We start from the raw sequence: 515,027 nt of genomic DNA, 5'->3' as shown, positions 1-515,027 counted from the left end.
GAACCGCCGACCTTCTGATCAGCAAACCCTAGGCTCAGTGGTTTAACCACAGCGCCACCTGGGTCTATAAAGAAACAACTCACACGCATTTTAAGAAAATGATTTAATATTCCCTTGTGACATGAAGATTACAGCTTAAGATTTCCATGAAAGTCAACATGGGAGTTTGATTTTTCAGTGATTTGAATATTAGATGAAAATGTTAATAATTGATTTATAAGTTGTATAAGATACAAAGGTGTATTTTTATAAAGTAAGAAACTGTTGCAGATGATAAAAAAGGGATGAAAACCGGGGAAGGGGGGGGAGGGGAAGCCCACAAAATATGGTTTTACAATTATGAATGTAAGGAAAATTTTTCTGTTTTGTATTGTTTTTTTTCTCCTTTTTTTTTTGCCTTTTCTTTTTTCTCTTTTTTCCTATTTCTATTTTTCTCTTTTTTTGGTATGACAATAGATGGTTGGATGGATGGCCTCCTGCGTACTGCCCTGGTTTGCTGGAGCTCCCTGGTGGCAGGGGGGGGGGCTTTGGGGTCAGGGGAGGGGGAGGAGGACAGAAATCCAAGCATAAAATGGACCATCTCTGACTGTTCACATACATGGGATACTTCTGTGGCAGGGGAGGACCCATGTGGGTGGGTAGGAAGGAGGTGGAAAAGGTGTTTATGTATGTACCGGTTTTTTTTGTATTTTGTAAAATTAATAAAAAGTATGTTTAAAAAAAAAAAGAAAGTCAACAAGACTGTGCCAACACAAGAAAAAATCATTGCACTCAGATATGTGGTGAAACATTCAGAATATTTTGCACCTGGGCATATAGAATAGGTAAATCGAAATAGCAGACTGGGTGTAAACAACATTGCTCTTTCTCTAGAGATAAGATGCATCTAACTCCCAATTTATGCCCAATTTAAAAGTGACACTCTCCCTCATTATAACTGGAAGAGCATATGGATTCTTCTTCTTTAAGACTGGAAATCAAGTCACACTCTCTGGTTGATTAATTGATCTAGATATCAGCCACACTTTACATTACATTCTTGTCCCAAGGAGCTCAGAGCTATCTCCCACCCCTCATCCTCACAAAAACTCTGTGAGGTAGACCAAGAATTGGTGGCTGGCTCAATGTCACCCACCTAATAAGCTTTGTGGCTGAGTGTGGGTTCGAACCCAGATCTCCTGGTTCTACTACTATTAATCCTTCCCTGATTTTGACTCCAGTTTATGTTCCTGCTAAAACCAGACCTGCTGGTTTTCAGCATCGTCTCTCAACTCCTATATGATTCTGAGCAGAAGAATTGAACTGAGGGCCATTTTCTTGCCAAGTAATAAAAATTGTGGCCCCCTTCTCTCTCTCTAATTGAGCTTATATATGTTGTTGCAAGGATGTTGTGGGAGATTTCAACAATGGGCAAGATTCAAGGAGCCTACCTTCCTTAACTAAAGGCAAATTTAAATTTAAATGTCTTGAAAGCCATTCTTCTTTTTCTTCTTTGGTCATCACTCATAGCCAAGGAATATTATCCTTCCGTGAACATGGTCTTAACAGTGAGTCTGTAAGTGACTGTGGAGGCTAAATATGGATCCAAAACCCTAAAATGAATTTTATATAATTGACTCTTTTTTTGTATTTCTATTCTTTGTAATATCGTATTGTTGTTTTATTGCTATGGCCAATGGCAAATAAAGATTCATTCATTCATTCTGGATCAGGGGTCAGCAACCTTTTTCAGCCGTGGGCCGGTCCACCATCCCTCAGACCATGTGGTGGGCCAGACTATATTTTTTTGGGGGGGGGGAATTAACAAATTCCTGTGCCCCACAAATAACCCAGAGATGCATTTTAAATAAAAGCACACATTCTACTCATGTAAAAACACCAGGCAGGCCCCACAAATAATCCAGAGATGCATTTTAAATAAAAGGACACATCCTACTCATGTAAAAACACACTGATTCCTGGACCGTCCGTGAATTGAGAAGGCAATAGGGCTGCATCCGGCCCACAGGCCTTAGGTTGCCTACCCCCTGTTCTGGATCCACATGTCCTTCCACAGTGGGGACATCAGTTTCTGGGCAGGAGTTGATCAAGCTGAGGGTTTGCCAAGCGTGCCTTCCTCTTAGCACGTTTCTCCCTTTCGTCCTGAGTTCGAGCATCTTCAAAGCCCATGACACCTTTGGTAAAGGCTGTTCTCCAATTGGAGCGCTCGCAGGCCAGTGTTTCCGAGTTGTCAGTGTTTATGCTCCATTTTTTTTAGATTTGCCTTGAGAGAGTCTTTAAACCTCTTTTGTTGACCTCCAGCATTATGCTTTCCATTTTTAAGTTTGGAATAGAGCAGTTGCTTTGGAAGATGATAATCAGGCAACCGCACAACATGACCAGTCCAACGAAGCTGATGTTGAAGAATCATCTCTTTGACAATGGGGATCCTTGGTTCTTCCAATACACTGGCATTAATTCGCCTGTCTTCCCAACCGATGTGTAAAAATTTTCAGAGACACCCTTGATGGAATCTTTTGAGGAGTTAGAGATGGCGTTCATAAGTCCATGTTTCACAAGCATATACGGTAGTAAGGTTGGTAGTACAATAGCTTTGTAAACAAGCATCCTGGTTTCCCTGTGAATGTCCCGGTCCTCAAACACTCCGTACTTCAATCGGGAGAAAGCTGCACTTGCAGAGCTCAGGCAATGCTGGGCTACTCCGATGAAAATAGAAAAATCCTATTCCACACCATCCAACATTTCTCCAATGAAAATATGGACATCCTACTGTCAGGGGACCACCAGGGGTCAGCGGAGAGTCCAGGAAGTGGGGACAGGGGCTCTCCAATGCAGATGGAGCCCTGGATGTCAGCACTTCGGAGCAGTCCATGGAAGGTGGTGCTGACCCTCAGGAAGCGGTGCAGAGCCTTGAGGATGCTGAGAGGGCAAGGTTCCCAGAGGGAAGGTTTGGAGGGTCGGACCAGAGCGCTCAGGAGGGGGAGGTGCCAGAAGGGACAGCACCGGCTCCCCAGCTGGGCAGTTCTGGTGGGGAGGGTTCTCCACCAGCCTCATCACCCCAACAGTGGGGGGGGAGGTGCAAAGAGAGGAGGAGATTCAGGATGCCAAGGGTGTTCTGTTGGCGAAAGTCGCGACGGGCAGCGCTTCCGGATTCTGATTCGGAATAGAGCAGTCATGCATTTTGATCCTCTGTATCAAACCAGCTACAGAGTTTGGAGCGCTTTACTCGTGGGGAAGCAATCAGCACCAGTACACCTACCATACCCTCCAACATCTCTCCAATGAAGATAGGGACGTCCTAAGAAAAAGCGAGACATTCTGGGATAAAATCATAAACCAGGATGGCTTCTGTAAATTTGGAACTGTCCCTGGAAAATAGGGACACTTCAGGGGTCTGGAAGCCCCACCTAAAAGAAAACAGGGAGACAAATCTGCCTCCCTCCAACTCTATGATTCTATGGTTGGCAGATCCACATCTATGGCGCCACCACTGAAAAGGCCCTGTCTCTCGTGCCTGCCGATCTAATTGTGCCTGCTGGTGGCTTGCAAGTAGGCCCTCTGTAGCGAATCACAAGCCCCAGGCAGGTTCACATGGAGGCAAGCAGCACTTCAAACAAGCTCCTTGCAAACTATATGGGGCTTTAAAAGGCCAACGTTGGCCTTTTAAATTGAGCTCACAAGCAGTCAGGCAACCAATGCAACTGATACAGAACAACTGTATCATTAATTATTTCATATGTTCCAAGGATCAGCCATGAGACTGCAGATCATTTTCTGGGCTGAGCCCAGGCACAGATTCATCACCATTTTGTCTGTGGTTTATACTGGTGCTGATCTGAGCTTTCCCAGAAATTAAAAGCTCCCATATTTTAAAAAGAAGTGCAGTTTCAAGGAGGGAAAAAGTGAAGCCACAAGAGCAATAGTATATGCAAGAGGTCCTCCCCATTCCACTCCTACTTATACCAGTGACCCTATATTTCATAGAATTGTAGAGTTGGAAGGGACCCTGTGGATCATCTAGTCCAACCCCCGCAATGCAGGAATCTGCAGTTGTCCCGTACAGGGATTGAACCTGCGACCTTGGTGTTATCAGCACCACGCTCTAACAAACTGAGCTATCCAGCCTTCCACTATTTAACAAGCGTTTCTCCACTGGCACCTGGAAATAATGTGGAATAGGTCAAATACAGGATTTACTTTTACAGGCTGGAAGCTAGCACAATGAAACAGGATCACAGTTAGCCAGGGGAACTTCAGAGCTCAACTGACCTCAGTGACATGAAAGTGAATGCCAGTAACAGATAATAATATGTGCACCCTGGTTTATGGTAGTGCAAATTGCAGGTTGCCATCGGCAGACCTGATAATGAAATTGATTTGCACTCTGCTTTCTGTTCTTATGAGCAATTGACCAACATTAGCTAACAAGGGTGGCTTTTAATTAGAGGCTGTCGACAACTAGAGTTTCATGGTCACATTGCCAGATGCAACTAAATTTAAGGGGGCAGGTGGTCTTGTATGAAGAAGCGCTCAACAAACTGGGGGGGAGAGAGAGTTGGATTTCTTGGGAGACTATTTCTGGGCTCACTCGTTATGTGCAGTAGAACTTGCTCAGGGAAGAAAGAAAATACAGTGGAGCCTCCCGATACGAATTTAATTTGTTCCGGGGGTCCATACGTACCCTGAAAAGTCCGCATCTATAGGTGCCGCTTCTGCACACACTTCAGGTACCTTTTGACCACCATGGAATCACTCCCCTGTGAGAGACCCCTGGGCATCTTTTGCAATTCAGATAAGATCATGCATATCCACCGCCATGGTGCAAAGATCCCTCCGGTGCCCCTTTCCCAGAGTTGACCTTTTTTTAGGACTGGAGGAGGTAGGCAGCGGCTGGAGGGCTGCTCCTCCAGCGGGGAAGAGGCAGAGACTGGACGCGGCGCCTCCTGGCTCAGCTCGCCGCTTCATGCCGCGGTGGCCACAGCAGGCAGCACACCAAGTGAGCGGGCCTGCACCGAGCGAGCGAGGGTGCGGCGCTCCCCCAAAGCGTCGGCTCGGTTTTTTCCCTTTTAGCCTTCTGGCGCCCTGCAGAATTCGGCACCTGCAGGCTAAAGAGGGGAAAAAACCAAGCCGATTCTCAGCAGGAGCGGCGCATGCACCCTCGCTCACTCAGCACGCTTGTTCGGTGTTCGCCTGGCACCCTCCAGAACTTAGCTCCCTGCGCCACTAGCTTCAATGGGTAAGACGGGCCTGTTCACATTACAGGTAGCTGAATCTTTGCATAAACAGTGCAAGAGAAGCCCGAGGCTCAAAGGTCATTTTGCTTTGTCAACTATAAACCAGACTTGTTAACCTGCCGGCCTTTCTTCCAGGGAACTTGGCAATAATTTCCTCCGATAGCTTGGGTTAACGGATACAAGCTGGCTTTGCACCCAGCGAGTTTCATCGCCAAGAATCCAACACTCCAGCTGCCACACAAGAGTGGCATCCCCTTTTCACATATTTTCATATTCCTGGCACATAAGCATGTGTGTGTGTGTGTGTGTGGGGGGGAGAGAGAGAGAGAGAGAGAGAGAGAGAGAGAGAGAGAGAGAGAGAGAGAGAGAGAGAGGGAGAATGCATGCCACAGTTCCCCATCTTTTAACATTAGAAGCATCCCAGAAACTCTGGATTCAGCATCTAACTATTGTGTCAGCTTGATCCCTTTTAGCCAGAGCAGTCTGCATCCAAATTATATCGTCCTTACAATAGCTGGGTCAGGGCCAAAGGAAGTGGGCTCTTAAATGAGCAAGAAGCTGCTCTCGAAAGTAAATAATGTGCACACATATTCAGAGGTATTTGGCAACATCTAGCAGTCCCCTTGGCAGAAAAGGGTTGCTAGTCAGAAAATTAGCAAAGGAGATTGGAAACCACCAGCTCAGTCCCAATATCCAGAATGATGTACTAGGGATAGTAGACAGCTCAGCTATAGACATCTGGTTGGCCCATGTGAGAACAGGATGCTGGACTATTGACCTGATCCAGCAGGTTCTTCTTCTGCTTTTAAGTAACCACAGACAACCTCTGTCAAATGGATTTGTGGGAGGGGGCTTTCAAATCCCAAAGTATTATTTGCAAGCAAGTTTAAGAGATAGCGTCTCTCATTTAAAAAACCAAGCACTGTTTAAAAATTAGAGCCAGTAGAGTGGTCAGGTTATTGGAACAGGGTTGGAGAGTGCCAGATCCAAACCCTCTTCAGTCACAGAATCAGAGAACTGTAGAGTTGGAAGGGAACCCTGAGGATCATCTAGTCCAACCCCCTGCAATGCAGGAGTATGCAGCTGTCCGTATGGAAATTGAACCTGCAACCTTGGCTTCATGCTCTGACCAACTGAGCAATCCAATTGGCAAAGAAGAGATCCTTTTGAAACCCACAAGGCAAACACCACAAAACAGTTGCCTTACCATTGAGCCACAGCAGCAATCAATGGGGGTTCCTTCAGATGACCAACTTGCTGAGCATTAATCCTGATTTGTTTGCACCAAGCTTATGCAGTGGTTAGACTACATCTGGTCTTTACTGAGCATTCATTTTGTTTGTGGAGTAATTATATAACAATCTGCATTCATCCTGTTTAAATTGCAGGGTGTTTACACATCTTTCCACAAATAATGTTCATTCCACACTTTTCAGGGCATTTCCCTGTTACTTTCCTAACTGCAAAAAGTCCACGTTGTGTGTGTGGTTCTGGTTTTAACTTGCACTAGGGCAACAAAGCACTTTATTCCATAACTGTTAGCTGCACAAATCTAAACTTCTGGAATGGGCTTCAATCCCTTCCACAAAATACTTGGTGGTTTTGAGGAAACCTGGGGCCCTTGATCTAGTCCAGGCATCCCCAAACTGCGGTCCTCCAGATGTTTTGGCCTACAACTCCCATGATCCCTAGCTAACAGGACCAGTGGTCAGGGAAGATGGGAATTGTAGTCCAAAACATCTGGAGGGCCGAAGTTTGGGGATGCCTGATCTAGTCACTCACTCATTCTCATCTTGACCTAACTCAAAGGATTATTGTAACACTTAAAAATTAAAATTAAAAAGTGGGGTGGAGGGAGAGAGCCAGCATGGTTGAGCTAGCATGGTTTCCCAAACTCGGGTCGCCAGCTCCTTTTTTTGGACTATAACTCTCATAATCTCTAGCTAGCATGACCAGTGGTCAGGGACGATGTCCAAAAACAGCTGGAGACCCAAGTTTGGGAAACCCTAAGCTAGAAGAAGGGTTAGATACAGAAATAAATACTCTAAACTCCTCAAAGTTTCTAAAAGCAATTGAGAAAGATATGACGCACAGCAGAGTTAAACACCCTTAGAGAAATAAAAAAATTCCTTCAGTAGCACCTTAAAGACCAACTAAGTTTTTATTTTGGTATGAGCTTTCGTGTGCATGCACACTTCGTCAGATACACTGAAACAGAAGTGTGCATGCACACGAAAGCTCATACCAAAATAAAAACTTAGTTGGTCTTTAAGGTGCTACTGAAGGAATTTTTTTATTTTGCTTCGACTCAGACCAACAGGACTACCTACCTGTAACCCTTAGAGAAAGAGAGTGACCAAATTTCAAGGTGCACTTGCCCTCAAAACAGGTAAGTGCCTCTCTTCACACGTTTCTGGGCAGATTGTGTGCAATAAGGCACATGGGGCTCTTTCCCAGCTGACATTGCCCGAACTTAGGCAGTCAACATTCTTCAACCTTCTTCTCAAATGCCCATTTCTTTCTTTGCATGTTGTTTTCCAAGCTCCCTCCCGCCCCCCACCTCCTTCGTTGTGAATACATTTCACAGCAAGGGAAAGTTTGTTCTCGCGCAGGAAACAGCACCAACTCCGAAGAGTTATGCGGAGAAGGAGTTTCTGCGGGTGCAGCTTCTCGCGCCCTGGCATGTCAAGCAGCTGCAAAAATTAAAAAACAAAAAACAAAAAACCTCTTTCCCAGTTTTAATAACAAGAAGAAATCCCTACCCTACACGTCCACAGCTACAGATTGCCACCCGGGAGCAGGAAGCTGTACCCCCCAGATATCCCCTCTTTTTTCATGCTTTGTTAAAGACCCCGGAACAAACTCCGCTAGGAGATCCGGGTGCAGAAGCAGCTTCCCCGCCTCTGCGTCTCCAGGGTCCCCCGTGGAAGGATCTCCTTCGCGCAGCAAAAGCATCCCGGAGAGCAAGGAAGGGCCAGCGCGAAGATTCTCACCTGCATCTCTTTGATGTTCTCCATCGGCGCGATGGGCTGAGTCGGTCTGGGATGCTGCGCTTGGGAGCCCAACTTGCTCGCGAGAGCGGCAGCCGAGGCTTGGTGACCCCCTTCCCCTTTCTCCATCGCCGGCCTCGGAGCAAAGCGCCTCCTGCTGCTGCTGCCCACTTGGCTGAAGCGCCAGCTACCCGGGCCTGTTTGCTGCCGCTGCTGTTTCCATGGTGAGCCTGAATCCTCAGACACTTTGCGAGGCTGCTGCTCCTGCTGCTGTTGCTTTTTCTTGCTTCTCCCCCCCCAACCCGCTTTTCTTGGCCTGCCTCTGAGCTGTCCCTTCCCGAAACATTCCTAGTGAATCCTCAAAAAGGCCTGTCTGTCAAGTGCAACCTTCTTTTTGAAATGCTGCTTGCACACACACACACACACACACCCAACAAAAACATGCAACCTTTCTCTATTTCTTATTGTTCCTTTGCCTGCCTCTGAGCGTTTTCTCTCCCCACCAGGTTGCTGGAGAATCTACACAGCCAGGAAAATGGCCTGTTCTATCAAGTGCATCCATGTGTTTGTGTTTTTTATATATATATAATTTTTATTAAACTTTCTGTTTTTTCACTATTTCAAATCCTCATTTTACATCCTTAAGCTCTCAAGAACTTCCCCTTTCCTCTTTCCATGGTTCATTTCACATAAATCCCTGCATATTTTACAAAAAACTATGCCATTCAGTATTCCATTATTGCATCTATCAAAACTTATTTACACTGTTGAATTTATCTTAATGCTGCCAGCGTTTTCAGCTGTGCACAATTATTTCCCATATATTCAAGAAACGTCGTCCAATCTCCTTCAAATGTATGTTCTTCTTGTTCTCTTATTCTATATTGTGAAGTCTGCAAGTTCTGTCAACTTATACCAAGCGCATCCATTGCTTCGTCCACAGACTTGAAAGAATTCCAGCTATGCGCATGCAACATTTTCATGCTGCTGCTGGCCACCACTACAGCGCTCCCCCCCTTTATTACAAATCTGCTTAGCAACGGCAATGAGATTTCAAAGTCCTGACCGACCCTTAGGAAGCTGCAGGTGGAGGCTTCGAAAATGACACCCCCTCCCCCCAGCTCTCCATTTACTCGAACTGGAAATACAATCCAGCCAAGTCAAACTTTTCATTGATTAGTTGGGATCAAAAGCGTGTATTTCACTCTTTCATTTTTTAAATCAATGCACACTTCGCTGGGTTCTTCACTCTTCCCAGAAGTAGCCACAGAGTAGGAAGAAAGAGACAGGGGACTTGCGTAATCATAACATGCAAGATTCTTCAAAGCGCTGTCACCAGACAAAACAGAAAGCAGCATTGAAAAAGAAGATTAGAAGCCTCTGCAATTTAATCCTTCTCTCCTAATTTTTTTTCATTTTAGCAGGAGGAGGGTCCGCGTTGATTTGCTGAAGAATGAACACACAAACGCACACCACTGACACCAGGATTCCTGTGCAGACACATTTTCAGGTCCTATGACTGATATCTAACTGCCCCAGGGTAGATCTCTCCACTCTCTATCAACCTGTCAAGTGGCAAAGCTATGCATCAGGTGGCGGTGTGTGATAGTCCAGCTAAGGAGGACCTTACATCTGATGATATATTATGCCATAATAAATATATAGCAGCCATCTATCGTATTATTTATTATTATTAAAATATTATGCCATAATAAATGTGTTTAATATAAAAGGGATAAAATAAAATCGTTAATTTTAAAAAAAGTTTAAAACAACAATTTAAAGCCTTTTTTATAAGAAGATCAACAATTGTCAGTAAAGCATGAGACTCTTAATCTCATAATTGTGGGTTCGAGCCCCACGTTGGACAAAAAGATTCCGGCATTTGCAGGGGTTTGGACTAGATAACAACCCTTGTGGTCCTTCAATCTGTACAATTCTATTATTCTAATAAGCCCAAAACCAGACACACGTAAACATTCTACATGTCTTCAGTGCCAGGCTATTTTGTGCCCAGGACAAAGCTAACTACTTGCACACACCACGCACATAAAAACACACCAACATTTGCTAATTTCAGTTTTCAAAAATAGATGTCTTGTGGGGGAAAATGAAAAGCACAAAACTTGAGACCGCTGCATTTAAATTGCAAGAATAAGTAATGCAACAATGTTTGACTGAAAATGTTTCCGTGCACCAATTGTTTTGAATAGCCTTGTGAACAGTGGTGTTAAAATTTAGGTTTCTTAAAAGTTTTAATTTCAGGCACATCAGAATCTCCCTTTGTGTGCCTTTTCCTTTGCAATTCCTTCAGTTCAAGCACTGTTGCTTGGGCATGTTCAATTAATAAAGTTTCCAAGCCAACTAGCCTCCATGACAAACATTGTGGACCGTATGTAAGTTTTTGAGCTTTGAGAAACTGTGTTCACGGCTTGCCACTGATGATGGAAGTGGGAGAAGGATCTTTAGAGCAACAGAAACACGAGGCACATTGTCCATGAGTTTTTGTTGTAGTATGAGGAGAAGTACTCCTTGTGGTGGCATAGACCTTGGAAATCTTAAAACTATTGCTATAAGTTCACAGCAAAGATCTTCAGCATCACTAGATTTGTTTCACTTGTGCATCAAGGATTTTTCCAAATTATACCTTTAGTCGATTTTTGTTGTTGTTGATACTGTATACATCATACAGGAAGCCAAATAGGGAAATATGTTGTTGTAGCTGTTGGAATCTCTCTTCAACAGATTGTCTCTCTTTTTTGCAATCACTCGTAGCCGAGTAAGAATGTCTTCCATAAACACAGTTTTAACAATGAGTCCATAAGTGACTGTGGAGGCCAATTCTGAATCCACACATCCTTCCACAGTGGGGACATAGTTTCCGGGCATTGATCATGGTGTGGATTTGCCAAGTGTGCCTTCCTCTTAGCACATTTCCCCTTGCGTCCTGATATCGAGTATCTTCAAAGCCCATGACACCTTTGGTAAAGGCTGTTCTCCAACTAGAGCACTCGCAGGCCAGTGTTTCCCAGTTGTCAGTGTTTATAGTACATGTTTTTTTTTAAGATTTGCCTTGAGACAGTCTTTAAACCTCTTTTGTTGACCACCAGCTTTACGCTTTCCATTTTTAAGTTCGGAATAGAGTAGTTGCTTTGGAAGACAATCATCAGGCATCCGCACAACATGACCAGTCCAATGAAGTTGATGTTGAAGAATCATTGCTTCAACACTGGTGATCTTTGCTCCTTCCAGTACACTGATATTAGTTCGCCTGTCTTCCCAAGTGATGTGTAAAAATTTTCGGAGACTGTATGGCCATGTCTAAGACAGCATAGTAGAAACCTATTTCTGCTTTGGATCTGGTGCTCTTGCTTCTTGGGCTTAATGCGCAAACTGCTGTTTCTTTTTCCTTTTTCTAAAAGTTTGGTAGTCTTTCTAGCTCCTTCGCAATCTCAGTAGCATGTATCCAAACTTGTTGAAAACCTTCACCGTACCTACAACCCACAAGGTAATTCTTGGTCACTTGCAATTAATTGTCTTTAGCTGAATTTGCATCAGCTTCCTTATTTTGTAGTAGCTTGCTTGTAATAGTGACTTAAAAAAGAATGCTGTACCATGCAACAAAGGACACCACAAACTTGAACTTACAAATTGCATCAGAGAGGGCCTTAGCTTCAATTCGGGAAATATTTTCAGATCAATCTTTTAGGCTTCTATCGTCAAATATCTCTCTAAAAGCATCATATATAACACCAAGATGATATCTCGGTGGTTTCAAAGCATCAGTCTGACTCTCCCATCTTGTTTCACTCTGTAGCTTAGCAGTTATGCCTAAATCTGATACATGGCTAAGTTAGAATCTGCCAATGCAATGCAGTGAAATATTTGAAGATCTGTTGAACAAATCTGGAAAAAAAACTAGTTGCTTTCAGACAATACTTAGCAGCATCATTAACTACAAAGTTTAAAGAGTGTGCATTGCAGGGCCCCCAGAAGGCAAGTGGGTTTATGTCCAGGGCTCTCTTTTGTACACTACTCGAATTCAACTATGGGGTGCAGAGCTCATCTCCGCTTTCAGGCCGAAGGAGACAGTGTTTGTCCGCAGACAAATTTCTGAGTCATGTGGTCAGCATGACTAAACCGCTTCTGGCACAACGGAACACTGCGACGGAAACCAGAGTGCATGGAAACACCATTTACCTTCCCGAAACAGCGGTACCTATTTATCTACTTGCACTGGTGTGCTTTCGAACTGCTAGGTTGGCAGGAGCTGGGATAAAGCAACAGGAGCTCACTCCATCACACAGATTCGAACAGTCGACCTTACGATCTGCAAGCTCAAGAGGCTTGGTGGTTTAGTCCACAGCACCACCAACGTCTCTCTCTTACAATAACCTCAGGCTCAGACATCTAATTATCTATTGGTTCGATCACATCAACATAATGTACAGTCATTGTCATTTGATCAAGGATTCTAACATATGGAATAGCTACTGTATTGAAGACAGGCAATGGAGTTGGTATTCCAACATGCTGATGGTAAAAGGCAAAGGACCCTTGGATGGTTAAGTCCAGTCAAAGGCAACCATGGGGTTGTGGCACTCATCTCGCTTTCAGGCCAAGGGAGCCGATGTTTGTCCACAGACAGCTTTCCGGGTCATGTGGCTGGCAGGACTAAACCACTTCTGGCACAACGGGACACCGTGACGGAAACCAGAGTGCATGGAAATGCCGTTTACCTTCCCGGCATAGCGATACCTATTTATCTACTTGTACTGGCATGCTTTCAAACTGCTAGGTTGGCAGAAGCTGGGACAGAGCAATGGGAGCTCACCCTGTCGTGGGGATTCGATTCACAGACCTTCTGATTGGAAAGCCCAAGAGGCTCAGTGGTTTAGAACTCAGCGCCACCCATGTCCCTCTCCTCTAGCCTGATAGAATGGTTGCAGGAGATGGCAATGACAACGTCGACAATTTCAGGTCCAGGGAAGGTCTATTATTTTCAGTCTGCAGTGATGCATCGGGCATTTGTCAGCACCTGTCAATCCCAGTGCAAGCCCCCTGGGGAAAACTAAGCCCTCTCCCTCCAAAAATCATCTCTCTGCCCTCCTGTTCCAACAGGTATAGATACATCCAACACAGCGGTGTTTCAAGGCAAGCTTCAGAGCCTCTGAAGGCAAGTTCACGCAACCTAGCAAACATTTGGGGATCCCTAAATTGTGCCTCTTAAAAGCCTGGTTCTCGGGTCCACATAGAAAGGCAACAGTGCCTTTGTGTTTTTAAAAAGCCGTGTTACAGGGGAAACTCTTAATTTCAGAGACTTTGCAGACTAACCACTAGAGGGGGAGGAAGATCCCAGCAGGAGAGCAATCTGTAGCTATGTCACAATTCAATACCACAGTTCCTGATTTAGTGGCAATAGCAGCCCTTTTCTGCTGTTCTTTCAATTGGGGGGGGGCAGGATTCCACTCACTGCCGCCTTTCCTGTGTTCATTGCAGGAAAGGAATAGAACCTTCTTGTATACAACTATGCTTACCTTCTTATAAAGTGACATTGTACCAGGGGTTTTTAGTTGTGCAAGGAGAACTGCGCACAGGTTCTGTCCTGACCTTCAGTGAATGCAGGGGCAGCTGGCCTGATCCTGCTTTGTCTGTCCACCCCACCCCACCCCACACTGAAAGGATTCAGAAAAGGCCTACCACAATAATGGAAGAAGGAAAAGCCTGGCATATATATATATATATATATATTCTTGAAATATAAGGGTCTGGTGACTTCTGCTTCAGAGTATCTGAAGAAGTGTGCATGCACACGAAACCTTATACCCAGAACAAACTTAGTTGGTCTCTGAGGTGCTACTGGACAATTTTTTAATGTTTTTATTTATTTCGACTGTGTCAGACTGACACGGCTACCTACCGTACCTGAAGGTATGAGGCAGAATCAGGTGGAAGACATCTGTTTGGAGATTATTGCACTTGGCCCAATTGAGGAGTAAAAGGTCTTGAGCACTGTTTTAAAGGAGATGCCACAAACTCCTACCCATCATCGATGAGCCGAGGGGATGGCCCTGCCTTTGTTGCTTCCCTGATGTCTCTTGACAAGGCAGGCAGTCGTGTTAAACAGGAACGGGCCTGGAGAAGCGAAAGCTTCGCTGAAATGGAGCTCATAAACTGACACCACTAATTTACTTCATGGTTTCCCCCCCCCCCTATTCTGCATGACATTAACGCCACGTGGAAGCTGCCAAGAGGAAACAATGCTCAATAGCTACTCAAGCCTTTTTGAATTATAAATATATCAGTTCGTTTTTTCAACTTGTACTGAGCTCATCTTGAAGGAATGAGACTCTTCTGCCTGGTCCAACACTGCCCTCAAGAGGCATTTCCTCACCCTTCTACCATTTGGAATTTAAAGCCGTTCTGCTCAGATGTTTCTGGGGAAGGCCGCTCAGGCATGGATGTTCGATGGATGCAGTCGCTTTGAGAGCAATTGTTGTTGATGATGATGATTAAAATTGTATACCGCCCTTCGTCCGAAGATCACAGGGCGATTCACATCCTAGAAGCACAAAACGAGAACACAAAAATACATATTAAAACAAAAACAAACCAATAGCTCCCCTTGTATTCCTCTGCCCCCGTATGATTCATCCTAAAAATGAAATGATAGTACCTATTTTTTTAAATTTGGTTTTTCAAATTACAGTTTTACAATTACATATCCAACATATAACATAGAAACAAGATTCCAAAGAATCTCCTGGACTTCCCCTTCTTCCCTTTTGTGGGTCCTATTGTTAGTCATTTCCTCTTGTCTCTTTTACAATAATCCAAATCTTTTACATTATATATCCAAAATTCACCATTAAACTACAAGTGTTACTCCGATCCTACTAAAAATTGTAAACTGTTTACAATGGTTTTTAAGATAAATTATAAATTTTCCTGTCCTTTATTAAAATTTTGGTCTTCCTGATTTCTGATTCTTCCATTTCGGCATAATCCAACAACTTGATCTGCCATTCTTCTCTGGTAGGGAATTTATCTTCTTTCCAGCTCTGGGCAAATAACATCTACACAGCTGTGGTCACATACATGAATAGTCTTTTCTTCTCTATCGGGATTTCGGCACCCACCTAAAATTCCTAAAAGAAAGGCTTCAGATTTTTAAGAAAAGGTTAAAACACATAAGGATGAGATTGAAACTTTTTGTTTCCACCTTAGAACTAAGCCCTTTTCCCTATGAGTTGTGAGCTCTCGAAACAGTGGCTTGTCATAGTTAACAAACCAGGATATCAAACTATGACGTGATCCTGATCTGTTTTGGCTACAGAACAAACCACAGTTCCTTGAGTCTGGATATCACAGGGAACAATGGTTAGATTTAAAGTTGGATATTTTGGGTCTCCTCTTTACACAAATAAAGGGGATGGGGGATTCATAATGCCAAGACTCATAGTGCGCAGAGGTCAGCAAACATTTTCAGCAGGGGGCTGGTCCACTGTCCCTCAGACCTTGTGGGGGACCGGACTATATTTGGGGGGGGGTTATGCAAGAGCACAATGAGCCCCGGTGGCTGCTTACCTGTGTCTTGCGAGCGACAGGGGCTAGCGGTGGCGGTGGCAGAGGGACAATGAGCAGCACGCAAAAAGGCTCCGGAGAGGGGCTGCTTAAAATGACAGCCGCTCGAGCTCTGCTGCTGCTGGCACCAACAAAGCCCACTCCATTCCTCCTCTAGGCAGGGCGGGGAGAAGCCAGGAGGGAGGAGGCACTGGCGCTGCCGTGTCAGGGAGAAGGAGGTAGAGGGAAAGAACATGTGGGCTGACGATCCACGCAGCGATTCCCAGACCATCTGCGGGCCGGATCCAGAAGGCAATTGGGGCTGATCTGGCCTGTGGGCCATAGTTTGCCTACACATGTGCTAAACCATGTTACGCGTCGACCACAGCCTAAGGAGTTCTATGCAGTTGATTAAACTACAAATAAGCTTGCTCACACCCACATAGTTTAGCATAATATTGGCTCTTGAAGAGTTGCACTCCTGCCAACAAAAGTGGGTAGCAAAACCACACCAAGATGCATCCTCAGCCTTTGTGTAAGGCACTGCTTCCCAGTTCTAAAAATATAACTGAGCAAATTCCTATATGGCCAATGACTGGAACTGTTTGAGCTCCCTCCTTCCATCTAGAATGACACTGGCTGTTAGTAGCTGGTATGGTCTTGGGTATACAGACAGAGGCTTATTAAATGATTCACTTTACTTCTTTGCCATGTATTTTATGCTGTCGGGAGATAAGCCAGTTTGAGAGATCCTCATGTGATACTGAAGTATTGGCTTATTTGAGAGATAGACCAGGTACTTTCCCCTTTCTTTTCGTATGTTTGGTACATGGTGCTAACATAAAATAATTTGATGGAACGATTGCAACAGTATGCTTAGAAAAACAGGGGAAAAAGCAGCAACTGGTTGTTGTACCTGCAATGGAGGTTTAAAGCATCCCGGAAAAGATTCCTATGGGACATTAACACTTCAGACAGAGTGTGGGAAACTGCTTAACTCTATTAAATTGTGAAAATAGACAATGCACTATTTTGACAAGTAATTTCCTCCAGCCATCCCAGAACATCCATACAGCTTAGATAAGAATGCTACATTTCAGGCAGAAAGGACAAAATGATTGCTCCCGTATTCTTCATAACAAGGCAATCTGCAGCAGAATATCCACTCAACGACTGGAGCAATGCACCATGTTGGAGAGTCCGCCACATGCCGCACATTGGCCACATTGAGGGCAAGGCACTTTTCACAGTGAAAAATGAGATGTCAGAGGACGATCTTACTGTGACTACATTTCAAGTACGGTTACCACATTTCTATTATTAAATTCTTTTTTAAAAAAAAATAATTTTTATTGGTTTTATATATACATCAAACATCACACATAGAACAAATATTAAAGAGAAAAATAAACAAGAACAAATAACAAGAAAAAATGCAACATAGAAAAAGAGACATAGAAATAAAAATACATTCAAACAGGTATCATCTTAATTCAACTTTTACAACCATTGTTTCTTGTACTTCCCCAGATCCCTTCTAACTGATTCTCCTTTTCAACTCGTCTTTAGCAGTTTCTCATTCATTGCTTCAAATATTAATCATCATATTGTTATTCCTTCCATTTTTACCTCAGTCTTTTAAACTTAATTCATTTATCTATTTTCCTCCCATCTTTTTCTTTCCTAATGCCTTAACAACAAAATATTCCCATAGATACTCAGTCGTTTATGTCCTAAAATATTTCCCTAAATATACTTTGAATTTCTTCCAATCTTCTTCCATCATCTCATCTGCTTGGTCCCGGAGTCTTCCTGGCAATTCCGCAAGCTCCATAAAGTCCATCATTTTCATTTGCCATTCTTCTATAGTAGGCAGTTCATTTTTCGCTATTATTGAATTCTAGCAAGGGGTCCATTGGGGACCAACTCTGCATATTGTCGATACTGTGTTTTCTCGGGGTGGGGATTGTTAAAAAGTATCCAGAAAGGGAAAGACAAGGATATGTGGCTGCCAACCAGTCTTTCCACTCCAACTGTGCCTTGGACAGTGGCTCTATACATGGCCCAGCTCCAATGTCCCTCCTTTTGCTTGTCTGTCACAGAGCTTATTACCAGGCCACAGGAGTCTGCCTGGAAGAAGGGAATCATCAGCCCCACAGAGACAAGGCCAGAGGAGAATTCTATTTGGTTCACATTTTTAAGCAAACTGACCTAATTCACACCTCCCAGATGAAGACACAGATAAGAACATCATTATCCTCCAAATTTCACACGTCTCCAAATTTTGTGATGCAGTTCTCAGCTCAAAAACATATCCGAATTGCCTGTTACATGCCGTACTGTTTTTGTTAAAACGAATAAAATGTTGCCTTTTTTAATTAAAGAAAAAAACATACAAAAATGTGGTGGTGTTTTAAAAAAGAAAAGCATGTTTTAGGATAAAATAAGGGTAGGAATGAAAACACGGAAATAGAATGTGCAAATATTAATTGCTGTGTGCGTTTTTGTAATTAATCTGCAGGCGGGATAGAACAGAATTTGAGAAAAGCACAAAACCTAATGGTCAGGGGCCCCTTTACCTTTACCTAAGAGAGTGGGGCCCTAAGCTATAGCTTGTTTAGCTTATACGTAAATTCGGCACTGCCTAGAGATGTGTACTACATGAATAGGGCTATAACCATGTCTACCGCTTGGGTCTCTATTGTTCCATTCCTATCTGATTCTGCCAAATACAAAGCACCACTCTGGTGAGGAGGTCTTCAATGACTCCCTTCAGCATTCAGTGTTCCCAAAGGAAGCAGTGTGTGTCTGTTACTTTACAATATTCACTGTAGGATTGGATGTTCAGGTCAAGCGGCTCCCGTGGTTTCAAAGCAATGTTTTGAGAACATCAGCAGCCTGACTCTTGTATAACCCATGGGCGGGCGTATAGGAAAGAAATCTGAACGTCCAATGGCACCAGACTGTTAAAGCGTTCCACACTAGATCAGCATTCATTAAATAGAGGTTTATTCATTTTCCCACTTGAATTCACCTGGGATAGCTACACAGGAGGGGAACTGAAAGCTCCAATTCATTTTTAATTTGTCTATTTGGTTATACACTCAACACTGGAATGCAACAGCAAAGCAGCCGGAATTTTAAAATTCAATGAATATAATCTCTGATCAGGTAAAATTGGAAGCACACGGCGATTTCACCTCTGCTTCCTACCCTAGCAGAACAGTCATCATCATCCGCATGATGAATATGTACATTTCTTTTTTCATAAGCTTCCAGGCTCCACAAAAATTAAACCACGCGGTTATGTCGTTCTTCTCGTCAAAATGCTGTGGCTGACTGGAGGGGCTCAGTCATCTGACTATCAAGCTTGGGTTTGTTCTCTTGGCCCAGCCTCCTCCAGCCTCCCAAGGTTTCACCCTTATAGAAAGAGACATACAGACTTGGGGTGGTGAGAGAAAAACATAGCTACACATTATTCAGAAAGACCAGCTGTGAAAGGAAGATAGGCAACCATGGTGACTTCATACAGAATCCTTATATCCTTGGAATCGTAAGATAGATACAGCATTCAAGTTGCACAACTCCTATAATATGGAGTTGAATATAATATTCAAGTTGCACAACTCCTAATTATAAGGGGACATATAAAGGGCCCCATTACCTTCAGTAGCTGAGGGCCTCATCAAACCTAAATCCGGCCCTGTCTCTTAGGACATAAGTAGCCCTTCAAGTTACAGGCTGGGAATTGGTTCCTCCACATTAGAGACTCCCTGCAAGTAGAAAAGGAGCACAGCAGGGAGACTGCTGTCCTAACATGCTCACTCCCTGTAATTAGGCTCCTTTTATTTCATCTTGGTTTCTTAATTTGGTTAAAAATCAGCTGGGGCAAAGTTGAATCACCCACATCATTTGGGGGCATGTACAGAGTTCCGGCTGAACTGAGCTACTTGGTAACACAATTCGCTTTGGGAAAGCAGCCTCTCTGTTAATGAGTAGATCATGTCTCTCCATTCCCCAGAACATGACAATAAAGCAGTGGTCATTTGGACAAGGTTGTCAGACGCTAGGCTCTCTGCCATAGCGTAGAGGCACAGATGACACATCAGTGTTAATGACAAGAATTCACAATAGACAACAAGAGGTTCTGCAAGAGGTTATATGGCGGGGAGCTGTGGTCTTTGCAAATCTGGGTTTGAAATTACGAACTCGACACTGGGTAACACTGAACTGGTAAGAAAGACTGCAAATTCAGAACTGTAGCTGAAACAAATTAAACAGTTTGTCGAAGCACAATGCCTGGTACAGAAACAGTGGAGGAATCACAGTGTGACTAAATAATCTATCATTTCTATTATCTCTATTTTATTAAATAGGCATTCGAGTTACAATGTTTAGTCACACACTATGATTTCTCTACTGTATCTGCATTGAGCTTTCGGCTTCAATAAACTGTTTAATTTGTTTCAGTTGCAATTTTTAATTTGTGATCTCTCTTGCTGGTTCAGCTTTGCCCGTATTGCAATGTAATTTCAGACCCAAATACATGCAAACCCAAATGTCAAAATACAGACTTGGGGGTGGGTGGGCAAATACCCTGGAAATATACAGTTGGGGGGGTGTGCAGATACCATGATGTTGGGACAGAGACAAACACCACCATTTCAACCACATCCCTACTAAACATGTGGACCAGAAAAAAACAACCCTCAGATCCTAAAGAGGTGTTTATCTTATAATTAATTCCTGAATTTATATGCCTCTTGATTATTGTTGTTGTTGTTTTAAAAAAAACAAACTAACCTCAAAGTGTGTTAGAAAAAGGTAAAAGTTATAATAGAATTTTAAAACTGTTAAAGATGCATTGGTTTGAAATGCCTGCAAAAGTCCCTACCTATTTTTTTATAGTTTTTTTATTTATACTTTTTAAATTTATACATTTCATTAGTTTTACAATCAATTTAACATTTCAAAGTTTGACTTCCTTCCCCCTCTTTCTGTGGTTCCTTAAAATTATTTTTTAATATCTTTTACATATCCAAATTAATTTAATTTGCTCATTGTGGAACGTGTCCAGAAGAGGGCAACCAAAATGGTCAAAGGCCTGGAAACAATGCCTTATGAGGACCGGCTTAGGGAGCTGGGTATGTTTGGCCCGGAGAAGAGAAGGTTGAGGGGTGATATGATAGCCATGTTCAAATATATCAAAGGATGTCATACAGAGGAGGGAGAAAGGTTGTTTTCTGCTGCTCCAGAGAAGCGGACACAGAGCAATGGATTCAAACTACAAGAAAGAAGATTCCACCTAAACATTAGAAAGAACTTTGTGACAGTAAGAGCTGTTCGGCAGTGGAATTTGCTACCAAGGAGTGTGGTGGAGTCTCCTTCTTTAGAGGTCTTTAAGCAGAGGCTTGACAGGCATATGTCAAGAATGCTTTGATGGTGTTTCCTGCTTGGCAGGGGGTTGGACTGGATGGCCCCTGTGGTCTCTTCCAACTCTATGATTCTATGATTCTATTCATCTTCTTTAAATATATACTCTTATAAAATTGCAGGTTATTACATTAATCTTGCTAATGTTTTTATCAGTTTACAATTTATCTGAAAATATTCAATAAACCATTTCCATTCTTTTATAAAAAAAAGTATGTTATCTTGATTTCTTATTCTCCCAGTAAGTTTCGCCATTTCTCCATATCCCATAAGTTTTTGTATCCATTCTTCTTTTGCTCGGACTTTTGCTTCTTTCCAAAGGTAGTCCCTACCTACCCTCATACAATGCACACATGAGCCAAATTGGTAGTGCAGAGGCATCTGATTAAAAACGTACCTTGCTGAAAAATGTGGCCCCCAATTTGGGAGAGGGTGGGCTGTGAAACAGGGCAAACATCTGCGTCCAATCAGATTGAGGACAAGAAACACTGCCCTCGGTCTGATTGGCTTTTGTCACCATGATATCTTGATGAGTCCATCTCAGTGGTGGCAAAATCCCATCGGGAGAGGTTGGGTGGAAGGCACTGGCAGGAAGACCAACAGAAGCTGTCACCAGAACCAACTCATTCTAGTTTTGTCCCCATCTGCCTCTCTGCTGAATTACATGAGGGGAACAATGAGGCTAAAGAGAAGGAAGTTGATATGTAATTCCACTTCCTGGGCTGGTCGTAAGAAGGCAGGTTGAGGGCAGAGTTGAGATTGGAGGGGCAATGCCCCGTTCTCACTGCTACAACTAGCTCAAAATTCCAACAATAATTTTGAAAACTACTAGCTGTGTTTACAGAGCCAGAGCCTCCATTTTGAGCCACCCTGCCATATCATGATTAAAGGTAAAGGTAAAGGGACCCCTGACCATTAGGTCCAGTCGTGACCGACTCTGGGCTGCGCGCTCATCTCGCATTATTGGCCGAGGGAGCCGGCGTATAGCTTCCAGGTCATGTGGCCAGCATGACAAAGCCGCTTCTGGCAAACCAGAGCAGCACATGGAAACGCCGTTTACCTTCCCGCTGTAGCGGTTCCTATTTATCTACTTGCATTTTGACGTGCTTTTGAACTGCTAGGTTGGCAGGAGCTGGGACCAAGCAACGGGAGCTCACCCCGTCACAGGAATTCGAACCGCCGACCTTCTGATCAGCAAGCCCTAGGCTCAGTGGTTTAGCCCACAGCGCCACCTGGGTCCCTATATCATGATTACACATGGTCTAATCCAATAGTGTCGGTGTTTAAACAGCACACAAAAATAACCTTGCACCCAAGATGTAGTTTTTTTCTTTATTGCAGCTAACACCAGCTTGGCCACAATGGTGGGTTGGGGAGCTGTATTCATCAACTGCACATGTGAATCAAGGCATTTTAGCAGATGGGCCTGTCTGAAGATATCCAGGAGGTTGAATGTGCACCAAATGTGGATGAATTCTCGCAGGATTCCAGCCAGAATTGGCCAAACAGCTGCCCATTCTTAATTTACATGCTGGTGCTTTCATCAAACCTGGGGAGCGTTGCAAACACGACGGAAAATTATTCCTATAAAGCAGAGGAGAAACTGTCAACTTGCGAGATCAGGGTTAGCAGTAGTGTAGCACTTTTTCGTAAAGTCATAAACCGGCAGCCAATCACTACATATTTGGACAGTGAATTCTGGGCATCAATTGCATCTTTGTGTGTGTGGGGGGGGGTGTACTACTGAATCTACTTACCAATATATCTCATTTGGATGACCCTAAGTTGTAAGGTTATAAGGGGAGAAAAATATTTCTACTAACTTTCTCACATTCACATTATGCGTGCCTACTATGTACCAGTTTAGTCATCCCTTTTTCTAAACTAAAATGGGTGGAGACAAGAGAGCGATCAAAATTGTTTCGCGTCCTGGGCTACCTCCACCTCTGTTTTATCCCAAATGTTTCGCAAATTACTAATCAAAATATGCATTAATTAAAAATATCAGAACAATTTTTTGTTACATTTATATACCACCTTTATCTTCCAAGGATCTTAAGGTGGTTCTCCTCCTCCCCATTTCATCCTCACAGCAACCCTGTGAGGTAGGTTAGGCTAAGAGATGGTGACTGCCCCAAGTCACCCAGTGATCTTCATATCTGAGTGGGGGATTCGAACCCTTCTCTCCCAGGCCCTAGTCCAGCACTCTATCCATTATGCCATGCATAAACCCATACAATTAAAAACATAGAGACATTTTATATTGCAAACTTCTAGTTACAGGTAGGTAGCCGTGTTGGTCTGAGTCGAAGCAAAATAAAAAAATTCCTTCAGTAGCACCTTAAAGACCAACTAAGTTTATATTTTGGTATGAGCTTTCGTGTGCATCTGAAGAAGTGTGCATGCACACGAAAGCTCATACCAAAATATAAACTTAGTTGGTCTTTAAGGTGCTACTGAAGGAATTTTTTTATATTGCAAACGTTGTTGTTTAGTCGTGTCCGACTCTTCGTGACCCCATGGACCATAACATGCCAGGCACTCCTGTCTTCCACTGCCTCCTGCAGTTTGGTCAAACTCGTGTTCGTAGCTTCGAGAACACTGTCCAACCATCTCGTCCTCTGTCGTCCCCCTTCTCCTAGTGCCCTCAATCTTTCCCAACATCAGGGTCTTTTCCAGGGTGTCTTCTCTTCTCATGAGGTGGCCAAAGTATTGGAGCCTCAGCTTCACGATCTGCCCTTCCAGTGAGCACTCAGGGCTGATTTCCTTAAGAATGGATCGGTTTGATCTTCTTGCAGTCCATGGGACTCTCAAGAGTCTCCTCCAGCACCATAATTCAAAAGCATCAATTCTTCGGCGATAGCCTTCTTTATGGTCCAGCTCTCTTTATGGTCCACTACTGGGAAAACCATAGCTTTAACTATACGGACCTTTGTAGGATCAATGCCTTGTCGTGGCGAAGGGGCTTGAATAACTCAGAGAAGCTATGAGCTATGTCATGCAGGGCCACCCAAGATGGACAGGTCATAGTGGAGAGTTTTGACTAAACGTGATCCACCTGGAGAAGGAACTGGCAAGCCACTCCAGTATCCCTGCCAAGAAAACTCCATGGACAAAGACAACAGGCATATTGCAAACATACATTCCACTTAGTCTAAGTAAGGTTTGTAAATTAACAAAAGTCATTATTCAATTTCTACATCGGTCTTTTGACTTATCATGTGCTCATTCCAGTAACCCATTGTAAGGCAGTCTCATAGTACAGTTCAATATCTGGCATAGCCAAACCTTCTTTTCTAGCATTTAGCGTAGCATCACTTACCCTTCCGATTCTCCTAGGAAGAGCCTAACAAAAACCTGCCTGGACAGGCTTTTGTGCTTGAACAAGTTAGCAGAGGTAAAGAAACTTGTTCCGCAGGCTTCTTGCCAGCATAAAGTAAGTGATATAGCTTGTTAAGAGCAGCTATGTGGAATCTTTGCATTTCCGCATGGTAGAGTTCGGTCCTTGTGGGATTCATTATTCATTGCTTCCTGTTGGTAAAATTGTCACCATCCCACTGAAATTAAGCATTCTATTTTGTAGATCCGGGGTGGGGGGCAAGGTTAAGTATAGTAATTTAATTTACTGAAATTGTAAACACTTGTATGCATTACTATGTGTTTAAATTTGATTGGTCGGTAACGGAATTCTATTTTTTTTTTCAATTATGCTTTATTATACTTACTTACAGCTGTACAACATAAACTTAAATTCACTGTTACCAATAAACTAATACATTTAAAAAAACACACACAAAAAACATTTTGACAATAAATTTTCTTCCAAAGAACGGAATTCTAGAGTTCTCGTGCAATTGGCTAACATTGGTCACAGGGGAGGTATCTAGTGAAGGAGAGACTCCATTTTTATTTGAAGCAGTATGACGGTGTTTTAGAATCCACTGTGAACACTGCTAAGTTGAATGGAGTGTTGGAATGCTTCTTCTCTGCTTGAAAAAAAGAGAGTGAAGCTGCAGGGGAAGGTAAAATTGGAAATCTCTCATAGCGGCTGTAAGGCATAGCCTATTTGAGAAACAGAAGGCTGAGCGCTGAGCTCTGGAAAGAGAGGAAAATAGCCCCCAAAGAGAAAACGAGTGAGGTCCCAACCAAAGAAGAATGGTAACTTAAGTTGACAGAATATGAACAACTTGCAGACTTAACATATAGAATAAGAGAACAAGAAGAACATATGTTTAAAGAAGACTGGAAAACATTTATTAAATATATGGAAAATAATTGTGTACAGCTGAGAATGCTGGCAGCATTAAGATAAATTCAACAGTGTAAATAAGTTTTGATGGGTGTAATAATGGAGTACTGAATAGTTTTTGTAAAATATGCAGGGGTTTATGATATGTAAAATAAACCATGGAAAGAGAAGAAGGGAAGTCATTGATATCTAGAAGAAGAAGAAGAAGAAGAAGAAGAAGAAGAAGAAGAAGAAGAAGAAGAAGAAGAAGAAGAAGAAGAGGAGGAGTAGTAGTAGTAGTAGTAGTTTGGATTTGATATCCCGCTTTATCACAACCCAAAGGGGTCTCAAAGCGGCTAACAATCTCCTTTCCCTTCCTCCCCCACAACAAACACTCTGCGGGGTGAGTGGGGCTGAGAGACTTCAAAGAAGTGTGACTAGCCCAAGGTCACCCAGCAGCTGCATGTGGACGAGCGGAGACATTTAAGGATGTAAAATGAGTATTTTAAATTGTTGCTATCTTGTCGTCTTTCCATCTTTGGACTAGTAACATCCTAGCCGCTGTTGTGGCATACATAAATAATTTTTTCCACTCATTTGGCAAGTCTTGACCTGTAATACGTAGCAAGAAAGCTTCTGGTCTTTTAATAAAAGTTATCTTAAACATTCTTTTCATTTCATTATAAATCATTTCCCAATAGTTCTTGATGATTTTGCAAGTAAAACGTGCCCTCCTTCACTTTACACATGATCTCTCATTCATTGGAGGTTTATAAGCAGAGGTTGAAGGCCCATCGGCCATGGATGCTTTAGCTGAGATTCCTGATTTGCAGGGGGTTGGACTAGATGACCCTTAGAACCCCTTCCACTCTACAATTCTTTTACTCTGGCATACTCTTACCCCTGTTGTTCTTTTATAGCAGGAAGCGTACATACGGCAAATAATCTACCTTCAGTATGGTGGGCATGGCTACTCCCACTTTAACAACCAACAGGAACAACAGTAAATGATCATGCACAGCTCCCAGCTTTTTAAGTGGTCTCCCTCTGGTGAATCACTCTGTTTTGCATGGGGGGGGGGGTGTAGTCTTGTAAACATGTGAAAGTTCCTGCTTGTACAGATTTAGCCTGCTGCCGCAGGTCTCCAGATGTTAAACATGTGAGCTTGGAGTAGACGGAAGCATTTGCAAGATGCAACACTGTCCATGATCACAGATGCAATTGGGGGTGTGGGGTGTGAACAGCCCAGCATTTCACAAAATGCAGCAGACAACGTTTATTTATTTATTTATTTATTAAAAGTTTTATTTATACTTTTCAAGTTTATTCATTAGTTTTACAATCAATTCAACATTTGACTTCCATCCCCCTCTTTCTGCGGTTCCTTAAATTTATTTTATTTATTTATTATATATTATTTTTTAATATATTCTGCATATCCAAAGTCATTTTATTTGCTCATTTAATCTACTTTAAATATATATTCTTAGGAAAATGCAGGTTATTACAATAATCCTGCCAATGTTTTTATCTGTTTGCAATTTATCTGTAAATATTCAATAAACCATTTCCATTCTTTTATTAAAAGTTTGTTATCTTGATTTCTTAGTCTTCCAGTGAGTTTCGCCATTTCTGCATGTTCCATAAGTTTTTGTATCCATTCGTCCTTTGTTGGGACTTCTGCTTCTTTCCACTTTTGGGCAAGTAACATTCTTGCTGCTGTAGTAGCATACATAAATAAGTTTCTATACAATTTAGGGACCGGTAGTTCTGTCCCTATAATTCCCCAAAGAAAAGCTTCTGTTGTTGTTGTTGTTGTTGTTGTTGTTGTTGTTGTTGTTGTTGTGTTTACAAAATTTATTTTGAACATCCCTTTCAATTCATTGTATGTGATTTTGGCAAGGTTTATTTTTGAACTGTTATTGTTCTGGTAAATGAAGGGTGGAGAATTGGATCTGGCCAGAGGCTGCATTTGTAACACCCCAATGGGACAACTTTGACAGGTGAAGGCAGTCATTACAGTCCGCTCCCCTGAGGTCCATCTGCAGGCGTGGTTTGGATTCAAACTGCACCTGCAAATGGACAAAGCAGAACTTGTTAACAGCACAGATTGGCTGATTGGTGCTGATAGTGAGCTCCCTCAGCTGCAATGGAGAATTCCAAATGGGCATCTCCTTTGGAGCTTGCTATCAAGGAGCCCCATTTTGTTTGTTTGCATTGGGGGGGGGCGTGTAACATGGACCACTTACAAACGGCATCTCCAACTCCTCGAAAGATTCCATCAATGATGTCTCCGAAAATTTTTGCACATCACTTGGGAAGACAGGCGAACTAATATCAGTGTACAGTACTGGAAGAAGCAAAGATCACCAGTGTTGAAGTGATGATTCTTCAACATCAACTTTGTTGGACTGGTCATGTGGTGCGGATGCCTGATGATCGTCTTCCAAAGCAACTACTCTATTCTGAACTTAAAAATTGAAAATGCAATACTGGTGGTCAACAAAAGACGATTAAAGATTCTCTTAAGACAAATCTTTAAAAATGTAGTATAAACACTGACAACTGGGAAACACTGGCCTGCGAGGGCTCCAGTTGGAGAACAGCCTTTACCAAAGCTTTGAAGACACTCGAACTCAGGACGCAAGGGAGAAACGTGCTAAGAGGAAGGCACACTTGGCAAATCCACACCGTGATCAACTCCCGCCGGAAACCAATGTCCCCACTGTGGAAGGACGTGTGGGTCCAGAATTGGCCTCCACAGTCACTTACGGACTCATTGTTAAAACCGTGTTTATGGAAGACAACCTTACTCAGCTACGAGTGATCACCAAAGAAGAAGAAGAATGAATCCAAACCACCACTGCAAAGGGATTTGCTGTAATTAAGTGGAGTTACTTAATGCAGCTCATCCTAATACTATCACTGACTAGTGCCGATAGCGAGCTTCCTCCGGTGTGGTTGGGAACTTCCAGTTGGGGAATTCCTTGATTGGTGCTATTGTGAAGTGCTGCTTACAAAGCAACCAGACAGGCCAAATTGGTACTCTTGTTGGGGCTAATTAGGCTCACCAGTTAGAGGTCCCTTACCCCTGCAGTATATATTTAAAGGGGAGGTAAAAGTGATTTCTCCTTTGAAATTGGTGCAGGACGCAGTATTCCAGCGAGTATAAAATAAAGCAGGCATCCTCCAAACTCAGCCCTCCAGATGTTTTGGGGCTACAACTCCCATCATCCCTAGCTAACAGGATCAATGGCCAGGGATGATGGGAATTGTAGCCCCAAAACATCTGGAGGGCTGAGTTTGGGGATGCCGGAAATAAAGCAAGGGGGAATTAGCAGTAGAATCAATATAAATTTGCATTATGTGGACCACATCTTGAAAGTATGGCATGAGAAACAACATTGTACATATGAGCAGGAAAGCTCCCAAACCACAAGGTGGTGTCCTCAATGTTCTGTGGCAAGCTGGTCCATCAATCTGAAAAGTTCTTAAATCAGAAGCAGAATTGGAGCAAGTACCAGCAGTGGATTCAGTTCTCTCTGTTTCCCCCCTGAAAAGTCACAGCAGGTAACCACAGGAAATCTGTTGTGCATCTCTCTCCATAGCTACACCCAGACAATGTTCCTCTTAATGTTGCATGAGATCATCTACAAATAAAAATGTAGTAAGGCTGCCATATGGTCTGGCTCTCTATATGCAACATCATAAATTAACATTTGCTTTCGTTCTTTTTTAAGTACAATTTTACAGCTTGAACAATGAAGGAAGATTGAAGAGACCTGTGTTCTGGAAAGCTGAATTTGTGTGTGAGAGAGAGATGAACAGTGCCGGATTTACGTATAAGCTAAACAAGCTATAGCTTAGGGCTCCACTCACTTGGGGAACCCCAAAAAATTAAAGTGAAAAAAACTGGATGTACATTTCCAAAATATAAGAGTAAAAACAAATAAAATTAAACCTACGTACAGCAACAGTGTTTTGTGTTGTGTAGGCTCCTATGATGTAAGTAATGGGCCCCGCCTGCTAGCCTGCTCCCTAAACTATCACTGGTTTGTTCATTTCTAGATATAGGGTGCCTACATTCTGCATGGACTAGTTGCATGGCAACATGTGCAAATGGCTTTAAATACCTATTAGGTCCGTAAATGACCATCTAGCATATATTCAACACAAAAAAAACAGCGACAATTTGTTGTTGACAAAGGACAGCTGGACATATAAAGGCCCCCATTACCTTCAGTAGCTTAGGGCCTCATCAAACCTAAATCCGGCCCTGGATATGAAACCAACTGTTTAGCTCTGTGTTTCAGTGATAGCAAGGAGAACTGTGCTATAGGGACTTGGAAGGAGGAGGTCAAGTGGAATACGTGAATCCCACCAATATTTTCTTGAGACTATCACCATGAGGGCAGGTCTGAGCCGGGTATGGAGGAGGCTTCTTGATAAATATCTGCCTAAATAAGTTTATCCATATAAATAAGTTTATGCATATATGTTTATTTGGCCCAGATTGGCTCTGAATTTATTCCCCTGGCACCTCCGTGTCACTGGGAGTTGGTAGGCTCTTAAGTGTCTACATGTAGAAGAGTTAACGGGGTGTGTGTGTGTGCCTTGCTTCCTTTCCCTTTTGTTTGTGGTCGGTGGATTTGAAGCAAGCTGAATGTATAGCTAAAGAGAAAATTAAAACAAGGGATTTGTAGAAGCTAAATGCATTAACCTATGGGTCATATATGGCAGTCACAGGGCGTGGCTTGGGTCTACTCTTGAATATGTGTCTTAATTTTTTTAAATCCATACCTGTACAGAGAAGCCATTTTATTGGCCCATTTTAATGGTTTAACTTCAAAGCTTTTAGGTTGTAGATTTGCTGCCGGAGTTCCTTTAGATGTTGCTCTCCGTGCTTTTTTTCTTTAAAAATGTTTAGGGGTACTCTAATTTTGACTCAGGAAAAGCACCATTTTATAGCTCAAATCTGGAAAAATAAATACAGTAAATGGACAAAAGTACAAAGATTCACAAAAATGTTTGGGGGTATGCGTACCCCTGCACCCCCCCCCCAGAAAAAAGCACTATAATTGTCCCTATAATTGGACTGTGGTGGAAATGGTCACCTATATGTTCTTTTGCTAGAATTATTATCACAGGGTTTGAGAATGTATCATCAGTCCTCGCATGTGTGTGTTTACAAGCCGATCTTTAGAGATCCTCTTGAGTATTTTTCTTGAGGGTACAATGTCTTTATTATTTGGTTCAAAGTAAGCACGTCTCATTGGTGTTTCAGCAGGCTGTACAGGGGGCAGCTCCCAATTTTATACACTGTACAGTGGTACCTCAGGTTAAGTACTTAATTGGTTCCCGAAGTCCGTACTTAACCTGAAGCAAACTTAACCTGAAGTGAACTTTCCCATTGAAAGTAATGGAAAGTGGATTAATCCATTCCAGATGATGAAAAACACCCCCTAAAACAGCAATTGAACACACATTTTACTGTCTAATGAGACCATTGATCCATTAAATGAAGGCAATAATCAATTTACAGTGGTACCTCAGGTTAAGTACTTAATTGGTTCTGGAAGTCTGTACTTAACCTGAAGCGAACTTTCCCATTGAAAGTACGTAATGGAAAGTGGATTAATCCGTTCCAGATGGGTCCGCGGAGTATTTAACTTGAAAGTACTCAACCTGAAGCGTACTTAACCCGAGGTATGACTGTGCATAAGGCACTTGTATTGGGGAATGATGCATTAAATCAATTATATAAAGATCTGATAAATTGTGTTACCTCCATGGGAGTTACCAGAGAAAGGGTTTTGCAACTGTTGACAGCCTGAAGGCAAGAGGTACTGCAGCTATCTACATGCTCATATAAACCCTATACTAAAAAAGCTCATATAAACCCTATACTAAAAAAAGCTCATATAAACCCTATACTAAAATACTTTGGGCACCTCCTGAGAAGAGAAGACTCCCTGGAAAAGACCCTGATGTTGGGAAAGATTGAGGGCACTAGGAGAAGGGGACGACAGAGGACGAGATGGTTGGACAGTGTTCTCGAAGCTATGAACATGAGTTTGACCAAACTGCGGGAGGCAGTGGGAGACGGGAGTGCCTGGCGTGCTCTAGTCCATGGGGTCACGAAGAGTCGGACACGACTAAACGACTAAACGACAAAAAAGCTGCACTGTTGCCAGTTCAATCCCAGGCCCAATTGAAAGTGTTCAAATTAGTGTTTAAAGCTCATAACTACCTTGGCAGTGAATATCTGAAAGACCGCCAGCATCTCAACAGACCTGCTTAGGTATTAAGATTAGCAGAGGCCACTGCCCTCAGAATTTTGGGGTGATGGTGATTCAGGAGGGGGCATTTTCTGTGGCAGTCCATAGGGGGTGGGACTTCTTTTCTACAGAGCTGTGTCTGGCACCCTTTATTGCACAGTTTTGGTCATATGCTGACAGTGCCCTTCTTTACTCTGGCTTCCAAAGTACTGTACTGCTTGTATAAAGGTAAAGGTAAAGGGACCCCTGACCATTAGGTCCAGTCATGACTGACTCTGGGGTTGCGGCACTCATCTCGCGGTATTAGCCAAGGGAGCCAGCGTACAGCTTCCAGGTCATGTGGCCAGCATGACAAAGCCGCTTCTGGCGAACCAGAGCAGTGCACGGAAACACCGTTTACCTTCCCGCAGTACCTATTTACCGGTATCTACTTGCACTTTGACATGCTCTTGAACTGCTAAGTTGGCAGGAGCTGGGACCGAGCAACGGGAGCTCACCCCGTCGCGGGGATTCGAACCGCCGACCTTCTGATCAGCAAGCCCTAGGCTCTGTGGTTTAACCCACAGCGCCACCTGCGTCCCTGCTTGTATACCTGCTTGTATACACAGATGATATTATCACCTGGGAGATCACCTAGAACAGGGATGTGGGTGGGTCATCTTTTTTGACTTATCAGGATCTGCTCACAGGATAAATTTGACAGGGTAGGAGATGTCACAAAGTGCTGTATGGGTTTGCATTGAAACGGCGGGTAGAATGAAGAAAGAAAACTTCCTTCTCACAGAGCCTTGTTGCCTGAACAGGTTCAGGAATATGAGAGTGCTGGGTGCACTTAGTCAAGAAGGTGTACCAGGCAAACACACCGACTGCCCTGTATCCAGGACCCCAGTGAAATATTTGAGCTTCAGGGCTGTGAGTGGTTTGCATGTACCTATGAAAACCAAAACTGAGCCTTCAAAATTGGTGTAGGACACAAACAAAATGGCAAATCCAATCTCTCAGCGGTTAGCATAATTCCCTGTTTTGCTGTCTTTGCATCTCATGTCAGATCTCATGAAAAATACCACCCAAAGTGACCCGGACAGAACAAGCCGGCATTGCCTTTTATGCGTGGGCTAAAGTCTTGTCATTCTTTTCTTTTTTAAAAATTATATTTTTTCTTAAATTTCTGTTTTACATTCTAGAATATTCACTTAAACACCCTTAAAATATCATTGACTTCCCTTCTTCTCTTTCCATGGTTCATTTTGCACAACAGAAATCACTGCATATTTTGAATAAGCCATTCAGGATCCCATTATAACAGCCATCAAAACTTATTTACACTGTTGAATTTATCTTAACGCTGCCCACGTTTTCAAATATACATTTTCCTCCACATATTCAATAAACATCTGCCAATCTTCTTTAAACGTATGTTCTTTTTGTTCTCTTATTCTATATGTTAGATCCGTAAACTGCGCATATCCCGTCAGTTTAAGTTGCCATTCTTCTTTAGTTGGGACTTTGCTCGTTTTCCATAAGTCTTGTCATTCTTAAGATCCCATTTTTAAAATGCCAGGCTTTTCTCAACCCTTTATCCTTCAGACGGAGGTCTCTGCTAGAAGCCTTTCGGTGCCATCCTCACAGAAGATTGCGAGGGACCAGAACACCCCCTTCTATATTTAGGTCACCAATAACTTTCCTGTGAACAAAAACTTCCCACCATAAAATGAGAGGCCCTAGCCATAAATTGGGCCATTCATTCCCTGCATTATTCTCCATTTAGTTGCTGACCAATGGATGAAAGATGCAAACCCCCACATTACAATTGTCATTGCAGCTCTACATTGTCATTGCAGCTCTATACTTTTACTATTGCTCATCAGAAAGGCTCACAGCCCCCCCCCCCCAGCTCCACTTGTCAAGGATCTTGGGATGATACTTTCCTGGAAGAGAAGCAACACGGCCCTCTTGTCACCAGAGGAGCAGGCTGCCCCAATGTTGTCTCTGCTGAAGTTCCCCTGAGCTGGGTTCGAGTTTGGTTGCTGCTCAACAGCAGGGGAGCCGGTTGTTTGATTGGCTGCTACGCCATCCCAGGAACTAGGAAGGAACCCAGCTGCTGCTCAGTATTGAAGAAGGGGCAGGGTTGCCAAAAAAAGCGCAGCTGAATGCAAACAGTGGTCAGTGCTGCAGAAAGGAGGCAGAGTTAAAAGAAGCAGTAGAGGACAGGTCTAAGGGATGCGGGTGGTGCTGTGGTCTAAACCACTGAGCCTCTTGGGCTGGCCGAATGGAAGGTCAGCGGTTCAAATCCCTGTCATGGAGTGAAATGTAGGAGGCTCCTACAATAGTCCAACTTCCCATATGGACAACATCCTCTGCAACACTTTTGGGAAGCTGGATTAACTGCATGTGTTGTGGTAGATGGCCCCTTTTCTGCACAGGCCTTTGTCCATGATGGTCACTGAATGCTTCGACGCGCCTCTGCTTGCTGACCACTTTGCAACAGCCAACATCTCCAGGTGAAACTCGGAAAATTAGAATATCGTCGAAAAGTGCATTTATTTCCGTAATGCAACTTACTATTTTTTCTTTTTCTTTTAATTTTTACAAATGCTTTCTTCTGGAAATTCCACAGTAATAAAACAAACATAGCTGCCAAGTTATCCCTTTTTTAAAGGGATTTTCCCTTATGCTGAATAGGTTTCCTCGCGAGAAAAGGGAAAACTTGGCAGCTATGAAAACAAATTGTTACAATAATATAAAAATAAACGTTGCTATTACATTTCATTAATTACATTCCATTCATAAATGACCCGCCTAACGACAAATAATTACAATTACAACAAATAAAGGCTTGGCATATCTTGCTTTGCATGCCATGCATCTATCTCATATGTTGATTTCACCTTTAAAGTTGCATTACTGAAATAAATGCACTTTTCAATTATATTCTAATTTTCCGAGTTTCACCTGTAACGCAGGCATAGGCAAACTTGGCTCTCCAGGTGTTTTGAGACTACAATTCCCATCATCGCTGACCACTGGTCCTGCTAGTTAGGGATGATGGGAGTTGTAGTCCCAAAACATCCGGAGGGCCAAGTTTGCCTACGCCTGATCTAACGAATTGTCCAATGATGGATTTAAAGAGGTAATTCTACAAGTCATGCAACTGATTCTATTGCAGGCAATACATTTGAGCAGCTTTCTTGCCAACTTAAACTGCAACTTTCACTGCCCCAATCTTGGTTTGAAGAAGAGCAGGGAAGGGTCTTCTGTTGCCCTCCTGATAGATTGCAGAGATCATCACTGACCCATTGGTCATGTTAAAATTGTAGAGTTGGGAGGGACTGGGGGGGGAACCACGAAGGTCATATAGTCCAAACTGTGCAATACAGGAATCTTTTGCCCAAGGTGGGGCTTGAACTCACAGTCCTGAGATTAAGAATCTCATGCTCTACTGACAGAGCTATCCACAGGGCTAATGGAAGCTGGAGTCCCATAACATCTGGGTGGCCCCAATTTCCTCATCCCAATGTACAGATGTAAATACTCCCTTTAAAAAAGCCGTCTGGATCTTTAAGGTGAAATAAATCAGATTAGCGAAGTGGGTTTTTTTCGGCCAGCAAAGTGTGTAGACGACCTTTTAAGAGTGATAAATAGAGAATTGGGTTAATAAATTTTGGGAAGATTTCCGGCAAGCTGTCATCACTCCGCAGGTGGCAAAATTTGTTAAGGCCGCTGTCGCTCATCTCAGACTTTGCCAGCACGTAGCTTGTCACTCTCTTTAATCTGCTTTACTTGAGGCTGTGATTTTTGCATTTTGTCTTAATGGCCCGTTGGCAGTAATAAACGAACTGCTACTTACTCCCATAATTGTAATTACGCACGTTGACAATTGATTCTCGCATCTTCCTCAAACGAGGCTCGTGCTAATAATAATGAAAGGTTAGAAAGCGGGGGCGGGGCCCCCTGCTTCTTGCGAGCACTTTCACCTTTCTACGCTCCTCACTGCTCTCGGCTTTAAGAGTTTCACTTCTTCCATAAAGGAAAGTGGAGGGCACTTGACCTGCGGCCTCGCTTTATGGGTTCCCCATTTGGGGGGGGAAGGAACCACACCTTCCAATGGTCTCCCCAAGAGACAGGGCGCGCTCTGCTCCCCACCCCCTGCCATCAAGGCGCATTAAATGCATACTCCGGCGCCGATGCATTAAAGGGGATTTCCCCGCTTGCACATAATGCACCCCCAGCCAATAGGAAAATGATCATTCCTTTCGCTCCGCGCCCCAACTGCCTCTTTCCTGTGCAGCCTCGCCGAGCGCGCACGGAGCTGCCCGGAACTTCCCGAGAGGCTGCCGCTCCCCTCCCTCCCTCCCTCCTCCCCGCTCCGAGGCTGCTTTCTCTCTTCCCCCAGCCAACCCCCGGCTTCCCTGGGCGGGGAATCGCCTCTCTTCCTTCCTTCGCTGTCCCCACCCACCTTTGCAATGGCAAGCAAGATGGAGGAGCGGGGCGGCTTCGGCGCCCTCCCAGGGCGCTGTTGTTAAAAAAGCGCAGCTGCTCCCCAAAGGCTGCGGCGCCCTTGCTCCCCCCAGCGCGCCCCGCTGCCCCACGCTTCCCGGATTGCATCCCTTCCTCCCCCCTCTCCCCCCATGCGCCCTCCCTTCCCCCCTTCCTGCAATTGTCTTTGCTTCTCCTCCCCCCTATCCTGCATGCACCCATTGCTTATGCACGCGCTCTCTGGAGAGGCTCTGCCAGAGCTGTGATCTCTCCACGCGCGCGCGCCTCCATCTATTATTGCGATCCTTTGGCTGCCGCCGGTGCAACCAGATCGATCCATCCACCCATCCAGCTGCCCCTTTCTCCCCCCACCCGCCCCGTTTCCCCCCTCCTCTCCCCCTCCCTCCCTGCGCCATCGTCATTGCCAGTGCCGCTGCCGCCGCCGCCGTGTTTCTTGGATGGATTTCTTCCTGGGTGTTTTTGCTGGAAGGTGAAGCCGGAGACCCGGGGGCCCCCGAGGTTTTAGATAGTCTCTTCTTCTTCCTCCTCGACCCCCGGCTCCTGGTTGCTGTCAGCGATCCAGGCCGAGAAGGGAGCGAGGCGCCCGGTCAGCGTGGCGGTGGCAGCGCGCTCGGGTCCGGAGGAGCCACCGACCGCGTCTCGCAGCCATGAGCGGCTCCACCGCTGCTTCCTCCACCAGCGGCAACGCGGCCGGCGAAGGGGCGGAGGACGCCGCCAAGGATTCCGCGGACATCGCGGCTTTCTTCCGATCGGGTGAGCGCTCCGCTTGGCCGGAGGGGAAAGGCGATCTGGCGTTGGGGAGAAGAGGGTTGGGTTGGCCTTTCCAAGGAGTTTAGAGAAGGAAGCGAGGGGGAAATATCGGTCGTTCCTATTTTATTTTCCCCGCCCGGTGGTTTTGTGCGCTCTGGAGTGTCGCTGCTTTCCGTGCCCGAGAGCTAAAAAAAAAAAGGGGGGGGGAATCAATCCTTGCCTCGACAAGCCTCATATTTTTGCAGGATTTCTGCGTTGAAAAAGGCCAAGTGTTCCTAAGACCAGCCATATGTATCGCCGTATGCATTTTACAGAGTCTCTTTAATATCTGATCGATGGATCTGGCTGTCAACTCCAAAGCCCCGATATAGATTCTCTTTTAGCCTGTCGGGGTACCTTATCGTTTAGCTGTAATGGTCCATTCTTCTGAGCAGCATCACCTCCTTTAAAGACTAGATTTCCCCTCCTTGATAAAGTCAATAGGCTATAGAAGGCCAAGATTATCTGTGGACTGTAGCATGTGTCTGGGTGTCATAATCCACAGCCTTTGTCACTGTTTCTAGACAGCTGCTGTAACCAAGGAATGGCAACTCAGCCGCATCCCCATCTTTCCCTTCCTCCATGGGGGAAAAAAAAAACCCCGAGCATTTGTTTTCATGTCTAGCTTTCGGCTCCAGCTCTGGGTGTGTGTTTATTTCTATTAAAATGAAAAGCTTCTCTCTCTCTCTCTCCATCTCTGCCTGCCTGCCTGCCTTTGCGGTTCGAATGCAAGTCTTGGAAGAGCGGGGTGTAAATAATCTACAGAGAGGCTAAAATAGAGTTGGCTTGGTTTGTCTGGTTTTTTCTTTTTGGGGGGGGGGAGCGAGCATTTTTATTTTTAATACAAATCTGGCCTAAGGAGTGGACAGTTGATTGTCTTTCTGCATTGATTTTGGTAGGTGGTTGGATTTCTGGGGGGGGGGGGGTGTTGGCAGAGGAGGACATGCATCTTGCATAGTTAAGCTGTAAGGGAAATACTTTGACACAAGGCAGGTGCCCGGGAGCCTCTCCTTACATGGTCACTCCAGCTGTTGTCCAAACCTCCTTGTATCCTGTTACCCTAGGGTGGTAAAACTTTTATTGTTATTATTCGTTCTCATTATTGAATGCTTGAGATGGGGTAACGGCCGCAGCTGGGAAACAGAAATGGATAAGGTGCAGAAGGCAGGCGGTTCCTCCGAAACAGACCTTTTCCAGAAACCCCACAAGTGGAGAAAGGTAACATTACGGATGCCTGCCCTGTGTGTGCGCGCCTGAAACTGCCATGTTGCAATGCTCCCCGTGAATCCATTGCTTATGGCCACAGGGACTGTGGATTTGTGTAAGACAGGGAGGGGTGGGAAAGGAGTAGTTAGCTTGGGCCTGTATGTTTCTGGGCTTGCAGCTGAAATGAAAAAAACAAAACACTTTCTCCCCTTGGAAAATGGGGTGGGGTGGGGGAAGGGGTGGTTGCTGGGTCATATAGGCAAGTCACAGACACCCCTTTGCTTCTGGAGCAAACGTGCCCCATTCTGACAAATCCAAGCAAAGGTCTCTGTGAATTCAGGTGGGGAGGGATATCTCTGGAAGGAGGGAGGGAAAAGGCACAGGGTTGTCCCAACCAATGCCTGCCTGCTGTTTGGGGGGGGGCAGGGGGAGGAGGCTGAAGGGGAAGCCCAGCAGAAAGGCCCCCTTAACGTCTTGCCTGTCAGACTTCTCCAGCACCGAAGACAGAAGCTCTCGCTTTGGGTTTTCCTCCCTCCTGCCAGAATTTGTTTGGTTCCTCCTCCTCCTCCTCTGCCACTGATATGTTGCTCATCATCATCCTTCCAAGGAGGGGTGGAGAGGGGGAGAGAGGGCAGCAGGCTTCCTCGCTTGCTTCATCTGGATGCCTTTAAAAGGACCGAGCCTAGGAAGTGGGGATAGTTGGGGGGGGGGGGAGAGAAGAAATGCAGACTCATCTCTGGAGAACCGAAGGGGCGTCTGAGTTAGGTAGGTATTTTTGCCTCCATTAGTGAAGGAGTAGACCATGACTGCTTGGAGTAAGTGTTTGTTTGCTACGTAGCATTTGCCCTATTTGACGGAGAACTGGGGCAGCGGGGGCGGGGAGAGGCAGATGGAGAAGGGGAGGATGAAAACTGTCAGTCTTTGGGTCTCCTCTTTATTCTCCTCCTCCCCACTCCCCGAGTTGGTCATAGTCAGGGAACTTGTATACAAGCTTCTCTGCTCACAGTCCCTTAATCTGGGCCAAATATGATCCGTGAGGGTGGTGGCTGTGTGGACAGGTGGCTGCTTTTCTCGTGAGCTCTGCTGGTGTTGTTATACGAAATGGGCTCCCAGGATAGACTGCATGGATCATGTTCCTCAGGAACCCATAATCCCTGTTCGACATCACTTGCCGTGGCTAGAGTGTCTTGCAGCGCTGAGTTGCAGGGAGACCCATTCATTCTGCATGGCTTCAAGGGTGAGCATCAGCCGAGCAAAGGGTGCGCACATTGCGTTTTGCTTTCCTGGGCATTTCTGTCGTCGCGGGAATTGGGTGAGTTGCTGCCTAGTACACTAAGCAGCCCGATTGAGGTTGCTCTGCTCTAGGTTGGATCTGTGCTGCGTGACAAAGATGTTCAGGTGTGTGCCCGTTGCAAGACATAAGCGATATTTTTTTTACTGTTGAAAAGACTTTCTTTGGTGGGGTTATGTCAGAGCGATCTGGCTTCTCTTCAAGACAGGCTTCCAAATTGGTCGGCAAAATTTACTGGCCTTCATACCTGTCTATAGATACTTGTTTGGGGCTGCAATCCTGTTGAATTCAGCGGGATTTGAAACCTGACAAAGGCAACATAAGATTTTCTTTCCCTGGACCCACCTCGAGCTGGTTCTTCTTGCCTCAGAGAAGTGACTACTGTATTTGCATACCTTGTTCAGAATGTAAAATAAAAAAAAATCCTTCAGTAGCACCTTAAAGACCAACTAAGTTTTTATTTTGGTATGAGCTTTCGTGTGCATGCACACTTCTTCAGATGTGTTATGCCATGGTGGTTCTGCTTCAGGTTTTATCTAATTTCTGATTCACCTGTATGGGCTTCCCACTTTGAGCCATTCTGCAGCAAAAGCATCCCTTACCGGTAGAATATTGGTAGTGAGAAGACTGGGAGAATTGGAAAGGCTGTTAAACAATAAACACAGGAGCTAATCATTGACAAATCCTTCTCTTTAGAATCCACTTAGATCAGGCATGCAGAGACACACACTGACTTGGGCTGTGTGTTAGATTTAATCCCACCTAAATCATGTTTTTAATTTTTTTTTTAAATATCTGATTTGGCTTTCTTTGTGTCGATTAGCCATTGACTTTGGGAAATTGGGAAAGGCATTCAAATAAATACACTTCTCTGTAGGAAAGTCCTGGTGGTATGGGTAATAATAGACAATGAATGGGGTGGAAAGTGCAGCAATAGGAAACAAACAAAAAAGGGGGGGGGACTGGGAAGAACAGGGATGGGTGGATGGAATACCATATTGGCGTTTCAAGCATGCAAGTAGGAGTTTGGGCGGGCACCATGACTGGTCTTCCAGGACCGGCAAAGAGGGAGGGGGCTTTGATTTTGGAATGGTGCAGCTGCTATGGAAGAGTATCTGAGTCATTGGGAAGGGTGAACTTTTTATGGCGTGGAATGTACTAAGTGTGGACTGCTGGTTGCTTCCACTGGACAAGCAAATCAAAATAAGTCCTCGGAGCCTCAATGCTGAGGCCTGTAGATGCTGTTGAATAGCTTGAGGACCTATTAAGATAAAGCCTGAAATGGAATATATTGGGACAGGCATGCTGTACAATGGCTGGTTTGGTGCAGGTAACAATGGTATATCACTCCCATGACGTTTGTTTGTTGCGGGAAGTGGGAAGAGTCCAAAAAAGCAACTGAAACCATGCTCTCTTTTTTTTAATTAAAAAAAAAATCAGATGGCTCCGTTGCATTTTGGAGATAGGAATGCCTCGTTTCGCCTATAATATAAGAACGACCTTTTTATTTAGCCTTAAAGTGTTGGTTTCTTGCGCTATAGGAACTACAGACTTTGTGACCAAACTATATGAGATGCTCTCTGATTAGATTTCCATAAATTTTCTGGGGAGGGTGGAAAATAGTTGTGGGGGCCTCAAAATTGGATGCTTGGGGAGAAGGGGTTTCTGACTTCCTTTTGCCCCTACCCAGTCTGTCTCCAAGGTTAGAAACTCTGCTATATAAGCTGGGTGCCAAATGGCTCTCCTCAAACTAGGGTTGCAGTCGCTAAAACAGAATGCCTAGTTGCCATTTGGGGGGCCAGGTGGCTCGAAAGTTGTATTTTTTAGTGCGACTTCTGGGTTCCTGAAATTCATTCTGATCGTGCAAATAAAATATAACTGATAGAATCCCACAGGATGTGTCACTAGTGTGTGAAACAGCAGATTTGGCATTGTGGAGGTGGGCAATTTATTGATCAGGAAAGTGGCATGAGTGGAAAAGGGATAGCTCCCCTTCTTCCCAGTGCCACAGCCCCGATCCAATGTGGCTGCTTTGTATAGATGAGAGCTCTGATCGCAGCTCATCTCCGTTAGTTAGCTTGTCGGTAGTAGATCTTGGTACCTCAAAAGGAAAGAAGCACTTCAGAGCAATGCAATGCTTCCTGTTTTCTTGGAAAGAGTAGACGTATTTCTCGGCATGCTGTAACTTGGGTGGAAATGTTTCCTTAACGCTTGACATAGCAGGCACAGTAACACTTTTGGCCCAATCCAATACACACACTTTGAACGGATGTTGTTGAGCTTGTGGGCTTAATACTTTGGCATGCGCGCCGTTCCTGCCACTTTCAATTTCCTTATTTTTATTGGCAGAGATCAATATTGGTAGCACGATACTGCCCTCCATATTAAAAAGGCGGCGCGAGGGCCTTTCATGCGTTGACTTTTCGAGCCTCATATGCACTGCTGTGGTGTAAGCGGGACCAGGAGGAGCGAAGACTTCTTGTGCTCTCTTCTCCCCTCGTTCTTTCTCGTTCCCTGCAATTATATAACTGGGCCCACTCGGTTTGATGTGCAGTATAGCACTTCGTGGTCTACATTTTTTAAATGCCTCCTAAAAATAGAGGGAGGGATGACTTTGAAACAAACTAGATCGAGGAAGTTGTGTAACACTATGAGTTCTTTTGCTATTTCAGTGGGTAACTTGAACTACTTTGAAAGCAGGGGTTTTTCCCTCTTGGGGGCCACGTTCTCTTGCAGGGTAATCTATTTGGGGCCGCATTCTGGCTGCGGTCAGAGCTGCTCCCATTTCTCTCCCCCATTTCCCAACCCTTTTGGTTTCCTGCAGAAGGTCAGAGGTTTGAACTGAGAGCTTGCAGAGAGCTTTGTCCTTCAGTCCATTTCAGCTTTGCTTTCCACCCTCCTTGTTTCCCTCTGGGTTTTCCTCACCTGCATGGAAACAGGCCATTTTAATGGAATTAGTTTATTTTTATTAAACCTTTTTTAAAAAAACACCAAAATGCCCAAACTGGTGAAATACACGGTGCATTTCAACTCTTGTTCGGATTCTTGATTCCTGGATATAAAGTAAATATTTGCCTGGACACTTTCTAAGCCACTAGCAATCAAACTTCCTACATTCAGATAACATCAACTTGTCGCAAATAAATGCTGTATATTGCTGAGAATTCTAGCATGCCCAGTTGGGTTGAGTTGCAGCTGGTTCAGAAATAACACCAGACCATGGTGCTGTGTGAACAAGCAATCAAAAAACCATGGGCTCCTCTTCTCAGATGTGGTGATGGCTTCAGGTTAAGTACGCTTCAGATTAAGTACAGACTTCCGGGACAAATTGTGTTTGTAAACCGAGGTACCACTGTGTACACACACACACACACAGTGGTACCTCGGTTTACAAACACAATTTGTTTGTATATATAACTAATGTAGCTGAGTCCCTGGTTTTAAGGCAAAACACAGTTTGCTGTTTCATCCAACCCAGCAACCTACAGTTTGTACTTCTGCAAACCATAGACTGCTAATTTGGTAAAGTATGGTTTGCCTTAATCCTGGTGTGTGAAACCAAGGCTTCTTGACTCCTCCTTCACAGAACACAGAACTATGGTTTGACATTGCACCAGAGTTGTTTGGTCTCACTGTCTTTCTCTCCTAGTCTCTTTTTCAGATAAGAGAGAGAGAGAGAGAGAGAGAGAGAGAGAGAGAGAGAGAGAGAGAGAGAGAGACTACCAGCAGACAGAAAAGTAAGAGGAGAGAGAGGAAAAGGGCAAAAATGTATGGCAAAAATGGTCCAATCTTTCAGGCTGGGGTTAAACGTGGATCTAGGAAAGTTTAGATATATTACATTTGTATACCACCCTTCCCCAGTCTCAGGGCAGTTCACAACAAAATAAAACACAAAATGCATAATAAAAATAAGAGCAAAACACCCCATAACCCACACATTTAAAAGGACCTAGAATGTTGATCAGCCAAATACCTGGTTGAAGAGGAACGTTTTCGCCTGGCGCCTAAAAATATATATAATGAAGGTTCCAGGTGAGCCTCAACATTCCACAAACTGGGAGCCACCACAGAAAGGGCCTGTTCTCGTGTTGCCACCTTCTGGACCTCACGGAGGAGGTGCATGAAGACGGGCCTCAGAATAATCTTTTGTCCGCAATTCTGCACTTTATCCTGCTCACCATGAGATGCTGCTATCACTGTTAATATTATTATTAGTTAATAATTGTTTATTAGCTGTCCTCCACCCTAACTTCCAAGGGTGGGTTGCAGCAATTTAAAGAATACAACACAAAAATGGTTTAAATTACAATCACAAGAATAGGGTGGGTTCTAAACATTTATATTTCAGGTGTCTTTGGGTAAAGAAGTCTGTGTGTGTCACACTCATGTCACTTCCATATTTTATTCTAATCACTGACATCCAGTTTTGTTTTGTTCAGTTTACATGGTTGCATCCTGTCTTTTAGAAATTCCCCACAAAGCAGCATTATAGCATTCTTTGATTCAGCTCCTCTTTGATTTCTCATTAGGTTTCAGTTTTGACTCTGGCTCTTTTCTTGTTCAGGCAAAGATCTCTTGTTCCACATCCTTTTTTCTCTGGCCTCTTCCTGTGCCTGGAATGGTTGTTCTGAACATATTTTATCGTGCTTAAAATTGACGTTTCCAGTTTATCCAAATTGAATCTTTTTGAACATGTCACCCTTGATACTGCTAAGAAATTAAAATTACCAGGATGTCATAGATCCATTCTGCCATCAAATTCCACTGTTGAATATTAATATATCATTTTGCAAACTGCTGATTTATTCCCTTCTAAACTACAAATGGAATTTTCTACTTGGGCCAACGAAGCAGAAATTGACCCGCCCAAATATGAAATGCAACAAACGTGTTTATCTGCAGTTCACTATGGTATCCCTGTCCTTGCAACTCTTCTGAGCTTTTGAGCCTTTTTGGAGATAAAGGGTGGGCTTTTAGTCACAGGACAACTTGGCACTTGGTTACTTGAATTCTAGAACAGATTTCAGAATCAGGAAATCCAGAGAAGGTTAGAGTAGGGTGCCACATTCAGCAAAATGTCATGCTAGAGGTCTTCCTAGCACATTATAACTGAAGGCTGCAGGTGTGTGAATAATGTTGGAATCTTTATTGAATGTGCAGGGATTTTTTTTTATATATCGAGGGACATTCTGCAGGGATGTGCTAAGTGCAACCAAAAATGATAACGCTCAAGAAAAAAGTGTCCGTGAACAGATAGTCCTACTTGGGATTTCTAGTAAATTGTAAGAAACCAGAACTGCTGTTGAACAAGTCTGGGGAGATTTGAGGTGGGGATTTGGGGAGATCTTTCTCAGCTTCATGAGTCATGGTTTATATAGTGGAGGACGAGCATCAGGACCAAGTGCTTCTCCCATGATCCTCCACCTCACATTCTGGAACTTTATTCCTGACTTTTATTAATCCAGGGTTGCTGTTACTATCTGAACTGTGAGCTATTGCTTACAGTTCAACGCAGACAAAAAACATACCGGGGTCACTAATTGGTTTATGAAGCTGGGAAAGATCACCCAGACGATACCAACATGTGATTTTGTAAGAAAACTCTGGAAAGAATTGGGATGCGGCTGTGTTAGACCTGTGAAGGCAGCCCCAGGTGTACCACCCTAAACTATGGAGGAAGGGTGGGTGGAACAAAAAAGCAGTGTCATTAATCTAGAGTGTAAATAGGGTCACTGGGCACCTTGTAATTTTACTTTTCCAATTCTTGAAGTGAGGAGAAGCCGCCATCTTGCGGGATTCCTGTCCTCCAAGGCTATGCTGCTCATGAGTAGAGCCAGATTATTGCCTGAACGGCAAAAGGGATGGGTTGGAAGAGGAGCTATGGGAAAACATAGCTGACTTTTTATGAGCCCAGTCATGTGACCGTTACATCACCATGTGGAGTTTTGAGCCTAGCCATGTGGCTGTTGCATCACAAGAAGAGTGGGTGGGGCTACAGCAGGTTGAATTTCTCAGCCATCTTTCTCTAGCCTAGTGAGCAATTGGTCACTTGCTTACCGCAGGGTGAAGTACCTCCATGTGATTCACCACTCCAGCAAAGGACCAGGGCTACTGCTGACCTGATACTCGGGGAAGACGCCAAGCAACCATGTACTTCAATGAGGGGCACATGCTTTTCAGGCTCATCTTTCAGAGGCGGACATCTCTGTTTAAAGGCATTCTGGAAGTGGGAATGGGCAGAATCTGTTCCTGAAGCCTTGGAGAGCTGCCGCCGTTCAGAGTAGGGTAGTACTAGATTAGGTGGGTCATTGGTTCAAACTCTACGTAGAGCAGCTGCTTGCATGCTTGGTTTGCAGTCATCTTACGCAACCACAGAATGTGAGTATTGCATAGTTTATTTCTAACCTCTCTTTTTTCTTCTTCAAGGAAAGGCTTGGATATCTTTTTGAAATAATTCTAAATGGTTCTTCTTCATCCCAACAGATTCCCACAGTGGTGAACAATAATAACTATTCAATAGAAGCAAAATGTAATTCATCATAAAACAATAAAAGCTAAAAGACAGCAGCAAAAAACAAAACAAAACAAAAAAACCAAGCACACAAGCACTGTGTGCAAGACAAATGGAGCTCCTTTAAAATGTCTGAGTAAGCAAGAAAATCTTTAACCTGGCATCTAAAATATTGTAATATTTTTGCCAGCTGAGCCTCCCTTGGGAGAGTGTTCCAGAGTTGAAGTTCCATCTCGGGAAAGGTCCTCTCCTTGTTGGGAACATAATGCAGTTCAGCAAGCGATTGAACCTGGGAAAAGGCTTTAGCTGAACATCTTAATGCGTGAGCAGGACAAACATGGGATGAGCTATATGGATCCCAAGCTGTTTAGGCATTAAAGCGAAGGATCAACACTTTGAATTGCACCCGGAAGCAGATTGGCACCCAGTGTAATTCTTTGAGAATTGGGGTTATACAGCTCCATCTATGCACAACAACATTTGGTTGGACTGAAACTTTTAATCCATCTTCAAGGGCAGCCCCAAGCATAATGCTTTACAGTAGTCCAACTGTGGGGTACCAGAGTATGCCTCACCATAGCTTAGCAGTCCCTACCCAGGAATTATAAGCATACACAACTGATTAGTTCTGTCGGTGGCTGTTGGTTACAATAGGCCCAAACAAATACCGCACTTTTCTGTCTGTAAGGCGAGGTTTTTTTCTTCAAAAATCATGTACTGTAGTCTTATACATGGGAAGTGCATTGTGGGGACGTGGGATTGGTTGTTGCAGTGAGTCGGATAATGTTATTGGTGGCTGCGTCAAGGGCTGGTGTTGATTGGCTGTCGTTGTGACAATTGGACAGTCGATTTGCTCCTTTTTTGGGCGAGAGGACAGAGGATAGGTGGCTTTTGCAATGCCGGCAGCAGCGGATTAAGGAACATAAGCATTTCCCACCAAATAAATAGGTTAGCTTGATAGCCTTGGTTGCATTCATATGGATGGCGTTGCACAGTTAAAAATAAATCTGATTGAAGCTTTTGCATGGCCATCTGAGTGCGCCAAGTATACGCGAGGCACTGAGGCAAATGGCCTCCTGCGCTGAAAGCTACTCCCTTCTGACGGGCAGGGAGCGTTTGCAAAGTCCTGCACGCAAGGTTGTGGCAGACCCGGCGACGCTCCGCCCGATCCCCCTGGGAAGTGTGTACGTGGGGTTTTCTTTTCCCTGTTTTTAACGATGACCCCTAATTAGCGCCTTTCCCCCAGCCCCGGGGCGGAGGAGGGGAGCGGGAGGCACGTTTGGACGCGCAGGTAGAAGTCTCCCGCGCTCGCACAGGGTTTTTGAGAGGGTTGCCTTGCGATGGCTTTTACAGTCCCAGTGAGTCCGAGGCTGGACCGAGACAGGAGGGGGGAAAAGGGGGGCGAAGCAACGGCGGCACAGCGAGAGGCTGCAAAGACCTCTCGGCGACCATGGCGGGTAAAGCTCAACAACTTTGGGGAATCTCCCCATTTTCAATTTTTTTAGTCCCCCCCAAATAGGGAGAGTCTTATACAAGGGGGTGTCTTATAGACTGAAAAGTATGGTAACTTCAGTGTTCAGAGGCAGGTGCTAAGGATGTCTAGGGGTGGAGAATCTATGTTACCTTTCGAGCTTCTCAAGGAAATCTTAGCAAGGGGCTCTATCTAGAGTCAGACTGTGGGAATTAGTGTTTGATTCAGCAAGGAAATTCTTTAAGTTCTAAACAGAAATCTAACGCCAGTTCTTTTTGTGTAACTCTTATTATTTAGAAAGCTTCCCCCCCACCCCTAATTAAAAGAGGAATTGGTGTGCGAGTCAGAATTGCGAGGGGGAAAATAAAATAAAATAAAATGGTGCTTCTGTTAGTGCTTCTGAAACGACGTTGTGTTTTACCAGAAATCTCCCGCAGAGAATTATTAGCACTTCATTTTTATATTTCTGGGAAGCGTATATCTGTGTGGATCCCTTCCAAAAACATTAACTCTTTAGGAAGAAAAACCTGTGGTGGTTTTCATTGCCAATATGGGAAAACATTTTGGATCTTCAGAGCAGAGCTTGCTCCTGTTTCTTACTCCACGGTGAGAAGGAGGATGGTAGGCTAGGTAGGTCGGTAATTTATTTCAGCCATTGGCCCATATTGTTGGTAGGCTAGGTGTGCTGCTGTTGTGATCCATCAGGCTCTTCATGTTCATCTGTATCCTGGTTCTGGTCTTGAATGTCTTCTTCAGCCTGAAAGTTCTCCCATCCCAGAATGTTCCTCCAGGATCCTCCACATGGAAAATCGCTTCTTGCTTTTTCTTCAGGTGTCTGCAACACACTGCAAGAGGGTGCCTCCTGGGTGGGAGAGCTGTCCAGAGAACAGGGGCCGTAGAAAAGACCCACTTCCATGTTGCTTCTAGCTGGCACAGATAGCAGAGTCTCATTTGATGATCTGGGTGACCACAAAGGTGTCTCTTGGGGAAGGTGCTCCCACTGAATCACCTGCTCCCAAGTTGTTCATGTGTGTTAATAGCAAGAGATGGAAAGAAGATAAATTCCCGTCCAGAGAAGAATGGCAGGTTAAGTTGACGGATTATGCCAAAATGGCTAAAATGACCGGAAGAATCAGAAATCAGGAAGACCAAAATTTTAATAAATGATAAATCATTTCCCCATTCTTTATCTTAAAAACCATTGTAAACATTGTCAGTAGAATTGGAATAACACTTGTAGTTTAATGGAGAATTTTGGATGTAATGGAGATATAAGAGGTTTGGATTAGTATAAAAGATGCAGGAGGAAATGACCAACAATAGGACCCACAAAGGGGAGGAGGGAAGTCCAGGAGATCCTTTGGGATCTTGTTTTTATGCTGTAGGTTGGACATTTGATTGTAAAACTGTAATTTGAAAAGTCACTGTGTTCTGGACTAGCTGTAGCTTCCAAGCCATGCTCAGGGGTAGCCCCATGTAGAGTTCATTACACTATTCCAGTTGCAGAGTTACCAGTGTGCGTCCGCAGTTGCTAAGAGCTCTCTGTCCAAGAAAGGGCGGTTTATGTGTCAACCAAAGGTGACCATCTAGGCTCCTTTCCTAGGGACAATAGTGACAATAGTGGAACCTGGAGAACCCCCCCCCCAACCCCCCCCAAAGTACGGCCATAGGGAAGCTCTCTAGCTCATTTCTTTGTGTGCAGAAGTTCCAGGTCCAATCTTCAGCCTTTCCAGGCATCAATTCAGGTCATGCATAGCGGTTTTGGATTCTGATGTTACAGACAAGTAGAACTGGTTGTCATCAGTGCAACGTTCGAAATTCGCCAGGCGCATTTTGCACTTGGCCACTTGTGACCAAGTGAAAGATGCTCGGTGCCTAACTCCATCTCCACCATCTGAAGGTGCATGTCTGGGAATCATTGCATGTTGACTGCTTTCACACACTAGCAACACATCCTGTAGAATTCTACCCGTTATGTTTTATCTGCACAATCAGAATGATTTTCAGGAACCGAAAGGTATTGAAAAATACGATTTTCGAGTCGTCTGGCCCCAAAATGGCAACTAGGCATTCCATTTTGGCGATTGCAACCCTGATTTAAGGAGCCATTTGGCTCCTAGATTATATATCTGAGTTTCTAATCCTACATCATTGTACAGTGATACCTTGGTTCTCAAACTTAATCCGTTCTGGAAGTCTGTTGCAAAACTGAAGTGTTCCAAAACCAAGGCATGCTTTCCCATAGAAAGTAATGCAAAACGGATTAATCTGTTCCAGACAACCCCTAAAACAGCAATTTAACATGAATTTCACCATCTAATGAAACCTTTGATCCATAAAATGAAAGCAATAATCAAAGTACTGTACTATAAAATAAATAAGACAGTATTGTAGATGATTTGTAGAAGTTTCCATTTCTGCAGTCACACAATCAATCATTCAATAAATAAATAAATAAATAGCTGAACTGGGTTCCACACAGTCACAAAAACAGCCTCAAAAACAAAAGCGCAAAATAAATAGCAAAAACAAACGCGCCAAACTTAATCCGTTCCGGAAGTCCATTTGACTTCTGAAATGTTTGAAAACCAAGGCGCAGCTTCTGATTGGTGCAGGTGCCCCGGAAACAGTAGCTGACAGTCGCATTGGACGTTAGGCTTCCGAAAAATGGAATACTTACTTCCGGGTTTTTGGCGTTTGGGAACCAAGGTGTTTGAGAACCGAGGTACCACTGTACTCCAAAATCTCCCAATGACAGCTCCCTGCATCTTAATATTAGATAGCATATGAGTTACAACAGTGCAATACCTTTAACAGCCATACTGTACCATCAAGGTCTATATTAGCTCCAGTTTTCACTCTTTGCTGGTCTCCCATCCCACCTTTCTTGAGAAGGATGGGGAAATTGGCAGTCAACACATTGCAAGTCAGAGCTAAAATCTAGGAGGGGTTTAGGCTCATTTTATAATGGGACCTCCCACTTCCGAAATTTGCTATCATCAATATTGGCAACTATTTTCTCATTTCCTCCACATAATAACGTCTAGTTCGAGTCTTTCCAATGCATACTTTGCTTACTGGCAAGCGACCCAATCAAAAACATTGTGAAAATGAAGGACCCTGTTGCATATTGTACCGCTTTTCTCAACGGGATGCAAAAAGAAGAAAGTATGAAGGGCCCTCAATTTCCGCCCCCCCCCCAGCCCGTTTTCTGTGAAACATAGGTAGGGAGTTCTTTGATGCCGCTAAACTTGAAGTTCTAAATGGAAGTAGGTAGGAAGCAGGACTGTGATTCAGTTTGCTACCAGCCCCTGGAAAGCTGAATCACTTTGTTCAGGAAAAATGTTGCATGACTAGGAAGTGATTGCATGACTAGGAAGTGATTCATAGTGCCGGTGACTTCTTTGCCGCTCTCTGTTACAGAAGGCTTTTCTGCCTTCCAAGAACTCTTTTAAGTCAGGAAAGTCGATGCCAAGAAGATGCATGCCGCAAAAACACGATACTATTGTGGGCACCCCGGATCAAATCTTAAAAGTTACAGTGCTTTTTAGAACCAGGGTGGATTTGATTTAAATCAATCTGATTTAATTCACGATTTAAATCACTAGTCAGTAAGGCTTGATTTAAATCATAGTTGTCTACATAAAGACTAATTCTTGCTGGTACAACTTTAATATGCAAGTAGATGAAGATTTTTAGAATAACAACTTTTCATATTAGTTTTTTTTTAATCCCCAGTTTAATAGGTTAATCATTCATACTGTATTTGGACAACTTTTCTGTTGTACTTAGGAAGGAGAAAAATAATCATTACATTAATAATAACAAATTAAATAGATTTATTCAACTGAAACAATAACATTACAGCATATGTTATTTGTTTAAACAAACATCCATGTTTGTTAACTAATTTGGCTAAACAAAAACAATATATATATATTTTAAGAAACTTAGACTGTCAGCCCAGCCTACACATGAAAAACTTAAATACTGTCCACTCCAAACAATCAGAAAAATGTTGTTTCTATTCTATTCACTGAACTTCTGGAAACTTAATCACTGAAGGGGTTGATTCTGTATTCATAGGTTTGTAGAACAATAGGATTAAGGTCTATTTCTCAACTCTGTTCATGTTATAACATTTTTGCTGTGAAGAAGAGGCATGTGATCTCTGCTGAGTCAAATTCAGTTTTGAGAACTGCAAAAGTAAACCAAGCATCTGTGATAATATCTTGTAGGCAGAGAAACTGCCCAATAATCTTACAAAAACCTCTGGAACAGCATGACATTTTGAATGGATTAATGGAATTTATTTACCAAAAAAATTAAACATATACAACCTTATTCTACATAATTAAAAAAACCCTAATCTTTATTTCATGATGGAATAACCTTTGGATGGTAATATATTTTCCTCAAAAAGCATTTTATTTAATAAAATCTGATTTAAATAAAAAAAATCCGATTTAAATCAAAAAAATCCGATTTTTCTTTAAAAAATCATTGATTTTTATCCACCCTGTTTGGAACCCCAGTGCTTGTCCCCTAAAAGCAACACTTGCGTTCTGTGGAAGTAAGGGAAGCACATTCTTCTCCTGTAGGGGATGCTCAGATCTCCCTCCTCTTTCCTCTAGGGGAGCCAGCTCAGAAGGTGCCTCAAGCTCTAACCCAATCCCTGGACTTCCAGGTCTGCATCCACCCACCTGTGCAGGGGGGGGAAGGGGTGAGTTTTTCCCCCAGGTGAGGGGGAAGGGCAAGAGGAAAAGGGAGATGTTCCTCCAAATACCCTTTGAATCCAGCATTCGAATCCGGGCATTGTTGGCCAACGATCGTAGATGAATGGGAGTTGCAGGGCAGCATCATCTTGTTGACTTCTGAGCTGTAGGATACTGCCTCTTCTTTAAAATAAAGGTAAAATGCTACAAACCCAGTTGGAGTCTACTGCTTTTAGGCTACAGGTGATTGTGAATATGTTTGGAAAAGCAAGCTAGTTTAAAATAATAATAATAATAATAATAATAATAATAATAGACTTGTTTGTGGGGGCAATCCAGAGTATCTTAGGAGAACCCCTCCTACTTTTGCTAATATTCATCTAATATTCATCTAATTCATCTAATATTCATGCTAATGTTCATCCTTAAATACTGCCTTTCAGTTCTGTTATGGAAGTCTGTAGCCCCTCTTGATCAGCGAAACAGGGTCAGGGAGAGGACTTCTGGTAGCACCGTAGGCCAAATATTTCCAGAGCTGAAAATAGTTGTGACAAAGCTTCTAAAATTGGTATTGTTTTGATACATCGATGGGCTCTGTGCAAGGCCGAAAAGAGGCGTAGAAACGAATTATTGTGAAGCCTTCGGCAGCAGAGAAGTGCCATTGCTGCTTTTGTCCATGATCGTTGGAAAAATGTCTGCCAGGCAGACTCGTTTTCTGCTGGTTTTTTTGTTGCTGGAGAAAGTGGGCAACGCTTCTTTCACACGGGGGTGGAAATGAGTCAGTGCAGCCAGGTAGGGAACATGCAAGCTGACTTTTGGCTAGTGGGAGTGTATCTGCGACACCAGCCCGCCTTTCAATAATATAAGTGTCTTAAGAACTGTGATTTTTCCAAATCAGATGGCTTTTTGGGTTGGGCTTTTATTATTACATGTGTTTCATGCTTTCTTTTTTTAGTGCTTTGTGCTAGGTTAGGGTGGGTCCTAAATTTCACTAGCTGTAGTGCTTTTGTTCTAGAAAAAAAGGTGCTGGTGCTACCGGGTACATAGCCTTGAGTTGAGTTGAGTTGAGTTGGTGGTGGCGCTGTGGTCTAAACCACTGAGCCTCTTGGGCTTGCCGATCAGAAGGTTGGCGGTTCAAATCCACACAACGGGGTGAGCTATTCTTCTGTCCCAGCTCCTGCCAACCTAGCAGTTCGAAAGCACGCCAGTGCAAGTAGATAAATAGGTACCTGCTGTGGCAGGAAGGTAAACAGCATTTCTGTACGCTATGGTTTCCGTTGCGCCAGAAGTGGTTTAGTCATGCTGGCCACATGACCTGGAAAGCTGTCTGTGGACAAACGCCGGCTCCCTTGGCCTGAAAGTGAGATGAGCACCGCAAACCTTTAGTCACCTTTGACCGTACTTAACTGTCCAAGGATCCTTTACCTTTCACCCCTGAGTACCCCCATGTGCTGCTCTGGTTCGCCAGAAGCGGCTTTGTCATGCTGGCCACATGACCTGGAAGCTGTACACCGGCTCCCTCGGCCAACAATGCGAGATGAGCGCCGCAACCCCAGAGTCGGTCACGACTGGACCTAATGGTGAGGGGTCCCTTTACCTTTACCTTTACCCCCAGAAATAAAACACTGGTAGTAACTGCTGAGGGACATGTCTTGCTCCTTCTGGGCTAGTTTGTCCACCTTTGGTTCCCACCCTGCATTCTGCTGTCACCTGGGAGTGCCTGCTTTGCACTTGTAGGTTCCCCACATGGTGTATACTGAAGATGCCCGGCGAACTTCACTGGGGAGAGCATTCCACAGATGGGGAGCCACTGCAGAAAAGGCCCGTTCTTGTGTTGCCACCCTCCGGACCTCTTGTGCAGGAGGCACACAAAGAAGGGCCTCAGAAGATGATCTCAGGGTCCAAGTAGGTTCATATGGAAGGAGGCGGTCCTTGAGGTATTGCAGTCCTGAGCCATTTAAAGCTTTATAGACCAAAACCAGCACTTTGAAACTAATTGGTAGCCAGTGCAGTCGGACCAGGATCGGTGTAATATGCTCTAACCATCTTGTTCTGGTGGTGAGCAACCTGGCTGCTGAATTCTGCAGTAACTGAAGTTTCCAAACTGGGGCAGCCCTACGTATAACGTGTCGCAGTAATCTTAACTTTGAGGTTACCAGAGGATAGACTACAATAGTTAGGCTATCTCTGTTCAGATAGGGGTGTAGCTGGGCTACTAGCCAAAGCTGATGGAAGGCACTCCAGGCCACTGAGGCCACCTGAGCCTCAAGTGACAGCAAAGGATCCAGGATTATCCCCAAGCTATGAACCTGCTCCATTAGAGGAAGGACAACCCCATCAAGAACACACAATCTCCCACCCATCCGGTCCGGTCCTATTATGTAGAATAGCCTCCCCGCTTCAGATCTTCTGCACCTCATGTGGAGAAGAAGAGGAGGAGGAGGAGTTTGGACTTGATATTCCGCCTTTCACACCCCTTAAGGAGTCTCAAAGCGGCTAACAATCTCCTTTCCCTTCCTCCCCCACAACAAACACTCTGTGTGGTGAGTGAGGCTGAGAGACTTCAGAGAAGTGTGACTAGGTTACCCAGCAGCTGCATGTGGAGGAGCGGGGAAGCGAACCCGGTTCACCAGATTACGAGTCCACCGCTCTTAACCACTACGCCGTGCTTGGCCTGGATGTTGGGTCCTGCTCGCTCCGTTATGTGATTGTGATAACTTGAGGAGATAATGACTAAAGGGGGCTTATGAAGCTCACCAAGTGGCTTTGGGCCGGCCACCGTCTCATGGATTGACCTACCTTGATGGTTGTGAGCCTAAAATGGGACAATATTTTTGGACACTTTCCTGAGCTCCTTGTAGAAAGGGCAGGTTAGGAACAGGATACATTTGTACATGGGTGTTTATCTGCTGCCCTTTTTGCATGCGACGAAAACGTCAGCGTTTGGTCTGACTAAGAGGAACATAATGTATGTCTGGCTTTAATCTGGTCGCTCATGTCAGAAAGCAATTGCTTCACCAGGTTGGCTGCAGATAGGAGCAAACTACTGTTCTGGGGCCATGACTTAAAGCAAGAGTCTGGCTTCAACTATAAAAGGGTGGTGTGGGGAAAACAAAATGATTTCATAGCTCTTACAACTAAATGCCTACTCAGTCGCTTTGACCATGGAGGTGGAAAAGCCTGGCGAGATGTGGTCCAGGAACAAGCCCCTTTGTCCAGCTAAGGACAGGTCTTGTTCTCTTCACCCCTTTAGGGGAAGAGTTGAGGTAGAACTCCCTACAGTGATGAGCTTTCTAGGATCTCTTCCTGATAGATTGATCTGCTTTGGGTAGGAAGGCTGTTACTTGACATTAGCTCTTGCCTGATGTCTGGAGAGGAGAGGAGAGTGCTGTTGCACTTGAGTCCTGCTAATGGACTTCCCATAGTCATCTAATTGTCCTCTGTGAACTCGGGATGGGCCACTTTCCTGATCTGCCAAGCAGTTCTTATGTTCCACTTTGCAGCAAGAGACATGGAGGGCTCCAGATTCGAGGTGCTGATCTTCCTAGGACAGAACCCTTCCACCCTTGATTTCATGTCTCTTCTGGACCACACAGGGGCCCGTAAATTTCCTCAACCAGCTTGCTACTGATGAATATGTCTTTTAATCTGGTGAGATGAGCCCAGTGCAACATTGGGTAGGGCTCGGCGATATCTGGTTTTCAACATTGCGATCTTTCGCCAGCTAAACATCGCGATACCACAGTGTCTGAAGTAAGGATGGAGCTATGTAGACGCATTGGCTGGCTTCCTGCTTCGGACTATATTGCCAGGTCAGAAATTTCAAAACCGATATCAGGATATGGACTTCAAACCAGTTTGGGACGGTATTTTGGTATATTGCCCAGCCCTAACATTGGGTAGAGTTCTTGTCCTCAAGACTTTGGAGAAAGGCGGGGGATCTTCCTTCCAAAATGGCAATTAAGTAGTGAGGGAGTTTCTAGATCTCAGCATGGCATCTAGGGGGAAGACTTTGTCCCCTTCTCAAGTGGCGGCGGGGAGGTGGCAGGGTTCACGGTGAGTGTAAGTTTTAGTGGACTACTAGGGCCAGCCACTCATTCTCCATACAATAAGACAAATCAGCGATTACATGTGGGAAGCTCAGACCCAAGAGAAGGTACCGTAGGTCCCTGGAGATTTAACTCCCCTACAGGGATCAGTCAGTCTCAGTGTGAGAAATCCTATTTCCCTGCCACAGTGTGTGGAAAGGTTTTCGCTGGGTAAAACATACCATTTAGGCTTGATGAATGAAAATAGCTACTAAGGTTTAAAAGGAGATGAGGATTCCTTGAACTTCAGCTGTTAGCTCCGATTGCTGTGCTTTGCTTGTTACGTGGTTCAGAGCACACAAATGGACTATGGAATGTAGAACGAAAGCATTAAAGGCATTGGGGGAGGAGCTGCTGGAAAGATTAATATAATAATATTAATAATAACCCCACAACCCACCCACTGCCTGTTAGATGTCCGGGAGAATACCTACAGCAAGCAAAAGGATTATGAAAGATGGGCAGTGTTTTACCGTGAGATGAAAGGTTTAAAAGAGATAAGATTCTGAAGCGACTGGCCTTGTTTATCCAGGCTAGTCCCTATTAAGTTGCAAGCCCATCCATTAGTGCGATATGTCCAGTAAAGACAACTGTATGGGAAGAATGTCTCGAATGCTTACTGTGCAGTTTAGGAGACAATATAGCTTTTGTGTGTTAATGGCTTTCGGAACTGGCTTGCCAAATAGCTACACGACTAGAGATGAGAGAGTCTGGGGGAAATAAAACAAAAAGCATACCAGGATGCTTGTGTGTGCGTAAGAGAGAGAGAGAGGGCATGTCTCTCTCTGCTTTCGCTGCTTACCCCTATCTTGTTGAAACCAGTGTTTGTAGAAATTATTTCACTTCCCAGACATAAGAATATATTTTTTTTTCCTGGAACATGGCTGATCTCCAGGCTTACAATGAGTTTTTAACGCACTCACCATTTATGTATGGAATAAGTTTTAGGTACTAAAACATTGCTTTCCTCTCCAGGCCCTTTCTCTTCTCCTTTGTTATTGAAATGTTGAGTGTCTGGTGCTTGCTGTGCGTTTCTGCTCCAGAGTCTGTAAAGTCCCATATGCACTGACGTAGTAGCAGTCATACAGAACGGGCGCTAAATGCTACAGGTTTGTGACTAGGGCTGCAATCCTAGCCCAACCTACCTGGGAATAAACCCCATAGAATTCTGTGGGACTTGCTTCTGAGAGTAAGACTTGTGCTATAAGCTTAGTCCTGCTGTAAAAAGTCATTTTTTTCTTAATTTGACGTGAGCACCTCCCTGGCATGTGGGGCAGGGGGTGTATGTCAGACCCATTTACCCCAATGGCATGTATGACTAGAGGGTAGATTCCATTTTTTTCATTCTCTACCTTGAAACAGGCAAAGCTCTTGGGTTTCCCCTTTTGAAATGGTTTCTGTACTTTCCTGAGAAATTTCCCTATTTCAAGAAAATGTATTTCTTGTTTCACTATTCACTAGCTAAGCGGTTCTTTAAAAATGCCTACTCATCCTGCAACCGGCTTCCTCCTAAGGAACTAGAAACTTGAAGGGAACACAGCCTGTGTGTGTGTGTATGTGTGTGTGTGTGTGTGTGTTCAAATGTGTAAAAATTGCTTATGTACAGTTGGCAGATCATTTGAAATGAAATACACCATCTTCTTAAGCTCCTTAGCGTAGCTTAATTTTGACAAAAGCTATTTATGTATGACCTTACTGGCCCCTTTTTATTCCGGAGGGAGGGAACTAGAAAATAATGGCTTTTCCATGTCTTCTGGGACAGATTTGCCCTGTTATCTATTGATTCGTACTGTTTGGCCATGTAAAAACCAGACTAATAATGTGATTTTCACCTTCCTGAAGTTACTTCATCTTTGCGAACGAACAGAAAATCCTGGGAATTTTCTGCCCCTTTCCCAGTTCTGAACCACAGTAAGGAGAGAATGTGATCCAGATTCATGCTATGTTCCCAGTTGAAGTCATGAAGACACGAAGGAGAGGCACTTGAGGATTCTCTTTGGACCTCATTCAGTTATTTTTGGCTTGTAGTTTTGCTGCTTCTCATCAGAGCAGAATCCAAACTTCTGTTGTATTTTTAAAAATGGAGGGGGGTGAAGCATGCATACTCTCATCTATATTTTACGTGCTTTGTGGGTGAGGTACATAAACACTATATGGAAACTGAATTACTTTCTTTACATTATTTTGACATGCCAGTCTGGATTTCGCTGGTATTAAAATTGCATGGGGAGGTGGGGGAACATTATGGCTGTGTGGCAGCACAACATCAACTGTGGTTTAGTGAAAATAAAAATAAAAAATCCTTCCAGTAGCACCTTAGAGGCCAACCAAGTTTGTCATAGGTTTAGTGTTTAGTGTTAACATGAACAAGCCTAAGGCTTAGGTGCTCCCCCATTCCTCTAGTTTGCCCACAACAAGGATATTGAAAGCTTTTGTGTCTATTTTTAACTAACTTCAGTTCTGTGTTATGCCCAAACGTAGACAAAACTGTGGTTATTATTTGCTTATGGCTTGCTGAAACAAGCCAACTTCAAACTAGGATCTACAGAGTTTGGCTTGCTTTAACAAACCCTCGTTAATATTAACCACAGTTTAGGGGTTCGGGTGTAACAGTAAACTGTGGTTAATTGGAAACACCACTTGTGGTTCCACCAGAAGAACAGAGAGGATGGAGAGGATACAAGCCAGAGACATAACATGAAACAGCAGCTTAGCATCACATTCAAATCGGGTGATTGACCAGTCTTGCGCTGGAACAAAAGTTCCCCTAACCGTAGTCTGTACCTTGGATTATGACTTTGGCCTGCCTACATAAATGGAGCGTCATATGAAAAAACTGTTCCTGTACCACTTCAGAAGGCAGATGTTGGATGTATATTTAAAAACTGCTTTGGGGAATGAGTTTCAGGAGCGAAGCCTTGCAGGACAGAGATTATGACCTGGGATCTGAAGGTAAAGAGTATTAGTTCTGGGAGAAGTTTCCAACCAGAAACTTATCACCAATCCTTTGATTGCCTTGTTAACAAACACCATTCGTGATTGCTGTTTTGCGACAATTTTTTCACAAAGCGGTTACGTGCCGATTGCGATTATTGTCACTTATGTTTATATGTGTACTGGCCTTTGTACGAGAGGAAATACTGAGGTGTTCTTCTCAAGACATTCCATGTTCTGACTTAGTACTGTACATTTATTTAATTACTGTTTCGTCTAACTCAATAGCCTGAAACCTGAGGTTTTGAGGGTGGTTCTTCCTGTTCACTGATGCTATTGCTTACTGGTTTGTATGAAAAAGACCATTATCTGCCTTCCTCTGAAGATTCTGGCTGATTTCATCATGGCTGAGGACTGTTGTATTCTTTCATTTCCTTTTGGGCGTTGGGAGCGTTAGTTTGTTATCCAGCTTTGCCCAAACAAACCTTGTGAGATGCTAAAAATAGGACACTTCGGGTGCCAACTTTCTCTTTGAGTCATGTCCTACACGGGCCATTCAAAAGAGGGAAACTTGTGTGAGAGAAAGGGAGCAGCTGCAACTGTAGGCTAATGACTTTGACATCGTTCTTGAACGTCTAAGTGTAAATGATGTGCACCTGTTGGGCGTGGCCCTATTTTTGTAATCATTCATTCATTCATTCATTCATTTAGCTATAAAAGCTAAAGGTAAGTTCCAGTCAAAGGCAACAATGGGGTTGCGGCGCTCATCTCGCTTTCAGGCTGAGGGAGCCGGCGTTTGTCCACAGACAGCTTACTGGGTCATGTGGCCAGCATGACTAAACCACTTCTGGTGCATTGGGACACTGTGATGGAAACCAGAGTGCACGGAAACGCCGTTTACCTTCCCGTCGCACTGGTACCTATTTACATGCACTGGAGTGCTTTCGAACTGCTAGGTTGGCAGGAGCTGGGACAGAGCAACGGGAGCTCAGCCCATTGCGGGGATTCGAACCGCTGACCTTCTGATCCTGTGTCCTGTGATAAATAGGTACCTATATAAATAGGTACTGCTGCAGCAGGAAGGTAAACGCACTCTGTGCACTCTGGCTTCCATCATGGTGTTCTGTTGCACCAGAAGCGGTTTAGTCATGCTGACCACATGACCCAGAAAGCTGTCTGTGGACAAACACTGGCTCCCTCGGCCTGAAAGCGAGATGAGCACTGCAACTTCATAGTTGCCTTTGACCGGACTTAACCGTCCAGGGTGTCCTTTATTTAGTTATATACTGTGAATAGTATAGTGAAAACTGTGGATACGTACCTGATCCGTTCCGGGGTGCCATTCACACCCCGAAAAGTACGTATCCAGAGTGGCGCTTCTGCACATGCGCATAGCGCATGGAACGCTTCTGCGCATGCGCACACGGCGGAACGCTTCTGCGCATGTGCACGCGGTGGAACCTGGAAGTAAGCACTTCCCGGGTCCACCGCATTCTTATCCTGAAAGCGTACTTAACCCGAGGTATGACTGTACCTGGACATCAAGGAGATAGGATGTTGTGGTCACAAATGCCCATTGCTGAATCTGGATGCTGGCCTTTTAGATCAAGAGACAATTGTTCTTTCAATGGACTCTTAGAAGTGGGTACATTAGCTGTAGATTATTTGTTGTTGAAGTGGCATCCTGGGGTCACTCGCACAGAATCCCCACACTAACAGCACGATGACCCACATTTCTCTTTATTGCACACCTGGGACAGCAATAGTACACCTTTATGTGGAGCAACCAGCGTTCATTGTGTGCAGCCCAAGCTTCCTCTGCCTCAAAATACATTTTAAACCTTATAAACCTTTGCGGGGCAGAAGCATCTGTTCCCCACTGAGGTTCTTCTTCTGCACCTTTCACTTCATCACTGTTCTCATCGATCTTTTCCCCACAGTTTTGCTTTCAGCCCACCTGCTGGCTGGCTGGATAGGTGGACCTGGGGTCTTGTATACCTTACAAAGTGTGTGCCATCCAGCTCTTTCCTAAAAGAAGTGCTGTGGGGTAGCTTCAGATATGATGGTCAGCACCATAACCCCCTGGCTAACAGTTTAATTAGATTAACTCGCCTTGATCACTCAACCGGGGGGTGAATTTTAATTACCGTTCAATCCTCTGTGTGTGCAGTTGTTTTGCTGTTCCCACACAATTTGTCTGTCTTGCCCTGTTTCTTGCCCACTTAATTCTCTGATGCAGATTGTCAAATCAGTTCTGCACTCAATCCATTTTTTCTCTCTTAGCACCATGTGCCTACTGTTCTGTTTTTACTGGAACGGTTTTACTTGTTCCTATAGCTGTATTTTTTTATTATTCATTACTGTATTATATTATTGCAACCTGCCCCGAGACATGATGAGGAAGGGCAGAAAAAGGCATCTTATCTATCAATAAATAAATAGGTAGCTTTAAAACGACATTCTCCTTTCCAGGATACAGTACTACCTCGGGTTACGAACACGATCCGTTTCGGGTCGCAGTTCGTAATCCGAAAAGGTCACAAACTGAGCGCTACTTCTGCGCATGCGCAAAGTGCGCGCGGCGCTTCTGCGCATGCGTGGGGCGCGCGCCAAAAACACTCCCGGTTTTGCGGAGTTCGTAACCCGAACTGTTCGCAACCCGAGTGTTTCGTAAACCGAGGTACGACTGTATCTGTTTTGTACTTGAAACTTTTGAGGCTGACTTACCTATGTGACTGAATGGGCTTTAAAAAAATGAACCCAGGGAAAGTAGGGAAAGGAATTGGGAGAGAGAGAGTGTTTTTGTAATATATTGAACTTGTCGTGACAGCAAAAAGAACACTTCTGATAGTGGGTATGGGAGAAGCAGAAGATGGGACAATTCCATCCTGGTTGAGAAGAGAACATTTAAACTGGGCATCTGCTTCGTTCTCTTCATACCTTCTCTCATTCAGTGCATACATAGTTATTTGCCATCACAAAATATGGTGATGGCCAGGAATTAGTTAAAGGTAAAGGGACCCCTGACCATTAGGTCCAGTCACGGACGACTCTGAGGTTGCGGCGCTCATCTCGCTTTACTGGCGAGATGGTCATGTGGCCAGCATGACCAAGCCGCTTCTGGCGAACCAGAGCAGTGCACGGAAATGCCGTTTACCTTCCCGCTGGAAGCACTTTTATCTTCCCGCTGGAAGCACTTTTACGTGCTTTCGAACTGCTAGGTTGGCAGGAGCAGGGACCGAAGAACGGGAGCTCACCGTGTCGCAGGGATTTGAACCCAAATTAGATGGGTTTAAAACAGGATTAAACAGATTCATGGAGGGTGAGATTGTCAATAACTGCAAGTTCCTATTGAGGTTGGGAAGCAGCATTGCCTTCGAATTCCAGTTGCTAGAGCGGGAAAGTGCTATTGTGACCATATCCTGAGGCATCTTATTGGTCACTATGGGATACTGGGCTAAGTAACATCTCATCTGATCCAGCAGACCTACTATGTTTCAGCGTGGTGACTGAGGTTTTAGTTCTGTTGATTCATGATTAGAAGCAGTGGGTTCAGTTGTCTGCCAAGACTTAGCTTGGAGCGAACTGGTTTGAATTTATTATTATTATTTTTAAAAGTTGGCGTGATAAAAATATTAGCTTTGGTGTTTAGCTCCTAGAATCATAGAATTGTTGAGCTGCAAGGGACTGTGAGGCTCATCTAGTCCAGCCCCCTACAGTGCAAGAATATGCAGCTAGCCCATACGGGGATCGAACACACGAATGCGGCACTAACAGCGCCACACTCTAACCAAGTGAGCTCAAAGCACTTGGTATTCACTTCAGCCATCCTTAAAACAGCCCCGCAAAGTAGGTTGCTGTTATTCTCAGGTCACTGAATAGAGGGATGAGATTGAATGATGGCTTGGTTGACATTACCTGGTGGCCTAGAAGACGCTTCCTCCTCTCTCTTTTTTGTAAATATTTTACAAAAAAACTAAACCATTCAGTATTCCATTATTACATCCATCAAAACTTGTTTACACTGTTGAATTTCTCTTAATGCTGCCAGCGTTTTCAGCTGTACACAATTATTTCCCATACATTCAATAAGCATTTTCCAATCTTCTTTAAACATATGTTCTTCTTGTTCTCTTATTCTATATGTTAAGTCTGCGAATTGTGCATATTCTGTCAACTTAAGTTGCCATTCTTCTTTGGTTGGGACCTCGCTCGTTTTCCATTTGGGGGCTAACAAAACATGGGCCGCAGTAGTAGCATACATAAATAACCTTTTTTTGGCATATGGGGATTTCAGTCTGAATTACGGTGAAATGTAATAGTAAAGAAATGCATTGCAGCAACTAAGCTAACAGTAATACTGCAAACCCAGTATGTGTGTTTATGTACACACACACACACACACATACACACACACACACACACACACTGTATTGTCAGCAGGATCCTAGTCTACATTTACCCCTAGCACCCCCAAAATCTATTCTGGGGGTTCCTGCAACCCTCTGGAGTAGATTTAGGGAGGTTGCAGGAGGGGAGATACGTTATAGAAGCTGAAATATTGCGTTGATGGAACACCTTGGTTGTTCCATCAACCCATGAGAGACCGTTCTTCTTACTGGGGGAAGAAATGGCTGATCTGGAACCCCAGACACCTTTCAGAAAGCCCTGACTTTCTCTTTTAATTCATAGCCGGGTTCTTAAACCATAAGATGAAGGCCCTAACCCACCAGCGGTCCATTTACAGTATGTGGGGAAGAGGAATTGCATCCTTTCTATCAGCTCCATCTGGTACGCAGGCTGAGACCCTACCTGCCTGCAGACTGCCTAGCCAGAGTGGTGCATGCTCTAGTTATCTCTTGCTTGGACTACTGTAATGCGCTCTACGTGGGGCTACCTTTGAAGGTGACCCGGAAACTACAACTAATCCAGAATGCGGCAGCTAGACTGGTGACTGGGAGCGGCCGCCGAGACCACATAACACCGGTCTTGAAAGATCTACATTGGCTCCCAGTACGTTTCCGAGCACAGTTCAAAGTCTTGGTGTTGACCTTTAAAGCCCTAAATGGCCTCGGTCCAGTATACCTGAAGGAGCGTCTCCACCTCCATTGTTCTGCCCGGACACTGAGGTCCAGCATCGAGCGCCTTCTGGCGGTTCCCTCGTTGCGAGAAGCCAAGTTGCAGGGAACCAGGCAGAGGGCCTTCTCGGTGGTGGCGCCTACCCTGTGGAACGCCCTCCCAACAGATGTCAAAAAGGAAAACAACTACCAGACTTTTAGAAGACATCTGAAGGCAGCCCTGTTCAGGGAGGCTTTTAATGTTTAATAGATTATTGTGTTTTATTCTTTTGTTGGAAGCCGCCCAGAGTGGCTGGGGAGACCCGGCCAGATTGGCTGGGTATAAATAATATATTATTATTATTATTATTATTATTATTATTATTATTATTATTATTATTATTATATCCCTGCACTGAAAAGTTGTCCTTAACTTTTATTTTTCAACCAAACATGAGGCAGAATCTTCCCTTACGACCTCTGGAACTTGAAGCAGAAGTGAATTCCGAAGAGGCTCCCTTGCTGCCTCCAAAACGGCCGCCTTCGTACACTTTGACATGTCGCCTCACTTCTGAGTCTTGTGTTTTGGGGAGTGGGTGGAGGCAAATGACGTTGGGCTTGCTGTTCGATAAATAGAAGTATTGAGAGCCGGCCAAAACACGGGTCATAAGGGAAGTACTGAATCAGAAGCTCACTCCTAAATAAGGCGTCTGTTTTTAAAAACACAAACCTTTTGCCTCCCGTTTCTGCTGCTCCCTGGATGGCTGAATCGCTCGTTTTTTATACATGAGTAAAGTGTGACTGGTGCTGTGAATCATCATTTGTTAACTCTCCATATCTGGTCTGTGTTGAAACTTTGCTTGTAAAGACCTAGAGAAAGTCTTTGTGCCCAAGATTAAAAAACAAAAAAATCAAACCCATGCTCAAAACTCTCCCTGTTTTGAGTTGGTGAAAGAATCTTTCTTTTTTGCAAAATTCTCTGAATCAATAATTGCTTATTTTGCCTCGCTTCTGCTCTTCCTCATAAAGAAGCATTGTCTGTTTGGCATTTAGCGAAATAATCAATGCTGGGTATGTTTGAGTATCTCCAACAAGGTGACACAATTTGACGAACACCCGTAAGGAAAACGGAAATATCAAACTTTCAGCGTAGCATTGCTCAGAAAAGGGTAGATTTTGATAATGACAATGGAAGGAAGTGTGCTTGTGTATGCATGTTTAGACTCCATTGTCAGTGAAGTCGGTGGGTTCTGAAACTTTTCGGAGGACAGCACGCCTTGTGCTCAAGGGGATATCTCGAGTCTCAGACTTTTCTTTCATGAAACGCCTCCCGCGAGGTGCGAGCAATGAGACAAATCAGGCTCTACGAGGGATGGGAACCTTTTTGACTTGAGGGCCGTGTTCCTTCATGTGCCAATTTCTGTGGTGCATTGTGGCCAGAGGCAAACAGTGGCTTGAGCGACAGATGCAATCCCTCCTTTAGGTGACTTTCCAGCTATGCAGGAGTCGATGATATTTCTACAGAGAGACACATCTCTCCTTGCTCTTATCCAGGCAAGCAAGAAACATGTTCGCGGTTCAGGGATGCATTCCTGGCAGGCAAAAAACACTTGAGGGTGGGGCTGGTGAGTATTACTATTTTGACTGTTACATTATCTCGTTATTTCCTCCAAGAAGTTCAAAGTGGTGAATAGGGTGTCTCCCCATGTTTTCTTCACAGCAGCCCTGTGAGGTCGGTTGGGCTGAGGGACAGTGTCTGGCCCAAGGTCACCCCAGGGAGCTTCATGACCATGTGGGGATTTGAACCCATGTCTCTCGTGCTTCTAGTCTAGTACCACCCAGTTCATGTTACCTCTGAGGAGATAGACCCCTGATGGGTTTGCTCCCCTCTTCATAGTAAATGTTCTCTGTGTGTTTGTGTATGAATGCAACAAAAACTAGGTTAAGATGGGTAAATGTTAAATTGTAGGTATGAAAGTGATGCGATGAGATATGGGCTGCTTTTATAAATTGCACAACTAATATCTTCAGTATGTTAGATATTACAGGCACTTAATCTGTTGGTGTCTGATTTGTAATCAGTGTTGCCATGTACTTGGGTTTAATTTCTTTGGAATAACTTGTATTTATTCATCTTGTATTTTTATTCTGTGAACCATCCTGAGATCTGTGGATGAAAATATCATTTAATAAATAATAATATCTCATTCAATATAATGATGATAATATAGATGGTAGTAAAATGCTTGGTCCCCAATCCAGGTGAAGTCAAACTCCTGTCAGCAGCAATGAGATTTGAATTATTTTTGGTTTTTTAAACAAATTTTATATATAGCACTTGATTGTAAGACAACCTCTAAGAAGTTTAAAATATATTAAATGCATACTGCTGATGGTTAAAGCTGCATGCTAGGCAGCAGAGGGACGCGGGTGGCACTGTGGTCTAAACCATTGAGCCTCTTGGGCTTGCCGAGTGGAAGGTTGGTGGTTCGAATCTCGGCAACAGGGTGAGCTCCTGTTGCTCTGTCTCAGCTCCTGCCAACTTAGCAGTTCAAAAACGCGCCAGTGCAAGGAGATAAATAGGTACCGCTGCAGCGGGAAGGTAAACGGCATTTCAGTGCAGTCTTGCTTCCGTCACGGTATCTCGTTGCGCCAGAAGTGGTTGAGTCATGCTGGCCACATGACCTGGAAAGCTGTCTGTGGACAAACGCTAGCTCCTTCGGCCTGAAAGCGAGATGAGCACCGCAACCCCATAGTCGCCTTTGACTGGACTTAACCATCCAGGGGTCCTTTACCTTTCTTTCTTTCTTTTTTTTAAAAGCCTGCTAGGCAATGTGCTTCTTCAACCCTGAAGCATTTTCTAAACGCCTCGTTTCCCATGCTTTATTGTTTGCCTTCGAGTTATCTTGATTCACCTTTTCTGTGCTCCTAGGTTTGTGATACACAAGCAGTTGGCACCCTAATGCATTCCTTGAAATATTTTGATGTAACCGAGGAAGCTAGATGGGTTGTCAGCCGCTTAATTGTGTGTTGAGTATCTTTTGCCCATTGCTAAAGGTCTTTGGCTGCAATCCTAGATCCACTTACTTGGGGATAAGTCCCAAGTAATGCTTCCTTCTGGGTAAACATACCTAAATACATTGGGTAATAAATACATTGGGTAAACATACCTAAATACAGCAGTCGGGAACTAAAAAAAAAAAGGGGGGGGGAGAACAGTATACTTGCATCATTTTGACCGATGGTACTCCTTCTGAGAAGCTATTCCAAAATCAAAAGCAATCTGAAAAACAATTTGGTATAGCTAAAGCTGAGAGGAGTAAGTCAATGTGTTCCAAATCAGGAGGTCTCTATAATATTCTGAGCCAATCAAGGCTGCTGATCAATGAAAGGTGGCAATTTTTCCTTCAACAGGAAACGTTGCATTTTCACTTGATGCTGCTGTGCTGGCTTTTGCACACATGACTCCTAGAAGCAACAAAATTGCATAGCTTGGCATTTTCTAAGGCTTCGCATTAGTAATTGCCCCCGATTCGTAATTGCACTGCAATTCACTGGCTCAATTGATTGTAAACACACTAAAAACAATACCCACATCCCAGTTGCCAGCATAGCACCTTGCCTAGGGAAGGGAATGCCTGAGGGGTGTGCCCTGAATAATTACTTCCATTTAAAATTTCCGAGTTGAGCATATGTAAGAATTTTGTTCGAGGAAAGTAAATCCATCTTATATGTAACATAGATTGGCTTCAAGCCTGCTTCCTCCAACTCTCCCCTCCATTTAACTGTTGTACAGTGTTACGTTGCCTTTGACATCATGGAATCAAGGTTTGAAGCTGGTTCCAAATCCTGATTGATTGATTGTACCGCCCTTCATCACAAGATCTCAGGCTGAATTCAACAGCTGTGTTGGCAGAGTGACCTCCCTCCCTGGGGCACAAGCCTAGGCACACTGTCTGGAGGCTCTGGTCTGCCCAGTTGACAAGACCCCGTTCCAAGCCTCGTTTATTTGGTCCAAAGGAAAGCAGAGCAATACGTTTGGCTCCAGTAGTTGGCGGCAGGAGACATCCAAGGCGCCTTCCCAACCGCCTTAGATATTCCACTCTGGATTTCTGTAGGGTTTGCTTCTTCGCCTTTCCTTCTCCCAAAGATATCCTTCGCAAAGCAGCGGAGGTTAAGGTCAGAGTTTTCCTTCTCTTGGATGGGCTGCCTTCCCAGGTTGCTGGCCCTTACTTCCCTGTACAGCACGTGCAGAAACTTCCTTGGTGACCCACAATTGGTCTTGTCCACTCAATCTGCTAGAGCCTGTCTTTGTAGGCAGAGCAAGTCCCTAACTTGGCTACCCTGTCCTGGTTTAGCTGCCCAGTTGAAACTGTTCCTGCGCTGTGGCCGCTGTCACATGCTGATAGCTTCTAGGAGCCACAGATGAAAGTTGAATGCAGGCTGTGGACCCAAGGTGGACAAAATACCCCAGATGGAGCACGACATGTCCCCCATCAGATTTAGTACCCCCTTTCTTCTTTCTTTGGCGATCACTTGTAGCCGAGTAAGATTGTCTTCCATGAACACGGTCTTAACAGTGAGTCCGTAAGTGACTGTGGAAGCCAATTCTGAATCCACATGTCCGTCCACAGTGAGGACATTGGTTTCTTGGCGGGAGTTGATCACGGTGAGGGTTTGCCAAGCGTGCCTTCCTCTTAGCACATTTTGGTAAAGGCTGTTCTCCAATTGGAGCGCTTGCAGGCCAGTGTTTCCCAGTTGTTGGTGTTTATACTACATTTTTTTTTTAGATTTACGTGCGAAAAGGCTGGCTCCAGAGAGGGGCTGCCTAAAATGGCGCTCAGCCAACCGCTGCTCAACAAAGCCCAGCCCCCTTCCTCCTCTAGGCAGGGCGGGGAGAAGCTGAGAGGAGGTGCCGCTGCGGTGTGTGTGTGTGAGGGAGAGGCGGAAATTGTGCAGCCTGAACGATCAGAATCCCCACGCCTTTCCACATGGCTATTCCCGGACTGTCTGCAGGCTGGATCCAGAAGGCAATTGGGCTGGATATGGCCCCCGGGCTGTAGTTTTCTGACCCATGGCCTAGAGGTCCTTCTTTGTCTCTGTACCAAATTCTTCACGCTTTCAGAAATTCTCCATGATCTCTCAGAATTTGCTATCAACAACAGCACAAAAAAAGAGAAAGGACTCCCCCCCCCCAAGAAATGGCTGGTTATCCTATTCCATTACAAGAGTTTCTTACTTTGCATGGATACATAAAAGATAGGATGGGGTCTAATGATCTAAAAGTGGCTGCTCAGCTCTTAACAGGTGGCACTATAATATCTGTATTGAGAGAGATTCTGTATGATGCGCTGGTTACTTAGGAACTGGGATTTTGCTTCTGTGATTGAGTAAACTAGCTTAGAGAACATGCTAGAGAAGAAAAACAATTTCATTGTTTTTGGTTGCCTACTCCTGCTGGACTGCCCTTAGCTCTGGGAAAGGCTAAGCGCAGGAGCAAGAAGGAAGAGATAGTTAGGTATTCTGGACCTGAAGGCTGTCACACCACCACATTTCAAATATTCTTCGACACAGAACACATGGCAGTTACTTAATTTAAAGGTAACCAAAGGCATGTCTCACTGTGGCCAAGTCTGATCTTCTTAGGAGTGGGTTTATTTAGATGCTGGACCTAAGCATCCTTGGCCATAACTTCTACTGGAGTATCCAAGAGGACTCCCAGACCACAAACGTATAATTTCGAGTGGAACACAATGGCATACAAGACAGGCTGCACCTCTGCTCCCAGATCAGTTGACGTCTTTTGTTCTTCCTGATTAGTCTTCAACCAGTCTGTTTGGGATTATTTGGGAGCCGCCCAGAGTGGCTGCGGAAACTCAGCCAGATGGGCGGGGTATAGTTGTTGTTGTTGTTTAGTCGTGTCCGACTCTTCGTGACCCCATGGACCATAGCACGCCAGGCACTCCTGTCTTGCACTGCCTCCCACAGTTTGGTCAAACTCATGTTCGTAGCTTTGAGAACACTGTCCAACCATCTCATCCTCTGTTGTCCCCTTCTCCTTGTGCCCTCAATCTTTCCCAACTTCAGGGTCTTTTCCAGGGAGTCTTCTCTTCTCATGAGGTGGCCAAAGTATTGGAGCCTCAGCTTCACGATCTGCCCTTCCAGTGAGCACTCAGGGCTGATTTCCTTAAGAATGGATAGGTTTGATCTTCTTGCAGTCCATGGGACTCTCAAGAGTCTCCTCCAGCACCATAATTCAAAAGCATCAATTCTTCAGCGATCAGCCTTCTTTATGGTATAATTGTTGTTGTTGTTGTTGTTGTTGTTGTTATTATTACTATTATTAATACTATTATTAATACTATTAATAATAATAATTATTATTACTATTATTAATATTATTAATAATGCTTCCCAGAACTGATTTAGAATATCAGAATATCTGAGAGAGAAAGCCTTGTTGGGTGCACTCTTGGGAGAAGGTCACGTCCATCTTATAACAGCTGCACTGGCTTCCAGTAGGCTTCTGGAAACAATTCATTAAAGACCTAAAATGCTTTGAGCCCAAGGTAGCTAAAGGACCAGCTCCTCCCATATAGCCCTGCCTGCTTTTTAAGATCTGCAGAGCAGGATTTCATCCACATCCCATGATTTGGGGAGACTCAGCTGGCTGGGGCACCTTCCTTGTGGCAAATTAAATTGGCCCCCTTTCTTGGCATTATATTTGCTTCCCTGGCCACCACACCAGCCTGTCAGTGCACGTTCTCCAGACAGATGACAAATGCTGGGGTTTGGTGCTTTGTTTTTGAAAATTGAATATTACATGCATTGATTCCTCCCCCCACTCACCACAAACACATACTGTACATAGGCTTTCTTATGAGAAACTGGTCACTTAGTCAGTGCTTCCTGGTCAAATAAAACAATGTTGTGACACGCAAGCTAGCTTAATGATGACTCCAGTTCCACAACCGTAGCAGAAGCACTGCTTTGAACCTGCTTGTGATCTCTTCACGATGCTGCAATGAATGCACCTATTTTTCAAACTTTCTATAGTGACTCATATGCTAAGGACCCCCTCAAGCATTGCAGGGGATTCTGGGCAATTCAGACGCATATCACGTGGCAAATTGGCCAAGCTTAGGCCTCTCGGTGGCCTTGTGTGAGGATGAGCACACCCAGTGCTTCCTGCCATATGTGCATTGCATTTTTTCAGTGGTGGGCAATCTTTCTTTTTTTATAATTTTATGACTGCTCCGTAGGGCCCAGACCTGGAAATAGCTGCCCGGACACTAGGTTGGTGCATGATGTAGCCATCCAGAGCTATGGAAGCGACTGTGGTATCTTTGACCATAAAGAGTTAACTATCTGCTGTGTGCATTCTTTCCATGCTTCGGGTGAAATACCTGAATTTCTGTGCTTGGAAGTTCAAGTTACCGTGTTTCCCCTTTTTTAAGGCGTAGCCATAAAGTAAGCCATGGCAGCATTTTGTAGCAGTTGCTAAATTTAAGACACACCCCGAAAATAAGACATACCTCCATACCCAGCGGGACCCAGCCAGCCAGCGGGGCCTGGAACCGGCTGTACAGCGGGACCCAGCCAGCCAGCGGGGCCTGGAACCGGCTGCTGCAGCGGCGAGCCACCTGCCGGAACAGGCGGCTGCAAAGTGGAGCGCTCCGCAGCGCCGAGCACTCGGAGCGCCCAGCAGCGCCAGGCGGAGTGCCCGGCCGAGGAGGCCTGCTGCCCCGCCGCTGGAACAGGCGGCTGCAAAGTGGAGCGCTCCGCAGCTCAGAGCGCCCAGCAGCGCCAGGCGAAGCACCCAGCCAGCGGCCTGACCTCTTCCTCGCCCGGCCGAGGAGGCCTGCTGCCCCGCCGCCGGAACAGGCGGCTGCAGAGCGGAGCGCTCTGCAGCGCCGGGCGGAGTACCCAGCCGGAGTGGCGAGGCAGAGCGGCGGCCGGAGGCTCGCTGGCCCTTCCGCACCGCCGGAACGTTGTGGGCTGCATGGCCCGAGGCAGAGCGGCCGCGGGAGGCCCGCTGGCCCTTCCGCGCTGCCGGAACGTTGTGGGCTGCATGGCCCGAGGCAGAGCGGCCGCGGGAGGCCCGCTGGCCCTGCCAGGGCGCCGGACGGCGCCGGGAGCGCTGCTGGCCCCTTTCGCGGCGCCGGAGCATCGTGGGCTACATGGCCGCTGCCGCCGGAATTTTGTGGGCAGGGGAGCGGGAGGCAGGCGGGCTGGGCGATAGGCCCGTGGCTGCGCTCGGCGGGGCCAGTAGTGGGCTCCACGCTGGCCTGCGCCGGCCTGCGCCAGGGGCTCCGGCTCAGTCCACTGCTGGCGCACGGCACCTCGTTGTGGCCGAGATCTGGATCGTGGTTGGGTGGGTGCCCTCCCCTTCCATAGCGGCGGCGGAACGAGGCTGCCTCTGAGCATGCACAGAGAGACACCCCCTTCCCATCCCCCAGTCCAGTGCCGGGGAAAAGGCGTCTTGGAAAGCCGGAGTGGGTTTATAGCTCGGGATGGGGTGGTCTCTGAGCATGCACCAAGTGCCTCCCTCACCACTGCCTTTGCACTGGTTGCCTTTGGACATGCACGGTGAATGCTCCTTACATAAACATCATCTCTCAGGGAGGATGTATTTTGCAAGGCTGGCATTCTGGTGGCTAGGAGTGAGGGTGATGGTGGTGGTCTCTGGGCAGGTACAGAGTGCCCTCCCTCCTGCAGCCTAGGCAGCGTGTTGCAAAACAGAGGGCACTTTTTCCCTTGTCTCTTTTTAAAAGAAGTTGCTCCCCAGGGTGGGTCCATAATAAAAATCTGATAAAAAATTAAGACATCCCCTGAAAATAAGACACCTTGTGTTTTTTTGAGGAAAAAAAGTTATAAGACGGTGTCTTAAAAAAGGGGAAACACGGTAATAAGGAAGCTGAGCCACTGCTGCACAGGAGGTGAAAATGTCTATTCTAGTACAAATGTTTTACTAGGAAGAAAGGGGGGGGGGAAATGCTTTCAGATACCAAATGCTCTAGTAAAAAGCGCCACTTGATGACTTTATTTCCTTAACTTGGTGTTGGCTGAGTTTTCAGAAATTGCCTTTGAAATCTGGCGAGAATATGCTTCTGTGGAATAACAAAAACGTCCTCCAATTGCTTCCTCTGGCATGCTCTGTAACCTATCATTACCAGAAAAAAATATGAGTGTCTTTTTTTTTTTTTTTACTGGTCAAGCTCATCTGTCTGTAGTTAGGCGGAGAAATCTGTACGCCATAGATTAGTCATTTTCAGCACTGACTCAGATCCTTTTCTCGACTCTTTTGGAAGTAGATGCTCACTTCAAAACCTTCTGGAACTGAAGGCTTGGCTGCCGCGTTTTCCTCTTAATAAAATGCACCATGTGAGCCGAACCCACTTCTCTTCCTGAACAGGCCTCTAGGGATAGGGAGTGGGGCTCCCTCTCCCCTGAAGCCAAAAATGGGCAGAGATTGCTTTGGGTCCGTTGTACTGCTTTGCATTGCATTTTCCTTAGGTAAGAGCAGGCGTCAGCAAGGTTTACTTCACCTGGGCCAGTTCACTCCAGCGCAGACCCCTCCGTGGGCCGGATTTCTGGCATCCGCGCATGCGCAGACATTATTTCCGGTGCCTGCAGAAATGAGTCCCCGTGCAGTGCCGCGCCGGTTTAGCACAGCACGTGGGGACTCGCCAAGTGGGCGGCTCAGTTTGGGGGGGCGCGTGGGCCGGATAAATGGCCCCCGTGGGCCGCTTGTGGCCCATGGGCCTTAGGTTGCTGACCCCTGGGTAAGAGCACAAGGAAACCCCACCCCCCTACTGATTCAGTAGTGGTGAGGCTATAAGCACCTGCAAAGGTGTTCCATGAAGCTACCATCCTATTTAAATGTTGCTTGTTGTGGGTGCTGGGCCATTTGCTTCTGCACCGGTGGAATGTCCTCCTGTGACCCAGGCAGTCTACTTGCTGCTGCTGCTGCAGTCAGGTTCACCGTTTGTGTCGGACAGAGCCTATTATTATTATTATTATTATTATTATTATTATTATTATTATTATTATTATTATTATTTGTTATTTATACCCGCCCATCTGGGTTTCTCCGGCCACTCTGGGCAGCTTCCAGCAAATACCAAAATACATTAAAATATCACAGATTAAAAACTTCCCTAAACAGGGCTGCCTTTAGGTGTTTTCTAAATGTCAGGTAGTTGTTTATCTACTTGACCTCCGATGGGAGGGCGTTCCACAGGGCGGGCGCCACTACCGAGAAGGCCCTCCTCTGCCTGGTTCCCTGTAGCTTTGCTTCTCGCAGTGAGGGAACCGCCAGAAGGCCCTCGGCGCTGGATCTCAGTGTCCGGGCTGAGCAACGCGGGTGGAGACGCTCCTTCAGGTATACTGGACCGAGGTCATTTAGGGCTTTAAAGGTCAGCACCAACACTTTGAATTGTGCTCGGAAACGTACTGGGAGCCAATGTAGATCTCTTAGGACCGGTGTTATGTGGTCTTGGCGGCCGCTCCCAGTCACCAGTCTAGCTGCCGCATTCTGGATTAATTGCAGCTTCCGGGCCACCCCCCCCCGTCCCACCGAGTATCCTGGGAACTGTAATTTGTTAAGGGCGCTTAGGGTTGTTAGGAGACCCCCATTTCCCTCACAGAGCTAAAATTCCCAGATTTCCCAGAGGGATTTATTGTTACACCACTCTGGGAACTGTAGTTGAGGAAGCTTCTTTTGCAAAGGGGATCAGCTCAAAGTTGTGCAGCTTTTTTTGCAAATGGGAAAAGCCCCATTTTTGGGGGGGGGGGGAGTCAGCTCACAGTTGTGCATCTTTTTTGCAAAGGGGAAAAAACTCTATTTTTGAGGATCAGCTCAAAGTTGTTGAGTTTCCTTGCAAAGGGAAAAAATCCTGTTTTTATGGGGTTCAACTCACAGTTCTGCAACTTCTCTAGGAAAGGAAAGGGACCCATTTCTACAGTTTCCAGACAGATAATATAATCAGGCAGTCACATGTTGCTGTGGAAACAAGCAGCCTCTCTCTGCAGACAACAATTGAGGCCTTGGCAAGGGACCTGGGTGGGGCAGAAGGGAGCTAGCTCCCTTATCTCCCTCCCCGATCTCTTGCAATCAGCTGCTGAGCAGGTCCTTTCAACACTCTCTTTCCCTCTTGTTAGCTTTTATCTGCCTTTCGCCCCTGGGCAAGTCGGCTCCAGGGACCACGCATTCACTCCATAAGATGCACAGACATTTCCTCTTACTTTTTAGGAGAAAAAAAGTGTGTCTTATGGAGCGAAAAATACGGTAATCTTGGCGGTTTTCCTACTTGCCTTCTCTCATTCCTTCAGTAAAAATGATTTAGTACAAAATGTTTAACTGTCTCCCCTGTCCAGGCTTTGTTTTAAAACGAGCTGCTTAAAGCAATGTGTGTGGGGTTGTTGTTTTTTATAGTACAGATCCAACCAGTCTGAACCTTCCCGCTTTCTGTAGCGTTGGAAGGATTGTGTAGTTTAAGATGCAAATTGTCCTGAAATTGGCAATTGCCTGGCGCCCGGCCTTACTGGGAGGGCGTCTGCCAATTTCCTGAAAGTACCGTACCGTATAGCAAAGTCTCCTATGTTTACTGTAAATCTCTCTAATGTCAGCTTTAAGAAGCTGTTTTGCATAACATGAAGCTGCATGTGGGGAATATATATGTGTATATATATGTGTGTGTGTATATATATATATATATATATATATATATATATATATATATATATGCGCTTTGCAACTAATGCAGGTCCAATTGAGACCATGTGGAGATCTCTGAATGCCAGTTTGGTGACTGGCAGAATGTCACTTAGAGAAGGATCTGAAATATTTCCCTTCAATTAGTTTTATTCTGGATTGTTTTGTTTCATTTTTTTCTTTATGTGTTGCATACTGCTTTGAGATTTGTTCTTTAAAATATAAAGTATAAAAATGGAATTAATAATAATAATATCAGGGAAAGGGGAACAGTGTCTAGGCAAACTAAGGCCCGGGGGCTGGATCCGGCCCAATTGTCTTCTAAATGCGGCCTACAGATGGTCTGGGAATCAGCGTGTTTTTACATGAGTAGAATGTGTGCTTTTATTTAAAATACATCTCTGGGTTATTTGTGGGGCATAGGAATTTGTTCATTATTCCCCCCCCAAAAAAAAATATAGTCTGGCCCCCCACAAGGTCTGAGGGACAGTGGACCGGCCCCCCTGCTGAAAAAGTTTGCTGACCCCTGCTCTAGATTTTCCATTGTGGCGACTGCAGCCCAGTTTTAAGGTGCGATTTGGCGATTAGATTTTATGTCTTGAATTCCTAACTGCATGTGTTTGTGTAGCACTGAATAAAGCACATACTGTTGGCATGCCACGGGCAGATGAACTACTGACCAGAACTCCTTTCTAAAGCAGTAATATTAATGATAACCTAACGTTTTAGCTTAAGTCAAAGTATTAACAGCAGACCAACCAGTGGGTAAAATGCTTGCATGCATAGCACTTTTGTAAGTTCGGCGCACACAAATTAAACCTAAGCGAGTTTCTTTCAAGCATGTTGGTTAGCATTCTTAATTTCTGCAATTCAGCGCTCCTCTTCTTTCTGCAAAGATTTGTTTGAAGCCCTTTCACTACCCTGGTCTGGGACCTTCCCCTGTGGCAGGCAGTACTGGCCGTGTCCTGTTGTTTGCTGTGAACAGTTGCAGCTTGGTATTACAGCGGATTAAAAGCAATCATTGCCAAAGCCTATTTGGTAGCAAATCCAGTCAAAGCAACTGTTTGAGCAAGCTGACGTCCTCACAGGGTCCGGGAGGAAGATGTCGAAGCAGACGCCATGCACTGGGCTATGGGTGTCGTGAAGACCCCCATCTCTAACGCACAGCCATGGAGGAAGAAATACTCTATCTTCAAGATTTGCTGCTTCAGGAAGAGAGCAAGGCAGAAAGAAGGGGAGGTAATTTAAGTTCAGCAAGAATTGGCTTTGGCTAGCCAGACGTTTGGCGCTGACCTAGTTGTGCTTGCATTGAAGCGGTGAATTCCTAGAACCTGAAGCTGCCCTTGTATTCGCTTTTTAAGAGGGGGCTGTCTTGTTTTAGCGGTGAGCTTCAGAGTCTTATATTGATTTTTAAAAAAATAAAAAAAACCCGTTTTTAAAGTTGTTGCTTTGATTATGCTTGAGATTTAGCCCTGTATTCAGCTGTAGCATTTAGCTTCGTGTGTGTGAATGCTAATTAGCATTAAAGGGCTTGGTATAATTTCCTCTCTCTTAGAAATATGTGGCTTTTTTTTTTAACCAAATGGAAGCCGAAGAAAAATGGAGGCTGGTTTGTTGGTTAATAGTCATGTAGCTTGCTGAACCTATAAAAGCATCTAGTGTTTCATCATTTCTTAAGCTGCAGCCTAGGATCCATTGTCTTGGTGATTTTCTGCAGGTGATTTTGTTGTTGTTGTTGTTGTTGTTGTTTAGTCGTTTAGTTGTGTCCGACTCTTCGTGACCCCATGGACCATAGCACGCCAGGCACTCAGGTGATTTTATAATATACCAAATAGGAATGGTTCATTCCTATAAGCTGTATAGAGCATGTTCTATACAGCATATAACAACCTTATTATTAATTGGACAGTGATTCATTTTGATGAGCCTTTTTTTTAATATAGTGCTGTCAATGTACAGGTCGTTTTGTTGAGTACCACAAGCCAAAACCCCAACGAGTCTCCAATTTAAGCGTTGACGAATGGCGGGGAGCAAATGAACATATGCCCACGTCATTTCCAATTTGATGCAGTGTATTTGTGTGTGTGTAACTGTAGAGACCATACAATGCTTTGTTGTTAAAAACATAGAAAAAAAGAGAATCCTGGCCTAGTGGCGGCATTTGGTTTGGCCTAAGAGGTGTCAATGCGTGTCTAATTTTAGAAGATGGTGGCAGCATTCTTACTTGGCATTGTTTCCTGGTAACCTTTTTTGTTGATCCTTTCGAAAGGCATCTGAGAAGGAAAGTTACACAAGAAAATGCCTGGTATGTGACCTCATTTTCCATTTCTGTTTCCAGATGTAACACTGTAGAGTCTCTTGCAGAAATAATAATAATGGGACTCTGGTCGTGCAATAGAAATGGCTACAGGTTTAATAATCTGATATTGCAGGTAGAAAAGAGCTAGGAAGTAATCAAGCCTATAAATGGCTTTTTCGGGGGTTGGCACGATACGTGCTTCATCTTTGCCATCTGATAACCTCCTATGGATATTAAAAGCATAGGTCTGAAAAAGAGTAATACAGATGTGATCTCCGTTGGAGGGGCCACTTATGCTGGAAAATTCCCAGCCAAGGAGACCACTCTTGGAAGATGAAAACGCCGAATAAAAATATTGACTTTGCCACTAGGCTGCATTAATGCGATTTACTTTTTAATCTTTTCATTTTGAGTCCCGACCTTAATACATATTATAACATGAAAAACTGCAGCCGGGATTCCTGTGCTAAATATTACTGGTATCTGATGCTGTGCGAAATTTCTGTGGCTTTCATAGTCAGGTCCTCGTCTTTTTCATGTGTGTGTGTTTCAGCCTATCGACTGATCTTTAGCAGCTTCCCACTCTCCTTTACTGTCTTATTATGCAAATCTTTTCAAGTGAACATAGATCTTCAGACAGATTCCCCCCCCCCCCACGCCGCTTCATTTCCCAACTTCCTTTATGCATCTGTATCTAGGCCAAGCATTTTTTGGACTCCCAACTCCCATTAGCTGTAACCAGCGTGGCGAATATTCAGAGAAAACAAAACATGCCACTGCTGGTTAGGAGGAATTAAAACCGTTTCCTTGTCTAGAAGAAGGAATCAACTTGAAGATATACCACACACTTGTAGGTGGCAACTTCTAACATTAAAAAACAACAACACAAAACAGAGCTGTGCTTGTGGTCAAATGTTGCCATGGTTGGAGTAACCTCAGGGCTTTCCTGATAGTCTCCAAAGTGATTGCTTGAAGAGCAAGCTCAGGTGGAGGATTCAAACATGTTTTAATGATAATTTAGCTACTCCTGTTGGATGCTTAGCAAGCCGCAGCTGCTTACAGGCCCTGCCCATTGTTTGATAAAGTGCAAGGCTTTCTCTTTATGTTGACTATCGGAGCAGCCCAGCAGCACTGCTTGCAAGCATTTGTTTACCTGGTGGAAGGTAAGGACACGCTCATCATAGCATTCGGGGGGGGGGGAGCTTGAGCTTGCTAAGGGGTGCCAAGTGATGTGTGTGCAACTGTTATATCCTGCTTTGGAAAGTGTACTTCGAACTTTATACTTTCTGTTTGCCCCACCCCTTGCTGCAAAGCCGCAGGATCATATTGGTGATCTCAACCTGTTGGTTTTAAATGATGCTTACCCTTGTGTTGTGATTACAGGCCTATTACGAAGCAGTATGCATCTGTACAGATACAGCAAATGATTTGGGGGGCATTGGCTAGTACTTTGCATCGGGATTTGAAGTTCAGTGGGACCACCAGGCCTTTTTAGTGAGCGCTCGTCTCTTCTCTCATGTGGAAGGTGTATTTTGGGGTTCTTTGAGTGATGATTTAACCTACTTCCTTTCTGTTCTGAAGTTGGGGGGGGCAAGAGGTGTGAATTTTGCTTCTCTTTGTGCTATTACAGTGGTACCTCGGGTTACGAACTTAATTCGTTCTGGAGGTCCGTTCTTAACCTGAGGCGCGCTTTCACTAACGGGGCCTCCCACTGCCGCTGTGCCACCGGCACACGATTTCCGTTCTCATCCTGGAGCAAAGTTCTTAACCCGAGGTACTACTTCTGGGTTAGCGGAGTTTGTAACCCAAAGTGTTTGTAACCCAAGGTGGCACTGTATTACGCTTGACGGTAGCGTGCATATTTTGCTACAGTGAATTGGCTCTGCAATTTTGTGTTGGCGTGGATTAATGGCATCTGATTCTGGTGACTTAGCACAGCTTCCTTAACTTTTCTATTGTGAGTCTTTTTCCATTGACAAAAAGGAAGGCCAAAGGGCGGGTTAAAGCAGCCATTGTACACAGTGCCCCAAACATTAGCAGTAGTATTGACACATAGCTTACGTTTGGTTCTTCTGGACCATGGCCCCAATGTCTTGATTGTTGCTTTCCTTCTCCTCCTGTACAATTGTTGGACATTTAGATAGCTAGGTAGTTTTCATTTCCATATGGCCTGGCAGTTCAGCCAGGCTATAGTCCTTCTGATGGCACATTGTGAGCAGGCATAGCTGTCAAAACATCTTGCCTTGCCACAGTCCTATAGCATCACCGTGTAGTTTACCTGTTGCTTGGTGATGTTAGCTGTTGCCTCTTTTGAGTTAGGTCCACAATCCACTCTTTTTCTTGTGGATAGAAGTACAGTGGTTCAACAGTTTCCAGGTATTTGTATACTTTTGGAATTAGACACCTGCTTCCATTGTTTATGATCAAAGTTGTACTCTAGTCTTTTTTTTTTTAATTAACAATAGCCCCTTATAATAGGTCTGGTCTCCATTTTCACTGTAGTACAATTGCCAACAGCTTCCAGTATGGATGAGAAATGCTTTCGGTTGCATCCATTAATGACAACTTAATCCAAATGCAGTATGGTATTATTATGATTAAGCCTCTCCACAATTTGGAAAATAAAAGCGTTATCCTATCCTGAAACTTATTATCCTAGTACGCAATAAACAATATCCCATTTGGCTTGAAATCTTTTTGGTTCCTTTAGCGGTAGGTTAACTTGGACATGAGTGCAGATTTACGATACCATTTCTATATGCAGAAATCAAACTCAAGGTGGCTCACAATTAAAAATATAAATAACGCACAGTCACAAACCGTCCACAAACAAACCATTAAAACAACAATATAGAAGCCACCAGAAACAACAGACTCTAACTAAAACTACCTTAAAAAAAACAACCAGAGGCAAATCTTCTGGAATGAAACTTATTTTTAGGCGCTGGTGTAAAAGCACATGTGCCAGAAATGTCAATGCTTTTGAATATCTTTTGTTGCATCGTTGGGTTTTCACATGAACAGCAAGTTGCTTATAGAGAGCTCTGGCTGGTAGCAAATGTTTGGTAGCTGGTTGGAAGCAAATGGTGTTTGTATTCAAGTACGTAAAGTGGCCCACATATGAAATCATCAGTCCTGTGGTTGGAAATTCAGCAGGTGGTCACCCAACCCGAGTTCTGAATCCCCATTCATATAGAGCAGGTTCCTATGGGTCCCCGCCATGCTTTCTGGCCTTAAGGGCCGTTTTCATCTTTTTTGAATGTGTGAAACTGCCTCATACAGGGTCAAAACAGTGTGCTTCCTAGCCAATGCTGTCCACTGTGACTGGCGACAGCTCTGCAGGATCTCTCCTGGCCTTCTTACCCGAGTTCCTTTTAGCTGGAGATGCGGATTGAACTTGGGACCATAGAATCATGGAATTTTAGACCCCGGGGGTCATCTAGTCCAACCCCCCCAGTGTTGCAGGAATCCACATGTAACTCACGGGCTCCGCCACTGAGCAAAGTCCCCCATCGAAACACAAACGAGAGTGAACAAGTCTCGCTACTCACTGCTGCATCAGTCCTAAATGGATTGCATTTGGGAGACGTACCAACATAGGCAAACTTTGGAGTTTGTTGGGTTAGGGGCTCCCCAACAAGGCAGCCTTTTCCTTCAGGATGCGACAAACATTTTGGCTTGATGGATTTCCCCCCTTAAAGCGAGGTGAAAAGATGCTCTTCTCAGATAGGAGTAATAAGCAAGTTCAGGAGAAGTTTTCTGCCCTTTCCAAGAGAAGTCTTCAGCAGTCTTTTTTTCCTATTAATTGTTAATCCAGTGACCCCAACAGACTGTGAACTTTCTGTGGGAACAAACCTAACCTCATTCCTGGCTTCTGCGTGTTCCCCATTTCTTCTCCGATGCTGCTGTGAGGAGGAGCTCAGCTGTTTCTCTCTCCCATTTTTGATTAACCACAGTTTGCCTGAACCCAGAGAACCACATTGTCTGAACCCAGAGAAACCATGGTTAACCTTAACCGCTGTTAGGTTAAAGGTAAAAGGTAAAGGGACCCCTGACCATTAGGTCCAGTCACAGATGACTCTGGGGTTGTGGTGCTCATCTCGCTTTGCTGGCCGAGGGAGCCAGCGTACACTTCCGGGTCATGTGGCCAGCATGACTAAGCCACTTCTGGCGAACCAGAGCAGCGCACAGAAACGCCGTTTACCTTCTCGCGGGAGCGGTACCTATTTATCTACTTGCACTTTGACATGCTTTCGAACTGGTAGGTTGGCAGGAGCTGGGACTGAGCAACGGGAGCTCACCCCGTTGCGGGGATTCGAACCACCAACCTTCCGATCGACAAGCCCTAGGCTCAGTGCTTTAGACCACAGCGCCAAACTGTGCTTAATCTAAAGGAGATGCTTCTGGTCTCCCTGGAGCCCATTTAGGAGATGAAGAGGGGAATGGTTGAGCCTGGGATGGAGGTTCCATCCTTGTAATGCTGAACTATGGTTTAGCATTTGCATCTGAACGAAGCTGCCAGTGGGTGGCTTAGGGGTGGGGAGGGGAAGATGGTTACAAGACATTAGAATAGTAGGAAGCAGTGTTAGAAACTGAGGTGTATAGCTAGGGACCAAATGGCTCCTTAAAACAAGGTCACAGTCACCAATACGGAATGTCTACGGTAGTTGCTGTTTTGGGTGGGGCAAGAATGTTTGCAAGTCTTATTTTTAAAAGGATGGACTGACTGTGATCGTTTCTGAGTTAAACATCTGGCTAGCTCCAATGACAACCTTGAGCTAGGTTAAGAACTTTGAGAACTTAAGGAAGAAAAGTCACTTGATCCAGGGACAGTCCACACATATATTAGCCTATTCCTACTTCTTAATGGTTGCACAGACCATTAACTATAACATTGTTCTGGCTGAACAGAAGAAGCATTTTGGTTCGTGAAATGCATTCTGATTGTGCAGATAAAATACAGTGGTACCTCGGTTTGCGAACGCAATCCGTTCCGCGGAGGCGTTCACTCGCGGAGGCATTCGCTCGCCGAAGGCACGCTTCTACGTGTGCGCGAAGCACCGATAGAGCGCTTCTGCGTATCTGAGCGCCGCAGAACCCGGATGTAAACACTTCCGGGTCCGCGGCGTTCATAAACGGAGGCGTTTGTAAACGGAGGTAGGCGTAAACCGAGGTTCCACTGTATAGCTGATAGACTTCTACAGGATGTGTCGCTTGTGTGTGAAAACAGTCAAGATCCAGTGATTCCCAGACACGCACCTCCAGATGGTGGAGAGACAGAGAGCGCTGGACAGAGAGCGCTGACTTAATAGGCAAAGCACAATGTGAGTGAAGCAGCTGGCTGAGCTGAGCAACAAAGGGAGTTGCCACCAGTTTTTTTTTAATGCACATCTGGGGAAAAGAGTATTTAGTGCAGTGGAGTTGCCTCGCCCTTAGGAAGGAAATTAGTTTTTTTGTTTTTAATGACAAATGGAAAAGGGAGTGACCTTCCTGGCCTCCGTTTACAAAAACCCCACCCTTTGAATTCGTTCAAAAAATCAGGTTGCCGTCCCAGTTTTGCTGAGTTCAATGCCATCTGTGGCTCTTGCTTGAGGTTTTAAAAGCACGTTTCATCAGATTGCTTTTGTTTGGGGTGGGAGAGGGGGGGGAAATAGGTGTGTTTTTTGTGCGCTGAGTTCCTTTCTGACACCTGGAAGCCCACGCAAGAAGAGGAGGATCAGGGCAAGGTGGATCTCTCTCTCTCTCTTTTATTTTGTGACATTTTCCAGCTCTGAAGGTAGGAGGAGGAGGCAGGTGATAACTGCAGGAGCAGAAGAGGCAACGCAGCTCCATCTGGCTGGGTGCTTTTGGTTTAAGCGTATTCACTGGCTCAGCTCTGCAAAGCGATGATGTAATCTGTTCTGCTGCAAGGGCTGCTGACTGTGGGTAGATGTTCCGTTGCTGCATTTTGCACGGATACCCGTGGCATTGTGCTGCTTCATTATCCAGAGTGGTTTGAGAGCTATCGTAAAAAAGGCAGGTAGATTTTTGCCCCTTTCCCTTTGGAGTTTTGAATTGTCCTCCAGCATTGCGTCGCCTCTGAATTCTAGCAGGGCTGTGTGCTTGCTTATTAGGGAGGCGAGGGCTATTTCTTGTCTTCACAACTTGCCACTGTCAACATGGAATCTTTGGGACATCTGCTTGGGGATTGGATGCTGCCCTTATCTTTAGGGTGAGGCGGGGGAAGAAATATGGGTTGCTCATAGCAACCACTTGCCTACATAAAAAGTGCAATTTTTTTCCTCTTTTGTGTGTACGTAGCTCGTTTTCTTGGGATCTGAAAACGTGTCACATATGGGCTTACTGCAGAAAAATCATGGGTTTTAATTTTTTGCAATAAAAATGTGTTTTTCTTTTAAACCAGTGCATTTTTTTGGGGGGGGGGATTCAGATGGTGCTTTGAGATAGGGATATTGGGGTGGTAATTTTCCAGGAGTGGTTTGAAAGGAATTCTGCAGTTTACCACCAAACCTTTGTGCACGAATGCACAGCAACCAAAACTCAGTTCTTTAAATCATAGCGGAGGGAAGCAAAAATCTGATAGGAAGGAAGATGAGCTAGCGCAAAATGAGCAAATGGGGGAAGAGTTCAAGCATCAAATTGGGTTTCTTTACAATTGAAATCGGGGCAGGGGGGGCTCCTTAACACAGTTACATGATTGTGCTTCTCTTACTCAGTTTTGCAATTGCTCTTAACTGTTCTCAATACAGTGGTACCTCTGGATCCGTTCCGGGGCCCCGTTCGCAACCAGAGCAGTACACAACCTGAAGCGCCGAATCGGCGCATGCTCGCCGCGCAATTCAGTGCTTCTACACATGCGCATGACGTCATTTGTCGCGTCTGCACATGCGCGAATCGCCAAACCCGAAAGTAACCCGTTCCGGCACTTCCGGGTTTGGCATGTTCGGAACTCGTGATGTACGCAACCCGCAGCGAACGTAACCAGAGGTATGACTGTACCACTTTCAGTAGGGTGGGTTTTTCCTAAAGCAGCATATGGGGAGTTGGCATTTCTCCAGCAGAGCTAGCACACTGACTTAGAATCATAGAGTTGGAAGGGATCACTGAGGGTCATCTAGTCCAACCCTCTGCAATGCAGGAATTTCAGTGCATGGTTCCCCAAAAATCCCCATCCAATTCGAAACCATACCGGACCCTGCTTAGCTTTGCAAACGTGCCAGTAGTTTTTATTGCTGCACCGCTTTGGGTGGTGTTTATAAAAATCTAACAATACTGTACTTCAACCCTCCCCTAGTTAAAAAAAAAGACAGGATGTTTTCCATTTGCCCTTATGACAAAAATTAAGTTTTTAATTTTTGGACAGTGTCTGGTGAAACTTCTTAAGCAGGGAGCGGCATGGCCAGCAAGCTTTCCAATGATTGGAGAATGAGATGTTATTGCCCACCTTAGGACTTGGAGACGTACTGTATATAAGAAAATCACAAAAACAAGAAGGGTAGTAATTTACACAATTCATTCTTGCAGAACTAAACTCTTCGTGGTGTGAAATTTCAAGAGCACAAAGCCCTGATGATTGGGAAAGGATTGCCAGTTATGTAGCTGGGGATCACATAAGAAACATTTTTAGTCCCCAAAAGGGGTTAGAATTTGAACTCATGAATTTATGAAGTCCAGTCAGAGGCGACTAGTCTTTCTGGGGAGTAAGGTAAAAGGTAAAGGGTGGGTGGTCTAGTCCTGTCAGAGGCGACTATGGGGTTGTGGCACTCATCTCGCTTTTCAAGGCGCGGGAGCTGGTGTTTGTCCACAGGCAGCTTTCTGGGTCATGTGGCCAGCATGACTTAACCACTGCTGGCGCAATGGGACACCGTGATGGAAACCGGAGCACATGGAAATGCCGTTTACCTTCCCGCCACAGCGGTACCTATTTATCTACTTGCGCTGGCGTGCTTTCGAACTGCTAGGTTGGCAGGAGCTGGGACAGAGCAACGGGAGCTCACCCCGTCGTGGAGACTCGAACCGCCAAACTTCTGACTGGCAAGCTCAAGAAACTCAGTGATTTAGACTGTAGCGCCACCCGCGTCCCATTACACCTTGTCGCATCCTGACTATGCTACTGCTCTGTAAATTCAAAACTAGTGCTGAAAGAATATGGCCTTCTAAAATTCTCAGAAAACTGAGAATCTCTGATTCTCTTTATGTTCAAAGGAACACTGTCTTGGTTCATACTGTTGGATGAAGGTAGCTGGCATTGACCAGGAGAGGAGGACCTGAAGGAGTAGGGGCCATGCTCATTGTTTCCCTTGCCCATATTTAAATGAAATTAAAACTATGATAACTGGATCTCGTTTGCTGGGTGCAGATTTCTCCACCTTCTTACCTGGTAAAATAGGAACTGCAGTTTCGCTGATTATTATCCAGGGCATGACTGACAATCCTCAAAAGTTTGGTAGGGGCTTGAAAGAGAACAGTTTTGAAAAATTGTCAAGATTTTCTGGTAAATGTCAAATGCATTGGTAGTTTCTGTGAGTTTGATGGTGAGGGTCCAGTGCAAAGGACTGACTGCAAAACTGAGGAGTGGGCTAGCTTCTATTTTTGTGTGGGCGGCTCCCCCCCCCAACCCTCCCTCTAATCCTTCTGTGGCCCACCAACCTGTTTTCCAGCTAAGGTAATATTTAAAAGGCTCTGTGTATGTACTTCATAGTGGGTGGAATTTTGTGTGCCTTTTATACAATCTGGAACCAAATGATCTCATCCTAGTCAGATGCTGCAGGACGAGAAGGCATGCTTTTATCCTTACTTTCGGATGAGCTAGGATTATTTTAAATATTATGCTTGGTGGGGTTTTTTGTTGTTGCTTTTGGCAGTAGTGGTCTCCTTGGCTTTTTTGCTCAAGAAGAGTTGGAAGGCTTCCCAAGTTTGGATTGACTTGCATGTTACGTTACGTTAATTTGTTTGAGGTCGGGATGGCATTATTCACTCAGATGGCACAGTTTAGTCTTGGTTTTCTCTTGTATAAATCACGAATTTGGAATGACCGACTCTCAGCAGCGATGCTCCTTAGGAAGGAAAGTGGGCAATAAATCTGCATTTGGGGCCGTTCTGTGGACTTATCTTTACATTGCGGAGATTACAGTAATTGACTGATAACAGGAAAGTGTGATGCTGCGGTAAGCTGGGCATTTCCTCTCACTAAAGCAAGCAGGTTTGCAACGGCAAAACTCCTAATGTTGATCTGGCCATTGCTGATTGGTTTGCACAGCCAGCAAGCTAGAAATAACATAGAGGGCAATATGGCGGCACACTCAACTGCTAGAAACTACAGCCTTTGATATCAAAGTGGGGAGGAGATTCACAGGAACTGCATGTACCAGCTTCCCCAAACTCTGCCCTCCAGATGCTTTTGTCCTACAACTCCCATGATCCCTAGCTAGCTAGCAGGACCAGTGGTCAGGGATAATGGGAATTGTAGTCTCAAAACATCTGGAGGGCCAAGTTTGAGGAAGCCTGGCATGTACAGTGCAATATCCTCATTGCATATAAAAAAAGAACACCATGCATTTAGACAATGCATATTCAGCTCCAAGAAAAACAGAATGTAATTTTTTTATGCACAGTGGAGTAAATTTACATCTTCACTTTGCATAATCCTGGTATTGGTAGCTCTGGGGAGAGAGGCAAGGAACTGCGCCAAGATGCTTGCCTCTTCCCTCCACCCTTCCATGTGTGTTTCATCCTAAAGTTTTTGTATTTTGCTCCATCTTGCTTAAATGTGGTGGGTCAGTCAAGACCAGAGTCAGATGGAAAGTGAAGATTTTGTCCTTAACAGAATCTTCATCCGAACCAGCAGCCTGTTGGAGCTAGTGATTCTTTGCAGATTCAACCTTTCTGCTGAATATAAACCTGGTTCTGATTAAGAGGCATCTTGTTAACAGCTGCCTAAAGGTGATCTCCTCCACCCTATCCTTTTGGCTCTCCAACTTTGACTCCAATTGTTGCATGGAGCCAGGGCAACCATCCCAAGATGCCATCTCTCTCTTTTTGCTTAGGAAAGCTTGCCTTGCCTGTAGATTCCTGTCCCCCTTCTTGATTCTTCCTCTCCTGCTATCGCCACTACTTTCTCTTCCCAGCTGGCCACATCTAGTCCTTTTCTAGTCAAGCTTGTGGCTATGAAGGTTGTGTAATATTCACACTGTGTGCTAGTAAATGGAACTATACATGGCAGCAGGAATGCAGTCTTCTGCAAGTTTTTGTCATCAGAAAAAACTGCTTCAACCCAACCTAATAAATATTATGGGCGAACTAACTTTGAACCTGATCCTCAAAGTGTGGTACTGATGGCTCCTTGTATGCAAACTAAGTTGCTGCGGTTCTGTGGCTTTTGTGACTCTTGAATGAGTTTGGGCTGTAGTATCAAAGTTCAAACACCAGTTACACCACCACCACTCCACTTTATGTCCTCTAAGAGCTCTCAGTCGAGGTAGCTGAAATTGTTTAAAGAGTTTGGGGAATAAAGGCAGACATGCCAATTAAAACTTCTTCTTTTTCTACAGAGGAATTAACTGATTAAGAAATCCAATTAATAATATTTTTCAATCCCTTGGCTCTGATGTTCCTTCTCCCCAGCATCACCATCAGAAATAATGATGAAAAAAGAAGACTTTAAAAAAATAAGAACTTTCCAAAGAGCTATCATTGAACTGGCATGAGTATTCCAGAGCTGTTAGGGATGGTTAACAGGCAGAAGACGACTTTGGGCGCCTCAAGAAAATTTGCAATGGTTATTCGTCCTTCCCCTTTTCAAGTTTTAAATTACCGTACTTTTCCGTGTATAAGACGAGTTTTGTTTGTTTTTTTAATAAAAAAGTTTGTTAAAAATTTGGGGTCGTCTTGTACATGGATTGTCAGTGGCTATTTGGTGTGTTATTGGTAACTTTGTCAAGGGCTGTTTGTTGATTGGCTGTTGCCGCTACAATAGCGCGGGCGATTGGCTGATTCTGCCGGCACAGGGACAGACGATAGGTGGGTTTTGCGACACATATGAGTGGCAGCGTAGGTCATGCTGGTGAGCGATTTTTGGCAATCCCCCCTAAAATAAAGCTCAATAACTCTGGGCAATCTCCCCCCATTTTCTTAATTTGGAGTCCCCAAAATAGGGGGCGTCTTCTAAACGGCGGTGTGTTATACACGGAAAAATGTGGTAAATCGTTCAAATTCAACCGAGCATATCGGGTCCAGTGCATGCCATCTACTCTCAAGAGTATGTTATTGAAAATGTACCCACAGAGCACCCAGGATGGTGATCTCTATGACCTTCTCTATGTAGCTTCTTTGGGGTGGTCATTTACCAGAGAAGGTGGGAGGTTGTAGGGTGGGGGTGTGAGTTTAGTCCCGGGTCCATAGCAGTGAGTAAAATCAGGAAGCGCTTAACTGGAGTCAGTAAGAAGCCCCTGGAAAGATCTCATAGAATCCATGCATATTGAATTGGGGGGAAAATGTTTAAAAGTACTTGCCCCCCCCAAAAAAACCCAACCCAGAGTCCTTTTCAATGGGGATAATTCAGACTGAAATTCGCATGTGCCAAAAAAAGGTTGTTTATGTATGCTACTACTGTGGCCCATGTTTTGTTAGCCCAAAAATGGAAAACAAGCGAGTTCCCAACTAAAGAAGAATGGCAACTTTAGCTGACAGACTACATGCAGCTTGCAGACTTAACATATAGAATAAGAAACAAAAAATTAAAAAAATTCCTTCCAGTAGAACCTTAGAGACCAACTAAGTTTGTTATTGGTATGAGCTTTCGTGTCCATGCACACTTCTTCAGATACACACTTCTTCAGAGTATCTGAAGAAGTGTGCATGCACACGAAAGCTCATACCAATAACAAACTCAGTTGGTCTCTAAGGTGCTACTGGAAGGAATGTTTTTATTTTGTTTCGACTACGCCAGACCAACACAGCTACCTACCTGTATATAGAATAAGAGAACAAGAAGAACATACATTTAGAGAAGATTGGAAAACGTTTATTGACAGTATAAGGGAAATAATTGTGCACAGCTGAAAACGCTGGCAGCATTAAGATAAATTCAACAGTGTAAATAAGTTTTGATGGCTGTAATAATGGAATACCGAATGCTACAGTTTTTGTAGAATATGCAGGGATATGCAAAATGAACCCTGGAAAGAGGAGAAGGGAAGTCATTGATATTTTAAAGATGTATTTGAAATTGTAAAACAGAAAATTTAATAAAAATTACACGCAAGAGAAAATAAAATAAAGCTCTCAGAATCATAGATTTGTAAAGTTTGTTCATGATGTGCCTCCACACCAGACAGCTGGGCTTTGGAGCTTGCTGAATGTTGGAAAGTTCAGGGTGGATAAAAGAAAGTGCTTCTTCATGAAGCACAAACTACGGAACTCACTCCTGCTGGAGGGGCGCAGTGGTGGCCACCAGCTTGAATGGCTTGAAAAGTTCATAGAGGAGGATGCTATCAATGGCTGCGAGCCACAATGGTTATGCTCTGCCTCCACAGTCGGAAGCAGTCGTGCTTCTGAATGCCAGTGACTGGAAAACACAGGAGGAGAGTGTGTTGCTCTTGTGCTTTTCCCATGGGGAGCTGGTTGGCCTCTGTGAGAACAGGGTGCTGGACTAGATAGGCCACCACTAGACTCTTTTTGGTGTTCTTGTTTTCTTGTGAAGTGGGGACACCGTCCTCCATTAGGGCATCGCTGTCAACATGCTCAGTGAACTGATACAAAACTAGGGCATGACTTTTCTAGATGGTTCAGTAAATTCAGGATTTGGTGAAACTCCCAAGTATTGTTCTTAAAAGCTTTCTCCTAGTCTTCTTCTTAGGTTAGACTTGTTTAATACCATTATTGCAGCTTGTAAAGGTAAAGGACCCCCGGACGGTTAAGTCCAGTTAAAGTCGTCTATGAGGTTGTGGCGCTCATCTTGCTTTCAGCCCAAGGGAGCTGGCGTTTGTCCACAGACAGCTTTCTGGGTCGTGTAGTAGCATGACTAAACCGCTTCTGGCGCAAATGGAACTCCGTGACGGAAGCCAGAACGCACGGAAACGGCTTTACCTTCCCGCCGCAGCGGTACCTCTTTGTCTACTTGCACTGGTGTGCTTTCGAACTGCTAGGTTGGCAGGAGCTGGGATAGAGCAACGGGAGCTCACTCTGTCGTGGGGATTCGAACCGATCGGCAAGCCCAAGAGGTTCAGTGGTTTGAAGTAAAATTGAGCTTTTGGAGGGAAATGAAATTCAAAGTTGTTGAACTATTTAAGGAAAAAATTATGGGAAATTCTGGACGTATTGCCACCCATGGGATATTAAGAATTACAATGTTAGTGGCTCACTTTTGAAATGTACATAGGATTAGCATTGATTTCATATATCTAAAGGGGATTATAGCTTTATAGATCTTAACCTTTTCCTTTTAGTTGTCTGAAAAGCTTTGAAGACCACCACAGATGAGTTAAATATTTTTGCTGATATTTTGAGTTGCTCTGGCTTGGCTGCACATGCATGGTTGCCACATTCCTTAGCATAAAACAACAACAGGAGATTAATCTACGTAGGTAAAGGAATGTATGCTTGAGTTTGGCTGCTGAAATGCTTCAGTAATGGAACGGAAATATTAGTTCATTGACTATATTTCTATCCTGGTTTTTGCAAGTGGGAAGAGAGTTTGCCTCTTAGAACGGCTTGTGACAATCAAAGCGCGAAAATGCATCTAAAAAAATTATAAAATACCTAACAGTAGTAGCAAATCAACAGTAGTAAAAGAGGAAAGGTTGGGATCTGACTGGTTTAAAACAGCTGCTGCCCAAATGTGAAGATAAATGTTCATCTGCTGAGAGTTCTTGGACATCACAGAATGGTTTCTCTGCTTTTTCAGGCTTGGCTTCTTAGGGGATCTCATTTTGAGTGTCCGCTCACCTGTCTTTCAACGGAAGTGACTAGTATTTGAGAGAGTTGAGTGTAGCACCCTTGGAGTGTAGCTTCTCAAGTGCAATTGCACCTTTCTTCTCTGAAATAGAAATTTGACATGAGATGATGAGTAAGTTTTAGAAATGAGTCCTTGGAAAGTGCATAGTTCAAAAAGCAGCCAGACCACTGAAATGGAGGGTAGAGAAAAAACCCATGCAGAGTTTTTTTTAAAAAAACAAAACAAAGCAAAGCAGGCATAGGCAACCTCGGCCCTCCAGGTGTTTTAGGACTACAACTCCCATAATCCCTGACCACTGGTCCTGTTAGCTAGGGATGATGGGAGTTGTAGTCCCAAAACAGCTGGAGGGCTGAGTTTGCCTATGCCTGATCTAGTGATCTAGAGTGGATTGCCGCTTCCCTGCTCTTTTTGTTCTTCCAAACTTTGGGCTTGGGAGGACAGCTTTGCAGGTGATAGAACTTGAAAGAGGAGAAGCCAGCCAAAGGGGTGGAAAACAAACAAGATATATGCTAGAAAGCCATTCATTTGTTGACCCACCCACCCTAAATTTCCACATCCAGTAAGGACACCATATAAACAATAACACTTCAGTTAGACATATTTTAATGGCTCTGATGCAGTAAAACAGGGATGTCCAACAGGTCGATTGGGAGCGACTGGTCAATCCCTAAAAGATTCTAGTCAATTTCTGTTGATCAGGGGCTCCTTTTCCTTTTGCCCATGAGCACCTGGCCCTGCCCCCTCTCCCCTCCCTCCCCCTCCCCTTGAACGGAAGACGGAGTTTTAGCTGTGAGGCAGCCTGCTTCCACAGCGATATTTTGGTGAGCAGCTAATCCCCCTCCCCCTAAAATTTTGCCAGCCCCACAAAACGGAACTTTATTCTGTGAACCCCACTAAAAGGGAGCATTTCCCCTCTGTAAAAAAAGCTCAAAAACTTTGACTTGAACTCCAATAAAATGGGGGTAGATCACTTCCAGTTTTTAACTCGGTGAGTAGATCGCAGTCTCCTGGAAGTTGGCCACCCCTGTGCTGGATTGTATGGGAGCAGAACAAAAACATCTGTAAAGTGATGGGCAAGGAGATTATCCATGCATCCTCCAGGTGCTTCCCTGTGCTCAGATCCTCCTGAGATAGCAAGGCAAATTGACAAAAATTATTATTTTCTTGGACTTTTATGTCCGACAACATTACTGTTGTGAAATATGGTCACAGTGCGTAGAACGAAGCTTAGACGGCATTCACAGGGCAGTTTATTCCATTCACGATTTCCCCCTAGCTGTTAAGTTCCGCATTGTATTTGAAGTTTCACGTGATGTAAAAGCCACTTCTGGAACTGTAGTGCTCATTTCATTGTTACTTGCTTCCAGGAACAACCCATTTGCAAATAGTGCAGAAATGCGTGCTAAACGTATTCCACTGTAGTTGCAGATAAAATGTCAAAATTGGAATAAACTGCCATGTGAATGCAGCCTTAGAAAATACTGGCTGGAGTGGCTGCACTGCATTGTAGGGTTCTCTTAGCCAAATCTTTTGCGGGATGCTTAAGGAATTATTATACCTGCATTTAGTGGTAGATAAGAATGCCATGCTAGAATGTTAAAATTCCTTATAGAGAACAGATATGGGTAGCCTACATGAAAGCATACGTTTTGTGATTTTTTAAACATGTAAATGATGCTCAAGGTTATATGCATTAAACAGCTCAGGACCGCAATACCTCAAGGAACGCCTCTTTCCATATGAACCTACCTGGACCCTGGGATTATCTTCTGAGGCCTTCCTTTGTGTGCCTCCTCCTTGAGAGGTCCGGAGGGTGGCAAGACGAGAGTGGGCCTTCTTAGCAGTGGCTCCCCATCTGTGGAATGCTCTCCCCAGGGCCTTCTTAGCAGTGGCTCCCCATCTGTGGAATGCTCTCCCCAGGGAGGTTTGCCGGGCACCTTCATTATACACCTTTAGACGCCACACAAAAACATTCCTTTTTAACCAGGCCTTTGGTTGACCCGATTTACATCCTATGCCTTTCTAAAATGTGGGGGTCTTTTTTTGGGGGGGGCTATTGGGTTGCTGTTTTTATTTTTATTAGGTATTTTGTGGTTTTATAACTTGATTTTGTTCTGTGAACCGCCCTGAGACCCCCTCCCTGGGTATAGGACTGTATATAAGTTCAATAAATAATAATAAAATGATAATAGCCGGGGTGGGGACAAGGTATAAAATAAGATCAAACAAAGTTTAGATCACTTACTGCGGGGGGGGGGGGGGGAGTGTGTTGCCTAAAAGTGTTATTCCTTGCCTACAGTGGGGTTTATTATCTTGGTTTTTTATAGCGGAGAGTTTGTTATCTATGACATTTGTGGTTTGCGAGGATAAACAGAAAAGAAACATTCTAAAAAAATGGGCAATTCTTGCCACACACATGAAGCAAACTAGTTGTTTCATTGTTCCTACGGAAATCTTGTGGCTCTGTTAAATTCAGGCTTGTCAAAGCAATGAAACGACTGTGCTTTGTTAGGTCAGGTAGGAAGCAACGTGAAGCCCAGTTCATGAATTGATAACGGTTCAAGGGTCGGCACGGAATAAGGAGAGAATAATTCCCCCCCCCCAATTTTTCCTCCCGTGTACTGTGTGCAAGCGGGATTCAAAGAAGGGAGCTCTTTCTAAGCTCTCCAGCTCGGGTCTCTGCTGCGCTGCCTTGCACTCTTGCAAATCCGGCGAATACCGCAGGCACTGCAGTGGCAGCAGGAGCTGCAGACTGCCCTGATTTTGAAAAAGATGACATCATCTCTATTAATGTGCGGTGGTGCTGAGGATGCTCGCTCGGAGGGAGGCCGAGCTAGTGTGTGAGTAGAGATGGATGCAGATATTTATGGATCTGTACACGCATGCAGCAATTTTCAGAAACCCTCCTTGTTCAGACCTCAGCTATAGATGTTCTAGGGTGATGTACTTTTTTTAGGGGGGGGGGGGAAACCTTGTAAATGGCTGGTGCTTGGCGTGAATTTCATGGCACACTTAGAGGGGGGAAAGAGGCACAATTTGTTTCTGGGTAAATAATCGACAGTGAAATGCGGACTGCTTTATTTGGTAATTGCTGTTGCTCACCTGGGCTGGAATCCATGCTGGAGAGATCATTGTAAGGCAACCTTTTAAAAGGCATGGAGTGTTTACAGCTTTGTTGATAGATATTTTTTGTTGCAGTTTAATGAAAGGACACCCAGTTGTTCACGAAATCACCCCCCCCCGCTTTTTCCTTCAGCATGTGTGTTAATTTGGCCATAAACGGGTATTCTTGTATTTTTATTAAGGCATTCCTCGAGAGTTGGGAGATACTGATTTCTTTGGATATCTGGAATAAATGAACTATATATTTAAAAGGGAGGGGCAGGGCTTACATGCTTTTAACAAATGTAAAAAGCTGGTCAGAAGAATTGCCCACAAAAATGCAAGTCTGGAAAAGCTGGCCGCCTCCCAGAACAAAGGAAGCTGAGAGGGGGAATGGAATAAACAGGTAACACTGTGAGTAATGCAGTAAGGAGGAGAGAGGTGTGTAGATTTAAAGCTCGTTGGTTTGCGACTGACCATCCTCTTTGGATCCAACTCCAGATAGTTGGGTGGAAAGTCTGAAGGATGTGTGTGTGTGTGTGCAGATGATGCACTTGTGTGTCCGTCCGTCCCCCGCCCCTAATGATTTTCAAAGTATTTCCAGCAGAAAAGTCTGAAATCGTTTTGTGTGTTGCATAAACGTAGCTCATTCCGGGGTACTTGCCCAAGTTAAAAGAGTTGCATTAAAGGTTCTTAAGCTTGGACAGTGTTCTCGAAGCTACTAACATGAGTTTGACCAAACTGCGGGAAGGCAGTGGAAGGCAGGAGTGCCTTGTGTGCTTTGGTCCGTGGGGTCACGAAGAGTCGGACACGACTAAATGACAACAAAATCTAACATAGCCGCTTTCTTGGTAAGCCCATACGAAAGCTCTGTGCAGGGATCAAACTCGGGCATAGCCAAACTCTGCCCTCCAGATGTTTTGGGACTACAACTCCCATCATCCCTAGCTAACAGGACCAGTGGTCAGGGATGATGGGAGTTGTAGTCCCAAAACATCTGGAGGGCCGAGTTTGCCTATGCCTGATCAAACTGAAGCTCAAAGTTTAAAAGTACAGGGTCGTTCCTAACTTGGGTTAGTATCCTCATGGTCACAAGGCACCAGAAACCTTTTTGAAGTGGGCCAAAGCATACAGTATAGCTCCTTTGATGTAAGAGTGTGCCAACGTGTCTCTCCTAGGTTTGAATGCAGGAGCAGGTGTATTTTCCAGCGGTGCCTGTGAAGGAATTTGATGTCTGCACCCACAAACTGTGACTCGGAGGGTTCCTGTGAAATTGTAACGGAGGCAAATGGCTGCAAAGCAACTGGAGAGTCTGATTCCCCTTTCATTTGCTTGCCATATAAACTTGGCATTAGGTGCTTGTACATGTGGGAACCTCCCAGGCTCCTTCGCTCAGCACTTCAGGGCATCTGGAATGTGAGAGGCAGCACCCCATAAAAGATATTACATGGTGCAGGATTATTCACGAACAGCAGCTTCGCACAGAGTCAGGCTGGATGGGATCAATTTTAAATCGTCGGCAATTTCCATCCGCTTCTCGCCTTTCCAAACTCGTACATTATCCCAACAAGCATGCATACTAATTGGCTGCTAGAAGAGTTAAAATCTATTTTCTTGCAGCTAAATAAAGCATGGGTAGCTACCAAGGAGCATAATTCGGAACATCTGGCCGTGTTGCCCGTTTTCCTTTTGTGCCTTGGAATGAATGTGTGTTAGAATTGGTGAATTGATATAAAACGATGCTGTTGCTATGCAAGCACTTGCCTCATCATTGGGACGCGGGTAGCGCTGTGGGTTAAACCACAGAGCCTAGGGCTTGCCGATCAGAAGGTCCTAATGGTCAGGGGTCCCTTTACCTTTACCTTTTACAATTCAAAGTGTTGGTGCTGGCCTTCAAAGCCCTAAACAGCCTCGGCCCAGTATACTTGAAGGAGCATCTCCACCCCCATCGTTCAGCCCGGACACAGGCTCAGCGCTGAGGGCCTTCTGGATGTGTCCTCCCTGCGAGAAGTGAGGTTACAGGGAACCAGGCCGAGGGCCTTCTTGGTAGTGGTGCCCCCCGCCCTTTGGAACACCCTCCCATCGGATGTCAAGGAAATAAACAACCACAGTGGTACCTCTAGTTGCGTTCCGCTCTTGTTACGGACTTTCAGCTTACGAACGCGGCAAACTTGGAAGTGTTTACTTCCGGGTTTGCCACGCAGACATTTGCAGAGGAGATCTGCACACTTCGTGCATGTGCAGAAGCGATCTGCGTGCTTCGTGCATGTGCAGAAGCGATCTGCGTGCTTCGTGCATGTGCAGAAGCGCTCAATCGCGCCATGCTCATGCGCAGAAGAGGCACTCTAGTTGCGGACTTTTTGGGGTGTGAACGGCACCCTGAAATGGATTAAGTCCGCAACTAGAGGTACCACTGTACCTGACTTTCAGAAAACATCTGAAGGCAGCCCTGTTTGGGAAGTTTTTAATGTTTGATGTTTTATTGTGTTTTTTATATTATGTTGGGAGCCACCCAGAGTGGTTGGGGAACCCCGGCCAGATGGGAGGGGTATAAATAATTTAACATCATCATCATCATCATCATCATCAGGGGATTGCCCCGCATGCAGTTCCCCTTCTGACATTAGTCCATAGTTTCATTCCCTGAAGAAAGGGAATCTGCTTCCAGGATCGTGACATGCACAAGGCAGCTTCCAAAAGAGATGAACTGCACAACCTTAACACCAAACAAATTAACAAGCAAGAAGAGGTTTTAAAAAGCAAATCACACAACGGAACATCGAGGGTGGTGGGATTGCACTCTCCTCGCCTTCCCTGGCTTTAGTTTATCCTGCCAGCCGTAACCAGCACTGTTTGTTTAGGGAAGTAAAGATTAAGAGGTAGTGTTTTGCCATTCTATAGGTATCCAAGGACACTAAGCAAGATCGCTTACTCGCAGACTAAAGGACCAAAAGTTTGCACGACGAAAGGCTGTTGGTTGACTGGGCAGTATAATGTGCCTGTTGTGAAAAATAAAATGTCTGTGATGTTTTGAATAATGATTTTTTATCAACTATCTGCACTTACTGGAAGCAGCTGAAGACATTTTGTTCTGACAAGCTTTCCCAGCTGGATAAAAGAGTTTTTTACCACTAACGTCTGCTTGCTAGTCTTGCTTTAAATATACTTGTGTTTTAACTGTTATTAATTATCTTACCTGTGAATTGCATTGAGAAGGTGGTTTAGAAGGCAATTAATAAATGTAATTACAATAATAAATAATAATTGTGCGCTTACCCCGAAGAATGTCGCACTGTCTTCATTGGTGCTTACTTCCTATTAAGTGTGTTTTTGGATTGCAGCCTAAATATTTGCAGCACAATGATAAACACACGGCATTACTTATTGTGTCATACTTATAGCGCTTGACTTCTAGGTTTATATTTTGGACCTGCATATGTTCCTTTTATGGGCTTTTAACGCAAATATATGTGGGAGGATAATGGACTCAGATTTAAGATTTTATAACTGCAGTTGTTAGAGTATGCTTGTATTGCATGTGGATGACATTTAAATTAAGCTGTTTTTGAGCGACACTTGTTGTTTTTTTAAAAATCTTATTTTAGGGCTGCTGTTCTAGTAAAGCTGCATTGGATAGCGTATACATTTTCATGGGGAACTGTCCAATAAGCAGTCTTCTTTGCTCTCTGCAGTGTAATACGAAATGGTACAATCCATAAAAAAGCTATGCCATGAAATGATACAGTCCCAGAAACTTTTGTCTCCGTTGCATATGTATAGCTCAGTTCTCTTCTGGGAAACACATATTGATCTTAAAGCCAAGTAAACTCCATTTTATTTGTCTCTTCAGGATTTCGTAAAAATGATGAAATGAAAGCTATGGAAGTCCTGCCAATCTTGAAGGAGAAAGTTGCATACCTGTCAGGTAAGGAGATGCATTTTGTGTACGATCCTGATCTGTATTTCATGGATATTTATTCAGTGCTCACCAGCAACACAATGTTGTCCATTTTTACTCAGCGGTCAGGCTCAGTTGGGTCAGTTGAATTTACCTGCATGGGAACATGCATTGGGCTTGCAGTCAAAGACATGAATGAGGTGTTGGCAGCAAAATAAAATATAAGATGCTTTGAAGAAAAACGTAACCAGGTGTTTCTCAAGTCTTTCTCCTTTCCATGTAAATAACAAAAGTGTTTAATTTGTATACATTGGAACCTCAGTTTTCAAACATAATCTGTCCGAAAACCCAAAGATCAATGGGCGGTCGGCAGAATCCATTTTAAAAATGGAGAAACGCGCCTCAGAAGTTGTTCGACTTCCGAGGCGCGTTCGAAAATGGAAGCAATTACTTCCGGGTTTTCGGCACTCATGTTCTGAATTGTTCTACTTCCGAAACGTTCAAAAACCGAAGTTCCACTGTATAAGCAGTTCAAACAACTTCATATGTTTAGAAGTGTTGTCCTGTTTTTAAATTTACCTAACAAATATTATCTGTATTTCTTTGTTTTGAGGTAGGGGGTGCATTCCAAACACTCATTTAAGAGTGGATCACTCCTGCATAAAATTGCTCAGGAATTTTTAACTTAAAAAGGGATATATATATATTTGTTTCTCCCGATATTTATACTCCATAGTGCTACCTCTGAGGATGTCCATTTGGGGTAGGCATTTAGAGTTTTAGACTAGAACCTGGGGGACCAGGGTTCAAATCCCCACTCAACCACTGGGTGACCCAGGGCTAGCCTGGGTATCTCAGCCTAACCCTATGGGGAAACACCATCTTGAGCTCCTTAGAGGAAAAGCGGGGTGTAGATGTAACGAACTGTTCTTTATTGCTCTGAATCTTCTCTTTTTAAGAGAGGTTCTGTATTCATTTGTTGTCTTGGGCTTATTCATCCAAGAACCAGGTGAGCCATCCTAAACAGTTTCTGATGGGCTTGCCTTACTGTTTTTTTTTTATTAAAAAAGTTTAAGGACCCTTGGACGGTTAAGTTCAGTCAAAGGCAACTATGAGGTTGCGGTGCCTATCTCGGATTCAGGCCGAGGGAGCCAGTGTTTGTCCACAGACAGCTGTCCGGGTCATGTGGCCAGCATGACTCAACCGCTTCTGGCACAACGGGAAACCGTGATGGAAACCAGAGCGCAAGAAAACACCGTTTACCTTCCCACCACAGCAGAACCTATTTATCTACTTGCACTGGTGTGCTTTCGAACTGCTAGGTTGGCAGGAGCTGGGCCAGAGCAATGGGAGCTCACCCCGTTGCTGAGATTCGAACCGCTGACCTTCTGATCGGCAAGGTTCAGTGGTTTAGACCACAGCACAACCCGCGTGTGCCTAAAGGTGTTACGGCATTTCAAAACCGGCTAGTTTCTAAATCTGTGGAAGAGCGGGAAGTGAAAGCCAGTTGGTGAAAGAATTGGACCCTAAACATTGAAATGAGCTTTCTGCGGCCCCATACGTCGCTAGGTAGCTTTCCAGAGAGCAGCACGCAATGTGCTTTAATGGTTTGCGGCTGTTAAATAGACTACGTCTGTGACATTCTTTCAAGTTTAAACACTTTAAAAGCTGTTGGGATTATCATGGAGCAGTCTTTTCGCCCACAATCCCTAAGCAACTGACTACTTAAAAGGATGTGTTCTGCCTCCCAGCTCTGTTTGGTTTAGCGGTGTGAAATTGTAGAATGCAAAAAAAAGGGGTTTTAACTCTGTCCTATCACCGCAGCCCAGATTTGCTTGCTGGGCTCAAAACAGCACCCTCCCTTTTGACGCATCCAAGCAAAAAATAAACGCGAATGCTGCTTACATAGTTGTATTATTGTGCTCATAGGAAAACATTTAGCACTGTATAGTACTTTTCAAACTCGGAAATCTCTGGTTTGAATCACAACTAAGCCATAAGTAGCCTGAGAAAAATTCCAAATCTGAGTTATGAGGATAATTATTCTGATTAGAAATGTGAAGCTCCTTTTTTGAAAGGGGGGGTGCAAATATATTTCTTTATTTCTGCTTGACCCTTAGCTCATGGTGCCTAAGGTTAGTAAGGGTCATGCGTTGCATGTTCTGCCATCGCGAGCAACGGCCCCGAGATAAGTTACCTCCTTTTTAGTGGAGGCGAAACAATAGAGAAGATTTCTCAGATCCCAAATTCAAGCACGATTTATCTGACTGTTGTGCAGGAGCCCAGAAAAGCACTGACGCCGTAAGTCAAGACACACACTCACTCCCAACCCCATAACTGTACTTGGGGGGAACTCAGAACCTTCAGAGTGCTACGTGGTCAAAGTTGGCTCCGTACCCCTCACCCAAGTTTGGGGCTGGCAGTGGGGTATCCGGTTTGCAGACATTTTGAGTGTTAGGAATATGGTTCCGTCTTTCTCGATTTCTAAAAGTCAAGGTGGCATATAACAGCCATTTTTGTTGACCTTTGTTTTACTCCCAGTACGTTTCTGAGCACAATTCAAAGTGTTGGTGCTGACCTTTAAAGCCCTAAATGGCCTTGGTCCAGTATACCTGAAGAAGCGTCTCCACCCCCATCGTTCTGCCCGGACACTGAGGTCCAGCGTCGAGGGCCTTCTGACAGTTCCCTCGCTGCGAGAAGCTAAGTTACAGGGAGCCAGGCAGAGGGCCTTCTCGGTAGTGGCACCCGCCCTGTGGAATGCCCCCACACCAGATGTCAAAGAGAAAAGCAACTACCAGACTTTTAGAAGACATCTGAAGGCAGCCCTGTTTAGGGAAGCTTTTAATTTTTAACAGTCTTTTGTATTTTAATATTTTGTTGGAAGCCGCCCAGAGTGGCTGGGGAAACCCAGCCAGATGGGCGGGGTATAAGTAATAAGTAATAATAATAATAATTAATTACTAGTACTACTACTACTTCAGGCATTGCTTGTGTGTTGGTCAGGACAAGCCTAGACTTGTATGGGCCCTTGAAGTGTGAGGTAGAAATTTCTCTATAAATAATTCAGTCAGTCAATCAGTCAGTCTTATACCAGGGAACTATTCCCAAATCAAGCTGAGCTCTCAAATCAACCTGACAGCCATTTTTTCCTACACACACACACACGCCTTGGAAGTCGAATAGAATCCATCCCGAAAGTCCGTTCGACTTCCAAAACATCTGGAAACCAAGGTGTGACTTCTGATCGGCTGCAGGACCACGCCGGATGTTCGGGTTCAAAGCTACTGTTTGTTTAATTTAAAACACTTATTATGAGCTTTTCATTGCAAATACAACTCCAGAGCAGGTTACAAATGAAAGCAGTCCCAGATACAGGTACTAAAAAGCAAGGCAGATGGTTAAGAAGCCAGCTCAAATAAACCTCAGCGCTGGCACCCAAGTCCACAAACTGCTGTGTTGAATAACCAGACCTTCATCTGGTGTCGAAAGGCTAAAGTAGTGGGTGAGTCTCCATGGCAGATCTCTACAAATAGCATGGCTGTGCCATAATTGATTGGCTAATTCAACTAGAGTGAGCTGGAAAATGGTGCTGGGGGAGATAATAAAAACAGGTAAAGTTGCGCAGTTATGGGAGGAGTTGAAACTGATGAGAAACTTTCTGTGCCTTTGCTCCACTGCAGTAACTCAAACAAAAATTGTCTTCTGGCATTGCTTTTAAGTTAGGGGTTGGCAACCTAAGGACCATGGACCAAAAGTGGCCCATGGAGGTAATTTAACCAGCCCATGAGTCGCCACCGAGCCGCCCACTCGGGGAGTCCCTGCCCGCTGCACTAAACAGGCGCAGGGACTCACTTCCGCGGTGCTGAAAATTGCGCATACATAGACGCCGAAAATTGCACGCGCTCTGGCCCACGAAAGGATCTCTATTGGAGTGAACCAGCCCAGGCGAGGTAAACCTTGCCGACCCCTGTTTTAAGTGGTATAGTAATACTGATGTTAGTGGTGGATGCCCCTACTTCCCCATAATTGGATCTTAAGTTAAGCACATTAGCATCACCAGGAATGCAAATAGTCCCCTAGACGTAAAGGAAGTAGTTACAGCAGTGGCCACAGAGTTTCCATGTCAGGTTTGGCACATGTCCTTTGTCCTTTCTCAAAAGGGGGCCAAGGTAGGAGATGAAGGAACCATGCAAACGTCTGGTGAGGTCATAGCCAGTCCTGGATCCGTCTTGTTTCTCACACTGTGCATGCAGCTGGATCCGCCATGTTTTCATTGCTGCTCAGTGTTTTGCTGTCTTTTGCAAATGCCTCAGCTTCTGTCTCTTGGAGCCTTCAAGAGGCCTAGTAGTGGATGCAAAAGGCACATGAAATAGTTGCTGCTGTGAAGCTAAGGTTTCCAGGATCTGGCCGGTGTCTGCATGGGAACTAACTGGGAACTCTGTGCAGCCTTCTCTATAAAGTCCTTGGAAGTAGGGATAGGGTTGTTGACTTTCTGGCTTCAAAGAACAACCCTGGTCTGCATGTTTTTGTAGTGGTCATGTTGCTCCAATGAGCAGCTTTCTGTTCTCGGCCTTTCCAAGTGGTATGAGAGGCATTGTAGAGTGTTATTAGGAGTACCAGTAATTTATCTACCACTGTAAGTGTGCAAAGTGGTTTATGGACTCCCAGTTAGCTTGCCGTCGAGACTGGGCAGTGGGGATGGGAGAGATGGAGGGAGCAACAGAGGGGTGTGGTCAGGGACTGGCTGGACAATGAGGAATTCTGGGAAGAGCCACCCTAGGGAAGCTTCAGAAGAGGAAGGCTTCGAGCCAGGGAAGTGGTGGTGGGACACGGGAAGACAGATCAGAGGATGAAGCGGGGGCAGAATGGTTGGATGCTGAACAAGCAACGGGCTCGAGTGAGAGAGAGGAGGAAGAGGCAGAAAACACTGCAGACATAGGACAGGTAGCTGAGGAGGAGGTGGGGGCTGAGGCGGCAACAAATTCACAGGAGCCTGCTAGTCCTACCATATTCCGTTCCCCTCCCCTCTTGTTTCCGAGAACTCGGAGACTTTTGCATGTAGCAGAACGACAAGCACAGAGGTCTCGGGGCCCCCTCCCCAAAGGAGTGTAAGACTGCAGGGAAAACAGTCGGACAGGGAGGAGATTTAGAGGGAAGTGGGAGGCTGGATTGTCAGTTCTGGCATCTGCTTGCCATAGGTTTCTCTGTATTCTGTTTCCTTGAATAAAGAATCAACTTTACTGCTCTTTTAGTCTCCATGCTGACCTTCAGCTCACAGGTGTGAGCAAAAGATAGTGTCAGCATTGGGAGTGGAAGATCTGGGTTCAAATTTCCATTCAACCTTCCAAGCTTATTGGTGCAAGGTCCCAGGGTACGGTTTGAAGGCACATGAGGCCACCACTTTGCCAAAAAAAAACTAAGCAAATTGTAGTCTGATCCGTGGCTGGATGGGTCACTGCCTGAGAATTACATCTACGCTGCCTTTGGTTCCATGATGGAAGGGAGGCCGAATACAAATGCAATAAAATAAAGCATAAAATAAATGTTCAGGGCTGCTTGGGGGATTAACAAAGGGTTGCTCTGTGAATGCTGCTCTTGAGTCCTGGGACAAAGTCTGGAATGCCAATGTAATCAGATAAATATTAAATATTTACTTCCAGCATGTTCAGCGTGGTTCTTGTAAACCTGAAAACAAGACCTTTTGTAAACTGCTTGTCCCCTGGTAGTGGTGTGTGTGTTTGTTTTAAGCAAGATCTTAAAACACATTGGCAACGTCTTTTTATTGAGCCGAAGCCACGCTTGTAGAAACGAACATGTATAAAATCCCGTGCTGCCTTCTCAAATGCGTCCTGTCAGATTTCAGCCCTCCCCTGGGCAGAATCTCTTATCGCCAATGCACACCGTAGCCGGCAGTTGGCACTCAATATGTTTCTTTTTCAGGTGGAAGAGATAAGCGCGGAGGCCCCATTCTAACATTTCCAGCTCGCAGCAACCATGATAGAATACGACAAGAGGACCTTAGAAGGCTCATTTCATACCTAGCTTGTATTCCTAGGTAAGGGCATCTTCCCTGTATTATGATTTGAAGCTGTGCTACTTTGCCTCGCTGTGTCAAAACAGTTTAAAAGGGAGTCCTGTGTGGGTTCATACCAAGTTCATGTTCCTCTCACCTTCCGCTTGTATACGGGGATGCAACTCGGCAACCAGGCCTGCTGCTCTGGAGAATTCAGAATGCTCTCAAAGAAGAAGCAGGTCGTCATAAAGTTGGAATAAGGTTATTTTTTTCTGCACTCATCTCGCCCCGAATGACCGGGGCTGCGGTTAACAGCGACAACAGCAAATGCATTATTCCAAGAGGATTGCCCTTAACCAGGAGCGCAGAGGGAATTGCGGCATGCAGCCAAAGTCTGAATCGCTATTGCTGCATTTGCTTGCATTTTTCAGGTTGCAGGACCAGTTTATACAACTGGTGATGAACTCAGGTGATTAAAAAAAACAGCCACCTATCCCTGGACTGTACCTCTTCATGCAGCTGGTTTGTGGTGGTGGGGGGGGGGCACATGTCTCTGTGCATACATATGTATCACTATTCCACATTTACACACAAATTGAAAACAGCATGTCAGGGAAAGGGTTCAGTCTAGTCACCTCTTTGACGTAATTTTTCCTGGGTTGTGTGTGTGTGTGTGTGTGTGTGTGTGTGTGTGTGTGTGTGTGTTAGCATTGAACTGTGCAACCTCACACTCGCTGCCTGAAGTGGCAGAGTCCGGGAAAAGCTTTGCCACTCGATTCTGCGGGTTTATAAGCTCTTCCGAATTTATGAGCTTTCTGGCGAAGGAAGAAACCAGCGTTCCAAGGGACAAGGGAGAAAGTGGCTTTTTGCGAACCGTAGCTTCTCGCTGCACTGTTGAGGACCAGCCTTGTGGGGAGTTATTTGTGACTTTGGCCAATTTAGGTGCTTTGGCAAAGTGGCGACACTTAAAAGATGGTTTTCTCCTGGTTCACACTAGGCTGAAGCTGCTTCTTCTTCTTTTTTTAAAAGTGCCAGTTTCACAGGGAGGGGAGGACATTTCGTTGAACCCACTATTAACTCCAGAGTAAAGTTTGCACCTTATAAATGGTACTGAACATGACTCTGCAAGACCGCTCTTCAACCCAGAAATAGCTCACATCTGAGCTGGCTGCCTCTCCTTCAGTCGGTCAGAATAATATTGAGTGAAGTGTAAATTTCCTCCTTAGGGCCAGCTGGCCTTACTGTATCTAGTTAGGAATTGTGGGGCTTCAGAGCTTTCCAAAAGACTCGGCGTGGACCGAATGCCAGGCTGAATTTAGGCACTGGTAGCATTTTACTAGAGTACTCAAGTACACAGCTCTTTGTTTTTTTTCTTTTGCCACTTCAGTAGGTTGCTTGGACAACGGGCAGGTAAGCAAGGCATCTTCGTGAAGGAGGGAGATGGGGGGAGCATTGTGGGATCGCTGACGAACATTAGAAAGTAGTTTTCGTCAGCATTGGAAACTTGGGCAGATGGTTTAGCTAGCCACTCATTTGGAGGTAGCTGCTAGCTCAGGGGTCGGCAAACTTTTCCGCTGGCGGGCCGGATCATCCGCGTGAGCGCGTGCACCTGTGCGCATGCGCCCACGCCCACCTCTCTTTCCCCGCTGGCTTTCGGAGCCATGGCAGGGGGAGGAGGAGGCGTCTGTGGCTTCCTATTGGCTGCAGGAGCTTCCTGCAGCCAATAGAAAGCTGTGGCTGCGTCCCGGAAGTCAGTCCCCGAGTGGGCGTCTTCCAAGCCCCTGGCTCCTTTGGTAAAGGCTGTTCTCCAACTGGTTCGCTCGCAGGCCAGTGTTTCCCAGTTGTCCGTGTTTATACTACATTTTCTTAGGTTTGCCTCGAGAGAGTCCTTAAACCTCTTTTGTTGACCACCAGCATTACACTTTCCATTTTTAAGTTCGGAATAGAGTAGTTGCTTTGCAGCTCTGCCCTGACTGATCTTTAAAGGAGAAGCATCCGCCATGGAGCCAAGGCCCCGTAGTAGATGGCTGAGAGAGTTGAAGCAGTAGCAAAAGTCTGTGGAAAGCCTTGTGAAACAAACAGCTTGTAAGACGCTTAGCAAAGATGCCTCCTCCTCCCTAATTCTTCACCCGACCAATGTAACATGGAGGGGTGGTGCAGAGGGAGGAAGGTGCGAGAAAGCCCCACCGCACAAGCAAGACCTCATTGGCTGCACACATACTTAGTGGTACCCCAGCGTATTTTTATTGGGGAGAGTGGGGAATATGAGTGCTGTCAACCTGGGATAGGGGACGTTTCTAGGAGCAGCCAAGAACTAAGCAGAATACAAACTGAGTTTACTGTTGGAATAGACAAAGCGGGAACCTGCAACGAAACGTTGCGGTGTATTCTCACCCCTGGCAATCCCAGAGGAGAGATAAATAGGTTTTCAAGGAACTAGGACGGTCTGTCAACAGACAATTGGTTTCTTGTTTATTTAATCTCTCTAGGCTAAGTGTCATCAACATTCTGAAGTCAATAGGTCCTTGTTAGACTATGTAGGAAGTGTTTAAATTAGAGGACATCTTAACAAAACAGAACTATTGTCTCGCTGATATCTGGCTCTGTGATGCTACAGTTGCTTCTGTGCTGAGTTTTAAATGAACTTTTAAAATTTTACTGAAACCTATGTTGTGCTTTATCCACTAGTGCAGGGGCACTCCAATAATAGAGGTAAACTAGGCAGGTGCCTGGGGAATCGTAGAGTCATAGAATCGTAGAGTTGGAAGGGACCCCAAGGGTCATCTAGTCCAACCCTCTGCAATGCTGGAATCTAAACTAAAGCATCCAAGACAGATGGCCACCCAGCTGTGAATACCTTTTGCATATGTTCAGATGTTTTGGGGAAAGTGGGAAGAGAGTGTGCCTGAATGTTTGAGGAGATGCACGGAGAAATCTCGGCATCTGTTTGCCTGAGTGATGTACATTATTTATGTGTAAAATGTTCATTCATCTAGGGTTGGCCATGCACTAGTGGTTAATCCTACCAGGTTGTGAAAAATTCCGGTGAGATGTCCTCCTTCTGCAGGTCAAGCTCCCACCGAGTTGACGGATGGGAAGGAGAATAGAATTGGCAGGCAGAGTAGCCAAGTTGGCGCTTGGGGACCATTCTTGCCTCTATTAACTGTTGTCTTGTTTGCTTTCTAGTGAAGAAGTGTGTAAACGAGGTTTCACCGTTATTGTAGATATGCGTGGATCTAAATGGGACTCTATTAAGCCACTTTTGAAGATCTTGCAGGAATCCTTTCCCTGTTGCATTCATGTTGCACTGATAATCAAGCCAGACAACTTTTGGCAGAAACAGCGGACTAACTTCGGCAGCTCCAAGTTTGAATTTGAGGTAAACTCCTCGATAACAAATGCTGGGTGCCCAAAGTGCTGCAGGGAACAGTGTCTTGGGAAATGTTGTAAAACTAGCATTTGGCACATGTAAGCCTTCCATTTCAACGTCGCTGAGGAAACTTACGGAGGATAAACTCCTGTAGTCCTCCATTGATGCTCAAGAGGGCGGGCGGGAAAAATAACCCCAAATGGCCAAAAAGAACCCCAAACCCCTGGAAATAATTCCTCTGGGAATGCTTCCAGTGTGCGCAGACCAAGGACTGTGTCAGCGATGATGCCCGTATGTTGCTCACACATGGAAGGAACCAATGAGCTCAGGTTGCTATGGACACATAGCAAATCTCCCTCTGCATCAACACATACTTATGACACCATAATGCCCACCAGACCATCCGTTTCAGTGGCCCAGCCATGCCAAAGCTCAGGTGATCCCTACAGGCAGAGAGGTTCAGATCTCTCTACATGGTTAACCACCGTGATTTGGGAGCACAACACAGCACCCCCATAACTCCCCGGAGTTTGGTTTAATGGAACTGTGCAGTTTTCAGTGCTTTAAATGTGTCTTGCCCTGTGGTTAACCGTTTAACCGTTGCTGCTTTTCAGACCAACATGGTGTCTCTGGAAGGCCTTACCAAAGTTGTCGACCCTTCTCAGTTAACTCCCGAATTTGACGGCTGCTTGGAATATAACCACGAGGAGTGGATAGAAATCAGAGTTGCCTTTGAGGATTACATTAGCAATGCCACACACATGCTCTCCAGGCTGGAGGAGCTGCAGGACATATTGGCCAAAAAGGACTTGCCTCAGGACTTGGAGGCGGCTCGGAGTATGATCGAAGAGCACTCGCAGCTGAAGAAGAAGGTCATCAAGGCGCCCATCGAGGACCTGGACTTGGAAGGGCAGAAGCTGCTGCAGAGGATACAGAGCAGCGAGACCTTCCCCAAAAAGAACTCTGGGTCTGGGAACGCGGATCTGCAGAACCTCTTGCCCAAAGTGTCCACCATGTTGGACAGGCTGCACTCGACGCGGCAGCATCTGCACCAGATGTGGCATGTGCGGAAGGTGAAACTGGACCAGTGCTTTCAGCTCAGGCTTTTTGAACAAGATGCAGAAAAGGTAAAATGGCGGCAGGGGGTGGGGGTGTTTCTCGGCCAACTTCTTCAGTTGATGGGCCCTGTGTGTCAGCACCCAGTGGCACTGTGGGTATCCGCAGGATTCTTTTCCAAGGAAGGGGCCAAGTAAAGGATACTTTCTCAGAATAGAAATGTGAAGGCTGTACATTTTGCCTCGTATCTCAGGTTCTACAAATGCTAGAAACTTTCTTAAAAATTTCCTTCAGTAGCACCTTAAAGACCAACTAAGTTTTTATTTTGGTATGAGCTTTCGTGTGCATGCACACTTCATCAGATGAAGTGTGCATGCACACAAAAGCTCATACCAAAATAAAAACTTAGTTGGTCTTTAAGGTGCTACTGAAGGAATCTTTTTATTTTGTTTCGACTCAGACCAACACGGCTACCTACCTGTAACTAGAAACTTTCTGTTTTTTTAAAAATGAAACCTGGGATTGGCGCATTTTGGTTCATCGGGAAACAAGGGAGAGCTGTCCCCTGTGTACTGCTCGCCCTGCAGATACCCATTTATTGCTCTGTGCAATGGAGAGCTGCTGGAACACCCAGTACAGCTGGATGTCTTGCCCTTTAGGAGCCTTGGACTTTGCTCTGGCTTGAGGAAGAGCTGCTGGCTCCCCCTGTATGGAGCCGGCGTGGTGTTGTCCAGAGCCTGCAGCCCATAACCTCCAGGAACCAGGTGTGGTCCATCAATTGGCCCTTTAAGTCATGATAAAATGGAATTCCAAATGCTTATTTATTTATTTTTAAAGGTGGGGCAATTGGCAAGTGTAAACTAGCTTCCAGTTTTCATAGGCATGTGAAGCCTTAAGCCTCACTATAGTCATTAGTCATTGAGACCTATCCATGCTAAACTTGGGATTGGCCCTCTTAGACTGCCGTCACACACTTTGGGGAGTAAGTCCTGTTGAACTCCGCATGCTTCAACTTCCAGACAAGACACACACACATAGGATCTGGCCCTAGCTAAGCGTGGCATTGTGCAGTTTCATGTCGGTGGCCCTTTTCCCCAGTTGCCATAATGACTTCTTTAATGCAGACACCTCTATGATTTAGGCAAATTAATCGTAACGACTGGGATTTGAGAGAGGTGCTTTACAGGGTGGATAAAAATCAATGATTTTTTTAAAAAAATCAAAAAAATCGGATTTTTTTGATTTAAATCGATTTTTTTGATTTAAATTGGATTTTTTTTAAATAAAATGCTTTGTGAGGAAAACATATTACCATCCAAAGGTTATTCCATCATGAAATAAAGATTAGTTTTTTTAATTATGTAGTATAAGGTTGTACTGTATATGTTTAATTTTTGGGGTAAATAAATTCCATTAATCCATTCACCTCTTTCAGAGGTTTTTGTAAGATTATTGGGCAGTTTCTCTGCCTACAAGATATTATCACAGGTGCTTGGTTTACTTTTGCAGTTCTCAAAACTGAATTTGACTCAACAGAGATCACATGCCTCTTCTTCACAGCAAAAATGTTATAACATGAACAGAGTTGAGAAAAAGACCTTAATCCTATTGTTCTACAAACCTATGAGTACAGAAGCAACCCCTTCAGTGCTAAGTTTCAAGAAGTTCAGTGAATAGAATAGAAACAATATTTTTCTGATTGTTTGGACAGTATTTAAGTTTTTCATGTGTAGACTGGGCTGACAGTCTAAGTTTCTTAAAATATATATATTTTGTTTTTGTTTAGCCAAATTAGTTAACAAACATGGATGTTTGTTTAAGCAAATAACATTTGCTGAAATGTTATTGTTTCAGTTGAATAAATCTATTTAAATTGTTATTATTAAGGTAATGATTATTTTTCTCCTTCCTAAGTACAACAGTAAAGTTGTCCAAATATGAATGATTAACCTATTAAACTGGGGATAAAAAAACTAATATGAAAAGTTGTTATTCTAAAAATCTTCATCTACTTGCATAATAATGTTATACCAGCAAGAATTAGTCTTTATGATTTAAATCAACTATGATTTAAATCAAGTCTTACTGACTAGTGATTTAAATCGTGATTTAAATCGTGATTTAAATCAGTTTGATTTAAATCAAATCCACCCTAGTGCTTTACGTTCTCACGCTGCTTTTTCAGCGCAGATCGGCTTTCGAAATAGATAACAATTAAAATCCGGCACGCAACAAACAAAACCCTAATAATACAGCAAGCCTCTCAATGCAGTAACTATGGTTTGCATCCCAGCACCCCAGACTCCTTGTTCTAGTTTTTACCAATTTCTCTTAACCAGAAGGGTTGGGGGTATAAAGGCAACTGAAAGCAACACCTTTGACCTGAGTCTCCAGAGAATAGACCAACCAGAGGTCACGCCCTTTCCCTAGCTTGCTCTTGAAGTGACCACTGCAAAGGTTGTTGCTCCTTTGGGGTGGGGCGACCCGCCACCCTTGGTGGGCCCAGTGTAAATAACCTCTCTGGAAGTAATTGCAGAAGCAGATGTTACTCACAGCAGGGGTGGGGTAGGGGCAGGCCTTCTCTTCTGCCGTGATATTTGCTCAGGCTGCCTTTTGTGCCTTCACATTGGTTCCAAGCAGAAGGAGTGAGGGGAAAAAAACTGGCAGTAGATATCAGCATACCATCAAAGCTGTACTGTTTTGGATTTTCACGCCACTTAAGTTGTAAGTGTCCAGCGTTGCTTGTCGCCGGAATGATGTACGGATTATTTAGTAAGAACGTACGGAACACCCTGCTTCTCACAGGAACATGCCAGTCAGTTCAAAGGTGGAGTTAACTCTTTATTAGCAAAAGCGCGGTCTCTGCAGACTTGGCTGAGTATCAGGCCTAATGAGCAGAGCAGCTCATTCCCATTGATCTTCCTCCATGAAATTCACTTGCCAAGGCAGAAAGGCCTTGTCTCCTCAGGGCTTTCCCCAAGCAAGCGGAGACTGCGCCTGCAGGCAGCCAACCTCTCCTCCACCCTTTTCATGCCTCTCCTGGATCTAGGGGACAGAGGAAGGAGAGCTTGTCGCTGCAGGATGGGGGGGGGGACTTGTAACTTTTCGCCTTCCTGACTCATCTCTGCCTCTTGACCTCGCTCCTCCTAGTCTCCTGCTTCAACTTCTGCCTCTGATTCTGGACATCTCTCTGCCATAGACTCTCCCTGCTCACTAAGCCCTGTTACCTCTTCAGCTTCTGATACCTCTTCTTCCCAGGCCTCTCCCTCTGACCACTTATTGTTGTCCCACCACCAATCCCCGGGCTCTGAGCCTTCTTTCGTTGGTGGTTCCTCCTTCCTCTGCATCCAACCACTCCATGACATTGTCAGATCTGGCCAGGGCCCATGAGAAAACAGAACCTAAGCACTACATGCTCCCCATGTGCAGCAACTCTCTGTAACTGGTATTCCAAGGCATATTGCCTCTGACAGTGGAGGTGGAACAAAGGTTTCATTGCTAGTAGCCATTGATTTATGTCTCCCTGTGCCAGGCTGCGTAGGTACAACTTCTGTGCTGTTACTGAACATATGCAGTCAAGGATGAGTCTAGACCCCTTAATCTGTCTTTGATTCCCACCATGGCTTTGCAAGAGGCATTTCACTAATCAAATAGATCCCAAGTAAGTTGTAGATTAAATAAAGGCCCACGTATATTTGACAGCGACTCCAGTTTAATATTGAAACATGGAATTCTGCTAAGCATTATTGCTTTACGTTGCAGGGTTACAACTATATTGGGATGGTATCAAGGGTTCGTAATAGCCCCCAAGGGTAATTCCAGTGGGGCCTTACTCATACCTTACTCATACATTTTATCCTCCAACTAAAAGGTACCTAGAGACAGAAATTAAAAACATGAATAATGCACATATTTCGATTTTTATTCCTGTGTCACAAAAATAGTAGGTATTGTGGAATGAATGTTTGGGGTCATTAGGACCGCAAGCAATTTAGACATGCGGTTTTTAATTCCGCATTTTCTTTCTGTTGCAATGGGGGTGTGAATGCTCGCAGTGCGCTCTCCTTAGCGAAATCCTCAAATTTAAGATAGAAAGCCCTAGAGGAAGCAAAAGGATTGGCTTCTTTCACTGTAAAGTGTACATACACCTCAGCTGCTTGGAAGGGTTTTAAAAGGTTAAAGCTCGATATTGTTTAATGCTCAGGCCTGCTTGTCTAAGGACCAGTTCCAAAATCAGAAAGCCGCTTATCTGTATGCAGTTGGCAAGCCTGAGGTTAAGAATCCTGGACATTTTCACTTTGCTTCTGCTGCTGCAGTTAGAGCCATGACTCTGGCAGGGGATCTCCTTTTGCAGAACACTACAAAGCTATAACACTTCCTTTGGGCTCTTTCTGCAAAGAGATCTTCCCAGTCTGCTGTAGAGTTGAGAAGCTCCAGGTGTACTCATACCTGTTTTGCAGCCGAACCCGTGGGGAGAGATTTTCCTGTTTTAGAATATGCACATCCATCTAGCCCTTCTGTACAGCCAGGGAACTCCCCCCACCCCCCAAGATTTAGGGCTCAACAGGGGCTGGGAAGCAGCATATGGAAATAAGAGATTCATCCTCTCTGCCAATGACAACAGGAGATGATAACAGGAATCAGAGCCAATTCTGACATCATATTTCCCCCCCTCTAGCTGAATATACCCGTGGAGGATTAACTGAGAAAAGAAAGTTGCTAGAATGGAAAATGCATGTGGATTTCACTGTTTTTATCCTAAACGAAAGCATGTGTATATACAATTGTATTCATATTGAAGTTTTGCTTATTAGTTTGGACACTTCATTAAGTTGGAAGTGCGAGGGCCTGATTCAGTGCGCTGCCCACCCCCCACCCCAGCAAATTCTTCCTGCCCGTGAAGTGCCATCCATTTTGGCAGTGGTTAAGTGGGGGGAAATTAAATAGACACCGTACAGAGGTGGGTGGAGTACAGCACAAATTATATGCAAATCACAGGGAATCGGAGAACGCCCTCTTCCGCCCAAATCTCACAGATCACCTTAGGAGGAGAGGGGGACAGTGTGCCTGGCCCGTGTGTGTGACAGATCCTTTTTCGGCATAGGTTGCAAGTTTTGTCCGTAAGCGTCTTTCACAGGTGTTTAAGCCACCTGCAGGACCAGGGTGGTGATGAATAATAAAGCATGACTAAAAGACCAACATTGGCAAAGGAATAAGACAGATTCTTTCACACAGGGGGTGGGGAATCTTCTGAAAACTGGTCCTTCAACGGTTTCCCACCCTCCATGTAATTATAGGCTCAGGTGACCAAGACACAGAAGCATAGCAGTGTGTGTGTGTGTGTTTGGTTTTTCATATTAAAGTTTTACAATCACATATCCAACATACTTCATAAAAAGAAGATTCCAAAGGATCTCCTGGACTTCCCTCCTCCCCTTTGTGGGTTCTATTGTTAGTCATTTCCTCCTGCATCATTTATAATAATTCAGATCTTTTACATCTCCATTATATCCAAAATTCACCATTAAACTACAAGTGATATTCCAATCCTACTAACAATTCTGTTTACAATGATTTTTAAGATAAATTATAAATTTTCCCCATTCCTTATTAAAATTTTGGTCTTCCTGATTTCTGATTCTTCTGGTCATTTCGGCATAATCCACCAACTTGATCTGCCATTCTTCTCTGGTCGGGACTTTATCTTCTTTCCGTCTCTGGGCCAATAACATCCACGCAGCACCTAAAATTCCTAAAAGAAAGGCTTCAGGTTTTTGTTCTTAGAAAAAGTTATTTTAAACTTTTTTTTCAATTCATTATACATCATTTCCCAAAATTCTTTTCCAACCTTACACGTCCCCCACATATGATAAAAGGTGCCTTCTTTTTCCTTACATTCCCAGCATGTATTTGACCCTGTTTTATACATTTTTGCTAGTTTCCTGGGCGTTAGATACCAACAGCACATCATTTTCATATAGTAGTTTTCTTTCAATGTATAACACAATGTAAATTTTAAATCTCAATTCCATAACTTCTTCCATGCTGTAAGTCCAACCCCCTTCAATGCTTGGACTGCAGATCTGCTTGGAATCCAAGATCAGATCGCAAGCCTTCTCTCCGAAGTGCTATGTTTTTGTGACGTGAGGGCACTTTCAGGCAAAGTCTTTGCGATGCAAGCCTTCTTTCTGGTAGAGTCCTAGCGTGAAGACTCTACCATCTTACATCTGGCTGAGATGTAATAGCATCTAGGAACACGGAGAGAACAATGGCACCATGATTACTCCGCACATGTGCAAGCAAAGTGCCGTAGCGATCATGCCAGTGGGGTTGGGGAGGAAAATTCACCTGTTCAGCATCACCTGTTTAGGGATGGAGACTTGCTGTGCTATGCAGAAAAGGCCCTTTCTAGACCGGCCTTCGAAAGAGCGCTAATTAGTTATGGATTAAGCATCAACATTGCTCACTTCAGGTGAGACGGAGTGGTAAATTTCAAACCCAGATAAGGGATCTGTGTTGGAGAGAGTTTTTGTGTTAGTCTGCTTGTTGCTAAACCATACCAAAAAAGAAATCAGATATATAACACTGGAGTTTTGTGGTGAAGCTCAAAAACATAGTGAAGGGGAAGAGCCGGCCGAGACAATATAATTGGATGTTTTATAGAACTCTATAAAATTGCAGCTGTGCTATCTAAAGCGCATTACTGACAAAGAAGCAAATGCAGTTCATTGACTAATAAATAATTGCATCTTTTTACACAGACCGTGTTTATTTGGCTTCATTCTCTCCCCACCCCCACCCCCACCCCTGTTTCTAACTAGCTGGTGCCACTGTTTCACATGAGATTATTTTCCTCACTTACAGCTGGGCCTCCCAGCCAGCCTATATAATAAAAGGCTAAAAGCCAAATTAAAACAAAGATTAATGCCTAAGATGGATGCGCACACACAGGGAATCGTAAGGTTGGCTTGTTAAGCAGAAGCGTCAGTGTCAAATTTTCACAGGAAGCGGGGTGCATAGAGCTTAGACGTATCTAAAATCATGATTTGATGCCCTGAAGATTTCACTTCAAATCTGCAAACTTCTTTCTTTCTTTATTTTTTAAAAATCTGGTGAACTCTGAAATGCCGTGAAGTAGATTATTAAAAAATCTAAATTGAAAATTTCTCAAGGGCTCTCTTGAAGCCAGTCTCCCATGTATGCTTGTTTGTTAAATCACTTTACTTAAACGCAGGCAGGAAGAAATGATGTTTTGTGACTGAAGGAAATAGTTAACCCGTTCCTTGCCAAACTGTACCAATTGATTAAGAAGGGGTTTTTTTGGGGGGGGGAATCTAAATCTAAATAGGGCTTCAAGGCCATTTTGCCCGCCGCAGAAGGCCCAATGAAATACTCGAAGGAAGTAACTGATGCCCAAAGAGTGCAAACTGTTAACCATGGCGATGTGAGGGGCACCATTTGTGCTCGGGTTTCAAGCAGCGAAATGTCTCGGGCCTGCATCTGTGCTGGTAGCGAACATATTGCTCCCCATTAATTAGAGCTGAAATGTTTAATCAACTTAGCTGGGCCAGCTCTGTTGCTGGGGGTGGTTGCCAAACGCCACCGGAAGCCAAGTTGGCCCAGAAATTTCTGTGGGATTTTTTTGTGTGTGTGTCCGCCATTGCTGCTCCCCACATTTCCATGGCGGATGGAACTGGGAGTGAGCCCAGAGTCCAGCCAGGCAGGCTTTTGTTTTGCTGCCAGTCCTAAGGACTCCTGGGTGCCAGGCAAGGACGCGGCTGCCTTAGGTTTTGTGTAGGTGGTGCCACAAGCGCTCACCTTCCAGCTCCCTAGTCTGCCAAGTTTGCACCGTTCACAGGTGTACAAAATAAAACGAGGGTAGGGTTCGTCCTCTGTGAAGCCTCCATTCCCTGGTATCTGGACCAGACATTGAGAAACAAGCTGGTTGGCTAACCCTTGTAATGTCGCCAAGAAACCCCTCTTCTGCCCCTCTCCAACCCTCTACATAATCTGGTTTTCTAGCAAGACGACAACTTGCATGGACACTCTCTTAAAAAGCCCCAAGCAGACAACCTGTCCAAAGCATGTCGGAAGAGGCAAGACTGACAGCTGTAGCCGTGCTCGGTTTTATGTATGCTGGTCTGCCGTCTCAGCTGCAAAACTAGTAAATGGACGTGCTGTGACCGGTCCTTTTTCTATTGCAGCTTGTCTTCCCTCTGTATCTCAAAATGCAGAGATCTGGATGTAGCATTCCAGCTGTACTTTAACTACTGCAGTTCCGGGTGGTCCGTGTGAACTTTCATACTGTATTCATTAGCAATTACTTGTTGTGGCCCTTTCAATGTACACAGTTGCCTCGCAGTCCTTACGACATTTATTTCTGTGCTGGCCCCTGAGATGTCTTAGAAATGTGATATCCAGTGCGATTGATGCCTCCTTGCTTTTTGAATAGTTCTGATGACTCCTGCTGTTGCTATTATCCTGAGTTAACCTAGCGCTTGTTGGTAGTATTCCTGCATAATTGGCCGTCTTCCTTTCGGCCACCGTGCATTTGTTTAATGCCCTTCTCCCTGCCTCTCTTTTAGCTGTAGGTTTTTTGTTTTCGTTTTACATTAGTCTCTTCTTTCACTCAGTTTTCAGCCTAATTTTCCAGTTTTATTAAGAATCCTTTGGACCCTGTCCTAATCCTCACAGGTGGCATTTCTTCCCAGCTTTGTCAAACACACTTGGGGGAGCGCCTGTTTGCTCCTTTTCAAACCAGAGAAATTGAAGTGTTGAACAGGATAGACACCCATAAGGCCCACCTTGATGCTTGCCCCCGCTGTTTTGGTCCATTGTTGAGCAAGTTGAGGAGTGTGGTGCTCTCACAAGTTAGGTATCCACCAAATAATACGGCCTTCATCATAGTGTTTCTCTGTTTTTACTTTTGCTTTGTGTAAGGGGGAGGGCTTATAGAGAACCCCCCCCCATCTGAAGCAGCCCGTCTCCCAGCAGTCATAAGAGCGAAGGTTTCTCTGTTTTTACTTTTGCTTTGTGTAAGGGGGAGGGCTTATAGAGAACCCCCCCCCATCCGAAGCAGCCCGTCTCCCAGCAGTTATAAGAGTGAAGGGTCTGATGGAGGGAGTCAGGAAACGGAGAGGGAGTGCCAGGGCTCTGGCAACATCCAAGAGCCCCTGCTCCACAGCCAGGGAGAGAGGGAGGCGGAAAGAGAGGACAGGAATCGGTCAGACCGAAGACCCGTCCCCCCCCCCCCCCGACACCGGAATTGAGGAGGAGGAGGAAAGGGAGGCGCTTCTCAGTTCCGAGGCTGAACGCGGAAGGGGGCAGTGCAGGAATCTGACTCGAGCGGGTAGCCATGGAATCAGCAGTTCGTTACACTGCAAATAATGTGCACCAATAAAAACGTCTGAAAGACAAGCATGTGGAAGGTCGTTACTCAAGAGTAGTCACTACAACCCTGACACTTTGCAAATGGGTACACAATGGACATTGCTAGTAGTCCACAACAGTTTCTACTTACCTCACTAGTCACTCCTATCATTTACCATTTGGGGCATGTCGATAGCCAAAAAGAGCTGACTCCTTTCTTTGTAAAAGCTTCTCCCAGCTGGTTCCCTGGGGGCAGTTCTTCCTCGCCACAGGGGACCTAGGCAATTGGTTATTTACAAGCCCGGCTGGCAGAACTCTGTGCTTAAAGCTTTGCTAATTTGGAAAGTCTTTGCTTGTAAACATGCAAAATATGTTGTTGTTGTTGTTTAACCGGGTGCCCTGTCCTGTGATGAGCATTAATTCCTGCTTTCTTTTAGATGTTTGACTGGATCACACACAACAAAGGCCTGTTTCTGAACAGCTACACAGAGATTGGAGCCAGCCACCCTCATGCCATGGAGCTCCAGACACAGCACAATCATTTTGCTATGAACTGTATGGTAAGAATATTGGAACTTGCGACGGCACTTTGTATTTGGCAAACGTCTTGTATCTCACAGTGCAGAGACTCATGAAAGTCTGACCCCAGGTGCTGGCCCCGTCAGTATGCAGTGTGCTGGAGAGGAAAGAACAGAATCCAATCTAAATAAACAAGGGAGGAGAAGAGAAGGGAGGAAGAGAGACTGAGGACAGCGTAGTTGCTTCGGGTTTAGCAGAACTATTACAGCTGCCATGGTAGCAACTTGCAGGCAACATGCGGACAGGTCCCCCTACCCAGAGGGCCTGTAATCTTCTTATTCATTGGAGGCAGGGAGTAAATCGAGAGAAAAATAACTTTGTACATTGTGGCATGAGGACTAGGGAGGTTGTGCCCAAGGCTAGTGAGTCATGCTGCATAGAAGTAGCCGGATTATAACGTATCTGGACTCCTTCCAAATTCAGCGAAAGTTGGAGGCCTCGTTCCTGTGTATGCGTGCTTTTGCCACGGGGATCGTGAATGGCTGTGCAGCGATAGATTAGCTAATACTGTAGTAATAATTCTGTAAGTTGTGAAACTCTGCTGAAACGGCTTAGCTTTTAGGAACTGTGGTCCAGGCTGTCATTTTAAAACGAGGGTAGGTAAATTAGAGCCTGATGGGAGTTTTGTTTGCACTCCAAGAGAATGGAGACAACTACATCACACACACACACACCCTGATTGTGTTCATGGAGGTGCATGACAGTGCTACATGGATAAAATGAAACCAATCCTGCTTTGATCCATGTTTGAACAGGGGTCAACACTGATAGAAGAAACATAACATTCAGCCTGCTATTGGCAGCTCTAAAAACAGTTTGAAATGAATTAATATACCAGTAAGCTAGGATTTGCTAAAGCTTTTGTGGTTTGGGTTTGTCCTTGCCTGCATCGCTTTTAGTTTCAGATTAGGGATTCGAATGTGGCCTGTTTTGATAGCATTTTCTAATGTCTTCATGATAGAGGTTCGTTGCAGAGGCCTGCACGGGCTTGCCTTTTATCAAAAGGCACTAATTACTGAAGTTAATTAGCGTTTTGGACAGTCTGAGCCGAGGATAGGGATTGAGATCGAGATGGAAACAAATGCTGACATGTCTGAAGAGTTCATTCTAGGTGAGGGTTATGCGAAAGCCGAGCATCCTGCTTGCGTTTCTGGCTTGACATTCAGCCCTTAGGAGTCCAGCGGATAGAAAGGCCACAGTCAGTTGCCCAGAAATGTTGTCACTAACAAATTGCAGAGCAGGAGTATTCATCAGTCCAGCAGGCCATAGTGAACTATCTTAACCCTGAGGTGTCTAACCATTTGGCCTGATATTTGGACGCTCAAGACCTACAGCCAAGGAAGTAACCAGCTAATACAAATCGAAAGGTGGTGATGTTTTCAGGTAGAAAGCTGTAGGATAATCCACATTCTCAGGAAGAAGACTATAGTGATGTGAATTCTCAGATTCCTTCAGGAGAGGGGCCTAACACAAGCATAATGTTTAAGATTAACTGGATTCATGTGCAATCAGTGTCCGTTTTGTATTTTCTTTTTCTCCCTCACATAAAAATGAAAAAAGGAGCAAAATTTCCATATTTTCTCCCTGTTGTTTCAAGGGGAATAGTTGTGTTCTATTCAACAAAATGAGAGGGCTGTGATGCTAGCTATGATGCCAGAGGAACGTTAAATAATAACCGTATTTTGTCTTGAGCCAGCTACGCATGCAATGTTCTCTTTTCATGGAGGATGGGAGTTTGCTGGGCTCTCCTTCCCTAAATGTTTCACCTCCAGATTCTGTAACCTTGCTCCTCTCGTTTGATACAGAGTAGTGTAGAATGGCCTTAATCCTGATGATGGGGTGGGAAGAAACCTTGCTGGTCCACGGTCCTTTGCCTGTTCTCCTTCCTTGATGGCTCTCTTGGGCCTTTCAAATACGAGCAGAAGCTCTTGATAATCTCTCTACGAATCTGTCGTGCAGGTAGCATGAGATTTTATTTTATTTTACTCTTCTTAAAGCATGGATAACTGCAGCTTTAAGCAGAGTTTGGTCGCCTCCTTAAAGACTATACCATATGACGCTTCAGTAGTGTAAGGGGAAGAGAGTATAGAGAACCTCCCCCTCTCATCAGAAGCAGCTCCTCCCCAAGCAGCGATGGCAGCGAGGCTGCTGAGGAGACCAGTCAGGAAGTGGGGAGAGAGGGCCAGGGCTCTGGCAGCACGGGAGAGCCCCTGCTACACAGGAGGGAGGAAGAGAGAGAGGGGGAAAGGGGGGAGAAGGAACACATGGAGCGTAGACCCTTTCCTCCGGTTCCGGAATTACGCAGGAGAAGGAGGGGAAGGAGGTTTGCTGTCCCGAGACTTTTATGTTGGAGGAAGTCAAGGGGCGGTTCAGTGCCGGATTCTGCATCGGACTGAGCAGACATGTTTTACACACCCGTCTCACTGTAAATAGACTGCACTAATAAAAACTGTTTAAAGACAAGCATGCGGAGCGTCGTTACTCTAGAGTAGTTGCAAGAACCTCTGACAAGTAGTATTTGACTTGAAAAGATCGGTCACTTTAACAGTACATCACCCTTTGGTGGTGCTGGTTCCAAAGCAGCATTTCCAGAGAATGCTAAACCTTTCCCAGATCTGACTGCCACATATTCCAGTGCTTCTTCCCCTCTTTTTCTGAAAGTTTGCATACCACGTGTCCCTGACAAGCACTACTGTACCGCGGTGGTTAGGGGTTAGGCCAGTTTCTGTGAGCAGAATAATAATAATAATAATAATAATAATAATAATAATTATTATTATTATTCCCTGCCCATCTGGCTGGGTTTTCCCAGCCACTCTGGGCGGATCCCAACAGAATATTAACATTAAAAACTTCCTTAAACAGGGCTGCCTTCAGATGTCTTCTAAAAGTGAGATAGTTGTTTATTTCCTTGACATCTGATGGGAGGCCGTTCCACAGGGCGGGCGCCACTATCGAGAAGGCCCTCTGCCTGGTTCCCTGTAACCTCACTTCTCTGGATTGGTTGTCGTTTCCTAGCAATCTTTTTTTACATACAGCATGAAGCAATGAGGTCAGATAAGGTTAAAAAAAAAATAGTCCAAGAATGGGCAGTAAGAAGTTCTCCCTGACCCCTGTTAAAGGCCCTCCCAGCCCTTCTGAAGGCTTAAGGTTTCTTTTTTTTTCTTTTTTAACTTTTAATATTCCCTTTTAATTCACAAACCTGTCAGGCTGATTTAATAAGCTGCTTTTAAGCCCTCCCAAAGTTCCCTTTGAGGCCGCAGCAAACAAAAGTCACAGTGTTAATGGAAATCTGTGTAAATGAGATCAGTCCAAGGTACAGGGCGATTTTGCTGTTTCTGCAATGTGCTTTACTCGATCAAATAAAAGTAGGCTTTTGCTCAGGAGAGGTGCTCATTTTTTCTGCCCTGCTTTGAAAACATGTCACGGCAAAGGGCTTGGAGAAAGCAGCGCTGGCACGATGGCTTGGCATTTCGCTGTCGCTTTCCAGAAAACAACAGGGGGTGCTGAAATTGTGAGCAGCCAGTTAGTTGCATTTTGTCCCCGATGGAATAGCGGGTGCTGTTTACCTGCTAAGTGCACACACCCCTTTCTTCCTGTTGTTAAAAGGGAATACAGTGGTGCCTCGCTAGAAGAATTTAATTTGTTCCACAGGTCTTTTCTTATAACGAAAAATTCGTCTAGCAAATCCCATAGGAATGCATTGATTTTTTTGGATTTTGTTTTGCCCATAGGAATGCATTAATTGAATTTCAATGCATTCCTATGGGAAACCGCGATTCGCTAGACGAATTTTTCATAAAACGCATTCGTCTAGCGAGGCAACCTCCACTAGAAAAAACCTTTCGTTAAGCAGGGCATTCGTTAAGCGAGGCACCACTGTATAGGAAGCTGTGTATTCTGCCAGAAGCCTTGGAGTTAAGAGGGGCTGTCTTGTGTTATGCCTAATGGCTAGGGAAAAAAAACCTTTCCCAACCTAGTGCCCTTGCTGGCTGGAGCTGATAGGAGTTCACAGAGAAAGCACCAGTTTGTGGAAGGCTGGCCTGCAATCTTAGTCCATGGTGTTCTCTGAAGAATAGTTCTCAAGAGGGGCTGTTGCCCGTTTGACGTCCCCATTCCCCGCAGCCCTTGCGCCTTGCCTGGCTTTGGGAAGGAGATGGGAGGGCTCTAGGACCCTGCCAAAGTCTTGCGCCACCTTCCCAAAGCATGGTACCTCAATTGTCTGGCTTTGGGAAGGCAGCATGAGGGCTGGGGTGGGGGGGGGTGGGTGGGTAAATTTTGTGCCAAGGTGGCAACCCTTGTGGTTGAGTGGGTAGCTAGGGAGCAGCAGTAAGTCGTGTTTTCCTCTGTTCTAATTACTTTGCGTTTAATGAAAGTTTAGATTTAATATTGCCCATGCAAGCTCTGAATATTGCACCAGGTGCTGAATTTAGCATCCTACTTGCTTGTATTATTTTTTTTAAAAAATACTGGATCTTCAGACTTTCCCGGGATGTCAAATTCAGGATACATTGGTGCCTCGACTTACGAATTTAATCCGTTCCGAAGGCACCTTCGTAGGTCGAAAAATTAGTAAGTCGAAAAGTGCCATTGGAAACGCAATTTCCCATAGGAATGCATTGGAAACGGAAAAATTTGAGAGTCGAAGCAACCCCATCTAAAAATTCGTAAAGTAAAAAAATTGAGATACAAATAAAAGGATGGGATTAAGAAGAATTAAAGGAAATACAGGATGATGAAAATTAAAAGTAATGAAATAGAAACTGTTACAGATGTTTCTAAAATGAAAATCAGATAGAGGGGAGCCGGGGAAGTAAAAGGGACAATGAGTTAAAAGGATGATATAAGAAGATGTATGTGTTTTTTTTGTTTGTATTGGTGTGTTTTTGTTTTCTTTTTGGTTTTGGTATATTGATGTTTTTGATGTTTTGTTGATGTTCTTATGTTATAAAAATCTTCAATAAAAAATATTTATAAAAAAATAAAAATAAAAATTCGTAAGTCGAAAAAACCCTTTCTAAAACCGCTGCGGTTTCCGTTCGGATGTCGAGAAATTCGTAAGTGTGTGGCCATTTGCCCCACTCGTAAGTCGAAAAATTTGGTTGCCGAGTCGTTCGTAAGTCGAGGTACCACTGTACTGAATTCTGAAATTACACAAAATGTGCATGACCTTGGTTATCACAATATAAGGTTACGAGCGAAAAGCTGGTTTGCAATGCAATAAACTCTTACTTTCTCAGAGGGGTCTGCGGCACGCTTGGCATTCTCGTCTGATGTGTTTTGTTTCCTCTTTCCAGAATGTGTATGTAAACATAAACCGCATCATGTCTGTAGCCAACCGTTTGGTAGAATCCGGTCACTACGCTTCGCAGCAAATCAAGCAGATTGCTAGCCAGTTGGAGCAGGAATGGAAAGCGTTTGCTGCAGCGCTGGATGAGCGAAGTACCTTACTGGACATGTCGGCCATTTTCCACCAGAAATCGGAGCAGGTCAGTAATTTCACACGGCTGCGACAGCAGGCTGAGCATGCGCGGTCCCATTTAATCTTGAAATGGGCTTTGCGTCTCATGAGCCCCAGTTTGTATGTTTGCCTCTTAAAGGGGCTTTGGGACAGGGCAAGTTCCTGGGTAATTATTTCTTTTATAATAATATTTATTAGTTTTCAATTACATTCCAATAATAGCCTCATTATAACAATGCCAATTGATATACAATTATTAATACCTATAGTTTCAAATACAGCATTGTATAATTTAGATAAGTTCCCCCCCCCACATGATAGAATTGATGGCTTGATTATTTGCTTTATTTCTGCGTTCCAAAATCATACTAATTTCCATTGCATTTCGGTCATCATCATCATCCCTTACACAACAACTGCAGTATTCATAACTTCTATTCGTGTTGACACATTAAATGATTTTTAAAACTACAACTGAGGAACTCAGACTATATCCTTGTTCTTCCTCTGTGTGGCAATTATCTTGTCTGTGGTGTTTCTTCCCGTCCTTGTAAGATGCTACATCTTTCTTTCCCCTGGTTGTTGCTGTTATCCATCATGCCTTGGGCGGAGCTGATATCCCATTGTTGTTCCAGAAATTTCTCCATTGCTCCAGCAAGTTCCTGGTTTTTGTTGATCCTCAAACCTGCTCCAAGTCCCTTTGACTTGAGATCCTTGAGATCCTTGACTTGAGACAAGGGATGAGGGCCATCGCTCCTCAACTCATCCTCACTGTAGCCCTAACACCTCCTTTATTTTGCTAGAAGGAAATCCTTGTCTTGGTTTTGGTTTTTCTTGTTCCCTCCAGCAAAAACACAAGCATTGGGCTTTGGTAAGGGAAATGAGAGGCCGCGTAGGTCTGCCTGTCGTCCTCAAAACATGGGCAAGCAGAGGGATCTCCTGGCAAGCCTGCTTGTAACTGCTTTGGGAATTGGTGGTCATTACAAGCTACAAATAAGCTTTTATCTTTAATGTGATGCCTTGTTAAGAGGCAAACGCATGACGTGGTCTTGGAACTCACCTTCTGGTGAGTAAAAAGCATAAGCAAAAGCAGTTGTTTGTGCCAATAAAGTTCCAGCGTCTTGAATGGCATCGTGATAGTTCCACCATCTACATTATCCGTCAAACGTTTTGCAAGGATTGTAGAGAATAACTAGAAAGCTGAGGACGCTGGGATGCAAGATTAAAATTAAAAGTTTAACCTGAGGCAAGCGTTTGACTAGGGTCTCTAGCTGCAGGCGTTCTCTGTTATTTAAAGTAACAGTTCTAAGTTATGCGTAGCCACAAGTGAATTAAAAACCTGATTTAGTGAGAAGCAGGCATAAATGTTCCTCTTATCCCCTGGAGGGCTGTCTCTATAAGTAGAGCGTGTCTTTCTTAAGGGAATGAGCTGCTCACTTGCAAACTCGGCTTTGAGTTGCCCGTCAGTTTTGTTTCTGTTATAGTTAGTGGTGTCTCTTAATTGTCCTTTTATTGATGTGATTTTTTGTTATTATTCCATTTTACAATTAAGATTAACATTCAAATGAAAATCATAATCATACACTTATACGATTCCCTGAATCCTTGGACTTCCCTCTGCCCCTCCCTGGGTTCCATTGTAAGTCTTTTTTTCAACTGTGTTGTATAATGTTCCCCATTTTATCAGTAGACTCTCATTTTTACCATAGTTCTTGTTACATTACAAGTGTTGTTAAAATCCTGCCAATGTTTTTAACTGTTTACAGTGTTCTTTAAAGTAACTTATAAATTTCCCCCATTCTTTATTAAATTTGTCTTCTTGATTTTTGATCTTCCCGGTCATTTTTGCCATTTTAGCATAGTCCATCATTCTTTATCAGCCATTCTTCTCTGGTAGGGACTTTGTCTTCCTTCCATCTCTAGGCCAAAAGTAACCTCGCAGCTGTTGTTGCATACATAAATAGTCTTTTCTGCTCCTTTGGTATTTCTGCACCTAAAATGATTAATAAAAAAGCTTCTGGTATTTTCACAAAGGTTATTTTAAACATTTTTTTTAATTCATTGTAAATCATTTCCCAGAATGCTTTAGTTATCTTGCACGTCTACCACATCTTTACACTTTATCTTTACACTTCCAACATATGTTTGTAGCAGTTCTATACATTTTTGCTGGTTTAGTAGGAGTGATTTAGCCCATCAAACAGCGAAGAGGACCAGATTAAAGGAGAGCAGGCGTCTCTATACCTTCAGTAGTTGTGGAGAATCAACTATTCTGGCTGGGGCAGCTTTTAAAAATAGCTGCACATAAAATAGCTGCGACCTGCCAAAATTGTATACAGTCATACCTCATGTTACGTCCACTGCAGGTTACATCCTTTTGGGTTGCGCTCTGTGCCGAACCCGGAAGTACCAAAACGGGTAACTTCCGGGTTCGGGGCGTGTGCATGCGCAGAAGCACTAAATTGTGCTTCGTGCATGCGCAGAAGCGTCAAATCACAACCCACGGGTGCACAGATGCGGGTTGCGAACACTGCAGGTTGCGAACATGCATCCCGCACGGATCACGTTCGCAACCCAAGCGTCCACTGTATTGCTGTTAGTGGCGCAAAAGAGGTATGAATGTGGCACAGATGGGAGAGACATTGTACGAAAACCGAATATGGAACTAGGTTGATTTTGCTTGTGGTGGAGCAGTGGCTAATAAGACATGGAAGACCTAGATTCTAATCTTTCCTCACCTAAAGGAAAGCCCTGAGCAGGTACACTATCTCTTGCAGAGAGAACTGAGGTCCTGAGTTCAGATATCACAAGCTGCCCATGGCTGCTGTATGGGTATAATGATAAATGCTAAGTATTTGGGGAGGGGTCATAAGGAATTTGGGTGACAGGAAGGCATGCCACTTAGGCTTACTAGGGATACATATGGTGGTCTGCATATAGCAGGGATCAGCAACCTTTTTCAGCCGGGGGCCAGTCCACTGTCCTTCAGACCTCATGGGGGGCCAGACTATTTTTGGGGGGGGGGCATGAACGAATTCCTATGCCCCACAAATAACCCAGAGATGCATTTTAAATAAAAGCACACATTCCACTCATGTAAAAACACCAGGCAGGCCCCACAAATAACCCAGAGATGCATTTTAAATAAAAGGACACATTCAACTCATGTAAAAACACGACGATTCCCGGACTGTCCGTGGGCTGGATTGAGAAGGTGATTGGGGCGGATCCGGCCCCTGGGCCTTAGTTTGCCTACCTGTGGCATACAGCCTTCTTTTTCATTCACGGTTTGCGTTATAGTGATTGCCTTAAGTTCTCCTGTTACTAATGCCAGTTTGAGCATTCTATTTCACAAGCAAAAGTTTGCGCTGCGTAATTTCAGAACAAAGGGTGCATCGCTTGCAGCCAACTTGCTATTGGTCCCCCAAGTGGTCTATGGTCCCCCAAGTGCGCCTGGTCATTGTGGCATGAGTGCCGAAATGATTCATAGGGAGAGGCTCCTATTTTCTTTCAGTGTTCTCCTCTGTGTAAACTTGAGGAGACATAAAAATAGAACATGTAGGCGGAGTCTGGGACTAATTGAATTAGCCTTATTAATGTGTCGTTCTGCTGTGTGCTTGGGTGCTTAATTGTAGAGCATTCGCCACAGGAAAACAGGCTACGAGTTATAAGCTAACACCACGACTCTGTATGTTAGGGAGCGTGTTAACAGTGAGGATGATAGGGCTGCCTGATCCGACAGGATTTTCTGCTGCCAGAAATTGCAGCTGAACCCTTTAAAGATTTTGGATGCATTTAGAACTGTCCTGTTTCGCATGTCAATTGAGGTTTGGCTCCGGATTGTTTTAGTGCTTCCATATGTGTTTGTTTCCTCTCCCAAGCCCCTCCACAGCTTAACAAAAGAGTTCTCATTTTACTCAAGCGGTGTTCCCCCCCCTCCCTTTCTTTTACAACTGTCTCTCCGTTGCAGAGGATGGCAAAATAAATGTGTAATTCTTCTTCTTTGTTGTCTGAAGCCATCCTATTCTTTGATCTGGATTAAGCAAGGGCAGAAACAAGTCTGAATTCATGCTCGTAGCTAGACGAAGAGGTTCCTAAGACATTCCTGCTATTCCTCGTAGACTTGAGCGTTTTCTGGATGGAAGAGTGCAGGGTTTTAAAGGCAGGCGGATAAAAAGCTTGCCTTCGGGAGGGCTAGTTTGCTCCTTGATTCACCCTTGTTTGTCTAATGTTGTGCACAAAGCCTAACGCAATCTCTTAATTTACATTCTGGTGCAAATAACTGGGAACTTCTTTCCTTTCAGTACATGAGTAACGTGGATTCCTGGTGCAAGGCCTGTGGAGAGGTAGACCTCCCCTCGGAACTTCAAGACTTGGAGGACTCCATCCATCACCACCAAGGAATATATGAGCATGTTACCCTGGCATATTCTGAGGTAGGTAACATCACTGCCCCTATTTTTAAGTGGATTGTTTGTCAGACAGGGCCGTCTTAAGCGCCCCTGGCGCCGTGGTGCGCCGGATCCCTCTGGCGCCCTCCCCGCCCCGTTTCCCAGCGCGGTGGGCGGGTGCAGCGCGGCTGCCACAGGCGCTGCTGCGCGGCGGGCCAGCGGGCGGGCGCAGCTCGCGGTGCCCACCTGGCGGGTGGGCGCCATGGTGCCCTGCCCCACCCAGCCTGGCCGTAGGGCTGGCCCTGTTGTCGGACTTAATCTAATGCTTCGCACATTTCACTTTTTAGCAGTGAAAAGCAGCACCCTAACAAATAACAGTTATAAAGGCATAAAAGCTTGTGGGGACTGGCAACTCCTTCATTAGATACATGTAGTGTTATCTTCAGTCGACAGCACGCACACGTGAAAACAGAGGTACTCAGGGCAGAGGAGAAGTAATATGTCTGCTGTTTACTTCTCTTACATATGCAGGCGGTGATAATTTTGCGTGGGGGTTCCGTTCCTGGCTCCCGCATGCTTTGGCGGGGCGAGCATAAGCCTGCTCCATTATGCCCCTGTTCCGGCCTCTCGCTGCCCTTCTCCAGGTCCAAAAGGACCCACACGTCAATTGGACACATGCAAAATGGTTGCCACCTATCTTTCCAATTGAGGGTAACAGTTGGTTCAACTGTTGAAATGGGGTCTAGTTTGCAAAAGCTTGTGCCCCAACTCCCTTTCCTGGAGGGGCCATTGTTTTTGTTGCTGCTTGGGAGTTCTGTATTTTATTGTTAGGTATTGTTTCAGTCTTCATTAGCATGAAATATTGGTTTGCCCTTGGTTGATATTAAGAGTGGGTTTTTGTTAACATCGTTTTCTGTTTCACAACTGTTGATTCATTTTCCTGAAATGTTGTTAACTTTTATTTCGCATGTCACTGTGCTGCATTGAGCATGGTTCTATTATTATTATTATTATTATTATTATTATTATTATCATCATCATCATCATCATCATCATCATTATTATCATTATTTTATTTATTTATTTATTTATTTATTTCTATACCGCTTTATATTTTTAAGAAAAATCTCAAAGTGGTTCACAGCACATTAAAACATCAATAAAACGATCCAGAATTAAACTTTACTGAAGAAACTAAAATATAAAGCATACAGGTTCAAAGCAACATAGTGAACAAGAAACTATAAAATATTATCGTAAAGATTTTGAAATGAAATGTTACAAAGGAGGTCAACTACAGAATACGTATTTAACGCAAACACAAACATGGTTCTATCCGCACACAAATAGACTCATGATATTAATAATAAATGCAAACGTGTTGGAGAAAGGTTGTTGTTTAGTCGCGTCCGATTCTTCGTGACCCATGGACCTGAGCACGCCAAGCACTCCTGTCTTCCACTGCCTCCCACAGTTTGGTTAAACTCATCTTGGTAGCTTCGAGAACACTGTCCAACCATCTCGCCCTCTGTCGTCCCCTTCTCCTAGTGCCCTCCATCTTTCCCAACATCAGGGTCTTTTCCAGGGAGTCTTCTCTTCTCATGAGGTGGCCAAAGTATTGGAGCCTCAGCTTCAGGATCTGTCCTTCCAGTGAGCAGGCGCGTAGCAAGGGAGGGACATAGGGGGCGGGCCGCCCCTAGCTCCACTCTGGCAGGGGCAGCGCCCCCGGCCCCTCGCCTGCCTCTCGCCTCCTACGCCCGAGCAGGAAGAAGCAGAGTGTGTAAGTGGCTGCCGCTTTCTTTCCGTGCAGGGAGGAGGGAGCCCCGAAAGCCCCGTGCGTCGCTTCTCCCTGCACGGAAAGAGAGCGGGAGCACTCAGGGCTGATTTCTTTCAGAATGGATAGGTTTGATCTTCTTGCAGTCCAAGGGAGTCTCAAGAGTCTCCTCCAGATTTTTTTCAATGAATCCGGGGCCACTTTTCAACTTCAATGGCTTTTGTATGGGGACTGATTTGTAAATCCGGGGACTGTCGCCTGGTAACCTTATGTTGGAGAGTATTCTGCTGCTTTTGCTACGACAGATTAACCCTGCTTTTCTTCTGGAAATGTTTACGCTTTATAAGTGTACACAAAGATGCTTTAAGTGTACAGTTTAAACTGTGTAGTGCAAATTTCAGGCATACAGTTTGCAAACGTGTGCGATACGAATTTGCTGATTTGGGAAGGAGTTGGGGGTTGGCTGCAGCTCCCCGTTGAGAGTGCATCTGTAACAAAGCCAAATTTGCTTCTGTGTGAAAGGGCCTAAGGGCTGAATAGTACTAGGGACGTTTCATGCCGTTTTTCTGTGGGCTGTGTGCAAGCGCAATGCCATTAATTAATTTGACTTGTTGCCTCATGAATGCAGCATTGATTTGATAATTCGGTTTGGGTCTCACAACAAATGCTGGCTTTGTTTCACATTATCTTGGCGGGGAGGAGGTGCTATATTTGTAAGATACGGTATATTGTTAGATGAATAAAACAGCTGACCTGTGAATTTCACTGCATTGATGGGTGCACTCAGTCTTTACCCAGGTTCCCTACCTTGCTAGGGGATGTTGCTGTTGTTATTACTGATGATGATGATGGTGATAATAATTAATTACCCACTCTTCATCATTAGGTCCCAGGGCAGATAAAAGCAACAAAAACAGTACTATTTGAAATAAAAGCAAAGCTACAGGGAACCAGGCAGAGGGCCTTCTTGGTAGTGGTGCCCGCCCTGTGGAACACCCTCCCATCGGAGGTCAAGGAGATAAACCTGAGATTTAGAAAACACCTAAAGGCAGCCCTGTTTAGGGAAGTTTTTAATCTGTGATATTTTAATGTATTTTGGTATTTGTTGGAAGCCGCCCAGAGTGGCGGGGAAAACCCAGCCAGATGGGCGGGGTATTCATAATAATAATAATAATAATAATAATAATAATAATAATAATAATACCAAGCAACCGTGCACAATGGGTATCAGGTTAATTTCCGGTTTCCAGGTGGGCCACAAATACTTTTTAGCTATCAAAGGCAAGGGTAAAGAGATGTGACTTCAGGATACGAATAAAGCAGAATAATGATGCTAGGTGACCTCTGTAGACAGAAAATTTCACAATTTTGGGATACCTGAAAGAAGCCGCCTTCTGGGCTGCCCCTCCTTGAACTTCTGAGGTTGGTGGAGATAATGAGGACAGCTGCTTCTGCTGAGCTAGTCTGTAGGGGAATCAATCCGTCTTTTCGGAAAATGTAAGGCTTTTCACTCTTCCTGGCAGCCTTCAATCCCTCTCTCTTACAATGTGCTCTACCTTTACACTTGGAAAGCTTTCCATTCTGTGCTTTTTTCTTTTCTAGCTCTTAACTATAGGACATTCTTTGCATTTTTCTCCTCCCTCCACACCCAACTGTGCTTTTTCCTAAATCTTCACAGTAATTGCTGTGGAAGCCTGAGAAGAGGCAAGTAGAGCGATAGTTTTGTTCACGAATTGGGTAGCTGTGAAGTGTCCCTGATCTTCAGACAATATAGTTTAACAACTTCAGACAATATAGTTTAACAACTTCAGACAATATAGTTTAACAATGATAACCTTGAAGACTTGTTTTAGTAAAGTGTTGGCCTTGTTTCTGTATACTGGCCAGAGGAGGCATAGATCTAACCTCACTTGCCTATCCTTTGAGATTGAAATGTTCCAGTCAATTTCTTTCAGCATCTATCTTGCCTGTCTTTCGATTAACTTCCGCGTGTGGGCAGGAACACTAAAACAAGTGTTTTCTTTGCTTCTATTCTTTGACCTTTATATTAAACAAACCAACCTGTGAAAAACCAGAAATACTGTGTGTCCAACAATCACCATTATACCCAAGAGATCCAGAGCAGGAGAAAAGCAGTTTCTGTTTATCAAGAGTCAATCAAATGTGACATCTCACATTCTTGTGGGATAACGGCCCATCATGACTCCACCTGTTCTCCAAAGGCAAAAAATACACCTAAACTTGAATGAAGGTGGGCCTTGGCCTTCCTCAACCCCAGCCCTTTTCCTGCCTTCTTAATTTTGTCTTAGCTCCTTGCTCCTTGTGAGTTATAAATGTGACCTCTCACATTACTATCTACATGGAGTGAAGGGAGTTAGGTGGGAGTTTGCAAGAGTAGGGAGAGAATTGGAACCTGAAGATGCACCATAAATAATCCCTAGTTTTGCTCAGTCAGTCGTTGCCATCTGTAGCTGAAATATGAACGCTGCACCTTTGACTCGGAGCTATCTTGGCAGAGTGGGAAAAGGACACTTCTTCTAACAGTGCATGGTGATACAATTGCAAGTCATTTTCCCCCTCACTAGAAGAGGCAGCCAAGCCCTGTCTTGCTCACCTTAAATGAGCTCCGTGGCCACTTTACTGGAGTCAAATTATGGAGACGCAGGAAGGAATTCAGTGTTGCACTAAATCAGGCTTCCTCAAACTCGGCCCTCCAGATGTTTTCGGCCGACAACTCCCATGATCCCTCGCTAGCAGGACCAGTGGTCAGGGATGGTGGGAATTGTAGTCTCAAAACATCTGGAGGGCCGAGTTTGAGGAAGCCTGCACTAAATAAACATACGTTCCTTCAGTACAAGCATTTCTTATTGACCTCCCCACCCCATGTTATGTTCTGGGGGTCCTCCCGACCCCCTAGAACCACGTTGGGGTAGCAGAAGAGGGGATAAAACCCCACTGCTTTAGCGGGAACCATTGTAGAGGCTCCTTCTAGCAGAACTACTTACTTGAACCTGGCCCTCAAAATTCCAGCCTTTTGGGTGAACCAGTTGCTGTTCCCTCACCCCCAGTGCCAGAGATGAAATCACCGCTTTGCTATAATTTCAGTACATAAATGTGCTGTGTGCCGTCAGCTATATGTGGGGGTTTCCAGCAGTTGCCGTCCAAGAAGCAGCTTTCTGTAGCAAGCTTTCACAGCAGGAAGATGCTCTAGGGCAAGAGTGTGGAAACCTTTTGTCCCCTGTGGGCCAACTCTGACAAGTGGGTTGTTGCCCCGAGTAAGTACAGTAATGAGGTTTCTTAAGAACCTACCCATACAGTTGCAAAAGAATAAAATTCCTTCCAGTAGCACCTTAGAGACCAACTAAGCTTGTCATAGGTACCGGTATGAGCTTTCGTGTGCATGCACACTTCTTCAGATACGTATCTGAAGAAATGTGCATGCACACGAAAGCTCATACCTATGACAAACTTAGTTGGTCTCTAAGGTGCTACTGGAAGAAAATTTTTTGTTTTGACTGCGTCAGACCAACACTGCTACCTACCTGTAAAAAGAATAAAAGTTTCCTCAATGAGAGTATTTAGCCTTGTGCCCCTTTAAGGTTCCTGACTACAGTGGTACCTCGACATCCGAATGCCTCAATTTATGAAGTCGGTAAACCCGGAAGTCTTTTCACCACCCGCGCATTCTGTGCATGCTCAGAAGCGCAAAATCGCGCTTTGTGCATGCGCAAAACGGACGCTTTGACAGCCGAAGGTTTCTACTTATGAAGAGCGGCACGGAATGGATCATCTTCGTAAGTCGAGGTACCACTGTAATGTGGAAAGAACAACGAAGAGAGATGAGGAAAGGGAGCAAGATTGGAGAGGCAATGGAAGGGTGATAATAAGAACAGTAATTTTATTATTTATACCCCACCCATCTGACTGGGTTGCCCCAGCCACTCTGGGCAGCTTCTAACAGATATAAAAACGTAATAAAACGTCAAACATTAAACTTCCCTGTACAGGGCTGGCTTTAGATGCCTTTTTAAAGTTGTATAGTTATTTATCTGATGAGAGGGTGTTCCACAGGGCGAGCGCCACTACCAAGAAGGCCCTCTGCCTGATTTCCTGTGATCTTGCTTCTTGCAGTGAGGGAGCCAGAAGACCCTCAGAGCTGGATCTCAGTGTCCGGACTGAACGATTGGGGTGGAGATGCTTCTTCAGGTTTTCAAGGATGATTGGGGTTGGAACAATCTTCCCTCACGAGGACTGAACAATGTGGTCTCTTGGGGACAAATTCAAGACTTAGATTCCTGAGGGGTAACGGTTATCTAGGGCAATAGGTGAATTTGAATCTGGCCGCTCGTAGGGAAAGGGGATTTTCCAGATGTACTAAGTCACACAAGGTATGGCAATCCAGTTTTCCCCAATCGCAAGATAGAGAGGGTGGTCTTAGAGAGCAGAGGCAAGAGCCAAGAACCAATTATAGTAGAGGACCCAACATTTGTACCATCCTTGGAACTTCAGTGCCGAATGCAAAATGGCAGCATCTGTGTACAAGACAGTTTACCATTAAGGCCATGTCACTTAGAAGGGAAGGTTTTCACCTCTGAAGCGGCCATTATTTTATTGCGTTTCCTTTTTAACGCAGAGACGAAGGAGCGAAATAAAATCTTTACTAATTGTGCACCGCATCTCCTGGCTGCTAGATTTATATTTAAAAAGCAAAACAGATATGCTGTGCTTTTTAGCTGGATAAATATCACGTACAGCATCTTTAAAATAATAAAGTGAGAGTCTTGTGAAAGGTGGGAGGCGTCAGGTCTCTAAAAAGGTTTTTAAAAGAAAACCCAGGATATTTCTGAAATAGGGTGGTGTGTCGACTTGTTGCCATATGTGCTGGTTAGCAGCTAACCGGTATCAGGGACACTGTTTTTCAACTCAGCATTGGCAGCAAGGCCGGAAATGTAAGCTCTGCCCACTCATTCACACCTACGCAAGCACAGACCCAGGCAAAGGGCTTTTTAATCCCATCTCTCTGTGTGTCTACTGCAGGGGTGGCCAACTCCCAAGAGATTGTGATCTACTCACAGAGTTAAAAACTGGCAGGGATCTACCCCCTTTTGGGGGGTTCAGGTCAAAGTTGTTGAGCTTTTTTTTAGGAAGGAGGAAGGCCTTGGGTGTGTGTGAAAGTTGTTGAGGAGTGATATGATAGCCATGTTCAAATATATCAAAGGATGTCATATAGAGGAGGGAGAAAGATTGTTTTCTGCTGCTCCAGAGAAGCGGACACTGAGCAATGGATTCAAACTACAAGAAAGAAGATTCCACCTAAACATTAGGAAGAACTTCCTGACAGTAAGAGCTGTTAAGCAGTGGAATTTGCTACCAAGGAGTGTGTTGGAGTCTCCATCCTTGGAGGTCTTTAAGCGGAGGCTTGACAGGCATATGTCAGGAATGCTTTGATAGTGTTTCCTGCTTGGCAGGGGGTTGGACTGGATGGCCCTTGTGGTCTCTTCCAACTCTATGAGTCTATGAGCTTTTTCAGGGAGGAGGTAAAATGCTGAGCTTTTTTTAGGGGAGCCACAGTTGTTCAGCTTCTTTGGGGGGAGCCAATTATCTACCAGTGATCTACTGCAGACGTCCAGTGATCTACCTGTAGATCACGATCTACCTGTTGGACATGCCTGGTCTACTGCAAAAGCAGTTTGGGCAGAGCCCTCCCCTTAATACATACCTCAGCTGCAGTGGGCTTGAACCTAGGAATGGGTAGCTCATTGTGTGTTAATTGGGGGCAAAAAAGGTGCTGCCAAGGTGCTTAATTGAGCTGGCACTCTGAGCATGCCCTCGATCATTTAGCTTCCTTCAAGAGTAGATGAACCAAGAGAGAGAAGGCTTTGACAAACGCACAGATGCCAGTGAACCCTGGCATACCTTAACTATCCTCATTAATATCAGGCACACTTTCCCTCTGCATCCGAGAGGGGCAAGAGCTCCAGATATACGCTAATACCCAACTCTGCACTCTTTATCAGTTTGCCTACTGCTAACAGGACAGGTGGGGACCCAGGTGGCGCTGTGGGCTAAACCACTGAGCCTAGGGCTTGCTGATCAGAAGGTCGGTGGTTCGAATCCCTACAACAGGGTGAGCTCCCGTTGCTTGGTCCCAGCTCCTGCCAACCTATCAGTTCGAAAGCACATCAAAGTGCAAGTAGATAAATAGGAACCGCTATAGCGGGAAGGTAAACAGCGTTTCCATGTGCTGCTCTGGTTTGCCAGAAGCGGCTTTGTCATGCTGGCCACATGACCTGGAAGCTATACGCCGGCTCCCTCGGCCAATAATGCGAGATGAGCGCGCAACCCCAGAGTCTGTCACGACTGGACCTAATGGTTAGGGGTCCCTTTACCTTTACCTAACAGGACATCGATTAACCCTGGTGTGAAACTTGGAATCGGCAGTCCCACACGAATCGGGCTGTATCATTTCAGGAGCCAGGAGGTCCTTACGATGGCTGAGGATGTAAAAAATAAAATTAAACATGGGAGAATGCCATGGTCCATATCTTCCCTATGCCATTCCTTGCACCTTCAACAACATGGTGCCCTCCAGATATTCTGGACCATGGGCCATTCCACCGTCCCTCAGACCTTGTGGTGAGCCGGACTATATTTTGAAGGGGAAAAAAGGAATAAATTCCTATGCCCCACAAATAACCCACAGATGCATTTTAAATAAAAACACACATTCTACTCATGTAAAAACACGCTGATTCCCGGAATGTCCATGGGCCGGATTGAGAAGGCTATTGGGCTGAATCCGGCCCCCGGCCTTAAGTTGCCTACCCCTGTTCTGGACTACAATTCGCTGTATCTCAACTTTTTTTATATATTGTGCACGAACATTCAGACATTTGTATCACCTAGCTACAGTTTTTAGTGCTATTATCCAGTAATAGACCGTAATTTCTCTCAGTATTAAGCAGCTATTTGACATTGCTCTTTCAGTCATGTTAATTCGGGACAATCCCCCCCCCCAATTTAAAACAAAAACTCCCAAGAGATGCCAACGTTGTGTTGAAAAACCGATTGTGTAATCTGTTAGAATGTGTTTCAAGAGGGAGGGAAGTAAGCAATCTTGTACAGTCAGGGTACAGAGCCGGTTATTGTCGTTGGTGTGAAGCGAGAAAGAAATTAGACCCCATTTCTACATAATATAAAAAGGAGCTAAGAAGATTAAGGCAACCATGTTTTTTTTCCTCGTGTTCAATAAACTTTAATAAATTGTAACTAAAAGATGTGTTCACTCAAGCATCAGATTGATCACTGAGTGAAAAATTACTGCTGTCATACTTCATATTTGGCTGTTCTTTGAAGATAGATGGGCAAAGGAACCAGGTTTACAGAAGTCTTTCCGTCCTCCTGCAGAGAAAGCCACTGCAAGCACTCAGCCCAATGAGGCTGGAATTCTCAGCTAAGCAAAACGCATTCGGTTAGTCAGGCTAGATGCCGATAAAACTTTTCAATGAAATCAGTTTGGAGCAGACTCAGTTCCTGTATGGCTTCAAAATTCAGAGAGAGGCAATCTTGATCCTTGACATTCATTGTCAAATATGTCTAATGCCCAAGCCTTAAAAACCCACCACGGAATCAAAAGCCTCCAGCTGCCTGTAGCAACTTCTGTTTTGGGGAGGTGTTTGTCGGCTAGAAGGCCTCATTCTAGTGCCCCCTCTCTAGCTTTTGTGTGCTGTTTCTCACCTGCTTGCTTGGTCACCTGTCGTATACAGGTTAATTTTGCAAAAAGGAAGGTGGGTTCGGCTGGTGGTGGCACTTGTCAGAACCAATTGTCTTCTAACCATATGAAGACATTTTGGAGGGTTTACCATTTAATGCTAAAGTTCAGCGATAATACATCAGCTGGAACACACTGAAATGCTTGTTGCACTTGGCCTAATGTGTAGCTGTCTGATGACAGCTAACAACTGGCTGAATAAATTTATTCAACAATGATGGCACTTTCCCACAATTGTGTGATGCTGCATCTTAACCACGGCCTGCCTGTTGCTCCTCAGACTTAAATATTATATACTGAATGTAAAGTATTGAGTTATTGAAACTAAGGCCCCTAAAACACTATTATTGCACGACTTTGAACAATTTTGGCTTCCCCCAAAGAATCATGGGAACTGTAGTTTTTTAGGGTCCTGGGAGTCATTAGGAGAGGCCTGTTCCGCTCACAGAGCTACAATTCCCAGAGTGTTTCAACAATCGGTCCCTCTTCCCAGGGAACTCTGGGAATTGTGAGTGGAATAGGGGTCTCAGAAAAGGGCCTGACTCTTCCACTGTATCCACACACACCCCTCTACTTATGGGTCCACTTCAGTGGTAGATGAGATAATTAAATATGACCATTACCTTTTAACAAGTTTTTTTAAAATATCTATGGAATCATTTTTAAGATGAACGCTAGGGTGATAACCATATTTCGTGTTCCGTAAAGGAGGGGGGAAAGTCCTGCAATGTTTTTTTTTAAAAAAAAATTCAGCAAAAGTAAGGTGACAAAGCTATTTGTATTTGAAAAACTCTGGGTTTTTAATGGTGCCTGCTTTTATGCAACTGGATTCAAGAGACCTTATGTTGTTGCTGCTACTTAAATTTGTATACCTCCCTATACTCACAGGCCTCAGGGTGGTTACAACATAAAATCACAATATAAAAACACAAAATACATAAATAAAAACAACCCAGTGCCCCCCATACTCCACAGACCTCCTTTGTTTCTGTGTGATGTCTCTCTGTCTCCCTCCCTGCTCCCAACCCCCTGCAGCTTGGGGGGGGGATCTTTGAGAGCAGGAATAGGGAACCGGTGGTGGTAACAACAACAACAACAACAACAACAACAACAACAACAACAACAACAACAACAACAACAACAACATATTTATACCCCGCCCGTCTGGCTGGGTTTCCCCAGCCACTCTGTGTGACTCCCAACAGAATATTAAAAACACGATAAAACATCAAACATTAACAACTTCCCTAAGCAAGGCTGCCCTGTTATTACTATTACTGGTTATTACTATTATTATTTAATATATTACCTGCCCTTCATCCTAAGGTCCCAAGCAGGATTCCAATGCTTTAAAATCCAACATTTAGAGCAACTTAAAATCACAAAATAGAGTGGGTCCTAAGATGATGATGATGATGATATTATTATTATTATTATTATTATTATTATTATTATTATTATTATTATCATCCAGACATTGTTGGACTACAACTCTCATCGTCGGGAGTTGTAGTTCGGAATCACCTGGAGGGTTGGGTCACAGGTTGTAGCGAATGGGACTGTGGCTGAAAGAGAAAAGCTGCGCTCCCCTCCTTTGAATATAGTCGCCTTTTAATTCCAGCCCTAATAAGTAATGGCATACTTCCCATGCTTGAGGTGGAGATATTCTCCTTCATCGTTAGATGGGTAAGCGACTGTGAAATTCTAGTGCCACATCCTGGAAGTTTGTGTAGCCTGCAGGTGAGCTCTTAAATTCTTGTCTCGCTGAACAGGTGAGCCAAGATGGGAAGTCGCTGCTCGACAAGCTGCAACGGCCTTTGACTCCTGGAAGTTCAGACTCCTTAACCGCTTCCGCTAACTACTCCAAGGCGGTGCACCATGCCCTAGATGTTATTCACGAAGTGTTGCATCACCAGAGGCAGCTGGAGAACATCTGGCAGCATCGAAAGGTCCGCCTGCATCAGCGGCTTCAGCTGTGTGTCTTCCAACAGGATGTTCAACAGGTCAGTACATGGCTTCTAGGGTTGGGAGATGTTCTGTTGCAGATGCTTGCAAGGGCTTTTATTTTTATTTTTTTGCAAAACCACCTGTTTCCTATATGTTGCCTTTGACTAAGAAAAGAAGAGAACAGGGGGGAAATTAGAGTTCTCAGCCAATGTCCTTCGAATCCCCTTTCAGTTAGCAAAGGGCACTAGATGTGATTAAAATGATTATTGGGGACGCGGGTGGCACTGTGGTCTAAACCAGTGGTCCTTAACCTTGGGCTCCAGATGTTTTGAGACTACAATTCCCATCATCCCTGACCACTGGTCCTACTAGCTAGGGATCATGGGAGTTGTAGGCCAAAAGCATCTGGAGGCCCAAGGTTGAGGACCACTGGTCTAAACCACAGAGCCTCTTGGCCTTGCCAATCAGAAGGTCGGCTGTTCGAATCCCCGTGACAGGGTGAGCGCCTGTTGCTCTGCCCCAGCTCCTGCCAACCTAGCAGTTCGAAAGCCCACCAGTGCAAGTAGATAAATAGGTACCACTGCGGCGGGAAGGTAAACGGCATTTCCGTGCGCTCTAGTTTCCAACACAGTGTCTCGTTACACCAGAAGCGGTTTAGTCATGCTGGCCACATGACCCGCAAAGCTGTCTGTGGACCAATGCTGGTTGCCTCGGCCTGAAAGCGAGATGAGCACCACTACCCCATAGTTGCCTTTGACTGGACTTAACCGTCCAGGGGTCCTTTGCCTTTTACCTAAAATGATTATTGACAGTTTATTGACAACCAAGCTAAAATTGAAAACCAAGGCCGAGAACAAATATTAAATTTCCAGCTGAGCAGAAAGTGATGGATGGGAATATTTGGCACATTCTATACAGTAAGCGATTAGTGCAGAAAAGAAAATGGCGGCCGATTCTGGCTGAGTGTTTAGAGGCCTACAACCTGAGAATCTTGTACATCCTCATCGTACTTCCATATTGCAGACCATGTACGTGAATACCATACTTTCTGAGTTGTGTGCAGATGCAGCGGCGAGGCATGTATGATGAAGGGAGATTGGGTTTAAATTTAAAGGAAATTGTAAAAACAAAAAAAACAAGTGTACACCTTCACTCCCACAGAAGGCCTCGTGTTCCTCCTCTCCCCAACCTTTCTCAGAGCAAGTAACTGATTTTTGTGTGGAAAAGCACGCTCAGTTGGCGACAAAAGAAAAGCCTAGTCAGATATCTTGCATTTCGGAGGAGATCACACGCAGAAACACACCTCTGTTCGCTTTTGGTGACCCGGTGGCAGTAGAAACTCTCTACCTCTCAACACAAGTTAGTGGAATAAATAGGAAGATGGCATGGACAGGGCATGTTTGACTGTTAAGTAAAAGACTTGAGCGTCAGCCACCAGAGCTGGACTGACAGAGGAAGAGGCAGTACTTTGAAAACCTGTCACTGCATTGTCCTTACCAGCCAATCTCCCAGGACCTTCCAGCCTCTTCAAAGTAAGTGAGGCATGTCTAGGGCTCTCGGTGGAGTATGGAGGGGCAGCTTCAAAAGATCCCTGTAGGGACCTAGTCCCCAAGATCATTTGTTGGTGCCATGCATCCTCTGACAATTATAAAAACGACTAAGGCGGCCCACTCACCTGAAATGCCTCCTTTCCTTGTTTCCTCCCCGGCTTTCGTTTACACCAGGAGCCCGTGCTGTATCTCTTCCCCTGACAAATAGCTTCTTCCACATTCACACTGGCATTTCCTACTGGTGGATTAAAAGAAGAGAACCGGGGAGAGAGAGAGAGAGAGAGAGAGGAAAGGAAAGGGTTTTATTTTGTCAAAAAATTGACAGGTGTAATTTTGAAAGTGGCACTGCTGTCATATCATTTGATCTGCACATACCAGTTTGTTGAAAGCAGCAGTTGCCTGTCATCTGCATCAGTGACTATCAGATGAATTAGGGTGGCTTTGAATCCATCAAAATTTGACCTCCTGAGGAATGCAGAGACCCAGAGTGATTTCACTGTTTGGGCAAAAGTGTCATCTGTTGTAATGTTTTGCCACTTTCGGCTCCCATGTCTACCCTACATGAATTCCCTAGGTGTGAGAGTTTCATATCCTCCTTACACACACACACACACACAAACACCACTTGAGCAATTTTTTATCTGGCACGATAGCTCACCAAATTTTAATCAAGTTTGCCCTATATTCTCACTGATTGCAAATAGGTTGCATCTTCTCAGCATTTAGGATTTAGCAGAGATGATAAGTTCTTCCAGGTCTAGCTTTCAAGCACCGTATCTTTTCATCCCACAGCCAGGGACCTGTAGAGTAAAAAAAACATGAAACAGTATACAAAATAGTTGAAGCTTAAATTGTACGTGATGAACAAGCTTCATTTCGCGATGGGTTTTTTCTGCTGCCTGCTCCCTAAGCAAATGATGTCATCTGGCTTTATGTTGTTGGAGAGCTAATGTGGCTTAGAAAACGAAACATAAGTTCCAATAGCTGTTCAGGAAGCTGCTGAAAATGCTTGTAGCAAGGATATATACACACTCATAAAAACTACATCTGTTTCTTTTGAAGCAATGGGGGATTCTTAGGTGGAAGAATTTGGGGGCAGACCAGGGAGACCTGCTCCTAATATCTTAACGACGTTGATTGGTTAGGAAATTCTGGTTAAGAAAGAACCAGGGTTAGTCAGAACGCCAACAGCAACCTTAACAATGATTTAAAATGCCAGTGGGAATTTCTGCATGGCTCTTCCAGAAACTCTTGACCTCTTAACCATGGTAAAGAGACCAAGTGCTTTATTTACATTTGCACTAGTCTTTTTGAACCGTCATATAAAACCGCATGCTCAATTCAAAATTATAGTGCAGTGTTTGAAGAACTCCTTCCTTTGTTCTTCATTCTTCCTTCTTCACAGACCTGCAGTGCTCTCCGCCCCCCCCCCCTATAATTTGAACAATGGTTGAACTTCTGGCTGATGCTCGAGGCTTTTGCTATAGTCAACCAGGGAAGAATCTGTAGAATGAATGTTTGCCCGAAGGCTGTATAATATCTCTGACTAATATAAGCAGAAGCGGAATGTCTGATGAATGAGGCTTCGCTGTGTTTGCAGACTCCAGGGTGGGAGTTGGCTCGTAATGTTACATGCAATTCCTGAAAATATTACTTGGACGGGCTTGAATTAAACTTTGCTTTTAAGGAAGAGCTCTTCAGTTGCACTGGAGCCTGCCAGTATGATGCATCTGTAGAGAATTTGTGGAGTAGGGGGAACATCTTGCTTTTGTTACCGTCTTAATTGCAATAGCATTGTGGTGTGTCTGTTGGCTTCAGATCCCAGAATGTTTAGCTGCTGAGTAGATTCTGATTAGTAAAAACTTTGGGCCCGATGTGTATTGAAAGCAGAGTTCTTGCCCGATGAGGCAATTAAAGCCCTGCATTTGACGGTTAGACATGCAAAGCAACATCTCAGGATAAAATACAGTTCTACTTAATTTCACTGGTTTTCAAATGTGACGCCTACAGGGAATGCTTTGTATGAACTTGTCTGCCAAGCAGGCCTTGCATGTAGACCTTGGAGTTTGCAAAGGATTCTGGGGAATGTTGTTGCGTGCACATTTAGTTCACATGAGATATTTTTTGGCAAGGCCTGTTACACCTTGCTATCACTGTATGCAAACTGTGTGTACATTTCGAACAGCAATTAGTGCATCATATCAGTAGAATGGACCAAGTGGGAACATTTGCCCACATTTGCCCAGTGTAGGTGGCCACAACAACAAAACTATGAGATCTCTTAGGAATAATATGGACATTTTATATGAATTAGCAGTTATGCAGTTAGTACTCGATGGTGCCATTGTCTTTTTGGTGCTTCACAAAGATCCAGCTCTCTGTGTAGCACCTATGTGCCTTGGTCAGGCCACACCTGGAATGCTCTGTCCAATTATGGGCACCACAGTTTAAGAAGGATGTTGACAAGCCGGAACATGTACAGAGGAGGGCAACCAAGATGATAAAGGGCCTGAAAACCAAGCCTTATGAGGAACGGTTGAAGGAGCTGGGTATGTTTAGCCTGGAAAAGAGGAGGCTGAGAGAAGATAACCATCTTCAAATATCTCAAGGGCCATCACATGAAAGAGGGCACAGATTGTTATCTCCTGCTCTGGAGGGTAGGACTTGAACCCATAGCCTCACGCTAGAAGAAAGGAGATTCCCACTAAACGTCAGGAAGAACTTTCTGACAGTATGAGCTGTTCGGCAGCGGAACAGTCTCCCTCAGGAGTTTGTGGTCTCTCCTTCCTTGGAGGTTTTCAAGCAGAGGTTGGGTGGCCCATCTGTCATGGATTCTTTAGCTGAGATTCCTGCATTGCAGGGGGTTGGACTAGATGACCCTTGGGGGTCCCTTCCAACTCTACAGCTCTATGATTCTATGTAATTGAGAATCCTGGCATGTTTGGGGAGTTTTCAGTTATGGAAAGTACATTTGATTGATTGATTGAAGGATCATAGATCCTCCCAATCAGCTCACGAAAAATCAGCCATTGCCAGCCTCATGCCCCCCCCAAGATGTTTTAGACAATGGCTGTGCTGGCTGGGGGATGAAAGGAATGGCAGCCTAAAACATTGGATTCAGCAGCTCAAGCGACATCTAACCCCATGGGAAATATTTTGCTTGCTTGGTTCTCAAACCCTCCAAGGAACATCTCTCCCTTTGGAGACTTGACAGTCTGAGGTCCAGTCCTCATGATATACAGCTGTCGCATTATACTGAGTCCATGCCTGCCTCAGCTTCTTGCATGGCCAGTTGACTCACTGTAGTTTTTAGAATTTTTTTTGGACGTCACTGCAGACTTTAGCCCCAAATCCGTGTGGTGAACTTGTGTAGACAACCACTTCGGAGATTATTTTTAATGCAGCCTCTATGCAGCAGCTTTTTTTTATGTGCAGAGGCCCTGGGCCAGGATTAATCTGAGTTGGGAGTTTTAATAATCACTAGGCTTTAATTTGATTTTTACTTGGCTTTTATTTGGATTTGGCTACAGATCTATATATACACAAAATGTTGCCTGTCCTGGTCTTTTGGGATATTGCGGGGAAGGAGTTTAGATAAACCGGGAAGTTGATTGTGGTTAAATGGATCTGCCCTGTTCGTTCCAGCAGCAGTAGATGTCATTTGAGCAGCGTTGTAAGCATATAATTGGGATTCCTTCATGCTGATGTTTTCTTGCAGGTGCTGGATTGGATTGAAAACCACGGAGAAGCTTTCCTTAGCAAACACACAGGCGTTGGTAAATCGTTGCATCGAGCCAGAGCGCTGCAGAAACGCCACGAAGACTTTGAAGAAGTGGCACAGGTAGGATTCACCCATGAGATGTTCATTTTAGTATGTCAAAACTTAGTTTGTAAAATAATATACTGCAAGCCTTGGAATTTTGGCTGGTACAGGTGAAACTCGGAAAATTAGAATACAGTGGTACCTCTACTTACGAATTTAATGTGTTCTGAACACACATTTGTAAGTCGAAAAAAATTGTAAGTCGAATCCCATAGGAATGCATTTGGGAGAAAAAATTCGTAAGTCGAAGCAACCCTATCTAAAAATTTGCAAGTAGAAAAAATCCTATCTAAACCACATCCAAGATGGCGGACGGAGCTCCATTTGTAAGTAGAAAAATTCGTAAGTAGAGTTATTTGTAAGTAGAGGTACCACTGTATCATCAAAAAGTGCATTTATTTCAGTAATGCAACTTAAAAGGTGAAACCAATATATGAGATAGATGCATGACATGCAAAGCAAGATATGTCATGCCTTTATTTTTTGTAATTGTAATTATTTGTCATTAGGCGGGTCAATTTTACAGTGGTACCTTGACTTACGAAGACGATCCGTTCTGCAGCGCTCTTCGTAAGTCGAGGTCTTCGGATGTCGAAGCGCCCGTTCTGCGCATGCTTCGGACCGCGCACACCGCTTCTGCGCCAGCGCAGAACACGCACACGGCAAAAAGACTTCCGGGGTTGTCAACTTCGTAAGTCGGAACCTTCAGAAGTCAAGGCATTTGTATGTTGAGGTACCACTGTAAATTGAATGTAATTAATGAAATGTAATAGCGATGTTTATTTTTGTATTACTGTAACTATTTGTCTTTTTACTGTGGAATTTCCAAAAGAAAGCATTTGTAAAAATTAAAAGAAAAAAAATAAGTTGCGTTACTGATATAAATGCACTTTTTGACGATGTTCAAATTTTCCGAGTTTCACCTGTATATCATACGAAGAGCAGCAGTCCCCAGAGCTGGGCGATACTCCGATTCATTGTCTGAACCAGCATGGCGTCCACATCGTGAACTTTTTGAGCTGCCAGTACATCGCGGCTCCCCACCCGCTGCACCTCAAACCAAGAAGTTGCAGTTGACTATGGTTTTAAAGTTGGCTTCTGAATCCCGGCTTGTTTGGGAACCATTAAAAGTAGTTCCCTGAACAGGAAGCTACAGCTAATGACATCACAAGCAACCTAGCGAAAAACAGATCTGTAAACCACTGATCATCTTTATTAAGACAGAGCTTTACTTTTGTGGTCCATTGAGTTTAATCAGAACTGTTCATGTTTCAAGTATGCAGCACTGCCAGGAATTCGGGCAGTTCTGGAGTTCCTTTCTTCATGCTTGATGTTCATGGTGGAGTGTGGAAGAACTATTCATCTAGGATTATGTGCCATTGGCATCCCGTCAGTTTGGAAATAGCTCTTGTCAGTGGGTTCTAAGTTCTGTGCTCCTGGTCTGTGTCTTGTGTTCTCGGCAGAGATTTGTTGGTGTACTGTACAGTGGTGCCTCGCTAGACGAATTTAATTCGTTCCACGGGTCTTTTCTTATAACGAAAAATTCGTCTAGTGAATCCCATAGGAATGCATTGAATTTTTTTTTGCCCATAGGAACGCATTAATTGAATTTCAATGCATTCCTATGGGAAACCGCGATTCGCTAGACGAATTTTTCGTAAAACGAATTCGTCTAGCGAGGCAACCTCCGCTCAAAAAATCCTTTCGTTAAGCGGAAATTTCATTAAGCAGGGCATTCGTTAAGCGAGGCACCACTGTATTTGTGCCATGCGTTGGATACAAAATTTTTGAGGAACTGAACAAAGTTAGCTATGAAAATGGGAAACTTCAGTGGAATCGGGTACTTGTGGGTTGTTGGGGTTTTTTGGTGAACTTGGGGGAATCTCTTCGTACGGATGTGTTGTAAGATTATGGTACAGATTACCGTATTTTTCCGTGTATAAGACTAGGTTTTTTCCCTTAAAAATAATGTCAAAAATTTGGGGGCGTCTTATACACGGGTACATCTCCCACCATTTTCTTGAATCAGAGCCCCCCAAAATAGAGTCTTATACATGGGAGTGTCTTATAGATGGAAAAACACGGTAAATCCCTGCAGAAATTTCCCTTTAGCAATAACCCTAGCCCTGGTTTTTCTGTAGAATACATACACCAATGCAGACAAGTTGCTAGAAGCAGCCGAGCAGCTGGCGCAGACAGGAGAGTGTGACCCCGAAGAGATTTACCAGGCAGCACACCAGTTGGAAGACCGGATTCAAGATTTCGTTCGGCGTGTAGAGCAACGCAAGATTCTCTTGGACATGTCCGTGTCTTTTCACACTCACGTTAAAGAGGTCAGTAAGCAGCAAAGTGTATACATCAATGATAGTTCTGGGACCGTAGTTTAATGTAAGCCAGTTTCAAACTGGCTTGGGCAAGGATGACTTCAGATTTGGTGGAGTCCTTGCCAACTGTCCTCTGGCAGACTTCCTCTTCTGACTGTGCGCTTTGGCAAGCTAATGCTTTCCCTGGGCCTAGGTCCTATTTCCCGGAGCTAGGGGACTCGTTATTTTTATTTATTATGAAATTATATCCCACATTTCTGCAAAGGTACCCAGGGCGGCTTGGGCAAAGTTGAGACGGTGCAAAATACGACAAATATGCAACCTAAAAATAAGTCTAAATGCAACCTACAAGCAAAACCATCAGCAGTTAAAAACGAACAAACTGATCATGCAGTGGAAGACTGGGAGTTGTGGAACTGCAGTCGTTTCCCTCCGCTGGCTCCCAATATCTTTTGCCACTCTTAACCAGGGTTACCTTTTAACTAAGATTTGAAGCCAGGTTCTGAATCTGCTTCCCCAGTTCCGATCTCTGATTATAAGTGTGTTAGGAAGAAGAGAAGGCTCTCAGCAGAGGAAGGGCCTGGCGCTTTTCACAATTCCTGCCTAGCCAGGATTTTCAGCTCGTTGTCAGACGCACTCAGGCTCTTAGCGCTTGTGTTTTGTTTTACCCATTATGTATTTGTCAGCTTCTTCGTGTGGGCATTCACCCCGAAAAGTGGCCTGAAGATATTTTAATGAAGAAAACCGTTCTCGGCAAGCTCATGAAACCTGCCATTGCTTGAGGCAGTTTGAAGCCATGCCATTAAGTTTGTAGCATATATATCTGCTCATCTTCTGCATAGAGTATGAATTTTCAGTGCAGGGCTGACCCAATGCATTTTCTTTTTGCCTGAGGTGAAGGCCAAGAACTCCCTCATTCCATGTGCAGAAGTCAGCTGGACTGACAGTTGAATGTTACTTAATTGTTAGTGACAGAAGAACCCCCCCCCCCCCGTACCTAGGAAAGCAGGCTAGTTTTGGAGGCGCAAGGCAAGGCAGCTGCCTCACTCTGCCTAATACTCTACCTAATTCACCAAATGAGAGCCAGTTTGGTATAGTGGTTAAGAACGGTAGTCTCATAATCTGAGGAACCGGGTTCGTGTCTCCGCTCCTCCACATGCAGCTGCTGGGTGACCTTGGGCTAGTCACACTTCTTTGAAGTCTCTCAGCCCCACTCACCTCACAGAGTGTTTGTTGTGGGGGAGGAGGAGAAAGGAGATTGTTAGCCGCTTTGAGACTCCTTCGGGTAGTGATAAAGCGGGATATCAAGTCCTTCTTTGCCGGCGCGACGAACCGGAAGCCTCTCAAATCCAAACTCTTCTCTTCTTCTCTTCTAATAGCAGAGCTGGCCCCCACATAAGTGAAAATCTCGCTCTGTGTTCTTAAACTCCAAAGTCAGTTGTTTTCAGCAGCCTTAATCATAAGGTTTACTGTGTTGAGAAAAATGTAGTTTCCCTTTTTCCAGAAACAAAACCATTGCTCCCATTGCTCTCTTGTGCCTCTGAGTTGCAAATTAGGCCATTTTCGAAGTTCAAATGCTTCCCTTTGGCACTTGAAGCTACTTTCTCTTACCTCATTACATAGCAACTTCCTGTCTGTCGTGTTCTCACCCCTACTATGGATGTAACACGCAAACAGCAAGCTTGGCTCTGAATCAGAATGGCTTTTATTTTTCTCCCGGTGTAGCATTGCTGTATTTGCTTGCCCCAGCAAGTGTCGCCTATCTTTCCATTATTCGCAAATGGCAATCTCCACTTTGAGGTGGGAAGGTTTCTCCGTCGTTTGTAGGGGAGGAAATGTTCAGTTGAATTTGGTTTTGCGGTGTCCATTTATACTGTATTTGGGCATGTGTACATTCACATGCATGCAGCATGTGTGTACAGTGGAACCTCGTGTTACGTACTGTCCTCCTTGCGAACGCTCCGGGTTACGAGCTCCTCTAACCCGGAAGTAGATGCTCCCGGTTGCGAACTTTGCCCTGAGATGCGGGCGGAAGTCGCGCGGCGGCAGCGGGAGGCGCCATTAGCAAAAGCGCGCCTCATGTTATGAGCGGTTTCTGCTTAAGAACGGACCTCCGGAACAAATTAAGTTCGTAACCACTGTACATAGATGTGTCCATGCCTTCCTGCAGACTTGGGAGAGAAAAGCTGGGTTTCAGTGGCAACTCAAAGTACATGTCTGCCTGATATCTGTTAGTGTTTGTTCTAAGACGCAAGTCGTTCTTTGGTTCTGAAAGGGCTTGCAACTAATTCTGGCAAGAAGGCATTGATTGAAAGGAGCTCGTGCCATGATGAAGGTCACCTGCCAGAAGGATCTTAAATAAAACCTTAAGATGTACTACTTGAGTAAAAATCGGAAGAGGCTTTGATGGCGGATACAATTAGATGTGATTCATAAACGTTGGGAAGCCAGCGCAGATGTATTGGAATGGTGCCTAGCTTTCCCCCAGTGCAGAGAAATAGTACCCTGGCTTCAAACCTACCCCCTCCAATTTTTCCGCATCTCCGCATTAAGGAAATATTCTATCTAACCTACCAACAGTGCAGCTGTAGTTTAATGTGAATTCCTGGTGCTGTTTTTAGCAACCCCTATGATAACCGGAATGAGTATACAGTATTGGAGGTGGATCAGGGGAGCTTAGGTTCAAATCTCAGTTCAGCCATCAAGTCCACAAGGGGATCTGGGACCAATTTGTCTGTCTCAACCTTCAAGGTGATCATTGGCAGTAGGGAGCAACCCAATGCTGCTTTGAGCTTTATGGAAGAGAAATGGGATACAGGTGTGGTTGATAAATAAATAACCAACCGGTCAGCAGGCAGGAGACTGAAAGGAGGATATGATAGCCATCTTCAAATATCTTAAAAGGCTGTCACATAGAAGATGGAGCAAGCTTGTTTTCTTCTGCTCCAGAGGGCAGGACCTGAACAGATGGATTCAAGTTGTAGGAGAGGAGATTCTGAAGAAGCATCAGGAAGAGCTTTCTGATTGGGGGAGCTGTTTGACATGGAACAGACTCCCTTAGAAGGTGGTGGACTCTTCCTTCCATGGAGGTTTTCAAGCAGAGGCTGGGTAGCCAACAGTCATGGGTGCTTCGGTTGAGATTCCTGCCTTGCAGGGGGTTGGCATAGATGACCCTCAGGGTCCCTTCCAACTCTACAATTCTAGGATTCTATGCATTCTAAGTTCTGCTGAGATGAGGTAAGGCGTGTGAACTCGGTTTGAGTAACTATCGCGGCATTGTTCTTCCTGCTTGATTGCAATAAGATGGTTTTGTGCCATGACAAAGTGTTGCAAGAAAAGTGGAGGAGATGGTGATTTCTCTGCACCAACCTCGGATATTGTCAGTGGAATCCATTTGCACGTGCAAGTGGGAATTGCACACGGACCTTCCCCTGTTGGCCTGAGGCAAAACGAGAAGGTGCCACCCTGTTTGTTTGCCTGCCACCCACCCACCCTTCCCTTGCCACTATGCCAAAGCCTCACTTACCAGAGTTGCGCAACCAGGTTCTGTTGAGATCTTACTAGCGCCTCAGTAAGGCTGTGTGAGGGCTTCATGAAATGTCATAGCATTCTTGCCCAGATCTTGCCAGAATCTGGAAGCCGCTGTGGCTGCGTCTCCTCCTATAGAGGCGGCCCTTGGATTCTGCCACCTGAGGCGGTTGCCTCAGTCTGCCTCATGGGTGGGCCAGCCCTGCGCATTGGCAACAACCAGATTAATAGTGGGTGCTATTCCCAAATATTCACAGATTTGTGTTTCTTGGGGTGTTCATATCAACCAAGCCCCTAACTCCTCGCCTCAGATCGTGGAAGGTGAATTTAACTACACAAGTAACCTCCTACTTACAGGTAGGTAGCCGTGTTGGTCTGAGTCAAAACAAAATAAAAAAAATTCCTTCAGTAGCACCTTGAAGACCAACTAAGTTTTTATTTTGGTATGAGCTTTCGTGTGCATGCACACGATGATGAAGTATCTGATGAAGTGTGCATGCACACGAAAGCTCATACCAAAATAAAAACTTAGTTGGTCTTTAAGGTGCTACTGAAGAATTTTTTAAAATTTTGTTTTAACCTCCTACTTAACGCTGATATTCGCTGAATGCTCAGTGGCCCAAAATCATAACCAGGAGGCAAAAGTTCAAAGCATTTTTGCTAGCAGGCTCACAAACTGATTCAAACCCCAAACCCTGACCTTTTGTGGGTTGTTATTCTTTCAGCTTCAGTGCTCAAATGGATCATGAACTGAGCATCTTGCAACGGGTCTGGCTCTGCCTTATGCCTTTAGTTAGGAGCTGTGTGAGAGACTCGGTCTAGAGCAAGATGAGTAGAAAAAGGGAGTCTTGTTTACAGCAACAGTTGCTTAGATGGAAACCCCAGGGCAGGGATTAATGGCAGAAAACCTTCGGCCGTTTCCCAGAGTGGCGCTTATCAACATTCCCTGAGTAATGCAAAGTCGGGGCAGGAGGTTGTTCAAAAGGTGCTTTGAGTAATGTCTGCATGTGTCTGCGCTCGTAACTTTTTGACTGTCAGCCGTACAAATGTGCATTTAAATAACTCCCTTTCCTCCAATGGGAAAAGCTGGAACGAGCGCTGGCCAGGTGTTTGCGCAGCGGTGCCAAAGCGCAGGGAACAAATCAACTCTTGTCAACTCGATGTGGAGGATTTCAGCGATGGACCCGTAAGGTCCTTAATATTTTTTTCCGTGGCGCTTGGTACACCACACTCCTCGGTGTCTTGTGAAATAAGCGTCCAAATACTTTTTGTGTCAAACTGCCTGTAGAGTTTAGAAAGCCATGTCAACTGCTATCTCGGTCGTTGGTGCAAGTGTCTTCCTCCTGTTTTTCTGCAGAAGTCCAGACTAGATTGGAAGAATAGAGGTCTTTATTGGCATTAGATGAGGATTAGCAGGCATGTTCCAAAAAAAAGTCAGAAGCTTCTGCAGTCTTGAGAAATGAGACTTCACTGCAGAAAGCTAATACAAATTTATCGTTTGCTTTTCTTGCCACATTTTCTGTGTTTGTGTAACTTGCATGCAATGAATCTCGTGCGATTTAACAGCCGTACGATCAGAAGCGTTTTTTGCACTTAGAGAAAAAAGTGCTGTGCCTAACACACAACAGTCTTGTTTCTCATTCCGCTTTTTGGGGGACATTGCTCACCTTTTGCTTTTCCTTAAAGATGCGAATGGGAAACCAGAAAACGCACAGCACTTTTGCAACGTCAGAATAGTCAGGGTGCAAGTGGAACAAGTGTCCGCTCTCAGATTCTTTATACCAAACTCTTGGAACACCGAGGTAGGGGAGGTAACTCTGAAATGAATCTTAAATTGCTTTTAATTTCAAATTGCTCCTGGTGCTTTGATTCCTAAAAAGAGATGGCGGTATTTTGCAAAGTATTCGGTTGCACGATTTTACGAACAGGTAGCATGCTCTCTCAACAAGGGCAGCATGCAAGTTTAATTAATTAATAATAGCTCAGAATCTTTACAGCCTCAGAAACACAGCAATATAAGTCACGCTTAATATCTCAATATTGCAGATGGAGGGTGGGGAACTGGAAGTGAAAAGCACTGGCTTGCCTAAGGCTCCCTAATGTGTTCAGACTGAGGCGAGACTTGAACTGGGGACTTTGTCTGGCTTGCAATCGGAGCCACTATGCTCTACCAGCTGTGAGCAGGGAGTCTCCAGTTTTAAATCTCCACTTTTCCTGAAAACTCACTGGGTGACTGGAGGAGAGCCGCTGTCTCTCTCTCTCTCCCCCCCCCCCTCCAAACGCTCCTTTCCCATCTGCGGCACAGACTGGATAATACTCGGGGGCTGTATAAATGCTAAGTAGCATTATATTCACATCGCAACCAATTTTCCGTAAACTGCCAGCAGGAAAGTGGCAAGGGGAGGGGGGCTGGGAAACCCAATTTGTTTCCCGGTTTGTTTTCTTCAAGCAGCCTGTGGGGCTTCTTTCTTGGCTGATTTTTCTTCTTCCTCCCGCAGCTCTGGACGTGGCTGGAAGAGCTGCAGAAGGAACTGCTGGACGATGTCTACGCAGAGTCGGTGGAGGCCGTGCAGGAGCTGATCAAAAGGTTTGGCCAGCAGCAGCAGACCACGCTTCAGGTGACGGTGAACGTCATCAAGGAAGGCGAAGATCTGATACAGCAGCTGAGGTAAGAGGTTGACTTCCCTGGAAACAGCAGCCCTGCGTTGTGTTCTGCCACATTCCTTCTGTAACACGCATTGGAGTGCCTTCCATCAGCTTCGGCTGGTGGCCCAGCTGCGCCCCTATCTGGACAGGGATAGCCTAACTCAGGCACCCGCAAACTTCGGTCCTCCAGATGTTTTGGACTACAGTTCCCATCATCCCTAGCCACTGGTCCTGTTAGCTAGGGATCATGGGAGTTGTAGGCCAAAACATCTGGAGGGCCGCAGTTTGGGGATGCCTGGCCTAACTACTGCTGTCTGTGCTCTGGTAACCTCAACATTGATCCAGAGCAGATTCCAATGTATAGTTAGCAGAGTAGCAACTTAAACACGTTGCAGGATTCCCCAAAAATAGACCAGAGGCAATTGAAATTTCACGAGCAGAGCTTTACTGCTTCTAAAGGCAAATGAGCATAATGGTCACAAATCCAATACATTCAGGATTGGCACTGTCCATAAGAAATCCAGTTGCAGCAGACTTAAACTTAGAAAAGCTTATAATAAGACTCAACCTTAACACTATAGACAGAACACCACACCAGACGGAAAAGAGACGGAAAGAGAAAGTGTAACTCGGGCTCCTTCTGGCCTTACTTTTATAGTCAGCATGACCTTGACTGGAAGAGATAACAGAACAAGTTTAAGCCAGCTGCCCTCAGCTTCTCTGAAGGAATAACCCAAACATCATGCACCTTCTGCTTGTTTCTTTCACACAAAGAAGCTTCAAGAACCCTCTTGAATTAATTAGAACATTCAATATTAATTGCAGGTGGCGCTGTGGGTTAAACCACTGAGCCTAGGGCTTGCTGATCAGAAGGTCAGCGGTTCGAATCCCCGCAACGGGGTGAGCTCCCGTTGCTCGGTCCCTGCTCCTGCCAACCTAGCAGTTCGAAAGCACGTCAAAGTGCAAGTAGATAAATAGGTACCGCTACAGCGGGAAGGTAAACGGTGTTTCCGTGTGCTGCTCTGGTTCACCAGAAGCGGCTTTGTTATGCTGGCCACATGACCTGGAAGCTGTACGCCGGCTCCCTCAGCCAATAACGCGAGATGAGCGCCGCAACCCCAGAGTCGGTCACGACTGGACCTAATGGTCAGGGGTCCCTTTACCTTAATATTAATTAAAAAGATCTCTACACATCAGATCAATAATTTCTGCACTAAGAAATGGAAACTGACAGACCCTGTGCCCCCCCTGCCTTTAGGGACAGACGTTGATCTTTCAAATTCCAGAAGCACCCTGTGAGAGCCCAAAATTTGGTGCCCCCTCCCCGCCTCCCTCCTTCCGTTCTGCTCAATTCAATACGCCATAGTTGTGGCGCTGAAGAATCCTGTGCTAGACACCCAAGCTCTGATTCCTCAGCCCTTGAGGAGATGTGGAGAGGGTTTCCTGAGGGAAGAGAGTTTGAAAACCAGTGGCAAGGGCTGGCTCTTCCCCTTTGACTCCCGCAGGACAAGAAGGGCAGTAGAGACCACTGTTCACGTACACATGTTTCCTTTCAGGTTCTGTTTTCCTACTTATAAGTTTTTCTCCCCCCCCCTTTTTTTAAAATAGGGACTCTGCCATCTCAAGTAACAAGACCCCCCACAACAGCTCCATCAATCACATAGAGACGGTCCTTCAGCAGCTGGATGAGGCCCAGTCACAGATGGAGGAGCTGTTTCAGGAGCGCAAAATAAAACTGGAGCTCTTCTTACAACTGCGGATATTTGAGAGAGACGCCATTGATGTGAGCCTTCAATTTCTGCAGAAGTGTTGTGGTTCCCCCCCCCTCCTTTCTCGCCTAAAGGGTGGGCTGGGTTTAAAATGGGGAGTTTCACAAAAATATGAAGCTGTTGGGTGTTTCCTCTGATTGATTTGGTTTCTTTTAACCCCCCACAGAAAGAGACAGGACTGGGTATTGTAATCTCAGTGCTAATGCAGACAGTTATAGCCCTGGGAAAGTTCAATCTATTTTGCTGTCAAGGAGTCTGAATTTACAGCCATCCCCCTACCTGTTTTTCAGGAATGTTGTGTGAATGAATGAATATATCTGTTGAGACCAGAGAAAGAGAGACAATATAAGTACTCCTTCCAGTTTGCTTTGTTAGTTATCTGCTCCTTTCTCCTGTGAACGTCAGTCTCTTAAGCATCAATATATTTATGTCTGCATAAGTGCTTCTGATGCTCCATATGTTTTAGTTTTGGAAAGCTCCACAAACATTGGCAGTTCTTCATTCTATTGTTTTAAATTGCAAACACAAAACCTTTAATGCCATACATTGAGCATTTTTAAACTGGTTTTAGTTGAGTTCCTCTTTCACAATCCATGTTCAGAAACTGTGACTTACATAGATTAGACGAATCTTTATTTGCATCAGCCACTAGCCATAGCAATAAAACAAAATAAAATGTACTGAAGATAGAGGTAAAAACTTAACTATAGAAAATGCATTTTGGGGGTTTTCATCAATAATCAAATAATATTCTAATTGCCCCCGCTAAAAAACCTCTGAGCAGATGATTCCCAACCACATACTCAATGCTTCCCATTAAATCCATTTTAAAACTTCAGCTGAGGCGAGTGTGAAGTCTGTCTTCCTCCATCCAATATTAGTGTTGCCCATTCTGCCTCTCTTCTTCAGTTCATGTCCTTTGATTTGTGTTCCAGCCAGCTGTTGAACATACAAATAGATGCCTCTGTCCTCCTTCAAACATTGACGGCAAACTAAAGTCGTCTCACTATGAGTTTATGAACAGCCGCTTTGAGATAGATGGCTTATATAGATTTCAGGTCTGGTTTTCATTTGTCAGCTTGTAATCGGCCTCTGTCCTTTAAACTGTCCAATCTGGGGGCTCCGTGGAACTTGTCTTTCCCTCAGAAGTGAAGTTCAAAATGTCTCTTACAATCTTTTAGTGCCACCAGTCTTGATTCCAGTTCAAGGAGATCCCACCTTTTCAAATACAGTTTCTCCTGTTCCAAAATGCTACCCAAGGTCTAAAAGGTTCTCATTGACCCATCAGCCCCTTTCACAACATTGAGACCTTACTCTTGTTAACTAGAACCTCCCATCTAATAATCTTTGTCTGATATCTAGGCTTCTTTGACTACAATTTCCCATTGTCTTTGGTATTCACACATACCACGGCTACCAACTCCTGCCAAATGTGGTGGGAAAAGGACCACGGCTTGTTATTGTTAGTGACTTCCTACATCTCATGATGACGGTCTCCTGTTCTCAAGGCATTCATTGGCCACAATGTTTGCATGTCTCCAGTGTACCTGAGATTCTCATGTTGGTTCCTTAGTGGTCTTGATCCCCACCGCCAAGGTGTTACAAAAAGCAAACGTGTTCTTGGAGAGTAGACTGCTTTGCTATTATTATTATTATTATTATTATTATTATTATTATTATTATTTTTACCAAGTTATTGGTCCTTTAATGCGTTTTGAGTTCCACCAGATAGCCACACCCTTTATTGCTTTTACTCGCTTGCTGAGTGTTTTCTTCTTCTTCTTCAACTTTGCCCGCTTTAGATCATTTCAGACCTTGAGTCCTGGAACGATGAGCTCTCGCAGCAGATGAACGATTTTGACACCGAGGATCTCACCATCGCCGAGCAGAGGCTCCAGCACCATGCGGACAAAGCTTTGACCATGAATAATCTGACCTTTGATGTCATCCACCAAGGACAAGATCTCTTGCAGTACGTCAATGAAGTGCAGGCCTCTGGTAAGATGCATGTGTCCCACCTTAACCAGGTTAATGGATTTATAGAGATTATCTGAGCTGATTTTAAGGCACCTAGGGCTCTGCAGACTCTTGGACTGAAAGAATCTCTGAGAGAATTAGGTGCTGCACATTGGGGGTGAAAACATACCTGTTATTTACCTTTATTAAAATACATTTCATTATGGATTAACACACATTCTGTTTTTAAATATAGACAGACACGGTCAGGGCTTTTCAGCTGAGCGGTTTCGGCTACTAAGCTCTGCCCTGAATAAGTACCTGGCGAAAACGTCAACTAATGTAATCTTGAAACTGTAAGCACAGAGGATATAAGCCATTGTATCCTTTAGTGAATCCAGTAGCTTGAGCACACGCTGCTGCTGTTTTTTTAAAGGGCCTAGTATGTTTTAACAAATGCCTTTTGAAAGTATCTCCTTTCCCTTAACCCCCTCCCCCAATTCAAAAGCAGTCTGCCATTTTTGTGTGTGGTTTGCTATTGGCAAAAGAGTAGTATATTTTTGCAAAGTCCTGAAAGGCAAGATTGACCTTAATGAAAGAATTTCTTCTTTCCTCTACATGTCAGACAGTAATAAAATATTTTGGGCACTTAGAGACCCTTTTCTCTCTGGGTTATTATTGTATTCATTGCCTTTACACTGTTTTTGGTTTTGTGGTATCAGCTAGTCAGTCATAGGCCCAAAGAACAACCAAGCCAAAAACCAAGGGGAGTATTGCTTACAAGCACCAAGACCAGAAGTCAGGTCGTGTCCCTGTTCAAAATAATGGTGGTTAACAGCAAAACGGATAAAAAAAATCCTTCCAGTAGCACCTTAGAGACCAACTAAGTTTGTCATAATCCTTCCAGTAGCACCTTAGAGACCAACTAAGTTTGTCATAGGTATGAGCTTTCGTGTGCTCGTACCTGTAACTGGCAAAACTGATGTATTTGAGTGTCTCCAACAGAAAAAGATGGAAATGATGCCCAATCTTTTGCTCTGTGGTTTTTAATTGCACTTTTAGCATTCGGGGGGAATTTGGGGAAATTGGCAAAATGTCTGAATTTTTGAAATTTCCCCCCCAAAAGCACAACTTTTTTGTGTCAGGAGTTTTACTTCTTGAAGTATGGCAACCCTACATATATTGCATTGCAATTCAAATTCCGTCAATTTCAAATTGAATATAAGAAACAAAAGAACAGTAAAAATGCAGCTAAAAACAAAAAAGAAGATTTGACGCAATGGATGTGCTATCTGCCGTCTTTGGCTACAAATTCATGGACACACCGCGGACAATCTGAATGAAGCTTGTGGGCTGATGGTGATCTGAAGCCAAAGTTTGGGAACCTCTAGTTTCTAGAGTGATGAAATGGATTCTAGTCCCCAAAAGCTTATGCGGTAATAATGCTGGTCTTGAGCAGAGCAGTCCTATTCCACGATCCCCCATGCTAGAGCTGGCTTTGTTGAGGGCCCTCTGGGTGTCAGGCTCTGCTGGCTGCAAGGGATGGAGTGGTGCAGGACTCCTGCCAAGAAGCTCCCAAATTTACCTGCACAAATTGCAGGCAGGAGCTACCAAAATGGGGCAGGCTGCCAACCACAGGCAGTCCAGCTACCAGCAACAGGCCCAATAGGAATCTGGAGCTGTGTAGCAAAACTCCATGGTTCTGCCACTCAGCTAAACTTCATTACTGCCCACAAGCAGTGTTTGAAACTCCCATAGTTCTGTGCGCATTTTGTGACAGGGAATCTCATGAGCGCGAGCAGTATCTGAGCTCTGGGCGCAGTACCATGCCTAAGATTTCAGATCAAAACTGCAGAGTGGAAGGAAAGGGGGACCTTTTTATGCCTCCCCACTTCCAGCTACTCTCTGAAGACTGGAGAAGGTAAAGGACCCCTGGGTTGTTACGTCCAGTCAAACTTGACTATGGGGTTGCAGTGCTCATCTTGCTTTCGGGCCGAGGGAGTCGGCGTTTGTCCACAGACAGCTTTCCAGGTCATGTGGCCAGCAGGACTAAACCGCTTCTGGCGCAACGGAACACTGTGATGGAAATATTATTCAGGGGTCAGCAAACTTTTTCAGCAGGGGGCTGGTCCACTGTCCCTCAGACCTTGTGGGGGACCGGACTATATTGGGGGGGGGGAATGAAAGAATTCCTATGCCCCACAAATAACCCAGAGATGTATTTTAAATAAAAGGACACATTCTACTCATGTAAAAACACGCTGATTCCTGGACTGTCCATGGGCTGGATTTTGAAGGCGATTGGGCTCCGGATCCAGCCCCCAGGCCTTATTTTGCCTACCCATGCTTAAGAATATTGGGGAGTGGGCAGGGGAAGGACTAGACCATGTGGAAAATGAACGTAATATTTTAGCTGCAGTTCATTCATTTTCAGCTTTGTTTTCTTTTTATTAAAAAAAGTGCGTAGATATTCTGTTGCTACGCCCATAACTTAGGTTTAAGGTGCCATTTAGCTCCTAGCTTTCGTATCTCAGTTTCTAACACTGCCCACAAGGGCTTGTATTGTTCTGTAAAGTGCCACAGGACTCTTGGCTCCCTTTTTTACTACAACAGACAAACACAGCTATACTTCCTGTAATTTTGCAGGGCAATTGTTACATTTATTAATTTTTTTAAAAAAATATAGTTTTATGGATGAAATGTTCAGAAAATGACATTTTAAACACAGACCTAGACTCCCATAAATCTACAGTCCTACCTTGGTTTTTGAACAGCTTAGTTCCCAAATGTTTTGACTCCCAAACGTCACAAGCCCGGAAGTGGCTATTCCGGTTTGCGAACTATTTTTGGAAGCCGAACGTCCGACGGGGCTTCCACGGCTCCTGATTGGCTGGAGGAGCGTCCTGTAGCCATTGAGAAACCATGATTTGGTTTTCGAACGTTTTGGAAGTCGAACGGACTTCCGTAATGGATTCCCAAGGTACGACTGTATATAACATCACACCCACACAAAAGGCCCCAAACTTTCACTGCCGCCTAGCCTGATGAAGAGCCAGATTTTACAACCTGTATAAATTAGCATCTTGTTTTCTGCTATTGATAGGGGCAGGGTTTTAGGTGGAGCTCTGAAGCACCATGGCAGCACTTCTCCCCTTCCTTGTGCCACTCCCTTCTGATATGCCAGCAAATAGTACCTGCACAGGTGGTGCTGTGGTCTAAACCCCTGAGTCTCTTGGGCTTGCGGTTCGACTCCATGTGACAGAATGAGCTCCCACTGCTCTGTCCCAGCTCCTGCCAATCTCACAGTTTGAAAGCACACTAGTGCAGGTAGATAAATAGGTACCGCTGTGGCAGGAAGGTAAACAGCATTTCCATGCACTCTGATTTCCGTCACTGTGTCCCGTTGTGCCAGAAGCAATTTAGTCCTGCTGGCCACATGACCTGGAAAGCTGTCTGTTGACAAACATCGGCTCCCTCGGCCTGACAGCGAGATGAGCGCCGCAACCCTATAGTCACCTTTGACGGGGTCCTTTACCTTTTTATTTTTTTAACCTGCGCTTGTCCAGTGGCTAAGCACCCACCTCTAAAAAGGCATAAACTTGACATATTATGCACGCAAATAAATGTGCATGGTACATTCGAGACACTAAGAGAATGAAGTATTGGGAAGTCCCAAAATAACTGCTGTAAAAGAATGGGAAATGTTGTTATTGTAAAACTGAAAACGAGAGAGAGAGAGAGAGAGAGAGAGAGAGAGAGAGAGAGAGAGAGAGAGAGAGAGAGGTATTGCTGTGTGATGCTGTGAAGGAACTTCAAATGGTACCTGTGTCTGCCAAGGTGTCATTTGCGAATGGTGCTTACAGGTGTCGAGCTGCTCTGTGACAGAGACGTCGACATGGCAACGCGGGTTCAAGACTTGCTGGAGTTCCTTCACGAAAAGCAGCAGGAGTTGGACCTGGCGGCTGAGCAGCATCGGAAGCACTTGGAGCAGTGTGTGCAGCTGCGCCACCTGCAGGCCGAAGTCAAGCAGGTACGAGGCAGTACTGTGCTACGTGCCCATCTGTTCGGTACACAACCTTCTTCATAAAATGGTCACGGGGATAGCGGTTGTACAAGCCTGTTTGAGGAAGCAGCAACCATGACACAACAGCAGTTTGTGTTAATCATTCCACTCTCAAAATCGAATGCCTTTCTGGGTCTGCGTCCATCTCCCACAAGTACCAAAATACCGTATTGTTCCCTGCGTGGCGATGTTTCTTTGCTTAATTTTTTATTTCAGTCCAAAATTGGGCGTGCTATATACATGGATGTACAATGTGCAGGGGTTAAAAATGAAGCTGCTTGAACCGCCAATCTCCCCCTCAAAAGCTTAGCAACTGTTTGCGGACCCTCCCCCCCCAAAAAAAAGCTCTTAATTTTTGGTTCAGAAAATAGGGGTCATTTTATACGTCTTAGGGGCATCTTATACACAGAAAAATACAGTACTTTTTAATGTACAAAAACATGACACTGGACTCCATAAAAGATACAGGAGTGGTCTATAGAAAGCTGCCCCCCAGGCAAGTTCCATCGAAATGAATGGGGATTATAGCATAGATGATGATGTGTGGGTTTTTTTAACCGCCCTTAATCCAAGAATCACAGGGTGGTTTACTGCCTGAAACCACAAAAATGGAATAACATAATAACAAACAAAGCAATAACCCCAAAACAACAATACACAAATAGTTTAAAAGGCCATAGATTGTTTAAATAGCCAGAGGTTTAGGAGAAGCAGAGTGTTTTCACCTGTAGCCTAAAGAAACATAGAGACCTCTCATTTCTGTAACTGATCTATGCTGTCAGCCAGGGTGGCAAAATGAAACCAGAGGCAACTAACTAGCCACTGTTAAAAGCAGAAGGTGGTATTCAGCTGAAGTTGTGGCTTTCAACCAGTGTGCCGTGGCACCCTGGGGTGCCTTGAATGATAGTAGGGGGTGCCGCAAGCAACACTGGCCTCTGTCCCCCTTTCCGTGCGTCCCTTCCTCTGATGCCCTCTCGCGTTTCTGCCTCCCAAAGGCTTGCACGGCTGTTTGTTGCAGCAGCCCTGGCTACAAGCTCCCCAGGTGAATGGTGCCTCTGGGGCTGGCCGGAGGGTTCTGGTTGCCAGGAGCTGAAGCAGCCGCGGAATAGGCAAGCAAGTGGGTGAGGGAGCCCAGCCAGTCAGTCTGCCAGCCCTCACTGTTGGGAATGGACAGATAAGTGGGCAAGCAGGCTGGCCTTTCTGGTGCTTGCTGTGTGCAAGGCCTGCCTGGGAGCTGAGTGCCCGGTGCTGAAGGGGAGCCTTTCCGCCATGCAGGCGTGGCAGCGCCCACTGCTGCCTCCCAAGGCAAGGTGCTGGCCTCACGCTCATCTTTCGCCAATCTCCGTCGGGCCGCTAAGACTAGAGGCATCCTCTTCCCAGGCCCTTGTGGGGCAGTGTGCGGAGGCACCTGTCTTTGGGGCAGACAAGGGTAGTGGCGGCTGCCGCCCAAAAAACTCCCAAGGAGAGGGGAGAGTAGACCAAGGGAGGGTGTTTGGAAAAGGGTGAGAGGCTGCCGGCTCTGCAGGCAAGGGGTGACATAACTGGGCCCCTGAGCCCCACAGGGGTACCGCAGAAAGAATGTGGTTGGTCAAGGGAGGTGTGGACTTGAAAAGGTTGAAAACCTCTGCGCTGAAGAATTACAACGGTGCAAAGCCTTTTAGCTGAAGTGATCCCACAGAGTTCTGCCTACGTTCTTAAACTTTACATTGGAGCTGTTCTCAGCAGATTGCTTTGTATGCATCATGGCACCGAAATTGCCTTACTCTGCTGCTTAAATTGCTGCTCTTAATAACTGCTGGGATATCACTGTATCTCATCTTACCCTTCCTGCTAAGTCTTTTGAGTGGTGGTGGTGGTGTTTTTAGAAGAAAAGTTTGTTACTTATCAGCCAGCCAGCTTGAGCACTCAGGACATCTGAACATGTATGCATCTGGTAAATTTTGCCCCCATTGTCAGAATTATTATTATTATTATTATTATTATTATTATTATTATTATTATTATTATTATTATTTTGCCTTCCAGCAGATGCGTTTGAGGCAGCTGAGAAATAAAAGTATAAAAAAAACCTAAATGCCAAAAAGCAACAGCAATCGTTACTACCCTCTATGAGTGTAATCTGTAAGGAAATTCACTATAAACTTCAACATGGCCAGCATGGTTTCCATGTTTGCTCCTTCTCGAGAAACTTCCTTCACAGGGGCTCTGTTGGAAACTTTATTTCACATTAGGAAATTAGATGGAGAAAATTTAAAATAAAATAGTCAAGTGTTTCACATTAGCATTGTCTCATGGATATGTTTCATATGCATGTTGATTTATCTCAGTCGACGTGCTAAAAGTTCTTAAGTTATTGTTTGTATTGTGAATTTAAGCATGTTAAGGAGCTGAGGCCAAAACAGTTCTATTTGCCCTCTTTTATCAATTTGCCTGAAGATGGATTGGTGGAATTTACTCACAAAAGACCAGTGAATTAGAAAACGCCCAAACATTGATCCTAATTCCATAGTCTTCCCAATGAAAAGGATTCCCAACTTGAGTTTCATCTCCGCAAGTCTTACGTTATAAGCCCTTTGGGGGTGGGGAGGTGGAAAGCTCTTTTTTATCTTTTGACATAAGTGATCTTGATGCAGAAATACACGTTACATTCTTAAGCCAGGAAAGAAGATGTCTTGCTGTTTTTCCTCTGAGATAGAAAAAGCTTTGCAGCTCGGCAGGTGTTCAACCATACAGAGAGAATTGCGTGTTTGCTGTTTGTTGCGTTGTCTTCCTGCGGCACTTGATCCACAGTTCCTTTAGCTAATGACCGTGACTTCCTGCCAGATTTGCTGCTGCTGGACTAGGGGACAGAAGGATACTTTCTTTTCTCCCCCCCCCCAAATATATTTATTAACTACACCTCGTTATCATTATTTATCTAAACATTTTTTATTTCTACAACCTCCCTGTACCTCCTAAACTTCTATTAATTCTTTTCAATGATATGTTTATTTCTTAAATACACTTTAAAAAAATTTCCAGTCTTCTTCCACCGCTTCTTTCCTCTGGTCTCGGAGTCTCCCGGTTAGCTCTGCCAGTTCCATAAATTCTATCATCTTCTTCTGCCATTCATCTATCCTTGGTACTTCTTCATTCTTCCAATTCTTAGCTATTAATATTCTTGCTGCTGTTGTGGCTTACAGAAAAAAATGTAACATCTTTCTTAGGTATTTCCTCTCTAACTATCCCAAGTAGGAAGGCTTCTGCTTTCTTAACAAAGGTGTTTTTCAACACTTTTTTCAATTCATTATAAATCTTTCCCCAGAAGTCTCTTACTTGGGGGCAAGTCCACCACATATGGTAAAAGGTTCCTTCTTGTTTTTTACACTTCCAACATTTATTACCATGTTTATGATAAATCTTAGATAATTTTACTGGTGTAAGATACCATCTATACATCAGAAGGATACCTTCTTAGTGGTTACGCCAAGCTTTGGCTTCGCTAAAATGGCGGGTGGTACGAATAATCTGATGAGACATGCATTACTATTTTTTAAAAGTTTGCTCTACAAAGATGCAGGAGATTGATAGTTGGAACACTTTGTATTTCTGGTGTTCTTTGTGCCCTTTAGAGCGTGTCCCTGACTTTACTCTTTAAGGCTCATGATTTTTGCAGGCATACAGTAATTTCTTTTTAATTAGGTTTCTTCTGTGTAGTCAAGGTAAAAGAAGCCATGCTGTGTAAAAAATAATAATAAGAAGAAGTACGGTTTCTGTCTTCCTAGGACGTTTTGCCAGTCTATTTTTTACTGTTCATCTTACTTTAATAAAGTACATATCTGCAGTTGGTATTTTATCTCTTGCCAGAAAAAAACGCAGCTACATGTTGAGCTGCCACTCTTAAGAATGTTGTGGCTTTGTTTTCCACATAGTGCTGAGTTTAACCAAAGCATCCATTAACAGGACACAATGGGATCGATCTCCTTTGTTCTATTTAATCTTCCTTTGCAGAGAAAAGGGCTCTGTACTTTTGTGATCCTTATCGTAAAAGGGTGATCTCTGTAGCACTTGGTCCATCATTGCGTAGGTGCATTGTGCTTTTGCCACACTTCCTAGGATGAAGCGATCAGGTGTGAACCCACCCACCCTGTTCCACCTATTCCCTTGCACATATTCTCCCACCTCTGCTAAGGCGCCCTCTTCCACGATGGCCCTTTTAGAATCCTGATTAAATTTCCATTCATAGCAATCAAATGTATGGTAAGCCAGGATTTGAGGAGGTGGGAGGAGGGATGGGAATCCACAGCCCCAAGACTCAATCCCAACTAGGAAGTATGCTGTTTCCCATGGGCGTACCCAGCGAGGGGCGGGGGGGCAGCTGCCCCCCAGAAGCTAAAAGGGGGGTGGTGGTGAGCTGTAGCCTCACGCTACAGGCTCCCTGCTGCAGCGGCTCCTCTTCGCCCTTGTGCTTCGTTTTGTGGCTTGTTCTGTGACCACCTATGCCGTCAAACCTGCCCGCGGGAGTTCGCGGCAGGAGCGGGGTGAGAGGAGCAGCGGCAAGGTCGGGAGAGAAAGCGCTTGAGTTGTGCGCGAGGGAGAGCGCGCACGTGTTTCCTCTTCCCTGCCACCCTCGCCTTCGCCAGGCTTCTCTCCTGAGCGCCGCCTCCACCAGCGGATTTGCCTCTGAACGCGCCTCCTCCAGCTTCTCCAGAGCCGGCAGCTCAAGGCAGGCGATCGCGGCTTTGGGAGATGGAGCCTGGCTTACCGGGTGATGGTTGGCTGTGAGAGAGAGCCACGGAAAGCCGCCGCTTTTGCGAAAGCCGGAGAGAGCTATGATTGGCGTGCGCAGCTGGGGGAGCGCATCGGGGAAGAGGGGCGGGGAAGGGGAATCGGCCAGGGCAGTCAGAGGGGCAGTGAAGGAGGCGCAGCAGCGATGGCTCCCTCCGACACCGTCCCCGCCGCCGCCTCTCTCTCGGCAAGGAGGAAGGGGGGGAGGTATAAAAAGAGCTTGCACTGTGTGACCGCCCCCTCCCCTCCGGGGGGCGTGGACATTGACCATGCCTCCTGGGGGGGGATCCCGGCCACGTCATCGCCAGCCAGCAACCCCCCCCCTAGTTTTGATCCTGGGTACGCCCATGCTGTTTCCTCTACGGAAAAGGATGGAAAGCCAAAGTATGTTTGATAATAAGCTGGTGAAAGCTGAACTTTGGAATAATCTGATGTTGGCACCATCATTAACATTACAGCGTGACATTACAAATTCCCCCATCTTTGAGTATTGCTCTCTAACAATAGGAACATTTTCAGATGTATTGCTCTAGACCAGGGTTTCCTAAACTTGGGCCTCCAGCTGTTTTTGGACTATAACTCCCATCATTCCTAGGCACCGGGTAGCAGAACCAGTGGGGTCAGGGATGATGGGAATTGTAGTCAAAAACCAGCTGGAGACCCAAGTTTGGGAAGCTGCTCTAGACGTAAGGAGAACGTTCTAAACCAGCAGTTCTCAAGCTTTTTTTTCCTCTGGGCCACGCTTTCAGAATAAGAATTTGCTTGCACCGCACTGAATTTTATATTGTTAAGAAGTACGTTGGAAAACCCAAAGAAACAACTCCTAGCAGTGCTTGGATTCTAACATAGAGCACAACTACTTTATCATATGATCACGGGACATCCAGAGAGTATAAAACAGGGGTGGCCAACTCCCAAGAGACTGTGATCTACTCACAGAGTTAAAAACTGGCAGTGATCTACCCCCTTTTTTGGGGTTCAGGTCAAAGTTGTTGAGCTTTTTTTCAGGGAGGAGGAGGAGGGGCTGTTTTTTAGGGGTTAGGTCAAAGTTTTTGAGTGGTTTTTTTTAGGGAGGAGGAAAGTGCCGTTTTGATGGGCTGCAGGGTGAAAATGTTGAGCTTTTTTAAGGGGAGCCATAGTTGTTGAGCTTCTTTGGGGGGAGCCAGTGATCTACCAGTGATCTACTACAGATGTCCAGTGATCTACTGGTAGATCACGATCTACCTGTTGGACGTGCCTGGTATAAAACAATGCAGCTACATAAGAACATGGATCATTCCCAAAATATAAAGATAAATGAGTCTTATTCCGCACACTGTTAGAATGGTGGTTCTGGATCACGGCGGGGATTGTCTTCAGTATCACTTGATAGTTGTGCTTTCATTTTGAAAAGATACCCACCCATATTCTGCAAATAAATAAATACTCTGATACTATACTGTATTATACTATACTATATTTAAATGTTTAAATATTTGCTTTTCCTGGAATCTTCCTGCCACTCCCTTTGAGAACCGCTGTCCTAAGCTGTGCTCTCTCTCTCCTGCTGCATTTCAGGTATTGGGCTGGATCCGAAATGGAGAGTCCATGTTAAATGCCGGACTGATCACTGCTAGCTCGCTACAAGAGGCTGAGCAACTGCAGCGCGAACACGAACAATTCCAGCATGCAATAGAGGTAAAAGTGTTTTTGGCTATTACTCTCGACTTTGCGGTCCAGCAGAGCGCGCAGAGATACCTTTCGTCCTCTTTTTGCCCATACACTAGAGGAACAACTCGTTTTATGGTTTTGAGTTTGCTGGTTACTTTATGGATCATGTGTCAGATGAATTATGTTTAAATCTCCTGATGCCAGTAGATGGCTTAAGAAACAAGGCAGTCCTTGTCTGATTTTTCACGAGTCTGTCGCTAACTATATTTTACACACGAGTAGAGATGTTAGTCAAACGGCCGTTTGCCTGTTGATGTGTATCAGCCAGCAAAAAAACCGACTAAGGTATTTGTCAACATGGCACAACGACCTGTGAAAGGTTCCTAAAGATGGGGAAATAGTATTTTGGCTCCTGCTTAGTGAAAGTCTTCATGCAGAATGTCCCAGATTCAGTCCAGGTCTCCAAAAGACACTTTTGTAAAATGCTGGCGAACCACTGGCAGTCAATGTAGACGCAATATTGAGCCTGAACCCTTGCTAGTCTGACTCTGCTTAAAGCAGCTTCCTCGCCTTCTTGCGATAGCATCAGCCCTCAGTGGGACAAAACGGAGACTTAAAAACTTTGTTCATAAATTTGATTTCCGGTTACCTTTTGAGCGGCATTTGTGGCTTTCACTGTGCATTTCGCCGGCTGGAATTCATTGCTGAAGATTTATTAACCAAAAGATAGTTCATTTGCTATGGGGGGTATCATCATTTTCCATTGCTAAATGCCACACACTACCATGAAGCAATAATGTGGAAAGCCCTCGGGCCACTGCTAACGTGCATCTTATTTAATGTGCTTCTTTAGTTTAATGCGGCTGCCAGGACCATATAACACCGGTCCTGAAAGATCCCAGTACATTTCCAAGCCCAGTTCAAAGTGTTGGTGTTGACCTTTAACACCCTAAACAGTTTCGGCCCCGTATACCTGAAGGAGTGTCTCCACCACTGTCATTCATCCCTGAGATCCAGCTCTGAGGGCCTTTTGGGGGTTCCCTCACTGTGAGGTTACAGGGAACCAGGCAGAGGGCCTTCTCGGTAGTGGCACCCGCCCTGTGGAACAACCTCCCATCAGATGTCAAGGAATAAACAACTATCTGACTTTTAGAAGACACCTGAATGCAGCCCTGTTTTGGATGTTTTACAATTTGTTGTAAGCTGCCCAGAATGCCTGGGGCAACCCAGTCAGATGGGTGGCTTATTATTACTATTATTATTATTATTATTATTATTATTATTATTATTATTATCATTATCATTATTACTACTACTACTACTACTACTACATGACCAGCAACAACCAGGGTCCTCAAGTAACTTTTAAATCCTGTTCTAATCTTGACCTTACTTGGGATAAGCGACGACTAAAATAGAGGCCCAAAGCATTGAAAACAACTGCTGTATGGTTTTAACTTTTTTTCTGGTAATACATAGTGAGACGTGAGTGCTTAAGATTGCTAAAAGTAAAATCCTTTGCTTTTATCCATTGGGAAGCTTTTTATTTTCAGAAATCCTTGGTGCTACAGTAACTGCCTTCAGTTCTACTGTCGTTCTGTGGAGTTTTCCGTTTTCCCTTTCTGTTGTTCACAGTTTGCAGTGTCTGTGTCCTCAATCTTGGCAGCTTTGGTAAATTTTCAGTATAACATTCCTCCCCTTTAGAATCTGCAGTGTAGATATTTGTCCTTTTAGGGGATAAATGTGTAGGAATTATAACCGGGGGCTACTTTGGTAGAGTGCGATAGAGCGGGCTATATACTGGTTATACTTAAGAATTCCAGAGCAAAGTTAGATTTCAAACCTGGAAATTCTGCTTTCCCTCCAGCACACCCTCTCTGCGTCTCCTTTTTATTTATGCATTTGTTTTCTAACATTCACACCCCTCTTTTCTTCCATCAGATCCCAGGGTTTTTTTACGTGAGTTTTTGCTAAAAGCAGCAAATGTCTAAGTAAAAAAGGGGCCCAGGAATCTGCGTGGCCACAGAGCATTTAATAGTAACCTGTAGCAAGCAAAACAGTTCAGTACATTTATGCTCTGCTGCAGTTCTTAAACAAATATCTACTCTTCATTGCTGTAAGGAAGTACCTGGTTACTAATACCAGCCTACCTCACAGGGCTGTGGTAAGGATACTGTGAAAGTATCTGATAACCACTTTGAAAACTCAACAGTAATAGGATTGAAGCTTGCTTTCAAAAGTGATATTTAAAATTACAGAAAATCGGTAATAAAGCATTTTGGCAGTGTAGGTGGAAAACAGTTGTATGGGCTTCCCTCTACACACATTCAATGAACCCATCACATCAGCATCGTAGCTGCAGGACACCCCCTCCCTTCACTGCATGCACATTATTGGGGTGTTTTCAGTTTGCCCACATCCCTCTCTAAGGGATCAGGAACACACCGCCTTTGAAGAATTCCTGGTCATGTTGAAAGAGGAACGCATCTGCAAGAATAGGCATGCAGTCACATAGCAGACAGCTGAAAAATGGCCACATGGCAGGGGGAAGCCTGCTCTCTCCACCACCAACACCTCACCCCCAACCCAGGAGCATTGCAGAAGACCTGATAAGTGGGACAAACCTACTCCCAAAGTGTCCCACTTAGAGGTTATAGAGACACCCCCTTTTTGCAGATATGCCCACTTCATATAATTCGGACAGTTGCTCCAGGTGTGGTGCTCTGGTTATGGCACGTGAAGCTTTGCGAGCACATAAAAAGGCAACCAGTTACTCCCAGTTTCCCGAGGCTGCTTGAACTGGGATCCAGTATGCGGAGCAACGGGCCTGCTGCCTAGTGCGCTCTGCTTTCCCTACCTACCCACTTTAAGGGTGTGCGACCTTTGCAGGCAGATTTATTACTCTTTAATTCACGTGCCGTGTAGTCCCCATTACAACCTAGACCTGGAATCCTTAAATATAATCAGGTGAAAGTGGTCTAATTTTTGTCTTGTGGGGGCTTGCTTTCTCTCGCTGCTGTATTGTTGCAGCTGTGTGTAGACTAGACGTAGATTACACAAAAGGTGTGTGCTCAGAGCCTAGCTTTTAGGGGAGGTGGTAGGGTGGTGGGGCCGAAATATGAAGGCTGTTATCAGCTTCTCAACTATTCCAGCTAGATGGGCAGCTGACTTTCCTTCCCTGTTAGAAGAAGCTATGCAGAACCAATGGAAAGAGAAATACTTGTCTCCGTGTAGTTTCATCAGTCATAGATGACCACTCCTTGATTTTTCCACCAGCATTTCAGAGGTTGCCCTGCCATTCCTGGTGGGAAAACACCCCCTCTCCCCAGTGTGGTACCCCCTCTCGGTGTGAAAAAAGCCTACCATCTTGCACAATATTATCAGAGAGCTTCTGGAGTATCTCTTCTGCTTCCCGTGGGGTTTGCAAAGAGGAGAGTCTGTTCTCCTGCCATGCCTCTGTCTCGTTACTTTTGCTGGCGGTGCTTTGGCTTGGCTAAGGAAGGCTGTCAGAAAGCCTCGAAACAAAGAAACACCCACCAAGAAGAGAGCCCTGCAACTAACCTCAATTCAGGAATTATGGGATCTGTGGCGTTTTTTGCGTCACAACCTCCTAATTTCTCCTGCAAAGTAACCCTTCAGAAAGTGGCCGCTCTCCCACTGATCCTGAACTATTTCATTCTATCTGAACGCAAGAGACCGTTCCGGTGAAATGTTCTAGATTCCTGTGGGACAATGCTTGGAACTATTCGCAGGTATCATTCAATGGGGGTGGGGAGAGAAAGTTTCACGATGCTATACACATAGCTCAAGGGAGTCACATGAATTATTATTGGTAAGAAATAACTCAGCCACTATGTGCACAGTGCTGTTTAGAGTAACATGTGGTGAGCTCTCGTTGCCCGGTCCCAGCTCCTGCCAACCTAGCAGTTCAAAAGCACACCAGTACGAGTAGATAATCAGGTACTGCCGTGGCAGGAAGGTAAACGGTGTTTCCATGCACTCTGGTTTCCGTCACGGTGTTAAATCAGTGTGTAGTCAGCAGTTTAGTCATGCTGGCCACATGACCCAGAAAGCTGTCTGTGGACAAATGCCGGCTCCCTTGGCCTGAAAGCGAGATGAGCATCGCAACCCCATAGTCGCCTTTGACTGGACTTAACTGTCCAGGGGTCCTTTACCTTTACAGTTTTGAGAAGGATTTCTAAGGGAGAGGTGGCACCTAGAAGTCAGTCCTAGGTGTCTTAACTGTTCTGGCTCATGGATAATTCTTTAGTAACACTTGTGGACAACACATACAACTGATGCCACATTTTCAGATACACCCACAAGGATAGTCCCAAAAGCCAGCACTTGGATACAGAACGCTACATTGAAGGGTTTGCTTCCTTGACCTAAAATTGGCCAGAGTTAGGGAAGGGAGAAAGAGGAAGAACATTTCGCTTGCAGTTGTCAGATTAATGAGTATTTAGCTCATGTGCAATCACCCATTTAACCGACAAGAGGCAGACGCGAACCCGTTTTGAAAACGCATGGAATGCTTTTCACGAATTAAGTGGCGTGTTCCGTTTGTATTTGATCAGAAAACGCACCAGAGCGCATTGCAAGTGCAGCAGAAAGCCGAGGCGATGTTGCAGGCTAATCACTACGACATGGACATGATCCGGGACTGCGCGGAGAAAGTGGCCTCTCATTGGCAGCAGCTGATGCTCAAGATGGAAGATCGGCTCAAGCTTGTGAACGCCTCTGTGGCCTTTTACAAAACATCGGAGCAGGTAGAGAATGGGGTGGCTGCTGGTAAATGGGTTTCAAGGGCCGGTTTCACGACAGATTGGTTTTAAAGCCCAAATTCACACAACTGAGGTTAATACGGGAAACCAATTCCATTTTACACTTGGTTCATTTGTGTGTTGCCATCCAGCTTTACAATAACAACACCTGAAAATGGAAACGCGCTCCTAGGCGTAACTCGAAAATGAGCACGATCTCTGTGTGTATATTTTTTGTATAAAACAAAACACCGTTTCCTGAATGGGCTGGGTTTCAGGTAGTAGGTGTATAAGTCCTGAAGCCTACTTTCTAGAAGTTTCTGTACCACTCTCCCCTTAACCTTGGTAGCTTATTGATTCCAGTTTAATTTAATTTGAGGCCAAAACTAGATATTAGTGAAGGCGAGAGGGTCCTGCTGCTGCCCTTGGAAGCAGAATCTCCATGCATTCTTCTTCGGTTTCTTAATTTTTCAAAGAGCGAGCCTTAAAAGTAATTGCAGCTCAGGAGCAATTAAGCCGTGCCAGTGCTAAAGATGGTCCTGCTCACATTACCAAGGGCTTGCTAACAACTGCTTCGTTCACTTGGCTTTAGCAGAATGGACCTGTGGTATTGAAGTAACCTCTGTTTGAAAACCACAAGTGAGGGAAGCTGGGAGTAGTCAAGAGATGTAATGTTGACCCACTGTTTGCATTGTGTGACTTCTGAGGAAGCTGTCAAATCAGGTTGTGGATGTGAAGTGAATGCCAGTCCTTTCAGTCTTCTTCTTCTTCTTCGGCAATCACTCATAGCCGAGTAAGATTGTCTTCCATGAACACGGTTTTAACAGTGAGTCCGTAAGTGACTGTGGGGGCCAATTCTGGATCCACACATCCTTCCACAGTGGGGACATACAGTAGGTTTCCGGGCAGCATTTGATCACTGTGAGGGTTTGCCAAGCGCGCTTTCCTCTTAGTGCATTTCTCCCTTTCGTCCTGAGTTTGAGCATCTTCAAAGCCCATTAAAAAATTGTCCAGTAGCACCTTAGAGACAACTAAGTTTGATCTGGGTACAGTATAAGCTTTCGTGTGCATGCACACTTCTTCAGATAACAGACGACTGTTAACAACTGGAATTAGTCCTATAGGAAAAAGCAAGGGATAGTATGCAGATGACCAAAAACGTCAACAGGTTTACCATACCCATTGAGTCAATCATAATATCCCACTATATATAAGGGTCTGGTGACTTCTGTTTCGGTGTATCTGAAGAAGTGTGCATGCACACAAAAGCTTATACCCAGAACAAACTTAGTTGGTCTCTAAGGTGCTACTGCACATTTTTTTAAAAAAATAATTTATTTTGACTGCGTCAGACCAACACAGCTACCTACCTGAATCTAGATTCAAAGCCCATGACACCTTTGGTAAAGGTTTGGTAAATTGGAGCACTCGTAGGCCAGTGTTTCCCAGTTAGACTACATTTTTTAAGATTTTCCTTGAGAGAGAGTCTTTAAACCTCTTTTGTTGACCACCAGCATTACGCTTTCCATTTTTAAGTTCAGAATAGAGTAGTTGCTTTGGAAGACGATCATCAGGCATCCGCACAACATGACATTTCAGTATTGATATGTTAGCCCTCATCCTGCAACAGAAACCCTTACTCTGTCTTTTCTTGCCTGTTGGCCAATAGGTATGCAGTGTCCTGGAAAGCTTGGAGCAAGAGTACAAGCGAGAAGAAGACTGGTGCGGAGGAGCTGACAAACTGGGCCCCAACTCGGAAACAGACCATGTGACGCCTATGATAAGTAAACACCTTGAACAGAAGGAGGCGTTCCTGAAGGTAACCATGAGAAGTTCATGTGCCCATGAACACTATATTTCTAGGGTGGGTTTTGCAACCGTGCATACGGTATAAAACGGGCAGACAAGATTGCCTAATCCATGGGTAGGCAAACTAAGGCCCGGGGCCGAATCCTGCCCAATCGCCTTCTAAATCCGGCGGGGACGGTCTGGGAATCAGTGTGGTTTTACATGAGTAGAATGTGTCCTTTTATTTAAAATGCATCTCTGGGTTATTTGTGGGGCATAGGAATTCATTCACCCCCACCCCCACCCCCCAAAATAGTCTGACCCACCAAATGGTCCTGAGGGACAGTGGACCAGCCCATGGCTGAAAAAGGTTGCTGACCCCTGGAATCCATTATGCAAGGATTGCCTAATTTGTGGAATTCTCTCCCCCTTGAGACAAGCCCTGCCCTTTTGTTTTCTTTCCTTTCACTGCCCCAAAGCCATACCTTTCCACCTAGGCTTTTTGGAAGAGTTGTGCGAATGCTCCACTGCCTACTAGTGATGATCTGCTGAGATCTGAGTACAGTATTATTTCTTTATCTTAACGTGTTTTAGCTGACGTTTTGAATTTGTTTTATTGTATGGTCTTATCGTACACTTAAGTTGTACCTACCCTATGTTGGTATTAGTGGGCCGCGGCGGTTCGAATCCCTGCGACGGGGTGAGCTCCCGTTGCTCGGTCCCAGCTCCTGCCAACCTAGCAGTTCGAAAGCACGTCAAAGTGCAAGTAGATAAATAGGTACCGCTCCAAGCGGGAAGGTAAACGGTGTTTCCGTGTGCTGCTCTGGTTCACCAGAAGCGGCTTAGTCATGCTGGCCACATGACTTGGAAGCTGTACGCCGGCTCCCTCGGCCTATAGAGCGAGATGAGCGCCGCAACCCCAGAGTTGTCCACAACTGGACCTAATGGTCAGGGGTCCCTTTACCTTTCTCCAACCTTAGTCATCCTTAGAGTAGTCCCATGGGAATCAATGGACTTTACTAACTTGGGTCCATCATCCTAAAGTGAAGGTGTTGCAGAGCGTGGAATCCTGTTCATGCTCGTGGAAGGGGTTTTGATCCTGCAGCTGCTTCCTCATAAAGGAGAAAAGGAGAGATGGTTTTTGTGTCTTTCTCCCTCCCTGTGCAGCCCTCAAAACTTGCCCCAAAACTTGGGGGGACGCTCCGGAAAAGGTGGTGGTAGTGGGCTGCAGGGGGAAGGGGAAAAACAGCAATAAATCACCTCCCCTTCCTCAGCCATTAGCAGCAGGTGTCCATTGAATCAAAAGCCCGTCTTATCAACTTAAGAACACCAATTGAATCCTCCTACCTAATATAAAATTCAAAAGCGGGTCCCTGGTGTGGCAGAGTTGAAGCCAGCGGCTGTCAATCCGTTTTTACTGTTTCTGCAGAGAAAAGGGACAAGGAAAGATGGGCTGGAAAGCTAACGGGCGGGTGCAGGATATAGAAGAAGGTTGCGGCTTCTCAAAATAGCAAATAAAAGCTGTCAAACATAGTGCAGTTAGTTAATTGGAGCAGAAGGCAGAAGAAGCGAGGAAGCACAAGGACATCAATCTGCTTGATTGCCCATTTAATATTGAGACAAGTTCGCTTTTTGCCGTTTCTGGCGGCGCTAAAAATAAAGGAAGGCTTACGAGATACCTTGCGAAAACAGCAGAGTCTTGCGGCAGTTTACAAAATTAATAGATTTAATTGTGGCATAAGCATAAGAGTCCACTTTGCCCATGAATGTTGTTGAATGAATAAGAACTCTCTGGCCAATGTAAAGGGCTTAACATAGTGACTTGGCCGGATCGAGGGCTTCCAGCAGTCACCTCTGCTACCACTTTTCCATTTTCTACTAATTGTGTTCAGATATCAGCAGCTCATTTTTAAAGTAGAGAGAAAGGAAAGGCTGCAGCGGTTAAGGCGAGTGTGTGTTCTGTAGTGTAAACTTATTGCTACTTTGTCCATTTAGGTGACCAGACAGTGGACCTCAATTCATACCATGCATGAAATTTCTTTATTTCTATTAGCTTTTCAGCTGCTACTAAACATGATCACTCAGAAGTGAACCTCATTTGAGTTCCTAAATCTACATTTAGGGCTGCAGCCTTTATTATATTAATGGGCACCTCTGTCTTCTGCCTCCAATATTCAGTTAGTCTCCTTGATTAGTAGCTTCAAGAGAATGATTTCAACGGAACTGAGTGCTGCTTGGTTTTTTTTTTAATGTTAAAGCTTGTTTTATTCTTTGGCCTGCTACCCGAAGAACTCCAAAACGAGCACTCTTGCTCTTTAGAAGATGGTATAATTAAGATATTTTTGCACTTAAGTCCTTCTCTGCTGGTGCCTACACAGCAATCGTGCTCCTCGTTTATAATCTGCAGATTATGAGTCCTAGCAAATAATGTAATAATTGAGGGCAGCTGGTCACATCAAGCAACTATTTCCCCATTAGTGTTTAAGAGCAAAACACAGCATGGAAATCTGTATAGAAAGCTTGCTGTGAAAAGATTTACTTTCTGTTCCTGAATCCTGAGTGTTGGAGGCCTGGTTTAGGAGGAGAGAGCTTAACCACAGCCTCATGTTTGGATGCTGCCCTAAACCAGACCTTGTTTTGGCTGCCACAAAATGCTAAAAGACTCCAATCACTGGGGTCCTCTGATGGGACATTTCTAGTGGTTCTCCACACCCCTGAGGTTCCTTTGGTCATCACTAGGGACCAAGCCTTTAGTGTGGCAGACCCTGCCCTGTGGAACTCCCTGCCATGGTAGAGATTCAACAGAAAGCATCTCTCCCTTCGGACAAATGTTGAAGCACCTTACAATATGCTTTTTCTTTTCTTTTCTTTTAACCAATCAGCATTTATTGATGTATTTAATGATGCCTTAGAGGCCATTTGGCTCGTTTTTATTTTTACATGTTGCATCCGGTCTTACTATATATATATTTTATGAGAGCATAGATTATAACTTTACAAATAAATAAATAAAAGGACTGGGGGGGGAGCAAAACTGGTGTAATCTCCTCCCCAGGGATAAGTGTGCTCACACTAAGCTATGTTTTTTGGCTCAGCATTATGTCTGAACATGCCCATGTAAAAATATGACCAGCGACTGTCCTATAAACTTAACTAAACTGCTTTTCTCTCTCTCTAAACCACTGTGATGATGTTTTCCTTGATAAAAAAATATAACTTGACAGTTGATGCCCTGCAGCCACACTCTGGAAAAAGTCCTAGCACGTGGTACTAGGAGAATTGAGGTTGGGGCACAAGGATCCATCCCACTTGCCAGGCATGGAACATCCATGGAAGAACATGGCACAGAGGAATTGAGCCTTCCTACTTGCTCATATCGGACACAGGTGGCGCTGTGGGTTAAACCACAGAGACTAGGGCTTGCTGATCAGAAGGTCGGCGGTTCGAATCCCTGCGACGGGGTGAGCTCCCATTGCTCGGTCCCAGCTCCTGCCAACCTAGCAGTTCGAAAGCACGTCAAAGTGCAAGTAGATAAATAGGTACCGCTCCAAGCGGGAAGGTAAACGGCGTTTCCGTGCGCTGCTCTGGTTCGTCAGAAGCGGCTTTGTCATGCTGGCCACATGACCTGGAAGCTATACGCCGGCTCCCTCGGCCAATAACGCGAGATGAGCGCCGCAACCCCAGAGTCGGTCACGACTGGACCTAATGGTCAGGGTTCCTTACTTGCTCATATAGAAGCATCTGTGTTGTGCAGCCCAAGAGGAATGGACCAAAATTTGCTTTGTTTGTTCAAGCCATTGCACGCACAAATTCTATAGTGGAATTTAAATTTCCACTTGTAGTGCCTAACATGACAAGCTCAGTTAGCATCACCTTGTGCATGCCTGCACTGATGTGTCTGTCTGTGGTCTCTTCCAGGCTTGCACGCTGGCACGGCGAAATGCTGATGTGTTCCTGAAATACCTGCACAGGAATAGCGTCAACATGCCAGGCATGGTGACTCACATCAAGGCCCCTGAACAGCAGGTGAAAAGTAAGCATGCACGATTGGCTGGGTTCCTGTTGATCTTAATAGAGTTCAACCATTCCGTTGGTAAGGCGGCGATACAGTTCTGGTTTATTCGGGTGGTACTCACGAAGCACAAACAAAACAATGGTGCAAATCAGCTGTGCATCAGCTGCCCCTGTTTGCTTGGACATCTCAAGCCATGCTAAGTGCAATAAGGAACTCCAGGCTGTGGTTGTCACCGTGTAAAAAATAAGGTAGTTTTTTTTAGGGGGGGAAGCACAAAAGTGGAAGTTGTGGAATTTATTGCAACTTGAGATAATATATTGATAACAAATTATAACAGTGCCAAACATTTAAGCATGTTTACTCTGTTTGTGTAAATTGCACACTTACCTGTGTCTGCGTGTGAAACAGAGTTTATTTTTGTTCCTTTTTGAATAAATTGTATCAGGTTTTATAAAGAGAGATACAAAGATTATAATCAAATATCTTTTTTTGTCCAGGCTAAAACTTTAATCTAGATCAGTGGTTCCCAACTTTTTTTTGGCCGTGCATCTCTAAAATCCTGACGCCCCACCTCCCCATGACATATAATTCTTATTATTGAAAAAGTGAACGCCTATTCATGTGGAGGAAGCCTAAAAGGCCATTCACTGTTAATAACTCATTCTCAAATTGCCCCCCCCCCCCACGTTGGGAACCACGGATCTAGATAAAATGAAAACATCGATCCAGAGGAAAAGAAAGAAAAAAGAAGAGGGGAAAAAGAGAGAACAAGAAAAGAATAGATAAAGAGAGAGATATATAGCATTAAGAAAGAGAGAGGTTAAAAAACTAAGAAACTTCCAATTAATTGTCTGTCAGCTATATATATATATAAATATACAGAGTTTCTATAACTTTCATATAAATAAAATATTCCACATATTCCACAAACCCGGCAGCACATTTATTTATTGCAAACTGCTAAATAAAACAAAATAATAGCTGTAGCAGAATTAACACAGAGAAAATGTTCAAGACCTATCCTTAAAATAAGCAGGAATCAGAATGCACAAAAATAATGAAATCAGTGTCCTATGTAGTGCTTATAGTTTTTTAAAGTCTTCCATGAAGTTAGTTGGTGTTTGCATATTAAAGCCCTGCACAGCTTGGCCGACTTGGGTCCCCAATACAACACCTGCTCTTACAGCAGCCTAACATACACCCCAGTTGTTTTCAAAGTCCCTCCTCTTGAGTGGCCACGCCATTGGAGGTGAGGCAGGTGATGACTGGGGAGAGAGCTTTTTCAGTTGTGGTGTCCCATTACTAGAACTCTCTACCCAGGTAAGCTTGCCTGGCACCTGTGTTAGTAACTTTTAAGTGCATGGTGAATATTTTTTTTATTTCTTGCTCCCCGGGCAGACTTTTAACACCTGGTGGTGTTGTGTTTTTTGTGATTGCTGGCTCTGTTTTTAATGCTTTTTCTGCACTCTGTTTTGTTGACTGTTCCTTTAAATAAAAAGATGGTTGTAAATCGAAGGGTGTTACAGAAATACGTTAAATGAATAAATAGACAAATCAATGTGTTTGAAAACAGCAAGCTGAGGACCAGTTAGGAGTATGGTGAACCCTTTGGAATGCGAAAATAAATTGCAGATCTCAGTGAGGAGCTGAAATAGCAACACTTTGTTTCATTTATTTTATTTTATATGTATATACATAGCTTTGTATTTATTTATTTTCATGCTGTACTGCTGATCTGCCATGAATTCTGGGACACTCAGTGGCCATCTTTGGATGATCGTATCTCCATTTAATAAGCCAAGATACGAATGGATCTAGTATCTCTGCACTTCTCCCTTTGTGCAAGCAAATGAACATACCAGGAAGTCTTCAGTTAACACTAGTTTCTCATTAGGTCTGAACTGGGATGCTATGACCAGTGGTTTCAGAACAAACCAGGATATGAATCCGACTCTCAACTATGATTTCATATCCTGGCTTGTTCTGAAACTGTCAGCCTTACGTTCCCAGTTTGGATGCAGTGGGACACATCGGTTAATGATAGGAAGATTTGCTGGCTTGTTCACTCACATAAGGGGAGGTGGGTGTGTACAAGGGTACTAAGCCAATATATGATAATCCAAACACAGTTAGTGAATGAGTAAGGACATACCCTGGTATCCCCAAAATTCAAGCAGGCAGCACTGGGTGTAGAAGTTATTGCTTGCGAGAGTTGCTTCATGCATTGAGCACTTGCAATAACAACATAAAGGCCCTATTTAAATGTAAGACACAGATACACCAGACACATTAAGGACCCGGGTGGTGCTGTGGTCTAAACCACCGAGCCTCTTGGGCTTGCCGATCGTAAGGTCAGCAGTTCGAAGCCCCACAGCGGGGTAAGCTCCCGTTGCTTTTCCCAGCTCCTGCCAACCTAACAGTTTGAAAGCACACCAGCGCAAGTAGATAAATAGGTACCACTGCAGCGGGAAGGTAAATGGCGTTTCCATGCGCTCTGGTTTCTGTCATGGTGTTCTGTTGTGCCAAAAGCGGTTTAGTCGTGCTGGCCACATGAGCCGGAAATCTGTCTGTGGACAAATGCCGGCTCCCTTGGCCTGAAAGCAGAGATGAGCGCCGCACCCGAAAGTTGAATTTGACTGGACTTAACCGTCCAGGGGTCCTTTACTCTTTACACAAGACACAAGAAGATTCAACCTTTCTACATACAAAATACTGAATTTGTATTCCAAGAGCAATATGTGAGATTTAATGAAATTTGTTTTTCAGTCTGCTCTCTTGCCACTGCTGCTTGTTTTCAACTATTGCTGATGTATGCCTGACTTCCTTATGTTCATTTCAGTTACCTCAACGGCTTGCCAGATATATCAGTTCCATAGGCATTTGCTTTTTGCTCAGCACACCGATTTATTTGTCCTATTTATGATCCGGCAGATATCCTGAACGAACTCTTCCAGAGGGAAAACCGTGTCCTACACTACTGGACAATGAGGAAAAGACGCCTTGACCAATGTCAGCAGTACGTGGTCTTCGAAAGGAGCGCCAAGCAGGTCAGGGCCTGTATTTTAAGCAGCCTTTTCTTCCTGACGCTGTTGGATTGGAATGCCCATGTTTGCTTGCAGCCCTTCTCCCAACAGGCAGCCGAGAAGCGAGCGGCATCATGTCTCACTGATTTGTATAGCCTGTGCTTAAAAAATGCCCTTTTGTCCCTTTTCTCCGTTGCGGCAATGCTGAATTTTCGTGCCAGTGTGTCGGCACTCTAACCTCTAGTCCTTTTGCACCACAAGGAGTTTCAATCAGCACGATGCTGCTTGCGAGGAGGCCATAGTGTGCGAAGTGCTGCACGTGCTAATAAATCCCTAACAGAGCCTAGGGCAGGCATAGGCAACCTTGGCTCTCCAGATGTTCTGGAACTACAACTCCCATGATCCCTGACTACTGGCCCTGTTAGCTAGGGATCATGGGAGTTGTAGTTCCAAAACATCTGGAGAGCCAAGGTTGCCTATGCCTGGCCTAGGGCTTGCTGATCAGAAGGTCGGCGGTTTGAATCCCTGCTACGGGGTGAGCTCCCTCTGCTCGGTCCCAGCTCCTGCCAACCTAGCAGTTCGAAAGCACATCAAAGTGCAAGTAGATAAATAGGAACCGCTACAGTGGGAAGGTAAACGGTGTTTCTGTGCGCTGCTCTGGTTCGCCAGAAGCGGCTTTGTCATGCTGGCCCCATGACCTGGAAGCTGTACGCCGGCTCCCTTAGCCAATAACGCGAGATGAGCGCCACAACCCCAGAGTCGGTCACAACTGGACCTAATGGTCAGGGGTCCTTTTACCTTTACCTATAAATGACTTGCTTTTAAACTACAGTAGGTTGTATGCTGGTGGCTCACTAGCAGAAAGTTGGAAGCACATAACTGGGATCTAAAGGGCCAGGTGCAATCTTCTGCTTTGCAGCCTCTTAGGTTTTCAGGTCCTGCATTCCCTACACATCTCCTGAAAAGCCGCTCGCGAGGGACCTGCTAGCATCTTTTTGCAGCAGCAGGGGATGTAGACTGCCGGCGGCTCTCAAGCTGGAGTCGGCTGTTGTTCGCCCTAATTGGCTGAGTTTACTGCAGCCACCGAGGCATCTGGAGATAGCACAGGTAGGAAAGGAGATGCAGGGACCCAGCAGCCTCTCACACCAACCTTCCTTGACCCATCTGCAAGATTTTATGAGGCATATACAACAGAGAAAGGAAAAAGCGAAGGGGAAAGGAAGAACACGTGTGTACCAGTGTCATAGAAAAAATGGCCCACTCATTGGGTAGTTCTATGGGGATGGAATTTTGTATGTTTGAATTCACCAGCCAGTGTGCGTCTCAGAGTGCAGGTTTCTAGTAACTTTATTTATCACAATCTAGCTTTACTAAGTTTTCTAGGTAGCCCGTTAGTTGGGAGTATCCATTTGTGGGGGGTGGGGGTAGGGGGGGTAGAGACACAAAGATGGAATGCAAAAGAATACAGTAACCCATATTGTCTTTTATATATTTTAATATTATACAGTGCAGTCACGGCAAAGGTAAAGAATGTTTGCATTAAGATTATGGCGTCATTTTACATGCAGTGATACCTCGACTTACGAAGACGATCTGTTCCGCGGCCATCTTCGTGAGGCGAGGTTTTCAGATGTCGAAGCACCGCTACGGCGCATGTGCGAAGCGCGATTTTGTGCTTCTGCACATGTGTAGAGCGCGCGCGCACCGGGCGCACACAATGAAAGGACTTCCGGGGGAAGTCGAAACCTCCGGAAGTCGAAGCATGGCTGTAGTCTTAAAACATTGGCAGTCCATGTAGGTTCCCCATGGACAAGTTTGGGAGGCTGGTGGGAGAGCTTTCCTTTCTTTTCCCCTTAAAGGTAAAGGTAAAGGGACCCCTGACCATTAGGTCCAGTCGTGACCGACTCTGGGGTTGCGCGCTCATCTCGCATTATTGGCCGAGGGAGCCGGCGTATAGCTTCCAGGTCATGTGGCCAGCATGACAAAGCCGCTTCTGGCAAACCAGAGCAGCACACGGAAACGCCGTTTACCTTCCCGCTGTAGCGGTTCCTATTTATCTACTTGCATTTTGACATGCTTTCGAACTGCTAGGTTGGCAGGAGCTGGGACCAAGCAACGGGAGCTCACCCCATCGCGGGGATTCGAACCGCCGACCTTCTGATCGGCAAGCCCTAGGCTCTGTGGTTTAACCCACAGCGCCACCCACGTCCCTGCTCTTTTCCCCTTACATATATATAAAAAAGGTTCTGTCAAATGTATTTTCCTTTATAACCCCATTTGCAACTCTTCTAAGCCCATTTAGTCGTTTTTCTTTATTTTTCCTTTTAGACATCTTTATTGAAAGTTCAAATAAGTGCATAATTATATGTGTGCTAAACATGGTGAGATGTAAATAAAAGAGGAAAAAAGAAACAGCACCCATGTGTAAGGGGAAATAAAAGGGGGGTGGGAGGAACAACCCAAAACTGTATAATAACCCAGATTGTGCAGTTTGCACTTTGCAGCTAGTGGCACATTTTAAGAGTGGCTTAATAGGCACTGCAAAATTCCATCCATGCAACAGAAAGCCCCCCCCCTTCTCTCCCCTGCAGCTTCCCACACACCCTCCAAATCTGCTCCAGAGTTTTTTTTGGGAACCCTCTAGAGCAGATTTGGGGAGCGTGCGAGGAGGGAAAGAGGAAGTCCCGTTGCATACAACCCAATGAGTCGTCCTTCCCCCTCCAAAAGAACTCTAAAATTGTGTTTTTGTTGGGGTGCTAGGAGTTCTCTTTAAAGATGGCCATTGCCAGCGCAACGATAAAGAGGGTTGAAAAGCATTGCTCTCAAATTTGGTTGAAATGGATTCAGACATGTGATCTAAATGTAATGTAACATATTTCAAAAATGAAGTAGCTGTAGGAACTCATTCCAATACTATAGAAAGCAAGCTTTCAGTTAAATATAATAAGACCAAAATAACTAAGTACACAGAAAAATGGTGGGAGGTCAAGCTTTTTCTGGGCAGTATCAGTGGTGGTTGGTGGGGCAGATTTCACTAAGTTTTGTTTCAAAAGAGGTACGGATCTCTGCAGATTTTCTCATCTCTCTGATCTCTTGGAAAATAAGCTATTATTTATTGAACGGCTGGTCCAAAAGCTGCTGTTCTATTCTCAGCAAAGCCCTGCTGTTTCATTTTTGTAAAATTATGTGTTTGAACATGGATGCTCTCAACAACCAAACTTCTTTGATGGTTGTATTCGGCTCAGTTTAGCTGGTAGATATTCTAGTGTATAATTTTTGGTAGCTGGTATGGAGCTTCAATTGCAGTGTAAAAAGCCCCCTGACTCCTAGCATCTCTTTATATAGTTCTCCAGAACATTATATTCTTCTGCCTGTCGCATCTCAAGTATTTCTGTCCAGGAACTAGCTGTGCTTTGTGCATTTTTTAAGTGTTGATGTAGTTTCATCCTTGAAAAATGTTGAAACAGAGCAATAGCAACCCTTTTTTACTCAGAAGTAAGTCCCACTCAGTTTGATGGGAACTACTTCTCAGGCGAGGGACCCAGGTGGCGCTGTGGGTTAAACCAGTGTTTCCCAACCTTGTGCCTCCAGATGTTTTGGGACTACAACTCCCATCATCCCTAGCTAGCAAGACCAGTGGTCAGGAATGATGGGAATTGTAGTCCGAAAACAGCTGGAGGCAGAAGGTTGGGAAACACTGGTCTAAACCACTGAGCCTCTTGGACTTGCCGATCGGAAGGTCTATACGTGGACCACTCCTTGATTTTCCACCAGCATTTCAGAGGTTGCCTTGCTATTCCTGGTGGGAAAACGCCCCCTCTCCCCAGTGTGGTACCCCCTCTCGATGTGAAAAAAGCCTACCATCTTGCACAATATTATCAGAGAGCTTCTGGGGCATCTCTTCTGCTTCCCTTGGGGTTCACTATTCGCAAAGAGGAGAATCTGTTCTCCTGCCATGCCTCTGTCTCGTTGCTTTTGCTGGCGGTGCTTTGGCTTGGCTAAGGAAGGCTGTCAGAAAGCCTCGAAACAAAGAAACACCCACCAAGAAGAGAGCCCTGCAAAACTAACCTCATTTCGGGGATTATGGGATCTGTGGCGTTTTTTGTGTCGCGACCTCCTAATTTCTCCTGCAAATATACCCTTCAGAAAGGGGCCGCTCTCCCACTGATCCTGAACTATTTCATTCTATCTGAACGCAAGAGACCGTTCCGGTGAAATGTTCTAGATTCCTGTGGGACAATGCTTGGAACTATTCGCAGGTATCATTCCATGGGGCGGGGGGGGGGGAACGCTTCACAATGCTATACACATAGGTCAAGGGACTCACATGAATTATTATTGGTAAGAAATAACTCAGCCACTATGTGCACAGTGCTGTTTAGAGTAACATAAGCAATGGGGGTTGGGGGGAACATGGGTTGGTGCCCCAACAAGCTCACAGTTTAAACTACTACAGCAAGGGGAAAGGTGGGGATGTAGCAAGTTTAACAAGGCGTGCTTGGTTCACATTCTTTTGTTGGGGATGAGGTCAAGTGCTGTGGTCTAAACCACTGAGCCACTTGGGCTTGCCAATTGGAAGGTCAGTAGTTTGTATCCCCGTGATGGGATGAGCTCCCGTTGCTCGGTCCCAGCTCCTGCCAAGCTTGCAGTTTGAAAGCACACCAGTGCAAGTAGATAAATAGGTTACGCTGTGGCAAGTTTAACAAGGTGTGCTTGGTTCACATTCTTTTAGGTCGGTGGTTCGAATCCCTGCAACGGGATGACCTCCCATTGCTCTGTCCCAGCTCCTGCCAACCTTGCAGTTCGAAAGCACACCAGTGCAAGTAGATAAATAGGTACCACTGTGGCAGGCAGGTAAACGGTGTTTCCATGCACTCTGGTTTCCGTCACGGTGTTCCATTGCGCCAGAAGCGGTTTAGTCATGCTGGCCACATGACCCAGAAAGCTGTCTGTGGACAAACGCCGGGTCCCTCTGCCTCAAAGAAAGATGAGCACCACACCCCGTAGTCGCCTTTGACTAGACTGAACCATCTTCCCTTCACCTTTTACCTTGCTTCCCAGAAAGACTGGTGTCCAGTTGGTGCCCTTGCACTTACAAAGGGCCTTTCATAGAATTGCAGAGTTGTAAGGGGCCGTGATGGTCCTCCCTGCAATGTAGGAAACTTCTGCCCAATGTGGGCCTCAAACCCCCAAGCCTGAGATTAAGGGTCTCACTGACTACTGTCCCAGGTACATTCTTCACAATATTTGAGCAGTATGCATGAAGAAGAAGGAATCTCTGAATTGTAGAAACCAATGGCTACATCTCCCCACCACTTAACTCCAGGCCTTGATGTTACCAGGATCATTCCCAGGTTCTAATCTTTGCAATCTGTGGTATTCAAAGCGCATTCACTTTGATTTTGATCCAATGGATGCCTCTGCTGTTGGAAGGAGAAGGGCAATTTTTGGCCATCTCCCCTCTCCCTCCAACCTCCAGTTCTCCCCAGCAATCTATTCCGGAGAATTGAAGACCCACTGCAATAGGATGACATGTGGCAGGATGGTGTTACAGGAGGAAGGACAATTTGGCAAAAAAAGGACAATCATTCCACTGGATTAAAAGCTCTTCCATGAACAGAAGGACATCGGTTGGGTGCATTTTTTTATTTCTATTTGGTGCAATTGTACCCCGCTGTTCAGCCAAAAAAGACTCCCAGAGTGGCTAAAACAAAAATAGACCCTAGAATCTAAAAGACACAGCACGCAAGGAGAAAGGGACGGGGAGGGAAAAGGTGTAAAACAGGCATCCCCAAACTTCGGCCCTCCAGATGTTTTGGACTACAATCCCCATCATCCCTGATCATTGGTCCTGTTAGCTAGGGATCATGGGAGTTGTAGGCCAAAACATCTGGAGGGCCGCAGTTTGGGGATGCCTAGTGTAAAAAGTGATTTCTGGCTCCACTTCTTGAAAGTTATATAATAGTTCTTAAAGTGACCAGCTGAAAACAATTCAGGGATAGGAAGTGCCTAGTGGAGCTGATCTTTCAGGAGAGGTCATGTGACGAGCTCTGCTTATCATCTCTCCCACTGAGGCAGCCTGCTCGGATAATGTTGGGAGATGCCCGGGCGATGTTAGGAGAAGCCCAGGAACAGGTGACCTGAGTTTCGAATGGGATTCTACACCCAAGAAATAAGTTGCCTTTGCTGAAAGGTAGTCTAACTCTTCTTCTTCATGATCTTTCTCTCCCTTAGGCTCTTGAGTGGATCCATGACAATGGAGAATTTTATTTATCTACGCACACTTCCACCGGCTCCAGTATCCAGCATACTCAAGAGCTGCTGAAGGAGCATGAAGAATTTCAGATTACGGCCAAGGTAAATTGCGACGGTGGTGAAGGTCCCCTGCCATTTTCTGCCTGTGTCTTGCACCTTTTAAAAATCTCTTTGGGGAGAAGTGGAGCCGCATTGTTGATTGAAAGGGGTGCAGGGACAGGCAGGTATTTTCCCTCTCCCCAACCATATGTGGTCTCATATATTGCAATATGCAACATATCGTTGCTTTGCAACAGGGTCCTCTGTGTTCTGAAAGCATAAGGGGTTGGCTAGCTAAGCAAGTAATGAACAACTCAGCACTTGACCAGTAAACCGCATCCTGCTTATATAGGAGCAAGCGGTCTAGTTGCAGGTATTTTGTACCTACGGAGTCCATTCCACTATATTGTAAAAGGAACGCGGCAATACATTTCACTGTGGTATCGGAACAATTTGAGTATGGTGTTTATCAGTAATGTGTTTCAGGAAATACAGGGTCCAGAGGAAGAACTGTGCTTGAGAAGTAAATGGATTATATTTTATTTTATTTTATTTATGACCTGTTTGTGGTGCCTCAGAGCATGTCCTCAGGGCAGCTTGTTGTAAAGAATTTCAACTAGAATCTTTGCTGGTTCTGACATTGGATCCCACCTTTTATGCTCTTAGCTGTGCCACTGAAGTTTGGTTTAAGTTGAGGCTGTGTCAGAGAGCATAGCTGCCAAGTCTCCCGTTTTCCCCGGGAAACCCCCGTTTTTACTTACCTTTTCCCGGTGGTCCCCCGTATCACTTCGTCTCCTGTTTTCCTCCGTTATTTTCTCCTGCCGGCGGCCATTTTTTTCCTTTCTGATTTGCCCTTCTATGGGCACAAAAAATGGCCGCCGGCGGCTTCAAAAGTCGCATCTACGAATGACCGGAAGTGCGTAGCTGCGACTTCCGGTATCGGCGTCGGCCATTTTGGTGCCCATAGATGGGCGGGGCGACACCGGAAGTTGCGTAAACACACTTCCAGTCATGCGTAGAAGCTACTTTTGAAGCCGGCGGTGGCCATTTTTGGTGCCCATAGAAGGGCAAAGCGACACCGGAAGTTACGTTGACGCAACTTCCGGTGTCATACGGCTGCCGGTCCCGGATTCTGCAGTCCGGGACTTGGAAGGTAAGGTCAGAGAGCCAGTCACTTATTTTGCCCATTTCACCTCTCCAGCGTACGGGGCTTTCATCATGGGCAGCTGCTGTTTCTTAGACATGCTGCTTAGCTGTTTCTTAGTTAGATGTGTATAGAATCACGCTATCTCTGATTTTGTTTGCATTGGTTTTTTAAAAAAATAAAAAAGACAACACCAACATCACGTTTTATATTCGTCTTATTCCAATTCTTGAGATTTAGGCCATCTAGGATGGTTTAGGTAGGGGGGGGGCATAAAGCAATTGGCATGTGATGAGCAGGAAGACAGGGATTGGTTGTTTAGGAGAAAATGGAAACTGTAGGGGGATATAAATATGCTGGCTGCGAGGAATCCTCCTCCCTTACTTCTTCAAGCCTATTGAGATATTCCTTGGCTTTCCTCTGCCACCACGAGGACTAGAAGCTTTAGCTCTCCGTTCCTTGCTTTGACCCTTGCTTTTCAGCAATCTGGGATAGCATAAACTTGAGTTGTGAGGCTGGAGAAGCAGATTTCTTAGAAAAATTCTGCTTATCAAATCCTTACTTTGTAGGACCCCGAAAGCTCAAAATAGATGGTTCCTCCTTTAAATGGATGGTTTGAAATCAAATAACAATCCTGTGTGTGTGTGTGTGTGTGTGTGTGTGTGTGTGTGTGTGTGTGTGTGTGTTATGGCAAGAGCAACGGAGAGCTGTTCAGAGACGCCTCATCTGTTTGCAAACTATCTGGTAAATCCCTTGTGAGGATCCTTCTTTTACTGTACGTATAGGTGCCGTTCTGCCCCACTTGCTACCTTTCTGCCTTTTGTGTTCCCCACAGCAAACCAAAGAGAGAGTGAAGCTGTTGATACAGCTGGCGGACGGCTTTTGTGAAAAGGGGCATGCCCATGCAGCGGAGATTAAAAAATGTGTCACAGCGGTGGACAAAAGATACAGGGACTTCTCTCTGCGTATGGAAAAATATAGGACCTCTTTAGAGAAAGCCCTGGGGATCTCTTCGGATTCCAATAAATCGGTAAGTGCTGCAGGGTTTTGGGTTTTTTTTTTTTTGTCATTCTGCTAGCAGAAACGTGGGCTGGCTTAGCGTGGCTGCTTAAGCTCCTTACTAGACAGCTGCCTTTTCTCTTCTTTCCCCCCTGGCTCTGCTAATTCTGTTGTCTTCTTCCCCCTCTTAATTCAGAGTAAAAGCCTGCAGCTGGATATAATCCCAGCCAGCGTCCCTGGGTCAGAGGTGAAGCTGAGAGATGCTGCACACGAGCTTAATGAAGAAAAGAGGAAGTCTGCCCGCAGGAAAGAGTAATGCAGTGTTTTCCGCACTCCATAGAAATCTTTGTGCATGGTTTAGCTTCGTGTGTGGTTTGATATTCCACCACCACCACCCTCCATTTGTGTTTTTCCACTTCCCGATACAAGCCTTACACATTGAAAGGAGCTGGCTTTTTGAGTAGATGAAATGTTGTGGTTGTTGTTGTTGTTGTTGTTGTTGTTGTTTTAAAAAGCCCTCTTCCTTTATAGATGGTAAATGTTAAGTTCTGCTTTTGGAAATTCTCCATATACACGATAAAGAAGGACAGTAAACCAAGCACGATGTACAAAAGAAAAAGGGAGAAATCAAAGCGTTCCAAAAATACATGGTTTATTATTTTTTAAGGAATCTGACCTCTATCTGGAAATCCCAGTGCTTTCACTTCTCGCTTTTTGTGTGTATTCTGTGGATATGCTTGAAGTGACTTATTTTCCTGGTTTGTTCACTGACTTTGCGGCAGAGTTCCCCAGTTCAGGCATAAGGGGGAACCCTGGCTTAATCCAAGCTTCCGTCTCTGTGCCAAATCTGCACCAAAGCTGGTGCTCAAGGGGTGAGGGAGAAGTCTTCATAAACCATGGTGTATTCAGTCTTGGACTGTTGACCCAACGTTGTCTCTGCTTAAGAATCGGCAAAAACAAATAAACTCTCCCCCCCCCCTTTATAATTACTTTGTGCGCTGGAACTCTCTGTCCTGCTTTTCCTATTCACAATATAAATCCATGGTAAACCAAGCGGAGTGATGTGTGACAATTCTAGCACACTGATGTTTCCTTTCTGTTTCAAAGGTTCATCATGGCTGAGCTTATCCAGACAGAGAAGGCTTATGTAAGAGATCTCCGGGAGTGCTTGGACGTAAGTGTGTGACCCTAGTGATGTGGGGTGGGTCTCGCGTGGAACTTTTGCAAACTGTAGAACTGAAGGGCCAGTTTGTGCCCTCTTGCATCTTAAGCAGACGTGTTTGTCAACAGAATTGTATGTACTAGGCAGCCATTGCTGACTTGGCCAGCATCTTGTTTTGCTGCTGCAAAACTCCTATGTTAGCTGGACATGGGCACAGTTTGTTTACACTTTTTATTTTTTGGGGGGGGGGGTCACCATGAGCGGACTGCTGCTTTTGTTTAGGCTTTGGGTGTTTTCTATAAAAGGGATGATCCTCTGCTAATGCTTCCATTATGTGTATCGCACATTCGAGAGCCGGCTCATTCTCTTTGGACAGAAATGCCTGTTCATTGTTAAAACCAGAGAGGAATCGTGTTCCTGTTGTAGCTATTGCAATGCTTGGGTTTTAAACTCTCTGACTTCATGTATACCATGAAGTATTTGGCCTATGGTTAGAATTTCATTTGTATGAAACCAGACCAGAGTTGAAAATAAAAGCTAATGTGGCCATACATTACAGATATTAGTATGATCTTGTATATCTCAGTTTTGGAAAGGTTGCTTTTTGAGTTGTTACCCTCAAGCAAATTCACAGTTCACCCCTTTCGTCTTGTGCTTTTGACCAGACATATCTATGGGAAATAACAAGTGGCGTTGAAGAGATCCCACCTGGTATTGTCAATAAGGAGCATATTATCTTCGGAAACATGCAGGAAATCTACGAATTCCATAATAAGTGAGTAAGAAGGCCTGATGTCAGTAAAGGCTGACTGTAAAGCATTTCTCACACTTGTAAAGAACTATATGGTTGTCATTTGCCTGTAAATGTATCGAGAGAGTATGTAGCTGCAACGGGTGAATCTTCAGTTTCTGTGGCATCCACTTTTTGTCAAACAGCTGGTTAAAATAGAACTTTAAATCTCTAGGCCAGAACGAAAGTGCAAAATGCCAGGTTGTTCAGTCTGGTAGAGAATGGGATATTCTGGACTTCTTTTTCTTTGCAGATCTGCATAGTCCAGGCATCCCCAAACTGTGGCCCTCCAGGTGTTTTGGCCTACAACTCCCATGATCCCTAGCTAACAGGGCCAGCGGTTGGGGAAGATGGGAATTGTAGTCCAAAACATCTGGAGGGCCAATGCTTGGGGGTGCCTGGCATAGTCCATAAATGAATGAGTATGACATTTCATTTTCCACTTATGGGGTGATAGCTGCAGAAAGCAGTAACAGTGAACTTGCCATGATTCGAGCGCACAGTCTGAATTCAGGATTTGTATGAAGCTTCATACTCTATAGAGGTGCAAAAGAGTGCCGTATATTCCGGCGTATAAGACGACCCCCCAACTTTTCCAGTTAAAATATAGCGTTTGGGATGTACTCGCCGTATAAGAAATACGACCCAGCGTATAAGACGACCTCTGACTTTTGAGAAGATTTTCCTGGGTTAAAAGGTAGTCTTATACGCAGGAATATACAGTGTTTGCCAGTGAGGTAGGGGCGATACCTGCACCACAGTGCACAAAAATCACACCTAGGCCTCCTGTTAACAAGATACCCGCATCACCTCCAGAGAGGAGTTCAGGAATGCTGGCGCATTGAGCTGACCAAACAATGTTGCTTTTCTGTTTTTTAAAAACGTTCCCACAATCTCTGAAATGCTGCCCTAAACATAAGAACAAATGCAGCTACTGTTACCAGCCAGGCCTTGCAAGCAAAGCAGTCATCTGGCGCACACTTGTGTGGCGGGGGAGCCCTATTTTATACAAGATTTATCTCTGCCAATTCTGCGCAAGCTGGAAGGTCAGGAACATGCTTGTGCCGGGGTCCTCTGTGTGTTTGGAATGGAAGGCACCAGAAACAAGCTCTGTGTCACCCAGTTCTCTCGCCCCTCCTGCGCCTTTTAAGGAGTGACATTCAGATCTTAACGTGACCTGCATGGAGGCCTCTGCTCCATGTGGACATACACAGATTCGGGGCTATCCTGGCTCCTCAGTGTGCTACCCAGGATTATAGCCAAATCAGTTCTGGGTATGTAACTAGGAGTCTGTCATTTGCTCATCTTCACTGTTGTGCTGAAACTAGATCAGGATGGGAGATACAGTGGTACCTCGGGTTATGAACTTAATTCGTTCCGGAGGTCCGTTCTTAACCTGAGGTAACACTAATGGGGCCTCCTGCCGCCGCACAATTTCTGTTCTCATCCTGAGGTAAAGTTCTTAACCCGAGGTACTACTTCCAGGTTAGCAGAGTCAGGTTACAAAGTGTTTGTAACCCGGGGTCTTTGTAACCCGAGGTACCACTGTATATTAATTGGTTTTCCACAGTGTACCATAATTTCTAACTCTGTTATAACCGACTGTGTGTTCAAGGTCCAACTGGGGGCATCTTGAGTTAGTCCTTAGTCATAGAGTAGAAGTGGGTTTTTATGAAGCTTGGCTTTTCCTGTAACGTGTTGCTTGTGTGGTCCAACCAAAGTAAAGCAATTTCAAAGCAGCAATTAATTCTGCAAGGGAATACATAGCATCCTTTTAATTCTTCTGTTACTACATTAGTCGAACTTAAATACTTCAGCTGAAACTGGATTGTACAGATAATTTTTCACGGGTATATGTACGTATACAGTGGTGCCTCGCAAGACGAATTTAATTCGTTCCGCGAGTCAATTCATTTTGCGAAAAATTCGTCTTGCGAATCGCGGTTTCCCATAGGAATGCATTGAAATTTTATAATTTTTTTGCCCATAGGAACGTGTTAATTAAATTTCAATGCATTCCTATGGGAAACCGTGATTCGCAAGACGAATTTTTCGCAAAACGAATTCGTCTTGCGAGGCACCATCAGATTGCAAGACGCATTCATCTCGTGAAAAATTCGTCTTGCTGGGCATTCGTCTTGCGAGGTACCACTGTATGTTTATGGTCACTACTCATGATTTTGGGGTATCCTAATGAAAATCTGGCAAGGACTTTGAAAATAATTTTGTCATTTTGTTGTTGTTTTACAGTATATTCCTGAAAGAGCTAGAAAAATATGAGCAGCTTCCTGAAGATGTTGGTCACTGTTTCGTTACTTGGGTAAGAGAGCTGATTTTTTTTTTCTATAGCAAATAACCAGATATGAGTGAGTGTGTGTGAGAGAGAGAGAGAGAGCGCTGTTGTTAAAAAAAAAAAAAGCCCTCTGTACATGTGACACCACTGTCCTGAAAAAAATAAGTCAGATTCAGAGACATGATACCTGTGTTATGTATGAGAAGCTGAAGACTAACGGGGTCCATCAGCTCTACAAAGAGCTAACTTAATTTTTTTCTGCCATTTATTTCTATTGATTTTTCAAATTACTACAAATAATTGCCAAATTGATACAATCTAAAGAGCCAATTCTAAATAGCGTTGGGGCATAGAAAATGGTTTGCAGAATGTGAATAAGAATTCTGTGTTTCAGTTTTAAAGATTACAGAGAGGCACAGAACAGGATCAAAATGCAGTAATGTTAGAATGAAATTAAGGCAACTCATGGTGGATCCTTGGAATTTATTGATGCAGAATAGGTTCACAGTTAGAATCTTTAACTGCTAGACGAACACACGTTTGTGTGAATGGATGAGTGTCAGAGGGCCTGATTCAGTTTTAACTTTATATTCTGACTTTTCTTTCCTCTTTAATTGCTCTTGCAAGTTTCCTTATCCAGCTGACCAGGATAAGAAAACGATCCTTTGCAAGGTAAAGTGTGAATCAGATGTAACGTTTGGAAGAAAACGCTCAACATTTGTTTGTGTTTTTGCAGGCAGATAAGTTCCAGATGTATGTGACTTACTGCAAGAACAAACCAGACTCTACCCAGTTGATATTGGAACATGCAGGTGCTTATTTTGATGTAAGTACCAGGACCCTTGTGTTTGAATTAAATCTCTCACCCTTTTGAAAGTACAGTGGTACCTTGGTTTACGAACTTAATCCGTTCTGGAAGTCCATTCTTAAGCCAAAGCGTTCTTAAACCAAGCCATGCTTTCCTATAGCAGCGGGGGACTCAGTTTACAAATAGAACACATTCAACAGGAAGCGAAAAACATGTTCTGCTTCCAAGGCAAAGTTCACAAATCAAAACACCTACTTACGGGTTTGCAGTGTTCTTATTCCAAGTTGTTCATAAACTAAGCTGTTCTTAACCCAAGGTACCACTGGATGTTTATGAGCGAGACGTTTCCCTGTGTGTGTGTGGTTTTTAGACAGTAGAAGTTCATAATGAGTTGAGCAATATCATATTAGTTGTTGTTCATTTTTTTAAAGTCACCAGCCTACAGACTTTGTGATGCCTCATCGAAAGGGGTGCTGTTATTATATTGTAAAGTTATTTAACACTCATCAGCCACAGAACTTCTCTGTGAGCGGAATTATAAACTGCCCTGTGGTCATTCTATCCTAGAGATGGGGAAAAAAATCAAAATAACTCAGCAAGAATATAATCAGTGTCCCTAGTTGTACACACACACACACACACACACACACACACACACACACACACAAGCAATATGCTGTTATTTCAGCAGCTGGAGCTGAAATTGCTTTTAAAATATGGTGCTTTGTTCCTCTTTGAAACCATCAACTGTATTGCGCTTGTAGGATTTGCAGAAATAGGACAGGGTGCAGTATATCTCTGCCAGGCATAAGTGAAAGAAGAAATCTGCTTCTGGAAGCACGAACTGCTCAGGAATGCATTTAGGGGCTTAAAACATTATATTCTGAGTATTAGCGTGTTTCCCCCTTTTTAATACGTAGTCATAAAGTAAGCCAGGGCAGCAATTTTAAGCATTTGCGAAATATAAGACATACCCCAAAAATAAGACATGCCTGCCAGCCCTGCCGAGGTGGCCTGCCGCCCGGAAACAGCTGCTGCAGCACAGAGCACTCAGCAGTGGCGATTGCTCGGAGCGCCCAGCAGCGCCGGGCGGAGCGCCGAGCCAGCAGAGGCTGAGGAGGCCTGCTACCCTGCAGCCCAGAACCGTGAGTGAGTTTCCTGGAGCGTCTGGAATTCCTCCTCTAGGGCTTGCCACTCTGCCCCGCACTTTTGCAGGGGCTGTGCCACGGTGCCAGGGCCGAGCGTGCACTTCTCCCGCTGCTGCTGCTGTCCAGGAGAGCGACGGAGCCGAGCGAGATCCGCCCCCCCCCCCAGGTCCCGGTCCCATGCGTGCGCCTGACGTCACCGGGGCCGGAATCTGCCCCCCGCTGCCTCCGGCTTCAGCCCCCACACGCTTTCTCCCAGGGAGCCTCGGCGTGGCACTTCGCAGGCTCCCCCGCAGGAAGCCTGCAGCTACAGCGGTGAAGGCGCCTCGGGCGGACACCCAACTTGGCGGCAGCAGCAGCAGGCCTCCCGGGCCATTTGCACGCGCCGCAGATGGGAGCGCATCGATTCCCACAGGTTGCGCGTGCTCGCCCTGCCTACTCTCCCCGCAGCCCGGAACCGGTGGCTGCTGCAGCGCAGAACGCTCGGAGAGCCCAGCAGCGCCGCAGGAGCAGAGAGCCTGCGAGGAGGGAGGAGGAGCAGTAAGAGGAGGAGGAGGAGGGCTCCTCTGTGCTCCTTGGCGGTGGCACATTAGCAGCACGGTCATGGACACCCCGGGGTAGGGGCCCTTCCTGGCAGGGTGGCTGCAGCCCCTCAGTGCAAGCCGAGACCCAGTGCCGACGAGGTGCCCCCTCCCCAGCCCAGCCTGCTCCATCTGAACGCGGGGAGGGAGGGAAGGCATGGGCGTATGTGTATGTTTGTGTGTGCGCGCACGGTCCAGCCCGCCACAAGTTGTAATACTGTATTATACAAGTACTGTAATAAAAACAGTAATAAAAAATAAGACATCCCCTGAAAATAAGACACTGGTTTTTTTGAGGAAAAAAAAGTTATAAAACGGTGTCTTTAAAAAGGGAAAACATGGTATAACTTAGTCTAGCTGGTATAGAGTGAACAAATCACTATACAGTGGTACCTCGGTTTAAGTACACAATTGGTTCCAGAAGTCTGTACTTAACCTGAAGCGTACTTAACCTGAAGCGAACTTTCCCATTGAAAGTAATTGAAAGTGGATCAATCTGTTCCAGACGGGTCCGCGGAGTACTTAAACTGAAAGTACTCAAACCGAGGCGTACTTAAACCGAGTTATGACTGTATTAAAACCCCCTGCCAATATGTAGTGAAGAATAAACACACATTTTAAAAAGGCATAGGATGTCAAATCAACCAAAGGCCTGGTTAAAAAGGAACATTTTTGCCTGGTGCCTAATGGTGTATAATGAAGGCGCCAGGTGAACCTTCCCGGGGAGAGCATTCCACAGATGGGGAGCCACTGCAGAGAAGGCCCATTCTCATGTTGCCACCCTCTGGACCTCTTGTGGAGGAGGCACATGAAAAGGGGCCTCAGAAGATGATATCAGGGTCCAGGTAGGTTCATATGGAAAGCAAACTTGGGTGGTGAACTTTGGACGAAAAATAGCTCCACCACCCACATATAAGATAACAGTAGCTCTTTAAGTATGCAGAAATGTGTTCATTTTTAAATTAAAAGCAAAGGAGCAGGTGGGATGGACCCTAGAAGCCCAGTGAAGGTCTCCAGGAGGTATGCAATGGCACCAAGAGGGGAAGTTCTAGAATTGTTTTGTTTCAGCAGCCCCTAACAGTTTAATACCATCTTACAGGCGCCCCACATGCACCTGGCTGGCCACTGTGAGAACAGGATGCTTGACTAAATGGACTTTAGACTTCGCATGGGCGCTTCTCTAAATGCAGCCCACCACATTCATGCATTATTCTATTTATTTTTAAAACTCGTAGCTCCCTCTGCTGGCTTTCAGGGTCTTCTAAAAGAAAAGAAAAATGTCCTCTCTGGTACAAAAAGCAGTCCTTAGAACGGCAGATAGCGCTCATAGGCCGTTGCCCTTCCATCCCATCCTCTCAATGTTCCCATTTCTGCACCCAGAATAAATACTGTAATGGTTGATTATAGTTTCCTTGGAGTGGATGAGAATACGATGCAGCATGTAAATAAAAATAGTAAGTGTGCGGGTGGATGTTGGATTTGGTCTGTCATATTTTGTGTGCGTTTTCTTTAGGCATGTGCGTGCTTTAAAAATTACTTCGTTAAAAAGAAATTAAAAGGAAGGTAGTCAAGGAGCTTACAACACCAAAGACAAGAGACTGCAGGGTGTGAAGAGAGGGAGGGGCTTTGGGGGAAAGAATCTGAAAAGTCATGTTTGGTTCTCATCATAACTGCAACATGTCTGAACAGTTCTGTGTTATGCTGATGAAAAGCAAGTAGCACTTGCCTTCTGTTAACACTACCCAACTTTCATGACATTGCACTATGAATATTTTAATAATAATTTATTTTAATAAATTATTGTTATTGTTATTATTTGTACTCCTCCCAGCTGATTAGGTTGGCCCAGACACTCTGATAAGAAATCTGCCAAGAGTTCTGTGTATTATTTTTTAAGTTGCCGCTGTCTTTTCTCATCCTGCCCATGCTGGGAATTCTAGTAAATAACGCTCTTCATAATGAGTGGCTTACTCGCCAGCCATAGTTCTGTTTTGTGTGAAACAGGTTTCAGCCCTATGCACACTTGGATAACCCCCATGGAACTTAGTGGTACTTCCTTTTAACTAAACAAATGTAGACTCAACCTAAAAATTGTAAACGGATTTTCGGATCTCATAATACAGGCGCATAACTACTGTGAGATCTGCTCCCGTTCTTGAAACAGAGAATGTTGCTGCAAACTTTCCAGGTTGACTACTACTCTCACATATTTTTCTTTCCAACACAGGAGATACAGCAGCGGCATGGGCTAGCCAATTCAATCTCCTCATACCTTATTAAACCTGTCCAGCGGATAACAAAGTATCAGCTTCTTCTAAAGGTAAGCACCATTTTCTTATTGGCATGGCCCCCAGGTGTGTGGGTGGGTACCTTTTACACTCAAAAAGATGCTGCTTCAAACATCTTACTGTATGTATTTGAGTGTGGATATCCAGGTACAAAATAAGCTTATTGTGTCAGTTATGAAGGACATAAATCATTTACTCTCTTTTTTATTTTATTTTATTTTTTAAAAAAATAGGTTTTTGTTGGCAGCAGAGATTGCTGGAATATCTGGGGTTGATCTTGAAATTCTGTTGCAATAGAATCTTTTACTTGGAATCTGAAAAGGGGAAATAGTCAATTGATCGCCCGGTTAAAAATGCTTCATAATTCAATGTGATGCACATGATTGGTGATAAGTTGTCATAGGGTTCTTTCAGAAATTACATTTCTAAAGTGCACCTCTGCAGTTTACACTTTATGCAGGCAAACATGATTGCTACAACATGCACAGGTCAGTGCAGTTCTACATCTTGTCCCTGAATCCAGGACACCTGTGTATGCATGTATGTCTTCTACAGGTTATGTACTGCAAGAGCGCACACTTAATTTGGCAACTATATTTACCGCTTCACGTTTTGTAAATGTTTGATAGGATGTACCAGGAAAAATAGAGCGGTGACGTTTGCCCCGTGAAGTATGTGTTCTGTGCTGCATGGATTTTCGGGACCACGTCTTGTATTAGGTTTTTAATGGCATTCAGTTAAATGTTTTTAAATAATATATAACTCTTTTTAAAGCATAAGTGTTTGGGGGGGATGAGGAAGATTAAAAGTCTCAAATGAATAAATGAGGACCTTCAATCCCATGCAGTAGTACTATGGTTGCATTCTGACCCAAAGGGGCCCTCTTGAAGCACTTTACAGCATTGAAAGTGGATTAATCTGTTCCAGACGGGTCCGCGGAGTACTTAAACTGAAAATACTCAAACCGTGGCATACTTAAACCGAGGTATGACTGTATGCCGATCAGCATAGTTACACTGACCCCCGAGGCTGTTCCCACACTGGCCAGGGTCGGTGTGAACACTCTCTTAGCCATGCAGCTCCTCTTATTATAGTGTTTTGGGCATACAGGGCAAGGGCATGAGGCTAAACAAGCTGCTAAATGAACTTCACATGTTGTTGTTGTTTTGTTGTTGTTGTTTAAACCAATTGTATACTGCCCTATATCCGTGGTCTCAGGGCAGTTCACAACAGAATATACGAAGCACAAAATACATAATAAAAAGAATACTGATGTATACACACTAATAAACAACACACTCCCCAATAAAAGCCCCTAAACAATACTCCAGCCCACAGATAGAAAAATCTAAATTAACATAGAACATTGAACAAGAATTTAAAACAACCCAACCCTCCAAATAAAGCATAACCCACACAAGTTAAACCCTCATCCCTGTTAAAACGATAATTTTTAACACAAGGGGGCTGGCCCCACACCCTTGTTCCACCCTCGAAATGCTGCCACCACAGGAACGACACTCTTGGGTGTCTCCCCTTTTTTGGCGGCGGCCCCACCAGGAAGTCTTTACTTGGAAAGCAAGCACAGAAGAGTCCGTTACTGTGTCAGTCAATTCATGAAAGGAGCGCCTTGCTTGGCAAGGCTTCCTCTGGTTTGTGAAGTCGTTGGGAGGAAAAGTGAAGGAAGAACGGGGCTCATCCCAACTGGCCTGAGCATACGAAATTGAAAGGGAAAGTGCCCTTGTTTGGCTCCTCCTGCCGCCTGTACAAATCAGTGTGCCTATTAAAATCTGGAATATGTAATGGGAGACAACTAAAGGGGAACGTGCTTGGCGTATAGCGTTACTGCTCTTGCTTATTCACAGGCACTTCACTTTATTCATAAATTAAGTCTTGTTGTTTGCTCACAGCCTTGCCCCCACCTCTCTTTATTGGTTTTAATTAAACATGCTGCTTACCTTCCCTTGCATTGCTCCTTCCTCTGTGTAATCAGCAGCAGAGAGGGATCCCGTCTTTACAATATGCTTCAGAGAGCAAGGTTACTGCGCACCTGCTCAGCAGAGTGTCCAGGGACCCCAAAATCCATTAAAAGCAATTAAAGGAGGCTTGGCAGATGGTTGAAGTTGTGTATGAATAAACTAGCCATGAGACTTGAGAGCCTGCCCATGAATGAAATTGTCTACCAAATGAAATTTGTGACATCCAAGCAACTTTTCTGTATTGTATTAGATGCACTTAATTCATCTCCTTTGAATCCTTTTTAACTACCCGGGGGGGGGGGTAACCCCCAAAGTAATCTAGTTTTTTTTCCTGGAATACATTAATAGCCCTTTGAGAAACCTTGGGCGTTCTTTATACCGAAAGGCTAAGGTGCTGTTTGCTGAAGTTTTTACACTAGCCTCTTAGATAAAACCAATGGGGCTTGTTTATAATTAAATGATGGGGCAGAATTCTAAATGTGTGGGGAAAAATTCAGACCTGTGGTATAGTTGAGTAATGTTAAGACTTCAGGCTTAATGTCCATTTTTTGGGGGGGGGGTGCTTTTAAATGGCAATGGGTATCACTTTGCTTGCTTAAAAACATGGTAAGATAACCCTGCTGTGCTTTCTGTCCCCTGCTTCTTCCATTGTGTGAGTGCAGTCCTGAACTTCGGCCCCAGAGTCCTGCTCTAACAGCACCACTGCTTCACACATTGATTTCCTGGCATCCAATGCCCCTCTCCATCTGGTCCAATTAGGGTCAAGCTCAAATCCCTTTGGGACTGACCCCCCCAATTTCTGACCACAGAGCCATCGCTTTTTTCCTAACTTTTTGAGACACTTGGGGGTGTTGGCAAAGCATGCTGATACCCAAGCCCTGAGTTCTGGGAATGTGGTTATATGCTCATACATGGCATTCGTGCAAACCCCTGTCAGTAGCGTAACATTGCCCTTCCTGCTGTTCTCCATTTCCTCTGCAATTTGAGGAACAGCGGAGATCACATTGGGCTCTGCAGTAGGGACCTGACAACATGCTCCAGGTCAGGCATCCCCAAACTGCTGCCCTCCAGATGTTTTGGCCTACAACTCCCATGATCCCTGGCTAACAGGACCAGTGGTTGGGGAAGATGGGAATTGTAGTCCAAAACATATGGAGGGCCGAAGTTTGGGGATGCCTGCTCCAGGTCTTCTTTGGAGAGTGAGTGGGTTTTCAGTTGTCTAACATTCAGAAAAGCAGTCTGTGCTTCCTGAATTATTTCCAAAGGGTACTGGGGGCAGGATTTGTACATAATGCCGCTGACTTTTGTGCCACAGTTTTGTTTCTGAAGTTTCCCCTTTTGTGACAGTTCTCAGGTGCTAACAAGCTTTTACTGTTGGTTTTTGTGAAAGGAATAGCGTGAGAACAGGGTTTCCAATACTTAAGACTCCTCTGAAACCATGGACATTGTGACCTATGGAGATGAGCCATAGCTGAACAAAAGTGCATGCTTTGCACTCATAAGTTCCCGCATTTGAACACTCGTATCTCCAGTTAAACGCTCTTGGGTTACTTCCACTGGGAAGGCTCTCTGCCTTGAGGTCCTGTCCAGTCACTACCAATCAGAGTAGACTGACTGACAGCATCACAATTGGGGATTGTGATTCCATCTGACATCAGACAAATCTCCATCCCCTGAAGGTTTCAAATGGGCCTTAAAGATTCTAGTGCAGCCTTTAGCAGCTTACTATATCTTGAGTTTCAGAGCCAGTATTTTCACCTGATTTTGCTAATTTTATATTATGCTAAATCGGTGCTCGTCCTCTTGTCATATAGTAATGTTCTGAAATCTGTTTTGAGATCCACATGGTGGTGTTATTTTGTATTATTTATTGAGACTTGAATTGTATTCTATTGTGTGTTTGATCTGCGGCTTGTAAACCACTTTGGGAAGAATTTTTCTTGAAAAGCAGCATGCAGATTTGTAAGAACAGAGAGACCCAAGCACTGTAATAAATGATGCTGTTGTCTTTGCAGGAGCTGCTCACCTGCTGTGAGGAGGGCAAAGGAGAAATTAAAGATGGCTTAGAAGTGATGCTAAGTGTGCCAAAGCGAGCGAACGATGCCATGCATCTCAGCATGCTGGAAGGTAGGCTCCAGGACATTCGCTTTGCTCTCTGTGCAAACTTATTTCTAAGAACTCAGCAGCAACTCTGGGTAAACGCCTATTTACATGACAGCCTCTTGCAAGCAAAAAATCCACCTCCAGGTGACCAGGGAAGGTTTTGTCACCTGGAAAACAGCTTTAGAAATTGTAGTTGCGGTTGCTCCAGCCACACTGAAATAGTCTGTTGGACCATGAGGTTCCACTCCCACAGTGTGTGTTCAGGTTGTTCATACATTGGTAATAAGGAAGGCCTTTTTATTGTACAACTCATTTCTTACCAGTAGAGGGATATGCAACCAGATAATAAGAGATCAGGCCCATGGTGAAAATCACTTAAGCAGCCAGTTTGTGGCAACACAGTCCATTTATGTTCAAACAGCATCTTGGTTGTGGTAGAATCATTGCCAAATTACTTCTGAAGTGTGCTGTGAGGTGAATTTTGAGGCTTCTGCGGAGGAGGAGTTTATATAAGTATCAAAAAATGTGCGTAATTGCTGTTTTTTTCATCTTTTACAGCGACAACCAGTAGAAGGGTTTTGTCTTTCATAATGTACCTGGCCAATGCTTTATAGAATATTCCATCTTAAATCTTTATTTTGACCTTCCCGTAACTTGAGTTCCTGCTTAAAAGACGTCACATGTTTAGTGTTTCGTTTTTTAAAAAACAACCTGATGGTTTCTGATTGAAAAACCAACTTTCGCAGTTACATTTTTGAAAGTTTTTTTTTTTTTAGTTCAAAAATGAACTTCTTTGGAAACTTTTTCCTCAATAAACAATCACTTACCTAGTAAACCTTTTATACTTGCTTTCATGGTCTGACACTTTGCACAGTTTCTAAATCCTGAGTAATTCATATCAGTAGTAGTTTGTGCGGCCTTTACTACCACATATTTAAGCAGAAATTGTTGCAGTGGCCGTGAAATGTGGGCAGGCTTTATGGAATATTCCAATATTTCTTTTACACAGGTCAGCCTTTTAAACAAGCTCTGTTGAACATTTGCATAGTTGACATGTTGACACCTCAAGTGAAAGCATTTCCTTTTAGGAGCTGATTTCTACGGCTCCTAATCCATTTGTTGATACTTGTGTCCTTTGATGGATTATATATTAGACTTTATTCCTTACTACCATATACAGTACATACATTTTCAGTTTGGGGAGGCAGGGATGGAAGTGGTAGAAATTGTGTTTCACTGTTTCAAGCCAGTTCTGTGTTTGGCAGATGCTCTTTGGAAAGTGTCAAAAGGTTCATCCATGTTAAACTTTTGGCTTTTGTCTTTGCTGCGGACTGAATACCTTTTATATGGAGCTAATAAATGAAAGCATCTTCCACTTAATAACAGGGAAGGAACTTTTAAGTAATCATGATTTCTTCCCCTTATTTGCCACAGCTCCTTTATGGGTTTGTAAATTCAAGGTAGCAGCTACGTTCCAAATGGCTATTTGGGAGACACTAGTTTTAAGAACTGCTACATTAGCTTTTCAAAAGAGGCATTGTATTTATGCATGCAATCCATCCCTAGCAGGTTGAAATGAAGCACAATTTTGGGTGTTCTGGAACCATTTTGTGGTTGAGAATCAGCTCAGTCGAAACTGTTATTAGAAATTTCCATTGCAAAGTAGCTTGTAGGGGGAGGCAGCTTCATTGAAGTTTTGCAGAATGGAAATATTTTTTAGTGTGAAATTAAATGTTAAATGTGGGACCCAGGTGGCGCTGTGGTTAAACCACTGAGCCTAGGGCTTGCTGATCAGAAGGTCGGCGGTTCAAATCCCTGCGACGGGGTAAGCTCCCGTTGCTTGGTCCCAGCTCCTGCCCACCTAGCAGTTCAAAAGCATGTCAAAGTGCAAGTAGATAAATAGGTACTGCTACAGCGGGAAGGTAAACGGCGTTTCCATGTGCTGCTCTGGTTTGCCAGAAGCGGCTTTGTCATGCTGGCCACATGACCTGGAAGCTATACGCCGGCTCCCTCGGCCAATAATGTGAGATGAGCATGCAACCCCAGAGTCGGTCACGACTGGACCTAATGGTCAGGGGTCCCTTTACCTTTTTAAATGCTAAATAATACATTAAAATATATTGGTAGCTTTATTGAGTACTTATGAGACTGTAACAAAGTATTAAGGCAGGGGACTTCCAATTTCGTTTTTTCAGGAAAACCCTTGCAAGGACATGTTGATTATATAGATTAGTTATATTTTGAGGTACATAGCTTGTCGCTCATTACTAACCTTGTCATTGAGGGGGGGGGAAGCTTAAAGGCTTCTGAGGAAGTCCAATGGTTTCTCAGAACTATTTCAAAAACTGCTAAGGTAAGAGAGCGTAGGAAGCTTTGTCACTAAGATAGAGCTTTTTTGCTCTCCACCAGCCTCCGTTTCTCTTTGCTTCTTTCAATTGTTCCAACTTTCTTTCTAGGTTTTGATGAGAACATTGAATCTCAGGGGGAGCTCATCCTTCAGGAATCCTTCCAAGTCTGGGACCCAAAAACTCTCATTCGTAAAGGTCGCGAGAGGCACCTTTTCCTCTTTGAGATGTCGCTGGTCTTCAGTAAAGAAGTGAAGGACTCCAGTGGGAGAAGCAAATACCTCTACAAGAGCAAATTGTTTGTAAGTCTGAAGTGAAAATCCAGCCAAATGTAGTTATTAACAACAAGCAGATGGGCTCGGATGTTGCAACCATGCAGAGCTTTTCGGTATACTGTGTCACTACTCTTCCAGGCTTTCCTTCCAGGCTGGAGAAAGGAGAAGAGCCATTTGAAGGTTAACTGTTTGCTGTAATAGGGCCAGCTGTGGAGAAAATGACAAACCTTGCAAAGCCAAGGGAAAAGGAGCTCAGATCCGTTTCAGAGGCCTCATTCTCTGCACGTCACTGACACGGATTGGCTGGCCCAGTTGCTAGCCAAACACTTGGATGTGGCCGCTCAAAGCCTGGCCAATTAACTTCAATCTTCATTACTCCAGTTTTGAAGCTCAGACACATGGTGCTCTCCAGGCGCCATTTTGCCTCAAACCAAAAATGAGTAGCTTTTTAAGGAAACACAGACCTGATACAGGAGTGTGCTCGCTTGAAAACTACAGCAGGACAGTTCAGTTTGCCAGTCTTATAATAGCCAACGAGCAATCACAGACCCAGCTCCTGGGATTGGGTGGAGGGATGGATGTGAGAAGAACTCGGGCAAAAGGTGTAGGGAATGGAAGTTAGTCATTTGCAGTCTCCTCTAATGGACTGATGTGGAAAGAGAGTGGCTTCTGGTTTGCTCCTTTTTTTTCTTTTTTCTTTTTGCAAATCAAGTGAGAAAATTGGGTATTTTAGGGTCTTTCTTTCTCTTACTAGTTTTATACGCTGATGAGGATTCCTACTTTTTTCTAAGGGGTTCCATACAGTTTTGCAACTTTGTGACAAGGTATAACAGAGCAGGTGGAACTTTGTCATATCATTTTAAATGTACAGGGGTGGAGAGGTGGGGGCTGTAGTCCTTGTCTAATAAAGTGAAACGCTTTCCAAGTTCCCAAATCCAAATAGCAATTCTTTTTCCTTTGTGGAAATCATCAATTTTGCAGATCCAAGGTGGGCGTCTATTAATAGAGCTGCATTAGTCCTTCCTTGTTCATTTCTGACAATTCCAGCGTCAACGAAGGCCGGCTTTGAGGGAAAGTCTCCCTCAATGGCCATGCACAGATTTCCCCCATGTGGATAAGCCCTTTAAATGTGCCTGCTTAGAAATGTGATTCTTAATTGAGAAGATTGTGGGTGCCATTCGACATAATTAAAACACCTCAAATTTATTAATAGTTGGATGATTTGAGTAGTACACAGGTGTTTTCAGAGAGTGTCCCATGGAAAACATATGGTGGTTTATGCCTTTTTATCGCAAAAGGAACTAATATTAGTGTCGGAAGCCAGAATGAGGGAGCTGAAATACACTGAAACAGTCACATATGCACCTCCTAGCATGGTTCTACAACTGTGACCTAGAAACAGGCCCAATATTAGACAGAAGAATAACTTCAGGGTGCAGACTGCCAGTCACACCAATTTGCGTGAAAGCTTTTGACTGATGCAACCAAACATGATAGCTTTTGTCCTAAACCAGGATTTGACCTAGAGCTTTCAAAGGAAGAGCCTCATGATTTTATTCCACTGAACCATGTAAAGTGAGAATGATCTACAACCGATTGTCAACTGCAGCATGTCAAGGAACAAAATCCAGACATGTCATCTTTTGGCTTTTGAAATTATTCCAGTGTTCTGCTTTATGTCCAGAATTATTGATAGAGCCTCTCTTTGTCCTATGTAGAGAAGATCCTGAACTACTTTATTCTGCAGTATCCTGTTTGACAATTGAAGCAGAATGCAGAAAAGAAGTAGAGAAATAAACATTCCTAGTAGGGGGCTACAGAAATCTTCTGAAAATGCCAGCGTAATAATGAGTCCTTCAGAGTACTGGTTGGCACCCACTCTTGCTAGAGAGAAAAAATACACCCTAACAATTTTGTAGCTAACTATAACTGGGATCCTAATGCATAACTACTCATAAATAAGTCCTATTCAGTTCACTGAGGCTAAGTGTGTATATGATTGCAGTCTAAACCGAAGCATTTTTGGATAGTCTTTGTCCCAGTAATGACAAAGTAGATGAGAAAGGTAATTATAGCAGCTTACTATAATACTCAACCTATCATAAAACACCCTATAAATCAGTAACTGCCATCACCTGCTCATTCTTTTATCTCAAAGTAGCAGGATTCTGAGATTAGCAATTTGGAAATTAATTACTGTCGATCAATATCTGTGACATGTTTAACGAGCTGTAACTTTCCCAAAAATCAGCAACCTCGTGTCCATTCAGAACATTCAAAAATATAGTAGAATTTTAGCAATAGCTTGGTCAGATCGCAAAATATTTTTTATTTAAGAGTATGGCAGAGCACATATTACAGATCACTTAAGAAGTATTTAGTGTTCTTGACTAAAGGGGGGGGGACAGACTGAAGGTTGGCCATGGAATATGGATAAAATACAGGGCTATTGTCAACAGGAAACTAGTCAGGGAACAATGGAAGCAATTGTTGTTTGTCTGAAAGGGCATTGACCAGAGGTATGCCTATGACTATTCTAAAAATCTGAATTATATTCCTCTAATCTCTTCTGATTTTCAGACCTCAGAGCTGGGTGTCACAGAGCACGTGGAAGGTGATGCTTGCAAATTTGCACTCTGGGTTGGTAGGACTCCTACTTCAGACAACAAAATTGTACTTAAGGTAACTGTGGGTGTGCGGATACTCTTTAAGTGTGTGAAATTATTTCTGAATAACGGTCCCTCCTTCATCCGGCTTGCAGAGCACATTACCAACGGTTCTGAGCCTAAACATGGAATTCGGGCTTCAGAAAGACGGCTTCGAGAGGAAAAGAGCAAGCAGTTGAAATGTCCTGCTGCATTGTGGTCATTGAAATTCTACTCCATATTGATCCAGAGCAGATTCCAACGTATAGTTAGCAGAGTAAAAACTTAAACGTGTTGCGGGATTCCAAAAAGATAGACCAGAGGCAATTAATATTTCACCCAGCAGAGCTTTACTGCCACTGAAGGCAGCTGAGCATAATGGTCACAGATCCGATACATTCAGGATTGACGCTGTCCATAAGAAATCCAGTTGCAGCAGACTTAACTTAAACTTACAATAACTTATAATAAGACTCAACCTTAACACTAAGCATACTATGTACAGAACAGCACACCAGAAGGAAGAGAGATAGAAAGAGTGAAAACCAGGCTCCTTCTGGCCCTACTTTTATAGTCAGCATGACCTTGACAGAGGCTAGACTGGTGACTGGGAGCGGCCGCTGAGACCACATAACACCGGTCTTGAAAGATCTACATTGGCTCCCAGTACGTTTCCGAGCACAATTCAAAGTGTTGGTGCTGACCTTTAAAGCCCAAACAGCCTCGGTCCAGTATACCTGAAGGAGCGTCTCCACCTCCATCATTCTGCCCGGACACTGAGGTCCAGCACCAAGGGCCTTCTGGCGGTTCCCTCGTTGCGAGAAGCCAAGTTGCAGGGAACTAGGCAGAGGGCCTTCTCGGTGGTGGCACCTGCCCTGTGGAACGCCGTCCCAACAGATGTCAAAGAGGAAAACAACTACCAGACTTTTAGAAAACATCTGAAGGCAGCCCTATTCAGGGAGGCTTTTAATATTTAATAGATTGTGTTTTGTTTTGCTGTTGGAAGCTACCCAGAGTGGCTGGGGAAGCCCGGCCAGATGGGCGGGGTATAAATAATAAATTATTATTATTATAGAGGAGATAAGAGAACCAGTTTAAGCCAGCTGTACTCAGCTTCTCTGAAGGAATAACCCAAACATCATGAACCTTCTGCTTGTTTCTTTCATACAGAGAAGCTTCCAGAAGCTTCCAGGACGCTCTTGAATTAAGTAGAATAAGAAAGATCTCTACACATCAGGTCAATACTTTCTGCACTAAGAAATGCAAACTGACATTAACGCCATGTGCAAACGAGGCAACTGTATCAAGTATAATTTGAACGTCTCTTTTACACAACTACTGTAATATAATTAAGAAATACCATTTTGCAAATCTAAACCATGAATATACTACTGTAAATGGCACAACCAGGTTTGCTTCATCCCTCCTTCATACATGGAGTTGACTAGTGAAGGTAACGTTAAAAATAAATAAATCTGCCCTATTTTTGTATACCAAAACAAGTTGCTTATTTTGTCTTAAAGGCCTCCAGTATTGAAAACAAGCAAGACTGGATCAAGCACATCAGAGAAGTAATACAGGAAAGAACGATTCATCTCAAGGGAGCTTTAAAAGAGCCAATTCATATCCCCAAAACTGCACCAACAACAAAACAGAAAGGAAGAAGGTTAGTAACTGCAGAGAATGTCATTTCCAGCCTGTCATTCATGAGATTTGTCTCAAATGTATGTAAGGCTGAGCTCTTTGGGAAAGATGATGTTGTTGTTTTTATGTTGCTAGTTAGATCTCAGTACTGAACTGTAAGTTCTTCAGATAATTTCACAGCACAGAAACTTGAGCACATGCATTATTTTGTTGCATGCTATTCAGACCCTTATTTTAAAAGTTGCTGTGCTTGGCTTTTGAAGAAGTTAACACATGTCAGATGTACTAAACAAGCAAGCAAGCCGCTGTCAGACTGTACTGAAATGTATTGTATAGCAAATTGCAGTCACCAAATGTCTGGCTCCATAATTTCAGAATGCATAGGTTTAACACATTAGCTCCCTTTATTTTGGGGAGTATTGGGGGGGGGCGAGTTGGATGTGGCTTGGAGAATGTGCATAAATTGTCATCCTAAACAGGGAATTTTGTGCATTTCCCAGTTCATAATCTCCTGATATATAGTAGTCTGTCTGTGCTAAAAGTGATGGACAAAGGAATTTATTCATTTCATACATGCCAAGATCAGTATACTCTCCAGTGAGCATTGCACACACAAAAAAAACACCTCCTCCCTTAGGCTCACTATGTGTATGGATTTTCTGTACCTTCTTAATAATAATAATGCTAAGAAATTATTTATACCCCGCCCATCTGGCTGAGTTTTCCCCAGCCATTCTGTGCGGCTCCCAATCAAATGTTAAAAACAATGCAGCATTAAATATTTAAAACTTCCCTAAACAGGGCTGCCTTCAAATGTCTTTTAAAAATAGGATAGCTGCTTATTTCCTTGACATCTGCTGGGAGGGCGCCACTACCGAGAAGGCCCTCTGTCTGGTTCGCTGTAACCTCACTTCTCGCAATGAGGGAACCGCCAGAAGGCCCTCGGCGCTGGATCTCAGTGTCCGCTGTGAACTTGCAGTTGATAGTGTTTGTGTACATTCTTTATCCAGTTTGCATTATCCATAAATTATATTAACAACAATCGATTTTAAAGTTAAACAGTGTAACTAAAAGTACGACGACATGTCTGATTTCCTTCTCTTAGGTTTTGCGCTGCATTTTATTCGCCTCCTATTTGAATGTCTGCTTTTGTACATGGAGATGAATATTAACATCATCCTATGCAGAGAATGTTTTTCCAGCTAATGACAATCTTAACTTTTGTTTTCAGAGATGGAGAAGACTTGGATAGTCAAGGCGATGGAAGCAGTCAGCCAGATACTATTTCAATTGCATCACGAACCTCCCAGAATACACTAGACAGTGATAAGGTAAGACATAAGTATAATTAGGTTTTTGGTAAGTGTTTGCTTATGCCTTTTTTCCTATAATCATTGGCAAGTGATAGCCATGACTGCCTTTACATTACCTCTTCATATTTGGGAATCATGCATGTTTATTTCCTACAGTGGGTCAAAATGCCACATGAATGGGCGCACAGAATTCATAGGCTCGAAATCCGATCTTCATGTACCTAAGAATGGAATTGTATGTTTGCTTTACTTGCTTTTATATCCTGTTCTTCCTCAAAGTAATGTGCAGCTGCTTACTTATGGTTCCCAGGTGATGTGCTGCCCAGACATTGCTCATGGCCCCATCCCCTTAGTTTCAGCTGTCAAAAACCGTACAATGGTCTTCACACAATTCCCTGGGCCAAAATAATGATCTGTGCAAAAGGACTCTAGCTACTCATCTTTTAATAGGTCTCGTGGACGCTTTCGGTTCAGCTGTATATAAAATATAAGTGGATATTTTTACATTCCCCAGTAAATAAATTCCTAAGTTTCTCTAGTTCATTGTTTCCTTTTGTTCAGCTTGGGCCTTAACCAAGTACAGTTTGTACCTTATTTTGCGACCGGGATCCATTCCGGAGCCCTGGACGCTAGACGAAAAGGACGCACGACACAGCGGCGCTCTGTGCACGGACATGGAGCGTTTTGCACTTCTGCGCATGTGCGAGCGGCAAACCTGGAAGTAACCTGTTCTGGTACTTCCGGGTTTGCTGCAGACATTCGACAAAATGGACGCTCGGCAAGGCGGACTCAAAACGAGGTACCACTGTATGTGAAGTTTTTGGAGTCTTCACAAAGGCGTTGCTGAGCGCTTCCATCACCAAGAAAGCAACTGTTCCTCTTAAGAGTTTGCATCAGGGGGTGGTTGTCAGAAGCAAAACTTATTTTTCACTATGTAATTGAAAGGTTTGGAGGTGTGGGTCAGCTGACCTGATCCACAGCTTCAAAAATATTTACAGGCATTCTCCTCTTCTCTCTGCCCTCTGCAGCTTCACTGCGTACAGAGAGCTAGCTTGAAAAGGGAGAGCTTTGAAGGTGCAGGTTTATTTTTTCCAGACTGACAGCCAACCCAGTTCAGGTTCAGGTTCTTTGCAGCCTACCCATTGCTGGTCAGTCTTCCACCTGAGAAGTAACCCTTCTGCCTTCCAGTATTTTGGCTAACAACGCAGAAAAAATAAGATTACTCCTGTGAGCATTTTTATTAAAATGGTGCTCTTTGAATGATGTACTGTTTAATGTTAAATTCAATGTATTGGGCTGCTTCTACACAGACTTCTGCTGTTTGGTTAATTAATGGCACCCTGCAATTGTGTCTTTGAGGCTCAACATTCACCGCAAAATTTATGACTCCAGGCCTAGCCTTTCCATGTTTGTGTCAATATTTGGACACTGCCAGGATACCTGTGACTCCTGAGAACTATCTTGCCGCAGGCAATTCCAGGGTAGCAAATCTGTCCCCTGTATGTCACAATGTAAATTTATTATAAATATCTTTTCTGGCATCACTGTGCCAGTAGCGAAGGTGAGATTTATTTGTTTGCTTATTTGTTTTAGAACAATGCTGTCAGAGAAACTATGTCAGTTTTGTGTAGGAAAAACCTCTTTAGTTTTCAGACGATGATAGCACCAGTAGATCAGTGTTTCCCAACCTTGTGCCTCCAGATGTTTTCGGACTACAATTCCCATCATTCCTGACCACTGGTCTTGCTAGCTAGGGATGATGGGAGTTGTAGTCCCAAAACATCTGGAGGCACAAGGTTGGGAAACACTGCAGTAGATAGTGCCATGACGGGGTAAATTTAGACTCTTGGGGAAAGCTTCACTTTTTTCATGAAAAATAAAGTTTTCCTCCCTATCCTCAGGAATGTTGGATAAAACATTGACCTCAAAGCACTTCATAAGGACGTTTTTTCAAGAAAGGGCCTTTATGGGTGCACAAGTATTTATTATTTGTGCTGAATTCACATATTATTTATGCTGAAATCCTACAGCTTTGACTCACTATTATTGTACAAGCAAGAGACAAATAAAAGATTCAAGTGACAAGCCCTCCTGGTAAAATGGGCTCAACTTTTATCTGAAGCTTGAGCCAGTAAATAGTACATTGTTATTTCTGGTCCACCTGGGTGAACAAAGTACAGAAGGCTAGAGACTCGGCTACACAGCTGCAAATAAAACGCTTTAAATGTGTTGTAAAGTGCAATATACAAATGTGGCACTAGGTGGCGACAGTGAGCTATGCAAAATTCAGTGTATTTTTCAAAAAAAAAATTAAAAGCCTTTTCAGAACGTTTTCTTCCTATGTGTGCACAACTAGGATAGTAAGTAAGTACTAGCTGGCTGGAGCTGGTTATATTATGAGGGTAAATTATTTGGATAATTTGCTGTACAAGATGTTGTACACTACATTATTCTGATATTAAGGCTTTATTGGGAACTTAATAGTTCCACACTAGATTAGCGATTTAGTTGACAGATACACAACGCAAAATAATGTTTTAACAGGGGCTGACAAGCTTGTGACCTCTAAGTGTTGTTGGACTAAAACCCCAAAGAAGGAAACTAAGAAGAACTCTTTATTTTGGGAAATCTTTTTACATATATAAATCATAAGATGCCTATGTGTTTTCTAGAAAAGCAGGCCCAGATTAGTGTGGATGGAAACCTGTACAAAGTTTCTGAAGTTCTGATTTGCAAATTCGCTAAAAGTTGGGAGGTTAAACTGGTATTTCATTTTTATTCATTAGAAATATTTATAATCTACCCTTCAGCTGAAAGTCTCGGGGCAGAAAGATGCACAGTCAAAACCAACAATTAAACACTAAAATGCAAAATCCCATTACAAACAAAACCAGCAACCAAAACCCAAATGACCACAGCACCTCACTTTTAAATTTTGTATATTTGTTTCCGCATTACTGTATTTCGGATGTTCAAATGTTTGTTATGCAGCTTTTCAGCAGAATGTTTATGAAGTGATGAGCGAAATCTATTTTTTTTGATTTTGCAGAATGAGAAAGTAATGAAATGGATTTGGATTTTCGATCGTTTCAGTTTTGATATAATGTGAGCCGCTTTGGGCCTATTTGTAGGGGAAAGCAGCGTACAAATAGTAAAAAGTACATAAACCTAAAAAGCTGAATAAATGGGATACTTGCTAACTTGTGGTTAAGACATACTGTTCAAAGCATCATACAATAAAGACTAAAAACAAGAGTCTTTGAATAAGTATAATCTCCTTAACATCTATTAACAGATACTAAAACTCCCTTAGAAATGCATCTAATTATTTTCAGGCCTGCCCTGATGAAGACTCAGGCCTTCTTATCATGCTTAATGGCACAGACCTAGTTTCCTCAGGAAGGTGGCTAATTCCTTTTAAGACCCAGATTGGTTCAGTTTACGAGTTTCGCTTTTGATGGGGCTAGAGGCATTTAAACTGCTGATTTTATTTGCTCCGCAGCAGTGTCCCGCTTCTGTTTTGCTTCCCTCCTCCTTTCCACTTTCTTTATCGCGATTGCTTTGATGTTTTATGAAACTTCCAGGGCCATCTGTGGCAGAAATGCAACACACACACACACACACACACACTTTGTAGATTAAGTGAAGTGGTGGGAGAGCCTGGATGAGGCATGGGCCTGCGGATGGCGGTTAAAAAATAAACTGTTCGCCACATGCTAATTTGAGGGATGACTCTAATAGTAAAATGTCAGCATCTTCCAAAGGGCGATGATGCTTGCTGCCTTGTAAATTGTCGACTCAATCTGTCGCTTTTTTTGGTAATAGTTTTGGGGACTTCTCTGTAGTGTTGCCTTATGCCTCTCTCTCTCTCTCTCTCTCTCTCTCTCTCACTCACTCTCTCTCTCTCTCTCTCTCTCTCTCTCTCTCTCTCTCTCTCTCTCTCTAACACACTGCTGACACACACACACACACACCGGATCTTCTCCCATTGGTAAATCATACCGAATCCTGAGCAGCACATATTGGCAGCCCTGTTTAGGGAACCTTTTAATGTTTAATAGATCATTGCATTTTATTGTTCTGTTGGAAGCCGCCCAGAGTGGCTGGGGAAACCCAGCCAGATGGACGGGGTATAAATTATTATTATAAATTATTATTATCTGTACATTCAAAAGACAAAGTGGGGCTCAAGAAGCCCTGCTTCCCTTGAACTTCGGAACCGACCCCCTTGAAATAGCTGTTGATTGGGCTTGTCTGAGGGCTGCAGCAGCCGTATATTTTAGGACAGGGGTCAGCAAACGTTTTCAGCAGGGGGCCGGTCCATTGTCCCTCAGACCTTGTAGGGGGCAGGACTATATTTTGGGGAAAAAATATATGAATGAATTCCTATGCCCCGCAAATAACCCAGAGATGCATTTTAAATAAAAGGACACATTCTAGTCATGTAAAAACACCAGGCAGGCCCCACAAATAACCCAGAGATGCATTTTAAATAAAAGGACACATTCTAGTCATGTAAAAAAATACTGATTCCTGGACCGTCCGTGGGCCGGATTTAGAAGGTGATTGGGCCGCATCCGGCCCCCGGGCCTTAGTTTGGTGACCCCTGTTTTAGGATCTTATATATAGTGTTTGCTCTCGCCCAAGTCAAATTTTGAAGGTTGGGATTTGCATATCTTTTTTATGAAAGCAACCATCAGCTTTGCATGGGTTCAGAAGCACTTGAGGTACCCTGATTGTTGTTGTGTGTTTTTTACACAAGTTGGCAACCCTAGTGTTGCACTCTTGAGTGCTAGCAACAGGAGCCACTTGTCCATAAGTGTATGGGAAAATGCTCCCTCCTGCATGAGGCCTAATATAAAAATCAGAGGAAGGGGCTATAAATTTAAGGGGATGCGACTAGATCAATATCTATAAAATCACGTATGGTGTGGAGGAAGTGAACAGAGGGAAGGTTTATCCTCTCTCACAGTACTGAAACTCTGGGCCAGCCATTGAAGTTGAATGTTCGAAGACTCGAGACAAACAAAATGAGGCATTTCTTCACACGTCACATAGCTAAAATATGGAATTTACCACCACAGGAAGTAGTAATGGCCACTGTTGGAGTTTAAAAGGGGGATTGGACAAATTCATGGATGATAAACTATCAGTGGCTAGTGGCCATGGTGACTGTAGGCTGCCTCCCATGCAGTAGGCCGCTAGAAACCAATGGCTGGGGAACAGAAATGGGCCACCCCACTCGCTAGGCAAAGTGAGGCGGCTGCCTCAGGTAGCAGGTTCCACAAGGGCAGCAGATCCTGCCTCCAAGGAATGTGTCGCCCATTGCTGCCGCCGTCACAGAATTAGTAATGGCTGTGGTGTGTTCCTTGGAGGCGAGATCTGCCTCCTCCTTGGAAGCCTCTTGGATTTGTCAAGTAAGATGGATAAGATACCCCTCTTTTTCCTGATCTTCACTCATCCCTTCTTCCCTGGTGGAAGGGGGAGGGGCGCCATTTTGTGGTTCTCCTCGGGTGCCAAGATGGCCAGGCTTCTAATAGTCTATTTTGAGAACTGGTTGTGGAGCTAGGTGTATCTTTGAGCTGATCCGATAGCACTGTTCTTCTTTTGCTAAATCTTCAGTGGTTAATAGTGGAGAGAGACGCAGAAGCTGTTAGGCACCTTAAAATTGCATTTCCTGAGCTGAATTCCCTGCCCTGATGCATTATCGATGCAATTTTATGCAATTTACTCGAAAGTCAGTCCTATTGTGCTCAATGAGGCATACTCCCCAGCAAATAGGACTGGGATTGCAGATTTCCAGTCTTCAACCCTTGCTTCTCAAACCCCAAGATAAGTGAGCAAGGCTGGGCTTCCATCTGCCCTCCCAAATAGCTCTTAGCTAAGTCATAGTGCCTTGCAAGCTTTTATCTTTATGGTGTTTCCCACTTTGATACAGCTTCCTCGGGAATGAGCATGGTATCTCTGAGGCAACAAGAAGCACTTTGAAATGCTCTTCCGTAAAAGGCTTTCATAAGTATGTGCTTAATTTCCTTCTGTGTTTAAATTCCATCTTGGCTGACTTGACTACCTTGGGAAGGCTGTAAACAGGCAAATGTTTAGGTCAAGAAAATAGGATAAAGTTAATAATTCTGTCATGATTTTTGAGGCGTGCCTTTCACTTAGATAATTATAGAGCATAGGTTCCCCCCCCCCACCTCCAGTTCCTGCTAAATTGTCAAAGAATACCAGTAGCACAGTAATGTTCCATAATCTGGAATAAAAGCTCTCACACAGAATCCAGAAAATAGATTTACTTCTTAAAGCAAGCTTCTAGTCCTTATGATTTTTTTAAAAAAGAAATTTGAAAAGGCTTTAGCAAAGCAAGATGTGGAATACGATACTGCTCATGCAAATACGCCTTCCCGCTTGCTCTACTGTAAGCTCTGCCATTGCTTAAAACTGCCATTTTCTTCTCAGTATTCCTCCTTTCTTGTTGTACTCAAAGCTTCAGCTCAGCTGCCTTGTGTGTACAATCATTCAAATACTGAATTATATAATTTAGTTAAAGTGGCCCCCGCGTGCAAGATTTGATGGGTTTTTTTATTTCTGGGTTCCAAAATCTTCTTAGTTTCAATTACATTCCGGTCATAATAATAATACAACAACTGCAATATTAATAACTTCTATTCGTGTTGACACATTAAATGATTTGTAAAATTTCAAGTGAGGAACTCAAACTGTATCCTTGTTCTTCCTGTGTGTGGCAGTTATCCTGTCCATGGTGTTTCTTCCTGTCCTTGTAAGATGTTATGTCTTTCCCCTGATTGTTGCTGTTAATCCATCATGCCTTGGATGGAGCTGATTTCCCATTTTTGTTCCAGAAATTTCTCCATCGCTCCATCACGTGCTTCATTGTTTTGCACCAAGGACTGTCCCAGTAAAGAAGCTGTTTTCACCACTTTTCCTCTCAGCTGGGAAGAAGAGTGGTCTGTTGAACTGCAGATGACTTAATAAAGAACCTTATCAGTTCCCTGGCAGCTCATAGACGCCTTCCATCCTTCCTTCCAGCTGAAGATATATGACCATTTATCCTTCCAATTGTATTAAATTCCAAATCCTCTTAGCGTTATTCATTTCACTTCATAGATAATAAAGGATGGGGAAGAGTCAGCTCTAAGTTTCCATAGTAAACCTTTTGCAAAATAGAGCTTCCCTCCCTTTTTGCATTCCGTTTGATGTTCTATTAAGGGGGGGGGATTTGCAAGGATGGTTTACCCTCAACCATCCTTGTTTTTCCTTCGCCAACGATCTCCCGCTCTTGTGGGGGCTGCCTCCAGTAAGGCATGGAGGAACCGGAAGCCCAGGCCTTACACGTTGCAATGTGCAGTAGGAGGAGGAAGAGGCAGGCGATTCCCATGGGAGTGGTCTGTGTGCAACAGGGGTGTAAAGCAGGGCTGCAGAATACAAGACGTGGCTTCAGAAATAGAGTTAGGAAGCTGAAAAGTGAGGGCAGCCATTGAATAGGGTTGGAGGCTCTAGGGAGTTAATGTTGGGGTGGCTGTTGAGTGGAGGAAGCAGGGGTGCACCCCCCTATACATACAAAGGACCTGCCCTAAAGTCCTCCTTCTCCCTTCCATCCTTGTTTTTCGTTTGCACCACTTTACTTCCTGCATGTTTGGTTTAAGACACCAGCGCCCAAACCTGCAGAACGCTAGCTTCCCACGTGGAGACGGACGTGTTCCAGACACCTGCAGGCTATTTGAGCCTTGATCCTCCATGACAAAGCTGGTAGAGCCCAGTTTTGAATGATCCATTATTCAGGCTGATAACTCAGACTGTTCTGTTCGCAAAGTTGTCGGTGTGCGTACATTTGAGGGAGGCCTACGTTTTGACGTTTTGTGGTCAAACTCTAAATCAAAAAGGCCCTTTTCTCAGAGCCTTCGGGCATACAGCTGTTTTCAATTGTTCTTGACTCCTATCTAGGGAGAGCCATAAAAATAAATCAGTGCCAAAAAAAAAAATATTGAGAGCTTTCCTTTGCCTCCCCCCTCCAGCCCCTCTCCCAGCCTCCCTTTGGCATAATTTTGAATGGACTGAGAGCAAATATATAAGAGAAGTTAGGGTTGGGGTGGGAAAGGGCACCCCAGAGCACATTTAACAAGCGAGAAGGCAGCTTGTTTCTGAAAGTGTGCACCTCATAACTTGAGTAGAGACTGTCCAGAGAGACTTAAGTAGGAGCAGTATGATTAATTCCTGCCTGTGTCTTGACGGGTTCATGCTGATTTATTTTACTTCATTATGAGAAACATAAGGCTTCTCTTTACCTCCCTTCTCCCCCTCTCCTTCTTCCAGAACTAGGATTTAGGAAGCAAGGCTGGCAGGCAATGGTCATGGGAAAGTTCTGCGAGAACTGCAGACATCCTGAATAAAGTTGTGTCACACAGAGTGTGGAAAGGAAGGGAGGAATTGACCCAACATTAAAAAATAAAAAATGACTCCCTAGCAGATAGCTTCTTACACTTTTCCCTAGCATGGCATATCAGTGTCCTTGATGACCAAAGACATATCCTCACAGAATCGCCTGTGCCTTTCAGAGCTCAGAAATGACACCAACTGCTTTAACGAAATTGGCACAGTAGAATCACTTTCCTTGCAGTGTGTTAGAATGTAGCCGAGAATTGCATTTTTGCCCCTGCTTGTTTTGGGACCATTGTAAGAAACACTGGAAATATATTGATGTGGGTGGCATACCCCACCAGAATTTGTAAGCCTACGGTACTAAAAATTTTCTCTGTTTTGTTGGCTTCTTTTGCAGCTGTCTGGTGGGTGTGAGTTGACCGTGGTCATCCACGATTTCACGGCATGCAACAGCAACGAGCTGACAATCCGCCGTGGTCAGACGGTGGAGGTTTTAGAGCGGCCACACGATAAACCTGATTGGTGCCTAGTACGAACCACCGACCGTTCCCCAGCTGCGGAAGGACTTGTACCCTGTGGGTCTCTCTGCATTGCTCACTCTCGAAGCAGCATGGAGATGGAGGGCATCTTCAACCACAAAGGTAGGAGAACGAGGACTTGGAAGTCATTTGCCCTTACATCTCTCCATGTTTTGTTTATCAATGCTCTGAGGGAGTCTTTGGAAATTGGCACACCACTTAGGAGATACGGGGGTCCATGCCTGTTCAATGGCCATCACCACAGCCATACAGTTTATGTATGATGAGACTCTGTGCGCCGTGTTTTGAAGCTTTTGGGTTGTGACATTCAAGTGGAGCTTCACACAATTGTGGTTCACACTGAGTATTCCAACAGCTCCATGGGTGTGGCAAATTAAATATGGGTGGTAATCTGGCTGTGCTCGTTGAACAGCCCTATTGGAGTGGTTGAAGAACTGCGGGACGTACCACGTGACTTCTCAAAAAATTGCAATACAGTAGTTCCACACAACTCCCAAATGTAAAAGCATGTATTGCCATATAGCTAGATGACTAGGATCTACAAACCAAGAGCCCTCTGGCAGTTGGTAAGATCCCCTGTCCCAGTTTTCCCCTGTGAATTGCGGAGGAAAGGGAAAGGGTCTATTCACGGGTTTGCTCGCACAACACACTGGCCAGACCTTGGCTTAACAAGGCTGCATGAGCATGTGAGCTCCCCTCTTCTTTTTGCTGCCGAGCCATATTGAACCAAGCCAAGGTTTAGCATAGCATGTCATCCAAACTGTGGTGGTTAAGCTCTCTCCTCGCTAGCCATGAGCTATAAGCAAGGTCTGGGTTTAGTTAAACTTTGTGGCTAGTGAGGAGGGTAGGTAACAAGCCCTGATTTGGTTGACATGCTAAGCCAAATTTTGGCTTAGTAGCCAAATGGACCAGAAAGGAAAAAAGCAGCTGTGAGTTCCATGCAGTCTCCCTAAGGTGCAAGGTTTGACTTGACCTGGTGAAAACCAGGCCAGTGTGCCAGGAACGAGAGAGAGCAGCTTCACCTCCTCAACATCCACATTGCCCAGAGAAAACTTTGGAAGTTGACCAAGAGGGCCAAGGTTCGTACTGGCCTTTGGAGATAGAAGTGGTGAAAGAGATTTATACTGCTTTTCTCCTGAGGTCAGCACAAAGTGTGTGAGAGAGAACTCCACCTTGAATGCAGCGAAGAACTTGAAGGGGCTGGGTAAATAACGCCCACAAATAATGTCTGTTAACATCAGAGTGATATTTGTGGACCCTTGTGACAATCTCATGCTTGACAGTCTGAGGGAGTTAGAGAAGTTTCAGGGGAGCGCCGTGTGTTTAGAACAAACCAAAAGATATATTGTATGTACTTGTAAAACAGACTTACCCAGCACAAGCTGCTTGTTAAAAGTCTGAGCCATTTGTCCCATACTTAATTGGTATAAGACATCTGTGTACTCAGAACTGTCTCGGTGTTCTGTTTAATGTATTTGTCAAACTCTTCATAACAGTTTGCCCTGGAGAGAGAATGCAGCCTTCAAGAGTCTCACCGTCACAACTTTCTTACATGCACACTAGGAAGAGCTTGCAGAGTAGACATAGTAAAGTAAACTGCTTTTAGATACTTAGCTTTGTGTGTTTTCTCCGGGTTTAGAGAGAACCAAATCATGGAACAACTTATCATTTAAGTTGCAATTGTTAAGAATTTTCCCAGGAGGGGAATAAACCTCAGCATATATTTAAGTCAGTGTTTGCAGCCTATCTACTAAGCGACTGAGCTGTGAACCAAGAACTCCCAGGTTTTAATCTCGTCTCTGGCCTGAGTAGCCTTCAGTATGCCAATAACTCTGAACCTCACCTGCAATCTGTGGATAATACTTTAAGGACTGTTGGAAAGTTTGCTGAGAGCTTATGAAGTGCTTTGAACGCTCACATCTTTGAATGTTTATTATTGATAATTACAGGTAGGTAGCCGTGTTGGTCTGACTTCTGAAGAATATCTGAAGAAGTGTGCATGCACACGGAAGCTCATACCAATGTCAAACTTAGTTGGTCTCTAAGGTGCTACTGGAAGGAATTTTTATTTTTATTATTGATAATATTATTACAAAGAAAACCTTGGAGTAATTTTACAGCTAAACCTTAGGATGGTTAAAACACCAGTATGATAGGCTTTGTTTATTCTGCTGACTTGTTCTTCATCAACCAAAATATGCAAGCTGGGGGCATAGTTCTGTACAGTATTGGTTTTTAATAGCTCTCAAACACAAAACAGGCTTTGTTTGAAACTGCACACACATTAAATATACAATCGGTTGGAGTTCATGAACGACACTTGACCATGCAGCCAGGTGTGTTGATGGAGTGAAATCAGATTGTGTATGTGACAAGATGGCTACATTTGCTTCTGTCTCTTGCTAAATTCAAAAAAGTCATTTCGACATTACCAGAGAATGTTCTGAAATCAGCAGGCGTCAGGGCCGCCGGATTCTGGTGATGTAGCAACAGCAACTGAATTGCCTGGTGTTCCTGAAAATCATGGTTGATACGCCAACCCATGATAAGCAAGTGCCTTGAAGGACTTGATTAGCTTACGATATCCTGTTTTAAGTCAACTATGTATTATTCATTTCTTATCAAGTTTATACCTTGTCCTTCTGCACTAGGCTTTCAAGGCAACTGGCAAAAGGACATAGCAATACAATATTGAGGTGTAGGAACCGCAGTCACTATAGAAGAACAATAAATTGTTCAGCTGCAGACAGAAGGTGCTTGTCTGCATTAGATTGTTCTTGCTTCTGAAAGTAATTTAGGTGATATACACAGCATTTCTCAAGATAGCTTAGTGAATTTATTTTGCAGCTGTTTGGGACTTCTTATTTCCGTGTTTGTCCACAGAGCTGCTTTGAACACTGTGGCCAATCTTCAAATGGGAGTGCAATTAATTCCACATGCCCCTAGGCCGCATGACAAACTGTTTCTAATGTTATCAGGACTTTGAAAAGCAGTTTGTGATATAGCATTTGAGGGCTTTTCTGGATTAAGAGGACTTCCAGGATGGCACTTGAATGTCTCCTAAACATAAATTTTAAAAATCCGTAACTAGCTTGCAGAAAAATGGCAAGCAGTTCAGTTTTAGTGATTCTGAGCCTTGGGCAAACGGTGTCGCAAATCTGTTGCAACTTTTGGGGTTTCAGTAACGTAAGTAAGCTTATTCCTGGCCAGCATTTACCATAAAACATAAATGAATCATTTGGTAAGGCAAAAGGATTTAGGTATTATCTAGGTTGATTTATTCTGTATTTCCTTGACAGTGCCTTGAAAAATTTAAGCAGAGTTGGGGATCTGTATGCTTGAGTCATACATTCAACCTACGGTAGCAGTTCGAAAGCACGTCAAAGTGCAAGTAGATAAATAGGTACCGCTCTGGCGGGAAGGTAAATGGTGTTTCCGTGTGCTGCTCTGGTTTGCCTAGTAATGTTGGCCATATGAACCAGAAGCTCCCTTGGCCAGTAAAGCGAGATGAGCGCCACAATCCCAGAGTCGTCCGCAACTGGACCTAATCGTCAGGGGTCCCTTTACCTTTATGCTTGAGCCCTAATTTTGCCAGTAAGTGTTTTAAGGCATGCATACTCAGAAGCTCAGGATTTTGCTTCCAATTAGTCGGCTGATTAATTGCTTAGTTCTGAATTGCCACACTTTCATGGCTCAATTTTGGAGCTCCTCAGAGAACGTGAATGGGTTAAATGAAATCCTAGTTAGTCATAAATGTGGACATTCTGATGTCTTGCTAAAGATTTTTTTATCTCCCATTGTGCTAATGTCTCATTCGCTTGCATCAGTTTTGGCAAGATTTGTAGAATCAGGCAAACTAAAAGCTGAGACGCATTTGCCACACCTGAATGTTCCTTGTTCCAGCTGTGGCTTCATTTAACAGTCCACATTTAAGGAGTCACGTCTTTTTCACGAACAACAAAAGTTAGAAGACAGAATCCTTTATGCAGTCTTTGACCACCTTGAAGCAATTCCTGAGCCTTTCAAGCCATCTCCCATCAATTTCGAAAAGGCCTTTAATAGGATACTGTAAAAGCGGAGCTGTTGGCTGTGTCTTGCAGGCGGGGGTGGGGGTGGGGTGGAGATGCAGTGAATCAAATGTTATTGAGCACTTGGAAGAAAAGGCCTTTGGGCCATTTTCACTCAAATGGGTCAGCATCTGGCTGACCCAGTAAAAAAAATTGCTTTTGTTTGCAAGGATGCGAAGCTACATGAAATAATACCCTAGATATTTTCCAAAAGAAACAGTTTTCTACTCATTCAGTTCCTTTGCAAACTGGCTTTTTAAAAAATCTGTGGGGTAGAAGGAACCACGAGAATTCAATGAACAGGGCAATCTTTGTGTTTATAACCTAAGAAACCAAAACCCTACTGGGTGCAGCTGTGCTGGTAGTGCTGAAACTGTAGGCACATTGTACAGTAAAGGCAAAAAAAAAAGAACTTTGTCCAGAATTTGTTATAAAGTCACATTGTGTTTACCCAGAAAGTATTGACCCCGAAATGATTTACCGAAGCTTTCTTGTTGGGGAAGATTGTGCAGCTTTTTTGGCCGAGGCCAAAGTAGTTAAGGGCGGAGAAAAAAAGATGAAGCTGGCAGGATGGAATGATTCTTTGCTGTTGAGTTCATGAGCAAGCACTCCCTGTCTCTCTCCTTACAGGAAATGTGTACTGTAAATAAAATTCCTGGTAATTTGTGTAACTTGCTTTTTAATCCAAGCATTGAACAGTTGCAGCCTGATGTCGGACCTTTTGACTTTGGGGATTGGGTGGCCTTGCGTCCTGTGAGTTTGAGCAATTCAGCATGATTTCCAAGTTGCATTTTGCCAAAATGACAAATTGTGATTTATAAGACTAGGGAATTGTAAAGTGCGTAACAGAGAGAAATTTGTTCAGTAGTTCAGTAGAGTGGCATGGACCCTCCCTCCCCCTCCCGCACCAAATGCTCCATCTATTAATCCCGTATTCTCTTCAATATAAAATTCTCAAAAATGAGGAGCAGTATTCACAGTGACATACATCATAAAATCAATGAAAGCAGGAACTTAAAAGCAGGCGGAGGGAGAACAACTACCAAGCCAGTACTTTAGCACTGAAGGGCCTGCATAAATAAGGAGTCCTTGGAGCCTTTATAAAATGTAATCACCCATCTAAGCTTTACACAACCATCTTTCCTGCAAAGGGTGCAGGGGGGGGCCATACTTAAAAATTAGATTCTGCCATTTCATGGACATAATAATCAAGAGAAAGTCCTACGACTATGTCTTGCAATAAAAGAAGAAAAGGTGGGTTTTGCATGTTTTCTTTGCAAGGTGGAAGGGCCAAGGAACAGAGAAAGGCCTTTGTGCAACCTCCTCTAAATTCCCAGCTCCTCCTTGCCATAGCGTGAGTCAGGTTTTCTGCATGTTGGCAAAGTGTTTGTTGTATAGATTGGACCAAAGGGACTGTTGTCTCTGACCCCCCATTGTCCAATGCAGTTACTTTAGAAGGGAAGACTCTTCCTACCTTCGCCCCCCGCAAAGCAGCTGGTGTGGGGAAGGATTTCTTTGCTGTAATTTGGAAAAGAAGGCCTAAACAATTAAATTGCAAAAAGAACATCAACCACATTGGCTATAGGAGTTGCACAGTGATAATACTTTCTAGCCATCATGACTCTAAAACTAAGATGAAAATGTGTGTTCAACAAAAGTTTTGTGGTACTTCTGTAAATATATAGTTGCTAATGGCTGCATCCTGTTTAAGAAGGTAAAAGGTAAAAATAGCACCTCCTATTGGCCACTGTCTTCCCACAGATATTCCATATATACACAGAGAAATGCATATGTATGTGATGCTATATTTGACAATGTGCATACAAGCTTTCTCGTAATATTTGAAGAGACCTTCACTAGTATAGGAAAAGTTCTCAAGGAATTGCAGAATCATTTTTCTATCATAAAGTGGTGTGGAACCATTTTTTTCTCAGTTCTAAACATTCACTAGAATCGAAATAGCCAAACATTTACAGTAACCAAACACACACACACACACACACACACACACACACACACACAAAACAGCGATATGCCTTGGCATTTTCTCCCTCCCTTTTGGCAAGTAGCTTCTGGTGTTTATGATTGGGATAGCCATAAGTTGAAAAGTAAGGTAGCATTGCAAAAGAATCCCTAACTCACGGTTTTCAAGCTTAATTTCATGATACAGCAATGTGCTTTTTATTAGCTTGACTGGCAGAAGGCCTTGCTGCCACGGTAGATGGGCTGGTCCCTTGTTTTTGCACCGTGAAATTAACCATCCATGGTCCTTTCCGCTCACTGAATTGCATTTCAGCCTCCCAGAGGGAACAAATGAGCTAGTTGTCGGAGGAGTCAATAATTTTTCTTGAACGTCAGTTAGGCTAGTTACGGTAGAGGGTAAGCCATCGCATCTGGCTATTCCCATGTGTGAGCCTAAAATCTGGAGCTGTGCTGTGCAAGTGAGTCAGAGGAGAGCATCCCCCGAAGGGAGTCGCTGCACTGAAGCTACGACAAGGGGCTTTAAAAGAGCTGTTATTTTGCTCTCAGTTCTTAGCTAAGGAGTTCTCAGAGGGAAGGAGGAGGAGGAGGAGAGCACAGTGTGTGGAAATCCTCTGCAGGAGTTTTGCAGCAAGCTAACAGTTTGCCATGTCAAACGGAGTTGAGCAAATTGACACCCTGGAATCTCTTCATTCACCGTACTGTGGAAATGGGCAGCCGGGCAGCTGCAAATACTGGATCCTGGACTTAGGTACAAATGGCAGGCAAATATTGGTTTATGCGGGAGGAGGGGAGAGGGTTTCTTCCCCTCCTTTTCAGAAGCAGATGTGTTTAGGTGAACAATACAGCATGTTGTGGGCTTTATGCAAGTGTACTTCAGATAACTTCTATCAGAATCTTATTCCTAGAAGATACAAGCATAGCGATGCTATTCTTTCCATTCCTAAGTTGCTGTAAGGGGAGACCGGGAAGGGGGGGGTGGATGCAAATTTGCTAGCCAGAATGGGGAAGAGTAGCAGAGCTGTTTCTGTCCAACAATTTACCTTAGAATATTAATCTGTAGCAGAATGAAGCCACTTTCTGTTTGCATGAAACGAAGGTTGGTGTGGGGGCGGGGGGAGATGCATGATCTAAAATGTCATTTATCTTACGCAATTTTTTTAAAACCTTCTCCAGTAAGGGGAAAAAAGATTCAAACATCTGCAAATAAAACATTTCCAATTAAATATGTTCAGGCAAGTCAGGAATCAAAAAGGAGGCAGTCTATTAATACATCAATGCTAACTTTGTGTCTTCTACACACTATCACACAAAGATACACAAACCTATCGGGGACCGATTTTTCTGTTGTACCAGACCAGTCATCCAACAAATGGGTTGATTGGCTCTCGATATTCTCAAATGTCATCATCTGTTCCAAAACAAGTTTTATCTTCTTCTGTTGCATTGTTTAGTCTGCCGGCATGAGCAGCCATTAACTTAAATCTAACCATGGTAATAAATTTTAAAGGTCTGTGTTTCTTTGGGTGAAAGGCATGGGATACTTGAAACTTGCTTGATGAATAGAAATTACAAGGATTTGCACTTGAGCCTGTTGAAACCCATTGTCATAGAGGTTGATTAAAATGTCTCTGGATCCTTATATTTCCCTACTTACCTTATATTGAATTTAATCTAAAAGCAGCCACTGGCATTCTAAGGATCTAAGGCATTCTAATGTTCATGTGCAGCCTGATCCTCATTTATAACTTACTCAGGATCAAATCCCACTGGGTTCACTGCTGCTTCCCAGTGAGGATTGCAAGCTCAACGTGAATTAGGAACAGTTTGGGTAGACTGAACCTGGGGCATGCATCTGGGCTGGAGGAGTTTCAACTGCGGGAAAATTACCGTAAGGTACGGCTGATGTGTGACAAATGTCTGAAATGAAGTGGAGACAGCATGGAACTGTGTGCCTTTCCTGTTCTTTGTCGTGGAAGAGTTCTTGTGCCTTTTGAAAAGTCTGTAGATCTCACTGTGCTGTTCATGATAAATTCCAGCTCCAAAGATAGCATAAACTTCTCTGAGGAACATCTGACAACCTCCCAGATGCGTTACTTAGCGGGAATGTTTCTCAGATGCCACAGCCTGCAGTGTCGTTTGGACAGATGCTGTCCCAAACCAGGTAGATAAAGCACATTCAGTTGTGCATTGCATTTGCCAGCTTAGGCTCATAGAGCATGCTCACGCTGGGCACAAGCAGCAGGAAGTAAGTGCACCTGGCTAGATGGCACATTTTTTAAAGCATACTGGATCTGTGAGCAACCTAAGAGGGGAAACATGAGGCAGAAATGGATTGTAAAAGAATTTTGCTTTCATGCAAGAATCTGATTATCTCAAGCTCACGTTTGTGGCCAATGCACTATGCATGCTGATGACTGTCTAAAAATTAATGGAAACTATTACTTCCATGCATTGGCATTTAGCTTATTCTTTTTTCCTCTCTTCGAGGTCGGTCAAAGCCTCCCGACTTTATTAATCATTGCAAATTTTAGTGCAGAAATCAATATTTCCAAGGCCACCCTAACGTTTTCCCACTTATGCCTCAAGTTAAAAATGGCTAGCAAATAGCTTGCATTCCAATGAGCTGAATCACCTGGCAGGAAGTCTCTACAGTTCCTGGGTGTTGGGCAGTCCATTCTGGTTTTTTTATCCTGTATCCTTTTGGTCTGTGTAGAACTCCTCACATTGTTAACATGTATAGAGGATGCTCTGGGGGCAAGTCAGCAGAAAGGACTGTCATATTGTATAAACTGAAACCTCATTAATTACCGTTGTACATATTGCATGTCTGCAAAATAAGAACTGAAATTTGTAAGATTCGGCCTCCTCTTTGATACATGGTCACTTCTATTTAAAATAGACAAAGCCCTTTCAATACGATTCTCCTCCAGACATCTATAGTTGCTATTTCACACTTTGCAGTACTGGGATGTTGGCTGCAGCTGGGTAGCAAGCATGCTTTCCCACCAAACTTTTTCTTCAAGTATTGAAATTCATACATGTTTTAAAATATAGATTAAAATCCTTTGTGTTACTACATCACAATGCCTTAAAAACAAAACAGTCAACAAGTTGTTATAGAGAAAGTCCTCTCCCAGGAAGAATGAGGAGAGAAACTGTTACCCCATTTTCTGCCCCGATGTAAGATTCTTTAGGGAAATGTAACAATTCAGGGAGAGATTAGAGTCAAACAAAAACATATATTTATAACGCTACTAGCTATCTCAAAAGCAACAGCTTCTTAGCTAGGTTTTTTATATTGTAATTTTATGTTGTGAACCACTCTTGATATCTACGGATGAAGGGCTGTATACAAATTTAATTAATAAATAATAATAGAAGATTCTTTTTCCACTGTAGTGGAGTAGTGGAAATGTATATTGGATTGTGTAATGGACACATTGGATTTCTATTTTCAAATAACCAGAGCCATACCTTCGTACTTCCTTAACAGATCATACGAAGCCATGTTCCACTGATAAATTTCAAAGACAACATGAAACAGTATGGATGGAAACATGAGACATGTTAATGCAGGCATCCCCAAACTGCAGCCCTCCAGATGTTTTTGGCCTACAACTCCCATGATCCCTAGCTAAGAGGACCAGTGGTCAGGGATGATGGGAATTGTAGTCCAGAACATCTGGAGGGCCGAAGTTTGGGGGTGCCAGTGTTAATGCATTCTGTAGTGTAATAGGAAATAGTGGGAAGGGGGTTCCATTAGTTTCGCCTTTTAGTTATTGAAAAATCCTATTAACTCTAATCAAATGTACACAAATGGAGCCCCATGAAAGTAAGCCTGGGCTGCCCCGTGATTTCCAGAGTAGGAAATGTTCCATTCTTGCCATGAGACTACACACACTGAGTATCGCCAATCACTGCAAGACATGTCCACATAGGCCTAACGTTTTCTGATCCCCACGATCCAAATGCATTCTGATTTTCCATTTCATTTATTTATCTGCTTATAAAACAGATAAACTTGTTACCATTATAAAACAAGCAAAATCATCCTCCAAATGGAAGAGAACAGTATAAATTCAGCAAAAGAAACAGGTCTCACAAGTCTTTAAGATCCACAAGCATGAGACTCGTAATCTCAGGGTCGTGGGTTCGAGTCCCACGTTGGGTGAAAGATTCCTGCATTGCAGGTGATCGGGACTAGACGAACCTCCCTGGTCCCTTCCAGTTCTACAAATCTGTGATTCCGTAATCTGGACTGGGGCACGTGTATCCCGTTCTGTGGGGCACCGCTTCCTGTTGTGTGTGTTTTATCGCCCTGCAGAGACAGCTTGTAGCTGCTACATAGAGAGGCTGAAAAAGAGTGGGGTTAGGTGTTGCTCACGTAGGGCTCTCATATTTGTGCTCAGGATTTGTTGCCGTAATTGATTCCGGCTGTACTTCAGGTAAGATTTATGGCTTAAATGGAACACACGAGCTTTCCTCGCTTAACATTCACATCCAGTATCACGATGGTGCGTGCATGTAATATATCTCTCCGTTTCTACTTGAGGGATAGTGTTACCCTGAAGCAGTTGCTGGGAAAGGGCGCTCAGGAAAAGAGGGTGAAGGCTGGAATGCAGTAAAGTATCCAGTGTAGCTTTGCAGGGTGGTGTAACTCTTGGATGCGAGCCAGTTCTGAAAGAAGTGCATAGCCCTAGCCTTTGTGGCACAGATGGAAGTTGTTAAATGTGTTGCTATAGACCCCTTGCCAGAGTCGGCCAGAACAATGGGCTGCAAAATCTCCCCTGGAACAGAGCACATCTGGGTGCTGCGGAGAGGCATGTCTGTCGGCTAATGCTCTGCAGGCCTGTGTTTCCTACCTTCTCTCAGTGGGGACCGTCTCTCAAGAGTTCTTTTGTGCACAATTCATAAACAGGAAGTTCCAGTTGAAATCTCCCCTTTAATGAACTTGAAGGCCTTTTTCTAAAAAGAAAAGGGAAAAAAAAAACTATTTTCATGTGTGCCCATGAGGAGGGTGTCTAAGGAAATAACGATTTGCTCCTGAATGGGATTTTGTTAGCTTGAGTTTAGGGACAAAATTTCTGCCTGTGATGGAAGTGGTCTGAGGTTCAAATTCTTCCAAAGAGCTTTAGAAGAGAAGGGGCCCAACCTCGTACCCACATGGCATGTGAACTACAATACGGTGAGAGACCCCCATCGTTTTCTTCCCACCCACTTGCTCCTTTTAAATATCAGTTCTCCCTAATGTATTGTAGGGCTAATTCATGCATGTTAGGTTCATAACTTGGTGGTAATAAAAAAATGGTAGCTCGCATAGGATTTGAGCCATCACAAATAAAACACCATTTGCGTTTCAAGTCAAACCCTTTTCTATGCAGTCAGTTTATGTGTTCTGCGCCAGATGGTCACATTATGTTCATGTATGTGTGAGCTAGCTGGAAGTTCTTTTCTGAAGGCCATTAAAGGGGGGGGGACTGGAGGGGGTTGTCAGAGCTAATAGCAACTTGGCATGGGAATGTTGAGGGCGCATGAAAAGGTATGGGAGAAACATATTACAGCACCATCCCTCAGAGTTTCACTTCCTTGATCCAGCTAAGCTGAACTGCTAAATAGGGGTGTTTTTTAAGGGTCTAGTTTTGACCCATAAGCAGTGGGACAATGCTCTGCCCTCCATAGTGTGGGGCTTTTTGCATTACAGATTGGGAAGCAGCTCTCTGGCAACTCTCAGTGCTGCAAAGCTGATTTGAGAAGGCTGAATCTCTCAAATTTTGATGGAAACCAAAAAGGCCAAATTTCTTGGGGCTGAAAAGGTCTCTGATGAACTCCAAAGAGCCATCCCATCAAACATCTAAACCCAGCTGTTCACCTGCCTAGCTCTTTCATGAATCTTTCTGTGAATCTTAGTCATAGCCTTCAAACCACTTCCTCCGGATTCGCCCCAGTGACTTCACTATGACTACTCCAGAATAAGTGTGTTTGTGGGTATGTTGGTCCTTAACATTCCCCATTGGTTTTGAAGTGGAAAGTTTTGTTCTATCATTTCTTGTAATGTCTCAGGAAGGGGGGAAACCTATACTTCCATAATTCCTAAAGAGCCTTCAAATCTTAGTTACTAATTCATCAGGCGAACACATTTTTTCTATTGTATGTTATGCATTTCTAAATGCACGTATTAATAAGCCAACAATATATTATTAGGGGTCATGAACTTGCCTGCTAAGCATTTTTAGTTATGCCCTGCTCTCTCTCTTATTTTAATACGCAGAAAATTGTAAATCTTTGTTAAGCAAAATCCATATGAAGTACTGGCTTTGAACCCCATTAAATATATTGGGGGTTTATTTACTTAACCTACAGCTTCTCAATACATTTGCTATTACAACAATGTTCCATAAGATAATAGGAGGGGGGAATGCTTTCCTAACAGTCTTGATAGCTTTGTACCCCATCAAAGTTTATGCATTGCTTACAAGTTACATGAAGCTCTGAAGGAAAGAGGAATATGTTGGTATCCATCTGTTTCTAGAGACAAAGGAGCACATGTTCCCCGCTGGAAGTAATAGCCATTCCCTAACACCCCATACACCCCAAGAGGAATATAATATAATCTTCTTTGTATGTATAGTAGAATGATATTTATAATTTATCACTCCCTAGCTTGGTGGTTCCCAAACTTAGATACCTAAGTTTTGACTTTTCTTTTTCTAGATCAGGCATCCCCAAACTCGGCCCTCCAGATGTTTTGGGACTACAACTCCTATCATCCCTAGCTAACAGGACTAGTGGTCAGGGATGATGGGAACTGTAGTCCCAAAACATCTGGAGGACCGAGTTTGGGGATGCCTGTTCTACATGAAAATTGGTGATGCCCTTGACACTTGGAAATACTGTAGAGAATTTCATACTCTTGATAAATCCCAGAAAAATGGGTAGACATCATCACTGCAAATGCATAATAGCCATTAATATTGCCTCCTGTCATCTTGCTTTTCCCCTTTGTCTTGTGACTTCTAGACTGCAGTGATGGTTCTGGGATTGCCCTGCACTCATCAGCTGTTAATACCAGGAAATCCTGGTATATCCTTTGCCTCTTTCAAGACAATATAAGTGTCGTATTGGGACAGAGATGTTGGCTCAGTGCTTTGGGGGATATAAAGTGTTGGGTGCGTCTAGTGTAGTACCTTATTTTTTTCAAGGTGCATTTCAGCACCGTTTGAGAATCAATGCCCTAACTATGATACATGTTTGCTGCAGAATTCCTATGAAAAATGGTGAGGTTTTGGTGCTGGAGTTGTTTGCTGTGCAACTGTGATTTTACTTCATACTCTCTAAGGAACATTTCACACATTGCATAGCAGGGAATCAAAGTTTTCTGCAGTGTGTTCATTCATTTATGTGCAAACCAGGCCAGTGAAGGGTTGCAACTAAAGCTGTCATTTCATTGACTGATTCATCATTTTCATTGAGAATTGGAGCAAAAGTAGCTAAGAAACGATTCAGTGGCAAAAGCTGCAGGGCTCTCCCCCCCCCCCCCTTTCAGAACACTGTGTTTTAATCGGAACTTGTCATGACCTTGGAAGTGCAGAAAACCAGCCGTACCACAAAAATATATTGGTTGAAACATGGAACTCTTGGCACTCATGCTAAAACAAGCCCCACAGCACAGTGAGGGTCTTTTTTTGCCAGAAGAAAGCCCTTAAGTAATATCCGTATAAATCCGAAACCTCCGGTTTTAATCTAGAGAGAGGGGTAAAGTTGGCTCTATTAACTGCATCACATAAAGTAATGCCTGATTCAGTGATGATGGAATCCTTTGTTCTTGGCAACTAACAACATGAATGATACTTTTCCTTAAGCATCCTCTTTGGAAGGGAAAGGAGATTTGAGTCCCGTTTCCTCTTTGGTTGCGGTCTAAGGTTAAGAACTCATAAAAGTACATGTTTGGGACATGGCAGTCACTTTACAGCATATTAACATGTACGGTTTTCCCATTCTCCTTGCCCAGTTGTACTGTGCCATTGCTTGGCTTCACTGTTGGGCAAGGCAAAGGCAGGACATGTAGGTTGAATGCCTGTTAATGCCTGTTTCCGGGATTAGGGCAGCCAGCAGGCAAATGCAATGCAATTGCTCAGATACAGAGCAGCATGCCAGAGATCCAGCAGGGGGCAGTAGTCTGTTTTCCTTTGCACTTGCCCTTGTTCCCAAGCAATGGAGACCAGACTCTGAGTGGGCTCCTCTTAAGATGTGCAGTACAGATGTTCTCCACCAGCTGATGGGACCTGTAGTCTAAAACATCTGGAGGGCACCAGATTGGGTTTTTAGCTGTCAGATCACCATATACATATATTTTTAAGCGTCGATAAGAACCATCCACTGAATATGTGTAACAAAAATGTTACACGATGGGAAATGAGCATCAAACGGCTACGCTCGTTGAGGAAACAATATTGGTTATGACTCTTGGTTGTGTTTAGTCACAGTAGCAAACCAGGATTTGCTTTGTGTAATGTGTGAAATGGCCCTTCCTTGTTGTTGCACCTTCCCCGTCCATTTGCCAGCTTCAGTGATCCTTCCTTGGCCATTGACATGTGGAGTGCTCAATGCTTCTTATGTCGATAGCGTGCTCTGTTGGCCATAAATTATGCCTCGAGGGGATACACAGCCCACTGTCTCAGTAGTAGCATATGTGTCACATCTGGCTTTTAGAAAGCATACCGTGGAGGAATTGGACACTTCTGCTTTTATGTCTGCTTTGAGTGGAATGCTAGGCTGAAATTAAGGCCCCTTTTTTAAAAAAAAGCTTTTACCCTTGGGCTTTTGTTGAACCTTATAACATAATATTTCCCTTGCTTGGAGGACCATACCAAAGATCCACTTAGCACAAGAGTTTTATCCTTTCTAACACGCCTGAGAAACACTTAAGTGGGACTTGACTATCTCTTGTTTGACCTCAGCATCTGGTACTCAGAGGTACAGTATATCTGAAAATCAATTTAGCCACCTTTGATAATAGCCGTGGATATGTTATATTTCATTTTAGCTTTCAATCAGTCTTTAGTGTCCTTCTTTTCACATAAAAGTTATTTTGTAGATTGAAATACTGTGCTATTCAAATTATACACAATATTCACCTCTGCTTCATTTTAGAAGTAGGCGGGAAATTATGATAGGCCCTGGAAGGCCTAATTAAAACTGTCCATCTGTCTGCATGCTGCATGCGTAAGGGGCACTGCCTTGAGCCTTTGGAATATGTAGGGTACAGATATGAGTAAGTTTTGCAACAACTGAGCTCATTAAGTCAGAAGAAAAACATAGAATAAGCTTGTACTAATGAGATTCCCCAAATCATGGTGTGCCCCAATAAGAATTTTGTGCTTCTTAAATGATGGCTTACTGCTTTATTTTATTAGATTCTTTAATTCTACTTCAAGGAGGTCATGTCAGCATCCATATTCGTTCTCTCTCTCTCTCTCTCTCTCTCTCTCTCTCTCTCTCTCTCTCTCACACACACACACACACACACACACACAAAATTTTGTCTGTAAGGTAGGTTAGGCTGAGAGACAGTGATGAGGCCAAGACCACATAGTGAACATGAATAAGGATTCTAACCTAGGTCTCTATGCCCATCACAACACACTATTTACTACAGCACATTTTGTCATAGAATCATGGAGTTGGAAGGGACCCTGATAATCATCTAGTTCAGCCACCCGCAATGCAGGAATATGCAGCTTTTCCACCTGGGGATCGAACCTGCAACCTTGGCGCTATCAGCACCTCACTCTAACCAACTGAGCTATTCAAAAGGTGTCCGTAACCATGGGAAGGAGAGAAAATGCTGCAGTGAGGTAGAGAAGCAAACACCTCTGGTGTTCAAGTCAAACCTTCAATTTAGTATTATTATGACTTGACCGGAAAAAGAGCAATTTCATATGAGTTGAGAAATGGCCTGTTTCCCATATCAACAAGAAAGGAAATGACTTCAAGTTGGATTCTTTCCAACACTCTTTCCAACACAGTTTGACTATGAAGGACTCGGTTGTAACTACAACTTTCATTGGTTTCCCTTCCATGCAGGTAATCTATATGCAGAACTTCTTGTGTGCTTAATCACACATACACACACACTAGAACAGGTGTCGGCAACCTTTTCTGCCCTTGGGCCAGGGGATTCCCACGGACTATCGCCCATGGGCCGGACATGGGCCACACAGGCGCAGAAGCGATTTCCGGTGGTGCTGCAGACATTTTGGAAATGGGCAGCGCAGCACCAGAAATCACGGCTGCGTATGTCTGCGGCTGCATAGACACGATTTCCGGCGCTGCTCAGTGAGTCGCCATGCTGCGCCGGTTTACCGCAGCGCACGGGGGACTTGCCGAGCAGGCGGCTCGGTTCACGGGCGGCCTGTGGGCCGGATAAGCGGCCTCCATGGGCCAGAGGTTGCCGATGCCTGCACTAGAATTTTCAAAGCACTTTACATATGTTCTCTGTAATTTCTGCTATGGTTTGCCAGTAACATTCTGCATGTCACAGATAAGGGACCTGAGAATATGCTAGATGCTTTTTTGTGAACTATAATAGCTATATTACTATGCAAGAACAGAAACTACAGGTACCCAACTTTACAGGTGGGCATGAGTGACAGCAGGGCACTTCTGTGCCAGGCAAGTGGAACATGGCCTTGGGAAACTAATTTGATCTTGAGTTGTAACATTTCCAAACAGGTTAACCTGTGGCCAGTAGAGTCTTTTACACTGGTGTGCATAGTCTGGTTACAATGCGTTGTTTTAAGTTGTGGGCTCAATCCCATTGAAACCCAGCAAGGAACATGCACGGTTCTCTTAATTATGGAACTCATTGTCTCTAAGCCAACTGGTTAGTTTCCTACATTTGCACTCCCACCCTTTCTCCAAGGAGGTCAGTGCAAGATTATAACCACATAGCATAACAGTGTGTGTAAGTTCAGATATCTTGATTTGCAAGGGCCCCTGAGGAGGATTCCTAGCAGAAAAGCCTTCTTGGTGTCGGTCCAGCTTTTCTCCAGTACTCCACATGAGCATGTTGTATTAGAGGCAGCAAAGTGACACAAGCGCTCTGCTTCTTTTTAATGTGTGCTCTCAACTCGCAAGACTATTGCTGTTAAAAAGGAACAAATGATCCTCATTATGTCAACAGCGAAAATGAAAGGGCTTCCACATAGTGATTCATAGTAAAATATTCCTTTTCATAAAATAGCACAGTGGCCGTTTCCACTGATTACCTAGAACAAAACGGCCTTTTGTACCTGTATCTGTACTCTTAGATACAGATATTTGATTTTTTTTTTCTTGCTGGCTGGTGGTCTAAATAGCAAGAATTGGGAACAGGGGCTAGCTCTGTTCATCTGAGAAAGCCTGTTGAAACTGTATTATTTTTTTGTCATGAAAAAAAATGCATACCCACCAGTCAGTCACTCAGGAATGTAGATTCACTAGCTTAGGCACCAGAAATAGACGGGCAGCTTTCTATGAATAATGTAAGGGTTTCATTATTTTGATTGCTGGTATTGTAACGTTTAGGGTTATCTGACTTTAGACAAGTACAGACTTACATAGAGCTATTTAAAAAATCTCCATAATTTGTCATCCATGTGCTTAGCTAAAGGTGATGACTGCCGCTGTTGCATAATAGGAAACCTTTCTGAGAGAAGTACATTTACGGCCCTGTTCTCTGACAGGTATATAATAATATGTGTCCGTAAACAAACATATGTCACATGAATACATGGCATTACTACATAGAAAGCATTTGGGGGGAGTAAAAAAAAAACCTAGAAGCTGCATATATGTAATAGTACACATACAAGTGGGGATGTGGGTGGCGCTGTGGGTTAAACCACAGAGCCTAGGGCTTGCCGATCAGAAGGTCGGCAGTTTGAATCCCCGCAACGGGGTGAGCTCCCGTTGCTTGGTCCCTGCTCCTGCCAACCTAGCAGTTTGAAAGCACGTAGTGCAAGTAGATAAATAGGTACCGCTCCAGCGGGAAGGTAAACGGCGTTTCCGTGCACTGCTCTGGTTCGCCAGAAGTGGCTTAGTCATGCTGGCCACATGACCTGGAAGTTGTACGCTGGCTCCCTCGGCCAGTAAAGCGAGATGAGCGCCGCAACCCCAGAGTCATCCACGACTGGACCTAATGGTCGGGTACCTTTACCTTTACCTTTACACATACAAGTGAGGCCTTCCAACAAATTGTTACAGTGTGGAGCATTCATTAATTCTAGAGTTTCTGGTCTTCTTCTTCTTCTTCTTCTTCTTCTTCTTCTTCTTCTTCTTCTTCTTCTTCTTCTTCTTCTTCTACGATCACTCATAGCCGAGTAAGATTGTCTTCCATAAATACGGTTTTAACAATGAGTCCGTAAGTGACTGTGGAGGCCAATTCTGGATCCACACGTCCTTCCACAGTGGGGACATAGGTTTCCTGACGGGAGTTGATCACAGTGTGGATTTGCCAAGCGTGCCTTCCTCATACCACGTTTCTCCCTTGCGTCCTGAGTTCGAGTGTCTTCAAAGCCTATGACACCTTTGGTAAAGGCTGTTCTCCAACTGGAGCGCTCACAGGCCAGTCTTTCCCAGTTGTCAGTGTTTATACTACATTTTTTTTAGTATTTTAGATTTTAGACTGCCTTGAGACATTCTTTAAACCTCTTTTGTTGACCACCAGCATTACACTTTCCATTTTTAAGTTCGGAATAGAGTACTTGCTTTGGAAGACGATCATCAGGCATCCGCACAACATGGCCAGTCCAACGAACCCAAGTTGAAGACCACCTGAGGAGTTTTGTACATTATGCTGGAAATAGCAAACAGAGGAAAGGGAAAGAAAATGTGGTTTTGCACAGGTAGATTTGGAAAGCAGGTATTTCATCTCTGAACACCAAATTGTCTCTCCCAGTATTGATGCTAAGTGGACATACAGTCGCGCATAATTATGTAGTAGTAAGTGTCAGCTCTACCCTATATGAAGCACACATTTCAGTTAAAGAAAGGGGTACTTGGATGTGAGTTTTGTTTGGCAGAGGAAAATTAAATATATCTGTTTCATGGGAGGAAATGGGTTTTTTTGTTGCCTCTGGCCTTGTCTTAAATATTATTAAGTTGTCTGGAGCTCAACAGGAAAATCTGAGGCAGATGCCTTTCATTTATCAAGCAACAGGGCATGATTAAGGAGATTTTACACACACACAGTGAGCCTGCAACTTTTGTTCATTTAACTTCTACGCATTCACATTTACACGCATGGCAAAAACCTAGAAAGGGGGTGCAATTCCAGGAGAAATGACTTTGGCAATCCCACCTGCCATTGAACTGCTATATGTGATTTTGGCTTTAGGCACAATTCCTTGAACGTTACCCACATAAATTGTCATACAGATGAACAAGGTCTGATTCCTTGGCTTTGGGTTTAGAATGAGTACTTGGTTGTAAAATTTTGATTTCCATCTTTTGTTCTAGCTTAACTATTCTGCTTTCTCTTCAGTTCCTTTGTTTTGTTGTATTAAATGGACTTTGCCTGAACTCCGACCTCCATTAGCAGAGGTACATATGGAGCTGTACTTTGAGCTGGTGGAGAATGTACTAAATTATCCCTTGGAGGGTTTGTGGCTAGTCTAAACAAAAGTGCACCCTTGAGAAATTTGATAAAAGGGAGTCCCAAAGGCTCATCTGGTGTCTGTATTTATGATTAGTTTTATGAACTTGGACAATACCCTTGACTAGCCTTGGAGAAATGTGAGTTACATTCATAGACTTAAGAAATATTTATCATCTTGTTAATGAAAGATCTGGGAGACTAGTGGGTGGACATCTTCTTAAAAATTCACAGGACATTAAAATGGATGCAGACGCAGTAACAATTCGGTTTCTTAGCAAGCTTTATATAATAACTACTAGCTGGCCCTCACGCGTTGCTGTGCGTTAGTCTGTGAAATGGAGGGTATTAGCCCCCCTTCAGATCCCCCTGAGCCTCAGAGTCCCCCTGAGCCAAGGCGAGATACTGTGGAGAGGGCAGGTTTCATCCCTGTGTCTCCCCCCACCCTGTTCTCACCCATTACGTATCCCTGCTCCCTATTCGGCCCCCTATCCCCCCCCCAGGCAGGCCCCTACCTCCACTTGGCAATGTGTGACCTGCGATCCGGGCGCTCGCCCTCTCCCCCCCCCAAGGCCTAGTGGAGACCTAGGAGCCTGGCAGGGGCCTAGGGGTCTGATAATGGCCGCCTTGGTGGTTTCAGTTGCTTGGTTGATGATGTCATTTGGTTTGTGGGTGTGGCTTAGATTTCACAGGAAGGGAGGGGGTGGAGGAGGGTATAACGCCACTTGAGGGCGCTGTTTGACTTGGTGGAAAACCAGGTGTGTGATTTGAGGGATTTTTGTCCCCAACATTGCTCGGGGAGTGGCCTGGATCGTTGTGTCAAAAGTTCAGGACGATCGGTCAAGCGGTTACGGAGAAAAGTGGAACACGCAGTTTCACGATTTGTACATTTATATATATATAGATGGCGTGTGGGTTATTATAATAATATAATATAATATAATATAATATAATATAATATAACATCACTATCCACACACCCACACATGCAACAAAAGGGAGATAATTCCCTCAAATGGTGCCAGAGCTCTGTGTGCTAAATTGCTCCAGGATCCCTGCTGACATCCCTTTGACATGTGAAGATGTCTTAGTCCAGGCCTTTGGGATACAGTATTACTGCTTTTTATCCACCCACTGCTTTTTAGACTGTTGTTGAGGTTTTATGTCTGGATAATGTTCTATATGTTTTACTTCAGAGTTATTGTTTGTTTTTTGCTACGTGCACCACGGCCTAGAATCATTTGGCATGGGCAAAATTAAAATGGCAATAAATAAAAACTCATAGGACGCAATATTGGCACACAATTCAGTCCCGAAGGAAAGGCAGCTTCCCCCTGCTCCTTGCAGCTTCTACCCCTTATGAATGGGCTCCATAGTTTATAATTTCGGAATAATTGTGCAAAATGAATTGTGTAAGATAAGTTATGCAATTGTGCTCCGTTTGCCTAAGAAGTTGTGTGAGTCCCGAGTACAGAATTTTAATTGTTGAGTGCAGAATACACAAAGCAGCAGCAATTTTGTGCCCCATGTGGAAGTGACAGGTATAGAAAGCTAGGCTGGAGCTTGTCTTCCTCATCTCGTAATCGGATCCAGGGAAGTTTTTGTGGTTTTGCGGGGCAGGGTTTAATAGAGAGGCATTCAGTCGCAAGAGCCCCAACCAGCAGTCTAACGTAATGCAACCCAGGCCTGGGTTAACAACCTCAGTAACGAGGAGGCCTAAAATAAGGTAGTGTTTTATCCCTGCAACTTGTAATTCAGATGCTAGCCATTGTTCGGGTTGGTTGCTGCGCATCTGTCCCAATCCAGTGCACAGCATTATTTTCACCTCGTGTAGAATACACTGAAGTTTACATACCAATATTTGTTTAAAATCAGGCAGGATTGTCCAATACTAAGGCAAAGCATACATAAACTAACTTATGTGTCTGGGTAAAGGTAAAGGGACCCCTGACCATTAGGTCCAGTCGTGACCGACTCTGGGGTTGCGGCGCTCATATCGCATTATTGGCCGAGGGAGCCGGCGTACAGCTTCCAGGTCATGTGGCCAGCATGACAAAGCCGCTTCTGGCGAACCAGAGCAGCACATGGAAACGCCGTTTACCTTCCCGCTGTAGCCGTTCCTATTTATCTACTTGCATTTTGACGTGCTTTCGAACTGCTAGGTTGGCAGGAGCTGGGACCAAGCAACGGGAGCTTACCCCGTCGCAGGGATTCGAACCGCCGACCTTCTGATCAGCAAGCCCTAGGCTCAGTGGATTAACCCACAGTGCCACCTGGGTCCCCCATGTGTCTGGATAGCCTTGTTGAAACAAAGAAAGAAGGGTTTTAGCAGGAATCTAAAAAGCATAGTGTGAGAGCCTGCCTAATGCTAGAATTAGAAACGAACTTTGGAAAAGGAAAAATATAGCCTGCATTTTTTTTCCGGGGGGGGGGGAGATTTGGCTAATCAATATCAGCTACGTACTAGTAATGCCAGTTTGTATGCATGCACTGTTGCTGGTTGTGCTTTGGTGGATTTCATGCCACAATATTACCACCCCCAGCCATTCAGGCTGGGTCGTTGTTGTACAAAGTCCCCACACTGTGACATTATATCTACCTGGGAGCCAGCAGTTCTGGCGTGGAAACCCCTCCTGAGTTCACGCCGGTTTCCTTGCATTTGGATAAATTACAGAAAGTGGCTTCGATGTTGCAGTTGTCACCCATGGCTCTTGCCATTCCTCGCATGAAGTCAAGTTTACCCAATGGCCGTGGTTGCTGATAGATCTTTCATTGATCATTCCCTTCTCTTTTTCAGATTCTCTTTCCGTTTCCAGCAACGATGCCAGCCCTCCAGCATCGGTGACGTCACTCCAGCCCCATATGATTGGGGCACAGAGTTCCCCAGGTCCAAAGCGCCCGGGTAACACCCTGAGGAAATGGCTCACCAGCCCAGTGAGGCGACTTAGCAGCGGAAAGGCAGATGGGCATGTCAAGAAACTAGCCCACAAGCATAAGAAGAGAGGCGAAGTTCGCAAAAGCGCTGATACTGGCTCTCAGAAGGACTCAGATGACAGTGCTGCTACACCGCAGGATGAAACTATTGAAGAGGTATGTCTGTAGAATACTCCTGAGTGTTTTCTAGGTTTTTCTTTGAATATTATATAGGCACACACAGTAGAAAAAGGAGTGTCAATTCAGGTTTTTTGTGGGGGGGGGGTTGCCCTACCTACAGCATCCTGTAATTTTTGTTTTGTTCTTGGACACACTGTCCACACTAGAAGAAGTGTGGGCTGGGTCTGGTCGTTTGTTTGTTTTTTATGACCAGAGAGATACTTCCTTGTCATCCGTTGCTGCCAGAATCCTTAACAAACAGTTTGTTTTCTAAGTCTTCCATGGCACTCTTCCATAAACAGCCGCATCTGGCTGTTTTCATTCCTCAAAATGTGCTGCCTCATTTCTCTTCGCTCTGTTTCACTGCAAAGAGAGGGAATCTTAACAGGACATCCTGACTATTCAGAAACATCTACGGTATGCTTTGTGATTGCCGCCCTGATCTATACTATTTGATACATTGCACTCTGATCCTGCAGAGTTAAATCAAGACAGTTGTAAAAAAAAACTGTTAACTAACATTAGCTAATAGTTTAAGTACCAGCAAGATATGATCTCTGATTGAGGTTTACTATATATGGGTGGCGCTGTGGTCTAAACCACTGAGCCTAGGGCAGGGGTCCCCAAACTACGGCCCCCGGGCCGGATGCGGCCCAATCGGCCTTCCAATCCGGCCCGCGACGACCCCCGCCGCCCGCTGCCGCCGCCCGCTCTCACGGCGCACGGCGCAGCGACGATCTAAAAAATCGGCAAAAAAATCGCCGAAAATCCTTTGTGCGCATGTGTATGGGCCTCTCCCGACCCGGAAGAGGTCATTTCTGGTGCACTTCCGGGTCGGGGGAGGCCCATACGCATGCGCACAAGCGATTTTCGGCGATTTTTTCCCCGCCCGTGTGCGTGTGCGCATGCGCACGGGCGCGCACTCCCCCGCCCTCCGGCCCGCTGCGCGCGCACTCCCCTGCCCTCCGGCCCGCCACACGGTAAGTCTGGGGACCCCTGGCCTAGGGCTTGCCGATCAGAAGGTTGGTGGTTCAAATCCCCGCAATGGGGTGTGCTCCCATTGCTCGGTCCCTGCTCTCCTGCCAACCTAGCAGTTCGAAAGCATGTCAAAGTGCAAGTACAGATAAATAGGTTCCGCTCTGGCGGAAAGGTAAAACGGCATTTCCGTGCGCTGCTCTGGTTTGCCAGAAGCAGCTTAGTCATGCTGGCCACATGACCTGGAAGCTGTACGCCGGCTCCCTCGGCCAATAATGCGAGATGAGCGCCGCAACCCCAGATTCGTCCGCAACTGGACCTAACGGTCAGGGGTCCCTTTCCCTTTATATGTATTTTAGCCCCTTCCCCATGAGTAGTTTTAACATGGAAGCACGAGCCCAATTTTGCTATATTGAAAAGACATACTTGCATGTGTCTGTAGTGTACTTTCAGTACACAGACGTGACCATTCTGGCCCAATTCAAACATACTGATCCCAGTTAGATGACCCAAGACCTGTGAACCTGGGGTCAAGGTTTGTGCTCAAACGCACTCCTTGCCCCCCTTCCCTCATGCTCTCAGCTTGAGCAAAATTATCTGTTTCTTAAAACACAATTTCCCATTATTCCGAACCAGGCACCTGTTTTAATGGCTTCCTGTAATCCAGGCTATGAGGTCAAGAATTCTAGGGAACAGGTGTTTGCCTCTAGTATGAAATAACCAAGATTTGAAAATACAGTGGTTTGTTTTAAAATGGAAGCTTAAACTCTCCAGGGAAAGGAAAGAGGGTTTGAGCCCAAGACTAAGCATGGCTTCTTCCATAGCACATAAACCATGGGTTATTTGCTTGTCTGAGCTAGGACATAGTCAAGCCCATTTGATTTTGAACCAACTTCGGTGTTGTTTTTTTAAGGACACCAAACCCCTCTTTACAATCCAAATTCAGTAACAGAGTGAACTTCCATTCTATTTTGTATTATGGGTTTCGGGTTAAAATTCTCATTTGTTATCAGTGTTGTTGCCTTAGCAGGTTTTACTGCCAATTGACATGTATCTTAAAAGTACCTTTTGGAGAGGTTTGTCTTCTTTCACCAGAAGGTTAAAAATGAGCTGAACTCTCCCAAAGGATATATGAATAGCGATGGGGTCTATAGCGTGCTCTCGGGTTTGATAATTTTCATGGCATATTAGAGAGGGAGATGAGACCAGTTTTTCACAGTGTGTAAGAGACTGGGCTATGTACCAGAAATGCTGGCTTTCCAACATTATAAGACTGCCGTAAGAAGTGCTAAGATGCGGCTCTATGAAGTATTTTCCATATTCTGAAACATTATATATAAATGCTAAGTCCTGTTAACGTTGCATTTGTAGAGAGGGCGTAATGAGGGTTTGAGCAGTGGCACCCTCTCCAAATCATCCTCGTCCGGCATGCAGAGCTGTGGAGAGGAGGAAGGTGAAGAAGGGGCTGATGCTGTTCCGCTTCCCCCTCCAATGGCAATTCAGCAACACAGTCTACTCCAGCCAGATTCGCAGGATGACAAGGTAAATAAATGGGAGGGAGGGAGATCCCGTGGCAGAAGGGTTTGACTGAAATGATTTGTGTTTGGTAATCAGAGCTGATCAGTGTGCAGGGTGTCATGTCAAACCCGAACATTTTACAGAGCAGTATGGGCTCCCTGTGAATAGACCAGGAAGAGAGTAGTAGGTGGTTCTTTGTATCCCGAACCCTGTGTGGTGGTGGTGGTGGTGGTGGTAATAAAATCCCTGCGCCACAAAAGTTTGAAGTCTGCACGGTTAAAAACAATAAAACAGCAAGCCAGACCCACAGCACAGACTAGGTCAACCTCAGTCCTGTTTCTCAAAGGCCTCCCTGAAGAGGAACATTGTCATTGATCTTCTGAAGGTCTGGGGAAAGAGTTGGTTGGGTGTCCCTCCCTAGACCATAAGAACATCATCATGCCTAGCTGTTCTCATTCCTGCATCTTGCCCCTCCATCGCTGTGGTATGCCGAAGTTCCTTCCATCTTTTTGGATTGCTTGTCTGCCTTTGTCCTTCCTTCATCTCAAATTGGAAGGCTTTGTCTGCGCAAAGTTTCGCAAAGCGCCCTGATTCTTCACATGTTGCATTTCACTCGGCGTTCTGCTGCTTTCAGGCTCATCGTTTCAATTTTTTTGAAAAACACATCCGCTCGGCATAATTTCTGCCTTCTGACATAAACAAAAATGTGTCTTGTAACAATTCACACCTAACTTTTTGAAAATACAGATTTTGTTGTTGTGTATATAGTTTTCTCACGGTCTTAGCTCTGCACCAAATACTTATTTTCCAAATGCACTTTTAAAAAACCAGTGACTTTGCTTTTTAATATTTTCCCCTTCTTTTTTTGAGGGGCGGGGTAATCTTTTATGTGAGATCATGGCTACGCTTTCTTGGCAACAAGCCACCATTCTGGGCAAAGCAGATGTTTTCAGCATTTGGGGGTTTCCCCCCCCCTCCACACCCTTGTGGTTCTCTTGAGGATCTTAATCATTGTTAAGGTAACCGCATCCTGACTAGCAGTGGGAATTTCCTGCATACTCAGTAAAATTGACTCACACAGTGTATAAACCATGGTAGAACCTGAAGTGAAATGTTCCTGGAGATGGACAGAAAGACCCCAAATTCTTCCTGTCCTTAGAATAAGTTTGATTCTTTTGCACATTAAACATTTGAGCTCCTACCCAGAGCTTTCCCCATTCAGTGAATTGAGGAACGCTGTGTCACAGAAGCTGCTAAGAATTTTTATAGCCTTGGAGGCCATGCTGAGATCCAGCGCCGAGGGCCTTCTGGCAGTTCCCTCACTGCGAGAAGCAAAGCTACAGGGAACCAGGCAGAGGGCCTTTTCGGTAGTGGCGCCCGCCCTGTGGAACACCCTCCCATCGGAGGTCAAGGAGATAAACAACTACCTGACATTTAGAAAACACCTAAAGGCAGCCCTGTTTAGGGAAGTTTTTAATCTGTGATATTTTAATGTATTTCGGCATTTGCTGGAAGCCGCCCAGAGTGGTGGAGGAAACCCAGCCAGATGGGCGGAGTATAAATAATAATAATAATGCTGCTTTTGGCTGAGATGCTAGCTCTCGTGCTAAATTTAAAGCACCTAAAATTATTTTGTCACCCTTGGGAACGATTTTGCTTCTGTTTCTCATCTCTGTGCATGGGAAAGTCTAGAACAGACCTTTAAGGTTCATGTGCTTCCATCTAGACCGGGCATCCCCAAACTGCGGCCCTCCAGATGTTTTGGCCTACAACCCCCATGATCCCTAGCTAACAGGACCAGTGGTCAGGGAAGATGGGAATTGTAGTCCAAAACATCTGGAGGGCCGAAGTTTGGGGATGCCTCGTATAGACCCTTGCTCTCTTCACCATTTGTATTGTCTGGTGGTTTAAAATAGGCAGTGTTAGAGGAGATCTGGAATATTAGAAACATAGGAGCTTCTGGGTTTTTTTGGAGTCGTGTTCTGCATGCTGAGAGAGGACTGGGGAAGAATATGCATGAGCCAAAGACATTCTCTCATTCTGACCATACATAGGAGCGTGAAAAGGGAAGCAGCACCTCAACAGCCCTAAAGGTCTGGAAAGTAATTTGACAAAGCATTAAAAGTTAATTTCCACCCATTCCTCCATATTTCTCCATTCTGGAGTTCCGTGCGCCGGAGAAACTTGACAGTGCTAGAGGGTGCAAGTGTCAACTAGTTTTTAAAGGGGTTTTTCTCATAGGACCTCTCTGTGCACCAGTAGAAATGCCAGAATATAAAACCCACCATCAGTGCATGCTTGTGTTTTGCCACGGGGCAAATAGGGCTTCCACCTTGGCCCAGTCATTGCTCACACATTCTCTTAGAATATGGTAAGGAAAATACATGCATATATCCTTTTATGCTTGATGGACAACTTGCAAGCTTTGCGATTGACTAACCATGTCACACTATCGCAGAAAAAAGCAGCACAGGGTTCGGAAATGCATTTCAAAACTTCCTTTACTTTTTTTTTAAAAAAAAAAACTCATCTGCTTTCCTAGTTGGGTAGACTCTACTTAGATGATTGATACAAGGCAACATTAAGAGTTCTAATTGCTGTTTATTGTGCCAAATGGCTTTTCCATTCTGTTAAAACACTTACCCAGGCCTTTTTATGGTGCAGGAGTGACCCAAACCTGCGTGCACACTCACATTTACACACACAGTTATATAACAGGGTGCTCCAAACTGACACCCTATTATGCTGACTCATAATCGTACGTGTTCGCACTCAACAGAAGTCTCGCATACCGGGTGTTGGTGTGATTGGGTGTGTGATGTGAAGCACCCAGTTCATAGCTGACATCATTGCACGGAGGAGGGCTGAAGGAATCACTCCTCCGTCCAAAGTTCTGGGCAACCATCTGAACTGAGACTAGAATCTAATGTGGGTTTTATCATTAACCCTTTGATCGCCAACACTGATACTGTTTTGTGACGCTTGATACCCCACTCCTAAACGCACCCGTGCCAGTCTGTTAACCTGAAATGGCATCTTTCGTAGGCCTGCTAAACAGTTGTCTGGGATTGTTCTCTGTCTCACTGGAACCATATGAAAAAAATTGTCCAGTAGCACCTTAGAGACCAACTAAGTTTGTTCTTGGTATAAGCTGTTGTGTGCATGCACACTTCTTCAGATGTTCTTCTTTTGAAGAAGTGTGCATGCACATGAAAGCTTATACCAAGAACAAACTTAGTTGGTCTCTATGGTGCTGCTGGACAATTTTTTATATATATTTTGACTGCGTCAGACCAACACAGCTACCTACCTGAATCTAGAATCACTGGAACCAGAAACACAGAAAGTTCATTGAAAAGTAGCTTCGGGTAAGAGGCCGGCCTCTTCCTGCCTCTGCGCAATTTATTCACTGCCTCACAACCAAGAACTCTCGTTGTGCTATAAAACCACCTTGAATTGCTATGTCCCCAGCTAAATCGTCAGAGGCACAAATGAATCACATCCCATTCCTGCCCCCATTCCCCCCCCAATAGTGATTTAAAGGGAACTTGTGTAATTTCATTCTGATTGGATCTTTAAACCCCACCCCCCAAAAATGTGGCACGTTCTAGTTGACATATTCAAGCAACTAGGTTTGACTGAGTTTTCCTCTCCCCTTGTGGGGCAGAAACCATCTATTACCTATGTAACTTCTTGCACTTAACAAACTGAGATTTGGGCTCAGTAATTATACCTGAAATCTATTTTATTATGTACAAAAAAAGCTTTTGCATTATAAATATTTTGCTCTGTTCCATTTGGAAAAAATAATACTGAATATGGGAAAAACTAGTAAAAGGTGATTACGGAGAACCTTTCTCTTTCTCTCCATGTTCTATAGGTTGATCTCAAAGCATTTCTCCTATTTCCTTCATGTGTTTCATTCTGGCAGGCAAACAAATACAAGCAGGACCGACAGTCACGTATTTCCTTATTGCAGCTTTGCTGCAAGGTCTGAGATAATATAACTGTGGCAACTTGTCCAGTTCTCAAGTTCTTATCTTCTAGTTTCTTATAGTGCTCAGGAATTCAACATAACCTTGCCGTTCAGACTAAAGCAACCAAGAATGTCTCTACCACAAGGATTATTTATAATTCCCACAATCTCTGGATCAGTTCTCACAACTGGGCCTAGAGTCAAGGTTTTCCTCTTCAGATTCCAGTCAAGCAAAAGGCAAAATTAACAATTATCTCAGCTCCACCTTCAATATGTGACAGTGTTCAAGTTGCTTGAGCTTCTTCTCCTATTTTTGTAATGTTTGTACCATCCCTTAGTTTGAACTCATTAGGGCCATGGTTTCAAGCTGTGTTCCAAGGAATTCCTTGGAAATGTCATGTAGGAATTTCTCAAGTAGAAGATCAGTAATGGTGAACAAGCTCTCTGGGGAAAAAAGGCTTCTTTGCAAGTACAGTACTGATCTTTCCCTGTAATGCATGCATAGCTACATAGCAGTTTTGGTTATGTTCTGAGGAAGTCAAATCTCTGTTCTCATGCGGCAGTGGTGAGGCCCACAGGCTTCACCATCACCAGTGTATCTTATGCACTGCCTTGTATACTCAAGAACATTTCCCTGAATTCTCTACAACTTGCGAAGGGTCCCTTGGCAGCCAAGCTGATGTGGAGGGAAATCCCTGAAGGAAATTTTTAAAAAAACATAGTGATATATAGCAAATTTGATCTGGGCAGGAAGGGGCGTACTCCAGTCTCAAGTCGTAGGCATATGTGCCAAAGAAGTGCATGTTTTGATGTAATATGTAGCCATTAAAAGGACAATTCACAAGTAAGTATGCACCTCCCATTTTATGACGGTATTCCTGTGGGAATTCATTCTTTTCCAGTGTTTTGGTGCTACACAACCAAGCTGTTAATTGCTTTTAAAAAAGAAAAGAAGGTATCTCCTGATTTGTATTTCAAGTCAGTCATTGTGAAAGAATCCCCATTTTACTACACATCCAAGGCTTACCCACCCAGTTACAGTGAGTGGAAAGGAAGGGGACTACAGCAACAATGGCTGCCTCTATTTCCCTTTCCCTTTAAACTTGCTCAGGTGACATCCATGTCCAGCCACTAGCACTATAAGGCCACCTTAATTCGTGTGTCACAAAATAACCACTTCCATCACTGGATCGCAAAGATTCTTCAGTTTTCCGTTTGGCAGTGTCCTTGCCATACATCATCATGAGTTGCGCTTAAATTATAGCTTCTGAGTTTTCTTCTTGTTTTGGATAGAATTGCTAAGATAGCTGCTATATTACTGTATAACTAATCTTTTTGTTTTGTTTTCCCCCCTTTGTTTCTTTTCTTCCTTTTCTGTTTTTACTCTTCCTTTAGCATTATGTTGATTTATGTTCTGTCTCTGCTTTGGCTCAGTTTCCCTACCTCTCCATTTAGAGTTTCTTGTGTGTTCTGGCACTTGCCCCGCTCCCAATGTCCCCTGTCTCATCGAATCTAACTACAGCACATGAAATTTGCATATTATTACTACTATTATTTAAATCATGGGAGCTCATCTTCTGCTCCCATAGATGAGGTTGAACAGAGTTCCGTGTTCTGAAGCATTGCACCTGTTGGTTTAACATGTCCCGTCCAGTGGTGAAGAACAACGTAACCTGTGTTTGCATGCTGTACATCCCTGCTGGTCCTTTATAATATGAAGTGAGGTTCATATTATTATGCCTTGTTTAGCTTCCAGTTACTTAATGGTACATGCAATCTGCAAACAGGCTTGCATGTTTGCTAATTACTGAAAGCCAAATTCAGTGGCCGCCACCCCTCCCAATATCCTTTGCTGTCAAAACACCTTTTATCCTCCGTTGCAGCCATAAATTGGCCTCTTGTAGCTTTTGAGGACAGAGATCTTCTAGGCTCTGCACTTAACCTTTGAGGGAGATGGATGGCACAAGGAATGGTGAGCAAAATGAGCGTGCTCCCTTTTAGAATCATCAATTGGCTCCTTGTTTAGTAGTCTTAGCCAACTCTACAGTTGGTTGGTTGGTTGATTTATTGTTTTGTTTCATTCATTGCAGTTCTTTTCCCTGTGGCTTTATAATGTGAGTTGAATTGGGAGGGGTGGGAAAGGATCCTTAGATAATTCAGTACATCCAGCATTGGCTTTCCGTAGTAGCAAAATAAAAAAATTCCTTCAGTAGCCCCTTAAAGACCAACTAAGTTTATATTTTGGTATGAGCTTTCGTGTGCATGCACACTTCTTCAGATACACACGATTCTTCTTCATGCACACGAAAGCTCATACCAAAATATAAACTTAGTTGGTCTTTAAGGTGCTACTGAAGGAATTTTTTTATTTTGCTTCGACTCAGACCAACACGGCTACCTACCTGTAACTTTCCGTAGTAGCTTTGATAGGTTCTACAGAAAGAAAAAGATTAAGGCTATCAAAAAAAAAATATTCCCAGTCATTCAGCTGCAAACGAAGCATTATGAGATCCTATCCAGGTGTTATAAAAGCATTAAATGGACACAGGCAGATTAATGTTTGTCAATACTAGAGTTTATTTAAAACTTCCTTTGGTGCTTGTGTCAAATAGAGGTTGTTGTTTTTTAAATAGAAGTGGAAAGAGAGGCATTTTGTTCATTAGCAAGATGCCTCAGGGGGAAACATTGATAATGTGTATAGCCTCAAATTGATATTGGGGATGCCTCTCCTCCTGCTTTTCACCCCTTTGTGCAGACATCTTCCCGGTTATTGGTACGTCCTACCAGCTCAGAGACTCCCAGCGCAGCCGAACTCGTCAGTGCAATAGAGGAGCTTGTGAAAAGTAAAATGGTGAGTCCGGTTTGTTTGATGGCATGTTTTCCTTCCTTTTGGGGGGACCCGAGAGGCCCTCAATATGTTGTTGGACCACAACTCTCATCATCCCCAACCATATTAGCAGGGACTGATGAGAGCAGGATTCCCACAATATGCGGAAGGCTATGGATTGCCCAGCTGAGGTCCAGCTCCGAGGGCCTTCCGGCAGTGCCCTCACTGCAAGAAGTGAGGTTACAGGGGACCAGGCAGAGGGCCTTCTCAATAGTGGCGCCAGTCCTGTGGCATGCCCTCCCATCAGATGTCAAGGAAATAAACAACTCTGCCTTTTAGAAGACACCTGAAGGCAGCCCTGTTTAGGGGAGTTTTTAATGTCTGATGTTTTATTGTCTTTTTAATATTTTGTTGGAAGCCGCCCAGAGTGGCTGGGGAAACCCAGCCAGATGGGCAAAGTAAAAATAATAAATTATTATTACAGTATTATTATTATTATTATTATTATTATTGGGTCACAAAGAGTCGGACACGACTAAACGACTAAACAACAACAACAAATTATTACTACTACTACTACTACTACCAGTACTACTACCCCTGTTTAGAGCAGCGTGGAATCCTATCAAAACATTTGGCTCTAAGAGCCATACTGAGGAATCAGACCAGAAGTCTCCCCTGTTGTTTGTGTCCACGTATCTGGTATTCAGTGGTATGAAGATTCATTTAGCTCTGAGAGCCAATCCAGATTACAGTCACCTAAACTAGCGGCCATCGCCACTTATCGTGGTACTAAACTTCACAAGATAAGGAACTTGTTTCATTTATCCAGGCTTCAAGCTTTGATTGCTGGTATCAGGCCCCTTCCTGGAACCCTGCACTTAGGCACAGTTGGCCTGTGTTAGTGTGGACCCGAAAGGAAACTGCTTGCTGGGTGCAGCAAGGAGGGCTGCAGGAGGTGCCTGCAAATGGCCACACACATTGCAACACATCTTGCCACTGTTTGATTGCACCAGGGAAGGAGAGAGTTGTGAAAACCCGTACACAGTTGACAAAGGTGTTAAAATAATAAATGATCAACATATTCTTAAAATAGATAAAAGTACAGCATGCGTAGAGGGACGCGGATGGCGCTGTGGTCTAAACCACTGAGCCTCTTGGGCTTGCCGATCAGAAGGTCGGTGGTTCGAATCCCTCCAACGGAGTGAGCTCCTGTTGCTCGGTCCCAGCTCCTGCCAACCTAGCAGTTTGAAAGTATGTCAAAGTGCAAGTAGATAAATACCTTCCTCTGGCGGGAAGGTAAATGACGTTTCCGTGCACTGCTCTGGATTCACCAGAAGCAGCTTAGTCATGCTGGCCACATGACCTGGAAGCTGTCTGCGGACAAACGCCGGCTCCCTCGGCCTATAGAGCGAGATGAGCGCCTCAATGGTCAGGGGTCCCTTTACCTTTAGCTTACAGCATGTGTATGTGAAGTAGATTGTGCTGATGGTATTGCCCCAATCTCACTTGTTTATCCTTTTCCTCTTAGGCTCTGGAGGATCGTCCAAGCTCACTGATGGTGGACCAGGGAGACAGCAGCAGCCCATCATTCAATCCTTCAGACAACTCACTTCTCTCCTCCTCTTCGCCCATAGATGAGATGGAAGAACGAAAGTCCAGCTCTTTAAAAAGGCGACAGTAAGACTAGCCCACCAATCCCTTTCTCTTTTATGCTTAAGAAGAGCATCTGTCCTTTGCCTTCTGTGCTGTAAAATCTGTGTTATTGTAGACATTAGTTTTTACCTCTTTCATTCAGCGAGTTAAGACTGTTGGAGGATTTTGCAGGAAAGCAGCTAAATTGCAACAATTTCCCCTGTCTAGCACATTAGCCCCCAGTCTTGTGCTTGTAATGCTTTTAAAAACTTAGCAGGAAAGTTGAGAGTCTCAGGAACATCAAATGTTTACTTCTGGGGGCTCTTCAGTTCACACAAATGGTAGCTGCAACAACCAGTAAGACCTTTAAGAATGCCCCTTTGTGGAATGTTGATTATATGAAATCTACTTGGCATGCACACTTCAGATTTCAGTATGAGAAACAGTACTTTTATAACTATTCTTGAAATAGATAGATTTTTTTTAAAATCTCATGTTGCTTAGTCACACCATATTTTACCATAGTATTCCCTACTGTTGTCACATTCTTTGAATGCATAGAAATAATTCATATTGCAGAACACCACCCTTAATTATTCTCACTTTTTGTAATTTTGCAGCTATGTTCTACAGGAATTAGTGGAGACGGAGAGAGATTATGTGAGAGATCTTGGTTACGTAGTAGAGGTATGTCCTTTTAAAATTAGTGTGCTTCCAACTTGCTTACAGTCAGATCAAAAACAAACGTCTCTTCACCCAACCCCTTTCGGGGATTCTACCAGCAATACAGCCGTATCTTGGTTGTTGGATGGAATCCGTTCCAGAAATCTGTTTGACTTCCGAAAAGGTTCGACAACCAAGCTGCAGCTTCTGGTTGGCTGCAGGAGCTTGGAAGCCGCGTCTGACATTCGGGTTCCAAAGAGCGTTCGCAAACCGGAACACTCACTTCTGGGTTTGCAGCGTTCGGGAGTCGAAACATTCGAGTCGCAAGGCATTCGGGATCCAATGTACGGATGTACTTAAATCTACTTTGTCACATTATATTATTCCCTTTTTGGCTAGTTGTGAACTAGGTTAAGATTTGTAATGACTAGACAACAGTTTCCAGTGTTATTGATGAGCTAGCAATCATTCCATATGTAAAGTATCTTTGAGAAGGCGCTTTTTACAAGCTGCCAACTTAACTGCATATGGACAGCTGAAAATGTAAATTGTGGATCCTGGCAGTAATTAGTTTCCATTCCTACACGAGATTGGGACTGCCTGCTGTTTCTTGGCTCTTTTGTAAATAAGCTGTTGAATGTTTGAGGCCGGCTTGGTAATATATTTGCAGCGAAGGGGGCCTGTTCAGTCCCTGTGCAGGAATGTAGGCAGTGGAATGGCTGGCAGTATTTCAGTTTTAGAACAGACAGCTGGAACTCCTTTTAATAAACAGGCCTCTTAATAGATTTAGGAACAACTTCTGAACGTGGCAGCAAATTAAACAAGTACAATAGAGGTACTTTAAAATTGGGTTCAGTTGGATTGCTTTGAGTTGCCGCTTCTGTTGTCCTGAATTTATGATCTGGAAAGAATCAGAAGTGTGGAATCACAGGGCTCACAAGGTTGAGTTACAAATTGTATTGAGTACCCCAGCTTCTGTGTTCCAACTTGCGTCCATTCGTGCAACCTAATTGAGCAGCTTGTTGCCCACACCAGGGCTGCTCTACATATAGGGCTTCTCCGGGCTCTTTATGACACAGTAGACAATTTGTATGCTTGCATTCCTTGCAAATGCAGATCTGCTTGCTTGCTCCCTCAAAGGCTTGTTTCAGGCTACTAAATCCCCCCACGCAATAATATACACAGGTCCATGACCAAACAGAAAACAGTTTGTATAAACTGGATGGTATGTGTACTGAATGGTTAGCTGCTGGTTCTGCGCATGTATTATTCTGGTTCACAACTACTGTATTTTTCTGTGTATAACACGCCCCCCGTGTATGAGTTCCCCCCTATTTTGGGGGACTCCAATTTAAGAAAATGGGAGGTGGCCTGAAGTTGTTGAGCTTGGGGGTGGGGAAGTGCCCAGGAGTTTTCCTGCTTTTGGGGGGCGGGGAAGGAGTGCCCAGGGTTGTTCAACTTCTTTTTGCTGAATATCACTCACCCCAAAACCACTTGCCGCTGCCACCAATCTCACACACAATCGCCGCTGACAAGCTCCTGCAAGCGGCTGTGAATAATCCCCCATCCCACCTATCCATGTATAAGACGACCCCCGATTTTGAACATTATTTTACAGTGGAAAAAACCTTGTCTTATACATGGAAAATTATGCTAATTTGTGAAAGACTTTGACATTGTTGGCTGGTCCAAAGTAACACTGAAAGCTGTATACCGGGGAGATACAATGGGAATGTAGCATAGCACATGCAAAAGGCCCCAGGTTCAGTCCCCAGCATCTTTAGGCAGGACTGGGAAACCCCAGAAAGTCACTGTTAGATGGACCAATGGTCTGACTCAGGAGAAGGCAGCTTCCTATGTTCCTATATGTATTTAGAGGCAGGATGTAAATTGGGGACGTGATATCTAAATAGAGATGGCACTATTTCAGGATTCCCTAAACCCCTTCATAATGAAATTGATGGTGAAAATTGACAGTTAACTTCCATTTACTGAAAATAATACTTGCACAGATTTTGGAACGCAGAAATAATAAAAAATAAAAAAATCTAGCACAGGTGGGGGGGCACTTTAACTAAATTAAATAATTCGGTATTAATAATTGCATTATCAATTGGTATTGTTATAATGAGGCCAATAATAATTGCTGTAATTAAAAACTAATAAAAAATTATTAGTTTTTATAACGCCCAATGAGTCCCAATGAGATCCATAAGTCTGGATCCAGCATGAATTTGCTGTCAATATTCAGGTAGGTAAGTCTCCTTTAGCCTCTCTGAGCTGCTTTTCCCATGTCACAGACTTGGTCCCGTGAGTTGATGTGTCAAGCCAGGCAAGGACCAATATAACATTATACGTAAAGCACGCAAACTGATAATATGAAAAAGAGTAAATCATTATTTGTTACGAGTTTCAGTACTTACTTGACCACAATGTGGAAGCGTGTTGGAAAAGGATTTTCAACTACGCTGTCACAAAAATGTTTGGCTTCCCATTGGGTCTCTTGTGTTTTTTATGTTCTAAATAAGGGCATGGCTTGTGGCAGGTTGTGGGCAGAAGATAGTCTGTGTACCACTGGCTGATGGTTGTTGATCCTATCCTGTGAGGCATTTCTTAAACAAGAGTTCATACTCAGAATCAATAATAATAATTTATTATTTATACCCCACCCATCTGGCTGGGTTTCTCCAGCCACTCTGGGCGGCTTCCAACAGAATACAGTGGTACCTCTACTTACGAATTTAAAGTGTTCCAAATGCACATTCGTAAGTCAAAAAAAATTGTAAGTTGAATCCCATAGGAATGCATTGGGAGAAAAAATTCATAAGTAGAAGCAACCCTATCTAAAAATTCGTAAGTAGAAAAAATCCTATCTAAACCGCATCCAAGATGGCAGACGAAGCTCCATTCATAAATAGAAACATTCGTAAGTAGAGTTATTCGTAAGTAGAGGTACCACTGTATTAAAATACAATAATCTATTAAACATTAAAAGCTTCCCTAAACAGGGCTGCCTTCAGATGTCTTCTAAAAGTCCGGTAGTTGTTTTTCTCTTTGACCTCTGGTGGGAGGGCGTTCCACAGGGCAGGTGCCACTACCGAGAAGGCCCTCTGCCTGGTTCCCTGTAACTTGGCTTCTCGCAGCGAGGAAATCACCAGAAGGCCCTCGGCACTGGACCTCAGTGTCCGAGGTCAATGAATGCATATTAGTTATGCCATTAGGACTTCACCCTGAATACAGTAGTACCTCGTGTTATGTACTTAATCCGTTCTAGAGGTCCATCCGTAACAGGGAACCGCTCGTAACATGAGGCACACGTTCTCTAATGGTGGCTCCCACTGCTGCTGCACCGCAGGAGCACATCTTCCGCTCGCATCCCAGGGCAAAGTTCGCATCCCGGGGCATCTACTTCCGGGTTAGCGGAGTGCGTGACCCACAGCATTCGTAACAGGGACGGTATGTCACACGAGGTACCACTGTATGTACTTTCAGCCACCAGCCCATATATATAATTAAAAACACATCAGCCGGCAGGGGGATTGGGGGGGGGGCAAGAAGATACTCAGCAATTTGAAGTGTTAAAAGTAATAAAAAGGTGAACAGCGGCGCTCATGTCCATTTTTCTTACTAACTTACTCCAGGGTTACATGGCACTCATGAAAGAAGATGGTGTTCCGGATGACATGAAAGGGAAAGACAAAATTGTGTTTGGCAACATTCATCAGATATATGACTGGCACAGAGAGTATGTATGTTTTTGTTCATAACTGGTTTTCTAATCTCGCATAACCAGCTGAAGAAGCGGACAAAAGGCACCCCAATCAGCATAAAATAATACGCTGGAACCATAGAATTGTAGAGTTGGAAGGGACCCCCGAGGGTCACCTAGTCCAACCCCTTGCAATGCAGGAATCTCAACTAGATCATATATGACAGGTGGCCATCCAACCTCTGCTGAAATATCTCCAACGAAGGAGAGCCCACCGCCTCTCATGGGAATTGGTTCCATTGTCAAACAGCTCTTACTGTTGAGAATCGTCTTCCTGATGTTTAGTTGGAATCTCCTTTCTTGTAACTTGCATCCATTGGTTCGGGTCTTATCCTCTGGACCAGGAGAATACAAGCTTGCTCCATCTTTCATGCGACAGCCCTTCAGACACCCTTTGCCAAGTGTCAGGCAGGGAGCTACTGGATAAGGGGGTCCTTTCTGTGGAGGCACACAAATTATGTATTCTTTCAACCTGGCATCCACCTCGGTTAGGTGCCAGGCAAAGGTTGCCCTGCTCTCTTGTGCTTTTTGTAATGAACAGATACTGTTGGAAGGGCATTCCTGGATATGCATCTGGTGCCCAGTTTATTTCAGTAGAAAGAAATTACTTTGGTTTTTACCGCTTGGGGGCAGTTTCCAATTTACAGCATGCCACAGGTGGAATTATCAGCCAATTATTTTCAGCACTAAGGTGGTTTAGCTGTGCCTTGTTTCAGACGGAAGTCTGACCTCTATATTGCAGTTTGTTTCTTAACATTTGGACATGTCTGGTACCTAAGGATGGTGCCGTCGGGGTCTTATTAGTCCCTTGATTTAATGTAACTTTGTGGCTCGAGAACGTGGTCTCAGCTGAAAGTTTCAGATCCCTTCATCTCACAGTTGTGCACAGTCTGCCATAAGATGAGATCTTAGATTTTGGTTCTGGTCTATCAGAGCAGCAATTGCTCCTAGTGTCTGGGAGCCTTATATTTGGAAAGTCTACAGACAAGAATAACTGTCTGGTGGACTATTGGGACTATTGCAAGACATTTCAGAATGGATTTATTCATCTCTGCAGAATCTGTGGGTGGAAGGCCAACATTGCAAACATTGTTAGGGCCCCGCAAATGGCCTTCCTGTGTCTTCTATCCCTTTAGTATCTCTACGAATGAGTGGTGGCAACTACATAATAGACAGACCTTGGATTAAAGCCAGTTTCTCAACTGCTAGTGCAGGTTCACGTAACCTGATCCATCTACACTGGAATTTTCCTTATCCCTAGATGAAGATAATTTTGCAATTTGCGTTTGCTCAAGTTTGGAAGTAACATGAGTGCATTGACATGCAACTCTACACACCGTGTTCACTACTCAGCTATTTGCCTCTGTGATGAAGAGGATGTGGCGTATGTGTTAGTTGAGCTCTGATTCAGAGGAATCCCAAGTTACGACAGACCTTCCTTGCTGTTGCTTGTTAACTTTCATTTCGAGGAAAACCTACGCTTTTCCCAGATGTTCTTCGCCTGGGCTCAGAATGGTCCCAGCCACACAGTAAACCAAACGGCTGGTTGAGGCAATTATAATTTTAAGGCAGGTCCCCAAACTAAGGCCCAGGGGCTGGATGTGGCCCAATCACCTTCTAAATCCGGCCCACAGACGGTCCGGGAATCAGCATGTTTTTACATGAGTAGAATGTGTTCTTTTATTTAAAATGCATCTCTGGGTTATTTGTGGGGCCTGCCTGGTGTTTTTACATAAGTAGAATGTGTCCTTTTATTTAAAATGCATCTCTGGGTTATTTGTAGGGCATAGGAATTCATTCATATATTTTTTTCAAAATATAGTCCGGCCCCCCACAAGGTCTGAGGGACAGTGGGACCCCTGCTGAAAAAGTTTGCTGACCCCTGTTTTAAGGGAATTTACTCAGCAGTGTCCAAGCTGAGAGGGGCACCCTGGGATTTCTTGCAGCATTTAAGAGTTTGCTGGGCTGGACATAACACTGGGGCGATGTGATATGGCTGCTGGCAAATGACAAAAGTGTCTTCAGCCAATCCACTGGTGCATCTTCCACAAACCTTTCTATTTCCGAAAGTGGATACCTCCCGCAGAGGAAATGCAACCAAACTGTTGTCTGCTGTTGAATCAGTTGTCTGTTGCCACAATGAGGCTAATAATAAATATATTTTTGTACTGCTCAGTTTCTTTTTAGGAGAATTAGAGAAGTGCCTTGAGGATCCAGAAAAATTGGGATCACTTTTTGTTAAACATGTAAGTATGTTTCTCCTCTTCATTGCGTATATAGATGCTGTGTCGATCATAGATCTGGATATTTGACAACATACAAGCGGCCCTTATACCTTCACCCATGTATTCTCCATTCTGTGCCTTTTTTAAAAAAAAAATGCATGAACTTACTTTGCTTTGCTTCTTTGCCTTCCAAAATGCTTAGTTAGAGTGGCAGGAATAGTAAACATGAGGGAGATATAAAGAAATTATGCACATAGCAAATTCCAGCACTGATCCCTTCTGTGCTCTCTTAAATGTGTAGGCAGTGACAGAGCACGCAATATGTTACACTCTCACTTAGTTTCCTGATTTTTCTACTTAGCCGGACTTTTGTGGCTTTCCATGTGTACAACGAATCTGAAATATGCTCTGAAAGAACAGAGGTTATTTCTTCACTTCTTTATTTGGTGGGGGTGGAAGTCTCCTCAACAAGATCAGCCATGGTGAACACGCTTCCTGAAAGATACGAGTTGTTCATTACTGTCATTTTAGCCCTGCAGAGCACACAGCCAGAGTGGAGTGTTGGACCTTGCTCTAACTCAAAAGTGTGCCCTTAGAATGCCCACAACCTTAGAGTACACTCCAGAATTCTTTGCAATATAAGGGAGGTTCGTTACCGGCTCTGACAGTTCCTTGGCAATGGGAAGCAGTCCCCGAGGTCACAAAGTTTTGAAACAGCTGCTCTCATACACCAGGCTGCATATCAAATGGATTTATTAATTTGGGGGGCAGCAGGGAGGATATGCCTTGACAGTAACATGTATCATAATCCTCTGTCTTCAGGCTGGTAGTACGAGTTGTCACCTTCCCCACATGTTTAATCCCAAACGTCTCTGGGCACAAAGTGTAGACTTGCGGTGAACATAGATATGACCACCAGCAGGCTAATTGTGTAAAAGGTGCTCTCCTTCAGTTGCAATTATCATTGTTGGCTGTATTCATGTATCAGCCTCCTGTTGCTGAACTGCAATGCCCAACACCTCTGAGCATTGCCCATGCTTTCTCGGACTGAAGGGAAATATCATCCAGCAACATCTGAAGAGCCAGAAGTTCCCCCACATCTACTCTTATAGCCTGTTGCACACTTGATTTATCCAAGGACATGTGAACATATGCAAGGTAGAGAGTGGGTGAGACAGTATGGAAAATGCAATATCTTATATGGACCATTATATTCCTGTAGAATATGGTAGCTTTTGTTCTAATGATCTGTGCTGTTCTGATGCGTGCAAGAATGCTTTACGTTTTCATGAAATACAACATCCTTTTTCTTTTCCCTCTGCTCCAGGAGAGAAGATTGCACATGTACATAGTTTACTGCCAAAACAAACCAAAGTCTGAGCATATTGTCTCAGAATACATTGATACTTTTTTTGAGGTAAGTGCCAAAGGCAGGGAAGAAGGGGGTTGGCTATCTCTTTCTGGGCAGAAGAAAAACGCTCATAATCTTTCCCAAAATTTCTTGTTCTTTGCAGTCTCTGAGACATTATCTCTCTGAGGATCTGTGGCTGAGATTGAAATTAGTTTATTGTTACCAAATGAATAAACTCCCCCCCCCCCACTAACTCCCAGTTAGCTCTAGGGTTTAATAACTCTGTACATCAAATTCCGCTTCAAGGTGAATTGCAGCATGGAATCGTTTTCTTTGTGATTTTACCATACAATACTTGTGAGACATCAGGAAGCCGAGTGACATCGACTCGTTTAAGTGGATCTTAAGATGTTGTCATACCAACCTGAATTCAAATCACTAGCTGCTTTCACACACCAGGCCAAAGACATTCAACCCCAGAACTGGCCTTGCTAAACATGTTCCAAGACAATAATGCCCACATGCATCACAAAGAACTCAGAACTCAGAACCAGAAACACCATAGCCAGACACTGGAGAGACCTGTCAGAAATAAGCATGGACCAATGGTACCAAACCATATGGGAAACAGCCTTACTAGAAAAATTAACCAATAAGCCGAAACTGACACGGGGACAAATAGAAGACGACGACTTCACCTCGGTATGGCTCCCCTTTATCACATACACAGCCCAACACGACAATGACAAAAATCCACCAACAGCATACAAATCAATATGGCTAACCTGATCCAAAACACCCACACACCCCACTCACACACGAAACAAAGACCACCACAGACAACCACAAACGAACAACCACACCCTAGGCCAACCCCAACATCTCTCACCACCAAAGGAACTCAAGCAAACAGCAGAGAACCTACACAAGCGACGCTGGTTTAAACAAAGAGAAATAGAGACTACTGTACTACTTATTCAGATGTGGCTAAATCTCTGTTTACGGTGTTGATTCTGTCAGCTTGAAGGTACAAACAAGGATAGGTGTTGGTCCTGTGATATGTATGAACACATGATGCCTCTGTATTGACTGAGCATCAAGTGTTAATAGAAAACTAGTTTTAGCCCAACAGACAATCCAAGGGAATAGCTTACTTTTGTATCCTTCTTTTGCCAGCCAATCAATGTCTGGAAAATTCAGTAGGGCTGAAGTGAGTCTTTCTTGTCCCGAGCTGGACTGAGATTGCTGCCACCATCATCTCCCTTTCCTATTAACGTTTAAGCCCCCAGGTTATTAAAATGTAAGCCCCCGGGTTTGGCCTCCATAGATGGTCTGGCTGTGTGTAACTAAGAATTGGCACCACTATCCTAAGGATAACTGCTGTCCTTTAACATGAGGGATGATAGGCCCAGACAGGATAAAGGGGATGAGACTCAAAAGATTTCTTCGGGATGTGGATAGAATGAAGTCAGGGAAGACGTGAGCCCTATATTTATTCATGAATTTGTAAATCTGAAAAGCAAACTTTTTTTTTTTACAGTTCATTTTGCTAAGTAAATTAGAGAGTTAATACAAGGGAAGCTGTTAGGAATCCCGAAGGGAAATCTGTATTAGAGTGGATGTCAAAAGTAGCCTCCTCGATGATACTTAATTAATAGAGAGTTACAGGATCTGCTCTGAACTTCTATTTTACTACTACTAGGACCTGAAGCAACGTTTGGGTCACCGACTTCAGCTCACCGACTTGCTGATAAAACCAGTGCAGAGAATTATGAAATACCAATTGTTACTAAAGGTAAGGCACTTTGAACGCTCTCGGTTGGGGTTTTTATTGCTGTATAGCATTTGGAGCACATTAAAAAAAAATAGATTGCTTTGCATCTTATAGATATAGGCAAACATTTCTCAGAAATCTGAAGAAGTGTGCATGCACACGAAAGCTCATACCAAAATAAAAACTTAGTTGGTCTTTAAGGTGCTACTGAAGGAATTTTTTTATTTTATTTCTCAGAAAGTACCCACAATATTCTTTTTGTTGGAGCACTGTGTGTCTGCTAAGGTAGTTTACATAAGTATGCATCAGGAAATAGTAAAGGTGCTACTGAAGGAATTTTTTTTTTTTTAGTGTTAATTAAGATATGAGAATGTTTCATTTCCTCTGTTTGCCAATTTCAGAGAAAGCAGAGCCCTTTGTGGGGGATTTAACTACTTGTGAATAAAATAATATTTGTTTTGTTACGCACCTTATAGCATATGGTTACAACCATAAAATATACAACCTAAAGCACTTGCCGATATAAAACAAAAACACAGTAAATATGCAAAACAATTGAAGTACAGTCAGGAAACACACTTTGTTTTTACTGTTTGATTTCTTCACCCTAAGCATTTTATTTCTGATATGCTGTACATCAGGGCTTCCCAGAAGTCCCGAATTGGAATGGTAGATAAATGCCCATTTTATTATCATCAGCAGTTTCTGATCATCAGGGTTGTCCAATATATATGCACACATATATAATTTTAATGGAAGATGTCAACTCATAGTTCTTTCTTTTTCTTTGCAGGACTTCCTTAAGTACTCCAAAAAAGCAAATCTTGATACTTCAGAATTAGAGGTACTTAGAAATACTGTTTTAAATATTTATGCCAGCATCAAGACAGCTGTTGTAGCAGAATTATAGCATTTTTTTCTATATCTGCAGTCTGTGGACCTCCTTCACAAAGTTTGTTCTGTTTTTGTTTTTCCACGTTGCATTTATTCTGGAGTTAATGGTTAAAACAGCAGGTCCATCACTTTGGGAGAATTCATCATGGAGATTACAGGAAGGGGCAGGGTGTTCCCAGAATCAGTCTCCCAACAAATTTTATTACATAGCCTGCCTCTTCGATGTATGCAACCAATCTTGGTAGTGGCAACTTAGAGAATCTTGAAAAGAATAACTGAAAGGCATTGCACAGTTGACTGTTCTAATCTCTCAATCTCTCTCTCTCTCTCTCTTGATTCAATAGAGGGCTGTAGACGTAATGTGCATAGTCCCAAAACGGTGCAACGACATGATGAATGTTGGTCGTTTACAAGGATTTGATGTAAGTCCTTCCTTGGGTTTGGGCACCTTTTTCTTCACAAACAACATACTCCCATTACAATCTGGTTTCAAGTCACCTGGAAGCATTCTAACAATAAGTACAGTGGTACCTCTAGTTATGAACTTAATTCGTTCTGGAGGTCCGTTCTTAACCTGAAACTGTTCCTAACTAGAGATGTGCTTTTGCTAATGGGGCCTCTTGTTACCACTGCGCCGCCGGCACACAATTTCCGTTCTCAACTCGAAGTAACTCTTCCAGGTTAGCAGAGTTTGTAACCTGAAGCGTTTGTAACTTGAGGTGCCATTGTACATGTACTCTTAACATTTAGACTTGTTTCAACTTCAGAATTCCTCCTAAAATCCAAATAAAGTGCCTTTTTCCTGTTACAGGTTGAAAACAGACCATAGGGAAGTAGCCTTCTCTCTGGCTTGCCCCTACTAGGTCCCTGAACTGTAATGCTGGCAGGAGGCAGAGCATAAGGATAGGAATAGTACAGGAAACCATGCCCCTGTAGGCTTGCATCCAAACTTATATCTCATGGTCTCTTTTCCCTGCTCTTTCATCCTCTTAGAGCACCTGGGCTGGATCTACTATTTAAAAATGCTATTAAAAAATAGCTCCCAATGCAATTGCCCATTGGCGACAGATTGCTGCTCTACAGCGCCCTCTGGTTTTGGATTTTTATAACGCATTTTAACGTTATAACTCACCAGTGTAGATTGGTCCCTGTTCTCATCGGACATACGATGTTGGATGTCACAGTTGTTTGAACAAGAGCCAGTATATAATGCACAGAGACTGTGCAGTGAGGCTGAATTCACGTGGCTGTTGTATAACTATGGCTCAGATGATACACATCCAGAGCATAGACATCAGGTGGAAGTGCAGAGCTGCATTCCTGGACCACACTATTTGTACATTTGCTAATGTCTGATGGGGCTGCTTGGTTGTGACATTTCGAGATGTGTCCCAAAGGAAGTGTGCACACAACCCATAATCACATGGAATGGGAAAAGGCTTCCTGATGACCATGAGAGATTGTGCGATTTTCTTTCTATAATCTTAACTGTATTGATTCCACTATTTCTGCCATTTTGTTGTTGTTTTTAATCAATCACATGTCCCTTCGGATTCCCATCTTCAGTCTTCTACAAGCTACAGTCCTTCAGGGATAAATTTAGCAGAGCGCCATAAGAATATAGAAATAGTTTGAATCAGAGAGCAGCACAAATTCTCAGTAACATAACCATGTGGAATGTTTTAAAAAAAACATTGTTAGCCGTGCTTTCTTTGGTAATATAACTACTTGTTTCAGCTGATTGTCTAAAAAGGGTTCACTCAACTTGTTCTGGACTCTCTTTTTTAGGGTAAAATTGTTGCCCAGGGTAAGCTGTTGCTGCAAGATACGTTCATGGTTACAGATCAGGAAACAGGACTCTTGCCACGTTGCAAAGAAAGGCGGGTGTTCCTGTTTGAACAGATCGTTATATTCAGTGAACCACTAGATAAAAAGAAAGGCTTCTCAACGCCAGGATTCTTATTTAAAAACAGTATCAAGGTAAGTCTTCTGCATATGTCTTTTCTTTTAGTTATGCAGTAGGCTTGACGGTTCAATTCCATTTTGACAACGGTTTCTAATCCAACTGTGCTCATAGTCTCTTTAAAGGGTGGGTGGGTGTCCTTCCTATGGGATTAATCTCCTGATTCTGCAAAAACCACTGGGAAAGGGTTTATTTCAAAGGTTAATGAAAATATACCAATGATCAGGAGGTGAAAGGCTAGCTAAGCTCTTAACCGCCAGCATGAAGATTTTTCATTCAACCCACCCTTCCTTATCTTTTCTCTCATTTCCCACAACTTTGCCCTAGTGGTTGGTAGTATTGGTTTTAAAAATTATTAAACCTCACTTCATCCAACAGATGCCAGGGTGGTGTAGACCCAACAACAGGGAGAAAACCAATAAAAGTTAAATACAATTCCTATCATAAAACAAAAGACAAAAACTAAAAACCAACAATAAATGGAATCTCTTTAAATGCCAGGCCAAACAAGAAAGCCTTAACTTAGCCATGAAAGGTTTTAGTGTTGACACCATTCAAGCTTCTCTGGGGAGGGTGTTTCAAAATCAGGGCACCACCACAAAAGAGGCCCTTTCCTTTGTGCAAGCATAGCTACATACTATCCTTGGAGGGGGGGTAGCACACACCAATAAATATTAATTCATAGCCCTTTTCTGAAAACCACAATTTCAGTTTACAAAACTAGGATGAAAAAGCCAGTTCCACCACAGTCCCGACTTAAGCCTTTCCCTTACCACCCATCCTTTTATAACAAAATTGGACCACCTAGTTTTCTGCTGTGGTCTATGAAAGACTTTGAGACTTTTGCGACAAAGAGAGGCTGAAAATTGGGAGATCTGGAAGGTGCTGGGCTGGAATAATTGGCTACAGCTGTTTTATATCTCAAGCTGTCATTCAACAACAGGCCCCTGTGACGTTAACCTCCCTCTGGGCATATGATGGTCTCACGTGGTCCTAAAGCCAGGAACCAGGTGTCACACATGTACAAAATTTAATAGCACTAGATCAGGCATCCCCAAACTTCGGCCCTCCAGATGTTTTGGACTACAATTCCCATCATCCCTGACCACTGGTCCTGTTAGCTAGGGATCATGGGAGTTGTAGGCCAAAACATCTGGAGGGCCGCAGTTTGGGGGTGCCTGTACTAGATAGATGCAAGGGATTTAACTAGATTGAAAATGTATTAGGACCGGGGTACTTAGCTTGACTTGGAAAGCTGGAGCAACATTTTATCAGGAGTCTCCTTGTCTCTAATTTCAGCACATATTCAGGCAGCCACCTTAAAAACACTATTTAGTCAGCACTTTACCCCGGTCAAACGATCTTTTATAAACCTGAATGTCTCCCCACAATGTTGGCATTATAAAAATCCACCTTTTGGTGGAGTTGTCCCTCGAGTGGCTGAGTTTTAGGAAGTGTTTTTTGAAGAAATTAAGTGAATTACAAAGTAGGAATTAACTTCTGTTGGCTGCAGCACAAATGCTTATTATAGCCAGAAATTGGAAATACTTGGAGGAAACTAGCCAAAAGGCCTGGAACACAGTCAGGTGTGGTTTCTCTTAATTATGGGGGAAATTGCAAAACGCAGTTGATTAGGAGTCAAATTTTAAAAGACTATTTCTCATGTGTCTGGCAAAGCTTTATAAGCTAATAATATCCAAACTGTTCCAGTCAGGTATGCCCGCATTTAGAATGCTTGACCACCCTTTAGTAAGTTTGGAAACTGTAGGTGGCATCTTGTGAACGATGAACCTCTTCTAAGAATGTCTAATGACATAAAGAATTTTATTGATTTATGGCAACATAACATTGCTCAACCCCATATGTCAACTGCAATGATTGTACTTCCTTTACCTTTTTTCTGTTTTCTGTGCATATGCCTACTGTTCATGTTTTTATCTCAGATATAAGTCAATATCTATGTTTATATTGAAACTCCATGAAGGTTGGTGTTGTTGTTGTTTTAAGGATGTGTCATAGTAGTACATCCTCCTCCCCTTTGTGTATCCATAGCACGCATCCTTGGCCTTTTTCCGTATGATTCACTTTTATCTCATCATACTTGGAAGCATTGTGCGTTTTTCCACCAGGTGGCCTCAACAACTCACTTTGCAAACTGGGTTTGAAGATGTTGCAGTCCCTTTCTGTATTCTTTATTAGCTCATCTGTTGAACGACTTCCCGAGTTTGATTTCTGGGTTGTTTGTTCACACTTGAGTCAAGATCCCAAGTTGTACTGGGTCACGCCAAAAATTGCTGCAGAGAGCTCTTTAGTTTGTCAGCAAACTAACCTGGAACGGAATTTTATGAATCCCACCCTTCCTTCAGGGAGCACAGAGCAGCAATTTATTCTCACCAGTGCCCTGTGACGGATGTTGGGTTGAAAGAAAAACGATTCAAACAAGGTCACCGCAGAGAGCTTCATGACTGAGTGGGGGACTTGATTCTAGGTTTGCCAAACCCAGCACTCTAGCCATTGCAGCACACTTAATGCAAAACTACTGTGTGTTTCAGCTGAGCTAAGAGGAGCAGGTGCAAGTTGGCAAGTGGCTTGTTGTTAAATGTTAACCTGAGATGAAAGTTGGACTGAAAGAGGTTGTTCATCGTTACTGGCAGCATCTTGTATTATATTGTAGCTCAGCCTTGCAAAAGTGCCTGGCCTGTGCAAAAAATTACCGTATTAGTCTGCTAAGAGACTAGTAGCCTGTTATCTCCATGCTAGCCAAAGAGAAAGGTAAGCATGGGAATACAGGCTAGTTTAATAATAATTAATAAAAGGTCCCTTTACCTATTATTATTATTATTATCATCATCATCATTATTATTATGAAATATTATTATTTCCCCAGCCACTCTGGGCGACTCCCAACAGAATATTAAAAACATGATAAAGCATCAAACATTAAAAGCTTCCCTAAACAGGGCTGCCTTCAGATGTCTTCTAAAAAACAGATAGTTGTTTATTTCCTTGACATCTGATGGGAGGGCGTTCCACAGGGCGGGCACCACAACCGAGAAGGCCCTGTGCCTGGTTCCCTGTAACTTCGCTTCTTGCAGTGAGGGAACCACGAGAAGGTCCTCAGAGTTGGACCTCAGTGTCCGGCCTGAACGATGGAGGTAGAGACGCTCCTTCAGGTATACTGGGCTGAGGCCACTTGGGGCTTTAAAGGTCAGCACCAACACTTTGAATTGTGCTCAGAAACGTACTGGGACCCAATGTAGGTCTTTCAGGACCAGTGTTATATTGTCTCGGAGGCCACTCTCAGTCACCAATGTAGCTGCCACATTCTGGATTAATTGTTGTTTGACGCTTTGTGTGGTTTGGGCTGTGGACAAAGTGGACTAGAAATGAGTATTACATCCCCAGCTCCAGTGCCAATAGGCTCTGGTGCAACAAGTTCTCCAACTGCTAGTGCCTTTTCTGGGGTCCCTTCTGGTTTTGGCTGTGTGTAGTTGTGACCTGCTCGCGTAGTGGTCTTTATTGGGAATTCCTCGACATGGGTGTTCCTGTTGGGTTACCGCATGCTATCTGATCAAAAGTAGTAACAAAAGGATGAAGGCAGCATTTTCCTGAAAGCTTCTCCCTTTTTCTTTTTAATGAAGGTGAGTGGCCTGTGCTTGGAGGAAAACGTAGACAACGATCCCTGTAAATTTGCACTAACGTCAAGGGCAGGTGATGTTATGGAGACTTTTGTTTTGCATTCCACCAGTCCAGGAACCCGCCAAATGTGGATCCACGAAATCAACCAAATCTTGGAAAACCAGCGTAATTTTCTAAATGGTAAAGTGAACTACATTTCTGCTTCCTACTAAAGTTTCAGAATTAAACTCTCCAGACAGTTTCCTTGGTCCTGCTATTTTAAAAGTTTCGTATTTTGAGTTCGTTGATGGGGCTAATGATTTTGCATTCCTTGTGGAAGCTTTTTGTCAGAGGCTTTAGTTCCTGCCCAGTAACCTTCCATGTAGAATCACACTGAAGCTAAATTGTTAAAAAGCCAGCTGTAATGGTTTGTCATGTCATTTTGCTTACCTTGCTTGTTAATTAATTATATTCGAGAGTGGATGTCCAGCTTCCTTTTTTTTAAGAACTTCTGCTAAATATCTTGTCCAGCCCTGACTTCCTCTTTTTAGCACAGATAACCTAAATAATGTCCCACAATTTATTCAGTTTAAAATACCTAGATACCATAGCCTGATTTACAGATACATATTTCAGATAATCCCATTTTTTCCATCCACCCAAAATTATTCACATGGTTGTTATAATCCCACTATTTCATATAAATAGATCATCAAAGCAAAAATAACTGATATGGTTTCACTTCGACATTCTTGGACAAATAAGAAGTTGTCCATAGTATGTCCATACTATAATTCAAGTAACTCACACAAAGCAATGCTAATTTAATCACAAAATACCCATCTACCATTGTTTGGATTACAGTTGCTTCATAAATAGTATTGTGTTCCTTTTCAAATACGTCAAAAAATTTGCTAACATGAATATATTTGCTTTTAAGTTGCTTGGCTTTATCTGGGAATGATGGTGTGAGTAATACCTGCCAAAAACATGGTGATTGTGCAAAAGAAGATACAGTCAAACCTCGGTTGTTGAACGTAATCCATTCCGGAAGCCCGTTTGGCTTCCGAAATGTTCGACAACCGAGGTGCAGCTTCCGATTGGTTGCAGGAGCTTCCTGCACTCAAGCAGAACCTGTGCCGGACTTTCGGCTTCCAAAAAACGTTCGAAAACCAGACCATTTACTTCTGGGCTTTCAGCGTTCAGGAGCCGAAACATTCTAAAACAGAGGCGTTTGGGAACCGAGATTCGACTGTACTGTTATTGGGGCAGTTGAATTTGAGACCCTGTTTGACAACTGGCTGTGCATTGCCTTCCATTTTTGTGTGAACTCCTCTCACTTTTCTCAGCCTTGACATCACCGATCGAGTACCAGAGGAACCACAGTGGTCCTGGTGGCAGCAGCAGCAGCAACAGCAGTGGCCCTGGCACCTGCCCTGGAATCCCCAGCTCCAGCCGTAGCAGGCCTTCCCGGATCCCGCAGCCGGTCCGACACCATTCCCCAGTCCTGGTCTCCTCTGCAGCCTCAGTCCAAGCAGAGGCAGACAAGATGTCAGGTATGTCCATTCACAATTCCTCCCTGCCTCCCCACACCACCACCACCCTAGAGGCTGGCTTTAGCCAGGCAGGCAGGCACCCGGTACCAAACGCTCAGCAGAACGGTCCAGAGAGGGAACCAGAGAAGATCCCCAAGATGAAAGCGATAATGGAGAGCCCCCGGAAGGCACCGGGAAGCGCTTGCGGCACGGCAGACGTGGACCAGAGGGAATGCCGCGGGAACTCGGAGGAGATCCGTTCGAGGAGCAGCGTGGGATCGCTGGCGCTGGGGAAATCGAGGCCCGGAGCCGTCTCGCCAATAAACTCTCCTCCCGCAATGACTTTCCCTTCTCCGTTTGGCAAGGAAGCCTTTCCTCCCAGCAGCCCCCTGCAGAAGGGCTCCTTTTGGAGCTCCATCCCGGCATCCCCTGTCAGCCGCCCTGGCTCCTTCACTTTTCCCGGGGACAATGACTCCCTCCAGCGCCAGGTCCACCGCCACTCTTCACACAGCAAGGACACAGACCGCATGAGCACATGTTCCTCGACCAGCGAGCAGTCAGTACACTCCACCCAGAGTAATGGGGTAAGAGCTGGAGCGCTTCTATCCTGCAAGCTCCTCTAAAAACAAAATCTTCCCATGCTCCTCCTCCCTCCTGTGCGTCACCATCATTCTCCGTACTAACTTCTGGCTCTCCTCTGGTGCTGCACCGCTGCTCTGAAATAATGAGTCGCTCCCAGTCTTTCTATGCAAATCTCAGTAGAAACGTATGTCGCGTCTGTGTGTGTGTATACATAAGACATAAACTTGCAGTATGTATACAGACACGAAGAAAACCTTTCTAACTCTAAATGTGACTTCCACCTCTGCTGGTATGGGGGGAAATCTGCTAGTCTGGTTTCTACTAACTTGCTGTTGGCTTCCTCCCCCTCCATCTAACACAAAGGCACAAATTAACATTCTGTGTGCAGCTGCCCTGGTGGAGCTGAGTTGGCGCCTCACTTGTATTTCCATCATAGGCAGATTTGCTCAGGGATTCCTCCCCCGTTCACATACAGGCACACAATTCACACACACACACACCCAAATCCCACCCCAGCGAGACTTTGAAGAAAGTAAGAATGGCCCCGCTGGATCAAAGCAAATATCCACTCTGTTCCCAACAGTGGCCAGCCAAATGCACCCAAGAAGCCCACATGGCAGTACATGAATTCAACACTCCACTCCTCTCCCCCATCCAGTATTCAGAGAACACGGAGGTTCTGTTAGGCTGCGCTTCCTGTGTTTCGGTTGAGCTGAAGCATTCTGTTGACTTTGCTGCCTTTTAAAAATCTGTACCTGGTCAAGAAATCTTCCAGCATCACAAAAAATAAATCCTGAAAAATACACTTAGTGCACACAAATAGAAGGCTACCGTAACCAAACCTCCAAGCTAAATTACCTTCTGTTCTCTTAAGAAGCGCTGCACTGGGGGCCACCTGGAGATTTCATTTCTCAGCCCGCTCTGCGAGGAAAGATCAGGTTGTCGGCCAGCAGACTCCGGCTCCCTTTCTTTAAAGCTGCCAATCTGGAAATGCAACATGGCATTCAAAGGACACCTATTTGTTATTTTCAGAATAATCATTCTTCATGGGGGATGCGATAGTTGCATCCTCAAACTCGATGCTGGTCTTAAAACCACACTCTCTTCCCCACCCCCACCCCAATTTAAGTGTGTGGTACACTTCTTCAGCTCCTTTCACAGCCTCCGCACAACCTCGATAAGCACATCACTTGGCCTTCAGAACCTTTCTTGAAAGCATGCACTACTTGGTTGAATTATTTTTTAACAACGTAGACCTCTTCTGATTTCCTCTTTCACTCACTGTATCATAGCTGTAGGGTAAGAAATTCCGCTTTGCATGTTTGTTCTGTTTCTGAGCTCCTGTTATATTTATTTGATTTGGCTTTAGCATACCTCCTTAAATTGTTTTCTTAGCTTAGGAAAATGTCAGCTTGGCAGCCAGCGTAAAAAAAAAAAAGGTCGTTCACTGTAAGGGATGGGGCTGTTCAAGGTAGTATTGCATTTCTATGTGTTCTTAATATGCTGCACGGGGGGGGGGTGAAAATGTCATTTCTCCATATGGAGAAAATGTGCTGCAGAGGTAGGTAGCGTTATACTAAGAACTAGCTGTCTTGGGTTCGAGAGTGTACCTAGGCATCAGGCAAATGCCAGAAGTGGCTTAAATTTAAAGCAAAACAAATCTTTTAACAGGACTCTGCAGTTATTTGGAGGGAGATTGCCTCTATTTTTTAAAAAAAGAAATGCTTCTTAGACTCTTACACATAGGGAAAATAATTATTGTCCCTCCACCACCCATGCACTAAAGGTGGATACTGTTCATCTCACCAGCAAACAGGAACACCACCTTCCCCTTTAGGCTTAGCAGTATATTTCTTCCCCGATTAACTTTCCTTTTCCAGATATTGTATTGGGCTAAAGGAACGACATACTTCCCTGTATCAGTGGCTGAAAACATCTTGTCCCCAAGTCATTTTTGCAGAATCTGTGGATTTGTTAAATTACTGCCAATCTCTGATTTCAGCCAAAAATTTTTAAAAAATGTAGGTTTTGGTTTTAGTTTTAGTTCAGGCATCTGGTGTTCTTGAGCCCAGAATAAGTACTATCCAATGCTTTCTGGACAGAATGACTCTAGCAGCACTGAGATGGGCAAGGCATGCAGCTTACAAACTCCAGAAAATGTGGGGTGTTTAGAAAAGACAGTGTGAGATGACTGAGTGAGCCATTTCTGATAAAAATGATCCCACTAAACCATAGCTTAGTACACCAGAAGGTGTAGTGTCAGTCCCACACCACTTGTCACTCACCAGCTTTAACTTGGCTATTTTAAATTGCAATTCCCTGTTGCATCTGAAATGGGGAACTGAGATTTAATGTTGGTTTACTAACCAATAAGTTAAGCTGCTGGTGGGTGCTGCTTTTAAGCTCCTGATGAGTAAACAGGCTGGTGTTTAATGGAAGGTTTACAGAGATTCTCTTAAGCCCAAACGTGCACCCTTTCCTGTCCTTAAGAAAGGAGGCTAAATGATTAGTGCATGAACATAAAAACCACAGGTTCACACTTAATGGTGGGAAATTAAGAACATAACCCCTCCTCCAACTACTGGTCAGTTTAATTTACTTGCTCTGTTTATTAGGTAACAGCTCTTTGGGGTCTATCTAGGTTCTGAAAAATCTCAGTACTCACAGTTCGTGTAAAGGTTTTATTTTAATACAAGCTTATTGAAATGACTATTCTTAGGCGCTAATGTCATGGAAGAGAGGCGTTCTCTCCCCTTCCTCCCTGGTATTTTTGTAAACTGTCTCCTTTTCCCTCCTTGTTTTCCTCTTTCTACCTGATGGGTTCACCGACAGAGTGAAAGTAGCAGCAGTAGCAATATCTCCACCATGCTGGTGACACACGATTATACGGCAGTGAAGGAGGATGAGATTAATGTCTACCAAGGAGAAGTCGTGCAAATTCTAGCCAGCAACCAACAGAACATGTTTTTGGTGTTCCGAGCCGCCACTGACCAGTGCCCCGCAGCCGAGGGCTGGATCCCCGGCTATGTCCTGGGGCATACCAGTGCAGTCACCATTGAGAACCCCGATGGAACAATGAAGTAAGTGTCTTGGGTGCTCCTTTTAAGGTGGACATTTTTGGTAAGATTGTTAGTTTGCAAGCACCCCAGAGGAGTGGCTGTGTTGGTCTGTTGCAGCAGGAAAACAGACATGTGATAGATCTGGCTGGCTGTCATGGACTGGTTGGACACAAAGGAATTCTGGAAGGAACCAGCTGAGGAACCTCCAAGGGAAGGAGGCTCAGAGCCTGGAGATTGGTGGTAGGACAACAGTGGGGAGACTGGGAAGATGAGATGTTAAAAGCTGAAGAGGTAACAGGGCCTAGTGAGCAGGGAGAGTTTGTGGCAGAAAGAAGTACAGAATCAATTGCAGAAGCAGGGAGGAGGGAAGCCAGGAGGCAGAGATGGGTCAGGCCTGTGAAGAGTCAGGTGGTTTTTTCTCTTTTTTTCTTCCATGGAAAGGTATTTCTGAGGCCTAGTTTTCACTGAGGTGAAGAATCTGGAGTGGTTTAAGCTAGACGCAGATGGAAGCCTACATAACAGAGTGCTTTCTCATGCAAAAATAAATAGATCTTTCCACAAAGAAAACTTACAGATAAAAGAGAAAGCCGAGTTTGAATTCTTCCCCCGATATATAGTTTTCTATGGGAGAAAACTTTTTTGTATGGATGAAAAAAAAATAACTGAGCCCTGCAGTCCAAAAGGGTGCAGCCTAGACACAGGTTTACAAATGCAGCAAGAACTAGGCTCAAACTAGTTGTTCTTGTAAAAATGATGACGGAATTCATACTCGTTGTGTCAAGGCCACCAGAAGAACCATGTCATTTCATTTCATCAGTCATTTGTTCGTATACTAACTGTTTGGTGGATTATCTGTCAGATGTTCCTCCTCCTGCATGTTTTCCAAGGCAAGGGTCCAGCTAATCACAATGCTGTGTTCTGGCTTCAGGAAGTCGTCATCTTGGCACACAGCACTCCGTCTAAGGAAGAAATCTGAGAAAAAAGATAAAGACAGCAAAAGGGAAGGCAAGCTGGAAAATGGTTACCGTAAATCTCGAGATGGACTTGCCAATAAGGTTTCCGTGAAGGTAACCTTTCTTCCTCGTGTTGTGTTCTTAGTCGCAATTCCATGGATGGGGGAAATGGGACAACTTTTAGCCTATACAGTACAACAAGTATCTCACTTTAACATCAATACTTTTTTACTTGAAATACATTTGCACCAGTGTTCTTTTCTACCTTTCGTTACTAGAGATACGAAGTGCTGAAGACCTGTTTTCATGTCGTGTTTTAAGACATCTGTATATAATTCAGATTTGAGTATCCCTGGTCAGGCTAACCATATGTACTGGAGAGTAAATCCCATTGAACTCAGTCTTCTTAGGATTGCACTGTAAATGTGATACCATTTAAAGGGAGGAAAATAGCAGCTAGCAGGATTTTTGCAGAAATATGGTGGGTTGCGCCTTCTGTATTTCAAAATCTGTTGTTAACATGCAACTAGAGCCGTGGTTGGAAACTTCATGTGGGGATAGGTAGTAGGAGTGAAGGCTTAAGATTGGAACTGGGGTCAGGAGAAGGAACTCTCTGGTGTAGATATTCTCAGGGTAAAGCCTGGGTTGACTATAGCAGTGTATTTTTTTGTGTTGAGAGGGAAAAAAGATGGCTGGACTCAGGAAAGGATTAGGGGCAACAGCTTTTAAGAAAACTGTTAACAACCAATACAAGTTTTGCAGCCTGAACAAGAATAGTAGACCCCTTGTAGTAGCTACGTTTGTGCATTGCTAAGGACCTCATGTTGGAAAATGATAGGGTTACATTGTCTTATGGTTGGATTCAGCAGCTTGCCAGGCAAAACATTCCCCCCCCCACACACACACATCCTGCTCATGTGCTGTTCTGGGGTTTCTCCTGCCCCCATCTGTCCCTGAGCCAATTTCAAGGAGCACAGTGGCAAGGGAGGGAGAAGCCCCGTTGTGTAAGCCAGAGTCATCTTTGCACAAGGTTTCAACCGATGGGGCTCGTTTAGTGCATTCTGCACACTGAATGGCTGCCCGCTTTTAACAACAACCCCCTTCCTTCCTTATTGAACAGCAAAATGCACAAAGAGGCTGCAGATGGTACAGATAAAGCTCAGTCAGCTTTGTTCAGGGAGTTATATTACAGAGATTACTCACTTTCATTTTTTCTGGAGGGCACGAGTCAACTTTCAGAACACACAGGTTCAGCTCACAGGAAGCAACCATTTGGTCAGAGAACAAGCAAATACTCTTGACCAGTTAGCAGTTTTAAGACAGAACTGCGGCCCTCCAGATGTCTTGGCCTACAACTCCCATGATCCCTAGCTAGCAGGACCAGTGGTCAGGGAAGATGGGAATTGTAGTCCAAAACATCTGGAGGGCCGAAGTTTGGGGATGCCTGGGCCAAACCATCTTTAACATTATTCCACAGTTCAGAAGTTAAAAGAAACATCTTTTCTGAGCCCTAATTCATCCTTTCAGAAGCAGTAGTAGCAACCGCTTCCTCGGTGTATCGACAGTAATTTTACTACCATGAGTTAGGATATTAAATTATGTAAGAAGAGATAAATCGTCTCTTTCCAGCAGAATTTTGTTTATCTGATGCAACATCCATAATAGACCACAGGTGCATGACAGAAGCCTCCAAAAGTTTACAAAGCTTTAATTATCAAATATATCCCTTTGCCATGACTTCCTACAATAAATCCAGATCCATACTTCTACACCCCATTTGGAACATTTTCAGTACCCGCAAAAAGGGCAGTTCTCAAGTCAAATATATTACAGTATCAATATCATATATATATTATCAAGACAAACTGTTATATAAATATCACTTCCATACAGCTCTAACAGAACAAAAGATGGAATCGTTACTCACTTTAAGTTGGGGGGCATTTCTGAACCATCTTAGGTGAGAATACTTTGGACTAGACTTGTAGTGAATAAAATTCTCTCTGTATAATATCATCATGTAACATCATAGAGCCATCATACTGGCACCATGGTTGGGTGATGTCACAGATGATATTTTGTCACAATGGATCCACCAGGATTCTGAGCACTCCACAATTCCTGTGCTACATGAAAAGGGAGTGTTAAAAGATTTTCATCCTGCCTGAATTGTACCTGGAGATTGGATCTGCAGAGGAGCAAGGCATTGTAATCTGGCATGTCTTCAGAGACCCAGGAAAGGGGCTCTTTCTTGGTGGCGTTGTCAGTAAGGGGAGGGAAAGGTACCAGCCAGCAATGTACTGCTTTATCTTTTCAGGAAACATTTTGGCATAAAAATCTCGCTGCTGGTCTCTAAATGTCCCATTTTAGGGAATGTAGTGGGAAAAGCTTTGTTGGTACAAGTGCACAGAAAATGTCACATTGTTGATCATGATATGTTAAGTACACCTGGCTATGCTGATGATTGTTGACCTTACAACGTCATTGAGCACAACTGCACACAGTCCTGTATGTCAACAGCTGACAGATGTTAAGACTTCAGTTTTTAACCTTATTGTCCTTAAGAAATGTCTGGAGACTTTCAAAATTCTAACATTTCTCAACTTCCCTTTTCAGCTTCTCAACCCCAACTACATTTATGATGGTAAGTTGTGTTTAAGTTCACTGTTGCCAATAGTGTGAAAACACATTTTTCATTACAAAGGCAGAGGAAGTCTAAAATGCATTTAAAATGCGGCTGGTGAGCCTGCTAAGCCAGCAGAGGGTGAGGCTTTGTGAGGCTGCAAACCTTTGGGGAGCCGTGGATGCAATCCCTCTTCAGCCATTTTCTACATACCACAATGGCCAAACCAGTGGGGATCAGAAATGGGCCTTTGTGTTGATCAGTAGTCAGTGATGGGTGAGCCACCTGATCTGACTAAAGTCTCTTCAGTTTAAATGTAGTGGTGTATTTTATCAGAGAGGCAATAGCAGAGATACAGTTTCTCCAATCTCTTGGTAAGTCATGAGAAACATTGCATTGTCACAGGAAAATAGGAGTGGCTGGCTGCATTTGAGAAATAACATGTTTTCCTAGCAGAATGTGAGATACAGTGCACTAATTGTGTCCGTCCCCCTTGACTAGGCAAGAACCCACGTGACAAGCTTTTTCATCGCTTCCTCCTCTCCTCCCTTTAAATTTCCATGTCAGAGCCAGACAGAGAAAACTGTTAAGAGGCAGCCTATAGAACCAGATAAAGAGAAATAGAAACAAATAACATAAGATCTAAGGGTTCATTCCTAGTCTCTATATAGGTCACACACAGCCTAATGGGCCTTAAGGCATATGCTGCCCTATATTTTTACCAGACTTAAACTTTACTAGCACTTACCATATCACAGAGGTAACATGCAAACTGCATGTATTTAGGTGACAGAGAAGATGTATGAATTAACGCACAGGTTGCGACCACAGCCAAGGTGGCATTTTTCCATCTCCGCCGCATTAAGCAGTTGGTCCCCTACCTTTCTCAACCTGATCTGGCCACAGTGATCCATGCGATGGTCACCTCTAGGCTTGATTATTGTAACTCGCTCTGCGCGGGGCTGCCCTTGAAACTGACCCAGAAACTCCAGCGGGTGCAGAATGCTGCGGCGAGACTTCTTACGGGGTCCCAGCCGCGGGATCACATTCATCCAGTGCTTTACAAGCTGCACTGGCTCCCGGTGGAGTACAGGATCAGGTTTAAGGTGCTGGTTTTGACCTTTAAAGCCTTATGCGGCTTAGGACCGCCTCTCCCGGTATGACCCGCAGAGGCCATTAAGGTCCACAAATAATAACATACTGGAGATCCCGAGTCACAAGGTGGTTAGGCTGGCCTCGACCAGGACCAGGGCCGTCTCAGTACTGGCCCCGACCTGGTGGAACGCTCTGTCTCAGGAGACTAGGGCCCTGCGGGATTTGTCATCTTTTCGTAGGGCCTGCAAGACAGAGCTGTTCCGCTTGGCCTTTGGACTGACTCAGTCTGACCCCGGGGTTACCCTCCCCTAAGGTTTTATATTACTTGTAGATTTTAATTTTAAAATTGAATTTTAACATTGTATTCATCTGCATTTTAATTGAATTGTTTCTTTTGTACTTGCGTTGATATTTTTGCTGTTAGACGCCCTGAGCCCGGGTCTTGACTGGGAAGGGCGGGGTATAAATAAAATTATTATTATTTAATGCCAATTGTTCCCTTCTCTTCCCAGTTCCCCCAGAATTCATAATACCATTAAGTGAAACAACATGTGAGATAGGAGAGACTGTCATTCTGAAATGCAAAGTCTGTGGTCGTCCCAAAGCTTCAGTAACTTGGAAAGGTCCTGATCATAACACACTGAGCAGTGACTGTCATTACAGCATCTCATACAGGTACCCGTGGCTTCTGCATGCTTTACATACTGTGTCAAAAAGGGGGATAGTTGGCAAGAAAGCATAAAGAGTATTTTGAAGGGGACTAGATGATTGTGACTATAAATACCAGTTGGGTGTTTATAAATCTCACATGTTTACAAATTTACAATATTTTGCAGTGATTTGGGAGAAGCATCTCTGAAAATCATTGGCGTGACCACAGAAGATGATGGTATTTATACCTGTGTAGCTGCAAACGATATGGGTTCAGTTTCATCTTCAGCCAGTCTACGAGTTTTAGGTGGGTCTCTGTGGCAAGGAGGCACAGAATAAATATAGTGATGTATTTCGCATGTTAAATGCTCAATGTAGATTATTTTTCCACTTTTCAGGTCCTGGAAGTGATGGGATCATAGTAACCTGGAAAGATAACTTTGATTCCCTGTACAGTGAAGTGGCTGAGCTTGGCAGGTATGATTAGCTTACATATATAATCATAAATCTTTTTAGAGAGAAATGACTTCTGTGTTAAGGTGTGCATTCAGCCGTCCGAGGATACATTCAAGGACCCTGATAATGCAGAAATCAAGTGCTTTCTTAGTAAAGAGTTTGCATGGCAAGAGTAAACTCAGTAATGCAAACATTAAGACCTAAACTCTGAGTTTTAATTTTGTTCTTGTATTTCCCTGCTATAGCTGGCTCACATGAAAATACTGATACATTTATCATAAGAGCATCGTATTTTTAACCTGCACACCTGACTGTCCAGAACATGACAAACAGGCCCAGGCTGATTTAGTATACTTCATATAAATTATTATTGTTATCAAAAATTATTTAGTATTGTAAGTGCCTCAGAAATCGGACAATCTGGTTGCATTTCAAAGGGAGGAAGTTTTTCTAATAGTTCAAGACCAGCTTTGAATATGTATGTTTGCAAGTGTGGGGTGCGGAAATAAATACATCTCTCTTTCTTGTATTCCTTGCCTTGTGGAGCTGGCTTTCATTTAACCATTTGTTTTGCAGGGGCAGGTTTTCTGTCATTAAGAGATGTGATCAGAAGGGAACCAAGCGAGAAGTAGCCGCTAAGTTCATAAATAAGAAACTGATGAAACGAGATCAAGTCACCCATGAACTCGGAGTTATGCAGAATCTCCAACACCCTCAGCTTGTCGGCCTCCTGGACACCTTTGAGAGTTCCACCAGTTACATCTTGGTGTTAGAGATGTGTGTGCCCTTTTATGTTACCTAATGTTATGTTGTGGTTTATTTTATATGCCACTTTTTGGCCCAGACTCTTCCCAGAGTGGTCAAAATAATATTAATGCTGAAGAAAAATGCACTAAAACGACAATAAATCAACCAAAACAATATAAAATCTAAAGAAAATTCCTATACAGTGGCACCTCGGTTTAAGTACACAATCGGTTCCGGAAGTCTGTACTTAACCTGAAGCTACTTAACCTGAAGCGAACTTTCCCATTGAAAGTAATGGAAAGTGGATTAATCCGTTCCAGGCAGGTCCGTGGAGTACTTAAACTGAAAGTACTCAAACCGAAGCGTACTTAAACCAAGGTATGACTGTAATGCTAAACAGGTTCACATAGAAGGAAAAAATAGGAAAACTGTTCCCAGCGCCAGCCCCGCTAACCTCACTAGCTCATCACCCACTATTCCAACACACAGCACAAAACCTCCAGATAAAAACATGGCAAGGCCAAAGGCCTACACCGACTTAAAGACTTACAAAAACAACAAACCCATACTGACACAAGAAATACAAGACATAACTTGGGAGACACCCAAATACCCTGGGCTAACATACCACCAATTACACACCTTCTTAAACAACCCAGCAGTAAAAGCAGCTGCCGCTAGGCCCTTAATCACCATCGTAAATCTTCTCCTGACAGTTCTTTGACACAATCAAAGAACAATGGGAGCATGACCTAGGCTATGAAATTAACCCCACCCAATGGACTAGAAAGTGGTCTAAACCTCTATCTCAGCCAAAAGAAGGGAACTCACACTGAAACTCACATACAGATGGTACTTAACACTACAGAAACTGGCATTGATACGCCCAGGAACATCACCAAAATGATGGAGAGGCAGCACCTTTACAGGCACATACCTGCACATGTGGTAGGAATGCCCCAAAATCCAACCATTCTGGACAGCAGTCCTACAAGAGATATGCAAAATAACTAAACAGGTATTAGAACTCGCCCCACTGAACATTTTTCAAGAGCATCATGACCACTCACATGATAAACACCTTATAATCCATCTACTCTCAGCAGCCAGGCACTGGAGAGACCAGTCAGGAGTGAACATGGACCAATGGTGCCAAATCGTATGGGAAACAGCCTTACTAGAAAAGCTAACCAATAGACTGCAACTGTCAACAGGGACAAATAGAAGAGGATGCCTTCACCCCAGTGTGGCTCCCCTTTTATCACATACACAGCCCAGCAAGAAAACAACAAACAACCCACCAACAGCATACAAAACAATCTGGTTAACCTGACACACACACCCCAACACACGCAAACAGATCTCACTGCAGCCAACTAAACACAACCAACCATGCCTTGGACCCCACCCAACCTCTTTCACTACCAAGGAAATATAATAAACAAACAAAAAGATAACCTACCCAAATGATGCTGACATAAAAACACCACAAACAAAGTACAATAATATAGGTTTACCATTTCCCCGCCTCCCACCAAGCAATAGTCCTGTTACTAATACCTGCAGATATTTTGCTCCTGCATGAAGTTGGTGATACATACGACTCTCAACTTACACAGGGGTTGCATTCAAGGGATAGTGCCTAATGCCAAAATCGCTTATAGTCAAAACACATTGGGTGGAATGGTGGGTGGAACAGCCAAAGTCTTTTTCCCCAGAAGCCCGTCCCCTTTTAAATGTTTTTGTGTGGGGGTGTGGTGGTGGTGTTAAGCGCATAAAACTGAATGCGTGCATGTTGTGAGTTATTCCTCGCTATTAACTTTTAGGAGGGGGGGGGGGACACATTCCTGTTTAGGTAAATGTAAACATTCCTGTTTACTAGGGTATTTGTTAGCTAAAAGTTCTGTCCCTGGCAACCCTGAAATTAATAGTTTCAGAGCCGATTATCGCTTTTCAGGAGTTTTTTGGGAAGGTGGTTTTAAACCATTTTTAAAGATGTTTTAATAGCATTAGTATGGATACCTTTGCGGCCCTGGGCTCCTTTGGAGGAAGATGCAGGGTATACATCAAAGAAACATCCCTCTAGCCTCTCTTGCCCCACACATCTGGTTGCTTGGCAAGCCACTCAGTCAGGATGCCAAACAAACTAGGATTACGCCTGGATCCTTGGTTCAGACATAATGACAAACCCACATTTAAAGCAAGTTGAAACTGATAAGCTAACAGCAAACCACGGTTTCAAGTTATGGTTTGTTGCCGTAGAACAAAAGATGGTTATTTGTGCAGAATGTGTTAGGATGTTCAGACAATCCATGAATTAAACAAACTATGGCTTAGCTCTGCATTCAAACGTGGCCAATATGTTAGGCTCTTGCTTTGTAGATGTTAAATGTTGAAGATAGGAAAATGTTACATAATTGGAATCTTACACTTATTTTGTGAGTACGTCTTCATAAATACACACCTGAGTTTAAATCATGCTACATTTCTACTTCAAGTTAATCCTAAGAACAAGTAATCACAAAGCAATAATGGAGATTTCTCACTTCATGGTGAGATGTGTGTGGGTTAAAAAAAAAGTTAATTTATTTCTACACATACACACCTCAATAATAGTTAGGACTAGCTCTACCATGCAGCAGAGTTAAATCATTCGCTTTCCCCCCACCCAAATGTGGACAGATTATTATTATTAACGTGACACTTATGCTTTCATAGTGCTAACCAGGGCCGCCTTCTGGACTACATCGTGCAATGGGGAAACCTCACGGAAGGAAAGATCAAGCTGTATCTGGGGGAGATTCTGGATGCTGTACAGTATCTTCACAATTGCAGAATAGTGCACTTGGACCTAAAGGTGAACTGGGTAACAGGTTTTTCTCCCCCTCCCCCCCAAAGTACAGTCAATGCCAGGATATACTTCAGAGCACCCACACATTTCTGACTGACTAGCTGGTGGTCCAGTCTCGTGTGTGGAAACAAGGTGCATCCAGGGAACGTATTATTAGCCCAGTCCTTACTGCACAAAGGCTCTGATTGCTGTGAGAGCCTTGTGTGAATAGGAAGCCAACTCAAGGAGCAATGTACAGTTGTGGTCAAAGCCCACACTGAGCCTGATGTCGGGGACTGACAGGACGCTAATGAATGGGCGTCAGGAGCAGGGGAGCTGGAGTCCGACTCGGGAGAGGGGAGCGGTGAGTTGTGGGGACCCGTACCAGCCAGGAGGCAAGAATCGGAGGATGGAAGAATCAGAGGAGAAAGAGGAAGGCGCAGGTCAGACAAGGGAAGGGCTGGGTGCTCCCCCACCCTCTCCTGCACCACTCTCTCCCAGAACCAGGAGAGAAATGAAGCCAGAAGAGCAGAGGCAAAACCTTCCATGCAGGTGTAGTCTCTGGCTGTGTGTGCAAAGCCTGTCGGGGAGGTACTTAAAAGTGGTGGAGGCAGAGTGGTCCCCTATTGCTGCAACTGCTCCATAGGTTGCAGACCTGGGAATAGTTGCCCGGATACTAGGTTGCTGCAGGTAGCTATCCAGAGCTGTAGAAGTGACTAAGTTATCTTTGACCATAAAGTTTTAACTATCTGTTGTGTGCCTTCCATTGGCTGGAAAGTGCCCTTGACACCTGTGCACACATCCCTGTAAGCCACGGTATATGCTTGCCGTGAACAAGCAGCACGCTACTCAGTCATGTCTGCTCTACTCGTGCTTTGTTTGGAAAGAAGCAAACTGCTAAGTGTTGGTGGGTGTTTTTCTATTATTTTTTTAAAAAGTGGATTTGGCTTTCTTTCTACATGCCGTACCTTGATGCTTAAAGTAGGAGAAATTATTGTGACTTTCACATCTATACTTCACAATATTTGGTTCGCAGAATTCTTAACATCAGGGGCAACCTACCCTTGCAAAAGAGAGCAGCAACTGCTGTTAGCCACAGAGGAGGAAACATAAAGGCTCCCATATTATTCCTTTGTGTTTTCTCCTAGGTGGCTAACAGCAGCTTCAATAGGAGCAGTTTTGATTATTCTGTAGCATTGAGGGGCTACAGAACCACCTGGTTTGCAGTTCTGGTCATCCTCCACAGCTGCTCTTCCCAGCAGCTGCTTTTAGCAAAATAAAAAGATGCTGTGAGTTGCATTCAAATATTTCCCGCATCACATTTTCAGTTTGCCTCTCATATGTTAAATGGGTAGTGTAAGTCAGCATGCTGAGATACGTTCCTCTCGTTTTGCTGGGCGTTTCATTTCGGAATCTGTCGAACGTTTAGAAATTGTGCCGACTCCTCTAAGGCTTGGAAGTACAAGTTAGGTTGTTTAAATATGTGGCACTTGCTTGGCGTAACAGTGACAAACTTCCCCTTCTTCATCTCTTCCAGCCTGAAAACATTCTGGTGGACAAGAGCTTGGCCAAAGCAACGATCCGACTGGCTGACTTTGGCGATGCAGTCCAGCTCAACACCACGTACCACATCCACCAGTTACTTGGGAACCCAGAGTTTGCAGCTCCCGAAATTATCCTTGGAAATCCCGTCTCCCTGACCTCAGATGTGTGGAGCCTCGGAGTGCTCACATACGTTCTCCTTAGCGGCGTGTCTCCTTTCCTGGACGAAAGCGTAGAGGAAACCTGCCTGAACATTTGCCGCCTAGACTTTAGCTTCCCAGACGACTACTTTGAAGGAGTAAGCCAGAAGGCCAAAGATTTTGTCTGTTTCCTATTGCAGGATGACCCAGCCAAGCGTCCTTCGGCTGCACTGGCTCTCCAGGAGCAATGGCTGCAGCCGGGCAGTGCCAAAAGTGCTGACAGCATTGACATAGCCAGACTGACTTCATTCATTGAGCGGCGAAAACACCAGAATGATGTTCGACCCATTCGTAGCATTAAAAACTTCTTACAGAGCAGGCTCTTGCCAAAAGTTTGACCTATCTTTGATGTGTTCTCTCATTCTCTTTCACCTGCCGGCTAAACTGCGGGTGAAGCTCTCCTGCCAATCAGCTGTTGACTTGAATTTGGGGTGAAGGAAAATATAAAACAGAAGCCAATCAGCTGCTAGCGTATTCATCGTGTGGAAATGCATTCCAAGTAAATCTAAGCACGGTTGTACTTGGGACTAGCACTGCAAAACTTATGTTGGGGTGGAGGACTGCGACATTGTACTCTGCAAAAGGCAATGAAGAACTTTACACTCACTACAGTATTTTAATTCAGGGTTCTGCAAAAAAAAAAATATTTAAAAAATCCTTTTTTAAAAAACGTCTGACGAGAACTGAAATTTTGCAACCGATCTTAACTAGCATTTTCAAGATTTTAGACAGAGGGGAAAATATGCCTGTTCAAAGCACTGGTATTGAGAGACAAGGTACAGACACAGACGACTGAACAAAATGGCTGCCCGTCTAGATGGTGTCCATTTTGACCCATCTGATTTTATTTTATTTTTTTGGACTTGGACATAGAGCTTTCCAGTTGCCTCGCCTGTGTGTATCTTGGCATAGCAGTGCACTGAGATCAGACTCTGCTTTTAAGTGCATCCAACCTCAAGATTTTTGCATACAGATAGAATGAACCATTTTGCTCTGATAAAATGTAGGCCTTACTTGTAAATAGACTGTTACCTGCCTTCAGAAACCTGTGTCTCTTTTAATTTCCCCCCTCTTCTCCTCTCCCTATAACTTCCCCCTAAATGGTGGTAAACCACTGTGTGGATCTTCAGTTCAGGTCAGCCTTGGCTTGACCTATCAGAAAAGAACTCGTGGGTTTGGCGTCCTTAGGCCAACCTCTTATCGTCAAGCAGTATACAGCAGGAATAAAATACTGTAAATGCACTCACTTTGGGATTTTTGTTTTGTTTTGGGTTTTTGTTTTTTTTTAATTTCATATCATGTGCAATGTTGTGGCTTTAACATTTTATGCAACTATTTATGAGGACCCCTGTTGTAACTGTAATAAATATATAGAAAAAGCACATTCATAGTATGGCGAACTTTATGGCTTTTGTGTTTGGGATTTCCAGGGCTGGGTTGTGGGGGCTGGGTTGGGGTTTTATCACTGTGTCATTAAGTTGAGCCTTAGCTTAGGACCTAGTTCAGAAGTCTTGCTGGTTTTAAAAGGATTGTAAAATTATTTTCATTTCCTGAAATGCAAACTGGATAAGGAAAACAAGGCGACATTTTTAAAAAAGACGGTTTGTTTTGTTTGTTCGAGATGCCAAAGTGTTATTTCACCCCCATAATCGATCTCTACTTTTTAGAATTTTCAGGTTTGTCTATTGCTTTCTGTACAATAACTGAGTGAATGGTGTGTGGGTTTTTTTTCCTCTTTGAAGAAAATACTGTCATAAATAGGACCGGAACCTGACGTAAAATAACTGTCTGCTTTTTTTTAATGAATTCCAAGACATAGGCAATATGTGAAATATTAAGTCATTGATGGTTTTCTGTGCATCAGTGAGCTGGCATGGATGTTCTGCCATCCATGTTTCTCTTTGTGATTTATGCCTATTGAAACAAACCTAGCCTGCATCCCTTACAAAATAGACATAGCAGTCAGTCTTAAGCCATAATCTGGCTTTGGTTTTAATTTTAATAATTGCAACTTCCATTGTAATCTATTTATTTCTCTTTTTTGTAAAGTTGTACAGAAACTTTTTAAAACGAAAAATTAAAATCAAAACTGGATGGATATGTATTCATACCAACCATAACTTTTTTTTTTGCTTGTGAATTATTATTATTTCATTCCTTGTTTTAGTTGGATTTTTGCTTTATTTTGCATGTATATTTCTTTGTACAGCAACATTGCGTGTTTACACAGTATGATGTTATGTAAATATTTTATTTTGCCATCAGTTATTTTAAAAAATTAAACATATTTAACAGATGCGCCTGATTATTATTATTATTATTATTATTTTAACTAGGAGCCTCTAGTAGATTGAGTGCTGTAGCAGTTTTCATTACAAGTATTCGAAACATGTTCAGTGTTAAAAAAAAGGAAGGTAGCTTCTTTCTGACTTTCATAGGTGTGTGCCTGATAAAGGCAGGATCCCCATTACAAATGATGTTTGCACAGAACGATAAGCCTTTGGCTTAATAAACACTGTGCACAAACAGCTTTTTGGTACACATAGCCTGATGTGTACCATTGCTTTGCAAGACCAGGAAACTGGATATCTTAACATTTATGTCTAAACCCAGGGTCATGTTTTGTGTCTTCCTCCAAGATAGGATTGTTAGCAAGCCTTAAATGCAAATTTCATAATTGACTTATCAGGGTGGATTTGATTTAAATCAAATTGATTTAAATCCCAAGTCAGTAAGAATTGATTTTTTTATTTACAAAAAAAATTTTTTTTTTTACAGAAAGACTCATTATTGCTGGTATAATCTTAATATTTACAACCAGATGAAGGTTTCATTTTTGGAATAATAAATTTTCAGAGTAGTTTTACTGTTATATCCAAAATTACTGATTTGGTTATACTATTAGAAATACATAGACAGGTAATTATGAAATTATTGTGAGGTTTAATAAGTTAACTGTTTATATTTGAACAACTTTTCTGCTGTACTTTATTGGAAGGAAAAAAGTAATCATTTCCTAAATAACAATTTAAACAATTTATTTAACTAAATAAAACAATAACATCATAGCATATGTATGCATGTTTGTTAACTGATGTGGTTAAACTATTTTTTTAATTAAAAAAACAGACTGAGCTTTAGCACACATGAAAAACTTAAAACAAATCCTTATTTCCTTTCTGCTATAATGTAACTTAAGTAGAAAACTATCTTTAGAAAGATTTTTCCTCCAAAAGCATTTAATTTTAAAAAGCCAATTTAAATTTTTTTAAAAATCCATTTTTTAAAAAAATCATTGATTTTTATCCACCCTGTGACTTACAAATCCTGGCTTGTTAGGGAGAAGCAAACCATTATTCTGAGTTCAGACATAATGCTAAGCTATCCCTTTCCTGGTTCATTTGCCTGCTTTTGCAAAGGGAGATCATTGGGGCCCCAGCACACAGCCTGTGTGCACAGTGTTAGTGTGGTTGCTGCAAAGTATTCTCAGTTTATTAAGAGAACAGAGGAAATACAGTTAGATGCAGTTGTAACTGTGTGCGCACAGTCTATTTGCTGCTGTTGGTTTTTTGTTTTTTTTAAAAAGTGTCTTGATCTGTTTTGTAGCTTAATTGTATTCTGCAGTTCAAACTGCAGTAACATGAATTCCCAACTGAGGCTCACCTCACAACTTTGCAATTTGGTGCCAACTTGGAACAAAATATTGTGGGGGCCCAGGTAAGCCCCACCCCGCATAATCAATCACATGATGTAGTGTGCACACACACACACAATCTGAATCAACTTTGTGGGGGCCCTGCCCCTCAAATTGGGGAGAGGGCAAAGGCCCCACAGCCCCTAGGAGTTGGCTCCTATGCAGCTTTATCATTGGACAAAGAGATTTTATTCCCCCCACCCCCAGGCTTTTAATGTTCAATTCCAGGCTGTTTGACCCCTGTAGTTCTCTGGGCTCGTGGCTAAAAAAACTGAACCAGGGCTTATTTTCATTGCTCCACAAGTCCCTTAAGTTTATATAAACGGCTTACTGGATGAAACTCTGGTGCGTGTATGAGGCAAGGTCACCAAAGAACTGCTTCACAGAGCCAGCATGAGCTGAGTAACATGCAAGCAACGTGAGCCAAGAAAGGCACAATTTGAGGAGGGTCTGGATAACAGGACCGAGGAAACTGCAGTTCAGAAATAAATTGAGAAGCATAGAATCTTAATAAAGGGTAAATAATGCATTGTGTGTGATACTTTCTCCTTTAACTGGGTGATCAATTTTGGATGGTATTCTCGAGAAGCTTTTTATAAGTAGGCATGATTTTGACAAGCTGTGGTATTTCCAAATATGCAATACATATCAACAGTGCTTTCTTTCTGAGGGGACGCAGGGGTACGCATACCCCTAAACATTTTGTGATTCTAGAGGGAGAAGAAACAATTTTTTAAAAGATGTTTAGTTTCTTCTTTAGCACGGTGAATTGTCAATTCTGTTGCTACCCCCAATGGCGGCCTTTTCTCCATTTACTGTATTTCCCCCAATTTGAACTATAAAATGGTGACTTTCTTGAGTCAAAATGAGAGTACCCCTAAACATTTTTTTTAGAAAGCACTGCATATAAAGTAGCAGTATGTTTGGAAGATCCACTGTATTTGTGGCAGAGACGCCTATAATGACGAGTGTGATGATGTGTGGAACCTCTCAACTACTCTGGGAGAAAAGCTGTTGGGCATGCAAGATTCATAGTCCTAATTCTGCTGCCCTAGCTGCTTCTCACTTCTCCAGGGGTGGAGGCCGCCTGTGGCACCTCCACCCTGCTCAAGATGACAGCCTCAGTCCGCCTCATGGTCCTACGAATTACACAGAAAATGAAGCCTTTTTCAGAGGAAGAAAACTTTCAACAAACTGGAGGACAGGGCTACAGCAACCATTCAGGGTTTTCCTTGGAGATTTAAGGAGTTCTTGTAATAGCCACTTCTCCCACATCCGATCTCCAGCGAGAGAGGACCCCCTGCACCTGCAGATACAGTGGTACCTTGGTTCACGAACTTAATCCGTTCCAGAAGTCCATTCTTAAACCAAAACCATTCTTAAACCAATGAGGCCTTGCGCTGCCGGAAGGATTCCGTTCTTAGACCAAGATAAAATTTTCAAACCAAGACACTATTTCCGGTTTTGCGGAGTTTGTAAACCAAATCATTCTTAAACCGGACTGTTCTTAAACTGAGGTACCACTGTACTGTACTTTTACATCTTCCTTTCAGACTCTTATCTCATTCCAAACAACACTTTCTCCATCTCACCGTCCCCATCCCCCCCAGCCCTGCTTCTACTGTTTACACACACACACTTAATGCCTCTACCTTGGTTAAAGGTAAAGGGACCCCTAACCATTAGGTCCAGTTGTGACCGACTCTGGGGTTGCGGCACTCATCCCGCATTATTGGCCGAGGGAGCCGGCGTACAGCTTCCAGGTCATGTGGCCAGCATGACAAAGCTGCTTCTGGTGAACCAGAGCAGCACGCGGAAATGCTGTTTACCTTCCCGCTGTACCGGTAACTATCTACTTGCACTTTGACGTGCTTTCGAACTGCTAGGTTGGAAGGAGCTGGGACCGAACAACAGGAGCTCACCCCGTTGCGGGGACTCGAACTGCCAACTTTCTGATCGGCAGGCCCTAGGCTCTGTGGTTTAACCCACAGCGCCACCCGCTGGATATCTACCTTGGTTGGGAGGCAGTAAATATACGACTCCTTCCCCTGAAGACTTTCACGCTTTTCTAGAGTGGTCTCTGTACCAAGGAATCATTTCCTGAACATCTCAGATCACAGAGAAACAATTTGCCTGGTAAGATATATGGCCAAGCCAGTACATACTCTGGTACCATTCACATGAACAAGCAGTTTAGCGGTAAGAGGAGTACTCCCGCTATCGTGCAAAAAAATATTCAACAAGATACTCAAACTCTGACAGGAAAAGTGGAGTCCTCTGATTTCTGAATGAATGCTAAACATGCTTGCATCCTATCTATGCATCATTTATTCTGCCACGGTCTTGGGTTCAAGCTCCAAATCAGAGGAGGAGGAGCCAGCTGAGTCCAGGTTTGTTGTCCTACCAAGTGGAAGTGGGCTTCTGATGCTGATGGTTCAATATTTGAGGAACAGGAGGTTGATAGTTCAGAGCCCACAGAGCCTGAGCCCGGATCTGCCATCCGCAGAACCAGATGTTACCAGGATGTGCTTCTGGCACTAACACACCTGCCCAGTTGACACAGGCATGACGCCACAGAGAAGTAAAGAAGCACTCATCCAGGCTAAAGTCTTCAGGCCAAGGAGGTGGAACTTGGGAAAGGTCACGAGGAAGAGACGTATGATACCTCAAGTTAACCTTCAGTGTTTGTCAGAGCACGTTGCTTGCTCAGAGCTATCGGCAGTGTCGTCACCCCTAATCTGCCTTGATCCTGTGGGTATCTAATAGGAACGGGTCAGAACACACTGCTGCTGCTGCTGCTGCTGCTGCTGCTGCTGCTGCTGCTGCTGCTGCTGCTCCTCAACAAGGAAGTGTAAGGAAACACATGGGACACTAAAGGCTCACCCTCTGACTTGGAAAGTGTACTTAGTGCCTTCCTGATATTAACTTTTTCTGTGAGATTTAGGACAGGAATTTTGAAGGGTTTGGGGGTTCTTGGAAAAAATTAGAGTGTTTAGTTACTTTAAAGGGTGTTTACCTAGTTGTTAATATCAAGGGGGACGCAGGTGGTGCTGTGGTCTAAACCACTGAGCCTCTTGGGCTTGCCGATCAGAAGGTCAGTGGTTCGAATCCCTGCAACGGAGTGAGCTCCTGTTGCTCTGTCCCAGTTCCTGCCAACCTAGCAGTTCGAAGGCATGCCAGTGTGAGTAGATAAACAGGTAACGCTGCGGCAAGGTAAACAGCATTTCCAAGCGGTCTGGTTTCCGTCACAGTGTTCCGTTATGCCAGGTCCTTCAGCTTTAAAGTGAGATAAGCACCGTGACCCCGTAGTCACCTTTGACTGGACCGGGGGCCCTTTACCTTTTTTACCTTTACCTTTTAATGCAGAGCAATGGCCTGTGAGAAGCCACAATTTGATGGGATGTATTGGGTGCCTCATACAAGCTGTGGAGGCCTCCCTACCTTCCTGAATTAGAATTCCACCCTTGGACATAATCGCCCCTATGGACATGGGCAAGCGCACAGAAGGCTCTTTCAATAACCCTGGTAGAAAAACCAGATGCTATTAATGCAACCTTTTGTACACTGCTCCAACTTAGGACAGATAAAATTGAGCTCTCCTGCAGCCATCACAGAAAAGAGAAGCCTCCCTCCTCTACGTTACGTTCAACTTCTTTTTGTGGTTTGCATCTGGAGAAGTATGTGCACAAACCATGAAATGTTTCTCGAGGAGTTTATCGGAAACGTAACAGGAAGTCTGGGCTCCTCGCTGTTCAGTCTGTAAAGATTAGCTCTTTTCTGAAAAGGCGGCTTTCTGTGGCAATGAGCAATTGAATTGAAGGGGGGAAAGAATTCTAGCTTGAAAGACCTTTCGCTCAGCTTCTAATTTAGATGATTTGAACAGTTGGACAACCAGGATAATGATACGGCAAGTAGATGAAGAGTGAGGATTGTTAATTCAGCAGAAAAAAGGGGTGGGTTCCTGGAGCTGAAATTGTGTGTGTGTGTGTGTGTGTGTGTGTGTGTGTGTGTGTGTGTGTGTGTGTTAAGAACTCTTAAGAATTTTAATCTGTAACATTACACAGTTGCTTAGGGACACATTTGCAGGTGAATATTATCATATTTGATGCTAAGGATGGGTATGTAGTCCAGTATTTTGTACACAAGTGTAAAATTTTGGGTGGTCTTTCCCCCCCCCCCCAAGGCAGAGGCACCATTGGTTATCATACAACACTATTTTTTACTAACCAAATGAAAGTCTTGTAAGGTGGTTGCTGAGCGCCATCAGTGTTTCCTGGCCAGCCTTGTACTGGCTAAGAAACTCAGTTTAAAAGCTAATCACCCTAGTGGTACTGAGAGATATAAATGTATGTATGTATGTATGTATGTCCATGCATGTTGGGAAGGCAGGGATATATTTTGCCTTCTCCTGGCAGTGCAACGCGAGGTGTTTGGTATGCAGGAAATAAATTAAAAACTGATGATGGAAAAGCATTCTTCTCATGTCACTGAGAGTTTAAAGAGAATCAAGTGGTTAAACCCTTTCCTGGCTTTTCCTCATGCCCTGATTGTGGGAAACAGGGTGCAGGACTTAGGCTGGGCTCATGACCTGATCCAGCAGCAATTATGCATACCACCTGCATGTAGAAACTGAGAACACCCAATAAGTATTTGCTAAGTCTTCTCCTGGGTTGGCTGGTTTAGAACATATATATGCTGCCCAAAACCCAAAGCTGTTTCATCTGCTTCCAGTCAATTTTTTTAAAATGCTCATAATTTTTTTAATGATCATAAAATCATAGAAACTAATACTGCATACAATCCAACATAGTCTAAAAACAGCAGGAGAAAATAAAAACACGACAGCTAAACTCACAGAAGTCCCAAGCAGTTATTTAAATGCTATTTTAATAGGTGCACTTAGGACTTTCATATCTATGTGGGGGGTGGGGTTAGTGAAGTATTACTCTTACCCTGGAGTAAGAGCAAGTTTTACCCCTTGGTCTTTACCACATTTGCTGCTTCCACCTCAGTGGCAGAAAAGACAGGGTTGTTTGGCACTACAAATAAGGCTTTTGGGGAAACCTCCTCCCAAGATAGGCTCACCAAAAACATTCCTTTTTCTAGTTGCAGGTACACTTCTGTTTCTAGTGTATCTAGTGTATCTGAAGAAGTGTGCATGCACACGAAAGCTCATACCAAAATATAAACTTAGTTGGTCTTTAAGGTGCTACTGAAGGAATTTTTTTATATTCCTTTTTCTGTCAAGGCTTTTGAGCCCCTTAGAGTTTATTTTCTTACAGACAGGAAATTGAAGGCAAGTCCTGAATTGCTTTTTTTAAAAAAATCATTTTTGTTTTTAAACTTCTCAAGATGTTGGTTTTGCTTTGCCTCACTGTAAGCCACAGTGGCAGGGTAAAGTTAATTATAAATCTAGATACATCAATCAGTTGCTCAACGTGTTTGCACCAGCCCTGAGAGCCTCGCCGGCCACCTTTTAATTGCTATTTGATTCCACAGGCAACATCTCATAAAAGCAAAATGTGAGCATGTTGTTCTGTGCAGGAGCTACTCTGAAAAAAGATCTTGACCTGGAAGACAGTGTTTAATTGGTACATTTTAGCTACATAGATTTTCATAGTGGCTGCCACACTCTAGCTTAAGGGAACAGTGGGTTGTTCAGTCGAAATATCTGCCTCTATCAAGGAGCAACACTTCCATTTTCTGTCTATTTCTCCAGTGTCCCAAAAGTTTAACTAGTATCTGGGCCACAATGACTTGACAGCAACTGATGATACTCAGTTTCACCAGGCCTGAATCACTTCCGTTAAAGATTTGTCTTGAAAGCTCCTGACAACTGAAGAGATGGCTATCGACAAGAATTGTAATTTCTAGATCTGGCCGTGAAAAACCTAGGCTTTTAATGCTGATCAGTACTTGCCCTACTGTGAACTAAGGTGGGATTTTGGGCCACTATTAGAGGCAGCAAGGTAGAAGCCAATGATCTGTGTTGCATCTTACTGGGAAGTTCTTCTGCGCCCATCCCAGTGAACTGGAAGAACAACTTAGGAAAAGCACAGCCAAACTTCCTGATAGTGACAGAAGTGGCAACTGGCTGATCTTCCAGTTTCTCACAGGTAAATATTGGGACGCTCTGACAATTGGAAGTTTCCAGACTCCCTAAGAGACAGAACTCTTTAACCAAAGCTGTGGTAGAGTATTTTTTAATAATACAGACTTGTGCCACTCACCTCTGAGGATTGGTATGTGTGCGTGTTGATTTTTTAAAAAGCCGTATCTTGCGATTTGTTCATGGAACAGATGCAAAATATGGCCTTTCCCACAGCAGCACATGTAAAATACTGCATTTCCTGGAAACTCATTTCCATAATCAAAAATATAGCACAGGGATGAAGAACCTGGTTTCCTCCAGTTCTGCTGAGGCTGTCAACTCCCATCAGTCCCAGCCGGTCTGGAATGATGGCATTTGTAGTCCACCAACATTTGCAGGGCCACAGATTCTCTGCACCTGACACAGCGGCTTTCATTTGAACTATCAAGCATTCTATTGTTATGAATTGGGAGGTGGGGGGCTAAACCCTATAAATTAATAAATAGTAGGATTTTGATTACTTTGGATGTTGAAATATACTCGGAGTCGAGAGTGAATTTCATGCTCTTTATTCAGCTCATATTCATCAAGGAGGAGAAGAGAAGACGAATGGCTCTTTTCCCCAAACCATCTGCTTATATACATTATTTACACAATGGGCCTTGCGTGATTGGCTACTTCAGGGCTACACCTGTGGGCCAATTGTATTATGGATTGACTTCTGCCTGCAGCCTGATTGGCTGCTCCTACAGGCCAATCAGGTAGCAGATTCACTTCTGTCAGCCGCCTGATTGGCTGCTCCAGCAGGCCAATCAGGTTGCGGATTCACTTCCACCTGGAGTTGGATTGGGTAGCTCCCGCTGATTCTGAATCCTATTGTTCTAGGATTCAGCTCAGTACATAACACCCCTCCCCTCTAAGTTCCAGTCCTGCCCGGGAAGTTGCATTCGTAGTCCCCAAGGTCTGCTGGCCGCCTCCGTGTGCGTTGTGGCCTGGGGTGTTCCTTGGTCAGGGGTTCTGGTTCTGGCTCGTGTTCCGAGGCTGCTGGCTGTGCCAGGGCTGTCTGGTCTGGCGCCACTGAACCACTAGGTTGTAGCTCTGGTTCCGGTGTCCTTCCAGCCTCGGGGCGCCCCTCTGTGCCTACTGCTTCTGCTTCCCCTGCCCACCCCTCTCGCTCTACAGGCCTCACTGCCCTGCTGTCCCCTTGGGACCCCTCTGTCCCGCTCTCCTCCCGGGTTCCTCCTGGGAATCGTCGCCGTAGCTGGTCGCAGTGGCGGCGCCAACATTGCCCCCCTTCCGTTAGTACCTCGTACGACACGGGACCGGTCACCTTGGTGACTGTGGCGGGTACCCATGCTGGGCCTGCCCCAAAATTCTTTGCATACACTGGGTCCTGGGCCACAAATGTCCGGGGGTTCCTGCCTTTCCCCACCACTACCTCATCCTGAGCTCTGTCGGGGTGAAGTCGGTCCAGTCTAGTTGCAAGGCGCCGGCCCATTAGTAATTCAGCTGGGCTCCGGCCCGTCGTTGTGCTTGGGGTGCTGTGCTGTGCTAGAAGAAATGCGGCAAGGCGATATTCCCAGTCCCCTTGTGTCATGCGGCGGAGGCTGTCCTTGGTGGTCCGCACCATGCGCTCCGCTTGGCCATTGGTGGCAGGGTGGAATGGTGCTGAGCGGATGTGGCGGATGGCGTTCTGCGCGGTGAAGGTCTGGAACTCCTCTGACGTGAATGCGGTTCCATTGTCCGAGACGAGGGTGTCAGGGAGCCCGTGGGTCGCAAACAGCTTACGTAGTACCCGGATGGCTGCCGCCGTAGAAGTGGATGGTACCAGTGCGACCTCCAGCCATTTGGTGTAGGAATCCACCACTATGAAGAATGTTTTTCCCTGGAAGGGGCCAGCGAAGTCCACGTGCAAGCGTGACCATGGATGTCGGGCGGACTCCCAGGGCTGGACTGGGGCCCTTGGGGGATCCGGGCGGGATTCTTGGCAGGTCTGGCAGTGTTGGACCCAGGCCTCTATCTCTCTGTCAATCCCCGGCCACCACACATAACTCCTGGCAAGGGCCTTCATCCTCACTACCCCTGGGTGTGTCTTGTGTAGGGCTGTGAGGACCCTTTTGCGGAGGGGCTGGGGAACAACGACCCTGCTTCCCCATAACAGGCACCCCTTGTGGGCCGACAGTTCATGTTTGCGGTTTGTGTAGCCAGCGAATTCTGGCCCGGGGCTGCTGCTGGGCCATCCTCGCCACACCCAGTCCAGGACCCGGGAGATGACCCTATCTTTTGTGGAATGGTGCGCAACTTCTTGTGCCTGAATGGGTCGGTCGGGAAGCAGCTCCAGGGTCATAACCTCTTGCGCAGGCGCTGGGTCGGGGCCTGTTTCTGGTAGTGGTAGCCTGCTGAGGGCGTCTGCGTGGCCCATCGCCTTCCCAGGGCGGTGGATTAGTGCATACTGGTAGCCGGCAAGGAAAATTGACCACCTGAGGACACGTGGAGACAACACTTGGGGGGTCTGCTTCTCAGGGGCAAACAGGCCAAGCAACGGCTTGTGGTCAGTCACTATGGTAAAGGGCCGCCCGTACAAGAAATCATGGAATTTTTTTACGCCCTTCACGATTGCCAGACCCTCCTTGTCAATCTGTGAGTAGTTTCGTTCGGCTGCAGCAAGCGTCTGGGAGAAGTATGCCACCGGCACCTCTCTTCCATCCGGGAGTTGGTGTCCCAGGACAGCGCCGATGCCATAGGGAGAGGCGTCGCATGCCAGCACCACTGGCAGCCTCTCGTCGAAGTGTGCTAAGATCGAGTTCGAGACGAGCAAGTCCTTGACTGCCTGGAATGCGGCCCTTTGTCGCTGGCCCCACACCCAAGGGGCCCTTTTATCTAGGAGTCTGTGTAGGGGCTCCGCTACTGCTGCCTTATGGGGAAGGAAGGCATGGTAAAAGTTCAATAGTCCCAAGAATGACTGAAGTTCGGGCTTGCTCTTGGGCGCTGGGGCCTCACAAATGGCCCGTACCTTGTCACCGGTTGGATGGACCCCTTCTGCGTCCACCTTAAATCCCAGAAAGTCCACCTGCGGCACTCCCAGTAAACACTTTTCCCGCTTCACCTTGAGGCCCGCCGTCTGGAAACGGTGCAGGACGGAGCGGAGGCGGTCCTCAAATTCCTCTGGTGTGGGCCCGGCGATCAGTACATCATCGAAGAAGGGGGTGACGCCAGGAATCCCTTTAAGGAGAGAGTCCATTAGATTCTGGAATATGCCTGGTGCCACGCTAACGCCAAATTGCAGCCGCTTAACTCTGAATGCCCCTCTGTGCGTCACAATCGTCTGAGCCTCTGCTGTGGCTTCGTCCACAGGCAACTGTTGATACGCTTGGGCCAAGTCCAGTTTGCCAAAGATTTTTGACCCAGCCAGGGTGGCGAGGACATGGCTGACCACTGGCACTGGGTATGCATGGGCCGTGAGAGCCTTGTTTATGGTGCATTTGTAGTCTGCACAGATGCGGACCGAACCATTAGGCTTGACGGGTGTGACAATTGGAGTTTCCCAGGGGGCGTTGGGCACCGGCTCCAGCACTCCTTGCTCCACGAGCCGGTCCAATTCCTCGTCTATGCGGGGTTTCAGGGCGAACGGGACCCGGCGGGCCTTGTGCCTGATGGGTCGTACAGCGGGGTCCAGCTGTAGGGCAATGGGGGGTCCTGTATATCGTCCCAATGCCCCATCGAAAACCCCTGGAAACTCTTTGCATATGGCGTCCACGTCCACTTGTAAGCTAGTGCGGTTCACCCCGGTAACGGCTAGCCCCAGAGGTCCAAACCATGCCAGTCCCAGTAAGCTAACGTAGGGGCCCTTAACTACCAGCAAGTCCAATTGTTGCTTTCGCCCTCGATATTGCACCCTGAAGGTCCCCACCCCCATTGTAGGGACCTTACGTTTCTGGAAGTCCCGGAGGGTGAATGGGGCCGGCCTTAGTTTGGGACCCCCATTAGGGCACAGTTCCCTTAATGTTCGGGCCGAGATTATGGATAGAGTTGAACCCGTGTCCAGCTCCATGCGGCATGGGGCTCCCTCTATCTGTACCTCTATATAAATTTTCTCTGTGCTGGGATGGGGCAACTGGAATACCTGGTAGTCCGTGATCTCCGTCGAGTTGCCTTGGTGCATGGTGCCGTGTGACCTGGGGCTCCTGGGTCGGTCATCTGATGCTTGTCGACGGGTGAGTCGAGCCCGACACACCCGGGCGATGTGTCCCAATTTTCTGCACTGCCTGCACTCTGCGTTGCGGAAACGACAGGTCCTCCTCTCGTGGTTCTCCCCGCAGCTTGCACAGTTCCCTCCTTCTCGTCGAGGCTGCTGTGGTGTGTGTGCTGCTTGAGTGCGCCGCTGTACTCGGTGTACTTCCTCCCTGTCAGATTTGGATTCGTTGGTGAGGTCTTCGTGGTAGACCCTCGGTTGGGATGGCGGGGCCGGTCGTGCCTCTTGCGTTGACCTCTCGGCGGCTTCGGTTGCCAGGGCTTCCTCCAGAGCAATCTGGAACGTGAGGTCTTTTTTGGCGTAGAGGCGTCGTTGCAACATCTCGTCCCTCAGGCCACCGACGAGGCGGTCACGAAGCATGTTCTCCAATTCTGAGAAGTTGCATAACCGGGCGGCTTGGCGGAGGGAGGTCACAAACCCAGTTATGGTTTCCCCCGGGGCTTGCCGCTTTGCGTAGAAGGCATTTCGGCAAGCTACCACCGAGGGCTGTGGTGAGAAGTGCTCCTTCAGCCGTTCCATTATTGTTTTGTAAGAGACGGTAGCGACATCTCTAGGTGCAAGGAGAGCCCGGGCGATTTCAAACGTCTCCTCTCCACAGACGCTGAAGAATGTCGCCCTCTTCATGGCATCGTTGGTGACTTCTTTCGCTTGCAGGAGGAAGTTGAAACGGGCGGCGTACCCTTCCCAGTCTCCTGATGCTGGTTTGAATGGCAAGAAGCTGCTGTCGGTTGCCATTCTGGGTTCCTTGGGTCCTGGAGCTGAAGCCTGGATGCACGGTGCGATGCAGCGGTGCAGCAGGTGGCGGTGCTGCGGTGCAGTGCGTGGTGGCGGTCAGCTCAGCAGGATCCCACCTTCGTCGCCAGTGAAATATACTCGGAGTCGAGAGTGAATTTCATGCTCTTTATTCAGCTCATATTCATCAAGGAGGAGAAGAGAAGACGAATGGCTCTTTTCCCCAAACCATCTGCTTATATACATTATTTACACAATGGGCCTTGCGTGATTGGCTACTTCAGGGCTACACCTGTGGGCCAATTGTATTATGGATTGACTTCTGCCTGCAGCCTGATTGGCTGCTCCTACAGGCCAATCAGGTAGCAGATTCACTTCTGCCAGCCGCCTGATTGGCTGCTCCAGCAGGCCAATCAGGTTGCGGATTCACTTCCACCTGGAGTTGGATTGGGTAGCTCCCGCTGATTCTGAATCCTATTGTTCTAGGATTCAGCTCAGTACATAACAGATGTGAAGGGATAATAGAAGCTGCAGAGGAATTCCTGGGCTAGCTTTTGCAAAAATGACCTGGCCAGGCTAGGGCCATTTAAAGCAAAATAGAGGGCCATTGAGGGCCACTGGCAATGCTAGAGAACTGCCCTTCCCCACTGGCTTGAGGTGTTAACAGAGGCGGCAGGTTTGGACGGTTGCCAGGATAACTAGGCGTGGTCGTGTCACAGGAAGAGTTTGGGGCTCTTGGCAGGAGGCTTGGAATAGCTGGAAAGGGGGCAGAACCATTTTGGCTGGCTGGCTGAAGGCAGGTTGGGGGGAGATCCCTTGGACTCCAGTGTTGCACTGCTGTGGGGAACAAGCCTCACTTGAGCGGACCATGCTGTAAGATCTGGATACCCTCTATGTAGACTAAAGGTGTAAATATGTGTAATAATTAAAGCACATTTCTAAAAGCGCTACAGTTCCCACCATGTCTTGATTCTCACAGTAACACAGACCCTTGGTGAGCGCCTGGAATCTTCTCGCCACACATTGAGGGTGGAGTCCAACTTTCGCAACACTATTTTCAATGGCTACCAGCCAGATACAAATGCTTCTGAGAAGATAGGATATTACATTGGATAAAATATGAGGTTTCAATGCAACACAAGTTATATAGATGTATATTACAGCCATATAAACTAGAGGCCAATTTCAAATAACATTTCCCACCTCTAGGACTGTTGTTCTTAAATCTCCACCATTCAAAAACCAAGAAATTTAGGTAATTGTGCATTGCTTCTGTGCTGCTTTTTTATTGACCACTTAAGCAAAAGGTTTGACAGTTATTTACTGATGAAAATTATTTGGGCTGTTTTTTGTTTGTTTGCTAAATTATCAGCATTACAATGTGCACTGGGGTGGGGGGGGACAGTTGTTCCTCCTGGATCAGCTATCATCTCTGGATTCCCAGATTTCTTAATGAAATGTTTTTTTAGAAAGCAACTCTTGCCATTGTAGAACCTAAAATAATTGGCAAAATATGCTAGAACTAGTATGCCCATTCATTTTGTAACAAACTAACCTATTTCCCCAAGTCAGTGTGTTTACCCAATGAATGAAATCATGGTAACGACTGATGTCAGGAAAGCAATTGGCCAACTAATCACTTGAACAAAGAGAAAGTTGAGAAGGACACACCCATTGTCCAGAGAAGAAACTTATTGACTCATTTTATAGCCATTTTTGGTCGTCCCCTGGGCTGCAATCCAACTCAAGTGTTATTACGCCACTATCCCCAGCTAAACAGGTGCACAACGCAGTCCTGAACTGTAGTCCAGTGTTGCTCTGTGTTCAAATTGGTTTTAGATGGGGCAATCAGGCCTGGCTACTGCTTAACCTCCAGACTAGGCATCCCCAAACTGCAGCCCTCCAGATGTTTTGGCCTACAACTCCCATGATCCCTAGCTAAGAGGACCAGTGGTCAGGGATGATGGGAATTGTAGTCCAAAGCATCTGGAGGGCCGAAGTTTGGGGATGCCTGCCAGACCTACGGTACCAGAAATGATAGACCTGTTATCTGATGCTAGTCATGTTTGTTGATGTATTTGGAGTATTTACTTCTTCCTCCACCCTGCAAAAAAAGCAATTCCTGGGGATCCCCCATAAGCATACTGCTCAGAGTGGCTCTTTCTGCTATAACTGCAGGCTCTAATATAAACTTTTCTTCAGACCAGGGCTATGAATTGTTCTAGTGACCAGCTGGCCGGAATTCATCTAGGCCTTTTTCTGCGGAGCAGGATGAGTTTTTATAAGTCATTGAGCTGTTGTGTGCATTTATTCTGAAACTGCTGCATTAGGAGCAAAGTAACTTTTGTCTGCTAACACCTTAAGGCCATTCATCGCCTCCTCTTTCTCATCTTGCACGTTGTTTTCAGAATGTGGATGTCAAAACAGTACCGTGCAGTGTATTTCACAAAACCTAGGCTCATTACAAGAAAGAAAGAAAGAAAGAAAGAAAGAAAGAAAGAAAGAAAGAAAGAAAGAAAGAAAGAAATGTTTTCAGCATGCTGTGTCCAGCAGCCTGTCAAACCCAACACAAACTTTTTTAAAAACGGAAGGCGGAGCTGGTGAGGTTGCAGTATGGTTTGGATGCAGTGCGCGATTCTGCCTTCACAAAAATTGGGTAATACCTCCCTTCTCATGCCTTATTTCCAAAACACTGCCAGGACCAATTCAAGAATCAACGGCAGTCTTTCCTCTCTTAACCTCGCCTTTAAGATGCCCAAGTGAAGTGCGCTTCGACATGATTCCAGCAGCACCAAGAGAAAGAGAGGGGGGAAAGAAAGTGGGCTGTTACTCCGCGAGGGCTTTTCTGGCGATCGGGGCGTCTCTCCTGCCCGGGCCGCCAGCCTCCAGAGGCGTGGCCGGTGTTGCCTTTGTGTCCGCCAGCAGCGGGCGGAGTGAGGCTGGTGTCGCGCCTTCTCCCTTCCTTTCTGCCGCCTCCACTCACCCGCGCCCGCCCTCTAAGTGCGCCGCTGGCAAGAAGAGGCCCGAGCAGCTGCGGAGGCGGTAAGGAAGGCTGCGGAGGCTGTCAGCGGCTCTTCTCCGAGAGCTTCCCCGAGGGCGAAACCCGGGGTGAGGAAGGGGCGCTGGCTGCGCGCAATTACGCCAACAGCGGAAGGCAGCGCTTACTTCTCTTTTTCTGCACTTCCCTTCTCTGTCTGGCGCGCCCAGCTCTTGGGCTTCCCCGGGTGGGTTTCTCTTTTCCCACAAGCAGATGTAGGCGAGGGCCCCGATTCCATACTTCCTTGGCAACTCCCAGCCAAGTACCCCCTTTTTTTGCTGCCTGACCTGTGCGCTGGGAAAACTCGGGAAGCGCCTGTTTTTTGCCCAGGCAGGGACTTTTTACGCGTCGCCTTTGTGTATAGCTGCGTGGTTGAGTTTTGGGCGAGGAAGGGGAGAGGGTGGGTGCGTTGCTAAGTTTTTATTTTATTAGCTTGCATGGGGGGTGCGAACATTTGCTTGCAGACTCGAGAGCGTTTGGGACTAGGCGTTATGTGCCAAAAATGGTAAATAGGAAGACGTACAAGGCCAGAGACATCCTTACTTCTCATACAAGTTGGATAGCTGGTTAGAGCCTGGTGCTGATAATGCCAAGGCTGCAGGTTCGATGCCCATATTGGACAGCTGCATATTCCTGCATTGCAGGGGGTTGGACTAGATCCTCAGGGTCTTTCCTAACTCTTATGATTCTAAGTTGGCAATGAACTACACCTCCTCCTCTTTACTGTAGAAGTTAAGGCTTGAGGCAGGGGTGAGAGAGAAAAGCAGTCTAAAAAGGTATTGTGGCTATGGAATAATCCTCACTCAGTGTGCTTCATTATTTGGGTTGCGTGATCAAGGATGCAAATGCCTGTGGTATCCTAATGTGGGTCACAATTGCTTACTACGGTACATTCTTTTGAGCACTCACACTCCCAGGTTAGTATAGAGCACTGGCTGGCAGCAGAATGGCTACCTGTTATATTTCCGCCCACAAGTAAACAGCAGCTTCAGGCGGTGATTTTAATTGAGAGGGGAGAATTAACACTTCCCCCATGCAGTTGTTTTCAGTCCTTAAAAAAATGTGGGAGATCTCATTCACTGATATTCTATCTGATTTGGCCTGAGAGAAAGAGCTGTGTACAGTATTAGGAAGCTGTTTGCTCAAATTCAGCACTATTGTTAGATTATAATTTTGGAAGCCATCCCAGTAAGCCTCAAACCTCAAGTTTTGCTCAGAGCCCTTGTATGGCAGTGGGGTAGAGTACCAGCCAACCAGAAAAACAGACTAGCCGCTCATTGGTTTTATATTATCACTCTGTTAACAGTCAGCCAGCATTCCGAGGCACACTCAAGCTCAGCCCTCATTGCCTCTTAGGGTACTTTTTCCATCAAAGTTTTTTTATATGCCTAGAAACCTTGAAGGTTCCCCCAAACCTGCCTGAAACTTTCCCTCTTGTGTGTGGCTCGTAAGATTTTGCCTACATAAGGATCCACACTTGGATAAGTGAGTTCTCTGTTAGTATACAATAAGCCTGCAACTTATGTGGGAGTTATGTTCCGGGCATTGCGCCTGAAGCCAAAATTGTGTATAGTCAAAACCTATTGGGTTCAATGGCAGGTGGGATTGCCAACATCATTTTTCACTGAACCTCACCACTTTAATTTTTTTTAATAAATAAAAATTATCAAGTGTGTAAAGCTGAATGCACACAAGTTAAATGTGCATATGTTGCAGGCTTATTGTAAATGAGGATGTAGCTACTTTATACCAGGGGTCCCCAGACTACGGCCCCCAAGGCTCTTTTATGTGGCCCCCGGGGACCCCCGCCGCTCGCTGCTACTGCCTCCCGCTCTTACCGGCGCGGTGCGACTGCCGACTTCCGACCCGGAAAAGTGACGGAAATAGCTTGTGCGCACGTGCATGCGTCATTTCCAGTGTACTTCCAGGTCGAAGGAGGCTTCTGCACATGCGCACAGGCTATTTCCGCCGCTTTCCAGGTCGGGAGTGTGCCAGATACAGCGTTTGCACATGCGCATGGGCGCGCACAGCCGCATGCTCCCGCGCCCCTGCGCGTGCTCCCCCACCCTCCGGACCACCATGCAACCGGCGTTGCGGCCACCCGGCCCAAAGCCGGGTAAGTTTTGGGACCCTTGCTTTATACTATTGCCAATGCCTGGGCTGTCTACTCTGGCAGTGGCTCTCCGAGGTCCCATTCAGGTCTGCACCCTCCACCTGATCCTTTAGCCAAAGATGCTGAGTATTGATCTGGGACCTTCTATATAGTAAAAAGCATGAACTCTGTCACTCTAAGCTACAACCATTTCCCCAAAGAGATTCTGCAGAACTTTGCCTTGATACTATCAGTTCCGTGTTATGCTGCTGTCGCACAGTAGAAGAACTCACAGTTTCCATAATAAGGTTAAGGTGGGGTTTTTTTTTTTTTTTACAGAACACCTTAAAATAAAACGGTAGTTTTCAATGCAGTAGAAGTTGTCGCTTTGAACTTGCCTTGCCATATGCCAGACCCAGGGTAGCCATTGTGTTGGGCTATTAACTCCCACCATCCCTAACAATTGACCTTGTTGCAGTTGACAACACCTGGAGGAAACCATGCTGGCTCTCCGTGTCCTACGCAATAAACATTTATACAGTGGTACCTCTGGTTAAGAACTTAATTCATTCTGGAGGTCCATTCTTAACCTAAAATTGTTCTTAACCTGAGGTACCACTTTAGCTAATGGGGCCTCCCGCTGCCGCCACACGATTTCTGTTCTAATCCTGAAGCAAAGTTCTTAACCCGAGGTACTGCTTCTGGGTTAGCAGGGTCTGTAACATGAAGCGTCTGTAACCCAAGGTACCACTGTAGACGCTTCTGGCACAGGGACACTCCACATAGGATCAGCCCATGCAATTGAAGAAGAGCTACAGAATATTGGAAGTTTGAGTGCTGGGGCAGAAAATCAGCCTCAAGGGCAAGAAGTGTGGGGATACCGAGCCCCTAATATGAAACAGCTGCAGGATTTTTAACAGACTTTTAGTGGACACCTTATAGAAGCCTTTAAAGAAAAGAAGTGAGCTTGGGTGTGGCATGCAAATGCTCAGTCAAAATAGGCAGGCTTTTGTAGTTTCTGTTCCTCGCTTCTGAAATATCAGAATCCAAAGTCCAGGCTTTCTAGACCGCTCCCTTTCTGACAGGTGTACCTAAAGCAGCTCAGTCCCGTGCCTTTGCCTCAAAGACAGAGATAGGGGACCTGCGGCACTTCCATTGGGATTGGACAACAGCTCTCATAATACTTGGCTATTGACTGTTAGTTGGGGCTGATAGGAGTTGGAGTCCAACAGCATATGGAGGGCCACAGGTCCCCCCCCCAAGAACCAACTCCTAGAGGCCGTGGTGTCTTCACCCACCCCCAATAAAATATTTGAGGGGGCTGTGACCCCCCCCCAAGGTTCATGGGCACTGACATTCAAATGGTGTGTGTGCACACCATGTCTTGTGATCAATTATGTACCAATATTTTTTTCAAGTTGGTGCCCCTGCTCCCCACCACAGCTCAAAGATAAGGCCTCTTCTGAAAGCCTGAAAGGCAATGCATCTACAGTGGTACCTCTACTTACGAATAACCCTACTTACGAATGTTTCTACTTACGAATGGAGCTCCGTCCGCCATCTTGGATGCTGTTTAGATAGGATTTTTTCTACTTACGAATTTTTTCTCCCAATGCATTCCTATGGGATTCGACTTACAATTTTTTTCTACTTACAAATGTGCGTTTGGAACGAATTAAATTCGTAAGTAGAGGTACCACTGTATTTCTAATCTGATTTATCAACCTCTACCCGTTACACAGGGACCCAGGTGGCGCTGTGGTTAAACCACTGAGCCTAGGGCTTGCTGATCAGGTCGGCGGTTTGAATCCCTGTGACGGGGTGAGCTCCCGTTGCTTGGTTCCAGCTCCTGCCAACCTAGCAGATCGAAAGCATGTCAAAATGCAAGTAGATAAATAGGAACCGCTACAGCGGGAAGGTAAACGGCGTTTCCATGTGCTGCTCTGGTTTGCCAGAAGCGGCTTTGTCATGCTGGCCACATGACCTGGAAGCTGTACGCCGGCTCCCTCGGCCAATAATGCAAGATGAGCGCGCAACCGCAGAGTCGGTCACGACTGGACCTAATGGTCAGGGGTCCCTTTACCTTTTACCTTTACCCGTTACACAGTTTGAAATTTAGGGACTCCCTAGACATCCTTCCTATTCTACACTCATGGTGATTTGTGTCCGTGATGGTATTGGAGTCATTATACATGATCCTGCTATTTGAGCCTTCAAAAATTTCGGGATGGGCATACTACTTCATTTCCAATCAGTGCATGCCCTACTGAAACCCTGGTGACTTTTCATGCAACAAACGTTCTGGTGTTTTGCTTGGTTTTTGTCCTGCTTTCATTGCACTATAGTGAAAGAGCACCCCCATCCAGACAGAAATCAAGTGGTAACATTGGGGAAGCGTCGCAGAACAACTAATAAAGCAGAAGGGGTGTGTGGACAGTCCAATATGAGTCCACTATTAATACAATACACCAGAACTGCATCAATAAAGAGACCCTGATTTGACTGATGTACTTCTGCCTTTGCCAACTTAATGAGGCAAGGGAAATGCCATTTCTCTCTTTGGAAGAGCACACGCCTGGCATGCAAATGTCTGAAACCCTAGAGAGCTGTGGTCTACCTGTGTAATGAGCTAGAGGAACCAATGGCATAACTTTGCATAAAGAAGCTGTAAGGCTTCTTTTGGCAAGGCGTGCTTTTGTCACCCTATATTTACACAACAGTTTCATAAGCAGACAGCTATCCATGATGTTGGTTTTTCTGGAACACTAGCAATCAAGACAGGCATTTGCATCCACCAGTACAGAGGTAAATGTAGATTTTTCTTCTTCTATCAGGTACAAACTGACCTTCTGCACTGATGCCAGCAGAAAGTAAACTTACTGAGGGGAAACATGGTAATTTAAAGTAACCCCTCGGGTTTTTTAGGGTGCCTGCCTTAAAGCCGGAGGTCATTTCTGAGGAAATGGAAGGGCAAGGGGCTAGAATAAAATGTTTGGAGATGATGATGAGCTTCCTTTCTGATTTTGAGTTACCTGGAAGTGATGGGAGGCAGGGGAAGCAACCAAATGAGCTTCTTTCAGCCTTTAAACCAGGCATCCCCAAACTGTGGCCCTCCAGATGTTTTGGCCTACAACTCCCATGGTCCCTAGCTAACAGGACCAGTGGTCGGGGAAGATGGGAATTGTAGTCCAAAACATCTGGAGGGCCGAAGTTTGGGGATGCCTGCTTTAAACATTCCACACTAGCAACTGTCTCCAATTTGGCCTTTCAGCTGAAATGCCTGATGGTGGTCATGGGGAGACCTAAAATGTGGGATCTGAGAAAAGCAGCGCAAAGGAAGTCCTTTTCCAAAAAGAGGCCGACACTAGGCTTCCTACCTTCATCACAGAATGGTTCATAGAATCAGAACTGTAGCATTGGAGGGGAACCCAAACGTCTTCTAAGTGCAACCCCCTGCAATACAGGAATCTCCGCTAAAGCATCCATAACAGATGGCCATCCAACCATTGCTTTAAAACCTCCAAGGAAGGAGAGTCCACCACCTTCCGAGAGAGACCGTTCCCCTGTTGCATGCCATTTCTCAACCTTGTGGTCAGTCTTTTGGCTGGTTGACTTTCCAGTTTTGTGACTTCTCATTTGCAAGTACATGCTTCTTTTTTCACTTTTTGTTTACAAAATGGCATGAACTGCCAACAGTAAATCAAAAGATCTCCTTTGCACCATTTTTCTTTTCTTTTTTTCTTTTTAAAAAGGGGGGGGGGCTGGGAAAATCTGAACAGGGTCCCTGATCTGTAAATACTGCTTCTGTTTTCCTGACTGCCTGATGTTTCGTTAGTTATTAATGTGTCATTAATATGGTGGGGCGGGGCAGGGGGGTTCCGTTGCTGTGTGCTTTCTAGGAAGAAGTGAGGGTAAGCTGTTGTATGGTAGGGGGCTCTGAAATGGTTGTATTGTCGCACTGATAATACAGTAATACCTCTGCGAATGTCCGCCCTGTCGACCGTCCATTTTGGCGAACGTCCGCAGCAAACCTGGAAGTACCGGAACGGGTTACTCCCAGGTTTGCCGCTTGCGCATGCCAGAGCAGCGCTTTGTTGAGCGTCCCTTTCGTCGAGAGTCTGGGGCTCTGGAACGGATCCCGGACTCAAACCAAGGTACCACTGTAGTGCTGAGAAATTAATAAACCTAACATTTAAGGAGAATTACTTTGGCAATATATAAAAACAATGAAATAATTCTTTTTCTTCTTCTGTTTTTAGGACAGAATGATGTACCCTCTTAGATCAGAGCTGTCAATCACCCCTACATGTTGCAAGCTGTAAAGGGACAGTTTGCATTAACCATGACTCTTCTTGCTACTGCTCTGTGGTGTTGCAGGCAACTCTATACATATATTGCTCATTTGCTAAAATGGTAGGTTTTATGGAGTAATTCTTCCTCTGAAGTGCCACTGGCCTATGGTTAGAGTCAGTGGGTGGGAGGGAAAGCACAATCAACGGTCAGTGCAGCCAGATATTATGGTGGGCAGAGTTTGCAGGATTGCATATTTTTTCTCTGTGTCATCCCACCCCATCCCTTTTCTATCTCTCATGTGTACACATACACAGAACCATGGAATTGGAGAGTTGGAAGGGACCTCGAGTATCATTTAGACCAGGGGTGTCCAACAGGTCGATCGCAATCTATCAGTCGATCGCGAGGCGTCCCTGGTCAATTGTGGTCGATCGCGTGATCCTGATTGATTGCCCCCCCCAAAAAAACTCCTTCCCCAAAAGAAAAGCTCAACAACTTTGGTCAATACAATGGGTAGATCACTGCCTGTGTGTTTTTTAGTCTCTTGGAAGCTGAACATCCCTGATCTAGACAACCCCATACAATGCAGATGTCCCCTACATGCACACACAAACACACACAGAAAGAGGAGACAATTACCAATTGGAGCAGTCTGGGAAGCTAGAAGTTGGGTGTGCCCAACTTCAAATGATTCAAATGACACGGAGGGCTGCATAAAGTAGGTTTTTCCGGCCCAGGATCAGAACCAAGTAACAGCCTTGCTAAAACAGATCATGAGTCCTTCTAGTCTAAGAGCAGTGAACCAGGTATCTCTGGAAGCTTCCAAGGTTTGGTATTCAGAGGTACAAGACGGACCAACATTGTAGTGTGGATTGATGCTGTTCAGCAGTCCAGCTACTCTGCTCCATTTGATTTCACTCTCAGCTTTCCCTCCATTTTTAAAATGCCGTTTTCCATGTATTAGACACCCCCATGTGTAAGAAGCCCCCTATTTTTGGGGACTAAAATTTAAGAAAGTGGGGGGAGATGGCACAGTTATTGAGCTTTTTGGGGGGGAATACCCAGGGTTGTTAAGCTTTTTTAAGGGAGGAATTGCTGAAAATCGCTCACCCGCATGCGTCGCAGAATCTGCCTCTCGTCTGTCCCCTCGCTGGGAGAAGCTGTCAGTCGCCCGCCCAACTGCCGCAGCGTCAGCAAATCAACACCAGCCATTAATGCACCAACCAATAACACGCCCAATAGCCTCTGACAGCCACAGCAGCAACCAATCAAACGTCCACCCTATGCACTACCCATGTATAAGACGACCCCCACCTTTTAGCGTTATTTTTTAAGAAAGAAACCTTGTCTTATACAGTACATGGAAAAGTACAGTACTTCTGCAAATATCGAAATTTCCCCTGCCCTAACCTCTAGCGAGCCAGTGCTGCCATTTTGGGTATATAAATAATGGTCCTCACAGCCTGGACATTTGAAATAGAAAGCATTGGACAGCCTGAATAGCAGTAGCAGGAAATTCCACATGGAGACTCCATTTTGCCATCAGGGCAAATACTGTACTTCTTTATAGCACTTTTAATTTTTCCTAATCCTTTCTGAAGGGCAATCCAAGCTAGTGGCCATTTACCATATCTTGTGGTAGCGTATATTTGTTTTTGTGTTACACAATGAAGTGCTTCCTTCAGTCATTCACAAACCTCCTGCGAACCAGATTCCAACAGTATAAATTATTATTATTATTATTAAACAGTGCTTACTTGATGCCGACTCTCTGACTACTGTTCTTGCTGTTTGGCTTCCAGGTGGAGCAGATACCTGCAGAGAAAATTCACAAGTAATATATGCAGTACTGTGTTGATGTTGTTTTTTTTAAAAAAATTCATATAATCTTAAACAGATTGATTTTATTAACTGATACCTGTGCTTATACTTAGATAACCAAAGTGTTTCAGCCGAAGCTGATTTGCTTGGCTACTGTGCAAAAGAATGGAAAGAAGAAACAGAGCAGGCCAAACATATGAGAAAGGTAAGACTAAGAATGAGAGGGGTGAGCTGCTAATATGGAAATGGACACACTGCGTGGATGGCCGAGCAAATTTCAGCTTGTTTGTTTGGCCTTCGGTTTTGTATATTTGTAACACAGAATCTCTGCTAAATGCCCGAGATATCAAGATGAGTTTGGGCACCAGCATATAGAACACAATTCCCTGTTGCAAATTAAAATTTCAGCATGACGGACCCCTGTGCCATTTTCAAAGCAGGGAGGAAATTATTATCTATTAAGTTTTCCAGTGGTCCGCTGGATCGGCTGCTCTTGGTGATACCCAACATTTAGCCCCTGACCTTACCTCATGGTAGAGCCGCTTGTGGTGTTCTCCTTTAGAATGGTCCTCGATCAACTGCTCCGGCCAATCATTTGTCCCCATCCAAAATTCAGGAAATACCATTCCTTGTTAATTTGGTATTCTCTCTCTTTTTCCTTTAAGGCTTATGAAGAGTTGTTTTGGAGATACCATGTGAAATCTGTACGGCAGGTCAGCGGAGATAACTACTGTGTGCTGAGAGCTGTGTTGTTCCAGATTTTCAGCCAAGGTATTCCTCTTCCATCGTGGACAAAGGCAACAGATGTCCTAAAGGTACGTCCTGAAACAAATAATTACTGTATATTAGTACATTTCCAAGCACAATTCAAAGTGTTGGTGCTGACCTTTAAAGCCCTAAATGGCCTTGGCTCAAGTATACCTGAAGGTACACCCCCGTCATTCAGCCTGGACACTAAGGTCTAGCTCAGGCATCCCCAAACTTCGGCCCTCCAGATGTTTTGGACTACAATTCCCATCATCTCTCACCACTGGTCCTCTTAGCTAGGGATGATGGGAGTTGTAGGCCAAAACATCTGGAGGGCCGCAGTTTGGGGATGCCTGGTCTAGCTCTTCTGGCAGTTCCCTCACTACGAGAAGTGAGGTTACAGGGAACCAGGCAAAGGGCCTTCTCGGTAGTGGCGCCTGCCCTCTGGAACGCCATCCCATCAGATGTCAAGGAAATAAATAACTACCTGACTTTTAAAAGACATCTGAAGGCAGTCCTGTTTAGGGAAGTTTTTAATGTTTGGTGTTTTATTGTGTTTATAATATTCTGATCAACTAGTGAGCATTATTGCCAAGTTGGGATTTCAACCCCGGGTCTCCCGGGTCCCAATCTGGCATTGTACCCAATGAACCATGCTTTCATTCAAACTGTAATTCTAAAATTCCCACTGAACTCCTCCACTGGTTATGCTCTCTTCTCTTTCAGCTCCCGGAGAAACTTCTTTATTCGCAAGGCTGCAACTGGATCCAGCAATATAGTTTTGGATCAGAACAGTACACAGGCTCCAATACACTGGGAAAATTGCGTAGATGTATTGAAACGTTGAGAAGCCAGGTGAGTGGAAAGGTAATAGCAGGATAGATGGATTGCCCATTGTCACTATAAACTATCTCTGTGCTATGGATGAAATATTTGGGTCACAACCTTACATAGCAAGCTGCCATATATCATATCACCCCATTGGTCTATGTAACCCACCCAGTATTGTCTACACGGACTAGCAGCAGCTCTCCAGGATATCAAAGAGGGTTTTCTCCAAGCGCGAAATGGAGGCGATTGGGATAGAACCTGGGATCATCATACAAAGCAGATCTCCTACCACTGAGCAAATGGGAAGGAGACAATTGAGGCGCAAGGAGGCAGAACATTCAATTACCGTAGTTCAATCTGTAGATCAGTTAACAGAAGCTCTAGTCAACTAATTAGTGGGGGTAATCTAATTGGAGAGGGTACATTTAATATTACAGGCCTGCAAAATAGAATTAAAATACACGTTTTGATGGGATGGGGAGTGGAGTCATTCTTTTTTACTTCACATTTACTGAAGAAAACGTTCACACCTTTTTACAGAAACATAGTATCTCATTGAGTTTTCAGTGATGTGCAAATTTATTGAACTGATGTGGTTTTAAAAAGCAGGAGACTAAGTGCATCAAATAAAGGCTTGTCTCAAAGGGTACCGTTTGTTTTTAAAGCTTGATAACCCACCTTTAAGGACAACTACTCAGAGCAGTGAATGGCTGAGAACTGAGTGGCTGAACCACAGGGGTTTAAAGCTACCTTTTACACCACTGAATCACCATTATCTGTGTGCAAGTGGGACTTGTAACAAAATCTTGCAAGGTACAAAATATTTACAGTGTCCCTGCCAATCAGCACATCCCTTCCATGGTATTTCATTTCATTCCTTCTCCCCACAATTTTCTTCTCCTTACTTCCACAGCCAGTTGGCATTCCATGACCACTGAGCATGCTCAGTCCTCGCTGGGCCATTTTGGGATTTATTTACTTTTTTGCCACCTTAATAGTATGTTCTTGTTTTGGTATTTTGCTGTACTTGGGCTTCACTCAGCTTGCTGGTGCCTTACTCCTACTCTTAGTGCCATTTTGGACCAGAATTCAGAAAATTTGAGTTTGCTGTTAGTATATAAAATATTAAATACTTCAGCTAAAAATAAAACTGCTACCTGCTATTTAACTGTTTTATTCCTCAAGCTAACTTTTTGTTGCTCCATGCATTATAGTGGATGGAAGTGAGTAGCATTAAAGACCAATATGAAAGAGGGAACTTGTGCAATGCCCTTTTCGCTGACGAAAGTTTGGAGCACAAACTGTACGAGGCCATAAAATTCATCATGCTCTACCAAGTAATAGAAGCCTACGAATGCTTGAACAGAAAGCAAGAGTGCATCCCAAGGTTTTTTAACCAGCTTTTTGTACGCGATACCTCCTTGGACCCTTTGAGCTACATGATGAATCACTTGAATGCCATAGGGGAGAGAAGAGGCCTCGATCAGGTAAATATGAGCTGGAAAAATTAATTCAATGATTCTGGAAAAATTAATTCAACGATTCTGGAAAAATTAATTCAATGATTCTGTAGCATTCAAGAAAAGCTTTAAATACTGCAGTATTTGGTGTTCATGAGGTTTATGCATCTTTGTCTACATCAAGAAAACAAATAATAGGCCAAGCTCTGTGCAGTAAAAAAAAAAACAGATTTTTTTTTCTTCAAGAGGCAACCTGAATTGTGCTTCTGCTTCTTCTATCTCTACTAGTCACAAGGAAGGGACAATAAATATATGGGCCCAGAAGCTTCATCTCCTGAGCAGTGGAAACCTTATTTGACCATATTTATTTTGTCTGAGATTTCACAAGACATCGCCCATTCACTTTCAAGCCTATCTTTTTTGGCACATGGGTTAGTCACTGTTTTCTAAAATGAAGGAGCTCATTTTCTAAGAAATTGAATTCTACTCTTGTTAGTTATTTGAAACATATATCTCCGACTTTTCCTCAGTAAAGCTTACAGAAGCTAACAACAGAGTTAAAAGGTAAAGGGACCTCTGACCATTAGGTCCAATCGTGACCGACTCTGGGGTTGTGGCGCTCATCTCGCGTTATTGTCCGAGGGAGCCAGCGTACAGCTTCCAGGTCGTGTGGCCAGCATGACAAAGCCGCTTCTGGTGAACCAGAGCAGCACACGGAAACGCTGTTTCTTGAAGCGGTACCTATTTATCTACTTGCACTTTGACGTGCTTTTGAACTGCTAGGTTGGCAGGAGCCGGGACCGAGCAACAGGAGCTCACCCCGTCGCAGGGATTCGAACCGCCGACCTTCTGATCAGCAAACCCTATGCTCTGTGGTTTAACCCACAGCGCCACCTGCGTCCCTCTAACAACAGAGTTAGAAAACCATAAATTAACAGTTAAATCATGCCCTGCAAGGAAATAAAAGAATATAGCAGCATTTTTAAATGACGTCCAGAGACAGTTAAAGCTACTTCAATAAAACAGCAACTTACAACCCTAATGGAATCTCACCAGACCTTCTTACAATGCTTATCATTCACATACATGTCTTTTCTCACATCAGACTTAAATTTCCAGAGGTATATCAGTCAGTTTCATGAGTTTTAGTAGGTATTCCAGATAGAGAATGCCACCCTACATGTCACAAATAGAACACACACACACACACACACACACACACACACACACACACACACACACACACACACAGGCTTGGGATCACTCATCATGAAACTTCTTCATGGGTTCCCACTTGTTTTTATATGGTACTTTATTTCACTGCCTTTAAATGTCTGATCTTTTAATTGCTGACAAGACTCCAAATCAATGTTGTGTTCACAGTCAACAAACTCAATTATGGTTTCCTAGTGTGTAATTCTCATTCTATTCTGCTTAACAGGTCGAACTGTTTCTCCTTGGGCATTCTCTTGAAGTCAAGATAACCATTTACAGGTTGTGCAAGTTTAATTCAGCCGTTTCCCAAGAAAGCTACGCAGAAATGTATCAGAGGGACTGGCCGGAAGTCTTTCTTCTGACTGAAGATGACCGTCACTATCACATCCCTATTATCAGCATATAAATCTAATTTCTGGGGATGCTGTCAGAACTGCCTGCCATCGGATCTCCCTTCTGAAGAACCATAAAATATCCAAACCTTTTTTTTTAATGAGTGACTCTAATGCCACGCTTAAAACTATGATCCAGGCCATTTCTCAGCTTAAGCTACCTCACAAGTTGTGAGGGTAACATGTTATAAGCCCATATATTATACTCTCAAAGTCCCACCAGCAGCATATGCCTATTGATAAACATCTTGGGTAATGGTACAAATTGGATGTGAGGGTCAGTTCATACAATATTGGTTTTATGTGCTTTTTAAGATCGGATCACAATGGGTATATCACACAGACTTATAAACCAATAGCCAAACTAGCTCTGTGAGGGAAGTGGGAATTTGACACATAATTCTCAACAATATCACCCACTTAAACTTTGCAAGGAAATCATATAGTGGCATTGGTATAAAGCCGGTATTAATTTGCTAATGTAAATGGGCACTTTGAGGCTGTGATCTACGGACAGCTCAGTTTTACTTATATCAATCAGTATCGATTGATAACTATACAGTCTCCAGTGTGGCCAGTCCTGCTTATTTAACAGAAATAAGGCCCTGCATTGGGACTGCAGAAAGCCATGGTGTGTCAAGAAACATCACCGTATTCTTTAAAGCTACTTATTTGCTTTGCAGTTAAAGGACCTTGTTATACATCCCACTGTAAAAAAAAAAGGGGGGGGTTACCATTGACTATACGTACTTTCAATCTTGTCTCCTTAGCAACCCAAGTTGTTTGCACGTGTATTTTCCACATTTACACAGTTCCCTCTGTGCGAAATGGTCCAGAGGCAACAATTAACATTGGCTCACAAAAATATGGCAGACAGGTATTGGGTTGCTGGGAAGAGCCATTTGTGTTAACTCTGCTCAAGCACATCACTTCCACTGCCTATAGCTGACCCAGAATGCCATGGGATTTGATAGGTCATTACTGCTAGGATGGTTATGTTGTACGTAGTAGTTTTGAATAGGATGCCTTAGAACAGGCATCCCCAAACTTCGGCCCTCCAGATGTTTTGGACTACAATTCCCATCTTCCCCGACCACTGGTCCTGTTAGCTAGGGATCATGGGAGTTGTAGGCCAAAACATCTGGAGGGCCGCAGTTTGGGGATGCCTGCCTTAGAATATCCTATGTGGTAGAATTCAGAGCATTGCATTCGGCCATCATCAGAGCTGTGCATATGCACCAGATTCTGTGGCAAGAATAGGAAAAGCCACCTAAGTAAATTTGCATAGTTCTGTGATTTGCACTGTACTGCATACTATTTTCTGGTTTTGCCTGCCATTTAGAAAGCCAAAGAGTTGCGCAAGGCACTGCTGCCATATTGCTAGCCAATGGAAATGCCATATTGCTAGCCAATGGAAATCTTATTAAACTGCCCCAGTAACTGCTGAAATCTCACAGGACATCACCTGCATAATTTCAAACATACATTCACAGCCAAAAGGATTAGTAACCTACTCTTTATTTTTATTATTATTACTTTGAAAAAGCTGAGATTCTCACACTGCTGAATTATCCAATCAATGCCCCTTTTCGCACTACTTGCACTCACATGGAGTCGCAAGATATGCAGAGCCTCCTAGGCCATATTCTTTTTTTAGGAAGAGTAATTGCGACTATCTCAAAGTAATCACTGCAGTACCCTATTCCTCTCAAGATGTACTTAAACATTTGCAACTTGCATTTTTGGGTGAAAATGTTAAGCCTCTGGCTTTGTAATACTGAACAGATTTCATATTGATTCATTTCTTTGAAGAATGGTTTGTAAATCACTTATGATCGGTGTTGTTTAACCTTCCTAAGAGTAGATCATATTAAGCACCGTGTGCTTTTGGTAGCAGAGGCTGAATCCGTTCCGTGTTGTAGAACAAATTTCTCTTTCCAGTTTGTGCATATGCGTTGCGCAAAACCGTAAGATCAAAATGAGTTGTCGAGTATTGTAAGTAAGTTGCGGGAGTTGTGTTGATTTGATGTCTTCTGTGACTTTGCAAACTTCAAAACCAATCTAGAACCCTCCACTTGCTTAAATAAATATATTTATTACTACAGGCTTCCACTCCTCACGGTGCTCGCTAACTCTGCCACTACCACAAAACTCTGCTACATTTTGCCCAGAAATCTGACCCACCCAGTTACTTGCCTTGCCTTACTTTGTTGTGTGTGCATGCAAATAGGCAACCAGGTGGTGGTGATGACTGTGGGGAGACTGTCTGGGCCACCTGCCTCCTTCCTTGCTCTTCTAGCCTGCTTCATTATGGCTCCACCCACTCTTGTCCTGGTACAGTGCACATTGCCACCTACTGGCAGCCACGCAAACTTCAGCATGACCATTTTTTCCCCTTACAAAAACACACCATATAGTAAGATAAACTTATCCCTTTCACTTGCATACTTTTGCCAATACTACACTTCTGTTTTGTACTTGATCACTGTAAACTCTGTCTAGCTAAAACCCAACTTAAAAACAAGGGAGAAAGGGAAAAACAGAAAGAACTATACTTATTTCCCCTCTGGAAGGCTTGAGGCATATAGCAAAACTTCACAGATGCATTTTGGGGCTTTTAAAACAACAACAACGATCCAAGTGGTGTATAAATTTTAATAACTAAAGACACCCCAGAACATAATCAAATTTCTCTACCCATTGAAGTTAACGAACATAACTAAGGTTCTTTCATTTCAATGGATCTAACTTAGTGATGCACAACCCAAGATAGGCATGTAGATATAGACAGGTAACACACATCTTTTGTGGGGGTTATTCCATGTTTAAGCAAAATTGTGTAAAGCCAGGAAGTCCCAGGACTGCTCCCCAACCCCTGCAAGTTGGAGGGCTGTTTGCCCGGCTTTGGGAAGAAGGCATGAGGGCTCTTGAGAGGGTCCCAAGGCCATGGTGCCACCTTTCCAAAACTAGGTAAGCTTCCAATTGCAGCTCTGCAAGATGGTGGGGGGGGGAGATAAATAAATGGAGAGTAAGTTTCTCCACTCTTCATTTATTTATTTCCCACCGTCACACATGCTGCGGTCACATAACTAAACACAAGTTGAAAGTTGTCTGTATTCGTTTCACAGTCATTCGTTACATGTATTGACATAGCACTCTTGTTACAATAAGCTATAAAGTCTGAAACAATGACGAAGCAACAGCATCAACATTTTGTATCTCAATTGATGGCCTAGTTTGTAAATCTGTGTCAGACCGAAATAATCTGGGTATCAGCCAACCAATGAAGAGCGAACATGAGGGAATTGGTTGCCTCTTGCTGCCACGAGGGAAGAAATAGCTCTTCCGTTTCTGACAAACCTATATAGCTTTCCTTCCTTAAGCTAAAAGTGTTTAAAAAACCCAAAGTTTTGAATTTTGTCTGTCTGGAATTCCAAACATTCAAATTCACAGCCCTCTTTACCTCCCAAAACTTACCTCCTAGACCCTTGCCACACCTTTTTGGTCTAGTTGGTTTTAAATGGCCATGGTCCCTTTTCCTTTGCATACTTCTCTCAGTACTTTTTTCTGTGGTCACAGGTTTGTTCTGTCAACATCCACCACAGTTAATTCAGAAGTGGGTTATTTGCCGCCCACAGCAGGAGACAAATCAGCAGCATCTGCCTCCTACCGGCTCTGCATCCACAATGAGCCAGGTGGGCTCTGAGACACCTTTCCCATCCCTCTGTCTCCATGGAAACCAAACTCCCCACATTATTACATACACCCTGACAGTTCAAGGCCCAGCTTTAAGTGGGCAAGGCAGTAGCAGCTGTGAGGCATTTAGTAAACAGGGCAGGTGATGACTAGGAAAAGAGATGAGTAAGGGGGAAATATACTCAATTCTCCCTACTCTCTGTTCATTATTTAATTTATTTATATCCAGGCTTTTCAGCTGAAGTGCTCGAAGTGGCTAACAACACTTACAAAACACAACAGAAACACAGGCATGCTGAACTGAAGCAGGCCCTAGTGCCCTTGCCTGCCAGCTTTCCCCCTATTCCCTTTTGTTTCTCACATTTTTATAGCTTGCTTTTGGCCCTCCCGACAGACACAACGCTTCAGCAATCCTTGTGCATTCTGGTTGCCATCTAAGTGCAAATGAAATTAAGTGCTTTCCCCACTTTTAACCATTTCTTTCGACATTCCTCGGTAGGAGTGCATTTCTTGTCCCATAGTCAAGAATGGCACCATTTCAACGTTAGAGGGCAGCAGACAACCACCACATGAGGAAAAACTGGCTTTTAAAAAGATAGGGACAGTTTTTGTACCTTGTATTTGTTGTTGTTGTTCCTTCTAGCAGCCAAAATTAAAATATGTAGCCCAAAGGTAAATTAATGGCCACTGTTCCTATAATGTAGCCAAAAGGTAAAATGGGAATATATGGGCACAAGTATCTAGCTATGAATATATTTTCATAACAAGAGTAATAATTTGCCTGCTGCACTTTTAATGGCTAATCCAGGGCTTTTTTTTTCAGCCAGAACTTTCCGGAACTCAGTTCTGGCCCCTTTCAAGTACAGTGGTGCCTCGCTAGACGAATTTAATTCATTCCACGGGTCTTTTCTTATAACGAAAAATTCGTCTAGCGAATCCCATAGGAATGCATTGAAAATTTTTTGAATTCTTTTTTGCCCATAGGAATGCATTAATTGAATTTCAATGCATTCCTATGGGAAACCGCGATTTGCTAGACGAATTTTTCGTAAAACGAATTCGTCTAGCGAGGCAACCTCCGCTAGAAAAGACCTTTCGTTAAGCGGAAATTTTGTTAAGCAGGGCTTTCGTTAAGCGAGGCACCTCTGTAGGTGCCATTGCCATTATAAGAGAACAAGGGAGGTGTTCATGGTGAGCTCTGGCACCTCTTTTTCTAGAAACATAGCACCAGGCTAGAGGAAACGGCAACAACAGATATTTTGTAATGGGTATAAATTGGTGTCACCCTGTTGACCCAAGAAATGGGGGAACTGTATAGAAAGAAATCAATGTCTTCTTTAAGTTGACCTCTTAGCAGTGTGGTTGGAATTGCTGGGAGAGAACACTAAGTCTGGAAGTAGAGAGGTCACATCATTTAATTGCTCCTCCATCAAAAATAAATAAATTATCCCGCGGTGTATGTATGTGTAAGCATTGAGAATCATGGTGGCAACTAATTTTCCAGGCTGCCCTCTCTGAGGTGGTGATGGCAGACAAAACTTCTAATACTCCAAGTGACTTGGGGGGGGGGGTCTAGAAAGACAGCTGATGTAACATGCGTTTAGAGCAGTGCAGTTGAGCTGCCTTTGATGGAGGTTGAGATATTGAGAGATGCAGTGTTGGCAAGAGGAGCAGAGTAGTCAGCTAACCCATTGGTTAAGTTCCCTGATATGTGCCCCATGCTATTTCTCTTCGGGAATCCGGTTTATTATTTAACTCTGCATTCACTATACCTTTAAAGCACATTTGAAGCACTTTCTTTCACTCTTAAAGAGTTATGGGCACTGCATTTTGACCCCTCACGAAATGATAATTCCCAGAAACCCTTAGCAAACTGTGATGCTCAGAATTCTTGCAGGGAGTGGGAATGCGCTTTGAATGTGCTTGAAAGCCATAAGGAACTGTGACTGTAAGTACCAGGAGTGCCAACTTTGCCACACGACCATGGGTGTCTGGGGCCATGAGTGCCATGCAGTGAGCATGGCCCTGGCACTGAGATTTGGGGGTGCCTGGCCCCTTCATGGGGAATTTTGTGGGTGCTCAGGCAACCAGAGTCCCGGACAGTTGGCACCTATGGTAAGTACTGCATTTTCAAGGGCAAATGGAGCCACCAAATAGTATTCCTCTAGCCCAGGCGTCCCCAAACTGCGGCCCTCCAGATGTTTTGGCCTACAACTCCCATGATCCCTAGCTAAGAGGACCAGTGGTCAGGGATGATGGGAATTGTAGTCCAAAACATCTGGAGGGCCGAAGTTTGGGGATGCCCGCTCTAGCCTGACCCTTTGCTTGCTATATGACTGGGCACCAAACACTAACATCAAGGCAAACTTTCCACCCTTTTAGGTGGGAAATTGCAACATAATTCAATATTTACCCAGGTGAGCTGTGATTCAATTTCAATCTACAGTCATTATGCCCAGCTGTTAGTCCTCTGGTTGTTCTGAGAAGTTTATTCTCATCAGAAGCCAAGTTTAAGGCTGCAGTCCTAAGACAAGTACTGGAGTAAGCCCTATCAATACAGCGGAATGTGCCTCTGAATAAACACATGTAGAATTGCATTGTAAATTGCTAAAACACAGCTGCTTTTCTCCTGCTACTGCCCCCCCCTTTTTATCATCACTCCTTGTTTTTCTACTTCTCTCCTCTGGGAAAGCCTAGTCCCAGAAGCCAGTCTTCAGAAACACTAAAAAGACAAAACTTCTTTGTACCAAGAAATAAACTGTAGGGTCTGGAAGACTAAGCTTGGAAGTAAAGATTATGGGGTTCTTCACTTTAACTCCCTGTGCCTGTTTTAAAGATCTTCTAAAACACAGTGATCTTTCTCTCTTGTGTACTCATCTTTTTTTTTTCAACAGCCAATCCAAGATGTATTTCCTTCCACCCATGTTACCAGCAGGAACCAAAGCATGTTATTAACCAATTTGCAAATAAAACACGCCTGTCTGCAAACACGCCCACTGCGTGGCCAGGCTTGAAAATGCAGCACTCTATTTTTAATTCAGTGTCTCTTCTCCTGTTAGGAACCTTGGGATTGTTTTTTCCCCTCCTCCCCCACAGACCTAAAGCTCCGGCATCAAAGCCGAGAAATGGACAGTCTTTTGCCATAGGTTTGCTTCCTCGAATGGATTTAGCATTTCTACTGATGCTCTGCAATGAATGGAAAGCTGGTAAGGGCAATATGGAAGAAGTCTTAGCAAAAGTAATAACAAGACGAGGTGTCCACAGTAGAATTATAGTTAGGAATATCATGAGCCATAGACATGGAGCAGGAGGAATTTGTGGAGGACTAGCCCCCTCAAGGATATTAGAGGCCCTTTTCTTTAATTTCCAACTTCATTAAATTAAAAAATTGTACACAAGGACAGAGGCTGGAAACATACAAGAAGAAATACTGTTCACTAAAAACTGGTGCTTCCTCCATTTGAAAGGCCAACCACTACTAATCCAGTTCAAAGATCATAGAATTGTTGGAAGGGATCCCAAGGGTCCTCAAGTCCAACCCCCTGCAATGCAGGAATCTCTTTTTTAAAAAAGCAATTTATTAGATTTTCCAATTAAAACACATTTAAAAACATTAAACAAACAAACATTACAAAAACAATCACACCCATACATCCATCTTTTTAACAATTCTCTCCCAAACTCTCGTAAACAATGCTTCGCCGAGCTTGACTTCCCTCCCTCCCCTCATTTGGTTTTCTATTCAATTCTTATCTCGCAGTTCCTTTATACTTCCCATTTAATGTCAGTTCGTAGGATTTATTTCAGTCCTGCAAGTGTCTTTAAACTTCTACAGTTCTTTTCCATATAGTCCACAAATTTACTCCAGTCTCTTTGGAACCTTGCTTCCCCCTGGTTCCGAATCCTGCTTGTTAGTCTCGCTAATTCTGCATAGTCTATCATTTTTGTCTGCCACTCTTCAATTGTCCTGCAATGCAGGAATCTCGACTAAATAGAATCATAAGTAGGAAGAGTAGAAGCTGTCTCTAAGTCACCCATCAACAGTTAGCACCTGAGCAGCGGTTTACACAGTCGATCACTTGGTCTGAGTCTTCCTCACTACAGTACAATGAATTGTACCATTTTAAATTATAGTAATATCTAAATTCGCATCTGTCTGTATACATAAATGAGCATATGCAAATCTCTGTCATCTTCTTTAGCAACATGGAAAGTGCTCCCCCACACCTGTATTTTGGTTTTGGCTATTGTATGTTGATCTGTGATGCCTCATGACCCCTTCCAACTCAACAGTTCTATGATTCCATTATTCCAGCCTTGCTACCACACTTTCCATGTTAGGGTAGGGCTTCCCCTCACATTTCTGGGAGCAACGCGATAACGACAGCTAGTGGTTTCCAATTCTGAAACATCTCACTCCACAGACCTGATCTCTGCTACACAGCTTACCCAACCTGACAACTCATCTTACTTGATATCTAATGTAGGAGAGTATGGGTTCAGCACAATGCCAAGAAACAAAACCACCTGATTGCCTGAAGACCCTATGTATCTGCTACAAGCATCTAGGTGGGTGACTATCAACAAGCCTGCTTTGCGGATTTAAGAGAAAAGTATGCAAGGTTTTTGTGTTTTGTTTTGTTTTAATGATATCCGAAATGCCAATAATGGCTGCTGCAGGCTATGAAAATGCAAACACGGCTGTAATTGACGAAGTTACCCACTGCTGTCAGTACTTATGCTGTTAAGTACTGAAGCATGTTGCACTGATAAAGTCAGACATGGGCTTTCCTGGACTCAAAAGAACATAATTGTTTGTTGATGTCAAACTGTCAAACTGCCTAGAACTCTCGCAATGAGCTGCATACACATCATTTTCAAACTTATAAAAGTGCAATGAATTACCCTAAGGGTAGTGCCGGTTTCTCACTGCACAGCAAGTCAAGCAGCTATGGTTACCAGAAAGGACAAGTAAGTAAACTGTTGTATGCATTTGGCTTGGAGGAAGGAAATGGGCGTTGGGTAGGTTCTAAGAAGCCTTTTTTTTTTTTACTTTTACAGTATAAAAATGTACTTACTGTACTATAAAACAAAGCTTACATATCTTATCTAGTGCTTTTTCATTCCATGAATAAATATTGAAATTACAGTTTTCTAAAAAAATACCATCAGCAGGATCTTCATAATATAAGTTTTTCTTAAAGAGCAGCAGAACACAAAGTGTCAAGCAGTGGCAGACCTACGTTTGGGGGGCCCTTGGCAACCACCAACGAGGTCTGGGTAACCATACAAAAAATGCTAAGAACACTTAATGTTCAGGCTCTCCCACTGGTCCCAGGGGCAATTTGCCACTACTACTGTCAGCAATACTACCAAGAAAGAGGGTGTGGAGCTAGCAGACCACTTGGGGCCAGTTCTGATGTATGAGCTTCTGTTCACCACTCTGTTTTAATTGTTCATTGCTCACCAAAACAACAACAATCCCCTCCCCCATCCCCTCACAGCTCATCCCCATTCCCACGCTCTCCTTGCCATTGCTGCTTCCTTCTCCCAGCGTCCTGAACCCCTGGCCTACCTGGTGGCAAAAGTCAGCATGTCAAGTCCCCAGTCCAGGGTCAAGCCACATGTCCAACATCCAAACCGTAGCACAGTCCCACAGAGATCTAGGGTCCATTAGCGTGGGCAGAGAGAGCACCTCAGCTCTACTGCCCTGTTGGACTTTGCATGCAGCAACTGGGCTTGATAAGGCATGTGACCCTCACCTGTTCCAAGCCTATTCCAGCTGAGGAATCACACACCTCCTCCCAGAGCTAGCGAGCCCCACCTGGCCAGCTAGGGAGCTGGAATACAGGCCCTTGCCTGCCTCAGCCCTGCCTGCTGCTCCCTATGCCCCAGAGCCCTCCATGTTAATGGAGACAGGGGCCCCTCTGGCTCTGGTGATGGGTCCTGCTGCTGTGGTTCCTGTGCACTGACCCACCCACCATCATCCTGTGAGTACTTCCTATACCAACCTCTCCTTCCCCATCCTCAGCTTGCCCCAGGGTGTCCCGGTCCCGCTGGGATCCTCTTTCTCCTCCCCATTGTTCTGCCAGGTGGGGCTAGCAGGGAGAAAATACCTGAGCCACTTCCCTCGCTGCTTTCTTCCTCTATCCACCTGCCTCCTTGCTTGCTCACTCCACCAACCTGCTTGCCCAGGGCTTCCCATGCTTCTCTCGCTACTTTAACTAGGCTGCACATGCACCCTTGGTTGCTGGTACGATGACAGAGAAGTGAAAACATAGTACAGAGCAGTGTTTCCCAACATTTGGTCTCCAGCTGTTTTCAGACTACAATTCCCATCATCCATGACCACTGGTCTTGCTAGCTAGGGATGATGGGAGTTGCAGTCCAAAAACAGCTGGAGACCCAAGGTTGGGAAACACTGGTATAGAGAGAGCGTCTATGCTACAATCCAGATAAATTAAGTAGCACTTAAAGCACATTTAATCAACGTGTGAAGGTAGTCACGATTAACTTGTCTGTGAGACTTAAGTGTACAGTGGAACCCCGGTTTATGAACACCTCGGTTTATGAATTTTCGGTTTACGAACGCCACAGACCCATCTGGAACGGATTAATTCATTTTCCGTTACTTTCAATGGGAAAGTTCGCTTCAGTTTATGAACGCTTCAGTTTATGAACAGACTTCCGGAACCAATTACACCCATGCTTCAGTTTATGAACGCTTCAGTTTAAGTACTCTGCGGACCCGTCTGGAACGGATTAATCCACTTTCCATTACTTTCAATGGGAAAGTTCGCTTCAGTTTATGAACGCTTCAGTTTATGAACAGACTTCCGGAACCAATTACACCCATGCTTCAGTTTATGAACGCTTCAGTTTAAGTACTCTGCGGACCCGTCTGGAACGGATTAATCCACTTTCCATTACTTTCAATGGGAAAGTTCGCTTCAGTTTATGAACGCTTCAGTTTATGAACAGACTTCCGGAACCAATTGTGTTCATAAACCGAGGTACCACTGTACTTGACTTTGCCCGAAAGTGGTTAAATGAGTAATATTGGAGCATGGCCGGATTTAGGTTTGACGATGCTCTAAGCTACTGAAGGTAATGGGGCCCTTTATATGTCCAGCTGTCCTTTGTCAACAACAAATTGTAGCTGTTTTTTTGTGTTAAATATATGCTAGATGGTAATTTATGGACCTAATAGGTATCTAAAGCCATTTGCACATAACAAATAGGAGCCTACACAACAAAAACACTGTTGCTGTATGTAAGTTTTATTTTATTTGTTTTTTATCTTAAATTTTGGAAATGTACATCCAGTTTTTTCCCCTTTAAATTTTCTAAGCTATAGTTTGTTTAGCTTATATGTAAATCCGGCAGTTTTGGATTATTCCCATCCTATACCTGGTTGCTTGGAAGTAAATTTCACTGAGTTTACGGAGGCGCACTTCCAAGTAAGTGCGCACAGGATGGCTATCTAAGGTGGGTAAATTTGCTTTATGGCTGAAGGATGGCAAAAATGCAGTACTCTCGCTGTGGCCGGCATCTGTTCTGGTACACATCTGTTTGCAATCCAGACAGAAACACTTTTATTTTTGGGCAATGAAGGAAGTTGTCCAGAAGTTTGAGAGGAAGTGAGGAAACAATAATTCTTTCAATGTGATGTTTCCAGTATTTTTACTGTGGCTCTAAGCTCTGCAAATAGCATGTTAGGGGAAGGCAAAATTATAAATGCTTATGAATTGTAGTATAAAAGGCGCATAACGAGGTGAAAATAGAGTTGTGGCCCCGTATTCTTGAAAAGTAATAACAAAATAAATGGAATACTAAGGTTCGCTGCGGTCCAGAGCCTAGTTCACCCAATATCACACGTTTAGTCCATGAGAGTTAGGCCACAATGAATCTGTCAGTCTCAAAGTGGTAACTGCTATTCTGAAAATGCAGATGTTATTCACTGCTGCTGTCAGAGTATAGTTTTCAATACATGAAAACGATTTGGAGACGAAAGATATTATAAGCTGTACTATTTCAGGCTCTCTTTCATAATGTGGTAAAACATAATAATGTGTGAAAACATCATGTAGGAATCTGGGAGAGATAAGACAAGACGCATCCAATATATGCTGGGAAAGGTAGCCATATTTGTTGTTGTTGTTTAGTCGTTTAGTTGTGTCTGACTCTTCGTGACCCCATGGACCATAGCACGCTAGGCACTCCTGTCTTCCACTGCCTCCCGCAGTTTGGTCAAACTCATGTTCGTAGCTTCGAGAACACTGTCTAACCATCTTGTCCTCTGTCGTCCCTTTTCCTAGTGCCCTCCATCTTTCCCAACATCAGGGTCTTTTCCAGGGAGTCTTCTCTTCTCATGAGGTGGCCAAAGTACTGGAGCCTCAGCTTCATGATCTGTCCTTCCAGTGAGCACTCAGGGCTGATTTCCTTCAGAATGGATAGGTTTGATCTTCTTGCAGTCCATGGGACTCTCAAGAGTCTCCTCCAGCACCAGAATTCAAAAGCATCAATTCTTCGGCGATCAGCCTTCTTGATGGTCCAGCTCTCGCTTCCATACATCACTACTGGGAAAACCATAGCTTTAACTATACGGACCTTTGTAGGCAAGGTGATGTCTCTGCTTTTTAAGATGCTGTCTAGGTTTGTCATTGCTTTTCTCCCAAGAAGCAGGCGTCTTTTAATTTCGTGACTGCTGTCACCATACTTTAATTTAAACCAGATTTGCACCGGGGGGGTGGGGCTTAGATAGACAACACCTTCAAAGTGAGGACTGCCTTCTGACTGCCCTTCAAAACAGGTTGGTGCTAAGGCTGAGCCTCATTGAATTATAGGGATGAAATGGCAGCAACTCATCTACCAAATTCCACTTCACGGTGTTGTGCCCTAGCAAACCAAGGCGGGCTGTGAATCAACATGCCAAAGGAAATGCCAAGAGGGATTTGTGTTCCTGAGAATGCTGAATGATGATCAAAAGACATCTCATTTTAATTCCATAGAAGAGTAACATTGAGTGATGTTATGAACCTTGTTTTTGGTTTTATTAGGCAAGGTTTGTAATACTAGATAAGGCTCAGGATCATCAGGAGTCGAACAGGGCATCTTATATAAAATAAAGAAAAATGCTTTTCCAAATGCAGAATTATCTAACGACAAGGAGCTAAACTACACTATTAAAATGCTTTATAATGCCTGGCTTCCCTCCACTGGAATTCTGGGGGGGTTTTGTTCTGTGAAATTGCAAAGTATTTGGCGTGATTGACTACTACAGAAGAACACACGGTGTGGCGGCCACTTCAAATAATCTACGACACACATACCATCCACCACCTTGGGGGCCTGCAGTGTAAGTAAGGCTGTCAACATGAGCATGAAAGTTTGGTGCATGTGAGTCTTCTGCTATTTTGTGAGGGAGGAGAGCATATTGCAAATGAATACTCCATGGGATTGGGCATTATTTTGCACAGAGGACCCGCTTACTCTGCATGTTATATCTCCTGGAAGAAAGAGACTCCTATTCAGGGCATTTGAGGCGCAGGCTCTTGACACAAATTTGCTAAAGATAAGAAATGCAAATTTATATCCATAGAAGCCTGCCTCTTGGAAATTAGGGTAGTGGGTGACTTGGATTTCACCAGCATTGAATTTTGCAGTTTGCCCAGCTGCCCTATCAGCAAAGGGATTTTGTAATAATACCTTTAATGTCATTGTACAACCTGTGTACAATGAAATTAAATGAGCCTCCCCCCCCCAAAAAAAAACACTCAATCTCTTATCGAACAACACACCACTTCGCAAGTCAATTTTGCTATGTTGTTTTCCGTTCAACAGCCTAATAGCCCACGGATAGAAGCTATTTTTTAGCCTGTTGGTATGGCTGATTATACTTCTATATCTCCTGCCGAGGGTAGAAGATTAAAGAGGTGGTGGTCATGAGTCATCCCTGAGAATTTTTCTCGCTCTCCTAAGGCAACGATCCCTTGCAATGTCATCTAGAGGATTCAAGGGACAGCCCATGACATCATATGCTGTATTCACCACCCTCTGTAGAGACTTTCTGTCTGTGGCTGTCAGGCCAGCATAGCACACTGTGATACAATATGAAAGGACACTTTCTATTGTGGACCGGTAAAAGGAGTTCATCAGTTGTTGTTTAACATTATTCTTTCGCAAGACCCTGAGGAAATGGAGTCTCTGTTGGGCCTTTCTGACCACCTGAGTTATGTTGATTTTCCAAGTGAGGTCCTCCCTAAGGTAAACTCCCAGGAATTTAAAGGAGGAGACTCTCTCAACACAGCCCCCCCCCCCAATATACAACGAGGCAGGTTCCCCTCTCTTCCTCCGGAAGTCCAACACCATCTCCTTTGTCTTACTAATATTTAGGTGCAAGTTATCTAAGCACCATGTAGATACTTTTTGAACCTCCCCCCTGTACGCTGTTTTGGTTTGGTGGTTTTTTTTTTTAAAAAATAATAATAACAAGGAGGAAGGAGCAAGAAATCTAGTGCATGCTGCAAAAGACCCGAGGCTTGGGGCACCCCATACCCAGCAGTGTACAGAGCCGCTCGGTCACCCGGGGTGGCAACCCGGTCCGTAGTGCGCATGTGCAGTGTCGCTACGGAGCGTGCACGCGCAACATCGCTACATAATGACGCATGCATCGCTCCGTAGTGACGCTGCACAGGCGCAATACGGAGCGGGTTGCTGGTGGTGGTGCGATCCTCGAGGATCCTGACACTAGAGTGGTGCTGCCAACAAACCGTGAGCAAGCTGTGGAGCGAGGTTTTTTACAAAGCCTCGCTCTGCAGCTTGCTCGCTCACCTGCTAGGTGCGCTCAAGGGGCAGCAGGGGTGGCCGCTGACGCCCCTCCCTGGCGCGCCCCTCACCTCCGCCTGAGCAGGAAGAAGCAAAGCATGCTACGGAGCGGGTTGCTGGCAGCGGCACTCCAGCGCCGGGATCCTCGAGGATCTCGACACTAGAGCAGCACCGCGGGCAAACAGTAAGCAAGTCGCGGAACGAGGTTTTTTTAAAAAAGCCTCACTCTGCAGCTTAATTGCTCAGCTGCTCGGCGCGAGCTTTGCTTCTTCCTGCTGGGGTGGAGGCGAGGGGCGGGCCAGGGAGGGACATCAGGGGTGGCTGCTGATGCCCCTCCGTTGCCCACTCCTCGCCTCTGCCCCAGCAGGAAGAAGCAAAGCACGTCAGCGGAGCAAGTGAGCGAGCAGCCAGCCGCCGAGCGAGGCTTTTTACCGGGCGGCGGCTGGCTGCTCGCTCACGGGGGGGCATCAAGTGTCACCCCCCTCCAGGGTGGCACCCAGGGTGGCCCGCCCGCTACACACACCCCGCTACACCCCCCTTTGCTACGCCCCTGCCCATACCAATCCTTCACCCCACAACTTATCTGCTCACACTGCTCTTTCCCACTGCTGTTGTAGCCCTCGGTTCTAGTGGAGTGGAGCAGCGCATGTTTTTCCTGACCACCGTATTCACCTTCTTGGCTCAGCTATCTCACACGTTGTTGTTTTTTTCAGAACTATCCCTGCAAAAGAAAGTAAAGTAACAGATTTCTCACTCTGTTTGGAAATGGAGAGGAGCCCAGCCCATGGTAACATAAAGCAGGACAAAATGAATTGAGGCAAGACACACGCACACACAGTATCCTAGAAAGCCCTCTGCGAGCGCAAACCACAAGGAGGAAGCAGTCTGGCTTTCTGATATTTTTATCCTGAATTGTGGCTGCTCAACTCAACTAATCTGACCAGGACCAAATGTCAAATTCTAACGAATTGTCATGATTAAACTGTGGCGGAAGAACAGCAGGACAGCAAGGCCACTAAATTGCAACCATCTGCTTTCCCTTCATCCCTGTTTTTGCTTGACCTTGGGAGATCCTTCCTACGTGACATGGGACATTCAGCCCATGAAGCCGGAAAAAAAAATTTTTTTAATATGTACCATACATAAGTTTCACTGCTGATTCTGATAAACTTACTTTATAGCTGTTGTTGTTGTTGGTAGTCCTTGTTAAACCTGCAATGTCTGTTTAACCACAGCAGGGCAGAAGAATGAGAGAGGATATTATGATCAATGATGCCTAGCTACCGGTATAAGAAGAGGTTCTGGAACATTCCTGCACATGGTTGTCATTCCCTGCAAATTACCTGTGGCTGTTATTTACCAGTTGAGGTTTACGCCCAGAGCACAGCTGGGTGTATGTGGGTGAGTGTGTAGCACAGCAGGATTATAAACTGGTGTGCAAGTGTTAAGCACCCTCCCCAACTTGCTGATTTCCCCCATCAAATTATATTTCATCCACATCATGAGGGAACCTCAGTAATAGGAAGCCCACTCTAAAATTCTAATCCAGTATTATTATTTCTTCTTCTTCTTTGACAAGGAATAAGAAATAATTGAGAATAAGAAATAGTTTGTCGTGGCAATTTACTCTTTGTATCTAATGTCAGCTGCTGAAATGAAAGTATGAAACCGTATTAGGTAAATCCAGGGCCAGATTTAGGTTTGGTGAGGCCCTAAGATACTCAAGGTAATGGGGGCCCTTTAAATGTCCAGCTGTCCTTTGTCAACAAAAAATTGTTGCTGTTTTTTGTGTTGAATATATGCTAGGTGGTAATTTATGGACCTAATAGGTATCTAAAGCCATTTGCCACTGTTGCTGTATGTAGGTTTTATTTTATTTGTTTTTCAAACTTATATTTTAGAAATGTACATCCAGGTTTTTGGTTTTCTTTTAAAAAAATAATGGGGCCCCCAAGAGAGTGGGGCCCAAAGCTATAGCTTGTTTAGCTTATACGTAAATCGGGCACTGGGTAAATCCAAAGGACAGATTCTCGTGGAAGAATGCCATCTGCTGAGCTGCTCTGTTTTTTGGTTTTTTGCTCAGTATTTCAGTCTCCAGTGACCTGTTCCTTATTGATTTCTTTGGCAGAGTACATTCCTGCAGAACAGCCATTTTTTTATTTCTTTGTTTTCAGAGTTCGTCACCCTTCACAACTACTTTGGGGAATTAAGAAAGATAGTTTAGCAAACAAGATTTATCTGAAGCAAACGGAGCGCTTGGGTGGCGGTGTTGTGGAATTCATTGAGAGGCAGCTTACATTGTTACATACAACCAAGACAACCCTGTCTCACTAAAGCTTCTGCAGAAGGTCTGCGTTCGCCTCCGTTGCATCCTTATCTTGGACAAACTGTTTGCTTTAAGTTGATCCCAAGTCATCCGACTCAGAGCAATGCCAAATAGGGATCTTGTTTTTGACAACTGACAATTTTGGCAACGTGAATAGGCAGTTCATTTGGTCAGCTGGTGAACTGTGAGGGTGACTTGAGCAGATATGTGCAGAATTTATTGTGTGGCGCTATGTTGAGGTGCCACAATCCTGCTTTCAGTGGTAGTGCCTCCTTTTCGCAACTGTCTCTACGGTGCCTTTTGAGAGACCATCTTGCCCTGAGGGGAGAAGAGAGGAAAGAAACCGCTTGGACTTGGTGACCTGCTGCCACACAGCTCCCAGCAGTGGATAAATATTTCTATCCAAGCTTGAAATTGACCTGCATTTACTCTACCCCTGCAAAACGACAAAGACTTCATCAGTTGTTACCTTCTGGGTTCGATCATGAACCAAATTGTTCCATTGCTGTCCAACTCACAGAGAGCATCTGTGTGAACAGGAGAGCCTTCCATTTCTGTGTGTGCCTCCTGCATGTTTTAGAACTTTGTTTTCCAGGCTTTCAAATATAGATTGAGAGCCCCCACAGATGCAGCAGGCTGGTTGCTCCACACAGCTGGCCTTCAAATGGAGGGCAGCAGAAACAATTATGGAGTCTGGCAGAGCTGGTATAGAAATATAACATGCAGGGTTGCTACTCTGAAAATCAGAGTTGCTGTGTAGTGCAGTGTTTCCCAACCAGTATGCCTCCAGATGTTTTGGGACTACAACTCCCATCATTCCTGACCACTGGTCTTGCTAGCTAGGGATGATGGGAGTTGTAGTCCCAAAACATCTGGAGGCACACTGGTTGAGAAACACTGGTGTAGTGTAATAACAAAAATACATTAGCAATCTGTTTTTCCAAAAACAGGAATACATATCTGTAAGGGGGAGGGCTTACAGAGAAAAGCCCCCCCTCATCCGAAGCAGCCCGTCTCCCAGCAGTCACGAGAGCGAAGGGTCTGATGGAGGGAGTCAGGAAACGGAAAGGGGGTGTCAGGCCTCTGGCAACATCCAAGAGCCCCTGCTCCATAGGCAGGGAGAGAGGGAGGGGGAAAGAGAGGAGAGGAATCAGTCAGAACGGGGACCCTCCCCCCCCCCCGACGCCGGAATTGAGGAGGAGGAGAAAAGGGAGGCGCCTCACAGTTCCGAGGCTTTTATGTTGGTCTAAAACACGGAGGGGGCAGTGCAGGAATCTGACTCAAGCGAGTAGACATGGACTCACCAGTTCGTTACACTGTAAATAATGTGCACTAATAAAAGCTTCTGAAAGACAAGCATATGGAAGGTCGTTACTCAAGAGTAGTCACAACAACCCTGACAATATCTAAGATTAGTTCCCATAAGACCCTTGGTGTCCTAATTACTTTGCCTCACCCATGTGCTGAATGGCTGATCTGTCCATAATCTGCCAGGTCAAAAGGTTGGTAGGCGGTGTGTATGTGTGTTGCATATTTGAAATATACTTTAGAGAACCGTTTTGTTTTTGCTTAATTCCTTATGTTAGACTGAGGGCTGTGGAAAAACAGCTCGCTTGTGGTCATGAGAGGGAACTAGCTACGAGCAATTTCCTTAGCTGTGCTCCTCTAAAAGGTCAATAATAGATGACACATTTTCCAAGAAGGAAGTTGCAGACTCACTTGTTGGCAGTCTGGGCAAAGTGCAGGGGCTATTTGGAAGTGAGTCAGCATCCCAGGTATACACAGGGAGCCCACAATCAGGATACATTCCAGTCTTTTAAAAATTACCATATTTTAATGTGCCCAGAATTAGCAGTAGCTGGTTGTGCTATGATACCTCTTGAAATAATCAGATCATTGCGATATTACAAATTGACCTGAAGCCCTTGTTCACGGTCGGAGTCGGACACTACGATTGTGACTGAAAAGGTGGCTTTGGGATTGTATGTTTAAAATGTTTATATCCCGCCTTTTGCCTTCAGTTGTCACTGATGGCTCCTAACAATAAAATCCACAATAGCAATTACATAGAATCTAAACCAGGCATCCCCAAACTGCGGCCTCCAGATGTTATATAGAATTGGAAGGGATCCCAATGGTCATCTAGTCCAACCCCCTGCGATACAAGGATCTCAACTAAATTAGCATGACTTGCTATCCAACAGCATACAGAGGGCACCATGTTAGGTAGGCCCAGAATATTATTACAGAAAAAGCACCTCATTAGAGTTTGCAGGAAAGGGGGTTACTCTAGAACCTTTGGTTAGAGCAGGCACCCCCAACCTGCAGCCCTCCAGATGTTTTGGCCTACAACTCCCATGATCCCTAGCTAACAGGACCAGTGGTCGGGGAAGATGGGAATTGTAGTCCAAAACATCTGGAGGGCTGAGGTTTGGGGATGCCTGCTCTAAACAGCAGCACAAGAGGATATAACCCGATTCTAGCCATTGACTTTTATTTTTTTGTCTTGTTCAAGCCATGAATTTAGTCTTAATTTCATGCTGGAGGCAGTAGCTCAGATATTTTACAGTTGGTGCCACAGGAAAGTTGACTTAGTACTTAATTGGAAATGTTTTCAGGTAAAGCTTTATATACATGAAACGATAAACACTGCATGTGGCAGGAAGAAAACAGTTGTATTTCACACCATTTTCACAGTCCAAGATGATTCAGCGAGGAGCTTGACGTTATGGATAGATGACCTTTCTGCAAAATAAATTGCGCACCTTTATTTCCCCCAGCATTCTTACTCAGCAGTGCAGAAGTAAACCCCCTTGAAATGCAGGAGAGCAAACAAGCCAAAGAAATGCACTCAGGTGATTTAAGGCAGGGTTCTTCCTCTCCATATTAAAAAACTAATTGAAATTTCCCCCTAAAAGTTATTTTGCTACAAAACTGATTGATTATAAGAGAAAAGGTAAATTTGGAGCACTGTTAATATTTAAGGTAGGGTCTCATTTCCTATACAGGGGACCCAGGTGGCGCTGTGGTTAAACCACAGAGCCAAGGGCTTGCTGATCAGAAGGTCGGCGGTTCGAATCCCTGTGACGGGGTGAGCTCCCGTTGCTTGGTCCCAGCTCCTGCCAACCTAGCAGTTCGAAAGCACGTCAAAATGCGAGTAGATAAATAGGAACCGCTACAGCGGGAAGGTAAACGGCGTTTCCGTGCGCTGCTCTGGTTCTCCAGAAGCGGCTTTGTCATGCCGGCCACATGACCTGGAAGCTGTACGCCGGCTCCCTCGGCCAATAATGCGAGATGAGCGCGCAACCCCAGAGTCGGTCACGACTGGACCTATTGGTCAGGGGTCCCTTTACCTTTACCTCATTTCCTATAGTAGAAACTCGGTTTCCAAGCAGTATTTATTTTTAGCAGAGGAATGTTGCAGGCATTTGACAGACACAATTATTGGACTATATGTACAAGACTAGAGTTGTCTTTTAAAATGTCTGCACCGTGATCCCAGTCTTTCTCAGCCCTTGCTTTGCTCCCATTTCAACTGCATTTACACTATCACCCCAACCCTACTACAGACCTATGTAAGAACAAATGTTATTATGCGTTGACATCCCCAAGCCATCCTCAAATAAAACACAATGCACACAGATTTTTTTTTTGTTTAAGGTTTTTGGCATAATTTTTTGGCCACAACTTTATTGATTACAGAATGTGCGTGGTTGCTTAGCATTGCTTCCCGACTACCTGTTCCCACCTAGAGGTAGGAACAGGAACTGACACCCGCAAGCCTGCGAAAGTCAATAAGGGAAAACATTTTGGGGAGAGAATAGAGCTGGGTGCCAGGCCCTCACCTCTCCCCAAATGCTCCCAGGGGCTCTTGCGTGGCCCTAGCCCCTTGACAGGGGTTCGGACGGAATACCCTTGCAGCAGCAGCATTGGAGGGGCAGGCCCAGCTAACCATACCCCCCTCCACCAACCAAATTTAAGCAATGCCTAACCGCAACCTTACAAGTTATGATGATTTTGCTGCGCAGTAGGCAAAAAACCAAATGGCACCGGCCAATCAGCCGAATGGAAAAATTCCAACCAGGCCCCTGCCCCAAAGCAGACGACCCCATGATAGGCATAGCAAAGTCAACACGAACAGCCCTAAATATAGGGGGGCGGGTTGGGCAGGCGATCTGATGCGTGCAGCGAAAAGAGGCAGCTCAACACTGCGCTCAGGGAATAAGTAGCCCCTTGGCCGTCAATCATAAATTGCAACATCAAATTCTCCCCAATGACCAAGAGGTGCCCAGTAAGATTCGTGGCCATCCAAACCCACCCGCCCAGCAACAGAGGGATGTCTTGTTTGCCCCCACCGCAACACGTGCTCTCCATGAAGGAGAACACGCTTTGCTTAAAGCATAGCTTTCTGGAAAGTTTGGCAGTTAGGAAAGCAGCGAGGTAATGTACTGAAAAGTATGGGTTAGGCAAATGACTAACAGGAAGATGCAGTACTATTTTCCTAGAAAAAGAGGTGCCAGAACTCTCCATGGACACTTCCCTTGTTCTCTTATAATGGCGATGGTGCCCACCTGAGAGGTGCCAGAACTGAGTTCCGGAGAGTTCTGGCTGAAAAAAAGGCCTGGGAAGATGCATAAACACCTTGCAAGCAAATCAGGATAAATTCAAGGTGATTGCACATCGTTTTATAACCTTCCCATAAACCAAGCATGTCTAATGCTCAATACAGAACAGACATGGTCTAACCTCCATGTTTTAGGTCTGTGCAAGCAAATCAGGATAAATGATTACAAAGCAGGTCACATGGAGAAGCCCATAAGTGAATCTGGCTTGACCAGCCCATATTCTTTTTCCCTCCCACTTTGAAACCACCCTGCTTCCTTCAAAACCACCCACTTCTCTCCCCCCCGCCCCACCTCCCATTACAATAACACTGAGTAACAGCTTTATTTTGACATCATTACCAAAACATCCAACGTTTTGATGGGCTTCTTAGCCCATCAGGATTCCAGGGGATGCAGTGCACGACCCCTAAGGAGGCTGGACCACACATCACAACAGAGCTGAAGTACCTCACCAGAATACGGCCTTTCACCCTCCACGCACCATTTTGCCTTTCCCTATAAGAGAGAGCACTAAGCTAGATGTGACATACACAAATGCATTTCATGTATCTACCCTACGTTGCCCCCACCCAATAACAGCTGCTGGGGGGTGAGCTAATCGGGACTGGGGCTCTGGTGTGTGGAGTGGGGGTAAACCCCTTCCCCACCACTGTACAGTAATACTAATCAAAATTGCAGTTTCCCTGAAGCTGTCTTTTAGACCTGGGAGGGAAGAACAGTGTACTTCCATGGGATAATAGCTACTTCTCCAAACTCTCCAAGTGTCCCTATTTTCCAAGGACAGTCCCAGATTTACAGAAGCCATCCCGGTTTCTGATTTGATCCTGGAATGTCCCACTTTTCCTTAGGACGTCCATATTTGCTTCCCCATTAGCTATTCGGCTCCTTTGGCTCACGGCTCAGCTGTGTGAAGCTGGTTGCGCTAAGAGTCAGGAGCCTGGTTTGTCAGGATCAGCAAAGAATGTATCACCATTGTGCATTATGACATCGTAATTTCCACCTTATGGAAATGCAGGTGATTGGTCACTTGACCTCTGAGTACAATGAAGCAGTCATAAGAGTCATCCCTAGTCAATTCCACCACCCCTCCAATCTTTAACACTATTATATATGTGCCCTTGAAGAGTAGCAGACTTCAGCAAGCGCTCCCTTGATTATTATCTGTTTGTGCCTAACTTTGTCAATATCTATTATACTCCATCTTCTTTAGCATGAGATTTTAGCTGCCATTGCCGGCAGAAATGGTTAAGAATTCCAGCTGCCAATAAGAAATTTGTTTTCTTAAAAAGCTGCTGCTGTCCCTCCCTCCTGCTGTATTGGTGATGTGACTTCCTTGGCTAACCAAGGTGAAAGGAGCAGCCGACTCGTGTTTTCATAATGAATCTCGTTGTTTTCACAAAACCTACTCAAGGAAGTCGCCCACTTCAGCTAGTTGACTTAAAACGTCAAGTTTCTAAACCTCTGAGCTGTAGGAGGCAAAATTCTTACAGAAAATGCACTGTAATGGTTCTGAAGGGTGGGGGATGAATGGAAGAAATTTATATATTTTAAAATACAGCTTATAGACAGCTCTGTGCTACTGGAAATCATAGTAAGTTAAACATTGTGGTTTGTCAAAGGTAAGTCAGGATCAGAAGAGCATCTTGGTTTGTTTGTTTGTTTGTTTGTTTGTTTGTTTGTTTGTTTGTTTGTTACAGGTGACAAACAGTGTGAGTGTGTGTGTGGAGAGAGAGAGACAGAGAGACAGACAGAGAGACAGACAGACAGACAGACACAGAGAGAGAGTATTCACATGAGGCAATTTGTGGCAAGGTGAACAAAGGCTATATTTTGCCTTCCATAATCTGTAGCGTTAATAATCTCTTCTGAGTGCTTACATCTGAATTGACTTCTGTGGTATCTTTCTAGTTTATTTCTGTTTTGTCCGCATGCTATATTTTCTTCCAGTGCTATTTCTCCCAGATTGCACTGGTTTTCCTTTCTGAAATTAAACCATCAGATCTACACTGGAATCTGCTGCCCCTGTGGATCCTGCCGCTGGAGGCAGTTGCCTCAGCTTGTCTCATAGGTGGGCCGGCCCTGATTGCCAATTTCCCTCATACTATTTTCTGATCAATTTTAGCAGGGAAATTGAGGCTCTCATCCAACAAGTGACTGTCTACGTGTGTGTGTATCTTAAGAACTGAGGTTCTAATGAGACCAAAGCTGAGAAAGTAGTTTCCTTTTGCAAACTACTGGAACTTCTTGGTGCAAGTTTTAGTCCTGAGTGTTTGCCCCGAACCATCTTTCTCTTGTGTTAGACTAGAGGAAGTTCGGTGTAATCCAGTGAGTATGTTTCAGCATATCATAAAGAAATCACTGTAAACTCCATAAATAAAGGCACTCGTTATTTCATTCTCCATATACCAAATAGGACAAGCTGAATGTTTTCTTTTCCATACAGGAGATTCCAGTCCTACATCTTTTACCACTGCTACTTAAAAGGAAGTTCTGGTTGCACACAACATGAACTGCTATTCTCCTTGCCTGTTTCCTCTGACTTCCTTGCAGACTTTTGATCCGGTGAGGTTACTTTTACGTCAGCATCTGGATCCTTTTTATACCCCTTAAATAAAATCAGAACACTGTTTCTGATTCATTCGATAGTTGTTTTTCTCTACCAAAGATTTACTGAGCAGCCGTTTCCTTGGGGAAAGTTTCTCTGCCTACCTACATTTAATTTGTTGAATCCACTTTAAGGCATGGGGGTGGGGAAGGAGATGTCCTCAAAGAGGCAGCAGACCTTCTCAAGTTAAAACAAATGTGTACATAGCTAACAGAAGTGGAGAAGTGAAAAGCACATTCTGAATAGCTGGCTTCCTGAGATGTTGAAGAGTAAAGAAATGCCTGCCCTTCCGCCGGGTGCCACATGATTCCATCCCTGGGGGTTCTTTATAGCACCTAATTGGGAAGCTATGAAGTTTCTGCAGATGCTCTTCAAGTGAGATTCCATGTTTAAAAGTATGGCTTTCCCAACCTGTGTTTTCCTTCCTCACATAACAAATGTGGGTGGAGGTGGGCACTTGAAGAGAAGGCTCCCTGATTACTTCTTTCCCCACAAGCAGATTTTTCCTGCAAATGCTCGCCTAGCTAATTTTAATCATTTTTGTGGGGTTTGCAGCCCAATCACAGATGCATGCTTTGCTAGACAAGCACAGGGTTAGAAACTTCCTAGAAAGGACCCTCTGTGTGGTCACTACCCCTCCCCCCTCTGGGCAGGAATCCTGTAACAAAGGAGATGATCCCTTATACCAGTGGTTCCCAACAGGTGGTCCGGGGACCCCCAGGGGTCCGCGAGCTATGCCAGAGGGGTCCGCAAGATGCCATTAGAATAAAAAATATATTAAATATATTTCGTATGATAACAGATTTTTGTTTTGGCCGCTTCCTGCATGAGCAGAGTCTAGCGCAAAACTAGAATTAGATAGAGGCAGTAGTTCTGCTGTATGCCGTTAGGTGGTGCTTTACAAACACTACTGTTTTGCAAAGAGGCAGCGCATGCATTCTACTAACGCTCACCTCCCCAAGATGCTTTGCACGCGTCGGCTTCATTTGTGCGCTACTGCGCAGGTACCCCGTCTTCTCCATTCCCCTCCCTCCTCCCTGGCGCGCGCTGCCTCTTTGCAAAACAGTAGTGTTTGTAAACAAAGCAAGCATTTTCTTCCATGTGTTTCATGAAAAACAAATATAGGAATCGGCTCGACATGCGGTCGGATTTCAGAGTGAAAGTTTCAAGTTTGGAACCTAATATTTCAGAAATAATGGACTCAAAGGACAGATTTAACTCATCTCATTAAGAACTGAAAATTAAAACTAACTGTATACTGATGGAGTACTCTGTTGTAACTGTAAAAAACGTATAAATATAAAATATAAAAAGACTCTTACGGTAATTTGGTTCTCACTTTTTAATTTTAGGATTAGGAATTAATGGGGGTCCTTGTCACAATAGCGGCTCGATGAGGGGTCCTCAAGAAAATTTTGTTGGGAACCCCTGCCTTATACTTCCTTCGGCGTCTGAGGAGACTCTCTCTCAACCATGCTTTCAAACTGATCAGATGTGTGTCGTAGGGCTAAATGCTCAGTCTCCATTGATTCTAGAATAACACGTTTGTTTGCACACAGACTCTATGCATTGAGGTAAGGTTCGCCAGAGTTTTGCAGATTGGAAGGCATTGGACAGCCGTGTATCTATTGCCTGACAACTTTTATTATTAGATTTATATTCCACTTAATGCCCAGATGGCTTCTAAAGGTGATTTACAATGGGTTATTTAAATAAACGGCCCATTGTACAAATTTGCTCAAATGCACGATAATTTTAAAAATATGCAATAAAAATTCCCAGGCCAAAGATCAAGCTGAAGCGGCGCTGTGGGCTAAACCACTGAGCCTAGGGCTTGCCAATCGGAAGGTCGGTAGTTTGAATCCCCACAACAGGGTGAGCTCCTGTTCCTCAGCCCCAGCTCCTGCCAACCTAGCAGTTCGAAAGCACATTAAAGTGCAAGTAGATAAATAGGTACTGCTCTGGCGGGAAGGTAAATGGCGTTTCCGTGCACTGCTCTGACTTCGCCAGAAGTGGCTTAGTCATGCTGGCCACATGACCCAGAAAAACTGTCTGCGGACAAACGTCGGCTCCCTCGGCCAGTAAAGCGAGATGAGCTCTGCAACCCCAGAGTCGTTTGCGGCTGGATTTAATTGTCAGGGGTACTTTACCTGGGTCAGTGCTACCTGCAATGGTGCAGGGAGCTAGTCAAACCAGAGCCTATGCAACCACTCACCTGATGTAATCAATAAAGTTGTGGCCTAAACCTTATGTCTTCAAAAGCCAGTGGAATACCATTACAGTCAGGGCCTCTCATATTTCACTGCATTCCACAACACTGGTGCCACCAGTGAAAATGAAAATTGCTCCAATAGATTGTACCCTCCCTTAAAGAGGGCACATGCTGCGGTGTGACCTGGCAACCAAACCCTGTGTTGTGGGTGAGTACGATTGGATAGCCACAATATTATATTCGTAGGTCCCTTGATGCTTGTTTTAATCAGGCCAATGGGACGCTAGCCAAACCGATCAATGGACCTATCTATGCCCATCCATGTGACCCAGAGCTTCCTCTTTTGGTCAGTGCATCGGAACACCCGCCCACTTCTCCCTATTTTTAGGGCTTGCACACATGACCTAACAACCGCCTAGCAACCGCCCATCGCCTAGCAACCGACCTGTTGCCTAGCAACCGCCCCTTTGCCTAGCAACCGCCCTGTTGGCTAGCAACTGCCAGTCGCCAACAACCAACCTGTTGCCTAGCAACCGCCTGTTGCCCAGCAGCCGCCCGTTGCCTAGCGACCATCTGTTGCCTAGCAACCGCCTGTTTCCTAGCAACCATCCATCGCCTAGCAACCAACCGTCGCCTAGCAACCGTCCTGTTGCATTCTGCTCAGTCCTACTAGAGACATGTTTTTGAGAGATTGAGAGGGAACTTCTTTAGATTTTGGAAGAATAACATTTCTCTGTATAAATAGTTACAGCTCTGATGAGTTGGCATAAAATATGTCATAGAATTGTAGAGTTGGAAAGGATCCCCTAAGGGTTATTCAGTCCAACCCCCTGCAATGCAGGGATCTCAACTACAGCATCAATGATAGATGGCCATCCAACCTCTATTTAAAAACCTCCTTTCTTGTAACTTGAAGCCATTGGATCAAGTCCTACCCTGCAGAGCAGGAGAAAACAAGCTTGTTCCCTCTTCCATGGGACGGTTATGGTTATCATATCTCCTCTCCAGGCCAACATACCCAACTCCCTCAAGTGTTCCACATAAGGCTTGGTTTCCAGACCATTGATCATATTGGTTGCCCTCCTCTGCACACTTTCCAGCTTGTCAACATGCTTCTTAAATTGTGGCATCCAGCACTGGAATGTAAATGGTCAAATAGTCTCATAAACCAAGATAGTCATGTTGAAGAGAACAACAAGGTTTGGTTTTTGACCTCCAGCTCGTTCTGTACCATCTAATTGACAGTGTCCAGGTTTTCAAGTTCATAACTAAGGTTTTCAAGTTCATAACTAAGGTTTTCAAGGGGTGTGTGTGAAATAACATACTGGGTTTCTGAAACATGACCAAGCCAAAGTGACTGAAAATAAGTATTTCCTGGGGACTGTAAAACACAAATTGAACACTGGTTCACTACTTGTCCTCAGGATGTGGTTGCACTTCTGGCAATACCGTCTCATTTTGGCAATGAGCCTGTGACAGAAGGGGAATAAAATCAGTAATTAAACAAAAGTCCTTTAAACCTTATTTTCCCTCCTCCCTTCTAGGGCTCAGATACCCTCGTTCACCTTGGGTTTCTTCCTCCCGTACTCTGTTATATACAAACACTTGTTTTTATCATGGAATTGAACCTGTGGCTAATTTATTTCACTTAAAGTGAGTTGGATCCAGACTTATTTTCAGCAGGGATGTTTGCATACTGGAGGAAGGGAGCAGCAGGGGCAGACTTTGGTAATATGGCGCCCTGAGCGAGGACAAAATTTGGTGCGCCCCCTCTTAAATATTTCTTATTTTGACAATAATCCCTTTTGGTACAGTTGCTTTTTAATGGCTCTTCTCAGCAGATAGCCATATAAATGTATGATGATGAAGATGCAACCCCCTCAGCTCAGCACCCTGTGTTGGGGAACCACCTGCACGGCCCTAAATCTGATGCTGGGAGCAGGGCAGTGATTTTTACCAATTACACGGTCCCCCTTCATTGCTGGTATGGAAGCCTCTGTGGATCCTGATTCCCTCAAGGGAACAGAAGGGGCATGCCTCTAGGTCCAACACATTAGATACACTTCTGAACTGCAGTATCCCAGCCCAACAACTAAAGCAAACTAATCTTGGAATATAACATATGAGATCAAACAAATTATTATTATTTTTAAAAATTACTAGGTTAGATTATAATTTAAAACTGGCAGTATTCCCCCCCCCAAACAACACAACTTTAGCAAGATTTAGCACATATACAAATGGAGGTGTTGCCCTTGTGACTATCCCACCGCTGCCACCAAAAATGTGAGGGATCCCCCCCTCACTGCTTTAACATCAGAGGCTCTCCCTGTGCTTCTCTACAAACAGGAGAAGAAAACCTCGAGTGTCCAAATTGGACTTGTCTCCAGAGTACCTCAGGCGCTGCGTTCGAAACCTATGGCCACCAGTGGGAAGTTCCTCCCATGGACCCCTACTGCTACAGTGTGCCTGTCCCTTAGGAACTATGTGGCTCCTTCAGCTTCGCTAACCAGCCCTTTGTATGACAGGAGAAAAAGCAAACAGTTTCCTCTTCCCCAGGAAAGCTTTGTTCTCCCCTCTTTGTCACACCTCTGAAGGTACTGAGACACTGCCGAGTCAGTGAACGTTTAAGCACATTTAACTTTATTATTTAACTTATAAACATGAATTTCTTTGGTTCTTAAAAGCACATATCTTCCTTTTATTTAACACAGACTTGTTACTACAGCTCCTGCATCCCTCTCTGACACTCTACTCTCCACAACTCCCAACTCCCAACTGCCAACTGCCCTTTAAACTGGGAACAGTCCCGCCCCCATCAGAATGTTATGTCAGTCAGGCTGGAGGTGGATTAACTCTTTTTCAGCCAGGTAGGAATAAATATTTCAAAACTGTGTCAATCCGTTACAGCCCTCATATGGAGAAAGGTTTAATTCTGTTCCTTAAAAATTGCCTGTCTCCCAGCCTCCATCATCATGCTGACGTTTTCCATAGTCTGGTTATTTTCAAAATCCTGGCACATCAGTGAAGAGTATCAGTAAATACAAACATACCTGAAAGTTCATTTGTCCATCCTTACACCATTAACTACATCCCTATCACAAGGCGCACCTGTAGATAAGTGTTGTCTACATTATAGACAATGGCCTCAGGAGATAAAAGAGTGGGCTGATATATCATAACATTATAGACTTGTAGAGTTGGAAGGAACCGTGAGGGTCCTCTAGTCCAGCCCCCTGCAATGCAGGAATCTTTTGCCCAGCGTGGGGCTCAAACCCACGTAGGTGGGTTCCCATGAGGCAGGACACAGTGATAACAGCAAGAACCTTTATTGAACCACAGAACTGGACAACAGGAGCAAAGCAACTGTTTATATACATATCTGAAGGCCTGGGCCACTCCCACTCCAAACGTGATTGGCTATCTAAACTTCCAAGCTGCGAATCATGACTCAGAGTTTAAGAGCCAATGGCAGACACCCAAATCCTGAAATGTTTTGTGATTGGATATCATGTATTGAATCAGAACACTGGGGCTCAGAATCCTTAGTCCAGACTCAAGCTCAGACCATGGAATACATAACACCCACAACTGAGATTAAGAGTCTGATGCTCTACCGACTGAGCTATCCCAGCAACATCTTGTTGGTGGCACAAATCTGCTTCGTTTTTATTTTGTTTTTTGTGTACCATCCAACTAACCACATCCTCTAGGCAGTTCACAAATTAAAATTCATAAAATACAAATGCCATAAACTTAAAACGGTTAAGTTCTGGGACTGGCGTTCCTACTGCAGGAACATGAAACCAGTGTGAATCAACATAAAGTCAATCTAAGCAGCATCAAAACCCGGCGAGGAGAGAAATCAAGTAGTTGTGTCCTTGTGCATGTGCCACAAAAACCCTGTGCTACAAAATCCAGAGGCTACGTAGCAGACATACAGGGATTCCTTTGCAAGTAAGTACAATGGTGCCTCACAAGACGAATTTAATTCGTTCTGCAAGTCAATTTGTTTTGCGAAAAATTTGTCTTGCGAATCGTGGTGAGTCGCCATTCATCTTGCAGGGCATTCGTCTTGCAAGGTACCACTGTATGGAAAAGGTTTTCTTTGTGCAGGAAGTTGGAAAACCACTGCCAGAGGTGACTTAGAGATGGTTCATATATTACCAGCAGGATACAGGGGGAGGTTTATAACAGGGCTGCTCCCACACTGCTCCCTGCTTGAAGGAAATAGATCACAGGGTGGGTAATGTGGTTTCTTCCCTTGCCAGTATTGCTATGTACAGTATTAGCTGTCCTTTAATGGAGTAACCTGAGAATAGGAGGCAAATTACTTTTCCCCGTCTTGAAAATAAAAGCTTAAAATGCATAGGTTTGGACTGTCTAGAGCATTTAATGCCATAGCCCTACATTCGCAAAAAGTTTAAGTTTCCACTGCCCCCAGTACAAAAATTAATTCTCTAATCATGGAATGATAGGTAGCAGCTAGAGTAAAATATATATGTGTGTGTGCGTGTGTTTCCAAATTCGAGGTTGGCAGAAAGAGAAGGTCAACACAGGTCTCTCTTTCTCTCTTGGTTTCTTTTTCATTCTAAAATCCTATTACGTCAGAACCAAACGGAAGAAAACAGTTAGCCAGAAACCACATGGAAATGGAAATGAAAACGTTTTCGAGTTTTGTCGCAGAGTGAGGTATACTTTGTCATTTGACGGTGATAGGGGAAAATGTAATGGGATTGTGGGTCTTCAGTACTATGTGCTTTTACTCTACCCACAAGCCCACACGCTTCCTCTCAGTTGTTGTTGTTGTTGCCGTTGTCGTACTTTTGGACTTTATTCTTCCTGACCTGGTCGGTGAGACAAAAGGATTCCAGGAAGTATAGGATTGTGGGACAGAAAGAGGCAAACGTATGTATCCACATTGGGTTTGACTCAGTTCACTGCGGCACTAATAATATATCTGGAATGGCGTACAGCCCACCCTACCATTTGCAAAGGTTTCTGAGTATTCACTGTCTAGAAGTACAATCACATTCTGATATGTGTGTGTGCCAGGTTCTCTGGTTCACTGTGAAAGAACCTCTGCTTTGCAGGGATCAAAAAACTGTGAACTAAATTTTGTGCACACATCTTCCTGCCTATAATTTAAATTAGGGAGCCAACATACATCCAGATAAAAAGGAAGCTGTTTTTCTACTCTTGCCCTGATTTCAAAGTACAAAACAACAGGAAGCAATGTGAGAAAGAACTCGGTGTAAAAACGCAAAGTAATAAAATGGTACGATAATTGCTATTGATCATGCCAGCGTTGTCCGCTCTAGAGAGCCACCAGCAATGGATCAAACATAATGTTAATAATTGATGTCCTGAATCTGAAAAATAACTGGAAAACAGGGGTGATTTATTAATCCTTAGATGTGCCAGTAACTTTGTGATAATGACATGTCTGATTTGAAGGACGGTCATCTGCCATTACGAAGATTTTGCAGGGTAAAAAATAAATAAAAATGTCCCCATGTCATTACACATGGCAGGAAAATAGGAATATGTAAGTATTTTTATTCGCAATATATAGTTAAGTTGAGGCAATAGGTTTATTAGAGTGGAAAACAAATTGGGAAAGGATGGGAAGTCAAGTATATGTATCAAATGTATAGTAGGAAAACCTATATTCTTTTGTTGGAGTGTGTTTTGGGGGGGGAATTGTTTATGTAAAATAAGGAAGACATGTCTTTGATGTATGGATGCAAGTATGGAAAATAAAGCATATTTTTTAAAAAATCACACACGGCTGGAAGTACATCACACAGAAAACTGCTAATCACTTTAGGGGTGTTATAATGGATTTTGTTTTAATGGTTGCATAGTTTAATTTATTTGGCTAAATCGAGGTGCATGAAGAGGTATGCCAAATGTTTTTTGTGTGCTTGCCCTTAGATCCAATATCGTGTTAGGTCAAGCAATACTACGGTATGTCCCCTAGAATTCAATATGTGGCAAAGAGAACCAAGCCAGCCCCTATCCACATAGCTCAGACTCTCCAAGTGCCCCTATTTTCCAGGGATGTCCCTGATTTAGAGAAGGTTTCTGATTTGATCCGGGAATGTCCCTCATAGGATGTCCCTATTTTCATTGAAAAAATGTTGGAGAGTATGGAGTTGTCTGACCCCCAAGCCATCTGAAGGCAATCTTGTATAGGGAACGTTGGGGGTTTATATAATAAAATGTTTTATTAAATGTTTATTTCATTATGTTTTTTATATATGTTGGACAGATCGTGAAGCTGAGGCTCCAATACTTTGGCCACCTCATGAGAAGAGAAGAATCCCTGGAAAAGACCCTGATGTTAGGAAAGATTGAGGGCACTGGGAGAAGGGGACGACAGAGGATGAGATGGTTGGACAGTGTTCTCGAAGCTACGAACATGAGTTTGACCAAACTGCGGGAGGCAGTGCAAGACAGGAGTGCCTGGCGTGCTATGGTCCATGGGGTCACGAAGAGTCGGACACGACTAAATGACTAAACAACAACATATATGTTGGAAGCTGCCCAGAGTGGCTGGGGCAACCCTGTAAGATGGGTGGGGTATAAATAGTAAAATTATCATTGTGGAATTGGACATCCCTATTTTCATTGGAGAAATGTTGGAGGGTATGATCGCTCCTCCTTCAGTTCTAAATCTTGGCCGTTCACAAGCACTTTAAAGGGTTCTGCCTCCTCTGTTGCAGGTAGTGTGCTTCTGAATATCAGTTATTCAGTTGCCGACAAACCAGAGGAGTATAGACAGTACTCTTGTGTTCAGTTTGCCATTGGCATACGCTCCAACATTTCTCTGATGAAAATAGGGAGGTGCCATTCAATAATAATAATAATAATAATAATAATAATACCCCACCCATCTGACTGGGTTGCCCCAGCCACTCTGGACACTCCCAACATATATAAAATATATAATAAAACATTAAACTTTTAAAAATAACTTCCCTATCAGGACTGCCTTCAGACGTTCTCTAAAGGTTGTATAGTTACTTATCTCCTTGGCTCATGGGTTGCATAACACCCTTCACTATTTGTCTGATGAAAATAGGGACGTCCTAAGGAAAAGCAGGACATTCTGGAATCAAGTCAGAAACCATGATGGCTTCTGTAAATCCTGGGAAACAAGGGCGTTTGGAGGCTCTGCCTCTGTTTGGTCATTGTGAGAACAGGGTGCTGGACTAGATGGGTCACTGGCCTGATCCAGCAGGCTCTTCTTATGCCCTTATGAGTGACAGTTGGGAATACAATCTTTCTCTTCCTCACTCTTCAGGCATGCATTTTTCTTTACATTCTGATACATGGTTTTAAATGCGGACCGGATAAGACCATGGAGGAAAAGTCTACCAATGGTTGTTTCTCATGGTGGTTATCTATTGCCTGCAGGATCAGAGGGGGCAGTTTGTTCTCTATAATCAGGTCCATGCAGTGCTGGCCATTACTGGAGAACAACAGCAGGGATAGACCTTTGGCCTCCTTGTGGGATTCCTGGAGGAATTGTGTTGGCCACTGTAGGAAACAGGATTCTGGGCCTTTGGTGATGTCAGAGGTTCTTGCGACTACTCTAGAGTAACGACACTCCGCATGCTGGTCTTTAAACAGTTTTTATTAGTGCAGGCTATTTACAGTGAGCTGGATATGTACAACATGTCTGCTCAGTCCGATGCAGAATCCGGCACTGCCCCCCCCCCACGTGATCTTCTCCAACATAGTAGCCTCGGGACAGTGAATCTCCTCCCTCTCTTTCTCCTGCGTAATTCCGGAACCGGAGGAAGGGGTCTACGCTCCATCCTTTCCTTTCCTTTCCCCCCCTCCCTTTCCTCACTCCTGTGTGGCCGAGGCTCTCTCAAGTTGCTGGAGCCCTGGCCCTCTCTCTCCATTCCCTCACTAGCCTCTTCAGAGCCCACGCTTCCATCGCTGCTTGGGGAGGAGCTACTTCTGGTGCAAGGGGGCGGTTCTCTGTACTTCCCCCCCCCCCTTACAGGTGAGATCCAGCAGGGTTCCTATTATGTTCATGTGTGTGCAAATCTGAGGAGGGAAGGGGTGGTCAGGAGTACACTCATACTGTAAGAAATTCAAGATGCGTCTGTGTGAAGGAGACTGATTTGAATGTCCGCTAGAGCGGCAACATGTGCTTAATTATAATGGTTGTAATGTGTTAAACAACAGATTGGTTCTGGGGGAACATGTTCCTCCTCCTCCTCAGCTCCTATCAGTATGTAGGTGCCTGTATGATGATTCACCCTCAGCACAGCAGCCCTGGGAATATAGGGGTACTGTTCTGGTCAGGCAAGAAGACTGGAGACTATTCTCTTTCCTTGTGGAACAAAATGAAACTGATTCTGCTAAGTTTGGCAGTAGAGCTCCTAGGCTGCAAATCCTATTGCCCAAAATTGCACATAACCAGCGCTTATCCTTCCCGGCTGAAATTGTTGCTAGAGTGGGAGGTCTGTGAGTTACACTCGCATCTGGGATCTTGCTTTGCACTTCCTATCAAAAGGAACTACAGTAGGCTTTTTACTGCCACCTGCTGCTTGGAGTACAAATTTGTGGTTCTCACCACCTGCCAAAACAGTTAATATTGCAACACCATCAAATGTTTGCAGCTTTGTGGAAAGATGCAAAGGACCCCAACTCACTGACCGTGCCCATGAATTAACCACGAGAAATGCCAAAGGGCATAGACTTTCACTGGCATATCAAGACCGTGGAAGGAGGGAGCAGTTCTGAATCTGGAGATTTCATGTGGCTTTGTCCATTAATAATCTCTTGTTGATATTGTTGTATATATACACTGTTGCCTAGCAATATCTTAGGGTGTGGGGTTGCTACGTAGATACCCACATTGGAGACCCACAGTTTCCTGAGAGTAAACTTGAAGTTACATATGTCTCTCTGCGTGTGTCTTGTGTGTGTGCAACACACACACTCACACAGAGAGCTTTTCCACATGGGTGTTCATGCAGACCTTTCAAAGAACTGCAAAACAAAGAAAGAATAATACAAAAGGATGTTTCTTCCTTTTTAGTGAGGTCTTTCTGTTTACGAAACCTCACCCCACCCAAAAAATTGCTGCTTTTTATTAGGGGTAGGGTTGCCAGACTCAATAGTAGACAGGACTTCTGTGCCTTTAATTGCCCTGCTCTCTTTTGAGTCTGGAAACCTTAAAGAGAAAGAAACCAGCAGACCCTGTCCACTATTGAGTCTGGCAACCCTAATTAGGGGGCAGGGGCAGTGAATGATGTGAGAGCAATAGATGTGGTTGCAGCTGAGCAGACCTGATGTTTGCTTGGATGCAACCACATAAGCCTCTCTGAGCTATTAAAAGGTCTAACAAACACAATCACTTAATAGTAGTTTCTTTGAAATATTATTATTATTATTATCCAGACATGCGTAGAAGCAACTTCCGGTGCCGTGCCGCTGCTGATCCCGCATTTTTCAGCGGGAGACTTGGCAGCTATGTACCGAGCATATCTGCTGCCAATATTGCCAATGGTGGTTTATGGCAGCTGGCGGCTGTGGAAGCTCAAGCTCAGTGACCTGAGTCTTCACAAAGAGACAGCCAAAATGGCCTCTGGCCTCTTCAGCAGACTCAGCTTTTGTAGCTGGAGTCAGCCAGAGCCCCACCCTCCAGGCCAGGTGGGAAAAGGCCTGCAAGGCGGGGAGCAGGTCTTCCAGGACTGACAAATATGTGTGCTTCTACCTCCTCAATAGTGGGATGCGGGTGGCGCTGTGGGTTAAACCACAGAGCCTAGGGCTTGCCGATCAGAAGGTCGGCGGTTCGAATCCCCGCGACAGGGTGAGCTCCCGTTGCTCGGTCCCAGCTCCTGCCCACCTAGCAGTTTGAAAGCACGTCAAAGTGCAAGTAGATAAATAGGTAAGGTAAAGGCAGCGGGAAGGTAAACGGCATTTCCGTGTGCTGCTCTGGTTCGCCAGAAGCGGCTCTGCCAGCTCCCTTGCCCAAAAACGCAAGATGAGCGCCACAACCCCAGAGTCGGTCACGACTGGACCTAATGGTCAGGGGTCCCTTTACCTTTACCTCCTCAATACTGAAACTTTTGCAAAAAGTCATGGCAGGTATGCCTTCTCACCTGTATTGCAAACTGGCTGTGAAGACACACCTTATCCACACTTTGAAACTCTGACAAGCATTCAACACACATCTCAAAGCCCTGCTTGTTGGGCAGTTGTGAAATTTGAACTGCTGCTGAGAAAACATTTGAAATATTTCATATATCTAGGTCAATAATTCCATCCAAGTTTGTTTTGCACTTGACCTTGGTTAATCCCACTGCAGTTAAAAAAACACCACACTGGGTGTAAACAAAGGCCAAGTTCCGTCCTCTTTTTTTTTCCCTTAACCAACTGCGAGGAAGTTTGCATCCTTGAGAGGAAGGGAAGCAAGCTGAGGGTGGGTTTTAAAAATAGAACTGGACTCATTCAACTGGACTGAGAAAATGCACTGCATGACCCAGAGCAATCTGAGGATTATGGGTGAATAAATGAAGGCATATTTGAGCAACCTATAGTTTGAATGGTTAGTTTATACAGACCTACATAACCCACCAAACTAGAACATAGTCAATAAAGCTCTGGGACTGGGTTGAGAGAGGGTCTAGAACCAGGGCTTCCAGTAGTCACACTCTTGATCTACACCACCAGCACTCAGTTACTACTGCAAACCTGCTGGGCTTCAAGGGCACCATCTAACAAATGGCCTCTAGCCAGTTGACTGCCATCATGATGGTCAACCCCAATGCATCAGGCCTCCACTAGTTCATTTCTGGCCTGTCCTTCAGATCTAGCTTGTCAGACTGAGCAACTCACCAGGAGTCTCTAGACCACCAGCTGGTCTAAAGACTCCAATGCCTTGCTTCCCTTGCCCCAAAATTTGCCTACAGTCGTGACCCTTGTCAGACATATTGGAAATAATATATATATGATAAGAATAATATAGGAGAAAACTGGGTATTGAAACTTGCTTAATCTAAATCATATATCCCAGTTTACAGCGGCCCTTTAATGTACGCTTCACACAGAGTATACACAGTCAGAAGTTGACCTGGCTAAGAAAACACCACCAAGAGCGCAGGGAATTATCTCCCTTATATGAAACCCCTTACTAGCTGCACACTTGTAAAAGTATGCAGATGAAAATACAAACGGTTGGGTTTCTTTAACTGAAAAACAAACTGACTCTAAAGAGACTTTAAACTAAAGATAAATGCTTTCTCTCTTAGCAATGTTATCTACCCACTTTCCAAACCTCCCACAAAACTACCCAAGAATTAACAGCAAACTAGCATTATAACTAAGCAACTCTCATACTAAGATTCAACTTGGAATCTCTTAAACTGAGAACAACTGAGAGAGTGATCTACTTAGATCTTTCAGTTTGATTCATCTCTAAGAGATACAGAAGGCTTTCTGGCAGAGCCTTATATACAAAAAGCAGAGCCCACGCCTGTGAGCAATTAACAGAAACACCAGCACCTGTTTCTCTTAAACAGACAGTATTTACATTAGACCGGCTCTAAAGTAACTTGACTATTCAAAAAATCCAACATTCCTCTCATATCTGTTTTTTGGCTCTCCTGGCCTTCAGTTTCCAGCCTTAGATTCCACACACAGCTTCTCAAGGCTTGATTTTGATGACATTTCTGTTTCTAAATACTTTTCTATCGCCCTTGAGTCCCTGATCTGAATTCTCTGGGACTTGACCTCTGATAAGTCATTTTCATTTTTGTTGCCTGTAGAACTTGGGAAGAGGGGGAAGAATCACAGAGGTTTGGCAGCACCTGTTAAATCACATTATATTTCTTATTTCTTCCAAATTACTGGGTTGAATCTGGAACTTCACAATTCTGGGAAGGTTCTATGGAAGATTTGAGGGCTTCACATCCTGGATCTGCCTCACGTGAGGCAGCTGAGAAAATGGAAGAGGAAGAAGTTTTAAATAGCCATCTTTTCTTTCTCTCTTCTCCAACAGTAGCAGGTGTTTGAGTAAAGTGTGAGTGGAGAGACACTGAGATGAAAACTGTGGTTTTCAACAATGTATGTATAAAAATGCTGTTGTTTAACAGAGTCAATGTTTCAGAAGCTTTTAATATTTGATGTTGATGTTTCCTGGTATTTTTGTTGGAAGCTGCCAAGAGTGGCTGGGGCAAACCAGTCAGATGGGTTGTTGTTGTTGTTGTTGTTGCTAGTGCCAGGTCCTCCTTCCTCTCCTCATATCCCCTCACTCCAGTTCCAGTTCTTTCTTGGTACAATAGATTGCTTTTGAATTAGCTTTATTTGCTGGAGTTAGGGGAACACATATGAATTTCTTAAACTGGAGTAAATTAAACCATATTTACAGAAAACGCTGTGGGAGTGAGTAGACTTACTAAGCCATCATCCTTCTGGGAAAATCAGTTACCTCAGAGTCTAGTAGGAACTAAAAAGAAGCCACATCTCCTGTCTGCCTATTTCCTGGAAAGAATGTTGTTTGCCTGCCATCTCACGTCTAGACAGCCACAATATCTTACCCTCCAGCCATATTGTGACTTAGAACCAGACTGGAAGGTGACTGCCAAGGAACGTGGCCTGCTGAGCCATTTCCACCACTGACTCTTAAGTCAGACTTTATATTTCCCATCCACCCCTGTCTGTGCTAATTTGTAAGATCTGCATCGGCATTCAAGAAATGTTGCACTTCACACCTACAGATGATCTTGTGGCCGTACAACACATGTTACCAGAGATTCAAGATCAGATCTGCTGGTGCCAGTGCTGTTCTTCTAGAACAGGCATGTCCAACCAGTAGATCGTGATCTACCAGTAGATCCCCAGATGGTAGATTGTGGGACCCTTATCGATCGTGGGATTAAATAAAGTTTACCAAAAGTTAACAAATAAAAGCTGAAGAACTCTGGACAATCCTACCCCCAAAAAAGCTCAACAACTCTGGGCTCAACAACTCTGGGCAATCCACCCACCCCATGCACGCTCTTCCTCCCTCCAGTGACAATGGGTAGATCACTGCCAGTTTTTTTTATACTGGGAGTAGATCACAGTCTCTTGGGAGTTGGACGTGCCTGTTCTAGAAAAAGAGGTGCCAGAATTCACCATGAATGCCTCCCTTGTTCTCTTACAATGGCAATGGTGCCCACCTGGGGGGAAAAAGTCCTGCGTGATGCATAGGTTAAAACCCCTCCCCTCTCTGCACATTGCCCTTTTGCAGAGCTGCTACAGACACTCATTGTTGTGCCTGCATGCCTTGTCCCCTGCAGCTCCAATTCTCATCCAATTAAATTAAAAACAAAACAGGCTTCCAGCTGCATTCATATCAGGTTCTCTCCCACCCACAGACAAGTCAACACCCAAGCCCAAAGGCATCAACTGTAGAAATTCAAAAGACTCCTGCATGTTCAATCAAGGATCGAATTCTTACTGATTCTAGACAATCTGAGAAAGCTCACCCATTTAGACCAGGACTAGCAAACTTGAGGTCCCTTCAGATGTTGAAGTCCCAGTTCCCACCAGCTCTAGCCAACATGGCTATCGGTCAGGGATGATGGAAGTTATAATCCAAGCAACATTTGAAAGGAAACAGGTTTGGAACTCCTGATTTACTTGGCAAGCGCAGTAAATGGATGAGAGAAATAGCCATTATTGATGATATAGTACCTTATTTATACCATTTTACTAACTGTAATTGGTGACATGGCCAAATACGTTTAGGCCCATAGGGGATTCCGACTAAACATATGGGAAAACTTTCTGGCAGTAAGAGCTGTTTGGCAGTGGAACAGACTCCCACAAGAGGTGGTGGACTCTCCTTCCTTGGAGTTTTTTAAGCAGAGGTTGGATGGCCATCTGTTGTGGATGCTTTAACTGAGATTCCTGCATTGCAGGGGGTTGGACTAGTTGACCCTTGGGTCACTTCCAACTCTACGATTCTATTATTATAGGTCCTCCTGTTCAGTATTCCAGCCACTCATATACTCCTTCCTTAGGGGTGCAAGCAGGCCAGTTCACTCCTTCCCCTCCTCCTTCCCCAGTTTTCCATTTTTATTTTCCAAATGCCCCCAGCAAGTCATTGAGCATGCTCAGTCATCATTGGGCTGTGTTTTTTAGTTTTTACGGTACCACCTTTTCAGGTTGATGGTGGTGGTGGTGGTGATGGAAATAATGGTGATGTTGATGACATACCTTGGGTTTCACCCAAACATACACCTCCCTCTTTTTTAAATCTCCGTGGACCCATTTTATATCTAACTCTGTCAGCGCTCTAGGTCCTGTGTTTTCTCTTTGAAAAAAAATGTTTAGAAGTTCTTGTTTTAAATGGCTAGGGAGCAAATTCAACCTGCAACCTAATTGCTTCCTGAAGTAAACTGCTCTGTTATCTCTCATTAGGGAAATGGGAGGAATTTAATTCAATTCACATTTAAAGGCAAACGTACCACGCTCATACCTTCCAAAACAATGTGAGAAACAAAATACTGGCATCTTTTGAAAGGAATCTGAATTTTGCGATGTAGTTCTCCAACCAAACGTTTTCAAAAATGCATTATATTTGAGGAAAATTCTCTTTTTTTATAATAATAATAGTTATTCATTTTACAAGCAAAAACAAACAAACACAAATAACACTTATAAATTCATAATTTTTCTTAAATAGTGGTGTGTGACTCCCCATGTGGGGGAAATTCTTGGCAAAAATAGGTGCATTTGTCAAAACGGCATCAAAAAATGTGCTTATTAGGAGATATTTGCACTAAGTTTTTTTTTATGAATTTTCATGAGGATTCTTCCCCCCACCCCAAATTGCTGCAGAATTGTGGAGAACTGAATGTACAATGGGGGAAAATGGAGAAACTGACAGATCTGGTGTATTTGCTTACATTCCTACTTTTCTTGGGAGGTGAAGTTTCTGTTTTTATTGGGAATAATAGATTCCTCCTTGACCCAGTTTCTGCAACTGAACACATCTTGAAAAACCTGGCCACATCTTGAAAAACCTATGCTCACAGAAGATTTTGAGATACTCTTGTCTTGATTCTCAAATATTTTCAGAACAGAAATCGACATCGTTTAATAGAATATGAGGATTGCCAGTTTCACTGGGAACGGTTCCTGAAAAGGAGTGTGTTTGTTCTAATTAGTAATACAGTGGACGCTTGGGTTGCGAACGTGATCCGTGCTGGAGGCCTGTTCACAACCCACAGCATTCGCAGCCTGCAGCGGTGCATCTGCGCACACGCGGGTCGCGATTCGGTGCTTCTGCACATGTGCAAAGCATAATTTAGTGTTTCTGTGCATGCGCAAGCGCCGAAACCCAGAAGCAACCCGTTCTGGGACTTCCGGGTTTGCCGTGGTGCGCACCCGAAAACTCACAACCTAAAGCGGCCGTAACCCGAGGTATGACTGTATGGGTCAACCTATATGAAAATAATGTTAGAAGACGGTATTGTGAAGCAATTAACAGTTCTCTCAAAATTAATCTGCATTTTTATCACTGGCTTTTACCAATAAAACCCAATCACATACCATGTTGGAAGTTGGGGTGGTTTGTTTGTTTTTTTAAAATGCAGTTTTACTCCATAGTTTTTCTCAGGTATGAATTAAGATTCCAGTATGCTTTGAGTTTTGTTTTTGTTTTGTTTTCTGCATATACATCATTTCCATTGCAGTCAAGGCTGGCCCAATAATTTTGGTGCCTGAGGCGAACCACAAAATGGCCCTCACCTCCCCACCAAGGAAGAAGGGGTGAGTGAATATCTAAATCGGGAACAAGGGCGGTGGGATTATGGATCTATGTTGGGATCTGCTGCCTCTATGGATCTTGCCGCCAGAGGCAATTGCCACATGTTGCCTTATGCTTGAGCCGGCCCTGATTATAGCACTGGAGGAAGAAAATAGTCAACTGGCGAACCAGACAACCTATCTCTACTGATGATGTTAGAAGGGGAATTTTTGGACATTTACAAAATTTTGTCAATGTTCACTTGCTGATGTCAAGGTCTAGCAAAAGTACAAAGCAGGTGGATGAAAACAGTTGAGCCTAGCTCCCATTTGGGTACTGTGGTTCTCAAAACACCAATATGGGAAATAGGATTATGGTGGCAGCAAGGAAGCAACCTTTGCTGTGTGTTGATGGCTTATAGAGATTAGGATGCAAAATGAAGTCATCTTTCAGAACCGGGCATACCGGATTGCTTTGTGGTCTATGGAAATAGATGTTAAAGTACACTCTGACAAATTGCCCTGCTTATGAGTTAAAGTGCAATGCTTGCTGTTTACTTCAGGCAGCAGAGGGAAGTCCCTGATTTTGTTTTCCGCAACGTCCACCCAGCTCTCCAGCCTCGTATTGCTGGCTGACAAGTGATTCCTCCTTGACCCAGTTTCTGCAATCTCAGGTAGACACCATTGAGTCATTGGGGGGGGGGTGCCCTCCACTTTCCTATATTCTATGGTAAAGCTGTTTTCGTAGCTACGGTAGGACAGAATTTTCAGAGGACGTGGGACATTGTACTCCTTTTCAGTCCTCTTAGGAATCCACCCATTTTTATTTTATAAGTAGTTACTTTTTTTAGATGTTGTCCCTCTGCCACAAATGCTTTCTGCGTTTTTGGGAGGCTGTTCCCAAAGTTCCCATGATTAAAGAAGGATTGGCAGGAAATATGGTGGCCGGCCGTATTTCAGAAGGTGAGACGTACACAGAGGTTTCCGGACAACTTGTTGGAAATCCTCTATAGCTCACAAAGCTGGCCACCCAAACAGGTTTGGAGGATAGCTTGGCTTTAGAATGGAAGCATTTTAATTTAGCACCGAATTCCACCCTTGTTAATCTGAGGCTTTAAAAGAGCATAACAATATGAACATCCTTGTTTACAGGCCTGAGTTTCTGTGGTTGTTCGTAAACTGCAAAATTATCTTGAAGGAAAGCCTTGACTCAGACAACACAGTTCCATATACGTACAAGTACACATCCTTGTGGCACCAAGGACAGAACATGTTGTTTCTTCTTTTGACCTAGCAAGTCACTTATTTGGCAGCAGTGATTTCTCAAAGCCAGGGAAGATTGAAATATAGTTTATTCGCCATTTTGAAGTGCATCATTTTTAAACGTAAGCCGACACAGCAATTATTTCTGCATATCAAGGGCTCTGCAAAACACACAATAAATTTTGTGAGCCCATTGAGACTTCCCAATTTCAACCAGGTATGTGTCCTCTCTGAGAGTTATTGATAAGGGGCTCGCGAGGGTTATTTGTCTTGTGACAAACAAGTTGAAGATATTTAACTGTACATAAGTATCCTTAATATTAATGAGCTCTCCAGTGCATTCCTATCCATGTTTATTAAAATGCAAGTCCCAAAGTGTTTGGTGAGATTTACTCAAATGTAAGTGTGCATACGATTGCACCTTTAAGCTATCTGCAACTAATGCGGTCCATTTATGTAAATGGGACTCATTCTCAATATATTTGTTACATTTGTAATTCACATTGACACAATTTTACCATTTAGAGTCAAACCAGATGGATATATAAAAAAAGCAAAAGATCTCTTTCATTAGGAAATCTCTATTTCAGTCTAGAAGGTTCCTGAGGTCTTTTTTTTTTAAAGTACTCCAAGATGTTCATTCCTTGGATAAGACTTTTCAGCTTCCAGTGTAGAGGGGGTTTACAATAGGACAACCTTATCTACATTATAACAAACAAGGTCTGGAACACTGACTAATGACAACACGCAAATGCAAATACCAGCTGTATTTGGTTTTGCAACTGTCCTTGTCTTTGAGCTCCATACAAATAAATTAAACATGTTATCCTCTTTTTACTGCGGAAAAAGAGGATCCTAATCTCCATGTACCATTAGCCATGCTGGCCATACCACAGCTACAGAATTCTGCCTGGTTTGTATTTTTAAAAAAGTAAAAGGACCCCTGGATGGTTAAATCCAGTCAAAGGTGACTCTGGGATGTGGCACTCATCTCGGTTTCAGGCTGAGGGAGCTGGCGTTTGTCCACAGACAGCTTTCCAGGTCATGTGGCCAGCACGACTTAGCCGCTTCTGGTGCAACAGAACACTGTGACGGAAACCAGAGAGCACGGAAACGCCATTTACCTTCCTGCCACAGTGGTACCTATTTATCTACCTGCACTGGCATGCTTTCGAACTGCTAGGTTGCCAGGAGCTGGGACAGAGCAATGGGAGCTCACTCCGTCGCGGGGATTTGAACCACCGATCTTCCGATTGGCAAGCCCCAAAGGCTCTGTTGTTTAGACCAAGTGCCACCAGGCCTTCTTGTAGTGCCACTGACCTTCCAAAATACCTTCCCTCATGTCACTCAGGAGGCATCCCTTGTGGCAGGTTTCAAACACCAGGCTTCCCCCGACTGGTGAAAAGATTTTCAGATTGTGCCACTGCATTGTGATTTATGGATGCACGCTACCCCATTCTCACGAGCAGTACAAGATTCTAGGGCAGGCACGTCCAACAGGTAGATTGTGATCTACCAGTAGATCACTGGACGTCTGCGGTAGATCACTGGTAGATCATTGGCTCCCCCCAAAGAAGATGAACAACTGTGGCTCCCCTTTAAAAAGCTCAACATTTTATCTCCTCCCTGAAAAAAACTCAACAACTTTGACCCCAACCCCCCCAAAATGGGCCTTCCTACTTTCTAAAAAAAGGGGGGTAGATCACTGACAGTTTTTAACTCTGTGAGTAGATCGCAGTCTCTTGGGAGTTGGCCACCTCTGTGAATCTAGGGGTTCTAGGAGCTTGAACCCAGGGTTCAATTTCCTTGGAATGAGGGACAGTGGAGACTGTGGTGTTTATGACATATAGTTTATTTACACATATATACAACCTGAGCCTATGATGGAGGGGTTCACAGCATCAACACCCCGGAAGGTATTACTTCTCCCGTAGTCCCAGCATGGTGCTTTCTGGCCCAGACACACAACTCTACTTTGGCTCCTGTGCTTCTCCCTACCAGACCGGTGTGGGAGGCAGGCACAGGGAATCTTCCTTTGGTATAGGACTGACTGTACTTAGCTGGTAATTTAGGTGGTAGCCCTTGCCTGGCTAATTCAATGACGGAATCCTCCTTTAGATTCTAATCCTTGCTGACGAACCAGCTCAAAACTCACAATATTATTTTGATACTATTTATTTCTTAGATTTAGCTGTGATTTTAGGATCATGCTCCCCCCCCCAAGAAACCACAGGTTTAGAATATTTAGTGTAAGCAAAAATTAATTGCCCAATTAGATGAATCAGGATGGGATTTTGACCCCCTTCATTCAGGGTCACAACATATTACATAAAGGTACACTGTTAATCAATTAGCTAATTAAATCTATATCAATCTGCAATGGAATAAAACCTGAAATGCCCCGCTTTTCCTTAGGACGTCCCTATTTTCATTGGAGAAATGTTGGAGGGTATGGAATGTGACCCCTGAGCTAAGGAGAGAAGTAACTACGCAACCTTTAGAAGGCAGCCCTGTATAGGGAGGTTTTTAAATGTTTCATGTTTTACTGTGTTTTTATATATGTTGGAAGCTGCCCAGAGTGGCTGGGACAACCCAGTCAGATCAGCGAGTTACTGTATTATTATCATTATTGCTATTTTTCTAGTGAAAGAAGTGCCAGAACTCCCCATGAACACCTCCCTCATTCTTTTATAATGGCAATGGCACCTACTTGAGAGGTGCCAGAACAGAATTCTGGCAAGTTCTGGCTGGAAAAAAGTGATGATGATGATTATAATATAGGACTTCCCTGTTTTCCTCTGAGAAATGTTGAAGGATATGTACTTGCTGCAGCTTTTGCCAGCTCGGCTAGTTTCCTCTGCCCACCCTCTTTCTCGTCTCTCTACAGAGGCCACTGGAACCAACGGCCCTGTGACAAAAAGAAGGCCATGATGCAATGTTACTTACTGGAGGCCATCCACAGCTTCTTTTTGAACTGCAAGCAGCCCATGATAGCGAGTATATTTGCCTTTGAGGCCAGAGGTGTCATCTTGTAACGAAGAACCAGTGCTACGTACTATTTACTTTCTCCCCTCCTGATTCCTTTTCCTTTTGTGTCGTATCTTTTAGATTGCAAGTCAAATTATTGCTCTTTGAAAGATGTCCTGGGGACCCTTTTCAGCTGAAGGGTGAGGTAAAAAATGCTTTAAATAAATAAATGGTGCATGCACGTACACACAGTCATGCATATAGCAAACTGCAGAGAAGGCATGCCTTTTCAACAAGGACAGTACATGTCCACATCGTGTGTTTTTTTAAAACAGGGATTCCTTTCCAAATGACGAAAAAGTTTTTTGGACTAGAAATCGCAATTCCAATATTTACCTACTTCTGCAACGAAAATTGCCCATTTAAAGATTTGTTCAGAGCTTAGGCTGCATACAGATGTACCTTCAAATCGTTTGTTCAGAGGTTAGATTACTTATTCCAACATACCTTTAAACAGAAGTCTAGCTTGTTCTCCCCCCCCCCCGCCTTGAAGTGAGATCCACTTAGGCCTCTTGCTCAAAAACATCTTGCTGTGCGAGGTGAAGGACATTGTGATTCCCCACCCAGTACATTAAAAAAGGGTCATGGGCGTAGACAGGGTGGCAGGGGGGGCAGCTGCCCCCCCAGAAGCAAAAAATTAATGTATTTTACAGACCATAACCAGCACTTTCCCCCTCCAAAAACTGGAAAGGGCTTTGCTTTAGCGAGAGCAGCTCGGTCTCCGCTTGCTGGGGGGTGGGCGGGAACACAGCTGCAACAAAAACACTTCAAATAAATAAAGCAAAGTGGCTACCGGTAGTTAAGACAATGGAGCAGAATACCCTTTCAGGCAAGATTTATAGCTCACCACTTCACCCTATTGTTCTTCAGTGGGAGTTGTTAATGAGCATTCAGGGATTGCATTAAGAGTTCTATTGGCGATTTAATGAGGGTGCAGAGGATTCAATTTGAATAAGGTGGCTCTGCAAGGCTAAAAGGAAATGAATAAGAAAAAGGGGGGCTGTAGCTTTGATAGACACAGTGATGTTTATAAAAAGCAGTGGTGTTCCACTCTGCCCCTCCTCCTGCATCTGTATACTGTAAATCAGGGGTGGCCACCTCCCAAGAGACTCTGATCTACTCACAGAGTTAAAATCTGGGAGTGATTTTGGGGGGGGGTTCAGGTCAAAGCTGTTGAGTTTTTTAAAGGAAGGGAAGCCCTGTTTTTTGGGTTTAGTTCAAACTTGTTGAGCTTCTTTTAGGAGGGAGGGAGGCCCATTTTTGTTTAGGGATTCAGGTCATAGTTCAGCTTTTTTTAGGGAGGAGGAAAATTTCGGATGAGCTTTTTTTAGGGGTGCCAGTGATCTAGCAGTGATCTACCACAGACATCCAGTGATCTACTGGTAGATCACAATCTACCTGTTGGACATGCCTGCTGTAAATCAAGCAGAGAGAAAGCTGCTTACAAGGCTCCTTCCTCTTGCTGCAGAGTTCCAGCATCACAGCGTCACACAGAGGCACCCACAAATATGAGTTATCCCTCTATTTCTTCCTTCCTTCCCTCCCTCTTCCATCCTTAATAAAATACGGGGGGCGGAGCAGATAAGCCCCACATAGAAAGCCCATCAACATGGGGGGATGACTCTTTCAAATACGGTATTTACCAGTAATTGCGGGGGGGGGAGGGGAGGCACCTAGGCCTCTAGGAGTTGGCTGCTATGCCTAGGAGTAGGACAATTCAAGAAAGCAGAATGATGCATATGCTATGGTAATATATCAATAGAATCATAGAATTGTAGTCGGAAGGGACCACAAGGGTCATCTAGTCCAATCCCCTGCAATGCAGGAATTTTTTTCCCTAAGGTGGGGCTTGAACCCACGACATGGTTGAAATATTATGCTGATATGCAGCAATGCCTCGGAGCCTTGCCTCGCCCGCCTTGCCACCCCCTCTCGCCTGCCCGACCCTCCCGTCCTCTCCAGCCAAGTAGGGTAGCTGCCGACGCTGCCAGCCCCAGAAGCACAAGGTGGCCGTCCCCTCCCGTGCCTTGGCCCCGCCCCTGAACGACCATGGGTTCCCCCCCCCCAGTTTTGATCCTGGCTACGCCCCTGAAAAGGGTAAAGGACCCCTGGGCGGTTAAGTCCAGTAAAGGCAACTATAGGGTTACGGCGCTCATCTCATTTTCAGGCTGAGGGAGCCGCCGTTTGTCCACAGACAGCTTTCTAGGTCATGTGGCCAGATTCTGATGCAACAGGACACTGTGACGAGTGCCACAGCGCACGGAAATGACGTTTACCTTCCCGCCGCAGGGGTACCTATTTATCTACTTGCACTGGTGTGCTTTCGAACTGCTGGGTTCGCAGGAGCTGGGACAGAGCAACGGGAGCTCACTCTGTCACGGGGATTTGAACCGCCAACCATGTTGGCATCTGGATCCCACTTCAAACACTGGGATTGATACAACCGCCAATCCTTTCAGTCTGCAGTAAAACCCACTGCATTCAATGGAACTTACTAAGTATGCACAGGATCGCACCCCTAGGCTGCAATATACGCTTACTTGGAGTGTCATAGAACTCAATGCAGTATTAGACAGATGTATAAGAATATACACTGCTAGATGCAGTTACTCACTGTATACATGCATCCCTGTTTAGGGAAGTTTTTAATGTGCGACATTTTAGTGTATTTTTAATCTTTGTTGGAAGCCGCTCAGAGTGGCTAGGGAAACCCAGCCAGATGGGCGGTACAAATAATAAATTACTATTATTATTACCCCCTACTTTAAGTACTTTTGAGCTGAGTTCTGGACCTGATGATACCTAGCTCAAATGTAGTTTTGCAGTACAGTATCCCCAGCATCTTAGACTAAGAAATATATTTTGGTGTGGTGGTGATTAAAAGGTTACAATATAGTAGATTAAAATGCATCCTTTATGGCTCAGCTCTGCCCACCAAATGCTCCCTGTGTGCATAGAATGTGTGTAATTCCGCTCCAGAAAATAGCCACAATGTTTTTCCAATGATTCCATTTTAAAACCTCTCTTACTCACTTTCTTTCCTCATTTAACAAAACTGAAGAGAAACTCCATGATAAATATATATATATATGGGAGAGATGGGTTATTGGTTTGTTTTGTTCTTATTCATGCTTTTATTATGAATTTTGTGCTTTTTTATCTTGTATTTTTATGTTGTGAACTAACTGCCCAGAGATCTATGGATGAAAGACGGTATACAAATTTAATAAATAATGATAATGAATATATTTAAACAAACCCTTAAGACTGGTCCTTTGGAAACACTGTGTACAGCTGGTATTACAAGTGTTTTTGGTTCGACATGGTGATTTTTCACAATAATTATAACAACACAATCCTGAGACATTATGTTCCTAAGGGAGTGGAGTCTTTCTCTACTGTAAGACATTGTGATGGCCACTAACTGTTATTTAAACAATAAACAAGATTAAACGAATTCCTGGTCCACCTAAGGACAGCTGGCTGAGATACCTCCATGGACAGAGGGACGGGACTGTAACTCTGAAGGCCAGGTCTTGGGAATAAAACCCAGAAGGAAGGGTTGGCTGCCTTCGGGCCCTCCTTATGACCTTCTATAAGATGCATTTGGCTTGCCTGCTTTTGGTGGCAATACAAACGCTGGTCCCGATCCTGCGAAGGCGCGGATCTCTTTAACCCTCTTTCGCGCTCCTGGAGCATTGTTGGGCCTACGCTCATCTCTGCAGCGCAGCGCACAAGGCTGCCTGCAGGCTGGAGGCTGCTGCTGTGCCCGGGCTCCGGCGATAGGAGGAGCAGCAGCTGCTAAATAAAGCCTCTCTTTCTCTTTACCTTTCCTCTTTAGGGGAAAAGAGGAGGGAGGGGAGAGAAAGAGAGAAAAGATAAGCAACGAGCCTGTGCCAAAGAAGGCCACGTGCTTATGGAGCACTGGCAGAGCAGCAACCCAAATAACGTTTTTTTAAATTTTATTTTAAAAGAGCAGGGCCTGCTTGTGTGCGTGTGTTGAACGGCCTCTCCTCTAGCCTGCTTTACGGTTCTCCCTCAGCCGCCGCCAGCAGCAGCAGCAGCAAGCAAACTCTGCCGCTCCCCTCCCCACCGCTGACCCGGGGGAAAGAAGAGGCGGAGGAAGGAGACGAGGTCGTGGTGGTAGTGGAGGAGGAGGAGGACGACGACAGGCAGCCGGGCAGATCCTGTCTGATCTCTGCGCCGGTGATGGGTGGTGGTGGTGGTTTGTTTTCCTTGCCGCCCTCCCCGCGGCTCCCATCCTCTTCCTGCAGCCGGCTAGCCTAAACCAAGGCGAGGCGCAAAAGCGAAGCGCAATTACGCGCGCTTGTTTGTTTTTTTTTGCCCTCCGGGTTCTTGATAATGGAAAAAGTGCCCAGAGAAATTTCTGGCGGCGATGGTGCTGGTGCCGGCGGCGGCGTCCCTCCTCTTTTTTTTTCCACCAGCAGCGGATCACCATTGTGTGGGAGGAGGGCAGCGGCGGCAGCAGCGGCGGCGACAGGGATGGACTTGGTCTTTGGGATTTCTTGCTAAAGGGAGCAGCACAGACGCCCGGAGCACCAGACCAGCAGGGAGGCGGACGCGAGAGGAGCTGCTGCGCTCACTTGCTGCAGTTGCCTCCGCCTGGGCGCACCATCGCCTTCTCTGCCGGCAAAGCCACAAGGCTCTTTCGTAAAGAAGCGCCTCGCTTCTCCCTTCCTGCCTTCGTCTTCACCGCCTTCCCACCTTGCAGCCTCCCCGCTGCGGCAGATGTGTTTGGGGTCACCGCGCAGCTGGGACTATGGTGAAATTTCCGGCGCTCACTAACTACTGGCCCCTGATCCGCTTCTTGGTCCCTTTGGGCATCACCAACATAGCCATCGACTTCGGGGAGCAGGTAAGAGGCCACCCGCGGCCAGATAGCCGCCCATTCTTTTTTAGTTTATGGGTTTATTTATATTTTTATTTGCAACTCTTTCATGCGTACTCCCGGGGAAAGGAAGCCGTCGCTGGGCGATGCAAATCGCCTGCAAGGTTGCTACGGTGCTTTTGCCCGGTCTATTTTTAGGCTCCCTAATGCTGAGTGATGACAAAACGCGCAGCGCACTCCTTTTCCTCGGGAGCCCAGAAGCTCTGGCGGAGAGCAACAAAGCGCTGGCTGGATGTTTGAATGTCAGAAGCCAGCCGGCTTTCCTTTTCCAGAACATGCAAGGAACAGAGGACAGGCAGAGACCAGGTGGGGGGTGGGGATAGGGATGGATTGTAGGGATGGGCTGGAGGGGGTGTGCAATGCAAAAAAGCAACCAGAGGGAGGGGGAAATATAACACTGAGGAAGGCACAGGAGACCTGCTTTGGGGGCTGAGTCAGGCCACGATTGGAAATGCAAAACAGCCATTCATCTTTCTGCGTCTTGCAGGAAGGGGCTTTTGCTGTTATCCAATTTATGTGCTTTTCATTCTCCAGGCTCTTAGGCATCAATGTTACTGGGGATGCTCCAGGCATCAGTGTTACTTGGGATGCAGCAAAGGCCTGAAAAGCTGCTCACAGAAGAATTATGTAATTTGGAATGCCACTAAGTAATGGCTACAGTATACATTTAATAGGACACCTCGGCTGAGTTTCTGCAGTCTGGGCGGATGTCAGGTCCATTGTTTATTAGTGCTAAATAATACTCAGGCTGGAGGTGGTGATTATGGGTGTAGCACGCACCTTGTTTTGCAGAAACATTTAGAAATTCATTTGCTCACAGCTCAAGCTTGGATCTGGTGACTTCTGTTTCAGTGTATCTGAAGAAGTGTGCATGCACACGAAAGCTCATACCAATGACAAACTTAGCTGGTCTCTAAGGTGCTACTGGAATGAATTTTTTAAAAAATTTTGTTTTGACTGCTCGGCTACCTACCGGTAACTAGCTCAAGCTTGTGTATGTTTACTCAGAAACAAGACTCACAGTAATCCCAAATGAGCCTGCTCTTAATTGCTGATTTCCCCCTCCTGGGGAGTTGTGGTTGTGGGTGAGGACTGAAGGTGCTAAACTTTTTTTGCAGGGATCCATATTATTTTTCCCTACTCATGGTCTCCCCCTCCCTCCCTCCCTCCCTCCCTCCCTTCACAGAAAAGCAGGTGATGCTAACCCCTTCAGCCACCAATGAGCCAATTAAGCTGCCCTTGGATGACTGAAGATGCTGTGTAATAGCATTAGGAGAGAGTGAGTGCATTTGGGGGTGGGGAGAAGAGCTGGAAAGGGATCATGCTGGCAAACACTTCTGCTTAGAAGTGAGGCCTTGCTTGTTAGGACTTGTGTAAACGTTGTTTTCTACAGAGTAGACGTTGAAAGCCTATTGTTTTAATCCTGTAGTATTATCATTAGCTGGGCCTGTTATTCTTTAGTTGCAGGATAAGTTAGAGAAATGGTTTTCTGGTAGTTTTCTGCAGTAAACAGCTGTGCGCATTTCAGCTGTATATGTCTGCTTGCTTGGTTCCTGCGCTGGGTACCAACATGAACACACTCTTAGGTCAATGAAGTAATCCCAGTGGGAGAGCAGGGAGGCGCCTGTAATTTTCAGGTGTTTGCATCCACCAGAGATGGTTGACATACTATAGTGGGGTTTTTATTTTTAAAAAAAGTATACTACTATATATATTTTTAATGTACACCAAAAAATGTAAAGCATGAATGTGGTGAATAGGTGTTTAAAGAAATTCATATCCAGCATCTTCATTGGAGTGCTAGGACTGTCTGTGGCTTTTTGCTGCATGTATACGCTTTTGCAAACCCAGGTTGTTTGTTGTGCCATGTGTAAAATAGCCCTTTTCCCTTTGAGTGGCAGAGTGCTAACTTTGATCTCCTTGATAGTTGCATTATTTGATACTGTTGTGTTGATGAGCGGCAGAGTTTTTACTTTTGTGTTACTGCTCAGTTGACCAGGGCAGCATCACTCATTAGGCAGTGTTAAGTACTCTTAACTCTGTGTAAGTGATTAGCACATGCTAGAGAACAAAGGTTGATGTACCTCCTAGGTAGCTCGTTTTCAACTGCTGGTTCATTCAAAAAAGTGAATGGAAGAAGAATCCCCCAGAATGCATGTGTGTTAAAGGTGTGACTTGTACTTCCCCGCCCTTTCCTCCCTCTGAGCCACTGAGAAGGAGGGAGCCCTGCATCACATACTTAAGAGCACAATATTGTACTCCACATTAAGTCACTCAGTCACTGTTGCTCCTTATTAGTTCATCCAGGCCAGCTGCTGCCCTTCTGAGTTCATCATCTCACAGTGCAATCTTATATAGATATACAAGAAGCAAGCTCAATGGGGCTTACTCTCAGGAAAGCATTGTACTCAACAGTACGCAGTATGAATGAGAAACTGCTTCCCTTCCTTTTAAAGGATGCACTGAAAATGGAAAGCGTGGTTGCAAAATGGTAGTTACAGGGTGCTGCTGTGTAACTAATTTGTGCTAACTGATCTGGAGTTTTCTTGGAGGAGGGAGAAGATGCATCTTTGACTACAGGACACTCTTCATAGCATCATAGTGGGAGTTAACTGGAATTATGGGCTGGGATGGAAATAGCAATGTGATATGTATATGGTTTTTACATGTGGCTTCTTACACTGAAGACTTTCAGCCAGCTGTTTTTATACAGAACACACACAAACCTGTTTTTACTGTTTGTATACTCGAATAATTCTTTATCTCATTCTCCCCACCCCCCCTTGAACATAATAAAGATGCTTGAAAGGGAAGCAAGGCATGCAAAGTTAGAGAAGTACATTTTTCTTCTCTAAATCTATTAGGTAGATAATGGCCTCATATAACAATTCCACTTCAACCATAGCATCTTACTGGGATACCTGGGAGACTGTTAAAGTGACTCAACAATCCAAGATACACAATCCAAGCTTGTTTCTCCCCAAAGTACCATTGCCAGATCCAAGTGAGCAATTGGTTGCATTTTGTTATGTGAATCTTGAGAGAAGGGTGGGGAAGCATTTGGATTAATCCCTTTTTCCCATTCTGCTTGGCGAAATACAACATGCAATGCTTTACAACATACATACATACATACATACAGTACATTCTGCATACTCCCAACAGCAACATATGGGGATCCAGTAAAAATACCAGTATATTCCAACTGGGTTTATTCTATTAGAACAACAACAAAAACAACAAAAATCAAAATCTCCCAATCAAGAGAGAAAATGTCAGTGGGTTTTTAAACAAATTCACAACCTTTTAGTGCCTCTTGGTTTCTTGCAAATTTACTGACTGGGAAGCCTTAGCCAACCCCTTCTGCACTTCTGAAAGCATTGCAAATGAATTAGGCATAATTGGCTCAGAGTGTGACCACCCCACACTCCTGGGTTATCAGTCACTTCTTACAAGAATTGCTTTGCAAAGCAAGGTCCACCTAATTCAGTTTTATGTTGCCAGTGGTGGCAGCCAGATACTTGTAAGTGCTGAGTACTGGGTCATTGTTCTTTGTCCTCAGTACTGTATCTAGTATTTAAAGGTATACTCTGTTCTGTGTAGCTATGAGGGCGGGGGGGGGGGGGCTGGTAGCCCTTTGTTTAAAAGCCACCTGAACTGGCAGCAATCGCCAATAAATTTCATAGTTATGTGTTGAACTACAGTTCTTTTTTGGCTACAGGTAGCATATAAAAAACAAGTGTTAGAAACTCTGCTATATATTATAACCCCCAAATGGCACCTTAAACCTAGGTTACGGTCGCCACAATGGAATGTCTAGGTGCTGTTTTGTTTTTGCAATGGGGTTGATTATTATTATACTATTATTCACATCATTTCTATACCACTTTATATTTTAAAGAACAAATTTCAAAATGGTTTACAACCCATCAAACAGTTGTTGTAAGAATTTTAAGGTCATATATATAATTACTGTTCATAATAGAAAAGGTCCTGAACAAATTGACCTCAAATATTTCTCTGCAAGGTCCAAGTGGGAAACCTCCCCATTGTCTCTTTCCTCACAAATCCTGTCTTAAGGGCACATTCAAGATATGAACAAGGGGTGAGCCTGTGACCTCTGACCTAGATTCAGGAATTAAGTAGTTATAAGAACAAAAGAGTGGCCAAAACCACGATAATGCAATCAGGTAACTTGGCAGACAGGAGATAAACAACACACTCAGGATTCTTAGACCACCCCTTCTTTGATGTATGTATGATGTATTGGGGTGTTGGTGGTCCTGGGCTACACCCCTTCTGTGATGTATGTATGATATTTCTGGGGGTGGTCTGGAGTTTGAAGGTGGACAATTTAAAAAAGTCTATATAAGGGCTTGCCTGCCCTGTGCTCGAGGTCTCCCCCCCCTCCTGTGGGAGGAGCACCCTGTTGCTTTAATAAAGATCAGCCTTACTTTGCTTCTCAATATTCTCTGGTTGGCCTCTTGTTATTTTCTCCTACCGATAGAGAACCTAAAAAGAGGACTCTATATGGGCTCTTGGGTACCCCATAAGGGGAAAAGAGCAGGGTTTTTTTTTTTTTCTTGAAACAGTAGTATTCTTACTAATGTTACCTTAGGCAGAATTACTCGTATGTTAGGAATTCCTTTGGTAGAATTTAAGTCTACTACACCATTGTAATGTGCCTCATTTAACAGAGTAAAATAAACAAGGCCATTGTATGATAGCTGGACAGCTGTATGAGCTAGCTGCTTTTCATAGAATCATAGAATTGTAGTAGTAGTTGTTGTTGTTATTATTATTATTAATAGAATTTATATACTACCCTATACCTGGGGGTTTCAGTTGGAAAGGACCCTGAGAATCCTTTAGTGCAACCTTGTACAGTGCAGGAATAGGCAGCTTCCCCATACAGGGATCAAACCTGCAACCTTGGCATTATCGGCACCACGCTCTAACCAACTGAGCTATCTTGTGCGCCCTTGTGGGGAATGCTCTTCTAAACAACCCCTGAAATAAAAACAAACTTGCGTATTCCCCACCCACCCCAGATTCTCGAGGCATATTTTTTCCCTCATCTGGGTGTCCGATATTGTAAATGCTCATTGTCACATAGCATTTCACTACCTACCATCACAGAAAGCACATACACACATTTTTATTTTTATTTTTTACTGTCATGAGCCAGGGACAACAACAAGAAGAAGCCTGGTGATGCTGAGTTGTGAATCTAGTCTCACTGGTGGTTGCATGTTTAGAAATCTGAGGTCCGGTTATTCAGTTGACTTAAGAGTTTTAGCACTGACCAGTAAGGCCCCATCAGAATTACGAGGCCTAAGCAGCTGCCCCCAAATGCAAGGTACAGTGTTACCTTGACTCACGAACGACCCGACAACCGAATTTCCGACTTACGAATGGGGCAAATAGCTCGACATCCGAACGGAAACCGCGGCGGTTTTAGCTAGGTTTTTTTTCCGACTTACGGATTTTTAGATGGGGTTGCTTCGACTTACGGATTTTTCCGTTTCCAATGCATTCCTATGGGAAATCGCGTTTCCAATGGCGCTTTGCGACTTTCGAGTTTTTCGACCTGCGAAGGTGCCTTCGGAACGGATTAAATTCGTAAGTCGAGGCACCACTGTATAGACCAGGTATGTCCAAAGTCTGTTTCGGGGGCCTAATCCGACCCGCCGGTCGGGTTTTTTTTAAAAAAAGTTTTTATTAAACAAATTTAACAAAAGATACCATCAATCAATATAGCCAATTACACCCCCCTCTTTTATACCCTCCCCTCTCATCCTCCTGAGACTTCCCTCAGCCCCCCTCCCCGGTTTGTTTACACATGTTATTCTCTGCATGTTATAAAATTGTACATATCCTTGCCTTATCTCTACTATGTTCTAATAAATTGTGGGTGTTTATTTAAAACCTGCCAAGGAGTCCAAGTCCCTTTGTTGTCTTTTTAAATAGTTTATAAAAAATTCCCATTCTTCTTTGAAATCACGATTGTCTTTCTCTCGTAGTTTATATGTTAACTTTGCCAGTTCCGCATAGCTCATCAGTTTTTCTTGCCATTGTTCTTTTCTTGGGGTTTCCTCATTCTTCCATCCTTGTGCTAACAAGGCTCTTGCCGCTGTTGCAGCATACATGGATAAGTTCTTTGTTTTCCTTGGCAGGTCTTGTCCTAAAATCCCTAACAAAAATGCTTCTGGTTGTTTTTTTTTACAAATGTTCTTTTAAACATTTCCCCCCCAATTCGTTATATATCGTATCCTAGAATTTTTTGTCTTCTCTACATTCCCACCACATATGATAAAAGGTACCTTCTTTTTCCTTACATTTCCAATCCGGCCCCTCACAAAACATCAACAACTGGGGCAAAACCTCAACAACTTCAATCCTAAAAGGAACTCAACAACTCCAACCCTAAAAGAAGCTCAACAACATCAATCTTAAAAAAAAGAAAAGCTCAGGAACCTTTTGGGGGGTAAAATAATAAAAAAGCTCAAAAACCTCAATCCTAAAAAAAGGTCAATCAGTTTGGTCGGCCCCCACAGCCCTTCACTTCATCATATCTGGCCCTCTTTGAAAAATGTTTGGACACTACTGCTATAGGTAGGCAAACTAAGGCCCAGGGGCCGGATCCGGCCCAATCGCCTTCTAAATCCGGCCCACGGATGGTCCAGGAATCAGCATGTTTTTACATGTGTAGAAGGTGTGCTTTTATTTAAATGCATCTCTGGGTTATTTGTGGGGCCTGCCTGGTGTTTTTACCTGAGTAGAATGTGTGTTTTTATTTAAAATGCACCTCTGGGTTATTTGTGGGGCATAGGAATTTTTTCCCTTCAATATATATATATTTGTTCATTTTTTTCTTCAGAATTTTCTGAGGGACAGTGGACCAACCCCCTGCTGAAGAAGTTTGCTGACCCCTGCTATAGACCTTGTAAATAAAAGACACATTTGAGGAGGGATAGTGGGGGGGGGGGGTAAATGTTTGGCGATAATAAGAGTACTGTATACAAAATGGCAAAAGGCCCAAGGAAGAAGTAGGTGAAGAGGCTCAAAATAATCCTCTGCTATTAGTTTTGGACATGACAGTGTGTGAATTATAGAACTGTAGCGTTAGAAGGGGCCACGGGGTTAATCTGTAATAATAATAATTTAATAATTATTATTTATACCCCGTCCATCTGGCTAGAATTTCGCAGCCACTCTGGGCGGCACCCAACAGAATATTAAAAACACGATAAAACATCAAACATTAAAAACGTCCATAGTCCAACCCCCTGCAATGCAAGCATCTTTTGACCAATGTGGGGCCCAAACCCATGACCCCCCCGAAGTCTCATGCTCTTCTACTGACTGAGCTATTTCAGAGATTATTTTTTTTATTAAAAAAAATAGCACATATAGTATTACATTTTGGTATGCCTACTTTAAAATACTGGCTGATAACTTTTCAACTTCAACCGATTAAGGGCAGAGACTTAAGAATGGTTACTTTGGAAGCGAGGCCTGTTAACAGTTATTTGAGGCTAAATAAATGTGGTTAGAATTGGGCTACAAAAGTTTCTTACCTTAGCGTGGAACTGAAGTCGGCTTTTTCATTTTGGGTGGTGGTGAAGGATTATCTGTTAACTTGAAAACTTCTGTATCCTTCCCCCCCGCCAGATGTTCGGCAGATGTTTACCGTATTTAACAAAGAGAGCATTTCAACTGTACAGAAAGCACGCTTGGTGTTGTGTGTGTGTGTGTTTGTGAGAGGAGAGTGTGTCGCAAATTTCTATTGTGATGACATCAGCATATTGTGATGACACGGGTATATTGCAATGATGTAACAATCAACATGCCAGAAGAAAAAAGTTGAAGCCTACAAACCCTTCAGTGTAGAAGGAAACATGGAAATAAATTTTTAAATAACTGTAAAATGGCCTTCTTCCACTTGCGTTGTGCCGGTTTGGAATAATTCTCAAGAAGGTGAACTTGAATGAATCCAGCACTAGCTGAAATATTAGTATTTGGCTCATACAAAACTGAACACCGAGAAATGTGAGATTTTCGGAGAAATATTGCTGGTTTAGCTGCAGTGGAAGCCAGCCAAATGTTTTGTTAGGTCAGATTGCTTAGTTTTCTAGTTTTTCTGAATAAGGGGAGTGGAGAATGTGACAGAATGAGCAGATATTTTGAAAGGGACTTGAGAGATGGAGCAGCCACCAAGAAAATCTAACTGACTAGCTGACAGGGCAAAGTAAATGAAAATGTGTCAAATGATTGCATCTGGCCCGTTTGTTGCTTATGATTCTACGGTACATAGGGACGGTCGCTTTCAGATTTACTCCAAATAGCCATGGGTAAAATGGCCACTTGTTCGGTTTTTAAATGGTCGTTGTATTTAGTGACTATCTGACTTTTAGAAGACACCTGAAGGCAGGGCTGTTTAGGGAAGTTTTTAATGTTTGCTGTTTGATATTTTTAATATTTTGTTGGAAGCCGCTCAGAGTGGCTGGGGAAACCCAGCCAGATGGGCGGGGTACAAATATTAAATTATTATTATTATATTATTATAGTGAGGTATTCTTTGGCTGATTGAGGTTTCCTTCTGGCTTCCCCAAGGCACTACTATTTTGGTTGCTGTCTTTCCTCTGTGCGGACCAGTTTCAGTTTAGAACTGGGTTTCCTGTGGCTGTGGGACACATTCGGATCACAAGTGGCTGGTCATTCGTTCGATTCCTTCGCAAAACGGATTTATGCCTCAAGGGTGCGGGCGGCAACCATTTTGCGCGGGGGCTTCTGTTCCTGGCCCCCTCATGCATCGGCAGAGAGCACTTCAGCCCTCCCTGTCCTGCTTTCTCCCGGGTCCAAATGGACCCTCACGTTGACGGTCACTCGCCAATTCTGAGGGGCACAAAATGGTCTCCCTCTTGTATAAAGTGTGGCAGGATGCCAAGTCCCACTGGGAGTTGCTCTCAGGCAAGTATATACAGTGGTACCTCTAGTTGCGGACACAATCTGTTCCGGGGTGCCGTTCCCACCCCGAAAAAACCACAACTAGAGTGGCGCTTCTGCACAAGCGCGGAGTGCGATAGAGCGCTTCTGCGCATGTGCAAAGCGCACAGAATGCTTCTGTGCAAGTGCGCAGAACGCTTCTGCACGCACACACACGGGGCGAAACCTGGAATTATACCCTTCTGGGTTTGCTGCGTTCGCAAGCCAAAAAGACGCAACATGAACCTAACGCAACACAAGGTATGACTGTACAGGATTGCAGGCTGTCATGGTTGTTATAAGAAAAATGGCTCCCTTTCCCTTATGGAGTATCCAAGAGCCCGTATAGAGTCCTTAAGTGGGTTCCCTATCAGTAGGAGAAAACAGGCCAACCAGAGTATATTGAGAAGCAAAGCGGCTAGTAAGCGTGACCTTTTGCAACAGGGTCCCCACCATAGCTGCCAAGTTTTCCCTTTTCTCACGAGGAAGCCTATTCAGCATAAGGGAAAATCCCTTAAAATAAGGGATAACTTGGCAGCTATGGTCCCCACTCTCCACACGCAGGAAGGAGGAGAACCCTGAACAATGGTGTGCATGCACTTGTATAGATTTTTTCAAATTGCCCACCCTGTAGCCCAAGACTCCCCCCCAAAAAACCCCCAGTCATACATCACAGAAGTAAGTGGTCTAAGGCAGAAATCCTGTCTCCCAAGATACCTGATAATGGTCGCTGATTGCATTACCTGGAGAGACTGGTCATTCTTTTGTGATGGGTAATACTTTAGTTCCTGAGTCCAGGTCATAGGCTCACCCTATGCCCATAAGACAGGATTTGCAAGCAAAAAGACAATGGGAAGGCTTTCCCCCCCATTAGCCTCCCTTGCAGCAGAGGGATATTTGAGGTCATTGGGAGAGTCAGAATGGCTTCAGGATTGCTCTCCCATACTATTTCAGACACATGGTTAATATATTTTGATATGTGTGCATCCATGAATATTTATTCTATATTTGAGACCTTAGAATTCTTATAACACAGTCATGCGCACGATGCAGACAGATTGCGTGTGACGTCAGACCCCCCCCCATGTCGGGCGCAACTCTGCGTCTTTGTAAATGTGCGTGCTTGTTTGTTGCCGCATGTCCATGTGCGTTGACGGGTGTGTATATCTCAAAAGAAATTATTAGCGGCGTGGAATAGGTGGGATAGAAAACTTTTTATTGGAGTTATAAAGAACAGGGGGAAATCATAACATAAGGATCCCCAAAAAGTGGTGGATTTTTTTTAAAAAAAACCCTTGGTGTATGTAAAACTGAAAAATTCAAATATATACTGTATATATATATATATATATTAAGAAAGAAAAACTTTTATTTGATGTGGTTTTCTGGCCAGTTTGATACCACTGATGATTTGGCTCAGAATAAGAGAAATCTCTTCCCTCAGTTATATAGTGAATTTGGTTAAGCGATGCCCCATAGCAGAAACACTCTCACAAACATTTGGACAAAAACAGCTTACAAGGATGTTGTTACTGTATTACAATTTTATTAATGCATAATTTTTTAATGAGCATTTCCTTTGCTGGTTCCTCCCCTCCCCTTCCCACATTTATGGGAGGAAACATTTTAGTGTCCCTTCTTCTCTCTGTAGATTTATAGGATGCAGGTGTAATTGGACATGTTAATGTGCATTCTGTATAACCCAAAGTAGTAATTAGAATTGTAAAGTGTTCTTGTGGCAGAGCATTAACTTGAATTTTATACCATGACATTAGGAGTTGCTTAATAGTCATAATTTAATATCCCCTGCCAACCCCCCCCCCACACACCAGAGTTTTGTATGGTGCCTTACACATTCCTCTAATCCAGTAATTTCCAAATTTTGAACTGTTGTAAAAGCACTGTTCTTCCCTTGCAGTAATGTAAGGCTTGTGCACTGATAGTATCCTAACATTATTTGTTGCTCTGGCTCCTTACAAATGGTTGTGGTTGTTGTTATTTAAATTTCTATCCTGCCCTTCCTTCCAGGTGAGCCCAGAGTAGCAAAAACAACAACAACAAAGCAGTGAAAATACAATTAAAATAAAAACACACTTAAAAACAACCACATAATCTTCCGGCTAATTATTTAATGTTTTTAAAATTCCTCCTGTATGCTGTTAATAAGGGAAACAAAGGCATGCACGCCACCGGGGAGAGCATTCTGCAAACCTGGTATTGCCACTGAGGAGGGGTCCTGTCGGATTTCAGTGCCAGATTTCATCTTTCTATGCACAGACATGGAGGAGACTCTTGTATCTCTGTGTGAGTCAGTGTTCTGGGCTTGCCTCCTATCAATCAAGAGGCATGCCTAGATTAGTTACAGTGGAACCTCGGTTTATGAACACCTCGGTTTACGAATTTTCGGTTTACGAATTTTCGGTTTACGAATGCCGCGGACCCATCTGGAATGGATTAATCCACTTTCCATTACTTTCAATGGGAAAGTTCGCTTCAGTTTATGAACGCTTCATATGAACAGACTTCTGGAACCAATTACACCCATGCTTCGGGTTAAGTACGCTTCAGGTTGAGTACTCCGTGGACCCTTCTTGAACGGATTAATCCACTTTCCCTTACTTTCAATGGGGAAGTTCACTTCAGTTAATGAACGCTTCAGTTTAAGTACTCCGCAGACCATATGGAACAGATTAATCCACTTTCCATTACTTTCAGTGGGAAAGTTTGCTTCAGTTTATGAACGCTTCAGTTTATGAACAGACTTCCGGAACCAATTGTGTTCATAAACCGAGGTAGCACTGTACTCATTAGCGCCACAGGGGATTGACTCCTCTGAAGGTGGGCAGTTTTTTAACACTCATGTATTTCAGAAATTGAAACGTGTGTCCAGATTTCATGCAGTGTGCCTTACATTTTTGCAAATCGAAGTCAATGCCGGCAGCAATGATGTTTTGTTTTATTATAATTAAGGTCACTTGCGGAGCTTTATTGATATTTTTGTAACATTTCCTGTGGCTTCCTTAGAGCTATTTCTTTGTCTCTCGGAATAAGGTAACAAACTGCAGTTTCTCATTGCAATCCTCCGAGGAGCTACGTGTTCCTTGTCATCTTATCCTTTGAAATAGCGAAATGGGACTTTTTGTTAATGTGCAACTAGATCACTAGATTGCATTTCTTTCGGGCTGCTTGTAAAGTTACATTCTGTCGCTACGTCTTCTGATAACATGGATGGGCGGCAATCTAAATTAGGCCATGGATAGGGGGGGGAAAGAGAGATTGTGTCATGTAAACTGAGCTGAACTACTGGGGACACCAGGAGTTCTTGTGGAGTTCATCTTTTCTTTTCTCTCATTTTCTCTAGATTAGGGGCTGCCTCCTCGTGATTTTTTTTTTTAAGTTTAGCTGTGAGAGCACAACCCAACATGAATTTAACTGCATGGTAGTTCTCCCACTGAATGCAGGGTGTTCACCCCAAAAATGGCTGGGGTGTGGTCCTTGATTTGGACTATAGAATGGGCAGCAGTGGTAGGCTGCTGTAAGTTTAACCCTTTGTCCCCACTTCAGTCCTGATTCAGATCAGACCCCCCCCCCCAACACCTGCAATTTGAATTGCAGTCTATCTACCTATCTCCCAGTGCATTGGGGTCTTCATCTGGATTACAACCACAGCACGGGGCAAAGGCTTAAAGCCCCCTATCTGCCATGCTTTGGCTCACCTGCGGTAGCTCAATTGGTAGAGCACGAGACTCTTAATCTCAGGGTTGTGGGATTGAGTCCCATGTTGGGCAAAAAATTCCTGCATTGCAGAGGGTTGGACTAGATAACCCTTGTGGTCCCTCCCAACTCTACAGTTCTGTGATTCTGTGAAGATCACGGTCCCTGTCTGGCAATTTGTTGCGGGTAACCCCCACTGCATTTAAGGGCAGGACTTCACGGTTAAGGTTACGTATGTTAGTTTGGCCTCTAACCCAGGCACCCCCAACCTTCGGCCCTCCAGATGTTTTGAGACTACAACTCCCATCACCCTTGGCCACTGGTCCTGTTAGCTAGGGATCATGGGAGTTGTAGGCCAAAACATCTGGAGGGCCGCAGGTTGGGGGTGCCTGCTCTAACCAAAGGTTCTAGAGCAGGCATGTCAAACCTGCGGCCCTCCAGATGTTTTGGCCTACAACTCCCATGATCCCTAGCTAGCAGGACCAGTGGTTGGGGAAGATGGGAATTGTAGTCCAAAACATCTGGAGGGCCGCAGGTTTGACATGCCTGTTCTAGAGTAACCCCTTTTCCTGCAAACTCTAATGAGGTGCTTTTTCTGTAATAATATTCTGGGCCTACCCAACATGGTGCCCTCTGTATGCTGTTGGATAGCAAGTCATGCTAATTTAGTTGAGATCCTTGTATCGCAGGGGGTTGGACTAGATGACCATTGGGATCCCTTCCAGTTCTATAATTCAAAGTCCCACCAGCCCCACCCAGCTTAGCTGATTGTAATGGGTGATGGGAGTTGTCTCTTTAAACACACGCCCAATGTGAATGCCCTAGGCCAGATATCTGGGCCAGATAGCAATAAATTGGTGCCTTACTCATGAATATGGAGGTGGAAACTGTCATTAGGTGTGTGCGCGTGTGTGCTCACAGTTCATTTAGATGGCATTAAATAAAGGATTAGACCACTTTGGGGAGGGGTGGGTCTATCTATAGCCATTACCCATAATGGCTAAATGGAACTTAAGTGTTCTAGGGCAGTATTCCTTTGAATACCAGACACTGGAGGTGACTAGAAGTGGGTTGTTATATTCTTGTTCAATTTAAAAGCTTCCCAGAAGGATCTGGTTGGGCTAGAACAGGGGTCAGCAAGTTTATCTTGCCTGGGACCGATCGGTACCGCAGAGATCCCTCCATGGGCTGGATTGCACATGTGCGTGCCCGTGATTTTTGGTGTCTGCACAGATGTAATATTTGGCATCTACACATGTGCAAATGCAATTTTTAGTGCCGCGGAAACAAGTCGCTGCGCCACTTTAGCGCAGCGCGTGAGCGGGCAGCTCAGTTCAGGGGCGGCTCGTGGGCCGGTCATACGACCCCTGCAGGCTGCTTCCAGCCCATGGGCCTTAGGTTTCTGACCCCTGGCCTAGAATGACACCCAGTCTCACCCAGCAGCGCCATTTGTGCCTTATGAAACACAGCAAGCTCAGCTATTTATTCTATGGCTTGCCCATATTCATGTCAGCTGGCCCAGAACTGTGACTTCTTAAGTCCATTGGTCTGGCAATAGAAGGCCACTTTTAGTGCAGACCTGATTTAGGACATGGGAAACCGTGCTGGGCAGACCTTTGTATTCTGCACCATAGCTCATATGTAGAAAACCCTAATCCCGATGGCTTATCACCACAACTATTTTTGTTGTCTTGACTCACCAATTTAATTGGTATTTATGAAAACTGCTGACGTTCCATTGATAAAGGTTTGTGTGCGGAGTTGCCCTTCTGTTGGTGGAAGTGCTGTTGATTCAACATGGAGGCCTCTGCTAAAAGAAGGGAGGAAGTCATTTTATCTGGAACCCCCCCCCCAAAAAAGAGTGTAAGGGGTAATGTTCAGAGGACAAATAGGACTAGTTCCATTCTCTGAAGGGGGAACCATTGGGCACAGTCCAAGGTTTCAGGTATCCCAAAGGATTCGGGTGGAACGCCCTCCCATCAGATGTCAAAGAGAAAAACAGCTACCAGATTTTTAGAAGACATCCGAAGGCAGCCCTGTTTAGGGAAGCTTTTAATCTTTAATCGATTATTTTATTCTTCTGTTGGAAGCCGCTCAGAGTGGGCGGGGTATAAATAAGAAATTATTATTATTATTATTATTATTATTATTATTATTATTATTATTAACATTATCATCAGCAAATGTATCATCACTTCTCCCCTGCAAGCGATATGCAGCACCTATAACACCCACATTCTGAGGGAAACACAGGGTTTGGGAGCCTTGTTTTCTCCTCTTGACCTCTAGTTCTGCCCTCAAGATGTCTACCAATATACATGAGTTGCTATAAATAAAAGAAGTGTGTTTGCCAGCAGTTGCTAGTACAGTATGCTACCAGAAAGACAGGAAAACACTCCTAGCTTCCATCTCTCACAATGTCCTACAGAATTACACTACTGTACTTAATGGTGTACTTTGTAATTAAAGAGTTGTGTTTTCTTGTGGAATGTTTCTGCAGGACATCGGCACCACTGATCTTTGTTTAGCAGTGTTGGTTCACAGGGAGGCTTGCAGCACTAATAATTCCCCTTGCGCTCTGCAGATTTCCATTTGTTAGTGCCATTGCAACAAGGAATTTGTTTAGAGACTTTTGAAAGGGTTACAGCAGCCAGCACTCATGTATGTTCATAAACACACTGCTGAAAAGTTTAGGATCTTTTGCTGACGCTTGTTATGAACGTGTTAACCCGTAACCTTATGCCCACAAGGAGCTCTCACAGAGAGGAGCAAAGAAAGCTTAGTTTATGGTATGAAATAAGAGTGTCAGAATACTGCATATGTAAATGCTGCTTCAATAATATGTATATAGATGCTGCTTGGGACAGCAAAGTTACAATTTGATGAGGTAGCAAATTCTACAATACATACACATCTTGATTAAATATTAAAAGATTCCCTAACTATTTTTAAAGGCCTGTAGAAATGTGGGCATGGGAATTTTGCTATAAACCGACACTAGAAGTGGGGAGAAAGGAGAAGGAAAGTGTAACTACCAGAAAGTATGGGGTTTACCATAAATAACATTCTTAGCTAATGCTTCCTAGTAGGGACGGGAGGGGTTTTGAGATGAGAAATTCCTCTCTTTATCCCAGAGTTACTGCCCATTTCTCACCTTGCCCACCCTAGTAAGAAAATGACTGAACACTGTGTGCATGCACATGAAAGCTCATACTAATGACAAACTTAGTTGGTCTCTATGGCACTACTGGAAGGATTTTTTTTGTTTGTTTCGAGTGGCCATCCTGTTTGTTTAACAAAAGGGTGAAAGACTTTGATACTAAGTCATTATCTGGCCATCTCTGTCTGCTATCTGCATTCAGATCACCTGGCCATTGTGCTGATGGCTCCCATTGAGAAGTTGAGTACACTGTATGTGTCAACTAAATTTGCATGTGTTAATCCAGCGTTTCTCAACCACTGTTCCACGGCACACTAGTGTGCCGCGAGACGCTGGCTGGTGTGCCGCAACGTGCGGCGACGAGAAGGGCGATTTGCATTGTCACGTGCCTGGCGTGCCTGGCGGCCGCCAATACTGAACACTGACCCGCCGGAAAGCAATATTTCTCCTCCTCTTTCCCAAAGCTCAGTGCAAACGAGCCTGGCGGCCGCCAATACACAACCCTAACCCGCCGGAAAGCAATATTTGGCAAGTGTTTCTTACAGTCATAATTATAATATAGGGCGGCACAGAGTTAATTTTTTTAACTTTTTTAATGGTGGAGTGCCTCGTGATTTTTTTCACGGAACAAGTGTGCCGTGGCCCAAAAAAGGTTGAGAAACACTGTGTTAATCTTCAGGTCAGATATGCCTTTTCAGGAGGAGGCTGGAATCAGGCTTGTTCCGGGGTCACCAAAGCTCATCATGGAGGGTCTTGTCTTGTATTGGAGTTATGCCAAACTTAATACTAATGCCATAATCTACATAGATAAACCATATCATAAGTTCAGATTCACACGTGCCACTTTACAGGAATATTAAGCGGTTTATAAATGCTAATGAATGAATGAAAAGTGAATGAATGGTGCTCAGGTTATTAAGCGGTTTATAAATGCTAATGAATGAATGAAAAGTGAATGAATGGTGCTCAGGTTACCATAACAAACAATGGATTCTACAGAAGCAAAATATATTCAGAGTGGCACATAGCTAGGTTGTCCCCATTATCACCAGTCCCTGGGCCAGCTTTTGTGGTGTCACCACGGAAGATTGCGAATTACGTATTTTGATGGATGTTGGGAGCCCATACCTGAAGGTTTCCTCCTTGGAAACAACTCCATTTCCCTTCTTCTTCTGTCTCTTACTTTGATTGGATTAATTCAGGTGCTTGATGTGGACCATGTGTGCTTGCGCGCTTTGTGGTATGAACTCTGCTTCAGGGTGAGAACAGAAATCGTGCTCCGGCGGCAGCAGGAGGTCCCATTAGCTAAAGTGGTGCTTCAGGTTAAGCACAGTTTCAGGTTAAGAACGGACCTCCGGAACGAATTAAGTTCTTAACCAGAGGTACCACTGTATGGAGTTCCAGTGGTGTATGAAAGAGGATGGCTTGGATAACTGAAAGGGTTTGCCAAGCATTCCCCAACCAACCCTGGAATAGAGCAACTGGAGGGGCTCTGTAAGCATGTCGTCTAGCTATGGATCTGTTTGCACAGCCAGATTGTTGACTAAGAAGTACTCTGCTGGTCTGTCCAGTGCATCATCCTGTTGTCCGCCGAAGCGTTCCTTGGAAGAGCATACACAGTGGATGATAAAAGCCGTTGTCCTTTCCTGTTGGTTCTCCAGCAACTGCTATTCAGTACAGTGCCGTCTCTGAACCTCGAAGTTCTTTTTTTGAGCCACCTTCATGCCCAATAGCCATTGGTAGACCCGTTCTCCAAAAATTTGTCTAATCCCTTTCCTAAAGCCATGTGAGCTAGTGTTCATCAGCACATTTTAGGTCAGTAAATTGTATACGAAAATCATGTGTGTAGTGTGAATTACTTTTGCTTGTTTGCCAGTTTAATCTGCTCACATTGCTTGCTTGTTGGTTTTTTTTTATTATTATTATAAAAAAGGCTTGTTCCACAGGTTAGAACTGCGTATTATTAGCTTCCCTAGAGGCTTTCCTTATCAACATGACGCTGGCAACAGCCAAAAGTAGGGAGCCGGCAAACCACTGAAGGGGATTGGTTTGTGGTAAGGAGGAGCCAGGCATAGATATCTAATACGTCTAATTGCAGACGTATGTAATCCTTGGATAGAACTGCATGTTACGCAGCTGGTTTTCCTTTTTAAACTCGCCGCCGCTTCTTCTCTGCAAAGCAGCACCAGGGATAGGAACTACCGGTATGTGGAAAAGGGAGCAAGATTAAGTATAATGGATTCTTTTCTGCCCGCAACTTGTCTCTCCCATTGTTCTCCCATGGCCCACCCAGCAAGGGATTCAGACCCTTGTTTCCCTGCAACCCCACCTAGGAGAAAAGCAGTAGGTCATCCTGCACGACAAGACACCTTCTGTCGCCTGCTTCTCTGTTGCAAATCTTGCCTTGTAATGCCAGCTTGCAGAGGAGAAGGGGCGGGCAAGGTCGAAAGAGCTGAAGCTGCCTGGGAAGCATTTGATTCCCTCCGTATGTGTCTGTGTTTCTGTGTACACATGCACTGCATTCCCTATCTCATTCACCTTGGTTATTTGCTTGTTCCATCATTCCAGCTGCTGCCAACATCTTATTGGTAAGGGAAGCCACTAGGGAAAAAACAACTGCTGTCTGTATAGTCACGGCTGGCTGGGCCTCTTCATACTTCTAACACACTTAGCCTCCTATCTAGATGATTTTTTTTAATCTCTAACATATTTAGCATAACAAGTTGTTTCAACAGTTTTTGGGAGCCTTTGATATTTAGCCTTCCTTTCAGAAGCCGGACGCATGGGGATTGATGCTAACCGACTGCGTTATTTATAGCTCTCTGAATCCCGGCCAACTAAAACGAGCGAAATTTCAGATATTATCTTGGGGTCTTGCAGAGCTGTCGGCCAAGGTTTCCCTATTAAGCTGACCTTTATTCTTTCAGTTATAATCCTGGAAGTCCCTATCTATGGGGCCTGGACAGCTAGTGACCCACTTATCTTAGGAAGAAGAAGAAGAGTTTGGATTTGATATCCTGCTTTATCACTACCCGAAGGAGTCTCAAAGCGGCTAACATTCTCCTTTCCCTTCCTCCCCCACAACAAACACTCTGTGAGGTGAGTGGGGCTGAGAGACTTCAAAGAAGTGTGACTAGCCCAAGGTCACCCAGCAGCTGCATGTGGAGGAGCAGGGACGCGAACCCGGTTCACCAGATTACTAGTCTACTGCTCTTAACCACTACACCATACTGGCTCTCATCCAGTGGAGTGCGTCTCTGGGGGCAAAGTCAAACTGCTGGAGAATCACAGCGCCTGCTGCGGCTGCAGTAACTGGTAAACTATAACTGCTGCCTCCTGCGTTGTTTTTGCTGTGTTAGCAGCACTGAAGTTACCTCTCCAGGGCACAAGCCTGGGCATTGTGTATGAGGTTTTTATCCTGCCCAGATGATAAGACCCCCCCCCCCTCTCAGCCTTGCTGATGTGGCCCAAGAAAACAAAGCAATACATTTGGCACCAGCCTGGCTGCAGGAGGTGCCATCCAACTGTCTTGGAGACTCCACTCTGGATTTGTGTAGCGTTTACTCCTCAGCCTTTTCTTTACCCGAAGGTGTCCCACAAAGCAGCAGGGACACATTTTTCCTCGGGGTTTACTCCTGAAGCCTTTCTTACGAACGGGTTTAGCCGCAAGGTGCAGTGGAGGTTGGGGGTCAGAGTTTTCCTTCATCTAGATGGACCAGCTTCCCAGGTTTGCCCCTAACATCCTTCAACCGCACGGGTAGAAACCGCCTTATTGACCATTGGACCCACTACAGTCATACCTCGGTTTAAGCACACCTCGGTTTGAGTTCTTTCAGTTTAAGTACTCCACGGACCCATCTGGAACGGATTAATCCACTTTCCATTACTTTCAATGGGAAAGTTCGCTTCAGGTTAAGTACGCTTCAGGTTAAGTACGGACTTCCAGAACCAATTACACTCATACTTCAGGTTAAGTACGCTTCAGGTTGAGTACTCCGTGGACCCGTCTGGAACGGATTAATCCACTTTCCATTACTTTCAATGGGAAAGTTCGCTTCAGGTTAAGTACAGACTTCCGGAACCAATTGTGTACTTAAACCAAGGTACCACTGTATTGGTCTTGTCTGCGCAATTTGCCAGAGCCTGTGTTTGCATGCAGGGGAAGTCCCTAATTCCTCGATTGTTTGAGACCTATTGGGCTACCCTCACTTGGTTTAGCCGGTCAGTCAAAGCCATTTCCTGGGGGTGTCGCCGCTTTCACATGCTGACAGCTTCAAGGACCCACAGGTGAGAGCTGAGTACAGGGTGCAGATCAAAGGTGGACAAACTACCCCAGAAGCAGCATGAATCGTGTCCCCTACCAGAGGTACCCCATACCTAGTTGTCAGATTAGGGACACATGTATCAGGAGAGTTGTCACATGGTTTGGCTGCATTTGGGGCTACAAAATTATATCTTAATCAGTTTGTCAACAATTGGGGAAATTTTAGGGCAGCCGTGTTCACTGAGTTGCAGTTCTTCTCTTCCACTTTCACAAAGCCTCGGCTGTCTTGTCCTGCATTCTAGTAATAGAGTCTTGCTTTTTTAAAAAAATTCCACAAAGTGAGATTTGCCATATTTAAACCTCTGGATTACTGCTACTGAACTAGCATTATATAGTACAGGGATCACCTAGCTTCCAGAGACATTTTAAACAAAAATTGACCAGAATGAACAGATTCATATGGGGTCAGGGGGCACAGAATAGAGCACTGTTTTCTACCTGCAGTAACAATAACCAATAGTCTCAACACAGCCCTGACCATTTTACAGAAGTGCCTCTCATTTTCTTATGGTGCAAAACTCATGTGCTTTGAGTGTTTGCAAAATGAATTATCTGCTAAGCCTTGAGAGATGAGAAACAAGTGTGCATTCATTATTTAATATACTGGTTGATCCCTACACTGGAATTTAGAAAATGGGTTGTAGAATATATTTAAGTGCTATCACAGAATAAAATGTGATGCTTTTAGCAATTGCATACTTTCATTAGCTGGCTTTTAGGTGCTCAGTGAGTGCAATTAGATTACAAACATGGGAATTTCTCTTGCATAACCTGTTGTGTGGATACACTTCAGTTCTTCCCCACCGTGAAAAGGGTGACCTTAAATGAACAGATGATGAGAGTATAGTCTTTATAAGCAATGAGTTTGCAAGGTTTTTCTCCAGGCCTTTTCTTTCTAGCTACTAAAGCATGACGACTTTTCTATTTTTGCAGGGTTTTTTTTCTTTTTCTCTCTCTCTCTCTAAAGAGGTTTGTGAGATATTGACAACGGTCTGTTGGTTAGGCTCAGTTCCAGCATTGTAACATGCTCTTTAAAAAGATCATTGAGGAAAGGTTGTGCAGACCTATGAAGATGTTTATTTTACAAACCAGCGCTCTCTCTAGACAGCAGTCCTTTGGTAGGACTTCTGCAGGCACTTAGTTGGCACTCACAACCTTATTTGTGCATTTTGAGACAAGGAATACAGTCATACCTTGGTTTAAGTACGCCTTGGTTTGAGTATTTTCAGTTTAAGTACTTCGCGGACCCACCTGGAACAGATTAATCCACTTTCCATTACTTTCAATGGGGAAGTTCGCTTCAGGTTAAGTACGCTTCAGGTTAAGTATGGACTTCTGGAACCAATTACACTCATACCTCGGGTTAAGTACGCTTCAGGTTGAGTACTCCGCGGACCCGTCTGGAACAGATTAATCCACTTTCCATTACTTTCAATGGGAAAGTTCACTTCAGGTTAAGTACGCTTCAGGTTAAGTACAGACTTCTGGAACCAATTGTGTTTGTAAACCGGGGTACCACTGTAAACTTATTTGTACATATGTGTGTATTCTAGAAAATAATCTAGAAAACACTCCCCACTGTTGGTTTTTTTTTTTGGGAGGGCTATAATGTTTGTGGAGAAGGCATGAGAATAGCATACTGTGTCAACTCAAGTAGGTTCTATGTGGGTTGTCTAAAGGATTTCACTGGATGAATCATGCAAATTGTAGAGTCCCTAGGGTAATCTGGTCCAATCCCCTGCCATGTAGGAATCTCAGCTAAAGCATCCATGACAGATCGCCATTTGGCCTCTGCTTAAAAACCTTCAGGGAAGGAAAGTCCACCAGCTCTCATGAGAGTCTCTTCCACTGTCAAAACAGCTTTCACTGTAAGAAAGTCCTTCCTGGTGTTTAGTCGGAATCTCCTTTCTTGTAACTCAAAGCCATTGGTTTGGGTCCTATCTTCCGGATAGCCCTTGAGATATCTGAAGGTGGCTATCATATTTCCTCTATATCTTTTCTTATCCAGGAGAGACTTGCTGTCTCTCCATACTTGGTCCACTCTCATACCCCACCCCACCCCGCTCCGCTAATCTCTTCTTTTTTTAATCAAATCAAGTAAGCAGTGGAAACCTAAACGGCTTTGGCCCCACATACCTGAAGGAGCGTCTCCACCCCCATCATTCAGCCTGGACACTTGAGATCCAGCTCTGAGGGCCTTCTGGCAGTTCCCTCACTGTGAGAAGTAAGGTTACAGGGAACCAGGCAGAGGGCCTTCTCAGTAGTGGCACCCGCTCTGTGGATCATCCCATCAGATGTCAAGGAAATAAAGAACTATCTGACTTTTAGAAGTCAGCTGAAGTCAGCTCTGTATAGGAAAGTTTTTAATGTTTGATGTCTCACTGTGTTTTAATTTGTTGGAAGCAGCCCAGAGTGGCTGGGGTAACCCAGTCAGATGGACGGCATATTATTATTATTATAATATTTTTATTATTTCTAAAATCCATACCAAAAATGGAAAGCTGAACCAAGTGCAACTGACAACTTCAGACCCTTAAGAGATTTGGGGCTAAAACCATAGTATTTATATTTCAAAAGATAGCAATTATCATAGCAGAACAGCCTGGTTTAAATCCTATTTCCCATGAGTCCAAGGAGGCCTAGTTTTGATTTTCTTGAGTCCTCCCAACCCAGCCAACTGCTTTGAAACAGCACAGAGTATAGGTGACATTTTATTTATTGTATTTTTAATATTTTGTTGGAAGCCGCCCAGAGTGGCTGGGGTATAAATACTAAATAATAATAATAATAATAATAATAATAATAATAATAATAATATTGCACTTGGGTGAGATCTTTGCAGAAAATAAAGGTCAAATTCTACCGGGCTAGGACAAGCCCCTTGCATAAACGTAAAAGGCCTTTCGCGCTTGGCTCTAACCTTTTAGCACCTATCTATTAAAAGCATTTTCTTTATATAGGTTAGCAATTTTGCTTCTAACACATGACATTTTTGAGCTGGAAACTTTTCTAAGAAAGCATGTAGCTGAACCCAGCTTCAGGATGTCTGTTCTAAACAATCCCTTGACAATAGTTTTTAATGACTTCTGAAAGCAACTTTGCCTCTTGACCTCTGTTCAGTATAAATGAAGGAAAATGTGGAATTAAAGACAATGTATATGCTAAATCGATCAAATGGTTGATGCTTTCTCCCAACTCTTGATATATTTGCTGCTTGTAAACAAACCAATAACATTCCAGATATTTGTGAATAGCAAGACAAGAGATCATAGCTAGAAATCTATAGTGCCTTCTCTTTTCTGGATGAGCCAGAGTCTGTTCCCCCCCCCCCTGTGATTTATTTCATTTTGACCTTGCTTTACCTTTAAGGACCTCTCAGTGTTCATAATACTTAATGGATTATGTAAGAGAGTGGAAAGGAGGAATTAAAGGACTGGTTCACATGCAAACATGACAAAGCAGTAGGAGGAACTCTTGGACAACTGTGCTACAACATCTTACCACATGTGGGCTCTTTAAAGTACATTGGGGCTTATGTGTTTAAATGCCTGCATAACAAGGTGGGGGAAAGAAATCAATGATTTTAATAATAATAATAATAATAATAATAATAATAATAATAATAGATTTTTTTTATTTAAATTGGATTTTTAAAATAAAATGCTTTTGGATGAAAAATCTTTCTAAAGATAGTTTTCTGTTTAATTTACATTCTAGTCCAAAGGCTATTCATCAGGAAATAAGGATTTTCATACACTCATATAAACTCCCTCACGTGTGAAACGCCCTCTCTCTCCTGGCTAGCCCAGCCTCTGCTTCTGAGGGTGAATACTCACTGCGCCTCCCTCTACCCATCTGTGAAATGGATTCTACACACATACCAACATACTCTTAAAGCAGGGGTGGCCAACTTCCAAGAGACAGTGATCTACTCAGAGTTAAAAACTGGCAGTGGGGTTCAGGTCAAAGTTGTTGAGCTTTTTTTTTTAAGAAGGAAAGCCCTGTTTTGGGGGGTTCACATAAAAGTTGTTGAGCTTCTTTAGGGAAGAAAGTGACGTTGAGCTGTTTTTTAAGGAAGGAAAGCCCTGTTTTTTGTGGTTCAGGTCATTTTAGGGGTGCAGGACAAAGATGTTGAGCTTTTTTTTAAGGCAGCCAAAGTTTTTTAGCTTCTTTGGGGGGAGCCACTGATCTACCGGTGATCTACCACAGACGTCCAGTGATCTACCGGTAGATCACGCTCTACCTGTTGGACATGCCTGTCTTAAAGAGTTCCTCTGCGCGAAGGGGAATGGGTTGGCTTGTGTAAATATCAGTAAACTGCAGAAAGTGAGCTTGCCCACCTCTGCTATCTCCAGCATTGTGGAGTCATAAGGGGGAGCGTTGGATATTTTGATGGTATGCTCACAGTTTCTGCAAGGCCTAAGAATGAGGCAGGTCACAAGCCTAGATCTATCCCATAATGTTCTGCAGCATACAGGAGTCCTCTGGCAAGGTGGCTTGGGGGGAGGGGAAGAAATCCTTAAATAGCACAAGTTTTAAAGTTAACCATCTGTCTTAGGTTGTGGCTTGCCCTATTCTCTCATTTTACCATGTCATTTTTGCGAGACATCCGGGCTGGACAGCGCCACTAGGCTTCCTTCTAAAGCAAAAGTGTATTCTGTTTGCCAGCGTTGTGACCTCACAGAGCCAACCCCGTCAGTTTTGGCAGGAAAATGATTCTGTTTCCTTCATCCTTTTCAGTTGTTTTTGGAACAAGTTCAACACGTACATAGGGACATGCCTGCCAGGAGGTTGTATGTTTGTGGCGTATACGTCATTCCAAAGGAGGCCATCAGTGTGTGAACCAGAAATATGAGTTTTGGCTTCAATGGACCAGTTTTGCAGGCCCAAAGTACTGTAGTAGGAAATTCTGTACAGTGGTACCTCGGGTTGCGGACCCGATCCGTTCCAGGGTGCCTCGGAAAGTCCGCAACCCGAGCAGCGCTTTCGCGCATGTGCAAAAAGCACGATAGAGCGCTTCTGCGCATGCGCGAAGCACGCAGATCGCTTCTGTGCATGCGCAAAGTGCGCAGACCGCTTCTGCGCATGCACGCGTGGCGAAACCCGGAAGTAAACACTTCTGGGTCCGCCGCGTTCGTATCGTGAAAAAACGCAACCCGCAGCGGACACAACATGAGGCATGACTGTATTTTGTTTTTGAAATCTCTCACAGTCCTGAAAGGTTTTATTAGTATTTGTTCATGTGGGAACCATATAAAAGCAACATTTATGTTATAATGGAAAATGCCCCCCTCCCTCCTATAACTGGTTTAGTTCTCACAGCTGCGTATTGTTCTCTCACCCAGAGCTGGGGAAGGCCAGCTCATTCCTTGAGAAGGGCTGCCCTTGCTGCTGATGCTGGGCCTGATAAACAAATAACTACTGTTGAGAGTTTATGGAAGGAATGAGTGGGAGCAGAAGGCAAGGGGGCTCCTGGAAGGCTGCAAGGGGGCTGATGAGAGTGGGCCGAAATTGATAGGGAAAGGATTTGTTTTCTAAATGTTTGAAGAGCACAGCGCCACAGGGGAAAGACAAAGAACAGCGCCCTTGAATCACTTGTGTCACGTGCAGGCTTATCTATTCAGCTTCACGTGCTAGTTGTGTATCAGAGACAGGCTTCAGTGTTTGTTTTGCCATTGATCCTGGCCTAGAAAAGTCTTCTGCGCAAAGTACCTTTTACATTTTTCTTCACTTGCGCTGCTATCTGGATCACCGCTGGTTATTTTGGTTACCGGGAGCGAGCAAACGATACTAGTGCTTTCCTGGAGAGAGCAGTTCCCAAAATATTCAGTAGATCTAGTCTTTTTGGGTTTTAGCAGAGCTTTCCATGCAGTGCTGCATTAGAAATCATTCAAAGCATAAAAATAATGGGTATACATGGATACATTATGAGGTGGATGAGAGGCCACATAATGAGAATTAAGGGCTGTCCCAAAGGGGATGCAGGGCCTGGAGCAAATTTCACTGGGCTGGACCTCCACTTGCCTTTATCTCCCTCCTGCCTCTGCCATCCCTCCTCACAATTATGGCATTGGCCTTCTACCTCCTTCCCAGCTTTCTTTATGTATTATTACCACCTAAAAAGTATATATACAGTGGTACCTCGGTTTATGAACACAATTGGTTCTGGAAGTCTGTTCATAAACTGAAGCGTTCATAAACTGAAGCGAACTTTCCCATTGAAAGTAATGGAAAGTGGATTAATCTGTTCCAGACGGTCCGCAGAGTAGTTAAACTGAAGCGTTCATAAACTGAAGCAAACTCCCATTGAAAGTAATGGAAAGTGGGTCCGCGGAGTACTCAACCTGAAGCGCACTTAACCCGAAGCATGGGTGTAATTGGTTCCGGAAGTCTGTTCATAAACTGAAGCGAATTTTCCCATTGAAAGTAATGGAAAGTGAATTAATCCGTTCCAGATGGGTCCGCAGCATTCGTAAACCGAAAATTCGTAAACCGAGGTGTTCATAAACCGAGGTTTCACACACACACACACACACAATGTGTCAATCCACCTCACTAAACAGATGAGCCACAAATACATGCAATACTCTCCATATTAAGGCTTGAATGAATATAATATTTTCTGTTTGGTGTCTTATGACCTGGAGAATAAGAATGGTATAGAATTTGGTAGCGTAATTCGGAGCAGAAATCAAATTTCTGTCTGATCCAGGCAGCTGAGGACACACAGTGAGCAGTGTTAGAAACTCAAGATACACAGTTTGGGGGTGCCTGGTTTAGACAGAGAGCTTATATAGGCTCCCTCCCTTCTGGCTTCTCAGCCAGGCCCTGTCCCAAGCAGTTGCTTTCATGAGCTTCACCTTCCTCCTGAGGAGATGGCTGTCCAGGCACTTCACCAGCATCTTTGAAGCTCCTGCTTGAGTGCTCCTCTGCCCCCATGGGCGTGTGGGTGTCTGATAACTATCCAGGAGCCCAGGCAATAGGTGTAGAGCCTTCACCTCCAAGAAGACTCCTCTTCTAACACCTTTTCAACCCCCAAGTACACTCATGTGTTTGCAAACCTCCTTTGTAGAACTTGAATGGAAATATTATGGTGAGCTCGTCAAAGGAACAACAAATAGGTGGGTAGATGTATAGCGCAGAAATAGCAGCTGCACTTCATATAGGAGCTTTTGGTTCGCAGCCTTCAGTTACTGCTGGTGGTCCAAGGCCCTGAATTTTATCGAAGTAACTCCAAAGGAAAAAGAAATAGGTCTGCATTCAGACAATGCATTGCATATCTTTGCAGCAGCAGAAAACCCATCCAGTTAAGTCTTCATCTGACAAACGTTTGCTTGCCTTTGCTGAAGTGGCTCCAGATACTCAACAGGAACAGAACATGAGGTACTCCAGTTACTCTCCTCAATAGTGTTTTCCCCCCTCCTCTTCAAGAGTTGCCCGGGTGAGATAAGAAGGAAAGGTGCGGTGTCCACACCTAAACCGAAGAGGAAAGCTTTTCACTGAAAAAGAGGACGGGGAAATACAAAGAAGAGAAAATGATATCTTGGAATTGGAAAGGAGTCACAAACTGGAGCGGCTCAAACTCTGCAGAGTTTTTTTTTCCTTTTTTTTTAAAAAAAACCCATCTAACAGTGTAGTCATCATATTTCCAGTATTTTCAGAACAAAGGGCTTATTATGTTGGGATGCAGAATACAGCAAAAGCACGTAGAATATGCCAGTCCGTGAGGCTGCTGATTGCGCAGAAGAAATATAGGACAGTTCAAGGCAGGAGCAGTTTCCACATAGTGTTTGCCTTCGGCCACAAGCCAGGTTGCCTGTCAGGAAAACACACAATTAAGCAGGCATAATGCTAAACTTCACACCCAAAGCAACTCCCTGGCTTAAACGTGTCATTAAATGTTTTATGCATTTGAGAATTGCTTCTTTGAAAGGGTTTCTGAACCTGTGGAAGAAAGGCAGGCTAAGGGCTTGGTTCACACATGACCCCAGTGTGTAATGTTCAGTGGTGGCAGTGGTTCTGCGAAGTACATATTCTCAATGAAGCAATTTAACTCAGCACAGATAGTAATGAAATCAGTGTTTCTGCTTTCGTTTTTCAAAATTCACACCCCAGTGGCAAATAGTATAGGCTCAACCCTTTCCTCGGTCTCGGTCCAGTATACCTGAAGGAGCGTCTCCACCTCCATCACTCTGCCTGGGCACTGAGGTCCAGTGCCGAGGGCCTTCTGGCGGTTCCCTCGCTGCAAGAAGTCAAGTTACAGGGAACCAGGCAGAAGGCCTTCTCGGTAGTGGCACCTGCCCTGTGGAACGCCCTCCTACCAGATGTCAAAAAGAAAAAACAACTACCAGACTTTTAGAGGACATCTGAAGGCAGCCCTGTTTAGGGAAGCTTTTAATCTTTAAGAAATTAGTGTATTTTAATGTTTCTGTTGGTAGCCGCCCAGAGTGGCTGGGGAAACCCAGCCAGATGGGCAGGGTATGAATAAATTATTATTATTATTAATTCCAACCATTGTTAAGCAATTAAGAATAGGCCACGGCTTTCAGGGAGCAGGTGTAATACTGAACCATGGTTATGAGAAGCAAGGTTTTTGTGAACCTATTCTCCTGAAAGGGTTTAACCCACCCTCTTTTCTCAAGAACTGGTAGATTTGGATGGAAGGCTTCTCCACTGAGAGTTACCACAGTAACCCAACCCTGCATGTAAAGTTTGCCATAAATATTTGAAGACGCAGCGTGTCTGAGGACTTCATCCCAGGGACATGTCTGCTTGCCTAGTACAGTGGTGGCGAACCTATGGCATGTGTGCCAGAGACGGCACTCGGAGCCCTCTCTGTGGGCATGTGTGCAGTCGCCCCACCGTGCTGGAGGTGGGAGGAGGAGGAGGGCTCACGTGTGCGCCCACAGCCTGCGCGTAGCATCCGTGCCGGGGATAGGGGAGGAGTGAGGAGGAGAGGAGAGCTGGGTTAGGATTAGGATTAGGGTAAGGAGAGGGGGTCGTCGTGAGTGCCAAAAAAGAACAACCCCAAGACGGGAGGTGATCTCGCGTGGGAATTTGCGCATGAGGGCCTTTGAAACCTCCCACGCTTTCTCAGGAAAGAAGTGTTGCCTAGGTCAGTGGGGTTTACTCCCGAGTAAGGGTGTGCAGAATAAGGAGGAAGGAAGCCGGACGGGGACTCGAAAGGGGGCGAGGTGTAGGCCAGGGAATTAAGAGTGACAGGGTGGGCGACACTGGGGTGTGAGGGATGGGCGTCCTCTCTGGAGGGTTGTTTCCCATTATAAAGAGTATCTGAGGGGTGGGGGTCAACAGGACATCAGCCAGCCGACTTCCTTTGGGACTGATAGGGGTGCATGTAAGCACGCTTGTGCAGGTTGCCTTTTGCAACATAAAGGTAAAGGGACCCCTGACCATTAGGCCCAGTGGTGACCGACTCTGGGGTTGCGGCGCTCATCTCGCATTATTGGCCGAGGGAGCCAGCGTATAGCTTCCAGGTCATGTGGCCAGCATGACAAAGCCGCTTCTGGCAAACCAGAGCAGCGCACGGAAACGCCGTTTACCTTCCCGCTGTAGCGGTTCCTATTTTTCTACTTGCACTTTGACGTGCTTTCAAACTGCTAGGTTGGCAGGAGCTGGGACCAAGCAACGGGAGCTCACCCTGTCACAGGGATTCGAACCGCCGACCTTCTGATCAGCAAGCGCTAGGCTCAGCGGTTTAACCCACAGCGCCACCTGTGCTTATTTGTTGGCAGGAGGAAGGATGACCCTTTTCGGGTCATGTGGTGTGTGTTTACCCTTTTATCTTGTGAATGTAGATGTTTACATGTGGAATAAGTATTGGAAGGGAGGAGGGTTATTGGTTTGTTCTTGCTTTCATAATGTATTTTGTGCTTTTATCTTGTATTTTTATATAGTGAACTGCCCTGAGACCTGCACATGAAGGGCGGTATGCAAATTCAATAAATGAATAAATAGATAGAAGGGTGTGTGTGTGTGTGGCTTAAGAGAGAAAGGAACTGAATGGAGAGAAAATGACACTGAGTTATACCATAAAATTATATATCAATGGAAAGATAATTTATTGAAGAATGTAATGCAATAACTTTCATGAAGGATTTATTACAACAGCAGTCATAAAGAAGAAACTTGAAACACACAGAAAAAAATGAGATATACGGGTGAAATTGCTGTGTTGGCATTTTGGGATAAATACAGTAAGTGGGTTTTGGGTTGCAGTTTCGGCACTCGGCCTCTAAAAGGTCGCCGCCACTGGCCTAGTATGTTCTCTGGCAATCCTGAGGCCAGTTAGCTAACTGGTGAATGAAGACTATCTAGCATGTGGTTGTCCTGTGCTCCAGAAAGAATAATCTGGGAGGACCGGCAAAGGTGTGTGATAGCTAGTATTTATGTAGAGCACTGACCAGCTCTCCAGCCAAAGTTCAACATGCTTTGAAGTCTGATTTCAGCAGAGAAGAGAGTTGAACTTACTGCAAAAAAGTGAGACTTAAGAAGCGCTTGTTTGTTTGAATTGTTTCCCATGTTTGTTTGAATTTATTCGCCATGTTTGATATTGCCAAATGGTATACAGTTAAGGACCACAACACAAAGAAACGAAGTCTAGCCAGAGTTATTAACTGGCAGTGAGCAAACGTAAAGCGGTTTGAAAACAAATCACTTCGTTTCATGAAAGTTTTCATAAGGGAAGGTTATACAACAGTTGGAGAGAATAGAGAAGATTAGGCTAAAATGATGTTTTTAGAGAATCTTGGTCAGGAAGGCGCAACAACAAAGCCCAAAGACTCAACTGACAGCGTAGCATTTCTTGTGAAGTGTGGGGAGGGGAACTTACAAAGTGTTGTGTGCACAAATGTTCACAGTTTGGGAATACCGGTGAACTTGAAGCCTGCGAGTTTGTTCTGCAGCAATTTTGATGCTTTGGTCTACCTAGTACCTGCCTTTTTGTCATGCTTGCATGATAGAAGTTTGACATGAGCAAACTGGGGAACAGAAATGTTTGGAGACCATAGAAGGTATCATTTATTTTTTTTAAATTGTTTGCACTCTCTTTTTAGAAAGAAAAAGTAGTGCCCCGCAAGGCAGCTAACAACCCAGAAATTTGCAAACATTAAAACAACAGCTCACAATCAACTCAATTCAACCCACCATAAAACCAACAGCATGCACAAACATGGCAACATGATAAACACAACCCCAAGCTATAGCAGTATGAAATGTTTATTTTGTACCCCTTACAAGAGCTTTGTAGGATACGTCCACTTTGGATATTTCCAGGAATAGAGGTGAGAGTAGCAGGCAAATTCCACTAAGATGGATTTCTATCCTAGGGACCACAGTAGAAAAGAATATTTACCTGAGTAAAAAGGTATGCATCATAGAAATATAAAATTTTCAGGCATTGGAAACAGAAGCACTTTGATCACTAATATCCACCAATGCTTTCTGATGGAGTTTTATTGTGTTCACGTTTAGATTTTCTGTAAGATGTGGCCATTTTCTCCCACGGAAGTACAACGTGTTAATTCAGCCAAGTAAATATTCTTTTGTCGCTTCAGGTGGCATGTCACAACACATTTAACACTTGGGTGCACACATTGGCCGGGAGGGAATTGCAAAGTAGTGTAATAACCTAAGAACTCAAAACCTCAAATCAACTCCATTGTCCTCGGAAAAAGAGAATCCTCGGGGAAAACTTTAAAAGAGTCTTGTACGGGGGAGAGGGGGATGCATTTTAAAATGCATTGGAATCGCCTCTAAAACCAAAGCAGCTTTTCATCCTTTTGCTTAGAATGTGGAAGATTAATATGTTAAAATCTGTGGAAGTTGCGTATTTGGGGAGAAGGCTGGGTTAGGGAGAGGAAGAAGGGAGTGCACATTTGCACATAATGATATTGGCTTGGATGCTAATACAAGTGTTATAAGGAAAAACCGCTCCTTTATCCCTTATGGGGTATACAAGAGCCCGTATAGAGAGAGTCCTTATGTAGGTTTTCTATCGGTAGGAGAAAATAACAGAGGCCAACCAGAGAATACTGAGAAGCAAAGCAGCTAGTAAGCCTGATCTTTATTAAACTGTTGCAACAGAGTGCTCCCCCCCCCATGCAGGAGGGAGGAGGAACCCAGAACAATGGTGCCCAAGCTCTTATACAGTGGACTCTTGGGTTACTTTACCTTTGGGTAATATGAATTTCGGGTTGTGAACGCGGCAAACCCAGACGTGTATACTTCCGGGTTTCGCCGCATGCACAGAAGCGCTCTATTGCGCCGTGCACAGAAGCAGTGCCTCTAGATGTGGAGTTTTCGGGGTACGCCCGGACGCCCGGAACGAATTAAGTTCGTATCCTGAGGGTCCACTGTATAGACCAGGGGTAGGCAACCTAAGGCCTGTGGGCCAGACGCGGCCCAATCGCCTTCTCAATCCGCCCCACGGATGGTCTGGGAATCAGTGTGTTTTTACATGAGTAGAATGTATCCTTTTATTTAAAATGCACCTCTGGGTTATTTGTGGGACATAGGAATTCGTTCATTCCCCCCCAAATATAGTCTGGCCCACCACAAGGTCTGAGGGCCGGTGGGCTGGTCCATGGCTGAAAAAGTTTGCTGACCCCTGGTATAGACATTTGAAATTGCCTCCCCTGTAGCTCAAGACCCCCCCCCCCAAAGCAAAACATCATACATGCATCACAGAAAGAGGTGGTCCCCAGCAGAAATTTGAGTGTTTTGCTTCTCTCCTGTCTGCCAGGATACCTGATTACTGTATTCCTTATCTGGTTGTCTTTTCTGGGTAGCCTGGCCATTCCTTTGAGATGGTAAATACTTAGTTCCTGAATCTCTTATGAATATTGATAGTGTGTTCAGCTTAACAGATATTTTCCAGACTATTTTCAGGGAAGTGTAAGCCCCTACAGACCAAAGCATTTCCCATTTCCTTCCACCTTGCAAATAAATATTTAAGGTCAATTTGAGAGAGTCAAAATGGCTTCAGGGTTGTTCTCCTGCACTATTTCAGACAGGTGGTTTATATACTTATGTATGCGTTTGCCTTAGGGACGCGGGTGGCGCTATGGTCTAAACCAGGCAGCCCCAAACTGCGGCCCTCCAGATGTTTTGGCCTACAACTCCCATGATCCCTAGCTAACAGGACCCAGGGGTCAGGGAAGATGGGTATTGTAGTCCAAAACATCTGGAGGGCCGAAGTTTGGGGATGCCTGGTAAACCACTGAGCCTAGGGCTTGCCGATTGGAAGGTCAGCAGTTCAAATCCCCACGACGGGGTGAGCTCCCATTGCTCAGTCCCAGTTCCTGCCAACCTAGCAGTTCAAAAGCACCTCAAAGTTCAAGTAGATAAATTCAAGTAGATAAATTCCCAGTGGGAAGGTAAATGAAGTTTCCGTGCACTGCTCTGGTTTCGCCAGAAGCGGCTTAGTCATGTTGGCCATATGACCCACAAAAACTGTCTGTGGACAAACGGTGGCTCGGTCAGTAAAGCTAGATGAGTGCCGCAACTCCAGAGTTGTCCGCGAGTGGACCTAACTGTCAGGGGTCCTTTACCTTTATGTGTTTACCTTGCACATTTATGAACATAGAAGACGTTGGAATTCATATAACACAAGGATGTTCATGGAAGTAAAGTTTATTTCCTTCCCTTCCCTGTGCAACCTCTTGCACCTCCCTCCCCTCCAAAAAAAAAAAATCTCTCGAGGGTCAAAGGGCTCTCCCTAACAATGTGGGATGAGGTCAGGGAGGCAGCCAGGGGAGGAGAGATGTTTGCTCACGAGCCAAGCCGTTTTGAATTGCTTCAGATGCTGCACTTAGGGTTGCCAATGGTACCGTGTGATCTTGAGTAGCCAATCTCAGTTACAGGATAGCTTTGGAAGCAGCCTCGGTTGATGCGGAAGTGGGAAGTGTGTGTAGTAGGAAGTATTAAAACTGCCTGAAGAAACATGCCGTTTTGACACTGCAGCCTGCAAGGGGTACAGCTGGATTTTCTGATAAAAGCATTTCTTGGTGACGCTAGCGAAGCTGCTTCGTTAAGGTCTTTTCAATCTGAAGATTCCCTTCTTATTTTCCTGCTTACTGACCTCCCGTCTTAATTTCTCTTCGGAAGTTCTTTGCTGTCCAGTCTGAAGCAGGCTGCTGTTGAAAATAGGTGCTGCTGTTTTAAGTAGAAATAACATTAATGTGCCTTGACATTTTCTGTGCTGGCCGAGATAATTTCAAGCCCGGTATTCCAACAGAAGAGACACACCAGTGGGTGGAAAATCTGCTGATATTACTACTACTGTTAATTATTAAATTGCTTATATAACTTTAGTGCTTTATTGCCCATTCTGGGCGATTAAAGATGGGAGCAGATGCCTTTCTATGCTAGTAAACATACTGGAAATGAAGCGCTGACGTCAGAGACTAATGGCAAGAGAAAGCAAGCCTGTCTTAATTTTGCTACTCAAATCCAAGTACTGAACATACCAAACAATGGAAAAAATGTATATAAGGAACATTTCCAGGTAAAAGATGACTTGCCCTTTGTGACAAAGTGCTAATCCTTTGAGACTCCAAACAAATAAAGCCATTGTATTACTTCTCAATTAAGTTCCAGTGACACACTTTATTCCTAACAGATTTAAGAACTTTTTGGTTCCATCTCCAGAAATTACAACCCATTCAAACATTTGTGTGGTTGGAGTGTTGTGATTCTTGGAAGCGGCACGTGATGAATGTGTTTTGCTGGTGTATTTTGATAATGTGATACATTTATCCAAGATCATAAAAGTGGTGGCCATATATATACTGTAGTTTTGGAAATGTTTAAATAAAAAAGTCCAGATTCTAGATCTTAACAGGCAAAATAAGGCAAGTTTATTATTATTTTTTACTGGGCTGTGCTACCACAAGTTGAGAACTAGAAAGAAAACAGCATGCCTCAAAGTCATTAAAGTGATTTGACTTTTAGTCAGTTTTGAATTTCATTGGAACCACATTGTACTGTTGGTATGTTGATGTTCATGGTGGCTGAGGTGGGTTAGATGATGATATAGCCAAAAGCATTTTAATAAATTTGGTGAATTATGTAGAGTCGACAGTTCTATACCATAAATGTAGTGGTTAAAAGGTAAAGGAACGCCTGACCATTAGGTCCAGTCGTGACCGACTCTGGGCTTGCGGCACTCATCTTGCATTATTGGCCGAGGGAGCCGGCGTATAGCTTCCAGGTCATGTGGCCAGCATGACAAAGCCGCTTCTGGCGAACCAGAGCAGCGCACGGAAACGGCGTTTACCTTCCCACCGGAGCGGTACCTATTTATCTACTTGCACTTTGACGTGCTTTCGAACTGCTAGGTGGGCAGGAGCTGGGACCAAGCAACGGGAGCTCACCCCGTCACAGGGATTCGAACCGCCGACCCTTCTGATCAGCAAGCCCTAGGCTCAGTGGTTTAACCCACAGCACCACCTGCTATACTCAAAAGAAGACCGGGCTCCTGTAAAAGTTGTATAGACCTTTACAGCAGAGCTTTCCAAATAGTGTGTCACAACACGTTAGTGTGTCGGCTGCATTGTGTAGGTGTGTTGCACAAGCACTCCCCATGCTCCTCCCAGGGCTGGAAAGGGGTCAATTGAACATCTGGTTTGCTAGTAAAATTGAATCACTGTGTTGCGAAATGTCTAAAAAGTGTGTCACCAACATGAAAAGTTTGGAAAGTTCTGCTGTACAGGGTGACATAATAAAAAGGGCCCTGATGTAAGGAGCTTAAAGGAAATATGTCAAGAGAGGCTTCATAAAATAAGTGAGTATTTTAAAAAAACTTTAGTTTTCAGTTTCTGAAGATTCCGCTGGGGTTACGTTCTGGGGATAGCTCCGGAAGCCAAAATTGCATATACATGTAGTAAAAACACATTGGGTTCAATGGTGGGTGGGATGCCAAAGTCCCCGTACCCCCCAGTTGCCTGACAGCTTTCCACATCCTTTTCAATTAAAAAAATTGCCAAGCGCTTAAAGCTGAATGTGCACAAGTTGTGAGTTACCTGTACTGAATTAAAAATGTACCATACAGTTACAAAATTATATTTGGCTTTTGTGTGGCTTATTGCTCTTATTAGACTGTGGAACATAGCTCCTATGGAGAAATTTAACCCACCATGCCTCTAGAGTTAAGTTAGTAGCTGTTTTCCAGTATTGTGTTAATATATTTCTAGCTGCAGACATGAAAAAGATTAGTTGGTCCTTAAGCAGTAAATTATTACGGTCATATAAAAAACAGATTTAATAAAGCCTGCCTTGGATTAGGCCGTATCAGGTTGCAGTAGCTATTTTCCTTGTAAGCGAGCACAGTATTGAGGAAGGATTTTATTGCAGAAAGATAGCACTAGGTATTGGTTCATCAAAAGTTCTTTGCACAAGAGGCAACAAGGGATAATTAATGCTTTATGGCAATAGCAGACTTGCTTGTGGCTGAGTGTGGTAGAATTGGTGGTGTGGTAGAATTGGTGGAGGAGAAGGGAGAGGCTGGAGTGAGGCTCACATGAAAAAAACCCATAGTTTCTAAAGGAATATAATAGAATCGTGAATCTGAAATAGGGAGCCCTAGTGAAAGTGCAGTTGCCCCCCAAATAACTGAGTGTTTCAGACATCTTATTTAGATGTACTGCTGAATCATGAGAATGAGCTGCACTGAGCCTCAGACTTTCATCCAATCCCCACCCCACTTCTTGCTGCCACAAGGAGGAGTTTGGAAATTTCCCCCTCTTTTGGATAAACCAGTTTAAGCATACTAATCTTAACTGGAGTTTGTTGGAACAAACGTGCTTCAAACCATGGTTTACGAAGCTGATTTGTTACAGCACACCATGGTTAAGAATAGCCACAGTATGCTTCAGATGACTCCCTAAACTGAGGTTAATCTAAAACAGAACTGGAAGCTATAGTTCTCAGCTCCTTCTCATAGCCTCACCAGGGGAGGGGAGGCTAGAATGTGTGAACCTGGGAATCTTACATGTCCGAACCATATGATTCCAAAGCAGGGCCAAGAGATCAGACGACGTCTTACGAAAAGGTGTTTGGCATCCATTTCAAGCAGATGTTTGCAAATCATCTCCAATCCTGGAGCCACGGTTGTGATTCTCTAATGTCTTTCAGTCCGAAGTTGAGTATCGGCCCTCAGTATCGTTGATGTGCCATTAATCCTAACCAGATTTGTTGTTTTGCAAGGAAATACGAAGGCAAGTGACTCAGCACTGAAAAATACACTTTGTAGCGTGTCCCGGAAGGAAGATTAATATGAAGAAAGTAAACAGCGCACAAATGACCCTGCAGATACAATTTATGAATGGCAGTGAAGCTGGGAAATCTAATGGGGGCCCTTGCAGCTCTAAAGTAGTGATGCACAGCTAAGAAAAAGGAAGAATTCTGTACAAGGTTTCTGTCTGCATTATGCAGGAATATACAGGGCTGGATTTAGGTCTGATGAGGCCCTAAGCTACTGAAGGTAATGGGGCCCTTTATATGCCCAGCTGTCCTTTGTTAACAACAAATTGTCGCTGTTTTTTGTGTTGAATATATGGTAATTTATGGACCTAATAGGTATCTAAAGCCATTTGCATATGTTGCCATGCAACCAGTCCATGCAGAATGTAGGCACCCTATATCTAGAAATGAGCAAACCGGTGATATTTTAGGGAGCAGGCTAGCAGATTACTTACATCATAGGAGCCTACACAACACAAAACACCGTTGCTGTATTAAGGTTTTGTTTTATTTGTTTTTTATCTTATATTTTGGAAATGTACATCCAGGGGTTTTTTTCCCTTTAATTTTTTTGGGGCCCCCAAGAGTGTGGGGCCCTAAGCTATAGCTTGTTTAGCTTATATGTTAAATCCGGCACTGGGAATACATATGCACAAACTGCATATACTGCCATAGGTATCTTAGTTTAACTGCATTGGAACGAGATATGAGAAGGGTGAAAATACAAGCTAGCAGAAATCTGGATCATATACAGTAGTTCCAGCATCCCTTGTTGAATTATTGCACCTCCACTCTGTGCACGTAACGAAATGTTCTCACACGGACTGTTTATTCCATGCACACCTCTCATATCACTGACTCTTGCTCACACAGCACAACAGGGGGACACAGGGTAAGGTTTCATCTCATTACAACCAGGTGTGCAGTGTGTTGTTTTCACACAGGGCCTTTTAATCGCTTAAAGGTTCCCAGTATTGTGTGGTACGTTTTTTAGAGATGACTGCACCCATGCTGATATTCTAAAAATGGAAAACAAACAGAAAAGCACACACTGTGTGCACCTTACTGTAAGAAATGGAGAATTAATTCCTTCCATTCAAATTCTGTTCAATTACTTGCGGATTAGTCAAATAGGCAAAGTTGCCACACAAAAGCTAAGGGTGGATATAGTAGTTTTCAAGGTTTCTAAATGCTAGGAAAACTGGGTTATAGGTATACCAGAGTGACTCAGAGGTTCGTTTTGTGCATGGAGCTGGCCTCTAACCTTGTACTGTTGGGAAAATTGTGTGCTCTGTACAAAATTCATGCCACTTAACTATGGACTGGAAACATTGGCTCTATAATGGATTTTCAGGTATATTGCATCTTGTGCCTGGTGTGTTATCTGTTTGTCCATATCTTCTGACAGGTTTGATTTATTTTAAGTGAGGAAGAATGAGCTATGTCAGGTATAATGCAGGGATTTCATCCTGAATTGCCTTTGTTGACAACCTTCCTGGATCTATATGCCTGAGGTAAAGGTTGGTGGAGCAATGCATATGACTTGTACCTTTGTACAGTACAGCTACATGAAAGCCAAAGGTTTGTGGACTCAGACTCTCTCTCTCTCTCTCTCTCTCTCTCTCACACACACACACCCTTCATCCATCCAGGCAAGCAAGAGTCATCATCACAAGGACACATTTCAACAAGGCAAAAATCAGCTGGAGAGAATGGAGCAGGTCCAGCAATGGGTGTGGCTTGGGGAGAGTTCAGAGGTCCGGATAGAGAGGACTGGGGGCCATATTTTGCCCCTCCCATTCTGAAGTTCCCCATTCCTTGGGTTTATTCGCTGTTGCTTTCAATCAAGCCAGTGTGGTGTAGTGGTTAAGAACGGTAGACTCGTAATCTGGGGAACCGGGTTCGCTTCTCCGCTCCTCCACATGCAGCTGCTGGGTGACCTTGGGCTAGTCACACTTCTCTGAAGTCTCTCAGCCTCACTCACCTCACAGAGTGTTTGTTGTGGGGGGAGGAAGGGAAAGGAGAATGTTAGCCGCTTTGAGACTCCTTCGGGTAGTGATAAAGCGGGATATCAAATCCAAACTCTTCTTCTTCGTCTTCTTATAAATGGCCACCTATGGTGAGCTGGCAAGGACACCTTCCTAAATTAAGAAAATAGCTACTTCTCTCCCTTTTCCAGAACTTCTGTATGAATTTATTAATGCAAATGAGCTAGTAAAAATAATAATAATCCAATTACAAAATACAGTACTGTACAGTAATTATTCAGTCGAGTTACCAGTACAATTTTACTTCTACCAAGCCTCTCAATGTGCTTTGGATGCATTAATTTATGGCTATATACAGGGCTGTCTTAAGCATATGCAGCGCCGGGGTGCAAAAATCCACCTGGTGCGCGCCCCCCCGTTGCCCAGCCCCAGGCGCGCAGGAAGGTGGAGCTGGCTAGCCGCCTCAGCGTCTCACTGGCTCGGTCGCCCCCGAACTCGCGGTGCAGAGCCACATGCAGCAGAAGAGCCTGCCACGGCGCTCCAACGACGGGCGGGCTCTTCCCCAGACTCAACGCGGAGGCCCTGGACTCTTGGCCTGGTGCCCCTGAGAGCCCGGCGCCCGGGTGCCCTGCACCCCTAGCGCCTATGGGAAAGATGGCCCTGGCTATATAGTTGTCATTCTAATACACTGAAGTTACTATGGGTAGGGGAAAACTATCACAGGGCTTATGCTTTTTTTTAATAAAAAAATGTAGATCTGTCTGTCTGTACTTCCGATATTAGTTGTTTTCATGAACATCATCTCATTGATGCTTTGCTGTCAACAGTTTGAACCGTTAACCTTTTCACCAGTGCAGCCGCTTTACTGAACAAGCAAAGCTCTTTTGTAACTCTCATGAGTAAAAACAAACAAACTTCTCAGCAAGTGATGCTGCATGTCACATATGCCATAGCTTTGGGGTTTAGTTTAAACACCTATCCCACCACCCCCGGTGTTACTGCTTCCCCAGCCTTTGACGTCAAATGCCTTGGAATAAAATTAAACATGCCTGCCGCAACCCTAAAGTAACATTTCTGCAAAACCACTTCCTTTCTTCCCCAGGAGTTGGTTGTATTTTGCTTGGCTGGTTCCTTCACTGAGGGATTCTATAGGAGAGAGGTCACTTTAGGTTTCTGCTGTGTTACTGATCACAACAGCTATCCTCTCAAGAAAGCTTGTCTTCTATGACCTAAGAAATAGGTTTTTGTTATATGGACAGTGAGGGACACTACGAGAAGGGAATGTGAAACCCTGGTGACAGGATCCTCTGTTCTCAGATGTTCAGTAGAGATGTATCCATTGCCATATTGGCAGGGTTCAAAATTAGCAGGGCGCCAGGCGCATTTTGCACCTAAAGATTCTCCATTTACGAGCACCTCCAAAAGTCTGGGTGCCATTTTTTGCGCTTGGTTGATACTCAAATGGATGTGCTTTGAAGCCTGGAAATATATGTTAAGGTGTTTAACAATAAAGAGTAGAGTGTTTTGAAAACATGCTTTAACAATTTCTGCTAAAAGTGTGATATTAACAATGTGTCACTTATGCGAATTGCGTATTCATAATGAATGAAAAGTGTTGCCGATCCCCCCCCTCCCCCGGTGGTGACTAGACACCCCTGCAACAGGGGTAGGAGGCAGTGCCCAGAAGAAGAAGAAAACCTTGTAGGCTATGTACACTCCTGGGATGCCTGTTGAGTGAGTTAAATACCCATGAATTCTTGAAACATCTTCACAGCCCCAGTACTGATCTTTATTCAGAATGAAGAACTGGAAACCAATTAACAACACTGTGCTTACTGGCTCTCAAGATGAGCCATTACTGTGTATTTTCCATATACTGTATTGAGAATAAATAGTACCTGTCAAATCTGGAAATGAATTTACAGATAAAGTGATTTCACTAAATGGTTACATCATTCTTCCGAATGCTTCTTCCGCATATCTTTTAGTCAATCCCTCGTTTACGAAGAATAGAAAAGTACGTGCAGAATATTTTTCTTCGCCTTTACTAATTTTAAATGCAGATTATTGCAGCCGTCCCATCCTGCAGTCACAGGATATTTTGCCTTTTGTTTTTACACCCGACCATCGTTAGTCATCATCTGTGCTTCACCATATGGCTCATTTTTCTCTGCGTGGAAAGTGATGCATTTCAAGGGATGACATTGGATAAGGTAGTTACCATGAAATATTTTGTTCATTGGTTTAGACAAATGTTGTCAGTTTTTCTGTTTCAGGAAGAATCATACTCTTTCCCCACACCATAAATAAACCCTTTTGACCTGATAAATTGATTTAAATTAAGTACAGGTATGATTTTAGTGAAACTATTGCTCAGCACCTAGGCTGGGATGGGGGGGTGTTCTGTTGCATCCAGCAGAGTACTGTCTTGTCCCCCATGCTTTTAAACATTTATCTGAAAGCTCCACAAGGAGATTTGGAGTGAGAGGTCACCAATATGTGGATAACACCCAGCTCCAGCTCTCTGTTTCACCTAAATTAGGCAAGGTAGTCCAGGAATTAAACGGTGTTTGGAAGCAGTGATGGGCTGGATGCGGGCAAGCAAATGTTACATTATGTTTTTATTTGTTTGTTTATAAAAGTATCGGTATATCAAAGCAGTTCACAGCAACCATTATTTTATACAATAAGACCACGTATAAAATAAAACCTGAGATCGATGACTTAATTGCCCACATAAGCTTGGCGGCATATAAGAGAGTCCAGGAAACAGTTGAAGGTAAAAACAGAATGCACCTGCTGAATTTCTGTTGGAAGAGCGTTCCATAGAATCACACAGTTGCAAGGGATCCCAATTAAAGCATCCATGACAGATGACCATCCAACCTTTGTCAAGAGTGTGTGGGAACCATGATTCCTTTACAATTCTCCATTGCATGTCCAGAGAAAGTCGCCAAGTGTTTGGTGGTGCAAGTCTCCTTGTGGAGTTTCTGAGCGCAACCAATAGCTGGTCTAGGTGCAGCAGAAATAATTGTTGCGGGACATATGTTCTCTATGAAACTTCTTTGGATGTCAGTTTTGAGCAATTTCCATTCATGTACAGTGGAACCTCGGTTTATGAACACCTCGGTTTATGAATTTTCGGTTTATGAACGCCGCGGACCCATCTGGAACGGATTAATTCACTTTCCATTACTTTTAATGGGAAAGTTCGCTTCAGTTTATGAACGCTTCAGTTTATGAACAGACTTCCGGAACCAATTACACCCATGTTTCAGTTTATGAACGCTTCAGTTTAAGTACTCCGCGGACCCGTCTGGAACGGATTAATCCACTTTCCATTACTTTCAATGGGAAAGTTCGCTTCAGGTTATGAACGGTTACTCTGCAGACCGTCTGGAACGGATTAATCCACTTTCCATTACTTTCAATGGGAAAGTTCGCTTCAGTTTATGAACGCTTCAGTTTATGAACAGACTTCCGGAACCAATTGTGTTCATAAACCGAGGTACCACTGTATTGGGGCATTTAAGTTAATGTCCACTTTTCTGTACATTGGTAGATACGAACATGCATGAATACAGTTTTATCCAGTTATGCCATATCTTTACGAAGACATATTTCAGTTCTTTAGCCTTCTTCAGTCCAGCATTTACTATTGAAAAGCAGCCAAACAAGCATGGGATACACAAGAGGAACATGAAGTTAATAGCCTTCACTTCTTTCTCCTCCTCATCTGGTATTCGGATGCCTCTAAACATGGACGTCGCATTTAGGTAATTGTTGTTGATAGGCATCCATTAACGTGTCTGATCTTTTTCTAGTTCTGTCTTGTGGCAGCAAATTCCATTAGTGAATTATGTGATGTGCAAAGAGGAAAAGGCTTCTTATTGTATCTTACATTTCATTTCCATAGAGTCCTTTAGAGAGGGAAGAAACCCCATGGCTTTTTTTTTTTTTAAAAAAGTCAATAGACAGATGTCACTGCTAGTGTCCACCTGTGCATTTTAAAAGCACATTTTTTTATCCGACATGTCCTCAGAGTGGCATTTGTAGCCCACTCTCCCTTTTATCTTCACAACCACCCTGTGAGGTAGGTTTTTGCTGTGACAGGTACTCCTACTTGAAGTAGACTCATTGAAATGAATGGACATGAGTCATGACTAACTTAGGTTCATATATTTCAGTGGGTCTACGGCACTGTTTTCCTAGAAAAAGAGGGGCTGGAACTCACTATAAACGCCTCCCTTGTTCTCTTATAATGACAATGGCGCCCACCTGAGAGGTGCCGGAACTGAGTTCCAGCAAGTTCCAACTGGAAAAAAAGCCCTGATCTACTCTTGAGTAGAACGTAGCTGAAAACAAACCAGTGATTGACCCAAGGGTCTCCGAAGTCAAACTCTCAGGGTGGGTAGCCTATAGCCCTCTACATATTGCCGAGCTACAACTCCCAGTAGCCTTTGGTCATGATCGCTGAGGTTGATGGGAGCGATAATTCAGCCACCCCTGATCTAACTGCTGCACAACACTGCCTATTATTACTTTGCTTTCCAGTAACATCTTGACACCTTGGCCAGCGACACAGAGATCCGTAGAGTCAGTTCCCATTAGTGTTAGCTCTGTCGCTGGCAGAAAATGCTTAATCCGTTGCGCTGTTGTTAAGTTAATTTAATTTTGCCACCTGACATAATATTGTCAAGTGTAGAAGTAGTTCCCAGGATGCCTGTTAACAGTGTTTGATAAGGGCACCAGCTGCTTTGAGCGGGAGAGGACAACGAAAGGGGCATTACAGGAACATCCTGGAATCAAAATGTCAGTTTTAAAGCCGGTGCAATAATTTCTACCTTCTGATTGCTTTCCTTGGCTTGGTTGCTGATGGACTTTGCTGTATTCCATAGCCTCCCGTAAGAATTCTCGAATCCTTCCTGCCATTCAAATCTGGGTTCCACATATTCATCAGATCACCACCCTCTGTTCCCCTCGTAATTGCTCAGTGCCAACATACTCCTGGAAGATTGCCAGGTGGAGTCCTTCTTTGATAGAGTACCACTTCAGATGGGCATCTGTTCTTACCACCGACCTGTCCTGTGGATTGCATTGTAAAGCAGAGTTGTGCATCACAAGCCATGAGATCTATTTATTTTTCCACCATGGTGGCCATAGCTGCCAAGTTATCCCTTTTTTAAGGGATTTTCCCTTATGCTGAATAGGCTTCCTCGTGAGAAAAGGGAAAACTTGGCAGCTATGATGGTGGCAAATATGAAAATTACTGTATTGCACAGAAACACACAACAAATGCATAGCTGGAATGAATTAGGATAAAGTGTGTAAAGGGCAGTGAATTAATGAGAAATTAGAGAGGATGGGTACTGCAAAGATCTTGACTCTAGCTTTCCCCATAATAAAAGCCCTTTCCAATTTGCTATTTTCGGACCGGCTTCATTTGTATATGTCTCTGACGCTTAGTAGGCCAAGTGTGAGTTGCTTTATTCCTCCTTGACCCCCCCCCCATTCCTGCTCTGACAACTGATCAGCTGATGCTCAGCTGTTATTGACCCTTTACTTTCTTCAGCCATGAGTGATTTTCAACTCCCACACATAATTCATGGTTCAGTGGATGAGTCTATATTAACCTCTGCACTGATACCAATATCTACCCTGCCTCTTTGCAGGGTAGAGTTCAGCTAGCAACACAGCTGTGCATATAGACCGATCGTTAATTCATGAATTAATTCTGTAATTGGCGCATTTACAGTCGATACATCTTTTGTGTAGATGGTGGGTTTGTTACAGGGGGAATCGGCATGATAATTCTGGCCAGAAGTTGGACGTTGGATGTGCACTAAATGATAAATTTTATACAGTCAGTAAATCTCTGGGAATGTGCTCTGAGGCAGCCCAAATTCAGTGCTCATAGTTTAAATTGCCCATTCTCTCTCTCTCTCTCTCTTTCTCTTTCTCTTTCTCCCCCTCTCTCAAATTCCCTAGAACAGTAAAGGTGCAAACCATTAAGCAGACGTACGCAACAGACCATCGGATATGTTTTCTTGATCAATGGGACCTCACTTCTGACAAGGAATGGAGACCCCCTTCCTACATGAGCCACCTTTATACCCTAAATTTGGTCAGCACCAGCTTCTTGGGGCCTACATAAGCCATGATGCTACCCTACATCATTTGGTTGGCTACGGACCCCAAATCCTCTCATTTTTGCAGAGACCCTTGAAACTGGTTGTTCCTCATTTTCTGTCCGCCTGAAAGGTTGACTCATCTCCTGACTTCTTCTGTCCTCTACTTCGCCCAAGAAAACCAGCGACCTACTCTGAGTAATGCCCCCATGCGTTCACTTTCCCCCCATAAACTTGGAATTTCAGTTCCCCATTCTTGCGTGAATGTCCATGTTCTCATCACATGTACTCAAACGTGCAATAATATTCTTGCAATCTCCATTAGTAATGCTTTTTCCAGTCTTGCCCTCTCCCCACTCCCATCTCAAGCATAAGCAGTTTTCTAAAAATCAGATCAGCATATCAGTACAGCTTAATACAGGGGTCATTGAGGCTTTCCCCTAAAAGCTCGAGCTGCTGGGAAGGCTTCAAAACACCCACACCTACAAAACTGTTCTTGACTCCCCACCCCACCCCAAGATGCCATAACTATGTCTCAGTCTTTGTGCTTTCTCAGCGAGCAGCTTGTGTGGGAGAGGTGATTATTTTCTGTGATATAAAAAGTTATTTTCGTCACTGTGTAGGCTTGGCGCCATCAATCATGCCTCGTTTTTTTTGTTTTGCTTTGCTGCGTCACTCTGCTCCCCGGCCCTGACTTAACAGTTGCATGAAGTGGGCACTGTGCCCTTAGAATAGTGCATTAACCTTGGCCTGGAGCAACATTGTTGGACCTGAGTGGAGAAAACTGTCACAGGTTCCTGTGTGCGCTGAAGCTTTATGGTAGTAGAAAAGGCTGTTTCTGAATGCCTCCTCTTCGCAGCCACCCCACCTTAAAATAGATTATCTAGGAAAAGAAAATGCATCTAGAACATGTAATTGCTTACACATATGAGATTTGAAGAAAGGGGCAAACAGCTGCTTCTGCTGGGATGGAGCGATAGTTTTTGCTGGGGGAAAAATGGTGCAATGGTTCAGATCTGAAATGAGGACCCAATTGTGTTAATATGTTTTTGGGTTTTTTTAATGCAGGACAATCCTATTCACATATTTCTCAAGTCATGCCCTATTGGGCCCTAAAATATACCACAAGACCTCTGCCAGAGATGGGGACAGAGGCAATCATGCTGTTTAGCCCATATACAGAGCTGCCTTCAGATGTCTTCTAAAAGTCAGATAGTTGTTTATTTCCTTGACATCTGATGGGATGTCACAGCGTTCGAAACTCCCATTGTTCAAGGCGCATTTTGCAACAGGGAATCTCATTAGCGTGAGCAGTTTCTGAGTTCTGGGCGCAGTACTGTGCCTAAGATTTCAGATTAAAGCTGCAGTGGAAGGAAAGGAGGTCCTTTTTCTGCCTCCCCACTTCCAGCTGCTCTCTGAAGACTGGAGAGGAGACCCTCTTAAGAATATTAGGGGGTTGGGCAGGGGAAGGACTGGACCATGTGGAAAATGAACACAATATTTTAACTGCAGTTCGTTCGTTTTCAGCTTTGTATTCTTGTTATTAAAAAGTGTGCCTTGACATTCCATTGTTGAGCCCATAACCTAGGGTTAAGGTGCCATTTTGTTTTCAGCTTTCATATCTCAGTTTCTAACACTGGCTCCACAGGGCGGGTGCCACTACCAAGAAGGCCTGCTGCCTGGTTCCCTGTAACCTCACTTCTTGCATTGAGGGAACCACCGGAAGGCCCTTGGAATTGGATCTCATTTCTCCATTCTGCCACAATTCTACATTTTAGATTGTCCCCACACACCCAAATGAAATGTGATTGCCTTGTTTTCCTTCTTGCGTTGGCTAAGCTGTTTGTGGACCTTGCTTAGTGTGGGGTTGGGGCATATGAAGGCATCGTTTCTAAGAAGTTAAATTTTCCTAAATTTAAAAATCTAGACTTGGCTGTCTCTTCTGTTTGTCTGTGGGTGCTTTCTTGATACTCAGGGCAGTTGGTGCCAAAAAAAATTGTTTTCTAGATGAAGAGCAACATGTTTGGGGGATCAAAAATATCTGCGTGCTCTGAAAAGGAACAGGAGTATGTCATGTTTCAGATTTGGAATATCAGCCTGATAGGTCTTGTGCAGTTCTTCCTGAGCAAATTTCTTTGGAAGAGAAAAAAAAGAGGAGTAGATAACTTACACAACAGCAACATATTCCCGTTTTTCTCCTCCAGACTTCCTGTTGCTATAGAGACACTAGAGAAGGGAGAAGTATCAGAGGGCAAATTAAGACTGTGGTTTAACGCAGCAGTATGGTACTTCAGACATGAAGCACAAGGCAGATTATATACTGAAAGCTTCAGGCGAAAAATATTCATTTCCTGACCTGCTAGGGCATTTGTGATAATTTTAAAATGTCTCCGAACACTTAAAACCATCAAGATTATAATGGAGAGTCTGTAAAAGTGGTCCATGGATTGCCTCTTGACTGTGGGTTTTATTTACTGTGTTGGTTGTCAGAAAATTGATATAGGATGGCTTTGTCGCTTTACATCTATGGGGAATGTTGCTGAGAATGTGGCAACGACAGAACAGTTTGCTCCAGAAGCTTAATAAGTCGTAAGACAAAAGTTTTTCTTTCTTTTTTTAATGTGGATTCAGACAGCCCAGGCCTTAAGCAAGGAGCAGTACCACTCTGTATCCTTCTAGATATTTGAGATTCTTCCCTCACTCCAGCGTCCGTTTTAGTGTCTATAGGAATGCTGTTGAAATGTCTATATTTCAGAATTCATCCATATTTCAAATGAAAAGTTTTATTTAAGAAAAAAAGTTGTTTCGAAAGGCTCCCATATTTTTTGCCCCATATTATATGCACAATTGTCTCATTGCTTCATAAACTACCATCAGTGATGATCTTGTTCTTATGATGGGGTAGGAAGCAAGGGACATTCCTTGCCTCTCCCCTGGGTGCAATAGGAATTCCGCTGTACTCTGTTCTAGCCACTAACTGCCACATAGCAAAGACTGAGCCAATAGTTCACTCTCTCTCTCAGAGTTGTCCAGTGATGCAGAGAGAAAGGTCCTGGGTTGCCTTCAGACTTCGCTGTTTTGCAAGTAGGATTCACCCCCCTATCAGTAAATGTGCTTAGGCGCAACAAACCCACTTTAAAAAAAAAGCAAAACAGACTTTTGCAGTAAGGAAAGTGATGGAGAGATGTGCTAGAAAGTGTGAAATCCCACAGATAAAGCCAGAAGCATATTCACTGTAGCTTTAGTAGTCCAGTAGTCTTCATAATATGTACATATAGAAGCATCTGGAAGGAGCAACACCAGAATTGATTGCTTTGATCCACAACTTCCTCCAAGTTTAAGGCCAACGAGAGACTCTTACAAGAAGACATCCTTTTCGTCTGGGTTGAGTTGGCATAAACAACAGAAAAGTACAACTGCCTGTGTCTAGAGGAACTGAAGCATTTTGCCCGGCAAAAAAAAAATGGTTTAAAATTAGAAGACACATTAATGTACCACAAAAGCCTCAGAACAAATTCTTATTTAACTCCACCTTCGTGTCGGTGGCAAAACATCCTGGCCACACAAACCAAGAGAGCATCCTTTGTGGAAAAGCTGGCTTCAGTGGAGATTACTCACAAGTCCAAACAAAATGATTGATTTTGTTTTTCAGTTTGATCCTCCACTCCTTCAGTCTTCAAAAGAGAGTGGCTTATTCAACTTCCATCGCTTGTTAAGTATATTGGATGGCTGGGGTTGCTATCTTGCCAATTTATAACTGTTTGGACCATTTTTTAAAAAAGTTTATTTTAAATACCACCCTCCAAATCACCCACTTCTATTTTAATGTTTGGCAATGTGGATTTTGAAGACTGCCTATATTGAACTATGAAAGCAACCAGTGGTTGCCATATGCTATGGAACTGTGTGCACCTAAAACCTATCCAAAATAATGGGACCATTTGCACATAACAACTAATCAAGATTTTTGTTGTTGTTTAGTCGTGTCCGACTCTTCGTGACCCCATGGACCATAGCACGCCAGGCACTCCTGTCTTCCACTGCCTCCTGCAGTTTGGTCAAACTCATGTTCGTAGCTTCGAGAACACTGTCCAACCATCTCGTCCTCTGTCGTCCCCTTCTGCTAGTGCCCTCAATAATCCCTTCATGGATCAATGCCTTGTCGTGGCGAAGGGGCTTGAATAACTCAGAGAAGCTATGAGCTATGCCATGCAGGGCCACCCAAGATGGACAGGTCATAGTGGAGAGTTTTGACTAAACGTGATCCACCTGGAGAAGGAACTGGCAAGCCACTCCAGTATCCCTGCCAAGAAAACTTCATGGACAAAGACAACAGGCATATGAATCAAGATTTTAGCTGGTGGAATTGGCAAGCGTATCTGAAAAACACTCTTCAGTGTGCTGCTTTCAACAGATATTTAAGTATGATGTGACTTTTATGGAAGGAACAGGATACTGTACTGAAAACTTAACGGAATGTGCAGTTTCTGAGTCATTTATTTAAAGGCATTCATGTTTACAGGAAGTTCTCGGGAGCGATAGACTCCAAATTTGACAAATTCTTAACTAACTACCCTGATTTAATTGCTCCAACCCTGGACTCATCAGACAATGCAGTAAGCCGAAAGCAAAGAACCCACAGATAATTGGGAGCTCTTATGCTTATCTTTTCCATTTTCAAATAAGTGACCTTGGATGGAAATTGTACCAAGTTTGCAGAAGGGGATGGAGTCTCAGATTTACTGCAAAGGCTCCTTGTATTAAGATGATCCTTTTCAAAATGCGTGTACCATCCTATGCCAGTCTGATTTCATTCCAACTTGCAACCTCATAAAATAAATGTGTCTCGCTGAAACGAGAGTAAAGCAACAGAATGCAGAAAGAAAACCAAGGCTCTGAGTAATAGCCTTATCCAACTACCTAATAAAAAGCAAGGAAGTTGCCAGTTAGGTCTCCTTTAGCAGGTATCAAGAGCCAAAAATGCCATATGTTTGTCACGACCCACCTGATTATTTCCACCCATTGTTATGGAAGATCATGTAGCTGAATCACCCAAAGATTCTTGCATGGGGAAGACCTGATCTTTTCAGAAAGCAATCCCGAACAAGCCTTTGAACTGTACAAACAACAATGACAACAGAAAGTGCAATACTAGACAGCAACTGTGGCTCTGTGGTCAATATCCTGTTGGCGGTGAGATGTATTATAGCTCTTATCCTTGCTGGCTTTGTTGCCATGGATACAAGAGTCTTAAAAAAGGGGTGATAACTGGGGGACATGATGGTTCTAGGAAACACAGATGGATTTAATTGAGTTAGTGTGTCTCGGCATCCAAAAGTAACCCAGGCTGATTTCTCAAACCAGTTTGCACCTGTTCTCTGGCTGCGTTTGATGACAAATAGCAGCCAGGACATCTTCCCACACCCGTATTCCTAGGAATATATCTTAACTTTGGCTGCAGGATCAGCCACCACAGAAGGGCAGAAGCTACAGTAAGCTATTTCCACCACAGCAAATTTAAGTCAGTTGTGGAAAACAACGCACCTGTATGAAGACTTCAGTATTAATAAGTAATTACTATTATTCATCAAGTTGTGTACCACCCTTCATCCAGGGATCTCAGGGCAGTTCACAGCATGAAAATACACGATAAAAATGTAAAATATATAATGAAAAACAAGAACAAAGCAAACCAATAAACTAGCTGTCCCAACGCTTTTAAAAAGGATGTAGGACAGGCATCCCCAAACTTTGGCCCTCCAGATGTTTTGGACTACAATTCCCATCACCCCTGTCCACTGGTCCTGTTAGCTAGGGATCATGGGAGTTGTAGGCCAAAACATCTGGAGGGCCGCAGTTTGGGGATGCCTGATATAGGATGTTGATCAGCTAAAGACCTGGTTGAAGAGTAGGGTTGCCAGACTCAATAGAGGACAGGACTTCTGTGCCTTTAATTGCCCTGCTCTCTTTTGAGTCTGGAAACCTTAAAGAGAAACCAGCAGACCCTTTGCTTGGAAATTAAACAAAGGGTCTGCTGGTTTCTCCTTAAGGTTTCCAGACTCAAAAGAGAGCAGGGCAATTAAAGGCACAGAAGTCCTGTCCTCTATTGAGTCTGGCAACCCTATTGAAGAGGAAACGTTTTTGCCTGGCACCTAAAGGTGTATAATGAGGGCGCCAGATGAACCTCTCTGGGAGAGCATTCCACAAACAGGTCGCCACTGTTCTTGTGTTGCCATCCTCTGGGTGTCTCATGGAAGGGGGCACACAAAGAAGGACCTTGGATGACGATTGTAGAGTCCGGGTCAGTTCATATGGGGAAGGGCAATGATTGAGGTATTGCGGTCCCGAGCAGATCACCTTCCTTGTTCTCTTAGAATGGCAGTGGCACCCACCCGAGAGGTGCTGGAACTGAGTTCCAACTGGAAAAAAAGCCCTTTAACTCTATATGGTTAGAGCATGGGTAGGCAAACTAAGGCCCAGGGGCAGGATCCCGCCCAATCGCCTTCTAAATCCGGCCTGTGGACGCTCCGGGAATCAGCGTGTTTTTATATGACCAGAATGTGTCCTTTTATTTAAAAAGCACCTCTGGGTTATTTATGGGGGGTGCCTGGTGTTTTTACATGAGTAGAATGTGTGCTTTTTTAAAAAAATGCATCTCTGGGTTATTTGTGGAGCATAGGAATTTGTTAATTTCCCCCCAAAAAATATAGTCCGGCCCCCAACAAGGTGTGAGGGACAGTGGACTGGCCCCCTGCTGAAAAGGTTTGCTGACCCTTGGGTTAGAGTGTTGAACTAGGACCTGGGATAGCAGGGTTCGAATCTCCATTTGGTCATGAATCTCACTGGGTGACCTTCTCTGAGCTTAACCCAACTCAGAGGGTTCTTCTGAGGGTGACATGGGGAGGAGAACGATACATACCACCTTGAGACCCTTGGAAGATAAAGGTGGTATATAAATGTAATCAATTGTGATATATAAAAATAGCTATATATATTAAAGAGCCACATTGCCACATTACCTCCTAAGGCAACAGAGCCTGCAGTGGTGGTGGGGGTAAGATGAGAGCCAGTTTAGTATAGTGGCCAGAAGACCGAAGTCTGAACTGGGAAGGCCCTGGAACAACAACAACAAAAAAACCCCTCACCTGTTCCACAAACTTTCTAACTAGCCTTAAGTTAGCGTTCGTGCTCAGTCTCACATTTGCAGTATGGAGATAATAACATTCTCCCGCCTCACAGGGTGGCTGCGAGACCTCCCGACAAGATAACGTTTGCGAAGTGTTTCAAACAGTCAGGAAAGAATGCCATATGCTGTAAACACTTAAATATTATTATTCTGCAGGGATGCCAAGGATTTATTCTGTTCCAGCTGTAATTTCCAAACAAGCACTAGGTGATCTTTAAGCAACTCGGGGAAACGTTCCTCCTTCATTGGCAGAACACTGCATTTGTCTAGTTGATCCCAGATAACGAGGTTTTGCAAACAGAATGTCTGGCAGTGCTTTATAGTCAGAATTTAATTTCCTCCAAAGATATTGCCTGAAATCCCCTTTGAGAGTACTTCGGAGACCCGAAGTTGTTTTCCTGATAGGTATATTGGGGTATTGTTCAGTAATTTTATATAGCCTCATACCTTGACGGCCAACTTTACTAGCGATTTCTTCTATATGTGCCTTCAGTTACATTTAAAGTGGCTGTAAATAAATGCTGAGGAGTAATTGCTCTTATTATTTAGAAGCTTCAGGAGATCTCAGAGTGTATCCCTTTGCCCTGAAACCTTAGGAGTCAGTGCTATAATTGTAACAGGTGACTAACCAGAGGAGTTGAGGCACATGATGGAGAGAGTCGTCATGTGCACTGCAGAAGTGTGATTCCTCACTGTGTTGTTCCCTTCACCCCTGGTATTTACTATATTTGACCCTGTCCTACTTCTCATCAAGGCAAAAGGTGTCTAATGCCAAAGGAATATGAATGGCACATCTTTTTTCTTTTTTTAAAAAAATCTCTTTTAAAGAAGTAATTTGAAGAGAAAAGATAACTTTGTAACTTCACACAAAGAGCAGCCAGTGTGACAGTTTTGATACGTTGTAGGACTCTGCAACTCCCATCATTCATGATCACAGGCCATGCTGACAAGAGTTGGGAGTCCCAACATCACCTGTCGATTACCCCTACTTTGCACCAGCCTTCCCCGGCCTGTTAAAACCTTTCTGTGGGAAATTCCAGTCAAACATAGAACTATGTGTGAGTTCTAGTTAGTGCATGAAGGGGTTAAGAACACAGAGTTAGATTCCTAGACTCCTCTAGGTCACTCCCACTACTTCTCTGATGAGGGAGGTAACCCACCAGGGAGAATGTGTCTTTAACCAAGCTCAAAGCTCAGGACAAGAGTATTCTGCCTATGTCCTCCTTGCTGCTTGGATAAATGCATGAATCTGCCTTTGAATCTGTAAGTAAAGCATTTTTAACTTGCCTATCAGTATGTGGTCTATTCATTGCAAGATGGGTAGAAGGGAGGCGAGACCTGCTAAACTTTGATAAACTTACACTCTGCTACTGGGGGCTCTTTCCTGCTGGAGAGTAAGTTCAGCCCTGTGTTTTGAATCTATGCACCCAGTCAATCCTTTTACTATTCACCCCACACACAAGGGTCACAAGGATTCAAATTCTTCCTACACACACTTATATTGCCCACGTTGTTGCTGCTCCCTACTCCAAGGAGCTTACTTGTTATCCTTTATTAAGAGCTTTTTGACAGTGCAGCGGACTCCCTTGGAAGGTAGTGGACTTTCCTTCCTTGTAGGTTTCCAAGCAGCAGTTGGATGGTCATCTGTCACATATGATCTAGTTGAGATTCCTTCATTGCTGTGGGTTGGACTAGACGACCCTCGGGGATCTCTTCCAGCTCTACAATTCTATGATTCTGTGCTTGTTTCCAAGAAGAAGAAGAAAGATCTCATACGCATCTTTTGTAACACAGCCATGGACAGGTGGTACAATTGTGGTGCTTTACAGTAAACAGATTGGGATGCAATATCTTCTTCATGAGGATAAATGTGTCGTTAGGGTAAGCAATGATTACTTGACGTTAAAGTAATAGCATTATTCATACACAGGTTATTGGCACGATAAAGCAGAAAGAACTTTAATTATGCAGTAGAACGAGTTGTAAACAGCCATAGTTAGCATGCATAACAGAAGGGAAAGAGGGGAGGAGAGCACATGACAGTAGCTGGATGGTAGACACATGTCTCCTGTTCTGTCGGAAAGGAAGCCATGTACCATTAAGACCTTTCCCGTTCTGAATGGGCTTCGTCCAAAAGCCTGCCACGGTGCCAGCCAATGTGTGGGCGGTAAGGCCGTGCAAACCAAAAAAGGAAAGGAGGAAGGCCTAACCATAGTGCGGGTAAGGACAACGGATAAACATCTATAAAAAGAGAATTTGCAAAACCATGACTTTAAGGGAGATGGAGCTCTCAGGGCTGAAGCGTGTTGTACTCCTCGACCCTGCTGATTTATAGGAACAGATTAGTTCCCGAAAGAGAGAAACAGTGGGTTTATAGGGCAGTCGGTGGTTACCAGATGGTGCAGGGTGAAAAATCCCTCTGACTGGAACCTTGTACCTAAGAGGGGGCGGTGTGGGGACAGGCCAAAAAGGCAGGTATTAGAACAGTCTTCATTCTCTGTGAAAATTGTGCTTAAGAGAAACAATATGAATAAAATAAAGGAATAGCTAAGCGGTCTTCCTTCCTGGGGAGAAAGAAGCCTGTTTGCTTTAGATTAGAATGAATTTATCCCTCTTTGCTTTTCTGTGATTCTGAAGTTAGAAAATTTCCCAATACAGGCACCTTTGTTGTTTGTTGTTGTTGTTGTTGTTGTTGTTGTTGTTGTTGTACCTTATTCCTCAGTTGCACAAGTTTAATGGCCTGCTCCTTATGTGGGTAAAGTATGTAATGTATCAGAATGCAGTTTTTAGTATTAATTCCAGGAACCCACCCACATGGTGTGGTTCAAAAAGATCCACAGAATACTGGGGCGGCTGTTAGCTGAAAGCAGCAGTCTTGCATCCCACTGACTTGGTGGAGTTCCACGATGCTTGGTAAGATTGACTTCCTTGCCTTGCTTGTTTTCTAGCCAAACAGAATAGAAGACTTGTGATACGCTGCTTAACAGCAATCTACAGGCTATAGAATCATTTCTTAGAGTTTGAAGCCATTGGTTCGAGTCCTGCCTTCTGGAGCGGGAGAAAACAAGCCTTCACTGTCTTCTATGTGAGATATTTGAGGATGGCTATCACATCTCCTCTCAGTCTCCTCTTTTCCAGTCTAAACATACCCAGCTCCTTCAACTGTTCCTCATAAGGCTTGGCCTCTAGACCCTTGATCATCTTAGTTGCCCTCCTCTGCACCAATTCCAGCTTTTCAACTTCCTTCTTAATTTGTGGTGCCCAGAACTGGACCTGGTATTCCAGGTGTGTTCTGACCAGGGCAGATCAGAGCGGTACTATTACTTCCCTTGATCTGAACACTATACTTCTGTTGATGTAGCCTAGAATAACATTTGCTTTTTTATTTTTATTTTGCTGCTGCAGCAGCATCACGCTGTTGACTCATGTTAAGCTTGTGGTCCTAGATTCTTTTCCACATGTACTACTAGGCTGTGGGCTTTTTTGCCCCTTGCTTCTGCTTTTCCTTCTTCAAGAATAGATCATTGGAAGAATAATGCCAGGATTTGAAATAGCAAAGATATGTGCCCAGGACTAAAACCCAAACAAGTCTTACCTAGTCTGTGTTTAGGGATGCTTCAAATAACCATGATTTAATGCTTTGGTGAGAGAGCTGCACATTTCCTGTGGCTGAACAGGTGACTGCATGTATAAGATGTGTAATGCAGAACAATGAATTGTCTGTATTATAGTGGCATGTCTGTGCTTTCCAAAGGGGAACGTGCTACTCCATGAAGCTGGTTGCAGATAGTATGCACACAGTGGCTAACAATTATGCGCAAGATGTGCAGTGAAGTCTGTGGTGTTCAGATATGATTCAGATCTCCATTGCATTGCCTAGAGAGAGAGGGCTGCTTTTGAATGGGAAGCATGACATGCAGTTAAGTCCAATGTATTCGCCAACATGTTTTGGAGATACATCGCAAAAACTATATCTGCGTTTGCGGGTGTGTCCCCAACATGAAATGCCACTTGTAATGTAGGGATATATGAAAAAAGGGACAGTTTCGCACATTCCTATTGTAGCATTTGCCAGTCAATACCTCTTATGTCTTTCAATGTGCTTTTTCTGCCCGTCACTTTTCTTCTTCTTCATCAACTCTGTGGAGTTGCATGTAAGGATTCTTTACCTGCAGATAGCTTGTCTTCATACTCCCTCTCCTTGAAAGCAGATTTTAGACTGTGTGCGCACAGAGGCGGGCTTTGGCTATCTTTAGTAATATGGTGCCCTGTGCGAAGCCAAAATTTGGCGCTCCCAAATGGATCTTCTCAATTTTGCGCCCCCTTGGCTTGGCGCCCTGTGCGGGGGAACTGCCCACACCTCCCTAAATTCAGCATTAGAAACTGAGATATGAAAGCCAGGATCGAAATGACAGCTTAAATCTAGGCTATGGGCACCCCAACGGAATGACAAGGTGCACTTTTTAAATAACCAGAATACAAAGCTGAAAATGAATGAACTGCAGCTAAAATCTTATGTTCATTTTTTACATGGTCTTGTCATCATCTGAAGACTGCAAAAACAAAAAAAGACCCAAACCATGCTTCCCCCTGCCTGCCCCCTTAATATACTTAAGAGGCTCTCTTCTCCAGTCTTCAGAGAGTGGCTGGAAGTGGGGAGGCAGAAAAAGCCCCTCCTTTTCTTCCAAAGTCCAGTACAATACAAGCAGCACGCAGGGGCACAAGATTAAATCACGTTGATTTAATCTTGTGCCCCTGCGTGCTGCTTGTATTGAATTGGACTTTTGAAGAAATTGGCAGCAATAGCCCATCATTTTAGTGTTGGTATTGCCTCCTTTTCTTCAGCAGGGGCAGTTTTAATTCGAAATCTTAGGCTCAGTACTGCGCCCAGAGCTTAGAAACTGCTCGTGCTAATGAAATTCCCTGTTGCAAAATGTGCCTAGAACAATGGGAGATTTGAACGCTTTCTATATTCCCATTTAACACCCCCATACCCTTAGGAAACAAAACGGTGGACTAACACCACTTCGCTTTCTACGGTCTTGAGTTGGGGACCTGTCCTTTGGTGCTGATGAATTGTGTGGTACAAGAAGACAACTCTGTGGTGACAAAGAAAGGAGTATCCAACACTAAAAGGGGTTTCCAAATCTCTTCATCAGTTCTCCTCACCACCAGAAAAGCCTTTTATCAGGAAAGCTTTGTGAGTAGGTTTTTGTCCTTGATGCCAGCCAGTATCATTTTGACCCCCTTTCACTTAGAACACTTGAGTTATTTCCTCATTACATGTTGATGTGGCAGCAATTTCTGCCTTTCAGTTACTTTTTCTTCTTCACCACATAGTAGAGCAATTTTTAAGGGCCTCTATGACTTGTACCCATCCAAAACACGAGACTGGGATTTATCCTTCGTCCTCTCTAAGCTTACATACATACCTCTTTGGCCTTCTGTCATCTGATCTGTGCCACCTCTTATTTCTGCACGGAAAGTGCAACAGCTCGGCAGGCCTGTTAACTGGGTGCTCTTCGTAACAACCCACATATTTATATGAATGGAGGCAAGGTCATAGCCTTGATTCTGCTTTTCTCTGGCAGGTGGGGTCTGGCTTTTATCTTTCACTGGGGTGGATGGGTGGGTGTCCTCATCCCTTTCTTTCCTGATCTACCAAACAATAAAGGAAAAAACCTTGCAAACTCCAGATGTGCACTCAGACTTGCCTGCCCTTCTCTTTCACAACACTCTGCTATGGGACAGCTCAGTTGGTAGACTCTTAATCTCAATGTTATGTGTTCCAGCCCCACATTGGGCAAAAGATTCCTGCATTGCAGAGGGTTAGACTAGTTGACCCTTGTGGTCTCTTCTGACTCTACAAATCTACGAAGAAAAATTGTATGAGAACAATTAATTTGCCTGCTTCAAGAAGGATAACGAGGGGTTTTCTTCTCAAAATATTATTTTGGTGTCTTGCTGCTAAGCAGACCCGTTCCATCTGGAGCTGAGAATCATTCTGTCGGGGGCTAGCGCTATCACCTGCTTTTTCTAGAGGCATAGCCATTATCTACAGGTGCAGAGTTGTACCTGGACAGGCCATGAATCCCTCTTCATAAATATTATGCAAATATCAGCAAATGGGGAAGGGCTGGCATGCATTTGGCAAGGCTGATCTTCGCAATTTGTTTTCCAAGGGATACCTCCTCCTGGTACATATGCCAGCCATGTGTGATTCTGCAGAGAACACACACACACCAGGTGATGTCTCTGCTGTTTAAGATGTTGTCTAGGTTTGTCATTGCTTTTCTCCCAAGAAGCAGGCATCTTCCATAACCCTTGTGAAATAGGAAAGAAAAGAAGAGCAGAACAAATTATTACCTTGTTCCCATACATGCTTAAATTGCATAGTACATCATCCCGGATGACTTATTTTGTTATCCAGTACACTTGTCTTTCCAGGGACTAAAATGCTATCCAAGTTGATGACGTGGAAGTAATATTTAATACAGGTACAAACAGTGTTCCAGCTGACATTCCCCACAGTCTCATTTTAACTGGATTTATCTTCAATGTTCACAGCCCATTTATGTTTCCAGACGTGCCCCAGTGTGATCCTTTCTGTCCCACTGTGGCTGGTACATTGCAAATGACTAACCTGGAATTTATTAATTGTATTTGTAGTTGAGGTTCTTTAAATATTAATTGCTGGGGAGAGCGAGAGATCCTATTTCAAGACATTCTGCTGAGATGATGCCCTAACAACATAATTAAACCGTACCAGCTGCGTTGCCTCCATAAGCTATTATTTTTGGATTTCTGGTTCAGATGCGTCAGACGCTTGGGGAGGATTAAAATGACTTTTTTGCATTATGGTGGCTACCTACCGGTATAAATCTACTAAATTGTGACTGTGAAGTATTGGCCATGGGCAGCATGCAGTTCATGTGGCGATGCAACTTTTGCCATGCTACATTTCAGTCATAAAAGTGGGTTTGCATTTGATGGCACATATAGAACAACCTTATATGAAGGTGGGCCATCAATACACTTAGTGGGGTGTTAGAAGAAGAAGAAGAAGAAGAAGAAGAAGAAGAAGAAGAAGAAGAAGAAGAAGAAGAAGAAGAAGAAGAGGAGGAGGAGGAGTTTGGATTTGATATCCCTCACTACCCGAAGGAGTCTCAAAGCGGCTAACATTCTCCTTTCCCTTCCTCCCCCACAACAAACACTCTGTGAGGTGAGTGGGGCTGAGAGACTTCAAAGAAGTGTGACTAGCCCAAGGTCACCCAGCAGCTGCATGTGGAGGAGCGGAGATGCCACTTTGAGACTCCTTCAGCTCGCAAAGACAGGCTCTGGCAGATTGAGAGGACAAGAGGGTCCAGCATTCAAGAAGACAAGTTTCTGCACGTGCTGTGGAGGGAAGTGAGGGGCAGATGGGGCTCGTCAGCCTGGAGAGGAAGCCCGTATAGGAGAAGGAGAACTGTGGTGCTAAACCTCTGCTGCCTTGTGGGATATATTTGGGAGAAGAAAAGGCTAAGGAGCAAACCCTACACAAAACCGGAGTGGGGCCCCTAAGATGTTTGAATGAACCCTTGTACGTCACCTTCCAGCAACTCCTGTCACTCCTGCCAGCCTGGAAAGGTAGCCCGTCTAGGAGAAGGAAAACTTTGATCCTAAAACAGGTAGGTGTTGGTCTGCTGTAGTCAAAACAAAATCCTTCCAGTAGCACCTTAGAGACCAACTAAGTTTGTTGTTGTTATGAGCTTTCGTGTGCATGCACCCTTCTTCAGATACTTCTTCATATCTGAAGAAGTGTGCATGCACAGGAAAGCTCATACCAATAACAAACTCAGTTGGTCTCTAAGGTGCTACTGGAAGGAATGTTTTTATTTTGTTTTGATCCTAAAACTCCACTGCCTTGTGGGACATCTTTGAGAGAAGAAAAGGATGAGGAATGAATCTGGATTGGACACCCAAGTCTTGAAGACATTTGGGTGGTACCTCCTTATAGCAGCTCCTGCAGCCAGGCTGGTGCCAGACGTATTGCTCTGCTTTCCTTTGGACCACAACAGCAAGGCTTGGGAAGGGCGTCTTGTCTGGGCCGCCCAGAACCTCCATACACACTGCCTAGGTTTGACCACCCCTGGAAGTACACTCCATTGTCTCTCCCTTTGTGCCTTCCAACTGCAATCAAGTTCCGACTCGTAGATCAGGCCTGCATAACACTCAGCTGCTAGGCGGCTCTCCTATTTTTGTAGTCCCAGATAAGAAGACAGGTGGTTTATTGAGCCTGCCATACCTTGTCTGGGGGACTGCATTCAAGGGGGGATGGGGATGGGGTGTCACAACTTTTGCAGGCCTGAAGCAGGCTAAGCTGTCACTTAGTCAATAACACCTCAGGTGCTGGTCTTACTCTAAAAGATAAATACAGTACGTGGAAACCCAACAATTTTACAGGAAGTTTGAAGCAATGTCTTTAAGAAAATCCTAGAGATTAAATAGAATTGACTTTAATAAATGTTTTGTAGAAGTGAACTACTCTGGTTGAGAACTTAATTAGTTTCAGATGTCCGTTCTTAACCTGAAACTGTTCTTAACCTGAAGCACCACTTTAGCTAATGGGGCCTCCTGCTGCCGCCGGAGCACGATTTCTGTTCTCACCCTGAAGCAAAGTTCTTAACCTGAGGTACTATTTCTGGGTTAGCGGAGTCTGTAACCTGAAGCGTTTGTAACCCGAGGTACCACTGTATTATGGTCAGTCTTATCCCCCCACCCCAGCCAACTGATACCGGTGTCTGAAATCTGTATTGCTACTTAGCTGAAGAAACTCCCTTTTCTCTGACATTACGCCTTGCTTCTTTGCATCCTCTGAAGCTTCACGATGCTGGCTTATGCAAAACATGATTCAGTTGTTCAAAATACATTAACATAGATGGGCACAGATATCAGCAGCTCCTTGTTTCAAAGCAGTCATTCAGAGCTTAGTAAGGAAATTTGATGGATGTTACTGGCCTGGCGCAGAGGCAAAGAGCAGGACAGAGCTCCCCTAGGAAGGATGCAGAGACTGCAAGCGAAACTTCTAATTCAGGCATCCCCAAACTGCGGCCCTCTAGATCTTTTCGCCTACAACTCCCATGATCCGTAGCTAATAATAATAATAATAATTTATTATTTATACCCAGCCACTCTGGGCAGCTTCCAACAGAAAAATAAAATACAGTAATCTATTAAACATTAAAAGCCTCCCTAAACAGGGCTGCCTTCAGATGTCTCCTAAAAGTCTGCTAGTTGTTCTCTTTGACATCAGATGGGAGGGCGTTCCAAAGGGCAGGCGCCACTACCGAGAAGGCCCTCTGCCTAGTTCCCTGCAACTTGGCTTCTAGCAATGAGGGAACCGCCAGAAGGCCCTCGGCGCTGGATCTCAGTGTCCAGGCTGAACGATGGGAATGGAGACGCTCCTTCAAGTATACTGGACCGAAGCCATTTAGGGCTTTAAAGGTCAGCACCAACACTTTGAATGGTGCTAACAGGACCAGTGGTCAGGGAAGATGGGAATTGTAGTCCGAAACATCTGGAGGGCCGAAGTTTGGGAATGCCTGTTCTAATTCCTTGCAGAATGTTGCAAGTTTGTTCCTGGGTCTCATTGCCAATGCTGCCTCAAATTGGAGTAGCAATATACCCCAAACAGCCTTCACAATGCAGCTGCCCTTGTTTATTTTAATGGAGGTAGTGGGTTGCAGATGCACTTTCAAGTTAAAGCTTAATCACGATGACACAAGGGGACAGGCACTAATGTCAGCACTTTGATAAAAGCACCCCGGCTATGTTTAAACTAGGTTTTTTTATATATACCAGCCTATTGCAAACCCACAGTTGGTGATCAAAGGGCCTTAGAGATAATACAATATCCTTTTTATTACACTAACCGTGAACCGTTTTGAATCCTGCTAATATTTAGAAGTCTGTTAGTAAAAGACAAACAAAGCCACGCTTCTTTTTGGGCAACAGAGCTTATGGTGTGCAGTTTATGCAGGATGTTGACTTTAACTGTGTGTCAGCACCCTGAATAAACTGTGCGTGCTTCACATTGATGCATAAAGCACAAATGCAATTATTTTGTTTGGCATGCCATAGTATCAAATCCTGATGGAGGCTATTAAGTGCTTTCTTAAGTACTACAAGGGACGCAGGTGGCGTTGTGGTCTAAACCACAGAGCCTAGGGCATGCCGATCAGAAGGTCGGCGGTTCGAATCCCTGCAACGGGGTGAGCTCCCGTTGTTTGGTCCCTGCTCTTGCCAGCCTAGCAGTTCAAAAGCACGTCAAAATGCAAGTACAGGTAGATAAATAGGTACCGCCCTGGCGGGAAGGTAAACGGCATTTCCATGCGCTGCTCTGGTTCACCAGAAGCAGCTTAGTCATGCTGGCCACATGACCCGGAAGCTGTCTGCGGACAAGCACTGGCTCCCTTGGCCAGTAAAGCGGGATAAGCACCGCAACCCCAGAGTCATCCGTGACTGGACTTAACGGTCAGGGGTCTCTTTACCTTTAAGTACTACAAAGCCAATACTTCGTATTCCTTGGATTATCATTGAAACTAGGTTCGGCTTCCAACAGGTCCATCAGTGGGAAGTTGAGCACATGGTTAAGAAGGTGGTTATGGCACAAGAAGGAAGAGGCAGGGTTGGTTTTTCCAGCAGGAACTCACTGGAACTCAGTTCCGGCTCCTCTCAGCCATTATAAAAGAACACGTTAGATGATTATGGTGAGTTCTGGCACCTCATTTTCCAGAAAAATAGCACTGGGAAGAGGTACTTATGGGACAAATCCATAATTTAAATGTTTTACTTAAGCTGCGGCAGGCCTGTCGTTAATTACAGAGTTCCTTTTGAAAGCCTTTTCCGTTGTTGCCAAAGCAATTGCCATCTCTTCCCTTTGTGGGTCCTCTTCCCTTGCTTTCTTCAAGTTGTCAAACTTGGGCACTTGCCCTGGGCACAAAATAGGCACTAAAGATGATGTTTAGGGAAGCTTTTAATCTTTAATAGATTATTGTATTCTCATACTCTGTTGGAAGCCACCCAGAGTGGCTGGGGAATAAATAATAAATTTTTATTTATTTATTTACGATTGTTACACGTATTAGAATAATGCTACACCATGGAATATTTTATTTTCTGTATGAAATGGTTAATAAGGGTGTTGATAAAATGGCAGGTGAAAAGCCAAGTGGATGCCAGTTTTCTCAGAGGGGTAGTGAAGACAGCAAAGTTCCACAACAAATTGTTGTTGTTGTTTAGTCGTGTCCGACTCTTCGTGAGTCCACAACAAATACAAAATAAAAAATTTCCTTCCAGCAGCACCTTAAAGACCAACTAAGTTTTTATTTTGGTATGAGCTTTCGTGTGCATGCACACTTCTTCAGATACCTGAATGCATTTTTCATGCCATAAACCACCACCATCACCACCACCACAACAACAATTTATTACTTATGCCCTGCCCATCTGACTGGGTTGCCCCAGCCACTCTGAGTAGCTTCCAACAGAATAGAACAAGGCAACAGCTGAAAACATGGAGCAGGTTATAGCAGTGCATCTGAACAGCGATAATTTAGTCTTCTTTGGCGATCACTCGTAGCCAAGTAAGGTTGTCTTCCATAAACACGGGTTTAACAATGAGTCCGTCCGTAAGTGACTGTGGAGGCCAATTCTGGATCCACACGTCCTTCCACAGTGGGGACATTGGTTTCCGGGCGGGAGTTGATCACGGTGTGGATTTGCCAAGTGTGCCTTCCTCTTGGCATATTTCTCCCTTGCGTCCTGAGTTCGAGTGTCTTCAAAGCCCTTTGGTAAAGGCTATTCTCCAACTGGAGCACTCGCAGGCCAGTGTTTCCCAATTGCCCCAGCCACTCTGGGTAGCTTCCAACAGAATAGAACAAGGCAGCAGCTGAAAACATACAGCAGGCTTTAGCAGTGTATCTGAACAGCGGGAGTTCAGTAGTAGTTCCAGGAAAGGTCTGAATTTAGTAGTAGTTCCTGGTGGTGTGTATGTGTATAGATTTGGAGGCCTGACCCAGAAAAAGGACATGAGTAATTGTATCCGTTCTCTCTATTAAGAGCACTATTAAGCTCTCTTTGTAGCCTTAGGCAAGTCATTATCTCTTGACCAAGTCTGTTTCACAGGGTTATCATGAGGATAACACATCATTCAGGCAACCCAGTACCATGCTTGTATTACGTAGCGATGGAAGGATCTGTCAATTTCAGTTATCCCAGTCTCTCATTTTTCCAGTGTTAAATTCAGCTTGGTGCCTTTCTGCAGCAATTTGCGTTTTTTTTTTTTAAAAAAAAAGATCCTCATGAAAATTCTCCAGCATTTGTTTGATTTTTCTTCTACTAAACACATTTTTTGTGTGCGGTTTTGACTAATGTACACAATGTTTCAATAATTTTTTGCTGATGTAATGCATTTTGTATGTTACTTTGAGTGCACGTTTTCTCCTAAAATACGGATTTTTATAAACTGTTTGGTTGGAGAACTGGAGTGCAAGATTTGGATATGTGCAAATTTTGAACGATGGCTGTTTTTCAGTTCTCATGGTGTTTCAAAAAGTATTTGATAGATGGCAGCTTTAAATGCAACTCGGATTTAATTTCCCCTTCATCCCTACTCTGAAGTCCTACTATACTTTGTAGGTCCTTCTTTCAGGTAAATGTGGTGAAGATTGCAATCTGAGTTTATGACTAGAGGGACAGGATTTGAATGAAACTAATATTATTAGCTGTCATTTAATAGGAGTGCTCTCTGTGCATTCTCTTGGCAGAAATAGAAACCATTATTCATAACTACAGTCTGCCTTCCATCAATGTGTTCTTAATACTCCATAAATGCTTAGTTTAAGGCTTTCCTCTTAGTTTTGATTTACGGTCTAAAAGAAAATCTTGCAGGGCAATATCTCTGGATGTTTGAGAAGATTTGTTACAATATAGTTTTAATCATGCCTTTCTGCTAAAAGTGTGTGAGAGATTGAATGAAGAACTCACAGGGACTGTGTACTAAATTGGTGCGTAGAACATACAATTCAGAAGCTGAAATGTCAGCTATCATCGGACGCAATTATTGTGCTACTTGCTAGACGTTGCTTTATAAACCAGTCATGCAACATCCTTTAGCAATGTGGAATAGATAGTTCAGGTCAACCTGTACCCCTCATGAATGAATGAAATATTTACACTGAGTGCGGCACAGAGAGGCTTAATTTCCTGTTTGATTTATGGAATTAGATTGCCGAGAGGGATTAGACAGGTAGACTGCAAACTCCGGTTTCATCATCCTAGCAAATATATATTGTCAGGAAAACTGTTTGCCTTGTGCTTAGATTTCCAGATGAGTTTGGCTTGTTTCCCTTTGCTTGTGTGCAGTCTTAGATTGTGCATTATGGTAAATGCAATTTTGGGATAGAAATTTGCAACAGAGAACACGCAAGCACACCTTTGGCTTTATCCAATACAGTGGTGCCTCGCTTAACAAATACCCTGCTTAACGAAATTTCCGCTTAACGAAAGGATTTTTTGAGCGGAGGTTACCTTGCTAGACGAATGCGTTTTACGAAAAATTCGTCTAGCGAATCGCGGTTTCCCATAGGAATGCATTGAAATTCAATTAATGCGTTCCTATGGGCAAAAAAAAATCCAAAAAAATCAATGCATTCCTATGGGATTCACTAGACGAATTTTTCGCTATAAGAAAAGACCCATGGAACGGATTAATTTCGTCTAGCGAGGCACCACTGTAGTGTCTTTCCACTAGCAGGAAACACACAAGGCAAGACACCTATTTTTGTTGATTTGCACTGCCCAGCACAACTTATCTGAAAGCTGCTTCTGGTGTTTCGAGGACCCTCTAGAGCTGGCATATGGGGGGGGGGCTGCATTAAATAGGGCATTGGCAAAATCGGGTGCCCCGTCTTGTGTGATTGGAAGCAAATTCTTCAGCACAGAACCACATGGAATGCAACTGGTACTGCCTACCCCCCCACCGCCCCGTCCTTCCATATACGTATTCAAGACCACAACTTTGCAAGGAAACTACTATGAATTATCTGCTGGGCAACAGTAATCACACCACCTATTGAAGGTTCTTCACACCATGGAGAGCGCACAGCTACGTACATAGAGCTATGCGAAGATAAATATTGTGTCTTAAGGGAAACCAGGCATAGCGCTTGCCAGTCCGAGCACCTCTTAATGCTCTCTTCCTTTTCTCTCTTTCCCCTGGCCTTAGCTCAAGAATGCAAAGCCTTTGCATGGACAGTTCCATAGATAAAATAAACACAGAAATTTATTGCTGTCATTTTACCCATTTCTCTCACATTTCCTCAAAGAGCAGTTTTACAGCAGTTACCCAGCAATCAAGCAGTGCTTCTTTTTCATGGCACCTCGTTCTTAGTGCATGAACCGATGGAATAAAAACATTGGCATTTCACATGCTTGACAGCTGGAAAAGGGGGTGGTGTGGGGCGTGATGCACACAATGACCTGGGACGCAACCCCCACAGAAATCGGGAGTTGCTTGTACCACACTGAAATGTTTAGATGTTTCTTTGATTGCCCTTGAATCTTCCTGCCACACTTGCCGTCCTCTCCTGCAGTGTGGTGTGCTGCACTCTTGGAGGACCACTGACCTAGACCAGGAATGTCCAGCTCCCAAGAAATTGTGATCTACTCCCAGTATAAAAAAATCTGGTAGTGATCTACCCTTTGTCATTGGAGGGAGAAGGAGCGTGCGTGGGGTGGGTGGGTGGATTGCCAAGTTGTTGTTGTTTTTGTTTTTTAGGAGGGAAGTGCCCAGAGTTGTTGAGCTTTTTGGGGGGAGGATTGCACAGAGGTTTTTTTAGCCTTCTCCCCGTAAATTTTTGTACACGGTAAGGATCCCGGTAAGGATCCCGCAATCTGCCACGATCAGCCAGGGATCTACTCGTTGGACATCCCTGACCTAGGCCAATGACGCCTATACCAGCTTTTCCCAGCCTGGTGTCTTCTAGATGTTTTGGAGCACAACGCCAAACATTTCAGACTGTTGGCCCTATTGGCTCAGACTGTAAGGAATTGTTCTCCAGAATATTAGGAAGACAGCAGGTTGAAGAAGGCTGGTCTACACAGGCAGGAGACGATCTGGAGATGCCAGGAACTGAACATCAGACTTTTTGCAGGAAAACTCATACTTGGTCAGCAATTTGTGGCCTTTCCTCGATTTGCCTATAAATTGCCCATCCACAGACACATTTTGTGCAACCTCTTGCCCTCTTAAAAATCCCTGTGTTTTTCAACCTGATGTGATGACACACACACACACACACACACACACACACACACACACACACACACAGGGTGAAAGCTTAGAAGCAGAGGGGAAAGCACAACAGAAAAACTGAATGGTTAATTTATTATCTCTGTCTGTTTTGACGCAGTTGATGCTTTGAGCACTTGGAAACGATGAGCTGGGGAATATGTGACCTCTAATCCCTTGCTCACAAATATTAAGACATGAACTAATCTTGCGGCTCCACAGTCTCTCACTCTTAACAAAACTTCTTTGTACAACCAGTAGTGGATGAACTGCTGCTTTCCTGCTTTTTCCTACACTAGCTAAACTAAAATCAAAGGCCACAGAAGTGTCTCAGGGATAACACCAGAGCATTGCTGGTGAGTCAGAAGTGGAGGAAACTCAATCTCTAAGAGCAGTTTTAATAATATTGTTAGACCAAGATATAGTGCTGAGCCAGTTGAGATTGGCTAATGGCTCTTGCAGCCATGTCAGATGATTGCATTGGTATATCTAGTTATAAAGATTTCGAACAAGGTTAGTTGAGAGTTGGAAGTTAACAGTCTTCTGGTAACTGATTAGTCTGAATACCTTTTGTACATGCAGGTTCTGCCTCCCAATGTATTGCTTTTAATGGATCATTCCTATTTAAGGGACTATACCCACGGTGCTGTCTGTCCATATATTTTGTGAAGATAGAATTGTGTGTCTGAGCCAGCTTTTCACCAGTCCCGCCTTTTAGATTGAAAAAAAGAAAGAAAACAAAGTGTTTGCTTTGAAGGAGAGAAAGCGGGAAGAGCTTCTTCTCAAGGAGGCAAAGATCAATATCAAGTTTGCTTTTGAAAACAGGAAACAGAACCTAATGAGGGAAATGTTCTGTGGAAAGATATTATGCGCAGTACCTACCAACCCTGTGGCCTGGAGTTTGGCGCTCCTATCGTTTTGGTAGTTCTAGATAGGGTTGCCATATTCTGAAGGGCAAAAAAGAGGACACATTGCCCAGAGTAGCTGAGGAAACCCAGCCAGATGGGCAGGGTATGAATAATGAATTATTATTGTTATTATTAACTTCTACTTTTAACTATGGATTGCTATGACAACTCTCATTTAAATACCCACGAAAAGAGGATGCGTCCTGGGAAAAGAGTTCATATGGCAAACCTAAGTAGGCATCAAAACAGTAGGTTTATCTAGTGCAGACATCCCCAAACTTCGGCCCTCCAGATGTTTTGGACTACAATTCCCATCATCCCTGACCACTGGTCCTGCTAGCTAGGGATCATGGGAGTTGTAGGCCAAAACAGCTGGAGGGCCGCAGTTTGGGGGTGCCTGATCTAGTGGGTGTCATACACCAGTGCCCTTCAGAATCTGATGTGATGAACCAGCAATTTTTCCCCTCCCATGTGCAAGGGAACAGAACTATATTTGGTCCCTGAAGTGCACCACCCAAGCTATGTTGTGGTGGAGTTGCCACGGTCTGGTAGCCAACGGCTCGTGAACCGGCACCAGTCTGTAGCCCACCACTTTGAAAAACACTGCCGTACATCGCTGGTGGGCTCTGTTTAGCTTGGTGGGAGGTGAGTTGTGCAGGGCTGATCTGTTCCCAAGCACAATGACCCCTTTCCAGCAGCTTGCGCAATAAGAATCTTAGGCACAAGAGACATGCTCTGTATATATTCATTTTATTACTGATTATTCTATAACAGGCATGTCCAACAGGTAGATCGTGATCTGCCAGTAGAGCACTGGACATCTGCGGTAGATCACTGGCTCCCCCAAAAGAAGCTGAACAACTGTGGCTCCCCTAAAAAAAGCTCAACATTCCACCTCCTCCCTGAAAAAACTCAACAACTTTGACCCAAACCCCCCAAAATGGGGTAGATCACTGCCAGTAGATCGCAAACTCTTGGGAGTTGGCCACCCCAGTTCTATAAGGTGAACTATTGCACCTGATTTCCACAAATCGTGGCATCCGTCCTGATCCGTCACTTGATTTCTCCTCTCTCCAGTTGTCCACAGAAGACATCTGGGCAACCTTGGTCTTGGGTGTTGGTGGAAGAGTTTACAATGGAGGAAGGAACATAAGACACCCACACAATGTAGTTTTGTCGTTCTACTCCCTGGGCTTCTGGTTGACTATCCTGGTTGTGTCACTAAGCTTCCAGTTCAGTTGTAAGGCACCTGTTGTCTGCATTTGAGACTTTATTTATAGTATTATTGCTCTTTCATAAAAACCACAGCCTAGTCCGTGGGTGTAGTGTATTCGGCTGGAAAAAGGTTTCTAAAGTTCAGCAATAGTCTGGAGGTTTAATAAACTTGAGACGTCTGCTAGAAAAAGTATACAGAAAAGTGATCGTGGGTGATTAAAAATAGTCTTAAAAAATACGAGGTGGCATCACGATAGACTAGCAAAGAATTTCAGAGCTTGTAAACATGTTCTAGGATTTTTTTAAAGTTAAATAACCATTAACACTGTGCATCCTCTTTTCACAAGGGCAATTCATTCTATGGGAATTGTTTTATTTCCTAATAATTTAGGACATTTGAGGGAGCTTATTTCCCAATAAGTTAGGACATGTGAGGGAGCTTATTTCGCCAGCTGTGGACTAGACGTACCTGGGACCATGAAGGAGGTTCAAGAGACCCTAGGAACAGTGAGAAGATTATCAATGATACCAAAAGAACTAGATGAGACTTTTGCCTGGTCCCACAGAATGATTCTTATATTCTTTCTTGGGAGTTCATTAATCAATTAGTGATGGTTCTGTTAGCTAGAACCATTATTTTTTTCCAATGATAATGAACCATAGTTTAACACCTACTGTACTTTAAGTTGCTATTGTATAAGGTAGCCCGTTAGCATCTTTAACAAAGTTAGTTCATAAACATTTCACATAGGATTGGAGTGTTTTGGTCAGACTGTGTCTCCTGAAAAGGCCACATTTGAGTGAAGTCAGGTAAAGGGTAAAGGATTAAAATTCTGGGCTGCATCAATAGGAGTATAGCATCTAGATCAAGGGAAGTAATAGTACCACTGTATTCTGCTCTGGTCAGACCTCACCTGGAGTACTGTGTCCAGTTCTGGGCACCACAGTTCAAGAAGGATACTGACAAGCTGGAACGTGTCCAGAAGAGGGCAACCAAAATGGTCAAAGGCCTGGAAACGATGCCTTATGAGGAACGGCTTAGGGAGCTGGGTATGTTTAGCCTGGAGAAGAGAAGGTTAAGGGGTGATATGATAGCCATGTTCAAATATATAAAAGGATGTCATATAGAGGAGGGAGAAAGGTTGTTTTCTGCTGCTCCAGAGAAGCGGACACGGAGCAATGGATTCAGACTACAAGAGAGAAGATTCCACCTAAACATTAGGAAGAACTTCCTGACAGTAAGAGCTGTTCGGCTGTGGAATTTGCTACCAAGGAGTGTGGTAGAGTCTCCTTCTTTGGAGGTCTTTAAGCAGAGGCTTGACAGGCATATGTCAAGAATGCTTTGATGGTGTTTCCTGCTTGGCAGGGGGTTGGACTGGATGGCCCTTGTGGTCTCTTCCAACTCTTATGATTCTATGACCCCTGGACGGTTAAGTCCAGTCAGAGGTGACTATGGGGTTGCAGTGCTCATTTCGCTTTCAGGCTGAGGGAGCAGGCGTTTGTCCCCAGACAGCTTTCCGGGTCATGTGGCCGGCAGGACTAAACCGCTTCTGGTGCAACGGGACACCGTGACGGAAACCAGAGTGCACGGAAACACCATTTACTTTCCTGTCACAGTGGTACCTATTTATCGACTTGCACTGCGAGTTTTCAACCTGCAAGGTTGGCAGGAGCTGGGACAGAGAAACAGGAGCACACCCCGTCGTGGGGATTTGAACTGCCGGCCTTCTGATCGGTAAGCCCAAGAGGCTCAGTGGTTTAGACCAAAGCACCACCCGCGTCCCAATAGTGGAGTCAACACACCAGTGCAGCTACCCAATTCCAATGCAGGTGCAGTAGCAGCTGTTAAAAACTTCTGCACCAATATCTGCCTTGTGATCCAGCTGTAACCAACGCTTACATCACGCAGGGATATCTTCTGTAGTGAAAGACCACAATTCAGTGCTTGTGCATGCAGAAGGTCCCAGATTCAATCTCTGACATCTCCAGTTAAAAAGGGTCAGGTAGCAGATGACACTGAAGGCCACTGGCTGAGACTATGGTGAGCCATTGCCAATCAGAGTACACAACACTGGATAAATTATCTGACCTGAAGGTAGCTTCTTATACAAGCACCAGGGCAAGATTATGCCCCCAGAGCACGGAATCTTAAGGAAAATGTAGACATTTTTCTGCAGCACCCTTCCCCAAACTTGGTACTACAGTGGTGCCTCGCTTAACGAATGCCCTGCTTAACGAAATTTCCACTTAACGAAAGGATTTTTCAAGCGGAGGTTGCCTCGCTAGACGAATTCGTTTTATGAAAAATTCGTCGAGCGAATCGCGGTTTCCCATAGGAATGCATTGAAATTCAATTAATGCGTTCCTATGGGCAAAAAAAATTCAATGCATTCCTATGGGATTCGCTAGACGAATTTTTCGTTATAAGAAAAGACCCATGGAACGAATTAAATTCGTCTAGTGAGGCACCACTGTATCTGGGTGCTGTTGGACTACAACTCCTATCATCTTTGCCCATGTTTTCTGGAGTTGATGGGGTCCAACAACCTCCAGAGGGTACCATATTGGGCATGATTGCTCTATAGCAGGGGTAGGCAACTTAAGGTCTGAGGGACGGTGGACCGGCCCCTTGCTGGAAAAGGTTGCTGACCCCTGCTCTACAGCATCTCCTTGGGTCTTCCTGGAAAGGGTAAACATTTCTAGTTCTCCATCAATGCTGGATTGAGGCTCTTCAACCTTTTTGCTACAGAAAACTTGACTTGTCATAAATAAGCTCTCTTCTGTTTTATTACGCTTTGGATCAAAGGATGTGCTTCAAACTTACTCATTGCATTGGGATAATATTTTATTTTGGGCAATGGCGGAGGAAGATGTTTGCCACATAACTTCTCCCTGGCACTCAAGTATTTTACCGGCTGGCTGCTTGGCTGGCTGGGCACTCTTCCCAGACAATAACTGTTTAGTTTCTTTAACCTGTGTCATTGAATTATTTTGCAAAACTCAATCTGGATACTGAGCCTTGTTTTTTGTGACTGTGTATAGAAAAACTAAGAAGCAAAAAGGAGGGGGGGAACCTAAGCATTGCTTTATTATTATTATTTTAATTTTATTTATTTTAATTAATAGATGAATAGATTTTAATCAGTGAGGTTGTGAATTATGGGCAAATTTGCTCCCAAGAGCTTGTGTGGTGTAGGGGTTGGAGTCTCAAATTAGATGACAATGTGCATGCAGTGTGCTCTCTCGCAGCCTAACCTGCCTCACAGGGCTGTTGGGAGGAGAAGATAGTTAAGAAAAGCAATTTGACCAGATCCTTCCATCATCTTGAGACATTTTGGAGATGGGTATCTGTATGTGTGTGCATGTCCACCCAAACACTTTCTAGGTTTTGCTTCTGCAATTGTCTCTCTGTCATTTCATCAGCCTATTTTCTTTTTTGGTGTATTTTTGGAGAAAACTTATATTTGCCAAAGGTGTTGAGAATGTATTGTTTGCTGTGCAGTCTTGGCGACAGCATAGAAGTCACTTTGACCCACAGTGATTGCTCAGGGCTGAATTTTCTTTTATTGCTGCCCTTCGTTTCATTCCATCCAGCTGCTCTATTACTTGCAGAATTTGGGGCAGGTTTTAACCAGCACCTAACTAGTCCTGCTTGCTCTGATCTGCACCCTGATTAAACCAGGGTCCTACCCTGAAAACTGACTGAATATAGAAAAGAGGAAGGTGGGTAGCCGGAAGCAACATTGAACCATATTCTGGAGCTACAAAGCACATTTTTTGTGTGAGGGTTCTGCTTGTATGTGTATTTTTGAGTGTACATGCGGCTTCTAAGAGTTACTTAGGGTGATACCTACTCAGGTATCAAAAATTTGGGGAGCACTGAATCAGTGTTCAAAATTAGCCAGGTGCCAGGCACATTTAGCACCTGGCTATCAGCCACTTCTGACACAATCAGAATGAATTTCAGGAACCAAAATGCTTTCTCCATGCAGCCCGAGGAGCAGTGAACAGTTGTGAAGGCTATCTCTACGTTATGAATGGTTCGTGTTACCATTAAGTCAATATACTGTATATATGGACTGTCCCAATATATATATGGACTTCTCAAAGCTTGTAACCTAGTTCAAGGTTGTCCTCTGAACTAGCCAGATTTTCAACCGAGAATCAATTAGTCAGTCCATCATTTGAAAAATAAAACTTAGTTTAGAGTCATCTTGCCACAATATAGCAACTAGACATTCGGTTTTGGAGACTGTAACCATGGTTTAAGGAGCCATTTGGCGCCTAGCTTACATATTTGAGTTTCTGATACTGGCACTGATTTTTATAGCCTGAAAGCATACCAGGGAACATTTGAACGCCCTTCTTCTTCTTTCGCTTTTAAAAAAAGGGAAAGGCTGAGCCAATTAGTCAAAACATTTGGTTTGTCTGGAGGGAGTTAATTAAGCTTGACAACCAACCTTCACAGAAGAGTTTTCTACCCCTTCCCTCCCTCCCCCCTTTTTTGCAGTGGTCATCCATGGGGATGCCACCCTTGGCATGATGTCATTGTTTTTACAGTACCAGCTCTCCAGTGATTCAAACCGTCAGCTATTCCTTCTTAGTGGACCAACTGGAGTGAGACGTTCTCTCACTATGAGTTCTTAGCAGACCAGACCAAGGATTCATCTAGAGCAGTGCATTGATTCCCTGCAGTCGCACAGATAATTCTGGGAAGCTTATAAGCAAGGCTTATATCAGGCATCCCCAAACTTCGGCCCTCCAGATGTTTTGGACTACAATTCCCATCATCCCTGACCACTGGTCCTGTTAGCTAGGGATCATGGGAGTTGTAGGCCAAAACATCTGGAGGGCCGCAGTTTGGAGATGCCTGGCTTATATGCTGCCTCTGAACAGGGTGGTTCTGTTTCGCCAACGTGGCTAGCAACCATTTTTAAATCCATTTATGCTAGTGGTCCGTTGACACCTGCTGTAGCAGTGAATTCTGTAAAGTTTGGGTTTTTTTTGCAGAGTGACTAAACTCTTATCACCTGTCCATGGACGCTCAAGGAATGACTTCAGTTGCAAATTGACTTGATACACCTCCCAGACTAAATATGCAAATCAGAACATAATTACCCTTCAGGGTTTGCCTTATCTCCAAATTTGGTAATACAGCTGTCAGCTCCAAAAAGTGTTAAAATGCATGTTTTAGGATGAAATGCTTTTTGAAATGCATACATGGAGATAAAATACGTATTTAAATAAGAATTTAGGTATGAATTCTTTTAGAGGGGGAAAAAATGCACATGGACTAATAACAGACACTTGGATAGAACACATTTATGAATAAAATGGACCCACACTCAAAATGGATAGATCTGTCTATAACTGGGCCAGTCTATTTAAACGTGTACCTCTCGAGGGAAGGGGGAGAGAAAAAATTGTACCCACCACCCGTAATTTTCTGGACCTCAATCATATCTCCCCATCCCTGTACCTTTTCTGTAAGTACTGTATTTTTCTGTGTGTAACACAGGGGGGACTCTAAATTTAGAAAATGGGGGGAGATTGCCAAGACTTGTTATGCTTTTTGGGGGGGCGGGGGGCGATTGCCCAGAGTTGTTGACCTACCGCACACAACCGTTTGTGTCAACAAGACCACCTATTGTCTGCTCGCCGCCAGCAGCTGCCAAACGCCCTCCCAATTGCCGCAGTGGCAGCCAATAGATGGCAGCCCTTGCCGCAGCCGCCAATCACCTGCCCAATCTCCCCTGACAAGCCACACCCGTGTATGAGACGCCCCAAAATTTATAACCTTGTTTTGGGGTCCAAAAACCTCGTCTTACACATGGAAAAATATGGTACTTTTTAATGTTTCCTAGTAGAAAAGATACTCTGACTTCCCCCTGCCTTCTTGGAAGTTGCTGCATGCTACAGCCTTGAGCTTGCAGGCTAATTTTTGGAAAGTCAGGGCAGCCAGAGGTGAAAGAAGCGCTGTCTCTTCTGGAGTGCTCCTTTGTACAGTCACCGCCAAATTGCGCTTGCTTCTTTTTTCCATTACATCATGGGTTTTCTCCTCCTCTGTACACTGCTCCTGTGGCTGTTGGCAAAGACATAATTATTAGATGGTAATTTTCCTGAGATCCTCTCCGCTGTAGACTTCTTAAATCATTCTTCTATTTAGGCATTCAGAGACTGGAAGGACTATCTCGGATGCTGTGTCACGCTGCCATCCTGTTGGTGATAAAATCCCTTTTCTCTGCATGTATGCTTTGACATGGAATCAAATTGCCGACAGGATGGGAATGCATGTCCCGGTAAAGTGAGCGTACAAAAGATACACAGCTCTGTTAGTAAATGTCAAGAGGAATGTTAGGACACAGAGCAGAAAAAAAGTGCTGTCGCGGCGCAACCCTATACATAGCGGCTCAGAAATAAGCCCCCTTGAGTTCAATGGGACTTGCAAGAAAGTGAAAATAGGTTTACAGCCCAAATACTTCTTTCTTGGAAACTATAAGCCACCAGGGATCCTCCTCCTCGACAGAAAATGTAAGGGAAGAAAAACTCATAGTATCCATTCATTAGTGGCCGGATGATTAAATGATCGTTTATTTTATATCCTCGCTTTAAGTTTACAAAATAGAATGAAACACGACTCGGGAGACAATGGAGGAGTGCGCCTTTGGGGGTGAAATCAAAGTTTAATGTATTTGAACAATTAAAGCAATTAGTGAAAATGTGGGGGGAGATTAGCACAAGATAGAAATCGATACACAGCACAGATGCCGTGTGCCTGCCTTATATCAATCCTCATCAATTTTGTTGAGCAGGAAAATGTTCAAAGCAGGGTTAAGGGGGACAAACAAATAAAAGGTTCTGGGCATTTGAGTTTTGCCACAGAGAAAGGTTGACTGCTTGATAAGATAGCATGAATCTGGGTGTTATTTAGTGCGTGCAAATGTTTGGGTCCTAAATTAGCTTTAGTCAAATCTTAGTATTGCCACATTGGAATGTACATCCCATCAAAAGTGCAATCTATATGTCAACAGCTGAAGCCCACTCTGTGTGGGGCTTCCCTTGAGGCTAACCCAGAAGCTGTAGCTAGCTGAAATTTTGGGAATCAAATGCTCACCAGAGCAGAATAGCACCACCAGTTACACCCCCACTGAAAGAATTGCACCGGCTGCCTATCAGTTACAGTGGGACCTCCGTTTGCGAGCGCAATCCGTTCCACGGAGGCGTTCGCTCGCCGAGGTATTCACTCGCCGAAGGCACACTTCTGCACATGCGCGAAGCGCCGATCGCGTCTGCGCATCCGACGCCGCGGAACCCGGATGTAAACACTTCCGGGTCCGCGGTGTTCGTAAACGGAGGTTTTCGTAAACGGAGGTAGTCGTAAACCGAGGTTCCACTGTACTAGGCTAGGTTGAAGGCGATGGAATTGGTGAACGAAGCCTTATACAGCTTGGGACCAGAATACCTTAAAATATCATCTCATCCCCTACATACTCAACCAATCACTGTGTTGCACAGGAGAGGGGATCTCACAGATACCATCCTGTCTGGAGATCTGTTTTGAACCATTTTGAAATCGGGCCTATAGTGTGGTGGCTCCCATCCTTTGGAACACCCTCCCACTTTTTCTGTCATCTTCTCGTTGGCTGCTGAAGACATCCCTCTTTCAGCAAACCCCCTTAACAGAGAGCTCTTTATCCCAGTTACTGTATTGGATCTGATTTGTTGCGGTCTGTTTGTGATTCTCTAGCAAGATAGAGAATAATTGGGCTATCGCTTTCTGTTGTCTGGAGTTGGCTTGGCGCATCTTAAACCTTTGTCTCTCGTTTGCTTTGCTTTACCTTCAGGCTTTGAACAGAGGTATCGCAGCTGTTAAGGAAGATGCTGTGGAGATGCTGGCCAGCTATGGGTTGGCCTACTCCCTCATGAAGTTCTTCACGGGCCCAATGAGCGACTTCAAGAACGTGGGGCTGGTTTTTGTCAACAGCAAGAGAGACAGAACCAAAGCAGTGTTGTGTATGGTTGTAGCTGGTGCTGTGGCCGCTGTGTTTCACACCTTAATAGGTAAGCCTTCATTCCATTTGCTGAGGGAACAATGCTCTTTTTTTTTGCTTATACGACTGGTTAATCCATTTCTCCTCTACATCCTAAAACCCGGTCTGCTTTTGTGCATATTTCTTGAAGGAACTGGGGAGATGTTTTGTGGCTAGACTTCTCTGCCTCAACTGGGAGTGGGGAACCCCATGTTTCGGGATTGATTCCTGCCCTCCAGGCCCCTCTCTGTGGGTCTTCCTTAGGTCATGCGCTCCCCACCTATACCAGGCCACAGCGCCATAGCTGCCAAGTCTCCCGTTTTCCCCGGGAAATCCCCGTTTTTCCAGCTGTTCCTAGCTGAAAAAATGGATTTTTTTGTTTTTTTCCCGTTTTTCCCCTGGCGTGGTGGCCATTTTGGAACTGGGCAAAGCAGCATCAAAAGTCACTTCTGAGCATGCTCCGCCCAGTTCCAAAATGGCAGCAGCGCTACTTCCGGTCTGCTATTTCCGTCCGGTCCCTTATTTCTCTGACAGCAACTTGGCAGGTATGCACAGCGCTCACCAAACCACATCCCCCAGAGTAGCCTTGCTATGCTACAGGGTCTTCTTGGTGTGTGTGTGTGTGTCGAAACCTCTGTTTTTTGTGGATCTGCAGTGTAGCCTCCTGTGCAACGCTCTTTCCACTTTTATATCTGCCCTGACCACATTTGCACCTGCTCCCACCCACCGCTGGCACGAAAGATTTCCATGGCACCTGGTTGGATGCTGTAAGAACAAGATGCTAGACTTGGAAGGGCCACTGGCCTGGTGCGGCAGCGCTGTTCTTAAGTGTATGATTCGTACAAATGTGCGGGAGCTCCTTCCCGGCCACTGCATCATTTTTACCCAGGTAAGGGTCCCCCACAAGTCTGAGGGTGAATGGCTTTAAGCAGGGAAAACTCCTCTACTTGTGAAGGCTCCCAGCTCAATTTACAACCCTGATTTTGAAGACCTGGCCTTTTTTTAAAAAAAGGTCTTTGCTTAGTTATGTCGTTTTCACTGGGTATGAAAACTATGCTGTGCTATTTTTGTGCTGCTGGCGTCTGTTGAAACAGGTTGAATATTGTTAGCCTGTTAATTTGAATATATATTGGGGGTTTTAAGGGATTATGTTCTGTTTTTGTTACTTCTCGTTAGCTGTCTTCAGAGAAAATAGGTGGGATGGAAATGTTTAAAACAAAATAAATTCACTGCAGGCTAGATGAAGTTGTGCACAATGGGATTCTCTGTCTTTATCCTCTTTTCAGAATGATGCAGCCACTTAACTTATGATTAAAATGAGTATACTGATACTTTCCCCCTCTCTGTAAGCCTTGCCTTTGCATAATGATAGTGTTCTCAAATGTAAGGCCCTGCATGGCACAGTAGAGTGTATTATTGGTGCTAAGTAACTCAGGGATGCGGGTGGCACTGTGGTCTAAACCACTGAGCCAAGGGCTTGCCGATCAGAAGGTCAGCGATTCGAATCCCGCTGGGGCGAGCTGCCATAGCTTGGTCCCAGCTCCTGCCAACCTAGCAATTCGAAAGCACGTCAAAGTGCAAGTAGATAAATAGGTACCGCTCCGGCGGGAAGGTAAGCGGCGTTTCTGTGCGCTCCTCTGGTTCGCCAGAAGCGATTTTGTCATGCTGGCCACATGACCTGGAAGCTGTACGCCGGCTCCCTCAGCCAATAAAGCGAGATGAGCATATAACCCCAGAGTCATCCGTGACTGGACCTAATGGTCAGGGGTACCTTAACCTTTTTAACTCAGGGAAAAGCAGTAGGTGCTTTTCACATCTCGGTACATTGCACTGTCTTGCATTAATGTACCTTACAGTGCAATCCTATAAAAACATTCCTTCCAGTAGCACCTTAGAGACCATGGAGAGACCTGATCTGAATAGACACATTGGATTCTTATCTCATTATAAATGATAAGGCTATTTTTAGCCATCTCACCCCTTGCTTTTCCCTGTAAGACCAATTGCAGTCATTAACATTCGTCAACAGGTTTACCACTCCTATCAGCCAATCACCCATTCCTACCACCCTTCTGAGTAATACCCCTCCCCACCACCTCACTATATATAAGGGTCTGATGACTTCTGTTTCAGTGTATCTGAAGAAGTGTGCATGCACACAAAAGCTCATACCAATAACATACTTAGTTGGTCTCTAAGGTGCTACTGGAAGGAATTTTTTTATTTTGTTTCGACTATGGCAGACCAACATGGCTACCTATCTGTAACTAGTGCAATCCCAGTACGTTTCCGAGTACAATTCAAAGTGTTGGTGCTCACCTTTAAAGCCCTAAACGGCCTTGGTCCAGTATACCTGAAGGAGCGTCTCCACCCCCAACGTTCTGCCCGGACACTGAGGTCCAGCGCCGAGGGCCTTCTGGCGGTTCCCTTATTGCAAGAAGCAAAGCTACAGGGAACCAGGCAGAGGGCCTTCTCGGTAGTGGCACCCGCCCTGTGGAACACCCTCCCATGAGAGGTCAGAGAGAACAACAACTACCAGACTTTTAGGAGACATCTGAAGGCAGCCTTGTTTAGGGAAGTTTTTAATCTGTGATATTTGATGTATTTTAGTGTTTGTTGGTAGTTGTCCAGAGTGGCAGGGGAAGCCCAGCCAGATGGGCGGGGTATAAATAATAAATTATTATTATTATATTATTATTATTATTAATCCTATATATGCCTGCTCAGAAGTAAATCCTACTGAGTTCAGTAGGATTTACTCCTAGGCATATTGCAGCCTTAAAGTTACAAGAGTTACAGTGAGTTTAATGAGGCACTAACATGCCTCTGGACACAATATATTTCCTCAAATTAGACGAGTTCAAGAACCATTAGCTATTGAAGCCCTGAGGCTGTGAGCAGCCCTGGTGTGCTAGCTTTCAATTTTTGACGTTTTCATCTGTTTATTTACAGCGTGGCTAGAAAATGCAGGCTGTCTCCAGAATCACTTGAGATCTGGCAGTATATTTGGCCAATGTTCAGTTACCTGATAACATCTTTGAAAGTAAATAATAATAGCCTATTCAAGGAAGACTTTCTTTTGATGATGTAATGGTATTAAATGTAATCCTCCAAGTCTTATTCTTCCAGCTTACGAACAAAATGAATCTTGACAAACTTTCCAAGACTTTTGCTTAGAGTTGATGATCAGCCGTTGAATGGGAAAAGGTTTATCTCTTTCCTATGCACAGCTCACCCCAATACAGTGGTACCTCGGTTTATGAACACAATTGGTTCCGGAAGTCTGTTCATAAACTGAAGCGTTCATAAACTGAAGTGAACTTTCCCATTGAAAGTAATGGAAAGTGAATTAATCCGTTCCAGATGGGTCCGCGGCGTTCGTAAACCGAAAATTCATAAACCGAGGTGTTCATAAACCGAGGTTCCACTGTAGTGTGATAATTAAGCAATGGTGAAAATACCAGCATAAGAATAGCAACACCCATAATGCTGTGGTAATGTGTGAATTGGACCAACCACTGAAACCATCTGAGACAGTTTTAGAATGAAGAATTTTGACCTGGTGTAACAAAGTAAACCCAGGTGTGTTGGTTATTCAGACTATGTAGATTTATTTACACTGTATTTTAACAGACGCATCCAGTCCATATTTTTTGTACTCATCCGATTTTGTCACTCCGAAATTGATCCTTTAGTGAGAGCCTCAGCTTTGCACTGTGGTATGAGATACTAAAAGGTAAAGAGGTTTTCGCAGGCAATCTCACAAACCATTTGTTGTTTGGATACCACATATAAGAACGTTCCTGCTCTCAAATGAAGTCTGCTCTCATAAAGCTGCTATTTTCAAATACTTCAGAGGGAGTATTCACAGCTAATAATTTTATATTGCAACGGTCAGGCATCCATAGATTTTAGTTGACTGTATTAGGCAATGATTATATTTGATTGTTCGCTCCCAAAAGTCTTCTGGCCTATATAGAGGATTTAGAGCAGCTGTCAGCCACTCATGTGCAGCAGGATTTGAAGGATCTTGGAAGCCGGGATAATCGCTTTTGCAACTTTGGAGGTCTTTTTAAAGTTGTGCACAACTTAAGCTATTCCTTCCCTCCCCTGAGTTCCAGAGGATTTGGGGAAGGACTGAGTGAGCTGTTTCTCATTTTTGCCGGGATGTGCAATTCATCTTGTCGCTTCCGTTGCACGAAATGAGTAATTTGCTCACTTTCACGTGCTGTGCTTGCAAATTCTGGCAAAAAAACGAGAGAAAGATCCTGCTACCTAACTTCCCCAAGTCCTCTAGGCGTGCCAGTGCATTCAAGAAGGGACAGCCTCTGTCTCCCTTGTGGCACAAAGTGAAAGAGCTGGCCCCAGGGTAATCCATGGAAAACATCAGGGAGTAGGAGGGGGTCTGTGATGGAACTTGGCAAGCAGTCACCTAGAAGACATTCATGGGTGCTTGTAGGTAGCAACATAACAACCCCAGGTAATGGTTTCTGACTCACCGAATGAGTCACAATTTATCCTCCTTCATGGTGCTTGTCAGCAGTTGCCAGTGTTTCCTACAAAAAGGTTGTGTGTGTGTGTTTTAAGTTTTAAAAACGTGTACAGTATATTATGGTAACTTTCTACCTACATTATAGTGCAGGGCCATTTTGCTTATGTGAGTTTTGGTATCCATGAAATATGTCTAAAATTTCCCAGTGCATAGCAGCATATTGGAAAATACATTGACCTGCAAACTATTGCTTGTTAGGTATATTTTAATCCCAGTTTGGTGGTTTTAATTACCCTGGCGCTAGATGGGAGGCCAGATTTGGGAGCCAAGGTTGGAGAAAGAGTGATGTTTTTTGTACAGACCGAGGCAAGCAAGGTTTCTAATGAGAGAGAGAGAGAGAGAGAGAGAGAGAGAGAGAGAGAGAGAGAGGCTGGAAGGGGTTGGGCAGTGTAAAGTACAACAAAAGCATTAATGCAACCTCATTTAATTTTGCTGGGTTATGATACAGAATCATAGAATTGTGGAGTTGGAAGGGACCCTGAGGGTCATCTAGTCCAACCCCCTGCACCGCGGGAATCCTGCTCACAGCTATCCCTGTATGGGCTCAAACCTGGTGAACAGCCAGACATAGGGACCCATTCTGCCACAGGAGGCTATCTTACTTCTGAGTAGATCTTGTAAGGATTGCACTGTAAAACCCTGTTGAATTTAATGGGAGTTACTCTTGCGTAAGTGGGGTTAGAATTGCAGCCTTAGTCTAGAAGAAGCTGATGTGATTTAAAGCAAATGGATTTAAGTACACCCGCTAGAATCATTTTTTAAAAATAATAATAATAATACTTTTTATTGGTTTTTACTCATATTTTGAGATATAACATCCGACTTATATACCGTATAACATAATCCACATCTGGCTACCATAGCCTTAGACTTTCATTTTCCTCGACTAATGGTTTTCCAACTTACTCTCTAATATTGCCTTTGTTATGATAATTATTACTATTAAATCCATGTATTGAATAAACAAATTAAAAATTATTCTTAGCAATAATTTATATTATTGACCTACAAAGCTTCTTGTAACCCTACTGCTAGAATCATTGTTGAATTGGCTTACGACAGCAGCCCATTAAGATCCGTGGCCTTAGTTGCCCCTCCTCTCCCCTCTTTTCCTCCCTCTTTATCCTGAACCACCCAAAACAGACCTGGGTGCGTTAGGTATGTGATTTTTAAAAAACCCCAAACAATTCTATTTATTTTTGCAGCATACAGTGATTTGGGGTACTACATAATTAACAAGTTGCACCATGTGGATGAATCGGTGGGAAGTAAAACACGCAAGGCCTTCCTGTATCTGGCAGCCTTCCCATTCATGGATGCCATGGTGAGTCTGCAACTTAGTTTACTATCCTTGGATGGCACAACAAGCCAGACTGTGGCTTGTTTAGTCTGTGGCATGGCAGTGGTAGAAGCAGGGGAAGGAACTTTTGAACAGCATGATCTGCACATTTTAAACTATGGTTTAGTGTGATATCTGAACTGCGCCTCTGACTATACAGTCCTCAATTTCATTTAGAAAAATAAATTTTCTGTCACTTCTTGGGCAAGTGGTTATTAGGTGGGAGCGGTTAGCAAGATACTTAATGCAGCGTTTCTCAACCGCTGTTCCGCGGCACACTAGTGTGCCGCGAGACGCTGGCTGGTGTGCCGCGACGTGCGGCGACGAGAAGGGCGATTTGCATTTTCACTAACCCACCAGAAAGCAATATTTCTCCTCCTCTTTCCCAAAGCTCAGTGCAAACGAGCCTGGTGGCCTCCAATACACAACACTGACCCGCCGGAAAGCAATATTTGGCAAGTGTTTCTTACAGTCATAATTATAATATAGGGCGGCACAGAGTTAAATTTTTTAACTTTTTTAATGGTGGTGTGCCTCGTGATTTTTTTCACGGAACAAGTGTGCCGTGGCCCAAAAAAGGTTGAGAAACACTGACTTAATGTATCTCTTAAAAGATACATTCTATTTTTTTTAAAAAAGAGATAGTTTATTCCTCGGGGGGGGGAGCAAATTCAAAACGTCCAAGTGCAAACATCTGCTGAAATCTCAGCTGCTTCAGGTTTGGGATTAATGCAGTTAGTCAAAATACATCTATTTCTCCCTCCCAGACTTTTCACCTGACCTGATTTTGCTGTTTCCAGCTGCTATTTTTATAATCTTTACCGTAACTGTTTCAGATTTCCTCTTTGCATACACGCACTTTTTCATCTCAACCCCTCGTTTGCAATCCTTTGTCATCCTGTTCCCCCTTTGTGCAACGTCATATATTTGTGATCTTTTAACTGCACCTGTGAGCATGAAGGGCTTTTGCCCACAAAGGAACAGCATCTGGCTGCACATTAGACATGGAAGTCCGAGCAGGGGAAACGTACGTGCTCCATAGGAGCCCAAACCCTGTGTGATCAGGGTTTCAGCTCCATTGAAGTCTATGCGCATAGAGTTCACAACCGGCTTTGCCATGGCATGGCTTACTAAGCTAAGCCAAGGTTTAACTTAAGTCTGCTGTTCAAAATGGGGTTTGTGGTTAAGCGGTCTCCTCGCTCATAGCAAGCAAGCTGTAACCAAGGTTAGTGAGGAGAGATTTTAACCACAAGCCCTGGCCATTTCCTTCCTTCCTTCCTTCCTTCCTTCCTTCCTTCCTTCCTTCCTTCCTTCCTTCCTTCCTTCCTTCCTTCCTTCCTTCCTTCCTTCCTTCCTTCCTTCCTTCCTTCCTTCCTTCCTTCCTTCCTTCCTTCCTGGGTTGCCAGACTCAATAGTGGACAGGACTTCTGTGCCTTTAATTGCCCTGCTCTCTTTTGAGTCTGGAAACCTTAAAGAGAAACCAGCAGACCCTTTGTTTAATTTCCAAGCAAGGGGTCTGCTGGTTTCTCTTTAAGGTTTCCAGACTCAAAAGAGAGCAGGGCAATTAAGGGCACAGAAGTCCTGTCCTCTATTGAGTCTGGCAACCCACCTTCCTTCCTTCCTTCCTTCCTTCCTTCCTTCCTTCCTTCCTTCCTTCCTTCCTTCCTTCCTTCCTTCCTTCCTTCCTTCCTTCCAGTTTATACCACCCTTTAACTAAAGATCCCAGGGCAGTGTGCAACATTAAGAACCTAATTTCCACAGCATAATAGTAAAAACATAATACACAACACAACAACACACAGCATGATAATAAAATAAGCATAATAATAACCTCTGCCCAAATTTATCAAGCCATAGATTATTTAACGGTCAGAGGCTTGGGTAAAGAGGAATGTTTTTGCCTGATCCCTAAAGATATGTAATGATGGTACCAGGCAAGCGTCTCCGGGGACAGCATTTCACAGGAGGGGAGCCACCACGGAAAAGGCCCGTTCTCATGTTGTCACCCTCTGAACCTCTCAGGGAGTTGGGACAAAGAGAAGGGCCTTGGATGACAAGGTCAGTTTGAATGTGGAGAGGCGGTCCTTAAGGTATTGAGGTCCTGTGTAAGGCTTTATAGGTCAGCGCCACTTTGAATTGGGCCCAGAAACTAAGCCATAGTTTAGCTTGTCATGATGTCCAGACCAGGCAGATGTTTGCCTGCCTTGCCCAATGATATTTCCAGTTTCTCTTATTCTCCATACACTCAAAATACTGCTTCAGAGAGCCCCTCAACCTTCTGGAGCAGGTTTGGAGGGTGAGCCAGGAGTTGCAGGGGGAAGGAGAAGCAGGAGAAGACCCATTGGCTGAGCTTGTGCTAAACTGGACCTCACCCATTCTTCTGTCCTCTTTAGGCTTGGACCCACGCAGGTATTCTTCTGAAACACAAATACAGTTTTCTGGTTGGATGTGCCTCCATTTCAGACGTCATCGCTCAGGTAAGGATTTATTCATGTCACTGCTATTTCTACTGCAGAAAGAACCGCGGCAAATCTGTACGATAACCGTGCTTGGAACAGTCTGGGTTTGCAAGATTATCTATATATATATTGATATAGGACCCTTTTGAAATGGAGTGGAAATAGATCTGCTTGCTGACAAGGGGACTGAAGAGTTGACACTAAAGACATGTTGAATCTTATGGATCTCAATGACTGCGAGTTGGGTCGCATTTCTCGATAATATGATAATAATTATTGTGTTGCTGAATAGCTGGATCTAGCAAAGCTACTTCCTTCTCATGTCATTATAGCCAGTATGAATTAATCTGCTGTGCATTAGACAGCCGCAGAATAGATGTTATTAAATCCACTTTTGACCGTCTTTGTGCTTTATGCTATACTTTGGCGTTCTTCCTTCCCCTCTGAGCCAGTTCACACAATTGCTTTTGGATAGAAAAGTCACAACAGATAAATTTTCTCTGTCAACTTTTGTGCGGTAAAGTAGATGTTGATCATAGTAAAATAGATGTAGATCATAATGGTCCTTTTGTGGCAAAAGCGCAAGTTACTGCACTCGGAAATGGGGATTCCTTAAAAATGTTGGTGTGAGTTCTCTTTCTGAACATTTAAAAACTTCCCTAAAGAAAATGGTCAAGCTTCCTTTTTTGCGGTCCAAATCAAAATGCTGCCCTTAGCATAATTCACAATGATACTTCACACCAGTTAATGCCAGCAGGTGCATTAAATACAGACACATGGAAAACTAAGTGACCAGAAAAATACATTTTCAGCGCTGTTGTTCACAAACCCAGGGCTGTCAGGGTTCCTTAAAGACACCTGAAAATTATGAAGGATAGCGTCAGGCCCATAAGTTAAAATTGCCGCAAAAGTGAGCTGTTTCATATTTCCTAGATGGAGTTTCAGAGTTTGTAAACTCGAAGGATAGTAAGTATGAACTGTTATTAATTCAAGGAATTAGAGGGAATGAAAAAAGGGAAGAACTCTCTATTGGAAGGAATTCTTTAAATGCAAAAGAAAGGACCATTATGATTATGACTTGATTTCTCCAGCCTTTGAATTCAATTGTTAAAATTAATCTATGCCCCACTTTGACTAATTATCTCTCCATCTCTCTTGGCCTTTTACCTCAAAGAGCAAAAGGCAGAACACATGGTTTTTCCGTGCCATGTTAAACCTCACGACAATTGTGTGGCGTTTGAGAGAGCAATTGGCTTCAGCTACCCAGTGAGCTTCATAGCTAAGTGAGGCTGCCTTCTAGCCATACCCAAAATAGCCCTTGATGAATAAGCTCCTAACATCTAAAGAAAATGCTATCGTCTTCATTATCCTCTCAAATTAATGAAATCGTTGGCTTCTTCAGACAAGTTTATTGAGGTGGGGGGGGAACTGACTCAGAAGTTTCTGCTAAATTTTTATAATAGAAAATCGAAATAAGTAGTTTCTTGAAATTAGAGGACCAGAGAATTTCCAGAATTGAACATGTATTTCCTGCCTGTCCATAACTATTTAACAGCAAAGACCTCTGAATAATAACTAAGAATTGCATTGTGTTCTGAACACTACGATTGTGTCCAAAAATATTTAGTTTTTCACATCAGAATTTTGTTTTCATAACCAGTCTTTCTTTCTTTCCCCCCTTTCTCTTGAAAGGTTGTTTTCGTAGCCATTTTGCTCCACAGTCATTTGGAGTGCAGAGAGCCTCTCCTCATCCCTATCTTGTCGTTGTACATGGGAGCCCTTGTCCGATGTACCACCTTATGCCTGGGCTACTACAGAAACATACATGATATCATTCCAGATAGTAGCGGGCCAGAGATGGGGGTACGTTTTGATACGATCTTGCTATATGATTACATTCTGTACACCAGGATTGCAAAATTTTGTTGTTGTTTAGTCGTTTTGTCGTGTCCGACTCTTCGTGACCCCATGGACCAGAGCATGCCAGGCACTCCTGTCTTGCACTGCCTCCCGCAGTTTGGTCAAACTCATGTTGGTAGCTTCGAGAACACTGTCCAACCATCTCGTCCTCTGTCGTCCCCTTCTCCTTGTGCCCTCCATCTTTCCCAACATCAGGGTCTTTTCCAGGGAATCTTCTCTTCTCATGAGGTGGCCAAAGTATTGGAGCCTCAGCTTCACGAAGGAACTGGCAAGCCACTCCAGTATCCCTGCCAAGAAAACTCCATGGAAAAAGACAAAGATTGCAAAATAGAACCAAAAAAAAATCACGGGCCCTATTTACTTTAAACTACTTGCTCATCTGCCCACATATACTTGTATCATGTGAAAGACCAGAACTGAAAAACAACTCTTTCCATTTGCTAGACAACTGGGGGAAGCTTTTGAAAATGAATGTTACCGCAGGTTAATTGCTGCTTAACAGGCTTACAACGCACCCCGCTAAGTGGTTGCTAAGGTTATAAACTTAGTTTATAAATGAGTACCGGCACCTTCTTTTATACCCCCAAAACACACTGCCTGTTGTTGTTGTTGTTGTTGTTATTTGTGCTAAGGGTAACCTCCACCACAATTCTATACTCATCATTTGGCAGCAATTAACGGTCAGTTTAACTTACTTCTCTTACATCCTTCGATGTATGGAAGCTGTGACGATGCCCTGATATTTTATACAAAATAAATTTGTATTTATGTTGCTGCCTTGTCTCTGCTGATTGCAATCCTCGTGCCATAGCCTCTCTCTTGGCCATTTCTGTAACCACAGTATTTTCTTCAGTGTAGTGCAGCTCAGTACTGGCTTTTTAAAGACCCCACACATTTCGTTCTGTGCTGTTATTTTAAGATGTCAGCATGATTAGCATAGATCCAAGAAAATACACAGATCGTTGCAGGACCATTTGTGAGTTGCTCAATGCCAGGATTACCTTTAAGAAGGCTTCCTTGCAGGAGTGTATATCAGAATGGCTTTGAAAAAATATTATGGCACTTCTTAAATCCATAGTTGCTGATAGTACCGTATTGGCCTGAATATAAGCCACACCTTTTCAAATTCAGGGGAAGGGGGAGACAATACCCGGGTATACCCCGCTCCCTTAAAATTCCGCAAGCACTCACACCCGTTCCATTTTACCGTATGTCTGTTTCAGCAGCGATAGTGTAAAAGCCCATTTTTGCAAGGTTGCAAATTTAAGCCGCACTTGTAACTTTTCACACTCAGAATTTGGAAGGAAAAAAAGAGGCTTATATTCAGGCCAATACAGTACTTTTGTTACCTAGGTTTCATGAATTGAAAACCCAGTGCTGCAATAATTTAAATCATGCAATCTATATCTTCCTTTTAACTTACTGGCTGGTGATATATGCCTGCTTACGTGTTTCCTTGCTCTTCTTTCTCCTTACCCTACCCAACATTTGGAAAGGAGATTCTTTCGCTATTCTGTTGGCTGCGTTCAGGTGCTGTCATTCACAAGGACTGTATTTTCTCGTTTTACCCGCAGGGAGATGCTACAATAAAAAAGATGCTAAGTTTCTGGTGGCCTTTGGCATTAATTTTGGCCACTCAGAGAATCAGCCGGCCAATCGTCAACCTCTTTGTATCCCGAGATCTGGGTGGCAGCTCAGCAGCAACAGAGGTACGAGTCCTTGGTTTCCCCTGTATTTATTCAGAAAAGTAGAGGGCCTGGTTCCCTCTCCAGCTGTCTCCGTTTTCCTGGTTCTTTAGGAATTCATCCTGCTGTTGTCAAATGTCAACTTCCCCAGGGTATTAAAGAAACCTGCAGGCTTTTACATCTTTCCTGAACATCTTTCCTAACCGCATCTGAAACTAGCATTTTCTTTCACTGCTGTCACGACTTAAGGGCCAAACTAGATGCTACAACGACTTCTATATTATTTTTCCTTAGCAGTTTTTTCTTTTATAAACATAAGCAGCCTCAGCCAACTGCCGTCCTGAGTGGAGGAAGTGAAAGTGGATCGAAGCTGCTCAGCTCTTCCCCCTCCAAACATATTTCACCTAACAAAATACACAGACCCCATATCTCTTTCCCCATGGATAGAAAAAAACCGAAACCTCATTCTTCTGTCCTGCCCACTACTGCCATTTGAGCCTGATTTTGTATTATTATTTAAAAACAGGGACGTCCAATTCTCAATAGATTGTGATCTACTCACAGTATAAAAGGCTGGCAGTGATCTATCCATTGTCGTTGGATGGGCCAAAGTTGTTGATCTTTTTTTAGGAAGCCTAAGTTGTTTGATGTTCTCCCCCTTCTTGGGGGGGGGGAGGAGATCACAGAGGGGCTAAGGATCTACCAGGAACAACCCGTGATCTACCTGTAGATCACGATCTACCTGTTGTACATGCCTGTTTTAAAACATGAAGGAAGAGAGAAACAGAATTCTGTCCATATTTTCTTTGGCCATTAGCTGAGCATTACTGTTTTTTTCCGGTTTCTCAGATCTTGAGCAGAGTATTTGGTAACTCAGAAAGCAAAACAAAGACACTCATTTAGAGTCTGATTCTTCGCTGACTCACCTTTTGTGTGAGCAACGTTATTGGGCGAGATTCAAAGAACTGTGAATGGTGTTGCACTTACGGAACTGTCTTCTGCTTCCTGCCACACTGCCCAATGTCCTCTGCGATGTTGGTCCTGAGCAGGCATCCCCAAACTGCAGCCCTTCAGATGTTTTGGCCTACAACTCCCATGATCCCTAGCTAATGGGACCAGTGGTCGGGGAAGATGGGAATTGTAGTCCAAAACATCTGAAGGGCCGAAGTTTGGAGATTCCTGGTCCTGAGGGTCAAGTGACCTTTGGGAACGGCATGTTTCAAAATATGGCGGACTGTCAGTGGAGGGGAAAGGCATACTCTCCTCTAGTGCAAGTGCCTTTCAGCTTGTGCAAGGAACATTTAGATGTAATACCTGGCTAAAATTTTAAAAAAACCCTCCTCCCCAAATTCTGAGACACCTCTGTATGCATACCCTAAATCACTGGAGCTGCCTCAATATGGCACAATCCCATGGGCATAAATGGAAATAGCACAACTACGTGGGCTGGGTTAATTGCATGGGACTCTTTTATGAAAATCGAAAGTCCCTGAAGGTATTAATTCTGCAGGCAAGTCAATATTATTGGTCCTTCCCATATTGCCAAGCTTTGAGCAAGGCGCCTGTATCGTGTTGACTCTTTTATACAGCATATAGTAATTTTAGGCACTTTACAGACAAACAAACTGAATATAATCGTACCATACTGCAGTGGCTCACAAATTGCAGAGTGTACATGCAGGGGAGGGGTAAGTTTTTACCAAATATTGCCCAGATGTTTGGAAACCTTATCATTGCAGCCCATATGAGTTGGAAAGATTGAAGCTCAGATTCTTAGTATATTTCCCCTCACTGCTAAATTCCACACACTTGCAGAATCACCGAAGATGCACAACCCTTATTATAGGATTATATTCCTGACAACTTAATAAACATATAGGTGACAAGTCTTTTTATGTAGATTTCTGCTTGTGATTTAAAGTAGAATAAGAGGAAGTATATAGAATTGTATCGTGTAGTTGAACTTCAGAGTTCAAGCACTTGGAAATACTTAATTGCACATTTTCCGGTTACTGTCCGAAATGTTTGTGCAATTAATATTTTAAGCATACCACTTTAACGTGGTTTCAGTTGCTAAGTGCAAAGAATGCATTCACTCAAAAGCAAATACCTCTCATATTATCTATCAGCTGATAGCTGACTTCATTAGGGCCTATTGTCCGTTTGTTCTTTTCGCTTCCGTTTCTGAAAGCATCACCACTGAAAGAGAAAGCGCTGGCAGAGCCAACAATCGGATAAGCCTGCCAGCACACAAGCTGAGTGTACTGCAAATTTCTGTACTTGGTGCTGCCAGTAGCCCTTGATTTTGGCAGGAGGAGAAAAGAAGGAACTCTATGAAAAACAACGAGTTTGCATGCTTTACTTTGTTCCTGGATTTTTTGGTCTGGTGGTGTACAGTGGTACCTCTACTTACGAATTTAATGCGTTCCGAACACACATTTGTAAGTCAAAAAAATTTGTAAGACAAATCCCATAGGAATGCATTGGGAGAAAAAAATTCGTAAGTCTAAGCAACCCTATCTAAAAATTCGTAAGTAGAAAAAATCCTATCTAAACTGCATCCAAGATGGCGGACGGAGCTCCATTCGTAAGTAGAAACATTTGTAAGTAGAGGTACCACTGTATTTGGCTTAGATTTGGCCAAGTGCAGATGTAATCTTCTATCCATGGTTAGGAAATTGGAAATGTGCCATGAGCTCATGCTCCCTGAGCATAATTCTGTGCAAATCCCCCTCACTTTTTGAAGCTAGCCATTGTTCAGTGTTCGCTCTGCAACTGTATTCGTGCTATGAACCATAATTCATAATTATGGTTTGTCTCCTAGTGCCAACACTGCTATCTTTTGAGCAGCAGGCAAAACTCTTTTCTATTTTCTCAACCTTTAAGGTTCTGGGCATTTAAAGATAATTCTTTATTTATTGAATTGTAAAACAAACAGGAGCATAACAACACCTACAATTAGGGAGAATTCATCAAAGAATCATTGGTTTCAGTGTCACATTACAAAGCCACTCATCTAGTATTAACAGTGCAACAACATCAATAGAGGAGTGCATTTTTTAAAGAAATCACAGTGATGAGGTCCTAGTTGCACACAACCTTTGCAAATCATTTGCAGTAGCAAATTTTGTTGGTTATCTCTGCTAAGCACAATTCAGGCGCTCTTTTTGCTTGTGTGTAAGCAGGCAGGTATGGGGCAGTGGGGCCATACCGCTAGGCTGTGCCCCTTCATGTTCAAGACCATTATCACTATTAGAGTTTGAGGACAGAGGTTTGAAGCGGAATTGCTTCATATTTGGGAATGCTTCCTATTCGCTTTACAGGCCTAACTGCATAGCACCCCATATTGGATGAGATTGCTTCTTCCTGCTTCAGAACTTCATCCTCAAATTTGTGGAGGACTTTAAACTCAGGGAAAGTGATGTGCCAGAGGGGGAGGCTCTCCCCCCCTTTCTCGCATATTTAACTCACCCGCAGACACACCCAGGGCTCTACTTGCTTTTGTTTTTAATTGCGCATTTTCATTTCTGTGACACAGTTGTGTAAACCACTTGGAACCAGCTTAGGTGAAGGGAAGTATAGAAGTGTTTTAAACAAACAAATAGCTTTAACCTGGGATTTGCAAGTCATTTAATGATGCTGGTTGCAAACTTTTGTTTGAAGCTAATCATGGTTAACCAAGTAATCTCGGTGAAGGCAGAGAGCTGAGCTAAAAATTGTCTTAAATTGTTTCCCTCCTTTTCTGGTTTTAGGATTAATATCTACATATAATACTGAGGAGAGCTCAGCCTATTCCTTTTAAAAAAAACAACCCTCTCTGTTAACATTTTCACATACAAAGGAAATGCTTTATATAAGATGGCATACCAATACCATTATTATTTTATCATGGAAAGGTAACAATAAACAAAGAAGAAATGAGAGAGAGAGATCATAAGCTAGTTTTTTTGTCTCTACTGTGCAAGAACCATTTGCTTGCTTGACCATCTAAAATGTTACTGGTATATCTCATAGGATTATAGTGGTGCCTCGCTAGACGAATTCGTTTTATGAAAAATTCGTCTAGCAAATCACGGTTTCCCATAGGAATACATTGAAATTCAATTAATGCGTTCCTATGGGCAAAAAAATATATCAATGCATTCCTATGGGATTCGCTAGACGAATTTTTCGTTATAAGAAAAGACCCGTGGAACAAATTAAATTCGTCTAGCGAGGCACCACTGTATGTGAATCTTGAGCGAGAGGCAACTCGTACAAGTATTTCCAAGGATTTGACCTGTAATGTGTTCTCTCTCCCCTCCTCTGCCATAGGCGGTGGCAATTCTGACAGCTACATATCCAGTGGGGCACATGCCATATGGCTGGTTGACAGAAATCCGAGCTGTTTATCCTGCTTTTGACAAGGTGAGCCTGTTTTCTTTGACGAGAGCAAACCCTTCGCTTCTCTTTCAGATGCATCCTTGCCAAGTGTCAGTTTTATAAGCGTGTGAAGTGTATAGAAAATGAGTCAGATTCCTAGATTCTAGGAAATTTCAAGGAGGTTTTGTTGTTGCTGCTGAGCTGTGCAACGCTACACTTCTTCGATTCTATAGAATACTGTTGATGAGTTCACTCATCTGTCTGTCTGTAAGTTCGGCATCTCCATCTCTCGGACCTGTTGGATTTCTGTAATGGCCAGGAGATGAGGTGCTCCAGCTGGCTTCTTTCTGCAGGGAGAATTTATCACAGGGAACTGCTTGCCATTGGGAGTTGGAAATCACAATTCAGGGAGCAGCCCCATGCTGGAAGTAGCGTGCAACTCCAAACCAATGCGACTTGCATGTGTCAGCGCAGGATGTAGGGCAGTGCAGGCGGTTCCCCTACACAGGGCACTGAGCCAAGGGGGCAGAAAATCCAGAAGATCCATAATTGAGAAGATCCATTTGGGGGGGGGGCACCAAATTGTGGCCTTGTACGAGGCACCAAAAGATTACCTGGATGTGAAAGCCTGTGGATGTGTGCTTTGAAAGTGGGGACGTGGGTGGTGCTGTGGTCTAAACCACTGAGCCTCTTGGGCTTACCGATCAGAAGGTCGGCAGTTTGAATCCCTGCAACGGATTGCTCCCATTGCTCTGTCCCAGCTCCTGCCAACTTAGCAGTTCGAAAGCACACCAGTGCAAGTAGATGAATAGGTACCACTGCGACAGGAAAGTAAACGGTGTTTCCATGCACTCTCGTTTCCGTCCCGGTATTCTGTTGTGCCAGAAGTGGTTTGGTCATGCTGGCCACATGGCCCGGAAAGCTGTCTGTGGACAAACGCCAGCTCCCTCGGCCTGAAAGCGAGATGAGTGCTCAATCCCATAGTTGCCTTTGACTGGACTTAACTGTCCAGGGGTCCTTTACTTTTACCTTTACCTTGCTCTGAAAGTACAACTCGAGAAGCTTCTGATAATTGTGGGGCATTTCAGGACACACACCCAGTTTATGCCAGGAGCCCACCATCCCTCCAGAATCGAATTGTAGCATGGCCAGTTCCCTGTGCTAATTATGAATATGCCCCAGGATCTTCTTTGATGTCATCGGGAGCACCAGTGTCCCATTGTGCATGGGAAGCCCAAAAAACATCGAGCTAGTCTCAACCTGCCAGAAGTTTGGATGAAGAGCAGGTTGGAGGTGGTCCTTCAACTCCTTGCTCTCCATCTCCAAGCTGTTTCCTTTGTCCTTAATGTCCTGATTGGCATGCATCTCTCCCTGCCTCCCTACCCCCAGTATGTCCCTGAATGCTAACACCTCCACTTACATAAGCCAACCACAAGCGATTGAAATTCCCCTGTTGTGTTCCTTGGGCATCGTGGTTGCTTAAGGGTCAGAAAGCCAACTTCCAATAAGGAAGTTCCTCACAGGGCCCAGAGCATACATTTAAAGCAAAGGGTTCGCATATCCCTGCAAAGGATCCTGGGAGCTGTAGTTTGTTAAGATTATTTGGGGAAAACAATGTGCTTTTCAACATATGCTGTGTATGCAGCCTTTATATTATTATTATTATTACTATCAAACCTTTATTAGGCATTTTACAAATAGAATCGCAAGAAAAAGAATCACATACAAAAGTATTTGAAATGCATACAAAGAGGCAACAGTAAACTGCAGCCTTTATATACCCATTGGTCCCTCTTTTTTCCTAATCTATGAGACTCATTGTTTGGACGAAAAGAACGAGGAAGTGGTGAGTAAGGAAGATTTCAGTGGCATACAGTACTTGGAAATTTCTTACTCCTCCTATGCCTTTTAGCCGTAGTTCTTCATTGACTGATCCTGTTGAAGATTCCACGACCTCAGCTACATTCTGCTTTCTGCTGTTTACAGAAACTACACCTGCACCTGTAGTTTGAGGGTGGGCTCTGGGGAGGGAGACGGGGGTTTGATGTTTGCATAGCGATACGTGGAATCTCCGGGCAGGACGGAAGAACGTTGAATCCCTTAACTTGTGTACAGATCATTAGAGTGAAAAGGAGCCAGGTGTTCGGGGGCTGTTTCTGTAGGTTGCTTCCTTGGCTAATTGGGGGTGTAATGACTCAGGAGCTGCCACAGTGATTTGGATCAGCTTGTACCAAGCTGTATTCCTGGAGCAATATATTTATTTAAACAGAAAAGAAAAAAACAAGCTTGCAGTGTGCCCAGCATCTGCAGTAGCATCTTCCTGCTTCAGACCACAAGGATTGCTTGTTTAAACTCCCGTTAAGAGCTAGGAAGTTCAAATTTTGGACAAACAGAGCAGGTTAATGAACTCTGAGCCAATCTGCACTGTGGTTGTTGACATGCTGCCGTCCCTTGTAAAAATCCTGTTTAGAAGCTGGGCCCATTTGACTACCACTAACCCAAATCACAAGTCTACTGGGTCTGTGTTATTGTTTATGGCACTGCAAAAACCCAAGCTTGCACTTCAATATCTAAAATGCAAACCTCATTTGCTTGTCGCTTGCCAAATGCCTGTGATGTGGCCCACGGCTAAGATCCAGAGACCTGCATGTGTGTAGGTTCCTCAGTGTGAACTATGGCGAATGCAAGCATATAAGATGCCTTTCATTTCCATTCCCAGTAATTGTAGAGCTCTGAAAGTGCCTACAGAGCAGCATCACTGGATTGTGGCCAGTATCTGCAATATTCAGAATTGCAGCCAGGTTTTTCCTCCACTCCTTCATGCTACAAAGACAGTAGCATTTGGGGGCCATGTTATTCATTCTGTAAGCAAAAGCCAGCTAATGAGATGCTCCTCGTTTATTGCCTAGGAAGGCTGATGCTCCAGGAAACCAGCTGTTTTCTACGATTCACACCACAACCCTCTGCATGCTTATACAGAAGAAAACCCCACTGAAATGAATGTAGCTTAGCCGCATGAAAGTGGGTTTCAGACTGCAGCCTCATTGCTGCTTTTTGCCGCTGGTCTAGAAGGCTAATGCCTGTTTTCCTCTCCCTTTTCACCCTAGAACAACCCCAGCAATAAATTGGTGAATACCAGCAGCACCGTCACAGCAACGCATATCAAGAAGTTCACCTTTGTCTGCATGGCCCTATCTTTAACGGTAAGGCATCACTCATCACATGACTGTCCCTTTTGATTTATGTATTAATGCTTTTTCTTTTCAAATAATTTTTTATTCGTTTTCCAATATTGCCAAAATACAAAGACAACATTACAAAGGCAAAAAAACACAAAAAAAACATAAAAAAGAAAAACATCATTTGTTACATTTTTACTTAACATTGTTGACTTCCTCGATTCCCCTCTCACTGGGTCCATTTTAGAATTCCATTTAAGCAGTTTCCATCTTTTGAGTATTGGCCCCGACTTGGTGGAACACTCTTTCACAGGAGACCAGGGCCCTGCGGGGTTTGTCATCTTTCTGCAGGGCCTGCAAGACAGAGCTGTTCCGCCTGGCCTTTGGGTTGGACTTAGCCTGACCCCTGTGTTTTCCTCCCTCATGGCTTGGATTTATGGACTACTTAAAATCAGGCTGCATTTTAAATTTAAATTTTAAATTTTAATACTGTATTTTAATCTGTATTTTAATCAATTGCTTTTTATGTTTTATTGTAATTTTATTGGTGTGAGCCGCCCTGAAGAAATGTCAACTACATTCCACCAATAATTAATTAATCCCAATCAAAAATTTATTTCAGCTGGACATAGAAAGGGCCCGATTACCTTCAGTAGCTTAGGGCCTCATCAAACCTAAATCTGGCCCTGCATGCCACTACAAATCTTCACATTTAACAGTCATGTGAAGAAAATTGCCATAGCACTCCTACTAGTGAATTCTGTTGGAGAGTGCTGACAGGTTTGTGGCCAGTAAGAAAGAAGTGGGGGGGGGGGGCAAGCATTGAGATGCTCAGGAGGACTCCCAAGGTTTGCAAAAAGAACATTAAAAACAACAACCCCCCCAAAAAAAGCAGAAATAGTCAAATGAGGCCTGGGCATGCTTAGTCTGTATGGAGAGAGAGCTCTCTAGAATGCCCTTGTTGCGTTTCATATAGCTTACAAAATATCCTGTTAGCGGGGGGCATAATGAATTGACTGGCTAATTTTAGAAGTCGCTTGCAAAGAGGAGTCCATCTCAAAACATGGACTTCACTCCCCAAAACAGCACAAGGAGGAAGCAGGAAACTTTCCAAACTCTCAGCTGATGGCTCCAAAATACTGAAGAAAATCCTTGCCGATTACTCCCAATTGTGGGAGGGTAGTTTGACTGGGGACCAGGACTATAGCGTTCAGCCCTGGCTTGGACTGAAACAAACAGTGCTGTGAAAAGCAGAGCTTGGGAAATGTAAGCACTCTGTTCAGTGCCATCAATTCATCAAGCTTCCCAGGAGAGGTATAAATGGGGTTCTTAGCACTTCTGCAGCACTGAAGCCGTAATTAGAGATATTGCTTCGTGCTAAGAAGTCAAGGCATTCACATATGTCTTATGAGAAGGGTTTCTTACGCAAGGAGTTTCATTTAAGGGCTGTAAAGACCTCAAGCAGATAAGGAACAGCTGTCGAGACTTAAGGATGAGTGAAGGGCTCGTCTAATTAATCAGATTAATGAGACTCTTGATTAAGAACAAGCACCAACTTACCCTGAACAAACTATTTTTTTAGAAGCCAAGCTCAGTATACAGCTGGACCATAGTTGTTCAAATCAAGGGAGAAGATTAATGGCGCCGAAAAGGGTTCAGACAATGTCTTTAAATAAGATATTTGAGTTATACTGCCCACACTCTTAGAACAATTGCATCGTCTAAACAAGCAAGTATTTATAGTGTGGTTTTACTACTTAAATCACTCTGAGAGCACTTTTTTCATATTTATCAACTGTTTTTTTTTTTGGAAAAAGAAAAATCAGTAGGGATAGATTTAAAGACATGCTAAACTCTCAAAGCTGAAATTGCCGGAACTTAAAACTGCTTAACTCTGACTGGGTCATATCCTGGGATTTGTTTTTCAGTGTGCACGTGCATAAGACCTTGGGTTTATTTTCCAGCATCTTCAGGCAATACAAAGCTCAATGGATAAAATGGGGTGACTCTGCGGCACTTGCTAAGATGTGAAAACACAGGAATTGATATATTCAGAGCCCTTGGGAAATTGAATGCTGATTGCTTGCAGGGAGGAAGCAGGAAGGAAGCAGGAAGAGAGATAATCTTCTGGTCTGTAAATAAGGATAGCTAACCTTGATTTATTGTTCTAAATCAGGGGTCCCCAGACTTACCTGACTTTGGGCCGGTGCCCGCTGCGCCGATCGTGCGGCAGGCCGGAGAGCAGGGGAGTGTGCGCACAGCGGGCCGGAGGGCGGGGGAGTGCGCGCCCGTGCACATGCGCACACACACTTACTGGCGCGGTGGCGCGCTTCCAGGTCGGAAAAATAGCCGGAATCGTTTGTGCGCATGCGTATGGGCCTCCCCCCGACCCGGAAGTGCACTGGAAATGACCTCTTCTGGGTCGGGAGAGGCCCATACGCATGCGCACAAACGATTTTCAGCGCTTTTTCCCGATCTGGAAGTGTGCTGCTGCGCTGCGCGCCGTAAGAGCGGGCGGTGGCAGCGGGCGGCGGGGGTCGTCGCGGGCCGGATTGGGAGGCCAATTGGGCCGCGTCTGGCCCACGGGCCGTAGTTTGGGAGCCCCTGTTCTAAATGCTAGGACTCTTAGAATAAATGCAGTCTTTGCCACCTCTAAGTGTCCGCACACTCAAACACAAATAAACATCCTGCTTCTGTTGCTTCTAACCACCGGAGGAGCAGATTTCTCTCACACTGAGCAGTCTAGCTTCCAGACATTGTTAGTCACATACATAGCTGCCAAGTTTTACCTTTTCTCGCGAGGAAGCCTATTCAGCATAAGGGAAAATCCCTTTAAAAAAGGGATAACTTGGCAGCTATGGTCACATAACTCCTATATTTAATAAGAAATCAATATCTTCTAATATTTATGGGATGAAGACAGTGAAATTCTTGTATACATAATAATATACCCCCCACCAAACTTTTTAAACATTATAGGTTTTTTTTAATATGATGATGATTTTTAAATATGATTTTTCATTAAATTTTCTGTTTCACAATTTCAGATAAGAATACTTATACCAGTGACTTCCCTTCTTCCCTTTCCATGGCTTATTTTACATATCTTATATCCCTGCATATTTTACAAAAAGTATACCAATCGGTTTTCCATTATTACAGACATCAAAACTTACTTACGCTGTCGAATTTATCTTAATGCTGCTGCCAGCATTTTCAAAAACATTAGAGTTCATATGTCTGTTCTGATATTTTTATTGTAGTGTGGCCCACCCATTTGCAGGGTGTATTAAGCCAGAGTATGGTTTATTGCAGCTGTGCAAATCTGCTGGCTCCTGGAGAAGAGCTCTCCTTCTCTCTGGGCTTTTTAGTTTAGTTTAGTTTTTTTTGTTAGCATGGCAGCTAAGCCAAGGTTTGACTTAGCAGTATCCAAACCCAGGAAATCTGTAACCACAGGAGAAACCTTGGCTGTAGAACATGGTTAAGGAGGAGAGACTTTGACCACCACCCCAGGTTCAAATGGTACATCTTGCCTTAGCTTACCATGTTGTGTTAACCTGAGAAGCAAAGCAGCTGCACTTTCCTTGGGACCCTTGGCTTAGTGTGACATGGAAACATGTCCAACAGGTGCAATTCAAGCACATTCAACCCCATTTAGGAGATGGGAGGGAAGGCAGCTCACTTGACTGCAAACCAGCATTTTTCTTAAAGAGGGAAGTGGTGGTGCTGTGGTCTAAACCACTGAGCCTCTTGGACTTGCTGATCAGAAGGTCGGTGGTTTGAATCCCCATGACGGGGTGAGCTCCCGTTGCTCTCTTTCCAGCTCCTGCCAACCTAGCAGTTCGAAGGCATGCCAGGTACTTTCGAATAGGTACCGCTGCAGCGGGAAGGTAAACGGCGCTTCCATGTGCTCTGGTTTCCGTCATGGTGTCCTGTTGCACCATAAGTGGTTTAGTCATGCTGGCCACATGACCCGGAAGGCTGTCTGTAGACAAACGCCGGCTCCCTCGGCCTGAAAGCGAGATGAGCATCGCAACCCCATAGTCGCCTTTGACTGGACTTAACCGTCCAGGGGTCCTTTACCTTTTACCTTTTGTTAAAGGTACCCCAGAACAAGGACAGGGAAATAGGGATTGCCCCCGGTAAATAGTGGCAGATATGGATGTCTCCTTCACTGTGACATCTCTGCTTTTCTGCTTCCTTCTGCTGCTTGGCTAATAGATAGGTGCACATTGCTTTTTGGTGGCAATGCAACCATCTTGGTGCTTTCTGTGAGCCCAGCTCTCAGTTTAGCACATTGCCACATAAAAGCTTTTTGGATAATTTCCAGACACTTGCTAAATGAAGAAAAGAGGGTTCAGGCGACCTACATTTTCCATCTGCAGTGGCAGATCCCTGCCGCAGTTCCACAGCAGGCATCCCCAAACTGCGGCCCTCCAGATGTTTTGGCCTACAACTCCCATGATCCCTAGCTAACAGGACCAGTGGTCAGGGGTGATGGAAATTGTAGTCCAAAACATCTGGAGGGCCAAAGTTTTGGGGTGCCTGGTCCACAGGAAAGCTTGCAGAGTAGTTAATTGGCATTGCTCTGCTCTTGTTCCGAATGTGTCTTGGAGCCCAGCTGATCTGCATTCCCACACATTATTGGTTCAGTCCTATTAGTGACATGCTTCTCAACACATATTGCAGAGGTTTAACCAGTATTTACTTCACTGGGTTTGTCTGACTGACCATGTAGTTGTGCACCCTTTACCAGTTTAAACTACTGTACTGTTCTAATAGAATTTGCTTAAAGCTGCAGGGGGAAAGTGGCATTGTTACGCAGGTTAATTCGGTCTTAATTTGCATTTCTTCTGCCCTGCATTTTCTGCAGATGCAGCCTGGAGTGCAAGTTGCCCGTTTTTGTTGCTGAGCAAACTGAATGCAAAGAGCGGCCCATTAAGGGGCAAATGAAGCTCTGCATCATTATTAGAACGGCTGGTGTTCTGTAAAAGACACACACAGACCCATTCCCTCTGGCTTCTCATTCCTACTGACATCTAAACAAAGCGGGGAGGAAAGCAGTTGGGTAGTAAGGGGTTTCTCCCTCCCTCCTGGATGTAGGGTAAAGAGGAAAAGCGCAGATTTGTATTAGGATGTAGGAGGGAGACACTAGAAGGGGGTATGTGCAAATATACAAATAGTTGGATTTTTTCCTGGGAATTTCGACTACAGCAGCTGCCAAAGATGAGGAGTCAAGCTGTGGTTTTGCCTCAGCTCCTTCATCCACATGGATCATGGCTATTGAGAGCCTCACGCTGTGCTCTAGGAAGCTGGTGGGTTTTAAAAAAAGATAACTTAGGGCAGTGATGGTGAACCTTTTAGAGACCGAGTGCCCAAACTGCAACTCAAAACCCACTTATTTATCGCAAAGTGCCAACACGGTAATTTCGCCTCCAAATCTCATTTTTTCTGTGAGTTTCATGTTTCTTCTTTATGACTGCTGTTGTAATAAATAATCCTTCATGGAAGTTATTGCATTACATCCTTCATTAAATTATCTTCCCCTTTATATATAATTTTATGGTATAACTCAGTGTTATTTTCTCTCCATTCAGTTCCTTTCTCTCTTAAGCCACACACACCCCTTCTATTTATTTATTCATTTATTGTATTTGCATACCACCCTTCATGTGCCGGTCTCAGGGCAGTTCATAGCATAAAAATACAAGATAAAAAACACAAAAATACATAATGAAAACAAGAACAAACCCATAACCCTCCTCCTTTCCAATACTTACTCCGCATGCAAACACCTACATTCACAAGATAAAAGGGTAAACACAAACCACATGACCCGAAAAGGGTCACCCTTCCTCCTGCCAACAATTAAGCACCTGTTTGTTGCAAAATGCAACCTGCACAAGCGTGTTTACATGCACCCCTATCAGTCCCAAAGGAAGTCGGCTGGCTGATGTCCTGTTGACCCACCCCTCAGATACTCTTTATAATGGGAAACAACCCTCCAGAGAGGACGCCCATCCCTCATATCCCAGTGTCGCCCACCATGTTGCTCTTAATTCCCTGGCCTACACTTCACCCCCTTTGAGTCCCTGCCCGACTTCCCTCCTTATTCTGCACACTCTTACTCAGGAGTAAACCCCACCAACCTCGCCAATGCTTCCTTCCCAAGAAAGTATGGGAGGTTTCAAAGGCCCCCGCGTGCAAATTCCCACGCGAGATCACCTCCCGGCTTTGGAATTATTATTTTTTTGCCCTCAAGTCACCTCCCTTGTGTCAGGGGAGGCTGCCGCTTCAACAGTGATGACGCCCCCCCCCTCTCTTTACCATAGCTGCCAAGTTTTCCCTTTTCTCGCGAGGAAGCCTATTCAGCATAAGGGAAAATCCCTTTAAAAAAGGGATAACTTGGCAGCTATGCTTTACCCTAACCCTAACTGAGCCCTCCTCTCCTCCTCACTCCTCCCCTACCCCCGGCACGGAAGTTACGGCACCAGGACTGCAGGCTTTGGACGTGCGCGTGAGCCCTCCTTCTCCTGCCACCTTCAGCATGGTGGGACGACTGCACATGTGCCCACAGAGAGGGCTCTGAGTGCCGTCTCTGGCACGCGTGCTATAGGTTCGCCACCACTGACTTAGGGGGAAAGGTCTGTAGGTCAGTGGCAGATGTCTTGATCTGCATGCATATTGGAGCAGGTTCAACCCCCAGCATCTCTAGGTAGGGCCATTCTACCTAAAATCCTGAACATAATACTGAGCTCGATGAGCCAGTGGGCTGCCCCTGTAACAGATGGCTTCCTATGTTCCTTCCTCATTCTGATCCTGAAGAGCTATTATTAGAAAGAAACAGGGCCGGGCAGTACAATAACTGCTAGAGATCTTTGTGACGCTCCATTTGATCTAGGTCTACACATTGGCACGGCATGTTTGTGTGCTGGACAGCTTGCCCCTGAGGTTCTGCACCTCTTAGCATCTCCAGGTGTTCCCGGTTCTGCATATTCCGTTCTTTGTTCATGAAAGTGCCAGGTGCCTTTTTATATCTGATCAGGTTCACCCTTTGGAGATGGAAGCAAGTTGATCAGCCCTGTCTTGTCCCCTGCCTTTTTGAAGCTGAACGAATTAACGAGTGCTTTATTGAAAAAGGCACGGTGGGAAAAGTTTAATCCCTCTCTTTGTACCGGATTCAATTCGGGGACCTGCGTGGCTATTATATTTCTGAACGTGGCTTTTAAGACAGCACAGATAACATTTTTGGCCCTCAATCTCTGTGAACCAGAAGGGGAGGACATGTGTGAGGCAAACTACCTTTTAAGTCCTCTTCTGCCAGGCAATTGACCCATCTGGAAGACGTCCACAATCCCATTTGTGTCTGCCAACTCCCAGATATTCCTAAACTCTCTGCTTTACAGTTTTATGGCCAATTCTCCGGAGTTTGCTCACTGTAAAAGGAGCTGCAGTTAAACACTGCGAAATATTTCTTTTTAGGTATTCTAACATTGTTTTTTTTAAAAAATTATTGCCTGTGCTTAGAATAAACTTGCAAATACAGGAGAGAGTATATATTTTCCTTCATATTGCATGCATAATGCAATGAGGAGAGTTATCCATTGTGCTTATATAAGGAAGGAACGGGGACCACTTTGGGAGCTGTGTTTGTACAGAAGAGAGTAGCTGACATTTTAATGTTGGCAGCTATTTAAATCTAATTTACCAAATGTTGAAATAATTTTGATATAAATCTTTGCTGGGCGTGTGAGCCCTTGAAACAAGTTTTGTCAGTCCCAAACACATTCAGATGGTAAATGAGAAGAATACAATACATTACAAAAAGAGGGGGAAATGTTCCCTTTAGGGATGCAAATGGATCTCTTTATGCATGCAGGGAATTGCGCCTTCATAAGAAAACCAACTTCTCTTGTCAGGGCAAGCAATCCTTTCTTAATTCTCGCAATAATATGCTAATCTTTAAATCCAAGTGTGACATTGCTTCCCCAGCACCCAAATCCAATCTTGTACGTAAATGTCTTCTCTTCAACCATGAAAGCAGATAAATCACTTCCAAGAATCAAGAGCAGTACAATAGAAAAAGAAAGGAGAGCTTTTTACAAAGCCTTGAACTTCCTTTAATCCTTCATAGCTGTGTACATTTTCACCGTAATAAAATTGTTGCCATTTTAAAAGAAGGTTTTAATTAGAAAACGATGTGCTCGGCTCGCACCATCCGCCTTGGTTCTCTGCAGCCTTGGTCTCCGCTTTCAAAAGCAAGGTCACCTTTAAAGTCTCGAGTTATCTGTCCCAGTAAGAAGGAAAAAAGTACACTAACTTCACTGGAATTGCGAGATAATGATGGCCTTGGCAGAGAAGGGAAACCCAGCCAGATGGGCGGGGTATAAATAAGAAATGATGGTAATGATTTATGGATATTCTTTCAGTGTGTAAAGTGGCTAAGAACAGGCAAATCTACCGTATTGGCCTGAATATAAACTGCACCCGGATATAAGCCTCACCTTTAAATTTGGTAGGGGGGGGGAAATACCTGCTGCGCTGCTGGAGCTGTTTGCCCCGCGCTCCTGGCTGCATACCATAAGGTCGCGAATATAAGCCGCACTTTAACTTTTCACGGTCGGAATTTGGGGGGGGGGGAAGTGAGGCTTATATTCAGGCCAATACGGTATATGGGCAGAACTGACTTCAGTGGTTGGGAAGAGCTGTAACCAATGGTAAGATCACCCGTTTTGCATGCAGAAGATCCCAGATCCAGTCCCTGGTGTCTTCAATTGGAGCTGGAATGGCCCTGTGCTTGAAACCATGGAGAGCAGCTTCCAGTCAGTGTAGCAGGCAGTAGTGAACTAGATATACCAATGGTCTGATTCGGCATAAGGCAGCTTCCTGGTGAATAGAATCTTTGATTCAAATCCCCACTTAGTCTTCAGGCTCACCTTGGACTGGCATCTCTCAGACTTAATTTACTTTAGAGGGCTGGTATAGTCTTCCCAAGAGTGGATAAAAATCAATGATTTTTTTTTAAAAAATAAAAAAATCGGGTTTTTTAAAAAATTAAATCGGATTTTTTTTTTATTTAAATGGAATTTTTAAAATAAAATGCTTTTGGAGGAAAAATCTTTCTAGTTTTCTATTTAGGTTATGTTATAGTCCAAAGGCTATTCATCAGGAAATAAGGATTTAAGCTTTTCATGTGTGCTAAAACTCAAAGTGTTTTTTTTTAAAAAAAATTGTTTATCCCCATCAGTTAACAAACATGGATACATACAGTGGTGCCTCGCTAGACGAATTTAATTCGTTCCATGGGTCTTTTCTTATAACAAAAAATTCGTCTAGCGAATCCCATAGGAATGCATTGAAATTTTTTGCATTTTTTTTTGGCCATAGGAACGCATTAATTGAATTTCAATGCATTCCTATGGGAAACCGCGATTCGCTAGATGAATTTTTCATAAAACAAATTTGTCTAGCGAGGCAACCTCCGCTCGAAAAATCCTTTCGTTAAGCGGAAATTTTGTTAAGTAGGGCTTTCGTTAAGCGAGGCACCACTGTACCTTAAGAAATCTGAAAATGTTTTTTCTTTGAGTGTTTTTTCTTTGAGTGTTTAGTGAGAAGGCACTAAAATCATTCCTAATAGCCCACCCGAAAGTGCAATGAACATACAGTAAAAACCAAGGGGGGAATGAAGAACCATTTCCAACTGCGTTTAGAATTGAGAGTACTGTATGGGACGATGTCAAATGTTTAACCTTTTTTTTCATTTTCTGATTCTCCTCCCCCAGCTCTGTTTTGTGATGTTCTGGACTCCGAACGTGTCTGAGAAGATTCTGGTTGATATCATTGGAGTGGATTTTGCCTTTGCAGAGCTCTGTGTCATTCCACTTCGTATCTTCTCCTTCTTCCCAGTTCCAGGTACGGGAAACGGGAAGGGAGGGAGAGAACCACCCATCAGATTATACATTAATCTCGTGCATTTCCATTTGCTTCTCCCTGAGCTGTGTGACCATCTAGCCTGGTTCAACTAAAGAGATTCTAGTGATGGCACCATTATTTATATCAGTGGAGGCTGGGTACTTTTAAAAATATACGTAGCGCAATGTCGCCAAGAGACAGCACTTGGGCCTGGTTAATGGAAACAGCAGAGAAAGTGGCAAACCTCTTTGTATTGTTCTGGCCCAGAGGCGTAGGCTGTGGGGTGCTGTGGGGGCCATGGCCCCAGGCGCAATTTTGAGAAGGGGCGCAACCAGGCGCCCTCACAGCTGGCTCCCTCATCAGAGCCTGGCTCCACACCAAAAGGAGTTGTGCCTTGGCTGCGGCGCTTGTGGCTGGTGCCATAGCTGCCGAGTACCCCGTTTTCTCCGGGAAAACCCCGATTTTACTTACCTTTTCCCGGTGGTCCCCCGTATCACTTCGTCTCCCGTTTTTCTCCATTATTTTCTTCTGCCAGTGGCCATTTTTCTTTCTTTCCGATTTGCCCTTCTATGGGCACCAAAAATGGCCGCCGCCGGCTTCAAAAGTCGCATCTACGCACGTCCGGAAGTGCATAGATGCGACTTCCGGTGTCGACGGCGGCCATTTTTGGTGCCCATAGATGGGCGGAGCGACACCGGAAGTTGCGTCGACACACTTCCGGACACGCGTACAAGCGACTTTTGAAGCCGGCGGCGGCCATTTTTGGTGCCCATAGAAGGGCAAAGCGACACCGGAAGTTACGTCGACGCAACTTCCTCCGGTGTCACACGGCTGCCGGTCCCGGATTCTGCAGTCCGGGACTTGGAAGGTAAGGCTGGTGTAGCTTCGGCCCCTGGGCCAGGCCTGACCTGGGGGAGGAGAGCAGGTGAGTGAGCGGCAACGCTGCCTCTTCGGCCGTGGTGAGGTGTCCCCGGCCGCAGCGTCTCCGTCGCCAGGTCAGGTCTGACCCAGTAGCTGAGAGCAGGGAAAGAGTGGGTGGCAGATTTCTCCCCCCTCTCCTACCCTGAACTGTGACGTGTGGGAGGGTGCCTTCTGCACCCCACACCTCCCGAGGGGAGTCCCTCACCCCAAACTGCATGGGCATATGCTCCGCCGTTGCTCTGGCCACAGGTGGGCAATTGCATCGTTGAATGCATTAAAGGGTTTCCCGCACGTCAAAATCTAGCACGTTCAAGAGATTTTCGGCTAGAACCTTTCTCACATTTTTGTTTTCTATGTGCGGATAAAGAAAACGAAGAGAAGTAAAAACAAAATCTTCAGGTTTTTTTATCGGCAAGTGAGAGTATTCTAATTGTTTTGTCCAGCAGGACTTTATACTTCTCACAGGCAGGGCTGTGACTATTAAGTGGCGTCTTTTAATTGCGTACCTGCTGTCCTCCTAGCTGAAACGCTGGTGGTTTAATTGCATGGAATATCTGCAGCTTTTAATAACAGCCCATGGTGAGCTTGAACTTCCGTCAGGCAAACTTACGGATATTGCCGTGAACTTGTAAGCAAACGATCCCTGAGGGCTGCAGGCAGTAGCATTGAGAGCTTGGGCCATACCTGCCAAGTTGCTGTCAGAGAAATAAGGGACCGGGCGGAAATAGCAGACCGGAAGTAGCGCTGCAGCCATTTTGGAACTGGGCGGAGCAGCATCAAAAGTCGCTTCTGAGCATGCTCCGCCCAGTTCCAAAATGGCCACTGTGCCAGAATAAACCGGGAAAAAACAAAAAAAATCCATTTTTTCAGCTTGGAACAGCTGGAAAAACGGGGATTTCCCGGGAAAAACGGGAGACTTGGCACCTATGGCTTGGGCCAGTGCAATGCATTGGATTGGCTTCGCAACCACAGACCACACTGTGCTTCACCCCTCCATATCAGTAAGGGCCAGCGACCTACTGTGTTGGGAAGCCAGGGGAGCAATGGCCACAGGAGACCAAATGGTTTATCCAGAGAGAGTCAGAATGCTCTCTGCTACGGGCAGGATGCGCAGCCAAGCTCTCTCTGCCGGTATCTGATTGTTCTTCCCACGTTCTTTTTACAGTCACAGTAAGAGCACATTTGACAGGATGGCTGATGACATTAAAGAAGACTTTTGTGCTGGCCCCCAGCTCGGTACTGCGGATCATTGTCCTCATCACCAGTCTCATTGTGTTGCCTTATATGGGGTAAGTTGTTTGGTTCATCCCCCCCCCCCCCCAGCCCCTGGATAGCAGATCACCCAGAACATAAGAGGCACACAAAATATCCCATGCGTAAAATAAAACCACAGCATCATCCACCCACATGAAATTGCTGCGCTGGTAGGTAGAAGAATGGCAGGTGAAGTTGATGGATTATGGCAAAAATGACCGGGAGAATCGGAAATCAGGAAGGCCAAAATTTTAATAAGGGATGGGGGGAATTTATAATTTATCTTAAAAGCCATTGCAAACGGCTAAAATCATCAGTAGGATTGGAATAACACTTGTAGTGGAAGGTTGAATTTTGGATACAATGGCGATGGAAAAGATTTGGATTATTATAAAAGATGCAGGAGGAAATTGTTAACAAAAGGGAGGAGGGCAGTCCAGGAGATTCTTAGGAATCTTGTTTTTATGTTGGTTGTTGGGTAATTGACTGTAAAACTTTAAACTGAAAAACTAAATAATTATTTTTTAAAAAGAAATTGCTGCAATTCTGTTGCAATGCACACAGATGCCAATTTGTTCAGAATTTATTCATTAATGAGATATCTAACATGACAGTTGTCCCTTTATCTTTCTACACATCCTCATCAGTGTGGTGCAGCGTGCTATATTATTCTATTATACTATAACTACACCTAAACTTCTGCTCTCCATAAATCATAGCTGCCAAGTTATCCCTTATTTACAGGGATTTTCCCTTATGCTGAATAGGCTTCCTCGCGAGAAAAGGGAAAACTTGGCAGCTATGCCATAAATTTTGCTACACCACCGAAATGAACCACTGTTCAGCCACGTGCTTAAAAACTGGTAGCTGCAACCTTCCACCCAATCCAGTCCTTTGCAGTTGGTAGCATTAAGATAATAAAAGATTTTGTCTGTACACAATAACGCCCGCCAGGATAGTAATTGCAAAATATTGGAAAAGCAACATAATCCCAACAAAAGAAGAATCGTTATTAAAATTAAGCGAATACCTCGAACTGGTGAAGTTAACAGAAATAGTAAGAAACCAACCAAATGAAAAAAATCAGGAGAGAATGGGATGTCTTTACAAATTAGATGAAGAAAGTCGGTTCCCAAAATTATAATTGGCTTAGTCTAGACTAAAAATTCCACAGGTAAACAAATAGTCTATCCATTAATGTAAAATGATTACAGACAATACAGACAACTAAAGATGTGAGATCATATAAACGGTATAGTGGTCAAAGGAAATCAACTTTTTCTCTTTTCCTTTGGACTTTTTTATTTCATTTTTTTATTTCTCCTTTTTCCTTTTCAATATGTTGTATCATTTTCTCTTTTTTGTATTTTTTCTTATTATTAGTATATTTTTGGTATTTGGTAACTTGTATTATTTGTATAACGGTATATATATGCTACACCACCGAAATGCACCACTGTTCAGCCACGGGCCTAAAAACTGGTAGCTGCAGCCTTCCATCCAATCCAGTCCTTTGCAGTTGGCACCATTCCCAGTTGTTTCCACAAAGCTATCGGCTGATCAGTTCACCTGTGTCTGGTTTCCAGGGCCAGCTCTGCCTCGCCTGCCTTGCCCCTTCTTCTTTTAGCCTTTACCTCTCAGCTCTCATTCAAAGGCTCTCAACAGAAAACTGCCTCATACCAGGTCGGGCAGCTCTCTTTGTCCACCTAGCCTGGCATTATCTGTTCTGGCCGATAGTGATTTTTCCAAGGTCTCTCTTGGCGGAGAGTGGGGTTTCTCATCACCTGCAACTGATCCTTTGAACTGGAGATGCGTGGAAAATACGTTCTCTTCTATTGAGCTATATAGCCTGTCCTCGGTTTACCTGGACTTTCTTTTCTTCTTCTTCAAAGACTCTTTCCCTCTCATTCAAATATTTCATTTCATGGCCTGGACTTGGTGTATCATGGTGATTGTATCCATGCACAGAAATAATCAGCCCCAACCATTTTGCTTGTGCTGCATAGAAGGGGCACCATTAGTTGTTTTTGCTTGTACTCTCTTGACAGCAGGGAGAATGAATCTGGCATACAGCCCTGCAAGATTCTTGAGCTGACAACATGACAGTGCCCTGAAGTTTCTTCAGAGAATATGCATATCTTGCCCTGTGTCCATAATTTCCTTCTTCTATTCACCTGCATGCTATTTGTGCGGGCAACGGTATGTGGGTGGCACTGTGGTCTAAACCACTGGGTCTCTTTGCCTTGCCAATCAGAAGGCTGGTGGTTCGAATCCCTGTGACGGGCTGAGCTCCCGTTGTTCTGTCCCAGCTCCTGCCAACCTAGCAGTCCAAAACCATGCCAGTGCAAGTAGATAAATGGGTACCGCTGCAGTGGGAAGGTAAACGGCGTTTCCATGTGCTCTGGTTACCGTCACGGTGTTCTGTTGCGCCAGAAGCAGTTGAGTCATGCTGGCCACATGACCCGGAAAGCTGTCTGTGGACAAACGCCGGCTCCCTCGGTCTGAAAGTGAGATGAGCGCCGCAACCCCATAGTCGCATTTGACTAGACTTAACTGTCCAGGGGTCCTTTACCTTTTTTTTTTTTAAACCTATTTTTGCGGGATGAGGGAATCACCACTACAGAGGATGGCATTGTTAATGAGTTGGTTTTAATACCAGTGCTTTGCTCTGTTGTCTGTGATAAAAGTTTGCTGAAAGGTTCTGCTTTTCATATTCGAGAAAACGTAGTTAACATTTGTGTTTTGTATAAGAGAAAACAGTTTCGTTTCCATTTTCTAACAATTTATTATTGTTCTTCTTTAAATTTGTATACCACCCTTCATCCGAAGATCCCAGGGTGATCCGCAAGAGAATTTAGAGTGCGTTCCGTAGAGGTAGTACGGTGGTTTGGGCTTTCTAGGAAACTCTTGACAGGATTACTTGAAACATCAGAAGAAGATTATTAACACCTACCTTGCACTTTAGCTAGAACACTGGCCTGTTTGAAGGCATGCTTTTGCTGCAAAATTGATTCTCTTTTTTGGTTACTAAATAATAAATATCATCATTCACCTAGCTGTAGCTGCCAAGGTATTGTACAATCATTTCAAAGCAATGCAACCGTGAAATTCAGCCTCGTCCCCTCTGCTTCTTTTTTCTTGATGTTCTGTTGCTTTAGCCCAAAGCCTGAGCCCCTTCTCCCCCATCTCTTTTCCTCCAGTAGCATGCAAATCCTCTTTGTGAGATGTGTATTACCCCTGCCTTGGTTCCTCTTCTCCGTGTCCCTCGTTTCTTCAAGTCCCTGCTTCTCTTTTGCTAGTCTGTCCCTTCAGCCACTCAGGTTCCCGAACTTACCCGTGCTGCTTGTCGCAGTTCAAGCTCCCTTCCCAGCTTAACTCTGAAGCCACGCGCACATCATTGGCACATAGTGTCCGTGTAAGTCTATTCTCTCAGCCATGCCCATGTTTCAGCTCTGTGTAGTAACTAGCGATGGTTAAAGTTGCATGTTGACAGCTACCAGTCAACATTCTGTGCCATCGGAGCCAATGACTAAGAGGAAGGAATTGTTACAGGCGACAAGGCAGCAATTGTTAGCCTGTTAGACTGCAAGAGGCAACTGTGTTTAAAACGTCCGTAATACCTATCCTTTTATCATTTTAATTCTACCCTTTCTTATAGTAGCACAGTGACCATGTATATATATATGTGTGAGAGATGGTAATGAAAGTTGGTGTATTTTTCTTCTTCTTGTGCATTAGGGTTCATGGAGCCACCTTGGGAGTAGGGTCACTTCTGGCGGGCTTTGTAGGAGAATCTACCATGGTTGCAATAGCAGCTTGTTACGTCTATCAGAAACAGGTAAGAAATTACTGTCGTAGGGAGACTGCTTCCGCAGAGCAGGAATAGGAAACCTGTGTCCTAGCTCTCACTGAGATGACCGTTTTTGAAATTAGCTTGAGATGGAGGGACCTGAAATGCCCTTGAAACACAGTTTGGGTGTTCTGTTCCCCTATTTGACCACTTAACTTATTTTTACTGCATTAGGTAGCCGTGGAACCTGGTTTTCCTCTTTCAACATTGTATAAACAGAGGAGATTCGAGTTCATCAGAACTTCCTGGAAAGCCCATGTGACTACTTGATTTCGCGTAGCCACGTGGGCATCCCAGGAAGTGCTGCCACGCTGTCAGCCAGTGTTCCTCAAACTTGGGTCTCCAGCTATTGTTGGACTTCAAATCCCATCATCCCTGCCCACTGGCCCTGCTCGCTACGGATGATGGGAGTTGTAGTCCAACAACAACTGGGAACCTAAATTTGAGGAACACTGTATAAGCTTTGTGCTGCTATGAGTGCACACATATAAGCCAGGCATCCCCAAACTGCGGCCCTCCAGATGTTTTGGCCTACAACTCCCATCATCCCTAGCTAACAGGACCAGTGGTCAGGGATGATGGGAATTGTAGTCCAAAACATCTGGAGGGCTGAAGTTTGGGGATGCCTGATATAAGCCTTTCCAGGTATAGACTGCGGCTCAAACTATATGTGATGTTCATGGCACACTTCCACCACATTTTCTTTGTTACCTGAAGCAACTTCCCAACAGTAAGCTATGATGCCTTAGCGGAGGGAAATCTTGTTTTCAGTCTACATTTCCCTACTGAGCCCAAAGTCAGGCTCTTATTGGCGACTGCAGCCCAGGAGCCTGTTTTGTGGAGGATAGGAAAAGGGCATGACTGGAAAGGAACTCCCACTTGATTAGCAATCATGAGTGACTTCTGTTTCAGTGTATCTGAAGAAGTGTGCATGCACACGAAAGCTCATACCAATGACAAACTTAGTTGGTCCCCAAGGTGCTACTGGAAGGAATTGTTTTTATTTTTTTGTTTCGACTACGTCAGACCAACACGGCTACCTACCTGTAAACATGAGTAGTTTCCAGTGAGAATTAGGCCTGAGCACTTGGGGATTATTTGGTTCCCTTGATTTTAAAAGCCAAGCAGGCTTGCAAGGCCGTCTCCCACAATGCTCTTGTCTCTCCCCCCTAGAAAAAGAAGAGGAACGACAATGAAACGGCAACGGAAGGCGAGGACTCTGCAATGACTGACATGCCTCACACAGAGGAAATGACGGACATTGTAGAAATGAGAGAGAACGAATAGCAAATGACAGGTGACCGTTCTCTTCAGGGACAACTGGAAGCATAATTCTCTCTCTCTCTCCTTTCTGGCATACTTCATTGTTTCTTTGTAATAAAGAGGCCTTGATTCCAAAGGTTTCCGATAACGAATTCCCTAGCGTACCAAGTATGCAGGCATGGACGAGGGACTTAAAGGAACAGTCTCTCCCTTCCCTCCCCTCTCCCTTCGACTGAAATTCTTCTCTCGCTACATGCAAACTCAAGAGACGTGGCTGCTACACGGCAGTTGGGATATCCCTCCTTTCGTCAGTCTCCATTTGTCAACCAAAGTCGGCTTATTTGTGGATTCTGCTGCCGTCCTTTCTGCCTCTGCCAGTGCTTCCCACACACTTCCTTTTAAAAATAATAATAATGATAATAATGGAAGGTTTGAAATGCAACCTTTGGGATGGGGGAGACACACACATCATTAGCTTTATTTTATTTGCTTGGAAATGACTTTGATCTGTTGACCTGTACCAAGGTGGGTTCTTCACTGGTTTTCTCATTGTTCAGTGTAATCTGTTGTATACCGCTGCAAAGCAGGATTCTGATGCAGGGGTCAAGAAAATGATAGGTGGAATACATTAAATAGACCATGATAAACACAGGACAAGACTTTTGTTTAGAGTTTACGATAAGATGCAAAATAGTCTTTCTGTTCTCTGGTTTCTCAGTTATCTGTGCTACACTAACTTTATAACTGTTTTTTTAATATATAAAAAACCCAACTATGGACATTTAAATCAGATGCTTTATATAGAATATTAGTGTCCAGTCTAAAATCCTTTCTTCACAAGACTTTGGGTTCCATTTGGTGCGCAGGGTACTGTTGTTTAAGGTTTGAAGCAAGCAATTGTTTCCCGAAAGAAAGGTGACTCAAAAAGGTGAAGGGGGAAAACAACAACAGCCAATACTTAGAAACCAAAGTTGTAATCCAGTGTTTTGAAAATACGGCTGTCTGTACTGTCTATTCAAAAATATATACATGCTAACATACACAGAGAATATCATGGCATATCCCTTTAACGGAGGTAACTCCATATAGGGTTGTCGCTTCCAACGTTTTACCAGCACTGCGTGGAAAAAAGCCTACTGCGTTGAAAGGTGGTTGTTCAAAAGCAGGCATTTTGAAATGCTGTGTGTGGTGTCTCTGGCCAAAGGAATTAGCATTTCATCTGTCACCCATTAATCTGGTTGGGCTGGGAATGTCTACATGGGCTGCGCTCTGGTGATAGAATGAGCTTATGCTTCATTCGTCACAAACGCATGTTACAAATGACCAGGATTTCAGCCTTCATGTGGCAGGGCTGACTGTAGAACCAGCAAAGGATATCGGATTCATGCAACCAGCTTCCTGCTGTTGGTACGGAAATGTGGTGGGGAAACGTACCTGTTCTCCTTGGGACCTTCCTGCGTTTCTGTGTGTTGAATCGGAAACGCCAGCACTTTCCAAGCAGAGGTGCGCATGCGCAGAGAGGGGGCAAAGTGGGACTCCCAGTGCCCATCTAGGAACTAACTTTTGACCATGTGACATGATGTAATCATAATCCGAGAGGAAATGTCTTGAAATGTTCCATTTCGAGGTTTCTTTAGCCAAATTATATTTTTCTATAAGGTGTAGAGCAGTAAAATGACTTTATTTAATTGTGCTCAAAGCCATTTTCTGGATTTGGGGTGGGGGATGGTGGTGGGGGCAGGTAGCTTAGAACAGATGAAATCCTATATCAATATATGTGTATATATACATATGAATGTGTATAAATATATATATTGTACATTATTGTGTAATTTATTTTAGGCTGCAACATGTTTCTTATTTTTCCAAAGCTCAGTAAAAAAAGAAAGAAAGAAAATTCTAATGCAAAACGAAGTTTGATTGTGTGCTGAAACTTAACCATTAAGAAGCGTACTGTTTTGGTAAATGTTGAATCTCTGCAAAATGGATTTTGCACGTGCACACGAACACACGTGTGCAAATGCAATAAAGATGTCGGGGTCACTTTCACAACCAGCAAGAATTCTACAAGCCAGTTTGGGAATATGGATCAACAACTTTGAGACCCCAGAGATCACCAGCCTTCAGTTGCTGAACCAATGGCAAGAGAGGTGTGTGCAGGGAACGGTGGCTGCAGGATTAGTGAGATTTCTCAGCACCCTCCTGTGTGAAATGGAAAGGAATCCTAGCCTGCCACTCTTCAGAGTGTCTCAACTGAAATAGTTTGCTGATGAATGATGACGGTGCTGTTCAACAGGTTCATTTTGCTTGCCACGAAAATATACTAGATGAGAATCAATACTGCATAGTTTATATTCTGTCTTCACATACATGTGGCTCATGTAGGTATCATGTCTGTGTGCGTGTCTGTAAGCACTCACACAAATGTTGGCAAATGTTACCGATTTTTCTCAGCCAGGACAATACTGATTTTCTCTAGCAGACTCTAAATTTGCATCTCTTTGGAAATAAAGCGAGAAGAGTTTATTTCTTGTGACAGTCCCTCTGATATCGTTAACAAATGTATGCTGTAATATTTATTTATTTGGGTCTAGAGCCGGATAAATATTAAAGATCTAATATTTCAGTGCTGAAATACTTATTTAGCTAGATGTTTGGCTAAATAGCAACTTTTTAATTATCTGTGCGGCTGGAATATTTAAGGTGTTTTTTTTTGACCCGAGACTGTAACTTCAAATGCAGTCATCTTTAAGGAAAAGTTCCTTAATTCCAAGAAAGAAAGAAAATACTATTGACTATAACAAATACAGCTCAAAGTACCGGTACACGAGTTTGACAACTTGTTTATGAATATGGTTTTATATTGAGCAACGTGTGGCTTGCAAATCATGTGTTTGCAAATCTATTTTTCAGCAGGTTATTCGTGTTCTGGCCTGGTGTAGGTTCAGCTAGGGGATGTGTACCTTTCTCTGAACTCAAAAGTCAAATGTTTGTGAAGTTATGAAATCCCTACAGTTCAACCCTGCAACTTCCACTCTGCAAACCATTATGTCTATGCTGTTGATTGACATGTAGGCATTTTCTAGCTCAAGGCCCTCATTTGTATTTTATTTCTACAAATCTACACATTGTATGATGTGGCCACGTCAAAGACACACATTGCTTTAAAAATTGCCCTTGATCCTTTTTGAAAAGGCCATTGTTTCTACTATTCTAGTTGGGCCTGACATCTTCCGTTCATGGCTGAACTTTATTGGTTCAAAATTTAATTCCAATCAATCTGTAACAGAAGTATCTTTCAAACATTACTAGCAGACATAGGTAGTACTATAAAGTTGTACCTTGGATCCCGAACGCCGCAAACCAGTTTGCAAATGTTATTTGGAACCCGAACGTGCGGAGCTTCTGATTGGCTGCAGGAGTTTCCTGCAGCCAATCAGACGCCGCGCTTTGGTTTCCGAACATTTTGGAAGTCGAACAGACTTCCGGAATGGATTCCGTCCGACTTCCGAGGTACGATTGTACACAGATTGTTTCATTTTTGAAAATGTGCTGCAGTTGGATGGGGCAAGAGCCCAACTCAACGAAAGCTAGTTTGCATATCGCTCAGCGACTTAGTATATCTCAGCAGTAGAATACAGAGGAAGGAACTTAAGGATAAATTACTATTTGTGGCTTTGTAAGTTAATGAGCAGGTGAAGCTGGGAAGTCAGATCCCAAACAGATTGGTCATGCTCCCGCCTCCGTTTTCCGGCTGTTGCTCCTTGCACAGGATCTCCTCTTGGCCATCATGAAATGTTTTGGAGAAGCGTAAGAACCTGCTCTCACATGGGGAATCCTGAAAAGTTGCAATGCATTTGTCTAAGTCATCTCTCTGGTTGGTCTCAGTCCCTGCGGAGATGTGCTTGAGAACCTTTGAGTGTTCTGAACTCCCAATATGGACATCCATCAATGTTCAGGGACATGCTTCTGCCCATCATGTGTGTATGTGAATACAAAGGTAAGGAAGGTATTTTGAGGGGGGTTTTGTTTGTGGGCCAAGGCTCCCCTTTTGACACCCCCCCCCAACATCTGCTGGTGCTTCCTGTTATGGAGCCCAGATTTGAAGGAAAAACAATAAATTGGTGGCTGAGAATGGCATTTGCAGAGTAGAATGGAAAGGAGTGGGGCAGGATTGCTCCCTCATCTTTGGTCTTCTGAATACCGCTGCAAATGACCCCCATTTTAGTTGAGTACCCCATGTTTGCTTCGTGTTATGTAGCTCTGCCCTTAGACATGCAGTGCGGTTCCCATGAGGCTTATTACGGACAAGCAGAAAAATAATAGAAAATAATGACACACACCCCCGCCCCCGACACATGGCTTACATATTCATTCTCAGAAACTTACCAGCATCCACCATTTTCAGAAGTGAAGAAATAAACGCATAAGATATTGGAGGGAAAAGTCACATGCAGCTACTTCTACAGATATTCTAAACTCTCAAATAAATAGATATAAAAGACTGCTTCAGAACGATTTCTCCACCTTCATCATAGCAGCATATTTAAAGGGTGGTTTGTTTCATGTTACGGATGGGTTTATGTTTTGTCTTCCGTTACTTCACTTCACATACAGATTTTTTTTTTTGCATTTGATGGCTTTCCTCATGACAAAAATAAAAACGTAGTTCTTGACTAAACATCGACTCATGCAATGATTTAAGAAATTTTAAGGATCTTTTCTCTAGGTAGGTTTTTTTGGTTTTCGAATCCCGATTCTATATTTGCCGCCTCAATGAGTTTTTCCTGCCTGCACTTGAATATCAAAGCTTACTTGCAGCCCTTCAGAAATAGGCCACAAGCAGTGAGGGGGAAAGAAACCCCCAAATTCTTATTGACTCGGGGCAGAAAACACGAAAAGCTTCTAAATAATGAATCTGCATCTATGTGATCCGAGTATCCCATCAGCACAACCTTTTAGTTCAATAGTTGAGGACAGAAGATGCATGTTTTTAAAAGGCGACTGTCCCCCGGAGATCTTGACAATTGGACACATTTTTTCCACCCACCAAGCAAAGCCTTTATTTAGGAATTGGAAATAAGAAGCAATTAAGATTTCTGGAAGGGAAAATTGCAATGGTTGGTAAAAGAATGGTTGAGGTAAAATAACTCAAAAACACATTTGAAGCCGTAAAGCAATGAATTTTTCATTTCGTTGCAAGATGTATGGATGTATCGCCACCCGGTGAGGCAGGCTCTCTTACTCAAATTGGGAGGAAAAGGTTGCTTCAGATCTGATTTATTAAGTTTCAAGTTAATAGTGCCTCGAGTATGCAGTCCATTGTCCAGTGTTTGTATTTTTTATATCTAATTGAAAAAACACAACTTGGGAGATTAAGCAAGATGTTTTTTTAAAGCCCAGTCACTAATAAAGGGTCACAGCCGAGTTACAACTCATTTTATATTAATTCAACTGATGAGACTCAGTTGGAAGACAAGGTCTAATTTGGTTGTGCTCTCGAAGCCCTGTGATGGAGCGAAGGTTATTTGCGGAGTGTCAGTGTGTGACTTTTGTGAATTTTTTTTTTGCTGTCCTTAAAGTAATGAATGCTATTTTAGAATCATAGACTCATAGAGTTGGAAGAGACCACAAGGGTCATCCAGTCCAGCCCCCTGCCAAGCAGGAAACACCATCAAAGCATTCCTGACAGATGGCTGTGAAGCCTCTGCTTAAAGACCTCCAAAGAAGGAGACCCCACCACACTCCTTGGCAGCAAATTCCACTGCCAAACAGCTCTTACTGTCAGGAAATTCTCCCTAATGTTTAGGTGGAATCTTCTTTCTTGTAGTTTGAATCCATTGCTCCGTGTCCGCTTCTCTGGAGCAGCAGAAAACAACCTTTCACCCTCTTCTTTTTATATATATAAAATATATATATAAAAAGAATCTCTTTTCCAGGGCAGAAACGGCTAAAAGCCTCTAAATAATAAATTGGCCTCTACATAGGGGTCAGTATACGTTCAACGTGACATTTTAGTTCAGTGGTGACTGTCGCAATAAATATTTCAGGACCTACGCAGAGAAACGAAGGCGCGATCTGCCGAGATTTCATCGGGTCTTGAGGCAGAGGCTGCTATTCAGATGACTAGATGAAAGCACACACCGCTTTAACATTTGGCCTACCTAGCCAAAAAAGGGGCCCGGATGTCAAATTGTTAGTGGTTCATTGCTTTGAAGACCAGGCCACACACTGCTTGAAAGCTATGCCGATATACCAAGATGTCCTCTTGCATAAATTCAGGCAAAGCGGGGGGTTCTCAGTGGAGTCGCTGTGCCCCAGTTCAAAGGTGCCATTTGCCTGCTGCTTCAACGAAGCTGTGCTAGAAGTTGCAGAGCAATGTGGATTTATAAAGGCCTCTTTTATATTGGCAAATGCAAAGATCATGCCTTTGCCTTCTTTTAACGATTGGACCAGGGGTCAGCAAACTTTTTCAGCAGGGGGCCGGTCCACTGTCCCTCAGACCTCGTGGGGGGGCCGGACTATATTTTGAAAAAAAATATGAACGAATTCCTATGCCCCACAAATAACCTAGAGATGCATTTTAAATAAAAGGACACTTTCTAGTCATGTAAAAACATGCTGATTCCCGGACCATCCATGCGCCGGATTTAGAAGGTGATTGGGCCGCATCTGGCCCCCGGGCCTTAGTTTGGGGTCCCCTGGATTGGACTGTTTAGTTTGGGTCAGTTCAGTCAGTTTTTAAACACTTTGGTGGCTTAGCTCTTTGTCGATAAGCTATCTCAAGCCTTGGAGAGAGTTGGAAGAGAAAGGATGGGAGATAATACGTATTAAGTCATTTTAAATTAAGCTTCAAGTCTCATTCTGCCTAATTGTAAAGTGCTCTGTTTAAAATATTTAAATGTTTTTGGCCTACAACTCCCATCATCCGTAGCTAACAGGACCAGTGGTCAGGGATGATGGGAATTGTAGTCTCAAAACATCTGGAGGGCAGAGTTTGCCTATGCCTGCCCTTGAGGGAATTGTGATTGACGGCCTTCATCCTGCAAACATACAGACAATGGTGGGTTCAGGTAGGTAGCCGTGTTGGTCTGACACAGACGAAATAAATAAAAAAATTGTCCAGTAGCACTAATTGTCCAACTAAGGTAAGTTCTGGGTACCGTATAAGCTTTTGTGTGCATGCACACTTCTTCAGATACACTGAAACAGAAGTCACCAGACCCTTATATATAGTGGGAGGGTAGGGTGGGGTGAAACTAACTTAGTTGATCTCTAAGGTGCTACTGGACAATTTTAATTTTATTTATTTATTTAGACAATGGTGGTATTTGTTTTTAACATGCATGCATGAGGGGAAATATTGGTAGAACTGAGCATCAAATGCTATTGTTCCATCTCATGGTTAACTGGAATTACAATTCTTGTTCCTCTTTCAGCAACACTTTTCTGCGTCTAATTTTCCCCTATAAAGAAGGGGAACGACAGAGTACAATAAATTCCACGCTTCTGTCCTACAGCAATTAAACCAGAAACTCTCATCACTGCCAATCTCTCATGAACAAGCCAGCACTAATGGTAGAACTAAGATTGCTTTGATAATGGCCTTTTCGGGGGGGGGGGGAAGAGATCTGCTTTCAATCTCGCCACGCTATTCAACAACTAAGGTCCACGACCAGCCACAGACTTGCGCTCTCTTGGCATGTGATATATGGAAGAAGGAAGCTCTAGCAACGGCTGCAGCATCTTAAATCAGTGGGATATGAATCAGGATTACTACTTTGTCACATTAAATAGCAAGGGTGACATGATGGAAGGCTTTGGCTTTACTTCAACCAGCCCCCCCAAATTCAGTAAAATTTACTGTTATGGAATGAGACACTTTCAGAGAGAAAGTGTTTCCATTAACACCGTCGCGATGACTACACCAAAAACTCCAGTAGCTGATAACTGAGTTACGCACACATCTGTTAGATGAGTCTATTGAATTATAAAGTGACAACTATGCCACCATTTATGAGAGAGAATTGTAGAGTTGGAAGGGACACCGAAGGTCATCTAGTCCAACCCTCTGTGATGCAGGCAACTAAACTAAATCATACATGTCAGATGACCACCCAACTTTTGTTTAAAAACCTTGAAGGAAGGAGAGTCCTCCTCAGATTCTGTGGAGACTCCTTGTAATCTTCTCTCCCTCTACTTCAGCGTAATGAAATGACAAAAGTCTACATCAAAATCCAGACATTTAAATTTTTGGATTATGCTATAGAAAATGGGTGTGTGTGTGTGTTGGCTTTTGCTGCCCAGCTCCCTAAGGGACTGAGTCCTCCAAATCCAGGCAGATTACAAAGCCCTTCTAAATCACTTGTGTAACTGGTAGATAGGCAAAATATAGGCAAGGCCTTCGAAAAATGAAGAACCGGTTTAGTGATGGTTAGTTCTCCCCATCTGCCTGGGATTTGCACAACAGGCAATAGATAGATCCACCATCTAGTGCCTGCCAGACTTCAGAGGGTGTGAGAGACTGGATGGCAGCCAAATATGGAAAATATGTTTACAAATATTATACCATGCTGAATTCCTACACGGGAAACAGCAATTAGTAGTTGAAACAGGGAGATCAGGAAATGCATCTCCTTGATATTAAGGAAATGGTGGCTTCCACATACAGGAAGGGTCTGAGATTTGCATTTCAAAGGCACAAAGCCTACATTGTTCTTGCAGGGTGAGAACTTAAATTTGATTCCAAGTATTTAAAAACAGGGACTCGGGTGGCGCTGTGGGTTAAACCACAGAGCCTAGGGCTTGCCGATCAGAAGGTCGGTGGTTCGAATCCCTGCGACGGGGTGAGCTCCCGTTGCTCGGTCCTTGCTCCTGCCAACCTAGCAGTTTGAAAGCACGCAGTGCAAGTAGATAAATAGGTACCGCTCCAAGCGGGAAGGTAAAACGGCATTTCCATGCGCTGCTCTGGTTCACCAGAAGCGGCTTAGTCACGCTGGCCACATGACCCAGAAGCTGTCTGCGGACAAACGCCGGCTCCCTCGGCCAGTAAAGCGAGATGAGCGCCACAACCCCAGAGTCGTCCACGACTGGACCTAACAGTCAGGGGTACCTTTACCTTTAGTCTTTAAAAATCCATTCCATTTAATGGATTAGTCACACCAAGCTATTTGAGCCTATGTGAGCCAGAAGGTTGGTGGTTCGAGCCCACCCAGGGACAGCTGTGGGCAGGATACCTGCATTGCAAGGGTTGGACTAGTTGACTCTTGGGGTCCCTTCCAACTCTACAATTATATAATTCTACTTCTGGGAATATGGAGGAGCAATCTCAGACAACAGCAGTTTTGGGCACCCAGTGGTCTATAACTGAGATGCATTGATGTTGCTTTGCTTCTGCTTTTCAATTTATATTTTATTTTGCTGTCTTCAGTAAAAAAACACATGGCAGCTCTGGTCTCTCTCGTAGCCTTTCCGTGCCTGCAAATGTGGGGGTTAAAATAACCCTGAAGAGGATTAAGAGTAATCAGTGCTAAGCTTCCTGTTGCATTTCTCCTAGAAGCTCTTAAGGTCATCGCAGCAGCTGTGTCCTGTGGACGAAAAACATCCCAGTGTCTCAACCAACCTCTTAAGTTGCACATCATGGCTCCACTCCAGATACATGGTTACACGCAGCAACGTGTCTATTGCTTGGGGAAAGCGGCTTGGAGATGTGTATTCTCATCTGCATTGCAAATGCAAACTCGCAAGCCTACAGTGGCTTGGGCAACCCAGCCAGATGGGTGTGGTATAAATAATAAAATCATGATGATTATTATTAGTGCAAATGGGGGTGCTGTCTTGAGACCACGTGTGGGCAGAAACTGCTTCTGCACTTGGGTCTCCTGGGCTTGAACACAAATAAATATGGCAAAAGTGAGTTCAGAGCCGATTCTTTCAGTGCCTTGATTCATTCAGGCAAATCCTGTTTCGGAAATCGACAAGTCTTGCATTTGAAGTGGGCACCATTCCTTACCGTGGAAGAGAATGGCTGCATCTAGCTTAAAAATGAACCTTTTTAAAGAAATTTATCCAAAAGACAGGACAAACTACTTTTGCCTATTGGTGAAACAAAAATACGTGGAACTACATTGTATTAGGCTTTTAATTTCAGACGTTTGCACCAAAATGTTGAAAATTTAACTGCCTTTGCTGTGTGTGGGAAACAAATCGGAAACTAAGAAGATTTGCTTTTAAGTTGTTTATTCCATTTACGCACCTGTTTGTTTGTTTTCGTTTCTTTTACAAACTAGTCTCTTCGCACACTCGAGCAGGTATATTATAATGTCTGTCATCTTCAGTTATAAGGGTTACAATTGGCCAGGCCTCTTCTGGGTCGTTGGGGTAAAGAGTGATGAATTCATCTGTGTTGTACTTATAGAGTCGATAGACCTGGATGGTATGCTGCAGGGCGTAAGCCAGGAGAAACATCTCCACCTAGGTATCGAGGGGAGAAAGTGGAAAAAAAATTGCATGCATTATTTAAAAAGACAAATAACCGATTCGGCCAAATGTATTCTGGAAATAAGCCTAGACACCCACCCCAATCTGGGTGGGATACGATACAAGCAAAGAGGAACACAACTCCCAGCCTGGTCCAGAGGACCATGGTCTACATGGCCAAGTTAAAAGACAAAGAAATGGCCAAAATGACCGAAAGAATCAGAAATCAAGAAACCAAAACTTTAATAAAGAATGGGGCAAATTTATAATTTATATTAACAACCATTGTAAACAGTTAAAATTGTTAGTAGGGTTGAAATAACACTTGTAGTTTAATGGGGTTTTTAAAATTCTATTTATTTAATCATTTCTTCAACACAAACTACAACTGCAAAAAATACGTACAACAAATCCACCACAACAACACACTTTGACATTTCAGATTTAAACATGCTGATACCGGTATATACCTATGACCACACCCCCTTTAACAGTATTTTCCCACCTCTCTCTCCTTGTAGTTTAATGGTGAATTTTGGATCTAATGGAGATGTAAAAGATTTGGATTGTTATGAAAGATGCTGGAGGAAATGATTAACAAGAAGACCCACAAAGGGGAGGAGGGAAGTCCAGGAGATTCTACGGAATCTTGTCTTGATGTTGTATGTCGGATATGTGATTGTTAAGCCGTAATTTGAAAAACCAAATAATTTAAAAAAAAAAGATGATGAAAAAGCTCGCTTTTAGTCACGGGAGGGCAGCTGCTCCCCCCCAGATCAAGTAAAACAACAGAAATACTTAACTAACTGACCAATCATGTCGGTTCTTCCCCGCCAAAAAAAGTCCTGGCTACGCCCATGCTTTCAGCCAATCAGCTGTGCAGGAGAAAACTGTGTGCAATTATGCATTTATTCAGTTTATGCTCCCCTTTCTTTGCCAAACAACTTATCAGCAGGATTCCAGCTTCTCTTGCACATACAAGGTGTGAGCAGGTTGGCTGCTGCACATATGCTCTGTTGGATCAGGGCCCCTGCTATTTCATGTAGCAGCTTGCTGAGTAGTTATATACGCAGGGGGGAAAGTCAGACGAAGCACTGGATTTGTTTTTTCAGAGATCCATGCAGTTGGAAAGGACCCAGGAGGTCTTCCGGTCTAATTCCCACTTCTCAGTGCAGGATGCAAGCTTCAGCATCCCTGACCGATAGCCGGCCAACCTCTGCTCAATGAGAACACCCAAAGGAGAGAGGAAATTGCAAGGCCACAGATTTTGGTTAAGCATTAGGAGAAACATCATTATGGCAACAGTGGAGGAGGCTTCCTGGGGAGATGGGATTCCAAGTCTACAATTCTAAGCTAGGCCAGCAGGCCTTGAAATTCCCTGCTACTTTGCTTGACAGGTCCTGCTTGGGCCTATAAAGTTTCGAGTTCTGGACTGCACCAAATCAACATGTGCTTTCCCTGCTCCTAATGAATGTCAGGGAACGAATGCTAGATCCCGTTTTTGTTGAACGTGGGGAACTTACTTGTTCAAGGCCTCCCGTGTGACCGAGTTGATTCAAGTGGTTTTCCATCAGCTGCGAAGGATTGCTGGACGTATCCCGGGCAAAGAGAAGCCAGGCAAACACGGGGACCTCCTTCCCCTTCTCGTTGTCTTCGTACAAATGGATTGCCGTATTGAGCATGAGAAATTTCACAGCTTCGTAGAGTTTGTATTCGTCCTCCTCGCTTCTGAAAAGCTCATCGCAGGCCACTTGCCTCTCGGCGAGGCCCTTCATTTCACTCATACGTTTCCACTGTAGAGGCAAACACATGAACGAATGGGATGCAAGAAAAACAGCAGGAAATAAAAGTCCAGTGTGAACAACGCTTAACAATGCGAACAGCTTCCCTTCTGGACAGCTTGGATTCAGATCTCTAAAACCAAGATATCTAAGTCAGCTAAAGCTTTTCTCCAGAAAGGGCTACATTAAATTGGTGAGGTTGCAGGCCAGGGGGTTTAATTTGGTTGTGGTGTATTAGTGTAGCAGGGAATGAAAGAGAAAATATAAATGATTACTGGGGGGCAGGGGGAGAATTAGAGTGGCTTCTATTCAACTGTAGGTTCTCAAACGTCCTTCAATCTTCTACTCAATATTTTGGAAAGTTGTTTTTTCGCTGCATTTGGACACCTCTTAAGATAGCGTTCCCAAATTTTGCATGGTAGTTCTGAAGATCAAGGAGCAGGTTCTTCTCTATACAGTGGTGCCTCGCTAGACGAAATTAATTCGTTCCACGGGTCTTTTCTTATAGCGAAAAATTCGTCTAGCGAATCCCATAGGAATGCATTGAAATTTTTTTGAATTTTTTTTTGCCCATAGGAACGCATTAATTGAATTTCAATGCATTCCTATGGGAAACCGCGATTTGCTAGACGAATTTTTCGTAAAACGCATTCATCTAGCAAGGCAACCTCCGCTCGAAAAATCCTTTCGTTAAGCGGAAATTTCGTTAAGCAGGGCATTCGTTAAGCGAGGCACCACTGTACTTGGAAGCAACTGAACACCATTTCTAATCAAGAGGGAAGACTGAACCTTTCAAAACTGCCAAGATTTGGGAGCTTCTTAGAATTCACAAGCAATGCCAAGTAGCAAGATGCTGCTAGGATCTCATAAGAGTATCTATACTGTGGTGTTGGTAATCTAAAAAACATTCAAAACTGAGATTATTCGATTGATTGGCGAGTTAAAAGACAAGGACTCAATCAATTTCAAAACCTTGATTTCATAATCGCACGTCACACTTCCACAAACAAGTCCGAGTGCCAAACCACGTACAATAATAGCTACATGAAATTAAATTTCAGCCGAAATAAGCTAAAGCACTAGACTGAGCAGATCAAATTCGTAAAGAAAATGTCACAATTAAATAATAACTAACATTGCACCAACATAGCATTAATGGCTACTGAGCAAAATATCTATTAAACAGCAACCAGTAACAAGAATTACAATAAATATTGTACCATCAACCCCGGAAAGGATCTAGAAGGGTAATTTGCACACAGAAATCTGTTTCAGTGTGTGGATTGATTCTTGCTGAAGTGGTGTGATTAAAACTGCCTGGTTCTAACCCAGGCTTCCTCAACCTCGGCCCTCCGGATGTTTTGAGACTACAATTCCCATCATCCCTGACCACTGGTCCGGTTAGCTAGGGATGATGGGAGTTGTAGTCCCAAAACATCTGGAGGGCCAAGTTTGGCCATGCCTGTCCTAGATGGAGAAGGTTGATGAGCCCCACCTGCCCCTCAACAGCACGTGCAGCAATTGCCACCTTGATCATTGGACTGCCATCTAGTCCCCAGCTAATTCCAATCTCCCAATTGCTTGTTTTAAATAGTTGGAAATGTGGAACTGACAGTAAGGTAAGTTAAGCATAATTTGTCAAACCTTGTTTTTTAGTAGCATTAAACAGTCTTTAATTTCATCCACCAAGTTTTCAACTTTGCTGGTCCATTTTTGCCTGAGCTGCCATTGCGTGATCCAGCCATATTTCTCCATCAGTTTCTCTGGGAGCTACAATTTTCAGAAGATAAAAGTTAATCTTTACCAGAAATTCGACAAGGCAACTCATTATGTAGGTATATGTTCTTTGACCAGAATGGGTACTTAGAATACTGCACAATGAGAAAGAAAACTCGTGCCGTGTGCCGTTTGCTTTTGTGCTTTCTTCTCTGAATGCACAGGTATTTGTTAAAAAATAATCTGTGGCGGTTGAACAAGCCTATACAAATACCTGCTAAGCAAAAGCTACCATCATTTTGTCCTGTTAAGAGATGTGCTGGAAGTTTGCGACCTACCGACGACATGTCCTCTCTCTTGAGCCAGTCAGGAAGCTGAACAGCTTGGCTAAGGGCTTGAAACAGCGTCGCTCTGACGGCGCAATAGTTATCCCCTCGCACTCTCCTTATCGAAATAAATTTCTGTGAAACTGCTTCGTAGCCCTGTGCGAAGAACAAAAAACTACTCTTAGGTGCACACATCCCAACAAACAAAAAAATCAGAAACTTCACGTGCAGGAGCCCAATATGAGGCCTGGTTTATAGAAGCATCACTCAAGAATTTGAAATCTCAATGGGGCTGCCGTCCCTCGGATGACCAAGCACACACTGTGACTCTTATCTGGAGAGGTCAGACCAGGCCGCAATAACCCATGCCCTCGTTGCATTTAGGCTTGATTACTACGATGTGTTCTACATGGGGCTGCCTTTAAAGATGGCCCAGAAACACACAATGGTTCAGAATGAGGTCACTTAAATATGGTGGCTTTCATCTTTCAAGCAGAGAGGGGGAGAGAATGCCAAATTCAAGAAATGCGTTCCCAGTTCTTCCTTTGGAATTTGGCGCCGAAGCTGAGCCTGTCCAACATTTTGAGATCACGGCCCTATGGTTCAAATGGGAAAGCCTGAAACAGTATGGGGTCAGAGTTATTTGAAGGGTCACCTGCACCCGTAAACAACCGGCCTGCTTCTTAATGGAGGCCCTTCTTGTTTGCAAAGCACCAGTATCAGTGGATTTTGTGGGCATGAGGGGGATGGCATTTGTCGCCACCTGACGGTGGAACTCACTTCTAGTTGGCTTCCGTGAAGTTAACACCCTTAAGATTTTCAGAAAAGCCTTGAAGAATGGCAGTTCCGTCACTGCGAGAAGTGAAGCTACGGGGAACCAGACAGAGGGCCTTCTCAGTAGCGGTGCCCACCCTGTGGAACACCCTCACACCAGATGCCAAGGAGATAAATAACTATACAACTTTTAGGAGACATCTGAAGGCAGCCCTGTTTAGGGAAGCTTGATGTTTTTATTATGCTTTTATATATGTTGGAAGCCGCCAGAGCGGTTGGGGCAACCCAGTCAGATGGGCGGGGTATGAATATTTCTATTACTATTATTATTATTATTAATGTTTACAGCGGCTTACTCCAAAGATTATATTTTGTCTCACTACTGTGTTGCTTTTGACCGGTGGTTTCATTTCGAGGCTCAATATGTACTATTATTATTTTTATTAATAACATGATTAAATGGGAAATTCAAGCGGTAGCAGCTATTATTTGAGTAAGCAGCCTTGAGAATTCTGCTCAGAAAGGCAACCTATAAATATTTTAAATAAATACAAATATACAGAATTAAACTATTCTAAACATCAGTGTCTAGGTATTGGATATTTAGGCGAAATACAACACCTAAAGGATAGATCCATTTCTTTACTTATTTTTAAAAGTTATGAGTTGTAGCCAACCAAACCATACTTTGAGTAGGTCGTCAAAATCAATAGGCTTTAGTTATAACTAATTTACATCTGCTGTAGTCAGTGAGTCTACTTCCAGGCAGGGTGGATAAAAAAATCAATGATTTTTAAAAAAACACAGATTTATTTATTTATTTAAATCAGATTTTTAAGATAAAATGCTTTGGGAGGAAAAATCTTTCTAAAGATAGTTTTCTATTTAACTTACATTATAGTCCAACGGCTATTCATCAGGAAATAAGGATTTGTTTTAAGTTTTTCATGTGTGCTAAAACTCAGTCTAAGTTTTTTTTAAAAAAAAATTAACTGCACCAGTTAACAAACATTGATACATATGCTACAATGTTATTGTTTTAGTTAAATAAGTTGTTTAAATTGTTATTTAGGAAATGATTGTTTTTCTCCCTCCAATAAAGTACAGCAGAAAAGTTTTCCAAATATAAACAGTTAACTTATTAAACCTCAGAATAATTTCACAATTATCTGTCTATGTATTTCTAATAGTATAACCAAATCAGTAATTTCTGATAGAACTGTAAAAAACTACTCTGAAAATTTATTATTCAAAAAATGAAACTTTCATCTGGTTGTAAACATTAAGGTTATGCCAGCAAGAACGAGTCTTTCTGTAAAAAAGATGATATAAACCAAGTCTCACTGACTAGTGATTTTAAATCAAATGCACTATCATATGCACTATTGTCAGAAAATGAGATCAGACCTTCCTTATACATTTGGCCTGCGAAGTGTTTCCTCTCCATTCTTTTTGACAGTAATCCATGATGCCAACCTCTGGTTCGACACTTAGCTTGTTTTCTGGAAAATCTGAATTGCATTTAGGAAAAGAGAATCCATTTTAGTGGGGGAAAGTCAAAAGAAGCACAGTTCTCTTCTGCATTACAAAAAAAAAAGCAAATCTGTATATACATTTATGGAAATTGCAGGCCTCTTTGGCTGCGAGACCCCTGAGCCTGGGTGAAGGGCACTCAGTAAGCTTATCAGCTTCGTTACAAACTACTTAAACTTCTTCAGTCTATTCCATTTTGACATTTAATCATGTCTTCCCTAAAGAGCTCACACTTATTTCTGACGAGCAAAAGGAGTGTCTCACATGTGGGTACAGGACTAGTGGGGTGTGGGGCAAGACTTGCAAGGAAATCTTCCTTGAAAATAAATGGAAAATAAAATAATATCCTTTTGGATATTCTGGTCTAATATTTGCTTCCTCCCACGTTGGGATTGCGTGGAAAGGCTAATTGCAGTCTTTCTGCAATACCTGGTTTTCAACATCGTGATGTATCACCAGCTAAACATTATCATAATAAATAACAAGATGAAAGATGAAAAAATCTTTTTTTAATAATTCCAGTGGCACCTTAAAGATCAACTAAATATAAATTTTCAAGGTATGAGCTTTCGTGTGTAATACACACTTCGTCAGATACTCTGAAGCAGAGGAGACAAAATGTGTATTACACACAAAAGCTCATACCTTGAAAGCTTATATTTAGTTGATCATTAAGATGCCACTGGAATTATAAAAAAAGATTTTTTTCATCTTTCATCTTGTTATTTATTACGACTATGACAGATCAACATGGCTATCCACCTGAATCAGCAACTAAACATTACAATTTACAGGTGAAACTCGGAAAATTAGAATATCGTTGAAAAGTGCATTAATTTCAGTAACGCAACTTAAAAGGTGAAACAAATGTATGAGATAGATGCATGACACGCAAAGCAAGATATGTCAAGCCTTTATTTGTTGTAATTGTAATTATTTGTCGTTAGGTGGGTAAATTATAAATGGAATGTAATTAATGAAATGTAATAGCAACGTTTATTTTTGTATTATTGTAACTATTTGTTTTATTACTGTGGGATTTCTAAAAGAAAGCATTTCTAAAAATTAAAAGAAAAAGAAAAAAATAGTAAGTTGCATTACTGAAATAAAGGCACTTTTCGACAATATTTTAATTTTCCGAGTTTCACCTGTATATTGATATATCACAATGTTTGAAATAAGGATGGAGCTATGCAGGGGCACTGGCTGGCTTCACAGTTTTCCCCACATTGTGATTTTTGCACAGTGCGTGCGCACACACACATCATGATTTGTAATAGATTGCCAGGTCAAAAATCATGAAACCGTTATCATGATACGGACTTCACACTGGTTTTGGATGAAATATCGCCCAGCTCTAACGCACACCATGATTTGCGATATATTGCCAGGTCAAAAGCTTTGAAACCGATACAGTGGAACCTCCGTGGTCGAATGTAATCCGTTTCGGAAGACCGTTCAACTTCCGAAACGTTCGACAACCGAGGCACAACGGGCGGGCGGCAATTTCAATGGGGAAACGTGCCTCGGAAGCCCTTTGACTTCCGAGGCGTGTTTGAAAATGGAACCATTCACTTCTGGGTTTTCGGCGTTTGGGTTCCGAATCGTTCGGCTTCCGAGACGCTCAAAAACCGAGGTCCCACTGTATCACGATATGGACGTTCAAACCGGTATTGGGTGATCTATTGATAGATCACCCAATCCTACTCTAGAAGGCAGCAATAGATTACCGCTGGGAATGAGGGTGTGTTTGGGGTGAAAGTTTGCAACTGCAAGGTGTTAAGGTGGGGGCAAGTCAAGGCTCCGGTCCCACTGCCCCCCAAGTCCTGATGCTATAGGTTCTGTTGTTTCCTCTGGGGTTGGCAGCCAACGCTCCGAGGGCAACGCTCACTGAGAGGCTGCTAACCTCTACACAGAATTCAACTAATACATCATACTCTATATGTGTAGCGCTGAAATGTACCTGAGGAGCCTGTCCCACACACAAGCAATACTTTTTCTCTCTCTATTTCTTCCGCATCACGGTACATGTCCTCCTCGCTGCAACAACATCAATACACACTTCACATAATGGCAAAGGGCTGATCCGTAGACATTTCTTTTGAGTTAACTTCGGAGTGGGGAACCTTCAGCCCAGGGACGGGATGTGGCCTTTAAGACCTCACTAATTGGCCCTTGGGATCTTCCCCATTCTGGAATGGCGATCACGGCTCTCGGTTGCATAAATGAGGAGAGGCAAGTATAGAAAACCCTGGATTTTGTGTGGGTGGAATGCAGCCTTTTGGGTAAAGTGCGGAGTCGCACCTGTTGCTCCGCCCACTTTTGGTTCTGGCCCCGCCCACCGCTGTCATGCGCCCCCCCCCCCAGGAGACTCCCTAATAGCCAGCGTCGACCTTGGGCTGAAAAATGTTTCCCATTCCTGGAGCAAATAGCTAATAAGAAACAAGGTAGTTTTAGGCGATTGTGGGCTGTATCCAACAAAGTCGGCGTATGAGCAGGACAATATCTGCAAGCACAACATAACTCTGCCTCCCCTCTCATCCTCCCCTTGAGTGTCTTCCCGCAAAAAAAAAGAAGACAAACTCTGTTCCTTCAAGCCTCTGGAGCAGATTTGGGTGTGGAGGGTCAGGAGCAGAGAAAAAGTTTCCTTAATAATTTTGTTCGCCCCAGCCACCCTGCGCAGCTCCCCTATACAGTCATACCTTGGTTTCGAACTGAATCCGTTCTGGGAGTCTGTTCGGTTCCCGAAACTGTTTGAAAACCAAGGCACAGCTTCCAATTGGCTACAGGAGCTTCCTGCAGTCAAGCGGAAGCCGCGTCGGACACCCAGCTTCTGAAAAATGTTCACAAATTTACTTCCGGGTTTGTGGCGTTCGGGAGCCGATTTGTTCATCAAATAAGCGCCATTCGAGAACCAAGGTATGACTGTATAGGGCTGCCTTCAGATGTCTTCTAAAGTTTGCATAATTAATTATTTCCCTGACAATTGGTGGGAGGGCATTCCACAGGGTGGGAAATGTTCCCCATAACCTCGCTTCTCGCAGTGAGGGAACTGCCAGAAGGCCCTCGGAGCTGGACCTCAGTGCTCAAGGGATTCCACCTGCTCACACAATGACTTGGTTGGAGTCAACCATATGGGCGTCAACTGTACATTCATTTGAGCAACAGTAAAAAAGAAAAAAAACTTTAATAGTTGCAAATACTCAAAAAAAGAGTCAAAAGCAAGTAATAATGAAGACACACCTTTTCCCCCTCTGGACTCTTAAGATCTCTAAGAGTAACAGATTGTTGCCTCCCAGATTTAGAATGCATTTTGTTGGTGATGGAAAAACCTTTGGAATCATACAAGAAGGGAAATAAAAAAATCACATTATATTCAAAAAGCAGTCTAACAAAGCTTCTTCCACATTAAAATAAAAACAAACAAAACCCACACATGTAAAACTGCAATCCTGTGTTCAGATACTTGGGAGTAAAATCCCGCTAAATTCATATGGGACTTAATTTGAAGGCAATCAGCGTAAGGTTACATCACATCAAGGACACATTATGGCCCGCATCCCAAGAGACTCAGGTACCCGCCTAAAGTTGTTGAATGTACCCCAAGTGAGATGCGTCTTGTCTCCACCATTATTAACTTTCAGGAGGAATTCAAAAACACAGTCGTACCTCGGGTTACGAACACCTCGGTTTGCGAACAGTTCGGGTTACGAACTGCGCAACCCCGGAAGTGTTTTCGTTGCGCGTGCGTGCGCAGAAACAGCGCGCACGGTCTGCGCATGCGCAAAGCGTGAAAATCGCGCTTTGCGCTTTGCGCAGCGTTCGGTTTACGAACTATTCGGGTTACGAACTGCGATCTGGAACGGATCGCATTCGTAACCCGAGGTATTACTGCATTCCTGTTTATTCAGGAATATTCGGTGTTATGTTGGAGGGGATGCCAGGAAACCGGGAAATATGTTCACATGTGGTGGCGGTGTAAATATGTACAATTTTTCTGGCAAAGGGTGTTTAAGGAGATAACAGAAATCACATGGGTTAAAGCCAACCGACCGAGGTAGCGTTATTATCAATTTAGGATGGGGTGGAAAGTTCGTAGGCTATGAAGGTCTTGCTCACAAATTTATGGACAGCTGCACGAATCATGATAGATAGGAAGTGGAAGGGGCAAGCAGAATATAAAATGGAAGAATGGTATAATGAGGTGTAGGGTATAGCTATTAATGATAAATTAACATGAGCCATTAAGGTGAGATGGAGAATACGCAGGAGAAATGATTTTGAGGAGATGGGGGGGGGTGTTTGTAGAATACAGTAAAAAGGTAAAGGTAAAGGGACCCCTGTTTGTTAGGTCTAGTCGCGAACAACTCTGGGGTTGCGGCGCTCATCTCGCTTTACTGGCCGAGGGAGCCAGCGTTTCGTCTGCAGACAGCTTCCGGGTCATGTGGTCAGCATGACTAAGCCGCTTCTGGCGAACCAGAGCAGCACACGGAAACGCCGTTTACCTTCCCGCTTGGAGCGGTACCTATTTATCTACTTGCACTTCGTGCTTTCGAACTGCTAGGTTGGCAGGAGCAGGGACCGAGCAACGGGAGCTCACCCCGTCGTGGGGATTCGAACCGCCGACCTTCTGATCGGCAAGCCCTAGGCTTTGTGGTTTAACCCACAGCACCACCCATGTCAGTGTAGAATACAGTGTACTGTTAAAATGGAAAGGGATCAAACCATCGCAAGATGTGTTGAAAGTCTGGGAGGTTGAAAAGTTGCAATGGAATCGAATAAAATAAATAAAAGTGGGATATAAATTAAGAAGAAATACTCTTGGGTTAATATCAGGCTTCCTCAACCTTGTCCCTCCAGATGTTTTTGGCCTACAACTCCCATGATCCCTAGCTAGCAGGACCAGTGGTCAGGGATGATGGGAATTGTAGTCTCAAAAATTGAGGAAGCCTGGGTTAGAAGCAGAGCGGATCTTCCAGGAGCCCTTTTCTGTCAGCAGAAAGTGTTTTTTCCAACTTAACACAAGAAAAGAGAACTAGCAATGTGCATCCATTAGCTTCCACAATCTCTCGCACCTCAGGTCTATACTTGTGCTAAGCCCATCTGGTGTTTGTAGCTCTTCTCCTGTGGCTTGTGCAACACTCCAGAGAATCATGCCACCATGGGATTTTCTTTTGCTTCTGCGACTCTGGATCCAACCCGATAGTTTGGCTAATTCAGGTGGTGGCTGTTCTGAAGGAGAGTGTCCCAACACCAGAAAGAGGTTGCTACTGAATTAATCTAACCCAAAAATTAATCTCAGCAGTACTTACTGTGGCCGGGCGAACCAGCTACAAGGAAGCTGGAACAGCAGGTACATCATCGCCATCAAAATGCATGCTAAGTCATCCTACTGGGCAGGAGAAGACAGCAATCCGTGACGGACAGAGACTTGAAAAACAAAGGTAGCTTTTAGGTCCTGGTATTTGGCTTAGTTGTCGAACAGCCTCAGCCTCTAAAACGACACCTCTCCTTTCAACGAAAGAAGGCTTTTGCTGCCAGGCGGTTGGAAACACTGTATGCTTTTGTCAGAAGTTTGCTTACCTACTCTGGACACACTGCCAAGTACGGGAGCAATTTCCATGGGAGCTAGATCCGTTGGGATGAGTGGGGTTAGGATCCAGCAGATCTCCCATTTCCCATCCTCGGCTCAGCTATAACTCCACAGCATCTCCCCCATCCTTGCTGAGCCAAGCTCAGTGGATCTTAAGAGAGAAGGATCCCAAACCTGTTCAAACTCAGTCATATGTCCTGGCCACCTAGCATAAATTAAGCCAGCAACGCAGTACAGTGGTATCTTGGTTCTCAAACGCCTTAGTATTCAAACAACTTGGAACCCAAACACTGCAAAGCCAGAAGTAAATGTTCTGGTTTGCGAACTTTTTTCGAAAGCTGAATGTGGTCTGTTTTGAATGTTACGCTTCCGATTTGGGTGCCACACTTCCATTTTGACTGTTACTCTCAGGTCTGTCTGCTTTTGCTATTTATTTTGTGTTTTTGTGGCTTTTTTGTTTTGTTTTGTGACTATGTGGAACCCAGTTCAGCTACTGATTGATTGTGTGACTGCAGTACACTGTTTATTGCTTTCCTTTTATGGATCAATGGTCTCGTTAGATAGTAAAATACATGTTAAATTGCTGTTTTAGGGTTTATTTTCAAAAGTCTGGAACGGATTAATCCATTTTGCATTACTCTCTATGGGAAAGCGCACCTTGGTTTTTGGAACACTTTGGTTTTGGAGCGGACATCTGGAATGGATTAAGTTTGAGAAGCAAGGTACCACTGTATTTTAAAGGCTTGTTTCCCCCTCTGCCAGACGTAGGCAGACAAGCAGCAGCTTCGCTGCTCCACTGCTGAATGTAGCTAAAGTTGTGTAACTTTATGCTGGCTTTAACTTACACAAGCTTGCTTTTCGTCAGCTTCCTGCACATAGGGCTCGACCCCATGGTCTTTCCACACTCTGGAAGCGAAATGGGTACAACATTGCTCTAAAAAGGTGCCAATTGTTCTGCCTGGCAAGATGGCAAGCCTGGGGTACTAGGTTGTGCCATTTTAGGGGGGTGAAGCTTAATTTTTGTACATTTCATCAGTGAGGGGTATTAACAATCCATTTGGAGGTATGAGGAAATTTGCTATTGTTTTTGTGACTGGGCAACATTTAGCTTAGCTTGAACTGCTTTTGCTCAAATGGTTACTCTGTTTGCTATTCACATAAAGGTAAAGGACCCCTGAGAGTTAAGTCCAGTCGTGAACGACTCTGGGGTTGCGGTGCTCATCTCGCTTTACTGGCCGAGGGAGCCGACGTTTGTCCGCAGACAGTTTTTCCGGGTCATGTGGCCAGCATGACTAAGCCGCTTCTGGCAAAACCAGAGCAGTACACAGAAACGCCATTTACTTTCCCGCCGGAAATGCCCGACTGGATTCTACATGGGCAGAAGTTTTCGTTACATCAGAATTCTAACCTCTGCAGTAATATTGGCCACCAAACAACTGAAAATACTTAAGCCCCCTTTTAGTTGTTTTACATTTTAATATACTGCTTTATCTTTTACTAGGAACATTTGAGAGGTTTTATACATAGACTTGTAAGATTTGGCCTAGAAAGAGAGGCTGGGTAATGAGAACGTCTTATCTCCCAAACAAAGGATCAAATCAGAATTTCAGGTTGGCGTCTTCATCCTGCAGTTACTTATTTTCTGCAGGCACCAGAACACTTACCATGGTGATTGAAAGGTGAATCAGCATCAACACAACGAACAGGCAGATTTGCTGAAAATAAATGGTTTTACCCATTGGTCCCCCAATACAAAGAAACACTTTGAAAGCCCAAATGAACTGAGGTTTAAATTGTGGTCAGGATTTGAAAGCAAAGCTTGAAATGGCCTAGCAATTCTAGATTAAAGCAGCAACCGGCTTAGCCTTAACCATGGTTAGTGCTGGTGCAGAAGGAAATATCAAAAGGTAGTTAAGGCAGACCATGCAAAAGAGAGGATTTGTGCTAGAGATGGAAGGGAAAAGCCCATGTTTTTTCCAAGCAAACTTTCTATTCGCAAAACAAAGTTCGCAAGGCCCACGTTTTCCATTTGTCTGAAGAACGAAACCATCGCACGTGGAAACTTGCTCATTCTTCCAATAAAATAACTTCTTTTACCTATTTAGCATCTGGAAAAATATGGTAAAGTCAAGTCACAGGTCTGAAAAGGCTTCTTCAGCCAAACTTTAAGGACAAAAACTCACTAGTCTACTGACGATTCCATTGGGGAAGGGATGAGTGAGGCAGGCAGGTTTTCTTTACTCTTGTGAGAATTATCTTGGCGGGGTCGAGATACTTTTGAGACCTCTGCCTGGGTCCTCTTTGTACAATTGCCGCCATCTTCTTTGATGGTCAACGCAGGGCTCCCTTTGTAGCTTATGCTTGAACTCATGGAAGACATTTTGTCATGAGGAGGGCATTTTTCCTTTTTGTTTTTAGAAAGCTGTATACCAAAAATACTTTTTTTCCGCTTCTCTTCTGTGGTAACGGAAGGATCAGTTGCCTTCCTCGCCATTTGCTGTGACATCCCAGGGCTATGAGAAAAATATATGAAAAGCCTCTGTGAGGCAGCTTACTCACTCTTACACAGTTCAAATAGTCCAAATGAGACGTGAAAGCAACATGGGGTGGGGTGTCTGAATAATGGATCATAGCATCATTTCACATGATTTAACTGAACTTGCATGTGGTCTTAATTCCCAGGTTTCTGACTGGATGTAGACACTGCATTTTGTCTGCAATATTCTTATAATGAAATCAATACTCATTTGTATCAGCCCATTAAAGTCAAAAACCAGACAATGTAAACCGTAATTAATGTGGGCTTGTTTTTCGCATATACAGTGGTGCCTCTACTTACGAATTTAATGCGTTCCGAACGCACATTCGTAAGTAGAAAAAAAATTGTAAGTCGAATCCCATAGGAATGCATTGGGAGAAAAAATTCGTAAGTAGAAGCAACCCTATCTAAAAATTCGTAAGTAGAAAAAAATCCTATCTAAACCGCATCCAAGATGGCGGACGGAGCTCCATTCGTAAGCAGAGTTATTCGTAAGTAGAGGTACTACTGTATTCCCTTTTCTCTTATCTTTTGGCATATTCAAAATTAACTCACTAACTACAAGTGGAGGAAGTTTGCTTCCTGAAGCAAAGAAAAGGGGCATCTTCAATATTCCAGGAAGAGCTGTTTCCTCACAAGTTACAGAGCAGCAAACCTAAGTTTATCATTGAGCATAAACCCAAAAGGGATCTGCAACCAGTCCTGTCTGCATGAGAATTGTCCTTGCACGATAAGCATGCTGATTACATTTTTACAGAACGCGCCCAACCAATAATCTCAGTATTTGAGAAACCAAACCTCCACTCACCCCGTATTTTTTAATTGATTGATCCTAGAGATTTTACCACCCTCCTCAAATGTTCACATTCTCTCTGGGCCTACAAAACATCTTTACATCACCTCTCCTTGAAAGTTAATCAACAGACTGAAAGCTGTTAGGAGATCCCTATTTACCTAACAGAGCTACAATTAGCACAGCCGTTTAGCAGTCAATCTCTCCTCCTACGAATGCTGACAATTGTAGCTCCTTCCCAATATTTTATATATGGTGAAGTAAGCACTCCTGTGTAGGAATTTGTGCTTCCCCAAACATGCATGTAATTGTATGCAATGAGGCTGACATATGTGCTAATTTAACTACAAAAGACCATCAGAACAATGTCTCACATCTTGCCTACCGTGTTTCTCCTAAAATAAGACACTTCTTATATTTATTTTTTCCTCAAAAAAACACACCATGGCTTATTTTCAAGGGATGTCTTATTCGGGGGCTGGATCATAACAGGGAAATGATTTTTGATATGAATTTTACAGATGCTGTACAATTGGCTGTGTTTATTTCTCTATTTAGAAATCACGTTTCTGTCTCTCAGGACTGATTAGCCAGATGCTGCCTGAGATCACAATTGGCTTTACCAAAAAGCTGTTAAGTACTTTCCTTTGATACCCACATCTCATGGCTACCATAAGGTTTCTACCTTTCAGGACAAAGGCAAGGTGATAATAGGAAGTTGTCTTTTTCCGGCTCTTGCTGTTGCCTCTTGCCGGCTCTTCCGAAGGCGCTTAAATGCCTTCCTTTCCTTGCCAGACCTGCTCCCCCCCGGCTTATTTTCGGGGTATGTCTTATATTTATTCTACTCATGAAAAGCCTGCCATGGCTTATTTTTGAGGCCCGTCTTATTTTAGGAGAAACACGGGTATGCACAGCAAAACAGATGGCATGCGCACAAATGATATTTTTATAGGAAACTACACAAAGCACCATTTACTCTTGCTGGGTGCAACGCAACCAGAAATCAAATTACTGTATCAAGATTATTTGCAGTTTAGCTATTTCTGAAGCGCACGTGTGTTTGTGGGAGCCAGTCAGACAAACAGGACTTTATTCTCTCCGCACCGGCATTTTACAGAGAGGAGGGGAAGGAATTCAAACTACGAGGCTTGTATGTGAACTATTCAAAAAGTTCCTCTGTGTGTGTGTGTGTGTGTGTGTAGGGGCAGCTGGCAAAGGGAACAGATATCTTACCATCTTTTACTATGACAAATAATGCATAACGCAGCTTAGATGTTACCCAAAGCGTTAACACACGAATCGAATTAATCAAACAGAAACATAAGCAAATCCTCGGCTTTATTTTTAAACTCACATAAGGCACCGTCTGTTAATCTGCGGTTAACGGAAGCGCTTACCTTACTTGGGTGGCCTGGCTGCTACTTAGCTTAAATCGCTTAGTATTGTCTGTAAGAGTTGCAATGCCGGGGCTTGTGCAAACCTGCCTTTCCGGAACTGGTCTTGGCCCAGTCGGTTTGTTCTCATCTCCCTCAGCAGCACCGAGGACAGTCTTTCTCCCATCCGGAGGCCTGCAAAGCTGTCCGTCCTTATCTGTGCTCATCTCTGCAGGGCAGAAAAGCCTCTTTGAAGTTTCAAGCCACCGCTTTAGAGGAAGGGGAATCAGAAAAGAGAGAGATCCATCACAGGAGGAAGGAATTTTGACAAATCCTAGGCAGTCCCTTTTGCAGTTTGCCTTTTTTAAAATGAGTGTAAACAAGGGCTAGGGAAGATAATAATAATAATAATAATAATAATAATAATAATAATAATAATAGCAATGCTGGGAGCAAGCAAGGATCAGCTTCCCAGGTAGATCAGTCTGTAGAGCATGATATCTCAGGGTCATGTGTTCGAGCCCCACTTTGGGCAAAAAGATTCCTGCATTGCCGGGGGTTGGACTAGATGACTTGGGGGGGTCCCCTTCCAACTTCCAACTCTAGAATTCTATGATCAAGCCTTGCATTTGCCACTGTCACAGAGGCTAGACTTGAGAGAGGGCAACACAATCCCATACCCTCCAACATTTCTCTGATGAAAATAGGGACGTCCCCTTCCATAAAAATTTGACTACAGTATTTATACCCCACACATCTTACTGGGTTGCCCCAGCCAACATATATGAAAACATAATGAAATATTAAACATTAAAAAAAAAAACTTCCCTATGTGAGATTGGCTTCACATGGCTTGGAGAGGGTCGGATAACTCCATACCCTCCAACATTTCTCCAAAGAAAATAAGGACATTCTAAGCGGGGCTTTTTTTCAGCTGGAACACTCTGGGACTTAGTTCCAGAACCTGTCCTGAAGGTTCCACCACCTCTCCTGAGCGTTCCGGCAGACCTTCTCTGTGCGGGCAGGCGGAGCGTTTTATGGGTGGGGGAATTTGGATGGACCAGGAGTTGCATATCACACACTTTTTTCAGCACTTCACTTCTCTTCCGAAAGAAGCTCTATAAGGGAGGCGCGACAGACATGTGTTTTCAGCGGCTCCCTAAAAAAATAGCCCAACCACTTTGGTAGCTCCCAAAAAAGAAAAGAAAAGCCCAGTCACTTTAATGGCTCCCTAAAAGAAAGCAAAACCACTTTGATGACTCCCTAAGAAAAGCAAAACCGCTTGGGTGGCTCCCTAAAAAAACGCCCAACCACTTTGGTGGCTCCCTTAAAAAATAGCCCAACCACTTTGATGGCTCAACCACTTTGGCATCCTCTTGAAAGAAGCTCAACGACTTAGGGTTGTCTGTCCCCAAAACAGTGGGAGTTCCTGCACCTCTTTTTCTAGGGGGTGGTGGAAAAAGCACTGCTCTTAAGGAAAACTGGGATCAAATCAGAAACCGGGACGGCTTCTCTATATCAGGGACGTTCCTGGAAAATTAGGGAGTCGGGACACTTGGGAAGGGTCTGCAATCCTAACCGAACCCAGCGGGAGTTGCTTCCAGGAAAGCGAGTTCGGGGCTGGGGCGGGGGTGGTCCGTAATCCTGATCAGGCACGCTTCTCCTTTGTGGTTTTACTCGGGAGTAAGCCTCGGCGGAATCAAGCCGAGCACAGCAGCCGCGCGTCGGGAGAGGGAGCCAAGCGAGCCTGGCCGGGGTTCTATTGGGGCGGCGGCGGCGCTGCGCTTTCCGCCCAGCAGCCCTTTGGAAACCACCGGACAGATGCGCGCGGACAGGATAGGGCGCACGGCACCGGGCGGGGCAATGAATCTCTCGCCTTTGCAGCGGAAATAATAATGAGATTTGAAATTACCTCGGTCGCAGCAGTGGTTTCATCATTCACTGTCCGGCTCTACTTTAAATATATATCTATATCTATACAGTACACTGTTCCCTTTGCTTCCGCGTTTTCTCTATAGACTTACAAATCTTCAGACTCACACGTGCCGAGCTAACTTCCGGGTACACCTACGAAGCCAAGTTCCGGGTTGCATTGCATTGCATTGCATTGCATTAATAAACTATAAATCTCCAACGGGTTGACTTCACCCCCTTCATGGTTTTCTGAGACAGTCGGATGCAGACAACAAAGACATATGTATTATTATATCGTGTAGAATGCATGCATTATTTTATACCATATTGCACATCTATTAAAAAAACCCATATCATTGTATTACTATAGATCAACATGCTGTTTTCTATTATATAGAATTATATATATGATGATATATTTTATATCTTCTTCGGCGATCGCTCGTAGCCGAGTAAGACTGCCTTCCATGAATATGGTCTTAACATTACATTACATTACTGTACAGTCTATATAAATATATATACATAATATTTTATGTATGTATGTATGTGTGTATGTATGTATATATATATATTCCGCCAGGGAAAAATGCGGTATGAATAAATGTGTAAAAATAATAATAAAATTAAAACGAACAAAGAAGTTCCATCTCGGGGAGTACCAGTTGCTCTTCTCTGAGTTTCGTACCTCTATGATGCTTCTTCCCCCTACTTCTCCCGGCACCCGCCCCTTGGCCTTAAGTGCAAAAGCCGCAATTAATAACCCTCCCACAATGCTTTGCGAGAGGAAGGGAAGTGGGGTGGTGGCCTCTGCCCTTTCCCAAGATGGCCGCTCCCTGTATCTTTGGGGTCTGCTCTTCTCGTTACATTGGCAGAAGCGATTGAGGTGCTTAGTTAGCAGCATTATTTTATTTTATTATTATCTATTTTTATTTTATTTTATACCTGCATAGGGAGAGAGATGGCTACATCAGGGGCGCCGCGCCTGCTTGCAACGGCGTGTTTTGGCAAATATTTATTTTCTTTCCGAGCGGGCAGGACACCCGCCCTTCCATTGCAGGGATATGGCAGCGAGGCTGCAGTCCTATGCACGCTTCAGTTGGGACAAGGAACAAACAAGCGCAAAGGTGTCCCTTAAAAGAGTTTGACATTTCAGCGTGTTGCAAGTTTCCTTGTGCCTGGAGGGTCCTCTTTGCAAGCGGCAGAACTTGCTTCTGTAGGAAGCGGGTGCACCCTAAGCCGCCACCCGGCTTGCGCAAAAAGCCCAATAAAACCTGTGTCGCAAGGTCGGGCTGGTCGCTCGTGGCAGGGAGATCCCCATAATATCTGGGGCAGGGCACAGACCTTGGGAGGAAGGCTTGCAACTTGCAGGGGAGAAGTGTTCTCTCAGCCCACTCTACCCACAGTGGGGCTGTTAAGAGCCTTGTCTCAATGGATATTGTAGAGTTAGGAAAGGTTTGGAAAAGGGCAGCCAAACACACACCTCAATCTCAACGGGAAACTGTAAAAGCAGATAGATGCGAAGTGCACAACTCCCAGTCTAGTCCAGAAGTAAATGCATGTTGTTGTTGTTGTTGTTGTTGTTGTTGTTGTTGTCGTTAGAATTTACTCGGGGGTCTCAGGGCGGTTCACAGAATAAAATCAAGATATAAAACCACAAGAGACATAATAAAAACAACAACCCAATAACCCCCCCCCCTAATGTGGCCAAATTAAAAGTGGAGGAAGAAAAA

The 515,027-nt window shown here is 44.1% G+C and overlaps 4 protein-coding genes across 22 annotated transcripts; 3 read left to right on the top strand and 1 right to left on the bottom strand.

The window, feature by feature from the left end:
• The first annotated feature begins 36,723 nt into the window (after positions 1-36,723).
• On the top strand, positions 36,724-290,898 carry TRIO (trio Rho guanine nucleotide exchange factor). Of its 8 annotated transcripts, none has more exons than XM_060278041.1 (57): positions 36,724-36,976; positions 99,207-99,281; positions 105,195-105,309; positions 108,454-108,646; positions 109,252-109,764; positions 119,500-119,622; positions 124,939-125,130; positions 129,407-129,538; positions 140,811-141,041; positions 146,254-146,376; positions 148,500-148,691; positions 154,709-154,878; positions 156,465-156,639; positions 158,428-158,623; positions 162,445-162,611; positions 168,969-169,088; positions 173,639-173,830; positions 175,494-175,643; positions 179,531-179,645; positions 182,559-182,674; positions 188,885-189,007; positions 190,924-191,118; positions 191,284-191,399; positions 192,195-192,261; positions 192,915-193,024; positions 195,290-195,359; positions 196,069-196,158; positions 200,094-200,186; positions 204,149-204,260; positions 206,693-206,883; positions 209,437-209,538; positions 211,025-211,167; positions 212,377-212,476; positions 221,256-221,499; positions 243,878-244,170; positions 246,520-246,690; positions 253,398-253,493; positions 255,001-255,149; positions 255,725-255,791; positions 259,409-259,512; positions 261,713-261,782; positions 263,089-263,178; positions 264,815-264,907; positions 265,680-265,730; positions 266,125-266,202; positions 267,569-267,760; positions 271,385-271,562; positions 272,711-273,480; positions 276,311-276,558; positions 277,466-277,604; positions 280,107-280,134; positions 281,721-281,883; positions 282,045-282,166; positions 282,258-282,336; positions 282,892-283,092; positions 285,781-285,919; positions 287,430-290,898. In XM_060278041.1, the coding sequence occupies exons 1-57, from the start codon at positions 36,871-36,873 to the stop codon at positions 287,970-287,972; spliced, it is 9,216 nt and encodes a 3,071-aa protein (XP_060134024.1). In that variant the 5' UTR covers positions 36,724-36,870; the 3' UTR covers positions 287,973-290,898. The 8 variants fall into 8 exon arrangements, with proteins under 8 accessions (XP_060134024.1, XP_060134028.1, XP_060134027.1 ...); XM_060278045.1 differs by lacking the exon at positions 36,724-36,976 and adding an exon at positions 36,983-38,230; XM_060278044.1 differs by lacking the exon at positions 36,724-36,976 and adding an exon at positions 38,398-38,983.
• A 14,376-nt stretch (positions 290,899-305,274) lies between these two features.
• Positions 305,275-319,745, top strand: OTULINL (OTU deubiquitinase with linear linkage specificity like). 3 transcript variants are annotated; one of them, XM_035125941.2, is made up of 8 exons: positions 305,275-305,445; positions 311,792-311,945; positions 313,628-313,659; positions 313,760-313,851; positions 314,312-314,461; positions 315,120-315,248; positions 316,439-316,711; positions 318,126-319,745. In XM_035125941.2, exons 2-8 carry the CDS (start codon positions 311,839-311,841, stop codon positions 318,303-318,305), a joined length of 963 nt encoding a protein of 320 aa, XP_034981832.2. In that variant the 5' UTR covers positions 305,275-305,445; positions 311,792-311,838; the 3' UTR covers positions 318,306-319,745. The 3 variants fall into 3 exon arrangements, with proteins under 3 accessions (XP_034981832.2, XP_034981831.2, XP_060134031.1); XM_035125940.2 differs by having other exon boundaries at positions 305,275-305,511; XM_060278048.1 differs by lacking the exon at positions 305,275-305,445 and having other exon boundaries at positions 305,518-311,945.
• Positions 319,746-360,892: 41,147 nt separating this feature from the next.
• On the top strand, positions 360,893-485,124 carry ANKH (ANKH inorganic pyrophosphate transport regulator). 6 transcript variants are annotated; one of them, XM_035126333.2, is made up of 16 exons: positions 360,911-361,021; positions 361,500-361,827; positions 364,498-364,782; positions 368,612-369,513; positions 447,592-447,808; positions 453,535-453,653; positions 456,062-456,145; positions 457,820-457,990; positions 459,622-459,756; positions 464,047-464,139; positions 465,908-465,940; positions 467,202-467,297; positions 477,056-477,185; positions 479,272-479,395; positions 483,099-483,198; positions 484,384-485,124. In XM_035126333.2, the coding sequence occupies exons 4-16, from the start codon at positions 369,418-369,420 to the stop codon at positions 484,495-484,497; spliced, it is 1,512 nt and encodes a 503-aa protein (XP_034982224.1). In that variant the 5' UTR covers positions 360,911-361,021; positions 361,500-361,827; positions 364,498-364,782; positions 368,612-369,417; the 3' UTR covers positions 484,498-485,124. The 6 variants fall into 6 exon arrangements, with proteins under 6 accessions (XP_034982226.1, XP_034982224.1, XP_034982229.1 ...); XM_035126335.2 differs by lacking the exon at positions 361,500-361,827 and having other exon boundaries at positions 360,893-361,021; XM_035126338.2 differs by lacking the exon at positions 465,908-465,940 and having other exon boundaries at positions 360,913-361,021.
• A 9,208-nt stretch (positions 485,125-494,332) lies between these two features.
• Positions 494,333-513,419, bottom strand: OTULIN (OTU deubiquitinase with linear linkage specificity). 5 transcript variants are annotated; one of them, XM_060278037.1, is made up of 9 exons: positions 513,293-513,419; positions 511,405-511,609; positions 508,859-509,188; positions 503,046-503,122; positions 500,957-501,060; positions 498,788-498,931; positions 498,378-498,503; positions 496,476-496,745; positions 494,333-494,946 (listed from the first exon to the last, which is right to left on the bottom strand). In XM_060278037.1, exons 2-9 carry the CDS (start codon positions 511,605-511,607, stop codon positions 494,752-494,754), a joined length of 1,449 nt encoding a protein of 482 aa, XP_060134020.1. In that variant the 5' UTR covers positions 511,608-511,609; positions 513,293-513,419; the 3' UTR covers positions 494,333-494,751. The 5 variants fall into 5 exon arrangements, with proteins under 5 accessions (XP_060134020.1, XP_060134021.1, XP_034982231.2 ...); XM_035126340.2 differs by having other exon boundaries at positions 494,334-494,946; positions 511,405-511,649; positions 513,293-513,417; XM_035126342.2 differs by lacking the exons at positions 511,405-511,609; positions 513,293-513,419 and adding exons at positions 504,326-504,414; positions 506,395-506,512 and having other exon boundaries at positions 494,335-494,946; positions 508,859-508,991.
• Positions 513,420-515,027: the final 1,608 nt, after the last annotated feature.

This window comes from Zootoca vivipara, chromosome 8 (assembly GCF_963506605.1).
Source record: "Zootoca vivipara chromosome 8, rZooViv1.1, whole genome shotgun sequence".
NCBI lineage: Eukaryota > Metazoa > Chordata > Lepidosauria > Squamata > Lacertidae > Zootoca > Zootoca vivipara.
The sequence above is the reverse complement of the archived record's forward strand: the minus strand, read 5'-3'. Positions and strand labels throughout refer to the sequence as shown.

What these genes read in the sequence shown, in the direction of transcription:
- OTULIN (XM_060278037.1), bottom strand. Translation starts at nt 511,607, where the DNA reads ATGAGCACAGATAAGGACGGACAGCTTTGCAGGCCTCCGGATGGGAGA. An exon ending in AGCCAGGCCACCCAAGTAAG is followed by an intron (nt 509,189 to 511,404) that starts GTAAGCGCTTCC and finishes TTTTTCTCATAG; the next exon opens with CCCTGGGATGTCACAGCAAA. An exon ending in ATGGAATCGTCAGTAGACTA is followed by an intron (nt 503,123 to 508,858) that starts GTGAGTTTTTGT and finishes ATGTTGTTGCAG; the next exon opens with CGAGGAGGACATGTACCGTG.
- OTULINL (XM_035125941.2), top strand. Translation starts at nt 311,839, where the DNA reads ATGTTGCAAGCTGTAAAGGGACAGTTTGCATTAACCATGACTCTTCTT. An exon ending in CCTGCAGAGAAAATTCACAA is followed by an intron (nt 313,660 to 313,759) that starts GTAATATATGCA and finishes GCTTATACTTAG; the next exon opens with ATAACCAAAGTGTTTCAGCC. An exon ending in AGAGAAGAGGCCTCGATCAG is followed by an intron (nt 316,712 to 318,125) that starts GTAAATATGAGC and finishes TCTGCTTAACAG; the next exon opens with GTCGAACTGTTTCTCCTTGG.
- ANKH (XM_035126335.2), top strand. Translation starts at nt 369,418, where the DNA reads ATGGTGAAATTTCCGGCGCTCACTAACTACTGGCCCCTGATCCGCTTC. An exon ending in CCATCGACTTCGGGGAGCAG is followed by an intron (nt 369,514 to 447,591) that starts GTAAGAGGCCAC and finishes CTTTACCTTCAG; the next exon opens with GCTTTGAACAGAGGTATCGC. An exon ending in ACGAAAAGAACGAGGAAGTG is followed by an intron (nt 465,941 to 467,201) that starts GTGAGTAAGGAA and finishes TTTTCACCCTAG; the next exon opens with AACAACCCCAGCAATAAATT.
- TRIO (XM_060278040.1), top strand. Translation starts at nt 39,320, where the DNA reads ATGGGCTCCCAGGATAGACTGCATGGATCATGTTCCTCAGGAACCCAT. An exon ending in ATCTACGAATTCCATAATAA is followed by an intron (nt 193,025 to 195,289) that starts GTGAGTAAGAAG and finishes GTTGTTTTACAG; the next exon opens with TATATTCCTGAAAGAGCTAG. An exon ending in ACAAAACAGAAAGGAAGAAG is followed by an intron (nt 211,168 to 212,376) that starts GTTAGTAACTGC and finishes TTTTGTTTTCAG; the next exon opens with AGATGGAGAAGACTTGGATA.